This window comes from Callithrix jacchus, chromosome 6 (assembly GCF_049354715.1).
Source record: "Callithrix jacchus isolate 240 chromosome 6, calJac240_pri, whole genome shotgun sequence".
Taxonomy (NCBI): Eukaryota; Metazoa; Chordata; class Mammalia; order Primates; family Cebidae; genus Callithrix; species Callithrix jacchus.
Window position 1 is genome coordinate 95,043,125 of NC_133507.1, and position 513,402 is coordinate 95,556,526.

General features: G+C 38.0%; 3 protein-coding genes, 2 long non-coding RNA genes, 2 other non-coding genes and 1 pseudogene across 30 annotated transcripts; 5 read left to right on the top strand and 3 right to left on the bottom strand.

Annotated features, from left to right (window-relative positions):
• The first annotated feature begins 71,425 nt into the window (after positions 1–71,425).
• Positions 71,426–381,209, top strand: ZRANB3 (zinc finger RANBP2-type containing 3). 11 transcript variants are annotated; one of them, XM_008998974.6, is made up of 21 exons: positions 71,426–71,485; positions 92,741–92,908; positions 198,294–198,312; positions 229,951–230,129; positions 234,834–235,065; positions 241,613–241,698; positions 271,632–271,803; positions 273,554–273,670; positions 307,743–307,862; positions 309,901–310,020; positions 312,967–313,146; positions 316,066–316,218; positions 348,638–349,052; positions 351,273–351,467; positions 354,523–354,614; positions 361,142–361,243; positions 362,739–362,881; positions 371,796–371,906; positions 372,951–373,353; positions 376,944–377,075; positions 380,296–381,209. In XM_008998974.6, the coding sequence occupies exons 2-21, from the start codon at positions 92,748–92,750 to the stop codon at positions 380,392–380,394; spliced, it is 3,231 nt and encodes a 1,076-aa protein (XP_008997222.4). In that variant the 5' UTR covers positions 71,426–71,485; positions 92,741–92,747; the 3' UTR covers positions 380,395–381,209. The 11 variants fall into 11 exon arrangements, with proteins under 11 accessions (XP_008997222.4, XP_035160939.2, XP_078184045.1 ...); XM_035305048.3 differs by having other exon boundaries at positions 351,273–351,461; XM_008998976.6 differs by lacking the exon at positions 71,426–71,485 and adding an exon at positions 72,063–72,122.
• On the top strand, positions 83,816–85,539 carry LOC100412138 (ras GTPase-activating protein-binding protein 1-like; annotated as a pseudogene).
• LOC100411291 (small ribosomal subunit protein eS4, X isoform-like) lies at positions 94,596–97,101 on the bottom strand. Its single transcript, XM_002749488.5, has one exon. It carries the CDS (start codon positions 97,075–97,077, stop codon positions 96,286–96,288), a length of 792 nt encoding a protein of 263 aa, XP_002749534.2. The 5' UTR covers positions 97,078–97,101; the 3' UTR covers positions 94,596–96,285.
• Positions 381,210–398,108: 16,899 nt separating the features above from the next.
• LOC144576671 (uncharacterized) lies at positions 398,109–404,270 on the top strand. Its single transcript, XR_013518970.1, has 3 exons — positions 398,109–398,256; positions 400,786–401,081; positions 404,181–404,270. It is a non-coding gene; the product is annotated as an uncharacterized LOC144576671 (long non-coding RNA).
• Positions 404,271–406,593: 2,323 nt separating this feature from the next.
• On the bottom strand, positions 406,594–507,194 carry RAB3GAP1 (RAB3 GTPase activating protein catalytic subunit 1). Of its 14 annotated transcripts, none has more exons than XM_078327928.1 (25): positions 507,134–507,194; positions 506,972–507,027; positions 501,546–501,621; positions 475,561–475,693; positions 472,996–473,066; positions 455,655–455,774; positions 453,709–453,874; positions 448,666–448,765; positions 445,347–445,428; positions 442,736–442,804; positions 442,327–442,400; positions 439,544–439,636; positions 438,918–439,087; positions 436,956–437,045; positions 435,527–435,699; positions 434,262–434,316; positions 433,640–434,011; positions 425,830–425,967; positions 422,547–422,774; positions 413,973–414,069; positions 413,773–413,876; positions 413,523–413,638; positions 411,619–411,721; positions 408,311–408,331; positions 406,594–407,479 (listed from the first exon to the last, which is right to left on the bottom strand). In XM_078327928.1, the coding sequence occupies exons 5-25, from the start codon at positions 473,022–473,024 to the stop codon at positions 407,243–407,245; spliced, it is 2,637 nt and encodes an 878-aa protein (XP_078184054.1). In that variant the 5' UTR covers positions 473,025–473,066; positions 475,561–475,693; positions 501,546–501,621; positions 506,972–507,027; positions 507,134–507,194; the 3' UTR covers positions 406,594–407,242. The 14 variants fall into 14 exon arrangements, with proteins under 14 accessions (XP_078184054.1, XP_035160943.1, XP_078184055.1 ...); XM_035305052.3 differs by having other exon boundaries at positions 472,988–473,066; XM_078327929.1 differs by having other exon boundaries at positions 506,867–507,027.
• Positions 407,416–411,332, top strand: LOC118154609 (uncharacterized). The gene is made up of 3 exons (XR_013518969.1): positions 407,416–407,513; positions 407,594–407,888; positions 411,169–411,332. It is a non-coding gene; the product is annotated as an uncharacterized LOC118154609 (long non-coding RNA).
• LOC118155190 (small nucleolar RNA U13) lies at positions 493,734–493,837 on the top strand. The gene has a single exon (XR_004745404.1). It is a non-coding gene; the product is annotated as a small nucleolar RNA U13 (small nucleolar RNA).
• A 5,429-nt stretch (positions 507,195–512,623) lies between the features above and the next one.
• Positions 512,624–512,726, bottom strand: LOC118155167 (small nucleolar RNA U13). The gene has a single exon (XR_004745386.1). It is a non-coding gene; the product is annotated as a small nucleolar RNA U13 (small nucleolar RNA).
• Between the last annotated feature and the right edge of the window lie 676 nt (positions 512,727–513,402).

The following is a 513,402-nucleotide window of genomic DNA, read 5'->3' on the forward strand; positions in this document are numbered from 1 at the left end:
ACATTTCAAAAGAGTAAAGAGAATGAACCACCTTGGTCTAAAAGAGTTTATTAAACCCCAAAGAGGTTAATGATGACACTTACCAACAAATATAAATAACAATTTTAGAAGGACATTATAAGAAAGAAGAGACTTTGGTAGTTGAAAAATGGGAGAGAATAATTTATTAGTGGAGTCTTATAAGACTGTATGAGGCAAATTACTTTAAGGGAAAGTTACATGGAGAGGTAAGGTGTTACATGAATGTGCTGCATTCTGAGTGGAGAAATGGGAAAGACACAGGGCCTTTCATCCACTTTAGAAAACAATTTGTGCTATCAAATGAATTTTAAATCCTACATATCCTATGGCTCCACATTTCCACTGTTGGAGTAGACGCACCCTAAGGAAATGCCTTGTATGAAGGGACACGTACAAAAATATTCACTGCATTGTTTTATTTAAAAGCAAAGAATGGGAAAGACCAAATGTATTAATAGGAAAATTGATTTTTCTTTCTAAATAAAAACAACTGTGGCATATTCATATTGCACAATACTATGAAATGATTAAAATGAAATGAACTAAATGTACAAATATACATCCAAAGAAGAATGTCAGAATGTTTAGTCAAAAAGCAGAATTATCTCTACCATATAATGTTAACTTATATAAAAATTTAAAAATCACATAAGCATGGATGGGAAGGGTATATACCTATTTCATGTTAGTAATTACCTCTGGAGAGGAAAATGAAAGGGATTAGGTGAGACAGGAAGGGACTTGAAAGCACGTCTGTATTATTTTATTTAAAAAAAAAAAAAAAGATCTCCAGCCAATATAACAAAGGATAGCAATTGTTAATTCTGAGTGGTAAGTACACAGTGTTATAATGCTCCTTTTTTGCTTAGGACATTTTTTATTAAAAATGTTCTAAAAATAAATGAAAATAACATCAAAAATGTGAATATATTCTAAATTAAGATTAGAAACAGCATTAGACTGGGCATGGTGGCTCATGCCTGTAATCCCAGCACTTTGGGAGGCTGAGGGGCATGGGAGTTAGAGACCAGCCTGACCAACATGGTGAAACCCCATTTCTACTAAAATACAGAAATTATCTGGGCATAGGTAATCCCAGCTACTTAGAAGGCTGAGGCGGGAGAATTGCTTAAACCCAGGAGGCGTAAGTGGCCGTGAGCTGAGATCGCACCACTGCACTTCAGCCTCCCTCTCAAAAATTTAAAAAAAAAAAGAAAAAAAAAAAAAGAACTTTAGTATTGATCCTAGGAGAGACAGGAAGCTTAAGTAATAGAGGAACATATTTTAAGAGAAGCCAGGGAGAATTTTAGCTACAGTAACACCGTTCCAGCAAACAAAATGTTGAAAGTTGTGATGTAAAGTCACTAGGGTTTAGACAAGCAATTAAACGGTGAAAGCTGAAAAGGAGAAAAGATATTCTATTCATTCGATCTCCAGACTGGATATTATGTACAAAACACTGTTCTAGGTACCAGGGATACAAGAGTGAACCAAGCAGATGGGATCTGAGAACCTAAAATGCTTACATTCTAGTGCAGACAAAATATACAAAACAATGACTGATTGTAATATGTACTGTGAAACCAGTAATATTAACAGCAAACCCTTAAAAAGTTAGTTATAATTTACTAAGCACTAGTCCCAATGCTTTAAGTATATTAATTCATTTAATCACCATAAAAGCAGGATTATGTAGGTGCTCTTATCCTCATTTTGCAGATGAGGAAACTGAGGCAGAGAAAGATTAAGCAGCTTTTTCAAAGTAGCAAGACTAGTAAGGAGTAGAGTTAAGATCTGAACTCAGGTAGTGTTGGCTCCAGAGCTCTTGCTATCAGCCACTATCTGTACTCTACCTAGAAATGAATAGGTTAATATAATAGAAAGTAACTAACTAGGGGAAGCCTATTCAATACAGGAGTGGTCAGGGAAAAGGTTATGAGAGGACACACTGAAGGGGCAGGTAATGCTTGCTACCACCAAATATAGGAAATATATCTGGGGGAAAAATGGATTTGGTGGCAGAATGATGATTTTGGTTTTGCATACAGTTAATTTTAAGGTGTCTTCAGGACATTCAAGTGGAGAAATCTAACAGGAAATTGGATATATACACTTGGAGCTCAGTAAAGAAGTCAGCTAATGTTATTTATTTGGTGGAGAATCAATATACAGATTGAAGTTTTGAATTATCAATGTTGATGAAGTGGGTAAAGAGCTTTCACTGAGTTAAGACAAAAGCTGGGTGTGGGATAGAATCCCTAGGGGACACTGAACCCTTAAGACCGAGTAGGAAAGTGGAGGATCACAAAGAGTATACATGATATGGTAAAACAAAGTTAGCAGGATATGTGAAGTTAGAGGAAGGCTGCCAGAATGAAAAAGTGTGTAGGTCACAGAAGCCAGTTAGGAAAGGAGGGGGAGAGGCTAGAGGTTTAGGAGGAAGGAAGGGTAGTAAAGAGGAAATTGTGAAGAAGTGGGATGAAATGAGAAAATGTAATCAGAAGCGCAAACTGGAGAATAAACCTGAAATGTATTCATTATCCTTAGAAACTGAAGGGAATGGGGCAGGAAAAAGAGGGAATTCATACCTAATAAATTTATTCTGTTTTACCCAGAACCTATTTGCTAGAAGTTAGGGAGCTGGGATGGCTGTAGGGTTGTTTTGGCACAGTCCTTTTAAGGAGAAGTCTATAGACTACAAGACTGGGGGTTTCTCTAATTCTTTCACTGAGGGCATTGTAATGAGAGACAGTAGTGCAAAGGAGAAAGCTCAGATGCTACTTGGCTATAGAAACAGGCTAAATTTTTTTTCACAGCCATTTTCAGATCTGACTTTTTATCACTGTATGGTATAGTAGCTTAAGAAACATAACTAAAAATGCCAAATCAAAACATAAAAAGTTGTAAATTAGGAATGAAGTACTAAAACAACAGTGTATATATCTTAATGTAGCAGGGATCCTAGTTTAAGTCAAAGGAGAAGCCAAAGGAAGTGTTTTCACTGGAGAACCAGAGCAGGGGAGCTGTGGGAGACAAGCAGCTCCTGGTGCCCAGGTGACCAAGCCCACCACAGAAGTGGGTAAAGGGCTTGCCCAACTTCTCTGAGGATGGCATGGTGATGGTACAGAGAAAGTTCTAGAAGGCCGGGAGCAGTGGCTCATGCCTGTAATCCCAGCACTTTGGGAGGCCGAAGTGGGCGGATCATGAGCTCAGAGGATAGAGACTGTCCTGGTTAACACAGTAAAACCCCCGTCTCTACTAAAAATACAAAAAATTAGCCGGGTGTGGTGGCATGTGCCTGTAGTCCCAGCTACTCAGGAGGCTGAGGCGGGAGAACTGCATGAACCTGGGAGGCTGAGATCATATCACTGTACTCCAGCCTGGGCGACAGAGTGAGACTCCATCTCAAAAATTAAAAAGCTAAGCATATAAAATAAAATACAGATTTTTTTGTGTGTGTTTCCATAGTGAATTGGTTACAATTCATTTTTAAAAAAAAATAATTCATATTTTAAAAAGTAATCTGCTTAGAGATGCTTTTAAGGTACAAAATCAGCTAAAGGGAACTGGTCAGAAAGAGAAAGATCATTTACTTAGTCTTCATCTCAGAGTTATTTCATAAATAACTACTAGAAAAGTAAATTACTTCCCATATAGGGGACACCAAAGACATTATCAATAATTGGAGAGTAAGATAATGTGTAATGAAAAAATTTGGCTGACCCTGTCCCTGGTAGGCAGCTTCTAAATTCTTAGAATTTCTGGACTGACAGAATGCCTTTGTCATTCATGGTGGGTCCTGATAGTTTATGCTAACGAGGTTACTCATGGTGGACAGTTTATGTTAAGATGGTGATTTGGATAGGGATTGGCTGGAAAAACTAAACATGTTAATTAGAAAGTTGAGGCTTTGAGGCATGTGCTAATCAGTCTGATTTGGAAGGAAGGAAGGGAGGTTGGAGACTGAATTCAATTGCATGGCCAATTATTCAGTTAATCATGCCAGTGTAATGAGATCCCAATGAAGACTCTGAACACTGAAGCTCCCTCATTGTCTGCAAATTGCTCTGCAGGTTAATACACACCAATGTGAAGAAAAGATAATACATCTTGACCTCCGGGGCGAGAACAAAAGCTTTGCATTTGGGACCCGCCCATACCTTACCCTGTGTATCTCTCCTTTTGGCTAGTTCTGATTTGTATTCTTTTGGTATAATAAAGCTCTAATGGTGAGTGTAATTCTGAGTTATTCTAGTCAATTAAACCTGAGGGAACCTCCAAATTTGTAGCTAGCTGATCAGAAGGGTGGCCTGATGGCTAAAATAAGGGCAGTCTTGTGTAGGACTTGTCTGGCCAAACTGCATGTTAGCATAAAAAATCATTGTGGGTGCATAACCTAGTCTCATTAAGTTATACTCTTTAATATATTTTGTGCTATGTTCATAGCATGATAATGTTGGTAGTTCATAAGTAAAGGTGAACATCATTATGAGCAAAATCTTGGTTTCTAAAATTCAGCCATTCATAATGCCATCAATGAATAAGCATTTGCTTTACACAGCCTTTCGCAAGGGCTGGGCTTTTTATGAGAAACCCTCAGTCTAATGGCATTTTAGCTTGATTTTGATGTGATGTTTCCTTCATGCTTTCAAAATTCTATTTCACTTGATATATTTTTCTCTACACTACTAATATATAACTAAATGAATGTATCTTTTTACCTGTGACCAACATTTCATTTTTATGACAGTCACAATGAAAATCCTTTACGGGTCTTAAAGGTATAAAAGCTCTATCATCAAAGAATCTTAGCAATACTCATGCTGGGCTCCTGGCATATTAATCCACCCAATGGTCCTTTGATGGCTTAAAATGTGAAACTTCACATTCTCTAGCATTTGAATCAGTGGATGTAACATGACCCATTTCCTCCCTACACCAAAACGTCTGTTTCCTTTATAGGATTTTAATTTAGGTTACAATGGGTAGACATTCTGTTTCATAACTGCTAATGTGCCACCTTTTATTTCTTGAATTGACAACCACATTTTTTCTAACAAAGGATCACAGCCCTCTCTCAAGAAAGCACCTAAGGATTATGTTAGAAGGAAAAGGCTCAAAAATATTTTATTTCTTCTTTCAGTCAAAGAGCATTTTATAGCCAGTAAAAATAGCTTAAAAACAGCTTGAGGTAGAACAGGTGCTCTCTTCAGTTGCCATCATCTACCTTCACATGCTATAAAAGGATGTGTACAACAAAGTGCAAACAATTTTATAGCTTGAAGGTACTGCTGCTGGGCAAGGGTGAACACTGCTAAAAAGCTCACAATCTCTAATAGTTCACACTATATACTACACGTGTAGAGCTAGCAGATACAATTTCTCTTTAAAGTACCTGTCCAATTTAATTGGCTCAACTTCCTATGGGTTAGCACAATATGAAAAAATTCAATGGGTTTAATGCATGTCAGTCAGAGTTGATTTTTTTTGCGGCATTATTTCCTACCTATGCTTACCACATCAAATTGTTTTAGTAGTTATTCATATTTAACATACGACTTTCTTTACAATTATCTCATTGGATCTTGAGGGGGCATACAGTTTTTTATTTTTGTTGTCATTCATTTTCCACCTGTTAAGGGAAGCTGTAGTTTAGCCAGCACTTTGAAAGTACTGGAATACAAAAATGATGTGCTATCTCTCTCTGGTGACCCCAAGCTGAAGTCTGACATCTGATGTGTCTGGTAATCAGTCACTGTATATTTTCAAACTACTTAAAAAAAAACTGTATGTGATCTCTGTTGATGTGTTTGCTATTGTAGAGGTAGCTACATATCTTTCTAAGCATTTGAAAATAAATGAAGAGAGAAAATTGAAAATTAACACAGCATATTGAGCAATGATTTATAAACACTATAAAGCAGTGACTCTGAATTATTTTTGGGACATGAAAGGATTCCTCTTAAATATCTTATTAAACCCAATGATCCTCTCCTTAGGAATGCAGCAGTCACATGTGCTTACTCACATGTGTATGTTCACAGTTAACACATGTTTTTAGGGGTTGCTTGGTTCTCTGGAAGCCTATACATGAATCCTAGCTAACAACCCCTTTTTATATCTATGCATATTATAATAAAATAACATGCATAATATATTTATATAATGTGACAGATTTGCATCGTATATATTATATAATGTAACAGATCTACATAATGTATATTATATAATGTGACAGATTTATTATATTATCCAAGTTACTTTATAGCATACACATATAAAATATAAAATAAGGGTTAAGTAGGATTCATATATAGGCTTCTGGAGAACTAGACTGTGGAAATATATATTTACATAAACTTGTTCTGTTCAAGTGAGAAGGTGGGGATGAGTAAAGCAGTGTCAACTGGGCTTCAGGCTTTTCTCTATTTCCTCAAGTACTTCTGTGGTACTCTGGGGCTTAGAGGAACTCAGTTTGTAAAAAATAAATTATATTAACTGTATTAAAAATATTACTTGTTAATCAGAAGGAGGGTTAGTCAGCTGTGGAAGTATGGCAAGATTTAGAGATGATGATTTTGTTGGTTCTGTTTCATTCCCACCTTTTGTCCCCTACAACCAGGGGGGATCAAGAGCAGAGATGATAACTATATAAAGCAGTAGAGACATCAAAAGAATGCGGAAACAAGGAATGCTACATAATCTCAGAGGAGGAAGAGCTATATGTGAAAATGACATTTAACTCAGCTCAGAGAAGATTTTCATCCTATACATCTTTCTTTGCTTCTTGAATATTTTACATATATAACTCATTACTTATAAATCTAACTTTTTTTCCTGATAGCTCTGTGCTAGTTATGACAAAGCCATACCACTTTTAATATATGCTATGCCTTCATCAAATGGTATCTTAATCTACTTTACAAAATGAAATGAAAACAATATAATGACAGTTGCTAGGTTTGTGATTATGTAGATGGGTAAATGCTAAATGAGTGTCTGTGCTTCTATTTTAAATGCTCAGATACAAAATACAAAATCTTGAGGAAAACATTTTAAAAATAGTCGGTACTATTTTTGCAACTTTCTATAAATCTGTAATTATTTCAAAACAAGGGGTTAAAAACAAAAGAAGAAAATACTAGCATATACCTGCTGTTAACTACATGTGAAAAATACAGATGGTATAAGAAAGTCCATACAAGTTTTAAATATAAGCTTACCCATAATCTTAAAATATAATTATGAAGTGGGTATCATGTATCCTTAAAAGGAAAAATTTTTAAATTGCTTTCTATAAATCTTAAAAATTAATGAAAAAATCCTTTAAAAGAAAAAATAATTCCCTTTAATAATGGCCTAACATGTATATCTTTAGAAGACCAACAAAAATTTGTAAAATAATGATTTCGATATGTGACAATTTTAATCCACATATAAGACCTCAAGCATTAAGTTTCTCAAAATTAAAAAACCGAGCAAACAGTAAATCATGTTTATTTAAAATATGGTATTAAGTTCTTTAACCCAATGGTTTACTAATTAACCAAAAAATTTAAAGTGCAGATTTAGGCTCTAATGAAAACTGAAAACATGTATGAGAATGAAAATTTGCAGAGTGAATGTGTATGACTGAAGCTTAGACAGGAAAGAGAAAGATCTGGGAGTAGGGTGGGAAAGAAAGCAGAGTGCCGAGAGAGGGAAGGATGGAGGCAGACTGAAAGAGGTACAGCCAGGAAGACACATAAATAGAGACCGAAAGGTAGGGAGAAAGAGAGGTACAGAGCAGCAAAAGGATGAGAGGGAGAAGAAAGAAGGGCACATAGAGAAACAGACCAAGAAAGAGGGAATAATGGACACAGACTAACAGATAGGGAGAGGAAGAGACCAAGACCCAGTGTGAAAGCAAGAGACAGAGAATGGGAGATACTGAAACAGACAGGGAGAGAGAGTCAGAGGGGCAGAAAAGGAAAGACAGAAAGAAAGAGAAAGAAAAGATGAGGGAGAAAGGGAGAGAGATAATGAGAGCGATTAAGATAGATTTAATCAGAAAGGGAGAGACGCCCTTAAACACCAGGTAGATGAACAGAAAGGGAGACAGACTGAAACAAAGTGGGAAAGACAAATGGAGAGGGAGAGGGAGAGAAAAATGGGTGGGGATAGGAAGAATGGAAGATGGAGGGAGACAAATATTCAGAAAGTCAAACAGAAAAAGAGGGAGGGCAAGATAGAGACACACACAAACACAAACAGAAACCTAAAAGAAAGAAAAGAAGAAATGAAAATGAGGAAAATATATGAAACAGAAAAGCAGAATGTGACAAAGGATGGATAAAAGCAGTTGTAGATAAGAACTGAGAGTATGTGCTACTTATTTTAATTTTTTCTTTTATAGTTCTCAATATAAAACTTAAAATCTGAGGCTTAATGAAATTCTCTTGGCATTAGGGTGAAGAAATACATCTGAAAAAAGACCCTAATTTTAACAATAGCTATTAATATTTTCATGACCCTAATTACTTACACAGTTGGGAATCAGGAATAGACAAAAGAAAAAGCAATGTTATTCAGCGTTGATAAAAGGCTATTTAGTGATTTTCTTCCTATTTCCTCTAAAAATGAAATGAATTATTTCTTGAGAACAAAATAATTGTTTCATAAATGGGGGGATTCATATCATAACAATTCCAAATGCTGTTAAAATTTCAGCTATTTCCAGATAAAAAGCAAGCAAAACTCTCAAAAACCTTCTAAATGATTCAATTATACACTAATGGGCATGTGTTAGTCGGTATCACCTACATGATAAGATTTCAGTTTTGAGGAATCAGAATATCAAGGTAAATGTCAAAGTTTCAGACTGTATAATTAGGAATCGGATACTCCTCAAAAATTACATAGTTTGATTAGCATTTGCTCTCTTTTGCAATGTGATATCTGATTATGCTAATCATAGCAATGACAGATCTAGGTTTTACTGTTACAAGCATTTTAAAAATTATTCCCTCTTCCCCTAAAAGGATATAAAACCATTACCATGAGTTTTGAAAGTTAAGGTTGTTAGCTTCTTAATTTCTAAGCATCTCATTCACATTGTATTTGTTCCACAATAAAATTGTTAAAATTGAACAAACCATATGTATGTCTATTTTAAGATGAGCTTGAAAGAGAAGTCATGTTTCCTACTAACAATTTGCTGTGCTATACACAAATACCAATTAGTATACAGGTAAACCATTCTATCAGTAAGGTTCAAGAAATATGAAACATGTGAGGGGTGGGGAAAAGAAATCAGTGCTACAGCTGAGAAGTAAATGACTCTACTTTTCACTTCATCAACCTAAACAAATACATCTTTGCAAAAATAAACAAATCCAATTTTAAAATGCTCTCACTTTCAACATGGTAGAATTTTACCACATATCCTCTAACAAAAATTATGGCATGAAGTGAACATGAATAATTCTTTATATATCAGATTACCTTATATACAAATTTAGCAAATGAATTAAGAATCACATACCTTCATTGTATTGGTATTTGCTTCATCATACAGAGTTAAGAAGATGTACTTTCCATAGTACCTGTAAACTGATGCTCTGCATTGCTCCTCTACAGAGCTCACTGCACACATCCAGCTGATTAGTCAGGCATTGGGAGTGCCTGCCAGAGCAGTCTAAAGCACTTGCTGAGGACTCAGACAATAGAAAGTCAACAGCTGTATGTTGTGATGTCAGTAACACTCTAGCCAGTCACCACCCAGTATATCTGAAATGCATCAGAAGCTATATTGAGCTCTTCATTAGCAATTCAGAAGCAATGATGCAAAAGCCTATGAAACTGTGAATATGCAAAGACTGTCAGGAATTTTGAGATTTCTCACTATTAAAATACTGTTGCACAATGATGCCTGATCCCAGGTTGAAGAAAAAAAAGTTGAGACAACTACATATTTCTGTAATTCCTTAAAGAACAATCCATAAGGAATTTAGGCATGGTTAATACATCAATTTTTAAATAACACTTTTTGACACTTTTAATATCACTAACAAAAAGCCTTAAAAAAGGCAATTTGTCTATAATAGCTAACTTCCTATGACAGTTTTGCATCTTCCAACTAACTTTACCTGTCACAAAGAAAGAAAATGAATTAACAGCACAATTCCTTATTTCTTAATCTATTTTTGCTGAAATTATAATAAGCTTGCTTTTCTGGCAAGAGCATTACTTCTTCATACCAACAGATGGAGATAGCAATAGAGCTGTGATCAGAGGACAATTCTGCCTCGTGTCAGATTCCTGTTGGTTATATTATTTTAAGTGGTAGACTTACAAGAAAAGGAATCAACCAAAACTGATTTGAAAAAACAATGTTTAATAATTATAAGGTAAATAAGATAAACAGAATACTAATTCCATCTATTGGGCAAAACACTGAATCAGATGAGTATGTTTTCTGGATTCTAACTATTTTCTGTGATAGCTGGATAAAGCATGTGCCTCTGTTTCCCATTTTGTTAAACAAAGATCACATTTTCAAAAAGCATAAAGGAATGTTATAAGGATCCATCCGACAATGCTCATACATTACCTGCACTACGTGGAGAAATACCTGTACATCACTAACCAGAAATCCCACCTTTCTATGTCTCTAAAATGTTAAGTCTTGTTGAGTTCATATAACCTTACAGATTAATAGACCAGCAGTGCTTTTTATACTAACTTGACAAACACTAAAAGATACCAGCTTTATAGTAGAGTGTGAAAAAATACAAATACCTTTTCAAAAACAGACCCAGCCCTAGAAGTAGATCCATGTTAAAAATACAAAGAAATCCACAAAATCTTCCTCAATCTTCAAACAACAAAGGTGATGAGGCAGCTGATTCACACTGATTTACCTAAAATTTCTCCAGTGTATAATCTTTTACTGTACCCTGCACTTTCTGGTAAAAGAGGTAAAAACTAAGTGCCAGCCTAAGTACCCAAAAAACAAATATCCAAGCTCCTGACTTTTCCATAAAGAGTGATTACCACTTCCGCCAAAGAGTATAAATGGTTCGTTCTCAGATAAAATCTTTGTTACTTATAAGAAACATATTTCAAGGCAGCTTTTCTTAAAAACTGTAATAGAAACTCTTGTTATGAAACAGATGGACAAGCTAAAATGCAGAATAATGAAGCAACCCACATACATTGTAGAAAAAAACAAATGAATAGTTCTACTACATTTCAAAAGATTCTCTCTTCAAGCTTTGGAAATTGTTAGGTAGGCCTTAAAAACTCAAGTAATTGTGAATTAGTGAAAAATCATAATTAAAAATTATCCTAAAATATAGTTTTCTTGCTGTCAAATAGAGGCATTCTTCTGATTATGAAGGGAAGTAACTCAGCTGTTAACAGTGAGCTCTAGTGATAATAAACTGTTAATTTAGAAATAATCTACAACTTGTTAATAAGACAGAATCTTATCTTTGATATTTTTTGGATACTATACCAGTAATTAATTATATGAGTTGGTTTGTCTCTACCTTACAAATGTTAAAACAGAAATAGTGAAACAGGTTTAGGTTTCTAATGATGTTGTGGAACTGTGCTTAAAACATGCTACCAAGGTCAGGTAATACAAACTTTCAAATAAATCCTCAGTAACAGGCATTTGAGTTAATAATTTTTTTTTTTTTTAAGATGGAATCTCATTCTGTCACCCAGGCTGGAGTGCAGCGGCGTGATCTTGGCTCACTGCAACCTCTGCCTCCCCTGTTCAAGTGAGCCTCCTGCATCAGCCTCCTCAGCAGCTGGGATTACAGTCACCCGCCACCACAACCAGATAATTTTTGTATTTTTACCAGAGATGGGGTTTCATCATGTTGTCCAGGCTGGTCTTGAACTATTGACCTCAACTGATCCACCTGCCTTCGCCTCCCAAAGTGCTAGGATTACAGGTGTGAACAACTGCACCCAGCCGAAATTTGAGTTAATAAAATTTAACTTTCTGCTTGCATCTTCAATTTTGTGCAATACATTTTAGGATGTCCCGCAACATCTTCTGCAAAAATAGAAGTATACTGACTCTACAGGGTTTAACTGTAGTTTTAAGGTAAAAAGATAATTCCTGTTTGAATCATAGGAACTGCGGCAACTATGGGACTAATATCAGAAATTTAATTATCTAAATCTAATTACTAACATGGCTGATACATTTTCTTCTTAATTTTTCTCATGCCTTAGCTCTTGCAGAACTTCTTTCTTTTTTAGTCTATGTGCTGCTGAAGCAAGCAAATCTTGTGGAACTTCTTAAAGAGCTCAACCTCTACAGGTAAAGACAACATTTGAACCTAATTCTCTCACATACTTCCTGATACATTCTAAACAAAAAGAGTAAATGATTACTATCGTGAAGGGCCATCTTTTGGTAGCATTTTTTTTTTTAAATTTAACACATCTCTTGAAGTAGAAAATCAGTATTTTGCAACTACTAAGGTAATCACTGATTCTGGCAAGGATCATAAATAGATGACAAAACCTATTAGGTGAGAGACTGTCATTGAACAAGATATTCTTTGGTTACTGATAACTTTTAATTTTGAAGGTATGTTGACTACCAGCAGACTCTACCTTAAACAAATGATCAAATTTAACATTACCAATAATCAGACAGGCTAACATTTCATGCCTCCTGATATAATGCAACAGGGAAAAAAAAATCACCTATGCTGTATTTCTCCAAACATATTTTATCTGAATCTAATAATGAAACACTCAGATAAATTCAGAATGTGGACTACTCTACAAGAGAGCTAGTTCAAATGCTGAAAAAAAATCAATACTATGGAAAAAACTGGGAAAATTACAGAAGACTAGAGAGACATAAACAAAATATAAAGTGTTTTGAAGTGAAGATCTGTGTTTACTACAGCATTTTTTATTTATTAAGAATTTAAAACATTTTAAAAACTGATTTTATTAGGATTATTTTTTTCTTTACGACATTATGGGGGCGCAAGGAGACCATCATATAGCAACACCTATTAGCAAATATACAACATTCTACTTTTGATAACTATATATAGTACTGTCATTTGAAATAAAAATACCCCACTTTGAAATATAAAAATAGAATGCAGAGGATGTTATCCTCCTAAGGGAGGGTTCTTTTCTACTACTCTTGTGGGTTTCTGGCCCTCCCAGTTTACGCCATTCCCTGTACCCCATAGTGAGTTAGCTGGTCTCCCCAAATGGTATTCTGTAGCAGAGTCACACTGCCAACAGGGCATTTTAACTCTGGAAGCTTCCTCATTCCTTTCAGTGTCTGCTTTTACTGAACATAAAATTGTAATAACCTAAAAGGAGGTAAGAAATTCACTTCCTATGATCTATTTTTAATTTTCAGCCAGACTAACAGAGTCAATAAAAGCACTAATTCCCAATAGTTGTCAATAAACTTAAAGTACAAATATTTTGAGTATTGGCTTAGTGAAGATACTTCTATTTATAGTAGACCACTCACTATAGTAAAATGCTTTCTATGATTTATGAAATTACAAACCAACAGAATTTCACAGTTGGAAAGCATCTCAGAAGCACTCTATCTGGTTCACACCTTGTTTTACAGTTCAGAAAACTTAAAGCTCAGAAGTGAAGGGGCATGATCCTTGGCTGTCTGGATCATAACAGTTTAGAGTAAACTGACTGGAAGTCTTAGAGTCAAGTAGCTGGTTAGATTCTGGAACAACTATTTGTATCACATAGTACTTGGAAATGGCTCAAACATGAACCTGGCCTCTTGGCTTGTTTGCTCTTACTGAATCTGTTTAATTGCAAAGATGGAGAATATAAACACGAAGGGATTATGTCCCACATGGGGTGGGTTCCTTTTACCTTATGAACCATAAAGTTAATTCCTAGATTGCCTTTTCCCCATGCCCTGTCATATGAGTCTCCACATGTCTCATTATATTTAGATGTCACATGGTATTTTTTACAAATGTCACACCTGAGATTTTCACCCTCAAGTGAAAGTACTTTATGGCTTGTTTCCTGACCAATTAATACATGTGTGCAGTAAAATTCAAAAAATTGTGTGCTTCAGTACTGACATGTACCATATATAGTATGCCAGGTAGTAATTTGAGACTATTAATTTAATTAGTCCTCATGACAATAACCCTAAAACAGATAGTGCTACCTGTATTATAAAGTTGAAAAGACAGAGGTACAAACAGATCAAATGATTTGTCCTGGGTAATTACTTAGACCCAAAATGTGAGGCTTGATTTAAATTCTACAGCCTTTATTCTTAATTAGTACAACATTTCATCTCTTTATATAAATTAAGGTTAAACAAATATTGGCTCAATTATGAAAAATCTTCTTAAAAAATAGTTTAAGATGGAAGGATTTCTTTTTTCTTTTTGACACAGAGTTTCACTCTTGTTGCCCAAGCTGGAGTGCAATGGCACAATCTTGGCTCACTGCAATCTCTGCCCCCCAGGTTCAAGTGATTCACCTGCCTCAGCCTCCTGAGTAGCTGGGATTACAGGTGCATGCCACCACACCCAGATAATTTTTTGAATTTTTAGTAGAAATGGGGTTTCACCATGTTAGCCAGGCCGGTCTTGAACTCCTGACCTCAGATGATCGCTCGCCTCTGCCTCCTAAAGTGCTGGGATTACAGGTGTGAGCCACCATGCCTGGCAAGATGGAAGGATTTTTAAAAGGAGGGAATAAATCAAGATCTAGGGGATATACAGTTATAAAGCACTAATTCATTATAACATTTAGTCCTTAAAATTCTTAGGAAAAAAATCAATTCATCAAGACAATTTGATGTCAAGGTTTAGAGTCAACATCATTCTTGTGAATTTAAATTGAGGATAATGAGGCGAAGAAATTAAGAATATAAACAGATTTTACAATAATTTAGATATGGGTTAAGGTTAGAGTGTTAACTTAGAAAAATGAAGACAGTGGAGAGACACTTCAAAGCAAAACTTGAAGTTATAGATGACTGATGAAAGAGAAGGCTATGTTAATAAAAATTCAAAAACTTGAAAACCTGGATAAATAAAAGAATGTTAATGCCACTAGAAGTAGAAAATATGGCTGGGATAGGGGCAAAAATATTAATTTCTACCCTTGTTTGCCACTCACCAAAAGCAAATAAACAAACATTAAGCAAATAACCCTAAATCATCATCTTCAACTTAACATGTCATAGAGGGGAGATACTATTAATAAGTAGTGAGGAAAGATTATGAGATTATCCAGTTAGTCAGGTGAAATCAATCAACAATCCACAACCAATGGTGCAATGTGGTATCCAAAGTTCCCGCCTCAAAGACTACACCGATAATTATAGAAATAAGGCACCAGAACAGTTAAGGGTAAAGTGAAATGTTCTACAGGTGGGAAATTGGAGTTATAAGTATAAGGAAGGACTCATGAGAGTTCCCCTGCTATGGATCTACAGACAAACAGGACAGACAATGCTGTCAAGGATCTTACACCCCTCTTTCTAAATACAGTATCTCTGGGCTCCATCCTCACTAATACCTTAATATGGGCAACCAACCATGACTAGTTCCTCCTTAGATTTCCCCAACAGGCTTCTTACTGGTCTCTAGCCTTTAAAATGGTTTTGCTGCCTTCTAATTTATTCTTTATACCACAGATGGTCTACTATAAGATACAAACATTATAACACAGTGATAAGTGACAGGATAGGGAACTAAAGGATGCTATGGAAGTTTCTAAGGGGAACACTGAAAGCCAGTCTTTGATGGTCCAAGAATGTTTTGTGGAAGAAGTAATATTTAGGCTATCATTTGAAGGAATTAGCCAGGCAAAGAAGACAAAACAATTGGATGGAGAAAGAACAACATGAACAAGACCCAAAAAGCATTAGGAAGAATGGGTTTGAAAGTAGCTCGGCAAGGCAACAGCTTCAAGTTCAAGGGCTGAGTGAATTTTAGAGTAGCTCAGCAAGGCAAGAGCTGCAAATTCAAGGAAAGGCAAGAGTTTGTTGTTGTTTTGAAACCATAAAGCTGAAGATGTAAGTAGGAACAGATATGCAAGGCCTTGTGAGTGAAGTTTAAGAACTAGGATTTTCCTGAGACTCATTAGGAAGATAATGAAGACAATTAGGGGAGTGACATACACAGATTTTTCACTTAAAAGGAGACAGCCAACGCCAATCAAATGGATGAGTCCTCTAAGGGAGAGTATATTTTTTTTTTTTGTTTTGAGACGGAGTTTCGCTCTTGTTACCCAGGCTGGAGTGCAATGGCACGATCTCGGCTCACTGCAACCTCCGCCTCCTGGGTTCAGGCAATTCTCCTGCCTCAGCCTCCTGAGCAGCTGGGATTACAGGCACGTGCCACCGTGCCCAGCTAATTTTTTTTGCATTTTTAGTAGAGACGGGGTTTCACCATGTTGACCAGGATGGTCTCGATCTGTTGACCTCGTGATCCACCCGCCTCGGCCTCCCTAAGTGCTGGGATTACAGGCTTGAGCCACCGCGCCCGGCTAAGGGAGAGTATATTAAGAGAACAAGCAAAGAATCAATGGTTGACTCCAGGGGAATGAGAATAAATTCTATTAGAACAAGTTCCAATAATATTGCAACAAAAATATCAGTAATAAATACAAGTTATCTCTTGTGAATCTATTCAACCTTAGTTCAAATAGTGAGAGGCCTGATAACAAAGCTTACTGTGTTATGAAAATTTTTCTGGCTTCTAAGCTCAAATAACAAGAGTTTAGGTAACAACAGATAAATGGTAACTCAAACCTTTATCATTCATTCATTCATTTAGAGACAGGTTCTGTTTCCGTTGCCCAGGAGTGCAGTGGTGCGATCTCAGCTCACTACAACCTCCATCTCCTGGGTTCAAGCCATCCTCCCACTTAAACTTCCTGAGTAGCTAGGACTAAAGGTGCATGCCACGATGCCCAGCTAATTTTTGTAGAGATGGGTTTTTGCCATATTGCCCAGCCTGTTCTTGAACTCCTGGACTCAAGTTATCTGCCTGTCTCAGCCTCTCAGAGTGCTGGGATTACAGTGCTGCAGGAGCCACTGTGCCTGGCCCCTATTTTCAAAGATGTTTTATTTGCAAGTAATTTTAGACTCAGGGAAAAGTTGCAAAAATAGCACTGACTTCCTGTATATACCTCATCCAAGTTCCCTTTATAACATGTTACATAATCATAGTATAATTACTGATATCAGAAAATTAACATTGATATAACACTATTAACTAATCTACAGACCTTATTTAGACTATTAAGCAAATGTCTCCAGTTTCATGATTAGATTGAACTTAGGCATTTTTGGCAGGAATATCACAGGAATGAAATTGTGCCCTCCTCCCTTTCAGTGCATCAGGGAACACATGATGTTGATGTATCTCAAATTACTGCTTTACCTGGTTAAGGTGGTATCTGCCATTTCTCCCCCTATAGTTACCGTTTTTCTCTTTGTAATTAATAAGTACCTTGTGGGGGAACATTTTGTGACCTTGAAAATATCCTGCTTTTCATCATAACTTCTCTCATTGAGTATCTGCAGACAGTTCTTGCACACAGTATTTATCATAGTGTTATCTGCCTAATGATGGTTTTTCTCTGTCTATGCTAATTGAAATTCCATGTAAGGAAGAGCTGTCCTTCCTAGCCTTCCCATCTACCTTAACTATCTAAATGCCTGTATATGTTTTCTTTCATGGGTTATAATCTAATATTCTCATTATTTTGTTTCTCAAATTATTCCTGTTTGGGCCATTGGGAGTTCTTTCAGATTGGCTCCTGCTGTCCTTTCAACATGCTCCCATTATTTTTTGAATTACTTTCTGGTGCCACATGATGTTCCAGGCACATATTGTATTATTCCTGCCCCAGACTCAACCATTTTTCCAAGAATCCATGGTTCCCATTACTTGAGAATACTTAGAGAAGATCTGAGGACTAATGTGCTTACAAGGGTCTCATTCCTCTGACTCTCTCAGGAGAGAGCTAGGAAATAGATGTATGTACAGTATACACAGATTCACACATCTGTATTATATATCTTTGTATTCATACAACATATATATTAAAAACCATGGCTCTATATGGATATCTCAAACTCCAGTCAATGAACACAGGGTTAATTCTAGGCTACTCCTATCTTAATCTGTAACCATTTTTTTTTTTTTTTTGAGATGGAGTCTCACCCTGTTGCCCAGGCTGGAGTGCAGTGGTGCAATCTTGGCTCACTACAACCTCTGCCTCCCAGGTTCAAGCCTTCTCCCTCAGCTTCTGAGTAGCTGGGACTACAGGCATGTGCTACCATGCCCAGCTAATTTTTTTATTTTTAGTAAAGATGGGGCTTCACCATGTTGGCCAGGATGGTCTTTAACTCTTGACCTTGTGATCCACCCACCTCGGCCTCCCAAAGTGCTGGGATTAAGGCATGAGCCATTGTGCCCAGCCTGTAACTTCTTTATACAATGGCGAGAAGTCTAACTTTCAATATCTACAATATATTCACTTATTTTTAAAACTGCTGTACACAAAAGGCAGTTGCAGAACTCCTAAGCAATACTTCTGTGAGAAACACATTTACTACTTAAAATATTTGTTTTTTGTCTTCCTGTAATTAGCTTTAGAATACCTAATCCAAATACCATTTTCCAAAGTTACTTAGTTCTTTTCTTCCCCCTCAAGTCAGTGTTATTCACTGACTTCATAACTCAAGTTTATATATTGTTTATCTGTTACTGCTTGCATTCCATTTTGGGCTCCTTTCTCCATACCTGCCAACATCCAGGCTGATTTTACATTATTTCTGGAAACTATGTAAAAAATTACCAGAGTTCTGAGAGTCAAAGTCATATAAAAAAATTACAGTCAGAAAAGTGCTGCTCCCCTACCACTACTATCTTATTCCCATTACTCCCAATCTTTCTACCCCATTCTCATGCATTCCCTGTAGCGAACTAGTTTTGTTAAGTTTCTAGTTTATCATTCCTGTATTTCTTTGCACAATAAGTTGACATCTGTGCTTATATTTCCCTGCTTCATAAAGATTAGTATGTTATCGATACTCTTTGTACTTAATTCCCTTAACTGTACTGTAACTAGTTCAGAGATTTTCCCCATTCTTTCTTACAATGAGTAAGCACCACACAGTACTACTCCATTGTGTGGTTGTAGCATCATCTATTCAATTATTCTCCTGCATGGGTATTTAGGCTACTTGCAATATTTTGCAATTATAAACATTCCTAAAATGAATACACTTCTTTAGAGAAGATTCCTACAAGTGGGATTGTTGGGTCAAAAGATAAGTGCATATGTCAACTTATTAGGCCCTGCTCTCCAGAAGAGCTATGATAATGTGCACTTTTATCAGCAGTATAGGAGGGTACCTGACAACAGAATTAGCTGACATTCTTTTAAGTTTTCATTAATCTGGTAGATAAGAAATGGTATCTCAGTGTTGTTTTACTTTGTATGTCTCTTAGTGAACTTAAACTTTTTCCATAAGTTGTCCCTTTATGTCTTCTTCCCAGTTTTGTTTAATCAAGTCTTTGGTCCTTTGTCACTCAGCGTTGTTTTTTTTTTTTTTTGGTTATTAAGAGTTCTTTATATATTAGGGATATTGTTTCTCAGCCTTTTGGCTAAAATCAAGTGTAGTATAATTAATGATAAAAGCCTTTTGGGTAAGGTATATGTTGAAAAAATTTTCTTCGGCTGGGCTCAGTGACTCATGCCTGTAATCCCAGCACTTTGGGAGGCCTAGATGGGTGGATCATCTGAGGTCAGGAGTTTGAGACCAGCCTGGCCGGCCCATCTCTATTAAAAAAAAAAAAATTAAAAAAATAAAAATAAAATAAAGTAAATTAAAAAAAATTTTTTCTTCCAGTTTGTCTGCTTGTCTTTTTGACTTTTTTCATGTTGGTTTTTACCATGTAAAATTTTCTTATTTTTATGTAGTCACATTTGTCAATCTTTGGTTATCTCTGGATTTTGAGTTATAGCCCAAAAGCCTTTTCCATACACAAAGGTTAAAGAAGAAAACATGGGTTTTTTAATAATCTTTTTTCCTCTTTCTTTAAACATTTAGATACTAACCTGTTTGGAATTTTTCTTTCCTTTTTTTTTTTTTTGGTAATGGCTTTATTGAGATATAATTTATATAGTATACATTTGTTCATTTAAATTCATTCAGTGTCTTGTTCAGTGGCTTTTAGTATATTCATAGAGTTGTATAGCCATCACAATAAATTTTAGAACATTTTCATCATTCCAAAGAGAAATTACTGTATCTTTTATCAGTCACCCCTCTCTTTTCAAGTTTCACCCACATTGTAGCATGTATCACTGTTTTTCTTTTTACTGCTGAATTATGTTTCTTTGTATGGACATATCATACTGCTTATCCAATTATCAGTTAATGCACATGTGAGTGTGCATTTCTTGGCTGTTATGAATAACGCTATGAACACTTGTGTACATGTTTTTATGTTGAGTTTGTTCTTATACATGGCACAAGAGGTTTATCTAATTTTACCTCCTAAATATCCCAGTAGTATTTATTCAGTGGTAGCATTTATTATCTCGGATACCCAGATATCTCAGTACCATTTATTAAAAATGATTTGAGGTAACACTTTTTTTTTTTTGAGACAGGGTCTCACTCTGCCACCTAGGCTGGAGTGCAGTGGCACTACCATGGTGCACTGCTGCCTTGGACGTCCTGGGTTCAAGCGATCCTCCCATCTTTCAGCCTCCTGAGAAGCTGACTACAGGTGTACAGCACCATGCCTGCTAATTTTTGTAGTCAGGGTTTTGCCATAGGGTCTAGGGTGGTCTCAAACTCCTTGGCTCAAGCAATTCACCTGCCTTGGACTTCCAATGTGCTAGGACTACAGAGCTATACAGCTCAAGATACCATTTTTATTCTTTCCACTTGTGTTTGTTTCTGGGCTTTCTATTCCACTGCTCTATTTACTTATTTATTCATGTGACAGTAGCATAGAGATTTTATTATAGAAGCTTTATGGTATATGTTGCAATATCTGTTAGAGCTAGTCCACCAGCAGTTTTAATTTTTTTAGTTTCTTCTTGGCTATTCTTGTATGTTTATTTTCCCATGTGACTTTTGTAACCTGAAAAAAAAAAAAAAAAGCTTCTTGGTGTTTTTTACTGGGATTGCATTAAATTCAGAAATTAAGGAGAACTGACATCTTTATAATGATGAGTCATCCTATTCAAGTCTACTTTTATGACAAATTTTGAAAAAGTTTCCTCCTGTAGGCTTTGCACATTTTTATGTTTAATAAGTATTTAATCTTTCTTGCTATTGTAAGTGGAGTTTTCTCTACAATTATGACTGACTGCTAACTGGCTACTGTCTGTAAATTAAGAGTCGATTGATTTTTGTAAGTTTACTTTTATATCCTGCTACTTTATTGAATTCTTTTATCATTTGGATTAATTTTATCAGTGATTCCCGATAGTTTTCTATTCATAATACAGATTGACTATCCCTTATCAAAACTGTTTGAGTCAGGCCGGGCATGGTGGCTCACAGCTGTAAACCCTAGCACTTTGGGAGGCCAGGTGGGTGGATCACCTGAGGTCAGGAGTTTGAGATCAGCCTGGCCAACATGGTGAAACCCTGTCTCTACTAAAAATACAAAAATTATCCAGGTGTGGTGGTGGATGCCTGTAATCCTAGCTACTTGGGAGGCTGAGGCAGGAGTATTGCTTGAACCTGGGAGGTTGAGTGTGCAGTGAGCCAAGATCTCGCCATTGCACTCCTGCCTGAGAGACTCCATATCACACACACAAAACAAACAACGAAGCTTTGGTTGAGAGGGATTTTAAATTTTTTTGCATTTTGGAATTTCTGCATTATTTTCATTGTACCCTTAATCCAAAATCTGAAATGCTTCAATGAGCATTTACTTTGTACATCATGTCACTGCTAAAAATGTTTTGAATTCTGGAGCCTTTCAGATTAGGGATACTCACTCTGTATCATATAATCTACAGAGAAAAATCTTTCTTCTTTACCCATTCTTATGCCTCTCATTGATGTATCTAACTATATTGGTTAATATCTCCATTATAATGTTGAACAGTAGTGAAGATAGTGTACATCTGCCTTGTTTCTGAATATTGTAGAAATACTTCTAGCATAATAATAAACATAAAATACTTCTAGTATTTCTACAATATTCATTATATATAAGATTCCTGGCTTTAGGACTAAGATATATAAATTTTATCATTTCAAAAACGTATTCCACAATCCCTTTTTGAGAGAGAGAGAGAGAACTATCACAAAATGGTTGGATCTTGTTGAAGGCTCCTTCAGCACCTATGGAGATAATGAGTTTTCCTACTAATCTATCAATAGGGAGTATAATGTTAGTGGGTATCCTAATATTAGGTCAGCCCTGCATCCCTGAAATACATCTCACATGGTCATGGTATATCACTTAATAATGATAATATTTAATTTAGTATTTCTGTATCAATACTCATACGGGATATTGATTTATAGCTTGCTTTCTTCTTTCAATAGAGTTCTTACCATGAGTAAGTATCAATACTATATTTGTTTCACAGAATAAATTCAGAAGATTTCCAACATTTTCAGTGCTCTGGAACGATTTATGCAGCAGTTGGACTATCTGGTCCTTGAAAATTTGAAAGAATTGCTCTGTGAAACCATTCAGGTCTAACGCTTTTTGCTGGGATAGTTCAGTAACATTCTTTATTTCTTTTACAGAAATTAGTCTAAGTTCTCTAACTTAATGTTGGTGATCTGCATTTCCCTGGAAAATTACTCATTTCATGGTCAGGCATGGTGGTTCATGTCTGTCATCCCAGCACTTCGGGAGGCTGAGATGCATGGATCACCTGAGGTGAGGAGTTCGAGACCAGCCGACCAATATGGTAAAACCCTGTCTCTAATAAAAATACAAAAATTAGCCAGGTATGGTGGCATGTGCCTGCAGTCCCGGCTGTTGGGAAGCTGAGGCAGGAGAACTGCTTGAACCTGGGAAGCAGAGGTTGCAGTGAGCTGAGATGGCACTATTGCACTCCAGCCTGGGTGACGAAGGTGACTCTCTCTCAAAGTAAATAAAATAAAACGCTGGATGTAGTGGCTAAGGCCTATAATTCTAGCACTCTGGGAAGCCAAGGTGGGTGGATTGCTTGAGTCCAGGAGTTTGAGACTAGCCTAGGCAGCATGGCAAAACCCTGTCTTACAAAAAATACAAAAATTAGCCAGGTGTGGTAGAGTGTGCCTGTAGTCCCAGATCCATGGGGGGTTGAGGTGGGAGGATCTCTAGAGCTCCAGAGGCAGAGGCTGCAATGAGCTGTGATCTTGCCACTGCACTCTGGCCTGGGCAACAGAGTGAGACCCTATCTTAAAAAAATGAATAAAATCAGGCTGGGCGCAGTAGCTCATGCCTGTAATCCTAACACTTTGGGAGGTCGAGGCAGGTGGATTGCCTGAGCTCAGGACTTCTAGACTAGCCTGGGCAACATGGTGAAACCCCGTCTCTACCAAAATACAAAAAATCAGCCAGTCGTGGTGGAATGAGCCTATATTCCCAGCTACTAGGGAGCTGAGGTAGAAAATGCTTGAACCTGGGAGGTGGAGGTTGCAGTGAGCCGAGATTGCACCACTGCACTCCAGCCTGGGTGACAGAGCAAGACTCTGTTTCTAAAATATATAATAATTTTTAAAAAATAAAAAATAAAGTAAAATAAAATTTAGCTAAGAAACATTTTGTAAGTCTTTTATCAGCTAAATGATTTGCGATTATTTTTTTCCATTTGTGAAAATATTTCACTCTCTTGATGGTATCATATGAAATATAAAACTTTTTAATTTGATGAAATCCAATGTATCTGAATCTGACATACTTGAAAAACATTTTTCAACAAACATTTTACACTCCTCATTAACTAAAAAATGTCACAACTCTAGGAATTTCTGGCAGTATAGGCGTTTTAAAAAACAATGTAGAGTTATTTTTAGCCTCAAGAGAAGTAAATAAAAAATGCTAATGAATATGTTGACTTTTCTGAGGGGTGAAAATGCAATTTTTGATCAAGTCACTGCCTAAATGAGTCTTCTTACCTTTAGGCTACAACCCACATGTTGAAAATAGTTTTGTGACACTTTAGGCTACATGATTTTTTAAAAAAGAAAATAGTTTTGGCCGGGCGCGGAGGCTCAAACCTGTAATCCCAGCACTTTGGGAGGCCGAGGCAGGTGGATCACGAGGTCAAGAGATCGAGACCATCCTGGTCAACAAGGTGAAACACTGTCTCTATTAAAATTACAAAAATTAGCTGGGCATGGTGGAACGTGCCTGTAATCCCAGCTACTCAGGAGGCTGAGGCAGGAGAATTGCCTGAACCCAGGAGGCGGAGGTTGCAGTGAGCCGAGAGCTCGCCATTGCACTCCAGCCTGGGTAACAAGAGCGAAACTCTGTCTCAAAAAAAAAAAAAAAAGAAAATAGTTTTAAAATTAAGACAAAGCTAAATCAAAGACCAAAGGACAATGGAAATGAAACAATGGAACAATGAAAATGTACATCTGATGGCATGCAAGAGCAACAAGGACTTTGTCAATACTGGAAGGAAGCTTTATTACACATAATCTCTAAAACAAAGTCTGTGAATTACTTAATTTCTATCTTCTTGTGCTCATTTCCACAACATTGGGAGAACTAATTTTTATTGTAGGTCCTTAGACAGTTGTAAAGGGGAATTGTTTCTAGTACTGGGTGTGGAATGCATCATGCAATCAATATTTTTTTTTCCAAAACAGTTTTTATCTGTCTTTGGACATATAAACCAAGTTTCCCTCCTCTTTGTAGCTGCTAATTAAGTTATACAAAATAGATTTTTGAGAGGCTGAAGGTAACTGTGACACAGTCATCTAATCACTAACAGAAATCAAATGAAAGGTATTTCTTTTGCAAGTACATGGGCCACAAAGTAGAAGGCAATATTTGCTTACGCATTCCTACAGTATACAGACACATCATTACACATGGAAAATAATACTTTAGACAATGCTTTACTACCCTATGTGACATTTAATACCCAGATCATTTAACTTGTATGCCAAATAATGAAAGGTCAGAGAATTATTCTGGATACAGCTGTTGGAACACAAGCGTAAGTGGGAGCAAATAAGAATAATTTAGTTGTTTAAATTTAAAAATTTCTCATCTCAAATATAAAATATAAAAAATAAAAGATCTGTTTACAATCAGCAGTTAATTCAAAATCATCAGCTGAAGAAATGGATTTTTTCCAATTCTTGAATGAAAACAACAAATGGATTAACACTTAAAAAGAACTTACTATGTGGGCCAGGCGAGGTGGCTCATGCCTATAATCTCAGCACTTTGGGAGGCTGAGACAGGCAGATCATGAGGTCAGGAGACCGAGGCCATCCTGGCCAACATGGTGAAACCTTGTCACTACTAAAAAAATACAAAAATTAGCTGGGTGTGGTGGCACACGCCTGTAATCCCAGCTACTTGGGAGGTGTAGGCGGGAGAATCGATTCAACCCGGGAGGCGAAGGTTGCAGTGAGCCGAGATCATGCCACTGCACTCCAGCTTGGCGACAGGGTGAGACTCCCTCTCAAGAAAGAAAAGCTTACTATGTGAAAGATACATTCTAAGCATTCCTTATGAGGCAAGTAGTATTAACATCCTTATTTCTAAGTTGGGAAAACTCAGACACAGATAGGTAAAGTAACTTGTTTAAGGTCACACAACTAGCGAGTGGTAGAGATGTGTAATTGAAGTGAGCAGTCTGGCAATATAATCCATGTGCTTAACTACTTTGATATGCCACCTAATTCTCTGTGGTTGCGATTTTTTTTTTTTTTTTTTTTTTTTTTAGGAAGGATTCTCACTCTGTTGCCCAGGCTGGAGTGCAGTGGCATCATCTCGGCTCACTGCAACCTCAACCTCCCAGGTTCAAGACATTCACCTGCCTCAGGCTCCTGAGTAGCTGGGACTATAGGTGCACGCCACCATGACAGGCTAATTTTTGTATTTTTAGTAGCAATGGGGTTTCACTATGTTGGCCAGGCTGGTCTTAAATTCTTGACCTCATGATTCATTTGGCCTCCCAAAGTACTGGGATTACACGTGTGAGCCACCTTGCCTGGCAAAAGTATGATCTTTTATCAGCATGGGGAAGGGGACTAGGGGCTTACTGCTTGACCAGTATTCTGGTGAGAATGGTAAAGCTGAGTATTTCACTTGTTCACTTCTAGAGCTGAGTATCCTACAGTATAACAAGATGTATCTATTCCCTTTAAAAAAGTAAAAAAAAAAAGTCACTTTGAGAGTGAAAAGTAAATCTTATAAGTGTGTATGTGCACTCATATACACAACGTACTCATTCAACTTTGGGAATAAATCAAGTTACTGCCTATAAATATGACTTAGGAAATTAATAGCACCCAATATACCTAGATGTATAATTCCAAGCAAGAAATACTGATTAATTATATTGAGCTCTAACTGGACCAAGTGTATAAAGAGATGTAGGATTGTTAGGAGATAGCAGGGGTTGCAGATTGATAGGATACTGCTGAGTTTACTGCAAAAAAATTCATACAGTGATCTGTATCCCAAACACTATTATAGACACTTCTGAAGTTAAAAAGAAATTCTTTCACACTTGAAAAAGCTAAGAACTTGACCACAAAGATGAGTAGTAGAGCCAGTAGTACCAATATCAGCAAGGTAGAGGGTATCTCACTGGGGTTTTTTTTCTTTGGAAATAGAGTCTGGCTCTGTTGCCCAGGAGTGCAATGGAACGATCTCGGCTCACTGCAACCTCTGCCTCCTGGGTTGAAGAGATTCTTCTGCCTGAGCCTCCTGAGTAGCTGGGATTACAGGCACCCGGCATCATGCCCGGCTAATTTTTGTATTTTTGTAGAGATGGGGTTTCACCATGTTGGCCAGGCTGGTCTCGAACTCCTGACCTCAAATGATCCACCTGCCTCAGCCTCCCAAAGTGCTGGGAGATACAGGCACGAGCCACCTGGCATGGACTACAGTTTTATTTCCTTCCCTAGGACAAGTATATTCCTTCCAGACCATTCAAACAACTAACCTTAATCTGAACCTCTTGCTCACCAAACAGCCTTCTAATTATAGTTTGGATTTCCATGCAGATTTGCAGATTAACCTGAAGAAGAGGATATCCTGGTTAAGACTGACAGAAGCACTACTCAACCCTCACAATAAATTAATAATCTGGCATTCAGATTTATTCAGTCTCTGCAAACATCATTAGCATATATTACCTGAGCTTATTTTATGTGAATGTACAAAAACAAAATTTCTGAGTTCACAAAGTTGAGGCCACAAGCACTAGATTTCAATAATGTAAATGATGCCTTGTGAGGTCTCTGGGCAGTACCAATCTTACTCCCTAACTTACCACTTTCACATAAAGAGGCTATATAAGATAGTATAAAGAGTTTTACATATATTCTAGATAAGTATTACAAAACAATTGCCAAGTTTTTTTAAAGAAAAAACTCCCCTGCGTTCCCCCCAAAACCCCTAGCCTTCTAACTGCTTCAAAAGGGTGTATCTAGCTCAGGGAAGGTAGAAGTAGTTCACGGTAGACAATCAGATAAAATAAGATGCAAGCATGATATACAAATCATAAGTTTTTTAAGAGAAGTTTTCAATTTTATTATATGTATATCTGAAGTTAAGTTTCAAATATATCTTTTTATTGTACAAGGTAGATTTAGTTTCTTATTGTTGAAACTGCAAAAAAAAAAATTCAAGGTTGGCTCTAAGCAGTAATTACTAAAATTTAATAATCACTATTAATGCATATATTTTTTATTACAAGTAAAGAAGAAAAAGATGAACATACCTGTGAGAAATAGCCAAAGAAATGAACAGGTAGTCCCAGGAAAAGAAATGAAAGATTTTTGATTAAAGAAAAGCAATTTTTTAAAAAGCAGCACTTCTGAGGTAGATGCAATGGCATGTGCCTGCAGTCCCACTTATTTGGAAAGCAAAGGCAGAAGGATCCCTGATCCCAGGAGTTTAAGTCCAGCCTAGGCAACATAATGAGATCTCATCTCTTAAAATGGTCCAGACTCTTTTTGGAGGTCAGTATAGCAGTATGTATCAAAAGCCTTACACTGAATACATCCTTTGATCTAGACCACTTACAGAAAGTTTATCCTAAAGAAAAAACTACAAAATACATCAAAGTGTTGTTTTAAAAGACTGAAAAATTGTACAAACTAGAACTGGCTGTGTTAAATAGAAATACAGTACATTTAATAAAATCAGAAATTTATTTACTGACAGCCAACAGGATGATGACATTTTAGGTGAAACGAAAAAACAGACCATAAAATGGTATGTACTGATCTGATTTTTATCAGTTAAAATAAGAAAAAGAAATACCTTATCCATTTTGTGGTAACTACTTGCCACACAATGTGGAGAATACATTTTTAAAAGTCTGGAAGGATATACACTAAATGTTAACAGCAAATAGTAATTTATTGTTGGCTAGTTTTCATATTTTTGCTTATCTTGTATTTCATCCTCTATGAATGTGTATTACATATTTATTTATAAAAATATAAATAAAAATCTATGTGCTGGGACCTATGCATGTGGGAAATGTGACTGAGACAAATGTTACTCTGCTGTGCACTACAGAAATTTTTCTGCAACATTTAGGCTGGGCTTGGTGGCTCATGCCTGTAATCCTAGCACTTTGGGAGGCAGAGGTGGGTGGATCACCTGAGGTCAGGAGTTCGAGACCAGCCTGGCCAAATGGTGAAACCCTATCTCTACCAAAAATACAAAAATTAGCCAGGCATTGTGGTGCACACCTGCAATCCCAGCTACTGGGGAGGCTGAGGCAGTAGAATCGCTTGAACCAGGAAGGCAGAGCCTCCCTGGTTCCATCAATGAGCCAAGATTGTGACATTGCACTCCAGCCTGGGCAACAGAGTGAGACTCTGTTTCAAAAACAAAACAAAACAAACAAACAAAAAAATTTTCTGCAACATTTAAATTCACCATTTGCAGAATGCACATTTCATTCATCTAATTTCTAAGTACAATATTACACATGGTAAGAAGGCAGCTGTATATAACTTACTGCCTAGGTAGAGATACAAAATATACAGTAATACAGTTTGGATATTTGTCCTGTTCAAATTTCATATTGAAACGTAATCCCCAATGTTGGAGGCAGAACCTGGTGGGAGGTGTCTGGGTCGTGGAAGCAGATCCCTCATGAATGGCTTGGTGCTGTCCTTGTGATGATGTTGAGTTTTGGCTCTGAGATCACAGAGCATCTAATTCATGTGGCACTTCCCCACTCTCTCTTGTTCCTGCTCTCGCCATATGATATGCCTGCTTTCCCTTTACCCTTCCTCCTTGAAGCCCTCACCAGAAGCAGATGTTGGCATGATGCTTCCTGTACAGCCTGCAGAATACTGAGCCTAAACAAACTACTTTTCTTTATAAATTCCCCACACTCAGGTATTCCTTTATAGCAATGCAAGAATGGACTAACACATATAGAATACATAAGGGTCAAACTGTAACCATAAAAAATTAAGGCTGGTATTGTATAACTAGCTTATTTTTAGTGATTGGTCTTTTCCTCCCGTAACAGGATTATAAAAATATTCCACCGGGCTTTGGGTACTTACCCCACCATAGTCCCCACTTGTTTAAAAAATAGTAATGGCTAATAAGTGCTGAAAAGATACTTGTTATGGTTTTATACCAAATACCTTGCCAAAAATTTTAAATGACTACTAAAGAGCCAAAAAGTATAAAATAAAATCAAATAAATCACTCTTACCAAAAGGAAGACATATGTTAATCAAAACCGCTAATACAGATAACTGGCAGGAGATCAAATCTGGGTCTAGGAGTCACAGTAGCAAGAGCAAAATGGAACAAGCTATGTACACAGTTGTCATTTTCAGAAAATCAGGAAATATACCAAAGTTTTTAGAACAAAGAAGATTTTTCTTGCTTTAAATTAAAAGGCAATTCTCAAGTTTGCTTTGGCAGTGCATAAGCAAAAATTATATTATAGGGCCCCAGGACAAGAGTGATACACATGCATGAATTTATTCACCATGCTAAGGATTTCGGAGTGCCTGAGTATCATCTCATAGGCTACTTGCTAGTTGTAAGAGGTAAATGAAAAAATTAGGTTATCAGTCAAATGAAACAAAACACTCACATAAGACATTTCTGCTAATCATTGTCAGAAACAGTAAACGATAGTAAGGATGACCAAATAACTTATCATCCAAACTGGAATACTTTTCATAATGAAAGGGGATACTACTGGTTTTGCTAGGCAACAGGTAATGTGGTCGCCCTAGTTATAAACCTGACAGCAAATGGTAAAGGCAGAAAGGAAAACCATGACAAAATAAATAATATGATCGGTTAACATTTACTGAGGTTGGAACAGGAAGTTTTCCTTTGCTAAAGATGAATTTATCCCAGCCAGATAAGGTTAGTTGACTTAGCATAGTTGGCCTTAAAAGGATACCTGATAAACTACGGGACTAAAGTAGGAATGTAAAGGTGAAAGCACCTGGCCACTAAAAATCAGTTCAACTGTACAGGTTTTCATCAACCTGAAGGTATAAATAAATTTGAGAAGGAAAGTTTTATACAATTAAGGAGATAAGATTTTTCAAGTCTAAATACTGGTAAGTGAACTCCCAGTTTGCAAAAAATGGCGTAAGTTTAATACTTATGGCTTAGCACATTTCATGCCAAATCCTACCAAAATTATAGTCTGAATTACTAGAAGAAATGCAACCACAAAAAAAAAAAGTGACCATGAATTAAGAACTAGCATTGACAGAATAAGTCAAATCACCTAATACTGAATTTCATATTCTTTTTTGGCAGGCTTAGTACATTGTTAATATACTAGAGACTATATATGCTATATGATTTCCAAAAAGTTCTTGACCAAATATCCTATAGAAGCTTTGAGGATGATGGCCAAACACATATTGAAAGATGTTGGCTAGAAAGATCAAATGTAAAGCCTGGATGCCCATATACATCATTCCTACAGACAGCTATTAGTCACCTGCTGTGAAGACAGAAAAAGAAAATAAAAGATGGATTTCATTGTAACTATCTGAGATCATGAGATAACATCCAATGGGCTATTTCTCTTTAAAATTAAGCATCTCTAATTCTTTCAGCCATTCCCTGTGTTTACGGTGTCTAGACTTTCGTTAAGACATTCTGGTAACCATTCCTCCAGACTTTGTCAATTTTTCCTTTAAAATTTGGTTGCCTTGAATGTAATAAAAGCAGTTGGACTGGTTTACAGCACAGGAGAGATATTTGCCATAAACAAAAAGCCAAGCCTATAATTCAGTTAATTTTTTAAGGTTATTTTATTGTTTTATACTAAGTCAACACTTTTTTCTCATGAACTGGGTCAAATCTTAGGGAGGTTGTGTAGTTAATTTTTCTAAACTTAAATGTAGTTTATTATATTCTAGTCAATAAAACTTTTCTTTTAAGCTTGATGGGTTGTTTTTATTTTTGACACGGTCTCACTTCTGTCACCTAGGCTGGAGTACAGTGGCTCTATCATGGTTCCCTACAGCCTCGACATCCTGGACTCAGGTGATTCTTCCAACTCAGCCTCCTGAGAAGCTGGACCACAGGCACATGCCACCACAACCAGCTAATTTTTTTATATTTTTTAGTGGAGATGGGTTTTGCCGTGTTGCTCAGCCTGGTCGTGAATTCCTGGGCTCAAGCAATCCGCCTGCCTTGGCCTACCAAAGTGATGGGATTTCAAGTGTGAGCCACCACGCCCCACCAAGCGTAATGTTTTTTAAAATGTCATTTGCTATTTTATTCTCTTTTCTTCTAGGTTAACAGACCAGGGAGACCTGAAAACTATCTTTGGATAATAAAAAGCTGCCATAAAGTATAAAATTTATCTGGAGGCAGAACTGGAACCAACAGAAAAATGGAATCATGACTTTGGCTCACTAAAAAGAGAAAAATTTGTTACAGATACAGTTGTCCATCAATGGAATAGATCATCTCACAGAATGTATAGTGCAGAGATTCCTGATATCAGAAGCAGTCTTGAGGAATCTAGTGGAGTCAGTTAGATGAGATCACCTGTGATCTAGTAAGTCAAGTAATGCTGTGATAATTAACCCTTAAAACTCACTGGATTAACAGAAAGACCTCATCTTGCTTGCCCCATACATTTGTTACTATCACAGAAGTTAGTAAATGAGGGCCTGTGGCCTGTTTCTGTATGTCCCTTGTAGTAAGAACAACTTTATATTTATATTTGCTATCTGCCTTCCATGTCATGACTCAGAAATTCAGAATGCTTTAAGTTTGGGGTTCCTGGCTTCTCGAAGTGGCTCTGCCATCTTAACATACAGCCTCCACAACAGTCTCTCCTCACATTCCAGAATGAGTCACCTGGTACTATCTAACTGCAATGGGCCTCTGAAGTATATTGTTCCAGATGCCCAGAAAGCAGAAGTGAGTACAGATAAATAAGCACTGCAAGTCTCTACCACAACTTGTATATTTTTTATTTCTATCCAAAGATTCTATGATTCTAAATATTTCAACTACATTTTCATTTTTAGTACAAATTTTAGTGAAATGGTTTTAATGAAAGATTCAGAAAGAAATGTGTCAAAATATCACAGATGGCAGTAAAGTAAAAGGGCTTTATGTTTGAGTAAGAACTGAGACAGGCCAGGCGCGGTGGCTCACGTGGTCAAGAGATGGAGACCATCCTGGTCAACAAGAAACCCTGTCTCTACTAAAAATACAAAAATTAGCTGGGCATGGTGGTGCGCGTCTGTAGCCCCAGCTACTCAGGTGGCTGAGGCAGGAGAATTGCTTGAACCCAGAAGGCGGAGGTTGCGGTGAGTCGAGATCACATGCCATCGCACTCCAGTCTGGGTAACAACAGCAAAACTCCATCTCAAAAAAAAAAAAAAAAAAAAAAAAGAACTGAGACGAAGGGAATCTAAGTATCACAGGCAGCATGTTTAGATTAAACTCTTTGGTTTACATACCTTCAATTTTTAATATGGCCACAATGTTACCAATAAATCCTAAAAACTTGAAATTTTAAACATTAAGTGGTTTAGAGTGAAAAAATCAATAGGTCCTGCAGAAAAAAATATATACGTACCAACTTTATAATTAAAGACCAAGTAATTTCTATGCCACCACTGCGGGAAAATTTGTCATTTGGTCATTTCAAAATCTCAGCCCTTTCACTGAATTGATTTACTAATTTATGGTACAGATGCAGACTGAATTATACATGATGATAGTGAAATATTTTATAGTTTTGTTCAACTGTATCTACTGCACATAGTAAAAGGCATACATAAATTAAGATTATCTCTTTTTCCTTTAGTAAGTGAATGTTTCACTACTCAGATGAATTTATTACTAAGAGAAAGCTATAGTCAGCTCCACACTCCAAAAACTTAAAAGGGCTCTGCCTGGGCATACTTCAAACATTCATGGAGACAGACAGGTCCTTCAATCAACCAGTGATAAGAGACAACCAACTACTAAATAATTGTCTAAAATATTGAATTGCAGACAGTAGTAAATAGCTGGATCCTACGGTGGGAAGGAGGGAAATAAGATGGCCCAAAGGGCTCAGCACAGATATCTAACAATTGATAATACAGAGATTAAGGCATATAAACCTACTTCTAGTCAAGGGTTGATACTTTAAAAGCTTCAAAAATAATAGAAATTAGAAGAAATGCAGGATGGACCTGGTGATTTTCTACCACCCCAAAATATCTCAGGGGACAAAATAACAATCTAGGAAGGATTGAAAGATGATAATATATTTTGTGGGCCAGGCATGGTGACTCATGCTGTAATCTCAGCACTTTGAGAGGCTGAGGTGGGAGGACTGCTTGAGCCCACGAATTCGAGGCCAGCCTGGGGAACATGGCGAGACTCTGTTTCTATTAAAAAATTTTTTTTAATAAAAATAGCTGATGTGGTGGCATGCACCTGTAGTCCTGTAGTCCCAGCTGCTTGGGAGGCTGACACAGGAGGATCATTTGAGACCGGGAGGTGGTAACTACAGTGAGCCATGATCACGCGACTGCATTCCAGCCTGGGAGACCAAGCGAGACCCTGTCTCCAACACACACACACACACACACACACACACACACACACACACACACACTCTGTCTCCCTCTCTCTCTCTCTCTCTCTCTCTCTGGAATCATAAATACCAGTTTTAGTTTCAAGGTTTCGTAAAACAATTTTAAAGTTAAGATAGGCAAAAATTTCAAATTGCCACGACAGTTAAGAAATGTTCATCTCTAGATCTCCCCAAACTACATTTTCTGTACTCAGTCTATAATAATATACACCAATATACATTAACAAATGGCTCAACTGCTACAGCTCCAAAGATGTTCAATAAAAATTTAAACTGTTGGATTACTGGCTATTCATTTCTTTAGCTCCTATTCTAAGGTAGTGATATAACAATGACAATAAAGACTAACACTTAAATGCTATATGCCAGGTGAGTGTGAACCACATTTAATGGATTACGTCATTTAATGCTTATTTACAGAATTGGCATTACACTTGAACCAGTTAATCTAAAACATATTATTTCTAATGTTTCATTGTTATTTTTCTCCCAACTCATTATCATTTATCATCCACTGTATCTCTTAAAATACATACTTCTCTAGCACTGTGGGCTCCATTCAACTCAAGGAATTAAATAGTTTTAATGTATTCTAAGATCTGATGTCATTCCTTTGTACATGGGCCCATGTTTTTTGTTCAATGTATACCAACTACACCTACTAGCCTCTATCATTTTTGTCTCTTGAATGCCTTGTTCCTCTACTTGCCCTGGTAATAATATCATGCAATGTCAGCAGCCTTGCCTGGCACTTGACTTAAGTTCCACTTCCAGCCCCAGGGGTGAGAACATGACCTAGACATGAACTATACTCGTCCCTGGTCACAGTTCAGTGTTGAACATGTGACTTAAGCTGGGTCATTCAGAATATAATGTAAGATCTTCCTTGTCACTGGCTCATTGCTATTGAGATCAACAGCCATAAGGACCAAGTAAGTCAGGATTTATAGCAACCAATTTTTCTTGGCAACATGAATCGAGCTGTCTACAGAATACCTGTGGAGAAGAAGTAAGACTCAGATTATACCATCTCATCTAAGACCTGAACCTGGCTGTCTCTTAACTTCTAGACCTGTCATTCAGATGAGTTTAGTTAATTCCCCCACTCCCATTTTTTTTCTTTTTGAGACGGAGTTTCGCTCTTGTTACCCAGGCTGGAGTGCAATGGCGCGATCTCGGCTCACTGCAACCTCCGCCTCCTGGGGTCAAGCAATTCCCCTGTCTCAGCTTCCCGAGTAGCTGGGACTACAGGCGCACGCCACCATGCCCAGCTAATTTTTGTATTTTTAGTAGAGACGGGGTTTCACCATGTTGACCAGGATAGTCTTGATCTCTTGACCTCGAGATCCACCGCCTCGGCCTCCCAAAGTGCTGGGATTATAGGCTTGAGTCTCCGTGCCTGGCCCCCCCACTCCCATTTTATTGAGTTTTTAGGCTTTGGATTTGTATCACTTACAATTTAAAGTACATGAGTAGAATAATCAGAGATAAAGAATTTTAAGCACCTTGGTATAATACATAAAGAAAAAGATACAAAGGATATACTCATGTTAAATATGCATGGTAAAAAGAAAAACAAGTAAAATTAGTAGAGGGAAAAAAGAACAATAAACTAACAACAAAATATTTCCTTAAGGTTACTAAATTGCTAATTATCACTGCAGAATAGGTAGAACCACAAGGGCACTTGTCCTAGAATTCTAGATCTGGATCTTTGAACTAGAGCCAAGTAGAGGTTCAAAAGTCACTGATTGGCTGGGTGCAGTGGCTCATGCCTGTAATCCCAGCACTTTGGAAGGCCGAGGTGGGAGGATGGTCAAGACATCAAGACCATCTTGGTCAACATGGTGAAACCCCGTCTCTACTAAAAAATACAAAAAATTATCTGGGCATGGTGGCATGCACCTGTAGTCCCAGCTACTAAGGAGGCTAAGGCAGAAGAATTGCTTGAACCCAGGAGGTGGAGACTGCAGTCAGCCGAGATTGTGCCACTGCAGTCCAGCCTGGCGCCTGGCAACAAAACAAGACTCTGCCTCAAACAAACAAAAGTCACTGATTAAGTAAGAAAAAAGGGTGTAAGATTCTATGTTTCAGTCTTTATCCTATGGTCTTCAATCTTCAGAGAGCAGCACCTTCCTTACCAGTAAGGGTAAAAACTTCTAAAATAAGCTAGATCAGTGAAGAATTCTTTGGGTTTAAAAAAAAAAAAGATGGCTAGTGCAATATGATCTAGGTAAACAGCTGATAAAGTTATAAGACCTAGAAAATCTAAGCAGAGGAATTTTTTTTTCCATATGAATTCTAATAAGTGTTGCTTCAAAATGACCGTTTTGATTCTTGTTTTATTCAAGTTAGTTAATGATTCTGTCTTTTCAACTAAGATGAAACCCAAGTCTCTTGTCTTTTCACACCCAGTATTTAACAAAGAATCTGACATAGTGTATGCATAATAAATGATTAATCAACTGCTACTCTTAAACACAGATTACCAGGTCTAGCTGATTTTTTCATTTTTTTGATCATATATGTTCTAGTGTTTTTTAAAAAAACTGCTCTTCTCTTCCATTGAGAAGTCTTTCTGTGTCGTGAATAGCATTTTGATGACCTGTTGACTCACATAAGCAAACAACATAGGGACGTATCTGCTATGAAAATCCACAAATTTTTCAGATAGTGCCCTAAAAACAATTTTATATGCCTCACTGGTTGTTATTCTTAGGTTGTTAACACACTTGACTTTATCATTGTTTACTTCTATTAAAAAGCAGCACTGCCAAATAATCCCTAATTTTCCACTAAAAAAAATAATGAAATGAGGTTAAGCTTTTTGAAAAGTTTAGATTAAACCTACTGTTGTTAGATTAATGTATTTGTTGCTTCCCTTTATCTGGAATGTGGCATTAGCTTTTTTATTTTAACCCTCTTTAATTCTTATTCAGTTCCATAACTTAAGGTTTGAGAGCTAAACACTGGGATTTTTGGATAACAGACTTGACAGTTTTGTTTGCATAACTATAATCAGCATTGTACATAGAAAGGATATGGCTACCTTTTGTTAAATGTGCACTTACTAAATATCAAAAAAGGGAAATGAAGTATAAATCAATTTTTATACTATTCGTTTGAAATATGAGTTTTATTTGCTTAATATTAGGGCTTTGCCCCTTTTTTGTAAGTCTCTTGGGATCCTGTATATAAGCTGTTCCACTAAACACCAAACTATTCTCTGGTACTAGCTACAAACCAGGTTTCATACTCTACTTAACAATTTAAATAAACTGAAATATTTCTAGAGGGTCTACTTCTGTTCATATAAAAACAAAATTTGATCTCAAAAAAAAAAAAAAAACTGCTCTGCTATTATTCACATACCACACAATGGCATATTACTACTGAATGGTATAAAAGCTATTAAATGGCTTTTATATATTCAGAATAGTGTGACCCTCACTACGATCAATTTTAGAACATTTTTATTACCCCCCAAAAAAACCCCACTGCTCTTAATCATCACCCCCTAATCCCCTGCATTCTCTCAGCTCCAGGCAATCACTAATTTACTTTGTGTCTATAAATTTGCCTATTCCGGACATTTTGTATGCCTGGAATCATACACTACACGGTCCTTTGTAACTGTCTTCTTTTACTTAGCATGTTTTCAAGGTTCATTCACACTGGAACATGAGTCAATACTTCTTTCCATTCCTCACCGCCCTCTGCCCCCTTGGGACAGGGTCTCGTTCCATTGCACAGGTTGGACTGCAGTGGCAAGATCTTGGCTCACTGCAGTGGCAAGATCTTGGCTCACTGAAGCCTCAACCTTCTCGGCTCAAGTGATCTTTCCCACCTCAGCTTCCCATGTAGCTGGGACCACAAGTGTATGCTACCATGCCTGGCTATTTAAAAAAAAAAAAATTTGTAGAAATTATGTTGTCCAGGCTGGTCTCAAACTCCTGGACTCAAGCGATCCTTCCACCTTGGCCTCCCAAAGTGCTAGGATTACAGGCATGAGCCACTGTGCCTGGCCCGTCATTGCTTTTTATTGTCATACAATATTCTACTACATGGATATACCACATTTTGCTTATCCATTCAACAGCTGACAGAGATTTAGGTTGTTTCTACTTTTTCACTATGATAAATAATGCTGCTATGAACATATGTGTATAAGTTTTGTTTGGTCATATTTTCATTTCTCTTGGTTATATACCTAGAAGTGGAATTCCTGGGTCATATGGTTAAATAAGTAAACTCATGTTTACTTATTTAAATGTTTAACAAATTGAGAAACTTCCAGACTCTTTCCAAAATGACCACACCCTTTACATTCCTACTGGCAGTATATGAGAATTCCAATTGGTTTACATCCTTGTCAACACTTGTTATCTGATTTTTAAAATTATAGACATTATAATTATAGACACGGTGCTATCTCACTATGGTTTTGGTTTGCATTTCCGTCATGGTAGATGACATCTATTTTACTTTTAAGTTTACTACTGTACGTCACAGGAGGAGTGTGTCATCAAAACAAAGGAAGAAGTTTGCCTCTTTGCTAGGACAGAATGAACATGGACCACTTCATGTAGTAGTTTGCAAGGGCTTTTGTGACAAAGTATGACAAACTAGGTAGCTTAAACAACAAAAATTAATCATCGTACAGTTCTGAGTGTGAAATTAAGGTGTTGGCAGGGTTAAGGTCCTTATGACGGTCACGTAGGATCTGTTCCAGGCCTCTATCCTTGGCTTGTAGATGGCCATCTTCATGTTCACATGGCATTTTTCCTGTATGAATAACTGTCTCCAAATTTCTCCTTCTGATAGACATCAGTTATTAATACACTGAATTAGGGGCCCACCCCTAATCCACAGCTTGATGAGAATACAAAATGGTAGAGCCACCTTAGAAAACTGTATGACAATTTCTCAAAAGGTTAAACATAGCTACCATATGACCCAGCAATTCTACTCCTAGACATATGACCAAGAGATACGAACACACATATCCACTCAAAAACTTGTCCAAAAGTGTTTACAGCAGTGATGCTCACAATAACAGAAAAACAGAAAAAACCCAAATATCCATCAACTGATGAATAAAAAGTCATGTATCCATTCAAAGCCATATTATTCAGAAATAAAAAGGAATGAAGTACTGATTCAGACTACAACATGGATGAACCCTAAAAACATTACATTAAGGAGAACGATCCAAGATGGCCGATCGCTAACATCTCGGGATTGCAGCTCCCAGTGAAACCTCAGAGAACAAGAGGACGCCACACTTTCAGACAAATTTTGGTCGCTCATGGAGCAGAAGATTCCCAGTGGAGGAGCTCCACGGGTCGCCAGCGCGACTCTTGTGGCTGGCGCAGCGGTTTCGCCGGCACCTCGGTGTGGCAGCTCTCGGTGCAGAGTAAACGGGACTGGTTCCCCTTCTGACCAATATTTGGAGCTCCGGGAAGGCAGAGTCGCCTATTACGGACTCAAGAAGGAAGCCAGACTGGAGATTCCCAGGCAGAAAAGCACCATCAGTCTTAATGCTGCTGTTTTGGCCGGCACAGTGGGTTGCTCATATTTCAGTCCTGGAAATTAACAACTTGGACGTCCACTCAGAGACCTAATTTGAAAGTTGGTAATTACAAAGACGACAGGTGGATAAATTTACAATGATGGGAAGAAACCAGTGTAAAAAGGCTAAAAATACTCAAAATCAGAATGCCTCTCTCTCCCTCTAAAGAGGATCACAGTTCCTCATCAACAAGGGAACAAGGCTTGGTGGAGAACAAGCACATCCCATTAGCAGAATCAGGCTTCAGAAGATGGATAATAAGAAACTTCTGTGAGTTAAAAGAACATGTTGTAGTCCAATGAAAAGAAACTGAGAACTTTGAAAAAAGGTTTGACGAAATCCTAATGAGAATAGACAACTTAGAGAGGAATATAAGTGAATTAATGGAACTGGAGAATACAATGCAGGAACTCCAAGTATGCACAGGTTTAAACACTGGAATTGTTCAAGCAGAAGAAAGGATATCAGAGGTCGAAGTCCAACTTAATGAAATAAAACGAGAAGACAAGATTAGAGAAAAAAGGATAAAAAGGAATGAGCAAAGTCTCCAAGAAATGTGCGACTATGTGAAAAGACCAAATTTACGTTTGATAGGTGTACCTGAAGGTGACGGAGAGAATGAATCCAAGCTGGAAAATACCCTTCAGGATATTATTCAGCAAAATTTTCCTAAACTGGCAAAGCAGGACAATATTCAACCCCAGGTAATACAGAGAACACCACAAAGATATTCCTCAAGAAGAGCAACCCCAAGGCACATAATTGTTAGATTCACCAGGGTTGAAACGAAGGAGAAATTACTAAGGGCAGCCAGAGAGAAAGGTCAGGTTAATTACAAAGGGAAGCCTATCAGACTTACAGCAGATCTCTCAGCAGAAACTCTACAAACCAGAAGAGAGTGGGGGCCAATATTCAACATTCTCAAAGAACAGAACTTTCAGCCCAGAATTTCATACCCAGCCAAACTAAGCTTCACAACTGAAGGAAAAATAAAATCTTTTATGAACAAGCAAGTACTCAGAGATTTTATTACCACCAGGCCAGCTTTACAAGAGCTTCTGAAAGAAGCATTACACATAGAAGAAACAACCAGTATTAGCCTTTCTAAAAATATACCAAAAAGTAAAGAGCATCAACATAAAGAAGAATTTACATCAATGAATGGATAAAACAGCCAGTTAACATCAAATGGCAGTAACCCTAAATTTAAATCGACTAAATCCCCCAACCAAAAGATACAGCCAAAACCCAACAGCATGTTACATCCAGACCCGTTTCACATGCAAGGATACACAAAGACTCAAAGGGATGGAGAAAGATTTACCAACCAAATGGAGAGCAAAAATAAATAAATAAATAAAAAGCAGGAGTTGCAATTCTCGTATCTGATAAAATAGATTTTAAAGCAACAAAGATATAGTGGTAAAAGGATCAATGCAACAACAAGAGCTAAGGATCCTAATACCCAGATACATAGAGACTTAGACTCAACGAGACAGAAAATTAATAAGGATATCAAGGACTCGAACTCAGATCTGGAACAAGTAAACTTAATAAATATTTATAGAGCTCTCCACTTTAAATACATAAAATATACATGCTTGTCAATTCCACATCATACCTACTCATAGGTTTAAATGAAATTTAATAATGGCCATTATTAATACCCATTTTTTTTTTTTAGAATAAAGCATTTCCATTCTCTCTCCCTCTTTTTCTTCCTTTCTTCCTCTCCTTCACTCCTTTTTTTTCTTTCCTTCTCTCAAAAAAAGAAAAGAAAGAAATCAACTTGTAGACCTCTAGATCCAGGTCGGCAATGTCTCTCTCACTGCTCGATTTCCTCCCTTCCCTTCTCTCCCTCCCTCCTTCCCTGCATCCCTCCTTCCCTTCCCCCTTTCTTCCCTTCCTGCCTTCCTCCCTTCCTTCCTAAAAAAAACAAAAAACACACAAAAAAAAATTACATTAAATAAACAATCCAGTTTCAAAAGACCACATACTAAATGACTGTATGTATATGAAATGTCCCAAATAGGAAAATCGATAGAGACAGAAAAGCGTATTAGTGGTTGCTGAGGACCAAGGAAGAGGGAGAACATGGGAGGGACAGCTAATGGTTACGGGGTTTCTTTTTGGAGAGATGAAAATATTCTATTATTAGTTAAGGTGACACTTGCATAACTTTGTGAATATATAAAAACCAAAGGAAATGTACACTTTAAAACTGTTAATTTTATGGTAGGCAAATTATATCTCAATAAAGCTGTTTAAGAAACTAGCAGAGGCTGGGCACCAAGGCTCATGACTGTAATCCCAGGACTTTGGGAAGCCGAAGCAGGCAGATCACTTGAGGTCAGAAGTTCGAGACCAGCCTGGCCAACATGACAAAATCCCATTTCTACTAAAAATACAAAAATTAGCCAGGTGTGGTGGCTTATGTCTGTAATCCCAGCTACTTGGGCAGCCAAGGCAGGAGTATAGCTTGATCTGGGAGGCAGAGGATGCAGTGAGCTGAGATTACGCCACTGTATTCTAGACCGGGTGACAGAGTGAGACTCTGTCTCACAAAACAACAAAATCAACAACAACACAACAGAAGAATATCAACATCGACCACTTTCAACATGATTCATATGAGTCAGGTTATATACAAACTTTTAAAAAAAACCACATTTTGAAACCTCCTTACAGAAATTTATAACAGCGCTTGGTAGTATCAGCTTGACCCACATTCACATATTCTGATGCTCCTGAATTCTTGATTTCTGCAGCTACTACACATCTCAATTCCTGCCTACTCCTCACTCCTCTTTCCACGGTAATGACTTGGAAACATTTTTGCCAATCTGGAGCTGCTGAAAATTTATACAAATCACTGCTGTTTGGCTTTTGCCACAACATATTTATTGTGATCCTAAAAAGCACAAATGTCACTTTATAAAAAAGGAATCAATGATTGTACTTCACTTCAGTATGCAATATACTGAATTTCCTCCCGTTTAGCTGAATTTTAGTTCAGAAAGACTCTTTCAAATATTTAAGCAAAAATCTAGATAACAAAGAAATCTATTCACAGAATGGATGTCAAGCAATGTTAGAGCCAGACACAGTAGCTCATGCCTGTAATCCCAGCACTTTGGGAGGCCAAGGCAGGCAGATTGCTTGAGTTAAGGAGCTAAAGACCAGCCCGGGCAACACAGTGAGACCCTGTCTCTACAAAAATTAACTGGGTGTGGTGGCACGTGTCTGTGGTCCCAGCTATTAAGGAGGTTGAAGTAGGTGGATCGCCTGAGCCCAGGAGGGTAAGGGTGCACTACAGCCTGGGCAACAGAGTGAGGTCCTGTCTGTGAGAAAAAAAAAAACCAAAAACAATATTAACACCAAACTACCTATCAAAATGTTTTACTTCACAAAATTTACTTCATTTAAAAATATATCCTGGTTTGCAAAATGAGTAAGAAATTATAAATTTCTAAAAACTCTACTTTTTCAAGTCATTATAGTGAAGAAAGCTAACTTAAACTGCAGTGCCAAGTGATGACCTGGGTTTTTTAAGAACCAAGATCTCTTATCAATTTCCTTCAAAGCCGTCCTTAATTAATATACAATCTAAATAAATACAGTGTTTTTGCTATGAAAAAAAGTACCTAGGGTCAACCACCAGACTGTCACTCTCAAGATACTCACTAGAAATTCTGAAGCTATGACTGGTTGACTTAGTCTATAACGTGAAGAATTTAAATTCTGGATTAGGCCAGGCACGGTGGCTCATGCTTGTAATCCCAACAATTTGGGAGGCTGAGGCGGGTAGATCACTAAGGATCAGGAGTTGGAGACTAGCCTGGCCAACGTGGCAAAAACCATCTCTACTAAAAATACAAAAATGAAACAGGCATGGTGGTGTGTGCCTATAATATCAGCTACTTAGGAGACTGAGGGACAAGAATCGCTTGAACACAGGAGGCAGAGGTTGCACTGAGCAGAGATCATGCCACTGCACTCTAGCATGGGCAAGAGAACAAGATCCTGTCCCCAAACCCCGCCAAAAAAATTCTGGAATACATTAGATAGAGCCACAAGTTAAAAGAGATGTAGGTAGGCTTTCATAATTATTACAGTATATATTATATTATTAAATCTTACAATGCTGAAAGCAAAATCCCTTGCATAGTAGACACAAAAACTTCTTTACTAAATAAACTGAAAGTACTTTTCATTTATCTGATGAATAATTTATGCTACCTTTTCAATATTGCAATTAGACTCTAAGCAGCTCATGTTAATTTACGATACAGTCATAAATACTACCATCGACAAACAAGCTATCATTTTCATATTAAAATAAACTTTTGCCTTCAAGGTAATACTGAGTTAAACAAATCTGAAGCTTAATGAACTTTCAAATCAGTTTACAATCATTTTTGACATTTCACTTAAAGAATTTAAAAAGCTGTAGAAACAGAAAGAAACCAGAAAGATACACCACCCCCTACCCTCAATCTCAAACAGCAAGTACTCTAGAAATTCCATTTGAACAGATTCTCCTAATACCTCACAATGTAAAAGGACAAAACTATAAATTATATATGAGTCGGCTGAGTTTGAAATGACTATCAGTGCTCACATGCAATTCAACTTTTAATTTGGTAATAATTATTTGGCATAACCAAAGAATGAGGATATTTTCTAGATGACTGTTGCATGCTTTTTCATTATTCTTTTAAAAACAAAATACCACAGTGTAACTGAATAACCTTGGTAGTTTTTTCTTCTAGTAGGATACATGGACAATTTATCCTACACTAAATGGTCCCAAATCGTTTTAAACTACTTAATACCTTTTATAGTTCTATTTCCTTCTTTGATTTTTTTTTTTGACGCGAAGTTTCGCTTTTGTTACCCAGGCTGGAGTGCAATGGTGCTATCTCAGCTCACCACAACCTCAACCTCCTGGGTTCTGGCAATTCTCCTGCCTCAGCCTCCTGAGTAGCTGGGATTACAGGCACGCACCACCATGTCCAGCTAATTTTTTGTATTTTTAGTAGAGACGGGGTTTCACCATGTTGACCAGGATGGTCTCGATCTCTTGACTTCGTGATCCACCCGCCTCAGGCTCCCAAAGTGCTAGGATTACAGGCGTGAGCCACCAAGCCCGGCCTCCTTCTTTGATTTTAGGTATCAGTTTCTGCTGCTAGTGCAGCTACAGTGGGCAGCCTCTCCCACTTCTAATTTCATTTCCACTTTTCTATGAGGAAAAACAATCCTGTCAGTCTGCCTGAATCTCCTATTAACCTACTGCCATTGCGTTGGCTAGTTAAAAGTGCTAATGATAGATTGACAGGGAATCACGACTCTGTGCCTATGATGTTAAAACTATGATCAGTGAGAAAATCCTATATTTCCTCAGTCTCCTGTCCATAAATGAACTTACAAATTTGGATTATATGCTATAAGTTCCTTGTCCACTGGTGGATGGATTAATTTTTTTCTTAACCTTCATGACCTGAGTCAACAGGGAAGGTCTTCTAAGTGCATGAGTAATTTGCTATAAGCAACTGGCAATTCTAAGAACATTAAAAAGTCTGAACAAAATATGGAGTATAATTATAGTATGCCTGACAAGCTATCCATTTTGAAAATTTCCCCAATAAACCCATTACATTCTGGGGATAGAGATACATTAATTGACCTGATTTGTAAAATAATTTATACTTGATACAAGCATAAAGTTGGACTTTTATAAGAGGAGGACAAGTAGAAAGAAGAGAAAAAAGAAAGTGGAAGCTACAATTTTTTATATTGAAATTCTGACTCAAATGGATCTCCACTAAGTCATGAGCAGAGGTATATCTTTGATGACGGAAACAATTTAATTAGTAGTCATTTCTGTGATACTGGTGTGACTTCTACAAATAAGAATAACAATTACCCTACCCCTTATTGTAGGAACAGTATTTCTGTGAGCATTTTCACAATGCCACATAAGCCAAGAAAAAAATGACATGAGAAAAGATGATAAGCCCTTTCTAAAATTACAGTATAGGTGTTAATTGCTAATAAAGTACAAGTGATATAAACTTCATTTAAGTCAATTCTCTTAAACTGCCACCTATTTTGCTATTGGGTTTTCCATTTCAGTAGCAAGATAAATGCAACAAAAACATGGTAGAGCTAGCAGTATGAAAGCTGCTTGCCTAAGAAAAGGCATAAAGAAATTTCCATATACCACAAATAAAACTTGAACACTAGACTAAAAACACACTTTATCCTTTCCTTACTTTAATTAAATTTCAAAATCAGCATTCATTAAACAGAAAGTCAACACTCACAAAAAGCTGTGGAGAGTAAAAAAATATTTTGTGTAACACAGAATGACAACCAAAAACTTTCATTTGCGATTTATCATATGGACTTAACAAAACTTCAGCTGGAAAAGATACTCCAGATCATGAAAAGAAGATTTTAAACTTGAGTCTTATGAATATAAACTGCCATTCCCAAAGCTATGGAAGGTAGAACTAATAATAATCTTCACCAAAGAACAAAAAAAAATTTTAACTAAAAAAGTTATGTGTCTTTGTGTCAAGGTTAATTCATATGTAATGTATTCTTATTTAAATGAGGCAAAAATCAAACATAATTGACCATTTTAGAGACACAATTCAGCAGTATTTAGTGTATTCACAATATTGTCTCTACCAGCTATCTCTAGTTTTAAAACTTTTTCATTACCCTGTAGAACACCCATACCCATTTAAGGAATAACTATTTTCCTTTCCCCCAACTCCTGGTAAACTCTAATTTATTTTCTGTCTCTGGATTTGCCTATTGCGAATATATCATACAAAAGGAACCATACAAGCTGGGCATCCCTTGAGCCTAGGAGTTCCAGTTCAGCCTCAGCAATATAGCAAGCCCCATTTTTTTTTGAGGCAGAGTTTTGCTCTTGTCATCCAGACTGGAGGGTAATGGAGTGATTTCAGCTCACTGCAACATGTGCCTCCCAGGTTCAGGCGATTCTCTTGCCTCAGCCTCCCGAGTAGCAGGGATTATAGGTGCCTGCCACCAGGCCCAGCTAATTTTTTGTATTTTTAGTAGAGACAGGGCTTTATTCTGTTGACCAGGATGGTCTTGAATTCCTAACTTAAGGTGATCTACTGTCTTGGCGTCCCAAAGTGTTTGGATCACAGGCATGAGCCACAGTGCCTGACCAAGATGCCATTTTTTTTAAAAACAATCAAACCAAACCAAACCAAAACCATACAATATGTGTTCTTTAAAATTAAATGACCATATGCTGAATATGCACATAAATACATTCTAGGAAAGATTCATACTTAATTACACCTAATTAATATAATCACCTACTTACCTACTCAATTAAGAGTTAGAAAGGTTAATTCTAGTTTCAATAAATATGTTCAAATCTTTTTAAAACAGGAGATGACTTTAAATAATCTTCTTCCTGCTCTTTATACTACTGAGAACAAGAAATCATAAAAAGTTTGACAGTATTAAATTATGAATGAATTTTGTTATTAACAAAATTTCAAAAACTAGGTATAAAGAAATGCAAGACAAGTAGATTTTTGAGCACTATATTCCATGTTAGCAGGTATTTCTTTTTCGAAAATTTAAAACATTCTCAAATTACTAGGTAACAGAAACAACCGGGAGCCATCAACAGAAAGGAAAAATTAACTGTGTATTTATATAATAAAATCCTATTCTGTAATAAAAAGGATATTCATAAGTGCAATAAAATGGATAAATCTGAAAAACATATTGAGTTGAAGAAGCCATACACAGAGTATGTACTGTATAATTTTATTTATGTAAATCCTAAAACAGCCAAATAAATGTTGGAAAAGAATTGGAAATTTTGGTTGCCGCCTCTTGGGGTACTGTGTGGGGGGGTCACTGAAAGGGAAAGAGAATGAGGGAACTTTCTTGGGTGACAGCAACGTTCTATATCTCGATGGATGTATGGGATCTAGAGATGTATACAATTTGTCAAAAACTGAATGGCATATTTATGATTTATGCACTTTGTGTATGCATATGTACCTTCAAAAAGTAATCAAATATTGAACTCTAGTTAATGATATGTATACCAAAGTGTTTAGGGGTAATGTATACTATTATAATACCTGCAACTTAATTTAAAATGCATAAAAAACGGATTAATATGGGAGGAAGCAAAAAGAGCAAAACGTTAACAACTATAAAATTGAGTAATTTATCAAATTTTGTGTATGTGTGGAAAATTTCAAAATAAAATGAAATGCCAGATTGGCGGCAGATCTCTCAAAAGCAATCTAGATGTTGGAGGTCAGTAGAGATTATGTCTAAGTACAAAGGGAACATGATTCTGTACTAAGCATTCTATGCATCAATGAAGTCTGATGTCAAAAAAAAGATTTCAGGCCCGGCTTAGTGGCTTATGCCAGTAATCACACTACTTTGGGAGGCCAAGGTGGGCAAATCATGAGGTCAGGAGATCGAGACCATCCTGGCTAACACGGTGAAACCCCATCTTTAGTAAAAATACAAAAAAATTAGCTGGGCATGGTGGCACGCACCTGAGGTCCCAGCTACTTGGGAGGCTGAGGCGGAACAACTGCTTGAACACAGGAAGTGGAGGTTGCAGTGAGCCGAGATTACGCTGCAGCACTCCAGCCTGGTGACAGAGCATGACTCTGTCTCAAAACAAACAAACAAAAAAAAAAAACCAACAAAATTAGCTGGGTGTGGTGGCGCATGCCTGTAAGCCCAGCTACTCGGGAGACTGAGGCAGAACTGCTTGAACCTGGGAGACGGAGACTGGAGTGAGCGAGATCACACCACTGCACTCTAGCCTGATGACAGAGCGAGACTCAAGTAACAAACAAAAAAAAAAAAAAGAAAAGAAAAAGAAAAAAAAAGTCTTCAGATATGTAAGTTCTCAGAGGGTTTACTTTCTAAGCAACCTTCCTTGGAAAAACATCTCAGACTATTACCTAAAAAATGAATGTAAAAAAACAAGAGAAGAATCCATAGGATCCAGCAAACAGTTGATTCAACCTAGTAGGGTAGTGAAGGGATGAGAGCTGTGGGCAGGACATTAAGAATCCAAGAGAAAATCTCATGGAAACACAGACTAGATAATCTTGAGGATATGCTGATGGTGCACTATTGTTTGTCAAACAGGAAAAAAAAAATTAGAAACTCCAGAAAAAATGAAAAAAAATAAAGGACAGCCATGCTTCTAATGTGTAACAAGTAACAATGTGACATAATTCTGATAAACTAATGAAAGCATTTAAAAAAATCCATTTAAGCTTTTGGTGCTAGAAACATTATCCTCAAGTAACATATGAATCCTGATAATAAAACAGAGGATGAGAATGACAGTCAAATACAGACCCATCATACTGATTTTTATGTGTATGTACTGTTTTCATTTTTTAAAATGCTATTTATTTATTTTTTTGAGACGGAGTTTCGCTCTTGTTACCCAGGCTGGAGTGCAATGGCGCGATCTCGGCTCACCGCAACCTCCACCTCCTGGGTTCAGGCAATTCTCCTGCCTCAGCCTCCTGAGTAGCTGGGATTACAGGCACGCGCCACCATGCCCAGCTAATTTTTTGTATTTGTAGTAGAGAGAGGTTTCACCATGTTGACCAGGATGGTCTTGATCTCTTGACCTCGTGATCCACCCGCCTCGGCCTCCCAAAGTGCTGGGATTACAGGCGTGAGCAACCACGCACGGCCTAAAATGCTATTTAAAAAAAAGTTCTCGGCTGGGTGCCGTGGCTCAAGCCTGTAATCCCACCACTTTGGGAGACAGAGGCGGGCTGATCACGAGGTCAGGAGTTTGAGATAAGCCTGGCCAACATGATAAAACCCCGTCTCTACTAAAAATATTAAAATAGCAGGGTGTGGTGGTGCAGGCCTGTAATCCCAGCTACTTGGGAGGCTGAGGCAGGAGAATTGCTTGACCCCAGGAGGCAGAGGGTGCAGTGAGCCGAGATCGCACCATTGCATTCCAGCCTGCACAACAAGAGTAAGACTCCAAATCAAAAAAAGAGAAAAAAGTTCTAAAAAATTAATTATAGAAATGTAATATGTACTACACAGGCTCAGTTTTCTATCCCATGCCTGCCACCAAAATGTTTATAATTTGTCAAGCATACTAAACAATAAATATAAAAGGTGTTTTGAGTTCAAAAGATGCCGAATTTATCAAAATTACTTGAGATAAAACCAATCTGACCCTGTTCTTTCTCAAATCAACTTATCAAAATGATCTTAAAAAAAAAAAAAAAAAGGTAAAATAGTCTTCAAAACACTTCTTGGCTGGGCACAGTGGGTCATATTTGTGATCCCAGCACTTTGGGAGGCCGAGGAGGGCAGATCACTTGAGATCAGGCGTTCGAGACTAGCCTGGCCAACATGGTGGAACCCCAGCTCTACTAAAAATAGAAAAATTAGCCAGGCCTGGTGGCACATGCCTGTAGTCCCAGTTACTCAGGAGGCTGAGGCATGAGAATGTCCTGAATCTGGGAGGTGGAGGTTGCATTGAGCCAAGACAGCAACACTGCACTCTAGCCTAAACATTTTTTTTCTGTGGTCATACCATCCTGAGTAAGACAAAAACTAAAATCACAAATATAACATCATGGTCTGGTTGCCTGGCACTGTGATAGTATCTCATGTGCTTTGGGAACTTGATCTAGCTTCTTAGTCAGCAACAATATGGAATACACCCTGGTAAGCATAAGGAGCATGCCAAACAGCCAAGGGGAGTATAAAGGGGAGATAATTACTTACTGAGGACATTTATAGAATTATTCCTCCACCATTTCCCCCTTTTTAGGACAAATGAGCCAGGCAGGAGGGTCTTGAGCCTCACAAACTAAGTCTCCCATCTCTATTACTTTCCCATCTATTCTATTCTCTTAAGGGTGGAGAGGGAAGGAAAGGGAAGAGGGGAGAGGTGACACTGATACTAATGCACTTTTAAGATAACAATTCACTTGTGCCTGGGACCAGGTGGATTTCCTCTCCCTTGCCTATGCCATTCCTCCCTATATCCAGAAAGGAGAACAGAACAAAAAGATTATCTCGTAATTTTTAGACCCTGAAACAAAGAAATACAATGTAGAGACAAAAATTCTCTTATGAATGCACTCTTGGCACTAGAATAGTTCAAGCAAAGAATAAAAACATTATCTGCCTGATTTCTCTGTTAATGTCAGATACCCAGAGGCACTTGCTCAAAAGGCATAGCCAGGCATCTCTTCTTCTCCTATTTTGATATCCCCTGGAAGAAAACAGACAAGACAAAGAAGACAACTTTAGGAAAAGCTGCCCAGGTGATTGCCCCTGGATGGGTCCCACACCACTTAAGTTGGATCAGATGACTTCTCACAGTCTAATAGCTAAGATTTATCAGTCTGTCTAAATGCAGGTAATTTTATTTAAGAAAAACTATGGCATCATTTGTTTAAATCCTGAAAAGACAGGATATCCTTGATATATGGAGATTAAAGACTGGGGTTTAGACTTCCCAAGTGTCCACGCAAATCCACTATATTTGGGATGAAGAGACTACTGTGGGAGTGATTCACTTAACTAATGAATATACCTAGCTGAGAGCCCAGATCCACACCTCCAGTATTCTTTATGTACTTGTTATTTTAATTCCCAATTTTCTACAAGAAAACACTGCAAACTTCAGTAAACACGTGTATCTGCAACTTCATCCAAATGTGTACCTCTTTCCTGGCCTTTGTACTTTCTGTTCCTTCCACCCAAAATATTCTTCCCTAATAATATCTCACAGCTTGTTCCTTCACTTCATTCAGGTGTTTGCTCAAATGTCAAGAGATGTTGCTCTGACTACCCTTCGTAAAACAAGCCCTACACTCCATTCCATCATGTTCTAACCTCTCAACCTCCTCTTTTTAAATCATTGCAATAGTTTCTGACACTATATTACACACAAATATTTCACTGTCTCACTCACTACAAAATAAGATCCATGAGGGCAAGAAACTCTCTGCTTTATCTAGCCAGTACAGGGCACATAGTAAATTATCAATAAATATTTCATGAATGAATGCTGAGTGAATCCATAATTTTCTAGGTTAGCAACAATCCTATCATTTTAGTTTTGCAGATATATTCAAAATTAAAATTACCACCAGAATAATAGAGTTTAATCACAGGCTTTTACTTTTTAGAACTTTGTATATGATTTGGTCCAGTATTTATGGAATCATTAAGGATGTGGGTGTTACTTATTTTATTAATTTTAACAGGCAAAATACATGCTAAAGCACCACGTTCTTTTTTTTCTTTTTTTGAGACATTGTCTCGCTCTATTACCCTGGCTAGAGTGCAGTAGTATGATCTCAGCTCACTGAAATCTCTGCCTCTGGGGTTGAAGCGAATCTCATGCCTCAGCCTCCTGAGTAGCTGGGATTAACATGAGTGTACCACCATGCCAAGATTTTTTTTTTCTTTTTTTGTATTTTTAGTACAGACAGGGATTTCACCAGGTTGTCCAAACTGGTCTGAAACTCCTGGCCTCAAGTGTTCTGCCCGCCTCAGCCTCTCAAAGTGCTGGGATTACAGGCATGAGTGAGTCACAACACCTGGCCCTGTGCTCTAATTTAATGCAGAATTTTTGCAATTTCCTTCATTCTTCAACAGTTGGTACTGGGATTAGGATAAGTGGCAAATGGTTTTAAAGGAGCTACTAATTTTATTCCCCCATCTCTGGAATTTTTCACTTTTTGTTAGCCCTTCCCTTTCTTTGTTAATATCATTTGTCAATAAAAGGCCTGATAATAGGAAACTATATGAATATAGCTCAGCTCACTGTAAATCTGTAACATGAAAACTTTCACTGGAAAAAAATTAGCTAATCCTATAGAGAGAAGTCAACAAATATAAATGAATGAAAACAGCATAGTTTCTTTAGTGGTATCTACATACCAAAACGATTATAGGCATTACCTTATTTCCTCCCTACAAAATCCCTAAAAGGGGATGTCATCATCTTCATTTTATAAACGAAAAAACAGACTGAGAGGCTAAGTAACCTGTCCAGCTGTTAAGTGGCAGACCTCTAAATTTCAATTAGGTCCCTGAGTTTCCATATAAATGGAATTAAATTAAGACACAATTTTTTTATGTCTTAATTCCATTAAGACACATAAAATCAATGAAATCGAATTGAAAGTCCAGAAAAAAACCACCACATTTTTTGATCAATTTTCAACTACAGTGACAAGACAATTCAAAGGGGAAAGAAGAGTCTTTTCAACAAATGGCACTGAAAACTAGATATTCGCATATAAAAATAAATCTGAACCCTTACCTCACACCACACACAAAAATTAATCACGGTTTTACGTATTACAGAGAGTATATCCTCCCCAAGTTGATGGTCCTTTACTTTTGATCTCACATTCCATTCCCATTGCTTTAAAACATTTAGGCCAGGCACAGTGGTTCACACCTATAATCCCAGCCCTTTGGGAGGCTGAGGCAGGTGGATCACTTGAGGTCAGGAGTTTGAGACCAGCCTGGCCAACTTGGTGAAACCCCATCTCTACTAAAAGTATAAATATTAGTAGGATATGGTAGCACATGCTTGTATCCTAGCTACTTGAGAGGCTGAGGCAGAAGAACTGCCTGAATCCTTAGAGGTTGTGGTGAGCCAAGATCATGCCACTGTACTCTCACCTGGGCTTCCGAGTGAGACTCTGTCTCAAAAAAAAAAAAAAATTTGATACTTCTGGTCATACTGCAACCATAGTATAACTTAAGCATTTACATTACCCTCTTCCCTCAAATTAGTTATCATTTGCCAGTTTCATGCTTGGTATATCATCATAGGGGATGAAATACTTTATTTCATCTTACAGATAATATGCTTAAAATATACATATCTGGTTGAATAATGCCTTTTGACAAAACCACATTATAGCAACTGGACAATGAAACACATAGATAACAGATTATTTCTAGTTTATACAACGAGTTAAAAAAGGAACGAGCAGCAAGACCTAACAAAAGGAGAATGAAAAAGAACTGGCTTTAGAAAAAAACAAGGCATACAAAGTAAAAACAAAAACTGCAACTTGGATTTGTTTTATATTAGAGATATTTCTATTGTGCTCTATACATAGGAACATGGCTTAGTAAAAATAACACAATTGGGCTGGGCGTGGTGGCTAATCCCAGCACTTTGGGAGGCCAAGGTGGACGGATCACGAGGTCAGGAGTTCAAACATGGTGAAACCCTGTCTCTAACAAAAGATACAAAAAAAAAGAAATTAGCTGGATGTGGTGGCATGTGCCTGCAGTCTCAGCTACTCAGGAGGCTGAAGCAGGAGAATCACTTGAACCCAGGAAACGGAGGTTGCAGTGAGCCAAGATCACACCACTGCACTCCAGCCTGGGTGACAGAGCGAGACTCTGCCTCAAACAAAACAAAACAAAACACACACACACACACACACACACATACACAAAATTGAACTATGTTAAATATATGAATGGTATTTTGCAGAGGATATTTGTTTAAAAACAGGTACTCCCACAGTACTATATACGAACACACACAAGTTGCGTAGACCTAATCTGAGAATGTGAAATCCAAAAATCCAACAGTTTTGAGCACCAATATGACGATACAAGTAGGAAATTCCACACCTGACCTCATGTGATGAGTTTAGTCAAAACTTTTATATGCAAACAATTATCTAAAATAGTGTACAAAATTTTCTTTAAGCTCTAAGTATAAGGTATATATGAAACAAATGAATTTCCTGTTTAAATTTAGGTCTCATCCCAAAGATATCTCAATGTTCCAAAATCTGAAAAAAATCCAATACATTTCTGGTCTCACACATTTTGGGTAAAAAATACTCAACCTATATGCACCTATATTGATTTCTTTTTTCTTTCTTTCTCTCTCTCTCTGTCTATATATATATATGTGTGTGTGTATATATATATGTGTGTGTATATATATGTGTGTGTGTGTGTATATATATATATACATATATATATTTTTTAACAAATTGAAGATTTGTGGCAAGCATATTTTTCAGTACCATTGTCCCAAACCATGTGCTCACTTTGTGTCTCTGCATTATATTTTGGTAATTCTTGCAGTATTTCAAACTCTTTATTATGTCTGGTGATGGTGATCTGCAATCAATGATCTCTGACTTTACCATTGTTTTTGGGGACCACAAACCACACCATATAAGACAGTGAACTTGGTGGATAAATGCTGTAGGTGTTCTGATTGCGCCACCAACTGGCTGATGCCCCATCTCTTCTTCTTTGGTCCTCCCTATCCACTGAGACAAAACAGTATTGAAATTATGTCAGTTAATAACCCTACAATGGCCTCGCCATGTTTAAGTAAAAGGAAGAGTTACAGATCTCTCACTTTAAATCAAAAGCTAGAAATAATTAAGCCTAGCAAAAAAGGCATGCTGAAAACTGAGATAGACTGAAAGCCAAGAGAGGCCTCAAGCTAAGCCTCTTACAAATAGTTAGCCAAGCTGTGAATGCAAAGGAAAAGTTCTTGAAGGAAATAAAAATTGAACACACAGATGATAAGAAAGCAAAAAACCCTTATTGCTGATATGGAGGTTTTAGGGGGTCCAGACAGATGATCAAACCAGCCACCATAATCTCTTAAGCAAAAGCTTAACCCAGTACAAGGCACTCTCTTCAATTCTATGAAGGGTGAGAGATGAAGAAGCTGCAGAAGTTGAAAGCTAACAGGGACTGATCTATGAGGTTTAAGGAAAACGACACCATCTCCGTAACATAAACATGCAAGGTGAAGCAGCAAGTGTTGAAGAAGCTGCAGCAAATTACCAGAAAATCTAGCCAAGATCACTGATGAAGGTGATCACTAAACAACAGGTTTTCAACATAGACAAAACAGCTTTCTTATTGGAAGATGCTATTCTAGGACTTTGATGGACAGAAGTCAATGCCCTGTTTCAAAGCTTTAAAAGACAGGTTGATTCTCTTAGAAGTTAGAAGTTAAATCAGTCGCTTAATTTTAAGTTGAAGCCAGTGCTCGTTTACCATTCTGAAAATCCTAGCCATTAAGAACTATGCTAAATGTATTCTGCCTGTGCTCTATAAATGAAACAAAGCCTGAATGACAGCACATCTGCTGACAACAGATGTGCTATTTATGAATATTTAAAATTCACTGTTGACACCTACTGTTTAGAAAAAAAAGATTTCTTTAAAAAAAAATTACTGTTCATTGATAATGCACCTTGTCATCCAAGAGCTCTAATGGAGATGTAAGAAGAAATGAATGTTCTTTTGCCTGCTAACATAACATGTATTTTGCAGCCCATGTATCAAGGATTACTTTCAACTTTTAAGTTTCGTATTTATGAAATACACTTTATAAGGCTATAGGGCTGCCAAAGATAGTAATTCCTTGGATGCAACAGGGTAAAGAAAGCTGAAAACCTTCTGAAAAAGATTTATCATGCTAGATGCCATTAACAACATTTGTGGGCATGGGGACTCATGCCTGTAATCCCAACACTCTGGGAGACTGAGGCAGAAGGATTGCTAGGGGCCAGGAGTTTGAGACGAGCTTGGGCTACAGAGCAAGACCCTGTCTATACAAAAGAGAAATTTTATTAAAAAAAATTTTTTAAATAATTAATTAATTTATTTTGCTTTCAACAATTCCAATCTTTTTTTTCCTACTGCCTTTTAGGGTTTGAGGTACATGTGAAGAACATGCAAGACTGTTGCACAGGTACACACATTGCAGTGTGATTTGTTGCCTTCCTCCCCATCACCTATATCTGGCATTTCTCCCCATGCTATCTCTCCCCAACTCCCCACCCCACTGCTGTCCCTCCCCTATTTCCCTGACAGACCTCAGTGTATGATGCTCCCCTCCCTATGTCCATGAGTTCTCATTGTTCAACACCCACCTATGAGTGAGAACATGCAGTGTTTGATTTTCTGTTCTTGTGTCAGTTTGCTGAGAATAATGGTTTCCAGGTCCATTCATGTCCCTACAAAGGACACAAACTCATCATTTTTGATGGCTGCATAATATTCCATGGTGTATATATACCACATTTTCCCTGTCCAGTCTATCATCAATGGGCATTTGGGTTGGTTCCAGGTCTTTGCTATTGTAAATTGTGCTGCAATGAACATTCGTGTGCATGTGTCCTTATAGTAAAACGATTTATAATCCTTTGGATATATGCCCAGTAATTGGATTGCTGGGTCAAATGGAATTTCTATTTCTAGGTCCTTGAAGAATTGCCACAGTCTTCCACAATGGTTGAACTAATTTACACTCCCACCAACAGTGTAAATGTGTTCCTATTTCTCCACATTCTCTCCAGCATCTGTTGTCTCCAGATTTTTTAACAATCGCCATTCTAACTGGCGTGAGATGGTATCTCAATGTAGTCTTGATTTGCATCTCTCTAATGACCAGTGATGATGAGCATTTGTTCATATGTCTGTTGGACTCATGTATATCTTTTTTTGTAAAGTGTCTGTTCATATCCTTTGCCCACTTCTGAATGGGCTTATTTCTTGTAAATCTGTTTTAGTTCTTCGTAGATTCTGGATATTAGCCCTTTGTCAGATGGGTAGACTACAAAAATTTTTTCTCATTCTGTTGGTTGCCGATTCACAGTAATGACTACTTCTTTTGCTGTGCAGAAGCTGTGGAGTTTGATTAGGTCCCATTTGTCTATTTTGGCTTTTGTTGCCAATGTTTTTGGTGTTTTGGTCATGAAGTCCTTGCCGACACCTATGTCCTGAATGGTTTTGCCTAGATTTTCTTCTAGGGTTTTTATGGTGTTAGGTCTCATGTTTAAGTCTTTAATCCATGTGGAGTTAATTTTAGTTTGTGGTGTCAGGAAGGGGTCCAGTTTCTGCTTTCTGCACATGGCTAGCCAGTTTTCCCAACACCATTTATTAAACAGGGAATCCTTTCCCCATTGCTTGTTTTTGTCACTTTTGTCAAAGATCGGATGGTTGTAGATGTGTTGTGTTGCCTCCGAGGCCTCTGTTGTGTTCCACTGGTCTATATATCTGTTTTGGGACCAGTACCATGCTGTTTTGGTACTGGTACCATGCTGTTTTGATTACTGTAGACTTATAGTACAGTTTGAAGTCCGGTAGTGTGATGCTTCCTGCTTTGTTCTTTTTGCTTAGAATTGACTTGGGTATGTGGGCTCTCTTTTGGTTCCATATAAAGTTTAAGGTGTTTTTTTCCAGTTCTGTGAAGAAGGTCATTGGTAGCTTGATGGGGATAGCATTGAATCTGTAAATTACTTTGGGCAGTCTGTCCATTTTCATGATACTGATTCTTCCTAACCATGAGCATGGAATGTTTCTCTATCTGTGTCCTCTCTTAATTCATTGAGCAGTGGTTTGCAGTTCTCCTTAAGAGGTCCTTTACGTTCTTTGTTAGTTGTATTCCTAGGTATTTTATTCTCTTTGTAGCAATTGTGAATGGTAGTTCTTGATTTGGCTCTCTTTCAGTCTGTTATTGGTGTATAGGAATGCCTGTGATTTTTGGACATTGATTTTGTATCCTGAGACTTTGCTGAAGTTGCTTATCAGTTTCAGGAGATTTGGGGCTGAGATGATGGGGTCTTCAAGATATACAATCATGTCGTCTGCAAATAGAGACAATTTGACGTCCTCCTTTCCTATTTGAATACTCTTTCTTTTTCTTGCCTGATTGCTGTGGTTAGAACTCCCTATACTATACTGAATAGGAGTGGTGAGAGAGGGCATCCTTGTCTAGTGCCAGATTTCAAAGGCAATGCTTCCTGTTTTTGCCCATTCAGTATGATACTGGCTGTTGGTTTGTCATATATAGCTTTTATTATTTTGATATACATTCTGTCAATACCTAGTTTATTGAGGGTTTTTAGCATTAAGGCTGTTGAATTTTGTCAAAGGTCTTCTCTGCATCAATTGAGATAATTGTGTGGTTTTTGTCTTTGGTTCTGTTTATGTGGTGAATTATTTTTATAGACTTGCATATGTTGAACCAGCCTTGCATCCCCAGGATGAATTCTACTTAATCATGGTGGATAAGCTTTTTGATGTGCTGCTGCAATCGGTTTGCCAGTATTTTATAGAAGATTTTTACATCTATGTTCACCATGGATATTGGCCTGAAATTTTATTTTCTTGCTGAGTCTCTGCTGGGTTTTGGTATTAGGATGATGTTGGTCTCATAAAATGACTTGGGAAGGATTCCTTCTTTTTGGATTGTTTGGAATAGTTTCAGAAGGAATGGTACCAGCCCCTCTTTGTATGTCTGGTAGAATTTGGCTGTGAACCCATCTGGACCTGGGCTTTTTTTGTGTGAGGCTCTTAATTGCTGCCTCAACTTCAGACCTTGTTATTGCTCTATTCAGGGTTTCGACTGCTTTCTGGTTTAACCTTGGGAGGCTGCAAGTATCCAGGAATTTATCCATTTCTTCCAGGTTTACTAGTTTATGTGCATAGAGTTGTTTGTAATAATCTCTGATGATGGTTTGTATTTCTGTGGAATCTGTGGTGATGGCCCCTTTATTATTTTTTATTGCATCTATTTGATTATTCTCTCTTTTCTTTTTTATTAATCTGGCTACTGGTCTATTTTGTTGATCTGTTAGAAAAACCAGCTCCTGGATTTATTGATTTTTTTGAAGGGTTTTTTGTGTCTCTATCTACTTCAGTTCTGCTCTGACCTTAGTTATTTCTTGTCTGAAATTTTAAAAACAGAAAGATGTGGTGGCATGCACCTGCAGTCCCAGTTACTCAGGACTGAGGTGGGAGAACTGCTTGGGGCCCAATGTTGAAGGTTACAATGAGCTATGACAGCAGCACTGCACTCCAACCTGGTCAACAGAGCAAGACCTCAGTGTCTTAAAAGAACATTTTTGATTCATGGGAGGAGGTCAAAATATCAACTTAAAAAATTTTTATTTTTTGACTACCTATGCATCTGTGAAGTTACGAAAAAACAGGAGTCTGGAAGAAATCAATTTTAACCTTCACAGATGACTTGGAGGGGTTCAAGACTACCACTGAATAAAGTAATTACAGATGTGGTAGAAATATTAAGAGAAATAGAATCAGAAATGGGGCCTGAAGATGTGACTGAATTGCTGCTCATGTTATCATTATTTGCTCATTCTTATGGATGAGCAAAAAATGTGGTTTCTTGAGATGGACTCTACTCCTGGTAAATCTACTTCTGTGAGCATTGTTGAAATAGCAACTCAGTATTTAGAATATTACAGAAACTCAGTTGTAAAGTAATAAGAAAATTGGAGAGGACTGACTGCAATTTTGAAAGAAGTTCTACTGCAGGTAAAATGCATTCAAACAGTAGCGCATGCTATAGAGAAATCTTCCATGAAAGGAATTGTCTGTCAACATGGACATTGTTGTAATTGTTGTCTTATTTTCAGATACTGTCACAGCCACTTCAACCTTCAGCAACCACCATCTTGATCAGTCAGCACCCACCAACACTGAAGCTAGACTCTCCACCAGCAAAAAGATTACAACTTGCTGAAGGCTTAGATGATTATTAGAATTTTTTAGCAATATTTAAAAATTAAGATGTATATTTTTTAGACATAATGCTCTTCACTCTTAATATACTACAATATTATATAAAACTTTTTTTAAAAGTGATAACTTCAGTAGTAAACCTAACTTTTAAATGCACTAGGATACCAAAAAATGTGTTTGACTAGCTTTTTCATGGTTGTCTGGAACTGAACTCATAGTATCTCCAAGGTGCACTTGCAATTCTTTTGGGATCCATTCTAGTTGCTGTATCAACACAATCATGCACTGCATAATGATATTTCAGTCAACAATGGACTGCAAAAACGTCAGTGGTCCTGTAAGACTATAATGTTGGTGAAAAATTCCTATCACCTAAGGATATCATAGCTTTCGTAATACAACATATTACTCATGTGTTTATGGTGTAAACTTACTGCTCTGCTAGTCATATGAAAGTATAGCACATTGGTATGTACAGCACATAATACTCGATAATGGTTATAAATGACCATGATACTGGTTTATGTATTTACTTTTTATCATTAGAGTGTACTCCTTCCACTTACTAAAAAAAAAATTAAAAGTTAACTGTCAAACAGCTCAGGGAGATCCTTGAAGAGGTATTCCAGAAAAAGACATTAACATCAAATTGACAGATTTATGTGTGTTATAATCCCTAAAGACCTACCAGTGGGACAAGATACAAATGGGGAGGACAATAATAGGCTGTGGAGGCCTAGGCTAATGCATGGGTTACGTGTTAGTTTTTAACAAAAAATTTTAAAGAAAAAAAACCAACAAAAATACTTTTAAGCCAGGTGTGATGGCTCACGCCTGTAATCCCAGCACTTTGGGACACTGAGGCTGGTGGATCACCTGTGGTCAGGAGTTTGAGACCAGCCTGGTCAACATGGTGAAACCTCGTCTCTACCAAAAATACAAAAATTAGTTGGGTGTGGAGGTGGGTGCCTGTAATCCCAGCTACTTAGGAGGTTGAGGCAAAAGAATGGCTTGAATCCGGGAGGCAGAGATTACAGTGAGTCAAGATCATGCACTGCACTCCAGCCTGGGTGACAAGAGCAAAACTCTGTCTTGAAAACCAACAAACAAAAAACCCAAAAACTTTTAAAACAGAAAAATGCTTAGAGGACAAGGATATAAAGAAAAAACATTTTTATACAGCTGTACTGTGTATTTTAAGCTAAGTGTTATTACAAAAGATTCAAAACTTAAAAAAATTTAATTTGTAAAGTAAAAAGTTATAGCAAGGTTAAGTGAATGTTGTAGACAGAAAAATATTTTATAAATTTACTGGAACCCAAGTATACCGCATTTATCAAGTATGCAGTGGTGTACAATTATGTCCTAGGCTTTTGCATTCACTGACTGGCTCACCTACCATAATTTCCAGTACTCCATTTACATATACCATTTAAAAATATTTTAGGGGGAACAATCCAAGATGGCCGATCGCTAACATCTCGGGATTGCAGCTCCCAGCGAAAGCTCAGACAACGAGAGGACGCCACACTTTCAGACAAATTTTGGTTGCTCACGGAGCAGAAGATTCCCAGTGGAGGAGCTCCAAGGGTTGCCTGCGCGACTCTTGTGGCCAGCGCAGCGGTTTCGCCGGTACCTCAGCGCGGCAGCTCTCAGTGCAGAGTAAATGGGACTGGTTACCCTTCTGACTGACGTTTGGAGGAGCCACACGGGTCGCCAGCGTGACTCTTGAGGCCGGCACAGCAGTATCGCCGGCACCTCGGTGCAGCAACTCTCCGTGCAGAGTAAACGGGACTGGTTCCCATTCTGACCGAGGTTTGGAGGAGCCACACGGGTCGCCAGCGCGACTCTTGTGGCCGGCGCAGCAGTTGTGTCGGCACCTTGGTGCGGCAGCTCTCGGTGCAGAGTAAACGGGACTGGTTCCCCTTCTGACCAATGTTTGGAGCTCCGGGAAGGCAGAGTCGCCTATTACGGACTCAAGAAGGAAGCCAGACTGGAGATTCCCAGGCAGAAAAGCACCGTTGGTCTTAACGCTGCTGTTTTGGATGGCGAAGTGGGTTGCTCATATTTCAGTCCTGGGAATTAACAACTTGGACGTCCACTCAGAGACCTAATTTGAAAGTTGGTAATTACAAAGACGACAGGTGGATAAATTTACAATGATGGGAAGAAACCAGTGGAAAAAGGCTGAGAATACTCAAAATCAGAACGCTGCTCTCTCCCTCTAAAGAGGATCACAGTTCCTCATCAACAAGGGAACAAGACTTGATCCAGAACGAGCGCATCCCATTAACAGAATCAGGCTTCAGAAGATGGATAATAAGAAACTTCTGTGAGTTACAAGAACATGTTGCAGCCCAATGTAAAGAAACTAAGAACTTTGAAAAAAGGTTTGATGAAATCCTAATGAGAATAGACAACTTAGAGAGGAATATAAGTGAATTAATGGAACTGGAGAATACAATGCAGGAACTCCGAGAAGTATGCACAGGTTTAAACACTGGAATTGTTCAAGCAGAAGAAAGGATATCAGAGGTCGAAGCCCAACTTAATGAAATAAAACGAGAAGACAAGATTAGAGAAAAAAGGATAAAAAGGAATGAGCAAAGTCTCCAAGAAATGTGCGACTATGTGAAAAGACCAAATTTACGTTTGATAGGTGTACCTGAAGGTGACGGAGAGAATGAATCCAAGCTGGAAAATACCCTTCAGGATATTATTCAGCAAAATTTTCCTAAACTGGCAAAGCAGGACAATATTCAACCCCAGGTAATACAGAGAACACCACAAAGATATTCCTCAAGAAGAGCAACCCCAAGGCACATAATTGTTAGATTCACCAGGGTTGAAACGAAGGAGAAATTACTAAGGGCAGCCAGAGAGAAAGGTCAGGTTAATTACAAAGGGAAGCCTATCAGACTTAAAGCAGATCTCTCAGCAGAAACTCTACAAGCCAGAAGAGAGTGGGGGCCAATATTCAACATCCTTAAAGAACAGAACTTTCAGCCCAGAATTTCATACCCAGCCAAACTAAGCTTCACAACTGAAGGAAAAATAAAATCTTTTATGAACAAGCAAGTACTCAGAGATTTTATTACCACCAGGCCTGCTTTACAAGAGCTTCTGAAAGAAGCATTACACATAGAAAGAAACAACCAGTATTAGCCTTTCTAAAAATACACCAAAAAGTAAAGAGCATCAACATAAAGAAGAATTTACATCAACGAATGGATAAAACAGCCAGTTAACATCAAATGGCAGTAACCCTAAATTTAAATCGACTAAATCCCCCAACCAAAAGATACAGCCAAAACCCAACAGCATGTTACATCCAGACCCGTTTCACATGCAAGGATACACAAAGACTCTAACAAAGGGATGGAGAAAGATTTACCAACCAAATGGAGAGCAAAATAAATAAATAAATAAAAAGCAGGAGTTGCAATTCTCGTATCTGAGAAAATAGATCTTAAAGCAACAAAGATATAGTGGTAAAACGATCAATGCAACAAGAGCTAATGATCCTAACACCCAGATACATAAGACCTATAAAGAGACTTAGACTCAACAAGACAGAAAATTAATAAGGATATCAAGGACTCGAACTCAGATCCGGAACAAGTAAACTTAATAAATATTTATAGAGCTCTCCACTTTAAATACACAAAATATACATTCTTGTCAATACCATATCACACCTACTCATAGGTTTAAATGAAACATTGATTGGCCATTAATACCCATTTTTTTTTTGAATAAAGCAAGATTTCCCTTCTCTCTCCCTCTTTCTCTTCCTCTTTCTTCCTCTCCTTAACTCCTTTTTTTTTCCTTCTCTCAAAAAAAGAAAAAAAAGAAATCAACTTGTAGACCTCTAGATCCAGGTCAGCAATGTCTCTCTCACTGCTCGATTTCCTTCCTTCCCTTCTCTCTCTCTTTCTCTCTCTCTCTCCCTCCCCCCCTCCCTCCCTCCCTCCCTTCCTCCTTTCCTCCCTTCCTGCCTTCCTTCCTAAAAAAAAAAAAAAAAAATTTTATACTGTATTTTTACTGTACTTTGTCTTTGTTTAGATATACAGATACTTAACTACGGTGTCAGAATTGTCTACAGTATTTAGTATAGACTGTATAGTAATATACTGTATATATTTAGTAGCATACTGTATAGGTTTGTAGCCAAGGAGCAACGGGCCATACATATCACATAGCTTAGGTGTCTATCAGGCTATATATCATGTAGGTTTGTGTGAGTACACTCTATGATGTTGGCACGAAACTGCCTAACAACACATATCTCAGAACTTATCCCTAACGTTAAACAAGGCATGACTGCAGTTTGTTCCTTTTTTAATGGTAGTGTAGTATTCCATGTGATGGATGTATCACAGTTTAATATTTCAAGCAGTGAAGGACATTTGCATTGTTCCAGGAAAAACCAAACAGATACACAGCAATTCTGGATGGAGGAAGCTTCTTTCCCAAGACCATTTTTAAAATGAGGACCCATCAGACATGGTGGCTCATAGCTGTAATCCCAGCTACTAGGAAGGCTAAGGCAGGAGCCCAGGAGGTTGAGTGAGCCGAGAGTGAACCAACGCACTCCAGACTGCGCAACAGAGCAAGACTCGGTATCAAAATAAATAAATAAATAAGTAAAATAAAATGAGGACCTATTAAATGAAGGCCTAAGTTTGGCATGGTGGCTAATGCCTGTAATCCGAAAACTTTGGGAGGCTGAGGCAGGCGGATCACTTGAGGTCAGGAGTTCGAGACCACTCTGGCCAATATGGCAAAACCCCACCTCTAATAAAAATACAAAAATTAGCTGGCACGGTGGCTCATACCTGTAGTCCCAGTTACTTGAGAGGCTGAGGCAGAAGAATCCTTGAACCTGGGAGGTAGAGGTTACAGTCAGCCGAGATTATGCCACTGACTCCATCCTGGGCAACAGAACAAGACTCCATTTAAAAAAATATATATGAAGGCCTAATGCTCACTTTAGCTATTGTTCTGTATAGATGTACAAACAATTTTGATTTCACAACAGTAAGCCTTTGTTTTTTTTAAAGTTCCAGAGCTTCTCTCCCAACTGAGGGGCAAGGTAACAAAGTAAATCCACAGTTAAGCTACCTTAGACTGTAAAGTGATTGTTCACTCTAGTTATGGAACTTCTGTCCTTAGAGCAGCAGTCCCCATCCTTTTTGGAACCAGGGACCTGTTTTATGGAAGATAATTTTTCACCAGACAGTGCAGGGGGTGAGGCGGATGGTTATGGGATGAAACTGTTTTACCTCAGATCATCAAGCATTAGATTCTCTTAAGAAGCACACAACCTAGGTCCCTTGCATGCACAGTTCACAATAGGGTTTGCAATCCTATAAGAATCTAACTAATGCCACCGCTGATCTGATAGGAGACAGAGCTCAGGTGATGTTCACTGGCCCACTACTTACCTCCTGCTATGTGCCCAGTACCTAAGGGTCGGGGACCCCTGCCTTATAGGATACGTTAGTGAAGTTAATTGTACAACTAACTCACAAAAGTAATTTATATTTGTCATTCATCAAACTAAAGTTGGGAGAAGTCAAATTTGCTATTTTAAATGCTTAGAGCAGTCAAGTTATTCCCTCTCAAGAATAGTCAAGAATAAAAACAAATGTAGTTTATTTTCTCTACTTAATTTCTTTTGCAGATGAAAGTGTTATAGAGAGTTATAGATAAAAACTTTAGTAAAGCAAGCATTGTTTAAATATGCTGTGCAATTTATGGAACAGTCTGGATGCAGTGGTTTATGCCTATAATTCCAGCACTTTGGCAGGCCAATGAATGAGGATCACTTGAGTCCAGGAGGTGGGAGACCAGCCTGGGTATCATAGTAAAAACCTGTTTCCAGTAAATTAAAAAATTAGCTACCTGCCTGTAGTCCTAGTTATAAGCTTGTAGTCCTAGTTACTTGGGCGCATAAGGTGGGAGGGTCACTTGAAACTCAGAATTCAAGGCTGTGGTGAATAATGATCCTGTCGCTGCACTCCAGTTTGGCTGCCAGAGTGAAACTCTGTCTCTTAAAAAAATAAAAAATGAAATAAGGGGGCTCAAAAACCTTACAATTTGCCTAAAAAAGTGAGCTGACAGGCAGAAATTTGGAAAAAAAACTCACAAATATAAAATTCATGAGGCAAAGAGGGAAAAAGATCATAAACTGCAGGTTTTCAAAATTTTCAGAAAAAGAAATTTAAGTTAATAGGTGTGTGTGGAGACTAAGAATGGGTAAGATAAGGCAAAATATTAAAGATAAAATCTAGATATAAAAAAACCAAATTGCTGGAAAATAAGGTACAAAACTAAAGTAACTTTCAGCCAGGATATAGTTTCATCTCTGTTTCATCCCTCAGTCAATAACTAATCGAATAAAATTCTGGAAATGATATGCATTCATGTGCATGCTAATGTCTTATTAGGTACAAGCAAATGTGTTTAATTATATAACTTTCTTATTTGAGAAGCAAAGATAACGTGACAAAATTTTGTTTAAATATATGATTTGATTCTTTGCACATGTCCATATTAGTAAACATTATGAGAAGTTCTAGGGATTAAGTGGAAGATGATTTAATTTTTTTAAAGTTTATAATTATACTAAGAAAAACTGACTTTTTCTTTATAACAGATATCTCATTTTATTTTATTTATTTATTTTAATTTTTGAGACAGGGTCTCACTCTGTCACCCAGGCTGAAGTGTAGTCGCACAATCTTGGCTCTCTGCAACCTCCACCTCCTGGGTTCAAGCAATTCTCCTGCCTCAGCCTCCCAAGTAGCTGGGACTACCAGCACCTGCCAACACACCCGCTATTTTATGTATTTTCAGTAGAGACGGTGTTTCACCATATTGGCTAGGCTGGTCTCAAACTCTTGGCCTTGTGAGCCGCCTGCCTTGACCACCCACAGTACTAGGATTACAGGTGTGAGCCACCCTGCCCGGTCCCCCATTTTAGTTACCTTAAGTTGTAAGAAATAATTATCCCTATATGCAAGTGTGGCTATAAAGACAGAGTATTGATTCTGTGATTTAGTACTGCAATAGTTATTTGAAAATTACATTGCCATTTGTTACCACACCTCCTTGACACACTAACTCCTCAACTTATTTATAATAGACTATGGAAAGTGTCAATAGTGAAATTTTCTAATTCAGAAAGCAACAGTATTTTACAAACCCATCAAGCCTTGTTTATCACTGAAACATTTTCAAGAATAGGAAAAACAAAACTGCTACCAATTTTCACTAATTTACTTCTGAGAAATTAAAACTTAATACTAACTCAAATAGATATAATTAGGTATACTAAAGTACCAGTTCAAAAAAAGAAAAATAAAACTGTTACTTGCAAGGCAAGGCAATGTACATCTTCTGCATAATACTTGACAAAGCTTATTTCAAGTTTATATAATTTTCTATTGCTGCTGTCATGTAAGACCTTGGAGGAGCACCCATTTGTACTAGGTCTAACGACTTGGGAGGCCCACCATATATGCCTCAGCTCATTATTTTGTATAAGGTACAGCTTGCCTTGAACCGTGGCAGGGCATTCCTGTCAGAAAGACTTCGTAATTTAACTGTCTTCATGCTAACCTTAAATTTGTTTAACTATACAAATTCCAAGGACACTATTATGTGTGAGGACTGCAAATTTTCAGAAATGACTGGGAAGAGAAAGGAACAGCATCACTCACATGCTGTTTCACAGAAAAGAAACACTCAATGTTGATAAATAAGGAGAATTAAAAAGAACAGCAACAAAACTGTAGTCACATATGGTCATAACAATTTCAAATGATTTGCTTAATCTTAACTCTGTATTAAACAGTTCAAATGTCTCCTGGTAGCACAATGAATATGGATAGCAACTAGAGCTTGAATATGGATATAAACTGGAGCTTGAAACATATATCAAATAAATAAAATTTAAAAGATATTATAATAGTTAACCACTACATGGAGCACACTAATTTTTATTCCCAATAATTCATATGAAATATATTCCACAGACACTTGCATTTTAAATCAAAGTCAAAAAAACTTCTGTAAGCTAGTAAAATATGACTAGCCACAAACTGCGCTTAAGTCACTAAATTAATACGCTTATGGTATTTTTCAGAAACAGAATATGTTCTAAGGTTGCAACACCCTGAACACATGAGCAACAAACCCATTCTCTGTGCATGAAAATAACAATGGTTAATATTTAATAACACAAACTATGTATCAGGCACAATGCTAGAGGATTTACAGACTTTATTTCTAATTTTCGTAACTCCCTAAGCATATCATCATTTTACAGATGAAGAAACCGAACTGAGGTTCATGGAGAGATCCAACAGCCAGGAAGAAAATGTAGAAGACTCCTATAATTTCAACAGCCCTTTCTCTTTCACACAAGATCTGAAAGTATCAATTGTATAATTTATCAATTAACTAATAAGTTTTGGAAAATACTATGCTGGCAGCTGGCAAAATATGTGACAGAAACTTTGTGAGGATCTCAGGGGACTTACCTTCCAAGGCTATGTATTTCTTTCTTTTTTTTTTTTTTGAGACAGTGTTTTGTTTTTTTTGAGACATTGCCTAGGCTAGCCCTGAACCCTGGGCTCAAGTGATCTTGTCACCTCACTCCTGAGTATCAGGGACTAGAGGTCACTACTACATGGCTGGCAATTTTCATTTTTTGATAGATACCCAAATTTCCTCCAGGACTTGAATATATATATCTATGTCAATTCTGTATCTAGGTGTACTAGTTATGGAATACAGCAGACCATTAAGCCACCATACTCAGACCCTGAGGAAATGATCAAAACTAAGATATTTCTTCAGAACCCAAGCTTATTCCGCTAACAAGTAAACCTCAGAAATGGGTCTAGAATTTTATCTCTGATCACAAGCATGTCTACTATAGACTATAGAATCCATGATTTAAAGACATATTCTCCCAGGCAAAAAAAGCAGAGTGGTATTTGAAATGATGAGCATTCAATCAAAATATGATGCAGAAATCACAACAGAATGCCCTGAAAATAGCCAAATATGCCAAAATTTCAGAAATTGAGAAGTGTCCAATTATTCCTATCAGGCTGGTATCCTACTAAATACTTAGATCGTGCTTCAAATATTATAAATGGGGAGACTTCCAGTTTGACTTTAACTATCTTTTCATTTAAAAGTTTTTGTCATCAGGTCGGGCGCGCTGGCTGACACCTGTAATCCAGCACTTTGGGAGGCCAAGGCGGGCAGATCATGAGGTCAAGAGATCGAGACCATCCTGGTCAACATGGTGAAACCCGGTCTCTACTAAAAATACAAAAATTAGCTGGGCGTGGTGGCACGCGCCTGTAGTCCCAGCTACTTGGGAGGCTGAGTCAGGAGAATCGCTTGACCTCGGGAGGCGGAGGTTGCAGTGAGCCAAGATTGCGCCACTGCACTCCAGTCTAGGGACAGAGCAAAAGAAAAAAAAAAAGTTTTCGTCATCAATGACATTTAAGCTACAAGCAAAGGGTTTCTTCAAAGTTACAATTAGGTAAACTATAACCAAGAAGATATATCTAAATTTAGAAAATTTTATTAGAAAAACCATTCGCTGTTTACTAATCCTTACTAATTTGGAAAGCACCTCTTCACCTTTTACTCAGTTGACTTGCTATCCCAGGACAATTATACACGGAGCATGATGGCCCCAATAACTTGTCTCTTTATAAAAACAAGCTCAACAGAGGCACCCTTTGCACCCAATAACAACAACAAAAGAAAACGAAACACCAAAAAACTTCAAAGCACACAAAGATTTTTTTGGCAGCCTAAGACTAAGGCATAAAAACGTGTGTAAATCTGATCCCGGGGGACCGTGGCATTGACAGTCATTCAACTTTCTTTTTAATATCCTCATTGTGCTGCTTCTGGTACCACAGGCAAAATGCACCTACATTTCACCAATCGGCCGAAGGTGAAATTTCTCTCGGTGCAAGGCCAGGGGCTGCGGCCGCGGGAGCCCGGGGCATCGGCGCCAGCCACCCGAGAGAGCAGCACACGCTCCTGGCAGGCCTGCTGTGTCTGGCTCCTGAGTCCCCGGGGCTGCGAGAGCAGCCGCGGTGGAGGCTGCAGCAGCAGCAGCAGCCATGGCAGGGACTCGGAAACCTTTCCCCTGCCTCCTCCGCTAGGCCTCTAGGGGTTTGCTTTTCACATGGCCCCCGGGTGGGGGCGGTGGGCACAAGGTAGTGGCTGCGGCTGCAGCCGCAGCCGCGGGCCAGGCGAGCCTGGCTCCCGCGGAACCCGACCTCCAGGCGGGCTGGTAGCAGCCGGCCGTCGTAAGGCCCGGGCTGGAGCGCCGACGACCCGACGGGGAAGGCCACCTTCTCAGTCACCACATCTCTCCCCTGCCTGCCTCCTTCTCCGTTAGCGCTACCGGTTGGCGGGCGGGGGAGGGGAGCGAGGCGCGTTATTCCCGGGGAGCTGCACGGGGGAGGGGAGGGCATCTCTTACCCGCGTTACTGAGGAGGAGGAGGCGGTTGGAGCGCGGCGCGGCGGGGCGACGGCGGGGCTGGGTGGGTGCAAGTAAGAGTCTTACGAAAGGGAATTAACCCCATCACCAGCCCGGACACCGGCTCCAGCGGCAGCCGCTGCTGGCAGAATCCCGCCCCTTCCCACCACGCACTAGCCCCGCCTCTTCGTTCTCTTTGAGCGGCAGCCAACTACTCATAGGCTGCACGTCCTCGGAGTGACATGTGTACTGCCCAATCACGCTTGAAAAAGTTGCCTTCTCTCCACCCCGTTATCTCCTCCCAGGCCGCGGGAGAGCCATGCCAAGTCTTCCCCCAACCTCAAGGGAAAAAGAACCAATCCATGATAAGTAACCGCCCTTGAAGGACGCAAAAGCCAACCAATGGTAAAACTAGGAGGACAGCCATTTTGCCCACTTGTGAAAGAGCCACCTTTTCCCACGAGTTGGAGCCTAAGGTGAGGGAGTTTCAGGAGTTTTTACTGACCCAAGGTATTTAAAAGACAACCATCTCTCCTCAGGGAGTATTTATAGTGCTTTTTAGGAGTAAAGGAAAATTATCATTCTCCATGTGGGGCAACGTGAGGTATGCTGCTTAAGGGCTTGGCTCCTCCCCTTAGCGCTAACGGGTTCTAAACCGAACACCTGGTTTCTCCAGCTCCAGTGGCGGAGGGCGGGGTGATTGGGCTCTTCGGCCAGGAGCGGACTACAATTCCCAACACGCTTTTACCCTACTCACAACATCTCCTCCGTTCACTTCTCGCTTTGATTGACGGGAATTGTAGTTCCTGAGAGGTACCCAAGCTGCAGCCTCAGCCAATAAAAAGGAGTAGAGTTTTGTGAAAGATTTGGAATTAGGAACGAGTTGTCTCAAGGCCGTACTGAGTCCTTTTCGCAACCCTAACAGAAGAGAAAAAAGATGGAAGACGGGTGGCCAGTAGAGTTTTCTCATAACACCATAGGGATTTTTAAACTATTAGGACGTATTTAAACTCGTCTGCTTTCACTTTGTCTCGTTGAACGTCACTTCCGCTTAGGGGCGGACACGTCCTAAACCCGTGGCGGGAGTTGGAGCGTCTGCAGCGAATACACCAGGTGTGACTGTCTGGAAGTGGCTTGGCGTGGCGGGCAAGTCCCTAGTTTCTCGCGTGGGAGATAAAAAGTTGAACGGAATTTAATTGCATTTTAAGAAAGAGTGGGTGACCTGGGATGGGGGTAATTCCTAGGCCCCTCATGCTGTTCTCCACCCCGGCCATCAATCCCGGGAGCCCATTCTTTATAGTCTTGGCCTGCTCGCTATTAAATTGCAGGGATAAATTTATAGAAGGTACCTCTAATGCCTTTAGGCTTCGCGTGGTCAGTTTGAACTATAAAGAAGGCTTCGAAGTTGTGAACTAACTCCTCCCATTTTTACAAACACGCTTCTAAAGTCGGGTTTGAAGGAAAACAGTCACAGAAAAGGGCCCAGGTTTGAAGGATTGATAATCAAGAATGGCATTCTTTGAGTAATGACCATCCATTAAACGAGTGGCGGCCAGGCGCGGTGGCTCACGCCTGTAATTCTAGCACTTTGGGAGGCCGAGGCGGGCGGATCACTTGAGGTCAGGAGTTGAGACCAACCTGGGGAACATAGTGAAACCTTGTCTCTACTAAAAATATAAAAAAAAAAGCTGGGCGTGATGGCGTGGGCCTCTAGTCTCAGCTACACGGGAGACTGAGGCAGGAGAATCGCTTGAACTCGGGAGGTGGTTACAGTGACCCGAGATCGCGAGACTCCGTCTCAAAAACAAACAAAAAACAGGTGACTACGAGGTGCCAACTATAAGAAACCGATGAATAAAGTCATCATTAAAAAGATTAAGGAGCCCACAGCCTAATCTTAGCATGTCAGGCCCTGATTTATGCCCCCTTCGGAGTTCAAGGGCTACTGTAGATATGCTTTTGGACATTACATTTAAGGTCCCCAGGAAAACTGACTGAATAAAGGAGATACAAGTTACAGAAAAGGCTTTCCCTCCCTATGCGTTTGCCCTTTATTCTTATACTCTTCCTTATGATTTTGACTGAGACTTTCTCAGATCAATTCTAATTCGGTTTACTCCGTGATTTTACTGAGATTTTTCTCTTATAAATCCTCTTGTATTTATGGTATGAGAGGTTACACTGTATTAGGTACTATACCAGAGTTTGTGGGTAGAGCAGTGCTTAAAAAGACAGGCTCCTTGTCCAAAAGTAGTGAGGAAGAGAGAGACAAAACAAAATTGTAATGTCACTTACTCTTTTAATCTCTTTCTAAGTTAAGTCTTCTTTAGTCACATTTTGTGTGTTTATTTGGTCTCTTCTTTCCATTTTACCTTTGAATTAAAATAAGCACATTTTCCTCTTTGCATTATTTTTACTAAAGCACTAATAAGTCTGTGTCCAATACTCAGGAACGATGTTTATATACGAAGTAGATGGTAAATTTTATAGTGTAATCCTGCTAAATATAGGAATGTAACTCTACCTTTTGCAAGATGTTTTTGTAGATCTACCTGGCAAAGTGTAGTCCCTTGCTTTTTAATGCGTAGTCAATGGTAATTTAGCAATGCGATCTTCTGTGGATGTTTAGTTTTTTAAATTTGTTTTTGTCGGCAGTTCTTTCAGTGTAAATCCAGTCAGTAAATTGTAATGATGCCATCATTTTACTGCATTTCATCTGAGCCAGAAATAATGTTATGTATGATAACTACATTTTCCTTGGCAACCACCTGTAAGTCTTCTTTGACATTTTTATAGTTGGAGAAAGTGAGGCTCAATGAAGTTAAATAAGACTTGAAGAGTATTTGGACTATACAGTATAAGGCTCACACCTGTAATCTCAGCACTTTTGGAGGTCAAGGCGAGAGAATCACTTGAGTCTAGCATTTCTAGACCAGCCTGGGCAACAGAGGAACACTTGGTCTCTACAAAAAATAAAAAAATTACCTGGATGTGGTTGTGCACAACTGTGGTCCAGCTACACAGGAGGCTGAGGTGAGGCTTGGGCCCAGGTCAAGGCTTCAATGAGCTGTGATTGAGCCATTTATTCAATAATTCATGTCTCCACACCCACTAATTTAAAGTATCATTTTTATCATATTCACAATTCTCATTTGTACTTGGTTCTCTTTGGACACTTCTTTTTCATTTTTCTGTCTTTATTTGACTTGTACATACTCATTATCTTAATTTCTATAACTTTGTGTTTTGGTATCTAGTAGGTAAAGTGTGCTTCTCTTCTTTTTCAGTCATTTTTCTTGTTATTCTCAGTTTTTCTTGTAATCTATTAGGATTTTTGTCAATTTAAAAATAATCTCTGCACTTTTATATTTTAACAAAATGCAAGTTTGACATTTATAGAGACACTGAATATGAATTTTTTTTTGAGACAGAGTCTCTTGCTCTGTTGCCAGGCGCCAGGCTGGAGTGCAGTGGCGCGATCTCGGCTCACTGCAACCTCCACCTCCTTGGTTCAAGCAATTCTCCTGCCTCAGATTCCCAAGTAGCTGGGACAACAAAAATACAAAAATTAGCTGTGCCACCACGCCAAGCTAATTTTTGTATTTTTGTAGAGATAGGGTTTCACCATGTTGGCCAGGGTGGTCTTGATCTCTTGATCTCGTGATCTGCCCACCTCAGCCTCCCAAAGTGCTGGGATTGCAGGCGTGAGCCAGCACACCCAGACCTGAATATGACTTTTTAAAGAAAGCCCAGTATTCCATTTCATATTAACAATACAGAATTTTTCATAGGTGTCATTGAGGCTCAGTGGGCCATTCTGTGCTTTGTTAAAACATTGCTATTATAGAATTCGACAAGCTGGGTGCATTGGCTCATGCCTGTAAACCCAGCACTTTGGAAAGCTGAGGTGGATGGATTACCTGAGGTTGGGAGTTCAAGACCAGTCTGACCAACAGGCTGAAACCCTGTCTCTACTAAAATACAAAAAATTAGCTGGGTATGGTGGTGCATGCCTGTATTCCCAGCTACTTGGGAGGCTGAGGCAGGAGAATCCCTTGAACCTGGGAGGTGGAGGTTGCAGTGAGCCGAGATTGTACCATTGCACTCCAACCTGGGTAACAAGAGTGGAACCTCTGTCTCAAAAAAAAAAAAAAAAAAAGAATTCAATCAAAATGGTTACAGTTTAAAAGCACATCCTGTTTTGTAAATTATATAATCACTTTTTAAATACAGACACTTGCATTTTGTAGGCCGCTTCCAGGGGATCCTGATAACTTCCAAATGCTTGTCTCTAACTTAAAACTACTTATCCCACTGTACTTCACAGCCTTCTCCAAGTACTTCAAATTCAGCATGTTCCATATCATAGCCCATAATCTTTACCCCTAAATCTGTTTCTACTCTCTGTATTCTCTCATTCATTTATTTGTTCATGGGATATTTATTGAGCATCTACTAAAAGAGGTAATGAATAATCGAGACTATAGGCTATAGTCTGCCTACGTCTGATTCTTTGTTGTGTCATTGTATTACCTTGGACAGATTAGTTGACCATCTGTGTCTCAGTTTCCTTGTCTGTAAAACTGAGATAATAAGAATACCTACCTCAGAGGCTTTTGTGAGGATTAAATAACTTATATATAAAACACTTAAAATAGTACTTCACACACAATCAGTGTGTGTTGCTTTTTAAATTAGTATCATTTCTGTTAATCAGGCTGATGCCAGGTGCTAGAGTGCTGAAATAAAACCATAAGAAAGTCTGTGGTCCTTGATTTATGAAGGCATTCTAACAGAAGTAAGAGACAAAATTTAAGGAAACACAGAAAAATAATTGCCAATTACAATAAGTACTTTAAAGAAACCAACTGGTATTAAGGGAAATGTAGAGGAGTCCAGTTGGGAGCTATTGCACTAATCATGTTGATGGGTGATGATGGCTTGGGTTTGGTGATAGCAATGGAACTGGGGAAAAAAGGATAGATTTAAGATATGTTACTATTTTGAGAATAATGAATAATAAGTGGATTCAACTTAGGTGGTTTAGGGGAAGGGAGGAATCAAGAATGAAACCTGGTTTGAGTAACTTTCATGGTTGTACTATTTACTGAGGCTGCAGGGACACACAGATTTGGTGAGAAATCAAGACTGGTTTTAAACATTTAAGCTAAAAATGTCTGTGAGAGATCCCAAATGTGAGAGATCCAAAATGTCAGGTAGATAATTAGATATGGTAGTCTAAAGCCAAGAGATTATGAATTATATTACCTGGACTATTTGTGGTAGCCTTCTAAAAGGTTATCCCTGCCCCCACATTCGTCTAAACTTGATGAGGTAGTCTTTGTAAAATAGCAACCTGATTACACTTTAAGAATTGCTTCCAGTTCCTTACAGTAAAAAGTCCAGGCTCTTAGCATGGCACCTCCTTGACTTCACCTGTTTTTACTTCTTTACTACATGTCACAAGCATCTTATTCTTTAGCTATACTAAACTGCTTTAAGATTTTCTAAAGCTTTTTTTTTTTTTTTTTTTGACGTGGAGTCTTACTCTGTCGCCCATTCTGGAGTGCAGTGGCTAGATCTCAGCCTGGCTAATTTTTGTATTTTTAGTAGAGACAGGGATTCACTATGTTGGCCAGGCTGGTCTTGCACTCCTGATCTCAGATGATTTGCCCACCTCAGCCTCCCAAAGAGCTGGGATTAGAGGTGTAAGCCACTATGGCCAGATTTTCTAAAACTGTGCCTTTGCAACTGTGGCTTCTTTCTCCCTAGAATATCCTTATCATGATTCTCTGTCTGCAGACTCCACTCTTCAAATTTTGGCTTGAGTTGCATCTAGTATTTAAGTAAGGTATACCATACCAAGCATTTTTTGCTCCCAATTGAAGCCTTTTTTGATTCCTTGCTACCATACAGAGTCAACTTATTATGTGCTTATGTGTAGTGCCTTATTATTATTGCTATTATTTTGTGACAGTTTCTGTTATCCAGAGCGGACAATAACCAGAGAGAAAGGTTGTGTTACTCACAGAGGGAAGCCTGTCAGATTCATAGTGGATCTCTCTGCAGAAACCCTATAAGCCAGAAGAGCTTGGGGCCAATATTCAACATTCAACAAAACAGACTGCTAGCAAGACTAATAAAGAAGAGAGAATCAAATAGACACAATAAAAAATGATAAAGGGGATGTCACCACAGATCCCACAGAAATAAAAACTACCATTAGGGAATACTATAAACAACTCTATGCAAATAAACTAGAAAATCTGGAAGAAATGGATAAATTCCTGGCCGCATGCACCCTCCTAAGACTAAACCAGGAAGAAGTCAAATCCCTAAATAGACCAAAAACAAATTCTGAAATTGAGGCAGTAATTAATAGCTTACCAACCAAAAAAAGTCTGGTACCAGATGGTTACACAGCCAAATTCTACCAGAGGTACAAAGAGGAGCTGGTAGCATTCCTTCTAAAACTATTCCAAACAATAAAGAAGAGGGACTCCTCCCTACTTCATTTTATGAGGTCAGCATCATCCTGATACCAAAACCTGGCAGAGACACAAAATATCAGGCCAATGTCCCTGATGAACATTGATGCAAAAATGTTCCATAAAATAGTGACAAACCAAATCCAGCAGCACATCAAAAAGCTTATCCACCACGATCAAGTTGGCGTCATCCCTGGGTTGCAGGGCTGGTTCAATGTATGCAAATCAATAAACATAATCCATCACATAAACAGAACCAAAGACAAAAACCACATGATTATCTTAATAGATGCAGAGAAGGTCTTTGATAAAATTTAATACTACTTCATGCTAAAAACTCTTAATAAACTAGGTATTGACGGAACGTATCTCAAAATAATAAGAGATGTTTATGTCAGACTCACAACCAGTATCATACTGATTAGGCAAAAGCTGGAAGCATTCCCTTTGAAACCAGCACAAGAAAAGGATGCCCTCTCTCATCAGTCCTATTCAATATAGTATTGTTAGTTTTAGCCAGGGCAGTCAGGCAAGAGAAAGAAATAAAGGGTATTACAATATGAAGAAAGGAAGTCAAACTGTCTCTTTTTTTGCAGATGACATAATTTTATATTTAGAAAACCCCATTGTCTCAGCCCAAAATCTTAAACTGATAAGCAACTTCACCAAAGTCTCAGGATACAAAATCAATACGCAAAAATTACAAGCATTCCTATACACCAATAATAGAGAGCCAAGTCATCAGTGAATTCCCACTCACAATTGCTACAAAGAGAATGAAATACCTAGGAATACAACATGTAAGGGAGGTGAAGGACCTCTTCAAGAAGAATTACAAATCACTGCTCAAGGAAATGAGAGGACACAAACAAGGACTTATATGTTTTGTTTTTGTTTTAGATCTTTGGATAATACTTTACATCGTTTTAGGCTTTGTAGCCATACCAACTTTATTTGAATCTTATTTTTCTCACTATGCTATAGTTTCCTTCTTTTTTTTTTTTTGAGACAGAGTTTCGCTCTTGTTACCCAGGCTGGAGTGCCATGGCGCGATCTCGGCTCACCACAACCTCCGCCTCCTGGGTTCAGGCAATTCTCCTGCCTCAGCCTCCTGAGTAGCTGGGATTACAGGCTACTAATTTTTTGTATTTTTAGTAGAGACGGGGTTTCACCATGTTGACCAGGATGGTCTCGATCTCTTCACCTTGTGATCCACCCGCCTCGGCCTCCCAAAGTGCTGGGATTACAGGCGTAAGCCACTGCACCCAGCCTATAGTTTCCTTCTTAATAAGTAAGAATACAATACTGTACTTGTTTCATAGTGTTCTTAGGAGGATTAAATAATATGGTATATGTCCAAGTTACACACATAAAATAGACATGATTGTATGATAAGCAGTCCATAAATATTAGTTCTTTTCTCACTTTTGGAAACTAGTAACTGGCTTTATTTTCACTGGAATTCACGTTTCAATGGCATGTGGTGTTATCCTGAGAGTTTGTTTATATTATAATCAGTTCCATTCTGTTAACAGGATTACTACTACTTTGTTTTAGATCTGATTTTTTTTTCAAAAATATTTAATAATTTTCTGTGTGTAAGTCTTGTACATCGTTTAAAAATAATTTCTGGTCTTCGAATTTTTTGATGTTCTTGAAAATGATATCAGTTAAAATTTTTTTTCCAACGTAATTCATTGTGTGTATTAATCATCTATTCATCAACCTTACCAAATTTGCTTATAAATCTGTTATTCTCTATACTTAATCTTCTTATATTAAAATTTTATTTCAGTTTTTTTTTTCTGTCTCTGTCTCTTTTGCCTTGTTGAAGAATCTGTTTATAGTATTAAACTAGAAATAGTATACATACTTACATCTTTTTTCTTGTTGTTCAGGGAAAGCTTTTAACATTTTACCTGAAGTATGATATAAAATCCATCATATAAGTGACTCATGCCTGTAATGCCAGCACTTTGGGAGACTGAGAGCGGTGGGCTTGAGGTCAGGAGTTTCAGACCAGCCTAGTCCACATAGTGAAACCCTGTCTCTACTAAAAATACAAAAATTATCTGGACATGGTGGCACATGCCTGTAATTCCAGCTACTCAGGAAGCTGAGGCAGGAGAGAACTGCTTGAACCTGGGAGGTTGGAGCTTGCAGTGAACTGAGATTGTGCCATTGCACTTCAGTCTGGGTGACAGAGCAAGAATCTGTCTCAAAAAAAAAAAAAAAAAAAATATATATATATATATATGTATATATATATTTTAATTTATTTGTTAAGAATTTTTTATTAAAATATATTTGTGTGTACATATATATATTTGGGAGGCTCCCCTTGGACTCCCAAAGTGTTGAGATTATAGGTGTGAGCCACTGCGCCCGGTCCTTTTTTTTTTCTGAGATGGAGTCTTGCTAGGCTGGAGTATAGTGGTGCAATATTGGCTCTCTCAGCTCACTTCTGAGACAGATATATATTTAGCTGTAAGGGAGCTACTGGGTTCATTATATAGACATTGCACCACTGCACTAGAATCTGGGTGAAGGAGCGAGACTCAGTCTCAAAAAATAAACAAACATTAAAAATTTTTAAAAATCCATCACATTAAGAAAGTTGTTAGAAAATATTCTGTATGCCAGGGAGCTTTTACTCTGAATGGATTTTGAATTTTATCAAATGCTTTTCCTCCTGCTATTAAGATGAGAATAGTAATTTTTTTATGTTGTTGAGAATTACATTGAATTTTTTTGCAATACATTTTTAACTGCTTAATTGAGATGTAATTCGTATACCATAAAATTAACTCATTTTACAATTCTGTGTTTTTTAACTTATTCACGGAGTTGTGGAATCATCATCACAATCTAATTTCAGAATATTTATCACTCTAAAAAGGAACCCAATACTCATTAGCAGTTACTCCTTCTTCTCTACCCCATTTCCCTACCTTCCTTAACCTCCACTAATGTACTATCTATCTCCATAGATTTGCTTACTCTGGAATCATATAAATAGAATCATATAATATGTGGTTCTTTGTGACTGGCTTCTTTTGCTTAAGGAAAGGTTTCAAGCCTCATTCATGTTACAGTATGTATCAATGCTTCATTCCTTTTTTTTTTTTTTTTTTTTTGTAGACAGTTTCTCGCAGTGTTAGCAGGCTGGAGTGAAATGGCATAATCTTGGCTCATTGCAACATCCGTCTCCAAGGTTCAAGCAATTCTTCTGTCTCAGCCTCTTGAGTAGCTGGGAACACAGGCATGTGCCACCATGCCTGACTAATTGTTTGCATTTTTAGTAGAGATGAGGTTTCACCATGTTGGCCAGGCTGGTCTTGAACTCCTGACCTCAGGTGATCTACCCGCATCGGCCTCCCAAAGTGCTGAGATTACAGGCGTGTAATCTCGCCCCACACCCCCGTTCTTTTTTTGTTTTTTTTTTGAGATGGAGTCTTGCTCTGTCACCCAGGCTAGAGTGCAGTGTCACAATCTTGGCTCTCTCAGCTCACTGCAACTTCCGTCTCCCCAGTTCAAGTGATTCTCCTGCCTCAGCCTCCGGAGAGTAGCTGCAACTACAGGCATGCACCACCATTCCCAGCTAATTTTTGTATTTTTAGTAGAGACAGGGTTTCACCATGTTGGCCAGGCTGGTCTTGAACTCCTGACATCAAATGATTGGCCCACCTTGGCCTCCCATAATGTTGGGATAACAGGTGTGAACCACCATGCCCAGCCCATTTCTTTTTTTCTGAGATAGGGTCTCACTCTGTTTCCCAGGCTGGAGTTCAGTGGCATGAGTATGGCTCACTGTAGCCTTGACCTCCCAGGCTCAAGTGATCCTCTCACCTCAGCCTCCTGAGTAGCTGGGAATATAAGCATGTGCCATCACACCCAACTAGTTTTTGGATTTTTTGTAGAGATGGGGTTTTGCCATGTAGCCCAAGATGGTCTTAAACTCCTGGGCTCAAGCAATCCATGTACCTGGGCCTCCCAATGTGCTGGGATTATAGATGTGAGTGACTATGTCTGGACCTCCCTTTTATTGTCAAATAATATTTTATTGTATGGATATAGCACATTTTATATCATCAGTTGATAGACATTTCGGTTGCTTTTACTTTTTAACATTGCTATGAAAATTCATAATTAAGTTTTTGTGTGGTTGTATGTTTTTATTTTTCTGGCATATAGGAGTATAATTTCTAGGTCATATGGTAACTATGTTTAATATTTTGATGAACTGTCAGACTATTTTCTATAGTAGCTGTACCTTTATGCATTTCTACTAGCAGTGTTGGAGAGTTCTAATATTTCTACATCCTCATCAATACTTGTTATTATTTGTCTTTTTTGTTTTAGCCATGCCATTGGGTGTGAAGTAATGTCTTATTGTGGTTTTGATTTCCAGTTCCCTTCTGACTAATGATGCTTAACATCTTTTATGCTTTATGTATGACATGGATCATATGTATACCTTTTTTGTCAAAACATCTATTCAAATCCTTTGCTTATTTTAAAATTGCATTGCCTTTATTATTGAGTTTTATCTGTTTTTTTTTACCTATTCTAGTACTAGTTCATTTTCAGATATAGTTTTACTGTTGGCAAGTATTTTTTCTCCCTGTGGGTTATTTTCACTTTCTTGTGATGTCATTTATAGCCCTAATGTTTTTAAGTTTGGTGAACTTCATTTTATTTTTTATTTTGTTGTTTTTGCTTTTGGTGTTGTATCTAAACCCATATTATAACCCAAGATTACAAAGATTTACTCTGCATGTTTTCTCCTTGAAGTTTTATAGTTTTAGCTCTTATGTTTTAATCTTTGATTCATTTTGTTTTCATATACAGGATGAAGTGGGGTATAATTTCATTCTTTTATACGGACATCTAATTGTCTCAGCACTATTTGTTGAAAAAAATATTATTTCCCTATTGAATCCTTTTGGCACCCTTGTCAAAAATGAATTGACTGTGAATGTAAGGATTTATTTCTGGACTTTCAGTTCTGTTCCATTGACCTAGCTGGTTGTCATTATGCTAGTAGTGCTACACTGTCTTGATTATTGTTACTTTGTAGTAAATTTTACAGCCAGGAAGTACAAGTCCTCTAGCTTTATTTTCAAGATTGTTTTGACTATTCTACATTCCTTGCATTTCCATATGAATATTATGATCAGCTTGTCAGTGATTGAACTTTGAAAGTATAATCCACTGTGCATTCCTGAAATAAGCCCATTTTAGTCTTGCTGTGTTAGTCTTTTAATTTGCTGCTGTATTTGGTTTGCTAATATTTTGTTTACCTATGAAAATGAGAGATTGGATTATATATGTTTCTTGTAATGTGCTTGTGAGATTGTTTATGCTGGCTCTACACAATGAGCTTGAAAATAATACTCCTGTCTTTGCACCAAATGGGTCTGATTTGTTTATTGTGTTCTTCAGATCATCTTTATCCTATTAGAATTTTAATCAGCTTGCGTAATCAATTACTGAGAGAGATCTGGTTAAACTTTGCTACTATGGTTATAGATATGATTGTGTCAGATTTTCCTTTTATTTGTATTAGTTTTTGGCTTATATATTTATTAAGATATTTTTTGAGGCTAAATTTTTATAATAAATCTTTTATCATTATAAAATGCTGTTCTTTAGTATAATACTTTTTTTTTGTTTTGCCTGAAACCTATGTTATCTTATAATATAAAGCAATACCAACTATAGAGTTGTAGAGTATACATGTAGAGTATACCTTTTTAAATTCTTTTACTTTCAATGTTTATTATGTCTTCTATTTAAGGGTATGTCTTTGAAAAGCAGCATGTAGATTTATATATATTTTAATCCAATATAGGAATCTTTTTCTTTTCATTGATGTTTTTAGTCCATTTACCTTTAATATCTTTTCTAATAATTCTTTATTCTGCAGTAAATTTCATCTAATACATTCTTAATTTAAAAAAAAAACAAAATTGTTTCCCCAAATTCTGTGTAATTTTCCAGACTAGCCATTTATTTATTATTTCCAAAATAAGTCTCTAGGTAGTGTGTTTTAAAAATATCTGATTCTCCTCAATACAATTCTACTATTTACTTAAATGAGTCAGTGAAGTCCAGTTGAATTTACCTTGTCAATTGATTACAAAAACACTATCTTGACTTTAAAGATAGAAAATAAATCTTTCATTCATTCTTTTTTCAGGTGTTGCTTACTGAAAGAATTGCTTAGAAAATAAGTTAAGCTAGATTGTGCTTTTACTCAATTTACGCAGCCAATCTTGTCATTTTTATTTTAATAACATGGTATTAAAAATTACATATTGCTGGTGTGGACGCAGTTGCACAAGGGGTTTCTGCCATCCTCAGTGCTGTGGAGCAGAGCTAGTTAGTTCCTCTCCAGCTCAGCCATGCAGGTTTGGACATATTTGACCATTTTACCTCCCAGGTTGAATTGACTGAAGCAATGGTGATGGAGAAGCCTAGTCTACTGGTCAGCTGAGAATTTGTGAGTCAATATTACACACTGCTGAACCAGGCCCCAGACATGCTGCATAGATTTTATGGAAAGAACTCTTCTTATGTCCAGGGGGTTTGGATTCAAATGGAAAGCCAGCAGATGCAGTCTAAAGACAGAAAGAAATCTACAGGAAAATGATGTCACAAAACTTTACCAATTGCCACACCAAGATTTGCCATGTTGATGCTCATGCCACGCTAAATGATGCAGTATATGGGGCTTTTCTCTAACAACAACCAGGCTTTGAAGAGATTCATGCAGACGTTTGTCCTTGCTCCTGAGAGGTTTGTTGCAAATAAGTTCTATGTTCACACTGCTTCAGATACTAAGATGAGGTCTTTGGTGGGTTTGTCACTGAGCCTCAGGATGAGTCTGAAGAAGAAGTAGAGAAACCTGAAGAAAGACATTAAACACCTGAGGTGATACCCGGTGATTCTGGAACATTCTATTAAGCAGTTGTCAGTAATGACATGGAAGAACATTTAGAGGAGCCTGTTGCTGAACCAGAGCCTAATCCTGAACCAGAGCCAGAACTAGAACCTGTATCTGAAATCCAAGAGGAAAAGTCTGAGCCAGTAGTAGAAGAAACTACTCCTGAGGATGTTCAGAAGAGTTCTTCTCCAGCACCTGCAGACATAGTTCAGACATTACAGGAAGACTTGAGGACATTTTCTTGGGCATCTGTGATTAGTAAAAACCTTCCACCAAGTGGAGCTGTTCCAGTTACTGGGATACCACCTCATGTTCTTAAGTACTAGCTTGACAGCCCTGTACAGAGTCTAAACCTGAATCTCAGATTCCACCACAGAGCTCTCAAAGGGATCAAAGAGTGTAAGAACAACAAATAAATGTTTTTCCTTAAAGTGGACCCAGACCAGTCCGTGAGGCTGGTGACATTGAGTGCAAGAACAACGAATAAATATTTCTTCCCAAAGGGGACCAAGACCAATCTGTGAGGCTGGTGAACAAGGTAACATTGAACCCCAAAGAATAATGAGACACCTTGATAGTCACCAACTCTTCATTGGCAACTGGACTCATGAAGTGGACAAATCAGAGCTTAAAGATTTCTTTCAAATTTATGGGAGTGGTGGAGTTGCACATTAACAGTGGTGGGAAATTACCCAGTTTTGGTTTTGTTGTGTTTGATGATTCTGAGCCTGTTCAGAAGGTCCTTAGCAACAGGCCCATCATGTTCAGAGGTGAGATCTGTCTAAATGTGGAAGAGAAGAAGGCTCGAGCTGCCAGGGAAGGGGACTGAGGAGATAATCACCTTCAGGGACCTGGAGGCCCTCAAGGTGAGCTGGGTGGTAGAATGAGAGGCCCTCCTTGTGAAGGCATCATGCAGAACCAGGATTTGGAGTGCGAAGGGGGCTTGCTCCACAGCAGTGAAACTTCACAGATCTTCACACAGGCATACAAACGCTCTTTCCCACAGAAGTTGAATTTCTTTGACTGGCCTTTGGTATCTTGGAGTATTACCCTAGTATATTTTAAACTGTTAAGTTTGTATAGTTTTACTTTTTTTGTGGGTTAATAGTATGTGCTTTCTTGCCCTCTCTTCCCTTTTCCCTCTTTTCACTTTTGTGGAATGATATTTTAGGAGTAACAGATTTTTAAAGAGGAAGAAAAGACTGAATTTCCTTGCTTACTTTGTATACAGACTCAACCTTTTTTTTTTAACAGTCATTGCCCCAAAACAATGTATCTTGTGTATTACTGACATTTGGTATGTTTAATTCATTTGGAGTATTTCTTACTTATTTTCTACATGTTTCAAAGCCTGTGAGAAATACAGGATTTGATAACATTTTGAAGGCAGAAAAAGCCTCAATTGTTTCTTCTTTGAGAATCATGACTGTCTTCTCAATGAAGAAACTGCCATTGGAAAATTTGGTAATTTTGATTTTCACTGGTATGTTTATAACTGAATAAAAGATCTTTTGATATAGGATCACAAAACAATTTTAAAACGTACTGTTTTTACCATTGAAATTTAGATTGTGATGTAGGTTTTAAATGTCTAGAATGCAGCTGATAGGCTTCTCTCGAACTGTTAGTTTTTTTGAAGTAGAATTTTTTCATGTTTAATTTGTTTTTGTAAAAAACCAAAAAACAAAAAGATTTCCCAAACCCATATAACAACCAGAGCAAAACTATTGTACCTTCTATTTATCTTTGATTTCAGTCTTGGCAATTGTATGTCTTCTGTTAACATATTTGCCTTATTCTAAAATTGAGTCTTAGAGGATCCTTCTTATCTTCTGCCTTTGAAGACAGATATTTATATAGAGGGTCTTTGACCTAAGTAATTCAGCATTTGTATTAAGTTTTGTTCTGGTATCTAATCAGATTCCTAATCATAGCTCATAAGAAGGAATGTGACTTTAATATTGGATTTTGCTGATGTGCTATCTGCATTTTATTTTCTTTAAATCATAGTATGGTAAATTTTCTATTTTGTTATGGTTCTCTTGTATTGATGGGCGTGCAATGAGTGTTTCTTGGAAATGGCCAATTTTTATTAAAATATTTCTCGAAGAAAATTTTTTAAAATTATGCATTACTGGTTTCATTTTGATACGCTTTCCCCAGACTTAGTATAAATTGGTATACATATATTGAATAAAACCTTTTAAGCTAAACCTCTGAACCGAGGTAGAGAGAGATCCAAGATGGCTGATCACTAACAGTTTGGGATTGTAGCTCCCAGTGAAAGCGCAGAGAACGAGAGGATGCCACACTTTCAGATGAATTTTCGTCGCTCACGGACCAGAAGATTCCCAGTGGAGGGGCCCCATGGGTCGCCAGCACTACTCTTGTGGCCGGTGCAGCAGTTTTGGTGGCGCCTCGGCGCGGCAGCTCTTCATGCAGAGTAAACGGGAGGAGATTCCCAGGCAGAAGAGCACCATCAGTCTTATTGCTGTTTGGGCGGCGCAGTGGGTTACTCGGATTCCAGCGCTGGGAATCAATAAACTGGGTGTCCACTCAGAAACCCAACTAGAAAGGCAGTAATTGTAAAGAGGACAGATGGATAAATTTATAACAAAGGGAAGAAACCAGCCTAAAAAGGCTGAGAATACCCAAAATCAGAACCCCTCTCCCTCTACAGGGGATTACAGTTCCTCATCAGCAATGGAACAAGCCCTGATGGAAAAGGACTGTGTGCCATTAACAGAAGTAGGTTTCAGAAGGTGGATGATAAGAAACTTCTGGGAGTTAAAAAACTTGTTCTAACCCAATGTAAAGAAACTAAGAACTTTGAAAAAAGGTTTGACGAATTGCTAACAAGAATAGACAATATAGAGAGGAATATAAATGAACTAACAGAGTTGAAAAACACAACACAAAAACTTAGCGAAATATGCACAAGTTTGAATAGCCGAATTGATCAAGCAGAAGAAAGGATATCAGAGGTTGAAGGCCAACTTAATGAAATAAAATGAGAAGACAAGAATAGAGAAAAAAGGATAAAAAGGAATGAGCAAAGTCTTCAAGAAATACGGGACTATGTGAAAAGACCTAATTTATGTTTGATAGGTGTACATGAATATGACGAAGAGATTGAATCCAAGCTGGAAAATACTCTTCAGGATATTATTCAGGAAAACTTTCCGAATCTATCAAAGCAGCACAATATTCAACCCCAGGTAATACAGAGAACACCACAAAGATATTCCTCAAGAAGAGCAACCCCAAGGCACATAATCGTTAGATTCACCAGGGTTGAAATGAAGGAAAAAATGCTAAGGGCAGCCAGAGAGAAAGGTCAGGTTACCCACAAAGGGAAGCCTATCAGACTTAAAGCAGATCTCTCAGCAGAAACTCTACAAGCCAGAAGAGAGTGGGGGTCAATATTCAACATCCTTAAAGAACAGAACTTTCAGCCCAGAATTTCATATCCAGCCAAACTAAGCTTCACAACTGAAGGAAAAATAAAATCTTTTATGAACAAGCAAGTACTCAGAGATTTTATTACCACCAGGCCTGCTTTACAAGAGCTTCTGAAAGAAGCATTATACATAGAAAGGAACAACCAGTATTAGCCTTTCTAAAAATATACCAAAAAGTAAAGAGCATCAACATAAAGAAGAATTTACATCAACAAATGGATAAAATAGCCAGTTAACATCAAATGGCAGTAACCCTAAATTTAAGTCGACTAAATCCCCCAATCAAAAGATACAGCCAAAACTTAACGATATGCTACATCCAGACCCATTTCACATCCGAAGATACACGAAGACTTAAAACAAAGGGATGAAGAAAGATTTACCAACCAAATGGAGAGCAAAAATAAATGAATAAATAAAAAGCAGGAGTTGCAATTCTCGTATCTGATAAAATAGATTTCAAAGCAACAAAGATATAGTGGTAAAAGGATCAATGCAACAATAAGAGCTAACAATCCTAACACCCAGATACATAAGACTCATAAAGAGATTTAGACTCAACGAGACAGAAAATTAATAAGGATATCCAGGACTTGAACTCAGATCTGGAACAAGTAAACTCAATAAATATTTATAGAGCTCTCCATTTTAAATATACAAAATATACATTCTCCACCTTAAATACACAAAATATTGATCGGCCCTTATTAATACCCATTTTTAGAATAAAGCTACATTCCCTTTTTCTCTCCCTCTTTTTCTTCCTCTTTCTTCCTCTCCTTCACTCCTTTTTTTTGTCTTTCTTTAAAAAAAATAAAAAATAAACCTCTGAACTGAATACAGTGTTCATGGTTAGAGAGGTATACAAATTATTGTAACTTAATTTTTTGGCAATTTAAAAAGATGAAATCTGCATCTTTTATTAATGAAATGTTGGTTACAAGTGACTTTTCATGGCCCTTAAACCTATATGGCTGAACCTATATGAGATATTCTTTATACATCTTTTTTACTTTAAATCCTATAAATTGAAAAGAAAATTATTTTCAGAATTAATGAAAACATTCATGTTCTGTTTATTATATACATATATATAATTTTTTTTTTTCTTGAGATGGAGTCTTGCTCTGTTGCCCAGCCTGGAGTGCAGTGGCGCAATTTTGGCTTACTGTAACTGCTGCCTCCTGGGTTCAAGGGATTCTCCTGCCTCAACCTCCCCAGTAGCTGGGACTACAGCTGCTCATCACCATGCCTGGCTAATTTTTGTATTTTTAGTAGAGATGGGGTTTCACCATATTTGCCAGGCTAGTCTTGAACTCTTGGACTTGTGATCTGCCTGCCTTAGCCGCCCAAAGTGCTGGGATCACAGGCATGAGCCACTGTGCTCAGCACCCCCTACATATTTTTAAGTTCTTTATGTATCCAAATATCTGTTTAAATCATCAATGAGCTACACCATAATCTTGTTCAACTGAACAAGATTCTTCTCTTATTTGTGACTATTAAAACAAATTTCTGATTAACATAGCTTTAGTTTCATTGTTTATTTTTACAACTATTGTGCCCAAGTCAGTCCTCATAAAAATAAATCATGTAAGTGGAAAAGTGACCCCAATTTACCAGATTCTTTTTGGAGTGTCTATCAAAATTTTTTACTAAGTAAAATAAAAAGGAGTCGTTTTGTTTTGTTTGTCTCTCTCTGTCTCTTTCTCTTTTTCTTTCAAGATAGAGTCTCACTCTGTCTTCCAGGCTAGAGTGCAGTGACACCATCATAGCTCAAATTTCTGGGCTCAAGCAATCCTCTCAAGCCTCCCAAGTAATTGGGACTATAGGCATGCACTGCCACAACCCAGCTGATTTTATAATCTTTTGTAAGCAACAGGATCTTGCTGTGTTGCCCTGGCTGATCTTCAGCTCCTGGCCTCTAGCTGTCCTCCTGCCTCAACCTCCCTAAGTGTTGTGATTACAGGCGTGAGCCACTGAATCTAGCAAAGAAAAAAAAGGAGTCTTGAACAAAGATGATATAAGCAAAGTTGGTTGTTTTTAAAATTTTTTACTTCTTACCAGTGTTCCACCCTAAAACATGGTAGCCTTTATCCCATTGACCCTGAAAAGTGCTTCTGAAACTCCTGTTAACTTCTGGAAAGTGGGCATGGTTTTCTGCTGCTGTTAGCCTTGCCAGAATGAATTTTACTTAATCTCTGCTCCTTTGAGTTTTGACTTTCTAAAGTCCACAGTGGGTATATCCGATTAGGAAATTCAGTAGCTGTAAGGCAGGCTGGGAAAGTGTCTAATATTTCTCATATGTATCCAGCCTCTATCCCTCCCTATAGGAGCTTCAGACTCATATTTTTTAACATATCTGACATTTCCACTTCTTATCTTATAGCCATCTCAAACTTTACATATTTCTAGAAGATCTATTGATTTTTTTTCTTTCTAGTTTATTTCTTCCGTAGTTCTCACTATCTCAGCCAATTGCATTACTAACTACATCTCTCTAGGTCCACATTTTGATTCTACATTTCTCTTGTTCTCTGTATGTACTTCATCAGCAAGTCCTATTTGCTTTACCTCTGATATATTTCCTGAATCTTTTCAGTTTCACTGCTAAAGATTTTTTTGCCTTGTCTGTTGCAACTTGAAAAGTTTTTCTGTTTCCATGCTTTCCCTTTTCGCTCCATTCTCTATTCCTTGCTACGTTTTGATATGAGGGTGGTGGTGTTGAGAGGGTCTTAGGGAGGACCATCCATGAGTGTTTATGAAGACCTTATTCAGACAGAACTGACTTATAAATCATTTCTAAATTCAATTGCCTACTGAAGCAGTGGAGGCTTTGTTGACTGACCAAATCCTAGAAGAACATTTGTCTCCTACCTCCTTATTGATATCTTTGTCTCCTTCTGGTGATTTTTGAACTGTAAGGCAAATTGTGTCATTCCCCTGTTTAAACCTTCCATTGAGTACTGTCCAATAGAACTTTTAGTGAGGAGAGAAATGTTCTGTATCTTTACTATTCAATATTGTAGCTACCAGCTATATGTGACTGTTGAGCCCTTGAAACATGGCTGGTGAAACTGGAGAACTGAATTTTTAATTTTAATTTTAATTAAATTTCAGTAGCCACATTTGCCTAATGGTGTATGGGACAGCACAACTCCATTAGCATTCCTTCCTTCTTAAAATGGAATCCAAAGTTATTATCAAGGCTGTATATGATTTGGCTCTTGTTTATCTTGGTAGCTTCATCTTTTACTGTTCCTTCCTTTGGATTGGCCACATTGGCCTTTTTTTTTTTTTTTTGACGGTCTTGCTCTATTGCCCAAGCTGGAGTATGCAGTAGTGCAATCTTCTGCTTCCCAAGTTCAAGCGATTCTCATGCCCCAGCCTCCTGAGTAGCTGGGATTGCAGGCATGCGCCACCATACCCAGCTAATTTTCGTTATTTTTAGTAGAGACAGTATTTTGCTATGTTGTCCAGGCTGGTCTTGAACTCCTGACCTCATGTGATCCACCCATCTCAGCCTCCCAAAGTGCCTCCCATGATAGGCATGAGCCACTGTGCCTGGTCCATGTTAGCCTTCTTTCTGTTTTCTGAAAACACCAAGCCCTTTTCAACTCAGGTCCTTTGCATTGATGCTCTCTGCCTGGACTGCTCTTCTCTTAATTTTGATTCCGGTGGCCTTTACGTCTTTCAGACCATAGGCCAAATAGCTCTTCCTAAGACAGGCCACTGTTGGTCAGCCTACCTAAAGTGGCCAGTACTCTCTTAATAATATTAGTGCTAATTTTTAATTAATCATCCTTCCAATTCAAGCAGGTGTAGCTAAAAAAAAAAAAAGAAAAATTATCATATTTATTTATTTGGTAATTTTTAGTCTTTCCCTGAAGAATAGAAGCCCTGTGAATATGTGGGTCTTGCTTCTCTAGATTGTGGCATGTAGTACCTATTTGTTATTAATAAATAAATACTTGCTTTATTCTTGACCTTCTTAGTAGACACAGAAGTTGGTTACTTTTGTGGATGGAAGTAATTGAGGAAAAAAGAAAACTTATTTTTAAAGATGAAATGAGATAATATATAAAGAGAAGGCAAGGTACCATCTAAATACAAAATATTGTTATTTGAGAGGCATTATAGTATAGTGGTATGACATTTGCTTCCAGAGTTACGAGAATTTACAGATACATGAATTTTTTATGTGGTAGAAAATTAAAATAACATCTGTGGAAAACCAAGGGGTGAGGAGGGTGTTAATCAGGCAGAGTGTCATACTGCAGATTCAGCTCATTAACAAGAATTAATTTTAATATTTAAAAATCAATTTAATTTAACAATGTTGCATTAATTTAATTGTTGTATGTTTGAATTTGGAGTTAATGTCTTTGTATTTTATAATTTTTTAAATGCTACTCTACCTCACTTTTAGAAAATCTGGTGTGATACGAAAATGTGCATCCATGAAGGATATATTATTAAAGAACTCATCTTTCTGTAGCAGACTCATCCCTTATTTTAAAAAATTATTCAATTTGTGAAAAATTTTATTTATAATTTTTAATACATTTGTTGCATTAAGCTGGTGTATGGCTGTATTATGGCTCAAAAAGAAATAGAGCATACTGAATTCCTAGAGAGTACATTAAGTAATTGCTTTTGTACTCAGAGCCTTGAGTTTTCTTGGTAGCTTACTGTGACAATATGATTTAGTTTATATAAATGGTATGTCAAGGCTATTTATAAGTGCTTTAATATTATTCGTTTGTGATTCTGTAACATATTTAGTAATATCTATTTCTTCCACCCCTCCCTTTTTTTGTGGTTTGTTTTTAGGATCATCATGCCTAGGGTTCATAACATAATAAAGTCTCTTACACCTCAGATCTCTTGTTTGACAAGTGACTCTGATAAACTGCTGGATTTTTTGCCTGACAGACTAAGAGCAAAGCTGCTTCCATTCCAGAAAGATGGCATCATTTTTGCTCTCCAAAGAAATGGCAGGTAAAGTTCTCCTTTTAAGACATGCTAAAAATGTTAAATTCCTGACAATTGTATTAAAAACAAAGTTCTATTTGAACCATCTTTTTCTCATATTCAGTCTTTCTTTAGTAGAATTGTGACTAAGTTAGCTTTATTCATTTACTATGGTTGACTGAAACTTCATGTTGAAAAATTTTGAACCAATTGTGATTTCTTAAGAGAAAGTATGTTCAGTTATGTTAATTATTTCAGTTAGCAGATATTCTCAGCATCTGATATATTGACAGTTTTTAGAATGTATTGCTTTCACATGAAAGTTATTCAACTAATTTCCATCATGTTTTGGTTTTTTGTCTGTTACCAGAAGGATTTTTTTTTTAAGACTTTGCCCTTTCACCCAGGCTGGAGTACAGTGGCACAATCTTGGCTCACTGTAATCTCTGTCTCTTGGGTTTCAGCGATTCTGCCACCTCAGCCTCCTGTGTAGCTGGGACTATAGGGTCTACGCCACCACACTGGATTAATTTTTGTTTTGTTTTGTTTTAAAGATGGGGTTTCACTATATTCTCCAGGCTGATCTTGAACTCCTGGGCTCAAGTGATCCTTCTGCCTTGCCTCTCAAAGTGCTGGGATTATAGCCGTGAGCAACTGCACCCATCCACTGCATTTTTATTCATTTTATTTTCCACTTTAGATTAGTAACTTCTGGGTGTGTCTTACGAGTACCTTATACTACTGTCTGTATTTCTTTACTTTTTTCAAACTTTGTAATAGTTACATGATCTCTTCCATCCAATTGGGTCATTATGTGGTTTTCTATATTTTTAAGAATAGCATTGTCTTGGTGTCTTGGTCACATATATCATATACTTTCTCTTCAACATTTTATTATGAACAATTTGAAAAAACATACAACAAAGTTGAAAGAATGTTAGAGTAAGTGCTTGCAGTAACTCATACCCACAGTTTATTATTAACATTTTGCCATGCTTGGTCTATCACGTATTTATCTATTTTTTTTTTATTGCATTTTAGGTTTTGGGGTACATGTTATCACGTATTTATCTATTAATCCATCCCTCTATCCTTCTAGTCCATCAGTCCATTTTATTAATTTCACTCATTTCAAAGTAAATTGCAGTCATTATTATATTTTCCCATATATGCTTAAGTATATGTATGATTAACCTGCTGCATTCATACTGTTTGTAGACTTTTTTCTGTTGCGATTTAATTAATGAAATGTACAAACCTTGATAAATGCATATACTTGTATAACCCAAACCCACCATCCTGGAAAGTTACCTCATTCCCTTTCTCAGTCAATCCCCACTCTCACAGTCCTTGATCTGCTGTTTTTTAAGTTTTTGGTTTATTTTGCCTGTTTTTAGTGCTTTATATAAATGGAGTCTAGTAATATGTGCTGTTTGTGAGATTTTTTAAAATTGTTATAATCTTGTTGAGATTCATATGTTTTTACATGTATTAGTAGTTTTTTTTCTATTGTATACATTTGTATTTATAGCTGTTAGTTGGCACGTAAGGTTATGTATCTGGTGTTTTTTACCTTACACCTACATCTTTCTAGTTTTTCCAGCCTAGACATCACTTCTGTAGATTTCCATTGCTTTTATGGAGTTAGGAAAGTTGTTCTTTTCCGTATTCACAGCGTCAAAGTCCTGCTCAAATTCCTGAAGATTCAGTCACAAACGCCATTTTAAACTGCCATTTGACAGCCTTTAGCTCCTTTAGGTATTTCATACTTGTGTGGTTGGGCTTGTCACTATGGCAGAGTAGAAAGAACATACGCTTTAGGGTCAGGCTTGGTTTAAATCTGAGCCACTTACTATCTCTGTGATGCTGTGCATGCTTCTTTAACAATTCATACTTCATGTTCTTTAACTATAAAATGGATTTTATAATCCTAATTACTGTGGTTACAAAAGAAGACCGAGTTACTCATAATGGTGAAATAAAATGCCTTTTCCCCTTTTCATAGCTAGACTTAGTAATTTCTAAACACTTGTCCTTGGACTGTTAATCAATTCTAACAAAATATGAATACATGTAGCAAAATGAGAAAATAAAAAGTATGCTGTTCACAAAGCAAAATTCATTCATTTTAGAGAAGCTTCATTTATTTTGAAATTAAATCTTCTTTTTTGGAGGCTTAGAATTGTCCTTTCTTTTCTGAAAACATGGTGTTAGTAGCAGAAATTTTTTATTACATTATTTGGCAAATGAAAAGTTGGCAATGTAGTATTGGTTTTTCATCAGTTTTTTTTTACTGTACCATGAAATGATGATTTCAGGATTTAAAAATAATTTCTGGATGTATTTTATTTAGAGTTCATTCTTCAGTAATATTTTCATTGGCATATAGGTCTGCTTTAATAGTTATTTTTTTCTTAACACTTTGAAGTTTGTATCTTCCTGTCTTCTTTCCGTAATTGTCATTGATAATACCCTTGAGTTTGAAAATATCACCTTACAGATGACTTATTTATGGCAAAGGGAAAAATTACAAAATGGCCAAGGTTGGTATTGCTAATAGTGGGACAGCCACATGCCTAATGTGGTGTACAGGAGAGACATAACATTACTTTATGTGGTGTTTTTACTGTAAACATTTGATCCAGGAATCATGAGGAAACAGTCCAACTAATCCAGAATGTGGAACTTTTTTTATGACTACTGATCTGGACTCTTCAAAGCATTCAGTATCATCAAAAATCAAAGGAAGTAGTGTGTTAAGGAAAGTCTCTAAATTGAGAGAGACCTAAGAACTATACCATCTGAAAGTAATGCACAAGCCTTGATTAGATCCTGGATCAGTAAAAAGAAAAGCTTTAGGGAACAATTTTAATATCACTGGGAAAATTTCATCTGGACTCTTTTTAGATGATGTTATTGGATTAATGTTGTCTTAGATGAAGTAATGGTGTTGTAGCTGAATAGAAGAATTTTCAGATGAAGAATAGTGCTATTGATAGTGCTATACTTTCTATATTTACCCAAAAGGGAAGGACTTATGTTCAGAAAAATTTTAAATGGATGAGCCAAAATGTTAACAGTGTAAATTTAGTTAGTATATTCTGGTGCATGTCTTCATTGGTGAGTGGTATAATCTGCAGGGTATACTCATTGAATTATTCTTCTTGGCTTTTCTTTGAGTTTGAAATTTTTCAAAATAAAACAAAATCAGTCTAATTTTTATTCCTTTGTGCATCATCTAACTTTAAGATTTTCTCTTTTTCTTTGGAATTCTGCAGTACTTTATTCAGTATGATTTTATTTATCCTGTTTAGGATTATTGTGCATTTTATTTTTATTTTATTTTTCATGCCATATGATTTTTAATTATGCATAAACATCTAACATATCACCCAGGGACCATTTCACCCACTGCTCTGTTTGGCTGCCAGTCTTTTGTCTCTCTCTTCAGCAATGGTGAGGCGGATACCCTTTCCTTGGGGAAGAGAAATCCATGGTTTGTTGCCCTTGCCAATAACAAAAATATTGGAAAGTCGAGTGGCAAAGCTGTTGCCATTGGCATCTTTCACATGAACCACATCGAAAGATCCAGGGTGCCTCTCTCTGTTGGTAATCACACCAATTCTTCCCAGGTTAGCACCCCCAGTCACCATACACAGGTTACCAGTGTCAAACTTGATGAAATCAGTAATCTTGCCAGTCTCCAAATCAATCTGAATGGTATCATTCACCTTGATGAGGGGATCAGGGTAGCGGATGGTGCGAGCATCATGAGTCACCAGATGAGGGATACCTTTTGTGCCCACAAAGATTTTTCGTACTTTGCACAATTTGTACTTGGCCTCCTCAGGTTTAATACGATGTACAGCAAAGCGACCCTTGGTGTCATAGATCAGACGGAAATTCTCTCCCGTCTTGTCAATGCTGATGACATCCATGAAACCAGCAGGGTAGGTTATATCAGTTCGGACTTTGCCATCAATCTTAATGAACCGCTGCATGCAAATCTTCTTTACTTCATCTCCTGTCAAGGCATACTTAAGTCTGTTCCTTAGGAAAATGATGATGGGGAGACACTCTCTCAACTTGTGAGGACTGGTGGATGGACGAGGAGCAAACACACCGGTCAATTTATCCAGCATCCAATGCTTTGGAGCTGCCACCCGCTTCAGATGCTTCTTGGGACCTTGAGCCATGGCTGCGTTAGGCAAGGAAAGAGCTATTGTGCATTTTAAATCTGGGATTTGTATCTGTTGATTCTAGGAAATTCTCATCTATTACCTCTTCAAATATTGCTTCTCCCCTATTTTGACTTCTGTAATTCCGGTTAGATTTACAATTGACCTTTTTACTTTATCCTGTGCTTTTATTAATGTCTCTTATATTTTCTCTGCCTGTGCTGCATTATGACTGTTTTCAAGTTCTCTCGTACAATTTATAACCAGCTGGTCTAATCTGCTGAATCTATTCAGTTTTTTAAAGTACTTTTTTTTTTAATCGATATATAACTTACATGGACAAAGGTATACAGATTATGAATGTATAGCTTGAGGAATTTTTACAGTATAGCATCACCAAGGTCAAAAAATAGAACATGGCCAGCATCACAGAATCCTCCCTCTTGTCCCTTCCCAATCACTACTACCTCCTTTCTCTTGAGAAATAATCACTATGCTGACGTCTAACATCACAAGTTGCTTTTGCCTGTTCAACTGTATTATTGTATTTATCTATTGTATTCTTTGGTGTCTTCTTCTTCTCAAAATTATTTTGAGATCAATCTACGTTTTTGTATGCAGTTTTAGTTCGTTCATTCTCATTGTCATGTAAAATATATATACCATAAAAATGAATATACCATAATTCATTCTACTGTGGAGCATTTGGGTTATTTCTAGTTTTGGGCTCATAAAATAGTAATGATATGAATGTTCTTATACAAATCTTTTGGTAAACATACATACACGTTTCTGATGTGTCTCTACCAAGAAGAATTGTTGGGTCATAGGGTGTGCATGTATTCCACTTCAGTAGATAATGCCTATATTTGTTTGCTAGGACTGTCATAGAAGTATACCACAACTGGGTGGCTTAAACAACATAAATTTATTGTCTTACAGTTTTGGAGGCTAGCAGTCCAAAATTAAGGTGTTGACAGGGTTGGTTCCTCTTGAGAGCTGTGAAGGAATTATCTTTTCCAGGATTCTCCTTGACTTGTAGACTGCTGTTTTCTTCTATTTCTATTCAAATGGTCTTCCCTCTGTTTATGTCTCTGGGTCCAAATTTGCTCTTTTTATATGGACACTAGTCATATTGGTTACATTGGTGATACCCTAATGACTTCATCTTAATTAATTATGTCTGCAATGACCATACTTCCAAATAAGGTCACATTCTGAGGTACTGGGGGTTTGATCTTCAACATATGAATTTTGTGGATACATAATTCAACCCATACCACTACTAAACATTTTCAATGTTATTTCACCAATTTTTACTTGTATCAACAGTGTGTAAGAGTTCTACTGTATCTCATCCTCACCAACATTTCATTTTGCCTATCTTTATTTTCATTTTAGGTATGTTGGTAGGTATATAGTAATGTACATTGAGGTTTTTATGTACATTTCTCTGATAACAAGTAAAATTTAATACCTTTTCATATACTTCTTAGCCATTTGGACATGTTTTTTATGTGCCTGTTCATGTCTTATCTGTTTTTCTACTGGATTTTCTATTTTTTTTTTTTTTTTGTATTGTTTTCTAGGCGTCCTTTTGTCAGATTTATATTCTGGATATGAGTATTTTATCAGGTATATTTGTTGTAAGTAAATTTCTCAGGTTGTGTTTTGCCTTTTTCTTGTCCTAATGACATTTTCTGATAAGCAGAGATTCTCAATTTTAATTTCATCTTACATAATCTTTATCAGTATTCATTCTATAGCTGGTACTTTCATCCAAGTTAAAAAAAATCTTTGTCTTCAAAAAAAAAGACTGGGTGCTGTGGCTCACACCTGTAATCCCAGCACTTTGGGAGGCCAAGGTGGGCGGATCACCTGAGGTCAGGAGTTCGAGACTAGCCTGGCCAACGTGGAGAAACCCCATCTCAAAAAAAAAATCTTTACTACAGAGTCATGAAGAGATTTTCTATGTTTTCTTTTAAAAGCTTGTTTTAATGTTTACATTTACATTACCTCAGGTACAGTCTACTTGGAATTGTTTTGTGTATATAGTATGAAATAGACATCAAGATTGATTACTTATTTATTTATTATTTTTTTGAAATGGAGTCTCACTCTGTCACTCAGGCTTAAGTACAGTGGTGTGATCTTGGCTCAATGCAACCTCCACCTCCTGGATTCAAGTGATTCTCCTGCCTCAGCCTCTGGAATAGCTGGGACTACAGGTGCCTGCCACCGCGCCCAGCTAAGTTTTGTATTTGTAGTAGAGATGGGGTTTACCATGTTGACCCGACTGATCTCAAACTCCTGACCTCAGGTGATCAGGCTGTCTTCACCTCCCAAAGTTCTGGAATTACAAGCATGAGCCACCAAGGTTGGCTTCACTTATTTATTTTTTAATTTATTTTTACATATGAATGTCTACTTGCTCTAGCACAATGTATTGAAAAGACTTTTTCCTACTGCATTGTTATATTCCTTTTGTCATAAATCAAGTAATGTTATGTGTATACCTTTCTAGATAAGTGCTATCTAATGGAACTTTCTGCTGTGGAAATATTCTTTATAGATATGAGTCAGTTCAGTAGCTATTGGCCCCAGATGGCTATTGAGTGCTTGAAGTGTGGCCAGTGCAACTAATTAATAATTGAATTTTTTTTTTTTTGAGATGTAGTCTCACTTTGTCACCAGGCTGGAGTGCAATAGCAGGCTCTTAGCTCACTGCAACCTACGCCTCCTGGGTTCAAGCGATTCTCCTGCCTCTGCCTCCCGAGTAGCTGGGACTGCAGGTGTTCACCACCATGCCCAGCTAATTTTTGTAGTTTTGGTAAGATGGGGTTTCACTGTGTTGGCCAGGATGGTCTCGATCTCCTGACCTCGATCTGCCCGCCTCGGCCTCCCAAAGTGCTGAGATTATAGGCGTGAGCCATTGTGCCTGGCCGGAATTTTTAATTTCACTAATTTTAATTAATTTAAATTTAAATGGTCACATGTGTTTAGTGCCTACCGTATGGAATCGTACAGTTGTAGATTCTTTGTTTTGTTCCTCTGTTTGCAATCTTTGTGTCAGTACCATATTTCGTTCTTACTGCAGCTTTATAATACATATTCTGGTACCAGGTATTACAAATCTTCCAGCCTCATTTTTTTTTTCAAAATTGTTTCAGCTATTATTGACTCTTTGTATTACATATAAATTGTAGAAGTCATTTATTATTTTTCCCAAAAAAATTTACTGGGATTGTGAATGGAGTTTTATTGCATCTATAGATCAGTTTGGGGAGAATTGATATATTTATAATATAGAATATTTCATTCCATGAACATGAATATTTGTACGTTTACTTAATTGCTTTTTTGGTGTCCTGTATATCTCTTATTTTTTTTTGTGTGTGCTACAGTTTTGATATTTTATATTTAGCCATATTCAAGCTTACTGATTTTATCTTTTGCTGTTAATTAATTTATTGAATTATCTTAAGGACAAGACCATCACTCAATATACTTGAAACCAAAAACCACTCAATGTCTTTCTTGCTAAGCAATGGAGAACTGTGCTTCTTACCCATGACTTTCTAAACAAAGCAAAGAGTTGGTATTGTGGGCTTTGGAAGACTAGAGACTTTCAAAAACAGGAGTGTTTAAGGACTGACTGAAATTTCTGTGTATAGTTTAGGGATTAGCTGACTACCAGAGAACAGTTAATCCTTTCTTTTCTTGAAATTGGAGAATAGGGACATTTAATTTTCTGTTCTTAATTTCAGTAAGTATATTTTGAAGTCCTAGAATATCCAGTTCAGCTCTGCCTGCTTATGTTGGTAGTTTCTTGCTTTTTGTAATATTTTGATTCTTTGTCTTATTTCTGTAAAATATTTAGAACATACTTATTTATATATTTGAAGTCCTTTAGAGGTTAGTTTTGCCTTTTATTATATGTGATGGTTTATTTCCCCATGTATTTGAAAATGTCTTAAATTTTGTTTTAATAATTAAACACTGTCAATCTGTGGAAAAAAATATAATATATGTATATATATTTTTTAAGATGGAGTTTTGCTCTTCTTGTGTTTTTTTTTTTTTTTTTTTTTTTTTTTTTTGCTACAAAATCTCACTTTGTTGCCTAGGCTGGCTGGAGTACAGTGGCACGATCATGGCTCACTGCAACCCCCGCCTCCCAGGTTCAGGCAATTCTCCTGCCTCAGTGTACTGAATAGCTGGGATTACAGGTGTGTGCCACCAAACTCAGCTAACTTTTGTATTTTTAGTAGAGACGAGGTTTCACCATGTTGGTCAGGCTGGTCTCAAACTCCTGGCCTCATGATCCACCCACCTCGGCCTCCCAAAGTGCTGGGATTACAGTCATGAGCCACCGCACCTGTCCTGCTCTTCTTGGCCCAGGCTGGAGTGTAATGGTACGATCTTGGCTCACTGCAACCTCTGCCTCCTGGTTCAAGCAATTCTCCTGCCTGAGCTCTCTGTAGCTGGGATTACAGGCACATGACACCACGCCGACTAATTTTTTGTATTTTTAGTAGAGATGGGGTTTTGCCATGTTGGCCAGACTGATCTTGAACTCCTGATATCAGGTAATCCACCTGCCTCAACCTCCAGAAGTTGTGGGATTACAGGCATGAGCCACCATGCCTGGACATTCTGTGGAAATTTTGAGAGATGTAAATGATGAATAAATTCTTCTATGGAGAATTTGCAAAATTTGATTCTTGGCTTTTGCAGTTTCCCAGGTCACACAGGTAATGTAAATTCAAACCTCGAATTCATTTTTAGGCAGGCATATTATTATGAATTTTGATCATTAATTTGCATCTCCTGTCAAGCTTTAAGTTTCCTGATTAGCTTAAATAATTAAATATAATTAATTTAATAAAATATATGGATTTTAGATGAAAAGTTTTGTAGATTCTGATACCCTGAATACCCCTGTTTTTTCATAAACTTCAGTCAAGATATAAAACATTACCACTACCCAGAGTAGGCCTCTTTCTATACAACCCCATCCTCCTGATTTAAAATCACTGATCTGACTTCTGTCACTAAAGTGTATTTTTTATATTTACTTGGTGCTCAATTTTTTTAACTTTTTATTTTGAAGCAATTTCAAATGTACAGAAAAGACACAAAAATATAGAATAACTTTTATATATGTTTTACCTAGAGTCACAAATTTTTAACATTTTGCCACATTTACTTTGTTATTTTCTCTGTACAAACACATACACACGTATATACTTATACTAACATTCATGTTTATAAACCATTTGAGAGTAGGCTGCACACATCATCCTCCTTTAATCTGCAATACTGGCTGCTCTGCCGATGAAGTAGCCATTCTTTTATTTTTTTACTTTCCTAATAAACTTGCTTTAAAAATTAATCTGTAATACTATAGTATGTATTTTTTAAAAATAAAGACATTCTCTTACATAAACATAGCACAGTTACTGGGTTTAAGAATTCAACTTTTTATTTTGTTTTTTTCTTTTAGCTTTTTTTTTGTTTTTAGAAACACATCTCACTCTGTCACCTAGGCTGGAGTACAGTGGCACAATCATAGCTCACTGTAACCTCGTACTCCCAGCCCTAAGTGATCCTCTCACCTCAGCCTCCCAAGTTGCTAGGATTACAGTGCACACCACTGTGCCCAGTGCATCTTGTTTTTAGTTTTTGTAGAAACAGAATTTCGCTCTCTTGTACAGGCTAGTATTGAACTCCTGGCCCCATGCTATCTTCCTGCTTTGGCCTCCCAAAGTGCTATCATTAGAGGCATGAGCCATTGCACCTGGCTGGAATTTAACTTTTATACGGTACTTTAATATACCTATTTTGTCGATTGTCTCAATAGTATCCTTTGTAGCATTTCTTTAGTATGAAGATGTCGTCCAGGATAACTTAGTGCATTTAATGATATCTTTCTGTTTCCTTTAATGTGGGGTAGTTTCTTACCCTTTCATGACACTGGCCTCAACTTATTTTTGTAATGTTTCATCACAATGAAATTTATATTATGCAATCATTCCTGCATTGGTACATAGTAAGATTGAGGTCATATTCTTCTTAGAGTATTATTTTGAGCCCCTTAGCTCCTCACTGGTAATGTTAATTCTAGTTTCTGGCCAGAGTTTGGTCTTGTTTCACTGTATAGTTACTATTTTTTCTTCTCACAGTCGTTGAGTATATAACAATTAACATGAGACATTGTGACCATGCAAGTATGCTGCCCCTTCTCTGATTTTTCCTCTCTTGGGTTTTGCATACATAGGTGATTCCTGTTGAAGTCAAATTTTTTCATGATGGCTGTAAATGATTTATTAATTGGCATTTTATTGTAAAGGAGAGCCCCCCTCTTCTGCCCCATCAGTCTCTCTTTAATTCTGTCTGTTTCTGTTCATCTATCCATCCATCCATCCATTTATCTTCCCATCTATCCATCCTTCAGATGGACTCATGAATTTTTTACTGTATTATATCTTAGTTTTATCTGTTTTGGAACTTGTTACAAACAGAATCATGCAGTTTATGTGGCTCTTCTCTCACTCAACATAATGTTTTAGCATTTCATCTTTGTTGTTTTATCTCTGAATATGTCACAAGTATTTTGTTCATTTACTTGGTGATGGACATTTGGGTTGGCTCTGGTTTAGGGCTCTTATGAATAAGGATGGTCTTAACATCTTAGGCGAGTCCATCTGTGTTTTCAATTTTCTTGCTACCTCTTTGGGTGGGAGTCTGTTGTAGCTTTATTTAAAAACTGCTCAATTTTTTCCTCCTCAATCAACAATACATGAGAATTCTAGATGATCCACATCTTTGTCAACATTTGATATTTTTTATTTTAGCCATTCAAAATGAATGGCTATTCAAGAGGTAGCTTATTATGTTTTACTTTGTACTTTCTGAATGATGTTGAACGTGTTTCCCTGTACTTATTGATCATCCTTATATAGTTATATATGTTATCTACAACATATAATAAATTGTGAAATGTTGAAATGTTTTGCCCACATTTTAATTGGGTTAACTTTTTTTTTTTTTGAGACAGAGTCTTGCTCTGTCTCCATGCTTGCAGTGGCACAATCTCGGCTCACTGCAACCTCTGCTTCCTGGGTTCAAGTGATTCTTTCACCTCAGTCTCCCAAGTAGCTGGCACCACAGGCGTGTGCCACCACGCCTGGCTAATTTTTGTATTTTCAGTAGAAATGGAGTTTGACTATGTTGGCCAGGATGGTCTCAATCTCTTGACCTTGTGATCCGCCCGCCTCGGCCTCCAAAAGTGCTGGGATTATAGGCATGAGCCACTGCGCCCAGCCGGATTAACTTTTTATTATTGATTGGAAGGAGTTCTTTTTATATTCTAGATATTAGACTTTTGCCAGATATGTATATTTTTCCTAGTCTGTAGCCTCCTTTTAATTTTTCTTATAGTATATAGTATTCTAATGAACAGAAAATTTTAACAATAAAATTAACTTATCAAGTTTTCCTTTTATAGTTAGTTCTTTTTATGTTCTAAGAAGTTTTTTCCTACCCCAAGATTAGAAAATCATCTCCTGTTTTCTTCATAAAGTTTTATAGTTTCAGTTTTCATATTTTGATACATGATTCATCTCAATTTTAAAGTATGGGGTGAGATAAGAGTTCTAGGTTCTGTTTTCTTTCCTACTAATATCGAGTAATTTCAGCTCTATTTGTAGAAAAGTCTATCATTCCCATAAATTTTCTTGGCACTTTTGTGAAAAATTGATTGGCCACATATGTCTAAATCTATTTCCTGATTGTTTCCTTTTGCCACTGGATCTCTTTTTTTTATTGTTACCCTTCTTCCATTCTCATTTAGGCTCCAGCTTTCTTAGGCTCAAATTTTATTTAGTACTCACTATCTTTTTCTTTTCTGTTCGGGGCCTTATTCTTCTTGCTCTGCATGGCTGTTAAGTCCTAACATTTTTTGTTGGTGGCTTCTGTAGACATCTTCAATGTAGCATGTGTTTTTATCATCACTTTGCATTTGAGTTTCTCTTTGTAAATTTTAACTGACCATTGTAAATTACCTTTACTTTTTCTTCAGGCTGCTGCTACATTTTAAAAGATAGTGTTTTATCTAATTTAGCATTTTTAGGTGTTTGCATAAGGAGGGATTTTTAGAATATCTAAACCACCATAGTACTGGGAGCAGAAACCTTACGGTTACATCTTCATTCATTCTGGATTACACTCTTTATCGTTATAAAATATCCATATTATAAAGTCACTTTATTCTTTTCTTTTGTCCTCTTAGTGTAATCTGTAATTAATATCCCAACGATTGTTTCATTCTGTCCATGCTTTTCTAGCAGTCTTTTAGCCATCTTTTTATTTTCAACATTTTTGAAACCTTTATATGAATTTTTATGTGACACAGTTAGATTTCACTTTGTTATTCAGTTTGTCTTTTAAGTAACAGTGTTAAATGCACTTTCATTCATAGATATTAGAGATATATTTAGTCTTTATTCAATTATCATAGTATTTGTTGTGGTTTCTGTTGCCTAAATATTTGTTACTATATGACCATTCTATGATCCACTAAATATGTCCTTATATAATCCATATTTTCCTGTTTTCGTTTAATATGCACTATTAGTAATTTAAAGGTTTGGTTTGGAATCCATTGGTTTTCTTTATAACTAATGTTTTGTGTAATATACTTGGTTCTCAATTTTATTGTGTATTGTTTTCTTATTCCCAGTTATGTGGAATGTCATTGGTATATTGCCTTTTTCTCCCTTTCTGTCCTTACAGAGCACATGATATTGATTGGTTAAATTATTTTTTTTGATGTTCACCTTTATTTAGTAATGCTTCTACTTTTCATTTATAAAAATACATTATTTTCTTTACCAACTTTAAATAATCTTTGCCTTTGTTTCTTCTGTACCTCCCGTTAGGTATGTAATTTCTGTGTTGAGATTATCTATGTTCTCATCTGTAAACCATATTATTTAAATAGTTAAGTATTTTCATTGCTTCCCTTCAGTCCCTTTTGTTTCTGTATAGTGTTCTTTGTTTGAAGTTATCAGAATTTTTTAAAAAAGAACTAATGTGTCTGGTAACAGTGACTCACGCCTATAATCCTAGCACTTTGGGAGGCTTAGGCAGGACAATCATTTGAGCCCCGGAGTTCAAGATTTACCTGGGCAACATAATGAGACCTTCTCTTGAATGAATGAATGAATACCTAAATAAGTAAATAAAAAGTAATGTGAGGCCAGGCATGGCGGCTAATTCCTGTAATCCCACCACTTTGGGAGGCCAAGGCGGGTGGATCTCCTGAGGTCAGGAGTTTGAGACCAGCCTGGCCAACATGGTAAGACCCCGTCTCTACTAAGAATACAAAAAATTAGTCAGGCATGGTAGTGTGTGTCTGTAGTCCCAGCTACTTGGAAGGCTGAGGCAGGAGAATGGCTTGAACCTGAGAGGCAGAGGTTGCAGTGAGCCGAGATTGCATCACTGCACTCCAGCCTGGGCAACAGAGCTAGTCCATCTTCAAACACACACAAAAAGAAATAATGTGAAATCTATTCCCTAATTTCTTGTACTTTATTTATATATTTTCTTCTTTGTCCTTTTTTTGATATGTAAGAGATATATGCATTTTTGGAGCACATGTGATAATTTGATAGATTCATATAATGTGGAAAGATCAAACTGGGGCAATTGGGATATCTATCACCTTAAATATTTTTTTTTTATGTTAGAAACATTCCAATTTTTCTCTTCTAGCTATTTCAAAATGTACAATAGATTAATGCTAACTGTAGTCACCTTATTGATCTACTGAACATTAGGTCTCATTTCTTCTGTCTAACTGTGTATTTGTACCCATTAATCAACTTCTTCATCCTCCCCTCCCCACTATCCTACTCAACTACTAGTAGCCACTAATGTACTCTGTACCTTTGTGAGAGTCGCTTTTTTAGCTCCCACATATGAGTGGGAACATGTAATATTTTTCTTTCTGTGCTTGACTTATTTCACTTAGCATCATGACCTCCAGTTCCATCCATCTTGCTGCAGATGACAGGATTTTATGCTTGTTTATGGCTGAATAATACTCACTGTGTATATATATCACATTTTCTTTATCCATTTATCTACTCATAGGCATTTAATTTGATTCCACTTTTTGGCTATTGTGGGCATTGCTATAATAAATGTAAGAGTGCAGATATCTCTTGATTTCTTTTCTTTTGGATATATACCTAATAGTGGAATTGCTGGATCATTGGTATTTCTATTTTTAGTTTTTTAGGAACCTCCATATTGGTTTCCATAGCGGCTGTACTAATTTACATTTCTACCAAGAGTGTGCAAGGATTCCCCTTTCTGTACATCTTCACCAGCATCCCTTATTCTCAATTTGTTTGATAAGAGCCATTTTAACTGGGGTGAGATAATATCTTGTCATTTTGATTTGCATTTCTCTGATGATTAGTGATGTGGAGCATTTTTTATATACCTGTTGGCAGTTTATATATCTTCCTTGGGAATTGTCTGTTTAGATCTTTTGCCCATTTTTTAATTGGAGTATTTCTATTTTTGCTACAGAGTTAAGTTTCTTATATATTCTAGAACATATAAGAATATATATAATATATTTTGACTGTAGCTCCCTTGAGCTCTGCTATTCTTATATATTATTAATTTCTTATCAGATAGACATTTTGCAAATATTTTCTCTCGTATTCTAAAAATATTCTTTCACTGACTTTATAATTACACATCTGTTGGGTAAGAAATTCCTCAGGCCCATTTTAATTCCTGGCTCATTTCGCTGGCAGTGCTCCACTGTTTGCTATAGTCTAGTCTGAGGGCTCACTGGATTATTTTCTTCTTAGAAGTGATCAATTTTTTATCTCACTACCCATTTTTTGCAATCCAGTACTAGAATATGTCTTGGCATTGACCTTTATGTTTCTCTTTTTTTTGGATATGCCATATTCTTTTAGTTTCTAATTTACATTTTTCTCCTATTTCTAGACACTTTTTTTGAATTACATTGATAACAGTTATTTAGTTCTTTTATTTTGGTTTGCTTCTTTGAAGACATCAAATATGCTTATATTTGTTGATTTGTCTTGGTCTGTTTATATCGTTGTTTTCCCTTTTTTTGCATTCTTTATTTTTTTTCCCAAAACCTATTTATTTATGAATTAGATGGAGTCTTGCTCTTGTCGCCCAGGCTGGTCTCTGCCTCCCGGGTTCAAGCGATTCTCAGAGTAGCTGGGATTACAGGTGCCTGCCACCACACCCACCTAATTTTTGTACTTTTAGTAGAGATGGGTTCTGCCATGTTGGCCAGGCTGATCCTGAACTCCTCACCTCAGGTGATCCACCTATCTCAGTCTGCAAAAGTGATGGGATTACAGGTGTGAGCCACTGCACCTGGCCTTTTTAAAAAATATTTTTGAAAATTTTCTTTTCAATCCTGTCCTGTGTGTACTCTCCTATTTTAGCAGTACCTGTTCTCTCTTCTGCTTCCATTTGGTCTTCATTTCAGTTTTGTTTATTTATTTATTTAACTTTTCTGACCTGTCAGTTCACATTTTATTTCTTCATCTTTTTGACCGTAGCTCCCCTAAGCTCCTACGTGTCCTCTTTAGGTTTTCTGTGTTATAGAGGTGATTGCTGCTTTAAGTTTATATTTGTGGCAACATATTTGACTGTAATTTTCATCTGCTTCATAACTGTTTTTCTTGTGTGTTTCCATTTGATTTTCCTTTTTCTTTCCTTCATTTTATTTGTGTAATTTCTTTTTTAAGAATTACTGCTCATCAGTCAATGAAGGACATTTTTTCCTACCATACTGTTTGTGAAAGGTAATCTTGGAGGCTAGAGCAATGTTATAGACTAACACCTATTCTCCTTATGACACTATTTTTGTATGTAATTGGTTTCTTTTGATTATATAGCATACTTTGTTTTATTATAATTTGCTTTCTTGTGCTTTGTGTATATCATGGTTTTTACAATTTGAAAGTTTGTGGTATTCCTGCATTCAGCACATCTTTTGGCACCATTTTTCTAACAGCACGTCTTAAGTTTGTGTCTCTGTGTCATATTTTGGTAATTCTCAATATTTCAAACTATTTCATTATTACCGTATCTGTTATAGTGATCAGGGATTAGTGATCTTTAAGTTTACTATTATAATTGTTTTGAGGTGCCACGAATCATTCCAGTTTATATAAGATGGTGAACCTAATGGATAAACATTTTGTGTGTTCTAGCTTCTCCACTGACTGGCTATTCCTCTGTCTCTTTCCCTCTACATTTTCTAAGACAAAACAATATTGAAATTAGGCCAGTTGGTAACCCTATAGTGGCCTGTAAGTGTTCAAGTAAAGGAAGGATGATACATCTCTCACTTTAAATCAAAAGCTAGAAATGATTATGCTTAGTGAGGAAGGCATGCGGAAAGTGGATATAGGCCAAAAACTAAGCCTCCTGTGCCAGACAGCCAAGTTGTGGATTGTAAAGGGGAAGTTATTGAGAAAAATTAAACGTGCTCCTCCAGTAAATAAATGAGAGATAAGAAAGCAAAACAGCCGGCCGCGGTGACTCACGCCTGTAATCCCAGCACTTTGGGAGGCCGAGGCAGGTGGATCACGAGGTCAAGAGATTGAGACCAGCCTGGTCAAATTGGTGAAACCCCGTCTCTACTAAAAATACAAAAAATTAGCTGGGCATGGTGGCACGTGCCTGTAATCCCAGCTACTCAGGAGGCTGAGGCAGGAGAATTGCCTAAACCCAGGAGGTGGAGGTTGCGGTGAGCCAAGATCGCGCATTGCACTCCAGCCTGGGTAACAAGAGTGAAACTCCGTCTCAAAAAAAAAAGAAAGAAAGAAAGCAAAACAGCCTTATTGCAGATGTGGAGAAAGTTTTAGTTTGTGGATAGAATATTAAACCAGTCACAACATTCCCTTATACCTACCAAAGCCTAATCCAGAGCAAGGCCCTAAGTGTTTTCAATTTTATGAAGGTCAAGAGGTGAGAAACCTGCAGTGGGTTATGAGGATTAAGGAAAAATGCCATCTTCATAACATAAATGTGCAGGGTGAAGGGACAGGTGCTGATGTAGAAGGTGCAGGAAGTTACTCAGAAGATCTGGCTAAGATCATTGATGAAGTAATGACACTAAACAACAGATTTTCAAGGTAGATGGAACGGGCTTCTATTGGATGAAGATACCATCTAAGACTTTCATAGTTAGATCAAAAGGATCACATGTTCATTACTGCATTTTAGCAGTTTGTTTTTGAGACAGAGGGAGTCTTGTTCTGTTGCCAAGGTTGGAGTGCAGTGGCACAATCTCGGCTCACTTCAGTCTCCACTTCCCGGGTTCAAGCAGTTCTGTGTCAGCCTCCTGAGTAGCCAGGAGGAGTGTGCCATCATGCCCAGCTAATTGTTATATGGTTAGTAGAGATGGGGTTTCACATTACTGGCCTCACTGGTCTCAAACTCCTGACGTCATGATCTGCCTGCCTCCCAAAGTGCTGGGATTACAGGCATGAGCCACTGCGCCCAGCCTTGGCAATGTTTTAAAACTAGGATATGTACATTGTTTTAGACACAATGCTATTGCACACTTAATAGGTTACATTATGGTGTAAACATAGCTTTAATATACACTGGGAAACAAAAATGTCTATGTGACTCACCTTTTTATGATATTAGCTTTATTTAGGTGATCTGGAACAGAACCTGCAATATCAGGTATGCCTGTACCAGTCTGACAGTATTGTGACCAACTATAAAGGTTAAATGCCATGTTTATGACAGCACCCTGAACAGTGCCTGTAGGGGAGCAGACACTGTAAATTGTGATTGCTGTAATAATTATTGTAATAATCTATCTCATTCTGGGCTAAACCTCATAATATCTTGGACGTATGCCTGTATCTTCTGAATCAAAAGAAAGATGGCTAGCAGGGAAAAGACTCCTACATCAGCCTGCTTTAATATGACTACTTCCTACTTTTCAGCATTTGTCATTGAGCCTTGCCTGCTTCTCTTTTCCTGCAGCCAGACTGATCCCAGGGATAAACAGTGTATATATGATCCTGTGTTGCTGCAAATAAGGGATTCTTTGGCTCATGCCTGTAATCCAAGCACTTTGGAGGCCAAGGTGGGTGGATTACCTGAGGTTGGGAGTTCAAGACCACCCTGACCAATATGGTGAAACTTCGTTTTTTAAAAAATAAATAAATAAAAATAAGGGATTCTTGACTTTGCAACACAGCTCTTCCTCCTACTTTGGAACTATGTTTGGCTGTTACGTTTTGGTTTGTTTTGTTTCTCTGAGATGTATAGCTTGGAGTGTTCTTTGTAGTATACTCCCTCAGTTATTGGGGTTTTAAAAATATATTTATATTTATTTATTTATTTTTAAGATGGAATCTCATTCTGTGCGCAGGCTGGAGTGCAGTGGCACCATCTTGGCTCACTGCAACCTCTGCCTCCCAGGTTCAAGTGATCCTTCCACCTCAGCCTCCCGAGTAGCTGGGATTACAGGTGCCTCCCACCTAACCTGGCTAAATTTTTGTATTTTTAGTAGAGATGGGGTTTCACCATATTGGCCAGGCTGATCTCAAACTCCTGACTTCAAGTGATCTGCCCACTTCAGCCTCCCAAAGTACTGGGATTACAGGTGTGAGCCACCATAATATTTAGGATATTTATTAAATATTTGAATTTAATTAATTGATTTTATTTTATTAATATTTAAAAACCTGGCTTTGTTTTTTTAAACATTTAATATTTTTAGTAACCTTTTTTCTTTGCCATTTGAGATTTTTAGATTTCTCCCAGTTTTTTCATAGATACCTAATAACCATGCATTAAATCTTTGAGTCTGTGCTTCATCAAGCTTAGTGTTAGATACATTACCTAATTTTTTATTAACGAGCATTTGTCATGTATTTATTTCTGGATATGTATATTTGTGAATATATATGGTTAAAAATAATTGACAAATGTATTGATAGATGAAATTTTTAGTATATAGTTGAACAAGAACATTTGCTATTTGTCATGTAGATGTGAGAAGCCTGTGATTGAATAAAATTATTAGGCTTAGCATTGTACATTGCCTTTTTTGCCTTTCTCGTTAGTTCATAGTTTGTATGGATATTGTTCTGAAATAAAATGAATTTCATTTTTTTCTGGAAATTCTGGCAGAGCAGTTCATTTTAATTGTCTATCTGTTGGGGGAAGAGAAGACTGTGGTATTTAATGCTTTTGCAAAAGGAATAAGAGAAGATTTTGTAGTGATCTTTTTTCTTTAACAGTATCACTTGATGACAACCTAATTTCTTTCATTTTTTTCTCTCCTAAATTGAAAAGTTTTCTGTTATATTACTCATTTAAGTGTGTTGTTTTTGTTGTGTTATAATCCTTAATTATTTGGCTGATTGTAGATTGAATTTCTGCATTAGTGAACAAAAATCTTGAAACACCTAGGGGTTTTGCTATAAAAAGATTCTTTGTTAAATTATTTTAAGGGCATACATTTCCATGCTTATCATCTCAACCTAACAAGGTAAGGTTACCAAGTGAAAGTATGAATGATCCCTAAGTATAGGTAGAAAAAAGCCAAAAGAAATAAGTTACAAGAATTTAATTAACAGAATACTGTCTGATTCATCCAGTTTATGAGAAATCATTTCTTGGCATTCCAAATCATATAATTTCATTTGTAGAATAATGTCATTCTTTTTCCCCGTCTTCAAGTAGGATAGGTCCTGTAAGAGTGTCTAAAGAGAGACTTGGCTGTTTGTACGTTATTCATGCATATATCAGTAGGTGTATTTTTTTTTTTTTTTTTTTTGAAATGGAGTCTTGCTCTGTCACCCAGGCTGGAGTGCAATGGCATGATCTTGGCCTATGGCTCCCCCTCCCGGGTTCAAGCAATTTTCCTCCCTTAACTGGAGTTACAGGTACCTGCATCATGCCGGCTAATTTGTGTAGTTGTGTAGAGACGGGGGTTTCACTGTGTTGGCCAGGCTGGTCTTGAACTCCTGACCTCAGGTTATCTGCCTGCCTTGGCCTCCCAAAGGGCTAGGATTATGGGCATGAGCCACCTTGCCTGGCCAATAGGTGTACTTTTTAAATAGATGAACTTAACTGCTGTTTTCATTTTAGATAAACTTTCTACTTTATCAGACTCTTTATCTGAAAGTACACTTCCACAATTCTCTAGCCTGTGAATTTCAGAATAATATTAAATTGCGTTGGTGAACATATATACTAATTTCTGTTGGAGATATGCATATATAAGAACAAAATTGCAATGCCACTACATACATACCCACCAGAATGACTGCATTAAAAAAAAAACAAAAGGACAATACCAACAAGGATGTGAAATAATTTTAACTGTCTTATACTATTGTTCAAGGGGAAATTGGCACAACTACTTTGGAAAACTATTTGGCAGTGTCTACTGTAGATGAACATATCTGTGTTCTGAGAGCTAGTAATCCTTCCTGTAGGTATATAAGTATATATAGCATACATGTAAGTATATGTACACACTTACATATGTTTACATGTATACATATATAACATAATATGCATATTTATATATATTTGTATATATGTTTTAATATATATACATAAATATACAAATATATGTAAATATATTTATATTTGTACATTTATATATGATATATACATATATGTATACAAATATACAAATATATATATAAAACGTACAAATATATATCTTTACATATATACAAATATACATATATGTATGCTTATATATACAAATATACATATATGTATACTTACATATAAATATATACATGTAACCTATACATATAAAAACAGCTATATTATTTATAAACATATATGTTATATATGTAAACACACATACTTATATATATATATATATATATATATGTTTATCAAAAGTATAGCAGCTCTATTCATAATAGTTAGCTTCAGCTGTTTATCCACCCTACGATGGGAGATGATTGTGGTATATTCACATAATGGAAAACTTACAACGAGAATGAACAAATTTATACCTACCATAAGAACTGGATGAATGTTTCAAACATAGTATTGAGAGAAGGAAACCAGCCATAAAAGACATATATTAATTGTACATACATACATTTATTGTATATGTCCATTTATATAATAGATATATAAGATACTAATTTATGTATAAGTACTTATGTGAAATATAAATAACATGTTAATCTATGGTGTTCAATGTCAGTCATTAGCCAGTGGAGGTGGGGGTATTGTGAAGGGAAGGGGCCAAAGAGAGGCTTTGGGGGGGGTGTTGATAATATTCTGTTTCTTGAACTTCATGCTGTTTACGTGGGCATGTTCATTTTATGAAAATTCTTAAATTGTTTTAAGCCATATACTTGAGGTTTGTGTAATTTCTGTATTTTTTTTTTTTTTTTTGAGACAGAGTCTCACTCTATCGCCAGGCTGGAGTGCAGTGGCCGATCCCGATCCCGGCTCACTGCAACTTCCGTTTTCCGGTTTCAAGCAATTCTCCTGCCTCAGCCTCCCGAGTAGTTGGGACTACAGACACGAACCACCATGTCCAGCTAATTTTTTTTTGTACTTTTGGTAGAGAAGGGGTTTCACCATGTTGGCCAGGTTGGTCTCAATCTCTTGACATTGTGATCCACCCGCCTCTGCCTCCCAAAGTGCTGGGATTACAGGCGTGAGCCACCGCACCCGGCACCATTTCTGTATTTTTAATACTTCAGTAACAAGTTTACCAAAATATTAAATGTGCTTTGCTTTTCCATGTATATAAATGCAATATATATATATATATATGTATATTTATATATTTGTGTCTGTGTATATATATATTTTTAAACATAGATACTATCGAAATAGTTCTATATTAGGTACTTTATCCAAAAGAAAACAAATTCTAATAAGCAATAAAAAAGTGTGTGTGTGTGTGTGTGTGTGTGTGTTTTTTTTTCTCCAGACTGAACTGTTAACATGCTATTTTCTTTTTCTTTTTTTGAGACAAGGTCTCATTCTGTCACTCAGGTTGAAGTATGGTGGCATTATCATGGCTTACTGCAGTCCTGACCTCTAGGGCCCAAACAGTCCTCCTTCTACCTCAGCCTCCTGAGTAGCAACCATAGGCACATACCACCATACCTGGTTAATATTTAAATTTTTTGTAAACATGGAATCTCACTGTGTTGCCCAGGCTGGTCTCCAACTCCTGGGCCTAAGTAGTCCTCCAGCCTTGGTTTCCCAAAGTGCTAAGATTACAGACCTCTGAGCCACTACACCTGGCCTACTCTATTTTTTCTTATACTACTTAATTAGTCAATTCTAGCAGGAAATAGAAGTTTACTCAGATGATTCAACTTAAAAGATTTTAGTGGGAAACTGTTTCAGAAGTGTGAGTAAGGTTAATGTGGCGATTGGTCACATCAGGTCTCCTCACACCTGGGGTGGGTCACCACCTGTGACATTGATTACTACCTATGGAGGTCTGTCCTGCAGACCTTAACTCAGCAATGGATGAATGAAATACACTCACACACCAGAGTACAGTGTAAGATTTGGGCTAGGTTGTCATCAGCTGCTCTAAGAGGGTTATTGCAGCTAACCTATGGCTACTCCCTTTTTCTCCTCGCATTTATTCAGTATAGATATAATAACAGAGGTTCTAAGTCAACATTGTTGTAGATAATTAACATGGTTAAAAGAGTGGTTTTATGATTGATAAAAGGTTTTGGTTTTGGGGCTCAGAGCAAACACCATTAAGGGGTAATTCCCCTTCAGCCTCCCCCTGAGGGGGCCATCAGGCACAAAGTTTCCATGAGTAAAGAGTAGAGACAAAGGAACGTGGGGTAAACATACTTAACTGGGGAAACTTCTTTTATCCCTAATGTTTACTCTAGGACCTAATGCTCTAAGGTAAGAATTGGCTGCCTTCAGCCAGTCATATTAAACCTTTTGGCCTTCAAAAGGTTTGAGACTATAATCTTACACTTTCCCTAATACTTTCCTTAATATTTTGACAACCACCCTGAGTGAATCTCAACAGTTGAGAGCCAACAATTAGTTTCAGTCACAAAGAAACCAGCAATACATAGCGGCCAGTTATGACCATTCCTAGGCCTGAGAGAACGAGTATAGCCTAGTGGGCTTTGGAGCTAGGGAAGAGGCGTTGCAGGCAGTATCCAGCTACTACCAGACCTTCCTCTACCATTCCTTCCCGTTGTATAATCTCCAGCTGGTACCTCCATTCAGCTAGTTGGCAAGGGAGTATTCTGTAGGAGGGAGCAAATGGAGAATAATCAGCATAACTACTTAGACTTTGGAAAACTCCAGAGAATTACTATAGACTATGACTTTTTCCCCCCGATCACCCTTTGCCTCTGAAGTTCCATTTTGGGTATTTTCATGTTACATGTACATATCTATCCTTCTTTCTCCTTCTCTCTGGTTATGTGTGTGTACATTTACATATAACAGAGAAAAACACATATTGTACTTGACAGCAAATAAAATGAAAATTAAACACTAAATTTAGAATCAACGCTAATTAAAAAGTGATGATATAAGCCTGGGAGGTCAAGGCTGTAGTGAACCATGATCATGCCACCGCACTCTAGCCTGGGATACAAAGTGAGACCCAGCCTCAAATAAAAGAAAAGAAATATGGAGAGCTAAATATTTGTTGGATTTCCTGGTTTTCTCTCAACTGAGGTTTGTGACATAATTACCCAGTGTTTTGTACCAGAAAGAAAATGTACAGAGGATAGTACTGCCTTTTGTTTTATCTAAACACTAAGAATTTTCAAGTGTATACAGAAATACAGAGAAGAGTATATGAACCCCTTGGTTGGCTATCACCCAACTTTAGTAATTATGAGCATTTTGCTAGTTTTTTATTGTTTTGTCCTGTTCCTTATCTACAGACATACTTTCCTTTCCATGGAATGTTTGGTAGTAAATTTAAGAAATTATACTTTACCCATAAATACTTCTGTTATTTTAATCTAACAAATAAGAAACTTTTTTTATACATACAGTGTTATTATCACAGCTATCAAAATTTAATTGCTCGATATAGCTAATGTTTGGGCCATATTAAAATGTCCCCACTTACTTCAAAAGTGTTTTCGTGCTGTTGGTTTATTCAAATTAAGATCCATACAAGCTCTGCACACTGAGTTTAGTTGTATCTTTAATTTTTGTTAGACCAGCAAACTTATTAAAAATTTTAATTTTTTTTTCTTTTGAGATGGAGTCTCATTCTGTCATTCAGGCTGGAGTACAGTGGTGTGATCTTGGCTCACTGCGACCTCTGTCTTCTGGGTTTAAGTGGTTCTCCTGCCTCAGCTTCCTGAGTAGCTGGGATTATAGGCGCCAATCACCATGCCTAGCTAATTTTTGTATTTTTAGTAGAGACTGGGTCTTACCATGTTGGCCAGGCTGGTCTTGAACTCCTGACCTCAGGTGATCCTCCCACCTCAGCCTCCCAAAGTGCTGGGATTGCAGGTGTGAGCCACTGCACCTAGCCAAAATTTTAATATTTTATTTGCCTTATAAGCCACTTTAATTTTTCTTTGGTTAATATAAATATCCATGAGCCCTTTGTATGTTTTTGTGAATCCCCAAAAGGACTTAATGAAATAACTTTAAACTTAGCCTTTCTGGAAAGTATCTGTGTAGTGCTTAGTATTGCATTAAATACTTAATAACACAGAGCTAGAACAAAGGAAGCATGAACTTTGGCCAAAGCTGGCTTTAGGTGCGCTCCATTCCTTCCATGTCAAGAGTATGCCCATGCCACCATTGTAATCTTGGGCCTACTCTTAAAACTCTATGAGATTGAGCATGACAGCATGATGCTCAGTTCAAAAGATATAGTTAAGAAGCGTTAGATTTAATTATTGTATGTTATTTACATATTAATGAATAGATGAATCGTCTCTGCAAACTGAGGCTTTCAGAATGATTGCAGACGGAGAAGTGGATGGAGGGCAGGAAGAGGATCCTCTCTAGCTGTGAAGACGTAATTGAGACCCCAGTGTTAAGTGAATGCTTGTGTAAGTGTAGACCGTGTAAGGGTTCTTTTCTTCTATTCAGAAACTAGAAATTTGAGAATAGTAACAAAACACAGAAGAATATGTTACATTTCTAACAACAATTAAAACTGGCCACTGGGTACGAAAATGGTTGATTCTGTTGTTAGGCTTCAAGAAATGAGGAGACCAGTAAATGAAGTGCAAGGTAGAACAGCCCTTTTGTCTGCAGAACAGAAATCCCATGGTTCTTTTCAGTTCGTAAAGGCAGAGGCAGATGGCCAGAATCATTCTGAAAGTCAGTGTGTGAATGGGAGTGTGGGGGTGGTGTGTTTTTGGATTAAGGTAATGCCCTTTTGAGTTGCATTTCATTTCTCAGCTTGTGATACCTCACTGGTATGTATAAATTCTTTATTTTCCCTATCTTAGAATAAATAACTTTGAACACCTTGATGTTGAGCTTTCAGCTTATCATAGTAACTGTACTATATTTAAACCAAAATACAAGTATTCTCAAAACTGTTTCAGTATCCATCCTTATATTAGTCCTTTTAGCGTTGCTATAAAGGAATATCTGATGCTGGGTATGGTTTTACAGGCTGTACTAGCATGATACCAGCATCTACTTGGCTACTGGTGAGACCTCAGGAAGCTTTACCCATGGTGGAAGGTTAACAGCGGGCATATCATATGGAGAGAGAGGAGGTGCCAGGTTCTTTTTCACAATCAGATTTCATGGTAAAGAAAAGTGCGAAAATTCACTTCTAACCACGGGGAGAGCAGTATGCCCCCATGAGCCAGATTCCTCCCACGAGACCCTAATTCCACCATTGGGGATCACTTTTATTTTTTTGAGACGGAGTGTTGCTCTGTTGCCCAGGCTGGAGTGCAGTGGCACGATCTCCACTCACTGCAGCCTCTGCCTCCTGGGTTCAAGGAATTCTGCTTTAGCCTCCTGAGTAGCTGGGACTATGGGTGCATGCTGCCATGCCTGGCTAATTTTTTGTATTTTAGTAGAGACGGGGTTTTACAGTGTTGCCCTGGCTGGTCTCGAATTCCTGAGCTCAGGCAATCCACCCTCCTCAGCCTCCCAAAGTACTGGAATTACAGGCATGAGCCACTGCGTCTGGCCTGGAGGTCACATTTTAATAAGGGATTTGGAGGGACAAACACCCAAATTTTATCAATTCCTTGACAGAGGAAATTTAAGGCTAAAGTTGGGTTAAGACAAACATGGCAGAATCCAATGAATTTATATTATTGACTAAAACTGAACTGAAGCCAATTGTTGGTTTTAGCATTTTATATTAGTTGTTTGTTTGTTTTTGAGATGGGATCTTGCTTTGTCTCCCAGGCTGGAGTGCAGGGGCGCAATGCTGGTTCCCTGCAATCTCTGCTTTCCTGCAATCTCTGCTTTCCAGGCTCAAGTGGTCCTCCTGCCTCAGCCTCCCAAGTAGCTGAGACTACCACCATGCCCTGCTAATTTTTGTATATTTGTTTTTGGTAGAGACATGGTTTCACAGTGCTGCACAGACATCTGCCTCAGCTTCCCAAAGTCCTAGGATTACAAGCATGAGGCTCTGGGTATGACTTACATTAGTTTTTATAAGTGTGTCTATCAGGCAACGTTAAGGTTCTTCTGTAAAAGGGGATATTTTTCTGTTGGGTAGAATGGGAGCTCTGCAACTGAGAAAGTGACTTCTACTGCTCTAGGCTGCACTGCCACCTGGGGGTCTAAAAGAAAGATGGCCATTGAAATCTTTGACACTGTCCTTGGCTCTACTTAAGACAAACAAGACTTACTTGGTTCTATTTAAGACAAATACCAAGAATGTACCTAATGCTGCCAATATCTATTCAGAGGCACCAGAATAATTCTGTTGGTTTACCTAATGATGTGGAATGATACAATATTATGAAAACACATTTTAAAATTGAATGTTTATTTCCATATTCTTTTCCTTTTCATCTTTTTTTTTAGCATATTGCCAACTATCTTGAGTCAAAGGCAATGTACATTACTTAAGTCCTTTCATATGTATACTGCTACTTAGTATTTGTAAAGAGCATTCATTACGTGGGAAGTGGTAGTAGTTATCCAGTTATGCCATAAAATTGATTAGTAAATCAATGTTCTTTTCCCAGCTCAAATTCCTTGAACATAGAAAAAAGATCTTTGGTGTTGGTATGTACATATATGTTTATTTTAGGTCTTTTTGCTAGAAGATTTCCTATTACTAAATATGCCATTGGATTATTTGACCCTTTATATGTAACTGAAGGACAAACATTGTGATTTCACTTACATGAAGTAACTAGAATAGTCAAATTCACAGGAACAGAAAATAGAAGGTGATTACCAGAGTTTATGGAGACGGGACATCATGAGAATTATCATTGAATGGGTACAGAGTTTTAGTTTGGGATGATAAAGTTCAGGAGATGGATAGTTGTGATGATTGCACAACAAAATGAATGCTATTTGACTATATGTTTTAAAATGCTTAAAATGATAAATTTTATGTTATATATTTTACCATAATAAAAATAGTGCAGCTGTACTAGTAATATTAACTGGTCTGCTTTCTTTCTTTCTTTTTTTTTTTTTTTCCGAGAAGGAGTTTCACTCTTGTTACCCAGGATGGAGTGCAATGGCGCGATCTTGGCTCACTGCAACCTCCACCTCCTGGGTTCAGGCAATTCTCCTGCCTCAGCCTTCTGAGTAGCTGGGACTACAGTCATATGCCACCATGCCCAGCTAATTTTTTGTATTTTTTTAGTAGAGACGGGGTTTCACCATGTTGACCAGGATGGTCTCGATAACTGGTCTGCTTTCTTATGGTATAGGAATGAATATGAAAGTCAATTTGATTTTTAAAAGCACATTTTATATGCTAGAAGTGTTACGTTTATAAGGCTACAACCCTATGATGTATATACTTATTACTAGCTCTCTTTTACCTGTAGATGAACCACTTTGAGCTTAAAGCGGTTCATTCATACAGATTTATTAACAACCTCCAGTTTTCAGGATAATTTGTCTGTGGTATAAGAATTATAAGCCAATAACAGGCCAGGCACAGTAGCTCATGCTTATAATCTGAGCACTTTGTGAGGCCAAGGCAGGTGGATCATGTGGTCAAGAGATCGAGACTATCCTGGCCAACATGGTGAAACCCCATGTCTACTAAAAATATAAAAATTTGTTGGGTATGGTGGTATGCACCTGTAATCCCAGCCACTTGGGAGGCTGAGGTAGGAGAATCACTTGAACCCAGGAGGCGGAAGTTGCAGTCAACTGAGATTGTGCCACTGCACTCCATCCTGGCGACAGAGTGAAACTTCGTCTCCAAAAAAAAGCCAGTAACAGACATGGCTGATATTTGAACTTATTTCTGCTGACTCTTTCTATTCCACAACTCTACCTTTAGTGAGAATATTGCAGATTCTTGTTCTGTTGAAATATGGACATGGCATTTTGTTATACCATAGATTCTACCATGTCATAATTCAGGACTGGGAAAAAGAGTCATATGGTGACAGTGCAAGCATCCCAAGATAATCCCAAGCTTGTGAACATCTGTGAGTTTTAAAGAGGTCATATCTAAGTTGAATACACTGTATGATGGAAATGATTCATGTACCATGAGGTCATCTATGACAGGATTTTTTAAGTTAGTTTCTCATCAGATATAAAGTTGGTGCTTTTCTTTATAATGCCACAAGTCTCTAGACTCTCAGGGAAGAATTTGATTCTTATATTTATTTGTTGTTTTACGTTGCATTCCTTCTTTTCTGTTTTTCTTTCTTCTTTTGGGAGCCTTCATCCTTCAGTGAAAGAAAACTGAAGTTGTTTCTTCTTGACAAATAATTTAATGGAAAATGTCAGAATATAATAATTTCTAAAGGTTAGTCATGGAATGACTGATTTTTGGTAATGCTAAAAGTAGAAGAACTTTAGCTTATATCATAAAAAAGATCTAGATATTCCCTTCGTAATTGTGATAGCTTGATTTTACATTTACCCTTTCCATTACCCTTCAGAAATGGAATGTTTGATGTACTGTAGAGAAGACTAAATCAATTTTACATTTCATAAACCTTGTTACTTAACTATCTTTGTATTTCCTTTATAATATAAACTATCTTTATATTATCTATATGTTTCCATATAAACATGTAATATATATGTATATATGTATAATATATATACGTATATGTATATAAATATATAATACATATATATGTATATATAGTTGATTTATATATAGTTTATATACATAGTTACTAAATCACTACCTAATTTTCTTTACATACAAAAATAACTAATAAAATACAGTGTTTTTTAAATAGTTATGATATTTTGTTAAAGTGAAGCAATTTATGTATTTTCTTAACATCTTCCCCAAAACTATGAGAGTACTGAAACACACCGAATGCTTCTTTGGAAGCCAAGGAGCTTGTTGCTGACATAGTAATAATTTGGTTATTTGCACATTTTATAAAATATTAAAATGTTCCAAGTTACCATATTCTTTAAATTACTCATGGTAAGATGTTATCTCTGAAGTGTTGGCTTGTGTGTGTAGGAAGGAAATTATATGTTACAGTGTTATATAAAACTGACTCATATGAGTAGGTGAAAGATCCCAAGAATATCAGGACACCCACGCTAGAAAAAGCCAATATGTACACTTTCTCTTTACACTGTGTTCTAGCAGGCTGCTTAATGGAACTGTATTCATTAAAGAAATTTCTGTCATTTCTTTCATTGCCTTGGTGAATATCTTTCTGGTAAAAAAAAAAGTGAAATTTTTTGATCATTTAAAAAATTATTTTCTGTAGGATAAAAAAGCTCGACTCAGTATTTGAAGTAATTAACTTCTCTATGCTTCAGTTTTTGTTTTTGTTTTGTTTTGTTTTAAGATGGGTTTGCTCTGTTGCCCAGGCTGGAGTGCAGTTGTGTGATCTTGGATTACTGCCACCTTTACCTCCCAGGTTCAAGCAATCCTCCTGCTTCAGCCTCCTGAATCACTGGGATTACAGCTGCCCACTGCCATACCTGGCTAGTTTTTGTATTTTTTAGTAGAGATGCGGTTTTACGATGTTGGTCAGGCTGGTCTCGAACTCCTGACCTCAGGTGATTTGCCCACCTCAGCCTCCCAAAGTGCTGGGATAACAGGCGTGAGCCACTGCGCCCGGCCTAGAATATTTTTTAAGTTCTATATAAAGATAATTAAATTATGTTTTGCAAATACTTTTCCAGGTCTTGACAAATAGCTCATACTGTTTTACTAACAAAAACTGTTGTGTGGGAACTCATCTCAGATTTAGTCCATTTAAGAGTTAAACATTAATTAAGATATTCATTTGCATAGTAACCTTAAATATCCTTAACTATATTTGTTATATTATCTAAAATATTGTTTTGGTTGAATATCACAAGTTAGATTTTGTTTGGAGAATTTTTTGTGGGTGTTTGTTTTTTTAAAGAATGCTTCTGAGGTTCTTTCACAATGTGTTAACTAGCCTCGTTGTTTTATCAGAATTCTCATTCTATTTTTAACCAATGTTCTTCATCTAAAATGAGAATCTCAACAAATACTTAAAAAAAAAACCATTCTATTTTGTTGAGAAGGATGTAAACCCCATTTGAAGACAGCAAAAGGGCAGGTCTTGTGACATAGACCTTCTGCAAGACATTTTCATTAATGGTGCACAATTACTACAAGATCTTTGTGATAGTGATGGTGTTATTCTGACTTTTTCAGAGAGAAAGCTGTGGCTATGAGAGATGAAGTGACCTGCCTCACTAATGCAGAGTTGAGATTCGAACATAAACCTGTCTGACAAAACCCCTGCCATTCAATTTGAGTGCTATTACCATAATGTATCTGCATTTGTATATAAATATTTTTCCATCCTGTTTGCATTGGTGTTTACATATGTAGCATACATTTGTTTGCATGCCTGTCTCAGCCTCCAGTACAAAAAGAAATCTGACAGACTTTTAAGGAAGTTTGTCCCTGCTATCTTCTCAAAATGGGATGCTAGTCAAACTGAATTCTACTATACATTAGTATGGTTATATTTTCCAGATTTAAAAAATGAGTTTAAATTTATTAGATATGTTCTTAATTGATAATGATTAAAATAGCCATCCTTATGATAGTTACTCGTGTTAGAATTTCCATACTTGATCATGTAACTAAAGCTGTGATCAAATGATTAACGTTACTTTTACAAATTGTTTATTTGCTTTAGTAAAGAGGACTCATGCAAGAATTTTAAGTAAATCCAAATTTCTGGGATGTATATGTTTATCCCTTATGTGTGTATATCTATGTGTGTTTATGTCTTGTTTGTGTATGTATCATATTAAATTTTAATTAAGATGTGTTGTACACTTAGAAAAATATTGATTTGTAAATCCTTCTGAGCCTTCCCTTAGTCAATGGAAACTTAAATTGATCAGCAGTATCTTCAGAAGTTTATTTTTGAATTGTAATCAATCATAAGTGTAACTCTAGCAGTCATTCCTTGGATTTATGTGGCATCTTTATTTTTTATAATTTAATACTTTAATGTGTATGATTTCATTGTAGTTGTACTGTGTACAGATAGTATGTTGAAGGAGATAATTCTTGATGATTTTCTCAGTGTAGCATAATATCAAAGATAAAAATAGAATTCAGGCTACTTATGACCACTGACCCTTAGTTCTTTCCACTAAATCATTTGCAAATATGTCTGTCAGATCTGTGAGAATTTTTTACTTTGTCTTTTTAGCTTAATGAAAAAATAAGTTCTGTAGGTAAAAGCTCATGTCTCATAATAATTTCTTGTTGCAATGACATTTTCATAGGATTGGACTTTGTTTCTTAAGCCATGTTTTAAAACTTAGGGTCCAAATACTGTTTTTGCTTTCTAGTGGCAGTTCAAATAAATGTCCACTGAGTGGCTATATATTGGCCACAGAGAGAGGCCCTTAGAATGCAGAAATAAATAAGATATTGTCTTATCTTCAAGAAATGCATTGCCTAGCTGGAGAGCATACATACATTTTGTTACATTGTATAGATGTCACAGCGGAAGTATGTTCAAAATACATAGAGCATACTGGTTGAAGATGGCATGAAAAGAAAGGTCATCTTGGAATGCTTCACAGGGGACTAATGTCTAAACTCGGTTTTGAAGGACAAATATGCATTTACTAACTAGATAGAGTGGGATATAGGAAGGGAATTTTTATGAGGACGTTTAGGCAAAAGGAACAATGATTAGGGAAACATTATACAGAAGAATAATTCACATGTATTCCAGACGTTTTTAAGCATGTTTCTTCTTGCTTTTTAAGTAAAATTTTGCAGTAATTAGAGCATTTATCAAGTAGTACTTGTACTGATCCAAGCTTCTATCCATTGCTGATCATTAATAAGCATTAAGGTGGCACTAACAAATGATAAAGTAACAATAGCAGGTAATAAAAAAGAAATGGAAGAATAAGATGCCTGAGTTATCTACCAACTTTATAAAGAAAAGGTAACTATGTATTTTCTAAAGTATAAATTCTACAGAAGAATCATTTATTCACCACATATATATTCAGCTGGTATCCCCACTTCACAAGTCGTAAAATTAAAGCACAGAGGTAAAGTAATTTGCCTAAGCTTATCAATATAAATGGATGAGGCAGCTTACATTTTGATTCTAAGCCAGTGCTTAAAGAACTTGAAAAAAGCTCAAAGCATCTAGAGTGCTGGTAGTGAGACAGAGAGACTCACTGGAAGCTGGAAGCTAGGCTGTAAAGAGGAGGGAGAGAATGACTGGAAGCTAGAGAGGCAAAGTAAAGACCAAGGAGGCATTTTTGTTTGTTTTTAAGATGGGCAATGCTTAGCATGTATAAATTCTGATAAAAATTATCCAGCAAAGGGAGATAATTAGAAAGTACAGATGAAAGAAGGGGGGACCTTCAATAGTAAAGGTTTCTGAGAATGTAAGAGGGGTTAGGACCCAGAACACCAAATTAGAGTTTGCCGGAAGGAACACCCCCAAACAGGATGAAGAAGGGCATAGTACAGATGAGGAGTTAAGGTTTGTGTTGGGAAATTAAAGGTGATTTATTTATCTCATGTATTGGCCTATTGGGCTGCTTTGCTTGTGCATGTTGTCCTTTAAATATTTCTGATATGCCTAAAACAACAACCTCATATGGATTATAAGTTCTCTTAGAATTCATCTGGCTGTCTTAACTATAGATGTGGACAAGGAGAGATTGGTATTTGGTAGTTTTTTTTTAAATTTTTATTTTTTATTGCATTTTAGGTTTTGGGGTACATGTGCAGAGCATGCAATACAGTTGCATAGGTACACATATGGCAGTGTGTTTTGTTTGCTTTCTCCCCTTCACCCACATTTGGCATTTCTCCCCAGGCTATCCCTCCCCACCTCCCCCTCCCACTGACCCTCCCCTTTTACCCCCAATAGACCCCAGTGTTTAGTACTCCCCTCCCTGTGTCCATGTGTTCTCATTTTTCATCACCCGCCTATGAGTGAGAATATGCGGCGTTTCATTTTCTGTTCTTGTGTCAGTTTGCTGAGAATGATGTTCTCCAGATTCATCCATGTCCCTACAACCGACATGAACTCATCATTTCTGATTGCTGCATAATATTTCATGGTGTATATGTGCCACATTTTCCCAATCCAGTCTATCATCGATGGGCATTTGGGTTGATTCCAGGTCTTTGCTATTGTAAACAGTGCTGCAATGAACATTCGTGTGCATGTGTCCTTATAGTAGAACGATTTATAGTCCTTTGGATATATACCCAGTAATGGGATTGCTGGGTCAAATGGAATTTCTATTTCTAAGGCCTTGAGGAATCGCCACACTGTCTTCCACAATGGTTGAACTAATTTACACTCCCACCAACAGTGTAAAAGTGTTCCTTTTTCTCCACATCCTCTCCAGCATCTGTTGTCTCCAGATTTTTTAATGATCGCCATTCTAACTGGCGTGAGATGGTATCTCAATGTGGTTTTGATTTGCATCTCTCTGATGACCAGTGATGATGAGCATTTTTTCATATGATTGTTGGCCTCATATATGTCTTCTTTCGTAAAGTGTCTGTTCATATCCTTTGCCCAACTTTGAATGGGCTTGTTTGTTTTTTTCCTGTAAATCTGTTTGAGTTCTTTGTAAATTCTGGATATCAGCCCTTTGTCAGATGGGTAAACTGCAAAAATTTTTTCCCATTCTGTTGGTTGCCGATTCACTGTAGAGACTGTTTCTTTTGCCGTGCAGAAGCTGTGGAGTTTGATTAGGTCCCATTTGTTTATTTTGGCTTTTGTTGCCAATGCTTTTGGTGTTTTGTTCATGAAGTCCTTGCCTACTCCTATGTCCTGGATGGTTTTGCCTAGATTTTCTTCTGGGGTTTTTATGGTGCCAGGTCTTATGTTTAAGTCTTTAATCCATCTGGAGTTAATTTTAGTGTGAGGTGTCAGGAAGGGGTCCAGTTTCTGCTTTCTGCACATGGCTAGCCAGTTTTCCCAGCACCATTTGTTGAACAGGGAATCCTTTCCCCATTGCTTGTTTTTGTCAGGTTTATAAAAGATTGTATGGTTGTAGCTATGTTGTGTTGCCTCTGATGCCTCTGTTCTGTTCCATTGGTCTATATCTCTGTTTTGGTACCAGTACCATGCTGTTTTGATTACTGTAGCCTTGTAGTATAGTTTAAAATCTGGTAGTGTGATGCCCCCCGCTGTGTTCTTTTTGCTTAGTATTGACTTGGCTATGCGGGCTCTCTTTTGGTTCCATATGAAGTTCATGGTGTTTTTTTCCAGTTCTGTGAAGAAAGTCAATGGTAGCTTGATGGGGATAGCATTGATTCTGTAAATTACTTTGGGCAGTATAGCCATTTTTACGATATTAATTCTTCCTAACCATGAACATGGAATGTTTCTCCATCTGTTTGTGTCCTCTCTGATTTCGTTGAGCAGTGGTTTGTAGTTCTCCTTGAAGAGGTCCCTTATGTTCCTTGTGAGTTGTATTCCAAGGTATTTTATTCTTTTTGTAGCAATTGTGAATGGCAGTTGGTTCTTGATTTGGCTCTCTTTAAGTCTGTTATTGGTGTAGATGAATGCTTGTGATTTTTGCATATTGATTTTATATCCTGAGACTTTGCTGAATTTGCTTATCAGTTTCAGGAGTTTTTGGGCTGAGGCGATGGGGTCTTCTAGGTATACTATCATGTCGTCTGCAAATAGAGACAATTTTCAAATCCACCTTTCCTATTTGAATACCCTTTATTTCTTTTTCTTGCCTGATTGCTGTGGCTAGAACTTCCAGTACTATATTGAATAGGAGTGGTGAAAGAGGGCATCCTTGTCTAGTGCCGGATTTCAAAGGGAATGCTTCCAGTTTTTGCCCATTGAGTATGATATTGGTGTTGGTTTGTCATATATAGCTTTTATTACTTTGAGATACATTCCATCGATACCGAGTTTATTGAGGGTTTTTAGCATAAAGGGCTGTTGAATTTTGTCAAATGCCTTCTCTGCATCAATTGAGATAATCATGTGGTTTTTGTTTTTGGTTCTGTTTATGTGGAGAATTACGTTTATAGACTTGCGTATGTTGAACCAGCCTTGCATCCCCGGGATGAATCCTATTAGATCATGATGAATAAGTTTTTTGATTTGCTGTTGCAATCGGCTTGCCAATATTTTATTGAAGATTTTTGCATCTATGTTCATCATGGATATTGGCCTGAAGTTTTCTTTTCTCGTTGGGTCTCTGCCGGGTTTTGGTATCAGGATGATATTGGTCTCATAGAATGATTTGGGAAGGATTCTTTCTTTTTGGATTAATTGGAATAGTTTCAGAAGGAATGGTACCAGCTCCTCTTTGTGTGTCTGGTAGAATTCGGCTGTGAACACCTCTGGACCTGGGCTTTTTTTGTGTGGTAGGCTCTTAATTGCTGCCTCGACTTCTGCCCTTGTTATTGGTCTATTCATAGTTTCAGCTTCCTCCTGGTTTAGGTTTGGGAGGACACAGGAGTCCAGGAATTTATCCATTACTTCCAGGTTTACTAGTTTATGTGCATAGAGTTGTTTGTAATATTCTCTGATGATGGTTTGAATTTCTGTGGAATCTGTGGTGATTTCCCCTTTATCATTTTTTATTGCATCTATTTGGTTGTTCTCTCTTTTCTTTTTAATCCATCTGGCTAGTGGTCTGTCTATTTTGTTGATCTTTTCACAAAACCAGCTCTTGGATTTATTGATTTTTTGGAGGGTTTTTCGTGTCTCAATCTCCTTCAGTTCAGCTCTGATCTTAGTTATTTCTTGTCTTCTGCTGTGTTTTGAGTTTTTTTGATCTTGCTCCTCTAGCTCTTTCAATTTTGACGATAGGGTGTCAATTTTGGATCTCTCCATTCTTCTCATTTGGGCACTTATTACTATATACTTTCCTTTAGAGACTGCTTTAAATGTGTCCCAGAGATTCTGGCATGTTGTGTCTTCGTTCTCATTGGTTTTGAAGAACTTCTTCATTTCTGCCTTCATTTCGTTGTTTATCCAGTCAACATTCAAGAGCCAGTTGTTCAGTTTCCATGAAGCTGTGCGGTTCTGGGTTGGTTTCTGAATTCTGAGTTCTAACTTGATTGCACTATGGTCTGAGAGGCTGTTTGTTATGATTTCAGTTGTTTTGCATTTGCTGAGCAGTGCTTTACTTCCAATTATGTGGTCAATTTTAGAGTAGGTGTGATGTGGTGCTGAGAAGAATGTATATTCTGTGGATTTGGGGTGGAGAGTTCTGTAAATGTCTATCAGGTTTGCTTGCTTCAGGTCTGAGTTCAAGCCGTGGATAGCCTTGTTAATTTTCTGTCCGGTTGATCTGTCTAATATTGACAGTGGAGTGTTAAAGTCTCCCACTATTATTGTGTGGGAGTCTAACTCTCTTTGTAAGTCGTTAAGAACTTGCCTTATTTATCTGGGTGCTCCTGTATTGGGTCCATATATGTTTAGGATCGTTAGCTTTTCTTGTTGTATCGATCCTTTTAGCATTATGTAATGGCCTTCTTTGTCTCTTTTGATCTTTGTTGCTTTAAAGTCTATTTTATCAGAGATGAGAATTGCAACTCCTGCTTTTTTTTGCTCTCCATTTGCTTGGTAGATCTTACTCTATCCCTTTATTTTGAGCCTTTGTGAATCCTTGCATGGGAGATGGGTTTCCTGGATACAGCACACTGATGGGTTTTGACTTTTTATCCAATTTGCCAGTCTGTGTCTTTTGATTGGTGCATTTAGTCCATTTACATTTAGGGTTAATATTGTTATGTGTGAATTTGATACTGCCATTTTGATGCTAGCTGGCTGTTTTGCCCGTTAGTTGTTGTAGATTCTTCATTATGTTGATGCTCTTGCGTTTAGTGTGATTTTGAAATGGCTGGTACTGGTTATTCCTTTCTATGTGTAGTGCCTCTTTCAGGAGCTCTTGTAAAGCAGGCCTGGTGGTGACAAAATCTCTGAGTACTTGCTTGTTGGCAAAGGATTTTATTTTTCCTTCACTTCTGAAGCTCAGTTTGGCTGGATATGAAATTCTGGGTTGAAAATTCCTTTCTTTAAGGATGTTGAATATTGGCCCCCACTCTCTTCTGGCTTGTAGTGTTTCTGCCGAGAGATCTGCTGTGAGTCTGATGGGCTTCACTTTGTGGGTGACCCGACCTTTCTCTCTGGCTGCCCTTAATATTTTCTCCTTTATTTCAACCTTGTTGAATCTGACGATTATGTGCCTTGGGGTTGCTCTTCTTGCAGAATATCTTTGTGGTGTTCTCTGTATTTCCTGTAATTGAGTGTTGGCCTGTCTTGCTAGGTGGGGGAAATTTTCCTGGATAATGTCCTGAAGAGTATTTTCCAGCTGGGATTCATTCTCTTCGTCACATTCTGGTACACCTATCAAACGTAGGTTAGGTCTCTTCACATAGTCCCACATTTCTTGGAGACTTTGTTCATTCCTTTTTGCACTTTTTTCTGTGATCTTGGTTTCTCGTTTTATTTCATTGAGTTGATCTTCGACTTCTGATATTTTTTCTTCTGCTTGGTCAGTTCGGCTATTGAAACTTGTGCATGCTTTGTGAAGTTCTCGTATTGTGTTTTTCAGCTCCTTAATTCATTCATATTCCTCTCTAAGTTATCCATTCTTGTTATCATTTCCTTGAATCTTTTTCATACCTATTTTCAAGGTTCTTAGTTTCTTTGCATTGATTTAAAACATGTTCTTTTAGCTCACAAAAGTTTCTCATTATCCGCCTTCTGAAGTCTAATTCCGTCCTTTTGTCACAGTCATTCTTTGTCCAGCTTTTTTCCCTTGCTGGTGAGGAGTTTTGTTTTTTTCTAGGAGGCAAGGTGTTCTGGTTTCGGGTGTTTTCCTCCTTTTTGCGCTGGTTTCTTCCCATCTTTGTGGATTTATCCACCTGTCGTCTGTGTAGTTGCTGACTTTTTGATTGGGTCTCTGAATGGACACCCAGATTGTTGATGATGAAGTATTTCTGTTACTTGGTTTTCCTTCTACCAGTCTAGCCCCTTCGCTGTACAACTGCTGAGGTCCACTCCAGGCCCTGCTTGTCTGGGGTGCATCTATAGCAGCTGCGGAACAGTGAGGGGTGCCAGCAGTTTCTTTTCCTGCTATCTTTGTCCTAGAATGATGCCTGCCAAATGTCAGTCTTTTGGATATAGAGGGGTCAGGGAGCTGCTTGAGGAGACAGTCTGTACTTTATAGGAGCTCAATTGCTGAGCTGTGAGCTCTATTGTTCATTCAGGGCTGTCAGGCTGCTATGTTTAATTCTGCTGCAACAGAACTCATTAAAAAACCCTTTTTTTCCCAGCTGCTCTTTCTGAAGGGGTTGGGGCTTTGTTTTTGAGTGTCCGCTGTGCTGTCCTGCCTAGCTAGGAGGCAGTCTAGTCACTATTTGCCTGCCGAGGCTCCGCCCTGCTGGTGTGAGGTTCGCCCTGTTGTTGCAGGCTCTGCCCTTCTGCTGCGGTCTCCGCCTTGTTGCCATGGGCTATGCCCTGTGGCGGAGTCTCTCTGTTTTACCGGGTTGCCTCGGCAACAGCAGGCTGCGTCAGCAATGGGCGTGTACCTCAGTAGGGGCTGATTGCAGATGCCCCTCCCCCACGGAGCTGCGCTTTAAGGGAACCTCCTCACCGGGAGCGTTTGGAATCGCCGTTTTTTTTGTTGCACTGCGCTACCCCAAACGCTGTGTCCCTGGGATTTCCTGGGCTGGCTCACTGTCCAAGTCTCGTTCAGTCTCAGGTTCAGCCCTCTCAGGTCTCAGTTTGCTGGTTCAACAGGGCACACGTAACAGTGTGCTTTTGTATGGAGCGCTGTGGAGCGCCTCTGCGCTCTGGCGCGGGCCGTAGCCACACCGGCTGCCGGCTACACCAGCCAAAACCTCTGCCTGGCGTCCTGCGTCTCTTTTATACCTGGGAATTTCCCCGTTCTGTGGGCAACTGAGATCCGTCTGGAAATGCGTCCCCGACTCACCCTCTCCGCGCATCCAGCGAGAGCTTCAATCCTGGGTTGTTCTCACAGTGCCATCTTGAGTCCTCTCCCAGTATTTGGTAGTTTTAAGAGAGAAAGTTGTGACTGCCTGGTACAAAGGAAAAAGTGAGATAATCCTCTGCTCATTTGTTAAAATGGGAGCAGAGAATGAAAGCCACTCAAGCCTTGGTTTAGGAGAAGATATAGCAAGAAAACACTCTAAGCCATACAAAGAGGAATTGGACCAAGAGAGACATAGTTCCTACAGCTCATCTACCTTAAAGGTAATGAAAACCTACCATGTAAAATAGTAGAACAGCATCACACGTAAAAAAATCTAACCTTTTTTCTAAGTGCTTTTATATACAATAACTTTTCAGATCACAGATTATAAAGCCAGGCATGGTGGCTCATGCCTGTAATCCCAGCACTATGGGAGGCCAGTGCAGGTTGATCACTTGAGTTCAGGAATTTGAGACTAGCCTGAACAACATGGTGAAACCCCATCTCTATAAAAAACACAAAATATGGAATAGTGGCCTGTGCCTGTATTCCCAGCTACTCAGGAGGCTGAGGCAGGAGAACTGCTTGAGCCTTGGAGGTGGAGGTTGCAGTGAACCAAGATTGTGCCATTGTATTAGCCTAGGCAACTGGAATGAAACCCTGTATCAGAAAAAAAAAAAAAAAATCAAAACAAATAATAGAATTCTAAAGCTGAAGAATCCTTGTATACCATTATGGACCATTTAATAAAAAAGAGAACTGAGACCCATCAAAGTTGAGTGATTCATCCAAGATTCCAGACACAGCTTTTAGTGGCAAAGTCAGAACTAAACTACAGGTTCTTAACTCGCAGTTCACTGTCTTTCTACCATACCATGCTTTCTTTTAACGTGACTGTTGCCTCTCCAAGCATTTTTTATTCTTACAATAGTTTATTCATCCCTCTCTCCCCCTTCCCCTCTTCTCCTTCTCCTTCTCCTCTTCTCCTCCTTCTTTTTGAGATGGAGTATCACTTTATTGCTCAGGCTGGAGTATAGTGGCGGGATCTTGGCTCACTGCAACCTACACCTCTCAGGTTCAAGCTATTCTTCTGCCTCAGCCTCCCTAAGTAGCTGGGACTACAGGTGTGAGTTAACACACCCAGCTAATTTTTGTATTATTAGTAGAGACAGGGTTTTGCCATTTTGGCCAGGGTGGTCTCAAACTCCTGCTCTCTGGTGATCCACCTGCCTCAGCCTCCCAAAGTGCTGGGATTACAGGTGTGAACAGCGCGCCCAGCCCATCCATTCTTCATATATTGTGTTTTTCAGATTCTGTACTCTTTTAGTGAGTCCTCAGCATTTAATTGATACTGCTCTTCAAATATCTAATTTAAATGGCTAGCTACCTTGTCTACAAAATATCTGTTAGATGAAACCATCAAATTTATTTTGTTATTTTGTTTCAATAAATATTTATGATATGGAATGATATTCTGAGTGAATATACTATTTCCTTATTAACTTACATTTTGATTACCTCATTTTAAAATTACATAAAGGTACTCTTTCAAAATTTTAAGTTTTCTTCATTTAGGAATGTTTTAATGAAAACCTTTTAAAGTATAAAAAATTCAGGTCAAGTGTGACAGTTTATCATTATTCTTAGGATGTAATCAGACTGGCTGTTCCATAGGGAACTTGGTGAACAAATGCAGCAATGACATTCCATTTTTTTTTTTAAAATTCCTGTGTTTTCTTTTGGTGGATTGAATCAATTTTCAGAACATGAACTGAATATTTATGTGAAGTTGAAAATAAATGTTTAATAACTTTGACTTGTACTTTTGGATATAGATTTCATTACGTTGTCACAGGAACCAATGGGTAAGATAATGACAAAATTAGCTAACTGTCAGTTAAGGGGGAAATGTTTACATGAACTTTAAAATGGGACCAGAACTAAAGATTTTGGAATCGAAGATATTTTAACTTGGTGTCCTTTGATAAGTCAGCTTAGGATTCATTTTCTTCATTGATGGAATGAAGAGGTTTATCAATGCATGCAGGAATTGTTTACAGAATACCTACCACACATAAGGAACTGAGAATACCATTTTATTTCTCAACTTCTTTGATTCTTTTCTCCTTTTGTTCTCCTATATACTGAAATGTCTTCTACCACCCCATTTTTAGTTTATTTTGGGGATATAGTATGCACTCCAGGCTGAGGCTATTTTTTAGTTCATCCTGCCTTCCCAGAGTAACAAAGCTTCTAATTATATGGCATTTGAGTAGTTTGTGTAATTTTCTTTTGAAGCAGAGGTGATGTCCCAACATATCTAAACAAACTCCCATTTGGCAACTCTTGTTATCTATTAAAATATTAAATGAAAGACCAATCCTTATATTCCAGCAGTCAAATGATTGGCATGTTCAAGCTGTGGAATAAGTACATGGCTTAGTTACCTTTCTTACTGTAGATCTTAAGAATTACCTGTCAATTTCTCTCAAAAATCAACTTGTAGACCCCAGGTAGGTAACATATACTCACAGATTTTTTTTTCTAAGTTGTTTTCAGGGTTGGTACCTCAGAAGTCTATGTTGTCATTCTGAATAGATCCCTCTAAAGTTAACTAGATTGTTAGAAGGTTTGCTTCGTAAGGAGAATTTTTAGATATGTTTAGCTCTTGAACTGGATGAAAACTTTTTTCTTTGTACATATTTTACTATTTTAGATCTTTATGTTTTTCAGATTTTAAAAGGCAGATGGAGATACACAATTGCTTTAAAAAAATCAAAGACAGTGATAAAATTCCTGAATGGAGCTAAGGATCATAATTTCATCTGTTAGGGCCTTTCTTTGACAGAATAGTAACAGGACATTTGTAATAAGAGGAAATCAGGGTAATATTCATTCTTCTTGGGGCCTGGTATGCTTCTTCCTTCCTCCTTTGATTTGAGCTTCAAATTTTACTGGACAAGCTGGGTGCTGTCATTGTCTCAATAAGCTGAAAGTGTATTAAAACGAGATGAGGAGATGAGTTTTATAAGCCTATTGGTGACATCATAGCCCCAAATGTCTCATGTATATGCGAGTAGTCTTATATTCAAGAGAAGAATGAGACAGAAGGAATTGACAAAGAATGATTATGCTTTCCGCATAGCTACCAATTCCATTAATACAATATTAGGCCTCTCTGAACTGTGACAGTCTGGGAGTCTGTCACATATATAAAAATAGTCATGATCACTTTTACTTAGTTTTTTTCAGTTACCCAAAAGAAGATGATAAGAAGTGAGGAAGACATGGTTCAAAAAACTTAGATTATAGTCTACAAACCACAATGTCTTTGGGAGTTAGGAGACTTGGGTTTTAGTTTTAGTTTAAATATTTAGTTATCTGTCCTTGAGCAGTGATTTAACCTGGCTTGATCAGAGTTTTACTTTTTCTTTCTATCCCTTTTTAAAATTTGAAAATATTTGATTACAGTCAAAATAATATATCTGAGGTATTGTTTCTACTATAGCAAAATAATAAATTTAGCATACATCACCCTACAACTCAATTTAAAAATATAGGAATATTAGTGATACTATTGAATTTAGTACCGGTTGGATTAGAGTAGGTCTCTGTGTTTCCTCATAAACTTTTTTGTTGTTTTCTTCCGCTCACTTAGACCTAGGGACAGACTGAAAGAGTTTCTGATTCTAAATAGATTTTATTCCTAGAAAAATTTTCTTCTGTTATCAATAGAGTTCAGTATCCCTGAAGTACCAATTTCATAAGTGATTAACATGGTATGTAATAAATATGATCATTTTTCTTTAAACTCTAAACTTAACATCTTTTTTGCATCTCTGGTAGACATAAATGCAGCATGTCTAAAATCATTGATATTACAGATTCAATGTAATAGCTATCAAGATTCCAGCTCCCTTTTTTTGTAGCCTTGGCAAGCTGATTATAAAATTCATATGAAATGCAAAGGACTCAGAATACCAAAAGAATTTTGAAAAAGGTCTCATACTCCTGATTTTGAAACTACTACATAGCTATAGTAATGAATGAAGAGAATATAAGTACTGGCATAATGAGAGACATATACATGATCAATGGAATAGAATTGAGAGTTGGCAAATAAATGCATACATCTATGGTCAATTGATTTCAACAAGTATGCTGACTCAATGGGGGAAAGAATAGTATTTTCAGCAAATAATGCCATAACAACAGTAAACTCAAATACGAAAGAACGAAGTATAAACCTCTTCTTTACACGATTCATAAAAATTAACTCAAAATATATCAAAGATTTAAATGTAAGAGCTGGAACTTGAAAGAAAACCTAAGTGTAAATTCTTGTGACTTGGCAGTAGGCAATAGCTTCATAGATATGACATCTAAAAATGTACAACCAAATTAAATGTAAACTGAATTTCATTAAAATAAGAACCTCTGTACTTTAAAGGGCATCATCAATAAAGTGTAAAGATAACCCATAGAATAGGAAAAAATATTTGCAAATTATGTTTCTGATAAGGGACTTGTATCAAGAATATATATACAACTTATAACTCAGCAATAAAAAGATAACTCAATTAAAAATGGGCAAAGAATATGAATAGACATTTATCCAGAGAAGTTAAACAGATTGCCAATAAGCTCATGAAAATATGCTGAACATCTTTAATCTCACCTATGAGATGGCTATAATAAAAAAGAAAGACAATAATAAGTGTTGACAAGGATGTGGATTAGTTGAAATCCTCATGCACTGCTAATTGGAATGTAAAATAGTGCAGCCACTTTGAAAAACAGTTTGATAGTTCCTCAAAAAGATATGCACAAAGTTACCACATAATCCAGCATTTGCACTTCTAGATGTATTTGTACCCAAGAGAATCAAGAATATACAGTGACAAAACATATATACAATGGTCTTTCACCATTTTTTCATGATATCCAAAAAGCAGAATAAACCCAAATAGTCATGAAGTGATGAATGGACAAACACATGTGCTGAATCCATAAAATGGACTAGTATCCATGAAATGGAATACTAATACACTGTACCACATGGAGAACCTTGAAAACATCATGGTGAGTTAAGGAAGTCAGACACCAGATGCCACTTACTGTATGATGGCATATTTATGAAATGTCCTGGAATTAGATAGATGGTTGTACAACTTTGTGAATATATTAAAATCTACTGCATTGTATACGAGTGAATTTTATGGCAAATGAATTATATTTCCATTAAAAATATTGAATTTACTAATTTCTTCTTCAATTTGCCCCTCCCACAGTCTTCTCTGTTTCAGAATTTAGAGGTCATTTGAAAGGTGTTCTGCTGTCAGAGGTGGCAGATTCTTAAATGAGAATGAGATCCAGACACAGTCAATAGAGTGATAATTTGAGGTTTTTTAGAAACACACTGTACTCCAATCCTGTACTCTGCATACTCATAAAAAATTCTTTGGCCAGGCATCTAGTAATGTAACAATCTAACTCCAGATGAATCTGTAAGTGTGGCTTTCTGGTTCCTTTGGAAAAATCACCTCAGCTTCCCGTGGCTGGCATTCTCAAGATAAATGAGAACTACTTCACCCACAAGATTAACTATTAATACAGTCTGTCCCAAAGCACCTCCCATCTTGCCTCTAAAAATAGATTGTCATAAATAGTGCCTTAACAGAATGACTGTGACAAGACTGTTAGCTGTTCACCAAAATCTGTTTCTTATTCTTATTGAGTATACAGCTAGCCTCCATTTCCCCACCTTCCTTACAGGTAATGTAAGGCCATGTAACTGAGTTCTAGCCAATTAAATATTAGCAGAAGATACTCCCCACACATGTTTTCTCACTTTTCCCCCTTGCCAGCTAGATGGAGAACCTAGGTGTTGGCAAAACCTCAAGATTGAAGGAGCCTTTACCACTCTACATTTAATCTAAGTTACCACATGGAGGAAAACTGCATGTCAATCAGCAACACCTTCTCCTACTGCTATGTGATTAGGAAATAAATTCCTTTTTCAGATGCGTTCTTACACATTTTGGAGTCTATTTACTATACAGCCAAGTGTACCCTAGTCAATATACTGGCTGATTGTAATTCTCACAAAAAATAATGAAAAAACAAAAATCTCCAAAGCCAGTGTCATGACAGATAGTGAACTAGACAAGTAAATAAACTTTAATCCAAGGAAATAAAGTATATTTTGGAATAATTTAATCCTCTGGAGATGTGAAATATTTTATCCATAAACAATAATCAACTAGAGATATTGACAAGCTGGAATTTAAAAAAAATTAATAGTTGGGCTCAGTAGTAGTATGGAGTCATTTGAAGGGTGAGCTAGAAGGTTGAACAAGTAAATCTTCTAGTTAGAAAGTATAAGAACGCATTGTGATCCCATTCAATGGGCAGGCACCCTGAAAGACTGTCGACAGGTAATTGACATGAAGATAGTTTTCATTTGTCTACTCTTCTTGACACAGCCTAAGTTATATGTACCTCTTGCATATAATTGTTCTGTTGGTTCTGGTGCCTCTTGTATTTTGCAAAATACAAAAATGTATTTTACAGCAACCTGATTGGAACTAGACGTGATTATTCTAAGTGAAGTAACTCAGGAATGGAAAACTAAATACCAAATGTTCTTATTAGTAGAAGTTGTGGGTACACAAAAGCATACAGAATGGTATAATGGACATTGGAGACTGAAGGGAGAGGATGGGAAGAGGGTGATGGATGAGAAGTCATCCTTTGGGTACAATGTATACTATTTGGGTGATTAGTACATTAAAAGCCCAGACTTTACCACTCTACATTTAATCTATTTAACTAGAAATCACTTGTACTTCTAAAGCTATTCATATTTTTAAAATAAATAAATAATAATTAAAGATTTTTAAAAAGGGTAAGAGACCCAATAAATTAATAATGAGAGCCTGGCCACTATCTATAAAATTCTTCAAAACAATGTTTTTATACAGTATGAATGTTGATATGGTTTGGCTGTGTCCCCATTCAAATCTCAACTTGAATTCTATCTCCCAGAATTTTCACATGTTGGGGAAGGGACCCAGGGAGAGATAACTGAATCATGAGGACCGGTTTTTCCTGTGCTATTCTCATGATGGTGAATAATTCTCATGACATCTGATGGGTTTATTGGGGGTCTCCGCTTTTGCTTCCTCATTTCTCTTTTGCCGCCACCATGATCCTGAGGCCTCCCTGGCCATGTGGAACTGCATGTCCAATTATACCTCTTTTTCTTCCCACTTTTGGATGTGTCTTTATCAATAGCATGAAAATGGACTAATATAGTAAATTAGTACCAGTAGAGTGGGGTATTGCTGAAAAGATACCTGAAAATGTGGAGTGACTTTGAAACTGAGTGACAGGCAGAGGTTGGAACAGTTTGGAGGGCTCAGAAGAAGACAGAAAAATGTGGGGAAGTTTTGAACCTCCTAGAGATTTGTTGAATTACTTTGATAAAAATGCTGATAGTGATATGAACAGTAAGGTCCAAGCTGAGGTGGTCTCAGATGGAGATGAGGAACTTCTTGGGAACTGAAGTAAAGGTGACTCTTACTATGTTTTAGCAAAGAGACTGGCAGCAGTCCCTGTTATAGAGATTTGTGGAACATTGAACTTGAGAGAGATGACTTAGGGTATCTGGCAGAAGAAATATCTAAGCAGAAAAGCATTCAAGAGGTAACTTGGGTACTGTTAAAAGCATTCTGTTTTAAAAGGGAAACACATAAAAGTTTGGAAAATTGCAGCCTGATGATGCAGTAGAAAAGAAAAATCAATTTCTTCAGAAGTTCAAGCAGGCTGCAGAAATTTGCATAAGTAGCAAGGAGCCTAATGTTAATCCAAAAGACCATGAAGAAAATGTCTCCAGGCCATGTCAGACACCTTCATGGCAGCCCCTCCCATTACAGGCCTGGAGGCCCAGGAGGAAAAAGGTGTTTTTTGTGGGCCAGGCCCGTGGTTCCCAGGCTATATGCAGTCTAGGGACTTGGTGCCCTGTGTCGCAGCCACTTTAGCCATGGCTGAAAAGGGCCAACATAGATCTTGGGCTGTGGCTTCAGAGGGTGAAAGCCCCAAGCCTTGGCAGCATCCACATGATATTGAACCTACAGTTGCACAGAAGTCAAGAACTGAGGTTGGGAACCCCTGCCTAGGTCTTAGAAGATGTATGGAACCACCTGCATGCCCAGGCAAAAGTTGCTGCAAAGGCAGAGCCCTTATGCAGAACTTCTGCTAGTGCAGTGTGGAAGGGAAATGTAGGGCTGGAGCTCCCACACAGAGTCCCTACTTGGGCACTGCCTAGTGCAGCTATGAAAAGAGGGCCACCATCCTCTAGACCTCAGAATGGTAGATCCACTGACAGCTTGCACCTGGAAAAGCTGCAGACACTCAACACCAGCCTATGAAAGCAGCCAGGAGAGAGACTACCCTGCAAAGCCACATGCCCAAGACCATGGGAACCTACCTCTTGCATAAGCGTGACCTGGATGTGAGACCTGGAGTCAAAGGAGATCATTTTGGAACTTTAAAATTTGACCTCCCCTGCCCCCTGCTGGATTTCAGACTTGCATGGGCCCTGTAATCCCTTCATTTTGGCCAATTTCTCCATTTGGAACTGCTGTATTTACCCAATGACTTGACTCCCATTGTATCCAGGAAGTAACTAACTTGGATAGTAACTAACTAACTTTGGATTTTATAGTCTCATAGGCAGAAGGGACTTGCCTTGTCTCAGACGAGACTTTGGACTGTGGACTTTTAGGTTAATGCTGAAATGAGTTAAGATTTTGGAGGACTGTTGGGAAGGCATGATTGGTTTTGAAATATGAGGATTTGAGATTTGGAAGGGCCAGGGGTGAAATGATATGGTTTGGCTGTATTCCCATTCGAATCTCAACTTGAATTGTATCTCCTAGAATTTCCATATATTATGGGAGGAACCCAGGGAGAGGTAATTGAATCATGGAGGCCAGTCTTTCTCATGCTACTTCGCTCTTTCTTTTTTTTTTTTTTTTCTGTGAGACGGTAATGCTATTCTCATGATAGTGAATAAGTCTTAGGAGATCTGATGGGTTTATCAGGGGTTTCCGCTTCTGCTTCTTCCTCATTTTTACTTTGCTGCCACCATGATTCTGAGTCCTCCCCAGCCATGTGCATCTGTAAGTCCAATTAAACCTCTTGTTCTTTCCAGTTGCGGGTATATCTTTATCAGCAGTATGAAAACGGACTAATACAAATGTTTATAATTTTTCCTATTCTCTTCTCCTTCTGTTTCATTTTGGATGTTTTGCTCTGTCTTCAAATACAGTGGCTTATCTGTTGTTAACCATATCAAATGTATTTTTATCTTTTTCAGACATTATAGTTTTCACCTCTAGAAGTTTAATTTGGATTTTTTTGTGTCTCATGTATCTCAAGCATGCGAAGTCATTTTTTTCTAGCTTCTTGAACATATGGAATGCTGTTATTAGTAACAGTTTCTTCTAATGGTCCTTCTGATTTAAACTTCTACTGGTTTTAGTTGATTGGTTTTCCTCCTCGTTGTTGGTCAGTTTCCTGGGGTTTTTATGGCTGGTAATTTGTGTGTGTGTGTGTGTGTGTGTGTGTGTGTGATTTTTTGTTTTTGGTTTTTTAGCCCATCAACTGTTATAAATGTTAGTGGTTTTTTGTTTTTGTTTTTTTTTGTGTGTGTGTGTGTGGGTTTTTTTTGTTTGTTTTTTTGTTTTTGCAATGGAGTCTCACTCTGTTGCTTAGGCTGGAGTGCAGTGGCATGATCCCAGCTCACTGCAACCTCCGTCTCCCAGATTCAAGTGATTCTCTTGCCTCAGCCTCCCACATAGCTGTGATTAGAGGCATGTACCACTTCGTCTGGCTGAATTTTGAATTTTTAGTAGAGACAGTGTTTCTCCGTGTTACCCCCCAGCTAGTCTCGAACTCCTGATCTCAGGTGATCTGTCTGCCTGGGCCTCCGAAAGTGCTGGGATTACAGGTGTGAGTCACCATACCTGGCTGGTAATTTTTTACTGGATGCCAGACATTGTATATATCACCATGTTGGTGCTTGAAATTTTTAATATTCATAGGAATATTGTTGAGCTTTGTTCTAGGGCACAGCTAGTTTACTTAGAAATGATTTGCTTTTTTGTTGTTGTTAAATAGGACTAAAGCAGTGTTTAGTCTAAAGATAATTTTGCCTCACTGTGAAGGCAGAAACCCTTCTGAGTACATAATATCCTGTGAATTATGAGCAGAAACAATTCCTGGTGTGAAGATTGTTCCCTCAGATCTTTCAAGTGATTCTTTTCCTGTACTTTGATAGTTTGCTCACTGGCATGCATTGAAGAGTGAGTACTAAGCTAAAGACTTAAAGGGATCTTTGGATCTAATAGATCCAGATATCTCTCCCATGTGAACTTTTAATTGTCTTCGCTTCCCCAGACGCTCAGCTTGACCTCAACTCACAGAGACTGTGGTTATTATGAAACTCCATCTGGGTTCCTCCTGGAAGCTCTTCTCTAGGCATACTCTTTGACTTTCATAGGGCTAACATCCTTTGATACCTGTCTTTCAAGGATCACTTCCCTTTGTTGCTTCATGTGTGGTGTCTTAAAACCCATTGTTTAACTTATTTTGCATGGTTTTTTCATTTGTTTTCAGTTTTAGATAGGGGGCTAAATCCAATCTGTTACTCTCTTGGCTGGAATTCTTTCTATAATTTTAAGACTCTCATAAAAGCAATATGAGAAGGCTCTGAAGCTCAGTTGCTTCAGTTTAAATGCTGGGTCTTCTACTACTGGCTGTTTGACCTTGGATACATTATTTAACCTCTCTGAGCCTCAGTTTCCTAATCTATATTAGGAAAATAAAATTTTTTAATATCATAGGGTGTTTTCGAGGATTAAAAGTTAATGCATGTTAAACACTTCAAATATTGCCTGTTATATAAGCTCTCAATAAATGAGATATTCTAAAATAAAATTTCTAATGCAAGAGTCTCCACCTTTGGAAGAAGAGAGATATTGGTTTCGGTATTAGCTCTACCACTTATTTAGCCTCTGTTAATCTCATTTTACTCACTACAAAATGTGGGTCAGTTGCCATGGCTAATGTCTGCAATCTCAGCACTTTGGGAGGCTGAGGCAGGAGGATCATTTGAGCCCAGGAGTTCGAGACCAGCCTGGGCAACAGAGTGAGACCCTGTCTCTACTAAATATACAAAAATTAACCATATGTGGTTGTATGTGGCTGTAGTCCCAGGTACTCAGGAGGCTGTGGCAGGAGGATTGCTTGAGTCTGGGAGTTCAAGGTTGTGGTTAACAAAGGTTGTGCCATTGCACTGCAGCCTGGGTGATAGAGAGTGACCCTGCCTCAAAAAAAGAAAAAGATGTGGATGATAGTAAAACCTACTTATTACGTAGTTATATGGATAAAATAAAATGGTATTTGTAAAGTACTTGACATAGTGCCTGGCACAGATTACTCAGTGATTATTATTGTTCCAATTATCTATTGATGCATAAGGAATTGCCCCAACTCTTTGTGTCCTAAAACAATTCTTAAAACACCATTTCTTGTTTTATTATCTCTAATGGTTCAGGGGTTTGGCAGGGCTCACTCAGGATTTCTCATTGCAGTTGTATTGAATGGTGGCATGAGCTGCAGTCATCTTGAGGCTTTACTAGTCACATATCTGTCAGTTGATTTAGGTTCTTTGCTGGTATCTCATTGGTGCTATGGACAACCTCATTTGATCTCTATAGTTCCTCATAGTATGATTACTGAATTCCAAGAACAAACATCCCGAGAGGATCAAGTAGGAAAACCACCTTTTATGACAGCCTCTGAAATAACCTAGTATTACAGTGTAGTTATAATCATCTAGTATTACAATGTACTAGGTTATTTTTATTGCAGTCATGGGCCCACATAATCTCAAGAGGAGGGAACATAGACTCCTCTTGCATAGTAGGATGAAGGTCAATGTCGTCTTGCAAGAACATGTGTAATGGGAAATATTGATGCATCCATTTTTAGACAGTACAGTGTACCACAGTTAGCTATTATTCATGTGCATGTTTACATGTATGCACATATTTCACATAAAATTTTGGGTCCTCTCTCCTTCTTTATAAAGTTTTCCATGTACTTTTTGTAAACTCTTTTTTCCATATCCGAAGTACCTGTGGCCAGCATTCTTCTAGCTTGCATTCTTTTGACTTCCATTTGAGCCTTCTACATCATTATTAGTCTTTAATCAGAATGCGTGAGACTAATACATTAATTCCTTTTGAGACTAAAACATTAATTCCTTCTCATATTTATCATTAATGAATACGTTGCCCACTCATATGTTTATGGAGGACATTAGCAATTGGTATAAAGTCTTTACTCCTGTTTCTTGTGTTTTGCATACGAAATCTAATAATGTGTGTTGTAGTGAATGTCTTACTATTTTCCAACCGTTGTTTAACTGAAGTATCTTTTATTACTTTACAAAGAGATTGAATTTCAGATTGATGTCATTGAAGTTTCTTCATAAGATTACTTTGAGATTTTTCAAAGTAAATATATGGTTGTTCAGATAAATGTCAACATTTTATTGATGTCAACTCAACAATTAATTGCCAAGAGTGGTTTACATTAAAATTGGTATGCAGCTGAGAGCGCAGGAAATCTTTGTTAAAAGAGAAAAAAATCATGAATCATAATGCCTAGTTCTTAACTAATTAGGCTATTTGTATACTTTTCTATCTCTTTTAATCTTGCTCATGCCCAATAGACCTGGAAATTTGGTCAAAAACAAGAACTCTAAAATATTAAATATATTAAAAGAGCTCAAATATTTCTTTTTTCTTTGTAATCTGCATACAGATTTGGGAAGTTGGGTCTTCAGGTGGCAAAGATACGGCAACTCTTCATCTTTGTGTAATACTCTAGAGTTTCCAAAAGTACTTTAACTAAGTGAGCTTTCTGGTTGAATACATTTAAGTAGAACACAAAGAATATGGCTTCTGGTACAAAATGGTAAAATAAGTAACCACTGTCATTTCCCTCGGGTCCCTCTCAAAATCTCATTAAAACTCACTGTAAGTATAAAAAGTAAACCTACAACAGTGCAAAAAGATCGGTCATTTATAGATGAAAATGTTCGGCAAATTTATTGAAGATTGCTGACAGCCGAAATAGAAAAAGAGGAAGTTCCAGCCCACGGTACAATATAGAAGGAAACTTAGTGGAGTTTGGAGCTGATTTTTCTACATATTGAACAGCAGGAAAGATAAAACACAACATATTACCTAGAATTATAAGTCCACTCCTTCATTCTTACTATAAATGAACCACCAGGGATCACCCCTCAAATTAGCACCTTGAAAGAGGGAGACTGTCTTCAGAGAAGCAGATTATTCAGGGAATATAAGATAATTTAGAAAAAATACTCTGAGAAACATAGAGAATGTTGAGAAAGCGAAAGCATTTATAAGATGAAATGGCTATGAAAAATGAACAGGCTGTGAATAAGAAAGAAATCTTACAAATAAAAAGTATGATTCTTGATATTTTAGAAATTAATAAAGGGTGAGCTGGGCATGGTAGCTCACACCTGTAATCCCAACACTTTGGGAGGCCAAGGCTGGCAGATCACCTGAGGTCAGGAGTTTGAGACTGGCCTGGCAAACATGGCAAAACCCCATCTCTACTAAAAATACAAAAATTAGGTAGTTGGGGTGGTGCGTGCCTATAATCCTATCTACTCAGGAGGCTAAGGCAGGAGAATCATTTGAACACAGGAGGTGGAGGTTGCAGCAAGCCGAGATTGTGCCACTGAACTCCAGCCTGGGTGACAGAGAGTCACTCAAAAAAAAAAATTAATAAAGGGTTGAAACAAGGAACCCAAAAAGACAGAAAAATAGAGAAAAAAAACTAAACAGAACAACCCCAAAGGTTAAACACATAGCTAAGAGATACTTCATAAAGGGAAAACAAAATAACAAAATTAAACATTAAATTGAAGGAATTATCAAATACGTTTTATAAGGAAAAATTTCACGTCTTATTTTTCCTGCTCACACCTTTTCTACTCCAGCCTCAACAAATTAGTCAACATGACTACGACCTACAATCTGTTGATCCTTCCAAATGCTACACCTTTGCTCAGTCTCTCACTATTCTGATAGCCTGTCTTGTCTTCATACCTAGATTAAATTCCATAGTTAATTATTCTAATAATTTTCTCAAGTGCATTCTCAAATTTCTTGCTCCCTCTTTTTTTCGGTCTTCAGGTGGCTAGGACAATTCTGGTTAAATCTAACTTTTCATCAAGCTTGTTCCTGTAGGCCTCTGCTCCTAATGGTGGTTGGAGAAAAACCTGCTGATTATTCTAACTTTAAATTCATGCTCTGGCTGGCAGTCATACTATATTGCGCTACTCATTCTCCGTCATTCTCCATGACAACTATTTCTTTCTTTCTCCCATGTCCTCAAATTTCTAACACCTCCTCCTGCCTCTTAACACCCAGCTGATGATGCTGCTTCCTCCGTTTCCAAGGAAATGAAGCTACCAGACAAGAATTATTACAAGCTCTCTATATCTACTCATGTCTCTGCTTTTTTGTGTCCTCTCCCCTATTACCTTGGATGAACTGTCTGTTCATGCTGTCATGCAAATTTTTTTTTTTTTGCGACTTGAGTTTTGCTCTTGTTGCCCAGTCTGGAGTGCAATTGCACAATCTCAGCTCATTGCAACCTCCACCTTCCAGGTTCAAGTGATTCTCCCACCTCAGCCTCCCAAGTAGCTGGAACTATAGGCATTCACCAACATGCCCAGTTAATTTTTGTATTTTTAGTAGAGATAGGGTTTAACCATGTTGACCAGGTTGATCTCAAACTCCTGACCTCAAGTGATCCACCCACCTCGGCCTCCCAAAATACTAGGATAACAGGCATGAGCCACCACACCCATCCTATTTTCCCCTTTAAAAAGCAACCAACCAACCTACTCTTGACTGCATATTCTCCTCCAGTTTGAACTATATTTCTCTACTTCTTTTCTGTAAAACTCCATGTAATAATTATCTCTATTTGTTGTTTCCAGTTTCTCAGCTTCTGTTCTTGTTGGGTTTTCATCCTAACCATAACACCAAAATTACCCTTTTGGAGGCTACTAATAATCCGTAGTATGGCTAAATCCAGTGATCATTGTTTATTTCTTATTTTATCAAAACTATCAGCATAATTTGAGGCATATGTTGTCTTCTTCTCTTTCTGATTGTACTCCCCCAACGCCTACTGCCTTAATAGCTTATTACAGTATAATACACCTATAAAAATTAACATATAATGGTACAATGTGTTATAAACTGTATACAGTTTGATCAGTTTTAGCAAGCATCACTAGAATTGTTTTAGAATTCCATTTTACCAAAAGTTTGTGTCTGTTTGTAACCAGTCAATCCTTGCCCCAACTTCCAGACCCAGGCAACAAATGATCTTGCTTTTTTCTGTCTTTACCTTTTCTATAAATTTCACATAATTGAAGTAATATACTGTATAATCTTTTTTTTTTTTTTAAGTTCCTATTTTTTTTCCAGTCACCAGTTTGCTGGCAAAATATGTAATCTATTGCATGTGGCTTTTGTTTCCAGGTTCATCCTTGTCATACACATCAGTAGTTTGTTCCTTCTTATTGCTGAGTATTTCATTGTATGGGTAAACTACATTTTGTTTATAAATTCACTAATTGATGGACATTTGTATTGTTTCCACTTTGGGGTTATTATGCATAAAGCTATTATGAACATTCCCATGCAATTCTGGATATATGCTTTCATTTCTCTGGCATGAAAAACTAAGAGTAGGATTACTGGGTTGTATGTTAACTCTGTATATTATATAACCTCCTAAGACAATGCCAAGTAGTTTTCTAAAGCGGCTATACTATTTTACATTCCTTCAGGCAATATATGAGGATTCTGGTTTCTCCTCATTCTTATCAGTGCTTGTTTTTCTTTTTTGTCTTTTTGATTATAGCCATTCTAATAATTTGTCTATTTCATTGTGGCTTTAATTTGCATTTCCATATAAGTAATGAGGTTGAACAACTTTTCATGTACTTGTTTGCCATAACATATCATGTCTAGTGAATTGTCTATTCACATATTTTACATAACTTTTAGTTGGGTTGTCTGTCTTTCTCTTAAGTTGAAATAGTTCTTTATTCTGGTTACATATATTTTATCAAATAGAAGATATGAAAATTTTTTTTTGTAGTCTGTGACTTGTTTCTTTATTTTGTTAATTCAATACAGGTTACCACATTGCATTTAATTATTGTGTCTCTTCAGTCTTTTCATTCTGTGGCAGTTTCTTAGTCTTTCCTTATCCTTCATGACCTTGATACTTTTGAAAAATATTGCTCAGTATTTTGTTGAATGTCCCTTATTTCAGATTTGTCTGATGTTCTTTCACTGTAGACTGAGATGATGGACTTCTGGGAAGAATACCACAGAGATGATGCATATATTTCTCTTTGACTCCATTCTTTTGTGTTAAACAAATGCCTTTTGCTTACAATGTAAACCTTTTAAAAAGTTATTTTTCTTAGTTGTTGCTCTAGGAATTATAATACATATTTTTAACATATCTCAATCTACTTCAGTTTAACATTGACTTAATTCTTGTAAAATACAGCAATTTTGTTCCAGTAACCCTCTATTTCTTTCTCTTTCCTTTGTGGTATTGTCTTGTATTATATGTGTATATATTACATGTAAGAATATAATGTTTACTTGATATATCCTCAGGAGAGGAAAAAAAGAATATAATGTTATAGTTATTAATTTTAAAATCTTTTTTAATAAAGAGAAAAAATATATGTGTATGCATGTGTATATTCAGTCTTTTATATTTATATGAATATATACTCAAATATTTACCATTGTGAGACATATGAACAAGCACTATAGGTCTGCCAGCAACAAATTATCTCAATTTTTGTTTTTCTGAGAATGTCTTTATTTCATCTTCAGTTTTGAAGGGCAGTTTTGCTAGGTGTGGGAGTCTTGGTTGATAATACTTTTTCTTTCTCTCTACTGTCATTTGATTGCCTTCTTGCCTCTGTTGGTCTGATGAAAAGTCAGCCACTAGGAGTATCATTGTTTTTCTCTTGCTATTTTTAACACGTCTTCTTTGTCTCTATCTTTAAACACTTAGATTCTGATGTATCATGTGTACTTTTTTTGTGTGTTTATCTTACTTGGGATTCATTGAGCTTCTTGGGTCTGAGAGTAAATGTTTTTCTTCATTTTGGGAAGTTTTGGACCCTAATTTTTCCTTATATTTTTTTCTGCTCCTTTCTTTCCTTTTCTGGGCCTTCCATTACATGAATGTTGGAATGCTTTACATTGTCCCAAAGGTTTCTGTCTGAGGCTTCGTTAATTTTTCTTCAATCTTTTCTATTCTGTGTACCTTATATTGGATAATTTCTATTGCTCTATCAAATTCATTAATTATTTTTTCTCATAAGTTTGTGATCCCATTATTAGTTTCTTTTTGCTGCATAACAAATTACCACAAACCTAGCTTATAATGATACCCATTTGTCACTCACAGTTTGTAGGTTAGAAGTCTGGCATGGCATAGATGGATACCCTGCTCAGAATATCACAAGGCTGAATCAAAGTGTTAGCTGGACTGAGTTCTCATCTGGAGGATCCATGGAAAAAAACCTGCTTCCAAGCTCCTTCTTTTTGTTAACAGAATTTATTTCCTTGCAGTTAGTTGTAGGAGTAAGGTACCTCCTGGCCTTGATGTAGAATAGTAGGGAAGAAATATAACCAGAGAGCACAGCTTGGTACTACTCTGAACAATACATAAATCCTGAGAGTACATGCTATGTATTTTTTTTTAATTAGAATTAACTATATATCCAAAGTCTGGAAGTCTTAATTATGGTTCTAGAATATAACATAAATTTTATCAGCCTGAAAAATGTTTTTTAAAAGTACAGGTGATAGAAGTTGGGAGGGACAGGTATGGTCACTGCTACTGAAAATCTTTATCCTATTAGTGGTTCTGAAACTTTGTTGCATATTGAAATCAGTTGAGAAGCTTTCAAAATCTTGATACCCAAACTTCATCAAACTGCATCATACCAGTTAAATAAAAATTTTTGGTGGCAGGGAAAGCCAAAAAACAAAAAATGTTTTTTGTTTTCAGTTTGCCAGGTGATTCTAGTGTATAGTCAAATTCGAGAACCATATGGCTAAAGTTCACATAAATAGTCCTAGAATCTTAAATAAATTTTCTAAAATCACAAATGTGATGAGTGGTAGAATCATTTATAACTATTATTGTTGGGAAAAGAAAGGAGGAGGTGAGGTAGGAGGGTGCTGGAAGTGAACCAATGTGTTTTTTTTTTTTAGTGGAAAGCCAAATCTTTTATATTGGGATGTGGTAACAAATCAAGATTCTGCATTTTGCTTCAAAGTTAATCTGTTAGTCATTTTATTTTACTTGCAAAACGGATATGTCCTTTTAGTCATGTTCCTAATTTTATGAGAATCTGTATTATCTTTTTATATAGATTTGTGTTAATTAGAGCTAGGTCAATGAGGTCATTATGAATACATTATTATGTGGATGTTAAAATCAACTTCATTTGGCAAACATAGTTGACATTTATTAGTGAATAGGCAAAGTATTCTATAAAAGATATTTTAACAAATGTTGTTTCCTCTGACAGACTTTAGATACAAAGTTTTATGCTGATAGTCCTTGGAATCATCAAAACAGAGCTTTCAGTATTTCAGTAATGCCATTTGTCTTTCTTAGTGAAAAGCTTAGGAAGAAGTTCAACTTTTAAAATTTCTTACAGTGTCCATATTTGATATACATTAGCAAATACATATAAGGTACAAAATAAAATGGATTTACTTTATATTTTATAGTAATTGGAAGGTAAATGTATTTCAGCCTTTTCCTTTTTTTAATCTAACTCAGCCTGTATCAGCCTTGACTGTGCATTTATGTCACCTGCAGAGTTTTCTAATCAGTCTTATCTTTTTAAAAGTTCTTCATTAACGTTTAAGGAGCCCAGTGTTCTGTCTGGCCTTGGAGATACTCATTAGAGCCCAGTATTCTAGCCTCAGAGATATTTTTCTAATTAGGTAAAATTCAAGAATATGTATTTATGATTTTCTGTTTCCACAGAAGTCAGTAGATAATGTCTGTAGTTAATGAATAATGGAGTTGTAAAATAAGTATATTATTTAAGATTATCAAGGTTGTCTTCAGGGGTGGTATTGGGACTTGAAGTACCAGGGGATCAAGATAGAAGCAGTTGCTTTTCACTATAAGCTCTTCCATACTATGTCCTTTTAAAAATAAAAACTATGGCCATGAAATACATTGATTTAAAAAAAATTTTATTTATTTTTTTTGAGATGGAGTTTTGCTCTTGTCACCCAGGCTGGAGTGCTATGGTGCGAACTTGGCTCACTACATCCTCCGCCTCCCAGGTTCAAGCTATTCTCCTGCCTCAGCCTTCTGAGTAGCTGGGATTATAGGTGCCCCCCACCACAACTGGCAAATTTTTTTTTTTTTTTGAGACGGAGTTTCACTCTTGTTGGTCAGGCTATAGTGCAATGGTGCAATCTCGGCTCACTGTAATCTCCACTTTCCAGGTTCAAGCAATTCTACTGTCTCAGCCTCCTAAGTAGTTGGGATTATAGGCACCCGCCACTATGCCCAGCTAATTTTTTTTTTTATTTTTAGTAGAGACAGGGTTTCACTATGTTGGCCAGGCTGGTCTCGAACTCCTGACCTCAGGTGGTCCACCCGTTTCGGCCTCCCAAAGTGCTGGGATTACAAGCATGAGCTACCATACCCAGCCTAATTTTTGTATTTTTAGTAGAGACGGAGTTTCACCACATTGGCCAGGCTGGTCTCTTACTCCTGACTTCAGGTGATCCACCTGCCTCAGCCTCCCAATAAAAAGTTTATAGACATGAAAATATTGCTTCCCATGTTAGTCAGAGTTTCCAGAGAAACAGAACCAATAGTATATATAGAGAGATGTAAAAAGACATTTATTATGAGGGATTGGCTCATACAGTTATGGAGACTGGCAAGTCCTTTGATATGCCATCAGCAACCTGGAGGCCCAGGAAAATTGATGGTGATATTCAGTCCAAGTCTGAAGGCCCAACAATCAGTAGTACACATGTCTCAGAGAAGGAGAAGATGTATTTCCCAGCTCAAGCAGACATCACCCTTCCTCTACCTTTTTGTTCTAGTCACACCCTCCACTCATTAGATGGTACCCACTCACATTGGTGAAGGGTGGATGTTTACACAGTCTGCTAATTGAAGGGCTAGTTTCTTTTGGGAACATCCTCACAGACATCCAGAAATAATGTTTTGTCAGCTGTCTGGTCATCCCTTAGCCCAGTCATGTTGACACACTAAATTAATTATCACATTCCTTTATATTTTGTAGCAATAGGATGTTTTTTGTAAGAATGGAAATTTACGAACTCTGTTAAGTTAGAGTGTAGTTATTTTGTATGAAAAAATAGTTTTAAACTTAAAATCCTTTTAGAAAGTATCTTCTTGATTCTTCTTTTTCTTTCATTTTTTTCTCTTTTTTTGAGACAGAGTCTCACTCTGTTGTCAGGCTGGAGTGCAGTGGCACAATCTTGGCTCACTACAGGCTCTGCTTCCCAGCTTCAAACTATTCTCCTGCCTCAGCCTCCCGAGTAGCTGGGACTACAGGTGCATGCCACCATGCCTAGCTAACTTTTGTATTTTTAGTAGAGACAGGGTTTCACCATGTTAGCCAGGCTGATCTGGAACTCCTGACCTCGTGATCTGCCCGCCTTGGCCTCCCAAAGTGCTGAGATAACAGGCGTGAGCCACCATGCCTAGCCTCTTCTTGATTTTTTTAAATAAGCTTTTTACTAAAGTATATCATATGTGCAGAAAGGGCCCACCTCATAAGTGAATAGCTCTGTGAATCGCTCACAAAGGGAACATTCCTGTATAACCAGCATCTAAACTGGGAATATGTATTGCCCAAATTCAGGATGTTTAGGGTGTGTTCCTTCCAGTCACTATTCCCTCATCTCCCAACTACTGTTCTTGCTTTGTACATCATCAGATACTTTGTTTCTGAACATTATGCAAATAGAATAATATATTGTGCACTCATTTGTGTTTGTTTTTTTTCACTGAGCATTATGTTTATTAAATTTATCTTGTCATGTTGTGTAGTTGTAGCTAGTTCATTCTCATTGGTATATGGGATTCTGTATTAAGAATATGCCACAATTTATCCATTCTAGTATTGATGAACATTTGTGTTGTTTCCATTTTAATCTACGAATAGTACTGCTATGAAAACTCTCTAGCCTTGTAGCGTAGTTTGAAGTTGGGTAACTTGATGCCTCCAGCTTTATTCTTTTTGCTTAGGATTGCCTTGGCTATTCTGGCTCTTTTTAGGTTTCATATCAATTTTTTTTTTTTCTGGTTCTCTGAAGAATGCCATTGGGAGCTTCATAGGAATAACACTGAATCTGTGCATTGCTTTGGGCAGTATGGCCATTTTAATGATACTGATTCTTTGTATCCATGAGCATGAGATGTTTTTCCATTTGTTTGTATCTTCTCTGATTTCTTTAAGCAGTATTTTGTAATTCTCATTGTAGAGATCTTTTACCTTCCTGGTTTGCTATCTTCCAAAAAAGTATTTTATTCTTTTTGTGGCAGTTGTGAATGGTATTGCCTTTCTGATTTGGCTCTTGGTTTGGCTGTTGTTGTTGTATAGGAATGCTAGTGATTTTTGTACATTGATTTTGTATCCTGCAAATTCGCTCAACTTGTTTATCAGATAAAGGAGCTTTTGAAGGTACAAGGCTACACTAACCAAAACAGCATGGTACTGGTACAAAACAGGCATACAGTCTAATGAAACAGAATAGTGAGCTCATAAATAAGGGTGTACATCTATGACCATCTGATGAAAACAAATAACAGGGAAAAAAGCTCCCTATTCAATAAATGGTGCTGGGATAACTGGCTAGCCATATGTAGAAGATTGAAACTAGACCCCCTCCTTACACCATACTCAAAAATCAACTCAAGGTTGACTAAAGACTTAAATGTAAAACCAAAACTATAACAAGTCTGGAAGACAATCTAGGCAGTACCACACAGGAATGGGCAAAGATTCCATGACAAAGACACCAATAGCAATTGCAATGAAAGCAGAAGTTGATAAGTGAGATCTAATTAAACTTACAAGCTTCTACACAGCAAAGAACTATAAATAAACAGTCTAAAGAATGGGAGAAAAATATTTGCAAACTATGCATCACACAAAGGTCTAATATCCAACATTATAAGGAAATTAAACAAATTTACAAGAGAAAATCAACACCATTTAAAAGTGAGCAAAGGACATGAACAGACACTTCTCATAAGAAGACATACATATGGCCAACAAGCATATGAAAAAAAGCTCAATATCATTGATCATTGGAGGAATGCAAATCAAAACCACAGTGAGATACCATCTCACACCAATCAGAATTGTTATGAATAAAAAGTCAAAAAATAACAGATGTGGGCAAGGTTACAAAGAAAAGGGAACATACACACTGTTGGTGGCACTGTAAATTAGTTCAGCCACTGTGCAAAGCAGTGTGGCAATTCCTCAGAGAACTAAAAGCAGAACTACCATTTGACTTAGCAATCTCATTACTGGGTATATACCCAGAGGACTATAAATCATTCTGCTCTAAAGCCTTGCAGACAAATGTTCATTCTTGCACTGTTCACAATAGTAAAGATATGGAATCAGCCTAAATGCACATCACTGACAGATTAGATAAAGAAAATGTGATACATATACACCGTGGAATACTGTACAGCCATAAAAAAGAACAAAACCATGTCTTTTGCAGGAACATGTATGGAGCTAGAGGCCACTGTCCTTAGCAAACTAATGCAGCATCAAAAACTAAATACTGCATGTTCTCACCTGTAAGAGCAAGCTAAATGATAAGAACTTATGAACGCAAAGAAGGAAACAATCAACACTGGGGTCTACTTGAAGCGGAGAGTGGGAGGAGATAGAGGAGCAGAAAAGATAACTATTGGGTACTAGACTTAATACATGGGTGATGAAATAATCTATACAACAAACCCCTGTGACAAATGTTTACCTCTGTAACAAACCTTCACATGTACCCACAAACATAAAATTAAAAATTTTTTTTCAAATTTAAAAATTTTATGTGTATCTTTTCTGTTGCTGCATTTACCTAAAATTTAAGTTTAGGATCTTCTGCCAAAGAAAACATAATCAGATGATGAAAATAAGAAATTAGCTTTTCATTTACAAAAATTCCATGTGTAGTTTTAAGAATGCATATATATGCTGGGCGCAGTGGCTCACGCCTGTAATCCTAGCACTTTGGGAGGCCGAGGTGGGCGGATCACGAGATCAGGGGTTCGAGACCAGTGTGACCAGCATGGTGAAACCCTGTCTCTACTAAAAATACAAAAAGTAGCTGGGCGTGATGGCATATGCCCATAATCCCAGCCACTCAGGAGGCTGAGGCAGGAGAATCGCTTGAACCCTGGAGGCGGAAGTTGCAGTGAGCCAGGATCACACCACTGTGCTCCAACCTGGGTGACAGAGCGAGATTCCATCTCAAAAAAAAAAAAAAAGGAATGTATGTGTAACGTGCAACTTTCTTACTCAACTTGGATTAGTTTATGTTCTACCTTCTGAACAGTTTGGCCTGTGAGTACACTCACATACAATGGAAAAACAGGATTGGTGATAGTAAATCTGGGTATTTATAAATTAACATCTGTTGCCTCAAGTTTTATGCCACCTCAGGAATAAAAATGACAAAATCAAAAGTAACAGGTTTTGGTTCTGATAACTGAGCTCTAAGGAAAACTATGTTCCTTTAAATATTCACTTCTAGCCCTGTGTTTTGAGGGCTGTTGCACATTGATAACCATTTTAACTGATAGATTGTCATCCTTCTCCAGTGTTTCAGAACATGCAGTCTGAAACTGGCTTTATTCTTGAAGCCTATTCTCTCCTAACTTACCTCTTCAGCCTTTGCATCATTCATTCTTCTCTTTGTTTACTCATGACCTTCCTTTTTCATTTTTTGGGCAGCCATTTGACTTTGTTCCTCTGCCAAAGTACCACCAACAGCAGGCAAGGGACTCAGGTCCACATGTTAATGTTTGGGACATCTAACATGTATTTCCTCATGGACAACCCTGCCTCAGGTTGCCCCGGATCAGTTTTCCACCCAAAATTATTTTCTTTTTTTTTTTCCCTTTGTCGCCTAGGCTGGAATGCAGTGGTGGGATCTTAGCTCACTGTAACCTGTGCTTCCCGGGTTCAAGCGAGTCTCCTGCCTCAGCCACCTGAGCAGCTGCGACTAGAGGCACCTGCCACCACACCAGACTAAGTCTTGTATTTTTAGTAGAGATGGTGTTTCACTATGTTGGCCAGACTGGTCTCGAACTCCTGACCTTAGATGATCTGATGGCCTTGGCCTCTCAAAGTGCTAGGATTACAGGCGAGAGCCACTATGCCCAGCCCAAAATTGTTTTCCTTTGTCAGATTCATCTAGTGTTTTTTGAGTCTGAGAATTTTTACCTTCAGTCACAGGGTAGCCTATCTCGGGTTCTCCCTGGAAGGAGAAAGTCTTTGTGTCCTGTTTTTGATGAACCGCTTTTTAAACTCTGATTTCTTTGTTTGTTTGTTTGTTTGAGACAGGGTCTCACTTTGTCACCAATGCTCGAGTGCATTGGCGCAAACATGTTTTACTGCAGCATCACCCACCCAGGCTCAAGCAATCCACCCACCTCAGCATCCCAAGTAGCTGGGATCAAAGGCGCATGCCACCACACCTGGCTAATTTTTGTATTTTTTGTAGAGATGGAGTTTTGCTATGTTGCCCAGGCTGGGAACTCCGATTTCTTCTTTATGTCAAGGTCTTCTATCTTAAGGGGTTCATTCATCCTTATCCACATATAATATCCTGTTTTCTGCCTCCATTTACCTAGGCCTCCCAGAGTTTTAGCCCAGCATATATAGGTTAGGTCGCTCACCTTGGGTACCTTTGATAGTCTCACCAGCTGTACACTGATGACTTCTCCATGGAGCAGGGGAAAAATAAGCACTTCAGTCTAGCTTGTCCTTATTTTCCAGAGGCATAGACTCCTAGTGCTAAATAGCCATGACTGTTTGAAGTCGGGGGTGAGGGGAGATTTTCCTCTGGTTCACTTGGCAACAGTGACATAGAACATTCCTCCTAGCCTCTGGAACAGAGTATTGGCCTCCTATTTCAGATGTAGCCCTTTAACTCCTAACTTTTTGTCATTGTTGTTCCTTTCTGGCCTTATTTGAGGTATTTTAGATAACAATTTCCTATGTTTCAGACATTCCTGTTTGGATTAACCGAAGCCTAGAGGAGGGATAGAGTGGAAGAATAGTTGATTTAAAAGGTTAAGCTCTACCTAAGTGCCCAGTGTTTCTATCTATGGATACCTGGCATTCATAAGTGTTATCAGTCCAGCTTGTCAGCTGTGGTTAACTCTTAAAACCATAAAGTTTACCAAACTTTATATCCATGTTGTCTTATTATTATCAGGAAATCTTTCTTATACAATTTCATTTTACTCTATAGGTTTTATGTTGATTGCTGATCTTGACTCAAAATTTTAGAACACAAAAAGTGACATCATTTCTATAACTTGTTGAAAGCATTAACAATTCCTATTTTCATGTAATGTTTTATATATTTGAGTGAATGTATATTTCTTTTTAAAATTTCTCTGGAAATATTTGAATCCTTATTTTTGACTCTATTTGGGATTATTTTGACAGTTGAAAAAAATCTCTATTGTGTTATTGAAAAATGCTTATATTTTGTTGTTTTTGTATTCTTGACTTCCTAATAGCATCGTATTTCTGCATTCTAACTTGTTACTTTTTTCCCAGCTTTTAAAATTGCTGTAAAATATATATAACATAAAATTTACCACTTTAACCATTTTTAAGCCTTTACCTGGCTCAGTGTTTACAGTTCAGTGTTATATACATTCAGATGTTGTACAACTATTTAAATTTGTTATAAATTTTTCATTTCCACCAGAAAATACATGAGGTTCTAGTCACTTTGCATCCTTCCCAGCATTTGGTATTATAAGTCCTTTTAGTTTTAGCCATTCTAGTAGTTATATAATGGTATCTCACTCTAGTTTTAATTTGCAGTTTTCAGATGACCAATGATAATAACATTTTCTTGACTTACTGGCTATCTGTACATTTTTATTAGTCAAGTATTTGCCCAAATCTTTTGCCAATTTAAAAATTGGATTGTCTGTCTCCTTATTATTGGATTATAAAGGTGTTTATATATTCTGGATATAAGTTCTTTATATTTTCTCTCAGTGTGTGCCTTGTCTTTAAAGTGTCTTTCAAAGAGCAGATATTAATTTTAATGAAGTCCAATTTATTTTTCATACTTTTTGTGTCTTCTCAAAGAAAAAGCCTAACTCAAGATCACAAAGATACATATATAATCCAAATATATGTAAATATATAAATTATGAATAAAAATATATAATATATAGTAATATATAATTGTTATATATCATCTTTTTTTACATATATATTTTTATATATACATATACACATTGAGACAGGGTTTCACTCCATCATTTAAGCTGGAATGCAGTGGTGTGATTATGGTTCACTGCAGCCTTGACTCTCTGAGCTCAAGTGATCCTCCCACTTCAGCCTCCTGAGTAGCTGGGATTATAGATATGTGCCATCACAGTCAGCTAATTTTTATTTTATTTTATTTGTTTATGTATGGAGAGATAGAGCCTCACATCATTGCTGAGACTGGCCTCAAGCTCCTGGGCTCAAGCAATCCTCCTGCCTTAACCTCCCAAAGTTCTGGGATTATAGGCATGAGCCACTGATTCAAGCTGATATTCTATGTTTTCTTTCACAAGGTATGAGGTATGGGTTGAGAGTTTTGTTTTTGTTTATACTTATGGAAATCCAATTCTATCACCATTTGTTGAAATGACTGTCCTTTCCTCACCAAACGACTTTCTCAAACATCATTTGTAAAAAATTTTTTAACCATATATGGATGGATTTATTTCTCAACTGTATCCTGTTTCATTAATCTGTATACCTATTCTTAGGCAAATGCCACATTGTTTTGATTATTGCAGTTCTGTAGTAAATACTGAACTTTGGATTAGGCTTGTATTGAGAAAACTCTACTTTGAGCTGAAATTTTTCTATCTGTAAATTCTACCTATTAATTCTGCCCTCTAAAACAAGATTGCTTCCTATTTTATCTGACAGTTATTTGTCTATTTGAACAAATGTTTATACATTTTTAATCTGGACCAAGCCTCTATATGCTCTAAAACTCTGCACCTTACTATGTGTTTGGTTTTTTTTTTCAATCTTCTTACTTTATAATATATTAGGAAGTCAGTCAGTATTTATTGAAGTAAAACTAAACTCTCTGTGGAATAATTGCTCATTAGTATCCCTAACATATGTACCTTACATTGAATGTAGTTTAAAAAAAAAAAAAAAAAAACATAGTTCCTGAGATCACATCGTTAAAAAAACCCATGGCTCTCTTTATCAAGAAATAAATCTTTCTGGACCCTTGCATTTATTTAACTTGTAACTGCTTTGGTTTTTTTTTGTTTTTGTTCTTGATTTTTTGAGACAGGGTCCTGTTCTGTCATGCATGCTGGAATGCAGTGGTGTGATCATGGCTCAGTGCACACTCAGCCTCCTGAGCTCAAGCCATCCTCCCACCTCAGTCTCCCAAGTACCTGGGACCACAGGCGTGCAATACCATGCCTGGCTAATTTTAAACATTTGTTGTAGAGACAGGTTTTTGCCATGTTGCCCAGGCTGGTCTCTAACTCCTGGGCTCAAGCAATCCTTCCATCTTGGCCTCCCAAAGTGCTGGGATTATAGACATGAGACACCAGGCCCAGCCTGGTTTGACTTTTATATGCTGGAAAGTTCTTCATTTTATTATCAGCTTTACTTTTTATTTTTAATCAGAGTTTTACATGAACATAGTTTAAAGGGTCAGTAACTATATATAATGTTCATTATTAAAATAGCTACCTCCTATTCTCCCCCAATCTTTCTCTGTACAATGTCCCATATCTCTAAATAATGTATGTATATTAAAGTTTTTGTTTTTCCAGTTTTGGGCCATTCTCTGTTAACTCTCCAATATGGAAGATGAAAAATTGCCTCTCTTTCACTCTACTTCCCACATCACACACTACTTCTCATTCTTACCTTTTCAATATAGATTTGTTATAATTTTGTTTAGATAAATATTTGATGTTGGGAGTTTTTTTTTTTAAACTTTTGGGTTCAGGGGTACATGTGCAGGTTTCTTATACCGGTAAATTGTATGTCGTGGGGGTCTGGAGTACAGATTATTTTGTCTTCCAAGTGATAAGCATAGTACCTGATATGTTTTGGATTCTCTCCCTCCTCCCACTCTCCACCCTCAAGTAGGCCCCAGTATCTGTTGTTTCTACTTTGCATTCATGTGTACTCAATGTTTAGCTCCCATTGATAAGTGAAAACATGTTATTTGGCTTTCCGTTCCGCTTAGGATAATAGTCTCTAGGTTCATCCATGTTGCTGCAGCGGACATGATCATGTTCCTTTTTATGGCTGTGTAGTATTTCACAATGTATATGTACCACATTTTTTTTATCCAGTCTACCATTGACGGGCATTTGCATTGATTCTATGTCTTTTCTATTACAAAGTGCTGTGATGAACATATGCATGCATGTGTCTTTATGGTAGAACAATTTATATTCCTTTTGGTATACACTCAGTAATGGGACTCCTAAGTCAGTTAGTGATTCTGTTTTAAGTACTTTGTGAAATCTCCAAACTACTTTCCGCAGTAGCTGAACTAATTTGCATTCCTACCAGCAGTGTATAATTATTCCCATTTGTCTGTAACTCCACCAGCATCTGTTATTCTTTGATGTTTTAATAATAGCCATTCTGGCTGATGTGAGATACTATGTCATCTTGGTTTGGATATTTGTTTATCTAATAATTAGTGGTGTGCATTTTTTCATATGCTTGTTGGTCTCATATATGTCTTTTGAGAAGTGTCTGTTCATGCCCTTTGACTATCTTTACATACAGTTGTTTTTTGCTTGTTAACTTAAGTTTCTTATAGACTGAGCATTAGACCTTTGTCAGATGAATATTTTGCAGATATTTTCTTTCATTCTGGAAGTTGTTTGTTTAGTCTGTTGATTGTTTCTTTTGCTCCTTAGTTAATTAGGCCCCATTTGTTTATTTTTACTTTTGTTCGAATTGCTTTTGGAGTCTTCATCATGTTTTTTTTTTTTTTTAATGGTCTCACTTTGTCGCCCAGCCTGGAGTGCAATGGCAAAATCTCGGCTCACTGCAACCTCCACCTCCCAGGTTCAAGTGATTCTCCTGCCACAGCCTCCCGAATGTTGAGACTAAAGGTGTGTGCTACCACACCTCGCTAATTTTTGTATTTTTTAGTATAGGTGGGGTTTCTCAATGTTGTCGAAGCTGGTCTTGACCTCCTGACTCAGGTGATCTGCCATCCCCAGCCTCCCGAAGTGCTGGGATTACAGGCATCAGCCACTGCACCTGGCTTTGCCATGGAATCTTTGCCATGGCTTATGTCCAGATTTTCTAGATTTTTCTCCTAGGGTTTTTACAGTTTTAGGTTTTACATTTAAGTCTAAAACATTTTGAGTTGATTTTTGCATATGATGAAAGGAAGGTGTCCAGTTTCAATCTTCTACATATGGCTAGCCAGTTATCCCAGCACCATTTATTGAGTAAGGGTTCCTTATCATGTTGCTTATTTTTTTGTTAACTCTGTTGAAGATCAGATAGCTATAGGTGTGAGGCCTTATTTCCATCAGTTTATGTGTCTCTTTTTGTGCCAGTACCATGCTGTTTTGGTTGCTATAGCCTTTTAGTATAGTTTGAAGTCAGGTAACATGATGCTTCTAGCTTTGCCCTTTTTACTTTGAATGGTTTTGAGTATTCAAGCTTTTTTTTAAATTCCATATGAATTTTAAAATAGTTATTTCTAATTCTATGAAGAATGTCATTGGCAGTTTCCTAGTTATAGTATTGAATTTTTAAGTTGCTTTGGGCAATATTGTTGTTTTAACAATATTGATTCATTCTATTCATGAGCATGGAATGTTTTTCCATTTGTTTGTTTTCTTTTAGCAGTGTTTTGTCATTCTTGTGGAAATCTTTCACCTCCATCATTAGCTGTATTCCTAGGTATTTTATTCTTTTTTGTGGCTGGTGTGGATGTATTGGGCTCCTGATTTGGCTTTCAGCTTGGATTTTGTTTGTGTATAGGAATGCCGCTGATTTTCATACATTGATTTTGTATCCTGTAACATTGCTTCAGTTGTTTATCAGATCTGGGAGTTTTTGGGAGAGACAATGCGTTTTCCAGGTATAAAATTACATAGTTTGCAAGCAGATACTTTGACTTCTTCTCTTCCTATTTGGATGCCTTTTATTTCTTTCTCTTGATTGCTCTGGCTAGGACTTGTAGTATTACGTTGAATAGGAGTGGTGAGAGTGGGCATCTTGTCTTGCTCTGGTTTCAAAGGGGAATGCTTCCAGCTTTTTCCTATTCAGTATGATGTTGGCTATGGGTTTGTTGTAGATGGCTCTTATTATTTTGGGATATGTTCCTTTGATGCCTAGCTTGTTGAGTCTTTTAACGTGAAGTGATGTTGAATTTTATTAAAAGCCTTTTCTGTGTCTATTGAGATGATTATTTGGTTTTTGTTTTTAGTTTCGTTGATGTGGTGAATCGTATTTATTGATTTGCATATATTGAACCAATCTTGCATACTAAGGATAAAGCCTCCTTGATCATGGTAGATTAGCTTTTGATGTGCCGCTGGATTCTGTTTGCTAATATTTTGTCAAGGATTTTGCATCTGTGATCATCAAGGATATTGGCCTGATTATTTTGTTGTGTCTCTACCAGGTTTTGTTTGGTATTAGGATGGTAATTGGCCTCATAGAGTGAGTTAGGGAGTAGGGAGGAGTCCCTCCTCCTCAATTTTTTGGTATAGTTTTAATAGTAGTAGTACCAGATCTTCTTTTTACATCTGGTAGAATTTGGCTGTTGATTCTTCTGCTCCAGGGCTTTTCTGCTTGGTAGGTTTTTTAATTACTGAATCAGTTTTGGAACTCATCATTGGTCTTTTCAGGGATCCAGTTTCTTCCTGGTACAGTCTTGAGAGGTTGTATATTTCCAGGGATTTATCTCTTTGTTCTAGGTTTTCTAGTTTGTTTGCATACAGATGTTTGTAGTAGTCTCTGATGGTTTTTTTATATTTCTGTGGGGTCAATGGTAATGTCCCCTTTGTCATTTCTGATTGTGTTTGTTTAGATCTTTTCTTTTTTATCTTATCAGCCTAGCTAGTGGTCTATTTATTCTTTCAAAAAAACAATCACTGGATTCATTGATCTTTTGTATGATTTTTTGTATGTATGTCTCAATTTCCTTCATTTCAGCTCTGACTTTGATTATTTCTTGTCCTCTGCTATCCTTGGGGTTGGTTTGCTCTTGTTTCTCTATTTCCTGTGGGTGTGATGTTAGGTTGTTAATTTGAGATCTTTCTAACTTTTTGATGTGGGTGCTTAGCATTGTAAACTTCCCTCTTAATACTACTTTAGCTGGGTTCCAGAGATTCTGGTATGTTGAATCTTTGTTCTTATTCATTTCAAAGAATTTATTTCTTGATTTCTGTCCGAATTTCATATTTTACCCAAAAGTCATTCAGGAGCAGGTTGTTTAATTTCTGTCTTTTACAGTTATTTGACTATGGAAAAATATACTCATAGCAGAGCCATGTAGCCTACTATAATTTCTTTTATTAACACTTTTGGAGTTTATAATTAGCTTATTCACTTGCTTAACTTTCTATGTTTTTTATTATTAATTTGACTTAAACTAACTTCTACTTGGGTCAATTTCTTCTCAATACTTTCAGACACATTAAGTATTCTATTATTTTTATCTTTTATATGTCTATTCCGAAGTCTTCCGACTTTTCCAGTACAATTTGTTGCTGGGTATGCTGTGTAGCTGTTGTTTTGGTTTTTTTCTTTACCTCATCATCCTGGAGATTTTATTCACACTCTTTGTTGAATTTCAGGGAGCTAATAATGCATGAAAAATGCTTTGAGAGCTCGTATGTCTTAAAACATTTTTATTTCACTCTAACAATTTGATTGACAGCTCAACTAGGTATATAATCCTGGCTTGTAAATTTTTTTCCTCAGAATTTGTAGATATTGCTCCCTCTGTCTTCTAGCTTCTGGAATTTCTATTCAAATCCATTGAATTTATATGCTCCATATTTTTCTAAGCTTTCTTGTTCTGATACCTCATTATTTGTATGCAGTCTTTTGTATAATAGGTACCTTTTGTATGAAATCTCTTTATGGAAGCTTTTAGGATCTCCTATTTTCCTCATTGTTCTGAAATTTTGCAGGAGTAGCTTTAGGGTTAAAGTTATTTTCAGACTTTTTGCGGGGCACTGGTTCAACCCATTCAATATAGAAACTCATTTCCCTTAGTTTGGGGGATGTATGTATGTATGTATGTATGCATGTATGTATTTAGAGATGGAGTTTAGCACTGTCACCCAGGCTGGAGTGCAGTCGCACAGTATTGGCTCATTGCAAGCTCTGCATCCTAGTTTCAAGTGATACTCCTACCTCAGCCTCCCCAGGAGCTGGGATTACAAGTGCCTGCCACCACACGTGCCTAATTTTTGTATTTTTAGTAGAGACGGTTTCACCATGTAGACCAGGATGGTGGCAGGCACTTGTAAATACAAAAATTGCCTGACCTTAAGTGGTCCACCTGCTTCGGCATCCCAGAGTGATGGGATTACAGACGTGAGCCACCACAACCAACCTAGTTTGGGGATTTTAAAATAATGATTACCATTAATATTATTTTTATTCGTTTTTATTTTGTTTTCTTTCTGTATTGTTCAGATAATAGATGTCCCGGAATTGATTCTTTAATGTTCTTATTTCTTTATCCTGTTTTTCAACTCATCGTTTTGTTGCGTTTTATGAGAATTTTTTCCAACTGTATTTTCTAGTACTTGTATTGAGCTTTTATATTAATGCTATTATATTTAAATTTCAAAGAGCTCTCTTTTGTTCTTTAAACATTTTCTTTTATTAGTATTCTCTTCTGGCCTCATGAGTGAGACTTCTCTGAAGGTACTAATGACAACTTTTCTTAAGTTCTTTTCTTTTTAAATTATTAGTGTTTTCTCCAACTTGCTTTTTTTGTTCAGATGGAATTGTGCTCTATCACCCAGGCTGGGGTGTGGTGAGGCGATCTTGGCTCACTGCAACCTCTGTCTCCTGTGTTTAAGCGATTCTTCTGCCCCAGCCCCTTCAGTAGCTGAGAGTATAGGCATGCACTACCATGCCTGGCTGATTTTTGTGTTTTTAGTAGAGACAGGGTTTCACCATGTTGGTCAGGCTGGTCTTAAACTCCTGACCTAGTGATCCTCTGACCCACTTCAGCCTCCCAAAGTGTTAGGTGGTGTGAGCCACCGTGCCTGGCCCAACTTGCTTTTTTTTTTTTTTTTTTTGAGATGGAGTCTTGCTCTGTTACCTGGCTGGAGTGCAGTGGTGTGAACTTGGCTCACTGCAATCTCTGCCTCCTAGGTTCAAGCAATTCCCCCTGCCTCGGCCTCCCAAGTAGCTGGGACTACAGGCGCACACCACCATGCCTGGCTAATTTTTTGTATTTTAGTAGAGATAGAGTTTCACTTGTTGGCCAGGTTGATCTTGAACTCCTGACCTTGTGATCCATCTGCCTCAGCCTCCTAAAGTTCTGGGATTATAGGCATGAGCAACCACGCCCAGTCCCAATTTGCTTTTGCAAAATGGGTTTTGCATTCTATCTTTCATGTTATTAGCTCTTCTTAAACGTCTTGAGATCCATCTCTGGCTGATTTGGTGTAAGATCAGGATGGTGAAAAGGTGATCAGAAGCACCCTGACTAAATGAGGTTGTGGGGTTGTTAACTACAGTCTTTGCTGTAGATTATTTGGCTGAGCTGATCCCTTGGAGGACCTCTTGTTGGTAACATATTTAGATAATTTATTCTGGGCTGGTCTGATTGTCTAGAGGAGATACTTTAAGAATTTTACCTGAAAAATATAAAACTAGCTGTCAGTTTTCTTTAAATTAGGAAAGAAGCCTGGAAATTTTCCTGAAACTTTGTAAAGCCTCACCTCTATCTCATTTTCAGTTCATAACCCCCTACCCTCACTGTGACTAGTGTTCCAACTCTAGAAATCCTCTGGGTAGTAGATGAAATTGTGTCTCCTGAAAAAATATGTTGAAGTCTTTATCCCTAGTACTTGGGTATGTGACTTTATTTGAAAATAAGGTCTTTGCAGATATAATCAATTTAAGATGAGACCATCGTGGATTAGAGTGAACCCTAAATTCAGTGACTGGTGATTTTACAACGAGACAGTTTTGTTTTGTGTTGTTTTTGAGACAGGGTTTCACTCTGTCGTCTTGGCTAGAGTGCAGTGGCATGATCTCAGCTCACTGCAACCTCTGCCTGGGTTCAAGCAATTCTCCTGTGTCAGCCTCCCTAGTAGCTGGGATTACAGGCACCTGCTTCCACACCCAGCTAATTTTTGTATTTTTAGTAAAGACAGGGTTTCACCATGTTGGCCAAACTGGTCTTGAACTCCTGACCTCAGGTGATCCGCCCACCTCAGCCTTCCGAAGTGCTGGGATTACTGGCATGATCCACTGCACCTGGCTGAGAGAGATATTTAGACACAGAAAAACACAAGGAATAATGCCATGTAAACAGAATGGCAGAGATTGGAACGATGTGCCTACAAACCAAGGAACATCAAGGATTCCAGACATCCACCAGAAGGTAGGAGAGAAGCATGGAACAGATTCTCTTCAACACTTCCAGAAGGAACCAACCCTTTTGACATCTTGATTTTAGATTTCCATCCTCCAGAAGTGTGAGAAGATAAATTTATTTTGTTTCAAGCCACCCAGTTTGTGATACTTTTTTATAGTAGCCCTTGGAAACTAATATATTCTGTTTCACCCTCTTTAGAGAAGAAAGACATCTGATACAATGTGAGAAAACTTTGTATCAAGTAGGGGATCTGTAAATTATTTTATAAACTTTTAACCAATCATGTTTTCTTTATATCTTAACTCCCTCCCCCCAACTCTCAGCCCCCTGTTGGAGAAATATCCTTTTCTGACATTTTCTGGGCTCTTTGGGGGTTCATCAGTGCCAGTCAGGTTGCTTTTCTGGTCTGTCCCCTACTGAAGTAGAGTTCGCATTCTCCCATCTGTTAAGGAACTTTTTAATTGTTCATCTCCTTTCCACCCTTTGCAATTTACTTGCTATTTTCTCCTTCTGTTCTCTGGGTTTATGTCCGTTTTTTTTTTGTTTTTTTTTTTGTTTTTTTAAGAAAGATACCAGAAGAATATGGCACTCTAGAAGCCAAGTAAAAATATTTTCAACATGGAGACAATGAACAACTGTAGCAAATGATGCTGAGAAGTCTAATAAAATGAAGACTGAGAAATGACTGTTGTATTTGGCAATATATCATTCATGGCTTTGACAAGAGTAACTGTGATGGAGGGGTAGGGATAAAGCCTTACTTGAGTGGGTTCAACAGAGATGAGAGGAAAGGAGAAAGAGTGAGTACAGATTACTGTCTCAGGAATTTGTCTTTTAAGGGGAGCAAAGAAACATAGCTGCCAGGAAAACTGGGGTCAAGAGAATTTTTTTAAAAAATAGAATAGAATAGACAACCAAGTGTCTTATTGACTCTATGAATGTGACACCTTGCAGGCAGATAAAAATATGATTTGGGAACTTAGAAATCAATTTGAGACCATGAAGAAAAATAAGAAAGAAGCTATGCATGAAGATAATAATCAAAGTGGAAATGAATAGGATTCTCTCATGTGTAAAATGTAGAGAGATGAGAGAAATTTTGCAATACCAGAACCTTGGGAAATATTCTTTTAGAAAGAGAGATAAAAAGGAAAGTATTCAAGAAGGAGGAGAACAAGGATAGGAATTTAAGAAGCCCAGGGAAAAGACAGTAACCACAGAGTAAATGGGTTGACAGTATCAAATACCACAAAGATGTTGCAAAAGAAGAGGCCTAAAAGGCCACCATCCTACCTAATTATCAGGTCACTTGTAAACATCATTCAAAAATAGTTAAGGAGATTGTAGATAGCAGAAAAGAGGCAACAGCTACAGAGTAATCAGAGAAGAATTTTGGTAGCAAAGAAAAGTTTAAAAATAGGGTAGGGGCTATGGAATATGTTGGAAATCTGGAGAGTGAGGAAGGAGTCAACAGTGAGAAAGAAAAAAAGATGATTAATGGAAGTCTTCAAGTGCTACTATAAACGGGGGAAAATATGGCTAATATGACTTTTTACTTTATAGAAATTTCATACCATATTTGACTGCAAATGAAGTCCACTTTGTAAAAGGCGGACTGTATAATTACAGTTATCCGTGGAAATAAAGATTGCTTTTTTTCCCCACTAGAAAATGGCAAATAGGATCTGAGTTACAGGGTTTTTAACCTACAACTAAAAAGAAAACTTCCTTCATTAAAGACAATCCATTGTATTTGCCAAATCTGGTTTGGTATGCCAGCAGCTATACAATTCTATCAATTTTATAAGCAGTTCAGTTTTCCATAGTTACAAAAAGGAAATTATACTCTTTGTTTCAAATTTATTGTTAATTGCTTCAATTGTAATTTATCTAGCTTGGCTGCAGACTTCAAGCAGCTTTCCATTTCAGAGTGGATTTCAGAACCTTGAGACTCCTTACATTAATCATCCACTTATAATATCAATACATATATTTTCCAGTGTTTACAGCAGCCATAACTTTGGATGCACATACTCAGTGTTTGCTATTTGTAATCCAAATTCTGATGCAGATAGAAAATAGAAAACTAAAATCAGCATTACACTTTTCTGAGAATTATTTTAAACACCTGCTAAATTACTGAAGACCCATAAAACTGAACAATGTGTCTAACCTGAAATTTTCCCTTAATTTCTTTACATAAAAACACCTTTTTCTATAATTAATACCCATATCTCTTTTAAATAAATAATATCAATATAAAGAAAACAGGAAAACTCTCCAAAAGAATATTTTGATTATGCCAAGAATTTAATAAAGTGTTCAGATATAAGAAGAGCATTCTTATTCTCTTTGGGGTCATAAGTACAGAATTCAGGACACAAAAATAGGATCTGCTTAATCAATTACCATGCACACTTCATCCTCAGAAGTAGAGTATTAGCTCAAAGAGAATTGGCCCCATTTGGACATTCATATGTAGTCTGTCCATAATTAGGAATCAATCATAACCTATTCTTTTATATGATATATTTGACCAACACTAACTTAATTAACGTTAGCTTAATAAACTTGCCCTCATTACCCCACCGTAGACCAAGTTACAAGGTTCCTGGGTTCATTGGACCAAATCACAACATTTTTTTCAGCCATAGTGATGTCTAAAACTATTTTTCCCTAAACCATTAAACAAGTGCAACATGATAAAATGGTCTTATTTATCAGTTTTATTTGTATTAATTTTTTGAATTGATGATACATCCACATTTATACCATTAAATAAGTACAAAAGAGGAAAGGCTGTCTCCAATCCCTATTCCTCAAGAGTGTCCCAGATACTGGCAACTCTGGAGGCAGAAAGTTACTAACTTGTGTAGCCTTCTACATCCTCTATAAGTTTTACACACACACACACACACACACACACACGGAGAGAGAGAGTTTTCAGAATCAAAATAGATTCATTTGTGTTAAAAACCCTATCAAAGACAAAACCTAACAAACAGAGCCAGGGAAGGCTGTGAAGGGAGGGTTCTCGTGCACAAATGGCTGATAACAACAACTACCACCAAAGACTGCAAAAAGCACAACTTTGCACAAAGGCCATCCAACCTTCCACAAAATACCACCTCTGACTATTCTGGGTGCTGCCTATGGGGTAGCCCTACTCCGCAAGGAGCAGTATAATTTTTTTATTAAAAAAAATACCTCTGTGAGGACATCTGCCCAGCAACTGTCTTCAGACTGGTGCCATCCTTTTTATTGATTCTTGTGTCCAAGGATATTTATCTCAAAACAGTTTCTCATTTAGAACTTGTATATGGGTGCAATCTTCCTTATTTTACCTTTAAAAACCTTTGTTTTCCTTTACCTTTCTGAAGATGCATACAGTTTACTATGGCATGCATATTTCCATTTCAGTGCCTATTCCCAAATAAAATCGTTTTCTTTGAGAGTCTTCCTCTCTGTTATTTAGGTTCTCTCTCTCTCTCTCTCTCTCTCTCTCTCTCTCTCTGTTCACACACATACACACACAATGTGTGTATGTCACATATAATCTACGATTTATACCTTTCCTGATCTTATGTAAAATCCAAAATGTATAGAGAAGGTACACAAAATAGTATTGTAACATCATGAAACTAAGGAAAGGAAAACTTTGATTGAAATAAGAAAAAAAAAGAATTCTTATTTTTCATTGCTTTGGTAAATGGCAGGTTTAGATACTTTCATTGTCAACTCTTATCTAGCTCAGCCTCTTTGTAGTGTCTCAGGTGGAACCACTGCTTCCCAGTAAAGCTCCTCTGGGCCCCTCAGCTTTTCTAATTCTTTTTTTTTTTTTTTTTTTTTTTTTTTTGAGACGGAGTTTCGCTCTTGTTACCCAGGCTGGAGTGCAATGGCGCGATCTCGGCTCACCGCAACCTCCGCCTCCTGGGTTCAGGCAATTCTCTTGCCTCAGCCTCCTGAGTAGCTGGGATTACAGGCACGCGCCACCATGCCTAGCTATTTTTTTGTGTGTGTTTTTAGTAGAGACGGGGTTTCACCATGCTGACCAGGATGGTCTTGATCTCTTGACCTCGGGATCCACCTGCCTTGGCCTCCCAAAGTGCTGGGATTACAGGCGTGAGCTACCACGTCCGGCCCCTAGCTTTTCTAATTCTTTAAGCTCTCATCTCAGCCTCTTCTGTACCTCCTCCTCTGCCCACCCTCTTCAGTGTTCAGACTTTATAATTTTTAATTCTTGTTTCACCTAATTTCCTGAGGCTATCATCCATTCTCATAGTTTTAAGTACCACCCATTTACAAGTCCTAAATCTGTACATTAGCCTCTTATCATATGCTCCAGATCCAAACTTAATACCTACTTTTGGATATTTCTTCCTGGATATTCTGAGGTTATTATGACATTCAGTGCATGTTGTTACTTGAAACTAAAGCTAGTTAAGCCCTAGATTAAAAAAAAAAAAACAAGAAAAACTCTGCATTAAATAATTTGAGTCTGTGATTCTTATTCTTGGGTCAGAAGTTTCTGTTTAAAATAAAAACTACAAAACAATAGTATAGTCATCCCTTGATATATACAGGAGATTGGTTCTAGTACTCCAATGGGTACTAAAACCCATAGATGCTCAACTCCTTTATATAAAACAGCATTGTATTTCCATATAACTTACATATGTCTTCCCATATACTTTAAATTATCACTAGATTACTTATAATATTTAATAAATGTAAATGCTATATAAATAATTCTGTATTTTTTATTTGTATTGTTTTTGTTATATATATATATATTTTTTAAATTTATTTATTTTACCTTAGGTGCATACTATATCTGGCATTTCTCCCCATGTTATCCCTTCCCACCCTCCCCTCCCTCCTGACCTCCACTGTCTCTCCCCTACCCCACCAACTGTCCCCAGTGTGTGATGCTCCTCTCCCTGAGTCCACATATTCTCGTTGTTCAACACCCAGGTATGAGTGAGAACACTGTTGTTGTTTTTTTTTTAATTTTTTATCTGTGGTTGGTTGAATCCGCAGATATGAAACCTATGGAGGTTGCATATCAAATTAGTCTGTTGCATTTCTATAAAAGCTTAAAGCACTACTCTGTTTGCAAGCATATAATTATAAATACCTTATATCTCTGTACTGAGTTTCCTAGTCTCATGTGTTTTTGTGAAAATGACTAAGCCAAGTAAACCACGCTGTGATCAGATAAGGAGAGATAGTACTTTGTAAATGGAAAAATGTCATAAAAACTTTATTGCTGTTGTCAGTAAATAAATATGGGCAACAGATAGAAGGAAGTTGCAAAGGATGGTAGCTTCAAATTTAGCCATTATAAGCTGAAGGAAATGTGATTGACCTTAATACCTGGTTTTATAAACACTTTGAATTAGGATGTTGTACAATAACAGAAATACAATTCAAAATGGCTTAATCACTAAAGAGAATTAATATATCACATAACACATAACAAGAGTGGGATGGATCTAGGACTGGTTAATTCACCAGCCTATTCATGTCATCTTTCCACTTTTTTCATCCTTAGCAGCTCCAGATATCATTTCCTTACCCAACAATGTTCAGAAACACATGCAAGATACATCCAAGGAGTTCTAAGTTATCTTAATAGGGAAGGAAGAAGAGAAAAGCTTTAGGTGAAACAACTCATTATCTGCTGCATATGTTATAACTTTGAAAAACTAGTTAATATAGCATTCAGTGTTTTGTTTTGTTTTAGTTCTTTTTACCCATTATCAAGCATCAGTAATATACAGGAAAGACATAAAAGCCTGTAATAATTTCAAGGTACATAAAAGAGATCCAGAATAATACAAATAAATCCTTTTGTGTATTCCAAAAACCTAATGAATTTTTAAAAAGAACTGCGTTTTCTGTTCATAAGCTTTAAAAAATTAAACTTAAAAAAAATTAAACCAGTCAATAATGCTTGATAATAACCTGCAAATATGCTTCATTAGTTTGACTCCATTAGTACAAAATTGCCCTATAACTTTTACTAATAAGGAACAAAACAGGAATTAGTCTCTGCATCTTACTAGATGATTTGAACAAAGGTATATCTCAGCTGTTTTGAGAGAATTTTGATTTTCAAGATGTATTATAATTCCCACTGAGCCATTATTTCATACATTAGCTTTTATACAATTATTTATTCTTATTCATAAGACTGTAGATCAAAAAACTTGATTATGCCTGTAGCAACTAGTAGAAAATTTTTAGGGCTTAATTAGATAATAATATTCATTAAAATATTTTGGAGTTAAAAACAAAAATATATTTTATATAAAAAAGCAAGAAAAGGTAAGCCAGGTCCGCTTGTCCTAGTCTATAATGATTTTGTAAGTAGTAAAAATTACTTACAATATTAAAATTACTTCATTCATAAAGATGTGGATATAACTGATACCTAAATGTCAATAGATGGAGGAATAAGTCAAATAGTTTTGTTACAAACTGAGTGCCTCTTTTAGAATATAACCTGACACCAACCTTTTGTCTACTCATCAGGATTAGTCTGGTTGTTTGATTTGGTGAAATATGCTAAGAAAAACAGCATTTCTGTTACAATCTATCTTGTGGCGATATGGAGATCAGTTAGAGCAAGTATATACCAAAAATTGTTTTTCCATTTTATTAACCATCAAATACACATTATTTATTTAGTCATTCACAAAACATACCTTTGAGTGTCAAGCACAGTGCTAAGCCCTTAACAAGAGATAACTGTATAAACAAATAAGTGTACCAAATGTTATTGATATTATGGTAAGTTTATTCAGAGGTAGAAGAAGGGTGCAGTCACTTCTTTTTTAAAAAATTACAGATTCAGGGGGTTACATGTACAGGTTTGGTACATAGGTATATTGCATAATGCTAGGGTTTGGGCTTTTGTAAGTTCACCCAAATAGTGAACTTACACAATAGATAGTTTTTCAGCCCTTGCCCTCCTTTCCCTCTACCCCCTCCTAGAGTCCCCAGTGTCCATTGTTCATCTTTATGTTTATGTGTACCATTGTTTAGGTCCCACTTACAAGTGAGACCATGAGGTATTTGATTTTCTGCTTCTGAGTTTTTTAATTTCAGTAACTATTAGGATAATGGTCTCTAGTTGCATGCATGTTGCTGCAAAGGACATCATTTTCTTTGTTTTTGTGCTAGTATTCCATGGTGTATATACACTAAATTTTCTTTATTCAGTCCACTTTTGAGGGACACTTAGGTTGATTCCATGACTTTCCTATTGTGAATAGTGCTGTGATAAATATATGAATGCAAGTGTCTTTTTTGATAAAACAATTTCTTTTGCTATGGATAAATACCCAGTAGTAGGACTTCTGATTTGAGTGGTAATTCTATTTTTAGTTCTGTGAGAAATCTCCTATTGTTTTCCATCGGGGTTGAACTGATTTACACCCACCACCCCCCCAGCAGTATTTAAGTGTTCTCTTTTCTTCATATCCTTGCCAATATCTGTTATTATTATTTTCTTTTTTTTTTTTGAGATGGGGTTTCACTCTGTCACCCAGGTTGGAGTGCAGTGGCATGATCAGGGCTCACCGCAGCCTCAACCTCCTGGTCTCAAGCAGTCTTCCTACCTCAGCCCCCCGACTACAGGTGTGTACCATCACGCCCAGCTAAATTTTTTGTAATTTTAGTAGAGACAGTGTTTCACCATGTTACCTAGGCTGATCTCGAACTCATAGACTCAAGCAGTTCGCCTATATTGTTCTCCCAATGTGCTGGGATTACAGATGTGAGCACCATATCTGGCCTATTTTTTGACTTCTTAGTGATAGCCATTCTGACTGGTATAAGATGGTACCTTATTATAGTTTCAGTTTGCATTTGTCCAGTAATTAGTGATGTTGAGTATTTTTCATGTTTGTGGGCAACTTGTATGTCTTGAGAAGTGTCTATTCATGTCCTTTGCCCACTTTTAAATGGGTTATTTGTTTCTCCTTGTTGATTCGTTCCAGTTCCTTATGCAGTCTAGATATTAGTTCTTTTTCAGATGCATAGTTTGCAAATATTTTCTCCCATTCTGTAGGCCATCTGTTTGTTGATTGTTCTTTTTCTGTGAAGAAGCTCTTTAGTTTAATTAAGTCCCATTTGTCTAATTTTTATTTTGTTGCATTTACTTTTGTGGTCTTAGTCATAAATTCTTTGCATAGGCCAGTGTCCAGAAGATATTTTTTTCTAGGTTTTCTTATAGGAATTTTACAATTTGAGGTCTTACATTTAAGTCTTTAAACCATCTTGAGCTAATTTTGTATATGGTGATATGTAGGGTTCCAGTTTCATTCTTCTCCATATGGCTAGACATTTATACCAGTACAATTTATTGAATAGGGAGACCTTTCCCCATTGCTTGTTTTTGTCAGCTTTGTCAAAGATTAGATGGTTGTGTGGCCTTATTTCTGGGTTCTCTATTGTGTTCTGTTGGTCTATGTGTCTGTTTTTATACCAGTACCATGCTGTTTTGGTTACTGTAGCCCTGTTGTATAGTTTGAAGTCAGGTAGTGTGATGCCTCCAGCTTTGTTCTTTTTGCTTAGAATTACTTTGGCTGTTGGGGCTCTTTTTTGTTTCATATGAATTTATAGTTTTCTCTAGTCCTGTGAAGGTTGCCATTGGTAGTTTGATAGGAATAGCATTGAATGTGTACTTTTCTTGGGGCAGTATGGCCTTTTTTTGTTTTGTCTTTTTTGAGATGGAATCTTACTCTTTTGCCCAGGCTGGAGTGCAGTGGCACAATCTCAACTTACTGCAACCTCTGCCTTCCGGGTTCAAGCAGTTCTCCTGCCTCAGCTTACTGAATGGCTGGGACTACAGGTACATGCTGCCATACCTGGCTAATTCTTTATGTTTTAGTACAGACGGGGTTTCATCATGTTGCCCAGGCTGGTTGTGAACTCCTGAGCTCAGGCAATCAGCCTGTCTCAGCCTCTCAAAGTGCTGTGATTATAGGAATGAGCTACTGTGCCCAGCCTGTATGGTCATTTTAATGACATTGATTCTTAGTCTCCATGAGCATGAGATGTTTTTCAGTTTGTTTGTGTCATCTATGATTTCTTTCATCAGTGTTTCATACAAAGGAGATAGAGATCTTTCATTTCACCTCCTTGGTTAAATGTATTGCTAGGTATTTCATTGTGTGTGTGTGTGCGTGTGTGTGTGTGTGTGTGTGTGTGTGTGTGTGTATGTCTATTGTAAATGGGACTGAAATCTTTATTTGGCTCTCAGTTTGAACATTACTGGTATATAGAAATACTACTGATCTTTATACATTGATTTTGTACCCTGGAACTTTACTGAAGTTGTTTATCAGGTCAAGGAGTCTTCTGGAGGGATCTTTAGGGTTTTCCAGGTATAAAACCATATCATCAGTGAACAAAGATAATTTGAATTTCTCTTTTTCTGTTTGGATGCTTTCTATTTCTTTTTCTTCCTCTGGCTAACACTTCCAGTACTATGTTGAATAGGAGTGGTGAGAGTAGGCATCTTGGTCTCATTCCAGTTCTTTGGTGGAACACTTTCAACTTTTTCGCATTCAGTATGATGTTGGCTGTGGGTTTGTCATAGATGGCTCTTATTATTTTGAGGTATATCCCTGATGCCTAAATGTTGAGAGTTCTTTTACCATGAAGGGATATTGGATTTTATCAAATTCTTTCTCTGCATTTATTAAAATGATCATGTGGTTTTTGTTTTTAATTCTGTTTGTGCAGTGATATAGTTTGAATATCTTCTCCAAATTTCATATTGAAATGTAATCCCCAATGTTGAAGTTAAGGCCTGGTGAAAGATGTTTTCATCATGAGGATGGATCACTCATGAATAGCTTGGTGCTTTCCTCGCAGTAGTGAGTTCTTGTGAAACCTGATAGTTTAAAAGTGTTTGACACCTCCCCACTCATTCTCTTCCTCCTACATTTGCCATGTGATATGCCTGCTCCTCCTTCACCTACCAGCACGATTGTAAGTTTCCTGTGGCTCTCACCAGAAGCAGATTCCAACATCACACTTCTTGTACTGCCTGTAGAACCATGAGCCAACTAAACCTCTTTTCCTTATAAATTACTAAGCCTTGGTCATTTCTTTATAGCAATGGAAGAATGGCCTAATACATGTTTATTGTGCAATATAGGTTACATTGAGAAAGAATGGAATGGCTGGACATGGTGGCACTCATGCCTGTAATCCCAGCACTTTGGAAGGCCGAGGCAGGTGGATCACTTGAGGTTAGGAGTTGAGACCAGTCTGGCCAACAAGGTGAAACCCATCTCTACTAAAAATACAAAAATTAGCTGGCATGCACCTTTAATCCCAGCTACTCAGGAGGCTGAGGCAGGAGAATCGCTTGAACACAGGAGGCAGAGGTCGCACTCCAGCCTGGGTGACAAGAGTGAAACTCTTTCTCAGAGAGAGAGAGAGAGAGAAGAGAGAATGGACTAATATGTATATGCAGTAAAGGTTACATTGAGAAAGAAATTGAAATATTAAAGTATTGCCTCAAATCAAGGTTAGTACATCACTCTAAAGCAGTCTTCATATGTGAGTGATCACTGAAGTCATTTCAAAGGAAAAATATTTTCCAAAAGCACCATTGTTTACTTAAAATTTATTTATAGAAACAAAAACCAGGTTTAAAAAATTTCACATACTACTAGTTCAAAAGAAAAAAAAATTCACATACTTATAGTTTTTAGGCAATATTTTCAAAATATAAACAACTTTTTAATATTAAATATAAATAAGACAAAATAAAAAACAGTTCAATTAGCATTATTAATCTTTTTTTTTTTTTTTAATTTTTTATTGGATTATAGGTTTTGGGGTACATGAGCAGAGCATGCAAGACAGTTGCGTAGGTACACACATGGCAGTGTGCTTTGCTTTTCTTCTCCCCTTCACCCACATTTGGCATTTCTCCCCAGGCTATCCCTCCCCACCTCCCCCTCCCACTGGCCCTCCCCTTTTCCCCCCAATAGACCCCAGTGTTTAGTACTCCCCTCCCTGTGTCCATGTGTTCTCATTTTTCATCACCCACCTATGAGTGAGAATATGCGGTGTTTCATTTTCTGTTCTTGTGTCAGTTTGCTGAGGATGATGTTTTCCAGATTCATCCATGTCCCTACAAACGACACGAACTCATCGTTTCTGATTGCTGCATAATATTCCATGGTGTATATGTGCCACATTTTTCCAATCCAGTCTATTATCAATGGGCATTTGGGTTGATTCCAGGTCTTTGCTATTGTAAACAGTGCTGCAATGAACATTCGTGTACATGTGTCCTTATAGTAGAACGATTTATAGTCTTTTGGATATATACCCAGTAATGGGATTGCTGGGTCAAATGGAATTTCTATTTCTAACGCCTTGAGGAATCGCCACACTGTCTTCCACAATGGTTGAACTAATTTACACTCCCACCAACAGTGTAAAAGTGTTCCTTTTTCTCCACATCCTCTCCAGCATCTGTTGTCTCCAGATTTTTTAATGATCGCCATTCTAACTGGCGTGAGATGGTATCTCAATGTGGTTTTGATTTGCATCTCTCTGATGACCAGTGATGATGAGCATTTTTTCATATCATTGTTGGCCTCATATATGTCTTCTTTCGTAAAGTATCTGTTCATATCCTTTGCCCACTTTTGAATGGGCTTGTTTGTTTTTTTCCTGTAAATCTGCTTGAGTTGTTTGTAAATTCTGGATATCAGCCCTTTGTCAGATGGGTAGACTGCGAAAATTTTTTCCCATTCTGTTGGTTGCCGATCCACTCTAGTGACTGTTTCTTTTGCCGTGCAGAAGCTGTGGAGTTTGATTAGGTCCCATTTGTCTATTTTGGCTTTTGTTGCCAATGCTCTTGGTGTTTTGTTCATGAAGTCCTTGCCTACTCCTATGTCCTGGATAGTTTTGCCTAGATTTCCTTCTAGGGTTTTTATGGTGCCAGGTCTTATGTTTAAGTCTTTAATCCATCTGGAGTTAATTTTAGTGTAAGGTGTCAGGAAGGGGTCCAGTTTCTGCTTTCTGCACATGGCTAGCCAGTTTTCCCAACACCATTTGTTAAACATGGAATCCTTGCCCCATTGCTTGTTTTTGTCAGGTTTATCAAAGATTGTATAGTTGTATGTATGTTGTGTTGCCTCCGGTGCCTCTGTTTTGTTCCATTGGTCTATATCTCTGTTTTGGTACCAGTACCATGCTGTTTTGATTACTGTAGCCTTGTAGTATAGTTTGAAATCCGGTAGTGTGATGCCCCCCGCTGTGTTCTTTTTGCTTAGAATTGACTTGGCTATGCGGGCTCTCTTTTGGTTCCATATGAAGTTCATGGTGGTTTTTTCCAGTTCTGTGAAGAAAGTCAATGGTAGCTTGATGGGGATAGCGTTGATTCTGTAAATTACTTTGGGCAGTATAGCCATTTTCACGATATTAATTCTTCCTAACCATGAACATGGAATGTTTCTCCATCTGTTTGTGTCCTCTCTGATTTTGTTGAGCAGTGGTTTGTAGTTCTCCTTGAAGAGATCCCTTACGTTCCTTGTGAGTTGTATTCCAAGGTATTTTATTCTTTTTGTAGCAATTGCGAATGGCAGTTCGCTCTTGATTTGGCTCTCTTTAAGTCTGTTATTGGTGTAGACGAATGCTTGTGATTTTTGCACATTGATTTTATATCCTGAGACTTTGCTGAAGTTGTTTATCAGTTTCAGGAGTTTTTGGGCTGAGGCGATGGGGTCTTCTAGGTATACTATCATGTCGTCTGCAAATAGAGACAATTTGGCTTCCACCTTTCCTATTTGAATACCCTTTATTTCTTTTTCTTGCCTGATTGCTCTGGCTAGAACTTCCAGTACTATATTGAATAGGAGTGGTGAGAGAGGGCATCCTTGTCTAGTACCAGATTTCAAAGGGAATGCTTCCAGTTTTTGCCCATTCAGTATGATATTGGCTGTTGGTTTGTCATAAATAGCTTTTATTACTTTGAGATACGTTCCATCGATACCGAGTTTATTGAGGGTTTTTAGCATAAAGGGCTGTTGAATTTTGTCAAATGCCTTCTCTGCGTCAATTGAGATAATCATGTGGTTTTTGTTTTTGGTTCTGTTTATGTGGTGAATTACGTTGATAGACTTGCGTATGTTGAACCAGCCTTGCATCCCTGGGATGAATCCTACTTGATCATGATGAATAAGTTTTTTGATTTGCTGTTGCAATCGGCTTGCCAATATTTTATTGAAGATTTTTGCATCTATGTTCATCATGGATATTGGCCTGAAGTTTTCTTTTCTCGTTGGGTCTCTGCCGGGTTTTGGTATCAGGATGATGTTGGTCTCATAAAATGATTTGGGAAGGATTCCCTCTTTTTGGATTGTTTGAAATAGTTTTAGAAGGAATGGTACCAGCTCCTCCTTGTGTGTCTGGTAGAATTCGGCTGTGAACCCATCTGGACCTGGGCTTTTTTTGTGAGGTAGGCTCTTAATTGCTGCCTCAACTTCAGACCTTGTTATTGGTCTATTCATAGTTTCAGCTTCCTCCTGGTTTAGGCTTGGGAGGACACAGGAGTCCAGGAATTTATCCATTTCTTCCAGGTTTACTAGTTTATGTGCATAGAGTTGTTTGTAATATTCTCTGATGATGGTTTGAATTTCTGTGGAATCTGTGGTGATTTCCCCTTTATCATTTTTTATTGCATCTATTTGGTTGTTCTCTCTTTTATTTTTAATCAATCTGGCTAGTGGTCTGTCTATTCTGTTGATCTTTTCAAAAAACCAGCTCTTGGATTTATTGATTTTTTGAAGGGTTTTTCGTGTCTCAATCTCCTTCAGCTCAGCTCTGATCTTAGTAATTTCTTGTCTTCTGCTGGGTTTTGAGTTTTTTTGATCTTGCTCCTCTAGCTCTTTCAATTTTGACGATAGGGTGTCAATTTTGGATCTCTCCATTCTCCTCATATGGGCACTTATTGCTATATACTTTCCTCTAGAGACTGCTTTAAATGTGTCCCAGAGGTTCTGGCACGTTGTGTCTTCATTCTCATTGGTTTCGAAGAACTTCTTTATTTCTGCCTTCATTTCGTTGTTTACCCAGTCAACATTCAAGAGCCAGTTGTTCAGTTTCCATGAAGCTGTGCGGTTCTGGGTTGGTTTCTGAATTCTGAGTTCTAACTTGATTGCACTATGGTCTGAGAGGCTGTTTGTTATGATTTCAGTTGTTTTGCATTTGTTGAGCAGTGCTTTACTTCCAATTATGTGGTCAATTTTAGAGTAGGTGTGATGTGGTGCTGAGAAGAATGTGTATTCTGTGGATTTGGGGTGGAGAGTTCTGTAAATGTCCACCAGGTTTGCTTGCTCCAGGTCTGAGTTCAAGCCCTGGGTATCCTTGTTGATTTTCTGTCTGGTTGATCTGTCTAGTATTGACAGTGGAGTGTTAAAGTCTCCCACTATTATTGTGTGGGAGTCTAAGTCCTTCTGTAAGTCATTAAGAACTTGCCTTATGTATCTGGGTGCTCCTGTGTTGGGTCCATATATGTTTAGGATCGTTAGCTCTTCTTGTTGTATCGATCCTTTTACCATTATGTAATGGCCTTCTTTGTCTCTTTTGATCTTTGTTGCTTTAAAGTCTATTTTATCAGAGATGAGAATTGCAACTCCTGCTTTTTTTTGCTTTCCATTAGCTTGGTAAATCTTCCTCCATCCCTTTATTTTGAGCCTTTGTGTATCCTTGCATGTGAGATGGGTTTCCTGGATACAGCACACTGATGGGTTTTGGATTTCTATCCAATTTGCCAGTCTGTGTCTTTTGATTGGTGCATTTAGTCCATTTACATTTAGGGTTAATATTGTTATGTGTGAATTTGATACTGCCATTTTGATTCTAAGTGGCTGTTTTGCCTGTTAGTTGTTGTAGATTCTTCATTATGTTGAAGCTCTTTAGCATTCAGTGTGATTTTGGAATGGCTGGTACTGATTGATCCTTTCTATGTGTAGTGCCTCTTTTAGGAGCTCTTGTAAAGCAGGCCTGGTGGTGACAAAATCTCTGAGTACTTGCTTGTTCGCAAAGGATTTTATTCTTCCTTCACTTCTGAAGCTCAGTTTGGCTGGATATGAAATTCTGGGTTGAAAGTTCTTTTCTTTAAGAATGTTGAATATTGGCCCCCAATCTCTTCTGGCTTGTAGTGTTTCTGCCGAGAGATCTGCTGTGAGTCTGATGGGCTTCCCTTTGTGGGTGACCCGACCTTTCTCTCTGGCTGCCCTTAGTATTCTCTCCTTTATTTCAACCCTGTTGAATCTGACGATTATGTGCCTTGGGGTTGCTCTTCTTGCGGAATATCTTTGTGGTGTTCTCTGTATTTCCTGCAATTGAGTGTTGGCTTGTCTTGCTAGGTGGGGGAAATTTTCCTGGATGATGTCCTGAAGAGTATTTTCCAGCTGGGATTCATTCTCTTCGTCCCCTTCTGGTACACCTATCAAACGTAGGTTAGGTCTTTTCACATAGTCCCACATTTCTTGGAGACTTTGTTCATTCCTTTTTGCGCTTTTTTCTCTGATCTTGGTTTCTCGTTTTATTTCATTGAGTTGGTCTTCGACTTCAGATATTCTTTCTTCTGCTTGGTCAATTCGGCTATTGAAACTTGCGTTTGCTTCGCGAAGTTCTCGTATTGTGTTTTTCAGCTCCTTTAATTCATTCATATTCCTCTCTAAGGTATCCATTCTTGTTATCATTTCCTCGAATCTTTTTTCAAATCTTTTTTCAAGGTTCTTAGTTTCTTTGCATTGATTTAATACATGATCTTTTAGCTCACAAAAGTTTCTCATTATCCATCTTCTGAAGTCTAAATCCGTCATTTCGTCACAGTCATTCTCCGTCCAGCTTTGTTCCCTTGCTGGTGAGGAGTTTTGGTCCTTTCTAGGAGGCGATGTGTTCTGGTTTCGGGTGTTTTCCTCCTTTTTGCGCTGGTTTCTTCCCATCTTTGTGGATTTGTCCACTGGTCCTCTGCGTAGTTGCTGACTTTTCGTTTGGGTCTCTGAGTGGACACCCAGAATGTTGATGATGAAGTATTTCTGTTGCTTGGTTTTCCTTCTACCAGTCTAGCCCCTTCGCTGTACGATTCTTGAGGTCCGCTCCAGACCCTGCTTGTCTGGGGTGCACCTCTAGTAGCCGTGGCACAGCGAGGGATGCTACCAGTTTCTTTTTCTGCTCTCTTTGTCCCAGGATGATGCCTGCCTAATGACAGTCTTTTGGATATAGAGGGGTCAGGGAGCTGCTTGAGGAGACAGTTTGTACTTTATAGGGGTTTAATTGCTGAGCTGTGCACTCTGTTGTTCATTCAGGGCTGTTAGGCTGCTATGTTTGATTCTGCTGCAACACAGCTCATTAAACAACCCTTTTTTTTTTCTCAAATGCTCTGTGTTGAGGGGTTTGGGCTTTATTTTTGGATGTCCGATCAGGTGTCCTGCCCAGCTCAAAGGCAGACTAGCCACTGTTTGGCTGCCGAGGCTCCGCCCTGCTGTTGTGTGATTCGCGCTGTTCCTGCCGGCTCTGCTGTGGTCTCCGCCACGCCCTGCGGCGGAGTCTCTTCGTTGTAGCGTGTTGCCTCAGCAATGGCAGGCTGCGTCAGCAGTGGGCGTGTATCTCAGTAGGGACGGGTTGCCTCGGCAACGGCTGGCTGCCTCAGCAGTGGGCGTGTATATCAGTTGGGGCAGGTTGCCTCCGTAGTGGTGGACGCCCCTCCCCCACAGAGCGTCTCGGACCGGACCGTCTGCCCGGGATAGTTTGAAATCGCGGTTTTGTTCGTCCCACTGGGTATCCCAAGCGATCTGTCCCTGCAATCCTCTGGGCTGGGCTACTGTGCAAGTCTCGTTCAGTCTCAAGTCCAGCCCTCTCAAGTCTCAGGTTGCCGGTTCAACAAGGCACCCGGACAAGCGCGCCCTGTGGGGATTGCTGGGTAGGGCCGGCCACCGCCGCCCCGGCTGCCGGCTTCGCCAGGCAGACCTACTGCCTGGCGTCCCGTGTCTTTTTATACTTGGGAGTTTCCCCGTTCTGTGGGCAACAAAGATCAGTCTGGAAATGCAGCACTGACTCACCGTTTGCGAATTCAACGCGGGCTCCAATCCTGGGTTGTTCTCACAGCGCCATCTTGAGTCCCCTGCAGCATTATTAATCTAATGTGATAGAATTATTATCTGGTAGATGCTAAATTGATGCTATTGAGATTTTATGGCCAAAAGAAATAGCCTCATGTCTCTAAAATGTTTAAACTTTATTCATATCCTATACTTCCTTTTTTAATGATGAGGCATTGAGTTCAGCTGTATATAATAAATAGCTAAAATGTATTGGACTGTTTTCTCCTGCAGTTAGCAAGATTTCAGAGCTGCACCTTTCCAGTCTTCTTGTCCTTTTCTGCCTGGTTGATCACAAGGTAGCTATTACAGTTCCAGATTTGGCATCATTGCTTGATGCAGGAAGAAAGGAAGAGGACAAAATGACCTGTGCCAACTGAATCAACCCTATTTTAACAGTCTTTCCCGGAATCACTACCTAGTGATGTCGACTAAGGCCTCTTTGGCCACACTTTGTCATATAACCACCCCTAGTTGACAAAGAGATTGGAAAAGGAGAGGTTTAGTTTGCCACAGGCCCCCACACCCATATGTCGTGTTAGTGAGGGGTAAGGGTAAAAGGGATTTTGGAAAAGCAACAGCAAGCTTTACCACGACGTCTAAGGCCATTTTTAATGAGGGATGATTTGGAAGCACTATAGCCACCTTTATGACATAAAAATCACGTCAGCTTTGGGGTATTATTGAAATCTTTTATCAAATCAGTTCTCTCATGAGTATGATGTTCTCCATGCATGCACCCCTGTGTGCCAGGTGATGTCTCAATTATTCCACATCTTTCTAAGTCCGACTATTGTAAAAACCTCTATTTACTCAGCATTCCGCAATGAGAAGTATTTAATATAGGTGAATTAGGAGGGATTTCTCATGCAATACTGAATGAAACAGGGAATCACTAAATATACATATGCCTGATTTTAAAGTAGTTGTTCAGATGGTCCAGAATATACTTACTGTAATATTTTTTGGAATTCAGTCTAAATGACTTAACAATTAGCAAAGAGAATTCTGAGTCCCTTACAGGTTCACAAATTACTATCCATAGGCCAAACCCATCTACAAATTACCTGTATAAATAAAGTTTTGTTGGAATAAGTTTTTGCTCATTCATTTATGTACTACTGGCATTGGCTGCTTTTTTTGGTATAACAACAGAGTTGAGTAGTTGTGACAGACATTGCATGCATGACCTGTAAAGCCTGAAATACTTAGGCTTTAAGAAAAAATTTCCCAACCCCTAGCTTAGAATATATTGTTAAACCACCTTTTAAGAATTAGTGACAGGCCGGGCATGGTGGCTCAAGCCTGTAATCCCAGCACTTTGGGAGGCTGAGGCGAGCGGATCATGAGTTCAAGAGATCGAGACCATCTGGCCAACATGGTGAAACCCTGTCTCTACTAAAAATACAAAAAAATTAGCTGGGTGTGGTGGTGTGCATCTGTAGTCCCATCTATCTGGGAGGCTGAGGCAGGAGAATTGCTTGAACCTGGGAGGCGGAGGTTGCAGTGAGCCGAGATCATGCCGCTGCACTCCAGCCTGGCACCTGGTGATAGAGTAAAACTCTCTCAAACAAAACAAAACAAAACAAAAAAAGAATTAGTGACATAAAGTCAACCCCCTGCCTTAGAATATATTGATATATTGTTAAACCACCTTTTAAAAATTAGTGACTTAAAGGAAGTCAATCCCTGCCTTAGAATATATTTTTAAACCACCTTTTAAGAATTAGTGACATAAAGTTTCTGGTACAGTGCCAAAAGTTATGAGTTTAGTTTGATATTTAAAACCATTCTATTAAGACTGGATGAGACTGAGGTGGGCAGATCATGTGGTCAGGAATTCGAGACCAGGATGGCCAGCATGGCGAAACCCCATCTCTGCTAAAAATACAAATAATTAGCTGAGTGTTGTGGTGTGCGCTTGTAATCCCAGGTAATTGGGAGACAGAGGCAGGAGAATCACTTGAACCCAGGAGGTGGAGGTTGCAGTGAGCTGAGATCACACCATTGCACTCCAGCCTGGGTGACAAAGCAAGACTCCGTCCTGAGGTGGGGGCGGAAAGGACTGGATGACAAAACAAAATTTGGATTTATCAGAAGAGTGAACACATAGAGTCCATGCCAATAGGATATAATTTAATAGGAATAAATTTGAAGTCCTAAGTTCAGAATTAAGAAAAATATGAAAACATTGTTGAAAAACAAATTAGGCCCTATACACTAAAAGAGCTACAATGACACAGAGATCACCAGTTAGAGAAATGGTAGTCTCAAATTGATAGAATCTTGTGTTTTACCCCTTCCCCCTGACCATATGCCAAGATCTTTCTCATTCAAAAGCATGTTATTGGCATTTTTTACAAACAGCACTCAAACTACAACTCAGCTATAAATGAACAACATGGAATACTAAGCAATACTAAACATTTTTTATTTTTGTCATCATCTTATGAGTTGAAGTGCCTAAAGAGAATCTTTTGTCTAACTTTGTATGCCCCTCTCTTGAGAATATAAATAGCATGAGTATAAAAAAAGCAATGTGAAAAAACCACTCCAGTTTATGTGTGTTCACCCTTACTCCTTACAGGGTACAGCTTGGTCAATACTCTAAACCTTGAATCTGTGATCTTATTTCCTATTACATTGTTCATATTTTAAAATCCTGTGAATTTTTGTCAATGGCGTACTTAATATATTGCCACCCATTGAATGTACACTTTAATACTATCTGAGGTTATAGTTTTAAAACTCTGTATTTCTCATCTGTAATTCACATATGCTTATAAAATCATATACTTATAGAGGGTACATAAGAAGTGGGTCCAGAGGTTGCTTCTGGGAAGGAACCTGGGGAGCTGGAAGACCAGGTGACAGAGTGAAGAGAGAACTGGTTTCACTGTATACCCTATTGTGTCTTTTTACTGTTGGTCCATGTACATATATGGCCATTCAAGTAAACCAATGAAATATCTTTTAAAACCCATATCTTCTCCAGAATCATCTTCTAACCTAGCCATAGTCCATTTGCAAATCATACTATCATCACAGTCACACTCTGGACATGAAACAGCCAACCAAAGCAACTATGACAAGCCAAAGATTAAACAAGTGCACCAAACACAGTGTGATTAGGTGGTTGTCATCACTTAGGAAAAATACTTTAATTGGTTGGATAGGTATATGAAAACCAGTTTACACAGCAATCCAAGGATAACTGGTCAGTAAAAAACATGTCAAAAGAAACGGTTTTTGTTTGTTCACAGGAGGAGAAAAAAAAGCGTAAGGGGAAAAAGATGCAATGAAATGTGCAGCATAAGGCTTGACACCCTTACAGTGGAACACAAGAATCAGAAGCTAGTAGATGAAATTGAGAACAGGCATGTAAAATGTGGAGAGCAAATGGACATGATCCTTATTGCTGCAGTTCTCCGAAAATATGAAATGCATAGATGTGCAAGATGGGGAAACAGCCACTTCTGCTACATATGCAGACAATAACCCTATTGTATGTATGTCTCCTCCATGTATATGTTTTGGGGGAGGAGACGTAAGAGAAAGGGTTACATGGTAACTTTCAACATTCTTCTTGATATAGGACTGTAAAGCAGCAGAATAGTGTATGTTATTGAAAGCACAGCAAACAGGGCATTTCTAGAGTGTAGCAGAAAGCAGGCAAGGAAGCACACTGTATCCCTAGCATATGATCAGAGTTACCAATGGAAACAATAGTTACTTTTAGTAGCCCTCCTTCTAAAATAACTTAAATTAGAACTAGGTTCTTGCCTGAAGAAACTAAGAAAGATTTTTGGTTAAAGGGAAGTTTTAAGGAGGAGAGGAAGTACATGAGCATGTTCAAGTGCCATCTTTATAATAGAAATCTTTCTTATTTCTTTAACAGGACACACCAATCCTAAAGTGACAATAAAAGGTTTGTTTTGTTTTTTTTTAGACAGGGTCTGGCTCTGTTGCCGAGGCCGAAGTGCAGTGGTATGATCATGGCTCACTGCAGATTAAACCTCCTGGGCTCAAGCATTTCTCCTACCCCAGTCTCCTGAGCAACTGGGGCTAGAGATGCATACCACCACATGTGGCGAACTTTTTCTATTTCTTTTTAGTGGAGAGGAGGTCTCACTAAGTTGCCCAGGCCTGTCTCAAATTCCTGCATTCAAGTGATCCTCCTACCTCAGCCTCCCAAAATGCTGAGATTATAGTCATGAGCCACTTTGTCCAGTCTCTCAGGTTGTTGTTGTTGTTGTTTTGAGATACTGTCTCACTCTGTTGCCCAGGCTGGAGCACAGTAGCATGATAATAATAGCTCACTATAGACTCAACCTCCTGGGCTCAAGGGATCCTCCTGCCTCAGCCTCCCGAGTAGCTTAGACTACAGGCATGGGTAACATACCTGGCTAATATTTTTAAATTTTGTTTTAAATTTTTTAGTTTTAGTTTCTGTGGGTATGAAGTAGGTATATATATATTTATGGGGTACGTATTTTGATACAGGCATACAGTGCATAATAAACAGATGTATCACCTCAAGCATTTATCCTGTATAAATCCAATTATACTCTTTTAATTATTTTTAAATATACAATTAAATTATTATTGACTGAGAGAACGATCCAAGATGGCTGATCGCTAACATTTCGGGATTGCAGCTCCCATTGAAAGCTCAGAGAACGAGAGGACGCCACACTTTCAGACAAATTTTGGTCACTCACGGAGCAGAAGATTCCCAATGGAGGAGCTCCACGGGTCGCCAGTATGACTTTTGTGGCCTGCGCAGCGGTTTCGCCAGCAGCTTGGTGCGGCAGCTCTCTGTGCAGAGTAAACGGGACTGGTTCCCCTTCTGACCAATGTTTGGAGCTCCGGGAAGGCAGAGTCGCCTATTATAGACTCAAGAAGGAAGCCAGACTGGAGATTCCAGGGCAGAAAAGCACCATCAGTCTTAATGCCGCTGTGTTGCTCATATTTCAGCCCTGGGAATTAACAACTTGGACGTCCACTCAGAGACCTAATTTGAAAGTTGGTAATTACAAAGACGACAGGTGGATAAATTTACAATGATGGGAAGAAACCAGCGTAAAAAGGCTAAAAATACTCAAAATCAGAATGCCTCGCTCTCCCTCTAAAGAGGATCACAGTTCCTCATCAACAAGGGAACAAGGCTTGGTGGAGAACGAGCACATCCCATTAGCAGAATCAGGCTTCAGAAGATGGATAATAAGAAACTTCTGTGAGTTAAAAGAACATGTTGTAGCCCAGTGTAAAGAAACTAAGAACTTTGAAAAAAAGTTTGACGAAATCCTAATGAGAATAGACAACTTAGAGAGGAGTATAAGTGAATTAATGGAATTAATGGAAGAATACAATGCAGGAACTCCGAGAAGTATGCACAGATTTAAACACTGGAATTGTTCAAGCAGAAGAAAGGATATCAGAGGTCGAAGTCCAACTTAATGAAATAAAACGAGAAGAGAAGATTAGAGAACAAAGGATAAAAAGGAATGAGCAAAGTCTCCAAGAAATGTGCGACTATGTGAAAAGACCAAATTTACATTTGATAGGTGTACCTGAAGGTGACAGAGAGAATGAATCCAAGCTGGAAAATATTCTTCAGGATATTATTCAGCAAAATTTTCCTAAACCAGCAAAGCAGGACAATATTCAACCCCAGGTAATACAGAGAACACCACAAAGATATTCCTCAAGAAGAGCAACCCCAAGGCACATAATCGTTAGATTCACCAGGGTTGAAACGAAGGAGAAAATACTAAGGGCAGCCAGAGAGAAAGGTCAGGTTAATTACAAAGGGAAGCCTATCAGACTTACAGCAGATCTCTCAGCAGAAACTCTACAAGCCAGAAGAGAGTGGGGGCCAATATTCCACATCCTTAAAGAACGGAACGTTCAGCCCAGAATTTCATATCCAGCCAAACTAAGCTTGACAACTGAAGGAAAAATAAAGTCTTTTATGAACAAGCAAGTACTCAGAGATTTTATTACCACCAGGCCTGCTTTACAAGAGCTTCTGAAAGAGGCATTACACATAGAAAGAAACAACCAGTATTAGCCTTTCTAACAATATACCAAAAAGTAAAGAGCATCAACATAAAGAAGAACTTACATCAACGAATGGATAAAACAGCCAGTTAACATCAAATGGCAGTAATCCTAAATTTAAATCGACTAAATCCCTCAATCAAAAGATACAGCCAAAACCCAGCAGTATGCTACATCCAGACCCATTTCACATGCAAGGATACACAAAGACTCAAAACAAAGGGATGGAGAAAGATTTACCAACCAAATAGAGAGCAAAAATAAATGAATAAATAAAAAGCAGGAGTTGCAATTCTCGTATCTGATAAAATAGATCTTAAAGCAACAAAGATATATTGGTAAAACGATCAATGCAACAAGAAGAGCTAATGATCCTAACACCCAGATACATAGAGACTTAGACTCAATGAGACAGAAAATTAATAAGGATATCCAGGACTCGAACTCAGATCCGGAACAAGTAAACTTAATAAATATTTATAGAGCTCTCCACTTTAAATACACAAAATATACATTCTTGTCAATACCACATCACACCTACTCATAGGTTTAAATGAAACATTGATTGGCCATTATTAATACCCATTTTTTTTTTAGAATAAAGCAACATTTCCATTCTCTCTCCCTCTTTTTCTTCCTCTTTCTTCCTCTTTTTCACTCCTTTTTTTTTCTTTGCTTCTCTCAAAAAAAGAAAAAAAAAATTAACTTGTAGACCTCTAGATCCAGGTCGGCAATGTCTCTCTCATTGCTCGATTTCCTTCCTTCCCTTCTCTCCCTCCCTCCCTCTCTCCCTCCCTCCCTCCCTCCCTTCCTCCCTCCCTTCCTCCCTTCCTAAAAAAAAAAAAAAAAAATTATTATTGACTATAGTCACCCCATTGTGCTGTTGAATCTTATTCATTCTTTCATTTTTATTTACCTATTAACCATCCCCACTTTCCCCCAACCCCACCACTACCCTTCCCTGCCTCTGGTAACCATCATTCTATTTTCTATCTCCATGAGTTCAATTGTCTTGATTTTGGGTTCCCACACATAAATGAGAACATGAAAAGTTTGTCTTTCTGTGCCTGGCTTATTTTGCTTAACATAATGTTCCACCCTTGTTGTTGCAAATGACAGGATCTCATTCTTTTTTATGACTGAATAGTACTTCATTGTGTATATGTACCACATTTTCTTTATCTCTTCATCTGTTGATGGACATATAGGTTGTTTCCAAATCTTGGCTATTTTTTAATAATGCTGCAATAAACATGGGAGTGCACATATCTCTTTGATATACTGATTTCCTTTCCTTTGGATATATACCTAGCAGTGGGATTGCAGGATCATATAGTAGCTCTATTTTTAGTTTTTATGAGGAACCTCCAAATTGTTCCCCATAGCAGCTATACTAATTTACATTCCCACCAACAGTGTATAGATGTTCCCCTTTTTTCATATCCTTGTCAGCATTTGTTGTTGTCTTTCATTTTAACTGGGTTGAGATGATACCTCATTATAGTTTTTATTTGCATTTTTATGATGATAATGATGTTGAGCACGTTTTCATATAACTGTTTGCCCTTTATATGTCTTCTTTTGACAAATATCTATTCAGATCTTTTGTCCATTTAAAAAATTGGATTGGCCAGGTATGGTGGCTCACGCCTGTAATCCCAGCACTTTGGGATGCTGAGGCAGGCAGATCACCTGAGGTTGGGAGTTCGAGACCAGCCTGACCAACAAGGAGAAACCCTGTCTCTACTAAAAATACAGAATTAGATGGCTGTGGTGGCACATGTCTGTAATCCCAGCTACTTGGGAGGCTGAGGCAGGCGAATCGCTTGAACCTGGGAGGCGGAGGTTGCAGTGAGCTGAGATCAGGCCATTGCACTCCAGCCTGGGCAACAAGAGAGTAAAACTCCATCTCAAAAAAAAAATTGGATTGTTACATTTTTTCCCGAAGATTTTTTTGAGCTTCTTTATTCTGGTTATTAATCCCTTTTCAGATAGATAGTGTACAAATATTTTATCCCATTCTATGGGTTGTCTTTTTACTTTGTGAATTGTTTCCTTTTGTGTGCAGAAACTTCTTAACTTGATGTGATCCCATCTGTTCATTTTCTTTGGTTGTCTGCATTTTCCAGATATTACTCAAGAAACCTTTGCCTGTGCAGGCGCAGTGGCTCACCCCTGCAATCCCAGCACTTCGGGAGGCTGAGGGAGGCAGATGATTTGAGGTTAGGAGTTTGAGACCTGGCACTTTGGGATGAAAAATGGTGAAACTTCATCTCTACTACAAATACAAAAATTAGACAGGCGTGGTAGTACACACCTGTAGTCCTAGCTACTTGGGAAGCTGAAGCACGAGAATCCTTGAACCCAGGAGGCAGAGGTCATAGTGAGCCAAGATCGTGACACTGCACTCCAGCCTGGGTGACAGGGTGAAACTCTGTCTCCAGGAAAAAGAAAAAAAGGAAGAAAATAAATCTTTGCCCATTCTTGTGTCCTGGAGCATCTCCTCAGTGTTTTCTTGTAGTAGTTTCATGGTTTGAGGTTTTAGATTTAAGTGTTTAATCCATTTTGATTTGATTTTTGTATATGGTGAAAGATAGGGGTCTGGTTTCATTCTTCTGCATGCAAATACCCAGTTTTCCAAGCATGATGTATTGAAGAGACTGTCATTTCTCCCAGTATATGTTTTTGACACCTTTGTTGAAAATGAGTTCTCTGTAGATGTATGGATTTGTTTCTGGGTTCTTTATTCTGTTATTTTGGTCTATGTGTCTGTATTTATGCTAATACCTTGCTGGTGACTATAGCTCTGTAGTATAATTTAAAGTCAGGTAATGTGATTCCTCTAGTTTTGTTTTTTTTTTTTTTTTGAGACAGAGTTTCGCTCTTGTTACTCAGGCTGGAGTGCAATGGCGCGATCTTGGCTCACCGCAACCTCCGCCTCCTGGGTTCAAGCACTTCTCCTGCCTCAGCCTCCTGAGTAGCTGGGATTACAGGTACGGGCCACCATGCCCAGCTAATTTTTTTTGTATTTTTAGTAGAGACAGGGTTTCACCATGTTGACCAAGATGGTCTTGATCTCTTGACCTCATGATCCATCTGTCTTAGTTTTGTTCTTTTTGCTCAGGATGGCTTTGACTATTCTGGGTCTTTGTGGTTCCATATAAATTTTAGGACTGTTTTTTCTGTTTCTGTGAAGAGTGTAATTTTTTTTTTTTTTTTTTTTTTTGTAGAGACAGGGTCATGCTATGTTGTCGAGGCTGATCTCAAACTCCTTCCCTTTCAAGCAATCCTCCTGGCTCAGACTCCAAAAGCACTGGAATTATGGACATAAGCCACTATACCCAGCTTAGTATCTTTCTATGTAACTGGACATTCCTTCTCATTCTCTTTTACTGGATTCTTCCCCTTTCTTGACCTCTCGTTGTAGTGCTTCAAGGCTTTTTTCCCTTGTGGTTAAAAAAACACGATGTAAAATTTACTATCTTAACCATTTTAAATTTACAGTACAGTAGTGTTAACTGTGTATACTTTATTAAGTAACAAATCTCTGCAACTTTTTCATCTAGTAAATCTGAAACTCTATACCCACTGAAAAGCTCTTTTTCTTTTCCCTTGTCTCTATACTCTTCCTTTCTAGGTGATCTCATCTACTGTCCTGACTAAAATATCATCTATTTTGCTTTAGAATAACTTCAGCTTCCCATTTCCTTACTTCCCTTCAGTTTTGCACATTCAGATTTTTGGATCATTTCCCTCCTGTTTCTAGAGTCTTTTATTTAGAGTATATATGGTCATTAAATTCTCACGTATCAAGCTTCATTGTTTACCAGATTCCCTTTTCATCTTCTCCTATCTTGAATCTATGTTAAGGTGTTTTTATTGTTTGGTTATTTTCTCAAGTATTTTTAATGAGATGATTTGCTTTAATGGTGTAATTTTGGTAATCTTGGATAGCCTCAAATATCTTTTTGCCATCCCATAACAAATAGGGGGTATCTTGACTGCGTATAGATTCATGACTTCTGCCGCTTTTCTTTCAATTTGTTTAGATCCTGTTGCACTGCGTTCTAGCTTCTAGAGTTGATGATTAGTCCAGCCCCAGTCCTAGTTTTTCCCTTTATAGATAATTGTCCTTTCTGGACACGTATATGTTTTTTCTTTGTTTGTAAGATTAATGAATTTTACAAGGGCATAGTAGATATTTGTCTTTTCTCTTCAATCCACTCTGAAACTTGGTTTCCCTTTTCACTAATCCACCAAAGGTCAGCCCAGAGAAATTTTCCTTTATCGTTTACTTAATTATTGCCTCTCTTCCATCTGGTGCTTCTTCTCTTTTTAACATGTATTTTTTATATAATAGGTCTTCTGGGACTATCGTGAAGTCTTTCTTTTCCTTCAGTATTTCCATTTATTTAATTTTTTGTTCTGGGCTTTGAGATAATCCAGGGATTGCATCTTCCAGTCTATGTATATAGCTGTCAATAATGATCATCTTTAAAATTCATGTACTCATTTTGCTTTCAAATCTATACATGAATCTTCCTGGAAAAAAAATTATGTTTTTCCAAGTATTGCTTTTTAGTTTTCTACTTTCTTGGTTTGTTTACAGAGAATGTAATAAAATTTTTTCTCTTACATGTTTTAATTTTCAATTAAAGTATTTGAATTTTATTTTTTTATAAAGATGTTTATTGGGGCCAGGTGCAGTGGCTCACTCCTGTAATCCCAGAAGTTTGGGAGGCTGAGGTGGGTGGATTACATAAGTTCAGGAGTTCTAGACCAACCTGAAAAACATAATCAAACCCTGTCTCTACAAATAAAAAAACTAGCTGTGTATAGTGGCAAACACCTGTAGTTCCAGCTGCTTCAGAGGCTGAGGTGGAAGGCTCACTAGTGGTTGAGGCTGCAGTGAGCTGTAATAATGCCACTACCCTCTAGCCTGGGTGACAGAGGGAGACTCTGTCTTAATAAAATAAAATTTTATAAAAGATATTTATTGAGTAGGCTGACTTTTTTTAACAATGAAATTTCATTTTCATTTAACTCTAATGTATTCTTTGATAATATATTTACTCCAAATGCTTAATTTGTTTTGTTTTTGTTGTTGTTTTGAGATGGAGTCTCAGCCGGGCGCAGTGGCTCACACATGTAATCCTAGCACTTTGGGAGGCTGAGGTGGGTGGATCACTTGAGATCAGGTGTTCAAGACCTGCCTGGCCATCATGGTGAAACCCCATCTTAAAAATAAACAAATAAAATAAAAACGGATGGAGTCTCCCATTGTTTCCCAGACTGAAATGCAATGGCAAAATTTCGGCTCACTGTAACCTCTGCCTCCCGGGTTCAAGCGATTCTCCCTCCTCAGCCTCTCAAGTAACTGGGATTATGGGCACCCACCACCATGCCCAGCTAATTTTTTTTTTGTATTTTTAGTAGAGACGGGTTTCACTATGTTGGCTAGGCTGAATTCAAACTCCTGACCTTGTGATCCACTCGCCTCATGATTCCAAAGAGGAGTGTTAGGAATACAGGCGTGAGCCACCGCACCTGGTGGCTTTTTTTTTTTTTTGATCGGAGTCTTACTCTGTCGCCCAGGCTGGAGTGCAGTGGCACAATCTTGGCTCACTGCAACCTCTGCCTCCCAGGTTCAAGGGCATTTCTCCTGCCTCAGCCTCCTGAGTAGCTGGGACCACAGGCATGTGCCATGATGCCTAGCTAATTTTTGTATTTTTAGTATAGATGGGGTTTCACCATGTTGGCCAGGCTGGTCTTGAATTCCTGACCTCAGGTCCTCGGCCTCCCAAAGTGCTGGGATTACAGGCATGAGGTACCGTGCCCAACCATAATTTTTATTTTATATACAAATAAACCTCATAAGATTATATAATATCAAGACCACTGGGACTAAAGAATAAAATAGAAAAAGCGGTTTATTTTCTACCTTTTTTTTGTTTTTGTCTTTTTGTTTTGTTTTGCTTTGTTTTAGAGATAGGGTCTCCCTCTGTTGTCCAGGCTGGAGTACAGTGGTACAATCATAGCTCAGTGTGGCTTCCAATTCCTGGCCTCAATTTATCCTCCTATTTCACCCTCCTGAGCCACTGGGATAACAGATATGAGCCATTGTACCTGGCCACTTGCCAATTTTTATAATATTCCAGCATTTTTTTTAGGTTGTCTGGATATCTCCTCAGTTAATAGGTTGGTTTTCCCCCTTATTATGTTTGCTGTCTTGAAGGAACATCCAATGATCCTGACCATGCCTGCTATTCTTTCCCTTTGCCCTTTGTTTTTCTGCTACTTAATACTTAAGTTTATGCCCCCATCTTCAATTATCATTGTATAGAATTAATTTCTATAGGTTAATAAGAAGTGAGAAGAGAAAGTTCAGCAAAATAATGGAAACAAAGTTCAGCTTAAAGGTAGGCTGAGCATATGTACTACAGCATATATAGTTATAGGTTTGACTTATACTAATATGTAATTCACACTTATTTTCTTGAATTTTAATGCAGCATTCTTCTGATTTATAGGGAAGACCAATCTTAAGGTTTAAGGATGAGGAGGGTAGTCATTAGTACAGTCACTTACACTCTGCTCACATTTTTTTTTCTAACTAGAGTAACCAGTTTATTTTTCTTTTATTTCTTTCATTTATATTTTTCTAACTAGATTTTTTTTCTTTCTTTTTTTTTTTTTTCTAACTAGATTCGCTCACATTTTTGAAGGGTCATTGTAGCTATTTTCACGGGCAAGCTGTGGGAACAGCACATCTGAAGCTCTCCATATATGCCTTTGGCAGCTAAAGAGTCATATAATATCAGCAATGGCCCATGTTCTGATACTTATAAACACCTGTCTCTGGCTTACTACTTTAGTATTTATAAACTATTTTGTAGTAAGCTACTTAATCAGAACCTGAAAAATGGTTCACTTTGACCGGGCATGGTGATTCACGCCTGTAATCCCAGCACTTTGGGAGGCTGAGGCAGGTGGATCAAAGGTCAGGAGACTGAGAACATCCTGGCCGACATGGTGAAACCCCACCTCTACTGAAAATACAAAAGTTAGCTTCGTGTGGTGGCGCAGAGTACATGCCTTTAATCCCAGCTCCTCGGGAGGCTGAGGCATGAGAATGGTTTGAACCCGGGAGGCAGAGATTGCTGTGAGCCAAGATCATGCTACTGCACTCCAGCCTGGTGACAAAGCAAGAGTCCGTCTAAAAAAAAAAACTGTTCCTTTTGATAATTAATTTTTTCTTTATTTTTTTCAGGTGTATGGTGGCTGATGAAGTAAGTGTTTCAATGGTTTTTATGTATTTTGTAAGATTACACAGCTAGTTTTTAGTGTCTGCTATTTTCTATGTACTCTTTTTCCATATGACTATATGTCTATATATGGGGACAAGGAGAGAAAGATGGGAAGGTGGGGAGGGAGGGAGAGAGAAAGAATGAGAATGAGTGTGTGTGTGTGTGTGTGTTCAAGATATGCATCTGATATACATGTTAATATTAACATTAGTGACTCCAAATTGTTGCCTAAGGATGCATGAATGCAGCCCTCCAAAAAGCTTTTCTGTTATAATAGTATTTGCTTAAAAGCTAAACTTTTAAGATTCTGTTCTAAAGGTTATTGTTAATTGTTTCCTGGGAGTATGAAACATAGTGCTGAAATGGTATTTTATTATCACTCAACAATTTAATGTATTTAAATGGCATGTTCTTATATGTATTTCTATTCGTGTTTTCTCACTGAAATGGAGGCTGTTGTAACATGAACTGTGATACTCTTTGTGTACATTCTCAGAGTAATATGAATCAATAAAGTTGTAATTTTATTTATTTATTTATTGAGATAGAATCTCTCTCTGTTACCAGGCTGGAGTGCAGTGGTGCAATATCAGCTCACTGCAACCTCTGCCTTTCAGGTTCAAGCAATTCTCCTTGGGAGGCTCAGCCTCCCGAGTAGTAGGGACTACAGGTGCATGCCACCAAGCCCAAAATAATTTTTGTACTTTTAGTAGAGCCTGGGTTTCACCATGTTGGCCAGATGGTCTCCATCTCTTGACTTCATGGTCTGCCCACCTTGGCTTCTCAAAGTGAAATGCTGGGATTATAGTCATGAGCCACCACTGCAGCAGGCCCCAAAGTTGTAATTTTTATTATTATTTTTAAATTTATTTATTATACTTTAAATTCTGGGGTACATGTGCAGATCATTTGTTACATAGGTACACATGTGCCATAGTGGTGGTTTGCTGCATCCATTACCCCATCGTCTACATTAGGTATTTCTTCTAATGCTCTTCCCAATCCCCCCACCGCCTGCTATTCCTCACCTAGCCCCCACCCCCTAGGTCCCAGTGTGTGATGTTCCTCTCCCTGTGTCTGTGTGTTCTCATTGTTCAACACACACTTATGAGTGAAAACATATGGTGTTTGGGTTTTCTTTTCTTGTGTCAGTTTGCTGAGAATGGTTTCTAGTTTCATCCATGTCCCTGCAGAGTACATGAACTCTTCCTTTTTTATGGCTGCATAGTATTCCACGGTGTATATATGCCACATTTTCTTTATCCAGTCTATTATTGATGGGCATTGAGGTTGGTTCCAAGTCTTTGCTATTGTGAACAGTGCTGCAGTAAACATATGTATACATGTGTCTATATAATAGAATGATTTATAATCCTTTGGATATATACCAGTAATGGGATTGCTGGGTCAAATGGTATTTCTATTTCTAGATCCTTGAGGAATTGCCACACTGTCTTCCACAATGGTTGAATTAATTAACATTCCTACCAACAGTATAAAAGAGTTCCTGTTTCTCCACATCCTCTTTAGCATCTGTTGTCACCTCATTTTTTAATGATTATCATTCTAACTGGCATGAGGTGGTATCTCAATATGGTTTTGATTTGCATTTCTGTAATCATCAGTGATGGTGAGCTTTTTTTCATGTTTCTTGGCTGCATAAATGTCTTCTTTTGAAAACTGTTTATATTCTTTGCCCACTCATTGATGGAGTTGTTTGTTTTTTCTTGTAAATTTGTTTAAGTTCTTTGTATATTCTGGATATTAGCCCTTTGTCAGATGGGTAGATTGCAAAAATTTTTTCCCATTCTGTTGGTTGCCAGTTCACTCTATTGATAGTTCAAAGTTGTAATTTTAGTAACAGTTTAAGAAATTTGTTACTGTTTTTCATTACATTTTTAGGAATAAGAGCAAAACCAACACTTTTCAAAATATATTAGAAATGAAGGAAATGGAAACTGAATTGTTAACAAATAAAAGTGGAATCATTAAAACTCTCCCAATTAATTTTGTGTTAGATTTACTTACATATATACTCCCACAAAAGGCTTATCTTTATAGTCTCTTTTTAAGGAAAAACATGAATAGAGAATTTAAGGATTTATTTAAGGAATAACATGAGTGCTATACAGAAATGTTGATATGGGGGTTCATAGTTCATGCTGATTTATAATTACCTAATTTTTTAGTTTAAACTCTTCATTCATTCATTCAATAGGCATTTATTTCGACTAGATATTATAGTTAGTAAAAGAGTCATTGCCAGTGAAGAACTTTAGCAATATAATTGGAGAAATAAGACAGAGACATTTTGAAAACAGTAAACAGAAATTTTTCCTTTGAAGCAGAATGAGTTCTAAAAGGTTCTTCATAAATTAATTAGAGAGTCCAAATGACTGAAAGAAGCTTTTTATGTTTTTAGTCACTGAATATGTTTTTAACAAATAGAAATGTGAACTCATTTTCCAAAACCTCAAGACTAGCCATAACTATTTCCTCTTATATATGCGTGTATAGAATATATATCATATATGTATATGCATGTGTATAAATTTTTTTCCAAACAGACCAGTTTTGTGCCCACAGAAAATATATTATTAAAGGTAACAAACAGCATCTTTTATGATCTCCACAAGTAAGTCATGGTGAAAATCTTAGCAGTCATGGTACACCATTGGTACTTTGGTTCTCGCTTTTATGTTGCAGGGATTTAGATGGGCCTTAAATCTGTGGAATTCACCATGGATTGAGATAAACACTTGATCAGCATCATCACCCTTCTGATATGGTTAGGCTGTGTCGCCACCCAAATCTCATCTTGAATTGAAGCTTCCATAATTCTCATGTGTGATAGGAGGGGTGACTCAGTGGTGTGTAGTTGAATTATGGTAGTTGAATTCATGGGTAGTTGAATTTCCCAGGATGTTCTCATGATAGTAAATGGCACGAGATCTGATGATTTTATAAATGGAAGTTCCCCTGCACACACTCTCTTGCCTGCTGCAGTGTGAAAGATGTGACTTTGCTCTTCTCTCACCTTTCACCATGATTGTTGGGGCCTCCCTAGTCATGTGGAACTGTAAATTAAACCCATTTCCTTTAAAAATTATCCAGTCTCATGGATGTCTTTATTGGCAGTGTGAGAACAGACTAATACACCTTCTTAACCCTTACATCCTCCAACAAACCCTTATCTTATCCTCAGTTAACATCAGTTAACGAGTATGCAGAGTTCATGAACCCTTAGCAAGAGTCTTCCCATTATACAAATTGCTTTTCCTCATCTTGCTATTTACACTTACGTAGCACTTTTCACATTTGGCTAATTCACATGCTGTCATCTTCTTTCAAAACCATTCTTATTTTTTAACTAAATAAATTTCAAAGATCTGTTTAATATTTCCTCAATACTTAAAATAACTTCCACCTTTGTGTCCACCATAATTACTTAAATCTCTTTTCACCAGTGTTTTTGAAGACCCATTATTTTACACCTATTTGACTTGATAGGGTTTATGGTGATATATCCTATTAATAATCTTGATTAAGAAAAAAAATCCTCAACTTTATACATGAATACAAGAATCAGGCCATAGAAATAAACAGAATGATATAGAAGACTTAAGCTCACAGCCCATAACCACTAATAATCTATTTAGTGGTAGAGTTAGAGTGCCATTTCTTATGGAATCTTACCATGCCATTGTGGATGAAAGTTAGTAAATTAAATGTGCTGAAGTAAAAAGAACTTGTATATATGTAAATTATATGAACTCTGGTTTGAAATTCATTCTATTTCCTAATATTGTTTTCTTCTCTTGCTCTTATCATAAAACAGTGATGAAGCCAGAGAAGGAAGTATAGTTTATAATTTGAAGGTCAACCACTTTTTGATTTGTAAATTAAAAATATATTTTGATGTGATTACTGTTTATCTCATCGAATAGCTAAAAGCCTTGGGAGAGCAATTTTACATCTGTGTTATTGAACCTACTTTTTTTTTTTTTTTAAACATTTGAATACCCATTTGGAATACTGTGTAATTTAGCTGTCTGCGTTGATCTTTTCTCCCTAGCTTTAGAAACAAATGACTTCCTTCACTAGTATTACTCCACATTCTTTTTATTTTTTTAATCTTTTAATTTTTTTTTTTTTAATAGATGGGTTTCACCATGATGGCTAGGCTGTTCTTGAACTCATGACCTCAGGTGATCCACCCTCCTTGGCCTCCCAAAGTGCTAGGATTACTTTTGGAGGTATGAGCCACCGTGCCTGGCCCTCCCCATTCTTTTAGTATTTTTTCGCTGTTATCTTTTTTATTTCTTTTATTTATTTATTTTTTCTTTGAGACAGTATAACTCCATCACCCAGGTTTTAGTGCAGTGGCATGATCGTGGCTCACTGCAGACTCCATCTTCCAGGTGCGAGCGATTCTCCTGGCTCAGCCTCCCAAGTAGCTGGGATTATAGGCACCCACTACCATGTCCAGCTAATTTTTGTATTTTCGATGGGGTGATGGATGCAGCAAACCACCATGGCATGTTTATAGGTATGTAACAAACCTGCATGTTCTGCACATTACCCCAGAATTTTTAATAAAACAAGAAAAAGACAAATATAGTATATAAATATAATAATTATTTTTAAAAAAGGAAACAGGACCATCTTGTAGCACCTTGGTTGGGTTTTTGTGTGATTCAGATGAATAAAGGTGGTGGATGTGTTTGTAAACAGTAATGTAATCCTCAAAGAGAGTAGCAGCAGGTTGCTTTGTCAATACTTTATTTTGAGGAATGAATTAATATTTTTAATAAATGTTATTGAGTATTTACTATTAAAAAAAAAAGGAAGTCCATTTCTACTGAGAAGACCTTAAAATTGAGAACATATATAGAGTCTGCCAGCATTAACTTCATAGGTTTTAGTACAAAGAAATTAAGCTAGACATGAAAAATTTTAGTTTTCCTTTTATGTAAGACTACCCTTGTTTGGTAAAGTGGTAAGATTGTGATTTTTATTTCATTTTCTTCTACGGTTCTTAGGTTTTTTGCTTTTTTTTTTTTTTTAACCATACCAAAGTTGAATTTAGCACTTTGTCCTTTGAGCTCTTACTGTTTCTGATTTATACCCCTTCTTTTTTGTCAGTGTATGTTTGCTGAATGAATGAATAAATGAATAAACTGAGTAATTAGATAAGACTTAACTCTTGTTTATGAGGTTCTGTTCTAACGCTTTACATGTATTAATTTAATTAATCCTCATAATAACCCTGTGGGGCCTTCTTATTCTTTTTTTTGTTCTTTCTTTTCTTTTTTCTTTCTTTCTTGACAAGGTCTCATTCTGTCTCACTCAGGCTAGAGTGCAGTGGTGTGATTAGCTCCCTTCAGCCAAAAAGTTTTGGGCTTCAGCAGTCCAATTTCAGCCTCTTAAGTAGCTAGAATTACAGGTGCACACCACCACGCTCAGCTAATTTTTAATTTCTTTGTAGAGAGAAGGTCTTGCTTTGTTGCTCAGGATAGTCACAAACTCCTAGCATCAAACAACCAATCCTCTTGCCTCAGCCTTCCAAAGTGCTGGAATTACAGGTGTAAGCCAGTGTATCTGACCTCATATTGTTATTTTTATACTCATTTCACATACAAGAAAGCTAAGGCACAGAGAGGTTAATTAAATTGCTCAAGAACATATAACTAGAACATGCCAAAACCTGATATTTGACCTCAAGTCAAATAATTGGATTGATTCAGCTCCAAGTCTCACTATCAATTACTATTACAATCCCCAGGTACCAGACTTTCTATTTTTGAGACAGGGTTCTTGAGGACAGAAGAATTTCGAAGACACAGTGCTCAAAGGAATAAGGCAGTAATGTTACAATGAAGGCGATAGCATTAAAATTTTGTGTTGCTGAGACTACAAGGTGCTTCTTTAAGTCAGTGTCACCTGCCTGCTTGCTTCTTTCCTTATTTCTAAGACCAGCTTTATTGTTTTTGAATGCACTTTAAAAAAAACCTTAATTTAAAACAATTTTAAATTTACAGAATTGTTACAAAGGTACTACAGAGTTCTTGTGTACCCCACACCCAGTTTCCCCTATTATTGTTATCTTAGGTTAGTATGGTACATTTGTCTCAATTAATGAGCCTATATTCATATATTATTATTAACTGAAGACCATATTTTATGCAGGTTTTCTCAGTTTTTTTCTCATGTCCTTTTTTTAAAAAAAAAAACAACTCTGGGATCCCATCCAGGATACACATTACTGCATATATTAGTAATGTCTCTTTAAGCTTCTCTGAGTTTTGACAGTTTCTCACACTTCCTTTGTTTTTGAAGACTTTTACGCTTCTAAAAATTAATGGTTAGCTGTTTTGTAAAATATCCCTTATTTGAGATTCACCTGGTGTTTTCCTCATGGTTATATTTGGGTAATATGTTTTTTGAGGGCGAAGACCATAGAGATGAAGTGCTATTGTCATCTCATCATACAAAGTGTGCTTACTATCAATATGATTTATCACTGTTAATGTTAACCTTGATCACCTGGCTTAAAGTAGTAGATTGCCAGGTTTTCCCACTGTAAAGTTACTCAGTTTTTCCTCCCTTTTTATACTGAATTTTTTGGAAGAAAGTAACTATTCCCAGCCCAGCCCATACTTAAGGAATGGAGAGTTGTGTTTTTCTTTCTTTCTTTCTTTCTTTCTTTCTTTCTTTCTTTCTTTCTTTCTTTCTTTCTTTCTTTCTTTCTTTCTTTCCCTCCTTCCTTCCTTCCTTCCTTCCTTCCTTCCTTCCTTCCTTCCTTCCTTCCTTCCTTCCTTTCTTTCTCTTCTTTCTCTTTCTTTCTTTCTTTTTTCTTCTCTCTCTCTCTCTCTCTTTCTTTCTTTCGAGATGGAGTCTCGCTCTGTCACCCAGGCTGCAGTGCAGTGGCAAGATCTTGGCTCATGCCAACTTCCGCCTCCCTGGTTTCAAGAGTTTCTCCTGGCTCAGCCTCCCGAGTAGTTGGGATTACAGGCACCCACCAGCTAATTTCTATATTTTTAGTAAGACAGTGTTTTGCCGTGTTCGTCAAGCTGCTCTCGAACTCCTGACCTCAGGTGACCCACCTACCTCGACCTCCCAAAGTGCTGGGATTGCAGGCGTGAGCCACCATGCCTGGCTGTGTTTTACCTTCTTATACCTTGTTTTTGTCAGGATTCTCTAGAGGGACAGAACTAATGGGATAGATACATATATAAAGGGGAGCTTATTAAGTATTAACTCACATGATCACAAGATCACATAATAGGCTGTCTGCAGACTGAGGAGGCAAGGAAACCAGTCTGAGTTCCAAAACTGAAGAAGTTGGAGTCCGATGTTCAAGGGCAGGAAGCATCCAGCATGGGAGAAAGATGTAGGCTGGGAGGCTAGGCCAGTCTCTCTTCTCACATTTTTGTGCTTGCTTATATTCTAGCCACGATGGCAGCTAATAAGATTATGCCCAACCAGATTAAGGGTAGGTTTGCCTTTCCCAGCCCACCAAGTCAAACATTAATCTCCTTTGGCAGCACTCTCACAGACACACCCAGTATCAATACTTTGTATCCTTCAATCCAATGAAATTGACAGTATTAACCATTACAAAGCTGGAGTAAATACATAAAATATTTGGAATTTATTCATTTATTTACTTATTCATGTATTTATAGCAGTGAGGACTCATGGATATTAATTGCATACTTTGAGTTATAATTCATTACTGCTTTCTTTATCTTGTTGCTCAAATTGTTCCAGCTTTGGCCATTGGGAGCCCGCTTCTATGTCCCTTTGACATACCCCCTTCATTTTGGAACTTTAGTTTTCGTTTTTGTTTTTCAAGAATTTTCTTACTTTCTGGTACTACAGGATGCTCCAGGCTCATCTTATGCATTTCTTGTCCCAGTGTATAATCAGCCATTTCTCCAAGAAATCCCAGTTCATGTTATTGAAGATTGATACTAGAATGATGACCTGGGTGCTCCATTTCTCCTGGAGTTTCATTCCTTCCAGGTTCTATTAGCTTGTAGAGCAAGGAGATAAATGTATGTAAACTAATTGTGTGTGTATGTGTGTGTGTGTAGGTAGGTAGATAGATACACATACATATATCTGTATGTATAGCAGGGTGTGAAGGCCAGCAACCCTTGACGTTCCTTGGTTTACACGTGCTATGCACTCACATTGCTATACACATACATTACTTATTTGTAATCTTTCATTGTAACAGTGGGTCCCACAATCTGCCATCTATTTAGTTAATTGCTAATTTCCAGTATACATGTGTAGCAGTTTCACAGTTGTTAACCTATACTTTCATGAGAAAGAACTTTATTAGCTAGAGCATGATGTAATGTACAGATCCTTTTGACTTTATTCTTACAGATTCCATTCATATCCAAAATTACTCAGGTCAACACCTTATTCCTCTATACCCTCCGATGAGGGTATTTCAGACGTTTGTAATACATATACATTCCATTATCACATTTTGCTTTCCATCCTGGTATCCTAGACCTCCTAAATTATTTTTAAAATATGTGCATACATTCAGGTTTACTCTTTATGCTATAAAGTTCTATGAATTTTCACAAATGACTAATGTCTTGTATTCATCATAATAGTATCATACAGAACTGTTTCACTACCCTGCAAAATCCCTTGTGCCTCACTTACTCAATTTTCCCCAGGACTGAACCCCTAGTAACCACTGATGTGTTTAATGACTTTATTTTTGCATTTTCTGTAATGTCATATAATTAGAATCCTATATTGTGTTATGTTTATGAACTAGCTTTATTCACTTAGCAATATGACTTTAAAATTCATCCATGTCAGGCTGGGCGCAGTGGCTCACACCTATAATCCCAGCACTTTGGGAGGCGGAGGTGGGTGGATCATAAGGTCAGGAGTTCAAGAACAGCCTGGCCAATATGATGAAACCCCGGTGTCTACTAAAAATACAAAAATTAGCTGGATGTGGTTGTGGGCACTTGTAATCCCAGCTACTCAGGAGGCTGAGGCAGGAGAATTGTTTGAACCAGGGAGGCAGTGAGCCTAGATAGTGCCATTGCACTCCAGGGTGACAGGGCGAGACTCCATCTCAAAAAAAAAAAAAAAAAATTCATCCATGTCTTTTCCTGGCTTGATAGCCTTTTCTTTTTATCACTGATTACTATTCCATTGTATGGATGCAGCACAGTTTGTTTTTTCATTCATGAAGATGAAGGGACATCTTGGTTGCTTCCAATTTTTGACAATAAAGCTGCTGTACATATTCAGAGTATTACTCTGTCTCCCAGGCTGGAGCGCAGTGTTGCTCAGTTCACTGCAACCTCCATCTCCTGTTTTCAAGCTATTCTCATGCCTAAGCTTCCGGAGTAGCTGGGATTACAGGCATGCATACTACTACACCCAGCTAATTGTTGTTGTTGTTGTTGTTTTGATATGTATCTCACTCTGACACCCAGGCTGGAGTGCAGTGGCTCTATCTTAGCTCACTGCAACCTCTGCCACCCCAGTTCAAGTGATTCTCCTTCCTCAGCCTTCCGAGTAGCTGGGATCACAGGCACTCTCCACCATACCTGGCTAATTCTTGTATTCTTAGTAGACACAGGGTGTCACCATGTTGGCTAAGCTGGTCTCGAACTCCTGGCCTCAAGTGATCTGCCTGCTTTGGCCTCCCAAAGTGCTGCAATTATAAGTGTGAGCCACTGTTCCCAGCCCACCATGACTTTTTATGCTTTAATATTTCTACGTAGTTCTTTTTCTGATTAATTCCTTTCCTTCTATATCACTTACTTTTCTCAAGTCCATCTAAAAAGTAATCCTTCAAAACATTCTTTAGATATCATTACCTCTATATTGCCATCTCTGGTTGCCTTTTGGTACCTGTGTGCTCTCAATTCTGCAGTAATTTGAATCATATTCTACTGTACTTGTCTGGCTTGTCTGGTTTTCTCCACAGATTGGAACTCCAAGGCTGGAGCCATATATACTTACCGCAGTGCCTGGGAATATATTTCTTGTAAATGCCTCCTGAACAAATGAATGAACTTTTATAAATTTATTGTTTTTATTGACTTAAGATCACTTGAACTAGTCAGAAAAAAGAAAACATCTCTTCATCTAGACAAATGGAGGTCTTGTGTATCAGTAAGCGGTGCTTTTTGTTTTTTGAGACGGAGTCTCGTTCTTGTCGCCCAGGCTAGAGTGCAGTGACATGATCGTACTTTATTGCAGCCTTGAACTCCTGGGCTCAAGCAATCCTCCTGCCTTAGCCTCCCATATAGCAAGGACTACAGGTGTGTGTCACCACATCTGGCTCATTTTTAAACTATTTTTTTTAAAGACAGGGTCTCAGTGTATTGCCCATGCTGGTCTCAAACTCCTAGCCTCAAGCATTCCTCCTGCCTTGGCCTCCCAAAGTGCTAGGATTACCCATGTGATTCACTGCACCTGGCCTTTTAGCCAGTGCTTTAAATCAGGTCCATGCCTACTACCACCCATGTCCATTTATTCTAAGCATGGAGGTAAAGGAGCAAATATTCATTTAAGTGGGTTTGGGGTTTGGGGATCATCTTGATCCCATCTGACTCCTATAACAAAAAATGGACAGGTGACTTAAACAACAAACATTCATTTCTCACAGTCCTGGAGGCTGGGAAGTCTAAGATCAAGACACCAACAGATTCAGTATCTGATGGGGCCAACTCCTCGTTCATAGACAACCATTTTTTTGATGTGTCCTCACATGGCAGAAGGAGTGAGATTGCTCTCTGAAGTCTTAATGTCCTCTTTTTCTCTTTTTTTTTTTTCTGAGACAGAGTCTCGCTCTATTACCCAGGCTGGTGCAGTGGCACCATCTCCTCTCATGCAATCCCTGTCTTTCAGGTTCAAGTGATTCTTGTGCATCAGCCTCCCAAGTAGCTGAGATTATAAGCACCTGCCACCATACCTGGCTAGTTTTTGTATTTTTAGCAGAGATGGGGTTTTGCCATGTTGGCCAGGCTGGTCTTGAATTCCTGGCCTTAAGTGTTCCACTTGCCGTGGTCTCCCAAAGTGTTAGAATTACAGGCGTGAGCCACCATGCCCAAGCTGAAGTCTCTCTTTTTTATTTTTTTTGAGACGGGGGTCTCACTCCTCTGTCACCCAGGCTGGAGTGTAGTGGCATGATCTCGGCTCACTGGAGAGCTATTCAAGCGATTCTCCTGCCTCAGCCTCCTGGGTAGCTGGGATTACAGGTGTGTGCCACCACATATGGCTAATTTTTTTAAATTTTTAGTAGAGACAGGGTTTTACCATGTTGGCGAGGCTGGTCTCGAACTCCTGACCTCAGGTGATCCACTGCCTTAGCCTCCCAAAGTGCTGCAATTATGGGTGTGAGCCATGGTGCCCAGCCTGAAGTCTCTTTTAAAAGAACACTGATCCCATTCATGAGGGCTTCACCCTTATGACTTAACTCCAAAATCCTCCACCTCCCAATACATTGGGGGTTAGAGATTTTTAACATGAATTTTTGGGGAAAAAACATTCAGCCCTTGACAGGAATCTTTTCAAACACTTTATTAAAATGTCTAGCATTGAGTATTCTTGGTTTTCTAAATAAGTTCAAGTCATTTCTTAGTCTAAAAATTTATCTTGAACACTAGCAAAGTACAAATGCAATTGATTGCATTTTCAATTTTAAAGAGGTCTGTCCTGATTTCTTTGAAAGCTAATGTAATTTTGTTGAGACCTCTTGCTGTTTTGCATGGCTGGGTTATTTCAGTGTTCTCTCAATAGTCTTAGACAAAATTCAAAATAAAAAGCAAAGGCATCAATGATGGTGAGTTAAACCATACCCAGATAGTATCAGACACAAAGTATCCCCCTGGAATTTAATGTTTAAGTTCACATAAGCATTTGAAAAGCATAAAGCACTAATAGCATCATCTCATCCCAAGTATTGTTATTATATTAGTACATTAACACCTCCAAATGCATTATAAGGAGGATGTTGCAAACATTCCTACCATACCAGTTTTTATTAAATGAAATGTTCTTGGTGTCTAGAAATTGTTTAACTGGGAGGAATGGTTAAAATTAAATATCACCCTGTAATTCCTTTTCCTTTTTGAGTAATGAGCTTAAATTTTTATAGAACTTAAAAATCCAAAGAGGCCACAACTTTGTCGGTGTGTTAGTCCATTCTCATGCTGCTATGAAGAAATATTTGAGACTGGGTAATTTATAAAGAAAAGAGTCACAGTTCTGCATGGCTGGAGAGGCCTCAAGAAGCTTAAAGTTTTGGCAGAAGGCACCTCTTCACAGGGTGGCAGGAGAGAGAGAATGAGTGCAAGCAGGGGAAATGCCAGATGCTTATAAAACCATCAGATCTCTTGAGACTCACTCATTATCATTTGAATAGCATGGGGGAAATCCTCCATGATCCAGTTACCTCCACCTGGTCCCACCCTTGACACATGCAGATGATTACAATTCAAGGTGAGATTTGGGTGGGGACACAGAGCCAGATCGTATCAGTTGGCTGCTCTTCCCCCATCTGCATTGGGAATTGGACAATTGTGAATATGCATAAAGTTTCCTAACTTTTTTTTTTGAGACAAAGTTTCACTCTTGTTGCCCAAGCTGGAGTGCAGTGGCGCTATCTCGGCTCACTGCAACCTCTGCCTCCCAAGTTCAAGCAATTCTCCTGCCTCAGCCTCCTGAGTAGCTGGGATTACAGGTGCCCACCACCAAGCCTGGCTAATTTTTTATTTTTAGTAGAGATGGGCTTGTCCTCCCAAAGTGTTGGGATTACAGGCATGAGCCACCACACCTGGCCCCAACTTTTTATATAGAGTAGCCAGGGATGGTTATCAATACAAGTCTTAGTCTTAACTCTTTGTACTAAAATAGTTTAAAGCAAGATTTTCCTGTATCCATTGATTAATCTTTTACTCTTGTATTCAACAAATAAATATTGTTGAATCTTCTATTTGATAAGTTCTTAGAAATATAGATTAAGAAACATGCCTTCATTTGCTGCAACCTGTATGATATTGGAGACAATTATTCTGAGTGAAGTAACTGAAGAATGGAAAACCAAATATCATATGTTCTGACTTATAAGTGGAAGCTAAGCTACGAGGATGCAAAAGCATAAGAATGACACAGTGGACTTTGGGGACTCAGGAAAAGGTTGGGAAGGGAGTGAGGGATAAAATTCTAAAACTGAGTGCAGTGTATATGGGTCAGGTGATGGGTGCACCAAAATCTCACAAATCACCGCTAAAAACTTACTCATGTGACTAAACACTACTTGTTTTCTAATAACCTATGGAAATAGAAAAAATAAAAAAAACAGATTACAGAACACTAGGTGTAAAATGAGCTTGTTTTTGTTTAAGCCACCCACCTCAAAACACACAAAACTATAGCTATTTATTTGTATGTGTATATATGAAGATCTTCAAGGATGTTAATTAAAAAAAAAAAAAAAGAAACATGCCCTCCCTCTAATCAAGTAAGGATGAGTAGGGGTATATTACTCTGTGTGGTATCTGTAAAATGTAGGGTACTGGAAATGTTAGAAGTTTACAATATAAATTATATGATAACGATTGTGCAAGGAACTGTTAATTTTGTTTTGATTAAGTTGGAAGGGTTTGTGGGAGAGGTAGATGGGAAGTGGGTCTTGTAAAATAAGTAAGTAGAAAACCAATATTGAAAAAAGGAGTATTGAGGAGTTTATTGACTGGGCAATGCTCAATGGTTTGCAAGCCCTGTTTCACAGAACTGTTTTTCACAGAACTGAGGTGGTGACTGAGGGTATGGGGCTATGAGGTCCCTACTTTACATTGACTATAGTGGTCTCACTTTTTCTGCTTTACAAATGTTTGTATGTAATAATTTACTTGAAAGAAACTTTCAATGCTTTAAAAAAATAGTGTAAGATTGGCTTTTTAGAGTGTTAGCTTCTTTGTGTTGTCTTCTGTTTTTTTTTTTTTTTTTTTTGAGACAGAGTCTTGCACTGTTGCCTGGGCTGGACTGCACAGTGGCACAGTCTTGGCTCACTCCAACCTCCACCTCCTCTGTTCAAGCAATTCTGCCTCATCCTCCTGAGTAGCTGGGATTATACAGGTTTGTGACTCCATGCCTGGCTAATTTTTTGTATTTTTAGTAGAGATGGGGTTTCACTATGTTGGCCAGGCTGGTCTCGAATTCCTGACCTCATGATCCACCCAACTCGCCTGGGATTACAGGCGTGAGCCGCCGAGCCTGGCCTTGTGTCCTCTTCTTATATATTAGAGTAAAGCAAAGTGTGTCTATCTCTCTTACTCCTTGTCTAATTTTACTCACCACTAGTTCAAAAGTTTTTAGTAGAATGATTTAATCTTTGACATTTTCTGCAGGTTCAGATCTTCTCATACTGTTTTCAATTTTTTTAAACATTAATTTAGAAAGTCAAATTATTAATAGAATGTATTTGGTAATGATGGCAATGTTTTACTGTTTTGAAATTTTATATATTTAAGCCTATAGGAAATGAGGTATTTCTATAGAGTCAGAGTTTTTAGGACAGCAGGCATTCTGTTTTTTTTTTTTTTTTGTAAAATGTAAATATGTAAATACTTTCTATATATTTTTGCTTCTTTTAAACATTGTACTCCAAACATAATTTAACCTTTTTTGTTACTCAAAGTTATCAACTACTGAGACAAGTTAGGCCCTTTACTTAATCTAATAGGGTATTTTAAGTTATATGTCTGCATCTTATTTTTCATTTACCCTCCTCCAAACCCTTTTTCTTCTCTGTCCTGAGTTTCCAGGCAAAATGAAATGACTATCTATTTTTGTTAATATTGGTACTGTGGCTAATATAATAAATAATATTAGAAAAAACAAATGAATAGCTGCTGTCTGCTGAAATTTTCTGTCATTTTTCAGTACATTTTTATTTGAAATTTATATTTTAGCTATTTTATAATATATCATTAATTCATGGATTGAGTTAGCTATCTTTTTTAATTTTTAATTTTATGGGTACATAGTAGGTGTATGTATTTATGGGATATATAAGATATTTTGATACAGGTATACAATGTGTAATAATCACATCAAGGTAAATCCATCACCTCAAGCATTTATCCTCTTTTTTTTTTTTTTGAGACAGAGTCATGCTCTGTCACCCAGCCTGGACTGCAGTGGCTCAATCTCAACTCACTGCAACCTCTGCCTCCTGAGTTCAGGAAATACTCCTGCCTTAGCCTCCCAAGTAGCTGGGACTACAGACATGTGCCACCATGCCCGGCTAAGCATTTATCATTTGTGTTGCAACAATCTTCTAGTCATTTTCAGATGCACAATTAAATTAATATTGACTACAGTCACCCAGCCATCTTACTTTTTTACTTCAATGTTGATTCCTACCATTTATTACTTTATTTCAATATTTTTATAATGTTATGTTTTCCTTTATTACTTTATGACATGATGTTAACTATGAATTTAATGAACTATTTTCACTGCTTTTAATGCAACTAATATTTCAGTAAAATAAAATCAAGCCCAGATTAGGTCTTAACATATTCATTTTCCCATAAAAATTAACTTTCATTATATACTGTTTATTTTTGTAGTTTTTAGTACATAGCAAATAACATTTATTTTGACTCTTAACCCAATTTGAACTTATTTTTTCAGGAAGATGTTTTTAGATAACTTTCTCATTAACTTTTCTGAGGTTCAGATGTATTGCATTTTCTCTAATCAACTGGTTCCACAAAATTAGAGTCATTTTTTAATTTAGCATGGGTAATATTTAATAAATGAGGAATGTGACTAGAGTATGATGATATTGTCAGTTTTGACATATCTCATTTCTTTTTATAGGTTAAAAGTGAATTCCTTAATAATTGACAGACTGTGCACTTTTGAGAGTATTCTACATATAGATTCATTTAAGAAATTTGGAGCCATTAATAAGTCTACTGGAAGACAAAAGAACAGACAAGTAATTCAATAATAACCTGTTATTATTGGTTGTTAGAACTAATAATTGAATATATTATTGAATAACTTCTCAGTTAATTCATGCTATTGAATAACAGTGAAGTTATTCAATAATATATTTAGTTATATTGGGAAAACAAGGAACATCCCTATCTAATAAAAATGTCAAAAACTAAATATATTTCACTTTGCCATAATACTACCCTTGAGTTCATGGTGATATTGCATTATAGGAAGAGTTTTCTGTCACTGTGTTTAATGTATATACAATTTATGCAGATTCTACCCTAGAGAAGAAAACCATATGGTTTAGACCCAGGAAACTCTACCTTGACATAGGGGGGTTGGTTTTTAGAGTAAAGATCACCTGTGTAAATATTCTTTAAATATATAAAAATTAACTTATAAATAATAAATACTTTAAAAGAATTGATGATTTTCTGTTTCTTATTTATTAGTAGGCCTGGTTTTTTTCCTTTATTGCCTAACACAGTTTAAACAGTAAATTTTACTTTTGGTAACATTCCATGTCTTTTTCTTAGAATAACGAATTGATTTTGCTGTCTCGGTTGATTTTCATTTCTGCAGATAATACCCAGCCTAAACTCAGAATTCAGTGGCCTTCCTTTATGTTTTAATTTTTGAAAACGAACTACTCAACACATTAGAGCTCAATGTTTAGTCAATTGTGGCGTTTTGGCAACTGGCTGAGGATGTGATTAATTAGCATTTTGTTTTCTTTTTACTTACTTTCTTTTTCATTTTATGTAATGATTTAGTAACAGCACGTAAGTTAATTTTTACTTAAAAAAAAAAACAAAACTTTCACAAAGGTTTCCTTTCTTTTTCCTTCTTTTTAATATATACAAGACCCATCTTAAAAGAGTGTATGTTCTGAATCTGAGTAGAGAATCTCCATCATTGTTTAACTAACATCTCCAAAAATTACCTAGTTGAGATTTGGAATTCTTTCTAATGGTTTATTCTAAAGTGATTGCTATGGGTCAACACATGAATTGACTGATTAATCCAAGTACTTGTTCAACTGAGAGTATCCTAATAACCTGCAAAAATTTTGTCTCAAGCTGTTGATGGATATGCTTTTGATTCCTTATTTTGAAAATAGAAATAATTTTCCCTTTGTTACAAATAAGTAGTGGCATTATTTATTTATTTTACTTCCACCATAATTTTATGTGTCATTATGTAACTGTAGAACATAGTATTTTAATATACTAATCTGAATTTCAATACAAGATTCTTTATTTTCTAATTCTGATGTTGTCTTCAAATTCATTATAGTGTTGTCACATTAAAAAGGATATAAAGCATAACACTTTATTTATGATACTAAGCAAGGGATTTGTTCATCTTATCTTTTATAAAATCTTCAACTGAATTTGTCTGTGGTCCTTAATGGTAGTAATCAAGTTTGCCAAGTACAAATGCTTCTTATCTGCTCTTTGTTTCCTAATCCATATTTTAATAAACTTTGAAACACCCTTTTGTTTATATTTGTAATAAACAAACTCACAGTGTTAATAAACATAGAAAATTTATGATTTTTCATATTTTTTTGAAGAATGTATTATATTTAGTTTCACTGTTCATTGCATCTAGAAATTTTAGTGATATACGTTATTGTTCTTCCAATTTGTTAAACAGTTAAGGTTGATCATTGAGGTTTACATATAGCACTTTAATTGATTACCTAAGATACACAATCAAAGCAAGGGACAAATTAGATTCCCTTTCAGGGCTTTATTATACTTCTGAAATTAGTCTTTTTTTATTAAATTGCTAGCTGATTCAAGTAGATTGTTAAGTAAGAAGCCAAATTGTGTTTTTGTTTTTTTGAGACAGCGTCTTGCTCTGTTACTCAGGCTAGAGTGAAGTGGCGCAGTCTTAGCTCACTACAACTGTCGCCTCCTGGGTTCAAGCAATTATCCTGCCTCAGCCTCTTGAGTAGCTAAAATTATAGGCACCCACCACCACACCTGGCTAATTTTTCTATTTGTAGTTTTCTTTTTCTTTTTTTTTTTTTTTTTTGAGACAGGGTCTCACTCTGTCACAGCCTAGGCTGGAGTGCGGTGGTGCAATCTCACTGCAACCTTTGCCTCCTGGGCTTAAGCAATTCCTCCTGCCTCAGCCTCCCAAGTAGCTAGGATTACAGGCATGAGCCACTGCACCTGGCCTAATTTTTATATTTTTAGTAGAGTTGGGTTTTACCATGTTGGCCAGGCTGATCTTGAACTCCTGACCTCAAGTGATCTTGGCCTCCCAAAGTGCTGGGATTACAGGCATGAGCCACTGTGCTCAGGCCCAAATTCTGTTTTAGATAAATTTATTCTACATGCTATTTAGCAGGGTCGAAATAACTATGTTTATACTGCCTTGGAATTGTTATTAAAGGTAAGTCAGGGAACAAGATACTCCAGAAATGATTTAAAAGTTTAAGAATAAAAACATAGAAGTGTTTTTCATGGTTTTATCCTTTGTTTCTCCTGATGAGAAAATGGCCAAAAATTAGGCAAAGCTCTCTAAGATTTTTTTTCCAAAGTTTAATCATTATAGTAGTTATTCTCAAAACACAGCCTGAGAGCCATCCATGTCACATTTTAGGGATTGCCTGCCTGCCTGTCTGCCTGCCTTCCTCCCTTCCTCCCTCCCTCTTTCCCTCCTTGTTTCTTTATTTCTTCATTATTTTTAGAGACAATGTCTTGCTCTTTCTCTCAGGCTGAAGTGCAGTGTCCTGGCCTCAAGCAAGCCTCCTACCTCAGCCTCCCCACTAGCTAGAGCTACAGACAAACACCAGCATATCAGTGAATTTTTTAATTTTTTGTAGAGCTGGAGTCTCACTCTATTGCCCAGGCTGATCTCAAAACTTCTGGCCTCAGATAATCCTCACATCTCCGCCTCCCAAACAGATTTTTATTTTAAAAGTCCATTTCTATTGAATCAGAATTTGACTTGTTGCCCTGAAGTCTGAATTTTTAACTAGTATCTAAATGATACCTAGGTATAATAGATTGTAAAGACTTAGAGCATAACTAGGAGATTGGACTTTTTCCCTCCATTTCTTTTCGTCCTTTCCTTTTCTTTCTTTCCCCCATCCCCAAGCATTTACAGTTATGTTCTTCATGCTGTGTTAGGCTCTCAATTTTACAAAATTGTCGAGGCACTGATCCTATGATGCAAGTGGAAAAAATGACTAGAATCCTGATTCAGTTTGTTAATTTGGTTTTAATTTTACAAAACAGATTTAAAAGGTATAAAAAATTATGGAAAATTTACTTTGAACTGTTCAGGATTATCAGTCTATATTATGCTGTCATGACCTTTTATTTATTCATATTTTACCTGAGGAATGGTACTGTTTAAATGAATAATACATATGCATGTGAGCAGTTCCCATTATAGTTAAGTATTTCATTTTTTACTGTCTTGTGACTCTTAAAGATTAAATATGAGCTGGGTGAGGTGATGCTTGCCTGTAGTTCCAGCTATTTGGGAGGCTGAGGCAGAAAGATCACTTGAGCCAGGAGTGTGAGATTTCAGTGAGCTATGATCATGCCACTGCACTTCAGCCTGGACAACAGTGCAAGATCCTGGCTGAAATATATGAATAAGAATTTAGAAATGTTTCTTCTTTTGGCATTGTCTGCTATAGATTACTATCATTTCTTTTTTCTACTACTTTTGAAGGGTAGAACATTTATTTGTAAGTTATTTTATACTTACAGAAGAGTTTCAAGAACATGAATAATACGAATAGCATCCATACATCCTTTACTCAGATTTATCAGCTGATGATATTTTATTCCATTTCCGTAACTTTGAATAAAACTTTATTAGAGATTGGAGGAGGATAAAAATACCATATTAAAAGCATAACATTTAACAGCCACTAGAAATGGCTACTCTTAAAGCACATTTGCTCAAGTGGGACACAGTGGCATGCACCTGTAATCCTAGGTACTCTGGAGGCTGAAACCAGAGAGTTGGTTGGCCCAGGAATTTGAGGCCAGCCTGAGTAACATAGAAAGGCCCATGTCTAGGAAAAAAAAATAAAGAAAAGGGGGCATATATTTGCTTATATCCAGCCTCTCAGACCATTCCAGAGCCTTCTCCCTGATTTGCTTTTTCTAGTCCCAATGTGGGCATCTCTAAGCCATGCTTTGGACTACAGCGCTATTTGAGTTCTGCCACCATCCCCAACTCAATGCCTTGCCTTTAGATAAATAAGTTTTTTTTCTCTCATCCTGCTGCTCTCTAAGGCCCATCTCCTTTCTACCTTCCCCTGATCCCAGTGCATTCCCTTCAGGAGAAAGCCTGCCCCTGCACACAAGGACCAGCCAACCACCAGGAAAGTGTGACAGCACAGTTCCCAAAGCATGGACTCTTCTGTCTTGAGTAAGGAGAAGATCAGGGCTGTATGCATACCCATATGGTTTGTTCTCTGTTCCTTGTCTCTTATGAGAAAAGAAGACAATATTGAAATATACACACACTATTCTAAGAACAAATAATCTTCCCATGTACCATCTAAAATTATCTATTGGAAAGAACACTAACAATCTACCAGAACAAAGAAATAGTTCTGCTAAATATATACCCCCTTAACAGTAATAAATAATAGAACATAGTATTTCAGTATGCTATTTATTTATGTGGGTTTTCTTTTTTAATTGAAATCCTCACCAAGATTTTAAATGCATACCTAAAGGGGTCTTCCAAACCAATCTCTTTTAGAACAAACAGGCCACCTATTTTAAAGACAAACCTACATCTCATCTCTGCCCTCAAAGGAACAAGCTGCTTATAACTTTAAAAAAATTTTTTAGTTTTGAAAAATTGTCAATCAACAGGCATTTTTTAATGCATGGGAATAAAAATTGTTGTATAAAAGCAATCACAGTATAAAAAACTGAAACTGAAATTTTATATGTCAGTATCACTGTTATTTAATTGCTCTTAATAATTTTATAGAATAAAACATTTAGGAAACCTAAAATTTATCTCCTAAGTAAAATGGTGATTTACAATTTTGAAAACATTGATGAAATGTGTTCTTGAGGTTAATGTATTGTATTTAATTCTTATGTAGCTACCTGGACATATGTACTATTGTTTAGTCAAGGCTTTGATTCTTAATCACTGATTTAGCCTTAATGGTGATGAAACACTGAAGGGTTCCACTTTAACAAATTCTATTGTTGTTAGAGTGCAGGATTTTGAACCACATATTGAGTGTAGTTATTTCTGTACGCCTAAATTACTTGAAGTATGTTATTGCTTTTATAATTGAATGCTATGCTGTTTTAAATTCTTTTCAAAATACTGAAATCTGGCTAGGTGCTGTGGCTTATGCCTGTAATCCCAGAACTTTGGGAGGCCAAGCCAGGAAGATTGGTTGAGCCAGGGGTTCAAGACAAGCCTGGGCAACAAAGTGAGACCCTCTCATCTCTACAAGGAAACAAAACAAACAAACAAACAAACAAACAAAAACAGGCCTGGTGGTGTGCACCTGTAGTTCCAGCTACTCAGAAGTCTGAGGTGGGAGAATCGCACGAGTCCAGGAGTTGAGGTTGCAGTGAGCTATGATCCGGCCACTGCACTCCAACCTGGGTGACAGTGAGAGCCTGTTTCAAAACAAAATAAAAAAATCCAAAATCTAAGTACACATTTTAAGTTTACTTGGCCAGGCACAGTGGCTCACGCCTGTAATCCCAGCACTTTGGGAGGCTGAGGTGGGCGGATCACGAGGTCCAGAGATCAAGACCATCCTGGCCAACATGGTGAAATCCCGTCTCTACTAAAAATACAAATATTAGCTGGGTGTGGTGGTATGCGCCTGTAGTCCCAGCTACTTGGGAGGCTGAGGCAAGAGAATTGCTTGAAACCGGGAAGTGGAGGTTGCAGTGAGCCAAGATCACACCACTGCGCTCCAACCTGACACCTGGTGACAGAGCAAGACTCTGTCTCAAATAAAAAACAAAAACAAAATGAACAAAATAAAAGTTTATTTTATCTATGTATTCATTTATTTTGTTTTTAAGATGGAGTTTCACTCTTGTTGCCCAGGCTGGAGTACAATGGCATGATCTTGGCTCACTGCAGCCTCCACCTCCAATGTTCAAGCAATTCTCCTGCCTCAGCCTCCCGAGTGGCTGAGACTACAGGTGTGCACCACTGTGCCTGGCTAATTTTTTTGTTTCTTGTAGAGATGGGGTTTCATCATTTTGGCCAGTCTAGTCTCGAACTTCTGACCTCAGGTTATCCGCCTGCCTTGGCCTCCCAAAGCGCTGGGATTACAGGTATAAGCTGCCATTCCTGGCCTTAAAAGTTTATTTTAAAATGTAGTCCTTTTACAAATTTTGTTTAGAACTGAGTTCTTCTAGGTATCATTCCTTTCTTTAATGGGAATATGAGATTACAGCAATATACTTTTATTTTCTAATTAAGAATTATGTATTTATCTAGTTTGTTCCATCAAACTTTATTTCCTACTTGATCAGGCCCAAAATATGAACAACCAAAAACAAATACCTAAGAAAGCTAGTACTCAAATGCTTTACTTTGCATTGATAAATATCTTTGTTATTTCTGATAATCACTTTTAGTCATTTCACTACATGATCTTTAAACTAAAGGATGCTGAATAAGATATTGGGGGTTGTTACCAGGAAAGATAAGTGGACAAAAACTGAGTGTCAGTCGTAATATCATAGGGTATTATCTTCAAGTAGATAAGGAAATTGGTATTAGTAGATAAGTAGATTAAGAAATTTTCTCCTTCCTTCCTTCCTTCCTTCCTTCCTTCCTTCCTTCCTTCCTTCCTTCCTTCCAACTTCCTTCCTTCTCTTTCTTTCCTTTCTTTCTCTGTCTTCCTGTCTTTTTTTTTTTTGAGACAGGGTCTCATTCTGTCACCTAGCCTGGAGTGCAGTGACGTGATCATGGCACACTGCAGCTTAAACTTCCTGGATACAAGCTGTCCTCCCACCTCAGCTTCCCAATTAGCTTGGACTGCAGGCACATGCCAAATAATTCACTGGGAATTATTTAACTATTTTATAGAGATAAAGTCTCACTCTGTTGTCCAAACTGGTCCTAAACTCCTGGCCTCAAACAATCCTCCCACTTTAGCCTCCCAAAATGTTGGGATTACAGATGTGCACTACTGTATTCAGCCAAGAAATTTATTCTTTTTAGTGATGGCAAGTTAATCAAATTCTGAGATTTTTTTACTCTAGCTAACAAAGCTGAAGGAAAGTCTTTGATAAAAATCACAGTGCTACTTTATTAATGTATGGCTTTTGAAAGATGGCTTTCCCTTTATCATGGTCACCATGAAGAGGCGCAATGGACATTTCCACTCAAAATTTCATTTGGATGTCAAGGCTGATGGTGCTACCCAGACATGAAGAGGGTATCAAAGGATTTATTACTCACATAACAAGTCTTTCTGGAAAGAGGAGGGTAGGCTTCCAAGTAGGTATAACAATGACCTGAAAAAAGAAAACAAGGAAAAGAGACAGGCATAGTCTATTTATTACTGGGCTTTTGGGGTGGGGTTAAGGTGAGAGTTCTTACCATGTGGGCCAGGGCTTGCATGGCTTCAATTTCCCACCAGTGCCAAAGGAAATAGCACCCACACTTTCGTATTTGCTTGTACAAAATTGGGACAGGAGGGTAAGTGGGCTTGCATGTAAACATCTAAAATGGAAGCACTGTTTATTTTATCCTTCTGTTTGCTTCCTTTGCTTACTCATATTCAGTACATCATCTTTTCAAGACAAATCTTTCCATGAGTTATACTTAAGAATGCTTGAGAACCATTTTTTAAAAAATGACTTCACATTTCTTTTTTTTTTTTTTTTTTGGGGGGTGGGGAAGGAAGGAAGGGAGGGAAGAAGGACGGTAGGGAGGAAGGAAGGGATGAAGGAAGGAAGGAAGGAAGGAAGGGAGGGAGGGAGGGAGGAAGTGCGGAGGGAGGGAGAGAGGGAGGGAAGGGAAGGAAGGAAATCAAGCAATGAGAGAGACATTGCCGACCTGGATCTAGAGGTTTACAAGTTGATTTCTTTTTTTTTGAGAGAAGGAAAGAAAAAAAAATAATAAGTAAAGGAGAGGAAGAAAGAGGAAGAGAAAGAGGGAGAGTAAATGGAAATATTGCTTTATTTTGAAAAAAATTGGGTATTAATGATGGCCAATCAATGTTTCATTTAAGCTTATGGGTAGGTGTGATGTGGTATTGACAAGAATGTATATTTTGTGTATTTGAAGTGGAGAGCGCTATAAATATTTATTAAGTTTACTTGTTCTGGATCTGAGTTCGAGTCCTTGATATTCTTATTAATTTTCTGTCTCATTGTGTCTAAGTCTCTATGTATCTGGGTGTTAGGATTGTTAGCTCTTGTTGTTGCATTGATCCTTTTACCACTATATCTTTGTTGCTTTAAAATCTATTTTATCCTATACGGAAATTGCAACTCCTGCTTTTTATTTATTTATTATTTATTTTTGCTCTCCATTTGGTTGGTAAATCTTTCTCCATCCCTTTGTTTTGAGTCTTTGTGTATCCTTGCATGTGAAACAGGTCTGGATGTAACATGCCATTGGGTTTTGGCTGTGTCTTTTGATTGGGGGATTTAGTCAATTTAAATTTAGGGTTACTGCCATTTGATGTTGACTGGCTATTTTATCCATTCGTTGGTGTAAATTTTTCTTTATGTTGGTACTCTTTTTTGTGTATTTTTAGAAAGGCTAATACTGGTTGTTTCTTTCTGTGTGTAATGCTTCTTTCAGAAGCTCTTGTAAAGCAGGCCTGGTGGTAATAAAATCTCTGAGTTCTTGCTTGTTCATAAAAGATTTTATTTTTCCTTCAGTTGTGAAGCTTAGTTTGGCTGGATATGAAATTCTGGGCTGAAGGTTCTGTTCTTTGAGGATGTTGAATATTGGCCCCCACTCTCTTCTGGCTTGTAGAGTTTCTGCTGAGAGATCTGCCGTAAGTCTGATAGGCTTGCCTTTGTGGGTAACCTGACCTTTCTCTCTGGCTGCCCTTAGTATTTTCTCCTTTGTTTCAACCCTGGTGAATCTAACGATTATGTGCCTTGGGGTTGCTCTTCTTGAGGAATATCTTTGTGGTGTTCTCTGTATTACCTGGGGTTGAATGTTGACCTGCTTTGCTAGTTTAGGAAAATTTTCCTGAATAATATCCTGAAGGGTATTTTCCAGCTTGGATTCATTCTCTCCGTCACCTTCAGGTACACCTATCAAACGTAAATTTGGTCTTTTCACATAGTCCCACATTTCTTGGAGACTTTGCTCATTCCTTTTTATCCTTTTTTTCTCTAATCTTTTCTTCACGTTTTATTTCATTAAGTTGGACTTTGACCTCTGATATCCCTTCTTCTGCTTGAACAATTCGAGTGTTTAAACCTGTGCATACTTCTCGGAGTTCCTGTATTGTATTCTTCAGTTCCATTAATTCACTCATACTCCTCTCTAAGTTGTCTATTCTCAATAGGATTTCATCAAACCTTTTTTCAAAGTTCCTAGTTTCTTTACGTTGGGCTACAACATGATCTTTTAACTCACCGAAGTTTGTTATTATCCATTCCTTGAAGAGTGATTCTGTCATCAGGAGGCGCTCATTCTCCATCAAGCCTTGTTCCATTGTTGATGTGGAACTGTGATCATCTTTAGAGGGAGAGGCATTCTGACTTTGAGTATTCTCAGCTTTTTTACGCTGGTTTCTTCCCGTCATTGTAAATTTATCCTCCTGTCGTCTTTGAAATTACCAACTTTCAGATTAGGTCTCTTGAGTGGATGTCCAGGTTGTTAGTTTTCAGGGCCAGAGCAGCGGCGTTAAAACTGATGGTGCTTTTCTGCCCAGGATTCTCCTGTCTGGCTTCCTTCTTGTGTCCGTAGTAGGCGACTCTGCCTTCCTAGGTCTCCAAACCTCGGTCAGAAGGGGAACCGGTCCCGTTTACTCTGCGCCGAGCACTGCCGTGCCGAGGTGCCATCGCAGCCGCTGCACCGGGCTTTGGTGTCCTGCTGGGGACCCGTGCAGGTCCTCCGACCCTGTTTACTCTGCTCAGAGAGCTGCCGCTCTGAGGTGCCGGCGGAACCGCTGCGCAGGCCACGAGAGTCGCGCTGGCCACTGGTGTGTTTCCTCCACTGGGGGATCTTCTGCTCCGTGAGCGACCAGAATTTGTCTGAAAGTGTGGCGTCCTCTAGTTCTTCGCGCCTTCCCTGAGAGCTGCAATCCCAGGATGTTAGCGAGCGGCCATCTTGGATCGTTCCTATGACTTTATATTTCTTAATTGGTTCTTAATGCTTTATGTTTAATAGTACTTAAATGGCAGTCATGTTTTTTAAGTTATTAGGAAAGAGTATGGTATGATAGCTGGGAAAAGGAAGAAAATGTTTAGAATTTTGAAAACCTAACAAAAATAATACATTCTTAGCTCCTGAAATTTGTTTTTCCTTTTTCAGCTGCCTAAATTCATCTCTGAATATTCAGTTGTTTCTCTTCCTTAAGCCTTAAGCAACATAGTCAGACAGGCTGCTTATACTTATTTCTGTCAGAGACTATTCTGTCTAGTTCCCAAACTGTGCACTGTGCCATGTAGATATGAAGATAAAAATCTTAGGAGGAAACAGGAGAGAATTATCAAGAAAATCTGCACGTGCATCACCCTTACGTCATTGGCTATTTCCTAAACTAGACATGCACAGAATGAGATCCCAAGAAACCCAGAAGAAATATAGAGTTGGGAAGGATTAAAACTACGCCAAGAGTTTAGCAGTATCCTGATACTAAGTAGACAGAGATTGGGTTGAGCCTTGTTGAGGTGAGAGATTGTTTACAAATATCCTTCCTTGGCTTCTACTGACCCCCAGAAGGGCCATCTTATGTAATAAATACCAGGCTCTGGGAGTAAGGACAGCAGTGAATAAAACTGCTTTTTAAAGGCCTGAAACCAAGTCTTAAAAGGAGTGAGGTATTTGCTTTTACACAGTTTACCTGCCCTAAGAAAACTTAACCTAACCCCTTTTGGGAGAAGATAATATTACCCAAAGCTTCTATAAATTTTTTACCCATGATATCTGGTGTTAAATCAGAAAATATAAGGGATACTGGAAAATTAGTAACAATATCTGAATACCAAAAGAAAAAGGAAATAGAAGCCAGGTGCTGAGGCTCACGCCTGTAATCCCAGCACTTTGGGAGGCCAAGGCAGGTGGATCATGAGGTCAGGAGTTCAAGACCAGCCTGACCAACATGGTGAAACCCCGTGTCTACTAAAAATACAAAAATTAGCTGAGCCTGGTGGCACACGACTGTAATCCCAGCTACTTAGTCAGATGACGCAGGAGAATTGTCTGAACCTGGGAGGCGGAGGTTGCAGTGAGCCAAGATCGTGCCACTGCACTCCAGACTGGGTGACAGAGTGGGACTTCATCACAAAAAAAAAAAAAAAAAAAGAAGAAGAAGAAGAAGAAAAAGGAAATAGAGCCCACACAGGTCAGGTATTGTTATTATCAGAGAGAGACTTTAAAATAACTTATTGTTTTTGGCTGAGCACAGTGGCACACACCTACAATCCCAGCACTTCGGGAGGCTGAGGCAGGCAGATCACTTAAGGTCTAGAGTTCAAGACCGGCCTGTCAACATGGCAAAACCTGTCTTGGTCAGGTGCAGTGGCTCCAGCCTGTGATCACAGCACTTTGGGAGGCCAAGGCAGCCAGATCACCTGAGGTTAGGAGTTCAAGACCAGACTGGCCAACATGGTAAAACCTCATCTCTACTAAAAATACAAACATTAGCTAGCATGGTGGCTGGGACCTGTAGTCCCAGCTACTTGGGAGGCTGAGGCAGGAGAATCGCTTGAACCTGGGAGGCAGAGGTTGCAGTGAGCCGAAATTGTGCCACTGCACTCCAGCCTGGGCGACAGAGCAAGACTCCATCTAAAAACAAACAAAAAACCTGTCTCTACTAAAAATAACAAAAATTAGTCAGATGTGGTAGCATTCATCTGTAGTCCCAGCTGCTCAGCAGGCTAAGGCAGGAGAATTGCTTGAACCTAGGAGGCAGAGGTGGTTGCAATGAGCCAAGATCATGCCACTGCACTCCACCCTTGGTGACAGAGTGAGACTGTCTCAAATACAAAACAACAACATCAAGAAAATCAGCAAAAAGGATGAATAGACAGTTTCAAGGAGAATGTAATCTATTAAAAAGAATATTTAGGCCGGGCATGGTGGCTCTCACCTGTAATCCCAGCACTTTGGAAGGCCAAGACAGGTGGATCGCTTGAGCTCAGGAGTTCAAGACCAGCCTGGCCAAAAAGTATTAAAAAAAATAGCTGGGCATGGGGGCACATGCCTGTTGTCCCAGCTACTCAGGAGGCTGAGCTAGGAGCATTGATTAAGCCCAGATCAAGGCTGCAGTGAGCCATGATTATGCTACTGCACTCCAGCCAGAACAAGATCCTATCTCAAAACAAAAACAAAAATGAAAAAAAACCAAGAATCTTTAACATGTTAGAACAACAATTAAAAAAAAAACCACAGATTCTAATGGACATTTAGAACTGAAAAATAACATCTGGAATTAAGAACTCCTCTAGTAGATTTAATAGATTAGATGTGAGAATATAGAATGAGAGAACTAGAAGAAAAAGTATTCAAACTTCTAATCAAATTAGCTTCCCAACATATCAGGATTATTCTTATTCATACCCATACTCATGCTAGTTTCCCTTTTCTTTGCTTGTCCTCAACTCAAAACTTATTATCCTTATTTTTTCCTTAAAAATGTATTTATTTGACAAAAATATATATATTTATGGTACAATATGTTGTTTTGAAACATGTATACATTATACAATGGCTATATTGACCTAATTAACATCTATTACTTCACATGCTTTTTTGTGATGGGAACACTTAAATTCTACTCTCTTTGCAATTTTCAAGAATTTACTATGTGGTTATTAACTATAGTTACCCTGTTGGACAATATAGCTTTTAACCTTATTCCTTCTAAGTGTAATTTTGTTGTCTTTTTATTCTACCCATTGTTTCAAGTCTCAATTCTACATATCCTATTGAAGGCTTACATACCTGATCTCAGTAGACAATATTAGGAAATTTTGAGGAGTGCTGGTCTTTGGAAGAGAGTTGCTTGGAAAGCCAACACAGAACACTGTTCATCATACATGAAGTGCAAAATGTATAGATAGATGGGTGACTGGCACCAAGTAAATTTAACAGCAAGCAGCTGAGGTTCTAATGATAGAATCTGGGTCCCAGGGAGAGAATTCTACTTTCCAGAAAATCAGGGAAGCAAAGCAGATCCCTATTTCCATATGAATTAAAATTAAGAAAATATGTTTTGAAACCATGGCAGGAAACAAAACCAAAGACCCCTAACCATAGCACAAAGTTAGTGATATTATCCACACACCAAAAATAGGGCCAAGCCTCACTTCCTGGAAGTGTGTTTTTGGCAGAGTTGTTGAGGTGGGGAAGCAGCAACACTGAAGAACTCTAGCCAGGTAAAGATCTTTAATTGTTAAAGTTCTTCTGTATTGGAACCAAGTTGATCCCAGAATCCAGTGAGTTTGAGTGGTTTCAGGTATGAAAATTGGAGTTTGAAGACAGGGAAACATACTAGTCATCAACCCACCAATATATAAATGTAACTTTGCATGAATTATTCTAAGATAGCTTTTTTTGTTGTTAATAGGGGCAGTTAAAAGAAAAATACCTAAAAAAAGGTTTTCTCAATGGAAACTTGCTAGAGGTCCAAAATCTCTTTTCTCTTTTCTTTAGTTTTGCTCAGCATTTAAAATTCATTTTTAAACTTATTGTTTTCCGTTTCTGCATTTTCTTTTTTATCTTTGTATAGTCTGGTAAACAGAGTCTGTCCTTAGTCTCTCTTTCCCATTGTTTGCCTTAGTAACTACTAAAAAGGAAGAATTATTGAGGTATAATTCGCACTTTTAAGTAAATTCACCCATTTTTAGTGTACAATTTTATGAGTTCTCAAGAATGCATACAGTTATGTAACAGCCACTAACATCAAGGTATGGACCAACTCCATTTCCAAATGTTCTCATGCTATTTCTTTCCCCTACCTCCAGCCCCTGGCAACCACTGATCTGCTATGGTTCCCTTTTGTTTTACCTTTTCCAGAATGAGACATATAAATGAAATCATACAGTATATAGATTTTGAAACTGGCTTCTTTCCCTTACCAAATTCATTTTAGATCTATTCATGTTGTGTAGAGCATGAGTGAGTTCTTTTTTTATTGCTGAATAGTATTCCATTGTATGAATATGACATCATTTGATTATTTATGCATGGGTGAATCATATTTTTGCTGTATCCAGTTTCTGGATATTTTGAACAAAAACACTGTAAATATTCACTAAGTGACTACTTTTTAAATTAGAACAGCTTAAAAGTCAGGCAGTGTGACAATGTGGATACAAGTCAAGTGGGAAGACACCTAGACCTGGATCTCATACTAGTTTTGTATCAGCTAGCTGTGATTTCAATAATTTAACTTCTCTATGTCTGTTTCTATTGTGAAATGTGCATCATTCAGGGCTTATTCTAGTTTTGAAATAGTATGGTTCTGTGCTGTTAAGACATTTACTATCGTCTAAGAGGAGACACTATAAATGGTTACATATATTTTATAAAACTAATTATATGAAATCAACACAACTAATATTTAACCTTAGGAGTCATTTTGTCTCTTTAAGTTCAATCATAAGTAGTTTGAATATAATATGATTTGCTTAATGAATTTTACAGGACCTTACAACCTCAAACTTTTTATTAACTGTATAATCCAACTGATTTTATGTTGGAAAATTATTTTGATAATAATCCTTTTTTTTTTTTTTTTGAGATGGAGTTTCGCTCTTGTTACTCAGGCTGGAGTGCAATGGCGCGATCTCGGCTCACCTCAACCTCCTCCTCCTGGGTTCAGGCAATTCTCCTGCCTCAGCCTCCTGAGTAGCTGGGATTATAGGCACGCGCCACCATGCCCAGCTAATTTTTTGTATCTTTAGTAGAGACGGGGTTTCACCATGTTGACCAGGATGGTCTCGATATCTTGACCTCGTGATCCACCCGCCTCGGCCTCCCAAAGTGCTGGGATTACAGGCTTGGGCCACCGCGCCCGGCCTAATAATACTTTTTTTTAGACAGTCTTGCTTTGTCACCCAGGCTGGAGTGTAGTGGTCAGTCTCCACTCAAGGTAACCTCAACCCCCTGGGTTCAAGCAGTCCTCCCGCCTCAGCCTTCTGAGTAGCTGGAACTACAGGTGCATGCCAGCACACGCAGCTAATTTTTTTGTACTTTTTTTTTTTTTTTTCATAGAGACAGGGTTTCACCATGTTGGCCAGGCTGGTCTTGAACTCCTGGGCTCAAGCAATCCACCTATGTCAGCCTCCCAAATTGCTGGGATTTCAGCCATGAGCTATTGCACGCAGCTAATAATACTCTTAAATATTTGATAAATATTTTATTTTACAATATTTTAGTCTTTATTATTAATTGACATTTATTTATTTTTTAACTTAGATGGGTCTAGGAAAGACAATCCAGGCAATTGCAGTTGCTTACTTCTATAAAGAGGAATGGCCTCTGTTAATAGTGGTCCCCTCGTCTCTGAGGTACCCTTGGACAGAAGAAATCGAGAAATGGATCCCAGAGCTAAGTCCAGAAGAAATCAATGTTATTCAGAATAAAACTGATGTTAGGTAAGAACAATTTTTTAATCTTTAAGAAAACAAGTCTTCCTTGTATGCACCTGGTATATATTCATGTTTTAGAATGCAATATCACCTATAGATCGTAACTGAGAAGTAAGTGGAGTAAGTAGTATGGAGAATTTATTTTATATTTTAAAATAGGAGTCATCTAAAACCCAACAGTATATTTTATTTCCAAGTTTCTTTATGGTGTATTTTTAAAGTAAATATAAAATATGTATACTTTTAAAGATATATGTAATATATCTATTTTATAGGTGCCTTAAATATATTTGAAACTATCTTAAGGTTCAAGAATAAATCTCACAAATTTTCATTGATTAACTTGAAGCTTTGTGATCTTTTATTATCAGCAACTATAGTAGATTTTGCTTTCCAATTTGTTAATTAATTTATAAGTTTTGTGTATAAACTAGTTTGATTTTCCTTATTATAATTTTAATATTTTCTATGTTGAAAGTATTTGCCTTGTGTTTATTTGAAACTCTCACTCTAAAAATATGTTACAGTATATTTTTTTCCCTCATTTTGCTTTCTAGCCGTTAGAATAAGACAATCAATTTGAATATTGATAAGTTTTTTTTGTTTTTTTTATTGAGACGGAGTTTCGCTCTTGTTACCCAGGCTTGAGTGCAGTTTCGCTCTTGTTACCCAGGCTGGAGTGCAATGGCATGATCTCGGCTCACCGCAACCTCCGCCTCCTGGGTTCAGGCAATTCTCCTGCCTCAGCCTCCTGAGTAGCTGGGATTACAGGCACGTGTCAGCATGCCCAGCTAATTTTTTGTATTTTTAGTAGAAACGGGGTTTCACCATGTTGACCAGGATGGTCTCGATCTCTTGACCTTGTGATCCACCCGCCTCAGCCTCCCAAAGTGCTGGGATTACAGGCTTGAGCCACCGCGCCCGGCCTAATACTTAGATTTTTAAATTTTGGTATTATTGTACTGTATTGTATTCTCTGAAACTGTTAACATAAAAGGTATACGTAAAAATAAAGCTGTCTTATGAATGTGGAAGGAAAAACAAAATGTATGGAGGGCCTTATCACTTTCAACCTTGAAATGCTGATTCAGTGGAATATGTCTTTATGAGCCCAAGAAAATCTACACTATTTACATGGTTAAAATAGAAAAACTTCTGTGTTATCCTAATCATTATAAATAAAGTTCCTCTCCAATAACTGCATAAAATTAAATAGACAAATTTGGAGAATGTAGATTTTTTTTTGGTGGGGCGCTATTATAAATGGTATTCTTTTTTTTATTGTACTTTTAGGTTTGGGGTACATGTGCAGGTCATGCACGATTGTTGCATAGGTACATACATGGCAAGGTGGTTTGCTGCCTTCATCCCCCCCATCACCTATATCTGGTATTTCTGCCCACGTTATCCCTTCCCACCTACCCACCCCCCGCTGTCCCTCCCCTAGTCCCCCAACAACTGACCTCAGTGTGTGAGGCTCCCCTCTCTGTGTCCATGTGTTCTCATTGTTCAATACCTGCCTATGAGTGAGAACATGTGGTGTTTGGTTTTCTGGTCTTGTGTCAGTTTGCTGAGAATGATGGTTTCCGGATTCATCCATGTCCCTATGAAGGACACGAACTCATTGATTTTTATGGCTGCGTAGTATTCCATGGTATATATGTGCCAGATTTTCTTTATCCAGTCTATCATTGATGGACATTTGGGTTGGTTCCAAGTCTTTGCTATTGTAAATATTGCTGCAGTGAACATACATGTGCATGTGTCTTTATAATAGAGCAATTTATAATTCTTTGGATATATACCCAGTAATGGGATTTCTGAGTCAAATGATATTTATATTTCTAGGTCCTTGAGGAATTGCCACACTGTCTTTCACAATGGTTGCACTAATTTACACTCCCACCAAGAGTGTAAAAGTGTTCCTATTTCTCCACATCCTCTCCAGAATCTGTTGTCTCCTGATTTTTTAATGAGAATGTAGAATTTTTTAAGGCCCCCATAACCATCATCTGTTAGATATACCTTAATTTATTTTATTTAATTAATTTCTTTTTTTTTTTTTTTTTGGAGACAGAGTCTCACTCTGTCACACAGGCCGGAGTGCAGTGGCACCATGTAAGCTCACTGCAATCTCTGCCTCCTGCGTTCAAGGGATTCTCCTACTTCAACTTCCCTAATAGCTGGGATTACATGCACTACCACCTGTAGTAGTATGTAATTGGTCAGGCTGGTCTCAAACTCCTGACCCCAGGTGATCCACTCATCTCAACCTCCCCAAGTTCTGGGATTACAGGCATGAGCCACCACACCTGGCTGATATACCCTATTTAAATGTTTACATTAAAAAAAAAAGAAAAAGAAAAAAATTAAATGTTTACATTTAAATTTTCTTAAAATGACTATTCTATCATCTTTTTTTCTATTTTTTTTTTTTTTTTTTTTGAGACGGAGTCTCGCTTTCTTGCTAGGCTGGAGTGCAGTGGTGCAGTCTCGGCTTACTGCAGCCTCCACCTCCCAGGTTCAAGCAATTCTTTCGCCTTAGCCTCTTGAGTAGCTGAGGTTGCAGACACGTGCCATGACGCCCAACTAATGGTTTTTGTATTTTTAGTAGAGATGGGGTTCACCATGTTTTCCAGGATGGTCTCAATCTCTTGACCTTGTAATCCGCCTGCCTCGGCCTCCCAAAGTGCTGGCATTACAGGCGTGAGCCATGGCGTCCGGCCTCTATCATCTTTTATAGCACTAGGGCATCTAGTTTTTATATTGTTTTGAAAATACACTTTTCAGCCTGACCAACATGGAGGAACCCTGTCTTTACTAAAAATACAAAATTAGTCGGGAGTGGTGGAGTATGCCTGTAATTCCAGCTACTTGGGAGGCCGAGGGAGAGAATTGCTTGAACCCCAGAGGCAGAGTTTGCAGTGAGCTGAGATCACGCCATTGCACTTTAGCCTAGGCAACCAAGAGTGAAACTCTGTCTCAAAACAAACAAACAAAAAACGCCTGGCGGGGTGGCTCACACCTGTAATCCTGGCACTTTGGAAGGCTGAGATGGGCGGATCACGAGGTCAAGAGATCGAGACCATCCTGACCAACATGGTGAAACCGCATCTCTACTAAAAAAAAAAAAAGTACAAAAATTATCCGGGCATGGTGGTGTGCACTTGTAGTCCCAGATACTCCAGAGGCTGAGGCAGCAGAGGTTCCAGTGAACTGACATTGCACCACTGCACTCCAGCCTGCTGTCAGAGCGAGACACCATCTCAAAAAAGAAAATGCACTTGTGCAGTTAAATGGTGGATAATATTTTTATTTGAATAGTGTTTGGGATATATTAGATAGGACTACAACCCCAAAGTATGTTTCTTGGATGATGTTAGTTAATGACAGAAAAGTTATATAATGTCTTCCAGGTACTTAAAGAAGGAGTTTTAGGTATATACTACTGTCTCTACCACAAATACATATACTTTCCTTCTGGCTTATATCAGTTATTCCTGGACTGTTCACTAGTCAAGATATCATAGGACAGAAGCTACAGACTGCTTGCTACAGTGGCCTTTGAAGCCATTGTCTCCTATATGTTTCTCTCAGTATACCTAAGTTAGTAATTAATGTTAACCCTGTACTTTTCTTCTTCAGGCTCTTCTGGTGTTTGAATACAGTGAGAAAATCATAGGTCTCTCTATTAAGTAGATTTATTCAGGGCTTATAATGCAATTGCCATAGTAGCTCTGGCTGCTTAGGAGCTCTACCTTTTCTGTGAGAGGATAGAGAATTGCAGAAGACTGGCTCGGTACTGTATTATTGTTTTTTTTGTTTGTGATATAGAAAATGCAAAAGTGATATGTCTTAGTATTAATGAATTTGTCTATTTCATTTTACAAACTTTCTTTGGGATCATAGCACTGTGTATACAAAGATGAATAAGACACGTTCCCTGCCCTTACCAGTATCATGAGGTGGTAAGGGACATAAAAATATGTAAATAAATCATTTAATGACAGTAAGATAAAGAATATTACAGATGTATGTATTATAGAGATCTAAAGATCAGAGATCATTTTAGCTTAGTGGTTCTCAATATGAGGTGGTACCTGCCTCTTCTAACCACACTTCATACTTCATTACCTCAGGTCCAGGAAACTTTGTTGTCACAGTGACTAGGACTCCACTGGTCTTTAATGGGGAGGACTAGGAGGTGAAGCTCTGCAGTGCAGTGAACAGCCCTGTACGTCTGTTCTGCTACTTGTGTTTTGAGCAGGAGGGGCTATTCAGTGCATTGCAGAGCTTCACTTAGTCCTGTTCCAAATGCCAGTAGCATCTGGATTGAAAAACTCCTATTTGTGTGAAGGTTTCATTGAAGAGTCAACTAATATTTAAGTATCCATTTTATGCACGATCCTAGGTGCATAGAAGCAGATATTGTCAGAAAGTAATGTGGCTTGCTGGATGTCAAAATCTTTCAAAGATCATTTGACTAAAATTTTGGTCTTGGTTAACCAAAACTGTAAATTTTGGATCCTGGTTTATTATATTTAAGAACTGTAAAATCTTAAGAGAAATCTTAAGAGTTTCAGTAATAATACCATCTCCTTTTATTTTTCCTCTATTCTTCTTTCTTTTCTATATTTTTTCCCAAGAGAGCTGTATTGTTTATAATAATGTTACTGTGATTTTTTTAAGTATACGTATTTTCTTTTCTAGGAGAATATCGACCAGTAAAGTGACAGTTCTGGGTTATGGTCTCTTAACCACAGATGCAGAGACCTTGATAGATGCACTGAATAATCAGAAGTTCAAAGTAGTTATAGTGGATGAATCACACTACATGAAATCCAGAAATGCAACTCGCAGCAAGATTTTATTGCCAGTAGTACAGAAAGCCAGACGAGCCATTCTTCTTACAGGAACACCAGCTTTAGGAAGGCCTGAAGAGGTATGACAGTCCTTATACTTTGAACTTAAAAGAAGAGAAGGGAGGCGGGGGGATATTACTGACCTGTTTTGCAATTTTTAATTTCAAATTAGATGCCTTAACTGCTAGAGGAGTACATTGGGAATTTCTAGATAGTACGTATGTTTTATTATGGCTATTTTAAATCTATTTACATTTAAACCTTAGCCAAGCTTGTAGGTATGTATAAAAAATAGCTTTTGCCTATATTATAAGGCTTCCATATTTAGTACAACTTTCTAATATTCTTCACAATGTGTTCCTGAGGTTCTTCTGTTATCTTAATCTTCATTTATTTTGTCTATTTTACATTATAAGCTTCTTAGGATTGGGATTGAATCTACCTTATTTCTTTTATACCACATTGCAGAACTTCTGTCTTTTCTTTCACTTAAGGATTCACATTTGGGAAAGTAAAGAGAAACTAAAGCTTATGTGCAGACCTAAGCTTTAGTTTCTCTTTACTTTCCCAAATGTGAATCCTTAAGTGAAAGAAAAGACAGGTTAGAATGAAAGAATAAGGCAGGCACTGGATACCCCATTTAGCTTTTGCTATTCTAAGAGGTGAATAGTACATGGAGTGGTTAAAGGGTTAGGAAGAAGTCATGATAGAAGAAACGTGGGTAAGGTTTAGTGTTCCTTAAGGAATCCCTGCTTACTAATGAACACTAAATCATAGAAAAATCATGGATTGACTTGTAGGGTTTCTGGGAGAATTAAAGGTAGTACTGCTTTGAAAGTACCTCACTATGTGCCTTGTAACACTCAACATATGGTAGCCAATATTATATTAATTTTTGAGCCAAGCCTGGGTGACAGCTATTAATGATCATTACCTGTCTAACAGTATTACCTAAGCTCTGCTTTTCAATTCTGTCCTGGAAATCTTGTGAGATACTTATAATAGTACATAGACAGTGATGATAAAATTCGTAATTTTACCTTATTACAGTTTTTACTCTTGGATACCAACTGACAGTGGGGAAGAGTAGCCCCAAGTAATTTATATATATCCCAAAATTATGTCATTGAATGATAGGGTGATTATATTCTTTTTGGGGGTGGGGACAGAGTTTCCCTCTTGTCCAGGCTGGAGTGCAATAGCACAATCTCAGCTCACCTCAACCTCCACCTCCCAGGTTCAAGCGATTCTCTTGCCTTAGCCTCCCGAGTTAGCTGAGATTACAGCCTTGCGCCACCATGACCGGCTAATTCTTTATTTTTAGTAGAGACGGGGTTTCTCCATGTTGGTTAGGCTGGACTCAAACTTGCAACCTCGGGTGATCCACCTGCCTCAGCCTCCCAAAGTGCTGAGATTACAGGCATGAGCCACTGTGCCCAGCCCTGATTATATCCTTTAAAAAGATATCATAAAATGTATTCTTCAAGCTAGTATTCTGGACCTAGTAGCTCACCCCGGTAATCGCAGCACTTTGGGAAGCCGAGGTGACCAGATCACTTGAGGCTGGGAGTTCAAGACCAGCCTGGCCAACATAGTGAAACCCATCTCTACTAAAAATACAAAAATTAGCTGGGCATGGTGACCAGTGCCTGCAGTTCCAGCTACTCGGGAGGCAGGAGAATCACTGGAACCCGGGAGGCAGAGGTTGCAGTGAGCCAAGATCTTGCTATTGCACTCCAGCCTGAGCCACAGAGTGAGACTCTGTGAAAGAAAGCAAGAAAGCACGGGGGAAGGAGGGAGGAAGGAAGGAAGGTAGGGAGGGAGGGAGGAATGGAGGGAGGGAGGGAGGAAGGAAGGAAGGTAGGAAAGGCAGGCAGGCAGGCAAAAGATACATACATTTCGAATGATAATAATACAGTGAATACTCATCTGCTTATTATCAAGCATAAGAAATAGAACATTGACAATACAACAGTGGCTTTTATAGCCCACTCTTACCACTTTAGTACTTTTCACCCCTCACCTATGGTAGCCACTATTCATTGCAAGGGTAAATCCCAATTTTATGGGTCCTGATGATTGTACAATTTGTGTTTGGGATTTTTTGTTTTTTATTTATTTGTTTATTTTATTATTTTTTTTTATAATGCAGCCCCAGCTGTTGCAGTGTTTGGGATTTTTTTTTTTTTTTTTTGAGACGGAGTTTCGCTCTTGTTACCCAGGCTGGAGTGCAATGGCACGATCTCGGCTCACTGCAACCTCCGCCTCCTGGGTTCAGACAATTCTCCTGCCTCAGCCTCCTGAGTAGCTGGGATTACAGGCACACGCCACCATGCCCAGCTAATTTTTTGTATTTTAGTAGAGACCGGGTTTCACCATGTTGACCAGGTTGGTCTCGATCTCTCGACCTCATGATCCACCCGCCTCGACCTCCCAAAGTGCTGGGATTACAGGCTTGAGCCACCGTGCCCGGCCCCCTGTTTGGGATTTTTTTAAGAAAAAAATATAAAATTCCAAATTCTAAGTTAGGAATTTTGAAATAAGGAAGTGTGAGTTCTCTAATTTTGTTTTCTTTCTTTTTCTTTTTTTGAGTCAGAGTCTCCTTCTGTTGCCCAGGCTAGAGTGCAATGGCACAATCTCAGCTCACTGCAACCTCCACCTGCCAGGTCCAAACAATTTTCCTCCTTCAACCTCCCTTGTAGCTGGGATTACAAGTGTGTGCCACCATGCCCAGCTAATTGTTGTATTTTTAGTAGAGATGGGGTTTTCCATGTTGGCTAGGTTCATCTTGAACTCCTGACCTCAGGTGATCTGCCCACCTTGGCCTCCCAAAGTGCTGTGATTACAGGGGTGAGCCACCCCGCCTGGCCTTATTTTGTTTTCTTACCTATTTGCCCTAGAACTGTAGTGACAATGTTGAATTGGAAAGGCAAGAATGGGCATCCTTTTTTTGTGCTTCATCTTAGTGGGAAAGCATTCAGCCTTTCACCTTTATTATAATGTTACTTGTGGGGTTTTCCTAGATTTTCTTTATCAGATTGAGGAAGTTCCTTTCTATTTTTGGTTTATGGATTGCTTAATCATGAAGAGATGTGGAATATCATCCCATGCTTTTTCTGCATCTATGGGGATATTCATGTGTTTTTTTATCCTTTATTCGGTTGATACAGTATATTACATTAATTGATTTTGAAATGTTAACGCTGCATTTCTGCAATAAGTCTCACTTGGTCATGGTATATAATCTTTTATACATGTTGTTTGCTGGATTGAGTTTGCTAATTAATATTATGTTGATGATTATTATTTCTATAATCATAAGAGATATTGGCCTATAGTTTTCTTTTCTCATGATGTATTTGTCTGGTTTGGGCATCAAGTTAAGACTGGCCTCATATAATGACTTGGAAAGTGTTCCTTTCTTTGGAAGGGTCTGTGAAACATTAACATTACTTTAAAAAAGAAAGTTTGCTAGAATTCAGTGGTGAAGCTATGTTGGCCTGGGCTTTTCTTTGTGGGTAGTTTTTTGATTATGGTAGTCTCTCCTTATCCACAGTTTCACTTTCCATAGTTTCAGTTACCCTGGTCAACTATAGTCTAAAAATAGCTGAGTATAGAATGATAAGACATTTTGAGAGAGAGAGAGAGACCACATTCATATGACTTTTGTTATAATATATTTTTATGATAGTTGTATTTTATTATCCATTGTTATTAATATCTTTCTGTGCCTAATTTGTAAATTAAATTAAACTTTATAATAGGTATGTATATATAGTATGAGTAAAAGCATACTATATATAGGGTTGGGTACTATCTGTGGTTTCAGGCACCACTGGGGGTCTTTGGTACATGTCCCCTGTGGATAAGGGGGTACTACTCTACTAATTCAGTCTCTTCACTGAGTACATATCTATTCAAACTGTTTTTTTTTTTCTTGAGTCAGTTTTAGTACTTTGCGTCTTTCTAGGAATTTGATCATTTCATCTGAGTTATCTAATTTATTGGCAAACAGCTGTTCATAGTATTCCCTTATTATTATTTGTGTTTCTGTGAAGTGGTTGTATTGTCCCCTCTTTCTTTCCTGATTTGAGTAATTTGAGTCTTTGAGTCTTCTCTTTTGTTTTCTTAGTCTAGCTAAAGTTTTATCAATAATGTTGATTTTTCTGGGAACCAATTTTTGGTTTCATTGATTTACTCTATTGTTTTTGTTTTCTATTTCATTTGTTTCCATTCTATCTTTTTTTGAGATGGAGTCTTGCTCTGTCATCCAGGCTGGAGTGCAGTGTCATGATCTTGGCTCACAGTAATCTCCACCTCTCAGGTTCAAGCAGTTCTCCTGCCACAGCCTCCCCAGTAGATGGGATTACAGGCATTTGCCATCATGCTCATCACATTTTTGTATTTTTGGTAGAGACAGGATTTCACCATGTTGGCCAGGCTGGTCTGGAACTCCTGGCCTCAAGTGATTCGCCCATCTTTGCCTCCCAAAGTGCTGGAATTACAGATTTGAGCCACTCCTGCTGGCCTATTTCCACTCTAATCTTTATTGTGACCTTCTATTTGCTGTGGGTTGTTTGCTGTTTTTCATTGTGTTAAGGTGGAAAATTAGGGTATTGATTTGAGTTATTCTTGTTTAACATAGGAATATGCACCTATTAATTTCCTTCTAAGCACTATTTTTGCTGCAACTCGTGTTTTGGTATGTTGTGTTCTCAATTTTCCTTATCTCAAAGTGTTTTCTAATTTCCTTTGTGATTTCTTCTTTGGCCCATTGGTTATTTCTGAATATGTTGTCATATTAAATGGATATAAAACACTGAAGTCACTTTAGAGAAATGTAAGTTACTTAAAACGTTACTGTATGACCCAACAATTTCATTCTTAGGTATATACCCAAGAGAACTAAAAACAAATTCTCACCAAAAATTACATACTCATGTGCTGGGTTACATAGTAGCATTATTCATGATATTTCAAAAAGTGGAAACAAGCAAAATGTTCATCAGTTGATGAATATATAAACAAATATGGTATAGCCATACAATGGAATATTATTTGGCCATAAAGAGGAATGAAATACTATACATGCTACAATGTGAATTAACTTATAAAGCAGTATTCTAGGTGAAATAATCCAGATACAAAAGGCTACATAGTATATGAGTCTATTTATATGAAATGCCAAGAATAGGCAAATTCATAGAGACAGAAAGTGGATTAGTAGTTGGCCAAGATCAGAAGAAAGGAGAATTAGTAGTGACTACTAATGGGAATGGACCTTTTTTGGGGGAGTGATAAAAATATTACAGAATTAGATAGTAATGACTGGTATACAACTGTGAATCTGGGTATGGAGCTTTTTTGGGGGTTGATTAAAATATTACAGAATTAGATAATGTTTTGATGCACAACTACGTGAATCTATTGAAAGCCACTCTTTTTTAAAAGTTTGGTATATGAACTCTATATCACAATAAAACTGTTGGTTTTTAAAAGTATATTAAAATAACAATGAGACAGTACTATCAGAGTTGTAATAAATGAGAGGATTTCATGATACTATTGATGGGAGTGTAAATTGGGACAATCTTCTTACTGGGCAACATGGTAACATTATCAAACTTTTAAAAAGCATATACCTTAAAAATCAACTATTCCATTTCTAAATATACATCCTACATCACCTCTAATAGAAATACAAATGGATGGATGGATAGATAGATGATTAATAGATAAAGATATAAATATATATACTACACCCATATATTCACATATATATATACACACAATTATATGAAGTTATTAATATTAGTAACTGCCTAAAAGCTAGAAATAGCCTATATGTCCAATATCAGGAGTCTGTTTAAATATTTTACAATACATCTACATAATAATAATGGGTAGCTATTTAGTTTTTAAATAGTGCATTATTATTATATTGCTTGTATAGGTATTTAAAACTAAAAATAGATACATCTGTACTTAAAAAGTGTCTGAGACATGTGTTATGGGACAAAATTCTAGTTGTATGACAATATGTATTATTCCTCAGTTTGCTTTCTTCATCTAGTGTATATGTGTATAAAAGCATAAACATATGCTTAAATCAGCATAGAAAAATGTATAAATGGGCCAGGCTTACGCCTGTAATTCCAGCCCTTTGGGAGGCCAAGGTGGGTGCATCACGAGTTCAGGAGTTTGAGACCAGCATGATCAACATAGTGAAATCATGTCCCTTCTAAAAATACAAAAATTAGTCGGGCATGGTGTTGCATGCCTATAGTCCCAGCTACTTGGGAGGCTGAGGCAGGAGAATCACTTGAACCTGGGAGGCGGAGGTTGCAGTGAGCCAAGATCAGGCCACTGCATTCCAGTGTGGCATCAGAGTGAGATGCCATCTCAACAAAAAAAAAAAAAAAAAGGAAAAGGAAAAAGAAAAATATGTAAATTATATTTATAAAACAGACAATGGTTATCCCTGATAAATAGAAGGGAGGGGACTTGAGGAATAAAGAGTTGGATTTTGTTTTATACTTCCTACTATTTTGTTAAATGGTTTTATTATTATAATAACAATTTACTTGAAAATATTACAACATATTAAAAACACATCTGTTATTATAGCTTTTCATGCAGATTGAAGCTCTCTTTCCACAAAAATTTGGAAGTTGGACTGACTATGCAAAAAGATATTGTAATGCACACATCAGGTAAGACAAACTATTTTCCATAAACTTGTTCCTCACATATTAACTGTGAACATTGCTTTATTAGTCATTCTTTATCCCACTGTTTTACAATTAGTGGTAGCTATGAAATAATTGGTGGATTATTATACATGTAGATGGATGACCTATATGTAAAATAAATAAAAGTAATAGATAATGGCAAAGTTTACCTTTATTCTTATTTTTTACTTTCTACTTTTTATTGTTGAAATTATTTATTTTTATTGGCTAGATTTACATGTATGTTATACAAAAGTAAAAAGTAAGGTGTTTGTTCTACTCTTGTCTCTCAGCAAACCATTTCCCTTCCCATGTAACCAGTGTTGGCACTTTCTTTTGTATCCTTTTGAAAATACCCTTTGGGTGAACAAGGATGTATGATTATATGTATATAATATTTCATTTTATTTCAACATATATAGCACAATTTGTGCATTATTCTGCAGTTCATTTTCTTCATCTAGTATATATTGTAGATCTTTCTTTATCAGTTAAGAGCTTTGATACTCATTTTATTTTATTTTCTCTTATTTTTTTGAGACAGAGTCTTGCTCCGTTGCTCAGGCTGAATGTAGTGCAGTGGCTCAATCTTGGCTCACTGCAACCTCTGCCTCCTGTGTTCCAGCAATTTTCCTGCCTCAGCCTCCCAAGTAGCTGGGATTACAGGCATGTACCACCATACCCGGCTAATTTTTGTGATTTTTACTGGAGACAAGATTTGACCATGTTGGCCAGGCTGGTCTCGAGCTCCTGACCTCAGGTGATCCACCTGCCTCAGCCTCCCAAAGTTCTGAGATTACAGGCATGAGCCACCACTCCCAGTCTGATACTCATTTTAAAGGCTCCATGTATTCTACCATTTAGATTTTATTTATGCAATTTACTTTCTTTTTTTTTTTTCTGAGACAGAGTTTCACTCTTGTTACCCAGGCTGGAGTACAATGGGGCGATCTCGGCTTACCGCAACCTCCGCCTCCTGGGTTCAGGCAATTCTCCTGCCTCAGCCTCCTGAGTAGCTGGGATTACAGGCACACGCCACCATGCCCAACTAATTTTTTTGTATTTTTAGTAGAGATGGGGTTTCACCATGTTGACCAGGATGGTCTCAATCTCTTGACCTCATGATCCACCCGCCTCGGCCTCCCAAAGTGCTGGGATTACAGGCGTGAGCCACCGCGCCCAGGCTGCAATTCACTCTTAGTGGACATTTGTAGTATATAGCTATGCATGCAATACAGCAATGAGTATCCTTGCGCATGTAGAGAGGTAGTATTTTATAGTTGTCAAGAGCATGGAAATTTAGAGCTGGACCACCTGTGATTTATTTTCACACCTACCACTTACCAAATGCTTCATTTTAGAAAAGTAACTATCTCCCCATACCTCAGTTTCTTCAGCTCAAAAAAATGGCAAATTATTATGCCTGCCTTGGAGAGTTTTTATGAAATGTATATTAACTAATATTTATGAAGTGCTTGAACAGTAACCATACATAGGGAGTACTCAATAATTGTTAGCTATTTTAGTATTTCATGCCATATGCATAGGGGCAAAAATCTAAGATAAAGTTGCAGAAGTGACATTGCTAATTTAAAGGGCATGTGCATTTTTATATTATTAGATTTTTCCAAATCATGCTCCATAGAAAGTACAGCTTTTTATATTCCCACCAGCTGTGTGTCAGATTGTTTCTTTTTCCATACCTTTCCAACATAGTGAAATATAACTTATTTCATTCTTGCCAATGTAAACTGATAGTAGCTTTAATTCACATTATTCACATTTAATTCACAAATTCACATTTGCCCATTATGTCATTAAATGCATTTGAGCATTTTTTTCACACATATGAGTTATTTGTACTTTTTTTCTGTCAATTGTCTGTGTGTGCTATTTGTCCTTCTGTCTACTAAATGTATTGACTTTTTTCTTGGTATATTGAAAACCTTTATATATTACAAAAATATCTCTTTGTATTACAAAAAGTCTCTCATTTTTTTTATTTCCCAATGCATTCTTTTTAATAATTCCTTTAAATAAAACCACACGGTCATGGTTTTCTGATGCTTTTTAAAGGGCTCCAGAGTATAAAGATAGAAAGACTTACTCTAAGTTGTTTCTGTGAAGTCAATCTAACACTGATACCAAAATCAGACAAGATAGCACAAAAAATGAAAACAAGAGACTATAAATGCAGAAATTCTCAATATTAATAGATTAATGGACTCTAGAAATTCATTAAAACCCTAATGTATTGATTATATGCAGATGGCATTCACATTAGGAATTCAAGGAATGTTTAATATTAAGAAATACATCAATGTAATTTGCCATGTTAATAATGACAAAGAGAAACTGCATCATCTCTATATGTACTGGGAAGTCCTTAGGTAAAATATAACATTTACCACTCTCTCACTTTTTTTTTTTGAGATGGAGTCTCATTCTGTTGCCTAGACTGGAGTGCAGTGACACAATAATGGCTCACTGCAACTTCTGCCTCCCAGGTTCAAGCAGCTCTACTGCCTCAGCCTCAGAGTAGCTGGTACCACAGGCATGCGCCACCATGCCCTGCTAATGTGTGTGTGTGTGTGTGTGTGTGTGTGTGTGTTTAGTATAGGTAGGGTGTGTGTGTGTGTTTAGTATAGATAGGGTTTTACCACGTTGGCCAGGCTGGTCTCGAACTTCTGACTTCAGATGATCCACCTGCCTTGGCTGCCCAAAGTGCTGGGATTACAGCCATGAGCCACCATGCCTGGCCAACATTTACCCTTGATTACAGTGTTTAATAAATTTAGGGTATGTATGTGTATGTGTGGTTTTACATATGTATGTTTATATATGTTAGTGTGTGTCTTTCAATTCCAAAACAATTACCACAGCTTACCTTTACTCTGGAGGACTGATCAATTAAGTTACTCAAAGGAAAAATAAGGGCCGGGTGTGGTGGTCACACCTATAATCCCAGCACTTTCGGAGTCCAAGGTGGGTGGATCATGAGGTCAAGAGATCAAGACCATCCTGGTCAACAAGGTGAAACCCCGTCTCTACTAAAAATACAAAAATTAGCTGGGCATGATGGTGTGCGCCTTTAGTCCCAGCTACTCGGAAGGCTGAGGCAGGAGAATTGCTTGAACCCAGGAGGCGGAGGTTGTGGTGAGCCGAGACCCGCGCCATTGCACTCCAGTCTGGGTAACAAGAGCAAAACTCCGTCTCAAAAAAAAAAAAAAAAGGAAAGAAAAGAAAAATAAGAGGATATGAGGCTAATTTCATCAGGAAAAATTTTTTTTAATTAAAAAAAGAAAAGAAAAAAAAGGGCAGGCACAGTGACTCACACCTGTAATCCCAGCAGTTCGTGAGGCTGAGATAAGAGGGTCACTTGAGCCTAGGAGTTTGAAAGCAGCCTGGTAAACATAGTGAGACCCCATCTCTATTAAAAGTGATCAAAGTTTTCAGGAAAAACAAAATTATCATTTTCTACAGCTGATGTTATTTATTTGGAAGACTGAGAATCAGCTGGAAAGTGTTCAAAACAAAATGGAATAGATTAAAATAGCCTAGCACAAAGTTAATATTAAAAAGTCAGTTGTCTTTCTCTACATAAATAATAAATAGTTCTAAAATACAGTGAAAATAAAAGATAGTAGAAAACTCGAGAATATTAGTGAAGGACATTTAAAAAGAAAGACATGCTCCTATTTGATGAAAAGACTTGATAGTATAAAGATTTTACTTTTTTCTGAATTTATTCATAGATATAGTTATACAATAAAAGACAATTTTTCTTGTAGATCCAGAAAATTGATTCTAAATATTATTTAGAAAAATAAGAAACAATTGTCAAGAAAGTTATGAAAAATTAGAGTATTAAAAAAAGGAGGCTGGGCACAGTGGCTCACGCCTGTAATCCTAGCACTTTGGGAGGCCAAGGTAGGTGGATCACCTGAGGTCAGGAATTTGAGACCAGCCTGGCCATCATGGTAAAACCCCCTCTCTACTAAAAATACAAAAATTCGCTGGGCGTGGTGTCGAGCACCTGTAATCCCAGCTACAGGAGAATCACTTGAACCCAGGAGACAGAAGTTACAGTGAGCTGAAATTGCACCATTGCGCTCTAACCTGGGCAACAAGAGCAAGACCGTCTTTAAAAACAAGGGGGGCGGGTAAGGATTTCTTTCCCCTGTTTTTACACAAAAATTAATTTCAGATGAATAAAATATTTAAAGATTATTAAATAAAATCCTAAGTAAAACATAGAGGATTTCTTTTATAACTTTGTTGTAGGGAAGTCATAAAAAAGAATATATTCAATTGCATAAGAATTTGAAAGTTGTCATCCTTCTAGAAAATATATCTTAAGTAAAAAGAAATTTCCAATTAAGGAAAAATTATGTGTTGCAAATTAAAGAGAAGGCTAATTTCAATGACTGAGAAAAATGTGCAAAAAATGTTAACAAATAACTGATAGTATAAAGGAATACAAATAGGTTTTAACTATATAAATCTAATCAATAAGAGAAATTCAATTGAAACTACAATAAGACAAATTTTTACCTATTATAGTTATAAAAATTATAACATTTAACAAAACAGTATATCGATGAGCATATAAACAAACAGGAACTGTCTTACATGCTGAAAGAAATGTAATGGCTATACCATCTACTATGGGGTTTTTTTGAGCCAGTGTCTTGCTTTGTTACCCAGGTTAGAGTGCAGTGGCACGATCATGGCTCACTGCAGCCTTAACTGCCTTGGCTCAAGTGATTCTCCCACCCCAGTCTCCCTAGTAGCTGTTAAAATGAGCATGCACCACCGTGTGTGACTAATTTTTTGTTTTTGTTTTTTTAAAAAACGGTTTCTTGCTTTGTCACTCAGGCTGGAATGCAGTGGTGCGATCTCAGCTCACTGCAACGTCTGCCTCCCAGGTTCAAGAGATTCTCCTGCCTCAGCTTCCCAAGTGGCTGGGATTATAGGCATGTGTCACCATACCTGGCTAATTTTTGTATTTTTAGTAGAGACAAGTTTCACCATATTGGGAAGCTGGTCTCGAACTCCTGACCTCAGGTGATCCGCCTGCCTTGGCCTCCCAAAGTGTTGCGATTACAGCACTGACGATTTTTAAAAATTTTTTGTAAAGATAGGGTCTCAGTATGTTGCACTGGCTTGTCTGGAACTCTGGGCTCAGGCATGAGTCACCGTGCCTGGCCTACACCATCTATTGAAAGAAATTTCACTATACCTACCAAATATTTAAAAGCCCGTACACTTAACTTAGCAATTAAAATTTAAGTTTATCCTGCACTTATTCGTATACACTATTTTATGTAATTGTTCATGTATGTTCTTATCACATGTTATTCACATATTTATCAAATACCCAACATACAGATATACACATACACATATGCACATGTATGTACAGTTTAAATTGCATGTTTAGTAAATAATACATGATTGGATAACAACCAGCTATAGGAAACTTACTGTAAATGATTGTACATCCATACAATGGAATACTGTGTAATCTTGATGCAACTTATTTTCAAGATATAGTGTTGAAAGAAAAGGAATTGCAGAAAATTGTTTTATCTTTTGTATTTTTTAAAAATATGTCTGTATAAAGCGTGCGTGCACGCGCTCACGCGCACACACACACACACGGATTTTCCCTGGATATCTTGAAATTGTCAACATGGTAGCCTCTGATGGCCCTGACCCAACTGATAGTCTCTGAGACTTCTCTATGGAAGCCACTATGCACTGTGGAGTCCACTTTCTATGCTGTTAGTTCAACTCTTCAGCATAGTGTGATTACCTCGCTGGCTGGAGATTTGTAACAAGGGACCACTTTGCAATGGCATATGATCATTTTGATAGGGAACTTGACCTACATTGTGTTCTCCATTGGAGTGAGTTACTAGCTAGAAGCACTTTGAGGGTGGAACACTTGTTTTTTCTGGTGGTCTATTCCCAATGTCTAACAGAGCACCTGGCACATGATATCCAATGTTTATTGAATCATTGAATACTAGATCTGGGTTTTTTGTATGCTAGATCCATGTAACTTCTTGATATGAACAACATTCATCTGCTAAATCCACAGATGTTGTCAAATCAATGGGGTTACTCAGATATAACTTCATATTGCTCTGAAAATTGACACAGTATTAAAAAATAAGCAGTATAATCATCTTGGATAAGGACTTCTTATGCTTTAGATTTGGAGCTTCTGGAATAAAAGGGCTGAACTAAGTGATTTGGATAATCTTTCCCAGCTCAAAGTTTGGTTTCTTCATACTGACTTTAGAAATCATGAGCAAAACTGGGATTCTTCTTATAATAAATGAAATACTAATAGGAGTTCTTATATAACTGAAACTGTTAAATTTATTTTACTACTTCTGTATAAAAGAAAACATAGAAAAACTATTATCATTTGGCTACTTTCTATTAAGAATTTTAAGTTAATATACTTTTGTGACTTGGGCTGAGAGAGTTCTGTGACACAAAGTTCTTAGTTGTTTTTCTGGTAACTGGGGCTATAATTAATTTGCTAACATCAGTTTTGATTAAACTGTAAGTTGATTTAGATGCCAGTTTGACCAAAGTAATAACTCTTTAATCTTTACTAAGTGATTTTTTTTTAACAATGCATGGAAAGTATTGTAATGATTTTGCTACAGTACCACAGATTAACATCCCTTCCCTCCACTAGGAAATCAACAGTAGCAAATGTGGTAAACACTGTTAGTTGCCTACCCCATTTTTCTTCCAAACAGATTCCTGATTTACTTTAGGTATATATATATATATATATATATATATCTACCTACCTATACATACATACCTACCTATAGGATTCTGGGAAAGTGGACTTTGTATCCGATATCACAGATAGATTCCAGTCATTCTAAGCCAATTAGCACATTGTATTCTTCAGACAACTATTATTGGTCTGGGGTTGGTCATGTGCCAAGCATGCTGAAGAAAAGGGCTTTATTTCAAGGATGGAGGACAAGATAAGCATCTTAAGCTGAATATGAACAAAGAAGCATGTTGTACTACCTGCTGCTGGTAGCTGTCTTCTGACCATGTTGGGTATCGGGTTTAGATGAGCAAGCTTTTTAATGGCACAGTGAAGAGGTGCAAGGAATCCAGGAGTTGACCAATCCAGGAGCCTTTCTTTTATTCATGTTGTAAAACATTTCTTTTTTTATCAAGCAATTTTAATTCAGAGTTTCAGTTCCTTATAGCCAAAAATCATGGTTCCGGGTACATCATTCCTAAATATTCACTTTGTTCCTATTATAGGTCTGTTTGGCATGATGCCAGGTTTTGTTGGGAAGCCCTTAATCCTACTTCTTGCAGACTGTCAATGCCAAAAGTTTACCTACATAAGACAAACATACTTACAAATATTTTATCTTTTGGAGATTGGAAAAACTTAAGTGATGAATAAGCATTTTTTTTTTTGTTTCCTGACTAGGACCTGTCATATGACAAAGAAGCATATACCTGTCTCTTTCTTTAAAAAAATTCATCTTCTTGAAATGCTTTATGATTGTGGAAGACATATTCTGTTTTCTGGAGAAAGCCATTTCAAGGTTAAGATCATGCTTCTCAAAAGGCATATTCTTTCAGGTTCCATTTCAGAAGTTTTATGCAATTCCTTTACTTCTTTACCTTGAAAGCACTATGGTGCCATAGACTCTAATTCAGCTCAAGTCACTTCCTGGCATTTTAAGTTAGTCTGTGGAATGCTATATATTTTTCCATAATGTTTTGATTCTGTGAAGGTGTCATTTTCACACTATAATTTTGCAGAATGCAAATTTTGGTTAGTTATTCAGTTCTAGACCCATATTTTATATTTGAAATGTCATGACTGTATTCAAAGTAAGTTAAATGAAGCTTCAGCAAAAGTGTAACTTTGCTTTTAAAAAGTATTTTAAATACCTAAGTAATGACAAACAGAAATGTATTAATACAAATGTAGTTTAGAGATGAGAAGTCAATATAGGTAACCAACTACCTGGTTTGACCTGACAGACAGCAGAAATATTACTCAACCAGAAAAACTCTTATCTAAAATGCCTTACATCATTCACTTTACAGGATTATATTTAGAGGAACTATAAATGCAAATATAATTTGGAGAAGGCAACATATTCAGTTGTCAACCATTAGCACATTGAATGATCAATTGTTAAAACTAAAATATTTTGGTGATTACCCAGTTCCCCTCTGTCATTTTATAAGCACTTGGGCAGTTTAAATGGCTTGCTCTATCTCACTTTCTTTTATGGTTTGTGTTTTTTTTTCCTGGAAGTAGTAAAGACTTAGGGAATGGCACTTTAATAAATATTGTTTTACATAGAAAACAAGGACATATAGATAACCCAGCCAAGCATCCTGTTATCAGCAGCTATCTTCAAAAAGTATGCTGTGGGAAGACATATTGGTCTTCCCTAATATTATGTCTTTGTTTTTTTTTTTTTGTTGTTTTGTTTTGTTTTGTTTGAGACAGAGTCTTACTCTGTTGCCTGGTCTGGAGTGCAGTATTGCAATCTCTGCTCACTGCAACCTCTGCTTCCCAGGTTCAAGCGATTCTCCTGCCTCAACCTCTTGAGTAGCTGCAACTCCAGGCATGCGCTACCATACCTGGCAAATTTGTGTATTTTTAGTGGAGACAGGGTTTCCTCATGTTGGCCAAGCTGGTCTCAAACTCTGGACCTCAAGCCATCTGCCCACCTCGGCCTCCCAAAATGCTAGGATTCCAGGCATTGAGCCACAGCGCCTGGCATTTCCCAATGGTATGTTAATGTTATGTTTGAATTGCTATTAAGATATTCTAGACACTATTCTATCACACAGTTCATCAATTTTTTAAACGTTATTTGTCATTGGTATTGCGTACCAGTTCCATCTCTAAGGAGAATTCCTTGTCTAAATTTTTATGAGAGGAAAAATACTGTATGGTAATATAAATTAAAGGTATTTATAGCCATACCCAAAGTTTGTTAATTAATGGGTCACTGTCAGCTTCGAGAAATGTCTTGAGGGAGAGCACCAGGATGAATAGCTAATGGATGCAGAGCTTAATACCTAGGTGATGGATTGATAGGTGCAGCAAACCACATGGCACATGTTTATCTGTGTAACAAACCCACACATCCTTCACATGTATCCTGGAACTTAAATTTTTCTTAAAAAAGGAAATGTCCTACTTGATCATGATGAATAAGTTTTTTGATTTGCTGTTGCAATCGGCTTGCCAATATTTTATTGAAGATTTTTGCATCTATGTTCATCATCCCGGGGATGCAAGGCTGGTTCAACATACGCAAGTCTATCAACGTAATTGACCACATAAACAGAACCAAAAACAAACACCACATGATTATCTCAATTGACGCAGAGAAGGCATTTGACAAAATTCAACAGCCCTTTATGCTAAAAACCCTCAATAAACTCGGTATCGATGGAACGTATCTCAAAGTAATAAAAGCTATTTATGACAAACCAACAGCCAATATCATACTGAATGGGCAAAAACTGGAAGCATTCCCTTTGAAATCTGGCACTAGACAAGGATGCCCTCTCTCACCACTCCTATTCAATATAGTACTGGAAGTTCTAGCCAGAGCAATCAGGCAAGAAAAAGAAATAAAGGGTATTCAAATAGGAAAGGTGGAAGCCAAATTGTCTCTATTTGCAGACGACATGATAGTATACCTAGAAGACCCCATTGCCTCAGCCCAGAAACTCCTGAAACTGATAAACAACTTCAGCAAAGTCTCAGGATATAAAATCAATGTGCAAAAATCACAAGCATTCGTCTACACCAATAACAGACTTAAAGAAAGCCAAATCAAGAGCGAACTGCCATTCGCAATTGCTACAAAAAGAATAAAATACCTTGGAATACAACTCACAAGGAAAGTAAGGGACCTCTTCAAGGAGAACTACAAACCACTGCTCAACGAAATCAGAGAGGACACAAACAGATGGAGAAACATTCCATGTTCATGGTTAGGAAGAATTAATATCGTGAAAATGGCTATACTGCCCAAAGTAATTTACAGAATCAACGCTATCCCCATCAAGCTACCATTGACTTTCTTCACAGAACTGGAAAAAACCACCATGAACTTCATATGGAACCAAAAGAGAGCCCGCATAGCCAAGTCAATTCTAAGCAAAAAGAACACAGCGGGGGGCATCACACTACCGGATTTCAAACTATACTACAAGGCTACAGTAATCAAAACAGCATGGTACTGGTACCAAAACAGAGATATAGACCAATGGAACAAAACAGAGGCACAGGAGGCAACACAACATACATACAACTATACAATCTTTGATAAACCTGACAAAAACAAGCAATGGGGCAAGGATTCCATGTTTAACAAATGGTGTTGGGAAAACTGGCTAGCCATGTGCAGAAAGCAGAAACTGGACCCCTTCCTGACACCTTACACTAAAATTAACTCCAGATGGATTAAAGACTTAAACATAAGACCTGGCACCATAAAAACCCTAGAAGGAAATCTAGGCAAAACTATCCAGGACATAGGAGTAGGCAAGGACTTCATGAACAAAACACCAAAAGCATTGGCAACAAAAGCCAAAAGAGACAAATGGGACCTAATGAAACTCCACAGCTTCTGCACGGCAAAAGAAACAGTCACTAGAGTGGATCGGCAACCAACAGAATGGGAAAAAATTTTCGCAGTCTACCCATCTGACAAAGGGCTGATATCCAGAATTTACAAAGAACTCAAGCAGATTTACAGGAAAAAACAAACAAGCCCATTCAAAAGTGGGCAAAGGATATGAACAGATACTTTACGAAAGAAGACATATATGAGGCCAACAATCATATGAAAAAATGCTCATCGTCACTGGTCATCAGAGAGATGCAAATCAAAACCACATTGAGATACCATCTCACGCCAGTTAGAATGGCGATCATTAAAAAATCTGGAGACAACAGATGCCGGAGAGGATGTGGAGAAAAAGGAACACTTTTACACTGTTGGTGGGAGTGTAAATTAGTTCAACCATTGTGGAAGACAGTGTGGCGATTCCTCAAGGCCTTAGAAATAGAAATTCCATTTGACCCAGCAATCCCATTACTGGGTATATATCCAAAAGACTATAAATTGTTCTACTATAAGGACACGTACACGAATGTTCATTGCAGCACTGTTTACAATAGCAAAGACCTGGAATCAACCCAAATGCCCATTGATAATAGACTGAATTGGAAAAATGTGGCACATATACACCATGGAATATTATGCAGCAATCAGAAATGATGAGTTCGTGTCGTTTGTAGGGACATGGATGAATCTGGAGAACATGATCCTCAGCAAACTGACACAAGAACAGAAAATGAAACACCGCATATTCTCACTCATAGGTGGGTGATGAAAAATGAGAACACATGGACACAGAAAGGGGAGTACTAAACACTGGGGTCTATTGGGGGGAAAAGGGGAGGGCCAGTGGGAGGGGGAGGTGGGGAGGGATAGCCTGGGGAGAAATGCCAAATGTGGGTGAAGGGGAGAAGAAAAGCAAAGCACACTGCCATGTGTGTACCTACGCAACTATCTCGCATGCTCTGCTCATGTACCCCAAAACCTATAATCAAATAAAAAATTAAAAAAAAAAAAAGGAAATGTCTCTTATGGAATTGCACCGTCTTAGCACCATTGCGTTTAATGTTCTCACCCGTGGCTAAATAGAGGTCGCATCTATTCCATGTGCAAATGATTCACATCTGAGAGAAATGCTTAATATAGTGGATGGCAGAGATATGTTTGAAAAATAATTAGATAAATGTTAATAGAATATGTATTCTGCATTGAGACTTATAAAGTCAGCTTTGTATGGAAGGGACTTGAGAACCTATTATCAATAGTTCAGTTCTAAAAGATTTGTGGTTTTTGAATAACCCTAGGCTAACTTGGAGTAAGGGGTGGTTTTACTCCATTCATTGATTAGACTACATCTAGAGTACAGTTTAATTTTGAATTTATTCATTCATTCTGAAAGTATTTTAGGATGCCTCTTACATGCTAACCCATGTGGTAGCCATCAGATATGCATTAGGGAACATGACCCACATAGTCCAGCCTTCACTGAGTTTTCAAGTCAAATACTAACAAAGTTGAATAGCTAGAACTAAAAGAAGAGAGTTTCAAGACAGTGATTGAGTTAGGTAGGGAATAATATATAGAGTTTTGTTCTTCATCAAAATGGCAATAAGAAGGCATTGCAGGGTTTTTGGGGTTTTAGTAGTCAGTATTGTAGGTTTTTAAATTGCCGTATGACAAAATTTACCATTTAAATATTTTAAATGTACGGTTCAATAGATACAGTTGCCTATATGTATGTTATATGCTTCAGATTTTTTAATTGCAATAAAATATGTATAACAAAATTTACCATTTAAACATTTTTAAATGTACAATTCAGTGACTTTCAGTAAATTCTAATGTATTTCAGTACATTCTGTTGTTGTCCAGTCATTACTACTTTTCATCATCAGAACTTTTTCATCATTCCAAATTGAAATTCTGTACCCATTAAATAATTGTCCCCATTTCCCCCTCCCCAGTCCCTATACTGTGACACTTAAAGCATGAAACATAGATGATTATATTTACAAATCTGATTTATTATCTAAGATATTTCACATGGTTCAAAATTCTGAACCTATAGAAGAGTATATACATTGAAAAATCCCTTTTGCCTAAGTTCTTCTCCCTATTGGCAACTATATGTAGTTTTTACTCTTTCCTCAGAAACTGTGTGCATATTCAAGCAAATTCATGTTTTTAAAAGATTGTAATATAAGCATAAACATTGTTTTGTACTTTCCTCTGTTGTCTTTTTTTTCACATACATAAATAACTCCCTCCTTTTTTGGTTTGGAAATACACTGTACTTATGGGGATGGCAGGAAGTTGAGAGTTTGCGTTGTACAGTTTATTTTCTCTGTGGAATGGGAAGGAGGACAGTCATAGGTTCAGAGAAATGGAAAAGTAGAAGTTTAAAGGTTTCATGAAAGTTGCTACGGTTAGAAATTTTGCCAAATGAGAATGAGATAATGTGATTAGTGCGATAGCATTGTTAACAGCTCTGAGTAACCATTTGAGATCAGCAACTCCAAATTTGTAATGGAACCAGTTTTCTGTAAGGTACAATTTCTCCAGTCACATTCAGTAGCCTGGATACAGGCCTGGAAAAGGCTTCAGGCCTTTTTGGATCCTGAAGTTGGATCCATTCAAGATTGGATTTTTTCACCAGCTTATGATGCATGGACTGTGGGACAAGGGAACTTAAACTATATTAATAAGAACAAAGCTAATTTATGAACTCAGAAATCAAAAGGACTGAGGAAATATGTGAAGACAGGGAAAATATCATGGATTTGGAAATTAGAGGAGTCAGTTGACCGAAATGTACTGATGAGGTAGTAAAGACATTGTGTGAGTATAAATGAACAAGCACCCTTGAAGGATGGGGTAGGTAGAGAGTGGAATGTCTGAATTTACCCAGTTGAACTATTTTTTAGGACCTGATTGTAACCACTGGAATAGTTGGAGTAGATTTTAGAAGGTCATTGTAGACAATGAGTGTGAGGAACTAAGAGGGAACTAAAAGCATTATTTTAAGAAGCTTTTTAACAATTGAAAACATGTCTCAGTAAGTGTGACCAGAGGAATCTCAAATCCAGCCCTACAAATGTCTAATGTTATTGATTGCCTACTATATTTAAGACATTATTTCAGAGCTGCCGGCAATACAAAGATGAGTAAGACATAGTACTTGATCTTATGAAGCCTATAGGAATTTGAAAAAGAGAAGCCCTAAGGGGAACAGGTTTTTAAATATTTAAATATCTGTCATGTTTTAAAAGAATTAGATATCTGTCTTTGTGGCCTCAGAGAGCAAAACTATTTTCAAGCAGGAGAACTTAATAGGGAAGTAGATTTTGGCTTAATATGAGTAAGAACTTTAAAAATATATATACTTACGTATATAGCACTATAACAATAAAAATGGAAAGGAAAAATACCATAATTCTGATATACTAACAAGTAAATTGTTTTCATTTTTTATTTCTACACTTGTCTATATATCTAATAATTTTTACAGTTTTAATCTAGCTTGTATATAATGAGTGCTATCATTTGCTAATTTTCTCTTAGCAATGCCTTGTCCCATGCTTTAACATTGTCTTTATAAGTTGTTTTATTTTCTTTACTTTTATTAATGTAAAGACAGTTTATTGCATTTGGGAAAGTTATTTATACTTATTTTAACAAACCACACATAGAAAAAACATTTTTTTAAAAAAGTGAAAGTCAACTGATGTGCTGTGTTAACTTTTCCTCTAGATAGCTTCTCTACTAAGTACATAAAGAAGGATGATTTGATAGATAAACAATTTCATGTAAATAGGGTCATATTGCACACTTCTGTAATATGCCTTTTCCCTTTAATGCTATCTTAGGACATTTTTTGGTATCAGTAACTAAAATATATAATTTTTATCGGCTATATGATTATATTTTATATATAAGATGCTATACCATGTGTCTTAGATGTATTATTTTTAATTGTTTCAACAGTCCTACAAGTAGATGATAGAATGTCCATTTTATAGATGAGGAAGCTGTATTTTGAAAGGTTAAGCTGTATTTGGAAAGGTTAAGTAACTTGTGAAGTCACATAACTAAAAAATGAAAAAACAAGAATGTAAACACCCTTTAATACCACTTTTCTTCCATTCTCCTTCCAGTATTTGAATTATTTGGTAATTCAGTGTCCATGTTTATACTATTAACTAAATATGTTAAATTAATGGACGAAATAAATTGATATTCTCTACTAAATCAAGTAGTTGACTGTTCCTTTCCTGGTCAACTTTTTGTTTACCTTATAACTCATTTTTTTCCCCATCTGTTTGGTTTTCTATATAGCTGTTGCTGCTTTTTCACTGAAAGACTCCAACCAATCTGTCAACTTCCATCATGTCTTCTAAGCACATAAAATAATCTTTTTCTTTTGCCTGGAGATTTTCCTCCCACAGCCTTCTGTTTTGCTCCGATCTAAACTGATTTTTCTTTAGGCATGGCACAAAGCTGTCAGCCTGAATTTCCTTGGGCCATTCTGCTCTGTTGGATCCCAACATTCCTGGATTTCATGTCTTTTATTTCTTAGTTTATTCCCTGATGGTTTCAATATTTTATTACGGAAAAAATTAACATGTACAAAAGTACGTGCTATAGTATAATGAACCCCGTACTCATCACCCAGCTTCAACAATTACTAACTCATGGCCAGTTTTCTTTTAGCTATGCTCTATCTACCTCTTCTACCCCATATTATTTTGAAGGAAATCCTAGATATTGTATTTTATCTATAAAATATTTCACTATATATCTCTAAAGAGTAAGGAAGGACTATTCTTAAAAATAATTATTCAGGGCTTAATACCTAGGTGATAGGTTGATGGGTGCAACAAACCACCGTGGCACGTTTACCTATGTACTGAACCTGAACATTCTGTACACATATCCCAGAACTTAAAGTAAAATTTCAAAAAAATCCTTTCTAAATATTAATCCCTATTAAAAAATAATTATAATACCCTTATACCTTAAAAATTAAAATTAATTGCATTAAATCCCTTGATTGCATTAAAATGCAGTAAATGCTTGGGTGGTGGGTGCACAAAAATCTTACAAATCACCACTAAAGAACTTATTCATGTTACCAAATACCACCCCTACACCTATTTCAAAAGCACAAGGATATACACACACTTAAAACATACTTAATTTTACATAATTAAAATGTACTTATGTTATAAAAATGTAGTAAAGGTTGAAATTTCCAGTTGTTTTGTGGATAAATAATTTTACAATTTTGTTGGGGGGGGGTTTTGGTCGTTTTTTTTTTCTCTAGTTTGTATAGATCAGTACTCAAATAAGGCTCACATATAGGAAATGTTAGATGTCACTTAAGTCTCTTAATCTCTAGATTTCTCTTCCATTTCCTTGTTTTATTTATTTATTTTTCCATTGTGGAAGAAATTAAATTGTTTTTGTAATCTAGATTCTGCTGCCTGCATCTTCATGGTGTTGTTTAACATGTTCCTTTGTCCTCAGTATTTCCATATTCATGTTTAGATCTAGAAACTTCTAATTTTTGGAGACAATTCTCCTTTGTAGTGATGTTTTCTTTTGTTAGGAGATATTTAAAGCCTCTCTTTTTATGATGTTAGCAGCTGTCAATGTTCGGTACATTATTTATTAAGTTATTAGACATTGCCAAATGCTGATATTCTCACACTGCCTTCATTTAATAGTTGGCATGCCTCCATAAAAGAAAACCTCCCCCTCATTTATTATTTGGACATTCACTGGTTCACTTTGTTTAAGAAAGGCAGGATAAATTTTTTTCCTTATCATTTGTTAATTTTCAATGTAATAGATTGTTTCATTATCAACTTCCAGTGATGTCCAATGATCTTTAATTTTGAAGTTGGCAAGTTTAAATTCTTCAACTTTGTTCTCTTTCAAGGTTGTTTTGGCTAGTCTGTGTCCTGGCATTTTTATATAAATTTCTGTATTAGCTTGTCAGTTTCAGCAAAGAGGTCATCTGGAATTTTGATAAAGATTGCATTGACTCTGTAGATTAACTTGGGGAGTTTGACATTTTTATAATATTAAGTGTTCAAATTCATGAACAGTAATGTCTTTCCATTTACTTTATTAAAAAAGAAATCCTACAGTGTTGTGTAGCTTGTAAGTCTTACATTTTAAAAAATCAAGTTGAGGGATGGGCACCGTGGCTCAATGCCCGTAATCCCAGTACTTTGGGAGGCCAAAGTGGGTGGATGACCTGAAGTCAGGAATTTAAGACCAGCCTGGCCAACATGGTGAAATCCCATCTCTACTAAAACTATAAAAATTAGCTGGATGTGGTGGTGCACGCTTGTAATCCCAGCTACTCAGAAGGCTGAGAAAGGAGAATCACTTGAACCCAAGAGGTGGAGGTTGCAGTGAGCCAAGATCACACAACTGCACTCCAGCCTGGGCAACAGAGCAAGACTCCATCTCCCCTCTCCTGCCCCCAAAAAAATCAAGTTGAGGAAGTACCCTTTCTAACCCTAGTTTATTGAGTATGTGAGGATTTTTATTTTTAAGTCATGTTTTTTTCAATCAATTTTATTTATAGACCTTGTTGATTATCAAATTTTCCCTCCTTTGACAAATGGGACCATCTCCAATTACTTTGTAATTTACATTCTATCTTTTCATGATGATACCTTTATTCCACTTTCAGAGCAATTTCATATTTTAGTATTGAGTGAGCAAGTTTCTGCTCTGTTTATCTGGGCTGTTCTTTGTCAATTCTATTTGTAATCTGTCATTGTCATTTCACTCTCAATAATTTCAGTTTTTCAACGTATCCTCCTATAACCCACATTCCACTATCTTCCTCTGTTATGTTAACAATTAGATTGGTTCCCCTTTCTAAATCTTGTCTATAATATTCTTCTTGAATGATACAACCATAACTACATATTCTGTTATATTTTCAGGACACTATTATTTGATATAAGAACAGAGCGTTCTAAGTTTTCCCCATTTCTATCATGTTTTGTTGTTAAACTTGTGGTGGGAAAGCAAAATATTATAACCATTTTGGAAAACAGTTTGATAATTTTTTATGGTTTTAAAAATAAAGTTAAACTTACAAGACCTGCAAAGCACTAATTTAAAAAAAAAAGAAGAAGACCTAAATGAATGGAGTGGTATACCATGTTGGTGGACAGGGAGACTAAAAAAAAATTTTATTTATTTTTGAGACAGTTTCACTTTTATTGCCCATACTGGAGTGCAGTGGTGCAATCTAGTTCACAGCAACCTCCACCTCCTGGGTTCAAGCAATTCTTGTGTCTCGGTCTCCCAAGTAGCTGGGATTACAGGCACCCGCCACCATGCCCAAGTAATATTTGTATTTTTCGTAGAGACAAGGTTTCACCATGTTAGTCAGGCTGGTCTTGAACTCCTGACCAAAGGTGATCTGCCTGCCTCAACCTCCCAAATTGTTGGGATTACAGCTGAGCCAAAAAGAATTTTTTAAGAGACAGGATCTTCTCAGTCACCCAGGCTGAAGTGCAGTAGCACAATCATAGCTTAATGCAGCCTCAACCTCCTGGGCTTGAGCAATCCTCCTGTCTCAGCCTCCCAAGTAGTGAGGACTACAGGACCACAACATCATGTTCGGCTAATTGTTTTGTTTTTTACAGAGATTGGGTCTTGCTATATTGCCCAGCCTGGTCTCAAACTCTTGGCCTCTAGCAATTCTGCCACCTTGACCTCCCAAATTGTTGGGATTACAGGCATAAGCCACCATGCCTGGTCTCAATATTTCCTTTTTTTTCCTTTTTTTGGATCCTTCTTGCCCAGGCTGGAGTGTAATGGTGTGATCTTAGCTCACTGCAACCTCTGCCTCCCAGGTTCAAGCTATTCTCCTGCCTCAGCCTTCCAAGTAGCTGGGATTACAGACATGTGCCACCACATTCAGCTAATTTTGTGTTTTTAATAGAGACAGGGTTTCACTATGTTGGTCAGGCTGGTCTCAAACTCCTGACCTCAAGTGATCCACCCCCTCAGCCTCCTAAATTGCTGGGATTACAGGTGTGAGCCACCACGCCTGGCCTCAATCTTTTTTAAATGGCACTTTCCCTCAAATTGTTTTATGGATTCTGTGTAAAAACAGTCAAACCCAGCTGGGTGCCGTGGCTCATGCCTGTAATCCGAGCACTTTGGGAGGCCGAGGCAAGCGAATCACGAGGTCAAGAGATCCAGACCATCCTTGCCAACATGGTGAAACCCTGTCTCTACTAAAAAATACAAAAATTAGCTGAGCATGGTGGCATACACCTGTAATTCCAGCTACTTGGGAGGCTGAGGCAGGAGAATTCCTTGAACTTGGGAGGCAGAGGTTGCAGTTAGCCAAGACTGCACCACTGCACTCCAGCCTGACACCTGAAACAGAGTAAGACTCTGTCTCAAAAAGAAAAGAAAAACCCAAGTAGGATTTTTGTAGAAATTGACGTTTTAAATCTAAAATGCCTATGCAAAGGCAAAGGATAGGCAAAGCAACTTTGAAAAAGATGAAAAAATAAGATTCACACTACTTTTCTTTATAGTCATCAATAAAGGAGACACACGTAAATCAGTGGAACATACAGAATCTAGAAATAGACCCATAAATATATCAGTTGATTTCTGACAATATGCAAGACAATTCACTGGAGAAAAGCTAGTCTTTTCAACACATGCTCTTGGAACAATTGGACATCCATATGTGAAAAGAAGAAGAACCCCAACCTGTATCTTAGACCATATGCAAAATTTAATGATAAATGGATTGTATATTTGGGACTTTGGGTTAGGCAAAGATTTTTTCAGACAGGACACAAACTTCATGAACCATAAAAGACAAAAGTGATGAATTTCACCTCATGAGAATTTAAAATTTCTCTCCCTAACACTGTTAAGAGGTGAAAAGACAAGCCATAAACTAGGAGAGAAAACTACATATTTGATAAAGAAATATATAAAAAGGACACAAAATGAATTTTTAAAATAATATATTAAAAATTCTCACCCAGGCAGGGTGACTCACATCTGCAATCCCAGGACTTTGGGAGGCCAAGGTAAGTGGATCACCTGTCAGGAGTTCGAGACCAGCCTTGCCAACATGGCAAAACCGCATCTCCACTAAAAAAATATGAAAATTAGCCAGGTATGGTGGCACACATCTGTAGTCCCAGCTACGTAGGAGGCTGAGACAGGAAAATTGCTTGAACATGGGAGGTGGAGGTTGCAGTGAACTGAGATTGCACCACTGCTATCCATTTTGGGTGACAAAGTGAGTCTCTGAAAAAAAAATTCCCAAAACTCAATAATAAGAAAACAAAATAATTAATTTTAAAAATAGTTAAAAGATTTAGGGCCGGGTGCAGTGGCTCACGCCTGTAATCCTAGCACTTTGGGAGGCTGAGGCTGGTGGATCACGAGGTCAAGAGATCGAGACCATCCTGGTCAACATGGTAAAACCCTGTCTCTACTAAAAATACAAAAAAAAATTAGCTGGGCATGGTGGCGCGTGCCTCTAATCCCAGCTACTCAGGAGGCTGAGGCAGGAGAATTGCCTGAACCCAGGAGGTGGAGGTTGTGGTGAGCCGAGATCGCACCATTATACTCCAGCCTGTGTAACGAGCGAAACTCCGTCTCAAAAAAAAAAAAAAAAAAAAAGATTTAGAAAGACACTTGACCTAAGGACATATATAGAAGTCAAATCAATACATGAAAAAATGCCCAAGACCTTAGCCATTAGAGAAATGCGAATTAAAACCACAGAGAGGTACGAGTACACATGCATTAGAATGGGTAATTTTTTTTTTAAGCTGACTATATCAAATGATGACTAGGATACTGAATAACTGCAATGTTCTGGTGGGAATTACATTGCTTACATTGCTGCTGGGAGTGCAAAATGTTCAGCCACTTTGGAAAACAGTATGGCATATACTGACCATATAGACCAGAAATCCTGCTGCTGAGTATTAATTAGTAAAGACAAATGAAAACATGTTTACTTAGAAATCTGTGTGCAGTTGTTTATAGTAGCTTTTTTATAATAACCTAAAACTGGAATAATCCAAATGTTCTTCAACTAAAGTGACTACAGAAATTGTCATATCACCATACAATGGAATGTATTAACAGACAAATAAAAGCAATGAACTATTAATACAGCCCAATAACATATATGACTTTTTTTTTAGGCTGGAGTGCAGTGGAGCAATCTCAGCTCACTGCAATCTCCACTTCCTAGGTTTAAGCGATTCTTCTGACTCAGCCTCCTGAGTAGCTGAGATTACAGGAGCCCACCACCACACTCAGCTAATTTTTTATATTTTTAGTAGAGATGGGGTTTCACCATGTTGGCCAGGATGGTCTCGGTCTCTTGACCTCTTGATCCACCCACCTCAGCTTCCCAAGTGCTGGGATTACAGGCATGAGCCACTGTGCCTGGCCAACATATATAACTTTCAAATACATTATGCTAAGTGAAAGAAATAAGATTTAAAAGGCTACCTACTGTATAATTCTATTTATATAACATTCTGGAATGTACAGAACTACAAGGGAAAAAAACCAGATTAATGGTTGCCAGGAGCCAAGGATGAGAAGAAAGGCTTGCTACAGGAGGCACAAGAGGATCTAACTTTAAAAAATCAGAGGGTGATTTACAAAGTCAAAAGTTAACTCTGCATCTGTATACGTGTGTGTTCATGAACACAAATAAGCATACATGTTCTTGGCCATAAGCTTCCTGTTTCATCATGATAAGCTAATGTTATGTGCATACTGGGAAATGCCTCTTTTAAAATTATATATGATCAAAAGGAGATTAAAAGGCATATGTTTATTCTTTCAATTTAGAAAAGGATAAATGAACTTTTACTTACTTTATAAAACTGAATGAGAAAGTAATTATTCTGAACCCAAAGGAAGGTTCACGTTTCATGATATCTTTAGAGACATTTGCAATTTTTTAGCAGTTGCTAATTTTAGTTTGTTAGGAATTAAGTATCCTTTTGTTTTAAACCAACCCCCAAACTGCACTACTTATACTTTGTCCTTAAAAATATTTTTCTTGGCCGGGCGTGGTGGCTCAAGCCTGTAATCCCAGCACTTTGGGAGGCTGAGGCGGGTGGATCACGAGGTCAAGAGATCGAGACCATCCTGGTAAATACGGTGAAACCCCGTCTCTACTAAAAATACAAAAAATTAGCTGGGTGCGTGCCTGTAATCCCAGCTACTCAGGTTGAGGCAGGAGAATTGCCTGAACTCAGGAGGCGGAGATTGTGGTGAGCCGAGATTGTGCCATTGCACTCCAGCCTGGGTAACAGAGCGAAACTCCCATCTAAAATATATATATATATATATTTTTTTTCTTATTCATTTATACCTTTTCTCTTTCTTCTATGCACTTTATCTCTTTGATATTACATTTACAAATTTGTTTTATTATTTTCTTTCCTTCCCATAAAACTATGAACCTTAAACTTCAGAATCTTTCATTTTTAGCTGGGCCTGGTGGCATGTACCTGTAGTGCCAGCTACTGAAGTACCTGAAACAGGATAATCACTTGAGCCTAGGAGATGGAGGCTGCTGCACTATGGTCGTGCTGGCAAATGGCCACTGTATTCTAGCCTCGACAATTTAGTGAAAACCCATCTATGGGGGAAAAAAGGATTCACTCACTTCTTCAGCCATTTCAAAACCCTAGGAGGGAGTTTTGGCAGTTTGCACAGATCATATGTCCCTATCAAAATTACAGAAGGAGACACTTTCAATAGATTAAAAGGTCTCTTTCAGCAAAACTTCCTCTTCCTATATTTTTCCTTGTGTTTTGTGATGGTGGAGTATCAGCAAGCATTTTTAGGATCAGTTTAAGAAGAAATTACACTAGGGGTATGTTTGGTTTGGATTTAGTGGGCTGTATTTGTGTATTTAGTTAGGTTACTGCTTGCCAACCTAGTATAGGAATGGCTTCCAGAACTATTTCTGGTATGGGGTAAGTGGACATATTGCAATGTGAACGTGTCCTCTGGTGCCAGAAGCTGGGAACATGTGAGTACTGAAAGAGAAACAAGGTTGAAATGTAGAGAGTCAGAGGATAGTCTTCGAATAATTCTTACCATTCTTTTTTTTTTTTTTAACAAGTAGTCCTCCCGTGGATCTTCCCATTCTTATAGCTTGTATTTGACAGAAATTTGATAGAGGTTGTTTTTTTTCCAAATTTGATAATAATTTAGAAATATATGTACATAAACAGAGTATGCTACTAAGTTATGAACTTGAAGTAAACTTTAAAAAATTATTATTAATAAACAACAAAATTTGATCATCCATACTTGAGTAAAGACTGAATTATCCTATTTCTCAAGTATTACAAAGTCACCCTGAAGTGGCAGTCAAAGTATAAGCAGTGGACAGTGTTGAAAAAACATTATAGATGTGATAAGTGGTTAATTAAAAAGTGTTATTTTTCTGGATTTAGGAACATGTAAGCATACATAAACTTTCTGTGTAATTTTTTTCATTATAGACTCACATATGTACTTAATTTTTTATTCATAATTCTGTGCAAGTAACAAAAGTATGTAACTCTAAAAGGGCTCATTGTATCTTTACTGGCCAATTTTTTCAGTCAAGTTGTGCCCATGCCTGCTGAGCTCTTGCCAGTCTTCTCAATTCTGTATACACCCCATTTTTAAGCATTATTTTTTTTTTAGCATATAGCCAATGCATGAATTATATTCATGTTACTATTCTAAGCCTTATATGTATTTTAAAACTTACATGAAAAGAGAAGCTAATTTAGAAAGCTAAGATAAGAATACAATATATAGAGAATGTTTACTTCTGCACCTCAGTGGGGTGATTTGAAACTTTCTGGAGTCTACCCATCCCCACAGTTTGGAGACCACTGCTATGAAATGTGAAGCTATTGAAGTTATCTTTCTTTAAGATTCTTTAACATTGGCTTTTAGTTACAAAAGCATTATTTGCTTATTGTAAACTTTCAGATACACAAAGTGAAAACAAAATGGGGTCACAAAACCTTAGTTTTTCACTGAACCTTTTCATTCCCTAACACTCTTACCGCCAAGGTAAGCAATGTTTCATATTCGATGTGTATTCTCCTGGAACTGTTTCCATTATTATACAGACATACATATGTACACACATCTACACACATACATAATCCTTCATACCAAACATATTACTCTGCGGCTTCCATTTTTCATTTAACATATTATCTTTGACATCCTTCTTACTCCATACATAAAGATCTAAATGATTCTTATGAATAGTTGCTGAATAGTCCATATTTGGCATGCCCTATATTTTATTCAACCATCCTTCAAACAGTGGATCTTCCCATTTTATATATGTAGAAATTGGGAATTAGGAAAATAAAGTCCAAAACCTGAAGTCAGGAATGTTTCCTAGTCCCAGAATCTCTTGCTTTTGTGTAGCTGCCCCCACCACACACACACACACACACACACACACACACACACACAAAATAGTATGTAAATAGCATAGTAAAATAACCCCAAGAATTATATTTAATGTGATTTTTATATTATTAGGTAAAAGTTGGCTTTTAGTAAAGCAAGACTTTGGAATCAGACTGCCTAAGCTCAAATCTCAGCACCACTATTAACATCTATGAGATATTGGGCAAATTCTTCAATCTCTTTGTATCTCAGTTTCATCATCCATAAAATGGGAATAATATTGGTACTTTACCTATGTACAGAGTTGTTAATAAGGCTAAATGTATTAATTCACAGAGTACACTCTGCTGTAACTATTATTGGCATTGATGTTGTCATTATATAGATATTTCTTAAATATTAACAGAGGGTTTTTTTTGGGGGGGCATTGTGGAGCCAATAACTTGTTCTTTTTATTTTGTTTCTGAGGTTTTTTAAAGTCTTATAGGCCTATGAAAATTTCTAGTGCCAGGCAGGCAGTTAAAAGGTCCCCAGCCCAAGATTCCAAGCAGTCTGACACCAGTGCAAGTACCCTTAGCTAAAAAGATCTGTAGCCTCAATCGGATTGGAGAGGAAATCCTGGGAAAATGTAGGACAGTGACACACATATATACTAGTTTTTGTTTTTGATAAATAAACTGTTTTTTGGTTTTGTTTCTTTGTTTGTTTGTTTGGTTTGGTTTTTCAAGAGTAGTTTTAGGCCTGCAGCTAAATTAAGCAGGAAGTGCAGAGGGTTCCCATATACCCCATGCCTATATACATGCCGCCCTCCACTTTCAACACCTTCACCACAGCGGTATATTTGTTACAACTTCTGAACCTGCATTGACATATCATCACCCTATGTCCATAGTTTACATTGAGATTCACTCTTGGTGTTGAACATTGTATGGTTTTGACAAATGTATAATGACATGAATCTACAATTGTAGTATCATACAGAATTGTTTCACTGCTCTGAAAATCCTCTGTTTTCTGTCTATTCATCTATCCCTCCTTTATAACCAAGGCAACCACCAATCTTTTTACTGTATAGCTTTGTCTTGTCCAGAATATCATATAGTTGGAATCATACAGTATTGTAGTGTTTTCAGATTTGCTTCTTTCCCTTAGTAATATGCATTTTAGTTCCCTCCACGTCTTTTCATGGCTTGATATGTCATTTCTTTTTAGCACTAAATGTTTTCTTGTCTAGAGGTACTACAGTTTATCCATTCCCCTACGGAAGGTCATCTTGGTTGCTTCCAAGGTTTTGCAATTATGAAAAAAACTGCTATAAACACCCATATGCAGGTTTCTCTGTGGACATTTGTTTTCATTGTGGTAATGCTGGCTGGCCACATTACTTTTGAATGAGTTCAAAAGTATTCACTCTGCTTCTAGCCTCTGAAAGAGATTATAGAGAATTGGTATAATTTCTTTGGTAGAATTCAGTGAGCCACCTGGGCCTGGTGTTTTCTGTTTTCAAGGATTATTAATTTGTAATATATGTCTTTAGTACATATAGAACTATCCAGATTGTCTGTTTCTTCTTGTGTGAGTTTTGGCAGATTATGATTTTCAAGGAATTCATCTGTTTTCATCTAGGTTATAAGATTTGTTAGCATAGATTGTTCATAATATTTCTTTATTATACTTTTAGTGTCTTTGAAATCTGTAATGATGTCCCTCTTTCATTTCTGATATTAATAATTTGTGTTGTCTCTCTCTTTCTTAACCTTGCCAGAGGCTTATCAATTTTATTGATCTTTTCACAGAACCAGTGTCTTAGTCTGTTTTATGTTGCTAAAAGAGAATGCATGAGGCTGGGTAATTTATCAAGAAAAGATGTTTACTTAGCTCATGGTTTTGCAGGCTGGGAAGTTCATAAAACATTGTCCCAGCATCTGCTCATCTTCTGATGAGAGGATATTGTTCTGCATCACAACGTGGCAGAAAGTCAAAGAAGATGATATGCGCAGAGACAAAACCTAATGAGTGTCCTGGCTTTATAATACTTTTGTGGAAACTATTCCATATCTGCAAGAACTAATGCAGTCTCATCAGAGCAAGAACTCACCCAATATCCTGCGGACAGCACCAAACCATTCATGAGGGATCTACCCCCATGACCCAGACACCTCCCACTAGGTCTCACCTCCTAACACCAGCACAGCAACCTCTGCTTCCCATGTTCAAATGATTCTCCCATCTCAGCCTCCTGAATAGCTGGGACTACTTGCATGGACCATTATCCCCAGCTAATTTTTGTAGCTTTTTGGTAGGGACAGGGTTTCACCATGTTGCCCAGGCTAGTCTCAAACTCCTGGGTTCAAGAGACCCACCCACCTCCGCCTACCAAAATGCTGGGATTACAACAGGCTTGAGCCACTATGCCCAGCCAACCATTGACATTTAAAGTAATTATTGATATTGTTGGATTAATAGCTACCATGTTTGATAATGTTTCTCTGTTTGTTACCCTTGTTCTTTGTTTCTGTTTTGTCTTCCACACTCTTTCTGCTTTCTGTGGCTTTAAGCATTTTGTATAATCCCTTTTTCTCTTCTATTTTTTTTTTAGTATGTCAATTATACTTTTTTCAATACTTTTTTTAGTGACAGCCCTAAAGTATGCACTGTACATTTACAACAAAACTAAGTCTAATTTATGAAAGTCCAGAGTAGGGAAATCTGTGGAGAAAGAAAGTAGATTAGTGGTTGCTTAGGCCTGGAGAGTTATGACAGATGTTCAGGGGTAATAGCTAAAGGATACAGAGTTCCTTCTTGAGGTGATGAAAATGTCCTAAAATTTACTGTGGTGATGGTTGCACACATTTGGGAATGTACCAGAAATAATTGAATTATTCACTTTGGGTGAATTGTATAGCATTAAAAATTCAATTTCAATAAAACTATTTTAAAATGTAAGATATTCCAAAAAGTATATATAATTATTATCAAATTTAAAGAGACTAGGGGTTTACAAGAGGCACCTCTTCTAGCCCTCCCTACCCCTCTTATTTCACCTTTGCACCCCAAACATGGATCTGGGGTTTTGACAAATGTGGTGTTGCCACCACTTTTTAGAACAAATGCCACTGCTAGCATTCTAAGCTGTAGATGAAAGAGATGGGTGTGGGGAGAGTGGGTAACAAGGAATAATTCCTCTGAACCATGGTTCATGCCAGGCATATGGCTTAGGATGAACTAGTGACATAAGACCCAGGAGGCAACTAGCTAAAACTTCTTTCAATAACGTACCCTCTCCTGGAGCGGGGAGAAAAACCTCATTGTAAGAGACCAGGTACTGGCACTATGACACTCTGAAAATAGATTGCCCAGACTTCAAAACAGATCTGCACTTCAGGAGTACAACTATTGGTACTCTGCAGGAGGAAAGTGTGGCCTATGTGGTTAGCCTGTTTGAAGACATTTATGTGTTGTCTCTGCCAGCATGTAGCAGTCATACCAAAAGACCTCCAGCTAGCATATTGTACACCTGTACGATGTCTCATGTAAGTAAAGAGTGTACTTCAGAATCCATTTTCAGCTGGGCACGGTGGCTCACGCCTGTAATCTCAGCAGTTTGGGAGGCCTAGGTGGCCTGATCATGAGGTCAGGAGTTTGAGACAAGCCTGGCCAATATGGTGGACCCTCGTCTCTACCAGAAGTACAAAAATTAGCTGGGCATGGTGATGCATGCCTATCAGCTACTCGGGAGGCTGAGGCAGGAGAATTGCTTGAACCCTGGGATGGGAGGTTGTGGTGAGCCAACATCGCCTCACTGCACTCCAGGCTGGGCAACAGAGTGAGACTCTGTCTAAATAAAAAAAATCCATTTTAATGGCAAACATTGCATTTTCAACAAAACAAAAACACCACCTACCAACTTCTTCTCAATATTGGTAGTTCTAAATGTCAGTGTTTTTTTGTAACCGTGTGATCAAAATATCCTAATTGTATGAATGGAAAAATAGGTGTAGAATAGGTATTGGCAAGTATTTTCCCATTTTTATTAGTGTGTGTTTTTTTTTTTTTTTTTTTTTAGACAGAGTCTTGCTGTGTCGCCCAGGCTGAAGTACAGTGGCATGATCACGGCTCACTGCAACTTCTACTTCCTGGGTTTAAACAAGTCTCCTCACTTAGCCTCCCGAGTAGCTTGGATTACAGGTGTCCGCCACCATACCCAGCTAATTTTTGTATGTTTTGTAGAGACAGGGTTTCACCATGTTGGCAAGACTGATCTTGAACTCTTGACCTTGTGATCCATCCGCCTTGGCCTCCCAAAGTGCTGGGATTATAGGCGTGAGCCACCGCGCCCGGCCCGTGAATTTTTAATATAAATATGGGAACATAAGGCATTAAAGGAAGTCAAAATATTTTAATGAACAAGTTTCAGTAATTCAGTTTATAACGGTTATAAGTAAACCCATTAAAATGTTCATACAATGAAAGCACTTAGCTTTTTTAAAAAAAGTACATTTCTTATTGATGACAACTAAATGGCATGTGTATAATTTTATCATACAGTAGATTCCATTCATTCACTATAGTTATGTAATTGACTCTACATGCAAGTATATCATTTTAACATTGTGTGTACTATTTATGTTTAATAGTTATTTTTTAAAAAGCTAACGTTAACAAGTTCCACATTTCTCAAATGCACATCTATTCTTGCTAAAATCCACCCAGTATTTTTTTATCCAGTAAAATGAATAGTTACTTAAATTATTAATACTAGTAATCATAATCCAACCTAACAGGAATTTTTTTCCTTTTAAATTATTCTCTAACCGCTGTTTTCAATAGTTGGTAGTATGTACCCCTGGGAGATGATTGGGAATTTTATGGGGTAATATTTTGGTTGTTACATTGATAGGGAAATGTTACTGGATCAGTTGCCCAATGTGTAAGTTCAGTTGATTTCAGTCAGTTGTCCTAATGTTTGAGTTCACTAGATTTCAAGCCTTCTCTTAACATATTTTCACAGTACTTGGTGCTTTGAGCTTCTAATTTCCTCAGAGGTCTAGAGAATAACTTGTCTTTGGCAAGCAGTTTAAGTTATCGCTTTCTTTCTTTTGCCAAGTCAGTTACCACTTGTCTGTCTGCATTATGCTGTCTAAATATTTCTTTAAATCGCTTATCCTCTGATGTCTCCTCTTTCATTCTCTCTTTCATAGTAGTTTTGTGCCCTCTTATTTTATCCCTTTGCAGTCAATCCGGCAAAGGGTTGGAAAGGAAGAAGTGGTTTCAAAGGAAAAAGAGACCACCTTGTAATCAATCTGATATGCTTTAACACCTCTGTTGGAGGTAGCGTCTCCTCCTAGACCACATAGGAAATGTTCTAGGTGTTTTTGGTTACTATAATGACTGGCTGATGCATTGGCAGTTCATGCCTGCTTTACAACTAGATCTGCTAAAACATTCTGCCATATGTGAGTCCACCCAAAATGCCAGTAACACCCTGATTTACAAACAGTGATCTAGTACAATTCAAGTTCATCACAGCCTTGCATTAATTCAGTGTAAACAGTATGTTTAGACACTAACATTTTCTTTAATTGAGAGTAGTGTCAAATCTTACTCATTACTAGTTTTGGGGCTGGGCTTTTGAAACTAATGTTCATTCAGAAATAACAATGAATATAGTCTTGGCTCCTTATCATTAAAAGGAAGAACACATTGGATAAACTGTTTTCTTAACTCCAGCATTCAATTTTGCTACATGTTTTGTCTTCATATTAACAGATATTTTGGTAAAAGACCTCAGTGGGATTGTAGAGGGGCATCAAATCTTAAGGAACTTCACCAGCTATTAAGTGACATAATGATTAGAAGATTAAAGACAGAAGTTTTAACCCAGCTGCCCCCTAAAATCAGACAGCGTATTCCATTTGATCTTCCATCAGCAGCAGCCAAGGTGAGAACCCTTGCTTGATTGAAAGTCTTACTTTAAATAATTTTGATGATACTATTACAGATTGTGCATATTTCATATTTCACAGAAGGAAAAGTTTGCTTTCCTAAAATGGATTTAATTGATAGAGCCTATAAATTGGTTTTGTATTTCAGCAAAAAAGTAGGAAGATATCAGTATTATTCATCAAATACTTAAAAAGATACGATAACCTAGTGATTTTTTTTTAAGTACTTTTTGCTGAAAAAAGTACTTCGGTTGCAACAGAGATGTAGTATTAAGAATTGTAAATATCAGCCGGGCGAGGTAGCTCACACTTGTCATCCCAACACTTTGGGAGGCCGAAGCGGGTGGATCACCTGAGATCAGGAGTTTGAGACCAGCTTGGCCAACATGGTAAAACCTCATCTCTACTAAAAATACAAAAAGTAGTTGGGCATAGTGTTGCACACCTGTAATCCCAGCTACTCAGGATGCTGAGGCAGGAGAATCACTTTAACCCAGGAGGCAGAGGTTGCAATGAGCCGAGATCATGCTCCAGCCTGGGTGACAGAGTGGGAGCAAGACTCCATCTCAAAAAAAAAAAAAGAAATAAAAGAATTCTAAGTATTTATAAGGTGTGAAACCCAATAATTAGCAAGGGAAATTGTGTTTCTTGCTCTAGAATTTCTTTTTAAAGTATGAATAGCTGTCTTCTAGAATAACTCCATGCAGCCCTATTCTTGAAATTCTAAAACTCTGTGATCATGTTGTAAGACGTGAAATTCAGTATATCAGAAAACCAGTTTACCAATCCTTACCTAATTCTTATCCATGTTTACTTTTGGGAAATCCAGTGCTTATATATTCTCTGAAATTTCTGCAAATCTTAAAATAACTTTATTAACAGAGTTTTTCATTGTTATCCTGAAAGCTTAAAGTAAGCATTTTGTAAACATTGAGCAATATGTTACTTCTAAAATAAGAACAATCTGATTTTTTTTTTTTTTTTTGAGATGGAGTCTCGCACTGTTGCCCGGGCTGGAGTGTAGTGGCACAGTCTCAGCTCACTGCAGTCTCCGTCTCCCGGGTTCATGTGATTTTCCTGCCTCAGCCTCCCAAGTAGCTGGCATATACGTGCACACTACAACACCCAGCTAATTTTTTTTATTTTTAATAGAGATGGGGTTTCACTATGTTGGTCAGACTGGTCTCGAACTCCTGACCTCATGATCCACTAGCCTGGGCCTCCCAACATGCTGGGATTACTCCTGACCTCATGAGCCACCATGCCAGGCCTCTGATTTTCTTATCTATTATTTTAGCATTCGAAAGAAAAATAAAATGGAATCAACATATGATTACATTTTTACTTAATACTATTTTTATTTAATATTCTCCATCTTTAAATCAAACCACATCTTTTTATAAAGTACTTAGCTGCCATATACATTTTTACTACTCTGCTTTCTTTTGGTTCTTATGTTCACTTTATAGAATGTATCTTCTTAAAAAGTTATAATTGTTTGATTTATGCTGTTAGCAAAAGGCTTTGTTTTCATTCACAGCTTATCATTGGTTTCTATAATTGGCATGAAAATGTGACTGACCTACCTCTGAATTGATGTTTTTAAATGAATATGTTGGAATCTTTGGGAATTTTCTTTTTATATATTTCTATAGAAAAAAGGAAAAAAAGTAGGACATGATTCATGATTGCATTAATTTGTTCTGTTTGTTATATTCCTAAACAATGTTATTTTTTCCCACATAGGAGTTGAATACCAGCTTTGAAGAGTGGAAAAAATTAATGAGAATGCCAAATTCAGGTGCCATGGAGACAGTCATGGGGTTGATAACTCGCATGTTTAAACAAACTGCTATTGCCAAGGTACTCTTTGCTGGGTCATCATGTATTTGTCTTCATACAAATTATTCAATATATGTTACTGTTTTGAATTAAGCAGGTTATTTATATATTTGCAAATTTTCTCTGCCATTGTTTAACTCTTTTTTCTTTTTTGAGTCAGGAGTCTCACTTTGTCACCCTGGCTGAAGTACACTGGCATGATCTCGGCTTACTGCAACCTCCGCCTCCCTGGTTCAAGTGATTTTCCTGCCTCAGCCTCCCAAGTAGCTGGGACTGCAGGCGCATGCCACTGTGTCCAGCCTGTTTAACTATTATGGAAAAATTCATATTATTCAAAGTAACAGTAATGCTATATCTAATTATATATTCATCTTTTCCAATATACAGGTATATTTTGATGAAAGAGAATAATATACTTTCTCATTTAAGGGACTTATGTATATATATTCATCTTTTTTTTTTCAAACAGAGTCTTGCTCTGTCACCCAAGCTGGAGTGCAGTGACTCAATCTCAGCTCACTGCAACCTCCACCTCCTGGGTTCAAGCAATTCTCCTGCCTCAGCCTCCCAAATAGCTGGGATTACAGACACATGCCTCCACACCTGGCAAATTTTTTTTTAGTACTTTTAATAGAGACAGGTTCCACCATGGGGGCCAGGCTGGTCTTGAACTCCTAACCTGAAGTGATCCACCCACCTCGGCCTCCCAAAGTGCTGGGATTACAGGTGTGAACCACCGCGCCCGGCCTATATTTATCTTTATTATTACTATTCCCATGGTTTTACTACATTATTACTGCAAATAAGCTTTTTTTATTTGTCAGTCATCTTCCATTGATATTCTCCATTCAGTACCCTATAGAGGTAATTGTGCTCACATTTTGTTTGTCTAAAAGTGAACAATACAGGATTTTAGAATTTAAGTCTTAGTGTAACTGTAAAGTAAACTTATCATATATTTGTGGTAGTTGTTGTTTTTACCACCATAGTAAATCTGTAAATACTGAGGAGTGTCACTCCACTTAATTCTGAGACTTTTTTGTAACATAATTTTTCAGTTTAGGATTATTGAGGTATATTTACATGAAGTGAAACTTACTCTTTTAAATTGTATGGTTGGGCCAGAGGTGGTAGTGTGCCTGTAGTTCTAGTTACTTGGGAGGCTGAGGAGGGAGGATCCCTTAGCTCAGAAGATCAGGGCTACAGTGAGCTATGATCGTGCCACTGTACTCTGGCTTTGCAACACTGTCTCTAGAATAGAATAGAAGAGTAGAGTAGAGTAGAATAGAATAGAATAGATAGTGGTTGGATGAGGCTTGACAAATGTGTATAGTTAGGTAACCACCACTGCCATGAAGATACAGATATTTTCTGTCATGCCAAAAAGTTCTCTCATGTCCCTTTGTAGCATTTCCCCTCCACCCATCCGTATACCTTGGCAATCACAGATCTGCTTTCTGTCACTGTAGTTTTACATTTTCCAGAATGTCACAGAAGTGGAACAACAGCATGTAGCCTTGTGTCTGGCTTCTTTAACTTAGTATAAAGCTTTTGAGATTGATTCAAGTTGTTGTATAAGTTATTACTTTTTCCTTTTTATTGCTTACCTTACATCCTCCAATGTATGGGAACAAAACTTAAAAACATTTTTTTTGAGAGACAGGGTCTTGCTCTATCACCTAGGCTAGAGTGCAGTGGCGCAATCATAGCTCACTTCAAGTTTTGAACACCTGGGCTCTAGGGATCCTTCTGCCTCAGCCTCCCAAAATACTGGGATTACAGTTGTGAGCTAACTTACCTGGCCCCTTAAAATGTTTTGTTTTTGTTTTTGAGGCAGAGTTTCGCTCTTGTTACCCAGGCTGGAGTGCAATGGCACGATCTCAGCTCACCACAACCTCCACTTCCTGGGTTCAGGCAATTCACCTGCCTCAGCCTCCCAAGTAGCTGGGATTACAGGCGTGCACCACCATGCCTAGCTAATTTTTTATATTTTTAGTAGAGACGGGGTTTCACCATGTTGACCAGGATGGTCTCAATCTCTTGACCTCGTGATCCACCTGCCTCGGCCTCCCAATGTTTTGTTTTGTTTTTTTAATTCCTTCACCAATTAATGGACATTTTGAATATTTCCATTTTAGACTATTATAAGTAAAAGTAATATAATCATCCATGTACAGGCCTTTATATAGTCATGTATTTTCATTTTCCTTGAGCAAATACCTGGAAATGGAACTGCTGAGTCATAAGAAAAGTGTAGATTTACCTTTACAAAAAACTGCCAAATTGTTTTTAAAAGTAACTATAATATTTTACGTTTCTACTGCCATTGTATGAGAGTTCCATTTGATATCTTTGTCAGCACTAGGTATTGCCATCTTTTTAATTTTAGCCATGCTTGTGGATATGTAGTGGCATCTCATTGTGCTTTTAATTTGTCTCTTCCCAATGACTAATGGTGTTGAACATGTTTTTCTGTGCCTTTTGGCTATTCATTTTCTTTTGTGAAGTATCTGTTCATATTGAGTCCGTATTTATATGAGGTAATAACTTTATTTTGGAAATAAGATATATATTACATATATATCTTACAAATATGTCCTCCAAGTCTAGGGATTTCATTTCTATTTTATTAACATTGTCTTTCAGAGAACAGAAGTTTTACATTTGAAAACAGTCTAGTATATCAATTTTTTCTTTTTTTTTTTTTTGTATTTTGAGTTCTAAGAAATTTTTGCCTAATCTAAGTTCACAGAGATATTCTCTTATATTTTCTTCTAAAAGTGCCATAGCTTTAGGTTGTCAGTCATGTGCTACTTAATCAAATTTCAGTCAACAAAACACCACATATACAACATTGGTCTCAAGATTATAATGGAGCATATATGGAAACACAATAAATGGCACTTGACATTGGATTGCAGATTAAGTAGGAGAAATAATTGGTATTCAGAAATGGTGCTAGGTCCTTTGGTTTTTCATATGGAAAATATATATATAAATAAAAATATATATACCATCTAGGTTTGTGTAAGTATACTCTGTGATGTTCTCAGAATGACAAAATTTCCTAACAATGCGTTTCTGAGAACATACCCCATAGCTAGGTGATACATGACTGTATACATAGGTCTATAAATTATTTTTAATTAATTTTTTTATATGGTACAAAGTAAAGGTAGAGGCTCTGATTTTTAAAATTTTTGTTTTGGTTTGTCATTTTACATATGGATTTTCAATTGTTCCAACATTCACTGGAACACGAAAGATTATTTGGCCCTCCTTACATTTCCTTGGCACCTTCATCAAAAATCAATCGGCAGTATATGTGTAGGTCTGTTTCTGAACTCTATTCTCTTTCTTGGTCTATTAATCCTCCTTACACCACAATGGCTTGATTACTGTAGCTTTATGATAAGTCTTGAAGGCCAGGTGCAGTGGCTAACACCTGTAATCCCAGTACTTTGGGAAGCCGAGACAGGTGGATCGCTTGAGGTCAGGCGTTTGAGATAAGCCTAGCCAACATGGCAAAATGCCATCTCTACTAAAATTACAAAATTAGCTGGACATGCTGGCACATGCCTGTAATCCCAGCTTCTCTGAAGGCTGAGAGAGGAGAATCGCTTGAACTCAGAAGGTGGAGGTTGCACTGAGGACACTGCACTCCAGCCTGGGCAACAGAGTGAGACTGCATCTCAAAAAAAAGAAAAGTTTTGATATTATATAGTGTTTACCATGCTTTATTCCTTTTCCATATTGTTTTGTCTTTTATAGGTCCTCTGCTTTTCCATATGAATTTTCGAATCAGCATTCTAAGTGTATACACTTTTGTTGGAATTGTGTTTGATCTGTTGATTACTTTGGAAGAATTTACTTCTGAATAATATTTAGTCTTCTGGCCCCCAAAAAGAGTCTTGTTCACCTTTAATTTATCTCCACAATGTTCTCTAGTTTCTTGAACACATTTTATTAGATGTATCCATAGATATTTTATGGCCTTTTATGCTCCTGTAAATGATATTTTTTAAAATGTAAATTTCCAAGTTTCCATTGATAAGTATAGAATTACTATGGATTTTCGTATATTAACCTTTTATTCTGTGACCTTGCTGAACACCTTTTATTAGTTCTTATGGATCCTTGGTTAATTCTAGAAGATAGGGAATCTTTTTGTCTGCATGTAAAGATACTTTTATTTCTTCCCTGTAATCTATATGCCTTTTATTTATTTATGTTGCCTATTATGTTGAAGGAAGACTTGTACAATTTTGGATAGAAATGATAGGACTGCACAGCCTTACCTTGTAGCCTATCTTAGAGGGAAGGCATTTATTTAGTCTTTCACCATTAAATGTGTTATTATTGCTAAGTTTTTCTTAGATGACTTTCCTTTCATAAAGGAAACTTTTTCTTTTTCCAGTTTGTTGAGAGAAGAAATGGAACATATGAACGTTTTTTTCCTTTGGCAGAGAAGGGAAGGAAGAGGTAGCTATTATAAAAATGGATATGAAGAAAATAGCTAAAGTTCTAACACTACTCTAAGTGAAAGAACTAGGCTTTTATGAATGTTCACCCGAGTGTAGTGGCTCACATCTGTAATCCTGGCACTTTGGGAAGCCGAGGTGGGAGGGTCCCTTGAACTTAGGAGTTCGAGATCAGACTGGTAGCAGAGGAAGACCTTGTCTCTGTTCTGTAAAAAACAAAGAAAAAGACAAAACAAATAAAAAAGAACAAAAATTTTTCAGAAACAAAATTTTAAAAAAAGAAGAAAGTTCACAATAAAAAGGGGTCCTGCCACAGGGGAGTTTATACTCACTCACAAGCTTTATTTCCACTGGCATCTACTAGGTGCTGACTAGGAGTCCTGAGAGCATATCCATTAGTGGAGCACAAGCTCAAATATCTATTTTCAGTACCCTTTCTTTTACTAAAAAAAGCCTTAAGCCATTGTGGAAAAGACAGAGTACCCCTCCTCTAGCCTCAAAGCCTAGTCCCTGATGGACTGCTTCTGGTGGTGGGATAGGGACAAATGCTGCCTACCCGTGGGGAGTGGGCAGGAAGCCCTATTGGACTCAGGACCCTGCACTGATAGAACGCAGAGATCTGTTACTGCCAGGGGAGAGGCAGGGACCTCCCTAGTACCAGCTGCAGTTACAAGACATAGTTTGGTTAGCGGTGGGGGGCAGGTACACCAAAAAAGTTGCAACCTCAAGGCTCAGCTGCAACAAAAAGTTTGTCTTAATGCTGAGTTGGTACCAGGAGACTCAAAAGGTTCCCCAACCCCCACTATCAACTTAACACTGAGAAACCTTTAAGCTCAATCTACCACTGGGAGAGCGACACCCCTCTATAATACAGGCATGCAGGACTACTGAAAGCTGAGAGTGTAGCAGGAACACTTAGCAAAACCCTTGACACACAGTATTACAAGGTAGAAGTCTCCCATTGCTGGGGGAATTTGAGGTTCATGGTGCTCCAAAGGTAAATGTAACAAGAGAACCTAAACATCACTCAGGGCTGACTACATTTACTCAGTCCCCTCCCCGACCATACTATTCCCCTCAAAGGAAGAAGCATGCCCAATTCTGAATGTAACTATCATTTCCTCAGTATGTACTATTCTTCTACACACAACTCCTAGCATTCAATAGAAATTGCGAAATAACAAAAAAGACATTTAAAAAAACACCATTGCCAAGAGATAAAGCAGCTGATACAGCCAAATGCAGAAATGACCCAGATTGTAGAACTCTTAGACAAGGGATTTAAAATAGCTATGAACAATATGTTAAAGAATCAAATAGAAAAGATAAACAACATGTTTGAAAAGATGGAGAATTTTAGAAATGGTATGAAAATTATAAGTGTAAAATGGAAATGCTAGAAATAGAAAACATAGCATCAGAGATAAACAAAATTTCTTCAGTGAGTTTATAAGCCAATAGTGAAGATAAAATGTAATCATAAAAAATCTGGCTGGGTGTGGTAGCTCACACCTGTAATCCCAGTGCTTTGGGAGGCTGAGGCAGATTGCTCAAGCCCAGGAATTTGAGACCAGCCTGGGCAACATGGCAAAAACCCATCTCTACTAAAAATGCAAAAATTAGCTGAGTGTGGTGGCACATGTCTGTGGTCCCACTACTCAGGAGGCTGAGTTGGGAGAATCGCTTGAACCCAGGAGGCAGAAGTTGCAGTGAACTGTGATCATGCCACTGCTTTCTAGCCTGGACAACAGAATGAGTGAGAGAGACCCTGTCTCAAAAATTAAAAAATAAATGAAATAAAATAAAATTCATCAATTAAAATATTTGGCCAGGCACAGTGGCTCACACCCGTAATGCGAGCAGTTTTAGAGGTTGAGGTGGGAGGATTACTTGAGGCCAGGAGTTCAGGACCAGCCTGGCCAACATGGTGAAACTCCATCTCTACTAAAAATATAAACATTAGCTAGGCATGGTGGTATATGGATATAATCCCAGCTACTCAGGAGGCCAAGGCAGGAGAATTGCTTGATCCCAGGAGGCAGAGGTTGCAGTGAGCTGAGATGGTATCACTGCACTTCAGCCTAGGTGACAAAAGTGAAACTCTGTCTCAAAAAAAAAAAAAAATAAAATAAACATATTAGTTGGGTATGGTGGCACGTTCCTGTAGTCCCAGCTATTTGAGAGGCTGAGCTGGAAGGATCACTTGAGCCCAGGGGTCAAGGCTGCAGTGCGTTGTGATTGTGCCACTGCATTCTAGCCTGGATGACAGAGCAAGATACTGTCTCAAAAAGGAGAGGAATTCTGACTGAGACTAGGCTGGAGGTCATTGAGAGCTATAACTACATTATGTCAGTCACAGTTTATAGTTTATAATTTATTCTAAGTGTTCTTAGCAGTCAGGTACAGTGGATTGGAGTAAAATAAATCAGATTTGGGCTCTAGATGAATAACTATAGCTGTGTGGAGAATGTATTGGAAGCAATAACTAATAGGGAGAGAATCCATTTAGGATGTCTCACTGGGAATTTAAACAAATAGTGCTGGTGATCTAAACCAAGGTAGTGGCTGTATCATAGCTTAACTGGAAAAGGAATCATTCAAGAGATATTAAGGCAGTGCAATCAGTAGACACTGGTGATTGACTGACTGTGGAAGCTGGGGAAAAGGTCAAATCTAGATATCTTGCTTGGTCAACTAGATTGATATTTGTGCCATTCTTTAAAACTGAAAAAATAGGAGATACATTTTGTGCCCACTTATTAAGCATGATTTGTGCCAAACACAACACGGTGAAAGCTGTTAGATGGTAGAAATTTTCTTTGTACTCTGTAGCATCATTTTAGAAATACTTTTATTTTTATTGAATCATTTGAATAATTCTGTTGAGAAATTTGAAGATAATTTAAAACTATCTGACAATGTGTTATTTTTAATATCCTGATAAGAATAAGAAGGAAAATTTTAAAATAATGAATTTTCAAGTTAATAGGTTTGTGTAAATATGCAGCTACTTATAGGATATGCTATTTTAAGGGCATATACTTAATTATTACTTACAGTAAAATGAGTTCCTCATTATTCATGGTGTTTAATTTTTAAAAGGCTATAATTCCATAATACATAAATGTATGAAGTATGAAATCTTGTTCTTGACAAACTGAGGAAATGAATACTTTCCCTATTCTTTTTTTAACACTGTTCACTAATTGTGTTTAGAGAATTTCTAGGCACTGGGCCTAGAAAGGACCTCTGGGGGTCATCTTTCCTCTTCCTTTGCTCTAGGCAGAGTTATATGCCTAAAACCTTCCAGACAAATGGATCTCCATCTATCCAAATTTTATACATCTTCAGGATAAAAGATTTCTTTCTCTGCTATAATCTTTTCTTTGCCTCATATCCTACGCACTCTTGTAGGCAGACAGGAAAACAGTACAGCGCTTCACATTAGGTCATATCAGCAAATTAGGTCATATTGATAATAAATTGTAACATGTACAGTACTATGCTACAAAATTATAATATTGGGATGTTTTTATGTGCAGTATAAACATTTATGCTAGTCTACCTTTTGAAGTACTTGTATTTCTTAAAAGGACAGAGTATATTTTAAGTATGTTTGGTATCTCCTTAGTGGTGTTATTAGATTATCAAGGTCTCTTTTTCAGATAGTTCTTAATGAAAACAAATAATGGCAATGATAAATAGTAAATATTGATGATAGGGAGGGCTGCCAATAGAATTGGGAAAGGGCCACAAAGAGAAAGAAAATTCCAGCTGAACTTTGTAATTTGACCGAGTGCAAATTTTCTTGGGCAGAAACCTGGGAAGGGGAGTGGTGTGCAAGGATAATGAAAAGTACAGATACAAGCACAGAAGCAGCTGTAGGCAGAACCAGGGAGGCTTCTAGCCTGGGGCAAGAGCTGCCTGGATATAATCTCAATGCTACTGGTAGAGCACAATGGGATTGAGACTGGCCTTGCTGGCTGCCTGGCTGCTGGGTGAGGTCTGTCACTGCCAGCTTTCCCCCACGTCCCTGGCAGCCTGTATGACACAGCAGAGACAGCCATAATTTTCCTGAGAACATAACTCTATTAGCCTGAGAATCACACTCACATCTCCCACAGTGTCTGCAGCAATCCAAGGCAAAGGAGTCTGAGCTTGGACACAACTAACCCCGATCCCATGATGGTCTTCTCTACCAACCCTGGTAACAGAAGATAAAATATATAATCTCTTAGAATCTCTATAGTCCTGCCCATCACCTGAGAAACTGGAATACTTATCCAGGCAACCTTAGAACAAGCTTGTATGACCCCTATACTGCTGAAACTGCTGCTCTCTTGAAAGTGACTCCTCCTGGCTGGAGGCCAACCAGCTCAAGCTATTACAGCAATTCAGAACAATCCTGCTCCAAGAAAGAAGGAAACAACAGCTAATAAAACTGCCTGTAACATCCTGGATAACCAGAGGTCCTGAGTCTGTCCATGTGACAACTTGACTGCTAGCACAATCAGCATTCAAGAAAACCAGTGCACTTAACAGAACCACAACCAAGGACCATCACAGAGTCCTTTTCACTCTCCTACTGCCTTCACCAGAGCACTTGATGGTATGCACAGCTGAGAGGCCTGAAGATGGATCACATCACAGGACTCTTTGCAGACAGTTCCCAGTACCAATCCAGAGGCCAGTAGCTCCACTGAGTGGCAAGACCCATAAGAGCAATAACAATCACTGCAGTCCAGCTCTCAGGAAGCCCCATCCCTAGGGAAAGGGGTGAGCACCACATAAAGGGATCACAGGGTTGTGGGACAAAAGAAGATGAACAGCAGCCCTTGATCCCCAGATCTTTCCTCTATCATGGTCTACCCAAATGAGAAGGAACCAGGAAAACAATTCTGGTAATATGACAAAGCAAGGTTCTTTAACATCCCCAAAAGATCATACTAGCTCACCAGCAGTGGATCCCAAACAAGAAGAAATCTGAAGTGCCAGAAAAAGAATTCAGAGGTCAATTATTAAACTACTCAAGGAGGTACCAGAGAAAGGTAAAAACCCACTTACATAATATTTTGTTGTTGCTGTTGAGACAGAGTTTCACTCTGTCACCCAGGCTGGAGTGCAGTGGTACAATCTTGGCTCACTGCACCCTCTGCCTCCGGGATTCAAGCAATTATCATGCTTCAGCCTCTCCAGTAGCCGGGACAACAGGCACGCACCACCACACCCAGCTAATTTTTGTATTTTTAATAGAGACAGGTTTTCGCCATGTTGGCCAGGCTGGTCTTGAACTCCTGGCCTCAGGTGATCCACTTGCCTCAGCTCCCCAAAGAGCTGAGATTACAGGTGTGAGCCACCATACCCAGCCAATAAATTTTAAAAACAATACAGGATATGGATGAAAAAGTCTCCAGAGAAATAGATATCATAAAGAAAAGACAATCATAACTTCTGGAAATGAAAGACACACTTAGAGAAGTATAAAATACACTGGAAACTTACAAAATAGAATTGAACAAGTAGAAGAAAAACTTCAGAGCTTGAAAACAAGGCTTTCAAACTAATGCAATCCAACAAAGACGAAGAAAAAAGAATTTTAAAAAATGAACAAAGCCTCCAAGAAGTCTGGGATTATGTTAAACGACCAAATTTAAGAATAATTAAGAATGGCCAGGCACCATGGCTCAGGCCTATAATCCCAGCACTTTGGGAGGCCCAGGGAGGTGGATCACTTGCAGTCAGGAGTTCGAGGCCAGCCTGGCCAACATGGTGAAACCCCTTATCTACTAAAAATACAAAAATTAGCCAGGTGTTGTGGTGGTACACATCAGTAATACTAGCTACTTGGGAGGCTGAGGCAGGAGAATTGCTCTAACCCAGGAGGCAGAGATTTTCTTTTGCTGAGATCATGCGATTGCACTGCACCCTGGATGACAGAGTGAGACTCTGTCTCAAAAAAAAAAAGAAGAGTCCAGACACAGTGACTCATGCCTGTACTCCCAGCACTTTGAGAGGCTGAGGTGGGTGGATCACGAGATCAGAAGATGGAGACCGTCCTGGCCAACATGGTGAAACCCCGTCTCTACTAAAAAATACAAAAAAAATTAGCTGGGTGTGGTGCGCACCTGTAGTACCAGCTACTCAGGAGGCTGAGGCAGGAGAATTGCTTGAACCCAGGAGGTGGAGATGGCAGTGAGCCAAGATTGTGCCACTACACTACAGACTGGGTGACAGTGCGAGACTCTGTCTCAAAAAAAAAAAGAAGAAGAAGAATTAAGAATAACTGATGTTCCCCAGGCCAGGTACAGTGGCTTATGCCTGTAATCCCAGCACTTCATGAGGCCAAGGCAGCTGGATCACCTGAGATCAAGAGTTCCAGTCCAACCTGGGCAACATTGTAAAACGCCATCTCTACTAAAAATACAAAAAAATTAGCCGGCCGGGCGCAGTGGCTCAGCACTTTGGGAGGCTGAGGAGGGTGGATCACGAGGTCAACAGATCGAGACCATCCTGGTCAACATGGTGAAACCCTGTCTCTACTACAAATACAAAAAATTAGCTGGGCATGGTGGTGCGTGCCTGTAATCCCAGCTACTTGGGAGGCTGAGGCAGGAGAATTGCCTGAACCCAGGAAGTGGAGGTTGTGGTGAGCCGAGATCGCGCCATTGCACTCCAGCCTGGGTAACAAGAGCGAAACTCCGTGTCAAAAAAAAAAAATTAGCCAGGTGCAGTGGTGTGCGCCTGTAATCCCAGCTATTTGGGAGGCTGAGGCATGAGAATGGCTTGAACCTGGGAGGCGGAGGTTTTGGTGAGCTGAGATGGCACCACTGCTCTCCAGCCTGGGCAACAGAATAATTGGTATTCCCTAGGAAGAAGAGAATTCTAAACATTTGGAAAATTTATTTGAGAGAATAGTCAAGGAAGTCATTCCTGGCCTTGCTGTATATCTAGACATCCAAATACAAGAAGCTGAAAGAACACCCAGGAAATTCATTGCAAAAAGATCATGAAACTAAATCTTGAAACAAATCCTTGAAATACACCAAAATAGAACCTCCTTAAAGCATAAATCTCACAGAACCTGTAAAACACTGACCCAGGCTGGGCATGGTGGCTCATGCCTGTAATCCCAGCACTTTGGGAGGCCGAGGCAGTTGGATCACGAAGTCAAGAGATCGAGAACATCCTGGTCAACATGGTGAAACCCCGTCTCTATTAAAAAAAAAATACAAAAAATTAGCTGGGCATGGTGGCGCACACCTGTAGTCCCAGCTACTCGGGAGGCTGAGGCACCTGAACCCAGGAGGCGGAGGTTCTGGTGAGCCGAGATCACGTCATTGCACTCCAGCCTGGGTAACAAGAGTGAAACTCCGTCTCAAAAAAAAAAAAAAAACACTGACACAATGGTGGGAAAAAAGCCCAAGGTATTTAGGCAACAACTAGCACTATTAATAGAATAGTACCTCACATCTTAATACTGAAGTTGAATGTAAATGGCCTAAATGCTGCACTTAGATGATACAGAATGGCAGAATGAATAAGAATTCATCTACCAAGTATCTGCGGTCTTCAAGAGACTCACCTAACACGTAAGTATTCACGTAAACTTAAGGTAAAGGGGTGCAAAAAGATATCCCATGCAAATGGACACCAAAAGCGAGTGGGAGTAGCTATTCTTATACCAGGAAAAACAGACTTTAAAACAACAACAGTTAAAAAACATAAAGAGGGACATTATATACTGATGAAAGAACTAGTACAACAGGAAAATATCACAGTCCTAAATATATATACACCTAACACTGCAGCTCCAAACTTACAAAACAATTATTACTAGACCTAAGAAATTAGGAAGACGGCAACACAACAAAAGAGGGGGACTTCAATCAGTACTCCACTGACAGCCCTAGACAGGTCATCAAGACAGAAAATCAACAAAGAAGCAATGGACTTAAACTATACCCTAGAACAAATGGACTTAACAGATATGTACAGAACATTCTACCCAACAACTGCAGAATATACATTCTATTCATCAGCACATGGAACATTCTCCAAGATAGACCTTATGATAGGCCACAAACAAGTCTTAATAAATTTCAGAAAATCAAATGTTTTTGTTTTGAGACAAGGTCTCACTGTCACCCGTGCTGGAGTGCAATGGCACAATCTTGGCTCACTGCAATCTCTGCCTCCTGGGTTCAAGTGATTCTCCTGCCTCAGCCTCCTGTGTAGCTGAGGTCACAGGCATGCACCACAACAACTGGCTAATTTTTGTATTTGAAGTAGAGATGGGGTCTTACCATATTGGCCAGGCTTGTCTTGAACTCCTGGACTCAAGTGATCCACCTGCCTTGGCCTACCAAAGGCAGGGATTACAGGCGTGAGCCACTGAGACCAGCTAGAAAATTAAATTATATCAAGTATTCTCTCAGACCACAGTGGAATAAAATTAGAAATCAACTCCACAGCCAGGCGCAGTGGCTTATGCCTGTAATCCCAGCACTTTGGGAGACCGATGTGGGTGGATCATTAGGTCAGGAGTTCAATACCAGCCTAGCTAACATGGTGAAACCCCATCTCTACTAGAGCTACAAAAATTAGCCAGTGTGGTGGCAGGCACCTGTAATCCCAGCTGCTTAGGAGGCTGAGGCTGGAGAACTATTTGAATCCAGGTGGCAGAGGTTGCAGAGAGCCGAGATCCCGCCACTGCACTCCAGCCTGGGTGACAGAGTGAAACTCTATCTCAAGAAAAAGAAAGAAATCAACTCCAAAAGGAACCTCAAAACCATGCAGATATGTGAAAATTAGTCTTTTCCTGAATGATCACTGGGTCAACAATAAAATCAAGATGGAAATTTACAGATTCTTTGAACTGAATGATAATAGTGACATAGCCTATCAAAACCTCTGGGATACAGCAGAAACAGTGCTAAGAGAAAAGCTCATAGTATTAAATGCCTGCATCAAAAACTCTGAAACAACACTAATAGACATCTAAGGCCACACCTCAAGAAACTAGAGAAACAAGAACAAACCCAGACCCAAACCCAGCAGAAGAAAAGAAATAACAAAAATCAAAGCAGAAGTAAATGAAATGAAAGAACACACACACAAAAATACAAAAGATAAATGAAGCAAAAAACAGGTTCTCTGAAAATATAAACAAAGTTGATAGACCATTAGCAAGGCTAACCAAGGAAACAGAGAAGGTCCAAGTAGGCTCAGTTAGAAATGAAACAGGAGATACTACAACCAATACCACAGAAATACAAAAGATCATTCAAAGCTGCTGGTAACACCTTTATGTACACAAACTAGAAAACCTAGAGGACATGGATAAATTTGTGGAAATATACAACTCTCCTAGATTAAACCAGGAAGAAATAGAGACTCTGAAAGACTAATAACAAGCAGCAAGATTGAAATGATAGTTTTTAAATTGCCAACAAAAAAAAAGTTCAGGACCAGATGGATTCACAACTTAATTCTGTCGGACATTCAAAGAAGAACCATTACCAATCCTATTGAAACTATTTCAAAAGATTAAGAGGGAATCCTTCCTAAATCATTCTATGAAGGCAGTAATATCCTAACAACAAAACCAGGGAAGGACATAACAAGAAAAGAAAACTACAGACCAATATTTCCAATGAACACAGATGTAAAAATCCTCAACAAAATACTAGGTAACCAAATCCAACAGTATATCAAAAATATAATCCGCCATGATCAAGTGGATTTCATATCAGGGATGCTGGGATGGTCTAACATACACAAGTTAGTAAATGTAACTACATAAACAGAATTAAAAACAAAAATTACATGATCATCTCAGTAGATGCAGAAAAAGCATTTGACAAAATCTAGCATCGTTTTGTGATTAAAACCCTCAGCAAAATTGGCATAGAGGGTACATATTTTAAGGTAATAAAAACCATCTATGACAAACTCACAGCCAACATTATACTAAATGGGGAAAAGTTGAAATCATTCCGCCTGAGAACTGGAACAAGGCAAGAATGCCCACTTTCATCACTTCTATTCAACATGTTCTGAAAGTCCTAGCCAGAGCAGGCAGACAAGAGAAAGAAATAAAGGGTATCCAGGTAGGAAAAGAGGAAGTAAAACTGTCATAGTTCACTGATTATATGATTGCATAGCCAGAAAGACTCACCCAAAAGCTCCTAGATATGATAAATGAATTTAGTAAAGTTTCTGGATACAAAAATCAATGTACACAAATCAGTAGCGCTGCTATACACTAACAGTGACCAAGCCCAGAATCAAATCAAGAACTCAAGCCCTTTTACAATAGCTGCAAAAACAAACAAACAAAAAAGAAAAAAGCCTTTAGCAAAAGAAGGAACATGGAAGAAAAAACGAAAAAAAAAACTTACCTAACCAAGGACCTGAAACACCTCTACAAGGAAAACTACAAAACACTGCTGAAGGAAATCACAGATGACACAAACAAATGGAAACACGTCAACACATCCCATGCTCATGAATGGGTAGAATCAATATTGTGAAAATAACCATACCGCCAAAAGCAATCTATAAATTCAATGCAATTCCCATCAAAATACCATCATCATTCTTCACAGAACTAGAAAAAACAATCCTAAAATTCATTTGGAACCAAAAAAGAAACCTGATAGCCAAAGTAAGACTAAACAAAATGAACAAATCTGGAGGCATCACATTACCCAACTTTGAGCTATCCTATAAAGTTATAGTCACCAAAACAGCATGGTTCTTGTATAAAAATGGGCACATATACTAATGGAACAGAATAAAGAACCCAGAAACAAAGCCGGATACTTAGAGCCAACTGATCTTCGACAAAGAAAACAGAAGTAAAGTGAGGAAAGAACACCCTATTCAACAAATGGTGCTGGAATAATTGGCAAGCCACATGTAGAAGAATGAAACTGGATTCTAATCTCTCACCTTCTACATAAATCAACTCAAGATTGATCAAATTCGTTATGTGACCTGAAACCATAAAATTTCTAGAAGATAACATTGGAAAAGCCTTTGTAGACATTGGCTTAGGCAAAGAGTTCATAACCAAAAACCCAAAAGCAAATGCAACAAAAAACAAAGATAAATAGCTGGGATTTAATTAAACTTAAAAGCTTCTGCACAACAAAAGCAACAGTCACCTGAGTAAACAGATAACCCGCAGAGTAGAAGGAAATCTTCACAAACTATGTCTCCAACAAAGGACTAATAGCCAGAATCTACAAGGAACTCGAACAAGTCAGCAAGAAAAAAAAAAAAATTAATCCCATCAAAACTTGGGCTAAGGACATGAATCGACAGTTCTCAAAAGAAGATATAAAAATGGCCAACAAACGTGAAAAACAAATGCTTATCATCACTAATTACCAGGGAAATGCAAATTAAAGCCACAATGTGATACCACGTTGCTCCTGCAAGAATGGCTATCATTTAAAAATAAAAAAATAATAGAGGTTGGCATTGATGTGGTAAAAAGGGAACACTTTTACACTGCTGGTGGGAGTGTCAATTAATACAAACAATATGGAGATTCCTTAAAGAACTAGAAGTAGAACTACCATTTGATCCAGCAATCCCACTACTGGGTATCTACCCACAGGAAAATAAGTCATTATATGAAAAAGACACTTGCACATGCATATTTATAGCAGTACAATTTACAGTTGCAAAAATATGAAACCAGCCTAGATGTTCATCAACTGAAGAGTGGATAAGGAAAATGTGGCATGGAATACTACTTAGCCACGAAAAGGAACAAAATAGGCTGGGCACAGTGGCTCATGTCTGTAATCCCAGAACTTTGGGAGGCCAAAGCAGGTGGATCACCTGAGGTCAGGAATTCAAAACCAGCCTGGCCAACATGGTGAAACTCCATCTCTACTAAATATAGAAAAATGAGCTGGACATGGTGGCACACACCTGTAATCACAGCTACTTGGGAGGCTAAGGCAGGAAAACTGCTTGAACCCAGGAGGCGGAGGTTGCAGTGAGCCAAGCATTCATCACTGCACTCCAGCCCAGGTGAAAGAGCGAGACTCTGTCTCAAACAAAAGGAACAAAATAATGGTATTTACATCAACCTGGGTGGAGTTGGAAACCATTAGTGTGGTAACTCAGGATTGGAAAACCAAGCATCACATGTTCTCATAAGTGGGATCTAAGCTATGAAAATGCAAAGGCAAGGCCAGGCATGGTGGCTCATACCTGTAATCCCAGCACTTTGGGAAGTCACAGTAGGCGGATCAGTTGAGTCCAGGAGTTCGAGACCAGCATCGCCAACACAGTGAAACCCCGTCTCTACTAAAAATACAAAAATTAGCCCGGTGTAGTGGTGTACACCTGTAGTCCCAGATACTTCGGAGGCTGGGGCAGGAGAATTCCTTGAAACCAGGATGTGGAAGTTGCAGTGAGCCAAGATTGAGCTACTGCACTCCAGTCTGGGTGACAAAGCAAGACTCCACCTCAAAAAGAAAAAAAAAAGAAAGAAAAGAGAAAATGCAATGGCGTGAGAATGATAGATATAAGGGGACTTTGGGGACTTGGGGGAAGGGTAAGGGGGTTGTAAAGGATAGAAGACCACACATTGGGTGTGGTGTACACTGCCCAGGTGATAGGTGCACCAAAATCTCAGAAATCACACCTAAAGAACTTATCCATGTAACCAAACACTACCTATTCCCCCTAAAACCTATTAAAATAAAAATAAAATAATGGAACATTTAAAAATAATGATAAATAGTAAACAAAGGAATGAAACAAAAATAATTAGTGTTACCAATACAAAGTCAGTTAGTGGAGAATCTGAGATAATTAGAATTACTTTTCTTCTTCCATATCATTATTTTTGTTGCTTTGGAATATATGTTGAGAATACAATGGATGAAAAAGAACAGATTCTTCAGGTTTGGCATCAGCATAATATTCTCCTAGAAAAAAAAAACAGATTTATGTGTTACGTATGGTTTAGCTATCTCTCAATACAGGTACATTACAACAGGTACATCACAAGAATGCCTCATTTTTAGAAGAAACTGTTTTAGGAAAAATGCCAGTTATTTTTCTATGAAAAAGATTAAAGCCAACCCATAATTTGAATTTTCTTGTCACTGGAGGGATGGCAGCATTCCTTAGTGCCTTAACAACTTTCCAGAAGGCAAATTACTTTAAACATGTTTCCATTATGCACAAAGTGTGTTTCCTCTTTAATTGCCTCAGCAGCTTAGCACAGGTGGAATCCTATTTATAATATGCAGTGAGGTATAATGAGGCCACTGCAAGTATTCCCTGCTGCACAGGGTCTGGGAAGATATGAGACTGAAGAGTGCTTCTGGTTGTGCCAGTTCTGTAGTTTTGGAAAGGATCTCTGGCTCTTAATTGGGGACACACTGCCTCTTCAGCATTAGCAAGAAATAGCAATAATCAATAAAGTGCACATAAAATAATAATGTTACCATTTTAGAGGAGGAAATAGTATATTAGCTATATGGAAATGTGGCGTGGTGGAAGGCTTTGTTAAAGAAGGAAATGTCCACTTGAAAAGGGGTGTTGTAAAGTTTTTGAGGTGGCAAGAATTTGTAGGTTGGAATCACAAATAGAGTTTACCATAGGAAAAGAAGAAATAACCTCTCTTGTTACAAAAGGAAAGGAAGTGAGGATGAGTAAAAAAAGTAAACAGAGGTAACGGAATTCTCAGATGTTGGTTCTATTTTCTTTGGTCAAGGGATGGTTTGAGAACCAGGAGTCATAGGCTGTGATTTCAAAGCAAGTGGAAGAGGAGAGGTTGAAATTGTTTTTGCAATTTGCTGGAGAAATAGGCTAATAAGAGCTAACACTTTTATAATGTTGACCATGTGCCAAGCACTAATCCAGGCAGATTTCATGGACTAACCTATTTAATTTTCACCACAACCCTATGCAGTGTAGTATCTTTTCTCTTCTTTTATACTGAAAAAATTAAAGCACAGAGATTAAGTTACTTGCTCAATGTCTCTCACATTGTAAATAATGAAGCCAGGATTCAAACCCAGACTGTCTCCAGAGTTCATGTGCTTAGCCATCATTCTACAAGGATAGCTAAATAGATATAATACTTGTTAATAACCATAGATTAATGTGTCACTTATTTTTCAATTAGTGATTTTTTTAAAGGTCAGGGTCTTCCTCTGTTGTCCAGGCTGGAGTATAATGGTGTGATTATGGCATCCTCTAACTTCTGGGCTCAAGCAATCCTCCCACTGCAGCCTCCTGAGTAGCTGGGACTACAGGCATGAGCCATCATGCCTGGCTCCCTGTAGGTGAATTTTCAACATCCCTGGATAGGCATGGAGAAGATACAGACTTTAAAGTCTGTAAATTCTGTGTATTTTGATTTTTAACACCCAAATAAGGTTTATTCATGAATGAATAAATACACCTCGCCAAATAAGGTTTATTCTGTACTTTAGTAGGACAAAGTTGATTATCTTATTGACATGACTAGTGGATGGAGTTTAGAAATAAATCAAGAATGTTTTTAAAAATTGAATTCAGTTTTAAAAGAATTAGAGTAGCTATTTTGTTTGAGACAGGGCTTCACGCTGTCACCCAGGCTGGAGTACAGTGGCACGGTCACAGCTCCCTGAAGCTTCATCCTCCCAGGCTCAAGCAATCCTTCTGAGTCAGTCTCCAAAGTAGCTGTGACATGGACACACTTGCCACCACACCCAGCTAATTTTTAAATTTTTTGTAGAGACAGGCTCCCACTGTGTTGCCAAGGCTGGTCTTAAACTCTTGGGCTTGAGCAGTCCTCCCGCCTCAGGCTTCCCAAGTGCTTGGATTATAGCCATGTGTCACTGTGCCCAGCCTACATTAGCTGTTTTGATCAATGACTTTTATGATCAAACTTCCATGAAAATAACTTTTTTGAAGTTCATCATGCTATTGGCTTTACTTTGTCAAAATTTGGGTAAATTTTTGATAAATGGAATTATATCATTCATGGGAATGCTCTCATCTATCCTTGCCAAATTGATTGATTGATAATGATTGTTTTATTATAACTTGTTCTGAAAAGCTTATGAGAGATTTAGGATCCCGGGTTTTTGTGTAAAATTGTGTTGGTTAAGATATAAAACTGGAATTGTCCTCTTCACAGGGTATCGTATCCCATCTACTTTCCAGTGTGCTGCTTGGGGAACTCCATCAGTATCAAAAGATAAATACATTGGAGGTTTTAGATTTGTATTTGCAGATATATTTATAAGGAAATAAAATATTCTTTGAGATAAGAAAATAATACTTTTTATTTTTGAGATGGAATCTCGTACTGTCACCCAGGCTGTAGCGCAGTGGCGCAATCTCAGCTCACTGCATTCTGTACCTCCTGGGTTGAAGCAATTCTCCTGCCTCAGCCTCCCAAGTAGCTGGAACTACAGGTGCGTACCATCATGTCCAGCTAATTTTTTTGTATTTTTAGTAGAGATGGGGTTTCACCGTGTTGGCCAGGATGGTCTCAATCTCCTGACCTTGTGATCTGCCTGCCTTGGCCTCCCAAAGTGCTGGGATTAGAGGTGTGAGCCACCGCACCTGGAGGAAAATACTTTTGATAGTTTATTGGAACCATCTTTTGAAGTGAAACTATTGTTTTCTTTTGGAAAATTTAGGCATGAAGCTCTGTAAAAATATTCAAAGCCTTGACATTATGGTATGGAAACTGCCAATCTTCTCCTGAAGACTGTCTTCTACCAGATTTGAAAATGTTTACTAACAGATCTGAAAATATTTTTTCAGGTTGATGAAAGAGTTTCTAAATTAAAAACTTGGCAAAGGGGAAGGAATACTGGAAGACAATGTCTAGCCTTCCTTTCGCGGTGGGCTGCAGAAGCTAGTCAGGTAGTAAATAAACAATGCATAGTCTCCTTTACTTTGGTACTTGCCTTTGCTTATTTAAGATATTTTAAAGGATAAAAGGTAAATCAACTATCACAAAATAAATAAGTTAATAAGGAACAGTATAAGGTGAGCTAGATAAATGAATAAAAATAAGAGTGTATCAAGTGATGAATGGATAAATAAAATGCATATATATTCATACAATGGAATATTATTTGACATTAAAAAGAAATGAAATAGTGAAGTATGTTACAACATGGATTGAAAACCATTATGCTAAGTTAAAGAAGCTGTCTCAGGAAACATGTATTATTTGATTTAATTTATATGAAATGTCTAAAAGAGGTAAATCCATAGAGACAGAAAGTTGATTAGTGTTTACCTGGAGCTAAAATGATGGGAAACCATGGTGTGACAGCTGAAAGTTGAAGGAATTCTATTTAGGGTAATGAAAAGATCCTGACATTGAATTGTACACTTTAAAAGAGTGAATTTTATGGTATGTGAATTATATTCCAGTGACGCTATTTTTGTTAAATTAGAGAGAGAGAGAGAGAACAATAGGTTCTATTGTCATTTTGTTGTCTGACCCAGTTCACTGCTTGCCCTCTACAGCTCCTATTATTGCCCCAAGATAACTGCTGCCTTCCAGGATATCAGTTATCAAGTGCAGCCTATAACATGCAAAGCAAGGAAAAGCATTCCTAAGAGTGCCTTTGTCAGTGAGGATGTTTTTTGAAACCCCCAGCAGACTCCTCAGGTGTCATATTAGTCAGAATCATTTACAGGGGAAATGAAAATGCTAGGTTTGCTTAGACCAATCACAATTCACCTGTGACTAATTGAGAAGGCATTAAAAGAGCTTAAAAAAAGAGCTTAAAAGGTCATGAGATACCCGAACAAACTGTCATTTGATTAAGTTCTGAGGACTTGAAGATTTAAAGGAAAGCTTCCTTTGTGCTCACACTCTTAGCTACAAGTTATGGTTGATAAAGAAAAGAGGATTCTGATTTGGTAAAATAGTAGGGAAGACTACTCAACACTATTGCAGTAGAGGTCAACTCTTGCAGTAGAGGAAAGAGGTTGAGCTCAATTCCAAATTCAAGGACAGTGGAGATTTATAGCCAGTGAGTAGGTTGAGAGAGTTGATAAATGGAAAATTACTAAGAGGAGACATCAAGAATAAGGGGATTCTTGCTAAAGACAGGTCAAGGGCTTATACATCAAAGGTGCGGAATGAGGGACTAGATCCATTATCAAGAGTTGGGGGATTTTCACTGAAATGGCTTAGCAGGATTCTTACTAAGACTGGGCTCTGCCAGGTGTGATGGCTCACGCCTGTAACCCCAGCACTTTGGGAGGCCAAGACAGGCGGATCACTTGAGGTCAGGAGTTTGAGACCAGCCTGGCCAACAGGGTGAAACCCCATCTCTACTAAAAATACAAAATCAGCCAGGCGTGGTGGCGCGTGCCTATAATCCCAGCTACTTGTGAGGCTGAGGCCGGAGAATTGATTGAAACCAGGAGACAGAGGTTGCAGTCAGCCAAGATCATGCCACTGCACTCCAGCCTGGGCAACAGAATGAGACTCCCTAAAAATTAAAAAATAAATTTAAAAAAAGACTGGGCTATGCAGACCTGGCAAGAACAGGATGGACTCAGAAGGCCAATGTGAAGGCTTAGTTGAGAAGGAGGCTCAGCAGAGCTGAACTAAAGTTAGGTCAAAGGAGAGTCTTTGTCATACCTCAGGTTTGATGTTTTTGTCTTTCATTTTTTAAATTCTTATTATTTTATTAAAAGCCAACAATTTGAAATCAAGTAACTTTTATCAGGTCTTTAGTGCAATATAGGTTTTTCTTTAACTACTTTTACTTCAGAAAGTATAATGTGTACTTCTTCACTGATAAAAAACATGGATATTCTTTTCATTGCTATATTTCTTTAAATAAGATATAAGGTATAGTCTTCATTAATTACTTAAATTAGACCTTTGACTAACAGGCTCATTATTAACAGATCAATTCTGGTAAAATAAAATAGAGTTTTGAACACATGCATTTTCTGCAACTTCTGTGAAACCTGAACTGGCATAACTAAGCTGCTGATTATTATGAGGACCTGCCATTCTACATACTATGTACTTAAGATAGTTTGGAAGCAAATTTCTGTTTAGATCATTTAAAATCTGACAACGCAACGATAATTTTTATTAGAATACAATCAAGATAGTTAAAATGTGTGCATAATACATTTTAAAATGAAAATCTGTGTAATCCCCAACTTAAGAACCTAAGAAAATTCTAAAAGTTCATTTGTTACTTTTGATGTTTTGGTATTCCAAACACATTTTCTCCTGAAAAGCAATATCACAAATGATGGTTAAGTTGCTATGTTAGTCCTAAGAGCCTATTTAGCTAGTTATGTAATTGAACTTTACAATAATGTTAGTAACCGTAAATTTTTGAAGCACTAGTGGAAAGGAGTGGGAAAAGGGGGGCTTGAGCTTTGGCATCAGCAGCTCTGGTTGTGATGGAAGCAGGTGATATGAGTGGAGGAGGCTCTGACAAAAATTGCTCACTTGTGAAGAGGAGAGGGAATCCGTCTGAGACTAGAGGTTTAGCAATTATATAGTGTGTTAGTCTGGACTGGATAGTAATGAATGTACCTTAAAAGTACTCCAACTTGACATGTACATTTTAAAAGGCTTATCACAGTAAATACAGCTCTTTAGGCAAACATGTACTTTATTAAAGTGGTTCCGTTGCCATGACAGCATATCCAGAATTTATAGCTCCTTGTTTTGACAGTACTTCATTTCCACTTTCTGAGGCACTGAAATCCAGGGCTAAAGTTCTTAACAGCCTCTACTCTCATCGTATGATGAATTTCTATTGTTTAGAAAACTTAGACATACAAAATGTAGTTTGCTGAATTTGTCTTTTGACTTTACAGTCATATGTATGAATTTTAAATAGGTATTTTTCAGTTTTGAAATGCTTCCTTTATAATTTTTTTATTATTACCAAACCTACATAGTATTATAGTTTAATGACCAGAGACAACCTTTCAAAAAATAAGAGTCCCCTAACCTTATTTCCCTGAGGCAAAAACCTTCTTTTCCTAGAGCTGATTTTTTCTTTTTTTTTTTTTTTACTATTTACTTCAAATCCCTCAACACCATACTTATATTGCTGCTTACTTTGTATTTCTGTATTTCTGTCTGCTTTGTAATATTAGCTGTCATAATATGGGAGATTAAATTTCAGCCCTGTCTTCCATTGCCTGACTGTCAAACACTTATCTTTCTGTTATTTCTATCCTTCTATGAAAGTGCTAGTCATAGTTTTACTGATTTTGTAGCAACTTAGTATTACTTTTGGCTTGATCAGTATTCACCATGTTTATTATTAGAACTACATTTACAACATTTACAGGTGAAATGTAGTATGCTATGGATATGTTTTTATTTCACAACCCATTTTATTTTCTTTGGCATTAATAATTATAAAGGTTTTCCTTCTTTTATTATTTTTCTATGTAGTTATCACTAATCCATCCTCAAAGTTTCCCCTAGTTATTTAATCTCCTTCCAATAACTTTAAACAGTAAGCATTGTATAAATCTCATTTTGTTAAAGACATTTCCCCTGGTTCCTTCTGATAAGCTCCAATCTGAGCTGTTACTCTTTAGGCCTGTTGCAGAGCTCTAATCCTGGAGATTTTCACCTCTTTCCTTTACATCATTTTCTTTCTTTGTTTACTTCCTTGTTTTGCTGGAGCATTTTCTCCAGTAGCCTCCCAAGAAAGGGTACATTGGAAGCAAATAATTTGTGTTCCTTGCATATTTGAAAATATCTTTGTTCTCCCTGATTTTTAATTAGCTGGGTATAAAATTTGAGGAAGTAATTTTCTCTCATTTCTAGTATTGGTATTGGGAAATCCAATACAATTCAGAATTGTTTTTCTATTTCGATTGTGTGAAATCTTTTTGTCTGGGCACGGTGGCTTATGCCTGTAATCCCAGCACTTTGGAAGGCTATGGTGGGCAGATCACAAGGTCAGGATATCGAGACCAGCCTGACCAACATGGTGAAATCCCATCTCTACTAAAAATGCAAAAAATTAACCGGACATGGTGGCACATGCCTGTAATTCCAGCTACTCGGAAGGCTGAGGCAGGAGAACTGCTTGAACCTGAGAGGCGGAGGTTGCAGTGAGCCAAGATTGCACCACTCAGCCTCCCAAAGTGCTGGAATTACAGGTGTGAGCTGCCACCACATCTAGCCTATATTTTATATTTTCTTTCTTATTTTTTATCTACTTTCTGGGAGATTTCCTTAGCTTGATAACCAATTAATTATTAATTTCTACTATTTTTTTCTTAATTTCTGAGATTACTCTCTTCTCTTCTTTTTTTTTTTAATTGCATTTTAGGTTTTGGGGTACATGTGAAGAACATGCAAAATAGCTGCATAGGTACACACGTGACAGTGTGATTTGCTGCCTTCCTCCCCTTCACTTATATCTGGTATTTCTCCCCATGCTATCTCTCCCCAACTCCCCACCCCCCGCTGTCCCTCCCCTATTCCCCCCAACAGACCCCAGTGTGTAGTGCTCCCCTCCCTGTGTCCATGTGTTCTCATTGTTCAACACCTGCCTATGAATGAGAACATGCGGTATTTCATTTTCTGTTCTTGTGTCAGTTTGCTGAGAATGATGTTCTCCAGATTCATCCATGTCTCTACAAAGGACACGAACTCATCACTTTTGATTGCTGCATAATATTCCATGGTGTATATGTGCCACATTTTCCCAGTCCAGTCTATCATCAATAGGCATTTGGGTTGATTCCAGGTCTTTGCTATTGTAAACAGTGCTGCAATGAACATTCGTGTGCATGTGTGCTTATAGTAGAACGATTGATAATCCTTCAGATATATACCCAGTAATGAGATTGCTGGGTCAAATGGAATTTCTATTTCTAAGGCCTTGAGGAATTGCCACACTGTCTTCCACAATGGTTGAACTAATTTACATTCCCACCAGCAGTGTAAAAGTGTTCCTATTTCTCCACATCCTCTCCAGCATCTGTTGTCTCCAGATTTTTTAATGATCGCCATTCTAACTGGCATGAGATGGCATCTCAATGTGGTTTTGATTTGCATGTCTCTAATGACCAGTGATGATGAGCATTTGTTCGTATGTTTGTTGGCCTCATGTATGTCTTCTTTTGTAAAGTGTCTGTTGATATCCTTTGCCCATTTTTGAATGGGCTTGTTTGTTTTTTTCCTGTAAATCTGTTTGAGTTCTTTATAAATTCTGGATATCAGCCCTTTCTCAGATGGGTAGACTGCAAAAATTTTTTCCCATTCTGTTGGTTGCCGATTCACTCTCATGACTGTTTCTTTTGCCATGCAGAAGCTGTGGAGTTGATTAGGTCCCATTTGTCTATTTTGGCCTTTGTTGCCAATGCTTTTGGTATTTTGGCCATGAAGTCCTTGCCTACTCCTATGGCCTGAATGGTTTTGCCTAGATTTTGTTCTAGGGTTTTTATGGTGTCAGTTCTTATGTTCAAGCCATGCTGTTTTGATTACTGTAGCCTTGTAGTATAGTCTGAAGTCTGGTAGTGTGTTGCCTCCACTGTGTTCTTTTTACTTAGAATTCACTTGGCTATGCGGGCTCTCTTTTGGTTTCATATGAAGTTTAAGGTGGTTTTTTCCAGTTCTGTGAAGAAGGCATTGGTAGCTTGATGGGGATAGCATTGAATCTGTAAATTACTTTGGGCAGTATGGCCATTTTCACGATATTGATTCTTCCTAACCATGAACATGGAATGTTTCTCCATCTGTTTGTGTCCTCTCTGATTTCATTAGCAGTGGTTTGTAGTTCTCCTTGAAGAGGTCCTTTACATTCCTTGTTAGTTGTATTCCTAGGTATTTTATTCTCTTTGTAGCAATTGTGAATGGTAGTTTGTTCTTGATTTGGCTGTCTTTCAGTCTGTTATTGGTGTATAGGAATGCTTGTGATTTTTGCACATTGATTTTGTATCCTGAGACTTTGCTGAAGTTGCTTATCCGTTTCAGAAGTTTTTGGGCTGAGACGATGGAATCTTCTAGATATACTATCATGTCGTCTGCAAATAGAGACAATTTGGCTTCCTCCTTTCCTATTTGAATACCCTTTATTTCTTTTTCTTACCTAATTGCTCTGGCTAGAACTTCCAGTACTATATTGAATAGGAGTGGTGAGAGAGGGCATCCTTGTCTAGTGCCAGATTTCAAAGGGAATGCTTCCAGTTTTTGCCCATTCAGTATGATATTGGCTGTTGGTTTGTCATAAATAGCTTTTATTACTTTGAGATACGTTCCGTCAATACCGAGTTTATTGAGGGTTTTTAGCATAAAGGGCTGTTGAATTTTGTCAAAGGCCTTCTCTGTATCAATTGAGATAATCATGTGGTTTTTGTTTTTGGTTCTGTTTATGTGGTGAATTATGTTTATAGACTTGCGTGTGTTGAACCAGCCTTGCATCCCTGGGATGAATCCTACTTGATCATGGTAGATAAGCTTTTTGATCTGGTTTTCAGTATTTTATTGAAGATTTTTGCATCTATGTTCATTATGGATATTGCCCTGAAGTTTTCTTTTCTTGTTGAGTCTCTGCCAGGTTTTGGTATCAGGATGATATTGGTCTCATAAAATGATTTGGGAAGGATTCCCTCTTTTCGGATTATTTGGAATAGTTTCAGAAGGAATGGTAACAGTTCCTCTTTGTGTGTCTGGTAGATTTGGCTGTGAACCCATCAAGACCTGGGCTTTTTCTGTGTGGTAGGCTCTTAATTGCTGCCTCAACTTCACATCTTGTTATTGGTTGGTTCAGGGTTTCGAATTCTTCCTGGTTTAGCCTTGGGAGGATGCAAATGTCCAGGAATTTATTCATTTCTTCCAGGTTTACTAGTTTATGTGCATAGAGCTGTTTGTAATATTCTCTGATGATGCTTTGCATTTCTGTGGGATCCGTGGTGATTTCCCCTTTATTGTTTTTTATTGCATCTATTTGGTTATTCTCTCTTTTCTTTTTTTTTTTTTTTTTTTTTGTTGGGGGGGAGAGGAAGGCAGGAAGGGAGGGAAGAAGGACGGTAGGGAGGAAGGAAGGGATGAAGGAAGGAAGGAAGGGAGGAAGCGGGGAGGGAAGGGAAGGAAGGAAATCAAGCAATGAGAGAGACATTGCCGACCTGGATCTAGAGGTTTACGAGTTGATTTCTTTTTTTTTTGAAAGAAGGAAAGAAAAAAAATAAGTAAAGGAGAGGAAGAAAGAGGAAGAGAAAGAGGGAGAGTAAATGGAAATATTGCTTTATTTTGAAAAAAATTGGGTATTATTAATGGCCAATCAATGTTTCATTTAAACTTATGGGTAGGTGTGATGTGGTATTGACAAGAATGTATATTTTGTGTATTTGAAGTGGAGAGCTCTATAAATATTTATTAAGTTTACTTGTTCCGGATCTGAGTTCGAGTCCTTGATATCCTTATTAATTTTTTGTCTCATTGAGTCTAAGTCTCTATGTATCTGGGTGTTAGGATCGTTAGCTCTTGTTGTTGCATTGATCCTTTTACCACTGTATCTTTGTTGCTTTAAAATCTATTTTATCCGCTACGAGATTTGCAACTCCTGCTTTTTATTTATTTATTATTTATTTTTGCTCTCCATTTGGTTGGTAAATCTTTCTCCATCCCTTTGTTTTGAGTCTTTGTGTGTCCTTGCATGTGAAACAGGTCTGGATGTAACATGCCATTGGGTTTTGACTGTGTCTTTTGATTGGGGGATTTAGTCAATTTAAATTTAGGGTTACTGCCATTTGATGTTGACTGGCTGTTTTATCCATTTGTTGGTGTAAATTCTTCTTTATGTTGGTGCTCTTTACTTTTTGGTGTATTTTTAGAAAGGCTAATACTGGTTGTTTCTTTCTGTGTGTAATGCTTCTTTCAGAAGCTCTTGTACAGCAGGCCTGGTGGTAATAAAATCTCTGAGTTCTTGCTTGTTCATAAAAGATTTTATTTTTCCTTCAGTTGTGAAGCTTAGCTTGGCTGGATATGAAATTCTGGGCTGAAGGTTCTGTTCTTTGAGGATGTTGAATATTGGCCCCCACTCTCTTCTGGCTTGTAGAGTTTCTGCTGAGAGATCTGCCATAAGTCTGATAGGCTTGCCTTTGTGGGTAACCTGACCTTTCTCTCTGTCTGCCCTTAGCGTTTTCTCCTTCATTTCAACCCTGGTGAATCTGACAATTATGTGCCTTGGCATTGCTCTTCTTGCGGAGTATCGTTGTGGTTTTCTCTGTATTTCCTGGATTTGAGTGTTGGCCTGCCTTGCTAGGTTGGGGAAATTTTCCTGGATAATATCCTGAAGAGTATTTTCCAGCTTGAATTCGTTCTCTTTGTCACCTTCTGTTACAGCTATTAAACATAGGTTAGGTCTCTTCACATAGTCCCACATTTCTTGGAGACTTTGTTCAGTCCTTTTTGCGTTTTTTTCTCTAATCTTGGTTTCTTGTTTTATTTCATTGAGTTGATCTTTGACTTCTGATATTCTTTCTTCTGCTTGGTCAATTCGGCTGTTGAAACTTGTGCATGGTTCACGAAGTTCTCGTTTTGTGTTTTACAGCTCCATCAATTCATTCATATTCCTCTTTACGTTATCCATTCTTGTTATCATTTTCTTGAATCTTATTTCAAATCTTTTTTCAAGGTTCTTATTTTCTTTGCATTGATTTAGAACATGTTCTTTTAGCTCACAGAAGTTTCTCATTATCCACCTTCTGAAGTCTAATTTCGTCATTTCATCATAGTCATTCTTTGTCCAGCTTTGTTCTCTTGCTGGTGAGGAGTTTTGGTCCTTTGTAGGAGGCGAGGTGTTCTTGTTTCTGGTGTTTTCCTCCTTTTTGCGCTGGTTTCTTCCCATCTTTGTGGATTTATTTACCTGTCGTCTGAGTAGTTGCTGACTTTTTGATTGGGTCTCTGAGTGGACACCCAGATTGTTGATGATGAAGTATTTCTGTTACTTGGTTTTCCTTCTACCAGTCTAGCCCCTCTGCTGTATGACTGCTGAGGTCCACTCCAGGCCCTGCTTGTCTGGGGTACACCTGTAGGAGCTGCAGAACAGTGAGGGATGCTAGCAGTTTCTTCTTCTGCTATCTTTGTCCCAGAATGATGCCAGCCAAATGTCAGTTTGATCAGTCCTTTTTTAGGTGACTCTTTTGATATACAGGGGTCAGGGAGCTGCTTGAGGAGACAGTCTGTACTTTATAGGAGCTCAAGTGTTGAGCTGTGAGCTCCGTTGTTCATTCAGGGCTGTTAGGCTGCTACACTTAAGTCTACTGCAGCAGAACTCATAAAACCCCTTTTTGTCCTCAGATGCTCTCTCTCAGGGAGTTGGGGCTTTCTTTATGAGTGTCCGTTGAACTATCCTGCCCAGCTAGGAGGCAGTCTAGTCACTATTTGCCTGCCAAGGCTCCACCCTGCTGGCGTGGGGTCCGCCCTGTTTCTGCGGGCTCTGCCCTGCAGCCGCGGTCTTTGCCCTGCTGCCACAGGCTCCACCGTGTGGCAGAGTCTTACTGTTATGGCGGGTTGCTTCGGCAATGGCAGGCTGCGTCAGCAATGGGAGTGTACCTCAGTAGGGGCGGATTGCCTCGGTAATGTTGGACGCTTCTCCCCCACTGAGCTGCACCATCCTGGGTTCAGCTATGCCCGCAGTGAAACTCTCCACCTGGAGCATTTCGAATCACCGTTTTGTTTGTCCCTGTGGGGGTGCAACCCACCGAGGCTTCTCACCTGGCTCCCTGCCTCAGAGCACCTTTTTTTTTTTTAAGTTGAACGGTTGGCTTGCTCCCAGGTGTTTCAGTCGCCAGCTGTTAGGGCACCGGGATCTGTGTGATTTCCCCTGCAGTGACCGACTGCGCTGGCTCAAACGCCTCTTCCCAGGAATCTCCTGGTCTGGCTCACTGTCCAAGTCCCATTTAATCAGATGGATATGCTAATCTGCCCTCCCAAATCTCAGATTGCCGGTTTAACAGGGCACCCGGACCAGTGTGTTTTGTGCGGAGTGTTGTGGAGTGCCGCTGCGCTGCGGCGCCAGCCCAAGCGGCCGCACCAGCCAAAACAGTTGCGCTGGAATCCCGTGTCTTTCCTACACCTGGGAATTTCCCCCTTCTGTGGGCAACAAAGATTTGTCTGGAAATGAGGCTTTGACTCACCCTCTGCGCGTTCACTGAGAGCTGCGATCCTCCATTGTTCTTTCCATGCCATCTTGAATCCCCCTCCTGCCTTTTTTTTTTTCTTTCAGGGCTGCCCTGCCCAGCAAGGAGGCAGCCTAGTTACTGTCTGCCTGCAGAGGCTTTGCTGAGTTGCTGTGGGCTCTGCCCTGCTCTCAGCTCTGCCCTGCTGCCATGTGAGCTTCCCTGCAGTTCTGTTTATATGGGTGTGGTTAGAACAGCCTCAGCAATGGTGGCCTGCCTCTGTAATTGCGGACTCTCTCTGTTATGGCGGGCTGCCTCGGCAATGGCAGACTACCTCCATAGGGGTGCAGTGCCTCGGTAATGGTGGACACCCATCTTCTACTGAGCTGCACAGTCCTGGGTTCAGGTGTGCTTGCTGTGAAACTCTCAACCTCGAAGGTTTCCAACAGCTGTTTTTTTGCTTGTTTGTTTTTGTGGGGGTGGGACCTGCAAAGCCTGTTCACCTGGCTCCCTTCCACAGAGCCTTTTTTTTTTTTAAGTTGAACAGTTGACTCTCTTCCAGGTGTTCCAGTTGCCTGCTGAAAGGGCACTGGGATCTGTGTGATTTCTCATGTGGCGACCCACTGCACCAGCTAAAACAATGGTGCTGCCCGGGGAATCTCCTAGCCTGGCTCCCTGTTTCAGACCCATTCAATCAGATGAATGGGCGAATCTGCCTTCCTGGAGCTTCAATTGCCAGCTTACAAGGGCAACCAGACCAGTGTATTTTGTACAGAGAGCCGCTGTGTCTGGGCGCCAGCAAAACAGCCACGCCAGCCGAAACAGCCGCGCTGGCCAAAGCAGCCCTGCTGGTGACCCGTGGGGCTCCTCCACCTGGGAATCTCCTGGTCTGTCTGGAAACGCGGCGTCCACTCACCCTCTGCACTTTCACTGGGAGCTGCAATCCTGAGTTGCTCCTAAAGGGCAATCTTGGATCAGTCTACTGGTTTGCTCACTTTTCGAACGTCCTCACTCATCTGGTTTCCTAGACAGCAGCGCACAGGGATGATCTCTCTATATGTATATATATATTTTATAGCATACTGATCTTATTTTACAAATGCAATCTCTTCCAATTTTCTTAGCTCTTTATATTTGATCTGTTCATACATGTGGCTTTCTACAAATGTCTGTTGACCTTTAGTTGGTTGCGTATATTTACAAGAAAGACACTAAATACTGACTGGAAGCTTTGTGGATGTCCACGATTTATAGACTATGGCCTTCAATAAATGGTGATCTGAATGGGATGTCTCCTGGGAAACCCCTGTTAGCCATATCTTCAGTTTTTTCTCTTGACTGGTCAGATTCCTTAAAAGGAACTTATATGATTCTGCTCTCTTGCCTGAATGACATAAGCTTGTTTTTCTGTTTTGGGCAGTATGGGGTAAAAAGGCTGAGAGAGAGGGGAAGATCTCAACATTTATTTTGTAACTTTCATGTAATCCCCATGAGTTTTACAGGATATACCTATCATCAATATAGGATTCCTCCATTTAAATACCCTCTATTTTATCCTATCCAGAGAATAAGTCTGAAGTTTTACTTTTTAAAAAATTTTATTTATTTTTTTTATTGAGACGGAGTTTCGCTCTTGTTACCCAGGTTGGAGTGCAATGGCGCAATCTCGGCTCACCGCAACTTCCGTCTCCTGGGTTCAGGCAATTCTCCTGCCTCAGCTTCCTGAGTAGCTGGGCTTACAGGCGTGCACCACCACGCCCAGCTAATTTTTTGTATTTTTAGTAGAGACAGGGTTACACCATGTTGACCAGGATGGTCTCGATCTGTTGACCTCGTGATCCACCTGCCTTGGCCTCCCAAAGTGCTGGGATTACAGGCTTGAGCCACCACACCTGGCCAATTTTATTTTATTTTTGACAGAGTCTCGCTCTGTCACCCACGCTGGAGTGCAGTGCCACTGCAACCTCCACCTCTCAGGTTCAAGTGGTTCTCCTGCCTCAGACTCCCAAGTACCTGGGACAAGAGGTGCGTGCCACCATGCCTGGCTAATTTTTTATATTTTTAGCAGAGACGGAGTTTCACTGAGGTAACCAGGATGGTCTTGATCTCCTGACCCCATGATCCGCCTGCCTCATCGGCCTCCCATAGTGCTGGGATTACAGGCATGAGCCGCTGTACCTGGCCAAGTCTATAATTTTCTACCAGAATGGTTATGGTAGTCACCTATTGTTGGAATAGGTAGAGCGAAGGTAAATAGCAGTATTGCACATAATCAACTACTTAAACATTCTTTCAGCAGGCCCTCCTATTCTAGCCACACTCCTGTCCCCATTTCAGTTGTGTTATTTTCTGAGCCTTTTTAGATGACTGCAGCATAAACCAAGTACTTCTCCACTTTCCATCTCTAGTTAGGGTCTGTCATATTGGTTTATCAGTTATCAGACATTATCTACTTCTTAGCTTCCAAAGTTTTGTTGCTGTTCCAATTCTCTTTGTCCCTGTGCACTTCATTATCTTTTAAGCATAGCATTGAGAAGGAGCAGAAGCTCAATGTGGTCAGCCTTGTATATCTTTTTCCAAAGTTTCTAAATAACCAGTTTTTAAAATTAAAAGATACACATATTCATGTTTTACACTTAATTCATGCTATCCTCTTTAATTCCTGTTTAATTCTTACCAAACTGATTTTTCACTCTTACTAAGTAACTTGACCTCAAGTTACCTGTTAATCTGAACTTTCTTAGTTTTCTTCCTTCTGCCTCACAGTTGTTCTATATGTTCCCCTTTTCTCTCAGACCTCACTACTGTTGTCTTCATCCCATCACCCCAGCCTCTTCTGGAACCCTCTCCATCCCAGAGATAAGCTAAGTAACCTCATTTCCATTTCTCTTAATCTGTGTATTTATAAGTCTATTTGTAAGTCCACCTCATTTCCATTTCTCATAATCCGTATATTTGACCTGCCTATTTGTAGGTCTACCTAAGTTTCTTAAGTTAAAAAAGAAAAACAGCAACAAAAAAAACTTTCCTTAAACCTTAAGCTTCAGTCTCTGATTTCTTACTCTTTTCAGTCTTCCCTTTAAAAAAGCAGGCTCTTCGTCTGCTTCTTTTGCCTCTGTTTTCTTCTTAACTGTGTTCTATTTAGTCTTCTACATAAACTTTTTTGAAAATCACCTTCTAAATAAAACAGCCAACTCCTTCTTGGCCGTCGCCTACTTGACTACTCCTTTCCATTGAAACCCATCGTGTTGTTTTTTAATTCTTCTAGTTTTTGTCTTGTTCTCATTTAACTGCTCAGGTTTTCCCCCTTTTGTCCTTCCTGTTTCACATATTCCTTACATGTGGGCTTCTATTTCCTTATGCTAGAGAGCAGTGCAGCTAAAAGTTCATATTTACTCATTCTTAAGCCATTTTTCTTGCTTTATTAAAAGTGACATAAATTTTAAATAATAATTTTTATGACACTAATAAGGTTTAACTTTTAGGCAGGTGCTGTAAAGGATTATATTAAGATGATGCTTCAGAATGATTCGCTTAAATTTCTGGTTTTTGCTCACCATTTAAGCATGCTCCAAGCTTGCACAGAAGCAGTCATCGAAAATAAGGTATGTTGCCATTTTTTAATTAAATGCTTTTTAGAACACATATTTTTATTATACTAAACATCAGTTGTAGTCTCATAATTTAGTTTTTTTGTCTTCTTTAGTTGGTGACATATAAATTATTACACATTTTTCTTCAAAATCATATTAATATTATAAGATGATATACTATTAAATTTTTTTTTTTCTTAACTCATTTTACAGTTTTTCACTGATCAAATTATCTGGATTGATTAAAGCTACACTGCCATGACAGGCTATATTGTGAATTTCATTTTTGTTCCTGGTTATACTGTTTCAGAGTGGTGGAGCCCACAATAAACTTTTTTTATTTACCTACATGACGGTCTTTGAATGTTGGTGACATAGAGAGGAAAGAAAGAATAAATGTGGCCAATTTTAGTGTCCAACTGTAGTCATACCATTAAATTTCCAGGCAGTATATTCTGTGGAAAATTATTGCTAAAATTTAGTGTAGGTATATTTGAAACATGGTCCAAGTAATTTATCAGGTTAAGCTCCATCAAGCCATGTGGCTTACTGCATCTTCTTAAGTCTGCCTTGATTTCCAATAGTCCACCAGTGAGTGACAACGTCTTCCTTTGTTTCTCTCAAAGATAAAAACAGTATACATTGTTTAAACATTGGTTAATATGTTCATTAACATTACCAAAGAAATAATTCTAGTGTTTCCTTCCTCGGAAGATTTAGAATATAATAAAGTGCTATACATTAAAAGGTACTTTCTCACTGGTTATCATATAGTTTCTGAAAAACACCCTCTAAGAGTTAATTAAACTTAATAATATTTTTAATTGATTGGGCAAGAGATTAGCCTCATAATATTTTTCTTACTCTGATTCCATTATGCCTTGAAACTACTGGGATTGATTCCAAGTATAGCAGCCTTTTTTTCTCACGTCCATTTTACTGATATGTTTAGAATCCCATTTAGCTTTACTAAGAGTTAAAAATGTAGATATTCACGGGGTTGGAGGTCAATTTTTCCCAAATTCTCCCTACCCTGACAATGTATTTTCTTTAGAAAGACCCTCGGGATTTTATAATCTTCCTTAACGGATATTAAATGGTTCACTAGTCAGTTTATACTTGCTCTATGAGGAGAGAACGATAATACCGGACATTCTACTTAATAATTAACTTGGATATTCCCTTATAAAAGTGAATATTCATATGTTCCAATATTTAAGGCTATAGCTTCTATAAAAGTACATATATGAATAAGTTTTTTTGAAATTTAGGACTTACTATTTTTATAAGTTGAATAATGACTTCTAAAAAGAAGTCATTATTCTAACACTTAATGATAACCCCCTTTTCTCAACTCAAATCATTCTTAAAGACAACAATGTTTAGTTTAACACTTAATGTTTTTCTACTTTTTACAAATGTGTATGAGTGCTTGAGTTCCCCACCTCACTGGGTATAACCATATCACATATTTCCTTTAAGTTTAATAATGTGAAAAACCAGAATTCAAATGATAGATTAAAAGCTCCATTTTGCCAGTTAATATTTGCAGTATTTTGGAAATGTACTTACTACTCTCCATGAATCCATAATAGGTGTGCAGAATTCTTCTCCTTTTTCACATGGCTGGCTTTATTTTCACTTTAGAATTAGTGATTTTATAACTTTAGAGTTAGTCTGATCTATGGTTTATAGTTAGCATGTCAATTTACATAGAATTTTACTGAAGACAACATTAGCTTAATTCATAAAAGATTTGTGGAGCTTCTGCTATATATACAAGGCCTTGCTCTTGACATTGATGGGATAAAGATGAATTAGACGTAGACGCTACTCTCAAGTAGCTTAAAAGATTAAAAAAATCAGAAATTGTTATAAGAAGCTATTTTAAAACTTGGTTAAGATTCTTCTTGTATAACATTTACCAATGTGTCATCTTAACCAAGTTCCTTTTTTTTATGTGACCATAAAAATAAGCTGTAAAATTTATAAAATTAGATGGGCATATAGGGGCTTGTCCTAATTTTACTATTTTCCTTGTTGATGCTAGATTCGTTACATTAGGATAGATGGAAGTGTTTCATCTTCAGAAAGAATACATCTGGTTAATCAGTTTCAAAAGGATCCTGACACTCGTGTGGCTATCCTAAGCATTCAGGCTGCTGGCCAGGTAAGAAATTTCAGGTCTAAATTTGGCAATGAAATGTCATTGAAATACGAAAAAAGACCATTCACTATAACTTTGGTTTGTAAACTCGTAACTTTATATCTGGATGACTTATATAATAAACATCAATTCTTCTTCAGAGACTGCTAGAAAGTGTAACAGAAAGAGGCCCCAACGTCTTTAACACAGATCTTCCTAAATTTTCAAGGAAAGAATGTTTTTGAAAAAATATACTTTCAAAGAAGAGTAAGAAGAGTATAGTTAATTCAATCATAATATTTTTGTGACCTTTTTTCCTTCCTTTGAATTTGTATAGGCTTTTCTCATACCTGTCTTATAGCCAGCCCTTCACTTACTTGGTTGTGTTGCATTAGGATCTGTGTGGCAAGGTGGCCTGGGGGAAAAGAATGCTTCTGTCTCAGGACTTTTTATGGAATGCCCCTGTTTTGTCCCTTACGATTAAGTTTGGGGGCAAGTAAACAAAAATTCCGATTAAGACTGACTTAAATACACTAAGTTTCATTCTCTTATGTGGACTGTCCAGGCCTAGCATTGCATTTGCATGTGGGTCCTTAGGACCCATGCCCCTTCTGGCTTTCTGCTTTACCATTCCTAGCAAGTATCTCTTTTTTTCTTTTTTTTTTTTTTGTTTGAGACAGTCTTGCCCGGTCATCCAGGCTGGAGTGCAATGGCATGATCTTGGCTCACTGCAACCTCCACATCCTGGGTTCAAACAGTTCTCAGGTCTCAGCCTCCCGAATAGCTGGAATTACAGGCACCCGCCACCATTCCCAGTTAATTTTTGTATTTTTAGTAGAGACAGGGTTTCACCATGTTGGCCAGGCTGGTCTCAAACTCCTGACCTTGTGATCTGCCTGCCTCAGCTTCCTGAAGTGCTAGGATTACAGGTATGAGCCACCACACCTGGCCGAGCAAGTATCTCTTACCTAAAAGGGCTGCTAGAGCTTCATCTTATCTGCAGTCCAAGCAGCTGCCTGGAAAAAAGCACACTGCATTTCACTGTCTTGTAGTTAGTCCCACAACCACACCTAACTTCAAGGGAAGCTGGGAAGAGTAGCCTTTATTCCAGGTGGCCCTGCTAAACATTGGGTATTATGTTACAAAGGAATAAGAGAAGGGTAGATATTAGGGATAGTAATGGCAATCTGCTGCACTGTATAAGAGGGGATCCTCTGGACTGTTTTTCTGCTAACATTCTAAAATATTTTGTTGTGAATGTCTAAGCTAGGATGTTTACCATAGGGAAAAGTAATTGAGCATAGCGCTCGCTATTCGACCAAGCTGGTGCATGCTAAAGATCTGCTTTTACTCAGCTGATTGAAGTATGTAAAATTGTATAGAGACAAACTTTATGAGGATGAAGCAGTTCCACAACTCACTGAGAGTTCTAACCAAAAGGAGGGTTGTTTCAACACTTCCCGCATGTTCAGTTAAACTTCTAATAACCAGTTATATATCTGTTAGACTATTCCAGTCATAGAGAATATAATCAAAAAGAGCTTAGCATTAGAAATGAAGTACTTAGCGCCGAGGAGGTGCTAAGTAGAAGAAAGCCAGACAGGAGAGTCTAGGACCTTTTGAAATTAATAATGTATGGGGCACTTACATTTTTTTCAAGGCCATATTTCTGAAGACCCTATATAAATCAAGACTCATATACTTGAGCACTGGTATCTCCATAGGAATAAAGAAAAGTAGAAAGGTCTTTGTTCTTGGTACTCTGTATCTTACATTATAGTTTAATAGCTGCTTAGAATGGTATTGATCCTGCCAACATATTTTCCCTTTATGCTTGTATAGCCAAATGATGCTTTTTATAAAATTAAAGATATCTCTCTTTAAATACTACTTTTTATTTTTTCAGCATTACTTCTAATATTCTGTGGCATTTTCAGTCCTAAATAGCAGCACAGTTTAACATGTTTGGGTCTGGTCTGTGTTTTCATTACCTCTAACTTCTTTTTCAGACAGACTGATTTTCAGTGAATTTTTCAGCTTGAGAACTAGTGCCCCTATTTAATTAATGTTAATATGATTTTGTTATGTGATATGAAAACATTTTAAGTGAAAATAACATCAAAATGATAGCATAGCAGTCACAAAGGTCACTCACAGGAGTTTGGTGCAGGTGAACAACAAACAGCATTGATTAGATGATTCTCCAAAAAATAGATATTTCTGTTTATCACCTGTCATTTTACTGCTATATGGCAATAGCATAAGCATGGTTCACATTTCATTCAGCCTACCAACATTAAAGTCATGCATTTTTGACACATTTTTTAGTTTGAGGATATTTGCATTATTTCATATATTGATTATAAAGCAAGACTTAGTTACATTTTTTATGTCACAGTATTTGAAATTCATGAAAATGCAATTGCACTGTATATATTGAGACATAGGCAGTAAATTTCAGGTCTTCAGAATATAACATGAGAAATTTCACAGGAAGAAAATAGTATGACAAAGATGTGATTTTCTTGCTTTATAACATGACAGTATGAATTAAAGAAGATGTAAATGCTCCCTGCCTAGTTGCTATGGATACCATATGTTAGGAATTATATCCTCATTTATAAGGTATTTTATTAGATTTTCCAGTGGTAGTATGAATCTAGTTATCATCAGAATAAAGTGATTTAGTTTATATACTTCCATCAAGCTAACTTTGGACATTTTGAAATACCTTTCAAATGTGTTTTTTTGTAGTTCACCTACAAAAAAACACATTTGAAAGGTATTTAAACGTTCTTCATTTACCTTTCATCAATTAAATATTAATTTGGCCTAAAATAAACAACTAATTTGTTTTCAAGTCCTTCAGTGTTCTCCACTTAACATGTTCCAAAAGAGTTTCTTATATATGGCTGTGTGTTACATTCTCAATTTATTTGCATCTCAATTTTTTTGCTTTATTTCACTTAGGGATTAACATTTACTGCAGCAAGTCATGTTGTTTTTGCTGAGTTGTATTGGGACCCTGGACATATAAAACAAGCAGAAGACCGAGCTCACAGAATTGGCCAGTGTAGTTCTGTGAATATTCACTACCTTATTGCAAATGGAACTCTAGACACCCTTATGTGGGGAATGTTGAATCGCAAGGTAAAGCTTGAATTTAAACCAAATTAGCTGCTTACTTATGATGATCCATAGCCTATATGAGTTAAGAGGCAGAGTTTTAGTGTTTTCAGGCACAGGATACTTCCATGCATCAAGATAATAATGATAATAGAGACGAAGTTAAGAAAAGTCTTCAGTAGTAGTACTTTGCCTGCTATCCTCTGTAATAAGAAAGGCATGAATTTCCATGTATTCCTATTATCTTCCAAGCCCTTCTACTGCTTTAGAGGCTACAGCAGTGGGGTTGGCTAAGCAAGGGAATATACTATTTCAAGCCCCAAGTCCTTCGTGTAACCAAAGAATAAACCCTTTCCAGAAGAATTCTTGAGTTCTCAGATAATTTTGGATGGAAGATAGCCTGTACCCAGGCTCTAGAAAATGTAGGAATGACATTGCTTCCTCCATCCTCTCAGCTGTCTCTTCTCAGTCTTAACAATGTTATAGAAAGGACTTGACTAAGGCTTAGCTGATTTCTGGCCTGGTACGGTGGCTCACACCTATAATCCCAGCATTTTGGGAGGCCAAAGGCGGGTGGATCCCCTTGTTCAGGAGTTCGAGACCAGCCTTGCCAACATGGCAAAACCCTGTCTCTACTATTAAAATATAAAACATTAGCTGGGCATGGTGGTGGGTGCCTGTAATCCCAGCTACTTGGGAGGCGGAGGCAGGAGAATTGCTTGAACCCAGGAGGAGGAGGTTGCAGTGAGCTGAGATCATGCCATTGCACTCCAGTCTAGGTGACACAGCAAGACTTTGTCTCAAAAAAAAAAAAAGGATTAGATTATATCAGAGTTAGTTTGGGCAGCCATAACAAAGTACCATAATTGGGTGGTTTATAAACAATAGAAGTTCATTTCTCATCCTTTTGGAGGCCAAAAAATCTGAGATTAGGATGCCAGTGTGGTTGGGTTCTGGTGAGAGCCCTCTTCCCAGTTACTGACTACTGCTTTCTTATATGGAAAGAGGGCAAGAAAGCTCTCTGGGTCTCTTTTATAGGGGACTAAGGCCATTCATGAGGGCTCCACCCTCATGACCTAATCACCTCCCAGAAGCCCCACCTCTGAACACCATCAACATTGGAAGTTAGGATTTTAACATATGAATTTGGGGGGAATACAAACATTCAGCCCATAGCACTGTTTTTCAGTGCAGTGTTTTTCAAGCCCTGAATATAGATGCTCAAAATGGCCAGTCATATGCTGGTTAAGTTCCAAAGCATATAAATATTAGAATAAAAGTTTTTATGAAGAAAATGAATAGTATAACTTCTCAACTAAGACCATTTTCTCATTAGGCATGAAACCATTGACTAGGTAATGGGTTATAATTTTGGATAATTATTGCTATGGTTTGAATGTTCATTTTCTCTAAAATTTGCTTTGAAACTTAATCCCCACTGTGGCGGTATTGAGATGTGGGCCATTAAGAGGTGATTGGCCTTCTTCCCCACCTTCTTCTAAAAAAAAAGAAAAAAGAAAAAGAGGTGATTGGGTCCTGAGGGCTCTGCCTCATGAATGGATTAACCCATTCATGAATTAAGGGATGAAGAAGTTGTCATAAGAGTGCGACTGGTGGCTTTATAGGAAGAGGAAGAGAGACGTAAGCTAGCACCAAGAGACCCCTCCCCACGAGATGGCCTATGCTGTCTCAGAACTCTGCAGGTACCCACCCCCAAGAAGCCCTCACCAGATGTGGCCCCTCAACCTTAACTTCTCAGCTTCCATAACTATAAGAAATAAGTTTGTTTTCTTTATACATTACATAATTTTAGATATTCTGTTATAAGCAACAGAAAACAGACTAGGATGTCAATGAAGAGTCCGACTGTAAACATATGAAGAGATTTATTCTGAGCCATATGTGAGTGACCATGGCTGATGACACAGCCCCAGAAGATTCTGAGAACTTGTACCTTAGATGGTTGGGCTACAGCTTGGTTTTATGCAAGGTGTGGTGGAGGGAGGCATTGATTACAGATCACAGGTGGATGCAGATTTTTTCTGCTTGGCAGTTGGTTGAAAGAGTTTATCTGAAGTCTTGGAATATCTGGGTTAAGATAAGGGGTTGTGGAGACCAAAGTTCGTAAAGCTTCTAGTTAGCAGGCTTCAGACAGAATAGGTTGTAAATGTTTCTTATTAGACTTTAAAAGATGCCAGACTCCTTAGTTAATTCTCTCCTGGATCAGGATAAAGACCTGGAAAGGAAAGGGGATTCTCTACAGAATGTAAAATTTCCCCACAAGAGTCAGCTCTGCAGGGCCATTTCATAGAAAAGACATATTTTGGGGAATAAAATACTTCAGTTTGTTTTAGGGCCTGCTATCTGTCATGTTGATGTCTTACTGCTGCATGGAGGAGTCTGTTTTGTCTGTCTTAAGATCTCTGTTTTAATGTTAATGCTGGTCAGCTTTTTTGAGATGGCGTCTTGCTCTGTCACCCAGGCTGAAGTGTAGTGACAAGATCTTGGCTCACTGCAACCTCTGCCTTCTGAGTTCAAGTGACTCCTGCCTTAGCCTCCCAAGGAGCTGGGATCACAGGCGCCTGCCACCGTGCCTGGCTAATTTTTGTGTTTTTAGTAGAGATGGGATTTCACCGTGTTGGCCAGGCTGGTCTCAAACTCCTGACCTCAGGTGATCCACCTTCCTTGGCCTCTGAAAGTGCTGGGTATTACAGGTGTGAGCTCGTGGCCTGCTTTAGGTTACTTTGGATGCTCTTGGCCAAGAGGAGGGATCCATTCAGTTGGTTGGGAGGTTTATTATAATTATATTACTAAAGCCCATATGTTGGAACATAAGATTTTCTTAGTGGGTAGCTTATAATTTAAATGTAAAATTAAGTTACTTAGTGAATTTCAGCTGTGAGGCAAACTGTTGTAAAATTCATGTATTTTTTCCTCTTGTAGGCTCAAGTTACAGGGAGCACACTGAATGGTAGGAAGGAAAAAATTCAGGCTGAGGAAGATGATAAGGAAAAATGGGATTTCCTGCAGTTTGCTGAAGCTTGGACTCCAAATGACAGTTCTGAAGAGTTAAGGAAGGAAGCTTTGTTCACTCATGTAAGATTATATGCCTTACTCTTTTCTATTTTTTAAAATCTTAAAACTATAACAACTTTGTCATGTATGGTTTTAAATAGCAACTCTCAATTATTTATCGTGTTGAAAGGAGACTTTACATAAAGCTGGAAACCTCCTTAGAACCAAAAATTAACATTGTTGTCCCACAGTTTTAGTACTCACTGTTCAGCTCCTCAGATAAACAAACTGAATAGAATTCAGAATTTAGAGGAAAATACAGGAGGCTATCTTTATGATCCTAAGAATAGAGAAGGATATATTAAATGTTCCTTCAAACATGCAAATAATAAAGACAAAGATTAAGATATTTAAGTATATAGAAATCAAAGATTTTGTTATACAAAATGTCCTGTATATAAATCGCAGACTCAGTAAAGATGTTTGCATTACAGTGTCCAAAGTATATGAAGAATTTATCCAACTCAATTAGTAAAGCATAAACAAGCCAACAGAAAAACATGCAAAGAACCTGGCATGGTGGCTTATACCTGTAATCCCAGCACTTGGGAGGCTGAGGCGGGCAGATCACCTGACGTCAGGAGTTCGAGAGCAGCCTGACCAACATGATGAAACCCTATCTCTACTAAAATTACAAAAATTAGCTGAGCATGGTGGTGCACACCTGTAATCGCAGCTACTTGAGAGGCTGAGGCGTAAGAATCTCTTCAGCCACCTGAACCAGGAAGGCAGAGGTTGCAGTGAGCTGAGATGGTGTTGCTGCACTCCAGGCTGGGTGACAGAGTGAGACTGTGTCTCTGTCTCAAAAAACAAAAAAAGAAGAAAAATAGGCAAAGAATATGAGCATCAGAGGACACCTGAATAGCCAATAAACATGAAAAGAAGCACTACCTCACTAAAATAAGGCAAATTGTAAAGATAATATCCCCCTTTACTATTTATTATTAGTAGTAACTGATGTAAGGCTTTCAAAGCATGGGATCCCCGGCCCCAGCCCGTTACCGAAACTTTTCACTGAGTGATTTTAGGCATTTATTGATGATGTTTGAATGAATCACCTTTGAAATGGCTTTTCTGATTCCATCATTGCTTCTATATTTACTAGTTGACATTTTTCTATAAAGAAGAAATTTACCTCCCTGCTGTAAAAAAATAAATTGCCACTATGGGCTGGGCGTGGTGGCCCACAGCCCTGTAATTCAGAACTTTGGGAAGCTGAGGTGGGTAGATCAGTTGAGGTCAGGGGTTCAAGATCAGCCTGGCCTACATGGTGATCTCTACTAAAAAAATATATAGAAAAAAAATTAGCCAGGCATCATGGCACATGCTTGTAATCCCAGCTACTCGAGAGGCTGAGGCAAGAGAATCACTTAAAACCAAGAAGTAGAGGTTTTGGTGAGCCAAAATCACACCACTGCACTCTAGCCTAGGCAACAAAGTGACACTCCATCTCAAAAAAAAAAAATTACTGTGACCTTTGGGGTTTCAATTAATGTTATTATTCAATATGTTATAATCCTTTACTTTTTTTTTTCCTCTTCTTTTCCTTTTTTTTTTAGTAGAGATGGGGTTTCACCATGTTGGGCCAGGATGGTTTCGATCTCTTGACCTCATGATCCGCCCACCTCAGCCTCCCAAAATGCTGGGATTATAGGAGTGAGCCTCCATCCCCAGCCCTTTTTCTTCTTTTTAAGCTTAAATCTGGCTAATGAAAACTCCCTTAAACTGGCTCCTTTTTTAAAAAACGCATCCTTCTAATTCTCTGAGTGCTTCCTTGCTTTCTGGCATACACACTCTCCTCCCAGAAAGGAGAATGGGTCTGGGGAAGAATACAAATGTGATAGCAACTTCAGAGCAACTTCAGCAAAAATGTTTTATTTCTTTTTTTTTTTTTTTTTTTTGAGATGGAGTTTCGCTCTTGTTACCCAGGCTGGAGTGCAATGGCGCAATCTCGGCTCACCGCAACCTCCGCCTCCTGGGTTCAGGCAATTCTCCTGCCTCAGCCTCCCCAGTAGCTGGGATTACAGGCATGCACCACCATGCCCAGCTAATTTATTGTATTTTTAGTAGAGATGGGGTTTCACCATGTAGACCGGGTTGGTCTCGATCTCTCAACCTCGTGATCCACCCGCCTCGGCCTCCCAAAGTGCTGGGATTACAGGCTTGAGCCACCGGGTCCAGCCTAGATCAGAAGTACAATATTAATATTTGTAAATTTTGAATGGTGGGTATATAGATTTTTGTTGTGTTCACTATATAGTTTTATATGTAAAAATCTGTCAGTCTCACCTCTAACAAATGGTATTTGCAGATTATTTATAAATTTAATAACAATATATTAGAGAAACTTATAATTTATACTGTCTGCTGTTTCCTAGCATTTATTTATTTATTTTCTTTTAACAGTGCTTATTATGTTGTGGGTCTACAAAAAAGTCAATAGAAATCCTAGCTATTTAAAAATATGTAAATAAAACTATGATTTGTAGCTGTTCTTTCTCTAAACTCCTATCAAACTGTTTACAAGTTCATTTCTAAGATAGGTATTAAGAATTTGAAATAAATCTTCCTACATATATATATGTTTATTGTTTTTAAAAGTTTCTCTGAAGAAAAATATATATTTGTATACACAATATTTTAAGATCACCCATACCAGGCTGGGTGTGGTGGCTCACACCTGAATTCCCAGCACTTTGGGAGGCAGAGGTGGGTGGATCACCCCAAGGTCAGGAGCCTGAGACCAGCCTGAACAACATGAAGAAACACCATCTCTACTAAAAATACAAAATTAGCCAGGGGTGGTGGCATATGCCTGTAATCCCAGCTACCCAGGAGGCTGAGGCAGGAGAATCGCTTAACTGGGAGGTGGAGGTTGCAGTGAGCCTAGATTGTACCATTGCATTCCAGCCTGGTCAACAAGAGCAAAACTCCATCTCAAAAAAAAAAAAAAATCACCTATATCAAATTTTACTTTCTTGAGTTAGGTGTTTTTCATAAGTTAGTACTGTCTTATAGATTTTCCAATACGTGTCTTTATTTAGATGCAGTTTGATATAAATTGGAATTTTAGAATGCAGAGATTATTTGTTTGTTTTTATTAGTTTTGTTATGTTGGTATTGTTTATTTGTTTTCTGGCCAGCATGTGAAGTGTGCTTTGGTGACTTTAGGTGGGCATGCCCCCTCACTACTCTGTAACCTCCCAGCTTCATGCAGTTTAAGAAATGTTCAATTTAAAAAAAAAAAAAGAAAGAAAGAAATGTTCAATTTATTCAAAGATACCAAAGATATTTAGTCTACTGATGAACTTATTTTTCTTCTGAACATTGCCAGAATTTCAGTATTTCCAATGGGAATTTTCCTATTTGTTTGATTTCTTTTTTATCTGTTTACAAAGCCTTTTAAAGAACATTTCCAACATTTAGCATTTTTAGAAAACTTCCGACTTTCCATTAAACTTTGTCAGATTAACCAAACTTACCATTTGATATCAAAAACTTCTTTGACTCAAAAGTTTATATCAGTTCTAATTGGATGGTTTTTATTTAACAGCTTTTGGATATTTCAGTAGTATCAGCACTTTAAGTAATGTTCGTTTCTTCCCCATCCCAGTTGCCTGCTGCTGCAGCTGAAGGGAGCTAGAGCAGGGAATAGGGGCCTAATACTGTGGGAAGAACAGATTGTGTTAGTCAGCATATGACTCAGACCAGCTGGGCAGCCTTAGAGCGCAGAGTCCCAGAGGCTAAAAGAGAGGGAGACCCAAGAGTAGAGAGTGAGCCTGGAGGACAAGAAGGGATAAATTAAGGGCAGGAAGAGAGTGAGGAGGCCCCAGCACCCTGGTTCCTTAGCTCCCCATAGTCTTCTTAACCTTGGCGATCAAAATGATTTTTAGGAAACAAATGAATTTGGTGAATTTGACTAATTGGTCTTCAGTGAATCTGATTTCAGGTGAATTGACTTTTAGTATATTGGTTACTGGCAAATAAGTCACTTCGTGTATGAGCTTTGGGCAAATTTGTTTTCTGTTATTTGACCTAGAACCTAACATTACTTTGATTATGGGTCCTGGGAGCAGGGAAACTTGTGGTTAGGAAGAGAAAGAGGATAAGAATGAGAAAAAACTTTCCAAGGCCAAATGTTTATATTAGTTTTGATATTTCCTGCCTTCACATCTGGTGCTCATCACTGCTCAAAATGGCATTATCTTTTCTTTCCTTCTTCTTTTACTCAGAATTCTCTTTCTGCCACATAATTCAGCTATTGGGATAAAAAATAAATAAATAAATAGAACCAAGCGTGGTACTCTTAGCAGCAGTGAATCTGTACAGTTCTGCAGCAACTAGCTTTTTGCCTCATTAGAAGAGAGAATTCGGCCAAGGGGCACAAGGCAGGAGAGACTGAGGCAAGTTTTAAAGCAGGAGTAAAAGTTTATTAAAAATGTTTGGCCGGGCGTGGTGGCTCACGCCTGTAATCCAAGCACTTTGGAGGCCAAGGTGGGTGGATCACCTGAGGTCAGGAGTTCAAGACCAGCCTGAACAATATGGTGGAACCTCATCTCTACTAAAAATAGAAAAATTAGCTAGGTATGGTAGCATGCACCTATAATCCCAACTACTTAGGAGGCTGAGGCAGGAGAATCACTGATCCCAGGACCCAGAGGTTGCAGTGACCTGAGATTGTATCACTGCACTCCAGCCTGGGTGACAGAGTGAGATTCTGTCTCAAAAAAAAATTTTTTTAGCGCAGGATTGAAAGGAAGTAAAGTACACTTGGAAAAGGGCCAGGTGGGCGACTTGAGCCATCCAAGTGCCGTGTCCAAACCTGACTTGGGGTTTTATACATTGACATAGATTCCAGGGTGTGTTTCTTCTCCCCTTATTCTTCCCTTAGGGTGGGCTGTTGGCATGTACAGTAGTCTACCAGCACTTGGGAGGGGCACATATACAGTGTTTACTGAAGTTATGCACATGTCCCTTTGCGGCATTTTTTTCCTACCAGTCCAGTGTTCCTACTGGAAGGAAGGTAATATGTCAGTTAGACTCCACCATTTTGCCTCAATGCTCATGCTTGGGCCCACTCACCCAGCTCCTGAGATCTTATTGGGAAGCTGCAGATCACCACCGTCAGGTATTTTGTATCTATTTGGAGAATGCCTTTCCCTGGTTATGGCTGCAACCAAGTGTTATTTTAGAGAGACATGTAACAAACACCTGAGATAATCACCTGACATTCCTGGTTGTGGGGGGCCCTCTCCTGCCCCCCATGTCTGCCTAGCTACCTACTCTTAACAGTACTCCACCAATAGATACTAGTTTAAGTGTACTAGTTGTTAAAATATTGGCCAGATGCAGTGGCTCACATCTGTACATTCCAGCACTTTGGGATTTCAGTGCAGAAAGATCACTTGAGCCCAGGAGTTGAGACCAGCCTGGGCGACATAGTGAGACCTTGTCTCTGCAAAAAAATAAAAGCAAATTAGCTGAGTATGGTGGCACATGCCTGTGGTCCAAGCTACTTGGGAGACTGAAGCGGGAGGATCACATGAGCCCAGGAGATAGAGTCTGCAGTAAGCCATGATTGTGGCACTGCACTCCAGCCTAGATAACAGAGCAAGAAGAAAAAAAAAAAGTATTTTGATAATTTTCAGCAAAGCCATTCTTCAATCCCTCACCTTACCACCAGGGCTTTCTGGTCCTCCCCATGATCTTGTGGCAGTTCTCTCTGACAGTCACACAGACCGACCTGCATGACAGTTACACACACAAGCCTGCATAGCACTCCAGTTACATAGATGAATTTCCACTGCACTGCCTTAACACTGAGCAAATAGTTAAGCCTAGGGAAATTGGTGCCCAGACATCAAAGCTAAAAATGAAATATATGATCACTAGGAGTCTTCCAAAGCCTTCTCCCTAACAAGCCAAAATAATGAAGACATATTTACATTCCTAGAGTCGGACCTGTCTGGGGTCCATGAAATCTGAGATGACTCAAGGTAACAGAGGCAGCTGTTTGAATAAATTTATTAGAGAGTCTGAGGCATCTCTGGGCCGAGCTGTAAATGAGGTAAGATAGAAATAATCACTCTGGGGGCAGGGCATGGTGGCTCACACCTGTAACCCCAGCACTTTGGGAGGCTCAGACAGACAGATCACCTGAGGTCAGGAGTTGGAGATCAGCCTGGCCAACATGGTGAAACCCCATCTCTACTAAAAATACCCAAATTAGCTGGTCATAGTGACACGTATATGTAGTCCCAGTTACTCAGGAGGCTGAGGCATAATAATGGCTCAAATCCAAGAGATGGAGGTTGCAGTGAGCCAAGATTGCACCATTGCACTTCAGCCTGGGCGACAAAGCAAGATCCTGTCTCAAACAAATAATTTAAAGTTTTTAAATGAAAATAAATAATCACTCTGGAATCACAGTAGACAGGCCTTGAAAGTACTGGGGACTTCACAGCTTAATTGGACTTAGCAAGCATTTTCTTGGCCTCTAACCTTCTAGTTGAAACAAAACTAGTTGCCCGTAGACTTAGGCAAATGCTATGCTGCACATAGGCACACAACCCCACCTATATAAGCATTAAGAAAATTGTAACACTTTGAATTGGTCTGGTAGAATTATCTCCTCCGACCTTCTCCTTGTATCCAGTTAAAGCAATAAATTCTCTTCTTTCCTATTTTGTCTGCTCCTCCTTACTGGGCCACGAGAAAATGCAGCCAGACCAGCTCAGTTCCAGTAACAATCTGGTATCACTAGGACTCTGCTTCAACCCAACATTGGCTAATGCCGCTGCTATACCTTGATATATACTTGAATATGTTTTACACACACACACACACACACACACACACACACACTTGAATATATTATTCAAATATTTCAATAATACCTTGAATGAAACTAATCCACACAAATATATGAGTCACAATTCTTTACCTATGCTATATATATTTATATTTTTAAAAGAAATTACAGTGCTTATTAACCCAAATGAAACTCAAATTGAAGTCTAACTCAAGTGAAAAGAAAAAATTCCACCACCACAAGGAAAGGTACTTTTGCACAGCCCAGTTGGCTGTCCCATAAGTAAGTAGTCCTGCCTTGGAGTCCATCACTAGAGTCACTGCCTCAGATGTGGTCAGTCCAATTTCCACTGCTTCTTCCTTTCTTCTACATCTGAATGTGCCTGACTTCTAAGGACTATTTTGGTTTTGAGGTGTTTTGATTTCCCTATAGTGGCTTCCATTGAGTGATAATGTAGGTCATCTCCAGGCGGGAGAAAGGTATGCATAATATTAGTGTATATTATTTCCAAGCAATGAAAGGCTGTTTCTGAATAAAGCAAGCTGAGTGGAGTAGTCAAACAGTGAGCCTGCTTCTCTCTCCAGTTTTCATTTTGCTACCATCATCTGACAGGAATCTCTTCCTCTAGCTCGAGCTGTGGGAAATTGGGGCCCTTCCCTTAACCTCTTTAGGGCCTTTTCTTACCCTCTTTTACTCCTTTCTCCAATAACCAGCAACATTATTTATCTAGCCATTTGAGTCCCTAGATTACTAGATGACTTCTACGCCCCCTTTCATCCATTATATATAAACTATAATGTATCCTAAGAGAAACTTGGTGCATAAATGATTCATAGGTGAGCAAAAAAAAAAAAAAAAAAAAAAAAAAAAAAAAAAAAAAGGGACTCTAATTTAGTATGGGTAATGAGTACTGCTTCTGGTGACGGTATGTCTGATTTCTGCTTGGCTTCTCTTCTTTTCATCTCAATAAGCCAGAGCTGCTTCTGTTTCCTTACTTCATACAGTAGTTATATTTACATTTGAGATGGATCTCTAGGAAATTCATAAATCCAGCCAGAAGGACTACTTCCAGTCATTTCTTATACCTCTTGCATCAGCCCACAATGCAATCTCTGCTTTCCCTTGCCAGTTGTTTTGTGTGCCCTTAGTTCAATGTGTCCCAGTGTTCCTTGCCCTCATTAGCCTCTCCCTAGTTGCCTGCTTTCCTCACCCTACCTCTGTGCGAGCATCTTTGGCCTGGCTTTTCTTCATCACAGTCATCCCTAAGTTCCCTGGCCTGCTGTCCTCAAGGGCTCCTGGACCATCCTTTACCCAAAGCAAATTTACATGTCAAACACTTACATTTGCATTAAAAATATGTATAATGGTTGCTTGTCTGCTGCAAAAAAATTGTATGTAATTAGGAGAGCTTTTCAGCATTATTATGAAATTTTAAAATATGCTCTCAAGCCAGAGCTTGGTGGCTCATGCCTGTAATCCAAGCACTTTGACAGGCCCAGTTCCACTTGAGCCCAGGTGTTTTGAGACCTGCCTGGGCAACATGGCTAGATCTTGTCTCTATTTAAAAAAATAAGAAGAAAATTAGCTGGGTGTGGTGGTATATACCTGTAGTCCCAGCCACTTTCGAGGCTGAGGTGGGAGGATCGCTCGAGCCCAGGAGGATGATTGTGCCACTATACCCCAGCCTGGGCAACAGAGTGAGATTCTGTCTCAAAAACAAACAAAAACAAAACAAAGTTCTCAAAATTCAAAAACAAACACATTTTTTATTAAATGCCAACATTGTATGAAATGTTTGCTTTGCTATGGTAAAAAGTGCAAATTTAAAATATATATACAAAAAAATAACCTTTTTTGCTGAATGTTGTCTAATTGAATAAATGGTAACAGCAAAAGGAAAAGCTGACCTCAGGAGCTGTGGCATTCATGAAATCCAAATCTCTCTTATCCAAAATCTCTTCTGTCTGAATATGGTAAAGAACTGGTTTCTTGGAGCTAGCACATCTTAAAAATTTATTTAATATATATTTTAGGAATTCAAAGTGCTTTCTAACTATTATGTAATTAGTCTGCATAAAAGCCTAATAATAAGGACATGAGGGTAGCCTCATTGTTATAAATAGAGACAAACAAATGTCTGTCATAGTGTTGTAGGAAAATCTGGGTTCTTGGCCGGGCGCGGTGGCTCACGCCTATAATCCCAGCTCTTTGGGAGGCCAAGGTGGGTGGATCACAAGGTCAAGAGATCGAGACCATCCTGGTCAACAAGGTGTAACCCTGTCTCTACTAAAAATACAAAAATTAGCTGGGCATGGTGGTGCATGCCTGTAGTCCCAGCTACTCAGGAGGCTGAGGCAGGAGAATTGCTTGAACCCAGAAGGCGGAGGTTGCGGTGAGCCGAGATCGTGCCACTGCACTCCAGTCTGGGTAACAAACGTGAAACTCCGTCTCAAAAAAAAAGAAAATCTGGGTTCTTGTCACACGACCAGGATAATTTAGGCATGCAGACACATTGTAGGGTGCGAAGGACAGCGTTTATTGGGTAAAAAGAATAAAAAGGGAAACAGGGACTCTCAGCAAAGGGAGAGTCCTGCCAGCAGGCTTCCTGCTAACAGTTACCACCCAGGAACAAGAGAGGTCAGGCTCCTTCCTGCAAAGGGTGTGAACTTCCCAAGGCTCCACCCCATCCTCCCAATGCACAGGTGGATTGGAGATTCTCCAGGGAGCCCTTTTTACTTTGCTATTTCAATAGCTTACCTCACATTATGTTATTATTAGGCATTTGTCTTATTTACTTTTATGACTTTAATATACTCAATAATGACTAACATGTATTGATTCGTTATTTCTTGCAGCCACTGTGCTAAGCCCTTAACATTCAGGATCTTTAAAAAAAAAAAAACTTATTTAAATAAAGATGGGATCTCACCATGTTGTCCAGCTGGTCTCAAACTCCTAGGCCCAAGCAGTCCTCCCACCTCAGCCTCCCAAAGTGTTGGGATTACAGGTATGAGCCACCACTCCAGGCTCATGATCTTGTTTTGTAGCAGGAGCAGCCGTGGGAAATGGATCTCTCGAACACCGAATAAAGGAGGGAAGAGTTTATTTGGCCAGAAGATGAGGCAGTAATTTGTTGAAAGCCCAGCTCATTTAACAAAAGAAGGTTCTGCCTTTATATAGGCTTATACTTTAGATGTTACACATGGAAGAATCTTAGGTTTATAGCTTTAGGAATCACATATGAAAGGGTTCCGGTTTATAGTTTAGGACTCACATGGGAAAGGTCTCTGTTTCCAGTTTCAGGAATCACATATGAAAGGGTTCCGTTTTACAGTTTTAGGACTCACATGTGAAAAGGTCTCTGGTTTGATCTTGTTTTAAGTAAAAATAGTGTCTTCCAGAGAGTTTCCCCAAGATCAAGCGTGTTATTTTTAGGAAGGAGATTCAGGAGGCGCCAGCTGGCCTCCTCTCTCTTCTGTTGAGCTGCACAGTGGATGACAGAGCGGGAGGGAATCCCAGATGCCTGGGTCTCCTTCCTCAATTTAACCTTCAGAGCAAACATCATAAGGAGGATACCCCACTAATTCTGAGAAAGGTTACATAATGTGCCCAAGGTCATACAGCCAATAAGTGACACAATGGAGCAGAAAGTGCCAGGCCTTTCTGCTCCAAGGTCTGTTCTCATAACTTTGCCAAACTATACTAGATGCATTAGAGTTAGCATATCGTGGGCCTTCAATAAATGTACGTGGAATGAATACAACATGAAAAACTTCAATTTGGTTTAGTCAGTGTTTCTAGGATGTGAGCCACATACAGGATGTTCAAAGATCATTCATTATATAAACATTTATTAAGATGATATGAAATACAAGTCAAAACCACAATGAGATGCCACAACACACCCAGTAGGATGACTAAAGCAAAAAAAGACAGGTATTGGCAATGATGTAGAGAAATTAGAAGACTTTATATTGCTGGTAGGAATGTAAAATGGTACAGCCATTTTGTAAAACCATGTAGGAGTTCCTCAAAATAGAGTTACCATATGACCCAGCAATTGTACTTCCAAGGGAATCGAGAACATCTGTCCACACAAAAACTTGGATGTGGGTATTATAGCAACATGATTCATAATAGCCAAAAAAGTTAGATCATTCCAAATGTTTATGAATTGATGAATGGGTAAACAAAGTGTGGTTAATCCATATGTTCCCAGAAAGGGGTCCCGATTCAGACCTCAAGAAAGAGTTATTGAATCTCATGCAAGAAAGAATTCCGGGTGAGTCTGCAGAGTAAAGTGAAATGACATTTATTAGAGAAGTAAAGAGATTAAAGAATGGCTACTCCATAGGCAGAGCAGTGGCATGGGCTGCTTTACTGAGTATACTATGGTTATTTCTTGATTGTTGGCCAAACAAGGGGTTGGATTAGTCATGAGCTTTCCAGGAAATAGGTTGCAGGTTCCTGGAACTGAAGGTTCTTTCCCTTTTTAGACCATCCAGATGTTGCCAGGGCATTTGTAAACTGTTACAGTGCTGGTGGGAATGTCTTTTAGCATGCTAATGTATTTCATTAGTATATAATGAGCTATGAGGATGACCAAAGGTCTCTTTCATTACCATCTTGGTTTTAGTGGGTCTTGGCTACCTTCTTTATTGAATCCTGTTTTATCAGCAGGGTCTGTGGGATTTGTGTGTTGTGAAATCAGTCCTGTCAAGCTCCTATCTCATCCTGTGACTAACAATGTCTAACATTCTTGAAATGCAGTCCAGCAGGTCTCACCCTCATTCTACCCTGCCCCTATTCAAGATGGAGTTGCTCTGGCCCAAATGCCTCTGACACATACAATGGAATATGATTTGGCCTTAAAAAGGATACTTGCTGCACCATGGATGAACTCTGAAGATATGCTAAATGAAAGAAGTAGGACATAAAGGCCACTTTTTATATGGTTCTTTTTATTCAGATTAGCCAGAATAGGCAAATCCATTGAGACACAAAGTAGGCTAGTAGTTGCTGGGAGATTCAAGGAGAGGATGGACAGTGACTGCTGTCAAAAAACAAAATTTAGCCTGGACAACGTGACAAAACCCTTTCTTTACAAAAAATACAAAAATTAGGTGGGCATGGTAGTATATGCCTGTAGTCCCAGATACTCAAGAGGCTGAGATGAGAGGATCACCTGAGCCCAGGGCAGTCAAAGCTGCAGTGAACCATGATTTCTCCATTGCACTCCAGCCTGGATGTTAGAGTAAGTCCCTGTCTCACCAAAAAAAAAAAAAAAAAATTAACAAATTGAGTTTTAAATATCTGATTGGGTTTTTTGTTTGGGAAGGGGTACGTGTGTGTGTGTGTGTGTGTGTGTGTGTGTGTGTGTGTGTGTGAAGTGTGTGTGAAGAGACAGAGTCACTTACCCTTACCCCTACCACTGTAACTGATTTAAAAAAAAGAGAAAGACAGAGTCTCACTCTGTTGCCTAGCGTGGAGTTCAGTGGAGAGGTCAGAGTTCACTGCATCCTTAAACTCCTGGGCTCCAGTGACCCTCCTGCCTCAGCCTCCTAAATAGCCAGCACTATCATCATGCCACCATGCCAGGCTAATTTTTCATTTTTTGTAGAGATGGGGGCTTCCTTATGTTGCTTAGGCTGATCTCAAATTCCTTAACTCAAGCAATCCTCCTGCCTCGACCTTCCAAACCACTGGGATTATAGGTGTTAGCCACTGCATTCAGCCCTGATTGGTTTTTATTAGCGATTCATGAATTGGACAGCATCCCATTTATGAACTAAAAATATTCTTCACTAAGCTGAGCAGAGCAGAGTGAGTGAGTTTTATAGGGAGAAAAGGAGAAACAAGGAACAGAAAAGAAAGCAGAAACAAGGAACACAAAGCAGATTAATGGTTTCAAAGTTATTTTCCTTGGAGGGGTAAAGCAGAGAGGACTTCTCATCATGCTGGTTCAGGTTGACTGGGCCCCTTTTGATTGTTTGCTTTGGATTTCCAGGGGTTTTGTTTGTTTGTTTGTTATTGTTGTTATTGTTTAAAAAAGAAACTGCCCTCTTTTTAAGTTTGGTTTGATTAAGTAGCACCTAGCATGTGTTACTCTGTTGTGGTTTGGTCTAGTCTTTTGGGTCCTAGTGTAGGAGCTTAGACTAAAACAATGGCTTCACATAAATTTTATTTAATGTTGCCTAATGAGTATAGGGTTTCTTTCTGAAGATAATGAAAATGTTCTACAATTAAACAGGGGTGATGGTTGTAAAACTCTGAATATACTAAAATAATTGAATTGGACACTTTAAAAGGGTGAATTTTATGGTATATGGATTATATGTCAATACAAATGTTTTCTGTTTTGTTTTTTTTTTTTTTGAGCTGAGTTTCAGTCTGTCACCCAGGCTGGAGTGCAGTGGTGCCATCTTGGCTCATTGTAACCTCCGCTTCCCAGGTTCAAGCGATTCTTCTGCCTCAGCCTCCTGAGTAGCTGGGATCACAATCATGAGCCACCACACCTGGCCAAAGCTGTTATTTTTTAAAAGAGTATATGCTAAATTTTGAGGAGACAAAGATGAGGAAAATGGCTAACTTTCCTGTGGAGCTTACTCTTTAGTTGGGAAAAAAGCAGTTGTAAACAAATCTAATGCAATATGATAAATATAAAAATAGAGACATGTAAGCCAGGCTCTGGGAACACAGGAGAGAATAACTACCTGGAACATTTGAGAAAATTTCCCTCAGGAAATATCTGAGTTGGATTTTTTTTTTTTTAATAGATGGGGTTTCTCTATGTTGGTCAGGATGGACTTGAACTCCTGACCTTATGATCCACCCACCTCAGCCTCCCAAAGTTCTGGGATTACAGACATGAGCCACCATGTCTGGCCCTGAGCTGGATTTTAAAGGATGAATTCAAAGGCAGTAGGTCCAATTTCAGGCTGAGAGAACATCAAAAGCATGCCTAAAGGCACAGCAATATGAACAAACATCAGTTGTTCTGGGAATGTGAAATCTACACAAACATGTGAGCTTATGGCACACGAGAAGTGAGTTGAAGGAGAGGAAGCCTAAAACTTTAGCACTAACCAGTTGGAGAGGAACTCAAACTTGCCATGCCAAGAAGTTCGACCTGATTCTGGAAGTATTTAGTGTCATGAGAGATTTTTAAGCAGACAAATGACATGTTCAGATTTCTGTCTTCAAAAGATAATCCTAATGGCAATGTGAAAAACAAATGGAAGGGTAAAGAGGCAGAAGTTCTTGGAGGCAGTGGTACTTGGGGAATGGATTACAGTCGTGCATCACATAATAATGTTTTGGTCAACTACGATCGCGTATACATGGAAGTCTCATAAGGTTATAATGGAACTGAAAAGTTCCTATCACCTAGTGAGGTTGTAGCCACAGTAACATGGTAGCACAATGCGTTACCTTTTCTATGTTTACATACACAAATACTCATCATGTGATACAGTTACCAATAATATTCAGTACTCTAACTGCTGTACAGGTTTGTAGTTGAGGAGTAATAGACTATACCACATAGTCTAGATAATGGTATGTATGCTATGCCATGTAGGTTTGTGTAAGTACACTCTATGATGTTTGGCACATTTGTGAAATAACCTAAAGATACATTTCTTAGAATGTATCTGTATCTCCATTGTTAAGCAAAGCACAGTATAGTTTCCCATCTAGTTTCAGCCTGTGGTGAAGGTATCTCTCTCCATTCCTTGTCAGTGCTTTCTCCCGCTGATTTTTCAGAGCCTGAGAACTTGTTTGGGTCGCAGTTCAAGGTATGTGAACTGTGCTTTGCTCTCTGCCTCTCCTTTGCTTTCTGCCTCCACTGTAAGCACAGCAAACAAGTCTACTTTGGCAGGCCCTACCACTCCTCTGATGCTAGATCTGAGCTGATGAGTTAGGAAGTCTCGTTTTGGCCCTGGGTTCTAACTGGCTTCTTCAATATACCTTTTACCAGAATTTTACTTTGGTACAATCAGGCACTTACAGGTCTATTATTAATAAAGCCAGTTCCTTTTTATCCATGATGCTATTAGTATGTATAAAGCTTCTTTGTCAGGGATTCCCAGAGGGGATTTGAGGCACCATACCCACCCTGAATTCCTAACAATGGTAATGACAGTAGAGAGGGAAAAAATGCCAGACATTTCAGCAGTAGAATCAATAAAATGAGACCTGGATAGAATCCTATCTAATAGCAGCAGAATAGAAGGGATTGAAGCAGGCACTTAAGGAAAACACCACAGCCAACAGCATGCAGGTAGATAAAGAAAGGACAAATTGAAACAATGGAAAGAGATCCAGTTTAGTCTAAACCTGGAGATTCCATGTAGAGGACTTTATATTTAATTTAGATGAGCAGTGAAGAGCCAAAAGATTGTGATGGTAAAGAGGGGCTGGCTTAAGGACAGAGGTGAAGAGTTCACTCAGGATATCTTGAGACGGGGTGTCTCTGAACTTCACCTGTTGTCTAATAGTCATTTGGAGGCCAGCACTCTAGCTTAAAAGAGAAATAATGATACATAGATGCACACTAGACATAAGTGGATTAATTTAATCCCCTGAGTTACATTCTAATAATTTATATGTTATATGATATTTTGCTATAAATTCTAATTGTCCTTACTGGAAGAGACAGCCTTTCTCAAAGACACTTGCGTATACTACTTTTGATGTTATGATTTTTTTCTACAAAAAATCCTTTAATCTTTTCTTTATATTTTTTAACTTTTACTTTAGGATTGAGGGTACAATAGGTTTGTTACATAGGTAAACATGTGTCACAGTGGTTTCTTGTACATATTTTTTCACCCAGGTATTAAGCTTAGTACCCAATAGTTACGTTTTCTGCCCCTCTCCTCACGCAACCTCCCCCCTCAAGTAGACCCTAGTGTCTGTTGTTTCCTTCTTAGTGTTCATAAGTTCTTATATTTTAGCTCTCGGCTCACTGCAACCGCTGCCTCCTGGGTTCAAGTGATTCTCCTGCCTCAGCCTCCCGAACTGGGACTACAGGTGCACACCACCATGCCCAGCTAATTTTTATATTTTTAGTAGAGACGGTGTTTCACCATGTTGGCCAGGATGGTCTTGATCACTTGACCTTGTGATCCGCCTTCCTTGGCCTCACAAAGTGCTGGAATTACAGGCGTGCATCACTGTGCCTGGTCTGTTTTAGTCCATTTTCATGCTGTTGAAGACATAACCAAGACTGGGAAGAAAAAGGTTTTTTGTATTTTATTTATTTATTTAGTTAGAGATGGAGTCTTGCCCTGTGGCCAGGCTAGAGTGCAGTGGTGTGATCTTGGCTCACTGCAACTTCTGCGTGATTGGTTCAAGTGATTCTCCTGTGTCAGCCTCCCAAGTAGCTGGGACTATAGGTGCACACCACCACACCCAGCTAATTTATATGTTTTTTAGTACAGATGGGCTTTCACCATGTTGGCCAGAATGGTCTTGATCTCCTGACCTCATAATCTGGCCACCTTGGCCTCCTAAAGTGCTGGGATTACAGCATGAGCCACTGCGCCTGGTAGAAAAAGAGGTTTAATTGGAATTACAGTTCCACATGGCTGAGGAGGCCTCAGAATCATGGTGGGAGGTGAAAGGCACTTCTTACATGGTGGTGGCAAAAGAAATGAGAAGGAAGCAAAAGCAGAAACCCCCGATAAACCCATCAGATCTAGTGAGACTTATTCACTATCAGAAGAATAGCATGGAAAGACCAGCCTCCATGATTCAATTACCTTACTCTGTGTCTCTCCCACAACACATGGGAAATCTGGGAGATACAATTCAAGTTGAGATTTGGGTGGGGACACAGCCAAACTATATCATTCCACCCCTAGCCCTTCCAAATCTCATGTCCTCACATTTCAAAACCAATTAAGTCTTCCCGAAAGTCCCCCAATGTCTTAACTCATTTCAGCATTAACCCAAATGTCTGCAGTCCAAAGTCTCATCTGAGACAAGGCAAGTCCCTTCTGCCTATGAGCCTGTAAAATCAAAAGCAAGCTAGTTACTTCCTAGATATAATGGGGGTACAGGTATTGGGTAAATACAGCTATTCTGAATGGAAGGAATTAGCCAAAACAAAGGAGTTACAGGGCCTATGCCTGTCCGAAATCCAGTGAGGCAGTCAAATTTTAAAGCTCCAGGATGATCTCCTTTGACTCCAGGTCTCACATCCAGGTCACACTGATGCAAAAGGTAGGTTCCCATAGTCTTAGGCAGCTCTGCCCCTCTGGTTTTGCAGGGTACAACCTCCCTTGTGGCTGCTCTCCCAAGCTGGCATTGAGTGTCTATGACTTTTCCAGGAGTATGATGCAAGCTGTCAGTGGATCTACAATTCTGGGGTCTGGAGGACAGTGGCCCTCTTCTCACAGCTCCACTAGTCAGTGCCCCACTAGGGACTCTTTGTGAGGGATCCAACCCCATTTATCCTTCCGCACTGCCCTACCACTGTTCTCCATGAGGGCCCTGCCCCTGCTGCAGACTTTTGCCTGGGCATCCAGTCATTTCTATACATCTTCTGAAATCTAGGCAGAGGTTCCCAAACTTCAATTCTTGACCTCTCTACACTTGCAGGCTCCAGGCTTGGAGCTTCCACCCTCTGAAGCCACAGCCCAAGCCATACATTTGCCCCTTTCAGCCATGGCTGGAGCAGCTAGAACACAGGGAATCAAGTCCCTAGGCTGCACAGAGTACAGGGACCCAGGACCTGGGCCACAAAACCACTTTTTCCTCCTGGGCCTCCAAGCCTCTGATAGGAGGGAATATCATGGAGGTCTCTGACATGGCCTGGAGACATCTTTCTTATGATCTTGGGGATTAACATTAGGCTTCTTGATATTTACACAAATTTCTGCAGCTGGCTTGAATTTCTCCCCAGAATTTTTTTTTCTATCACACATAGTCAGGCTGCAAATTTCCCAAACTTTTATGCTCTGCTTCCTTTATAAAACTGAATGCCTTTAAATGAAGTCACCTCTTGAATGATTTGCTGCTTAGAAATTTCTTCTGCCAGATACCCTAAATCATCTCTCTCAAGTTCACAGCTCCACAAATCTCTAACATAAGGACAAAATGTCACTGGTCTCTGCTAAAACATAAGAAGAATCACCTTTGCTCCAGTTCCCCAAAAATTCCTCATCTCCATCTGAGACCATCTCAGCCTGGATTTTATTGCCCATATTGCTATCAGCATTTTGGGCATAGCCATTCAACAAGTCTCTAGGAAGTTCTAAATTTTCCCACATTTTCCTGTCTTCTTCTAAGCTCTTCAAACTGTTCCAATCTCTGTTTATTACCCAGTTCCAAAGTCGCTTTCACATTTTCAGGTATCTTTTCAGCAACACCCCACTCTACTGATACCAATTTATTGTATTAGTCTGTTTTCACACTGCTGATAAAGGCATACCTGAGACTGGAAAGGAAAAGAGGTTTAATTGGACTTACAGTTCCACATGGCTGGGGAGGCCTCAGAATCACGGCAGGAGGCAAAAGGCACTTCTTGTGTGGCAGTAGCAAGAAAAAATGAGAAGGAAGCAAAAGCAGAAACCCCAGATAAACCCATCAGATCTTGTGAGACATATTCACTATCACTAAACTAGCATGGGAAAGACTGGCTGCTGTGATTCAATTATATTCCCCTCGATTCCTCCCACAAAGTGTGGGAATTCTGGGAGATATAATTCAGGTTGATATTTGGGTGGGGACACAGCCAAACCATATCACACTTATAAGTGAGAACATGTGATATATGGTGTTCTGGTCTTGTATTAGTTTGCTAAGGATAATAGCCTCCAGCTCCATCTATACCCCCACAAAAGATATGATATCATTCTTTTTTATGGCTACATAAAAAACCATATTTCATGGTGTATAAGTACCACATTTTCTTTATTTAATCTGTCATTGATGTGCATTTAGGTTGATTCCATGTCTTTGCTATTGTAAATAGTGCTACAACGAGCATTTCTGTGCCTATGTCTTTATGGTAGAATGATTTCTATTCCTCTGGGTGTATACCCAGTAATGGGATTGCTGGGTCAAATGGTAGTTCTGCTTGCAGCTCTCTGAGGAATCACCGTACTGCTTTCCACAATGGTTGAACTAATTTACACTCCCACTAACAGGGTATGTGTTCCCTTTTCTATGCAACCTTGCCCACATCTGTTATTTTTTAACTTTTTAATAATCGCCATTCTGACTGGTGTGAGATGGTATCCCACTGTGGTTTTGATTTGCATTTCTCTAATGATCAATAATACTGAGTTGTTTTTTTTTTTATATATACTTGTTGGCCTTGTATGGCTTCTTTTGAGAAATGTCTGTTTGTTTCCTTTGCCTACATTTTTTTTTTTTTTTTTTTTTGAGACAGAGTCTCATTCTGACATCCAGGCTGGAGTGCAGTGGTGTAATCTTGGCTCACTAGAACCTCTGCCTCCCAGGTTCAAGCAGTTCTCATGCCTCAACCTCCCGAGTAGCTGGGATTACAGGTGCACGCCACCATGCCCAGGTAAATTTTTATTTTAGGTAAAGACAGGGTTTTACCATTTTGGCCACACTAGTCTCAAACTACTGACCTGAGGTGATCCACCCACCTCAGCCTCCCATAGCTCTGAGATTATAGGCATGAGCCACAACACTGGGCCCTTTGCCCACTTTTTAATGGAATTTTTTGCTTTTCTTTTGCAAATTTATTCAAGTTCCTTATAGATGCTGAGTGTTAGACCTTTGTCAGATGCATAGTTTGCAAATACTTTTTTCCTTTCTGGAGGTTTTTTACTCTGTTGATAGTTTATTTTGCTGTACAGGTGCTCTTAATTTAATTAGATCTCACTTGTCAACTTTCGCTTTTGTTGAGATTGCTTTTGGTGTTCTTTGTCATGAGATCATTGCCCATTCCTTTGTCCAGGATGGTATTGCCTAGGTTTTCTTCAGGGCTTTTATAGTTTTGGGCCTGGAGGCTCTATACAGGGAGTTGCTGAGTCACTACTGGCTCGATAGCCCTGGTGGGGGATGGCTAGAGCCCCAGGCCGAGAGGACCTACCCAGTGAGGAGATATGGGAATGGGCACCCATGTAACAGTCTGGCCAGTTTTCCACAGGGCTACTGGAGAATGCTGAGTACTCCTCCAGTCCCTAGTCACCTCAGATTTTCCAGTACCTAGAGGTATCACCAGTGAAGTGTGCGAAACATCAAAGATGGTAGCCTATCCCTCCTTCTGGGAGCTTCATCCCAGGGAGGTACAGGCCTGTCACTGGTCCAGAGGCACTTGAAGGAGGTAGCTGGTGACTTGGTTGGGTGGGAGGTTCTGCCTAGTGGAGAGAAATGGGATCAAGGACTCACTTAAAAAAAGCAGTCTGGCCACATTTTGGTAGAGCAGCGTGCTGTGCTGGGGGATATCTTCTGCCCTCCATACTCCCTTCCACCTGGACTCTTCAAAGCTGGAAGACTGGAAGAGCCAAGGTGCCCAAACAGCAAACATGGCAACCAGCCCCTCCCCTCAGGACCTCCTTCTTAGGGAGGTGCAGTGCTGCTTCTGGTAACTGACTGGAATTCCAGTGGTGCCACGGAAGTGAGTTGCTGTAGAAGTGAGGCCTGCAGGCTGTTGCTAATCATCCACCTACATTCAGCCTCTTTCCTAGGGATGTGTACAGGAGTCTAACCTCTCACTTCATGGGACATCACACCTGGCTAAGACCATGTCTCTATAAAATAATAATGCTAAGTAATAACATTTTCTTTTTTACTACTTTGGGTTTTTTAAAAAATCAAAATGTGTTTTCTTTTATTTTCTCTCTACCTGCAGAGAAACTTTAGTAGTTGTGCCTAAGAGTGGATTATTGTTAATATTTTATTCAGTTGTATGGGAATGAACATTTTGGAAAGTCCGCAAAAATACAGTTATTTCTTTCTTAGAATAATTTAAACGTATTTTTTCAGTTAGATGATTAAAACCCTACTGTGTCACTCTATATCCTTTGAAAACAGACTCTTGGCTTGTTTACAAATGCCAGTGAGGGCTCCTTAGTTCCAGTTCCAATCATCAATTCTCTGTGGTTGAAGAGACCAGCATGGTGTCCCAATCACCCATTTGTAAAACAGGTTTATTAATTTTTTTTTAGGAACTGGAGCCAAATGACATGAGGCAGTAATGATTCCTACCAGAGCTGCCCTTTGATCACAGTCTATTAAACCTGACATCAGTGCTTTTGTTGGAAGCCTGTGCTTCCCTGGAATAGCACCAAGCTTTGAAGTGCTTTATTTTTTATGAGTTTTACTAGATTTTTTCCCCCTCTCCTTCATTTCTAATAACTGACTTTTAATCCTATCATCATAGCCAGGGGATTTGTCTGTAAAGACCAGTAGTTTGCTATGGTGCAAAACAGAGCAAATAGATTACGACTCTGAACTTTTCAGATAAAAACATGCATTTTGCCATCTTAAGCATTTTGCAGTTTGTATTCCCAGCACTTCTCACCAAAAGCAGTATTTTTCTTTTGTTTTTCAAAAACAATATTGAACAAAAGACAGGAACATAATAACTGAATAACTGAATTTCAGCTGTATAAAGAGAGGAATATGTTCTTCTATCTTCCACTTTCCTTATGACATGGGCATGTTGTTGTAATTATATTTTTCTCATCAACTTTGTGATAAAAATTACTGTAGGCTTAGATCATTCCTCCTCCTCTAAGGAGCAGGGAGTCATGTTATTGATGAATCATTTTTGGAAAACATGCATTTATTTGGGGAGCATTCTATTTGCAATTATTTCTTACTGCCTTTTTCCCAAATGCTTTAATCAGTGAATTTACTAACAGCTGTAGCAGTGTTACCATCTCTACTAAAAGAGGACACTTTATGATGAATTAACAAAAAGGACAACAGAAAAATCATTAGAAGCATCTTACAGATACAGAAATTTTATATTTATATTTGGTATCTGTATCTACAAATCAGTATCTTGTTTAAGGTCATCTTTGTCTTTTATAAACCAGACATATCCCCAATACCCACTTGAATCTTGATGAGTCAATAGTGATATGTCTCTGTCTCAAAACATCAAGGATGGCTGGGTGCTGTGGCTTACGCCTATAATCCCAGCACTTTGAGAGGGCAAGGCGGGTGGATCACCTTAGGTCAGGAGTTCAAGACCCACCTCGCCAAGGTGGTGAAACCCCGTCTCTACTAAAAATACAAAAATTAGCTGGGCATGGTGGCAGGCACCTCTAATTCCAGCTACCCAGGAGGCTGAGGCAGGAAAATGACTTGAACTTGGAAGGCAGAAGTTGCCGTGAGCTAAGATCACACCATTGCACTCCAGCCTGAGCAACAGAGTGAGACTCTGTCTTGAAAAAAGAAAAAAAGAAATGGAGCTATTAAAACCACAAGTGCCTCTTCAGGTGTTTTATTCTAGTCTCTTAACACCTAGCCTTTGTTGGGTCCTGAATTTTTTTTTGAGACTATGGAGACAGTAAAGAACTGCTTCCCACAAAATACATACAATGCAGAAAAATGACAATTTCAAGGGCTTCCCAAGTTCACAGATGGCCATCCAGAGTCTTGGGAGCAGCCCATAGACTCCAAGTTCAGAGCTCATATTCAGGCCAGGTGCCTGTAATCCTAGCACTTTGGGAGGTCAAGGTTGGCAGATTGTGTGAGCTCAGGAGTTTGAGACCAGCCTGGCCAACTTGGTGAAACCCCGTGCCTACTAAAAATACAAAAAATTAGCCAGGTGTGGTGGCACATGCTTGTAGTCCCAGCTACTTGGGAGGCTGAGGCATGAGAATCTCTTGAACCGGGGAGGTGGAGGTTGCAGTCAGCCAAGATCGTGCTGCTTCATTCCAACCTGGGCAACAGGGTGATAATTAGTCTCAAAAAACAACAAAACAATCAGCTGGGCGCGATGGCTCAAGCCTGTAATCCCAGCACTTTGGGAGGCCGAGGCGGGTGGATCATGAGGTCAACAGATCGAGACCATCCTGGTCAACATGGTGAAACCCCGTCTCTACTAAAAAATACAAAAAAAATTAGCTGGGCATGGTGGTGCATGCCTGTAATTCCAGCTACTCAGGAGGCTGAGGCAGGAGAATTGCCTGAACCCAGGAGGCAGAGGTTACGGTGAGCCGAGATCGCACCATTGCACTCCAGCCTGTGTAACAAGAGCAAAACTCCGTCTCAAAAAAAAAAAAAAACCAAAAAAATCATTTTCAGTAAACCAGGAGCCCCTCTCTGTTTCCATCCAGCAGATATAAAGACCTTTAGGGTATATCATAGAGATTTTCTCACATGTTTTTCTATTCCTCATAGCTACTAAATGTCAAAGAGACCTCATCAACCAACTTCCTGCCGATTGCCCAGAGGCTACAATCAGAAAGCACAGTTGATGACATGGATCAGGTTTCCCACTGATTACCTTATAGGAACTCTTTATTCCTTTTAGGCCTTTTAGTTGCTGGCAGCCCTGTGGCCAGGACCCTAACTTGTTAAGTTTTACTCCCTGTGACAGCATTCATCGTTGTTCAATTTAGCCACCGTAACATTAGCCATAATCTTGCTAATCTTGCCCTCTCCTTTTGCTAACATATTAGCAAAATTTTGGTTCAAAATTTTTTTTTTTTTTTTTTTTGAGATGGAGTTTCACTCTGGTTACCCAGGCTGGAGTGCAATGGCGGGATCTCGGCTCACCGCAACCTCTGCCTCCTGGGATCAGGCAATTCTCCTACCTCAGCCTCCCTAGTAGCTGAGACTACAGGCACCTGCCAACTCGCCCAGCTAATTTTTTGTATTTTTAGTAGAGACGGGATTTTACCATGTTGGCCAGGCTGGTCTTGAACTCCTAACCTCGGGTGATCCACCTGCCCAGGCCTCCCAAAGTTCTCGGATTACAAGTGTGAGCCCCCATGCCAGGCTAATTTTTGTGTTTTTAGTAGAAATGGGGTTTTGGCATGTTGTCCAGGCTGGTTTGATCTTTTAGGCCCGATCAAGTGATCTGCCTGCCTCAGCCTCTCGAAGTGCTGGGATTACAGGCGTGAGTCACCATGCTCGACCTTCTTTAGTTGTTTTGTTTTGTTTTGTGGGAAGGTTGCTTGTGTTTTTTAATAAATATTGCAAAATTGTGATTTGTTTTGTTTTTGTTTTTTTGGTGGGGAAAAGGAGACATAAGTCTTTAAAGGAATGGATTCCTTACAATATAGAATGGGACAAAAGATTCAAGTATTATTTAAACATTATTCAGTGTATATGACAGTGGACTATTATCCATTTTATATATATAGTTATGCTGTCAGTTTGTTTTATTCGCTCTTCTTTAAAAAAAAAAATTAAGGAAAGAAAGGAGGATAATGAAGAAATTACCCAGAAAGTAGAACAAAGATACAGAAAAAGTGAAGAAAATAAAATAATCTGTTCAGAAGCTTTCTTCCTAAGAGGAGGTCTAGAAAGAGAAGATAGAAGAAGAAAAAAATAATTTTAGAAAACTTCCCATGATGAAAGGACACAAGTTTATTTGAAGTACGTACCGAAAGCCAGGTGCAATGGTGCATCTGTAGTTCCCAGCTACTTAGGAGGCTGAGGCAGGAGGATTGCTTGTGCCCTAGGAGTTTGAGCCCAGGCTGGCTAACACAGCGAGACCCCATCTCTTTAATAAAAATAATTTAAAAAGGAGCCCAGCACCGAATCCCCACCCCTCGGTGGGGTGCGGGAAATGTGGCATACGGAAGACCCACTCCCCTGCCCCGCTCGTGGGGGCCCAAGTCCTTCTGATCGAGGCCCAGCCCGCGGACGGTGTGAGGCCGGTAGCGGCCCCTGGCGCGCCATGCCCGGGTCTTCCCGGAGCCGGGTTGCTTGGGAATGCAGCCCATAGCAGGTGGTAAACTCCATCTAAGGCTAAATACCGGCACGAGACCGATAGTCAACAAGTGCCATAAGGGAAAGTTGAAAAGAACATTGAAGAGAGAGTTCAAGAGGATTCCTGGATTCCTGTGTCCTCCCAAGCCTAAACCAGGAGGAAGCTGAAACTATGAATAGACCAATAACAAGGTCAGAAGTCGAGGCAGCAATTAAGAGCCTACCACACAAAAAAAGCCCAGGTTCAGATGGGTTCACAGCCGAATTCTACCAGACACAAAAAGAGGAGCTGGTACCATTTCTTCTGAAACTATTCCAAATAATCCAAAAAGAGGGAATCCTTTCCAAATCATTTTATGAGACCAATATCATCCTGATACCAAAACCTGGCAGAGAACCAACAAGAAAAGAAAACTTCAGGCCAATATCCATGATGAACATAGACGCAAAAATCTTCAATAAAATATTGGCAAGCCGATTGCAACAGCAAATCAAAAAACTTATCCATCATGATCAAGTAGGATTCATCCCGGGGATGCAAGGCTGGTTTAACATACACAAGTCTATAAACATAATTCACCACATAAACAGAACCAAAAACAAAAACCACATGATTATCTCAATTGACGCAGAGAAGGCATTCGACAAAATTCAACAGCCCTTTATGCTAAAAATTCTCAATAAACTCGGTATCGATGGAATGTATCTCAAAGTAATAAAAGCTATTTATGACAGACCAACAGCCAATATCATACTGAATGGGCAAAAACTGGAAGGATTCCCTTTGAAATTCGGCACTAGACAAGGATGCCCTCTTTCACCACTCGTATTCAATATAGTACTGGAAGTTCTAGCCAGAGCAATCAGGCAAGAAAAAGAAATAAAGGGTATTCAAATAGGAAAGGTGGATTTGAAAATTGTCTCTATTTGCAGACGACATGATAGTATACCTAGAAGACCCCATCGCCTCAGCCCAAAAACTCCTGAAACTGATAAGCAACTTCAGCAAAGTCTCAGGATATAAATGTGCAAAAATCACAAGCATTCCTCTACACCAATAACAGACTTAAAGAAAGCCAAATCAAGAATGAACTGCCATTCACAATTGCTACAAAAAGAATAAAATACCTAGGAATACAACTCACAAGGAACGTAAGGGACCTCTTCAAGGAAAACTACAAACCACTGCTCAACGAAATCAGAGAGGACACAAACAGATGGAGAAACATTCCATGTTCATGGTTAGGAAGAATTAATATCGTAAAAATGGCTATACTGCCCAAAGTAATTTACAGAATCAACGCTATCCCCATCAGGCTACCATTGACTTTCTTCACAGAACTGGAAAAAGCCACCATGAAATTCATATGGAACCAAAAGAGAGCCAGCATAGCCAAGTCAATTCTAAGCAAAAAGAATACAGCGGGGGGCATCACACTACCGGATTTCAAACTATACTACAAGACAGTAATCAAAACATCATGGTACTGGTACCAAAACAGAGACATAGACCGATGGAACAAAACAGAGGCATCGGAGGCAACACAACATATCTACAACCATACAATCTTTGATAAACCCGACAAAAACAAGAAATGGGGAAAGGATTCCCTGTTTAATAAATGGTGTTGGGAAAACTGGCTAGCCATGTGCAGAAAGCAGAAACTGGACCCCTTCCTGACACCTCACACTAAAATTAACTCCAGATGGATTAAAGACTTAAACATAAGACCTGGCACCATTAAAAACCCTAGAAGGAAATCTAGGCAAAACCATCCAGGACATAGGAGTAGGCAAGGACTTCATGACCAAAACACAAAAAGCATTGGCAACAAAAGCCAAAATAGACAAATGGGACCTAATCAAACTCCATAGCTTCTGCACAGCAAAAGAAACAGTCTCTAGTGTGAATCGGCAACCAACAGAATGGAAAAAAATTTTGCAGTTTACCCATCTGACAAAGGGCTGATATCCAGAATTTACAAAGAACTCAAACAGATTTACAGGAAAAACAAGCCCATTCAAAAATGGGCAAAGGATATCAACAGACACTTTACGAAAGAAGACATATATGAGGCCAACAATCATATGAAAAAATGCTCATCGTCACTGGTCATCAGAGAGATGCAAATCAAACCACATTGAGATACCATCTCACGCCAGTTAGAATGGCGATCATTAAAAAATCTGGAGACAACAGATGCTGGAGAGGATGTGGAGAAAAAGGAACACTTTTACACTGTTGGTGGAAGTGTAAATTAGTTCAACCATTGTGGAAGACAGTGTGGCGATTCCTCAAGGCCTTAGAAATAGAAATTCCATTTGACCCAGCAATCCCATTACTGGGTATATATCCAAAGGACTATAAATCGTTCTACTATAAGGACACATGCACACAAATGTTCATTGCAGCACTGTTTACAATAGCAAAGACCTGGAATCAACCCAAATGCCCATCGATGATAGACTGGATTGGGAAAATGTGGCACATATACACCATGGAATATTATGCAGCAATCCGAAATGATGAGTTTGTGTCATTTGTAGGGACATGGATGAATCTGGAGAACATCATTCTCAGCAAACTGACACAAGAACAGAAAATGAAATACTGCATATTCTCACTCATAGGCGGGTGATGAAAAATGAGAACACATGGACACAGGGAGGGGAGTACTAAACACTGGGGTCTATTGGCGGGAAAAGGGGAGGGCCAGCGGGAGGGGGAGGTGGGGAGGGATAGCCTGGGGAGAAATGCCAAATGTGGGTGAAGGGAAGAAAGGAAGCAAAACACACTGCCATATGTGTACCTATGCAACTGTCTTGCATGTTCTGCACATGTACCCCAAAACCTAAAATGCAATAAAAAATTTAAAAAATAATAATAATAATAATAAAGAAAGTACCTACTGAGTGTCTAGTATAATGAATGGGAAACCAAAACACACACTAAAGCCACTACCCTCCTGATTTTTTGCTTTGAGTTTTCTTCTGGATATTTTACTCATTCGACCATTGGTTTTGTTCCCTTGTTTTCTGTCCTTGACTTTTTACCTTTTTTTTTTACTTTATTGAACTACCTTGTGGCATGACATCCACTTTTATGATTTTATCCACCTGCATGTCCATGATTGTTCTCTGATACCTAGACCCAGTTGTCTCTCTCTCTCTCTCTTTTTTTTTTTTTTTTTTTGAGGTAGTCTCACTCTGTCACCTACCCTGGCACAACTCAGCTCACTGCAACCTCTGCTTCCTTGGGTTCAAATGATTCTTATCCCTCAGCCTCTCAAGAGGCTGGAATTACAGACATGTGCACCATGACTGGCTACTTTTTGTATTTTTTAATAGAAATGGGGTTTTGCCATGTTGGCTGGGCTGGTCTCAAACTCCTGACCTCAAGTCATTGGCCCGCCTCAGCCTCCCAAAGTGCTGGGATACGGGCATGAGCCACTGCGCCTGACCTCAGTTGTCTCTCTTATGTACTCCAAACCTGCTTCCTGGAATTGTCTACCCCATTACCACTAGTTCTTGCACATTTCTAAAAGTGAGCTTGTTTCTTTATCTCTTCTTTTTTGGTCTTCTAATGAACCTTTTTATCTTTCTGTATTTTCTCTTGTAGTAACTGAAAATGTCATCCCTACCATGTTACAAGTCAAAAATCTAGCAGTCTGAGGATCATTCTAGGCCCCTGCATCTTCCTCACCCTTCATGTTCAATCAGCGTGTCCTATCAGATCTTGCTGATAGCCCCATGTATCCTGAGTTCCCAGGAAACCCTCCCATTCCTCATTCTTATATAGGAAGGGACAATCAAGGGACATTAGACATTTGAAGAGAAAATCTACAGCATGAAAAAGATAAATAAAAGTAAACTAATCAAAAATTGATCCTCAAGATAATTTTCAAAAAACTCTCAAATAGTAGTTTTAGATTTGAGATTATATTGCCCATAAAAATAAAATGAGAATATGGTTTAATAAAAATAAAGAATAGAGCATAACAAGGATCTTGTAGATGTTAAAATATGACTGCCAAACTAAAATAATTCTATAGAAGGGTTGAAAGATAAATAGAGGAAAACTAAGAGTTTACAGGTAAAAAGACAAAAAGAAGGAAAATATTAGAGTAAAATATAAGACATAAATGTATAAGTCCAACATTCTACTAATAGGAATGCCAGAAAAAGAGAAAATTAAGAGGAAGGAACTAGCAAAAAATAATAGAAATTTTTAAGAGCTAAAGATAATATTATTCAAAATTAATAAGGTATCTTGGGTGCTGAGCAGAATTTTTTAAGGCATGTAAATATAGATTATATAGAGGTAGATCACTGTGAAATTTTAAAGCGCCAGAAATAAAAGTTCCTGAAGACCTCTAAAAGAAAGCAAAAATGTGCAGCCTACAAAGGAACAACATCTGCAGCATCATCAGATGTTGGGAAAAAACAGAATGATGCCTTTAAGGATTTGAGAGGTCAGGCATGGTGGCTCATGCCTGTAATTCTACCATTTTGGGAGGCCAAGACAGGTGGATTGCTTGAGCTCAACAGTTCAGGTCCAATCTGGGCAACATGTTGAAACTCCATCTCCAAAAAAACCACAAAAATTAGCCAGGCATGGTGGCATGCTTCTGCAGTCCCAGCTACTCGGGAGGCTGAGGTGGGACGATTGCTTGAACCCAGGAGGTTGAGACTCCAGTAAGCTGTAATTGCACCACTGCACTCCAACCTGGGTGACAGAGCAAGACCCTGTCTCAAAAAGGAAGGATTTGAGGAGAATCGTATGCCCAGCAAGACTACTGAATAAGGATGAGGACAAAATCAACTCATTTCTAAATAGGCAAGGACAGAAAGTTTACCTCTCGGAAAAACAGTATGGTTTAACTAGAAATAGCTGATAAAATTTGTTCATGTTTGCTGAACATTTGCTAGTATTTTCAAAATTCTGCAAGTTCTCTTTGCAGTTTTATTGTATAAAATAGAGTATTTTCTTTAAATATTGAATTATTTCTGTTTCTTTGTTAGGTTTTTTAAGAGACAGGGTCTTGCCATGTTGCCCAGACTGGTGTAGAACTCCTGGACTCAAGTGATTCTTCTTCCTCAGTCTCCTAAGTAGCTAGGACTACAGACACACACCACCACACCTGGCTAATTTTTCTATTTTTTGTAGAGACAGGATCTTGCTATGTTCCCCAGGCTGGTCTCAAACAATCCTTCTGCCTTGGCCTCCCAACGTACTGGAGTACAGGCTCAAGCCACTATACTCAGCCTGTTACTTTAAAAAAAAAAAAAAACACCAAACTTCATCAGCCAATTAATCTCTCTGCTTTCTTCTACCCTCCCCTGCTTTTTTTTTTTTTTTTTTTTTTTTTTTTTTTTTTTAGTGAGATGGAGTCTCACTCTGTCACCCAGTCTGGAGTGCAGTGGCACGATTTCGGCTCACTGCAACCTCTGCCTTCCTGGTTCAAGCAGTTCTTCTGCCTCAGTCTCCCAAGTAGCTGGGACTACAGGTGTGTGTGCCACCATGCCCGGCTAATTTTTGTATTATTAGTAGAGACAGGTTTTCACCATGTTGGCCAGGATGATATCAAACTCCTAACCTTATGATCCACCTGCCTCGGCCTCCCAAAGTGCTGGGATTACAACTGTGAGCCATTGCACGTGGCCTACCCTTTTTTATTTTATTTTATTTTTTTTTTTAGAATTTCCCTTATGCATTGTTCTAAAAATCATGTCTCGTGGTTGATAATTTCATTCTTTGTATTTATCTGAATTATGTATATTTCTGCAACTAATTAGATAACTTTTTATAGTATGTAAGAATGTATAAATTAGCAGTTAAACAAAAAAAGTTCTACATTATGGGAAGTAGGGGGATAGGGGAGCGCTTTTTCCCTATTATGACATGTTTTAATTTTACTAATTTAATTTCCTAAACTTTCCTTCCTTATTTTTTTGCTTCCTTTTTTTGTTTCGAATTTTTATACTGTGGTAACAAAATTTGCCATTTAACCATTTTTAAGTGTACAGTGAGTGGCATTACATTCACAGTATTGTGCACCCACCAGTATTTCCAAAAATTTTCCATTACCCCAGAGGTTCTATAATTATTTAACAATCACTCTCCATTTCTTCTTCCCCTCTAGCCTCTGGAAACCACTAATCTTTATGTTTCTATGAATTTTGTTTTTTTTATAGCAATAATTTAAGTGAGATGTTTCTATGAATTTTATAATTCTGTCTTATACAGTACCACTAAAAAGTACAGATAATAATCATTATGTAAAATATCATTTATAATATATGGCATTTTGTTATCATCATCTACAGTGTCTGTCTTAGTTATCTATTAATGCATAACAAATTGCTCCAAAACTTAATGTCTTAAGACAACAGTAGCCATGTATTATTTCTTATAGTTTCTATGGGTGCAGAATTCAACCAGCGTACAACAGGGATGACATATCTCCTCCGGGATAACTGTGGCTTTTGCTGGAAAACACCCCAGGCTAGGGACTGAAAACTTCTCTGAAGGCTTGTTCACTCACCTGTCTGGCAGTTGGTGTTGTCTGTCACCTGGGGGCTTTTCTGGGGCAGTCAATTGGAACACCGCAGGATTTCTCCATGTGGCCTGGGTTTCCTCACACCAATGATGGACACTTGCCAAGGCAAGTGTCCCAAGAGAGAAAGAAAGGGAGGGACAGAGGGCCAGCCAAGTGGAAGCCATATTACCTTCAATGACCTAGTCTCAGAATTCACTCAGCATTAGCCATGTGTGGTGGCTCACACCTATAATCCCAGCACTTTGGGAGGCCAAGGTGGTGCATCACCTGAGGTCAGGAGTTTGATACCAGCCTGGCCAACATGGCAAAACCCTGTCTCTACTAATAATACAAAAATTAGCCAGGTGTTGTGGTGTGCACCTGTAGTCCCAGTCCTCAACCTCTCAGGCTCCAGCAATCTTCCCACCTCAGCTTTCCGAGTAGCTGGGACTACAGGTGCATGCCACCACTCCTGGCTAATTTTTGTTTTGGGGTTTATTATTTTTTATTATTTTTTGTAGAGACAGGATTTCAGTATGTTGCCCAGGCTGGTCTTGAGCTCCTGAGCTCAAGCAATCTTGACGTCTCATCTTCCGAAAGTTCTGGGATTACAGGCATGAGCCACCACACCCAGCCTGATTAACAACAGCCTTTGTGCTATTTGAAAAATGCTTCCTGGTCAAGAAAACATTTTTGCATGAATAACATTGTTTGTGAACATTGTGTTTATTAGTTTGAGTGTGAAAGCAGTTTTTTAGGTCCTTGATTGACCTGAAATATTCAAATACACAACTGCCTTTTTTTCCCTGACGTACATCTAGGGTAACATATTAAGTATGTTTTTGTTATATAACCTCTCTAACCAAGTTATTTTATCTCTCTAAAGCTTCAGTTTCCTAATTCAAAATGTGATAATAATAATAGTGCTGACCTCATAGCTGACATGTGGATTAAATAAGTTAATATATGTAAAGTGTTTGGCACACAGTAAATGCTAAGGAAAAAGTTAGACATAGGAAGTACATGGATATGTTTTACATATATAGAGATAGATAGAGATATAGAAGGGTCAGAGCATAATGAATTCATTTCCAAAAAGGTATTCAAAGGATAAGGCAATACGGTTAACTAAAATATTTTGTTAAGCTCTTTCATTTAAGAAGAACATATTAGATTGTTTCTTACTTTGATAACTACTGTTTGCTTTTCCTAGTTTGAAAAAGAAAAACAACATGATATTCGATCATTTTTTTTACCACAACCTAAAAAAAGACAGTTGATGACCTCCTGTTATAAATCAAAGAATTTCCAGGAGGAAAATACTATAGTGTCATCAGACCCTACAAAAATAGCTGCAAGAGATATCATCGATTATGAAAGTGATGTTGAACCTGAAACTAAAAGATTGAAATTGGTCACCACGGATGACCACTACAGTCCCTCAGAAGAAACACCATCTCAGTCCAGACAAATCAGAACTCCACTCATGGAAAGTGTCCAGGAGACCAAGGCCCAGTCAACCACCCCAACCTTTCCTGTAGAGGGCTGGCAATGCAGTTTCTGCACCTTTATCAATAATTCAGTGTTACGTTATTGTGAAATGTGTGAGAATCCTCAAGGCAGTGCTGGTGAGTATATAAAAGGTGACCGTGGAGGTGAGGGCTGTTAATGGTGTCTTCAGATAACCTGTGCTTTTAGAGACTGCCGTTATCCAACTTTAGTGTGACTCAGCACAACTTTAGCTTTTAAAGTGGAATAAGAGCTTCATATAGTGAAGACTGAATTTATCCCTTGTGGAATGTGAAAAGCTCCCGGTTCTGTCAAGAATGTATATCCCCAAGCATCTGTGATACGGCATTAATTTGGCACAAATGGACATTTCTGATTAATGTCAGCAGGATATGAATTCAGTGGGCAGGAATAGAAGCTCTGTTGCTATGGTAGCAAATAGGCCTTATACTCATAGACCTGCTGTTTTCTCTCCTCTGTAGATAATACTTGTTTTTAAGGAAATTATCGATTATTTTTATGTTTAAATAGCAAAATAATCTAATGTAGCTTCTTTGCCTAGTCAGTATACATTATGCCATAGTTTTTGCTTGTCAAAGCATCAAAATTCCTCTATAGATCAGTCTCCATTTGTGAACCAATTTGGTGTCTTTTTTTCTTTTTTGAGACTATTCTTTTCTAAAACATATTTTAAAGCCAGAAATAATAAATATACCTCAAGTATGCTTTTATAGCATGGGATACCATTTTCTGATGTTTGGTTTCCGAAATGATTATTAATACCCATGGTTGTCATAAGAAAAAGATCATTAGTATTCTTGTTTCCAATTCTAGAGAACATTTTTATAATAATAAAAATGCCAAGTTGACAGTTTTGGAAACTGAAGTACACATTTAGTTTATCGGGTTTAATAATTGTACACATCTAATTTTGCATCATATATTAATTCTTCAAAATATTAGCATCGACAAAGATGCGGCTAAGATATAAATTTTGATATTGCCATTCCATTTTCCTGCCTTGCTCTTGTCTCTTTTTTAATTTTGATTTGAAGGAAAATGTAGGGAGAAGCCGAGTCTTCCTTCTTTCACTTCTGGGTGCTCCTACCAAAATTGACAAGTCTGCCATCTGGGTGGTTATATTTGTATGTGGGCACCTGTTGTCTGTGAACTAAATTGGAATCATGTACTTATTTCATGTAATATCTCTGTCACAATTAGCATGATTCCATGCAATTCCCAGCTGCTATAGGCAATAAAAATAAGCTCTATTGTAACTATAAAATAATGTCAGTTCACATTAAATGTACAAGTTGAATGATTTAGCAACAAAAATCAGTTTAATATGGATTTTATAGTTCTGATTTTTCCTTTACGATACCAAAAACAAAAATAAAAATTTGTAGACCCATGATTTAATAAGGAATCTGTCAAGCAACCTAAAAAAATAAAAACTACCTTTTGTGAATATGAAAGTCTGATTAGAGAGAAATAAATATTCTAAGTAACAGTGATATTACTGTATATAAAAATATATTAGATTTATATTACTACCACTGCCACATCTAATACCCAGATCTGCTCCCTGATCTTTGCTATATCATGCTAAAAACTTGGCCTGTATCTTTGGTCTCTTTCTCGCCTCCTACACTCAACCCATCAAGTAACCTCCAAAATAAATCTTGATTCCAACCGCTTTATCTTTATTGCTACATCCTACTCTAAAGCCACCATCTTTCTTCCATACCTCAGTAGCCTCCATATTAATCTGATCCTTCTGTGCCCAACAGCCAAAGTGATCCTTTAAAAACTTAGTTCATTATTATTCCTTTGCCTAAAACTCTTTAATGGCTTCCAGTTATATTTAGAATATTTAGACCAAGAATATAGGCCTGAGTCCAACCTTTCTAGATTCATGAACAGCTCTCAGCTCAAATGGAATTCCTCTTAGAGCTTGGTCCTAATGATTTTGCTATAGTGATACTCTCCAAAACCTTCTTACTTAAAAAAAACAAAAACAACAACAACAAAAAACTTAGTTGTGTTCTCTTTATCTGAAAATACACTCTTTTCCTATTTGTTTATTTTATTGACTGTCTCTGCCACTTATAAAGGAGTCTAGAATGCAGGCATTTCTCTGTCCTGTTCCTGCTGTCTCTTCAGCATCTAGAATAGTACTGAGTGTATAGTAGGGACCTGATAAATGTTTTGAACATATGAATAAACATTATTCACTTTGTTTCTTTTTATAAGACCTAGCTGATACAGTCTTTTTACTTTACTTTTCAATGTAAATTATTTTTTGGTAATAATTTTGATTTTAATCGTTATGCAAATAGATCGCCTCAACCATATCCAGGATAAAAACAAAAATGAAAAGGACGATTCTGTGAAAGATACCTCCGAAGTTCAAACTATCTTAGACTGTGAAAAACAAGTCCTTGAACAGTCAGAACCTGACCAGTTGGCTGACAGCGGGGAAGAAACATTAAAAATTGAGAAAGAAGACAGACTTACACCCCAGCCAGGTAATGGTAAGTCTTGTTTTTATTTCTAGCATCCAAATAATAACCATGTACTTTCACACATAATACTGTTATTAGATTTGTAATTACTACCTTGTTCCAGGTTCCTTTTACTCTCTTTTATATTAAAAATACCATCCATTTGTAACTACATACTTAAACACCAGATGGCTGGAAGAGCTGAGTGTATCTGTTGGCATTCAGACATTACACATAGAGCAAAATTGATAAATAACTACATGTGCTGCCACCAGGCCCATTGCCCAGCCTCAGCCAAGCCTAGCTCATTCACACAGTGAGGGTGTTGTTTTGATATTTGGGAGGTGCTTTGGGACAAAATAGTAAGACTGACAGATAATTAACTAACACTTAGCATATCATTAATCCTTTACACAAAAATTCTCATAAATAGCTATACTTAATTGGCATATTTTTTAAAAAGTATTTTAAAGAAAATGTTTTTAAGGAACGTAGTGTCAAGACTGAATCATGACTGCCTTTGGAGCCAACCATACAGTGTTTCGGATTTATTTACTTTTTGGTCGATTCCATTCATTATTTATAGCTGTGACTGTTAGCAAATATCAGCCTATATGTGTACATCACTATCATTTATGGGCCAGCTGGCAAGAGACTGAGTACTTTTGGGTTACTCATTTAGTGACCATAGTAACCTACAGATTGATATTCTTATTAAAACAAACCCAGTTGGCGGGATGAAACTGTTGAAGTTTTTCTTCTAAGTTAGTTGCTATTAAATACTGATATAATTTGGAATCTGGCTCAGCTTTAAAATGAAATGTTCATTTAAGAATTTCTGAACTCAAGGCATCCTCCTTTCTTCTTCTCTCTGCCTTCCTTCTAACTCCTCGAGGTCTTCCCAAAGAATGTCTTGGAATGGATCTGTTTTGGTCTGTTAATTTTAGCAGCTTTTAAGTAGACAGTGTAGACTCAAGTGGGTCGTACTGTTTTGTGTCTCTAGTTTTCTTGGTCTCATTGTGAGAAATTCAAGTGCTGATGAAATTTTGGTTGTGGGACAGCATATGGCTCAGACTAGGAGCCAACACCTGGCAATTGTCATCTATGGCAGGGAAGTACTGGCATGTTAGTTGTACACTGATCTCTTTTTTTTTTGAGACAGAGTCTCGCTCTATCGCCAGGCTGGAGTGCAGTGGTGTGATCCCGGCTCACTGTAACTTCCGTTTTCTGGTTTCAAGCAATTCTCCTGCCTCAGCCTCCCGAGTAGCTGGGACTACAGGCACGCACCACCATGCCCGGCTATTTTTTGTACTTTTTAGTAGAGACGGAGTTTCACCATGTTGGCAAGGATGGTCTCCATATCTTGACCTCGTAATCCACCTGCCTCGGCCTCCCAAAGTGCTGGGATTACAGGCGTGAGCCACCACACCCAGCCTGTACATTGATCTCTTAATGAAAATGTGTTAGCTTGTACTTAAAAATGCTTTTTAGAAATCACAAGACTTTTGAAGTTCTATTCTGCCAATGAAATTTGCTTTGGCCTCATTCACTCCAGACAATGCCAGCATTTACCACTTACCTATTCCTACTTCCCTTTTTTGACTTTTCAGATCACTAGGCTGAGAATTCCACATAAGAGGTATGTTTCACATCTTTCCACTAGCGTGGGTTTCCATAAAAAACAAACAGGAAGCCAGATGTGGTGGCTCACGCCTATAATCCCAGCACTGTGGGAGGCTAAGGCAGGCAGATCATCTGAGGTCCGGAGTTCAAGACCAGCCTGACCAACTTGGGGAAACCCCAATCTCTATTTAAAAAAAAAAAAGGCAGACAACAAATGAGGCACACTATGTTAAATGCGTAGTCTACTTATATATGTTCTTTTAGAACCAGAGTAATTTTGTTCTCTCTGGAATTCTAGAATTTTGGAATAATGACCATAGGTGCATCATCTATAGTTCAAACCATTGAATTACACTTCCTGACATCACTGAAAAAAGAACTGTGTTCCCTAATGTAGCTAATAGCTATCAAGAATGAATATCAACTGATTTGGAATTGTTGTTACAGTTATTTTTATTAAAGAATGGCTTCTTATCTTTAAGCATTAATGCATAGTTCTTCAAATCTGAAGATATACTGATTATGCAATGTACTTATTTTCTGTATCATTAAGAAAGAAAAGAAAACTGCCAATTAAGCTATGACACAATAACTTAATGATAGCCCAGACCAGACCACATAATCCTCTGTTGCTTTGACATTTCTTTCATTTGTTCTGAGAGATTTGGCAATTTCTCCTGCTTTCGATTGTTTTTTTTGGCATGTAATAGGGAACCCTTTTGCACTTATCAGTAACCGAATGTAAGACAGCTTCCTCTATTTGCAGAGATCTCATTTCCTTCAGTACGATGAAGCACTCAGTTATTCCTTTATAAGAAAATAAGATATTTTGGTTATTCCTCCAGTAATACACATTTGCTTCTTTAATATCAAATTTCTACTCTCCTGCTCTGTATCCAAGTTTTATGGTATACATGGTAACTTTTCATTTCAATACCAACTCATAGTGAAAAAAATTAAAGACATTTTAAAGGTAATAAAGTCAATACATATAGTAACAACAATGCATTTACCTCATATAATGTAGAGGTGACAACAGTATTACAGCTATGACTTTCAGCTGCTAATAATCAAAGTGGTACTCATTCAGTCTCAACTTAAATCGGCTCTAGCAAAAGGAATAGATTAGTCTAAACTTCTTCAAGGCCAATAATAACTCTTATTGGCAGAAATTCTTCCTTATGCCTACCTAACTTGTATTTTTTCAGCTAATTCTAAATCTGTTTGTTTCTCATTAGGCCATTAGCAAAAATGTAAAACAATTGGTTACCATATAAGCCAATATGCTTTTCAGTGGCCTACCATGGTAGTTTTATTTCAAGCTTAGACAATTACTTTTTCTTAAATATATTGTTATTTTTGATATAGCTATTTCATCATTCTAACCTACACAAGATTAAAATAAGCTATTTAAGATAGAGGGTAGATAAGGCTTCAGGTTCTCTTTTGTCTTCTTTAATAGAACAGTTGAAGAGTTCAGACACTTTGCCAGTGTATGACACCTTAATGTTTTGTGCAAGTAGGAATACTGACCGGATTCACCTCTATACTAAGGTAAGCATCATGCAGATTCTGTAACTTAAAACATAAAAAAGACTTCCTTTTTTCACTTTACAATGGAGATACTTAGTTTTATTAACAATGAGGTAAGCATCTAGTTATTTTCCTCCTTAAAGCTAATTCTCAAATTTCTATGTTAAATCCAAAGATAATGAGAGGTAAAACCATATTGTCTTTAAGAACACAGACTTCAGGGCCAGATGGCCTCAGTTCAAATCTGTTAGTATGTAATCCTGGACACATTGCTCAACTGCTCTGTGCTTCAATTTCCTCAGCTGTAAAATGAGATATACCTCATCTACCCTGATGTGATTGTTATACATTGTATGCCTGTATCAAACTATCTCATGTACTGCATAAATATATAAACCTACTGTGTACCCTTAAAAATTAAAAATTGTTAAAATAATAAATAAAAAATAAAATGTGGACAGGATTTGTTGCAAAGATAAAATTCTGTAAAGCAATCAGCACAGTGCCTGGCCTGCATGAACTCTGAATAAATGTTAATTCCTGCACCGATCACTTGCAGCAGCAGGAGCAGCAGCCTCTTCACAGAAGCTTTGGCCTGCTGTTCATGTTAGTAAATGCTAGGAAGTTTTTGTCAGATGATTGCTGATTCCTGCCATAGGCTAGCTTGGTAGTGCCCAAAACTTTTTAGACTCAGGACCCCTTTGCACTCCTAAAATTTGTTGAAAACCCCAATGAGCTTTTGTTTATATGGGTTATATCTGTTGATGTCTACTATATGTAAAATTAAAATGGAGACTCTCAAAAATATTCATTTACAGCAGGCTTGGTGGCTCATGCCTGTAATCCTAGCACTTTGGGAGGCCGAGGCAGGTGGATCATCTGAGGTCAGGAGTTTGAGAGCACTCTGGCCAACACAGTGAAACCCTCTCTCAACTAAAAATACAAAAATTAGCCGGACGTGGTGGCGAGTGTCTGTAATCCCAGCTGCTCAGGAGGCTGAGTCAGGAGAATTGCTTGAACCTGGGTGGCAGAGGTTGCGGTGAGCTGAGATCATGCCACTGTGCTTCAATTTCACAGTGAAATTGTGACCTATTAAGGTCACTCCAGCCTGGGTGACAGCATGAGATTCTGTCAAAAAAAAAAAATTATTTGTTCACTTAAATGTGAATAATTAACAAGTACATTTTTCTATTTCTGTGTTTTTGTTTTTGTTTTTGTTTTTTTGAGACAAAGTGGCTCTGTTGCTCAGGCTAGAGTGCAGTGCCACAATCTCAGCTCACTGCAGCCTCCACCTCCTGGGTTCAGGCGATTCTCCTGCCTCAGCCTCCCAAGTAGCTGGGAGTACAGGTGCTTGCCACCATGTCCAGCTAATTTTTGTATATTTAGTAGAGATGGGTTTTACCATGTTAACCAGGCTAGTCTAGATCTCCTGACCTTATGATCCACCCACCTCGACCTCCCAAAGAGCTAGGATTACAGGCAGGAGCCACTGCACCAGGCCATTTTTTTGTTTTCCTTTTTTAATAGTGAGAGGATCTTGCTATGTTGCCCAGGCTGGTCTCAAACTCCTGGGTTCAAACAGTTCACCCACCTCAGCCTCCTAAAGTGCTAGGGTTACAAGCGTGAACCACCAAGCCTGATCAACAATTATTTTTAAGTGAATAAATGCATATTTTAAGAGAAATAAACCCATTATATATTTATATAATAACTTTTTTTTGTTTAAAATATATTTTTGAATTCAAAAAATATTTAGTGAGAAGAGTGTCATGTTTTACATGTTTAGCAATTTTCTCTAAAGTCTTAATGGAAAACAATGGGATTTTCATATCTGCCTCTGCATTCAGTTTGTTGAGATAGCATGTCATCTAGCCAATGGAAAAAGACACCATACATTTGTGAAAGAATAAGAGTAGAAAAGGCAAATATTATTTATTATTACGACTCATTATTAGTATGAAAACACTTATGACTTTCTAAAAAGATCACTGGAACTGCATGAGAATCTGTGGCCTGGGTAGATTATGAATATTTTAATTTGGTCTAAAATTTTAAATTTCTAATCTTTATAATAAGATAGTATTTGAAACTTTTAAAACACATGGCCCATTATATCGATGTTTAAAAGATAATATGTTGGAGATGACCAAACTTTCAATTACAGGTTTTCTACTAAACCAAATATAGGTATAGATAGTGTATCATGTGATAATCTTCACTTAGGAGGAGATGGCTAGGATCATGAATACCAGAATCCCCAAGCAGCCTCTAGCATGGGACCATGGCTGAGAGAGAGACACCAAGAACAAAGCCAGGCAGTAATCAACGCTCTTCTTATAGGTGTGGAGCCTCCGACATGGTAAACCAGGCTGCAGGGAGCACCAGTGACTCCTTTGCTCATCTTGAGGCAGATTTAAGTGCCTGACCCACCCTCATTGCCCATATTGGAGGAGCTCTAGGTCATACTTCTTTCTCAGACCGTCACATGAGAGGGACAGAGAAATTTTCAAGAGGGGCTTGAAGGTAGAGAAACCAAAGGGCAGACACCAGGCAGAGCATACCACAGAAATCCAGAAGACCTTCAATTCTTTAAACTTTTTTTTACTCTGTACAGTGAAAACTCTGCGTCTTGGATTACCTGATCACTGTTTTATCCACGTTGGGGTGGAGACAGGGAGAGAACTGAAAGCTCCTGGTAGAGGGTATAATGCACCTGCTGCCAAACCAAACCACAGCAACCACCTCACTGACCTGTATTCAGGCTCTGCCACCAGCCCAGTAGCCTGGGACACTGCTTCTTCTTCGCATCTCTGTTAATGGTCTCAAATATATTTTTATGACTGTTCTAAATACTTACATGTCCCTTTACCATAAAATGTTATCACCCAACTAATTTTCCAAACACGAGACACTAAGCAGATGAATTGTTGACATATCTTTTCACAACCAGAGTCGAGTTTACATGAAAGCTTTCCTTTTCACCTTAAAAGAGCCAGGCACAGTGGCTCACACCTATAATCCCAACATTTTTGCAGGCCGAGGCAGGCAGATCACCCGAGCTTAGGAATTCTCGACCAGCCTGGACAACATGGTGAAACCCCCTCTCTACTAAAAATACAAAGTAGCTGGGTGCCTATAATCCCAGCTACTTGGGAGGCTGAGGCAGGAGAATTGCTTGAACCTGGGAGGCAGGGGTTGCAGTGAGCCGAGACCGCACCATTGCACTCCAGCCTGGGCAACAAGAGCAAAACTCCATCTCAAAAAAAAAAAAAAAAAAAAAAACTGAAGTATAATCTGGATAAAATTCCTAGTTCAGCTGGGTGTGATGGCTCACGCCTGTAATCCCAGAACTTTGGGAGGCTGAGGCAGGCAGATCATAAGGTCAGGAGTTCAAGACCAGCCTGGCTAACATGGTGAAACCCTATCTCTACTAAAAATACAAAAAATAAGCTGGGTATGGTGGAAGTCACCTCTAATTCCAGCTACTCGGGAGGCTGAGGCAGGAGAATCGCTTAAACCTGGGAGGTGAAGGTTGCAGTGAGCCAAGACCACGCCACTGCACTCCAGCCTGGGCAACAGAGTGAGACTCTGCATCAAAAAAAAAAAAAAAAAAACTTGTTCATTGCCTAAAAGAATACCCCTTAAAAAGAAGAGTAGTTGGCCGGGCATGGTGGCTCACACCTGTAATCCTAGCACTTTGGGAGGCCAAGGTGGGTGGATCACCTGAGGTCAGGAGTTCAAGATCAGCCTGGCCATCATTGTGAAACCCTATCTTTAAAAAAAAAAGAGTAGTAACCGACATTTAGCATCTTGTGTCGTATTAGAACTGTTCATTTCAGCAGAATCTCAAGTCTATATCAGGGTTTAGAATTACGTATTACCATTACATATCAGAATTTTTAATTAGTGCATACTTTTTGTATGTTTTTTTCATAGTAATTGTGGGAGCTGTAACTTTTTTTTAACTGAGAGAATATGAGTTCAACTATTGTTGAGACAATAGGTTTTCTTTCTTTTTTTTTTTTTTGAGACTGAGTTACACTCTTGTTACCCAGGCTGGAGTGCAATGGCGTGATCTCGGCTCACCGCAACCTCCGCCTCCTGGGTTCAGGCAATTCTCCTGCCTCAGCCTCCTGAGTAGCTGGGATTACAGGCACTCACCACCATGCCCAGCTAATTTTTTGTGTTCTTAGTAGAGATGGGGTTTCACCATGTTGACCAGGATAGTCTTGATCTGTTGACCTCGTGATCCACCCGCCTCGGCCTCCCAAAGTGCTGGGATTACAGGCTTGAGCCACCGCGCCCGGGCCCGAGACAATAGATTTTCATATGAGAGGTTCTTCTTTCTCTTTATAAAGGAAATACATCTACTCATGTTTAACTGACTATACAGCTGTACGTGATTACTTTCTACCCTTAAGATTTCAGGGAACAGGCATGGTGGCTCATACCTATAGTCCTAGCACTTTGGGAAGCTGAGGCAGGAGGATCACTTGAGTTCAGGAGTTCAAGGTGGGAGGATCACTTCAGCCCAGGATTTTGAGACTTGACTGGGCAACATGGTGAAACCCCGTCTCTACAAAAACACAAAATTAGCCAAGTGTGGTGGAACACACCTGTAATTCCAGCTACTTGGGAGGCTGAGGTGGGAGGATCACCTGGGCCTAGGAGGTTGAGGCTGCAGTGAGCCAAGATCATGCCACTGTACTCCAGCCTGGGTGACAGAGTGAGACCTTGTCCCCCCCGCCCCCCAAAAAAGTGTTGGGGGCGGTGGGGGAATATTTCAGGATGTTGTGCAACCAATGATTGGAACCTAAATGCAGTTCCACTTACTTTCCAGGTGGCCCCATTGGCAGACAGTGCTCATTGACTGATATTGTGACATTGCTTTGGGGGAGCAAATTTTTAAATAATTTATCTAGAATTGATCTTTCTACCTTTTCTTTTCTTTTCTTTCTTTCTTTTTTTTTTTTTTAACAGTCTCACTCTGTCTCCAGACTAGAGTGCAGTGGTACTCAGCTTACTGCAACCTCCACCTCCCAGGTTCAAGTGATTCTCCTGCCTCAGTTTCCTAAATAGCTGGGACTGCAGGCATGCACCACCATGCCTGGCTAATTTTTGTTGTTGTTCTTTTGAAATGGAGTTTCGCTCGTTACCCAGGCTGGAGTGCAATGGCACGATCTCGGCTCACCGCAACCTCTACCTCCTAAGTTCAAGCAATTCTCCTACATCAGCCTCCCGAGTAGCTGGGACTACAGGCGCGCGCCACCATGCCCAGCTAATTTTTGTATTTTTAGTAGAGATGGGGTTTCACCATGTTGACCAGGATGGTCTTGATCTCTTGACCTTGTGATTCACCCACCTTGGCCTCCCAAAGTGCTGGGATTATAGGCGTGAGCCACCGCGCCCGGCCCTAATTTTTTATATTTTATTAGAGATGGGCCAGGCGCGGTGGCTCATGCCTATAATCCTAGCACTTTGGGAGGCCGAGGCGAGCAGATCACCTGAGGTCAGGAGTTCAAGACGAGCCTGACCAATATGGTGAAACCCCATCTTTAAAAAAAAAAAAAAATTAGAGACGGGGTTTCACTATGTTGGTGGGGATGGTCTCCAACTCTTGACTTTGTGATTTGCCCGCCTCAGCCTCCCAAAATGCTGGGATTACAGGCGGGAGCCACCGTGCCTGGCCTCTACCTTCTCTTTATTTCCTTGTTCCTGTAACAGTGGACAGGCATATCATTTGGGGAAGGTTATTCAGATGCTTCTTTGACACCCTTCTTTAATGTGATACTTTTTTTTTTTTTTCTTTTTTTGAGATGGAGTTTCGCTATTGTTACCCAGGCTGGAGTCCAATGTTGTGATCTCGGCTCACCGGCTCACCACAACCTCTGCCTCCGGGGTTCAAGCAATTCTCCTCCCTCAGCCTCCCAAGTAGCTGGGACTACAGGCACGTGCCACCATGCCCAGCTAATTTTTGTATTTTTAGTAGAGATGGGGTTTCACCATGTTGACCAGGATGGTCTCGATCTCTTGACCTCGTGATCCACCCGCCTCGGCCTCCGAAAGTGCTGGGATTATAGGCGTGAGCCACCGCGCCCGGCCCTAATGTGATACTTATATTGCCATTGAGTGTCTATATATTTGCAAATTTGGGAATGATTGTGCTGCTATTAACTTCAAAGATGTAATATTCTTCTGTATTAATTTGCAATGTATGAATTTTATTATTTTGATACTTATTTCCAAGATTAATCAGTAGAAAAGAGTATGACACAGCAGTAAACATAGCATTCCAGGTGGAAGGCAATAGCCTTGGGTTAGGCATGGGCAGTGGAGGCATTCAGTGCAATAGAGAGCCTGCCTCCTCTTCTTGGCTCACAGTTTCTCCAGGGGGGCCATATTGGTGGACCCTTGTCTAGAATGTGTCGCCTCAGTTTTTCTTTTAGGAGACTAGGCATATTGTGTCATAATGTAATTATTTTCATTTTAAATAGTTGCTAGTTCCTATACAAAAATGGATTATTAATGTCTTCCTAATCCATCATCAGGATGGAAAACAGATGAGCTGTAATTTCATTCCTTTGGATATAAAATTAGACCTTTGGGAAGATTTACCAGCAAGCTTTCAGCTGAAACAAAATCGCTCTCTGGTAAGAACAGTTTTAAATAAAATGGCTTTATTTATTTTAAATAAACTTGTTTTAGTAAAGTTAATGATCTTTTTGAGTTTAATTTTTAAAAAGCGTTTTGTGGCATGTTGTAGAGTCAAATCACTGGTTGCATTTTCATCAGTCTAGACGGTGCCTATTAATTACCCGGTGCTAAAAATATATGTGAAATCTGTTTCCTTGGCAAATGATCACACCTAGAGTTGCTGTTTCTGTGGATAGAATCATCCTCACATTATTTAATTTCTCATTCACAGGATTAGCAACTGTGATATTTGTATCAGCTAGAATCACATTTTTTTTCTATTAAGGTTAAGTTCTAACAATGACAAATTCTGAGATCAGAGATTATACCTTATTGAGTGATTCTTGATTCATTATCAGAAGCACCAGCATGCAGCTGCAGGCCAAATTCCTGCCAGAGAGGTCTTAACACTGATCTGTGGCTGATTTTCCTTCGCTGCCAAGAAGGGTCATCATGTGCAGGGACTGATCCAGCATACTGTGTACCATTTTTACAAGAAAATGGTGTGGTGATTATTTTTTTTACAATTTGAGTGGCAATGAAGCATTGCTTATAGGTCACCTGTACCTGTTTTAATGAAAAGGTATTTACTTGGTAAGCTATTTACTAGGTATCACCTAATCCTGATTCTCAGAGTCCCAGAAAATATCCACTTATATATACTTGACTAATAAGTAAGAGTAATGGTAACCCTACTAAAAATGTCCCAGATTTATTGATTTTTTTTTCCTGTGAAAACTTAGGCATCATTTACAAAGCAATTCTCAGATGTTGCCCTGTCATTCTGTCACCCAGTTTTGCCTTGACCCCTGCTGGGGTACGTACTTCCAGACCTTTTTTGGTCTCAATGAGCATATTATCACTGTTAATCCTATGTGTGTTAAGGGCATACACTGCATGTCCTGACACAAGCCTTTAGAGAAAAAGATCTCTTGGCTGGGTATGATGGCTCATGCCTATAATGCCAATACTTTCAGAGGCCGAGGCAGGAGGATCACTTGAGCCCAGGAGTTTGAGACCAGCCTGGGCAACACAGTGAGACCCTTTCTCTACAAAAAAATAGAAAAACTAGCCAGGTGTGGTGGCATGTGCCTACAGTCCCAGCTCCTCAGGAGACTGAGGCAGGACTGCTGGAGTGCAGGAGGTCAAGCCGTGATCATGCCACTGCACTTAGAGCAAAACCCTATCTCAACAGAGCAAGTAGAGGGAACAGAACAAGAATTTATCTCAAAAAGAAAAAAAAAAGAGAGATCTCTTAAGAACTGCCGTAGGTAGTTTACAATAAAGATATGAAAACTACATCAAATTAAAGCAAGCCTTAGGTTGTGGAACTCAAAAGCCTATTTGGGGGACACAACAAAATAGCAGTTTTCTGATGTTGTAAATAGGTTCACTTTCAAAGGAAGATACCTAGTGAGTTGTTAACTCTTTTGTTATCTCATTTTCTGCCAGATTTTGAGGTTTGTTCGAGAATGGAGTAGTCTAACTGCCATGAAGCAAGGGATAATCAGGAAAAGTGGACAGCTATTCTGTAGCCCAATTCTTGCTTTGGAAGAGATCACAAAGCAACAAACTAAACAAAATTTCACCAAAAGGTATGAGTTGTCTTTCTTTTTTTGATTTTGTGTTATATTAGTTTTGATGGTTCTTTCTATAGGCGGGTCTGAGGCATCTTTTGGAACCACTAATGAAATCCTGATGAGTTATGAGAAAATTATGCATAAAATCACAGCCATATTATTTCATAACAACGTAATTATATATTTAGTGAATTTGATAAAATCTGCTGAAAGAGATCAGGTTGTCCAGATCTTACTCACCTGGAGTTCCATTTATCAACAAAAAGAGCAGAGTCACGGGATGGTACAACCTATGACCTGCCAAGCCTGGGACACTTACTAGCAACAGGAGTACATTTTATTCTTAGAACATCAGAGCATGCCTCTGGACCCCATCTGCTCTGCCCTCCTGTGGGTGAGTATGATGCTGTGCAGCAAGGGAGCTGGTTCTATTTGAATGCATCATTCACTACCCAAGTAATGGAAGATAACTATAATCATGTCCATGATTAGAAATGAAATAAAATAAAGATTGTCTGTCAGATATTTGTGACTGTTTTGCCCTTATCATTGCAGGTCCCTTTCTGATCTCTATTCATTTGATTTCCTTCCTTGTCATCACAATCATCTTTATCCCCTTGTGTGATCTCAAATCCCAATTCTTTGTAAACCTTTTTTTTTTTGAGACAGAGTTTTGCTCTTGTTACCCAGGCTGGAGTGCAATGGCGTGATCTCGGCTCACCGCAACCTCCGCCCCCTGGGTTCAGGCAATTCTCCTGCCTCAGCCTCCTGAGTAGCTGGGATTACAGGTACACGCCACCATGCCCAGCTAATTTTTTGTAATTTTTAGTAGAGACGGGGTTTCACCATGTTGACCAGGATGGTCTCGATCTGCCGACCTCGTGATCCACCCGCCTCGGCCTCCCAAAGTGCTGGGATTACAGGCTTGAGCCACCGCGCCCGGCCGTAAACCTTTTTCTAAGCATGAAGCAAGGATTATCAGGAAAAGTTGTCAGCTGTTTTGTAGCCCAATCCTTGCTTTTGAAAGAGATTGCAGGTTAGGCACAGTGGCTCATGCCTGTGATCCCAACACTTTGGGAGGCCAAGGCAGGTAGATTGCATGAGCCTAGGAGTTCAGTGATCAGCCTGGGAAACATAGCTACTGGAAAGGCAGAAGCAAGAGGATCGTTTGAGCATGGGAGGTTAAGGCTGCAATGAACCAAGATTGTACCACTGCACTCCAGCCTGGGCAACAGAGTGAGACCCTGACTCAAACAAAACAAAACAAAACAAGAGATTGCAAAGCAACAAACCAAACAACAGCATTGACAGAGAAAACCCTTTAGCTCTTGCTGTCTCCATACTCTTCATTCTTATATTCCATCAGTTTATCAGAGAGATTTTCTTTCTCTAGCTTTTTCCATGCACTCAGGTGAAAAAAAATCCATTAATGGTTGGGGGTGGGGAGGAGCAGGGGACTGAGAACATGGTTAATTAAATAAATTATGATAGTTCCATACAGTAAAAATCTTTTTCATTGTTTCAAAGTATGGCATATGGTACATTTATATGTTTATAAGAACAAGGAATAATACTTGTGATAAATTGTTAAGGGTAAATATAAATTATAAAAAAAAGGGGGATGGAGACACAACTTTACTGTTTGCACAAATAGCACAACTTGCTATTATTAACATAGAAATTATCTAGAAGGATACCTTAGGAATTCTTAACATGAGTTCCTCTGGGACAGTGGTTTTCAATTGGGAGCAATTTGGTCCCATAGGGTGGTAGCGTCTGGAGACATTTTAAATTGTCTCAAGGAAAGGATGTGACTAGGGAGTATGTAGTGAGTAGAGGCCCAGGATGCTGCTGAGAATCCTACAGTGAATAGGACTGCACGCCCCAAGACAGAATTATCCATTTCAAAATGTGTATATTACCACTGTTACGAAATCTTGCTCTAGGACATAAAACTTGAGGATTTGTGGAGGTAGTAGGGACTTTATGCCAGCATTACAAACTCATATGACTAAAAACAAAACAGGAATCACAAATGAATGAATGAGGTCAGTTATAAAGCTAGAAAAGAATGAGATATGGGCCGAAACTATGTCAAATAGGCAAATTTGGAACCCATCTGAAGACATTCAAATTCAGATTTAAAAATAAATTACTGGACTGGGCATGGTGACTCATGCCTGTAATTCCAACACTTTTGAAGGCCAAGGAGGACAGATTGCTTGAACCCAGAGTTCAAGACCAGCCTGGGCAACATGGAAAAACCCCATCTCTACAAAAAAAACCCAGAAAAATTAGCTAGGCATGGCGGTGCATGCCTGTAGTCTCAGGCTGAGGTGGGAGGATCACCTGAGCCCCAGGAGGTAAAGGCTGCAGTGAGCCATGATTGCACCACTTCACTTCAGCCTGGGAGACAGAGTGAAACCCTGTCTCAGAAATAAAATAAGATAAAATAAAAATAAATTAAATGAATTTAATTTAATAAAATTTAAAAATCGACTAGCCATGATGGCTCACACCTGTAATGCTAGCACTTTGGGAAGCCAAGGTGGACAGATCACTTGAGGCCAAGAGCTCGAGACCAGACTGGTTAACATAAGCTAGACCCTGTCTCCACAAAAAAACAAAAAAACAAAAAATAGCCAGGTATGGTGACTCACACCTGCTATTTGGGAGGCTGAGACAGGAGGATCACCTGAACCCAGGAGGTTATGGTTGCGATGAGCTGTGATCATGCCACTGCACTCCATCCTGCGTTGACAAAGCAAGGACCAGTCTCAAAATGAATGAATAAATTTAAAATGCTGTATGAATGAGTACAGTAAAGCCATTTGACTAATTGAATTTATCCATAAGTTGCCAGTTTTGGAATTTTGGCCTGAACTCTTCTGTAACAGTTGATTTTTTTGCCATAGGCGTGTGTCACTTTCTATAAAAATGCATTTAAAATATGTGTGTTACATATTTATATATATATATATATATATATATATATATATATATATATATAGACATACTTACACATAAGGACACACACACACATATCAAAAAGCACAATGCCTATTTTATTTTTCCCAATACTTCCTGTCCTCTCAATCTTTCTCATTTTTGTAACCAGTCTTTGCTGGAGTATTGACCTTCTCTTTCTCACATGATCATAATTCTCCTCATAACTGAATTTCTAGCTATTTCTAGACATGCCTTATTATTTCTTCTCCATCAGACATGGATGACCACTTAAAGGGTCATCTGAGAAAGGCAACGAACTGGTCAGGTTTAAAAGCAAGAGTCAATTCATAAAACCAAAGTCAAACACACAATGTTATCAATATAAAGGATATAATTTGTATTAACAAACAGCAGATTAAGTAATGAGATTTGTATTTTTAGGAGCTAACTTTAGCAGCAGTTGAGAGATTTAATGAGAAAGGGTAAGACTCAAAGTGGGGAGATAAGTTACGTTTTTCTATAGCTGCCATAACAAATTACCACAAATTTAGAAGCTTAAAGCAACATACATCTTTTATCTCACAGTTCTATAAGTAAGAAGTCCAAGCTGGCTATTACTAGTTTTCTAGTAATGCTCTGGATTTACAGTGAAGGAATCAAAGTGTTGGCTGACTGGGCTCTAACTGATAAGTTTAGAAAATAATTCACCTCCAAGCTCACTAAGATTGTTGGCAGAACTCATTTCCTTGCAGTTGTAGGACTGAGATTCCTGTTTTTTGCTGGCTGTCAGCTGAGGCCACCATCAACTCCCAGAGGCTTCTCTGTGGTCCTAGTACATGGACCTCTACATCTTGGAATCTCTGCCTTCCTCTTCTGCTTTTAAGGGCTCAAGTGATTACATTGAACCCACTCAGTAATCTCCCTATCTTAAAGTGAGCTGATCAGCAACCTAATTATATCTGTAAAGTCCTTTTATAGCATTATCTAAATTAGTGATTGATTAAATAACCTGGGGACAGAATCCTAGAGGGCATCTTAAAATTCTGTCTGCTATACAAGTTAAAAGACTATTATAGTAGACCTGGAGAAAAATGATGAGGATCTATATTAAATTATTACAGTGGGAATCAGGAAAGAGAATGAAGAGAGCTATTAAGGAGGTCTATCTGGAGACTTGGTGACTGATTATAGAGAGGCAGAGAGAGAGAGAGGCCTCCAGAGAAACCAACTTAGCCGCATCATGAAATGAAACCTTTGTACCTGCAGCGGGGAGATACTGTCAGGAAGCATTCTGATTCTTGCTGCAGAACCCAAGTTAAGTCTCAGTAATTTGGAATAACCATGTATCTCTGAAAGCACATGTGAAATATGCTGTTGAACAGCAGCATTGACTGGCAGTCTGTATGAAGACCAGTTAGACACTGCCATTACCAGTTTACTTTCTAGAGAAACTGAATCAGAGTCTCTAAACTTAGAAACATCAGGCTCAGTAAAGAGTAAGGTATTATATTGAAAAGTGAAACTCCCCAGACCCCCTTTTTTTGCCAGCTTTCAGATTGACAGCAGCTACATTTTACTTACTTTTTTTTTTCAGAGGGAGTCTCTGTCCTCCAGGCTGGAGGGCAATGTCATGATCTTGGCTCACTGCAACCTCCACCTCCCAGGTTCACGTGATTCTCCTGCCTCAGCCCCCCGAGTAGCTGGGATTACAGGCATGAGCCACCATACCTGGCTAATTTTTTATATCTTTAGTAGAGATGGGATTTCACCATGTTGGCCAGGCTGGTCTCAAAACTCCTGACCTCATGATCCACCCGACTCTACCTCCTAAAGTGCTGGGATCACAGGCATGAGCCACTGTGCTCAGGCCATTTTACTTCCTAAGCAGGAGGTTAGAAGATTTGTCTCTTAAAAATATTGAATGGTTCTGAAAAAAGAGCTACAGTTTAACTTTGGGCATTCTCCCAAGTGCAATGGCTAGGTCCCCAACCAGATTATCCTCTAGTGATGTCCACCAGTTTGCAGGCCCCATCCAAGCTCAGAGCTTGCAGTCAGCTTTTGAGTATCTTACTCTTACGTTTGAATGGAAGCCAAGATCACCAGCCACGGTTTTGGTTACAGAGTTCCATTTATCAGAGGCAGGCCTAATTCACTTGGAGCCCTGTCTTGTTTAGTATGCCAACTGTTTAATCTCTAGTTAGAGTTGAGCTCCAAAGCAGGTCAGAAATCCAGAGCCCAAGATTGTATTCATTGATGTGGGCCACTTTCCAGCATACACTCTTTTTATAAAAATTGCCATCTTCCACTCCTTTTACTATCCAGGAATTAGTTTAGGAGACAACATTCTCCCTTCTCTATTTGCTAAAATTGGGATTTACCATAATAACCCTTTTGGGAGTTGGTGAACTTCCTAGCAAACCTCAGTAAAAAATTAAGTATTGGCAACTTGCAGCTAGGTTTGAAAAGTTGCTAGCTCCCTTTTTTGGAATTGGTTCATCTGTTTCTTGTGGTTTCCAAAAATTTATTCTTAAACCTCTTGTAGGAAAGCAAAAGGTTATTTTTAGTGTCTAAATCTCTGACTAGATTTCTCAGCATCTTTTAAAGTTACTGAATTAGGTTTTTAAGCTTTTAAACATTGAATAATACCTCAAGCAAGGCTTAATATCCCATTGCCCCCAAAGCTAGGAAGCTTTTGAGTTCATCTAGAATCCACAGAAATACTTTCCCAAAATGCATTTTTCAAGGGAATAAAATGCTTGAAGAAATTTTTGGAGGTGGGGCCAGAGAAGGAGAAAGTTTGAGAACTAAAAGGGAAAGTTTAATTTACTGCATTTTAACTTCTGCTGCTACCCAGACTGGAGAACAGTGGCTTAAATTCCTTTTTGGTCTAAGAAAGACATGCAAGTAGAGTACAAACATGTGAAAAGATATTCCCCCTTACTCTTAATAGGAATGCAAATTTTAAAATCTATGATGAGATACCTGTCATTATTAGCAGAGACTTCTGAAAATTGCCATTTTGCCAGTGAAAGAGAAGAAATGGATACTCATTCATTGCTGGTGAACACGTACACTGGTATAACCTTAGAGGAAAGAAATTTGTCAAAATCTACCCACATTTAAAACACCTAAGACCTTTTACCCAGCAATTCTACTTGTGGAGATTTATTCTACAGATACATAATGTGTAGAAAATATCATATATAACTGTATCTATTGCAGCATTGTTTGTGATAGCAAAGACTGGAAACAACCTAAATGTCCATTAATCAGACTGGTTAAATATATGGTTTATCCAAATAATGGATAACATGGAGCCATTAAAAAGAGTAGGGAAACTGCGGCCAGGTATGGTGGTTCATGGCTATAATCTCAGCACTTTGGGAGGCCAAGGTGGGTGCATCACGAGGTCAGAAGTTCAAGACAACCCTGGCCAAGATGGTGAAACCCCGTCTCTACTAAAAATACAAAAATTAACCAGGTGCGGTGGCAGGCGCCTATAATCCCAGCTACTCGGAAGGCTGAGGCAGGAGACTCACTTGATCCCAGGAGGCGGAGGTTGTAAGTGAGGCAAGATCGCACCACTGCACACTCCAGCCTGGGCAACAGAGCAAGACTCCCTCTCCAAAAAAAAAAGAAAATAGAGAAACTATGGATCCTAATAAGGAAAGATCTCTAAGAAATATGTTGTGGTAAAAAGAGTAAAGTGATAATTAGTGTATATGCTATGCTATTATTTATTTCTAAAAATAGGTATAATGAAAAATGAGTGCTAGTGGGTATGGGTTTATTTTTGTTTTTGTTTTGCTTGAGACAGGGTCTCAATCTGTTGCCCAGGTTGGAGTACAGTGGCACAATCTCAGCTCACTGCAACCTCGGCCTCCTGGATTCAAATGATTCTCTGCCCCTGCCTCCCAAGTAGCTGGGACTATAGGTGTGCATCACCATGCCTGGCTAATTTTTGTATTTTTAGTAGAGACAGGGTTTCACCACGTTGACCAAATTGGTCTCGAACTCCTGATCTCAAATGATCCTCCCGCCTTGGCCTCTCAAAGTGCCAGGATTACAACTGTGAGCCACCAAACCCAGCTTTCTTTTTGGAGTAATGAAATATTCTGGAATTAGCGATGATGGTTTCACAATCTTGTGAATATACTAAAATGCGCTTAATTGCCAACTTTAAATTGGTGACTTTTATGTCATGTGAATTATTTGTCAATAAAAATGCAAAAATAAATAAATAAAAGGCATATACCTATATTCAGAAGAAAAGAAACTCTTTTTTTTTTTTTTTTGAGAGAGTATTTCTCTGTCACTCAGGCTGGAGTGCAGTGGTGCAGTCTCAGCTCACTGCAGCCTACACCTCCCAGGTTCAAGTGATTCTCCTGCCTCAGCCTCTTAAGTAGCTAGGTTACAGGCACACATTACCACACCCAGCTAATTTTTGTATTTTCAGTAGAGACAGGGTTTTGCCATGTTGACCAGGTTGGTCTCGAACTCCTGACCTCAGGAGATCCACCTACCTTGGCTTCCCAAAGTGCTGGGATTATAGGTGTGAGCCACCATGCCAGGCCAAAAATAAACTATTTCTAAAATGAGCCAGACACGGTGGCTCATGTCTGTAATTTCAGCACTTTGGGAGGCTGAGATGGGCCAATCACTTGAAGCCAGTTCAGGACCAGCCTGGCCAACATGGCAAATTCTCATCTTTGCTAAAAATACAATAATTGGCCACTCATGATGGTGCGTGCCCATAATCCCATCTACTTGGGAGGCTGAGGCACAAGAATAGCTTGAACCCAGAAGGCGGAGGTTGCAATGAGCCAAGATAGTGCCACTGCACTCCAGCCTGGGTGATAGAGTGAGACCCTGTCTCAAAAAATAAAATAAAATAAAAATCTGGCAACAGATGTAACTTTTGGGGAGGGGCAAAAGGAAGACAGGAATGAGAGAGAAACTCATCACCATAGACCCTCTTGTTTGCCTTTTGAATTTAGAACCATATCACCTAATCAAAAATTAATAAGATAGTTTATTTTAAAAAGGAAACCTGTTTATTATTAAATCTACCCTAATAACATAAATCAAATTTCTAAAATTTTACCTACAATTGCACGGTTCCATTGTGATTGAATTTTAATGTTATTGTCAAGCTGTCTAATTAAGAAGCACTCAATAATATTAAGAAATTCATGTTTAAACTAATTTAAAAAATCCACAATAGGTTTAAACCACCAGAGAAACTGGGCCAATTAATAAGAAGGGATTATTGGGTAATTGCATTTCACCAACTTAAATTCCCCCATCACCTTTAATTGGAATAAATTCTCTTTACTTCTAGTCCCTGAACCATTGTGTGGTATTGTTAGTGTTGGGTAATAAGGTTCTGAATCCCACATCAAGAATGGCTTCATTTCTGTGGAAGAATCCATAAACCCTGTATGGGCTGATAATAAGGGAAACAACCTTGAGATTACAGAAGATGTGATTGAACCTGGTTAACTAAAAAGAGACTCAGTTTACCCAAACACTCATATACTATTGTAACTGACTAAGGTGATTTGGAGAAGCCTTAAAGGGAAGGTCAAAAGGGAAGTAAAAATGCAGTTAGAGATTTTCTGCAGTTTGCCAAGCAATTTCCTTAAGGCTGTCAGCTATGTGTATATTTGATCATTTCTTATTCTCACACCCACTCCTTTTTCCCCTAAATGAAAATTGGTCCGAAGGATATTGAGTGACTCTTGAATTTCTTAGGAAAAGAAATTGGAGAAAACTAATTTGGAACAAAGAGGTGTATTTCTCACATAATGGACACCAATATAAAGGGTGAAAATTCCATTTTTTAACTTGAGTTTGAGCATAGTGAATAGAATTGTACTTGCTTTTTCTCCTATTGCTTTTGCAAGGAACAATGTAAACATGCAATGGAGACATTTTTATATGAGATAGAGGGAATCTATTTAACATATCATTGTTTTAGATACATAACCAAAGAAGATGTTGCTATAGCTTCAATGGACAAAGTGAGGAATGCTGGGGGCCATGTTCGTCTGATCACAAAGGAGTCCAGGCCATGGGATCCTTTTACAAAGTAAGGTTTTTCTACTGTTAGTATGTATTGCTAATTCCACTCCTTTACATGTATGTATTGATTTTCATAATAATGTCTCACTGTTGGATGACCACTTTAGAGGTTACATAGAACTTTAACAAAATAGTGTCTCTTCAGTTGTCCTAGCAACCTGTTGAGGTACCTGGTGTCCTCATTTTAAACATTAGAGATGAGGAAGGACCCTGATACCAGATGGACTAAGTAACCTGCTCCAGGGCTTGGGGGTAGATGCCAGGGGACCTGAAGCTAAATCTGGACTCTGTCCCCTAATCTTGAGCTCCATCATTAGAAGGCTTTCTTTTAACTTTTCAAACAACCATGGAAAATAGCCAAAGCAGCTGTTGTTACTTCCCAAGTAGGATTTTCTAACAAAATTGAGTAGTGTACCTTTTCTTTTATTCTAACAGATTGAGCACATATCCTATGATGTTTTGTTTCTAAGATTAATTTCATCAACTCTACATTTACCTGTAGGAAACATGGTATTGAGCAAGTCTTCTGTTCTAATTCCTATCAGCACTGTCAGCGATTTTACTCTGTCGCTTTATGGCTGTGACTCTGTTTCCTGTGAGCTAGCAGAGGCTGGAGGAGAGAGTTTGTAATGACCTGTCTGAGCTAATGAGGTGTGTGACCCCATATATTTAAGGAGCCAGGTAGCCACTAAGCTTTAGCTGGGGTTTTACATTAGCTATCCTTTCCTAGCCTGAAGAAACATTTTCTAACAGCCTCTCCAGATGTTTCATATGTTTGCATATTTTACATGTTTCAGGATTCTTTAACATGAGGGCATCTAAATTCCCAAAAGAGGCATCATATTTGTATTTAAATTAATATGTTGTAATACATTGTTCTTTGTTGCTCAGCATGGAATATAGAGTGCTGACTATAGCTATTTTATTTCTACATTGTGATATGTGTTTACTATTTATTCATATAGAAACATTGATAACCTTTATACGAAGCAGTGACTATTTAGACTAATCGTTCATTAGTTACCTATTCAGTGTTTTTTTTTAATTATAGAAACTTTCTTGAAGATGGAGCCTGTGTCCCATTTCTAAGTCCAGACACAGTCCAAGCTGATCCCACTAGGAAGGCTTCTACATCCAAAGGCTATTTACAAGCTGTGGATAATGAAGGAAATCCACTTTGCCTTCACTGTCAGCAACCCACTTGGCAAACTAAGCAAGCGTGTCAAGCAAACGCTTGGGATTCACGGTTTTGCTCTCTGAAATGTCAGGAAGAGTTTTGGATTCGATCTAATAACAGTTACCTGCGAGCCAAAGTATTTGAAACTGAACATGGTGTGTGTCAGCTCTGTAATGTGAATGCACAAGAACTCTTTTTACGTCTGAGGGATGCCCCTAAAAGTCAGAGGAAGAATCTTCTGGATGCTACCTGGACTTCAAAGCTCCCATTAGAACAGGTATATTATAATCATCTGATAGATAGAAGGCAGCATTGTACTAAGTATAATGAATATTGACTCTTTAACTTTACTTTTTAAATTTTAACATGGAAATATTCATATATATAAAAGGAGAGAAAATTATGGACCCATATGTTCATCAGCCAGCTTTAATAGTTTTCAGCATTTTGCCATTCATTTTCATCTGTCCTTTGACTCACTTGTTTTTTTCTCCTAGAATATTTCATTTTATTTTATTTTTTTGGAGACAGAGTTTCACCCTTGTTCACCCAGGCTGGAGTGCAGTGGCGCAATCTTGATTCACTGAAACCTCTGCCACCTGGGTATAAGCAATTCTTGTACCTCAGCCTCCTGAGTAGCTGGGATCACAGGTATGTGCCACCATGCCTGGCTAATTTTTATATTTTTAGTAGATGGGACTTTGCCATGTTGGCCAGTCTAATTTTGAACCCCTGACCTCAGGTGATCCCCCGCCTCATCCTCCCAAAGTGCTGGGATTACAGGCACGAGCTACCATGGCTGGCCATCTCCTAGAATATTTTAAAGAAAATTCTAGATATTTCTTTTCACTCTTGAATATTTTCATTCTGTATCTCTCACAGGTAAAGACCTCCTTCCTTCTGTCCCTTCTTCCCTCTCCCGCCCTTCTTCCCCCTCCCTCGTCCCTTTCTCTCTGTTTCCCTTCCTTCACTCCTTTCCTCCTTCCCTCTTTCCCTTTCCTCATTTCTTTTCCTCATAATCCCAGTACGAGTTATCATACCCAGCACAATTACAATTCCTTAATTATACTAAGTCTGTGTTTGGCTTCCCAGATTGTCTCAAAAATGTCTTGCTGGACTCAGTGGCTCCTGCCTGTAATCTCAGCATTTTGGGAAGCCAAGGCAGGTGGATCACCTAAGGTCAGGAGTTCGAGACCAGCCTGGCCAACATGGCAAAACCCCATCTCTACTAAACATATAAAAAATTAGCCAGGCATGGTGGCAGATACCTGTAGTCCCAGCTACTTGGGGGCTAAGGCAGAAGAATCACTTGAACCTGAGAGACAAAGGTTGCAGTGAGCCAAGATCACACCACTGCACTCCAGCCTGGGTGACAGAGCAAGATTCTGTCTAAATAAATAAATAAATAAATAAATAAAAGTCTTTTATAGTTACACTTTGTTCAAATTAGGATCAAACTGTCATCCAGATAGTACATTTGGTAATAATGCCTCTTATGCTTCATTTAATCTATAATGGCACCCCATTCCTTTTTTATACTATCAGTGGTTGAATATACTGGATCATTTGCCATTCTGGATTTATCTCCCTGTATCTGCAAGGTATTGTTTGACATGTTCTTCTATTCCCCCAATTTTCTGAATAACAATTTTAAGATCTAGAGACTTAATTTCATTCTCAGTTATTTTAGGAAAAGATCTTAACAGGTGTTACAGTGTATTAAGAGGCACCTATGATCTGTTGATTCCACTTTCTATAATGTTAATATTGAATGGCAAGGAGCAAACAGGTAACCCCAGAAATATAGTCCATCACAATCAGAAGTCTATGTGTGTGTATATACACTCACACACATCTATGTGTTCTTTGCATTGTAAAATGTAATACACCAATTTGTGATGAAATATTATTTATAGCACACTGTCCTCAATATTCACTTTCATTTCCAAAATTCAGTTGGATTTCTAATTTTGCTATCTGAACAATTCTAAATTTCAAATTAGGCCAGGATTTGGCTCACACCTGTAATATCAGTATTTTGAGAGGTTAAGGTGGGAGGATTGCTTGAGCCAAAAGTTGCCAGCCTGAGCAACATAGTGGAACCCCATCTCTACAAGAAAAAAGATCAGAAAAATTAGCCTGGTGTGGTAGCATGCACCTGTAGTCCCAGCTACTTATATGGCTGAGATAGGAGGATTGCTTGAGCCCAGAAGGTCCAGGCTGCAGTGAGCTGTGATGGTGCCACTGCACTCCAGCCTGGGCAACAAAGCAAGACCCTACCTCTAAATAAAATGTGTAATTTTGTAGTGTGCTTAATTTATAAAAATCACTCCTCACTCTCTGCCCACTAAAATATTGAATGAATTCCTGCCAGTTAGATAAACTATGTATTTTTGTTTACCTAGGATAGTGTTGAATTATAAAGAAATGAATTCATCAGCATTTCTGCAAAGATGAATTAGCATATCTTTGAGAGCTAGGGAAATACACTATTTCTCTAAAGATATCCAGAGTTCCTGAAAGATCTTTTGTTCTAATTGATGAGGGACATATTGTACACATCCCGGGGATATCAGTCAGACTCCAGTTACTGCTGCCTCAGTGTGACGGCTTCCAGAAGACATACAACAAAATGACTCAAGGTTATTGAAAGCAACCTGTCTAGGAATGCAGAAGTAATCTAATAGCCAAAACAAAAGTGCTCTGAGAATAAGCAGCACAATAGGCTCAGATTGGGTAGGACTAGGCAGAGAGAGAGTGATTTTATTTTGTTTATTTATTTATTTATTTATTTATTTACTGAGATTGGGTCTAGGGTCTCACTGTGTTGCCCAGGATGATCTTGAACTCCTGGGCTCAAGTGATCATCCTGCCTCAGCCTACCAAACATCTGGGATTACAGGCATGCACTACCACATCAAGTGATTCTTTCAAGAGGTAGGCAAATTTAGGATATTAAAGAGTGGCCCCAAGTGATTTGCCTTACAGTTTCTTGGAAAAACTAAAGAAGCATCATCTTGGTCATTGAGTTTGTCAGAGTGGGGATTGCTCAGAGAGAAGGAATTGGTTTAAAAAGGCAAAACCAAAATGGATTTTTTTTTCCCTAAGACTCTACCATTTTCTTGATGCACGGGACTGTCATTTGTAGGTGCTTCTAACAATGCCAACCTCAAAAACAAAAATCAATACCTTTTTTCTAACAGAAGTTGGGAAGTTTAACACAGAAGAGAAGGTAAGGCAGGCAGTAGTAAAGGTCAGCTAAAGTGTGTGTATGTGGACTGGCCTAAATAAAGGCTACTTCAAATGGTCATCTTTAATTATTCCAAATATGCAAGTTACAGAGATTTGTTCTAGAAATTTCATTCCAGTCCACATAACTTGGGAAGTTCTCTGGTGAATAGTATAAAAGTTCTAGATAATAGCCATTGGTATTAAACTGCCACTGTATAGTGACAAAAGCATTTAGGTCAACAATTAAAAATTGTTTGACTTAGTAGTATTGAGAAGTTTTAAATTTCTAATCTATTCTTACTCTTTTCTTAGATTTGGTTTATTGAATATATAAACTAAAGGTGTAGAAAAACCAGTTTTTCCCAATCTGTCAGGAGTCTTGGTATTTTATGTTTCCTTGTAGTTTTTTCAAAATGAGTTAGTTAAGGGAGGAAAAAAACTTTCAGAAACACATTTTATTGTTTTCAAACTGCTAACCAGAGGGTTTTTTTCTACTCACAATAAAAGCTATAAAAAGCTATCCTGATGTATTTTTCCCCATGATTTTTCTGTATAAACATGATTGCACAATGCAAAACCAACACACAGTTCTTGCAATATATGTTGAAAATTGCTGCTCTTATATTCTTATTGTAGCTAAATGAAATGATAAGAAACCCAGGGGAAGGACATTTCTGGCAGGTGGATCACATCAAGCCAGTCTACAGGGGAGGAGGACAGTGTTCCCTGCACAACCTGCAGACTCTCTGCACAGTCTGTCACAAAGAGGTCAGTGAAGCTCTCATATAGCTTTGACTCCATCCTGAGAAGTCAAATGGAAAATTGTGCATACAGTTGTGGAAGATTATGTGGATGAATTTATCCCTTGTCTGAGATTCAAGATGCATTTTATTCCTTTCATCATCTAACACTTGCTTTTCTTCTCAAGGCCTGTGTCACAGATGCAAGAGAAGCTGCTTCCCTTTTAATTCATTCTAGTACCAAGACATTAGTACCACTACCAAAAAAGGATACAATTTATATATTGTCTTGACGAGACCCTGATCATCAAACTGGAAGTTTGGTGAACTGGGGCAATCATACATGTTTGCATATAACTAAGGATATCCTGAAATATCTGAAAACATTAATAAATTATCTCTAGGACTAACTCAATTCAACATGCAGAGTTTTCGTTGCTGGTCAAAGTATGAAACCAATTAACTCTGGCACATCGTTGGGTAGTTAGTTACCTGTTGCTTAGAATGAGAGGAAAAAACACATAGTATTGCTTATCTACCAGGATGAATTTTTTATAGGCAGTCCAGTAAAAGGTAATAAGATTTACCTGTTGAGATCATTTTAGAAAGAGGCATACATGGCTGGGTGCGGTGGCTCACGCCTGTAATCCCAGTACTTTGGGAGGCCAAGGTGGATGGATCACAAAGTCAGGAGTTCAGGACTAGCCTGGCCAAGATGGTGAAACCTCATCTCTACTAAAAATACAAAAATTACTTAGGCATGGTGGCGGGCGACTAACCCCAGCTACTTGTGAGACTGAGGCAGAGAACTGCTTGAACCCAGGAGGCAGAAGTTGTAGCAAGCCGAGATCACACCCCTGCACTCCAGCCTGGGTGACAGAGCAAGACTCCATCTCAAAAAAAAAAAAAAAAAAAAAGAGGCACATATTCAATATGTGACTTCGTATTCAACATTTTTTCACTTATAGCAAGATCTAAGCATTTCTCATGTTTTCTAACCATTCAAAATTTAAATCATCTAAAATGACTGCATAATACAATATTCTATTGAGTAGGTCTCTACTGTAGTTTACTTAACCATTCCCATGCTGATTAATATTTGTTTAAATTTTTTTTGCTTTTCTGCATCACGCCACCAAGCACATTTTTTGTAAACAAGACTGTTTCCTATTTTTTGAGGTCTTTCTGTAAGGTAGATTCTCATATGTAAAAATCACTGAGTCAGAAGTGTTTGGATATTTTTGACAAGTAGGAATTTATCACCAAACTTTTCCAAAGAATTTTACTCATTTATGGCCCCAGAAGCCCATTTAACTGCCACTGAGTACAGTCAGTGAGTGGGTGCCATGTGGTGCAAGGAGAAGGGCCTGCAATTGTTTTGTTTGCTAAAGACACTGATGTTTTTTGAAGATGCTAATCAATTATATTTAAACTTTGATAACTATTTCAGATCCTTTGCCAATGATTATAATGTATGAACTCTTTACTACTACTCTTTTTGTTTTGTTTTGTTCTGTTTTGTTTTTGTTTTTTTGAGACGGAGTTTCGCTCGTTACCCAGAGTGGAGTGCAATGGCACGATCTCGGCTCACTGCAACCTCCACCTCCTGGGTTCAAGCAGTTCTCCTGCCTCAGCCTCCCGAGTAGCTGGGACCACAGGTGCGCGCCACCATGCCCAGCTAACTTTTGTATTTTTAGTAGAGACAGTATTTCACCTTGTTGACCAGGATGGTCTTGATCTCTTGACCTCGCGATCCACCCACCTCAGCCTCCCAAAGTGCTGGGATTATAGGCATGAGCCACCACGCCCAGCCCTACTACTCTTTTTTTTTTTTGAGACAGTCTTACTCTGTTGCCCAGGCTCAAGTGCAGTGGTGTGATCTTGGCTCACTGCAGCCTTCGGCACCTGGGTTCAAGTAATTCTGCTTCAGCCTCCCAAGTAGCTGGAACTACGGGCATATGCTGCCACACCCAGCTAATTTTTTGTATTTTTAGTAGAGATGGAGTTTCACCATGTTGTCCAGACTGGTTAGGAACTCCTGAGTTCAGGTAATCTGCCCTCCTCGCCCTCCCAAAGTGCTAGGATTACAGGCATGAGTTACTGTGCCTAGCCTACTACTCTTTTAATATGCTGTATTTCAAAGTTTTTTCACAAATATTTTTATATGAAAACATTTTACCCCCAAAACCTAAAATGTAATTTTAAAAAACACATTTTACATAAATGGGATCATGTCATGTAGGCAGGCTTTTTGGTTTTTGTAATTTGTTTTGGTTGTAAGCGTCTCTTCTTTTTTTTTTTTTTGATATGGATTCTCACTCTGTCACCCAGGCTGGAGTTCAGTGGTGCGATCTTGGCTCACTATAACCTCCACCTCATGAGTTCAAGCCGATTCTCCTGCCTCAGACTCCTGAGTAGCTGGGATTACAGGCATCTGCCATCACACCTGGCTGGTTTTTGTATTTTTAGTAAAGATGGAGTGTCACCATGTTGGCCAGGCTGGTCTTGAACTCCTGACCTCAAGTGATTAACCCACCTTAGCCTCCCAAAGTGCTGGGATTACAGGCATGAGCCACTGCACCTGGCCGTAAGCTTCTCTTCTGTCCTTTACTCTTTCCACCGGGATCTCCTCACATGGACTTCACATGGAAAAAAAAGTAATCTGATTTCTCAGCTAAGCAAGTTATTTGCAAATTCAAGACCTATAAGAGAATTAAGAAATAGCCAAGGAAAATGCAGCCCTTTCTGTAATTATTTTTTTAAATTGTCATGAAAAAACTGTTATTTGTGGAATTGGTGGGAGAATCCAGTTCTCGTCTCTGTCATTTTATTTTCTACACTGGCTCATCTGTTGAGTTGGAAATGACCTCTGGGGTCAGAGAATAGGAAGTGAGTAGATTTTCTACTCTGGATAATCCCAAGATGCCTTAAGAATTCCCATTTGGATGGGAGAATCAAGGCCTCTCTAGTCTCCAAATGAGAAATTCATGCTGTCACTTGGTAGCAAGACATCTCTCAAGTTGTATGTCTTCTCCTGCTACTTTGGTCTTATGAACCTAGGACCTCGGAGTTGCCAGAGCTGCAGAGTATCTGCCTTGTGGTTTGATAACTCTTTAATAGCCAAGCACTGGAAAATGTGTGAAGTGACAGTGTAGAATTTCCAAACTAACAATACAAAGAATTTTTGAGCTTCGGTAGCCAGTGCTTTTTTCCTAACATGTGCACATGCATATTTTTTTAACTTTTAGAGAACTGCCAGACAAGCTAAGGAAAGAGGCAAGGTGAGAAGACAATCTCTAGCATCAAAGCATGGATCAGACATCACACGATTTTTGGTAAAGAAGTAAAGTAGAAAAATATATGAATGAATGACATATGGTTTACATGTGGAATAATTTAATACAAAATTTTTCCATGTTTAATACATTGAGAGTAAAAATTTTCAGAACAAAAATCAGGAATTCAAATTCTGTTGTACTAATTACTTTTAGTGTTAAATACATTTTGAAAGTATTTAACAGAAACTCAGATATGATACTAAATATTTCTGTGGTCTTTTTGATTTGATGCAGACTAGCAATTATGTTTCAGCAATGTTTTGTTAAGCTCTTTATCCCTAATATGCCTAATCACTGTATTGTGCATAGACTGTGTTTAAAAAATGTGCTCTCGATTACCTGAAAAATGCTTCTGGATTAGTATTGGTTTTGGACTGTCATAGGTATGAATGGAACATTGCAAAACTTTATGGGAAATTTCAGAGGCAAATCATTATTCAGGAGTTATGGGCCAAGCATGACCAGCCTGCTTAGGATTCAAGAGAGATTGTCCTCTAAATACCTCCAGAATGACCTTGGGGTACACATTTTGGGTGTTTCCTTCCTTGCTTTATTTCTTAGCCAGTCATCTTTCTCAAAAATATCCTTTTCAACATGAGGTACCTAACACTAATGGTGTTTGTGGACAATTCAGAAGTTCTGTGTAAAGTAATTTTTAAAACTATTAAATAACTGAAACCATAAAATGTAAAGTGCCACTTAAGCTTGATTTTTTTTTTTTTTTTTTTTTTTTTAGTGTATGTACTGCCAAAGTGAGCACAAGTCTGGTTTTTTAGATCTTTTTTAAAAAAAAAATTAATAAAAGTAGGCTTATTGTCAAAATATTCTTTATCTTCTGGTTCTCATATTCTCCTTTTGAAACCCTGTGTTATTAAAGGTATCTTTCTGGTACTTCTTTTAAAATGAGTAATGATGATAAAACACTTTATAGTAAGGCATAACCAGATGATTATATGCATTTAAAAGTACAATGATAATATTAAAATGTAATTGACATAAAATAAGAGTGATCATGAAGCAAACCCAGGGCCTAATCCTGCAATATGTCAGAATCATCAAAGCAAAGAGTTAGAACTATACACAATACAGGTCCAAGGAAGAATTGCATTCCCAAAAGGGACCTGTTTGTAAATACTATTAGGATGTATACCTCTTTGATTTGAGCATTTTCCTACTTTAATTAATAGCTAGTGTTTTACAACACAAAGGACTTGTTTTTAGAAAGATTATATAATCATGAATTTTCCTTCCGGAGTTGTTCCTCGGTTTCTATTTCATTTTATGAGATCAAATCATGTTGCTTATTTTATAAATGAAGTTGGGCTTTCTTTGGCCTCCTTTCTGCTTAGTTGGTCAGGCTCTTTGCAGTTTTCTGCCTCATTTCCAAGGTAACCTAGGATTTATCATAGTTGAGAGCCAAGAAGCAGGCACACTGCCTTTCCTCCAGCATGGGGTGTTTGCAAGTGTGGTCTAAGTAGGTCAGATTTGAGGGGAACTTGCTCTTCAGATCACACTAACGTGATAATTCTAAGGAGAAAGTTCTCAGATGTAAGAACTGTGTGATGGTTTGAGGTGAAACAATCCATGAAGATAGATAGGCTCAGTCTATACAAAGTTTCTGAATTCTGACTAATTAAAAATGCCATAAGGAGCAGTGACCATCTGCTATACAGGACGCTGACTGGCTCATCCCCATCCCTTCCTGACATGTCTCAGAGCTTTGTGTCCTGCCTTCCCCTAATTTGGTCTGCATTACTTGCAGGGCACATTGAGATGAAGGTTCTGGGGCTGAAAATAAAGATAGAGATTGATCTAATCACCAAGGCCAAAAGGGCATCTTGAGGAGACTGCTCTTTCATCCTCACAATCTGAAACAGAAGCTGCCCGCTATGTATTGCAAATGGGAGGTTATGAAAGAGGGACACAGAAAGTGTCAGAGCAAGCAGCAGATCCTGAGTGCAGAAAGAAGTGCAGATGGCCACCAGGAAGAACGTAGCTACTGCCACACAGGAGATGGAGATGAAGTGAAAGACACAGGTGGGCAGGCGGGTAGAGTGAGTGTAAAAGGATAGGCCCAGCTCTGAAAAGACTCAGAGAAGTTGCATGATACAGTGTAGGCTAAGAAAACAGCAACAAAAAAAGGCTGTAGCCAGGTCTGATGGCACTAGCCTGTAGCCTAGCTACTCAGGAGGCTGAGGTAAGAGGGTCACTTCAGCCCAGAAAGAAAAGAACAACAGCTCTGGATTCAAGGAACAGAACTGGGAAGTGGTAGGTGGGGAATGAACCAGCTTACGATATGGAACCATATGAAAATATGCCTGTGGGTAGGGGTTGGGTGGGGAGGACTTCTGGAGCACGGTGGGGCTTACACACCCAAACTTTGCATAGCCAGCATCAGGCTGGCCTACCTTCCTGTTCTCGTCACTGAGTGACAATGATCCCATACACATTTTGATGATTAATAAAGTTGCTTTTTTTTTTTTGAGACAGAGTTTCGCTCTTGTTACCCAGGCTGGAGTGCAATGGCGCGATATCGGCTCACCGCAACCTCTGCCTCCTGGGTTCAGGCAATTCTCCTGCCTCAGCCTCCTGAGTAGCCAGGATTACAGGCACACGCCACCATGCCCAGCTAATTTTTTGTATTTTTAGTAGAGACAGGGTTTCACAATGGTGACCAGGATGGTCTCGATCTCTTGACCTCGTGATCCACCCGCCTCGGCCTCCCAAAGTGCTGGGATTACAGGCGTGAGCCACCGCGCCCGGCCTAATAAAGTTGCTTTTAGTAGCCCCACAGCCGGGAAGAAGAATTCATATGGAATTTTTAAAGAAGCCTACTCTCAATGTTAATTGCAGCCTAACATACATTTCTTGGAGAGATTTTCTTGGGACAAGTGAATACCCTCTATATTTTCTTAACTGGATAGGAGAAGGATTTTCTGCCCATACATCTTGCTAATAAATCAAATCTCTTCTTCAGATTCTTGAGTGCAACATTTGAAATGTAGTTTCTTTAGAAAAATAAGTATGAGGCATTTAAAATTATGTCAAAAAAGTTAATACTCTTGAGCTCTTCACAGTAAATAGATGGGTTCTATTTACTAATAGGATACAGAATTTTGGATTTCAAACATCAAAAATAAATTGTGGAAATAATATCTCATTTTCTGTTACATATTACTAGCCTGTCTCATTCCACCATTTCTTCTTTTGAACTGGAAAACTGTAGGCTCCCAGTCACTGTACCAATCTCTCCAAATATCCAACTACCAGAAAATGTTTTATCTCATCTCAAGTTTGTCAATTGCTTTATATTGTTAAGGGTGGTTTTGCCACCCTGATTGTGTTCATATTTACCATTAAGAAATGTCACTGTTACTAAGATACATTGTGTGTTCCAACTACCTGCCTCTCTGCCTTAGTAGTTTCTCCTTAAATCATTGACTGGATCTTCCTAGCAGTAGCTTCTAGCTATTTTCAGAAAACTGGTCTCTGGTATGCCTTAAAAATATTGTAAATCATTGCACATTTGCTAAAGTGTTTGTATTTCACAGTCTCTCTGCTCTTACACATCTGCCTTCCTGCAACCAGATGTCATCATTAGATTGGAGAACCTTCAAACACCTGTAACTATATAAAGCTCAAGTCTGTTTAAGAAAGAGCCCAACATCGTTTCAACTTAGCCTCCAAAATAAGCTAAAGAAAGCATTCTTGTGCAACTTGAACCTAGCAAGTGCTTGACATGCATCGTTTACACACACATGCCACAGACAGACAGCCCAATATTCTTCGTGTAACTCCAGATTGCTATGCTTCAGCTTAGAGCCTTTGCAATCCTGCAAAAATGTTTTACCTTCCTTCTATGTAATACTTTCTAAAGAACTATGACTTAATTTATATCTTGGCCTTCATCAAATGGATATTTTTTGAAGCCATACACGAAATACTGCTATGCTGTTTTTGTTCTTCTTGCTGTTTTGAAAACTGCTCTTAGGAGATTTAAGAAGGATAATTGCTAATGCCTCTCTCTCCACATGAAACTGCGAACCAGTTGAGAAATGAAACACAGAAGCCAGTCAGATGAAATTGACAATGTCAATTTTGAGGTTCATAAAAGAGAATTAGAAATCATGCATGGATCTGTAGCACCAGTCAAGCTCTCTAATACTTAGGGCCTCTGTGTTCAACTGGGGCCCTGGGTGACTCCCCTGCAGGAAAGTAAGAGTGAATCTATCCTGCAGGGCAAGCAAACTTACCCCAAAACCCAAGCCAGCAGCTACTTGACTTCATCTTGGGGACAGTGAGAAAAGGATCTCCAGGCCAAACTTGACAGCTCTGTCCTGTAGACAGGCTGATCAGAGAGAAAGGGGATAGGCATTTTCATCCTCCATGGCTTCTCCTAAATTTGCCAATGGGATAAGTCACTCTGCTTCCTTTAGAGAGGAGGGAGTCAGAGGGTAGAGATAGGCCAAAAATTTCTTCCTTTAGCAAAACTTGAGGGTGAGGAAGAGGTATTTCGTGTTGCATCTCTGTATGCCACCTTGCGCATATAGCATGATGACAAAATCAGTTCCTATTAAAATATCCTTGCTCAAATACTACCCTATCCCTTGACCTTGGACATGTGTCCATTAGTTCTTAAACTCTCCATGGGCGTTAGAAACCATCTGCCACCCTGACAGCAATGTCAGCCCTTTCTCCAGCCTAATGTGTATCTCTGTGGCCCATTTGGTTCCTTGTGCCTGCTGCGGCTTATAAGTAAGAATGACTCCCTTCTTAGTGTGCTGTATGCCAGTGTGCTTTCATATTAGCATATTAGTAGTTAAGTAGAGGTCAGGCACCTGATTTTGTTCAAATAAGTCCTGCCAAGGGTGTTTTTGTATTTAAAAAAAAAAGGTATTTGTGAATTATGACCACTAATCATAATTAAATATAAAATATGTTGTGTTTCTAGACCAGTACCATCCAACAGAAATATAATTCAAGGCACATATGTAATTTTTATTGTGGTAAAATTTATCATTTTAATTGTTTTTAAGTGTACAGCTCATTGATATTAAGTGCATTCACATTATTGTATAACCATCATCACTATGCCTCTCCAGATCTTTTTCACCATCCGTACTGAAACTCTGCACTTATTAAACTAACTTCCTCCCCAGTTCTTGGTAACTACCTAATATAATTTGGCCATTTGCCCCCACCCAAATCTCATGTTGAATTGTAATCCTCAATCTGGACCTTGGAGCCTGGTGGGAGGTTTTTGGATCATGGGAGTGGATCCCTCATGGCTTGGTGCTGTCTTCATGATAGTGAGTTCTCACAAGATCTGGTCATTTAAATGTGTGTGGCACCTCCCCCACCACTCCCTCTCTTTCTTGCTCCTCCTTTCACCATGTGATATGCCTGATCCCCTATTGCCTTCCATCATGATTGTAAGCTTCCTGAGGCCTCCGTGGAAGCTGAGCAGATGCCAGCACCATGCTTCGTGTAAAGACTGCAGAACTGTGAGCCAAATAAACCTCTTTTCTTTATAAATTTCCCAGTCTCAGGTATTTCTTTTTAGCAATGCAAGAATAGTGTAAAACACTACCATTCTACTTTCTGTCAGTATGTATTTAACTGTTAATCTAGGTACCTTATATAGGTGCAATCATACAATATTTGTCCTTTTGTTTCTGGCCTATTGGGTTTATCCATTTTGAAGTATGTGTCAGAATCTCCTTCCTATTTTAGGCTGAATAATATTTCATTATTAAATACTAAATTTTTTAAAATTCATTCATTCATCCATGGACATTGGGGTTGTATCCACCTTTCAGCTGCTGTGAATAATGCTGTTATGAACATGAGTATGCACATGTCTGTTTGAAACTATTTTTTTTTTTTTTGAGACGGAGTTTTGCTCTTGTTACCCAGGCTGGAGTGCAATGGCGCAATTTCGGCTCACCGCAACCTCTGCCTCCTAGGTTCAGGCAATTCTCCTGCCCCAGCCTCCTGAGTAGCTGGGTTTACAGGCACGCGCCACCATGCCCAGCTAATTTTTTGTATCTTTAGTAGAGACGGGGTTTCACCATGTTGACCAGGATGGTCTCGATCTCTTGACCTCGTGATCCACCCGCCTCAGCCTCCCAAAGTGCTGGGATTACAGGCATGAGCCACCACGCCCGGCTGAAACTCTATTTTCAATTCTTTGGGGTATGTACCCAGAAGTGAAATTACTGGAATCAGTAATTCTCTATTTAATGTTTTGAGGAAACGCTATATTGTTTTCTACAGCTGCAACAATTTTACATCCCCTTCAGCAATGCACAAGGTTTCCAATTTCTCCACATCCTCACCAACACTGTTTCGTTTTGTTTTATAGTAGCCATCCTGAGGGGTATGAAATAGTATCTCATTGTGATCTTGCTTTACCTTTCCCTAAAGACTAGTGATGTTGAGCATCTTTTCATGTGCTTATTGGCCATTTGTACATTACTGTTGGAGAAATATCTATTCAAGTCCTATGCCCATTTTTGAATTGAGTTATTTGCTTTTATTATTGAGCTTTAGGAGTTATTTATATCTTCTGGACATTAATTACTTATCAAATAGGTGGTTTACAAATCTCTCCTATTCTGTGAATTGTCATTTTACTCAGTTGAATGAACTTTACACAGAAGTTTTAAATTTTTTATGAAGCCCAATTTATCTATTTCTTTTGTTGCCTGTGCCTTTGATGTCAGATCTAGAAAGTCATTGCCAAGTCCAATGTCTTGAACCCTTTCCTGTGTGTTTTCCTCTAAGAGTTTTATAGTTTTAGTTCCTACGTTTAAGTCTTTGGTCTATTTCATGTTAATTTTTGTATTTAGTGTTAGCTAAGGTCCAACTTCATTCTTTTACATGTAGATGTGCAGTTTCCTTAGCACCATTTGTTGAAAAGACTGTCCTTTCCCCATTAATGATCTTGGCACCCTTGTTAGAAATCATTTGACCATATAAGTATGGATCTATTTCTGGGTTCTATACTTTATTCCATTGGTCTATATGTCTGCCTTTATGCCAGTACCATACTGTTTTGATTACTGTCACTCTGTAGTAAATTGTGAATCAGAAAATGTGAGACTTCTGTTTTTTTTTCTTTTTGAGATGGAGTCTCACTCTGTTGCCATGCTGGAGTGCAGTGGTACAATCTCAGCTCACTGCAACCTCTGCCTCCCACGTTCAAGTGATTCTTCTACCTCATCCTCCCAAGTAGCTGGGACTATAGGCACGTGCTGATACACCTGGCTGATTTTTTGTTATTTTAGTAGAGACAGGGTTTCATCATGTTGCCCAGGCTGTTCTCAAACTCCTGAGCTCAGGCAATCCACCCACTTCAGCCTCCCAAAGTGCTGGGATTACAGGCATGAGCCACCACACCCAACCAAGACTTCTGATTTCTTTACAAGAGTGTTTGTCTATTTGGGGTCCCTTGAGATTCCATATAAATATTAGGATGGATTTTTCTATTTCTACAGAAATTTCAGTAGGATTTTGATAGGTCTGTTAAGCCATTCTTGTGTCACTGTAAAGAAATATCCAAGGTTAGGTAATTTATAAAGAAAATAAGTTTAATTGGATCACAGTTCTGCAGACTGTGCCAGCATGGCTCCAGCATCTGTTTCTGGTGAGGGCCTCAGGAACCTTACAATCATGGCTGAAGGCAAAGGAGGAGCCAGTGTCTAATATGGTGAGAGTAGGAGGAGGTACCACATACTTTGAAACCACCAGATCTCACAAGAACTCATTATCACAAGGACAGTACCAAGCCATGAGGGATCTGCCCTCATGACCCAAATACCGCCCCCACCCCAGGCCCCACCTCCAACATTGGGATTACATTTCAGTATGAGATTTGGAGGGGACAATTATCCAAACCACATCAATAAACATTGCATTGAATCTGTAGATCACTTTGAGTAGTATTGACAATACTATAATAAGTATTCCAATTCATGAACATGGGAATGTGTTCTCATTTATATATGTCTTCTATAATTGCTTTCAGCAACGTTTGTAGTTTTTAGTTTATAGATTTTTCCCTTTCATGGTTAATTCATACATATTTTATTCTTTTTAATGCCACTATGAGTAGAATTTTTTTTTAATTTCCTTTTCACTTGGTTCATTTTTAGTGTATAGAAATACAACTTATTTTTGCATGTTTCATAGCCTGCATCGTAATTTATTAGTTTTTACAGAGGTTTTTGTTCATTTGTTTGTTTTGTTTGTTTGTTTTGAGATGGAGTCTCACTTTGTTGCCCAGGAGGGAGTACAGTGGCTAGATCTTGGCTCATTGCAACCTCTGCTTTCTGGGCTCAAGCAATTCTCCTGCCTCAGCCTCCCAAGTAGCTGGGACTACAGGCACATGCAGTCACGCCCAGGTAGTTTTTGTATTTTTAGTAGAGACAGGGTTTCACCATGTTGGCCAGGATGGTCTTAATCTCTTGACCTCATGATCTGCCTGCCTTAGCCTCCCACAGTGCTGGGATTACAGAAATGAGCCACCACGCCTAGCCTACAGAGGATATAAAATGTGGAATCTCTAGAGGTTTCTGCATTAAGATCATGTTGTCTGCAAACAGAGACTTCATGCTTTCCAATTTCAGTGCCTTTTCTTTTCTTGCCTAATTGCTCTGGCTAGGATTTCCATTAGTGTTGAATGCAAATGGTGAAGACAGAGATGTCTTGTTTGTGATCTTAGAAGAAAGGCTTTTAGCCTGTAATCATTAAGTATGATGTTAATTATGGGTTTTAAAATATATATTGCCTTTATTACATTGAGTTAGTTTCCATTCCTAGTTTGTTGAATGTTCTTATCATAAAAGAGCATTAAATTTTGTAAAATTCTTTTTCTGCAGAAAATGAGATGATCGTGTGCTTTTTGTTTTTTATTCTTTTAACGTGGTGTATTACAGTGATTCATTTTTACATGTTGAATCATGCTTGTATTCCAGGAATAAATCCAACTCTGTCATGGTGCATAATCCTTTGATTGCTGCTGAATTTGGTGTGCTGGTGGTATTTTGTTGAGCATTTTTGCATCCATGTTCATAAGTGATACTGGTTTGTGTTTTTCTTCTCTTGTGGTGTCCTTGTCTGGCTTTGGTATTAGGGCAATGCTGGCTTCATAGAAAGAATTAAAAATTGTTTCCTCTACCAGCCTGGCCAACATGGTGAAACTCCATATCTACTAAAAATCCAAAAATTAGCCAGGCATGGTAGGGTGCACCTGTAATCCTAGCTACTCAGGAGGCGAGGCAGGAGAATCACATGATCTGGGAGGCAGAGATTGCAGTGAGCTGAGATTGCACCACTGCACTCCAGCCTCGGTGACAGAGTGAGACTCCATCTCAAAAAAAAGAAAAGAAAAAAAATTATTTCCTGCCCTTCAGTTTTTTGGAAGAATTTAAGAAGGATATCTACTAGCTTAACTTCAATAGCATATAGAAACTGTATTTCTAGGCCAGGCATGGTGGCTTATGCCTATAATCCCAGCACTTTGGGAGGAGGCTGAGGCAGGTGGATCACCTGATGTCAGGAGTTCAAGCCAGCCTGGCCAACATGGCGAAACCTCATCTCTACTAAAAATACAAAAATTAGCTGGGTGTCGTGGTATGCACCTGTAATCCCAGCTACTTGGGAGGCTGAGACACGAGAATCGCTTGAACCTGGGACATGGAGGTTACAGTGAGCCAGGTTATGCCACTGCACTCCATCCTGGGTGATAGAGTGAGACTCTGTCTCAAAAATAAAAATAAAGAAACTACTTCTATACAGCTTCATCTTCAACCTCTTTAAGTTATTAATGCTACAAGATTCTATTTTTATGTAGTGTGTGTCCAAAAACATAAGCTAATTGTTTTTTTAATGCATTAGTCTCTTAAGTCATGTAAAAACAAAAACTAGAGTTACAAACCAGTTACAGTAATACTAGCTTTTATGATTTCCCAAGTATTTATTTTTGCTGGAAATATTTCTTCATATGCCTTTGATCTAATGTCTCATATTCTTTTTTTTTTGAGATGAAGTCTTGCTCTGTCGTCCAGGCTGGAGTGCAGTGGTATGATCTCAGCTCACTGCAACCTCCCCCTCTCCTGGGTTCAAGTGATTTTCCTGCCTCAGCCTCCCTGGTAGCTGGGATTACATGAATGTGCCACCACATCCAGCTAATTTTTGTATTTTTATTAGAGATGTGGTTTCGCCATGTTGGCCAGGATGGTCTTGAACTCCTGACTTCAGATGATCTGCCCACCTCAGCCTCCCACAGTGCTGGGATTACAGCCATGAGCCACCATGCCCAGCCTGACATACTTTCATTTCAACCTATAGGACTCCCTTTACATTTTTTGCAGAGTTCGTCTAGTGGCAATAAGCTCTCAGCTTTTATTTATTTTGAAGTATTTTAATCTCTCCCTCGTTTTTAATTGACAGTTTTGCCAGATATAGGATTCTTGATTGGCCATTTTATTTCTTGCTGCACTTTGAATATATCAGCCCACTGCCTTCTGGCCTCTAAGACTTCTGATGAGAAATATGCTGATAATTTTTTTTTGAGCACCCTTTGATGCGATGAATGACTTCTGTTTTGCTGATTTTAAGATTCTTTCTGTGTTTCATGTTTGACAGTTTATTAGAATGTGTCTCAATGTGGATATCTTTGTTTTTATATTCATCCAAGAATATAAACATTAAATCGCCTTAAATTTGGGATTTTTTTGCCATTATTTGTTCAAATAATGTCTCTGCTACTTGTCTCCCTCTTCTCCTTCTGTGACTCCCATACAGCATATGTTTGTCTGCTTTACGGTGTCTTATCCTCAGGATTTGTTCACTTTTCTTTAATATTTTTTTCTTTCTTGTTCCTCAGGTGAGAATTTCAATTCTACTTTCTTCACATTCACTGATTTTCTCCCCTCCCTGCTCAAATATATTTTTGAATCCCTCTAATAAATTTTTTATTTCAGTTATTGTACTTTTTAGCTCCAAAAAAAGTTATTATTATTTTTTTTTGAGACATAGTCTGCTGGAATGCAGTGGCTCAATCTCAGCTCACCGCAATCTCTACCTCCTGGGTTCAAGTGATTCTTGTGCCTCAACCTCCTAAGTAGTTGGGATTAGAGGTGTATGCCACCACATACAGCTAATTTTTGAGTAGAGAAGGGGTTTCACCATGTTGGCCAGGTTGGTCTTAAACTCCTGACCTCAGGTGATCCGCCCACTTCCACCTCCGAAAGTGCTGGGATTACAGGCATGGTTATGAGTCACCACACCTGGCTCAAAATTTCTTTTTTCGTTTCATGTTTTATATGTCTGTGTTGATATTTCCATATTGTTCATACATCATTTTCTTTACTGTGTCTACCTCTTCCTTTAGCTCTTTGAACATCTTTAAGACAGTTGTCCTAAAGCCTTTGTCTGGTAACTCTACTATCTGGTCTTTCTCAGAGATTATTTCTGGTGATTTAATTTTTTGCTTTGTCATTTGACTATACTTTCCTGTTTCTTTGTATGCCTTGTAATTTTTTGTTGAAAACTGGACACTTGAATTTTATATTTTGGCAGTTCTGGAAACCAGATTCTCCTCTTCTCCAAGGTTTGCTGGGTTTCGCTGTTGCTCTTCTTGGTGTAAAAGAGTGACTGTGCCAGGCATCTATTCAAGGTGTAAATTTAAGCTCTTCTTGGGTCTTTTCTGAGCCTAAATCTTTCCCTGGACATATTTAGTGGCTTTCTAAATTCCCTGTATATGCAGCTGCTTTTTGATATTCCATTGTTGAAATGTGCCTCCCAAAAGGAAAAGAGGTAACAGGCTCTCAGTCTTTAAGTACTCTGAAAGCTACTTCAGAGGGTGGGATTGCAACAGTAGTGTCTGCCTCTGTGTCTGCACCTTCATGATCAGAGAAGCAGCATTCAGAACACAGATCCCTGATATGTGGAAGGCAAGGTCCTTATTCCCTTCTCTAACTTCCACAAGCTTTGTGCAAGCTGCACCAGGTACGCGTGCATGACTGACTGCCACGGAGCTAGGAAAGGGAATGGTAAACCACTACTGTGCCAAGAGCATTTGACCAAAATTAATTGCAGTTTACTGTCCAAGCTTTCCTCTGGCAGCTGCAAGCCTTTGAATAGACTCCAGAGTTCCAAAATAGTTACATCAAACTGATTCTGCCAGTGTAATTATCTAGATAGGGAGACAAGAGTCCTATATTTCCCATGCCACCATCTTGCCTGATGTCATCCACATATGTGGGTTTAAATTTTTTAGTACCTGCTTTAAAAAATGAAAAGGAACAGATAAATATTTTAACAATATATTTTACTTAAACCAGTATATCCAAAATATGATTATTTTAACATGTAACAATATGAAAATTGGTGATTTTTTTTTTTTTTGGCGGAGTTTCACTCTTTTTACCCAGGCTGGAGTACAATGGCATGATCTCGGTTCACTGCAACCTCTGCCTCCTGGGTTCAAGCAATTCTCCTGCCCCAGCCTCCCGAGTAGCTGTGACTACAGGCGTGTACCACCATGCCCAGCTAATTTTTGTATTTTTAGTAGAGATGGGGTTTCACCTTGTTGACCAGTATGGTCTCGATCTCTTGACCTACTGATCTACTTGCCTCGGCCTCCCAAAGCGCTGGGATTATAGGCGTGAGCCATTGCGCCTGGCCAAAAATTGGTGATTTTTTTTTTTTTTTTTTTTTTTTTTGAGACGGAGTTTCGTTCTTGTTACCCAGGCTGGAGTGCAATGGTGCAATCGCAGCTCACCGCAACCTCCGCCTCCTGGGTTCAGACAATTCTCCTGCCTCAGCCTCCTGAGTAGCTGGGATTACAGGCACGCGCCACCATGCCCAGCTAATTTTTTGTATTTTTAGTAGAGACGGGGTTTCACCATGTTGACCAGGATGGTCTCGATCTGTTGACCTCGTGATCCACCTGCCTCGGCCTCCCAAAGTGCTGGGATTACAGGCTTGAGCCACCACGCCCGGCCCAAATTGGTGATTTTTATACTAAATATTTAAAAGTACATATTGTATACCTAATAAACATCTCAAAGATGATAAATTTTCAATGGCTAAAGTGCAGTATAGCACTACCAAAACAATAATGTTGTGTTTGGCAGAAAAATATTTTATTATGCTTTAGTTTCTACACTAATTAAAATGTAACAGATTTAAAAATTCCGTTCCTCAGTCTCAGTAGCCTCATGGCAATGGCTGCTGAACTGGCAGAGCAGCCATAAACACCAACTTCTAAAACTGGGGATGTGTGAGGTAAGGTTTGATTTTTTTTATTTTTTTATTTTTTTATTTTTATGGTGGAGGGGGAACAAAGTCTTGCTCTGTCCCCCAGGCTGGAGTGCAGAGGCATGATCTCAGCTCACTGCAACTTCCGCCTCCTAGGTTCAAGCAATTTTCCTGCCTCAGCCTCCCTAGTAGGTCTCTACAGGCACTCGCCACCACACCCGGCTAATTTTTTTGTATTTTTAGTAGAGACAGGGTTTCGCCATGTTGGCCAGGTCTTGAACCCCTAATGTTAGGTAATTCACCCTTCTCAGCCTCCCAAAGTGCTGGTATTACAGGCATGAACCACTGTGCTTGGCTGGGTTTTATTTTCTGATCTTTACTGAAGGGCATTCTGTTCCTTCCTTTTTCAAAATGCATACTGGATTAGGTGGGACCGTTCTCATGCAAGGCAGTCTTCAGTCTGTAGAAGGCTGGGAAGTCGCTATTAAAACAGAAGCCTCCACAGGGAATCATTTCATCCTCCTAACACTAACCCTCAACATGTGGGTGAGTGGTTATATCTTCTAGGCCATAAGCTTCCGGCAGGGATGGGAGTGTGTATAGCCATTTCATGCTTGTCTTCTGTTCTGGAAGCAGCAACGCTTTCATTCTCAGTCCAGCATAGAGCCTGCCACTGCTGATAAGAGCAGTGCTGGCAACAGCTTCAGCTTTATTTTATAACCCTGAGAAGTTCTGCCCTATTTGTGGGGATTCATGCTGTGAACATCCATGCAGTAGAATTCCTGCTGCTTGCAGGAAGTTTTTAATAGAGCTGATTGAGCAAGACAAAGAGGACTTCTGCATTTTTTTAGGTTTTAAAGTTTTCAAATTTAGCATAAGATGGTAAACTTCAGGAAATGCACATTAAAACCATAATAAGAGGCTGGGCACAGTGGCTCATACCTGTAATCCCAGCACTTTGGGAGGCTGAGGTAGGCAGATTGCCTGAGCTCAGTAGTTTGAGACCAGCCTGGCCAACATAGTGAAACCTCATCTTTACTAAAAACACAAAAAATTAGCCAGGCATGGTGGCACGTGTCTGTAATCTCAGCTACTCGAGAGGCAGAGGCAGGAGAATCACTTGAACTTGGAAGGAGGAGGTTGCAGTGAGCCGAGACCTCGCCACTGGACTCCAACTGGGCAAGAGAACAAGGCTCTGTCTCAAAAAAAAAAAAAAAAAGATACTATTTTACAACCAGCAAATTGGTGAAAAAAAAATTCATTTTTGTCAACACCCAAGAGCCTTTACTCCATAAAGATATGGAGTAAAACTCTCATCCAGAACTATTTGGACTGTAAATTAGTACAGCCACTTTGGAAAACAACTGGACATTATCAAATGAAGTCAAAGGTGCAGATACTTCACTGAATGCATATACTAGAGAAACTCTGCATGTGGTGGAGGAGTCACTCCCGAGGTTGCTCAGAGAGCATTGATTGTAACAGCAAAAAGTCTGGACAACCCAAGTGTTCATAAGAGAAGAATGGCTAAATTGGATATAGTCACATAATTAAATACTATACAGCTGTGAAAATTAATGAAGTTATGTGTATCAATGTAGGTGATGTCACATATTGAAAGTACAACATAAACAAATCAGGACGAATACATACACTGTGATTTCACTTAAAAGGTCAAAAACAAGCTAAACTGGATAGCAGGCCAGGTGCAGTGGCTCATGCCTGTAATCCCAACATTTTGGGAGGCTGAGGTGGGCAGATAGCTTGAGGCCAGGAGTTCAAGACCAGCCTGGCCAACATGGTGAAACACTACATGTTTCTAAAAAAATTTAAAAATTAGCCAGGCATGGTGGTGTGCACCTGTATTTACAGCCACTTGGAGGCTGAGGTAGGAGGAACACTCAAGCCCGGCAGGTGAAGGCTGCAGTGAGCTGTGATTCAGCCACTGCACTTCAGCTTGGGCAACAGAGTGAAATCTCTGTCTCAAAAAAAGCAAAAACAACACCAACTTCATAGCATATTGTCTGGGAATACATTCCCATGTGGTGAAACTATAAAAAGCAAGGCAGCCTGGTTGTGGTGGCTCACACCTGTAATACCAACACTTCGGGAGGCAGAGGTGGGAGGATTGGTTGAGGCCAGGAGTCCAAGAAGACCAGCCTGGGCAACATAGTAAGACTCCTTGTCTACAAAAAATTTTTAAACATTAGCTGGGTGTGGTGGTGCATACCTGTAATCCCAGCTACTCAGGAAGCTGAGGTGGAAGGACCTCTTGAGACCAAGAATTTCAGGTTATGATGAGGCATGATCACATCATTGTACTCGAGCTTGGGCAGCAGAGTGAGACCTTGCCTTTAATAAAAAACAAAAAAGAGAGACAGAGAGAGAAGTGAGGCACTGGTTAACAAAACTCAGAGTGGTTACCTGTTTTCTTTAAGGTAAGGTAATGCTCTGAAGTTTGGTGGGTTTTTTTTTTTTTTTTTTTTTTTGAGATGGAGTTTCACTGTTGTTACCCAGACTAGAGTGCAATGGCACGATCTCAGCTCACCACAACCTCTGCCTCCTGGGTTCAAGCAATTCTCCTGCCTCAGCCTCCCGAGAAGCTGGGACTACAGGCGCGCACCACAATGCCCAACTAATTTTTTTTTGTATTTTTAATAGAGATGGGGTTTCATCTTGTTGACCAGGATGGTCTCCATATCTTGACCTCGTGATCCACCTGCCTCGGCCTCCCAAAGTGCTGGGATTATAGGCGTGAGCCACCGCGCCCTGCCTGAAGTTTGGTTTTAAGTCACAGTGATCATTGCCATTGTGTATACCTTCCAATATACACATATTTGGAAATCTGAGCTATTTCATAACAGAAATGCTACCTAGCTTAGCTAAAGCAATTATAGGACATATACTTCTTTATAGACTCATTTGCATGCTCAATTAATTAGTCATATATTATATATGGGTTAGGTGGGTTAAAGAGCAATGTAAATAAAACATGGTCCCTGCCCCTCTAGAATGTGCCATCTAGCAGACTCAGAGGCTTGGCATCTGTAGCACAGTGTATCCTGACAGTCACAGCTGGCCTCCTCTGTGCAGGCATGAAGTCATTCATTAGATTAGCTAGCATAAGGCTCTGCCGTATTAAGGTAAGTGTAATGGGGGGGTGGCTCATAAGTGGGGGTGTCTGAAGAGTGGGCCGGACCCATTGGTAAATTGGATGATTAGTTTGAAGTGGCCATATTTCAAATACCTGCTTCACCCATTGTGTAGTTTTGCTGAAAATCAGTCCTGAATCTTAGGAGTTTTATGTCAAATAAAAGGCAGATGTCATATCCTCATTTTGCCACTGGAAGAATTGAGACATTTTCTGGCTTACCCTGTTCAGAAATACTTGGTGCATGAAAATATCCCAAAGGAACCCCTAAAACTTTATTCTCTCTATGTGTCCTGGTATTTAACAAGCTGAGCGTGCTCAGCCTTGGGAAGTGCAGGTCTCCTTGGGTGGTGCAGACTTCCAGGGGCATCATTTTGGAGCCCATGCCAGTATTTTATGGGTAAATTTTTCATCCAGCATCCTACTTCCACATCCCCCAAACCCTCTTGATTCTGAGCAGCCATGGCCAAGGCCTTTGCACCTAACAGATAACTTTTTTTTTTTTTGAGACGGAGTCTCACTTTGTCTAGAGTGCAGTGGCACGATCTCGATTCACTCCAGCCTCCGCCTCCCAGATTCAAGCGATTCTACCTCAGCCTCCTGAGTGGCTGGGATTACAGGTGCATGCCACTGTGCCCAGCTAATTTTTGTATTTTTAGTAGAGACAGGGTCTCACCATGTTGGCCAGGGTGGTCTCGATCTGTTGACCTTGTGATCCTCCCACCTCAGCCTCTCAAAGTGATGGTATCACAGGTGTGAGCCACCACGCCTGGCCCACAGATACCATTTTGATAGGTATACTGCTGGAAAGCTCAAGAGCACATGGATCTTTAAAAGGAAGCAAATCAGGATAGATGAGGGAAAAAACACCAATTCCAGTGCTCAGTAGGAGTTGATACAATTCCTATTAAGGCATCTGCTCTGTGGACTGTTTTATCAGTCTGATTAATGGAGGGACCAAATAAATCCTCACAGTTAATAGACATCTCTGTCCCTACTTGTTATTACTCTATTTTTATGGTTATTTTATTAATAAGAAAACTATTGTTTCTAGTGAACTTAAGATGGATGAATATGAAACCTAACAATTTAGGATCTTTTCCCAGAGTCTTCAGTCATTCCTCTGAAAAATGAGGGAGCATTTGATTCCTAACTTCCTCTTCTCCATTCCCATGACAAGCCACGGAATTATAAGCACAGGTATAAATATCTTTCAGCTGATTAAATGGTGTCCTGCCAAAAGAAGATTTGTTTGAGTGTAATTTCTTGGATGCTCTTCTAAAGGAGAATGATCTTTCTTTAGAGGCCTCCATGGAAACACAGTATTACATTTTCCATTCTTTTAAAGAAGGATAACAAAATAACTATCTTCCTGCTGAAATCAAGAAATTGAGGCCCAGAGGATCCTAAGCTGTCCAGAACACTATGACTGAGTCTGCTGATAATTCCTGGTAAGAATGCAGCATTTTCAAAGCTGCCTGGGCGGGATAAGTGAGGAGGTGCAAAGCAGCCTTCCAGATCTCCGGTGGAGGCAACTCCTCCCACCTTCCCTCCAAATCAGGAAGTGTGCTCAGAGCTAGATTTGGGAACAATTTGAACAAGACAGTCATTCCCTGCCCAGCACATTCCGCCTGGTGGGAGCTGGAAGCCACGGCAGGGGAAGGGTCTATTCCTCTGAGGGTCGGGAACATATGGGGCTGCAGCGTTGGGTCCCTTTTCCTTTTCTGGGTGTCCTGCTTCTTGTCCTGACCCTGGAACCTAATCCTGTGCTCCTGGAACTTACATACCATTCTCTTCCTGTCAAACATGAGCCTTTCATGAAAAACAATGCCTGGTTGAAGTTTCCCTGAGAAGCCTGCTCGTTTGACACTGAGATCTGCTAGCGACCCAGATGTTAGGATCTCTGAGGCGCCTACTGTCATTGGAAAAGGCTGCTGGGGAAGGTCTTTTGTTGAGAGGACTCATTAACTCTTTCTCGCTGGGGTCAGCCCAGTCCTTGCAGAAATACCTACTGCAGATTCAGTCTTGAAGGATGGGTGGATCTTGAAAGGAGGGCACCCTTCCTGAGCTCCAAAAGAGTTGCAGCTCTTTCCTGTACTCTATGCCACTGTGATGGAATGAAACTGTGGGCAGTCCAGTAGGCCCTGGGAGACACAGGTGATGAATACAATCATGTTTCTCAGCCCTTGCCTACCTGCGACTCCCAGAGACAGTAGCATCCATGTACCTGGAGAGCCACAGTCCCAGGGGGCATCCTCCCAGGGCCACACTCCAGTCTGACCTTCCCTAACCCACCTTCCACACAGCCACCAGAGTGGGTGGATATGATCACTGAGAGGCTAAATCTCTGATATGTGGCTGAAAGACCTAATGACCACCTGTCATTATTTTAGGGAAATATTTGTTAAAAGGATTTTATATAAAGATAGATGACTTTCCTAAATGCTCATGTAAATGAAATCGTTTTTAAAAATTACCACTCGTGGCTGGGCGCAGTGGCTCCTGCCTGTCATCACAGCACTTTGGGAGGCCAGGGTGTGTGGATCACAAGGTCAAGAGATCGATACCATCCTGACCAACATGGTGAAACCCCGTCTCTACTAAAAATACAAAAATCAGCTGGGTGTGGTGGCGGGTGCCTGTAGTCCCGGCTACTCAGGAGGCTGAGGCAGGAGAATCCCTTGAATCTGGGAGGTGGAGGTTATAGTGAGCCGAGATCGCATCACTTGCACTCCATCTTGGAGACAGAGCAAGACTCTGTCTCAAAAAACAAAAATTACCACTCATAATCATAAACATCCTTTCTCTGTTGTGTTATATGTATGTGTGTGTGTACACACATGCATATAAAGATACAGACAAGACATACACAATAAAACTGCATTATTATAAAAGTTCCCATAAATTGGCAATTGGCTTCCATCCTCCATTCAGGCCCCAGCTAAAGCTCTTATCCTACTGGGAGAAGAGGAGAAATGGAGGGGCCAGCAAAGTCAGGTGGCAAAAGGGAAGGCCCCACTGAGCCCCAGGGTGGACAGGCAGAAGTGGGACTCTGTGTTTCCTCAAAGTCCCACCTAGCCAGAAGATCTAAAATTGTCCCCATCAGTCTGCAAGCTGGTAGCCAGTCTGCATGGGCCAGACCAACCTGGGGCTTACAGCCGGACGCTCAGACTCAGGCCTCAGGCTCGGCGGGCTGGCTGCGGCCTTTGCGTCAACTGCTCCATAACGCAGTCCTGCGTCTGCTGTGATGGAGACTTTTAGTCCCACAATAGGATAGAAATATTTCCTATTTTATTTTATATTTCATTCATTTATTTTTGAGACAGGGTCTCACTGTCATCCAGGCTGGAGTGCAGTGGTGTGACATCACTCAAGTGATTCTCCTGCCTCAGCCTCCCTCCCGAGTAGCTGGGACTACAGGCACACACCACCACACCTGACTAATTTTTTGCGTTTTTAGTAGAAATGGGGTTTCACTATGTTGGCCAGGCTGGTCTCAAATTCCTGACCTCAAATGATCCACCTGCCTTGGCCTCCCAAAGTGCTGGGATTACAGGCGTGAGCCACTGCGCCCAGCTTAAATATATACTATTTTTTAAAAATAGTAAAATGAATAGCAGTGTACCTCCCACCTAGCTTAAAAAATAGAGTATTCCCTCTGCCTTTAAACTCAGTCCTCTGCTGCCCAAGTGCGTCCCCTTTCCTTCCCATAAACAGACCCTGAATTGTGTGATTCTGTGGAAAGCAGCCCCTTAGCTTTTCTTTATGGGGGTCCCACATAGGAGCATATTCCTAAAAGGTTATTGTTGAGTTGTTTTTGACCTTTATATAATGAAATTGTAGTGCATATCTGTCCCTGTGACATGCTTCTGCCACTCAGTTTTATGGTTGTGATACCATGCCAGTAAGTGTAATAATAGTTCATTTCTTTTCACTAGTCTCTGATCTAAATTAATATAACTATCTTTTCCACTTTGAAGGACATCACAGTTTCCAGTTTGTGGTTTCTCTAAAGTGCTGCTGTGAACATTCATTGCTGTTCACGTCTCCTGGTGCCCATATCTGCAAACATTTCTCAAAAGCAGTGGTTCTCACACTTGGATGTACATCAGAGTCACCTGAAAGGTTTGCTGAAACCCAGGTTCCTGGGCCCCAGCCCTAGAGTTTCTGGCTCAGTAGGTCTAGTGGCTGGAGATTGGCATTTCTAACAAGTTCCGGAGATACTGATGCTGCTGGTCGAAGGACCATCCCAGGAGCAGAATTATTGCATTGTAGGGTATGTATTTGTTCAGCCTTATTAGGTAATGCCAAATTGTTTTCCAAAGTTGCACCAATTTGCAGTCTTGCCAGCTATGAATAAGAGCTCCTGTTGCTCAGAATCCTGGTCAACATTTGAATATTGTCTAACTTCAAAATGGGTATCCATCTGGTGTGTGTGAAATGGCATCTTGTGATTTTGATTTGCATTTTTCAAATTACTAATGAGGTTGAACAACTGATCCTGGGTTTAGCTCATTCCTCTTTCCTCTTCTGTGACAGACTTGTTCCTATCTGTGTGTGTGTGTGTGTGTGTGTGTGTGTGTGTGTGTGTGTGAGAGAGAGAGAGAGAGAGAGAGATTTTGCTATCAAGTTTTTATTCTTACTGATTCAAGGGAGGGACTATGAAGTCTGTTCTGTGCACTACTCCATGTTGGTTGTCTATGTGCAGATTTCTTACCCTAGTGTGTAGCTTGTCTTTTCTCATTCTGTATTTTCTTTGTTATTAATGGAGTCAAATGTATCCATCTTTTCTTTTGTGGTTCATATTATGTGTTTCCTTTAGGATTCATATGCTTTTGTATTTATTTAAGAAGACCTCCCTACTCTGGAATTTTAAAGCTACATTCCCACATAATATTCTAAATGTTTTATGTATTTGTGTTTTACAGAACAGAACAATCTACCAGAAATTGATTTTTGAGTAGGGAGTGATAAAGGATCCAATTTTATATTTCCTCTTGGGATACAAGGATAACCTCTTGTCCAAGCACTATTTATTGACGAGTCCATCTTTTCCCACTGATCTGCTTTCCCATCTCTATCAGAACTCAAGTTTCCTTATATGGGCAGGTCAGCTTCTGCACTCTCTATCTGTTCTACTGAACTACTTTAAGTCAGTGCCATGTTCCTTTTATTTTTTTTAACTTTTTTTTTTGAGACAGGGTCTACCTCTGTCACCCAGGCTGGAGCACGGTACAATCTCAGCTCACTGCAACTTCAGCCTCCCAAGTAGCTGGGACTGCAGGCACATGCCACCAAGCCTAGCTAATCTTTACTTTTTTTTTTTTTTTTTCGAGACAGGGCCTCACTTTGTCACCCCGGCTGGAGTGCAGTGGCGCAGTCACGTCTCACTGAGCCTTGACCTCCGGGGCTCAGCCTCCTGAGTAGCTGGGACTAAAAGGATGCTTTACCACATTCAGCTAATTTTGTATTTTTTGTAGAGACAGGGTTTTGCCATGTTGACCAGCCTGGACTCACACTTCTGGGCTCAAGCAATCCACCTGCTTCAGCCTCCCAAAGTTCTAGGGTTTCAGGCATGAGCCATTTTTACTACTTTCTTTTTATAAACATGGAGCCTTGCTATGTTGCTCAGGCTGGTCTTGAACTCCTGGGCTCAAGTGAATTCTCCCACCTCAGCCTTCCAAAGTGCTGGGATTATAGGTGTAAGCCACCATGTGCAGCCTTAACTTTTGCTTTTAAATGACCATAATTGTACATATTTATAGGTAGAGTGTAATGCTTTCATACAAGTATACATTGTGTAATAATCAAATTATTACACAATGTAATTTGTATATCCATCACTTCAAACACTTGTCATTTCTTTGTGGTAAGAACATTCAAAATCTTCTCTTCTAGCTATTTTGAAATAAACAATTCAGTATTGTTAACTATAGTCATCCTACTGTGCAATAAAACATTAGAACTTATTTCTCCTATTTAACTGTGTACCCATTAACTTCCTCCCATTTCCCCCGACCCCACCCCCTCCCCAGCGTTTGGTAACCACTATTCTACTCTCTACTTCTATGAGAGCAACTTCTTCAGACACCTCATGTGAGTGAGAACATGCAGCATTTGTTCTTCTGTGCCTGGCTTATTCACTTAACATTACATCCTCTCTGTTCATCCATGTTGTCGCAAATCACAGAATTTCACTCTTTTTTAATCACTGAATAGTATTCCACTGTGTATGTGCACCACATTTTTTGTTTGTTTGAGACAGAATCTCGCTCTGTCACGCAGGCTGGGGTGCTGTGGTGCAGTCTCAGCTCACTGCAACCTCTCTCCCCGGGTTCAAGGGATTCTTATACCTAAGCCTCCCGAGTACCTGGAATTACAGGCATGTGCCACCATGCTGAGCTAATTTTTATATTTTTAGTAGAGGTGAGGTTTCACTATCTTGGCCGAGATGGTCTCGAACTCCTGGCCTCAAGTGATCCACCCACCTTGCCCTCTGAAAATGCTATTATAGGCATGGGCAACTGCGCTGGGCCATGCATCACATTTTTGTAATTCATCCATCTGCTGATGGACACTTTGGTTGATTCCACATTTGGCTATTGTGAACAGTGCTGCAATAAACGTGGGAGTGCAGATATTTCTTTGATATGCTGATTTCCTTTCCTTTGGATAGACACCCTGTAGTGGGATTGTGGATCATAGGGTAGTATCATAACCTTTTATAGTACAGCATTACAATAAGTCTTACTGTTTTATAGAGCAATAGCCACGACCTTATTATTCTTCAGGAATCACTTGGTTGTTCATGGCCTTTTACACTTCCATATACAATTCAGATTCAACTATTCTAATTCCACCAAAATATTTCAGGCATTTTGTTTGGAATTATATGTCATTGTGGGAAGAATGGACATCTTTGTGGGACCTTATCTTTCTGTACAAGAACAATGGTATGTTACCAAAATAATGTAACAATAGCAATATTGACATTCTCGTGTCTTTAATTCTTTTTCAATAAAGTCTCATGATTTTGTCTCTGGGAACCTTGCATATCTTTTGCCAAATTTATCAGTATCTCTCTACCACGTCTGATAGAGTTCAAATGCGAAAACCTAGAATTCAAATTTGAGAACCTCTTAATTGAAAATGTATCCACTAAATCAGCCATGTTGCCAAGTTCTATCCTGAGAAGTGACCCCACACAGCTTTTGTTTTGCTTTTGTCTTTTCTCTCCATCAGAGCACACAAAAGAAAGGAAAAGTTGTGGGTAGCAGGGGGATGGGCCACTCGTAATTTCCACTTAAGACAGATTTTATTTAACTGTGAGAAAATTATCTGCTCTAAGAGCATATACAATTTGGATTATTTGCAGAGGTCTCAGATGGAATCTTCAGTGATGAGGCCACGTCTGTCCTGGCTCGATCAAGGATTTCTGGTTGCGTTGCTTCCATTATGACTCAGGTAGGTCCTTGCTGGGCTCCTGCCAGCAGCTTCCACATGCCTGGAGTGGGCCAGCTTTTCCTGCAGGTTTGTTTCTATGCCAGCTCCTGAGAGCAGCTGTCTACCAGGACATACCTGGAGAGCTGATAAACACACTAAAGAAACATGTCTGGCTCCCCAGCCAGATGGCAAGGCCTAAAAGCCCTGACCATTTTGGACAGGTTTGCTTTACTGATGGGACAGCATTAACCCTGCTAACATCTGTGTTGGGGAAGCCTTCCTACCATGTCCCTCAGTGGCAGGGAGGGAGCCTACACGCTTATTCTAGGCAATTTGCTCCCCTGGACCCCCAATGGGGATTTCTGCGTCCTACTTGAGTCCCTAAGAGGACAGGCCATTGCTGGCGTTTTTTTCCCCAAAGTAACAACAGGAGTCAAGAAAATCAATGAATAGTATTCCTAGGCCCTGGAATCCACTGCTGACAGTGGGAAGCCCTGTGCAAAGACAGCCACCTGCCACAGGGACAGGGCAGGATAGCGCACGTCTCAACGCAGCCTCAGTGGCAACGGAAGCCCTTGGATGGGACTCAGCCACAGCCTTAGAGATGGCTGGGCCTCCCATCGTTGCACTCCCTTAATGACGTTGTAACTTCAATCCAAGAATAGTTGAGGACATTTGGGAAATTCACACTCTAAAAATACTTCCTTTTTTCATATAGGCAAGGTAACAGCAGAGTGACAGTGGGTTACTAAGAATGCAGTTTCCTTTGTTATGTAACACAGGCAAAAATAGTGTTTTGGGCCAAAATAGGGCTGAGAAAGAGGAATATGTACAAATAGCATGGACAAGTCATTATTTACTCAAATCGTCCTGTGGCTGCAGGGATTTGGAAGAGTTTTGAGTGTGTCCCATCACTGATTACCCAGGTCAGACTGTCCGACCACAGCCGAGGCCACCTTTCCAAAGCAAAGTTTAAGAGAAGCAAAGGTGTCTGTAGAGGAAGAGGTTTAAGGCAAGGCCCTGGCCCCGCACACAGGCAGACCTGGTGACTCCTGGATGAGGGATGGGGACCGCCTCCTGGGACACCACCCATTTTTGGGGCACATTTTGAAGAGTAGGGGCCATTCCAGAGCACGAGTCACCAGCATTCCTGCCATGGGGCTTATGTGGGGGCTGGTGGTGGGGCCCCAACCCTGAGGGGGCCTTACCCTCTCTAGATGGAGTCTCAAGCTGGGGTCTTCTCGTTCAGCTGCTTCCTTGACTGCTAAGCTAAGGCCAAGAACGCTCCCTGCAGGAGGGGCAACTGTTCACTTTGGAGGGATCTATCCATGACCACCTGTCAGATATCAGAAACTACCAGGGAAACAGCTAGCAGAGAAGTTGTGCTTGTAGTTTGAGCTTGTGTTTCAAGAGCCAAGTCCCACTTTTGAGAGCCAGAGAAATGCCAGCAGCAGAGTCCTTGGGCTTCCAGGAGCTAATATTCTCAAGTGTAGGCTCATGACGCCCAATGGGTGAAAGTTACAGCCCAGAGGATTTAAACACAAGAGTGGGGTGTCTTGCCAAAGAGGTATAGAGGCATCAAGGCATCCGTCTACCCATCCATCGATCCACACAGCCCTATCTGTTACAGTGTGCTCAGAAGAAAGGAGTTGGGAGTAGGGGGCCAGGACAGTGGACAGGGCCACCTGTTGGACTGAGGCAAACTGGAGGCTGCTTCATGCTTCCATCCCTCCATATCCTGTCCACCAATGCCTGGCAAGGAGCAGTGCAAGAAACCCAAACCCCACCTGGCTTGGGGCAAGTTTTAAGTGCACCCACCCTGCTACCAAAGTGCTAAAAGGGGAGCTGACCTTCCCAGACTTCCCTCAAGGCAACCCTTTATGCTTCAGTATAACCATTTTTACTTTGGATTGAAGTGGAAATTTTAGGCCTAAAAATAAGATTACCAAGCAGAGACCATCTAGCAACACAGACATAATACATGTTGATCTCCATGTAACTAGAAATGCGGTGATGTTATTCTCATACTGGGGGCTACACCTCCCCATAGATTATTTTAACTAAAATACAAGCAAAATAGTGTTTTAAAATAATCCTCTACTCACTGCATTAGTGCATATACCAAATGATACTATCTGCATGAGAGTCTCTAGGTTCCCAGACTGTATTTTTGCATGTGCTGTTCTCTGCTTCATTAAATATAGTATGCAGCCAGCAACCACAGAAAAAGAATGCATGCTGTACAGCAAGAGAAGGGGAGGGAGACGATTTTCAGGGTGATGGCTTCCATAGCAACCAAAAGGAAAATAAAGAAGGCAAAGCTCACAAGATAGATATAAAACTAATTTGCAGTGACATTTGATACATAGTTTTATCAGAAGTAATACATTTAGGTTACAGTTACGTGAAAAAGAGAAACTGAAATTATAGGCTTTCTCCTAATATCCAAAATGCTCATCAACAGTTAATTAGTACAAGAAAGATGACCACCAGGTGACTGAATAGACAGATGTCATGTAGTATTTTAAAAACAGACTCTGGTACTAGAAGCTACCACCAAAATATCCAGAAATCTGAGTTAACAGACACTTTATTTTGAACACTTGATGCTGATATATAGAACCATGAAGTGTTTGCACACACCATGAATGCAGCCGCTAGCCTAGAGGCCAGTCACAGAAGAGACTGTGATGAACACTGTTCCGCCAGGGTGAGGACACAGTGTATGATGTGTTTGTGTTCCCCCCCATGTACAAAGGCCATCTCTAGGGCAGAAATCTCTCAACGGCTCAAGCCCATTCTCTCTGCCCACTCCATGAAACAACACAGCTCCAGCTTGGTGCTGGGAAGTCTTTCTGATGCTGGTTTGATTCCTGATCACCCAACTGGGCAGGGCCCTCTCCAAGACCTCTCGGGTTCTCCCTGGCACACCTTCCCTCCCACAGGAGGAGGGAGCACTGTCTCAGAAGCCACCAACAAGTAATGCTAGAAGAATCAGAAGAAGGAGGTATCTGATGAAAAGGCACCTGCAAGTCTAAATTCCTCTTTGGTGAGAACACTGTACATCCGCTGAGGCAGTGCTTTGGAGTAGGGAGCAGGACGCGGCACAGTGGTACGCAAAATGAATTCCCGGCCCGCAGGGGGTGGGAAGTCTGACACGGAGTTCTGCCTTCTTTCCTCTGCAGAGCCAATTCTCTTGAATTCCTCCTCTGGTGGAGCCATGGCTGCAGCCTGGCAAAGAATCAAATGATAAAGTCAAAAGCAGGTAAAATGCTAAACTCAGATGCTTTTGAAGGACAGATGAATTAACATGATAAATAAATGAAAATGTCCTATGTTACTCAGTAATGCAGTCAGCTGTATTTAAGATTACTCAAAAACCACATCACACAGCAAATGCAAGAAGCTTGAAATGGCATGAGCAGCTGGGCTGGAGACCGAGACAGGAGGGATGTGACTGCCAGGCAATCTGCTCTGAAGAGAGAAGGCCATATTCAGACATCTGATGAAAAAGGCCCATGGAGCTGTGCTGCTTTCTGTGTTTCTTCCAACAACGACTCAAGTCTATGTCTGATAGCCCCAGCCCAGTAAGGAGCTGTTTTCCTCCACAGTGAAAAGATGATTTTCATCTTCACTCTAGGTAAGAATCTTTAATCAATTATTTTTAAGGTTCACTTGCCAAATTAAAAGAGGGGGCAGTAGTCTTGCTTTCTGGGCAGCTAATGTGATGCTGAAGTGACAGAGGCCCACACAGCAATGACCACAGAAGAGAAGTTCTCAGTATCAAAGGCATCTATTTTTTAATTGAAATGACATAAAATGCATATTCACTTACAGCCTAAAATTTTAATTCTGATTACTATACTTTTTTCATAATACCATCAATTTGGAAAAAAATAATTGTGTTGGGAACGGAAACATGAAATCATGTTGCACTAAACATCAGCAAGTGAGGTAAGCCAAATCCAGACTGTGAGGGAGGTGGTTAGTGTTCATGACCTTATGAAGTTAGAGGGATGGGAAGGAACAAGGAACTAGGAGGGGCAAAGGCTATTTTGTTACCTCATCAGAAGATTCAGTCAGCTTGAGAAAGGGTGAGAAAAGAAACAGTGATGAAAGGGAAACAAGCAAGATGGTTTAAATAGGGCTAGACAAGGGAGTTCAGGATTATTTCTCAGACAGCATGCACTACATTAAGGAACATGATCCTATCAAAATAATATTCAACACGTCACACAACACACAGCACACCTTGCTGTCAACTACAGCAGACATCTACTCATGCATCTATGGCTCAACAGGTGACATATGGTGTCATTTAATGGAGAAATGACCAACAGAAACCTAGCTCTTCTACTGGGAATTATGATGGTTAAAAAAAAAAGTGTTCATGGCTTGAGAAATAGATATTCCAGGGAATTTAGGAATAGGTCCCTAAGAGTTATTCAATCTAGCAAGTCTGAAGCAAAATCCAGTCATTTATTTGCTGAATTCCATTTAAGTATGTATATACCATAGATACCTATAACCATAAGGCTTATTACTATTTATAATTTTAAGGAAAAGTTATAAATATATCAAATTACTATAAGCTATAAAAACAAGTGAAATTGCATCACAACTTTCAAATAAAAAGTGTTAAAATCTTGAATCTTGACTAGTAAAATTGATACAAAGTATCAGCTAATAGAAAGGCATATGAATAAACCCTTAACAGTTTACTTCAGCCAGACATTTAAGAACTAAGTTTAAAAATGTACCAACCAGATGCTTGTTATATGGATTGCATATAACAACGTTCACTACAGACATTCACTACAAGGTCTGAAAACTTGAAATTTTTTCTTAAATGACATAATATAGATGAATGCACGATTTCAGTATTCATTAAGGGGATTACCTATACAATGAAGCCACTGAAAGATGATATACTATGCTCCTGTATTTAGCAATTTTGAAAGATATCTTAAATATATTAAGTAGGAAATAAGAATAACAAAGTAATTACATAATATAACCCTATTTTTAGAATTATATACACATATGCATATACTAGATGTTAACTCATCAACAGGTAGTGAGATCATGTGATTAATATTTTCTTGTAATTTTCTAGGCCAGGTGCAGTGGCTCACACACACCTATAATCTCAGCACTTTGGGAGGCCAAGGAGGGAGGATTTGATTGAAACCAGGAGTTCTAGATCAGCCTGGGAAACAAAGTGAGACCCCATCTCTACAAAAAATACAAAAATCAGCTGGGCGTGGTGGTGCATTCCTGTGGTTCCAGATTCTTGGGAGGTTGAAGCGAGAGGATTGCTTAAACCTAGGAGTTCAAGGCTGCAGTGAGCTACGATCGTGCCACTGCACTCCAGCCTGGACAACAGAGTGAGACCCATTCCTTAGAAAATGAATAAATAAATATAAAATTTCCCATATGTCAAAGTTTTACTTGCAGTCAGTAGAGGGGGTAAGAGGATTATTTCTATTTTGGGGAAAATAATTTTGCTTTGTTGTCTAAAACAACAATCTCAGGACTTAAAATATAAATACTTCAGATTTTAAATCCTCGTAACATATAACTTTTTTTTTTTTTTTGAGATGGAGATTCACCCTTGTCACCTAGGGTGGAGTGCAGTGGCATGATCTCGGCTCACTGCAACCTCCACCTCCCAGGTTCAAGTCATTCTTCTGCCTCAGCCTCCCCAGTAGCTGGGATTGCAGGTGCTCACCACCAGGCCTGGCTAATTTTTGTGTTTTTAGTAGAGATGGGGTTCCACCATGTTAGCGAGGCTGGTCTCGAACTCCTGACCTGAGACGATCCACCTACCTTGGCCTCTCAAAGTGCTGAGATTACAGGTGTGAGGAACCACAACCCGCCAACATGTCCCTTTTTAAAAACGATCAAAGAGGAAAGACTTTTTTGCAATATGAGGAACATTCATGTTGGTGGCTAAGAAAAAAATGTGCTTGTAAACTTCTGGGTAGTGAACTGGGTAGATATCATCAGATGTGGAACCAAACTCGGTTCTTGTTTTCATGCCAGAGACAAAAACAAAATAAATCAAAGCAAGCGTCTATTGTTTGCTAGAAGACTAATTTATAAATAAATAAATATTTGGTTATGAATTTGAAATTCTAAAGTTTAGAGAGCTGCCCCATAAACAAACTAAGATTTTAGCTCTTGCTAAGAACTCCTACCAGTATATTTGGCTATTAACTGGAATATATTAACTAGTTGTACTCCAGACCAACTCTACAGGGATTATCCAGTTGTTATTCCATGTGTAGACCCATAGAAATTACTTTAATTCTGAAAATTACACTCTCAAAACGGGGTCATTCTAGTGTAATCACAGTGCCATAAAAGGGGAAGCAGGTAATTAGTGCACATCATAATACCTTTATCAGAATCACTAATATTAATGAGCCCTGAATTGATCATTATCTGTGAGATGTCAGAGCCCTTAGCCAGTAACCAAGATACTACATAATATTTTTCTTGAGATGGAGTCTTATTCTCTCGCCCAGGATGGAGTGCAGTGGCGCGATCTCCGCTCACTTGTAACCTCCACCTCCTGGGTTCAAGCGATTCTCCTGCCTCAGCCTCCCAAGTGGCTGGGATTACAGGTGCATGCCACCATGCCTGGCTAATATTTTGTATTTTTAGTAGAGACAGGGTTTCACCATGTTTGCCAGGCTGGTCTTGAACTCCTGACATTGTGATCCACCTGCCTTGGCCTCACAAAGTGTCAGGATTACAGGCATAAGCCACTGCACCCAGCCGATAATATATAATTTTAAAACGTTTACTTTCACTACTACAGGTAATGATTATGGTAATTTTTCAGGCTGGGCTTTCTTTCTGTGCAGAAATCTGTTTCCGTAGCCCTAAAAATCTGAAATTTTCCTCTTTTCTAGGAAACCTCAAAGGTAGATATCTTCACCATTACAAGAACAGTTATATTTATAATTCAAGCTGAGTTGTGAATCCACTTTGCACTACTTGGGCTTTAAAGATGGTAAAACTGAACTCCATTCTAATTTGAAAGTACCTGTAAATAAACATTTTTTCCTACAGCACACACAGCACTGGTCATTGCTAATTGTGTCCCTACCAGCTTCTATAACAATGGATTTTGGACTCTTCTAATTTTTAAAATGTAGGTCCTAGAATACACTTATCATTTTAATTCAACATGTAGGAAAACAAATGGATTTCGAGGCTCAGAAGTTCAGTGTTCAAACCCAATGCCCAGACTTACACTTGGGTGACATCACTGTGATCAGCCACATGTGGGAACTAAACAGCCTCTTCCAGAGCAGAGGTCTGGAGAGATCATGATAGAGTCAGCAATGGTTCTCACATACCCTCTGAGCACTCACAAACAGCTTGTGAATGATCCTGCCAGCATGTCCTCTTCCTGCACCGGTGACCAACACTTCAGGCTGCTCCAGCAGGCAACTGACAAACCTAGGAGAGACAGACAGCCAATGAAAGGGTGGAAATGAGCTGTCCAGGCCACTTTGCATCCATCCATCCTCCCACAGGAGTTTTGTGGACAAATCCTCCAGCTCATACTGGCTAGACCCACCAAGGTTGGAGTGAAATTTTACAGCAAGATAGACTGACATTTGGAATTAATATCCACTCAATTGAAAATCTTCCTGGTTTTTCACCTGTGTTCATAAAAATTTTTTCAAGCCTATCTCTGTCAAAGTGTAAGAAAAAATATTCAGTCTAATTTTTTAGACTAGAAGCTTAGAAAATGCTACAGTTAATAAAAGATGAAAAGAAATTTGGATAACATAAACTAAGTTATATTTATCCAATAAAAGCAATGATCCATATTTTTTTTAAGGGGTGTGTGTGTGTGTGTGTGTGTGTGTGTGCACATATGCTTAAAATACTTGCTGTTGGGCCAAGTTGCAGTTATAAACTGTGTCATTAGATGCTGGAAACACTGAACTTCCAAGTATGTCACAGATAACGTATGGTGGAGCTAACAGAGTTGAAGGCACAAAGCCACCAAGCCTGTACCACCTGCTCACTAATTCATACTGCTGTTTTAGAAATGAGTCCCTTGATTAGAGCTTATTCTTCTCATTTAAAAGGAAGAAATTTTCAAGAGCCAAGTAGGGAGAAAATTTCACTCAACTAAAGACATAAAATGCAAACATGAACTTGATATGAATATGATAGCAAATGCCCTGTCATATAATATTAATTCTTTAGCATCAGTAATGCCATTTCCTACGGAAAGGGCAATGAAAATGTTTAAATGATGACAAATTTAAGCCACTGAACAAGCTAATTTGGAAACCCTTTATCATACATTAAAACAATATTGCAGCCAGGCGCAGTGGCTCACATCTGTAATCCCAGCATGTTGAAAGGCTGAGGCAGGCGGATTACAAGGTCAAGAGATCGAGACCATCCTGGCCAACATGGTGAAACCCCATCTCTACTAAAATACAAAAATTAGCTGGGCGTGGTGGCGCATGCCTGTAGTCCCAGATACTTGGGAGGCTGAGGCGGGAGAACTGCTTGAACCCAGGGAGCGGAGGTTGCAGTGAGCGAGATCACACCACTGCACTCCAGCCTGGTGCCTGGCAACAAAGCGAGACTGTCTCAAAAAAAAAAAAAAAACCCACATAAACCAATATTGCTCTTTCAAGTAACATGAGCAAAAAATGAATAGGGCCTCACACTGATCTAATCTCCACTAGTAATGGTGTTGAGTTTCATAAATAGAAAAGACTGCCCTGATCATTTGCCTCATCTGAGAAAAGCCATCTGGTCCCTCTTTCAAAACGTAACTGCAAGGTGCATAGGAGGTGTACCTTTACTATCACAAATTTTGTTTAAAATAAACAACTAGGAACAGTAAGCGGAGATGGTTTCAGCACCTCCACACTGTGGTCAAGGAACAGTAACAGCTGAAAACAAAGTTTTGGGGCAGGGTGAGCAACACGGTTAACAGCTCCTCCACAAGAAATTTCAGACTCCAAGAGCAAACCAAGGAATCCCTAGAAAAAGAGGCTCTGGGAGACTGTTTCTAAAAGTGGGAAAAACGGAAACAGCTGGCAGAGACTCAGAAATACAGGAGAAGCCAAATGCTATGATAATTAAGCATTTCTGTCTCTAGACAATGCTTGTTTGAAATAATATATGAGTACCACAAAAGAGTCTCAATATCCTACTACAACTTTTCTTAAGAGAGTGGTGGCTTTTCCTACTGTGGACAAAATTGAATTAGCCAAACAGCAATTACCTTTCAAGATCTTCCTTTTCCTCCTCCTGTTCACATTTCTCAGTTCCAAACTTGGCTTTTAGTGACCGAGCTCTTGCAATGAGAGCTTCCACATTAGTAATCTGGTGAATGATTTCCTGGTGGTGGAAAAGGAAGAGGCATACGTTGGGAGATGGCAAAAAAGCAAAGCCTTTTAAAAATGCATCTTAAAAATAATTTGTGCCAACTGAGGAGAACACTGGGCAAGATTCTGACACTACATCAAACTTACTTCCAACTTCTTGTCTTCTGGATTGGGGAAGTGCAAAACTTTACTGGAATGGGATATTATCTGCTTTATGATCTTCTTAACTGAAGAAATGTCTTCCAGACTTTCTATTTTTAAAAGATTAAAGCCATCATTAAATAAATTAAGCAAAATATACTTCCACTTTGGAAATGAACTAATGATCAGTTAAATATGACATTTACCTTCTTCCTTTACCTTGAGTACAGCTGCATGAATCACACAAGGTAACAGGTGTCGAGCAAGGTCTGCAGGTTTCTGGATTGCCAGATAGTGAAGCACCTGAAGGAGGCATAGTGTACACATATGATCAGCGCAGGTGTCAAAGGATGACAGCCTCTTACAGAAGTACAAATCCTCAGCCACTTATCTTACATCTTAGCAAGACAGCACTCCCCACTGCAGGTAGACAGCCACGACCCCAAAGGTGAAGATGATGTCACTGAAAGCACCTAAGAACTTCAATCTTTAATAATGCTAAATATTCTCATATTTTTTTTTCCGGCTTCCATATGTAATACATGCAAATAAGGAAAATACAAAGAAAATAAAAACCACCGATAAACTACAATGCCTAGAGATAACAATCATGAACCGTGGAATGTTTTCATTTTAAGACACATATTAAGGATACTAATATTAAATATGTAAAATACTGCTTTTTAACCTGCTTTTCTCCATTAGTATTTCTAAACATTCTGACTTTTCATACATTTTTAAATTTTTTTTCCAATTCTTATTATAAGAATACAGAGAAATATGTACAAAACATGGACCCTACCTTTAGGCTCTTTATTCAACAGTAGTAAAGATAAAAGAAGTATAAACCCTATAAATATATAAAGTTTTTTGATATCAATAAACAAAATTTTAAGAAGTATAATCTCATATGAGTCTGACTAATAAATGCTCATGGATTTCAAAATTTAAAAAAACACAGGTGATGCAGAAATTTTCCTGCAATCCTCCCTCACCAAAACACATTTTCATGTTTATCCTCTCAAACTACTTATAATGACTTGTGGTGGACTTTTTTTTTTTTTTTGGCTTGGAGAGTTTTGTCTGATTTGAAACTTTTTTTAAATGAAGAATATACTATACATACCAGAGTATTAGAAATTTTAAAGAAAACACTAGCTTAGGAAATAAGAGTGTTACCGGGCCTTTCCAAGTCCTCCTGTGTACCCTCCATCCCCAGAATTAACTACAAATCATTCTTTTGCTTTTCTTTATAGTTTTTTCATATATGTAGCCTTAAATAATATGTTCACTTTTTCTAGTTTTAACCTTTATATAAATGGAATGTTTCTGTTTATACCCCTCAGTGACTTGCTTTTTTTCATTCAGTACTGTTTTTGAGATTCCTGTACCATTCCAACATGCTATAGTTTACGCTTTTTCACTGCTGTGTTAAAATGTTCGTACACTAATAGTGGATAGATAGCTCCTCAGTTTTTGGCTATTACAAGTAATGCTCCTATTACATTGTTGCACATATTTCCTGGTGCAAATGGCACTTGTACAACAATTACTTTAGGATATATACCTAAAAACCGAACTAGGAAATGTACAAGGTAATTATCTACAAAGTGTTTCAACAGATTTACATTCTTATCTAGAGTAATGAATTCCCTCTGTTGTACATCCTTGCTAACACCCACCTTTCTGAATTTTGTTTTCCTTAACTCAGAGAAAAAAACAAATTTGCAGGAATAACATGAAATATGTTATTACCCTTTACCTGGATTCTCATATGAACTGTCTCCCTCTGTTCTGGATCCCTTGCATCTCCCTGTGCTCTTGTGTATGTACACACTAGACATAAACTTGTTTCTGAATAATTTCAGAATAAGTTGCATACTCATGGTCTTATCCCAAAATATGTGTATTTCCTAAAATTAAAAATATTTTATTATGTAATCAAAATGCAAATGATTCTCATTATATACAATAAATTTAACACTGATAAAATAACTGTAATCTAACCTACTATCCTTATTGCAGTTTTGTCAACTGACCCATATGTCTTTTATTTTATTTTATTTTTTTTGAGACAGTGTCTTTCTCTGTCACCCAGGCTGGAGTGCAGTGGCACGATCTCAGTTCCCTGCAACTTTCGCCTCCCAGGCTCCAGCAATTCTTCTGCTTCAGCCTCCCAAGTAGCTACAACTATAGGCACACGCCACTGCTGCCCAGCTGATTTTTGTATTTTTAGTAAAGATGGGGTTTCACCATGTTGACCAGGCTGGTCTTGAATTCCTGACCTCAGGTAATCCACCTGCTTCAGCCTCCCAAAGTGCTGGGATTACAAGCATAAGCCACTGTGCCCAGCCGCATAATGTCTTTTATGACCCTTTCCCTCCACCACTACAAGTCTAGGTAAGGATCATCTAATGCCTTTAGTTGTCATAGCTCTTCAATCTCAACTAATGTGGAACAGCTTTCACTCTGTCTTTTTATAACACTGACATTTTGAATATAGTCTCCTCTTCCTCCCTACTTTTTGGCTAACTAAATTCCATACTGTATTCGGATTTCTTTAGTTTCTAAAAATTGAGCTATAACTCACATACCATAAAATTCACCACTTTAAAATAGATAACTTCAGCGGTTTTAGCATATTTGCAGGATTATGTTGCCATCACCATTACCTAATTCCAGACCATTTTCTTTCATTTACCCCAAAAGAAATCCAGTACTCCAAAGCAGCCACTCCTGATTTCCCCCATTCTCAGTCCCCATCGCTGGAAACTACTAATCTAACTTGCTGTCTCTATCGACTTGCCTGTTCTGAACCTTTTATATAAATGGAACGATGCAATATGTGAACCTTTGTTTCTGGCTACTTTCACTTCGCATAATATTTACAAGGTTCATCCATGTAATGTACCAGTTGTAACACGTACCAGTGCTTCCTTCCTTTTTATGGCTGATACTCCATTGCATGGACAGATTATATTGGCCTATCCATTTATCACTGATAGACATTTGGGTTTGTGCGATTTTTTGGCTATCATGAATAATGCTGTCAACATGTATGTACGTAGTTTCTTTAGTTGTTATCTAATGTCATTTTCCTGTTCCAGGATCCACTTCAAGATATTACAATACGTTTAGCTGTCATGTTTCTGAGCTCCTCTTGGCTGTGACAGTTCTCAGACTTTCCTTGCTTTTACTGACCTTGACCGTTTTCAATTCTAGTCAAGTATTTCATAAAAACTCCCTCAATTATGGTTTATCTAATGTTTTTCTCATGATTAAACTGGGTTCAGGAAGGAAGATCAGAGAGGTAAAGTGCCACCGTCATCACATCATGTCAAGATATATACTGGCAATATGACTTAGCCTGTGGATGTCACCCTTCATCACCTGGCTGAGAGAGTGTCAGTCAGGTTGCTGCATTGTAACGTTACTCTTTTTCCCTCCTTGTGCACCACACTCTTTGGAAGGAAGTCACTATGTGTAGCACACACTTAGGGAGTGGGAATTAGCTTCACCCTCCTTGAGGGTGGAGTCTCTACATACATTTAGAATTCTGCACAGGAGATTTGTCTCTTCTATCCCATTAACTTATATATTCAATCATTTATATCAGTATGAACTCAAGGATATTTATTTTGTACTCTGAGTTACAATCCAACATTATTTTAATTTGTTGTTCAAATTGTTCCAGTGTTGGCCAGTTGGGAACTCTTTTGGTTGGCTCCTGTGTCTTTAATATGCCCCTAAAATTATGTGGATTTTCTTTTTTCAAACTCTTTTTAAAATAGAATGTTCCTCATTTTAGGTTCATCTAATATTCCCTCACAATTAGGCTCAGATTTTGCATTCCTGGACCAAAGAGCATATAAGAGTGGTGTTGGGTTCATCAGAGTATCACAGCCCAATGTGCACGATCTCCATTTATTCCTCATTGGTGACGTTAATTTTGATCATCCTATGGAGACACTGTCCTATTTCTCTACTTGCCTTGCAACGCAGAGCATTCTGTAGAGAAACACTTAAAAACCATGCAAGATGATGCTCTTCAAACTTCCACCTAGACTTAGTATCTATTCGTGATTCTTGCTGAATCAGTCTACTATGAACATGGTTGCAAAATGAAGACTTCCAACATATCCACTACATTTACCAATCATCTTTGTTCTGTAGGAAATGACCTCTCCCCACCTAGTTCTTTGTTTATCCATAATTATCAATATGGTTCCAAGAATTCCTATTTATTCCAATTTCTGTCCTTAACTATTTAAAACTCAAATTGTCCCAGATTTGGCCAATGTTGAGTCCCTTCAAGTTAGCTCTCTATGAAATGACCCCATTTCCTTACTGTCTAGCAATCCAGCATGTTCCGGGTTTATCTTATACCTTCCCTGCCTCAACTGTGAAATCAGTCATTTTCTTTTTTTTTTTTTTTTTGAGGAAAGCATGGTTACTTTTAGTGAGGAATGTGTTTAAAAAAAAAAAAAAGCTATGTGTACTTATTGCTGTGGGGGTGTCACTGCTTCTGGACTCTTTAAGAAAGCTGGGAAATATATGCTTGTATATATACATATACCCAAATACTTACACATGTACATACCCACATAACCTATCCATATTTTAAAAACCTGTAAGTCCATACTAATACCTCCAATTTCAATCAACTGCCACTGGGTTCTTCCTTGCATTCCTTAATTTCATACTTGCATTCTCACTTCCATAGTAAGAAATTCTGGCTTCCAACACCACCAACACATTTAGTTACTCACTTCGCCCAACCAATAATACATCTAAAAGAATTTCAGAATTGCTTTACCCATATAATTACAAAAAAACAAGCCTAGATAATAGATTTCAAGATTTTTTTCCTTTTTTGAGATGGAGTCTCATTCTGTCACCCAGGCTGGAATGGAGTGGCGTGATCGTGGCTCACTGCAACCTCCACCTTCCAGGTTCAAGTGATTCTCCTGCCTCAGCCTCTTGAATAGCTGGGATTACAGATGTGTGCTAAAACCCCTGGCTAATTTTTATATTTTTAGTAGAGATGGGGTTTTACCATGTTGGCCAGGCTGGTCTCAAACTCCTAACCTCGGGTGATCCACTCACCTCCGTCTCCCAAAGTATTGGGTTTACAGGTGTGAGCCACTGCCCTCAGCCTCAAGATCTTTTTTTGCAGTCCCATCTCCCACAACAGAGAGTATACAGTCAAACACATTTGATGTGTCCATAAATCATTTGAATTAGATCTTCCCTCCCTTCACCAATCCCTGTCAGTGTGGTTATGTTATTCATTTGAACTACAGCTGGGTTCATGTGTCTCAACTTGTCTTCAGGTTTAGGTTATTTTTCCTCTTTCCATCCTTATTAATTTATTTTTTGGAATAAGCAAATCATAGGCCAGCACACTGGCTCACACCTGTAATACCAGCACTTTGGCAGGCTGAGGCAGGAGAATTGCTTCAGGCCAGGAGTTTTGAGACCAGCTTGGGCAACACAGTGAGATCTAATCTCTATAACAAATTAAGAAAAATAATTAGTTGGGCATCATGGTGTTCACCTGTACTCCTACCTACCAGGGAAGCTGAGCCAGGAGAATCACTTGAGCCTAGGAGTTTGAGGGCTTTCTGTTGTTCAAGTGTTTTTTTGAGGAGAGTTTTATTTTCTTCATTAAGATTTCAAACATTTTCTGTTAAGCATTTTACCATTCTTCCTCTTATAATGAAAATTATATTTAGATCTCCTAAATGGTTATTAGTGTATATGAATGCTACTGATTACTGTATGTTAACTGTATATCCTACTGCCTTGCTGAATTCATTTATATTAGTTTTAACACTGACTTTTTGAATTTTTCCAAGTATACTGTCATACCACTGCATGCCTCTGCTTTGTCTTGCTAATTACACTAGCTAACACCTGCAGAACAATTTTGATTGGCAGTGGAGATGGAAGGCATCCTTGCTTTGTTCCTGACTTTAGTGACCCCCTATGGCTTCCCCAATTAAGATGCTGTGTTTAGGACTAGTTTCTATATATTGTCTTATTTTAAGGGAGAAGCCATCTATTCCACTTTTTTCCCAAGAGTTTTAAATTAATCAAAGGCGTTTTCAGCATAAATGGAAATAATGATATAATTTTCTGCTTAGACCTATTAATGAAGCAAATTATATCAACAGACTTCTAAATAATCACATTTGATCAACACGTATTATTTTCTTAAAGTGATATTAACGTCAGTTTACTTCAGATTTTGCATTAAATTTCTTAAGTATTACTGGTCTGCTATTCTTAAAACTATGCTATCTTTATCAGATTTAGGTACCAATGCTATAGTTGTTTCACAGAAAGAAGCTGGAAAATTTCCTCCAATTATTGTGTGTTAAAATAATTTATGTAGCATTGGGACTATATGGTTTCTTGATATTTCGTTGAATTTCCCTGGGAAACCATCTGGGCCTGGTTCTTTTTTATGTGGTAGTTCCTTGATAACTGTCTTGTGAAAATTTGTCTGTTTATACTTTCTTTTTTTACTGGGATTAGTTTTGATAGAAATTTTTGGTAGGAATTTCCCTAGGACATTGTCTAATTCAACTTGATTTTCAAATTTATATATACAGAGATGTGCAGAGTAGTATTTTTAATACATTTCCTCTGTATCAGTAGTTATTAAGATGTGACCTTTTTGTCATTTATTATTTTATATATGTGCTTTCCCCTTTTTTCTTGATTAAATTAGCTAATGGCTTCTCTATTTTGCTGATTTTAAAAGAACTAGACTGAACTCACTAATTTCATCTGTTTTTCTGTTCTCCACTTCATTATTGTCTCCTTTTTATTTCCTTCCTTTTGTTTTCTTTTGATTTTACTTTTTTTTTCCCTAGGCTTTTTAGAAATTTAATTCATTTATTTTCATTCTTTTGTTTTTACTGATGTAGGTGTTTAGGGCTAGGAAAGTTCCTTTCATCACTTCTTAAGTATAGCCTATAGGTTCTAATATATAGAGTTTTCATTCTCGTTGTTTTTCAAAAATTCTGTACTTTCAATTTGTATTTTCCCTTTTCACCAAGTATTGTTTAACAGCAAGTTTTTATTCCATTAATTTTCTAACCTAAGTGACTGGTAGGCTCTACCATCTGGGTCTGTGTGAGTACAGTCTATGATGTTTGCATGATGACAAAATTGCCTAACGAGGAGCTTCTCAAAACGTATCCTCTTTGTTAAGCCATAGGGGACTGTATTAGTTCTGTCATAGTGTTCTGATTTTTCTCCTTAAAGGAAACTAATGAATTGAATATTCCTACTTTTCTTATCTTTCATTTATACTACTTTCTCTTCAATTCCTTTTACTCCTATATCTCCTTTTCATTCACTTGGCTGTTTTCCCACTTTCCTTCAATGCCTTTTACAAAATTTACACATAAATCTATTCTCTCTTGGCCCTCTTGTAATTTAGTCTTCATTTTTTACATGGTTGCCTTTTTCTTCTGCTTCTATCCTGAGCTAAATTAGCTGTGGTTTCATTTCTTTGTGGGTTTTGGTCTGTCTCTGTTCTTGATTTTAGTATTTCTGATTAAACATGGTTTTTTTCATATCCTCCTTGCTTGAGGATATCTGATTAAGTTTGAAATGTTATGTTACAATTTTCTTCTGCTTTGTGACTGATTTTCTGGGAAGTATTTTCATTAGCTGAAATGATCTAATTTGCATTTTTTGTTTTGTAAAGCACTCTTAAATGGATGTGGTCTGTTCTCTAATAGTATCACAAATAGCTTCAAAGTTCCCTCTTGTGCAGTTTCTTTAATGGATAGAAGGGGAAGAGGGAGGCTGATTGTCTTGTTTTTCTTTCATTTCTGCAGGATCCTTAATTTTCCCCTCTTATTTCCCATCATTCCTAAGGAATACCACTCCTTCTTTATATATTTGATTTTCTCCAAGGCCCCTTTCCTAGTCCTGTTTACATTCAAACCCCTTCCCTGTGGCAAGTGCTGTGAACTAGTAACCCTACCTGTGTTCAGTATTTTGGCATATGGTATTAGGCTCAATCTTTCTCAGGTGACTTTGTGCTTCATATAAGTCTTCTGTATCTCTTGGCTCTTTTTCCTTCCTGCCCCTACTCACTATATCTATATGGACTTACAACAACAGGAGCTCCACTGAATTTGGCTTATTTCTCTACTTACTGTTATTGGAAGGGCAGTGTAATTTTTACCTCTTAGTAATGCTGAATGCATGGATTTATTTACTTATTGATTTCATGGGATTTTTTGGGGGGTGGGGGAGGTAGGAAGGTGTGCAGGGCAATTCAATATCAGGCAGGTGTCACTGTTCTCCTTAACTCTAAATGTTTTTTAATAGCTGCAAAGCAGGCCACTGAATGGATATACCATAATTTAATGAACCAAGTCCCTATGTTTCTGCTTTTACACTTAAGAACTTTGTTGAACATCATTTATAATACATAGATCTTTGTATATTTCTCATTATATCATTAATAAATGTTTGGCAGTAGAACTGCTAGCTCAAAGGACATCCCCATTTTTAACACTTTTAACATATATTGTGAGACATTCAATGGTAAGCAGTCTGTTTAAACTATGCATGCCTGTTATTTGCCCTATTCCCAAAAAATCTTAAATGTGAAGAGATTTATAAAAAGTTCATTGAATTTCAATGCTTTGCATCTCAAGTGTGTCCAACGCTCTCATGTCTATGATAGTGAGTTTCTAAAATGCAAGAATAATAATTTGCATTCTAGTATTAGAGAACCAAACCTCAATTACCTTTTCTGCTTCCCGTGTATCATCAAAGAGTCTCCTTTGCCTTCTAGCAGGAATTGGCTTAGCTGTTTCCCAGGCTTCTACCCACATATTGCTTGGAATCTTCATCCGGGCGCTCAGTTCTCCTTTCAGAACCACGTTGCCCTTTTCATCAATCACCTCCTCTTCAATATAATCCCGGGGTGAATACCACCTCACAAAATCTTCCAGGAAGCAACCTGGATTAGCTGCCTAAAATAAGACAAACAATTCAGCAGAATCAAATAAAAATCAACAGTTACTGTTAAGCCTGTTTGCAAAATTATATTTTCAAAAAAAAGCCTATCTAATCTTCACAATTTAATATGTGAAATGAATTTGTGTATCACCTTTAAAACAAGTGAGATGTTAAAGTACCAAAAGCATTTTATTTTTATTTTCTCAGCTTTATCGAGAAAGAAAACATTTTCATTCAAGGAATTTGGATATTAAAAACTCAATGTAAAGTAAAAATCATTTTCTTAAACACATTATATGTTATACAACTAGGTTTAATATTACAGTATAATAACTACTCAATACTAAGAAAAGTAAAAATTAAATAATACACCACATGATCAGAATAACACAGTGATGAAGAAGTTCTGTTCTTCTTTTCCTCAATAATCAATGCTGGTTCTGCAATAAATATCAGCTAACCTCAAGAACATTCTATTCTACCATCAAGTTCTTGTACTTTATATAACAAATTACTATCAAATTAATTGGTTTTGTGCTGTTAAGGAGTTGGAATTCAAACTACTGTTTTTCAGGCTTCTAGAACCAAACTGATTAAAGTTTTAGTAAGTGGATAGTTCTATAGAATAAATGATGATGTATGCCAAAAACCTTTCAGTGATTCTAACTTCAAGCCTGGAAGAAAAGACGAGGCTACCCAGTGTTTGTGGTAAGGCACAGAGGTCTTTCTGCAAGTGTTCCAGTGATGTACTAGTAGAGTCCTAAGGAAAGGCATGAAAACCAACATGATGAGAATGGTGTGTCTGAAATGTGAAGGGTAAAACTACCAGTTTCACCTCACTGGCCTCAAGGGCTACCAGCTTGACCATCCTTACCATCTTAGGATATACCCCTGAGGGCAGATCCCTTAGAAGATCCTCACTGTCTGTCAACAACACAAACTTAAAAGGTTTATGATATGGTCCATGGTAAAAGCAGTGGCTCAAGATTATTTCATGACACTGCGTGACTCAGGATTCATGTACAAAGATCTAGATCTCAATCAGCCAACAGCATACCCACATGAAAATATCTTAGGAAACCAGAGGAGGAGGCCTGAAGTAAAGAGCATAAACTTCAAAAGAAAATAATATTCAACTCATACATTACAAATTATATTAAAGAAAAGCATTTCATGCCCAAATTCTTCCTTCTGGTTGTCCTTACTGTCAGGCTGAACACAGACACCAAGAAAGGCCAAGGCTCACTTGAGCTTATCTTCTTTTTACTATTAAAGGTATGTGCCACAAGGGCATCCTCCAGAATCCACCCTCTCCTTCTGGAACTTTGAGGTGTGCCCAGGCACATATTGGTATGCTTCCAATGCTCTGGGGACTCTCAAGAGCCCCTACTACTAACTCATCCCTATACAAAAAGTAAAGGCAACCATATCTATTTTAGAATAACTACATATTTCCTTAAATGATTTCTACATATGGGCAGATATGATAGATCTTGCCCTGAGATACGAAGTTGGCTATTTAAATTACTATCTATTTTCTGGTAAAACAATGTCATGAAAGATTTGTAGGTGCCCAGGTTAGTTCAGAATAGTCTAATGAGTCACAGTGTTGCCAAAGCGCAATGTTAGAGGAACTATATAGAAACTTACCAAGAGGGACCAGTACATTTCCATGGGGAAAGACTTTCACAGTTCCTATTTAGAATGTCCTCTTGTGCATGCCTCTGCAAAGACACTGCAGCAGGACAGGGACAGATGACTATGAAGGCAGCTAGAGGTCAGATGGAAAATTACTGCTATGGATGCTGGTATTTCCTGCTGTGCACACACACCTTAAGCCAATTCCCTTCTCTACCTTTTGGTTTAACACTTGCCCTGAGAACCAACTGGCTTCCCTTTATCCATTGCACCAACAATTTGTATTAAAACAACTTATCTCTTTCTTGTCACATGGCAGTATAGAACTGGCAGATTTTCTGTATCATTTAAGTCTCCAAGCAAAACACAGCTCTTAAGAGGTTCACTAAAGATTTTTTCATTTAGTAAAGATGGGTAAAATAAGCAGGAAACAAAAGACTCCCTTTTATTGTCACTTAGATCTGTTAGCAAAAAAGGATTAAAGTGGCATAGGTGTTTGTGGAGTATATATGTTTTAAAATAACACACAAATGTTTCAGAGAAAAATAAAACTCACATTGGCCTAAACAGCACAGAAGCAGGACTGCGTAGGGTCTATGGATTAGGAAAGTGGAGGCTATCACAGGTTAATGAGGGAAGTCCGGGGCCAGGAGATGGTTCAGAGTATCAGCAGTAGGAAAGGAAGCTCTGTAGCCCACGGGGCTACCCACTTGAGGGTTTTAAAATATACATGGTCTTGCCTTTGCTTTCAAAAATAAAAGTCCCTTTTTCAATCCTGATTTTTAAGCTAATAAGCCAAATATCACCATTTCCTCAATCCTAGATGTTCAAAATACAGACCTATATCCAAGCCTAAAATATTCGTCAGATAGCAAATGCCTACTCATCCGAAATAGTGACTCTTCTCGGAAACCTTTCGTGACCTACTCAGCAGACTGTCTTTTTGACCCTGCCTTCATAAGAGAACTCATGACATTATAATTCCTTACATATCTCCTCCCACAACCTCAATCGACTGTAACTGAGGGTAAACACTGTATTTCTTAACTCATTTAATCACAGTGCAAAGTACACAATAGGCACTCAAAAGTTTATTAAATGAAGTGACCCATGTTAAATCCTAATCATTTCCTAAAAGTCTTCCATTAAATTGGCTGAACACAAAGGAAGAAAGCACCCCAATCCACATATAGAAAAGATTCTATTCTCAACTTTTAACTATTAATAACATTGAATCTTTGCTTTTTTAAAACTTAAGAAACAAGTTTGACCATGTCCTCTGGGGGGATATGGCAGTGTTTAACTACTTATGAAATTCAAACACTTAACAAAAAGGCATTCAGCCCTTTATACCACTTTACAGAGTGACTTTCACAGTTTCATCCCAGAATAGCTCAAAATAGACCCCAGAGCTCTGAAAGTATGACCCACCTTAAAAGACTCCATATCTGAGAGCAGACAGGCACTCTGCATGCGTGCGCGGAGGTGAGCCCCTTCTGCTGATGTACCTAATTTAGCTAAAACCTCAGACTGCTCTTCTAGCAGATCTTCTGTCATAGGTGCTGGTTCCTGTGAAGCACAAAAGGACAAAGCTCACGAACAGCCCTTTTTAGTCAAAGAAGTACTATAAAAATAAAGACAACAATCATTTCAGCTCTAGCAGTCACAAGATGAGTATTTTTAAAAATTCAAAGAAAGGTGTTAAGTTTTTTAGAACTTACATAAAAAAGGTAACAATTTAGGAAAAATAAATCCCACTTTCAGGCCTCCTCCCCCTCACAGATAAGATTATCATGTTTCCCTTGACAAGGATTGATAGTAAAAGACAGAGGAATTTGGGTCCACTGAGCAACATTTTCCTGCCTACTGGTGATATAGAAATGAAGTCCTAATGCTATTATTACATATGTCATCACTAGCCACAATAAAATTTTAATTATAAATAATAGAAATGGTCTGATATAGAAACAACGGGAGGGAACTGCTCCATTGCACTCCAGCCTGGGCGAAAGAGTGAGAGTGTGACCCACAAAATAAAAATAAAAAAAAGAATGACTAGGTTGAGGCTGGGCACGGTAGCTCATGCCCGTAATTTCCAGCACTTTGGGAGGCCGAGGTGGAGGGATCACTTGAGGTCAGGTGTTCAAGACCAGCCTGGCCAACATGGCAAAATCCCATCTCTACTTAAAAATTTTAAAAAAACTACAAAAACTAGCTGAGCATGGTGTATTGCCTGCAATCCCAGCTATTTGGGCGGCTAAGGCCACTTGAACCCAGAAGGTAGAGGTTGAAGTGAGCTGAGATTGTGCCACTGCACCAGGCCTGGGTGACAGAGCAAGACTCTATCTAAAAAAAAAAAAAAAAAAAAATATATATATATATATATATATATATATATATAATTGGCTTGGTTCCAATCTACTGGCTAAGGGCTTTTTCTTCTAGAATATTGGGGTAAAGTCTTCAAACTTTTTCTAGCCATATAATTTATGTTATAACCTAAGTCTACATAAATGGAACACAGATGTATGTTTGAATTCTTAAGAAGCAACTACATAAAGAATTATTTTTCAGTGAAGTAGGCAACTGATTAACAGCACATTTTGAGCTAACTTCTAAAGCTTGAAATTATATTGGTTTCAACTGAGATCATTTTGAATTCCAACAATTTTATATAAGTATGTTTATCATAATTCAAATAAAATTAACCTTAAAATAAGAAACTAAAATGGACTAAAATTTTGCCTAGATTTACCAAAATGCAAAATATAAAAACTAATTTCTAGATATATAAGATGTACATTGAAAGAATAATAAGTCAGTCCAGATTTAGACTATAAATTTAAATGTGAAAATTCAAGGATCTGAAATAAGTGAGGGAGCACAGCCTCTTGAAGAAAAATAAAGCACTAAATTTAAAAAGTATTATTTTTATTTCAGGAAAGAAGAAGCCTGAGCTTCCAAAATAACCTTCTCAGATGGCTTATTAACCCATTCTAATAAAGGAAACAAATGTACTATTAGCTTATTAAAAATAGAGACTCCAGCCTGGGCAACAAAGCAAGACCCTGTCTCTACAAAACATCAAGTAAGGGGCTGGGCATGATGGTAGGTGCCTATAATCCTAGCTACTCTGGAGCTGAGGGGGGAGGATGGCTGGAGCCTGGGAGATTGAGGCTGCCTGCAGTAAGCTATGACTGAGCCACTGCACTTCCTGAGCAAGAGTAAGACCCCAACTCAAAAAAAAAAAAAAAAGGGATTACTACTAATTAAAACCTGGAAGGAAAAAGGATAAAAAAAATTAACCTTTGCTGAACACTTACATGTCAAGTGCTTTTGAATATGATATGTGATTTAATCCCGAACAAACTAGAGTAATATAAACTATTATTCCTTTTTAAGAATAACAAAGTTAGAAGATTTATACCACCAGATAGACTTATTATAAAGTTGCAATAATGATGACAGTATATTATTGGCACAGAATAAACAGAGACCAATGGAACAGAATAAATAGTCCAGAAATAGACCAACATATATACAATCACTTGATTTACATCAATGATATCACTGTCACTCAATGGGAAAAGGAAGATCTTTTCAATAGTGGTGGTGAAAGAAATCAATCTCCCTATGGAGAAAACAGACTGTTAACCTGTTCTTCTTACCAAACAATTAATTTGAGGTGGGTCACAAATGATATAGGTAAAACAAAGCTTCCAAAAGAAAACATAAGAAAATATCTTCAGGACCCTGGTAAAGAGTTCTTAAGTAGAACACAAAAAGCACTATCCACATAAAAACAAGGATAGATGAGACTGTATTAAAATTAAGAACATCTGTTCAACACAAGGCATCATTAAGAAAGTGAACAGGCCGGGAGTGGTGGCTCACTCAAGCCTGTAATCCCAGCACTTTGCGAGGCCGAGGCAGGCAGATCACAAGGTCATGAGTTTGAGACCAGCCTGGCCAACATAATGAAACCCCATCTCTACTAAAAATATATAAATTATCTATAATGAAACCCCATCTCTACTAAAAATATAAAAATTAGCTGGATGTGGTGGCACATGCCTGTAGTCCCAGCTACTTGGGAGGCTGAGGCGGGAGAATCACTTGAACCTGGGACACGGAGTTTGCAGTGAGCCAAGACCATGCCATTGCACTCCAGCCTGGGTGACAGAGTGAGACTCCATCCCAAAAAGAAAAAAAAAGTAAACAGATAAGCAACAAAGAAAAAATATTTGCAATACAAGTATCTAAGGACTCATATCCAGAATATATAAAGAATTCCTACAAAGTAGTAAGAAAAATAGACAACCGCTTTTTAAAAAATAGGCAAAGGCTTTGAACAGGCTTTTCACCAAGAAGGTAGACAAATGAGCAATAAATATATGAAAATCTGTTGGGTATCAATATGCTTCAGGAAAATGTAAAAACACAAGATCCTACCTCCTATCTTTCAGAAAGGCAAAAAGTAAAATGACCGAAATTATCAAGTGTGCAGAAAAGAGTTAACATTGCAGGTCTGAGACTGCCATTCTTAGAGAGCTACTTGCAAAGTTGGCCTTTGGCTGACATCCAAGAACCTGGATTTTGAGAAGGTTCCCACCATTCCCACAACTGATAAAATGACTTATTATGTCTAAACAGTTTGAGCAAATAATATGGTTTATGCTGAACATCTGCTTTCTTCATGGTACTCTAGAATTTTGGTACGGTTAATCCTATGCTTAAGCAAAGGATGCCTACTTAACCAGACCCTACTGATAACTCTCAGTGCTTTGCCTCTAACAAGCTTCCCAGCGAAGACAACATTTCACGTATGTGGTCACAATTTGTTGCTGTAGGAATTAAGCACACTTTGTGTAACTACACTAGGAGAAGCTTTTTGGAAGCTTAAGCCTCATTTCTTCTAAACTTCATCTCATGTACCTTTTCTCTTTGCTGATTTTCCTGTAATAAATTATAGCCACGAACATGATTACAGGCTAAGTCCTATGAGTCTTCCTAGCAAATCACTAAACCTGGGAGTGCTCTTGGGAACACATCAAATGGGGAGGATTATGCAGAATAACTACACTACTATATATTGTTGGTGAGAAGGTTAATAATTAGTTCAACTGCTTTGGGAGACTATTTAGATACATCTACTAAAGCCTAGACATATCTCCACCACATAGCCCAACAACTCTACTCTTAGGAATATATCCAAAAGAAAATGAGTGCCTATGCCTACCAAAAGAAACAAGAATATTCATAGCAGCTTTATTCATATTAGCCCAAAGTGAAACAACCCAAATACCCATCAATAGGTGAACGGATAAACAAACTGTGACAAATTCACAGAACAGAATACTACAGAGTAGTAACACATGCACAAACACTGAAGCCTGCAACAACAAGGATGAATCTAACAGACAGTGGTTAAATTAAAAAGCTCAATGGTATATAATATGTGATTATACAATGAAAGAGTATACAATGTATGATTACATTTATATACAAAAGAGTAAGCAAAGTATGCCATTTAAAAGGTTCAAAAACTGACTGTGGTGATAAAAGTTAGAGAAAGAGTTGTTGGAGGGGAATACTGGGCTTCACTATCCAATACATCAGACTATTAAAATTAAAAATTCAATTTCTTAGAAACATTAGCCACATTTCAAGTACTCAATAGCTACATGTGTATAATTGCTATTGTATTACATGGGAAAGACAGAGAATGTAGCGCATTTCCATCTTCACAGAAAGTTTTATTAGTCAGCACTGTTTTAGGATGATGAGAATTTTCTATATCTTGATCTGGGAAGTAGTTATATGCATGTATCAATACACATATATTGATAAAAACTCACCAAGTGGTATACTTAAGATTTTTTATTTTTTTATCTTTATATTTTGAGACAGGGTCTTGCTCTGTTGCCCAGGCTGGAATGCAGTGGTGCTATCATAGCTCACTGAAACCTCAGCCTCCTGGTCCCAAGCCATCCTCCCACCTGAGCCTCCCAAGTAGCTGGAACTACAGGCATACACTACCACACTCAGCTAATTTCTGTATTTTTTGTAGAATTGGGGTTTGGTCATATTCCTCAGGCTGGTCTTGAACTTTTGAGGTTAAGCAATCCACCCACCTTGGCCTCCCAAAGTGCAGGGATTACAGGCGTGAGCTACCATGCCCAGCCAAGATTTGTACACCTAATTGTATTAAGTCATAACTCAATAATTAAGTAAATATATGAACATGTTTTTAAAATGACTAGCAGAAAACACATAAAATATATGTAACTGTGGATTCACATCTAAAATATAAAGAATTCATATGACTCAGTAAGAACAGGAGAGCAAACTAAAAGAAAAATCACGGGCAATTCACAGAAAAGGATGGCTAACAAACATATTAAAAGATGCTCAGGTTCATGAAAATTCAGGAATATACAATCTAAAACACTGAGATAATACTTCTGACCATCATGTTGGCAAAAATTTATATGGTTGGTATACCAATTGTTTATAAGAAATTGAGGCTGGGCACAGTGGCTTATGCCTATAATCCCAGCACTTTGAGAGGCCAAGACAGAAGGATCACTTGAGGTCAGGAGTTTAGGACCAGCCTGGGAAACATAGCAAGACCCCATATTTACAAAAATTTTTAAAGTGAAAAAAATCAGCCTGGCATGGTGGTGTGCACTCCCAGCTACTTGGGAGGCTGAGGTAGGACGATCACTTGAGCCTAAAAGGTTGAGGCTGCAGTCATTCATGATCATGCCACTGCATTCCAGCGTAGGCAAGAGAATGAGATCCTGTCTTCAAAAAAAAAAAATCCATAAAACCATGTATCAATATGTACGCATATATATGTATTATACATCAATGCATAGAAATAGGTATAAGAAATATAATGCTAGCCAATAATACCTGTTAGTTACTTCAAGGAATGAGAATCAAAATTAGTGGGTGGTGGCTTTCACTTCTTTTTTTTTTTTTTTTTTTTGAGACAGGGTCTTGCTCTGTTGCCCAGGCTGGAGTACAGTGATGTTCACGGATCACTGTAGCCTCAACCTCGCAGGCTCAATTGATTCTTCCACCTCAGCCTCCCAAGTAGCTGGGACTACAGGTATATGCTACCCCACCGGGCTAATTTTTTTTTTTTTGTAGGCTGGTCTTGAACTCCTGGGATCAAGCAATCCACCCCCACCTTGGCCTCCCAAAGTGTTGAGATTATAGGCATGAGCCACTGAACCCAGCCTCTTTCATTTTTTCAAGATTAAATTTTTCACAATAAAATGTTTTCAGGCTGGGGCACAGTGGCTCATGCCTATAATCCCAGCACTTTGGGAAGCCAAGGTGGGTAGATCACCTGAGGTCAGGAGTTTGACACCAGCCTGGACTACATGGTGAAACCCTGTCTCTACTAAAAGTACAAAAATTAGCCGGGTATGGTGGCACACACCTGGAATCTCAGCTAGCTGGGAGGCTGAGGCAGGAGAATCACTTAAACCCAGGAGGCAGAGCTTGTAGTAAACCAAGATTGTGCCACTGCACTCCAGCCTGGGCAACACAGCAAGACTCTTGTCTCAAGGAAAAAAAGCTGGCAGGGTGGTTCACACTTGTAATCCCAGCACTTTGGGAGGCCGAGGTGGGCAGATAACCTGAGGTCAGGAGTTCAAGACCAGCATGACCAACATGGAGAAACACCATCTCTACTAAAAATAGAAAAAATTAGCTGGGCATAGTGGCGCATGCCTGTAATCCCAGCTACTTGGGAGGTGAAGGCAGGAGAATCACTTGAACCTGGGAGGCAGAGGCTATGGTGAGCTGAGATCATGCCATTGCACTCCAGCCTGGGCAACAAGAGCAAACCTCCGTTTCAAAAAAAAAAGTTTTCAGACATTACTTAAGCAAAAACAAACCAACAAAAGCTATTGCTGGCGGGTATGGTAGCTCACGCCTGTAATCCCAGCACTTTGGGAGGCCTAGGCAGGCAGATGGCTTGAGTTAAGAATTCAAGAGCAGCTCAGACAACAGAGCGAAACCACATCTCTACAAAAACCACAAAAAAATAGCCAGTTATTGTGGTATTAGTCGGTAGTTCCAGCTACTTGAGAAGCTGAGGTGGAAGATCGTTTGGGCCCAGGAGGTTGAGGCTGCAGTAAGCCATGGTCATGCCACTGCATTCCCACCTAGATGACAAAGAGAGACCCTGTGTCAAAAAAACAAAAACAAAGCAAAATCCATAAAAACAACTATCGCTGCTATTGTAGTTGAGCTGCTGCTGTTCCAAATCCTAATAATGTATATGGCTTCAAACTATATTTTTGAACAGATAAAGCTAATCATATAATTGAAGGTTATTTACTTCTATTTTCTCTCTATATTTTTGGATTTTCTTTTCTAAACATCTGAGCATTCCCCACTCACTTTAAGAAATAATAAATCACCTTATGATGAGGTAATCTACTTAAACTTCAAAACATTTTTGAATTTCAGAAATGGCAAACCTAAAGGCCCCAAACAAAAAACCCCAAAAGTTTATTAGACTTCTTTTATCTTTTTTTTTTGAGATGGAGTCTTGCTTTGTCACCAGGCAGGAGTGCAGTGGCGCAATCTTGGCTCACTGCAACCTCCGCCTCCTGGGTTCAAGCGATTCTTCTGCCTCAGCCTCCCGAGTAGGTGGGACCACAGGCGTGTGCCACCAGGCCTGGCTAATTTTTTTGTATTTTTAGTAGAGACAGGGTTTCACCATGTTGACCAGGATGGTCTCGATCTCTTGACATCATGATCCACCCGCCTTGGCCTCCCAAAGTGCTGGGATTACAGGCGTGAGCCACTGTGCCCAGCCAACTTCTTTAAACATAGACTTTGTTTAATCTTTTAAAGGTCCTTGATTAAATCAAGACCATATTTATCTGTGTCATTGGGAAATCTTTACCTGTAGTTTTTTTAAACATAGTCTGTATCTGTAAACATAGGCTGTGCGCCACTGTGCCCGGCTGATTTTTGTACTTTTAGTAAAGACAGGGTTTCACCATGTTGGCCAGGCTTGTCTTGAATTCCTGACTTCAAGTGATCTGCCCACCTCAGTCTCCCAAAGTGCTTGGATTACAGGCATGAGCTGCCGCACCTGGACTAAACATAGACTTTTTAGAGAATTTTCCTTATCCAAAGCACCATCTTCTACTAGGATGAGGTTATATAAACCACAAAATACATTAAAATGGAAAGAACTAGTGTATCCTACCTGGGTTACTGGAATGTAGAGAGGTTCTCCATTATGCAGCAGTGTAAGTTTCCCATGCTGATAGAGCCTTCCTTCTGGCCTTAAATTTGCCATCTCCTTAGGTCCTCCTTTCTTGCCACTGTCTTGTCCATTTCCTTTAAGTTCTTCAGTATCACTTAGGCATTCAAAAAATTCTTCTTCACTGTCACTCCAGGAATCCCAAGATTTTCCTACCTCTCCCTTTTCCTTATCTGTTTCTTTTAGATTATCTGGCCCCAACTGGTCTCCAGCTTTTCCAGCATCCCCTGGATACAGATTAGTGACATTATCTGAAGCACTTGTCTTTTTCCCCTCATCACGTGCCTTCTTTCTTTCAATACAACAATTTAACATCTTAAGAAAAGAGAAATAACATTTATAGTTGAATTAGTTACAGAAAAATAAAAATCTATCTACCCACTGCTTGAATATTTAATTTTCACTCTCCACTTCTTCGGACCTTGTGAACTGCAGTAATTGCTGACTATAGGCAACCTACAGCAGCACCATGAGAACCGCATATAACCCATTCTTACATTCAGTATTGGAATAATCTCTGATTAAATCAAGACCACATTTATCTATATCACTGGGAATCCTTTACCTGTAGTTTCTGATGCAGTAAACAACACCTCAGATCTGGGGGTCCATTTGCTAATCTATCAAATAAAGTAAGGAGAAAAGAAAGCTTAGTTTTAGTAAAATTACTTCAGATATGATTATCTATACAACCATAATTTTAAGCTATACTGAAAGAAATCAAAACTAGATTTCCACAGGTAAGGCAAGTGAATTACAAAGGGGAAGCACATAGAATCAAAAGATGAAAACTTATTTTATATTCCTAGTCCACAAATCACCAATAGCAAATATAATAGATACTTCAAAGTATAAAAGCAAATTATTGATAGTTTTCAGGCTTACAAAAACTTAAAATGAGAAAAAGTCCCTAAACCCACCCCAGGAAGTAACTAGCATGCAGTATGTGATACCATACAAAATAAATCAGTTTGTGTATTCAGTACTAAATTTTTAGAGTGGATTCTTACTATAAAAACCAAGATCTCCACCTGTATTTCAATAGGACCTCAAACTGTTTCTAGTTCTAGGTTTCTCTAGACGATTAGATTCCCAGCAATCAGCCAGAGGCACTCCCTCATATTCAACATGCTTCTGGGTCTGTAAAAAGTTCCAGAGCGAACTCTCTAGAACCAAGAGAGAATCCAGCTAAGCAGAGATTGGCAAATGACGTAAAATGTTTTTGGATCAGTAATCATTTTATATTGCTCATAAGCATGATTCTCCTCTCTTAGCATGGGTAGATGAGCACTTAACTATGCAATATCGACGTATGTGCTAATGAAAATGTTCTGTTCGACAAAATACAGATTTATTACAAAAGACTTTGAAAATACATAAAAGTATAAAGAACAAAATAAAAATATAATTTCACACTAGGAAAAACTGATAGCATTTCACTGTATTTCTTTCTAATCTTTTTTCTGTGCAAATATAGCAACATAATTAAAAGCATTTTGTATATACATTATGTTCTACTTTATTAGAAACAATATGAATATCTGTTATTAAAGATTCTTGGGAAAAAAATCGTAATCAATCTGTAATTTTCTATTGTAGAGAGAGAGCAAATTTTAACAATTTTTTTATGTTTGATATTTAGGTTTTGCCTTTTTTTCTACTGTATTAATAAATTTGCTGCAGTGAACACCTCTGAACATAAATCATGTCTAAGCTTCTTACCATTTTCTTAGGGCACATTCTCTAGAAGGGGAGAAAAAATGGGTCAAAAGTCAAAAGTCTGCTAACAAACAAAATCCTATCTAAACAATTGAAAATTGAAATTATTACCCTGCAATCAGAAAGTTGTTTTCCCATCGGAAACGCATTTCAAGAACAAATTCCTGCCAGAGGTGTGCCACTCCTTTCAACCCTCCATGGTAAAAATTGATCATACAGAGACACAAAGCCAATTTGTATGTTAAACTGTCAGATGGTGCAGACTTGAACTGATTGTAGAGATTCTAAATTTCACAAAATAGAAACAAAGCAAACTTGTTAACAAAATATTTTACACATAGAATTGAAAAGATCATAGGGAGAGATTATAATTCTAAAATTAACCTATCCCACCTAACGTAGGCATTATCAAATGTCGAATACACTACGGCATAAACTATTCTTAGGCAGTCCCATATTTTCAAGATTTCTGCTAAGATTAAAAAAATAAAGCTATAGTATAAATAAAGCTAAAGTTATAGCTTTCAATATCTTCTGTGGAATCCTTAGGAAGTATTCCAAATTTCATGTGTTGCTTTAAAAATCTTTTAGTTACAAAATGAGCATATCTAAACAAACAACAAAAATTATAACTGTATAAACTGAAAATGTAAAAAGCCTTTGCTTTTTTTCTCTCACCTCATGAAATCTACTTCTTAGCAGAACTACTGGAAAATTTGATATATATCTACACTTGTCATTTAAATTCTTCCACTTCTTAATTTTTCAAAGACTGGACAAAGAGACCATGAAAATTTTACCTAATTTTACACATTTTACTTAAAGAGGTTTTGTTGTGTTTTTTTTTGTTGTTTTTTTGTTTGTTTGTTTGTTTTTGAGATGGAGTCTTGCTCTGTCACCAGGCTGGAGTATGGTGATGCAATCTCATCTCTCTGCAACCTCTGCCTCCCGGTTTCAAGCAATTCTCCTGCCTCAGCCTCCTGAGTAGCTGGTACTACAGGGGCGCACCACCATACCCAGCTAATTTTTGTATTTTTAGTAGAGATGGGGTTTCACCATGTTGGCCAGGATAGTCTTGATCTCTTGACCTCGTGATTCACCCACCTTGGCCTCCCAAAGTGCTGGGATTACAGGTGTGAGCCACTGCACCCAACCCTTCATTAAAGAGTTTTCCACTCACTAACTAGTTTTTTCTTTAAAAAAGAAAAAAAAGAAATAAAAACAAAAAATATGTATAGAAAACAATCTGTTGAAAAACATAAATTTAATGATGTCACCACAACTCTACAATGAGGGAAATCCTACAGCTGTGCATAGTATACTCATACAATTTTTTCATTGTTTCCAGAAAAATTCTTGCTACCCAAAATATATATCTGTGCTAGTTCATTATCTAAGTGGAAACCATGATCTCCCATCCAAAATTCTCAAGGTAATTTTTAAAAGAAAAATATATTAGGCTATTAAACTAGAAATATATAGAACCTCTGGAAATTCAGTGCATTTAAAACATTTTAATATTAACTCCAAATCAACTTACATAGTCTTCACTCTCCAATGGAAGATTATTATTATCTGTTGAAGTAGTTCCATCTAATGTTTTCTCAAAAGCAGCATCAGGGAATAAGAACTTGAAGAAAAGGGAAAAAAAATCAGATTTTAGACCACATTTCCTATTTTGTTGATTTTTATAACTCATATAGACATTATTTAACTTTTACTGGTTTTGCTGCTAAAACAATGGTAATGTTCCAATTGTACTGGCCAGTTTGTTCTACATTCTCAAATTTTTTCAAATGTTCTTTGAAAATACACAAGGTTTCAGTGACTAGCCAATTTTAGAAATCAGAAGTTTTTTCTTACAAGTAATCACTTGATTCTGTAATCTGAATAGTACAAAAGCAAAATCTCTTCACTGTGACTTCATGCTCATCAAGGCCATTACATTTTTTTAGTGTTACTACCATTTAAAAAACAAAACTAAAACACAATTTAAAAACACCCACGTACTCATGAGGATCTGAAGTTATATCATCCACAGGCTTTCATACATAGACTACTAAGAGATGATATTCAAGACCCACAACTTTATTTTATGATACCCCTGGAAAGTAGGTAGCAGTCTAAACCTATAATAACCAAGGTACCTTTTCCATGTGGTTTCTGTTTATATGTATGTGTGGGAGTAGTCAAAAAAATCCAGTGTACATGACAACTGAGCTATATGATTTGAATAGCATTCTTTAAGAATACAGTCTTAAGAAGGAGGCTCTCTACAGAAATTTATTTACAGTCCTTTTATCCCTGTTCCTCTCAATTGTTTAGTGGTACTGCTGACTAGTAATCCCTCTTATAATGTATACTTTGCCACATATTATAGAGAACATGTCCAATAAAGTTTTAAAAATTAGAGGACCTACTATGTGCCAAGTGCCAGTACTAGACATAATTACCAACATTATTCTATTCTCATACAACTGTGTGAGCTAAGTATCACTGTCCATATCTTATGATCTACAAGCTGAAAAGTTGGCTATGAGTTTTGTTCAGATAAATGGCAGGGGATAAGATTAACATTAAGTTTCCAAGTCCAGTTTTCTTTTCAACATTTTTCTTGAAGGCTTTTCCCAAGACTGTCTTAATGCACAAATTTCTGAGAGTATGATTTTAACCATAATTACAGTAAGAATAGTTATCATTTATCAAAGGCCCATACATGCTAGGCAGTGTCACAGAAGATCCTTTTAATACATGCTAGGCAGTGTCATAGAAGATCCTCACAACAATCTTGCAAGATTTTGTTAACAATATTTTATAAATGAGGAAACTGAAGTGTCTTATTCAAAGTCATGCAGTAAGTCATATGACATTAAACCATGGTGTAGAAGGCCCCCAAGCTGGGGCCATCCCACCATGTTATCCCTAAAAGCCACCTTAGCCCTCTACTCTATCTCCCTCTTGTTTTCACTAAAAGCTTTCTCTCAACTGTTGTCAAAGCAACCTTTCAAAAATATAATTCTGATCATGTTGATCTTCTACTTAAACTGTAAGATAAATGCCAGTGCTTCAGAATGGCAGGTTACCTGTTACTTCTCCAGCCTTAACCCTAGTCACACTCTGGGAAGCACGTTACAAAATATCAACTGTTCAGCATGCTCTTGGACTTCTGCTCTTCCTCTGCTTCTAAAGCCTTCTCTTCATCAAGATTCAGCTCAAATGTCCCTCTTCATGAAACCTTCCCTGATCCCCACTGCACAGACAGAGACAGATGCACCTCTGCTGTGCTGTCACAGCCCCTTTGTCAGATTTCTCACATGTAACATGGTATTGTAACTACTATTTACTTTCCTTCTCACCACTACACTAGTAGGAATTTTCTAAATGTGGTAACTCTTTTACTCATTTTATATTCCAAAGTCAGTGCCTACCACATAGAAGGAACTGAATACATAATGAATATATGATTATGCATATAGACTTATAAAGACAGATCATTTATTACCAGGAGAATAGTGTTGAGGACATCATTATTCAGTGGTGACTCTTCTACACCTCTGTGTTTTCGGATTTTCTTCTTTGCAGTATGTACCATATTTGAAACTGATAATTTATGAATTGGAACTGGTGTTGGCTCTGTCAATTTTGACAAAGCATGAGATATATCAGCAATTTCTAAAAGAAGAACAGACATAAATATATCACCAACCTTAGCAGGTCAGAGTGATGAGCAAATTGATGACTGTATGAAATATTTTATTCATTCTTTTTACTGGTGTTATATGGTCTCAGAATTATAAAATATTAATATACATATTCAGCTTTATATGCAAGCATGAGTGACGACTGTATCACACAAATTATTTCTCCCCAGGAGGCTTCAAAATTTAACCTCTAAAACTCTGCTTTTCAAAATATTTTAACTGTTTTGGTGCAAAGAACTTATTAAATGCCCTTAATGTCTTCACAAGTGCTGGGTACAGCCTGGAAAGGAACTGTAGCTGTCTAGTCCATCAAAATTTGATTCTCCAACTTAATTCAAAATGAAAAAATAGATGAAAAGTTACTGAAAAGGTGTCAAGAAAAACGATAAGATATTTGAAAATAATGTTTAAAAAAAAGGTAGGTTACCTTTGCCTTCTTCCTCAAATGCTGATCGTCCAAGAATCTCATCAGTTGACTCCTTTCGACGGCAAATTTTAAAAAATTCAGTGACAAAATCACCTATGTAGAAAAAAAGTTAATTATTTTTGACACTTAATTAAAAAAAAAAATCAGTCCTATAAATTAAAGCATGTTTTTCCACAAAAGCTATTAAATAAGATATGGTCGAAAGTAAAATTATTCATTTTTCCACTAAAAAAGACAAAAATTAATCCTACATCAAAGGTAACCTTGTTCTCCTCTTTCTCTCCATGTCCCAGGACATTTAAAAAGCTTTTCCTTAGAACTCCTTCCAGGAGGAAAGAAAAAAAAGAACTCTATCTAATAGTAAGTTCTTACAATATGCCTCAATGAGACAAAGTATCCATTTGTCATTAAATTATGTAAGTAAGAAGAACTTACTCTATATTATAGTAGTGATCCTTCTCCAACTGCTACACTACTAGAATCTAAACCCATTAATAAATAAAAAGAAATGCTAAAGGTATGTTTCTAGAGGATTAGGAAATCATGTAGGATAGAGATATTTCAGTTTCTGTTACATATTAAAGGTATGCTTTCTGTCATTATTTTATTATTTTTGAGACAGGGTATTACTTTGTCGCCTAGGCTGGAGTGCAGTGGCATGATCATGGCTCACTGCAGCCCTGACCTCCCAGGCTCAGATGATCCTCCCACCTCAGCCTCCTGGGTAGGCTGGGACTACAGGTGTGCTTCACCATGACTAGCTAATTATTGTATTTTTTGTAGAGATGGGGTTTCACCATGTTGCCAAGTCTGGTCTCAAACGCCTGGGCCCAAGCAATCCGCCTGCCTCAGCCTCTCAAAGTGCTGGGATTATAGGTATGAGCCACTGCACCCAGCTGTCATTATTATAAAAAGAGGTAAAGCAAGTTGAATCTTCTAAAGAGCTACAATGTTTACACAAGTAAATGAATGCTTAACAAATACTATCAGTACTAAAATACATCAAGTACATCTAAATTTTATAATTCACCAACTAATTCTGAATTAACCCATAACTCTTTTGGGGTTTCTTCAGAAAGTTAGGAAAAGTCTATAATCTAGTCATACAAAATATTAAAAGAGGAAGGGTAAGAACATGGAACTTTAAACTAAAATGAGAATACTTTCAGTTCCAAGGTCCTCTGCAACTATCACAGAAGTCAAAAGACGAGGAATAATAATGTTATTAAGAAACAGCTTAGTACGTAAATATAATGTGTAGTAATTCAACAATTAAACAACAGAAACCATTCACTATAACTGTTCATTCACTACAACAAAGGCACTGTGTTAAATGTGATACATACACACACACAGGCACATAATCTCATTTGATTCTCCCAATAATCCTATGAAGTATGTACTAGCGTTATCTCTATTTTACTTACGAGGACTCTGGGGCTTAAAAAGATTAAGAAACTTGCCCAACCTGGTCAATCTAGAATTTGAACTAAGGTCTGTCTAACTGTAAAACTCTTGACACTGACCTTATACTGTTGCTAAAACCCGCAGACATATTTGCCAATGGTGGGACTTATACCTTATACATCTTTGTTTTTGCTATTATATAGTTAGCACAAATGGCAAGTAGTAATCAGCATTTGACAAATAGCACATGAATGCTAAAGAGCTCAAGAAAACAGTGCTTTAGAGAAATGTATCATTATTGTCATAATAATTATTTTGGTAACTCCATCAGTTAAATGGTAATATATCGAGTGATAGGGAGTTAAGGTGGCATGGATGAACATTAAAAAAAAGGAGAAAATATTTTCACGTGTACTAAATATAAGGAGGAAAAAGATGACAAGGCACATTGAGGAGATGGGTTCAAAAGATTTCATGAAAGAGATACACCTAAAAAAGGGAAGGGGATGAATCCTAGACATAAGACACAATTATATGATCTGAATAGCAATTAATATTTTTCAAAGTACTTCCATTTATGTTATTTCATTTGATCCCTCAAATAACCTTGTGAGGTGTATAAAATTATTCACACTTCTTTTCCCATATCAGAAAATAGGTTACAGATGTGACATAACTCTACAGAAAAGCTCTAATACGCACCATCAAGAACAGTGCTCTTCAGATAACACAGGTCTAGAGGGACAACAAAAGTCAAAAAGGGGTTCACTAAGAGCAATAGAGGATGCAGACTATGCCACAGGAGGAAGGAAAGCAAGTAACATAAAAGCATGAGAAGGCCGAGAGCGGTGGCTCTCACCTGTAATCCCAGCCCTTTGGGAGGCCAAGGCAGGCGGATCACAAGGTCAGGAGATCAAGACCATCCTGGCTAACATGGTGAAACACTGTCTCTACTAAATATACAAAAAATTAGCCAGGTGTGGTGGCACATGCCTATAGTCCCCGCTACTCAGGAGGCTGAGGCAGGAGGTGGAGGGTACTGTGAGTTGAGATTGTGCCACTACACTCCAGCCTGGGCGACAGAGTCAGACTCCGTCTCAAAAAAAAAACAAAGGCATCAGAAAAATAGAGCTGAGATAATGAGAAAATAATGGAGAATTCTAAGGTATAGAACTGGAAGACAAATAAAACAGGAAGACAAGGAAGAAATCCTGCTGGCTCTATTCAAAAAAGGATTCACTGTTATTAGCAATTATTTTTGTCCTACATGGTGTTAACTGAGGAGATGACGAAGTATAAAGAATGTATGCAGTGCTTCTGATTTGGAAAGTAGGCAGATCAGCGGTATTTCAGGAAAGGAGCATAATATACCTTACCTAGCAAACACTGAGGATTCTCAGCTTTTCGAACTCTAACAGACCAATGCGGAGCTTGAATAGGATCCAAATCACTAAAATGCAAACCAATAAACATAAGATCCTAATTATGACGATCTGCAAGATTCATGAACTTATCAAGATGTAGTCTAATGAAAACATATAGAAGAATAAACAATCCATTTAGCCTCCCTTAAACTTACTGTTATCCCAGATACATAGAGCTATTTGGATAAGTTTTTAAAAAGTAACATCATAAGCAATCAAACTTTTTAGACAATAAAATACAAAAGGAAACACCAAAATCAAAACAAAATAAAAAATGCATATAAAAATTACTAGCAATTTGGGAATTAATTTACTCTACTGAAGTTTTTAAATTTCAACATACTGCTCTTAACATACTTACGAATAAACATCATTATCCACAATGATCCCTTCAGTCAGATGAGGCCATGTAGTAGCTAAATGGAGTTCACTAAAATAAAACATAAAATACACCCAAAAGCTTTAATACTGACTCGGCAATTCTACTCAATACTTCTAGAAAACTATCCTAAGGAAATAAAAGTATGTTACAGTGGCATTATTTACAATACACAAACTGGAAACAACTTATTTAGCAAATGGCAGCACATCTTTAGGGAAGTTAATGTTTTACAAACATTAATCGCATTATACATAATAGCCAAAAAGCATAAATAACTCACCAACTAATGAATGAATGGATAAACAAAACGTGGCATATCTATACAACGGTATGTCCAGCCATAAAAAGCACAGAAGTACATTAGTTCCCCCTTATCCACAGCTTCACTTTCTGCACATTCAGTTACCCCAAATTAACTGCAGTCTGAAAATATTAAGTGAAAAATTCCAGAAAAAAACAATCCACAAATTTAATATTGCATGTTGTTCTAAGTAGCATGAGGAAATCTTGTGCCATCCTGCCCCAGGAGGTAAACCATCCCTCTGTTCAGTGCATCTACACTGTCTATGCTACCTGCCCTGTTAGTTACTTAGTAACTGTCTTGGTGACCAAAGCAATTACAAGAAGAGTGCACATAGTACAATGAGATACAGTGAGAGAGACAGAGAGATCACATTCACGTAACTTTTACTAAGGCATATTGTTATAGCTACTCTCTGTTATTAGTGTTGTCTGTCTCTTACTGTGCCTAATTTATATTATTTATTTATTTATTTTTATTACTACATCTGGAAATCTTACTGTGTCAAATTTATAAATTAAACTTTATTACTGATATGTATGCATAGATAAAAACAGTATATTTGGCCATGTGCAGTGGCTCATGCCTGTAACTCCAGCACTTTGGGAGGCTGAGGCCCGCAGATCACAAGGTCAGGAGATCAACACCATCCTAGCTAAGATGGTGAAACCTGTCTCTACTAAAAACACAAAAAATTTGCTGGGTATGGTGGCACACGCCTGTAGTCCCAGCTACTCGGGAGGCTGAGGCAAGAGAACTGCTTGAACCTGGGAGACAGAGGTTGCAGTGAGCCAAGATCATGCCATTGCACTCCAGCCTGGGAAACAATATCGAAACTCTGTCTCAGAAAACAACAACAACAACAAAAAACAAAACAGTATATTTAGTATTTGGTATTATCCACGGCTTCATTCATCCACTGGGGGCTTGCAACATACCCGCTGTGGATAAAGTGGGACTGATTCATGCTACAACAGGGACAAATCTTGAAAACATGCTAATTAAAAGAAGTCTGACACAAAGAAAGCCACATGTTATATGAGTTCATTTATATGAAATGTCCAGAATGGGTAAATCCAAAGAGACAGAAAGCTGGAGGGGCTGGAAATATTGGGGGGAAATGATGGCTAAGAGGTGAAGAATTTCTTTTTTTTTTTTTTTTTGAGATGGAGTTTCGCTCCTGTTACCCAGGCTGGAGTGCAATGACGTGATCTCGGCTCACCGCAACCTCTGCCTCCTGAGTTCAAGCAATTCTCCTGCCTCACCCTCCCAAGTAGCTGAGACTACAGGCACGCGCCACCATGCCCAGCTAATTTTTTGTATTTTTAGTAGAGACTGGGTTTCACCATGTTGACTAGGATGGTCTTGATCTCTTGACCTCGTGATCCACCCGCCTCGGCCTCCCAAAGTGCCGGGATTACAGGCATGAGCCACCGCGCCCGGCCGCAGAATTTCTTTTTGAGGTTATGAAAATGTTATGGTATTTAATGGTTATAATGGTTGCACAGCTCTGTAAATATTAAAAACCTTGAATTGTACACTTTTAAGTAGTGAATTTTATGGTAGGTAAATTATATCTCAAGTCTGAAAAATGTTAGAGATCAGAAGTTGGCAAATATTTTCTATAAAGAGCCAGAGAGTAAATATTTTAGGCTTTGTGAGCCATATACATTCTCTATTTTATTTTTTATAACCTTTAAAAATACAAATACCATCCTGATTTCACTGGCCATGTAAAAATAGGCTAATGGCCAGATTTGGCTCAAAGCACACAATTTGCTGAACTCTTATTATAGATGAATATTAAATCTCAACAAGTGTTCATGTAAAATTACAAAATAAAGCAAGCAAGTGTAGGTCTCTCTTTCTCTCTCTCTTTTGAGATGGAGTCTCGCTCTGTTGCCTAGGTTAGAGTACAGTGTTGTGATCTCAGCTCACCGCAACCTCTGCCTGCTGGGTTTAAGTGATTCTTGTGCCTTAGCCTCTTAAGCAGCTGTGATTACAGGCATGCACAACCACACCCAGCTAATTATTTTTCAGTAGAGATAGGGTTTCATCACATTGGTCAGGCTGGCTTTGAACTCCTGATCTCACAAGCCACCCGCTGCAGCCTCCCAAATTGCTAGAATTACAGGCTTGAGCCTGTGCCTGGCCCAGATGTAGGTCTTTATTTCCAGTACTACATTCATCCCAGCAACCTACAGCATCATAAAGCACAGTAAAATCACTATCAATATAAATTCAAAGTAAAATAATCCCACAATTCAAATGACAGGTTAAAATTCTCACCTAATGGGATCTTCGCAGGCACCAAATGGTAACTTGCCAAACTCCAAGCCTCCAACTTCTCCTCCTACAAGGGCATCTATGTCTAAACAAAAGAAATATTTTTCCATTATTTGGCAAAAAGCATAGAAGAGTCTAATCTAGTTAGGTTAAGCCCTTTAGAATATTGTATCTTTAAAAATGTCTATAAGAGAACACGTATAGCAAGACACAGCAAGTTACAACACAAGTAGTCTAATATTTGACTTCCCCAGAAGACAAATATAGTAAAAAAAGCATAAACTTATTTCCTATTTATCCAGTATTTCATTCAAGCCATGTATTCTAAATTTTGCCCTTCTGAAATATTCCTTAAATATTACTCAAGAGAATATTTCTGTAAATTTTTTTTGCATTTTAAAAGAATGTAATTAATATAAGCCAAAAAGAGTATCCAAATATTTAAAGATCTAATCACCAACTACATTAATCAGTTTTGCTATCAGTAATTTCTGTATAGCAAATTAGTATATTTGTCATCATTAATAATATTATATTTCGGTTGATAGTAAATGGAAATATATAAAGATCAGAAAAGAACCTCCTTGCCATTATGAATGGTAAATTACACTGGAAGAGAACTTAGAAGGTAAATCATTCCTCTTAGTTCTCTCTCCTGAGGAAGTAACAGACATTTCTAAAAGGCATCAAAAGGATTTTTTGCTCTTTGAAAGAATACAAATTGTGCTCAATTATTCACACCTACACTAGGATTTCCTAAAATTAAAGCCTGTTAAGAAAACTTCCCATATTTGCCAAAACCACATCTGACATCTACATCCTAAGTAAATGATTAAGATTAGTCATCAAATATTAATCAAGTACTTGATTCAGTAAATTTTCTCAAGTTAATTCCATTTTACCAAGTAAAGAATGCTTATAATAAGAAAGATCACAATGACTAGCAGTTACAAGTGAGTTTGTAAAAGCTTCAAAATTATAAGCAAATTTTATAAATTAGTAAACTAAAAATTATTACAAAATATAACTGTACAAAAATGTTTTAGCTGAATTGAAAAGGGAGAAGCAACTCGTGGAATAAAAAGCACATCAGGCTTGGAGTGTGACTAGCGTTTGTATGCAACCTTTATCATTTGATTATATGACTTTAAGCCAGTTACATGGGTTCTATAAGAAACTTACAATCTAAGAAACTTACATCTCTAAGAAAGATAATAATACTTGTCTTGGGCTGGGCACAGTGGCTCATGCATATAATTCTAGCACTTCGGGAGGCCTAGGCGGGTGGATCACCTGAGGTCATGAGTTCAAGACCAGCCTGGCCAACATGGTGAAACCCCATCTCTACTAAAAAATAAAAAAAATTAGCCAGGGTGGCGATGTATGCCTGCAGTCCCAGCAACTCAGGAGGTTGAAGCAGGAGAAAGGCTGGAACTCAGGAGGCAGAAGTTGCAGTGAGCCAAGATCATGCCACTGCACTCCAGCCTGGGTGACAGAGTGAGAGTCTGTCTCGAAAAACAAAACAAAAGATAATAATACTTGCCTCAAAAGAAAATGAAAATTATACAAAATAAGATATAAAATATGAAAAACACAGTGTCTCGTCCATATTATATAACATGTTCACTCCCTCCCTCCTTAGAAGGGAAAATGTTAAGAATTTATATGGCTTTCAATCTACTGAGGAAGAAGGTTAATATTTTTATCCCCATTTAAAAAACCTGATAATAGAAGATTAACAAAGAACTTATTGGCAATCTTATAATGCTAAGGTTCTGCTCTTGGGCTTCTTCACAGATCATGAGCAGACCACAATATCTTAGGAAATCTTTAAAACTGTTTTGTTGCTTTTTGGAAGAAACAAAAAGGAGGATAAGAATGGAAACTTCTAACTAGAAGTAGACTATAAATTGTCCAGTGGGTATTGTTACCTGGGAACTAAAATTACCAACACCAACATTTGAGTATTTCTTCTGATATAAACCTAAAGCTTAGCATTTATTTCTCTGTTGTAGCTGAGATACAATCTTTTTAATGTACATTAAAGTTGCAGATTATTTTGTGGTATATAAAATAAGACAGTAGTAGTATATAACTTCCAAAAGCTAAGGATGTATTACATTAATTTTTTTTTTTTTTTTTTTTGAAACAGGGTCTCACTCTGTCGCCCAGGCTGGATGGAGTGCCATGGTGCAATCTCGGCTCACAGGCAACTCATTTGCCTCCCAGGTTCAAGCGATTCTCCTTCCTTAGCCTCCTCAGTAACTGGGATTACAGGTGCCTGCCACCATACCTGGCTAATTTTTCTATTTTTAGTAGAGACAAGGTTTCACCATGTTGGCCAGGCTGTTCTCAAACTCCTGACCTCAGGTGATCCGCTGGCCTCAGCCTCTCAAAGTGCTGGGATTACAGGCATGAGCTACCGTGCCCAGTCTGTATTACATTAATTTTTATATCACCTCATGCCTACCAATTATTTTCAATCCTATAAATAGCCAACTACTTAGAACAAAAATAAACAGTAAAGAATATTAGTTTATTTTATTTCTCTCTGGGGGAGGTAGGTAAAAAACTTTTCAGCCTAGTATAATTCTTGTACTTTATAAGTTTGTATTATATTTCTTATTAGATGTGCTTCAATATAATCAAATGTGAAAGAAACACCCAGGAATCAAAATATTAATTAGAATATATGTCCATGAAACAGCATTTCTAGACTTAGGTAATATGTTGTTCATATTGCTGTCCTTCTCACAGCCTAGTCTATTACAGGTTAGTAATTCATGGTTGTTGAATGAATCCGTTTGTCAAGGGTAAGCAGGCAAACTGATTTTGATTATATTTTTATAAAATACAAGTTAATTATTATTTTTCCCCTACACATATTTTTCTTCTCTGCTTTCCTTGTTTTAGCCCCCTTCTTGAACCACTACTCTCTTTAAAGCTTTTTTGCATGTCTGTTCTCTGCTTATGAGGGTAAGCTGAGAATAGCTCTTCTCTTATAATAGTCTAAAAACAGACATGTTAATTGTTCGCTACATAGTAATTTATGGTATATGATGGCCACATCAAGGGATGCCTTATAAAAAGGCTTTCAAAGACAGATTACCAAATATAGAGTAACACTATCTCTAGAAAACCTACAGATTTTCTTTAAGAGAAAAAAAAACATAAGGGCAATGAAAGTAGCAATATTATATTTAAAATGAATCACAAGTATTTCTAATGTAAAACACTTGTCACTCCGTTAATTTTAATTTCTGCCTGTATCTTCTTTTCCATTTATATTTAGTAAGTTAAATATAGTTCTAAATGATCTCACCTGGAGGTTGCTGAGGCCAAAAATACTGCTGCCAATCTTGAAGCACGTAGGTAAATCGAATAGCAATACTAACTGGAGGCAATGGAGTTAAAGGACATCCCTAGGAAATACATACAAAGACAAGACCATGTAAATGTTGGTACCCTTTTCCTATTAATTCAACATCAAAATTTCAAATCTATGGAATGGATTAACACTACCTTTATGAAACCTGGATTTTCAGATTCTAATGTTAAATAATAGTGTGCATATTCCAGTTATTAAAAACATGATATTCTAGCCTTTCCAAAGGAAAAATAAGTCACCAAAGTCATTACAGCCAAAGATGTAAAATTTAGAAAATCCTTTTCACCAAAGAAATTCTCAAAGTCCAAAAGCTCAAGGGGTGGATCAGGGATGAACAAGAGGAAAGATCCTACAGTAAGGAACAGTACTGCAATTGGGAGAATGGGTTTTAAAAAATAAAAAAGTAAACTTTCCAAAGAATCGCTGTATTTTTGTCCACATATTTGTGTGTAGAGAAGGATTTCCATAATTTCTGCATACTGCTTCCACACGTTTTCATTTGATGTAGCTAAAAAAAGTTTCAAAACAATGCCATAGAACAAATTACTTTAAAATAAAGCTGTTTAAACTGCGATTAGAAAAAGAGATATTAAATTATATTAAGCAAAATGCTCTTTAAAATATCTTTTACAATTTTAATTATAAAATATAATTTCTTACTATTTACTTCAGATATACTAAATGTGAAAGGTGACTCATTTTTCAAATAAGTAAAACTATTATAAAGCATAAGACTTGGTTTGGAGAGATTATGTCTTTTCTTTCTTTTAAATGAAAATAAACTCAAATTAAAGCCAGCCTTGAATATTTAACCAGAATTTCACACTGAGAGAAATGAACAATCACTCACACAAAATAGATTAACAAATCAGTTAACAAAAGAAAACTTAACAAATTGGTTAACAAAAGAAAACTCTGGGCGACAGAGTGAGACCCTGTCTCAAAAAAAGAAAGAAAAAAGAAAAGACAGACCAAGATGGAAGGAGGCGGGGAAAGGGGAGGGGAGGGGAGGGGAGGGGAGGGGAGGGGAGGGGAGGGGAGGGGAGGGGAGGGGAAGGGACGGAAGGGAAGACAGAAGGAATTAGGATGAAAAATGATGGAAATATCTTTGTAGACCCTGCAGGATAAGTGGGGTTCAAGGCACATGCCTCAAGGTGTGGAAGGCAGCACTGACAACCTAGGATGAAACCAAAAGGGCTCTGTCCAGAGTGAGGGCATTGCAAGACTCTCTGCTTAAGCCAGACACTGGGACAGGTCACTCCTGCTTGGCACAATGGCTTTAATGGAAGGTACGGGGCTGAGGGTTGTGTGAGGGGAAAAAACCCTTACCCACATGTGGTGAGCAAGCAACCTAAATTCTAAGACCAGTTATCAAAATCCCCAACATTACCACAGAGCAACAGACTCCAAACACAACTTTAAGACCTAGTTCTGAAATATTCTGCAGGTAAGGAGTAACCATAAAACTACGAAACTATTAGACGGGATGAATGGGAGTGAACATTCAAAATTTAAAATAAAATTCATTCAAAATAAGTCTGCAAGCTAAATTTCTCAAAACATAAAAAAGTAGTTCTAAAAGAGACAAATATCTAAATCAACAGTCATAATATAATACCATAAAATGTAAAGAACATCTCAAGAACTAAGAATGTCTGAACTGAAAAAGAAAAGATGAAGTTGAGAGTTTTCAAATATTTAGAGGATTATAGCAGAAGAGGATTAAACTTAAGAACCTAAACCAGCTCTCACTTAAGTTCAATTCTTCTCAAATCAATTCTGAGAGATGTTTCATATCAGAAAAGTAAGTTTTAGGTTTGTCAGATGATATGATAAACTGACTAAAAACTCTGTTTTTTCCTTAAAGTACTAGTAAATAGCCAAGATCTAAGTTGGGTTCAACAGATCAATGTAGTCCCTAGCTTCAAAAAAGAGATGTGACATAAAAGAACTGAAGATAATATTCATTAATGGTTTCTTAAGAAGAAGGAATAAGGCCCAAAGTTGTAACTCATGCCTATTAACTTGGCACTTTGGGAGGCTGAGCAGGTGGACCGCTTGAGCCTAGGAGTTTAAGACCAGCCTGATCAATATGGTGAAACCCTGTCTCTACAAAAATTACAAAAATTAGCTGTGTGTGATGGTGCATGCCTGCAGTCCCAACTTCTTGGGAGGCTGAGGTGGGAGGATTCTGTGTGCCCAGGAGGTCAAGGCTGCAGTGAGCCATAATCACACCCTAAACTGCAGCCTGAGTGATAGGGTAATAAGAGTGAGACCCTATCTCAAAAAAAAAAAAGAAGGAATAAAGTATTATTTCCATGTGACTAGAAATTTATCTAAAAGATTTAAATATATACCTTAATTGAACCTTAGAAAGACTGAAAAATAAATAAATAAATAAATAAAAAATTGGCCGAGCGCGGTGGCTCATGCCTGTAATCCCAGTACTTTGGGAGGCCGAGGCGGGTGGATCATGAGGTCAACAGATCGAGACCATCCTGGTCAACATGGTGAAACCCCGTCTCTACTAAAAAAAAAAATAATAAATACAAAAAATTAGCTGGGCATGGTGGTGCGTGCCTGTAATCCCAGCTCCTCGGGAGGCTGAGGCAGGAGAATTGCCTGAACCCAGGAGGCGGAGGTTGCGGTGAGCCGAGATCGCGCCATTGCACTCTAGCCTGGGTAACAAGAGCGAAACTCCGTCTCAAAAAAATAAATAAAATAAACAAATAAAATAAAAAATTTAAATATAATTGAAGGCTTCTGATGAGAGCAAAGGAAAACTAATGGAGAACGTACTAATACATACTTGCCTTTTTCAAAAAATTTCCAAACTATATGTGGAATTAGCAGTACTTACAGCACTTCAGAACCCAGAAGGTTTTTGAAAAGAAAATTACATATATACATGGAATTCTCTAAAATCATCTGTAATTTTTCTAATGGAGATAATCACAAGCCACTGCTAACAGTTGTTATTTTGAGGAGAGAATTGGGAGAGGGGTGGAGAGGTAAAAGGAAGCTTTTAATCTAATTTGCTATCCTGGTAAATGAATTATGTTTTTTTAATATCAGAGGGATTTATCTGGTTGGCGATAATCCTACCACTACACTATTTAGGTCCTCAACACTAAAAACATGTTTTTATGATTAAATTCTAATCATAAGTATCTTTTTAACAAATGTTATCTACTAAAAAACAAATTTCAGCAATTATTTTCTTATAATTCTTTTTCTTTTGAAAATTCTCAAACCTTCAGAAAGGTTGGAAAACTAGCACAATGAACACCCATATGACTTTCACAGAGTTCGTAATTATTAACATTTTGCCGGCAGGCATAGTGGCTCACGCCTGTAATCCAAGCACTTTGGAGGCGAAGGCGGGCGGATCACCTGAGGTCGGGAGTTCAAAACCAGCCTGACCAACATGGTGAAACCCCGTCTTTAAAAAAATAAACAAACAAACAAATAAATAAATAAAACATTTTGCCACACATTCCCATATATATGTATTATGCATATGACTTTTTTTTGGCTGAACCTTCTAAAAGTAAATTATAGGCATCGGGGCAATTCATCCTTAAATACTTTAGCATGTCTTGAGTTAATTTTTTTATAAGGTGTAAGAAAAAAAAAAAGAAAAAGAAAAAAATACTGTAGCATGTAATTCCTAAGAACAAGGGCATTATCCTATACAACCATAATACAATTATGACACTCAATAACTTTAACATTGATACTATTTTCTAATATACAGTCCATATTAAAGTCATCCCAACTGTCCCAATAATGTCCTTACTGGCTATTTTGTTTTGATAAAGGATCCAATCAAGAATCATGCATTGCATTTAGCTGTCAGGTCCCATTATCTCCTTAAATCTAAATAGCTTCCAGCCTTTATTTTGCCTATCATGATACTGACCAGTTACTGTTGCAATATACAGCTCACTTTGGAAATGTGTGATTGTTTCCTCATGTTTTGATTTATAGTGTGTTAAACATTCTGGCAGGAATGCCACATATGTAATTATATATCCTAATTAATATATTTATTTATAATCAATACACTTCATTATACTTATATACTTATATATTTAAGTGCTAAAACTTAATGTAAGTATATAATCAATATACTTATATATTTAAGTGCTAAAACTGCTACTATCTCACTTAAGTGACCAAATGTAATTACTAGCCATCATGCAACACATGATGTCAGTTTATTAATCAAATCTGGTCACTTAAGTGAGATAGTGTCACGTTTAGCACTTAACATAGTCCAAATTTAAATCAGCATCCTATTAACCTAAGAGTAATATTTCTCTAAGCAGAGGATCCCCTCCACTACTTGGTTTTCTAGCTTTCTCTCTTTTCTGGTGGTATTCACAAACAGCTCCTCAACTTAAACCCTAATCAGTCCCCATTCTCCCACTCCCCACAGAGCAGCACAGGCAAGTCCTCCATAGCTAGAGACTGTTGCTATAGAATATAAGAACGAATTTAGCATATTCCATTTAGCTCTGCTGCTCTCAGGCCTAGAATATAAGCCAGATTAACCTTGAAAATTAAATCAAAGATTTAGGGGGGGAAATGCAATTCAAAATCCTAAGGGTTTAGACCTTAAGAAGCTCATAGTCGAATGCTAAAACAAGCAGCTACCTGAACCCCATTAAGCTTGGGAGACTGGCAATATTACCATGAGAGGACAAGGAGTAAAAGATATAACACAGTCAATAAATACTAACAGACTAAACAAACAAAACAAATCAGTTGTTGCTTTGACATTAGTACACTAAAAATATAATTAGGTATGTTGTTTCTTTGAAATTACAAAGTAATTTATGTATTCACAGCTTTCTTCCAAGCAATTACAGCATCAATATTATAGAGAAATGTTTCTATATACTGAATAAAACAATCAAATCTCTACTTTTATCTGGATCTCAGATAAGACTGACAATATCAATGCCAACTCACAATCTTTGATTTGAAGATATCCAGCAGACCTGATAAGTGAGTGTACTGATTTGGCACTTTTCTAAGATGAACCATTTCAAAATCAGTTCGTACACCAGGACCTTGACATTCTCCTACATACATTCTTCGCCATTTCTGGTGAATTTGCACGAACAGTGGCACCTGACTGCAAGATATGATTAAATGGGAATAGAATAGAAGCTCATTAAACATTAAACCTGAACTCCTGAACCTCACATTTTTCCCAAATTATTTTAATCTCAAGACTATAAAAGCACTAAACTGGAAACAACAAAAACACAGGTTTATAACAAAGACATTCTTAATTCCTTTTTCTCCTTATACTACTAAACTGAAGAAACTACCATCTAGAGGTATTTTGATTAGTCTGAAAATTGTTTTAGAACAGCTAACTAAAAGTCAGAAAAAATGAGAATGAAAACTGTCTTGAATAAAAGTGGTTAATATTAGTCTTTCCAAATTAATAATAAAACCTAACTCACAGGTATTAAACAATGTAAATTAAGCCAATATTGTAGTGAAAGATTTTTCATTTCATCTAAAGATAAAGGAGGGCTCCTAAGCACAAGAAGGTTGTGATGTGCCTTACAGAGAAAATATGTGTGTTAAGCTTCGTGCATGCACAAGTTACACTGCTTTTGGCTACAAGTTCGATGTTAATGACTCAACAATGTATATTAAATAAGCTACCTTTAAACAGAAACACACATAAAAGAAGGTTATGTATCAATTGGTTGACAAAAATGTGACCAGAGGCTCACAGGAACCTAAGTCTGTATCTCACCTAGGAGAAATAGGTCAGGAATTGATAACAGTGTTTGTGGCAACTTTGTAACACATAAATACCTTAAATAACAAGAAAGGATTGTACAAATACATCCCCAAGTTAATAATGCTACATTAGTAAATATTCTAGCCATTCCTTTTTTTAAAAGGCAAAATTACTCACTTAGGATATACCACGGAGTACATCCACTATTATAAATTAATTATTTCCCAGTAGATTTAGAGTTAGCGTATCATAGTCTATTCACTACGCAAATGAAACACAACTCAAAATAACAGTAGTGATTGAACAAATTTCACTTTCTTAAATACTTTCATTTAAGAATAGAGCCTAAAAATACTGAAAATTAACTTTTAAAGAAGTTATTCCAAATACACATTGAATTATTTCAGTAAGATTATCTTTAGAAATGGCCTTCATTGGCTGGGCGTGGTGGCTCATGCCTGTAATTCCAGCACTTCGGGAGGCTGAGGTGGGTGGATCACCTGATGTCAGGAGTTCAAGACCAGCCTGGCCAACATAGTAAAAACCCATCTCTACTAAAAATACAAAAAATTAGCCAGGTGTGGTGGCACACACCTTTAATTCCAGCTACTTGGAGGCTGAGGCAGGAGAACTGCTTGAACCCAGAAGGCAAAGGTTGCAGTAAGCCAAGATCGCACCACTGCACTCCAGCCTGAGCAACAGAGCGAGACTCTGTCCCAAAAAAAAAAAAAGAAAGAAAGAAAAAGGAATGGCCTCCATTTAGGTTTTATTAGTTTTGTCCTTATATACCAAATTCCAGTATAAAAATATGCAGGTGTACTGTTAAAAAAGTTTTTTCAACTAATTAAACTTAACAGAGTTTATTTGAGGCCAGGTACAGTAGCTCACACCTGTAATCCTAGCACTCTGGAAGGCTGAGGCAGGCAGATCATCTGAGATCAGGAATTTCAGATCAGCCTGGCTAACACAGTGAAAACCCAGTCTCTACTGAAAAAAATATATATATGTGCATATATATATATATATATGTACTAAAAATATATATGTACTAAGTTCCTAATTACAATAAAAAAGCTAACTTTTAATAACTGTTTGCCTTTGTAAATTATTAAAAATAGCTTTTTTGTCTAGGTTTTAAAAAATGTCCACTCACCAGCCAGTGTTTCCCAAGGCAATAGAAACAGAACTCAGTAGAAGGTTGCACTTAGATTCACTGAGAACAGCATCACTGTGTGCAGCGGGGGCAATCACCACGAACTCTCGAAGACCATACCTTAAAAAAATAATTACTGCATTTAACAGGAGAAACCTCAGGATACAAAAATCCATTACTTGAAAAACACAAAAAAAAACTTCCCTACAGAAAATTTAACAAGTCAGGTTTAAACTACAGATGTTTCTTTTAATGGCAATCCAACCTACAAAGACCTCAATTTTAAGAAGCACTTCTTCCATCATCCACCTATTAGTTCCCCTCTATTCTTTACAAATTAGAAACAATTTGCATATATCACAAAAACCATTAAACAACAGTTTTGCCTTCAAAGTTAAGTTTACAAGATAAAAGAAAGCAATTATTGAAATTTTGCTTTAATGAACTGACAGCATTAAGTCCCCAAATGAGGAAAGTTTGACAGATTCCCTAAACTGCAGGAAAATTATCAGCAATGATGTACAAGTCTTGTCTAAATGTGAGAATACAGTTTACTAAGAATCCTAATTAAGGAATTTTTGTGTTCTTTTACTCAACACATATTAAAAAGGGGTCAAAAAATTATCATAAAACAGCTTAATCTTGCTATGACAGCTACATTAATTAAAACTTGTCATTCAGTTGCCACATCCTTTAAAGTCACAAATTTGTTGCCAAGCTTTTACAAAAACATAGTCAAATTGATGATCTGGTCTACTGAAAATTCCTCTCCTATTCACTCTGTATTTTTATTTAATATTTTTTAAATAAATAAAATAACTTATGAATGATATTACTCGTTTGCCTAAATTATTTTAATCTCTGGTATGTGAAGTTATTAATGCTTATTTTTATAAACATTCTTCTCAAGCAATTCCTAAAACAGCAGTAATGATTTAAAAAACAAAGTTTAATTCATAGTATGTTTATTATTTGGATGACAAAAACTTATTTCATTTCCTCATGCTGCCTCTACCTTCCTAGCCCTAAAAATCAAAATTAGTTATGTAGAGGCAGCATAAAATAATGAAAATACAGAGCTTTAAAAATTAAGCTCTAAAGATCTTTGAAAAATATAGTTTTCTTTTTTCCAAATGTCCCTGAAAGAAAGAAAACAAAACAAGTGAACATCCCCCTGTTCCATCCCCTGTACTGGTGTCAAATTACTGTCAACAGTTTCTTGGTTATTCTTCCAGAAATGGTTCATTTAACCATGTAACCACCTATTCCCAAATAAGATTATATATATTTATATACTTCGTAAAGCTTCGTTTCAAAGGACAGTCCCCTACTGATCAGTACTTTATTTCCAGTTTCATGCTGCTGCAACAATACTGCAACTGTCTCTTTCTACAAATATATCTCTATAATAAATTTCTAGTGGTTGCTAGATAAAAGAACATTTGCATTTTAACACTGACAGCTGTTGTCAAACAATCTTCTTACTGTATACACACACACACACACACACACACAGTGCCACAGTTGTATACACAGTTGTATACTTGAATAACAACCCAAGCTGAATTGCCATTTATCTGCGATCTACCTTCCATCTCCTAAGCCTTTGTTTCCTCTATCTATTGATAAAATGTCTCCCCCTCATCCACTGTACTGCCATTACTAAATACCCAAATTCTGACAAGTCCTTTAAAGATTTACCTTGCCATGCATGGTGGCTCACACCTGTAATCCCAGTATCTTGGCAGTTCAAGGCAGGAGGATCACTTGAGCTTAGGAGTTCAAGACCAGCCTAGGCAACATAGCAAGAAAACCCTCTACAAAAATTCTGAAAATTAGCTGGGCATGATGGAGAGTGCCTGTAGTCCCAGCAACAGGGGAGGTTGAGGTGGGAGGATCACTTGTTAAATGTACTCTCTTCTTTATGATCTTTAGAATGTCAATTTAAGTCATTACTTTTTTCTCAATAGGTCTACTTGAATCCTAAGACTATGCCTTCTTCAAAAGTAAACAAACATTAAGTGGGAGCTTTAAAAAAAAAAAAATAAGTAAAAATCAACAACGACAAAAACCAACCAGATTTTAAATTGGGCAAAGGACTTGGATGGATGTCCCTCGAAAGAAAATATACAAATGGCAAATAAGCACATGAAAATATCCTCAACATCACTAATCTTAGAGGAATGCAAATTGAATCTACTATGACATAACACCTCATACCCATTAGGATGGCTATTATCAAAGAAACCAACAATAAGTGTTAGCAAGGATGCAGAGAAATAAAAATCCTTGGGCACTGTTGGTAGAAATGTAAAACAGTTAAACAGTATGATAGATTATTTTTAAAAATGAACACAAACTAACCACTTGATCCAGCAAAACACTGATTATAAATCCAAAAGAAATGAAAACAGAGATTCAAATAGGTATTTGTGCACCCATGTTCATAGCAGAATTATTCACAGTAACCAAAAGGTAGAAGCAATCCAAATGCTCATCTACAGATGAATGGATAAATGTGGTATACACATACAATCAAATATTATTTACTTTTAAAAACAGTAAATTCCAATACATATAGCAACACAACTGAACTTAGAAGACATTATGCTAAGTGAAATAAAAGCCAGTAAAAAAAGGGCAAATGTTACATTGATTTTACTTATATGAGGTACTAAAAGAATGACAGTCATACAGAGAGAAAGTAATACTGGTTCCAGTGGCTAAGAGGGAGAGGAGAGAAGTGGTTGTTTAATGGTTACAGGGTTTCAGTATGGGCTGATAAAGTTCTGGAAAAGGATAGTGGTGATGGTTGCACAAAAATGTGAATATACTCAATACCACTGAACTGTACACTTAGAAATGGTTAAAAGGGCAAATTTTGTTATGGGTGTTTTACCACAATAAAAAAATTAAACATAAAAAATGAGAAAAAACATATACATTTTATAGAATAAGAAATATAAATGGTTAATAAGTCTATAAAGATGCTCAATCTCACTATTAGAAAAATAAATATTAAAACAAGATATCACTGTTACTCTACTGGCAAAAAATATAAAATACTGATAGACTCCAGTGTTCACAAGAGTGCTGGAATATGCCACAGGTGGTGATATAAACTTTAAAAGAAGGTTTAGGCTGAGGTGGGAGGATCGCTTGAGGTCAGAAGTTTCAAACCAGCCTGGGAAACATAGTGAGACCCCCATCTCCACAAAAAATGTAAAAAGCAGCTTGGCATGGCGGTGTGCATCTGTACTCCTAGCTACTCAGGTGGCTGAGGTAGGAGGATAACTTGAGCCCAGGAGGTCAATACTGCAGGGAGTCATGATCACACCACTGTACTCCAGCCTGGTGACAGAGCGAGGCCCTGTCTCTTAATAAAAAAAAATTTTTTTTAATTTTGGAAAGCAAAAGGGCAGAATATATCAATATTTAAAATTGACAAAACTCAATTATATATCTCAAAATCTATGCTACAAAACCATTCTTACAAATGCAAAAAGATGTATGTAAAGTATAAACAACCTATTCTTCAATAGAGGAGTGGCAAAATAATTAGTTACCACCACCAATACCACCATGCACAAACACATAATAAAGAGATATTTTATATTCATGAATAGGAAGACAGTATTATCAAGACCCAGTTCTTTCCAACTTCTACAGATTCAATGCAATCCCAATCAAAATTTCAGCTAGTTATTGTAAGGATATCCACAAACTGATTCTAAAGTTTATAAGCAGAAGCAAAAACAAAAACAAAAAAAAACCCTTAAAATAATAATAAAATATTGAAGAAGAAGAAATTTGGAGAACTAACACTATCAAACTTCAAGCACTACTATAAAGCTACAGAAATCAATAGTGTGGTATTCGCAAACAGAACAGACTAATAGAGATCAATGGAACAGAAGAGAGAGCCCAGAAACAGACACACATAAATATTATCAATCAATCTCTGAAAAGGAGCAGAAGCAATACAATGGAGATAGTCTTTTCAACAAATGGTGCTGGAACAACTGGACATCCACATGCAAAAAAATAAATCCAGACAGTCTTTACATCCTCCACAAACGCTAACTTAAAAGGGATTACAGACCTGAATATAAAATGCAAAGTTACAAAACTCCTAGAACACAGAATAAAAATATAGACTACTTTGGGTTTGTTGATGACCTTTTAGATGCAATACCAAAGGCACAATCCACGAAAAAAACAAACTGATACGCTGGACTTCATTAAAATTAAAAATTTCTGCTCTGTAAACGACACTATCAAGAGGATGAAAGACACAACCATAGTCAGGGAGAAAATATTTGCAAAAGGCATTTCAGATAGAGAACTGTTATCCAAAATCTACAAAGTACTCTTAAAACAAAAATAAGAACATAATCCAACTTAAAAAAAAAATAGGCCAAAAGACTTCAACCAAACACCTCACCCAGGAAGATATAAAGATAGCAAACACCCCAAAACCTATAATCCAATAAAAAATTAAAAAAAAAAAAAAAAAGATAGCAAACAAGTATATGCAAAGATGTTCCATCACATGTAATCAGGGAAGCAAAATTAAAACAACATACCTGTTAGGGTGAGTTTTGTTAATAAATCTTTATATTTCCTAAAATTTCTAGCCCAGTAACTTAAATTTATTAGGTCAAATGTATCAACTCAAATGAAAATGTCACAATTATATGTCTTCATAACTGTTTCATCTGAATAACAGATTGCATATGTATACTAAATACTATATTTAAATATTAATGTGTCTTAGCATCCCATCCTCCAAATGACAAAGGTAGGACAAACATTCATTTTTGTTCATTTTGTTTTAAGATGCATTTTTATTTCCTCGTCCAATAAAGACCAAAAGTACCACAACAAAAATTTAACCAATATTTGATATATTTGTTGTTACTCTCACATAGACAAATCATAAAACCATACCCACTTACCTTCAACGCTACCATTCTACAACTCTCACATGTATTATCTTAGAAAGAAATAGATTAAGGACCCCTTCAAAAAAAAGTGGCATAAAAGTATATGCACAAAACACTGTATCACCAAAAAATGGTCGTTCTAAATAATGAAAAAACAATTCCTTAGACATAAATACCTGCCACTTACAAAAACACCTGGGAAATTGGAGGTTTTCAATCAATAACTCCTTTTTTGAATTTATTTTTAGTTTTTTTAGATATTATAATACACATCTTTAATTTATAATCTACTCAGGTTAATTCTAGTAAAATCTAGCAATGTTATACAATATAACTCCATTCCCTCCCCCTCTTCCTTTGTACAATATTGCCATATGTATTACATATTATATATTTTATAAACCTAACAACACATTGATGTAATTATTGCTTAAACAATCTTACACTTTGTTTTTAAATTACGAGAATATATTTATTGTATTTACTAGAGTATTTCCAATGTTCTTCAATCCTTCCTATGGATTCAAGTTACCCTCTATTTCTTTGAGTATTATCTGTAAGGCAAGGATGAATTCTGTCAATTTTTCTGTCAATATCATTATTTCACCTTTATTTTTGAAATATAGTTTCACTGGATATAGAATTATTGGTCAATAGTGGGTTTGTTTTTGTTTTTTTGTTTTTGTTTTCCTTTCAGAACTTTTTTTTTCTGAGACAGAGTCTCACTCTGTCGCCCAGGCTAGAGTGCAGTGGCGCAATCTCAGCTCACTGCAACCTCCGCCTCCCGGGTTCAAGCAATTCTCTTACCTCAGCCTCCTGAGTAGCTGGGACTACAGGCGAAGCTGTCACACACAGCTAATTTTTTGTTTTTTGTTTTTTTTTCTGTAGAGCCGGGGTTTCACCATGTTGCCCAAGTTGGTCGTGAACTCCTAAGCTCAGGCAATCCAACTGTCTCAGCCTCCCAAAGTGCTGGGATTACAGGTGTGAGCTCCTTTCAGAACTTTGTGTCATTGCACTGCCCTCTGGCCTTCACTGTTTCTGATGAGAAGTCAACCAAGAGTACTGTTCTCTTGTACATGACAAGTCATTTTTCCCTTGTTGCCTACAAGATTTTCTTTCCATCTAAGGGATTCAGCAGGTTGCCAATACTATTTCTAGTATGGGTGGTTCTCTTTTGTGTTTATCACTAAGGCTGCTGGTTTTGGGTGTTTTTAATCAAATTTGGAAAATTCTCAGCTATTATTTCTTCAAATTTGTTTTTCTACCACTTTCTTTCTCTTCACCTGGGAGTCCCATTACATGCATGCTTTGGAACACTTGACACTGATCCACAGATCACAGAGGTTCTATTCTTTTTTTCTCCAAACGTTTTTCTCTGTTCTTTGGACTGGACAATTTCTGTTAATTTTTCAAATCTACCAACTCTTCTATCATCTCAGATCTGCTTTTGAGCCAATGTGAAGAAAGTTCATATCAATTATACTTTTCAATTCTAGAGTTTCCATTTGTTTTTTTGTTTGCTTGTTTGAGATGGAGTTTCGCTCTGTTGGCCAGGCTGGAGTACAACAGTATCTTAGCTTACCGCAGCCTCCACCTCCTAGGTTCAAGCAATTCTCCTACCTCAGTCTCCCGGGTAGCTGGACTATAGGCACATACCACCAGGCCTGGCAATTTTTTTTTTTAATTTATTTATTTTTAGTAACATGGTAACAGGTAATTTATGTATTTTTAGTAACATGATAACAGGGTGTTACCATGTTGCCCAGGCTGTCTCGAACTCCTGACCTCAAGTGATCTGTCCACCTCAGCCTCCCAAAGTGGTGGGATTACAGGCCTGAACCACCACACTTGGCCGCCATTTGGTTATTATAGCTTCTATTTATTGAGACTATTATGTAACTCATTGTTAGGGTTTAATTCTTTGAAAACGCTTTCCTTCGATTCTCATAACATACTTGTAATAAATGTTTTGATGTTATTGCTAAATCTAATATCTAGGCCCATTAAGAATCCATTTCTACTATTTTTTCCCCTTGTATGGTCACACTTCCTGTTTCATTGTACATCTAGTAATTTGTGGTTGAAAATCGTACATTTTGATATTACTGCAAAATCAGATTCTGTTGAACTTTTCTGAGGGTTGTTAGCTTTTCCAATTTGTTTGCATTTAGTAACTTGCCTGGACTTACACTGAGGAAAGTGTCTTCTCAACAGAGTGCAGTCTCTGATATCTCTATTCCATTGCTTTATTCTTATTTTCAATATTTCAGCCTGGCTCTCTAGGGACTACCTCTTGTCTATACAGTTTGTGGGTAAACCAATAATTTGGTCACAGATCATGCCAAAACACCTAAGCCTATAAGGTTTTCCTTTTACTTTCTGCTAAATGTGTGTAGATTAGGGAATGCATTCAAAATTGCAACCAGCACTCAAGTTTGGGCTCTGCTCAGTCTCTCCTGCATATATGTAGTTTTTCTGTCATCTAGGGATGTGTAGAGAGATGGTATCTCAGTCTTTCTATGGCTGTAATACAAGATCTCCCTGTTAAATTTCTGACTAATCCATCACTTGCCTTGAACTGGGAATGCAATCTTGGTCTAACAAAGGTACAGGTTTTACCCATCTGTTCCCAGCCAAATCCATTCCTTTTGATTGGGAAAGGCAAAAGTTTTTGTGCCTTCCCTCTCCCCTAGTAAAAAATTAAATATGCTCATCTGGCAACAGAGGTGGTATTTTCATGGCCAATCTAGACTAGAAAGCTCAGTTATCACCAACATAGGTTAGGGAGAAGAAGGGAGGTGAAAGAAACAGCTATAGGAAGAGGGGCCAGAAATAGTTGTTTTTTGACAGTTCTGTCCAGTTTAATGCCTTTTTAAAAAAATTCCTCTTTAGTAAAGAGGAATCACTAACCATTTCACACTGCCATTACCAGAAGTCCTCTTAACATTCACTTTTGGAAAAATGAGAACATTTTACAGGGCCTTAGGGCTATTCTAAAATGCTGATTTCGCAAAACCTGACAGTTTTGCGAAATCAGCATTTTAGAATAGCCCTAAGGACCTTTCATGTATCTCTATTGACAGCAAAAAAGTACATTAAAAATTACAAAAATGAGGCTGGGTGCAGTGGCTCACACCTGTAATCCTAGCACTTTGGGAGGCCGAGGCGTGGGCCTGAGCTCAGGAGTTCAAGACCAGCCTGGGCAACATGGTAAAGCCACCTCTCTATTAAAATACTAAAAATTAGCTGGACATGGTGGCATGCGCCTGTCGTCCCACCTACTCGGGAGGCTGAGGCAGGTGAATTGCTTGAACCCGGGAGGCGGAGGTTGCAGTGAGCCCAGATAGCGGCACTACACTCCAGCCTGAGGGACACAGTAAGACTCCATCTTCATTTAAAAAAAAAAAAAAATCACAAAAATAAATACTTCTTAAAAGCCATAATAATTATTCAATAATTCACAGGATTATTTATGGACTGTTTCTTTGTGGTGATCAATAAAGCATGACTGAAGCTGAAAGCCCAAAGACAACGCTCGACAAAGGCAGAGCCATGGGGACAAAATGTATCTTCCCTTAAACCTAGTTGTCTTTTCAGTGTATTTTTCTACTCTCAATAGCGCCTCTCCAGTTGTCTACAGCTTTCACGCTCTTACTTTCTGTATTAGTTCAGATTGCTGCTGTAAGAAATTAGAACAAGTTTGGTGACTAAAAATAACACAGGTTGATCATCCTATATTCTGTAGGTCAGAAGCCTGACACAGGTCTCACAAGGCTAAATTCAAGGTGTCAGCAAGGCTGTGTTCCTTCAGGAGGCTCCAGCAGAGAATCTATTCCTGGTCTTTTACAGTTTCTAGAGGCTCACCCTCATTACTTGGCTTTTGGCCCTCTTCTTCCATCTTCAAAACCTACATCACTGGGACCAGTTCTTCTCACTGCAATATGACCCTAACTCTCCTCTGTCTCCCTGTTCCAATTTTAAGAACTCTTGTGATTACACTGGAACCACCCAGATAATCCAGGATAAATCTCCCTAACTTAAAGTCAACTGCTAAGCAGTGTTAATTCCATCTGCTCCCTTAATCCATCTTGACACATAACTTATATTCACAGGTTCTAAGATTTAGGACGTGGACCATCTCTGGGGACTAGCTGGGTTCATTATCTTGCCTACCACACCTTCCCATTAAAAACTCTGCTTATGAATTTACATTTGGACGTAAATGTTGGCTACGGTTAAAGTCTATGTCATTTCCAGGGTTATTTATATTATGAAAAGTAATCAAGATAATAAATCTGTAACGATGGTTTCAGGAAACACCCACTAGAAGGCATTTAAAGAAAAAAAAAGTGTTTAAAGGATAGGTATATTAGAAGGCTGCAAGACTCATCCAGCAAATCACATCATTAAGATCAATTACACTGCCAAGAACATAAAATTGATCATGCTCACATATCTTTTAAAGTCCATTTTTATAAAACACCCTTAACAAAGTTAAATAGGCTTGGAGCTAATCTGGGAGCTGTTTGATATGAAAACTGACACTAGAAGATCTCAAAATAGATATAGATCACAGACAAACTCAAACTACCAAAATTGAGCATTGAACATAAATGCCAAAAATCTATTTTCTAGAATCTGATTTGAAAATGTAAGTAAATCATATGTTAATTTTAAATTACTCTGACAGGCTCAACCTATACTAATTGTATGTTTATGGTATAGTTGAATATAAATAAGTAAAGATGCCTATACTGCAAAATCGTTCTCAGATTTTCACCATCATTGCTTTAATTCCGGTTTAACTTGTTCTACTTTAATTTTAAATAAATGTATACGTGAAAACTTCTATGCATGTTACTCTTCAGTATCTCTGACACATTACAAGTAATTTGTATCCTTGAAATTTTTGAGAAATTCACTTATTAAGTTACAACAAAAATTCTATGAATAAAACAGAAGTAGGAGAATATTATGAAATCCTCTTAAGATATCCAGTTCACATTAGTCTTAAAATATCTACATACCAAAGTCCTTCTCATCTTTCCCCATTCCCAACTCTCTACTGCCATAACCAACCTTACCAAACTACCTGCAAGTTTCAAGAGTTCATTTAAACATCATCACCTCTACTAACGCTTTCCTTCTGCTTCAAGTATCTTTTTACCTAACTTACTAGTTAAGCTTATTCACCTGGCTTATTCTCACTTGTCTTTCAGGATTCAGCTGAGGTATCACCTTGTCTGGAAACATTTTTCTGACGTAATCTGTCTGAATTACAAGTACTTCCTATGAGTTTGCATCAAACCTTGTGTTCTGCCCTCTATGAGAGCATTTATCACAAAATGTTATTGTTGTCTACTCCCTTTATACTAATCCCAAAGATTACTAAGGCAGGAACCATGTTTTATCGTTGATATTCCCATATCTAGATCACAGTAAATGTTTAAAAATAACATTCGTTGAATAAAAAAAAATACACACACTTTAAATATGCCTAATTTTTAAACAGTTCTCAATAGCTTTGTTGTTGACTTTCTAAACTTTAAGAAAGATCAAGTAAGACAAAACTGAAAGTGACTTCCAACCACATGACATGACTTCCAACCAACTGACATGACACAGGCCCTCCTTGCCCCAAAACACAAAGAAATACCTTATCAAATATGACAATTTTGTAAAATACACAGCTAAATTTGAAAGAATGAAAAGGAGTTTCCTGGATAACAGAAACAAACAATATACTGAAAGGCAAAAGCGAGCATAAAAGGTGACTGAAAAATACCAGGGGAGGATCAGGTCTGGCTATAGGCTCTAACAGCTGAACAGTGGGAGCTGGAATTTTACAGGGTAAGCCTTTTGCTGTTAAAAGTCTGTTAATTTGACTTATAAAAATGTTTGCAAAGCTGAGTATGCTGTGCTAGACTGGAAAGAACAAGAATGATGAAAGAAAAGTCTGCTTATGTCTGACAATACCATGTATTTTAGCCTAGCAGTCATATGTGAATTATATAACTCTGAGGTGATGAGGTATACCCAGGCCAGGTAAAGTGGTCTCTGGCATGTATCCATATTAGGCTATGTCCAAGAATGTCCCAGTCTCATAATAAATATAAATTAGGTTAGGCCCAGAAACTCGACTTCCAGAAGCACAATATCACTCAGACTATTATCATCCATAACTGTGCCTCTCCTGATGAGGCCCTGGGACTTGGAAGCTGCATATCTTACCGATAAGGTTACCAATTTCTCTGCTATATAACCTAAACACACAAGCTTCCTTCTATATCCTTTATATTTAGGTTTATTCCATCAATCCAAATCACTATCACTATGGAGGTTGTAATGTTTTGAATGACTTCTCAGGGATATGGGTATACATGAGGCAAAGGAACTGGAACTGAGATCTCTGCTTAAATCCTAGACCCTAGGAGGAACTGACAACTCCATAAAATGAGAATGCCAGGCCCAGGAAGTTTCAAAGGCAAATTCTATCAAACAGTTAAAAAAGAAAAAAATCAATTTTGCATACTCTCTCAAAGAAAATAGAAGAGAACAAAATACTTAAATACTTTCTGACTCACACTATGAGGCCAACATTACTCTGATACCAAAATCAAAGCATGAGAAAAGAAAACTACAGACCAACATCCCTCATGAACACAGACACTTAAGTCCTCAGCAAACTATTAGCATATCAAATACAGCAATACACACACACACACACACACACACACACACACACACACACAGAGAGAGAGAGAGAGAGAGAGAGAGAGAGAGAAATACAAATTACACCACGAAGAAGTGGAGTTTATCTTGAGAATGCAAAGCTGGTTATGTATCCAAAAATCAATCAATGCAATCAACATACTAAAAATCTAAAGAAAAAAACAAATAATCCTATCAATTTAAACAAAAAAAGCATTTGACAAAATTCAACATCAATTCATAATAAAATACTCTTAGCAAAGCAGAAACAAAAGGGAACTTTCTCAATCTGATAAAGAACATCTATGATAAAACCTACAGCTAACATCATACTTAATGGTAAAAGACTAACTGCTTTCCCCCTGAGATGAGCAAATCCTATTCAATATTTTACTGGAAACTCTAGCCAGTTTTAAAAAGAAAAAAAAAAATGACTAGATTGCTTGATGGTAGGTTGCAATATGTATTTTTAAAAAAGAACAGAAATTAGAAAGGAAATAAAACTATTCATATTCAGAGACAGTGATTGTATATATAGAAAATCCCAAAGAAATGACAACTCCCAGAACTAGTAATTGAGGTTAGCAAGGTTACAGGATACAAGGTCAACCCCTCAACATCAGCCATATTCCTACATACTAGTAAAGAACTGAAAATGTAAAAAATTAAAAATATCATTATAATAGCTCCTTTGTAAAAAAGCAGCAAGTAAAACACAATATAACATTTATAGGATCTTCATGCTGAAAACTGTAAAACACTGCTAAAGAAATCAGGTAAGATCTAAATATCAAAATGGATATATTGAGATTAAGGGTTTTTGGAACAAATACTACAGGCGACCGCCACCCCTTTTGCCAACCAGGTAATGGATCTGCTACCACCATCCCCAGCATCCATGAACAGCTGCTTTCACCCTCAGATTTTGAATAATTCCAAAATAAAATAATTTTTAATAGGATAAAGATTTGTGCCTAGAGCAAAAAGTCCTCAGATATGGCACCAAAAGCACAACCCACAAAATTAAAAATTGATAAAGTGAACTTCACTCAATTTTAAAACTTTTGTTATAAAAAAGACATCGTAAGAGAAATGAAAAGGTAAGTTACAGTCTTATCTGTTACAAACAACCCAATTAAACTATGTGCAAAAGACTTGGACACTGTAATATAGAGAAAATATAAATGGGCAAATAAACGCATGAAAGATTTCAAAATTAAAATTAGGATGAGAGGCTGGGTGTGGTGGCTCATGCCTATAATCCCAGCACTTTGGGAGGCCCAGGCGGGCGGGTCACTAAAAAAAAAAAAAAAAAAAAATACATATTAGGATGAGATACCACTATGTACCCACTAGGAATGGCTAAAAAAAAAAAAATGACAATACCAAGTTGTGGTAAGGATGTAGAAATTGCAACTTTCAAACATTGTTGGTGGGAATGCAAAATGGTACAGCTACTCTAGAAATGTTTTGCAGTTTCCTATAAACATACACTTACCACATGACTTAGCAATCCCACTCTAGGTATCTACCCAAGTGAACTTAAAATGCATTTTCACACAAAAATCTGTATAGAAATATTTACAGTATAGCTCTGTTTAAAAATGCCAAAGCCGGGCCGGGAGCAGTGGTTCACACCTGTAATCCCAGCACTTTGGGAGGCCGAGGCGGGTAGATCACGAGGTCAAGAGATCGAGACCATCCTGGTCAACATGGTGAAACCCAGTCTGTACTAAAAATACAAAAAATTAGCTGGGCATGGTGGCGGGTGCCTGTAATCCCAGCTACTCGGGAGGCTGAGGCAGGAGAATTGCCTGAACCCAGGAGGCGGAGGTTGCGGTGAGCCGAGATTGCGCCACTGTACTCCAGCCTGGGTAACAAGAGCGAAACGCCGTCTCAAAAAAAAAAAAAAAAAGCCAGCGCCTAGAAATAATCCTAATATCCCTCAACAAATGAATGAGTAAACAGCGTGGTAGTCCTTACAATAAAATACTACTAGCAATAAAAAGGAACAAACTATTGATAAGCAGAATCACCTCAAAGGATTTCAAAGGCACCATGCTGAGTTGTAAAAGCCAGTCACAAATGGTTAAATACAGTAATTCTATTTATATAGAGAGTCCTATTTACATACAGTAAACTCCTATTTATATGACACTCTCAAAAGGACTGAACTATAGTGACATAGAAAGATCAGATTCCAGGAATTATAAGTGTGGAGTGTGGCCAAGTACAGTGGCTCACACCTATAATCCCAGCACTTTGGGACACTGAGGTAGGAGGATCATTTGAGGCCAAAAGTTTAAGACCAGCCCAGGCAACATAGCAAGATGCTGTCTCTACAAAAAATTAAAAAACTACTTAGCCAAGCATGGTGGTGTGCGCCTGTAATCCTCGCTACTCAAGAGGCTGAGGCAGAAGGATCACTGGCATCCAGGAGTGACTGCACCTCTGCAATCACTTGCAGCCTGGGTGAGAGACCTGTCTCTTAAAGAAAAAAAAAAAAACAAAACAGTGGGAAGAGTGTGCCTATGCCTAAGAGACAAAAGGGACAACAAGGGGTTTTTGGTGGCAGGGGCAAGGGGGTGTTATGGAACTGTTCTATCTCCTGATTTTGGTACTAGTAAATAAAGTTCAGAGAACTGTTCACCTCCACAAAAAAGTCCATTTTACTATATGTTAATATAAAAAATATTTTTAAAAGTAAATGAAAACAAACAAACAAAAAGTAAATGGAAAGGCTACAAAAAAACACCCTACTAACAAGTTATTTATATTAATATACAGAAAGGTTTCATTACTTCATTTAGTATTTTGACCATGGACTATGTGTCAGTTTGAGGAAATACATATCAAAAGGCTGAAATCATGTAATAGCATTTAGATTTTGATAAACATACTAAGAGCCATTATCTTATTTGATCCTCACAACTACCTGAAAGTGCATATTATTTATTATTCTTACTTTACCAGTGTAGAAACAAACTACAAGAAATTAAGTAACTTTCCCAAAGTTGTAGAAATACTAAGTGACTGAGCTAGGAATTAAACCTAATTCAGTATGTAGCCAAACAGTAAGTGTTAAATTAATGTTGAATGAATGAATGAATGAATGCATACAAAGCTCATGCTCTGATACTATGCTGCCTTCTGATAAATTTAGTCATGTTAAATGTACATATTCATATTTTAAAAGGCCAGAACAGAATGTGGAAGGATTGAATTACATTAATACATGTAATTATTACATTTCTTTTTTAGTTGTTTAAGTTGCTTAAGTGCACAATTTTTTAAACGGCATAGTAAAAGCAGAATATTTATGAAACAGTACACAATTTACCTGCATTTGCAAATAATTTTCTTTAAGTACTACACAGCCTATTTACTATATGAAATGAAGAAAAAGATAAACACAGTATCATTGTCCCCTCCCTTAGAATTCTTCTTTAATTAAAAAAAAATTAAAAGGCCAACTGATACCAATAGAATAATTTCAAACCAGTATATAAATTTCCTTTAACTAGGTCTCCTTTCTTAAGCATATACTCTTTTTACTAGGGTCATTCTGGTGGTAGTATGCTTTAAGACCACTCCATCCAAAATAAGCAAGTTCACAGACACTTGGAATAACTGAAAAAGATGGATGAGACTTTTAAATGTAATGTAAATAGTCCTCCCTTATCTGTGGGAGATAAGTTCCAATACCCCTAGTGGATGCTTGAAACTGCAGATGGTATGAAACCCTGTGTGCACTGTTTTTTCCTATATATACACATACCAATAGAACAATTATGACAATATTTTGTAATAAAAGTTATATAAATGTGGTCTCTCTCTCTCTCTCTCAAGATATTCCATTGTACTATACTCACCCATCTGATAACCAAGGTGGCTGCTAAGTGCCTTTGGGGCAGGTAGTGTATACAGTGTAGATACACTGGACAAAGGCATTATTCACCTCCAGGGCAGAATGGCCCAAGACTTCACCATGTTACTCAGAATAGCATGCAATTTAAAACTTGTTGTTTTTGTCTGAAATTTTCCATTTAATATTTTCAGACTACACTTAATCTCAGGTAACTGAAACTGCAGAAAGCAAAACTGCAGATATTTTAGGTGGGGAAGACTGTACCTCTTATATTAATGTATCACATTTATAGTTTAAACACAGTGAGTTTTGATTTTATCACATAACAGATCAATATCGAATACACTGAGTTTATTTCAATATTCAGTAATATGTATTAAAATTTCTATGATATTTAAATGTTCTATGCTTGTCATGAGACTATTGTAAAGCACTACCCCGGATTATGAAATATATTGGGCAGAAAAGATGAACCAGCAGGCCTGTGACTGCTATCCTTAAAAAAGCCTGCTTGCAGAAAGGAAATCAGTATACTGAAGGGGTATCTCCACTTCCATGTTTACCGCAGCAGTATTCACAATAACCAAGATATGGAATCAACCTAAATACCCATCAACAGATGAATGAATAAAGAAAATGTGGTACATATACACAATGGAATATTATTCAGCCACAGAAATAATGAAATCCTGTCATTTACAACAACATAGAAGGAACTGGAAGACATTTAAGTGAAATAAGCTAGGCATAGAAAGACAAGTATTACACGTTTTCACTAACATGTGAGCGCTAAAAAAAACTGAACTCATGGAGCTAAGAGAACAGAATGATGTTAGTGTTTTATGGATAGTCATTTAAGTGTGTAAACATGGGTTCGAAGTGAGAAGCTAGGTAGAAGTTTTACAAGAATATTTAAGATGGCCAGGGGGCCTAAAAAGGCTAGATATGGGAGGTGATAAAGAGATGACATATCTCTAAGTAGAATTACCAGAGGCCTAGTGGGGATCCGGGCATAAAGAGGAGATGGTAAATGGGACAAAAATACAGTTAGATCGAAGAAGTAAGATCTAGAATTCAGTAGCAAAATAAGCCACCTATAGTTAACAATTTGTTGTATTTTTCAAGATAACTAAAAGAATGGAATTGGACGTTTAATTGGTGACTCCATCACCTCAAGCATATTTATCATTTCTTTTGAAAAAAGATAAGTATGTATGACTATTATATATCCATAATAATTAAAAGAAAAAACAAACCAAAAAAATAAAAAAGAAAAACCTGTTTGCAAGGTTAGCTCTTGGCCAACATCTGGGAATTAGGATTTGGGGAGGGTTCTCACCATTCCCAGAACTGATTACGCTACTCGCTAAGCCTAAATTGTTTAGCAAACAATGTGATTTATGCTGCATACCTGCTTTCCTTCTGGGAGCCTGAAATTTTGGTATATACCAGTTAAAGTGTGCTTATATGACCAGGCCCCTAATTAAAAACCCCCGGGGTGCTGAGCATTTAACATTGTTCCTGAGAGACATTGTTTCACATGCCTTGTCACAACTTGTTGCTGAGAGAAATGAGTACATCTTGCCTGACTCCATTAGGAAAGGGCTCTTAAAAGCTTGTACTTCCTCTGGACTTTGCCTCATGTGCCTCTTCCCTCTGCAGATTTTGCTTTGCATCCTGTCTCTGTAATAAATCAGCTGCTAAGTCCTCTGAGTCTTCTTAGCAAATCAGTGAACTTGGGGGCAGTGTTGAGGTCTCCTGCAACACACACAACTAAAAGATATCTGAGTAAAATAGATACCACCTACCATCTTACCAGGCAATGTGCTCTTGGAGGAAAGTCATTATTCATACACAGCAAATCTTGCATAGATTGTGGAATAACATCTACAAAAACATATGATAATAAAAAAAGTTAGTGTGTTCATTATTAGACAGAGTTCTAAAATATGCTTTAAGGATAAACATGTCTTGCTAGGCCATGAAGTTATGATATTGCTTTAAGATTTATATGTAAAGATAGCTCTTGAGTAGGGGGAGAAGGATTTCTCTCTCATTTTTTTTCTTCAAACAATCATAGCCTATAAAAAAGACATATGCCACTCCCATGTTTATAATATTTTTTTGCTTCTGAGTCACAACTCACATAATTCCTCAGTATTACCAGAAAGCTTTATTTATTATTCTCAGCCTTCCTGCCCTTGCCTCTACTTTTCTTCAACATTCTATTTAGAGAGATGTCAACTCTGTATCACCTCCCATATCTAGCCTTTTTAGGCCCCCTGGCCATCTTAAATGTTCTTGTAAAACTTCTACCTGGCTTCCCACTTCTAACCCATGTTTACATACTTAAATTACTATCCATGATAAGGCACTAACATCAATGATCATTATACTCATAAATACATAATAAATTCAATGCATAAAGAATAGTATCCATGCATAAAAATAATTTCTGTTGTATGGCTATCATTGCTTAGCAAATCTATACTTTTTATTTTGCTAAAAGACTAAAGAAAATGTTAACAATTTGATGCTTTTCAGACCAAGAGCAACAGCCAACTCCAACAAAATAAATGATCAGTGCTCAAATCTCCTAACCTCTGATAATATAGTTTTAAATGTATGTCTCTAAAACTGAGCTGATGGTTTGGCTTGTAACTCTCACCATTAGTTACAAACTCAATCACAACCAAATTAAAAGAAAACTGCACTGTACATGTACACATGAAACAATGCCTTAACTAGTTTGCAATTCATTCACCTTCATTGTGCTACAGTCTCTTTCATCTGTTCATCTCAGAACACGGATTCTAAGCCTTTTTACTACAGCAGCTTTTCCTTGATGTATGATCTTCCCTTAAATTAACATCACTTAAAGGCAGGGTGCAGTGACTCACGCCTGTAATCCCAGCACTTTGGGAGGCCAAGGTGGGTGGATCACAAGGTCAAGAGATCGAAACCATCCTGACCAACATGGTGAAACCCTGTCTCTACTAAAAACACAAAAATTAGCTGGTTGTGGTGGCGCGCACCTGTAGTCCCAGCTTCTCAGGAGACTGAGGCAGGATAATCGCTTGAACCTGGGAGGCAGAGGTTGCAGTGAGCCGAGATTGTGCCACTGCACTCCAGTCTGGGCAACTGAGCGAGACTGTCTCAAAAAAAAAATTAATAGCACTTAAATTTTCAATATCTTGAATAGTTTCCTTCATTAACTGGCAGAATGCTGAACCCAAAAATTGCTGGGCTATTATGAGACCTCCCACCAATTGCACACACTTCCCTCTTCCTCTTAAATTTCTCATATTCACATTCTGGCTTAATTATTTTATTTTGCTTTATAATTACCTTCCATATATGTATATATGGTTAATGTTATCTGTCCCGGTTTATGAATCTGAATGTACAGGTTATCTAGTTGTTTTGTTTCTAAGAAGAACATACATAATAGAAAAGGTGACATAATTCTATTCCTATACAAGAAAAGGCACAGATATTTCACGTCTGAGCTTAAAAATGATAATCTGTTATGATCATAAAAAATTTAACACATTATGCCTATTTATTTGCTGAGTGAATAAAGAAGGTATTTAACTTGCAGCTCCAAAGTTCATATTTATTCAGTATCTTGCTTACTCACTGTTATGTACTAGTTTACCTAAGAACAGAAGATTTTGGATGATTTGACCTATTAACAATTACAGACACCATTTATTGAGTATCTGGCATGGGTCAAGTACTGAGACAGTTGCTTATGTACAATTTCTTACCAAATCTTCACATTAGTCCTCCACGTAGTATTACTTCATTTTACAACTGAGATACTCAAGCTTAGAAGGGTCAACTAACTAGCAAGTAGAAAAAAAACAAAATTTTAATCCATTTGTTTTGACTCCAAAATCTGGAGTAAATCCAAAACACTAACCTCTAATCAATAGACAGATTTTCCTTTATTTGTAATACTTCAAAGCTAAACGTTTTTGCTTAATTCTCCAGAACACCTTCTCTGATCTCCCAATTAAAAGTAATATTTTCTCCTCTGAATTCCAGTAGAACTTTATCTGAACATCAGGATGCACTTATCACTTTCTGCCTATTACTGTTACTTACTTATCTGTCTTATCTCCCATACTGGAATGTAAGTTTCATTTAAGTTTGAGTTCTACAGGGCTTGTAAGTAGGTACTCAATAAATATGAGCTGATTTAATCAATTAAAAAATGAATAACACTGCAATTCATCCTGCACCTCAGATGTAGTGAAACAACTCTGCTTATATAAAACAGCTCCAGAGGATACTACTGAAGAAAACTAAATTCGTAATTTGAAATTATAGCCATTCTTAAAAATCAGAAGTTAAAAATTATATAGAAAAAACTTACCCTCTAATAACTCATCCTTTCCTTCTTTATCAGTGGACTCTTGTACAAGATAATGATGAGTGACTGAGAACTTGAAGTCAGCAAAGGAAATTTCATCTGATTTCTCTTCCCATGTGCCAGAAGTAAATATACCCTATATGTAATAATAAAATGGAAAAACATTTACCTTAATCAATAGCTATCATTATATTTACTAACCACAGGGATATTTCCCCCTTTTCTGTTATATAAATATCTTCCATACAATCAAAGAAAAAAGAAAAACATAAAAGTGAATACAACCAAGAGAAAATTATTTTATAAATGATTTATGACAGTGTTCCTTTGAAAATTCTTCTAGAATATTAACTATCAAGGGACTTACAAAGATTAATATTTTTGTCTAAGACGTTTCTATATAAAATCATGACTATATCACTAGCATAAAGCATTATTTGACACCAGAAATTGCTTCATAAAGAAGCAATCTGCACAATCAACTTAAGTGGCATGACACCTGTAGCACTTATTTAACAGATTCCTGCTTCTTTATCAAGCTTTGGTATTCAAGTCTTTCCATTTGAACAGCAACTTCTTGAATGGAAAACATAGTAATTAAAAGTTCCAAAGAGCCCCTTTCTTAAACATAACCCTAACCATAAAAAAGGATTTTTCCCATAGGGCTTCTAATGCCCCATAGCTATTTTTTCCAATAAAGAGGTAAACAGTCATTACAGCATAGCACCAACCAAGTGGAAATACCAACCAAGCAACTTGCCAAGCACAGATACTCACAAGCTAGACTGAAAATGTATAAGCAATGAATCTGTGAGTTACTATTTTAAAAACCTTTTCATGGCTATACCTAATGTAAACACCTGAATGTTTTATACATATTCCTGGCAAGATATGTATAATTCTAAATTAAATTAAATCCTATTTTAAGTGTTCTAAATGTGTATTATTACATAAGTATATCAAAGATCAATCTGTTCATTAGGATTTGAATTGTCATGTATGATACATATCAAAAATCCTAATTTTTTAATTATACTTTAAGTTCTGAGATACATGTGCAGAACTCGAAGTTTTGTTACATAGGTATATTACATGTGCCATGGTGGTTCGCTGCACCTATCAACCCGTCATCTACATTAGGTATTTCTTCTAATGGCTAACCCGCCCCTAGTCCCCCATCACACACCATGACAGGCCCTGGTGTGTGATGCTCCTCTCCCTCTGTTCATGTGTTCTCACTGTGCAACTCCCACTTATGAGTGAGAACATGTGGTATTTGATTTTCTGGCCCTGTGTTAGTTTGCTGAGAATAATGGTTTCCAGCTTCATCCATGTCCCTGCACAAGCTCATCCTTTTTTATGGCTACATAGTATTCTGTGGTGTATATGTGCCACATTTTCTTTATCCAGTCTATCATTGATGGGCATATGGGTTGGTTCTAAGTCTTTGCTATTGTGAACGGTGCTGCAATAAACATTAGTGTCCATGTGTCTTTATAACAGAATGATTTATGATCCTTTGGGTATATACCCAGTAATGGGGATTGCTGGGTCAAGGAAATAAGAGAAGACACAAACAAATGGAAAAACATTCCATGCTCAAGGACAGGAAGAATCAGTATTGTGAAAATGACCATACTGCCCAAAGTAATTTATAGATTCAATGCTATCCCATCATCCTACCACTGACCTTCTTCACAGAGTTAGAAAAAACTACTTTAAATTTTATATGGAACCAAAAAAGAGCCCATATAGCCAAGACAATCCTAACCAAAAAGAACAAAGCTGGAGGCATCATGCTACCAGACTTCAAACTATACTACAAGGCTACAGTAACCAAAACAGTATGGTGCTGGTACCAAAACAGATATATAGACCAATGGAACAGAACAGAAGCCTCAGAAATAATGCCACACATCTACAACCATCTGATCTTTGACAAACCGGAAAAAAACAAGAAATCGGGAAAGGATTCCCTACTTAATAAATGGTGTTGGGAAAACTGGCTAGCCATATGCAGAAAACTGAAACTGGACCCCTTCCTTACACTTTATCCAAAAATTAACTCAAGATGGATTAAAGACTTAAATGTAAGACCTAAAACCATAAAAACCCTAGAAGAAAACCTAGGCAATGCCATTCAGGACATGGGCATGGGCAAAGACTTCATGACTGAAACACCAAAGGCAATGGCAACAAAAGTCAAAATTGACAAAAGGGATCTAATTAAACTAAACAGCTTCTGCACAGCAAAAGAAACCATCATCAGAGTAAACTGGCAACCAACAGAATGGGAGAAAATTTTTGCAATCTATCCATCTGACAAAAGCCTAATATCCAGAGTCTACAAAGAACTTAAACAAATTTACAAGAAAAAAAACAAACAACACAACTGTATCAATAAGTGGGCAAAGAATATTTTATTTTATTTTTTTTATTTTTGAGACAGAGCCTTGCTCTGTTGCCCAGGCTGGAGTGCAGTGGTACGATCTTGGCTCACTGAAACCTCTGCCTACCAGGTTTAAGTGATTCTCCTGCCACCACTACAGTCGCCTGCCACCATGCCCAGCTAATTTTGTATTTTTAGTAGAGACGGATTTCCTCATATTGGCCAGACTGGTCTCAAACTCCTGACTTTGTGATCTGCCTGCCTTGGCCTCCCAAAGTGCTGGGATTATAGGCATGATCCACTGCACCTGGCCTAATTTTTTGTTTGTTTGTTTGTTTTGGGACAGAGTCTTGCTCTGTCGCCTAGGCTGGAGTGGAGTGGTGCGATCTCCGCTCATTGCAGCATCTGCCTCAAGAGTTTAAGAGACTCTCCTGCCTCAGCAGCCTCCCATGTAGCTGGGATTACAGGCATGTCCCACCAAGCCAGGGTAATTTTTATATTTTTAGTAGAGATAGGGTTTCACCATGTTGGCCAGGCTGGTCTTGAACTGCTGACCTCAAGTGATCTGCCTACCTTGGCCTCCCAAAGTGCTGGGATTACAGGCGTGACCCACCACACCTGGCCAAAAATAATAATTTTTATGTGTGGGGTTTCTTTAACATGAGGTTAACCTATGTTAAATCAAGGCATCAGTGATCTATACCAAAGTCTCAAGAGGGAGGAAGTAATATGATAATGTACGTAAGAGCTTGTTTTGCTATAGAAATACCCAATATAAAGCAATTAAGGCCAAAACTAGGAAAGAGAAAGTCCAGAAAATGAGAGAGAAATACCTTTTTCAAGTTTGCAGTAAATCAAAAATACTCTTTTTAAATGATACAGAGATATTGTCCGACCCTAATTCTGGATTCTTGGTACTACTGTCAACCTTACCAACATCTATCTAGAGGAAGATTTGATTGTATTCAATAAAGATAAGGCATCCAAGTTCTGTCGCCAAAAGAGACTCAACTATTAAACAAGACTCTAACATCCCATATTCAATTCCATTATGATATAGTTATTTGATACCAAATTCCAGTATGGCATATATCTGCTATGAGAACCAGAAATGACAACTCCAGTTCATCAAAATTAACATAGTAATTCATTAAAAATTACCTTTGAGGATCCTAACCAAAAAATAAAGAGAGATAAATGTATAGATTAAAAAGAAAATTGTCCCTATTCACAGATTACCTGATTATGTATGTAGAATATCCAAAAGAATCTACAAACATATGACTAAAACTGATGAGTTTACCAAGTTATGAAATTCAAGGTCAATATATAATAACCATCTGTATTTTTATATACTAGCTTGGAAAGTGAAATATTTAAAAATACCCCTTACTACCATAAGAAAAAGAAATGATCTAGGAATAAATTTAATGAAATATGAGCAAAAATTCTACCTAAAATACTTAAAAACACTGCAGAGAAATATTAAAGACCTAATAGAGATATATCATATACATGGATTAGAAGACACAATACTGTGAACACATCAATTTTCCCCAAGTTAATGTATACATTCAACATGATCTCAATCAAAACCCCAGTAGGCATTTTTGAAGAAATTGACAAGCTGATTCTAAAACTAATATGAAAATTCAAAGAACCTAGAACAGTTAAAATAATTTTGATGAATAACACTGATTATAACACTTACTTTGCTATAATAATTAAGACAGTATAGTACTGGAATAAAGAAAGACAGATCAATGAAATAGAGTCCAGAAATAACATTCACGCTTATACTTGACTTTACAACAGAGGTGCCACTGGAATTCAGGAGGGAAATAATAGTCTTTTCAACAAATGGTCCTGGAATAATTAAATATTCACATGGAAGAAAACAGGAGAGTATCTTTGGATCCTGAGAATACCTTGGGATAGGCAAAGATTCCTTTGACCAGACACAAAAAGCACTAACAATAAAATTAAAAATAGAGACAATGAACTTCATCTAAATAAAATTTGTGCTTATCAAAATACACAGTTAAGACAATGATTAGGTGGCTGGACACAACAGCTCACACCTGTCAACTCAGCTCTTTAGGAGGTCAATCATGGAGAATTACTTGAGGCCAGAAGTTCAAGACCACCTTGGGCAACAAGACCCTGTCTCTAGTCCTAGCTACTCAGGGAGGCTAAGGCAGGAGGATCACTTGAGACCAAGTGTTTAAGGCTACAGTGAGCTATGATTATACCACTGCACTCCAGCCCGGGTGACAAAGCAAGACGCTGTCGCTAAGGAAAAAGAAAAAACAGAAAGAAAGAAAGAAAATGATTAGAGGAAAAACATGATTAGAAAATGACTAGAGGACAGAAATGGATTACAGGAAAAACAAAATATATACCTGAAAAAGGACTTGCAACAAGGATATACGAGGGTAACAAAAAAAAACTGAACAATCCAAATCTGTTAATGAGCAAAAGACTTGAATAGACAGGAGAAAGTGCTATGAATGACCAATAAACAGTAATTGTGATTAATTACTAGATGAAATACTATCAATAGTCATCAGTGAAATGCAAATTAAAACCACAATGTGATACCATTTCACGCCCAACAGAATGACTAAATATAAAAATCTGTCAATGCCAAGTGTCAGAAAGAACAGAGGAACTTGAAATCTCATACACTGCTAAAAGCATAAAATGATAAAACACTTTAGAAAATAATTTGCCAGTTTGTAATAAAATTAAACATGTAATTCCTCTAAGACCTAGCAATTCCACTCATAAGAATATACCCAGATAAAAGAAAGCAGATATCTACAAAATTCTCCACAGAAGCTTTGATAATAATAATGGAGAAATGGAGACAATTTAAATGCTCACCAACAGGAGAAAGGATGGTGTATTGTGGTGTAGTCATACAATAAAAAGAATGATACATACAATATGGGTGAATTTTTAAATCCTCATGTTCAGCAAAAAAGTTAGATACAAAGAGTGCATACTGTATGAATCTATTTGTAAAAAGCTCTAGAACAGGAAAAAACTAAAATACACAGTGAAAGAAGTCAAAACTGTGGTTGCCTCTGGAGACGAGAAATAAGCAGTCTTTCTGTGATAATAAAAATGTTCCATATTTTGATATGAATAGTGGTAACATGTTTATATACATTTGTTAAAACAATTATATATGTGAGTTCTGTAAACTTTGCTGTGTATAAATAACCCAACTAATTTAAAAAATCAATAAAATATCCCTTAAAAATGAGATGATGAAGCAGTGTTAAAATAACTTCTGAGGAAAACGTGAGGGTTGGTGAGAGAAAGATGCTCTTTTTCCAAAAGAAAACACAGTAATGGCAATTATGCATGACAACATGGTACTAATCATCATAATTTGGCACCAGCAATCCTTTCCACTTATCTTTCAACCTACTCAATAAATATTAGGTAACTAAGATAGAGTGTAAGCCATAACTTTGGAGGGCCAAAGACCACTCCCTTAGTTAAGCCCTTCACAATATGTTTCCTAGACTGTTTTAGTAGACTTCCATCCTTGTTACACATGGTTATCTTCCTAAAATACAAATCTGCTATTTTTCCTTCTCTGCTTAAAATATTTCAGCAGCTTTCCATAATCTATAATAGTGACCTCTATCAGTAAAAATCTGATTATACACCTCATATATGTATTTATTTCCAATTATGTATTATAGTAATATGTAATCGATACATTATACATATTGTATAAAAACAAAAAACTTCACATTAAAAGGATATTAAAATGTAATATAATTACAAGTTATAATACACAAATGTTTCAACACGAGCACCTCCAAGATAGCCAAGTTACTCACGTTGGTGGAAATACAAAGCTTACAGATCTGACCCCGTTCCTTTTCAGTTTTACCCCCACAGCTACCTTCCCTTGCCCTTGTATTACAATTATGCTTAACAACTTGTTTTTCCCAGAGGCGTGCTTTCTTTTTACACCTGTGCATAGGTTATTCCTACTGCTCTTCTCTACTTCATTTTTTTTTTTTTTTTGAGACTGAGTTTCACTCTTGTTGCCCAGGCTGGAGTACAATGGCTTGATCTTGGCTCACCATAACCTCCACTTCCTGGGTTCAAGCGATTCTCCTGCCTCAGCCTCCCGAGTGGCTGGGATTACAGGCATGTGCCACCATGCCCAGCTAATTTTGTATTTTTAGTAGAGATGGGGTTTCTCCATGTTGGTCAAGCTGGTCTTGAACTCCCGACCTCATGTGATCTGCCTGTCTTGGCCTCCCAAAGTGCTGGGATTACAGGTGTGAGCCACCGCGCCCAGTCCCATTCTTTAAGTAAACTTTTAACTCATTCTTCAAAACTCAACTTAAATATTAATTCCTATAGAAAATCTGCTTTTGATTATTTTCAAGCAGTTAGTGATTAGTTCTCAGCATCTTGTTCAAATACAAGAACGATACCTTATTCTAATTATTTGTTTGTATGTCTGTTTCTCCATTAGATTGTGAAAAGAAAAGACTACTTACTGCTTTATTCATCTTTGCAGCCTAGTACTTAACGGTACCTACATGCTTAATATGTATTTAAGGAATTACCTTTCTTCAGAACTAATAATAACCCCGATAATTTCCAAAGGTACTAGAAAATAGTTCCTAACCAGTATACTATCCAGTAACATATTGGATATCCATATACTGAGTAATACATACACTGTGATCTAATAAGCTGAAATAGCACACAACCCCATCCAAAAGGTATTCTTGTCTTGAACTGCTGCAACAACTAGATATGTACATGCAAAAGAATAAAGTTGGATCCTTTCCCTACTCTAGACTTAAAAATTAACTAAAAATGGATTGCAGATCTAAATGTAAGAGCTAAAACTATAGATACCATCAAGAAAGTAAAAGGATGACTCACAATGGTACATGCTGCAACATAGAGAATCGGGGATGTTTGCAAATTATGTACCCCGAAAGGGACTTGTATCCAGATAAAGAACTCTCACAAGTGGATAATCCTCAGGGAAAAGAATAAGCCAGGTATTGATTCAAGGAGGCATAAGGTACACTGGTTAACACAAATAAGCCTTCTTTAAAGGGGCCAAGTACCCTTTAGCATCATCTTGGGTACTTAGATCTAATAGGCACTTGGCCTACCTTAGCAGTCAAAATCTATATTCCTTTCTGAGCCAGTTTGGCTTCATTTTAAGCCTGTGTGGTTTAGCATTATTCACAATAGTCTAAAGGTAGAAGCAACTCAAGTATTCATTGACAGATGAGTGAATGGATTTTTTTTTCAGACACAATCTTGCTCTGTGGCCCAGGCTGGAGTGCAGTAGCACAATCTCATCTCACTGCAACCTCCATCTCCCAGGTTCAAGCAGTTCTCCTGTCTCAGTCTCACCAGTAGCTGGGACCACAGGCGTGTGCCACCATAGCCGGCTAATTTTTGTATTTTTAGTATAGACAAGAGTTTCACCATGTTTGGCCAGGCTGGTCTCAAACTCCTGACCTCAGGTAATCTCCCTGCCTCAGCCTCCCAAAGTGCTAGGATTACAGGCGTGAGCCACCAGTCCCGGCCCATTAATGGATTTTAAAATGTGGTATATACATATATGGAATATTATTCAGCCTTCAAAAAGAATGAAATTCTGACACATGCTACAACGGGAATGAACCTTGAAGATACCACGTTAAGTGAAACATGATAGACCCAAAAGGACAAATATTGTATGATGCCTTTTATGTGAGGTTGTTATTGATTAATGGGTAGAGTTTGTTTGGGGCGATGAAAAAAATTCTAGATATAAATGATGGTAATGACTGCACAACAATGTGAATATATTTAATGCCACTTAACTATATACTTAAAAATGGTAAAAATGGAAAATTTTATATGATGTATTTTGCCACAGTAAAAATATATATAAACTCTTGTGAAGCACAAGACATTCAAAGTAAAAGAAAAATGACAGATGAGAGAAATTATCTGCAACTCAGAGTCAGCATTCATTAAAAATATAAAAGTCCTTGCACAATCCAATGAGACAGCAGAAAATTGGTCAGTGTATCTACCATGCCATCAAAAAGGAAATTCTAATGTCTAATAAACACTAAGGAATGCTCAATCTCAACAGTCCTCAGGAAAATATAAAAATGAGATAGTTTTAGTCTGTTATATTAGCAAATATATAATGAAAATAAACAGTATGAACAGAGTGAGGATATGGGTGCTTTCATATACCATATGTGGAAAGAGTATAAATACAATCAACTATTTTGGCAGAAAACATGGCTGTATTTATCAAAAATAAGAATCATGTCCTCTTTGACCTTGTAATTCTACTTTTAGAAATCTGTTACAGAAATATTCATACAGATATGCAAGAGTATTCACAAGGAGAAGGAGACTGGCGGGCTCAAATGAAAATGCTTACAGAGACTGATACTCAGTGATCCCACAACGAAATAAAAATTTTTGATCCTATGAATCCCACGAATTTTAGTTCCTCACTCTCAAATGAGTGCACTGAGATCATCAGATATTTGAAGAAAACCCTCATATGAAGGAAACAGTGACCCCCTTCTCCCAGAAAAAGGAAAATATGCAAGAGTACGTAGAACAATGCTTATCCCCTCCAGGTTGCCCTAAGGACACTCCTCCAGGTAACTGCCAACAGTGCAGAAGGCCAGGCCACTAGAAGGCAAACTGCCCAAATGAGATACATTGGGAAGAGCCCTGCACAGCGTGCCCCTCTGCCACATGCTCAGTCACTAAAAACAGGACTGCCTGAGGGCCAAAGGGCCACCAGGACAATACCAACCACTGATAGCCTTGAGCTGAGGGGTCTCTCTTCTCTAGCTGGCTTCCAAATCAGACACTGTCATCAACAAACAAAGCCAAGGGTAACTCTGTAGGATGCAAATGAAATTATAAATTTCCCTTTTGGATTCAAGAGCTGCCTACTCTGTACTAATCTCCTTCTCTAAGCAACACTCCTTCAAATCCTATTGGGTAATGGGAGCAAATGGCACTTCCTCCTCTCCCTCCAAAAGAAAACAAATCACACCCCTTTATATCACTTAAGGGACCAATTACCATTCTCCCACCAGTCCTGGGTAATGTCTAAATATCCCACACCCCTTTGGGGCAAAAATATACTTTCTAAGACGGGTGTCTGCTTAATATTTACCCAATCTCTGAATTCATTTCTCCCTCTAATAGCTCTATTTCTCCTGGGAAAGCTACCTAAATCTTTAACCAGTACTTCAACCTAGATAGTCCTACCCCTGGGGTTAAAAATAGTCCACACTTATTCAGACAGAAACTAGCAGAAAATCTAACTGAGCAATCTCTTGAGGGGGAATAACTCCTACAGTATATAGATAACCTCCCTATCTGCTCCCTTTCACAGGCTTACACAGAAACATGTAATACAAGCCATAAATTCCTAACAGAAGAAAAACTTCTATAGTATGCAGAAAATCTATCTATCTCCTCCCCTTCACAGAAGGTTCAACAGCTGCCTACTCTGTACTAATCTCCTTCTCTGAAACACATAGCAACATGTAATACAAAGCATAACTTCCTAACAGAAGAAAAGTAACTTTTGTCTAATTCAAAAGCTATAAAGGTAAAGAGGTATTTTCGGTGAGGAAGGCTTTTAAAAAGACATGTTATATGAGAAAGGATCTTATATGGTAAATTCTTGACCTAAAGTAAAATAACTGGTTGTTTAAAAATAAAGGATGCTTAGGACAAGTCATAAAGTCCAAGCACATAATAGATGGTCTACGTAAGTCAAAAGAAAATCATGACAAGAAATTTATTTATTTTATTTTTTTGAGATGGAGTTTTGCTCTTGTTGCCCACGCTGGAGTGCAATGGTGTGATCTCGGCTCACTACAACCTCCACCTTCCGGGTTCAAATGATTCTCCTGCCTCAGCTTCCTGAGTAGCTGGGATTACAGGCATACGCCACCATGTCTGGCTAATTTTTCGTATTTTTAGTAGCGATAGGGTTTCTCCATGTTGGTCAGGCTGGTCTCGAACTCTTTACCTCAGGTGATCCACCTGCCTCAGCCTCCCAAAGTCCTAGGATTACAGGTGTGAGCCACCACCCTTGGCCAGGAAATTTATAAAAGGATTATTGTATATAATTAAAACATAATAGTCTCTATAAAATTGGTTCCCTACATTGTGTCTAATTAAGCACTTTTTCATTGAGTTTAACTTCCAAGTTATCCAAATGAGCTTTCAGTAAGGAAAAAGTCACACTACAAAATGTTTTTCTTTGCCTTTTTGATAACTGGCTTAAAAAAACAAAACTTTATCTTCCAGAATTCCACAGTTTCACCTACAATGATGCTGCAAAGGGGTAGCAGTCTCTCCCTAATGATGTCTTCTATCTTTACGAATCTCCCCTTGATTGAGCTGAACACTAGTTTCGCCTTAACGTGCTCCCCCTCTCTGATAAGTCCCTTCCTCCAGCAAGATCCAATACCTGGCGGGGCATGATGGCTCATGCCTGTAATCACAGCACTTTGGGAGACTGAGGTGGGAGGGTCACTTGAGGTCAGGAATTTGAGACCAGCCTGGTCAACAGGGTGAAACCCCATCTCTAGCAATACAAAAAATTAGCCAGGCATAGTGGTGTGTACCTGTAGTCCCAGCTACTCAGGAGTCTGAGGCATGAGAATTACTTGAACCCCGAGGTGGAGGTTGCAGTGAGCCAAGATGATACCACTGGATTCCAGCCTGGGTGACAGAGAAGACATGAAAGTAACGTAAAGTGAAGTAAAGAAAAGTAAAGTAAAGGGAAAGAGACAGAGAGAGATAAAGAAAGAGAAAGAAAGAAAGCAAGAAAACAAGCAAGCAAGCAAGAAAGATCCAATACAATATCCTAAGTCCCACAATCCAGAACAATGACCTACAGAGCTTCCTGACAGACCCAACCATTGGCAGGGCCAGCGCCATAACCACAGTTAGCAGGAAGTGGTTACAAAATGAGACCTCCACCCCCAATATCAAAGACATTATTGTTCTACTGGGGGGGAATGTGGACTCCTGATAGGTAAGCAACAAGGAAGGGTAGCATGTAGCCCCAGGAACATGACCTCATCCTGCAGCCCCCTCAAGCCCCTCCCTCTTTGCAGACAGCCCCTTCTCTGCTGTGCTGCACCTTGCACCCTTGTAACATATCTTTGTATTTTCATACTTTCTCTAATAAATCCTCCTTTTTTTTAACCTATGACTGTCTTAGTAAATTATCTTACTACCTGTAATGCCAGCCCCAGCCAGTCGTACCAACAACAGAAAGGAATTCAAAGACAGGAGCCTAAAAGCAGTTTCTGTGACTATTTTAGTGAAATATGAAACCAAACTAATTTTTGTAACATCAAGTAATTATTATCCATTCAAATATTTTAAATAAATAAAACTGCTTTCCACTGATTGGGATTAGCATAATATTTTGGACAGGGGATGAAGATAGGGGATAGACATTGGAAACAAAGGGGAAAAAAAGTAAATAATTCTGGAGCATTTAACATTTAAGGGCCAGTAAAATGAAGCTCTGGGCCTCAAAGCCAGGATACTAGGATTAGAAAAAAGGATAAGAAGGTAGAAAGGTATGGAGGACAAATTTCACCAACTTAAAAACTACCAGTCCTATATGTGAGTAAACCATTGCTTCTACACAGACCTGTAGTCTATCATACAAACTGTCACAAAAGCACATGTTCAAGTAAGCCTTTGTATATATATTCTGTCAAAATGAAATATGTTAATTTTTAAAATAACAAATATATACCAAAATATTTTTAAACATTAGCTTTTATTTAACCTTTTTTGGGGTCATGGGCTCCTTTGAGTATCTGACTAAAGCTGTGGGCCATCTCCAAAAAAAAAACTGTGCATATTCAAAATCAAAATTAAGAATGTATACAATTGTCAGGCAGTGGCTCATGCCTGTAATCGCAGCACTTTGGGAGGCTGAGGCAGGCAGATCACCTGAGGTCGGGAGTTCAAGACCAGCCTGACCAACATGGTGAAACCCTGCCTCTACTAAAAAGAGAAAATACGAAATTAGCCAGGCATGGTGGCACATGCATGTTCTTCTCAGGAGGCTGAGGCAGGAGAATCTCTTGAACCCAGGAGGCAGAGGTTGCAGTGAGCTGAGATTTTGCCATTGCACTCCAGCCTGGGCAACAAGAGCAAAACTCCATCTCAAAAGGGGGGGGGGGGGGAGAGAGAGAGAGAGCAAGAGAGAGAGAGAGAGAGAGAGAGAGAGAGAGAGAGAGAGAGAGAGGGAGGGGGAGAGAGAAGGAGAGAGAGAGAGAGAGAGAGAGAGAGAGAGAGAGAGAGAGAGAGAGAGAGAGAGAATGCATACAATTTAAAGACCCAAGACTCTGTATTAAGAATTCCTCTTACAGCTGGGCACAGCAGCTCATGCCTGTAATCTCAGCACTTTGGGAGGCCGAGGCAGGCAGATCACCTGAGGTCGGAAGTTTGAGACCAACCTGATCAATGTGGAGAAACCCCATCTCTACTAAAAATACAAAATTAGCCAGGCCTGGTGGCACTTGCCTGTAATCCCAGCTACTCAAGAGGCTGGGGCAGGAGAATCGCTTGATCCCAGGAGGCAGAGGTTGCAGTGAGCTGAGATTGCACCATTGCACTCCAGCCTGGGCAACAAGAGCAAAACTCCACCTCAAAAAAAAAGAATTTCGTTTATAGGCCAAGAGTTTGAAATCGGTCTGGGCAACAATGCAAGACCCCATCTCTACTTAAAAAAATACAGAGAGAACACCCATTATATACCGTGTAAAGCCCTTCTATCCACAATGAGCCAAGTAGCTTTTAAACTGGTTGAACTCTAATTGCCTGAATAGCTCCAAGTCATTAGTTGCACATGTTGACCTAAAAGAAGAAGCTGAGGCAAAATTAACAGAGGGACATTATTTGGGCCAAAGTTGAGGACTGCAGTCTGGGACACATTTCCAAATTGCCCTAGAGAGTGCTCTGTCTGTCTACCTCTGTTAGAAACAGGTTTTTAAAGGAAACAAGGAGTGAGCTGATACCAAGTTGTCTGACAGGAATTCTCATTGGATTACAGAGATAACATTGATTAGTGATTGGCTATACATTGTTGAATTACAGGGCATGAGTTACAATGTCCATCATATGGCATTTTATGGCTTTTTGGCATAAATTAACCAAAAACCCACATGGCAAATGGCTTCAAGGTAATTATTTAGCTCAGGAGAGGTTTGACTGCTGTTACATTTTAAATGACTATCTGTGCTGGATAATTTAAAGAAGCTCCCATTCCTCAAATAAAAAGTTTTTTCTTCCTTTCCTGGAGGGAGACACAGAAAGAATGACAGCTGAATTAAAATGATTGTGGAGCAAAGAGAAAAAGGATTTAACAATCTGGAGGTGAGGGAGGACAGGGGGAGAAGGTTGTTTTAATAAGCACGAAGTGGGGGGGACAATTCCTATTGCACAGTAGGCTCTCTACAAATAAATGGGAAAAAAATGAATAAAACAAAAGAACAAAAAGAAGTTGTTGACAAGATGAAGAGTCTTTTATGACATGGCCCCAGAAGTAGGGAGAGAAATGTAATATTTTATTTGCTACCCTGTAAGCATATTTTAAATACATCCATTCTATGGAAAAATGCAATTGAAATTCTCACCAACCATTTTCACAAAGTTTTAGAAAATGACTCATTCATAAAACTTGCCAATTTATATAAAATTCATTAGAAGGAAAAACCAAATTACTAAATCATAAACTAAAGGGAAAAATTACTAACTAAAGAAAAAAAAAAAAACACTTGTAAAGAAAATGGTTAATTATAAAACTAAATGCAGAAAAATTAAACTACACAGTTACTTTAAAATGTACCAGACCATCCACAAGACTTCCCATCTTCTGTATAATGCTTTTTAAAATGCTACCATCACCATATTTAAACAAAATTCTCAGGTAAGTAAATGTGGTCTGTTTATACTGGGTATCTTATACAAAGGGAACATGACAAGTTCAAGGAGTTAATCATGTATTCTGGCGAGTCAATCAACAAACATGACCAAGCACACACCAGGCAATGTGTTGTGTAATAAATGAATTATGAAATTAGCTGTTATTACTAATGATACTGAATTACACCCTCTGTATGCCAGACCATAAAAAAGGTTAAGAGTCTCAGCAATAGAGATGTAATTGCCAAAATCCCCCATAAATGATTATGGTTTTATTAATTTATTTTTTGTGAAAAATCTTTTTTTGTTGCATTTATTATAACAAAATGTGATTCCTACCAAGCCAAGTGGTAAAATTTAAGTTAAGGCATCATGTACTGAAAATGAATGTTAATTTATGAAAAGCTCTCACAGCAGACTAATGTTTGTTGTTTAAAATTACAGAGAAATTTAATTATATCAATCAGTGTCTAAAATAAGTATGGACTTCTTTTTTGAGACGGAGTCTCATTATGTCACCCAGGCTGGAGTACAGTGGTGTGATCTCAGCTCACTCCAACCTCTACCTGCCAGGTTCAAGTGATTCTCCTGTCTCAGCCTCCCAAGTAGCTGGGATTACAGATGCCCAGCACCATGCTCCACTAATTTTTGTATTTTTAGTAGAGATAGGGTTTCACCATGTCGGCCAGGCTGGTGTTGAACTCCTCACCTCAGGTGATCTGCTCACCTCAGCCTCCCAAAGTGCTGGGATTACAGGCGTGAACCACGCACGATGCCTGGCCTTTTTTTTTTAAGAAAGATTTTTACAGTCTACTTGCTTTAGTAGCATACACCCTAAACAAAATTTAAGTTTAAAGTGAAATTTATAATGCATATTGAAAATTTAACTTATCACACTGAGAGAATAATCTATCACACATTTAGTTATTGTATAATAACTAAATGGCAAGCAAATCATTAAAAATATATAAAAGAGGCTGGGCACGGTGGCTCATGCCTGTAATCCCAGCACTTTGGGAGGCTGAGGCAGGTGGATCACGAGGTCAGGAAATAGAGACCATCCTGGCCAACATGATGAAACCCCCTCTCTACTAAAAATCCAAAAATTAGCTGCGCATGGTGGCGCATGCCTGTAATCCCAGCTACTAAGGAGGCTGAGGCAGGAGAATAGCTTGAACCAGGGAGGCAGAGGTTGGAGTGAGCTTAGATCACACCACTGCACTCCAGTGGCAATAGTGAGACTATGTCTCTAAAAAAAAAAAAAGAAGAATATATAAAAGAATTAGGAAATAATTGAACTAAAAATGTCTACAGAGATATTTTATTCTTATCTATCTCAGAATTAAACTTGAGCTTTTTCAGTCAGAATATATTACATAAAGCGTTTTTTCCCCTTGCTAGGTGCTATGTTTTTAGCTGCTAGGTGGTCTAAGAAACAATGAATCATTTTTATTGCAACAGAGTGCTAAATAATTCTATGTTTATATTCTACTTTACTTAAGCAAATATCATTTACTAGAGGCATCATTGCTGCCTCTAGTAAATACGTGTAAGAGAGGCCAGGCTCAGTGGACCATACCTGTAATCCTAGCACTTTGGTAGGTCAAGGCGGGAGAACTGCTTGAGCCCAGGAATTCAAGACCAGTGGGCAACATAGTGAGACCTTGTTTTTATTTTAAAAAAAGTTTTTAAACCAATTAGCTGGACATGGCGGCATGTACCCGTAGTCCCAGCTACTCAGGAAGCTGAGGTAGAAGGATAGCCTGACTCTAGGAGGCCGAGGCTATAGGGAGCCAAGATTGTGCCATCTAGCATGGGTAAACAGCAAGACCCTTTCTCTAAAATAACAACAACAATTGTTAAAGAAAGGCAAAAACAATAAATAATGACTAACAGTAACCGAGACAGCGCAAAGCCACAAAGCAAATTAGCAACAGAACCAGGATTCCAACATAAGCTGTAGGACTTTAGAGTGCATATTCTTCATCACCTATGCATGTTATTCTGCCTCTTAAAGATATCTCCTGCCATTTTTATATTACAGTAAAAATGTTGACAACAATAACAGCAAAAAACTCCCAATGAATGAATAGGGAATATCCAAAGAAGCTATAGACACTACGGTTACGATTTAAAGGAAAAGTAAAATAAAGAGGAAAAATACAAACTAGAAACCTTATCTTACATGTCCTATTCCAAATAAAGTTGTGAGCACCTCAGTGTTGCTTTCATTTTTATTTACTTCATTTGAGAAATGCTACATTTGCATCCCTGACTGATCCTCAACCTTCCATAGTATCAAAAAACTTCAGCTTTTATAATACATACACTCCCCCACTTTAATACTCCATAAAACACCTAAATGTTCTGAGAGAATGCAAACAAAGGAATCTAAACTATTTATGTAAAGTTTACATAAGTCCCAAATTTGACTTACTGTTTTAACTTAGTTTGGGAAGTTTCTAATGGAGAAAATTTATAATTCAAATTAATTTTAAATTTGCCATATGAACGTAAAGTACTAAAATGTTATGCCAATCTACTGAGTGGGTATGAAAAATGTGAACTCATTTCAGCACTATTGTAGTCATTATTCTTCTATTAATACTCTAAAGTTAATTCTTCTCCCATGAATTTTTCAGGGAGATACGAGTCAGTCACTGACTAAACAGTTCTATTACTGGATCATGACATACCTAAGCTTAACATTTCATTAAAAGTACTTAAAATTTTTGCTAGCTAAATAGAATCATAAAATTACAAGGTTAAAAGGAATTTAAAAGGTCATTTCTTTATTTCCCCTGCCTTCAAGAAGGATCATACTCATACTACCAGAAGTTTTACCTATTTTATAAAGCCCCAGAAAACAGAATTCCAAAATCTGCCTTAGAAACCTGTTTTAATACTCATTCTAAGTAATTTTACATATGCTTAATTTCTGAAACCAAAAGGACAGAGTAAAATAGAACCAACATGAGTTTTGAAGGCAAGACCTAAGTTTAATCCTCCTTTACCAAAACTACTGGCAAAATGACGCTGGTCAAATTACAGTACTAGGTGAACTCAAAGCATTGTTTCTTGTCCATAAAATGTGGTTATAATTAACTGCTGAAATCTGTTTAAGAATTAAGTAAACAGATACGGTCTCAACCATAGTGCATGATAGCTGGTGCTCAGTAATTGCCATTTCCTTCCCTTTTAAAAATCATTTCCCAGAACTTCGGGTTCTAGTAATGGCGAAGCAGCTTGGTCAGATAAACCTTCCTATAAAATCTAGACGAAAACACCATTTTTCAGTGCTCTGGAGAGACACCAAATGTAGGCAGAAACTGGGAAGAGTTTACCCGTGAAGAAAAGAAAGTGTATCTGACAACAAGCACTTGTTTATACCTTTTCATCCAAGAGCAATTCTCAAACTTTCTGGGCTCAGGACCCCCTTACACTCTTAAAAATTATTGGCCAGGCGTGATGGCTTACTCTGGCTCACTCCTGTAATCCCAGCACTTTGGGAGACTGAAGTGGGCTGATCACAATGTCAAGAGATCAAGACCTTCCTGGCCAACATGATGAAATCCCATCTCTACTAAAAAAACAATTAGCTGGGCGTGGTGGCGTGTTCCTGTAGTCCCAGCTACGCAGGAGGCTGAGGTAGGAGAATCACTAGAACCCAGGAGGCGGAGGTTGCAGTGAACTGAGATCACACCACGGCAGTCCAGCCTGGCAACAGAGCAAGACTCTGTCTACAAAAAAAATTACTGAAGATCCCACATTAGAAATTTAAAAAACGATCCTTTCAGAGTTCAAAGGCTTGACATTTTAAGTTTTCACACACACATATGAGATGTGCCTCCCTCAAATGTTGTCACGACATCGGTACATTGCCATCTGATGTGAAATACAAAAAACTGAAAAGGAAAAAATCATGATGAAGTCATTACAAATAATAATGGACTTTTTATATCTTAACATATAACTTCTAATGACATTTTCTGGAACAAACAAAAATATTAATGAGAAGAGTAGCCCTGTTCTACCTTTTTGCAAATCTGCTTAATGTATAGTATTTAAAAAGTTAACTGCATTTTCATATCTGCTTCTGCAAAGAATCATAGCAATCTATTATTAGTTGAAGTATATGAAGAAAATTTGTCCTCAAGTACACACATACCTAACTGGGGCAGGGGACCTGATGACCCCTTGCAAAGCTCTCAGAGACAGACAAGGGGTCCTCAGATCACACACTGAGAATTGCTGATCTAAAGGGGCATTTATCTGTGTATAACTCAGAAGCAGAAAGATACAGCTTTACTGAACTTAGGTGACACCAAAGTTTGAGGTTGGCAGGGCAATTCTAACATTGAGGTGTAAATTCTGGAAGCGAAGAAGCCAACAGTGGGTAAATCCCAAAATTTATATATAAATTGTCCAAACCTTGGCTATCTGCCTAAGTATGCATATGTAGAGGAGATTCTAGGGTACAATGACAATGAAAGAGCTGGAAAGAAAAGATTTCAGCTGCTGCCATCACTGAAAAGAGAAGGCAAGCAAACCACTTTAATTTAGCCAAGCAAACCACTGACTAGAAACAAAAAAATACTCTTCAGAGGAACATAACATAAATGTTATAAATTTTATGAATTAAAATTTATGTTTATATTATAAATAAAATATAGACTACATTTCATCTCTACACTTCATAATGTAAGCATGAAATTTAAAACTTACTGAATACACATACAAAAAAAAAAATACCTCAGAAAAAAAAAAACAGGAAAATGTGACCTATATTCAAAAAACAATAAAAAGAAACCAACTTCAAGAAGACATAATCATGCAACTGGCATTAGACTAGCTATAAAAAGTAAGCTCAAGGACTAAAGAAACTATTTTCAAAACAAACTTAGAGAGGAGGAATCTCAGAAAATTGGAAAAGTTTCATAAGAATCAAATGAATATTCTAGGCCTAAAAAGTACAATAACTGAATTGAAAAACAAGCAGGTGGGCTTAGAAGCAAGTTGGAAACAACAGAAGAAAGAATAAATGAATTCAAATCAAGAGAAATTATTCAACCTAAAAAACAGAAAGAAAAAGGACTGACAGCAGAATCTCAGAGACCCACCTGTGTGTCAGGATGAATAAGTCTAATGTTCTAATGTTAAGTACAGCTTAAGTCGCAGAAAGAGTAGAGAATGGGGCAAAAAATTTGAAGAAATCATGACCTAACACGCCCCCAATGTGGTGAAAAACAAAAACTTTTATCAATATAAATCTTATGCAGCAAAAATACAAAGAAAACATACCTGTGCACATCACAGTTAGATGGCTTAAATAAAATTTTTTCAAAGAAAAAAAATCTCAAAAGCAGTCAGAGGAAAACAATAAAGTCAAACAAAAATATGAATATATAGATATCTACCTTCTCCTTAGAAACTACAGAGAACAGAAGACAATTTCCATTGTAGTTTCTAAGGAGAAGGTACATATCTATACATTCATATTTTTGTATTATATAAAGATGTATTTCAATGGAAATACATCTTTATAGAACTAGAAAAAAATAACCATCAAGCCAGCACTCTTCAGCAAAAGTATCCTTCAAAGATACGGCAAAACAAAGATACTTTCAGGAAAACAAAAACAAAATTTGTAGCTAGCCAAAACTATGGCAGTTCCCCCAAAAAGCTAAAAATAGAATAATCAAATAATTCAGCAACTCCACTTTTGGATATAAACCTAAAAGAACTGAAAAGAGGAATGTGACAGATATTTGTACATTCATATTGATAGCAGCATTATTTATAATGGCTAAAAGGTAGAAGCAACCCAAGTGTCCATCAACACATGAGTGAACAGATAAAATGTGATATGTACATACAATATTTAATATTCAGCATTAAAAAGAAAATTCTGACATGTGCTATAACCCTGGATGAACCTTGAAGACATTATGCCATGTGAAATAAACCAGACACAAAAAAAACAAATACTGTATAATTCCATTTATATGAGGTACCTAAGTTAGTCAAATTCATAGACAGAAAGAGAAGAGTGGTTACCAGGGGACTGAGGGTAGGGAAGGAGTTCTTGTTTATTGAGTAGTTTCAGTTTGAGCTGTTGAAAAAGTTCTGAGGGTAGATGGTGGTAATGATTGTACAATAATGTGAAAGTATTTAATGCCACTAAATTTCACATTTAAAAATTGTTAAAATGGTAAATCTTGTATTTTACAACCAAAATTTGTTTTAATCAACATAATTTACCATATTCAGAAAATAAAAAAGAAAAACCATATGGTTACCTCAATAGACGCTAAATAAGATTTTACCAGCTTGAATACTCATTTACAACAAAAACAAAAAATTTCTCAGCAAACTAAGAAAAGAATTTACCCAGTCTTACGGACACCCAACCTGGAGTTAACTTAAGTGTTGAAGCACTGAACATTTCCCCCACCTCACACTGGTTAAGAGGGCAAGGGTGTCTACTTGCAACAGTTCTACTCAACATATTACTGAAGTTTCAGATAGTACAATAACAATAATAAAGGTATAAAAATTGGAAAGAAAGTAAAACTACCCCTATTTGTGTGCAACATAATTATTAATGTAAAAAAATGCAGAAGAATTAAATAATTATGATTAATAAGTGTCTGCCAGGCCTTTTAACAAAAAGTTAACATACAAAATTTTACTGTGTATCTATGTACTAGCAATGAACAACTGGAAAACAAAACTAAAAAAATTCCATTTATATTTGCATCATACAACATAAAATGCTTAGTAATAAATTTAACAAAAGATACACAAAACCTCTACCAAAACTACAAAATGTTGCTGAGAAAATTAAAGATGACCTAAATAAATGGAAAGATGTGCCATGTTCATGACTGGAAGTTTCAAGACTCTTAAAGTGTCTCCAAAGTGATCTACAAATTCGACACAACCCCAGTTACAGTCTCAGCATAATCATACTCCTTTCTACAGTAATTAGCAAGCCTATCCTAAAATTCATAATTGAAACAAAAAGATCTAAAATCTTGGGAAAACAACAAAGATGGAAAATTTACATTAACACCAGGATTTACTAAAAAGCCATTCAGTGCTTCTCAGCTGGGGCCAATTTTGTCCCTCAGTGGGCATTTGGCAATATCTGGAAACAATTTTGGCTGTCACAACTGGAAAGACATTACTACCACCTAGCAGTAGAAACCAAAGATACTATTAAATATTTTACGATGTATAAGACAGCCTCACAACAATGTGGCCCAAAATGTCAATAGTGCCAAGGTTAGGAAATCCTAAACTACAATGGATCAAGACAATATGGGCCAGGCGCAGTGGCTCATGTCTGTAATTCCAGCACTTTGGGAAACCGAGGCTGGCAGATCACCTGAGGTCAAGAGTTCAAGACCAGTCTGGCCAACATGGTGAAACCCGTCTCTACTAAAAACAAAAAATTAGCCAGGCTGGTGGTAGGTACCTGTAATCTCCGCTACTTGGGAGGCTAAGGCAGGTGAGTCACCTGAACCCGGGAGGCAGAGGCTGCAGTGAGCCGAGACAGAGCACTGCAGCCTGGGTGACAGAGTGAGACTTCATCTCAAAAAAAAAAAACAAAACATATATATGGTATTGACATAAGGACAGTCAAACAGATTAATAAAACAGAATACAGATTCCAGAAGTAGACCTCTTAGGTCAAGTATTCAATAAAGGTGACAAAGCAACTCAATGGATAAAGTGTTTTCCAAAGCAGGTTTTAGAACAACAGGATATGCATACGCAAAAGAAAGAAACAGCTGAACGCAGTGGCTCAAGCCTGTAATCCCAGTACTTTGGGTGGCCAAGGCGGGTGGATCACGAGGTCAAGAGATTGAGACCATCCTGGTCAACATGGTGAAACCCCATCTCTACTAAAAATACAAAAAATTAGCTGGGCATGGTGGCGTGTGCCTGTAATCCCAGCTACTCGGGAGGCTGAGGCAGGAGAATTGCCTGAACCCAGGAGGCGGGGGTTCCGGTGAGCCGAGATCGTGCCATTGCACTCCAGCCTGGGTAACAAGAGCGAAACTCCGTCTCAAACAAACAAACAAACAACTTGATCCCTACTCCCCTCCATATAAATACACAAATAGTAGGTGGAAATAAATCACAGACTTAAATAAAAGTTAAATGATAAGTTGATAAAGCTTCTAGAAAAATGCATTAAAAACATCTTCACAACCTAGCAAAACTACTGAGAAAAGGTTTAAAAGCAGAATATATACACAAAAAAAAACCTAAAAGAACTCCTACAACTCAGTAAAAACAAAAGCCAATTTTTTAAATGGTTAAAGAACTTGAAAAGACATTTCAGAAAGGAAGATAAACAAATGGCTAATAAGTGCATGAAAATTCAAAGTGGTCAGTATTAATATTCATCACAGAAATACAAATTATAACCAAAATGAGAAATATAAATTAAAAGCACAAACTACATACTCATTAAGATGACTAAAATGTACAATACTGCAAACAACTGATTGCTCGTGATAATGGAGAGCAACACAAACTCCCATGTATTGATGGAAAGCAGGTAAAACAGCACATAAAGCTCTAGCTGTTTCTTATAAAGTTACACGTATCCTATTATCCAGTGATTCCAATCCTAGGTATTTACTCAAGAGAAATAAGTCCACAAAAGGCCTCTACAATAATGTTCTACTTTATTCATAATAGTATGTCTGTTGTGAATAGTATGTCTGTAAGTGAAAGAAACCATGTATATTCATAAACAGACTACTTACTACACAGCAATAAAGAGAAATGAAATTCTGTTATGTACAACAACCTAGATGAATTTCAAAAACATTATGGTGAGTAAAAGATGCCAGGGACATTTATGGTCACTTAAATGTAAAATTCTAGAGTAGTGACAGTAGTTTATGTTTTATTTATTAAAAAAAAAAAAAAAAAAAGCTGGACCCAGTGGTTCACACCTGTAATCCCAGCACTTTAGGAGGTCAAGGCAAGCAGATTGCTTGAGGCCAGGAATTAGAGACCAGCCTGGCCAAAATGGCGAAAATACAAAATACTAAAAATACAAAAATTAGCCAGGCAAGGTTGCCACCTATAGTCCCTCCCAAATGCCCGTAGTCCCAGTTTCTTGGAAGGAAAAGGTACAAGAATTGCTTGAACCCGGGAGGCAGACATCGCAATGAGCCAATATTGCACCTCTGCACTCCAGCCTGGGTGACAGAGCAAGGCTCTGTCTCAAAAAAATAATAATAATAGCAGATGACTCGAGGGCAAACCAGAAAGGGTCACTAAGGATCTTCCTGGGGTAACAGAGATGTACTCTATCTTGATAGGAGTGTTAAGTTACACCCATGTGAACATTTGTCAAAATCAAGCAGTTAGGTTCTGTGCATTACAATGTATGTAAATCTTACCCCAAAAAACTATTAAAAATGTAGTGGAGGTAGGGGAGTAAACAGAGGTACCACTCAAACAAGAAATGGCAAAGTATTAATTGTTGACACTAAGTGATAGGTACATGGGAGTTCATTATACCATTTTGTTCACTTTATATGTGTTTGAAATTTTCCATGATTAAAGGTTTTGATAAAATAATTTTCCTTAATTCCCACTCAGTGGAGGAAGAAAACTAATAATCACTGTCCTTCATATAAATTAAAATCTAAGGAAGTCTCTAAACTTTCTTTTCTTTCCCAAACCATCCCTGTCCTTTACACTTTTTTCATATCCATCATAGTTACAGGTCACCTTGAAATCTGTCCCTATTTTCTGTACCTTATTTATGTATTACTATCTAGTAGGGAGAAATAGACTGAAGCTAACACTTCATTAGCCTCTAGTACACACCCAGCAGTCTGCTACCTACTTTAAGTATTACCCATTTAAATCCCAAAACAGCATTTAGCATCTAAAACTTTAACCCTTAGAGTGACTATAGTTAACACTAATTGACTGTATATTTCAAAATAGCTAAAAGGCAGTAATTTGTATGTTCCTAGCATAAGGATAAATATTTAAGAGTTCCCAAGTATCCTGATTTGATTATATGAATGTATCAAATTATCACATGTACCCCAAAATATGTACATGCATATCAATTTAAGAAATAAAAATGTTAACATTTCTTTACTGACAGCTCTCACTAGATTTATGTTCAATGGCAACCCTGATCTTATCTTGTTCACTATTTCTTCACATCAGGCACATAGCAGGTAATCAGTAAATACACGTAAATCAAAGAATGAAAGAATATCAGAGCTCATAAGTACAGTGGTTTAGCTCTCTTTTTTGGTAGTGTAAATCATTTCCCATTCTAGCTATATCCAGCTTATTCTGCTTTTAATCTTACTGGCATCAATATCAATTTAACAATCGTTTCAAGTATTTGTATTTGTTTAAAGTGGAATAGAATAACCCATGTTTGAAAGTGTCACATTTTCTCTATTTATTCAAACATGTAATGTAGTAAATCAATTTGTATATTTCAACAAGTCTTTAAATAATATATTTTTTATATGTGGTGTTAGTTTTTCTGTTCATATTCATACAGATAAAGAAAAAAAAAATCCTAACACTTTTTTTTAACAGCCTGGTTCTCATGATGTTGCCTGGCTTCCTAATGCATTTTGGCAGTCTCTTTTTTGATAGTATCACCATCATCACAAAGCTGAAAAACCCTAACCAATATTGAGAACTCAAAGTTCCTAACAGGGAAAGTTATAATTAAATTATTGAATTAATAACTACTGAGTTAATAAGTTATCACTGGGTTAATAACATTGAGCTGTAATATAATCAACCATTTTACTTCAAAAGAATTCATCTAACAAACTAAGCATTTACATAAACTTAAGATCAAATTGTTAGATCCCTTCAGTGAATCTAGGTTTGTTCTCGGAGTATATTCATCAGTAAACATTGGGGGTGTGGTTTATGAATAAAACTACCAATACTTTAGATTAGAATTTGAGTTCTATCTCAATTTCAAAGAGTAATTTTTTTCATTCTTAAATAAAATCCTCAAAACATCCATACGTTAAAAAGTTTAAAAGAGCAGGGGGATGTTATTAGTGATATTATAAAATACAAAAACTGAGTGAAATAGTTGTTAAGTAAAGTAAGTCGATGGCAAGTAGTAGATTTTTCCTCCTTAGTTAAGCAAAATACCATAAAAGCTGGTCATTGCAACGTTTTTCAACCAACTAAAAAAATCTTTTAAAAAAATGTTTTAACATTCCAAGGGACAAGGCAAAAGAGAAGCAAACTTCAGGAGAAACAAACAAAAAAAATCACTCACAAAGAATGACATTGTGTGTGTGTGTGTATGTGCGGGCATATATATATATATATATATATATATATATATATATATATATATAAAACTTTATTACTTAAACATTTCACAAATGTCTTACATATATCATTTGCCACAGATTTAAATCCAAATTCTTCCAAATGCCATTTGATGTTTATAGATTATACATAACTTTAAAAAACATTTAATTCAAATGTTCCAAATGCAGCAAAGGACTGGAAAATAGAGGTTTCAAATATTCGTTTAGAGACACCAGCAAATAGATCTGACCTTTTCAAGTGGCTTTCCTGAAGAATTTCCAATCAGTTTCCAGTCATTCAAGACTTCTTCAACTTTGGAAATAAACCTAGGAAGTGGGGAGAAAGCTTCTAAATACAACAGCACACATTTTTTTCCTATTATACAACTTCTTTAAAAAGGTATTTTTATATTTTAACAATTTAACCAGAGAGCACTCAGTACATTTAGTATTGCTAGCTTAATTTATGGATATGGAGTAAAAAAATAATATTTTATTCAAGATTTCTTAAGTTTTGATTCACTTATATCTATTGCTTACCTAACAAAACATTCTGGCTTCTACAAAATATAAATTAAGAATTAAAGAATCTCTACTGAAACAAATAAAACAAATTTGGACCACAAATAAAAACTGACAGACGAAAATGATACTATTAAAGATAATTATGGGCCAAGTGCAGTGGCTCATGCCTGTAATCCCAGACCATTGGGAGGCTGAGGTGGACAGGTCACCTGGGGATGGGAGTTAGAAACCAGCCCAGCACAAATGTAAAAAAAAAAAAAATTAGCTGGGTGTGGTGGTGCACGTTTGTAATCCCAGCTACTTGGGAGGCTGAGGCATGAGAATCACTAGAACGGGGAAGCAGATGTGGCAGTGAGTGGAGATCATGCCACTGCACTACAGCCTGGGCAATAGAGCGAGATTTCATCTCAAAAATAAATAAGTAAAAAAAATTATGAAACCAATAATTTCTCTCCTACCCAAAATAACTGACTCTATTTATGAATTCCCTTCCCTGATTTACCCCTCTCCCAACAAAAAAAAGAAAATATTATTTGGGAACTTGGCTCATAAAACTAAAACAAGTTTTAATGAGCAGCTGACAAGAAATTACAAGTAAATCTGTAAACTTTAAGGAATGTAACTGACAGATCATAAAACTATTCACTAATCTTTAAATCCAATGATCAACAAGACCTACTAAAAAGAGAACTAAATTTTGACTAGTAACATGCTCAACATCAGTATATGAAAACTGTCAAGTCTCAGTCAAAGACACTTTGAGGAGATTCCTTATTACTCTAAGAAGCTGACTTCTTATATAAGCTAAGTATGATGCAATCTAAAAGCAACATTGCTCTCTAAACCCCTAGAAGTAATTGCTAGAGCACTAAAGCTAATTCTAGTCAAACTGCCTGCAAAGGCTACAGATTTTTTCCTTCAGTGACATTATGAACTAATATTTTTATGTTTTAAAATAGTAATGATAAATCCAGGTATGATTCAACTGAGGCTTCTTAGTAATTCCTCTTTAAAATTAAATGCAGTATTAATTCATACACTATTCACGGGGAGGGGGTCAGTCAAAAGGCAATTACTAGGTTTGAAAATGAGTGCTCTAGAAACAAGTTTATATGTTTACAAAAAAAGAAAAAATTTAAATATATCCATAGGTGAGTAAAAATTTGCATGAAATGTATACTGCATTTATGAAGGTAAAAAACTGGAAGTTACCTTAATGGCCAAGTGCAGCAAACACTTGTAAATTAATGGTATATTCATCCACTCAGAGGACTAATATGCACTCATTAAAAATCATGTTTTGAAGAATGTTTGAGGAAGAAATTGTTTAGTATGTTAAATGAAAAAATGAAAGCTATAGAAAGAAATATTAATATTTGATCCAAAGAAGTTTTTAACACAGGTTAGAAGGAAATATGTCAAAAAATTAACAGAGTTATTTCCTGGTGGTAAATTTACAGATGACTTTTATTTTGTATTCTACAAGGTATTATTGTTATAGTAAAAACTATTTAAAATATAGTTTTTACAGTAAAAGAAGAATTTTTTTTTTGAGACAAGGTCTCAACTCTGTCACCCAGGCTGGAGTGCAATGGTGTAACCATGGCTTGCTGCAGCCTCGTCCTCTCCGGCTCAAGCAAACCTCCCATCTCAGCCTCCTGACTAGCTGGGACTACAGATGTACATCACCACGCCCAGCTAGTTTTTGTATTTTTAGTAGAGATGCGATTTCACCATGCTGCCCAGGCTGGTCTTGAACTCCTGAGCTCAAGTGATCTGCCTGCCTCAGCCTCCCAAAGTGCTGGGATTACAGGCATGAGCCGCCATACTAGCTAAGAGACTTGGACTTTATCTTACAAGTATTGAGATTTGAATAGAAAAATTAAGTACCTTTCTCCTTAAAAGTGCTCAGGAAATGAAGGGTCATTTCCTGATTCCTTATTCTATATCAGGTTCCTTTGCTATCCGCTCTCATAAGACTAGGTTTCGTTCCTTTCTTAGCTTTTACATAAATTTGTAATTACAGACCTGTATTATTTGTGTCTGTACTGCACTAGACTGTACATTTAATAGGAGCAGAAACTGTACCTGTTTTACTAACCACCACATCCCTATATCCCTAATGTGCACTGTGCTTGACATATGGGCATTCAATAAACATTCTGTCAATGAACAAATGATAAAAAGAGTCATGGGCTTCTATACAGTTCTCTCAATAAATTATCTACATAGTTCATAACATGCTGTACTGACAAGAACTTTCATTGAAAATTAAACTCAAGGTTTGAGACTTCAAAATCTTATTCCCATGAATTGTAAAATGCACACTACAAACAGCGTAAAAGCCAAAAACCAAATTTTCTATTTTGCAATAGTTCTTATAACTGCATTAACAACTATTTCCATATGCAGATCTTTAGCTTAATATTCCACTTCAGGATATTAACTAGGAGAAAGTGATCATTTTTCCATTCAAAACTCTCATGTTTCCTCATCCCCACCCTCCAAGATTTAAGTTACATTTTTCTAACAACCTTCAAGACATCAAATTATTTCAAATTCCACAGATTCAAAACTGCAATCCTCTCACTTTGACACTTCCTTATCTTCATTCTTTCAGGCAAAAAACTGCAGTTCATGTTTGATTTTTCCCATTCTTACGGATCATTAAGTTTATTACCTAAGTCTTCTCTGAAATATTTTACAATCCTCCCTTCTAGCCCCTTTCTCTCCACTCCCCAAATCACCATTCTAATTATGAATCAAGTTAACTCTCCCACCATTCTACATCATGTCCTAAAACCACTCTCATCATATCACCTGGCCACTCTAATATCAAGGGTCTCTCACTATTGTCTTAAGCAGTGGTTCTTTCTAAGTGTGGTCTCCTGACCAGCTGCATCTGAATTACCTGAGACCATGTTACAGAAGCAAAAATCTTTAGTCCCACCTCAGACCTACAGAATCAGAAACTCTGAGGATAGGCCCCAGCAATCTATGACTCAGATGCACATTAAAGTATGAGAAAATCACTGGTCATAAGAATACCAAATCTGGACTCCTATATTTAGTTTGGGAAGCTGTCCATAACCCAACTCCATCTTCCTCGTTAACCTATTTCCCTTCAATAACAGTCTTCAGGCCAGGCACAGTGGCTCACGCCCATAATGCCAGCAATTTGGGAAGCCAAGGCAGGTAGATCACAAGGTCAGGAGTTCAAGACCAGCCTGGCCAAGATGGTGAAACCACATCTCTACTAAAACTACAAAAATTACTCAGGCATGGTGGTGCATGCCTGTAATCTCAGCTACTCAGGAGGCTGAGGCAGGGAATTGCTTGAACCCAGGAGGCAGAGGTTGCAGTGAGCTGAGATCGTGCCACTGCACTTCTGCCTCAGTGTCAGAGCATGACTCTGTTTCAAAAAAAAAAAAAAAAGTCTTCACTCTATTGAAATTTCTTCATTAAGTCCTTTGAAAGGTTCATTCTCACCTATGTCTCTGCCCATGTCAGTCCATTCTTATGCCTAACCACTTCCCACATTCAAGGCCCGGTTCATTTCCTATCTTTTCTATGAAAGTATCTCCAACTATTGTAGTCCACAATATCACCCCTATCTAAATAATAATAATTTTAATTATTATGTTTATAGTAATACCAATTGACTTACATTTTAACTATTTGCTGTTGTTTTTTTAAAAAATATATGGGTCGGCCGGGCGCGGTGGCTCACACCTGTAATCCAAGCACTTTGGATGCCAAGGCGGGCAGATCACCTGAGGTCGGGAATTCACAACCAGCCTGACCAACATGGTGAAACCCCGTCTTAAATAAAACAAAAATAGAGAAAATATATATATATGGGCCAAGTTTCTGATTTTCCCTTTGTGTGTGTGTGTGTGTGTGTGTGTGTGTGTGTGTGTGTATATATATATATATGGCTCTAGATACCCAGTACCTGCCCAACGAAGTCTTGCCAGTGTGGTTATGTCTTACTGACACTTATGAAGGTACCACAACTCTATTATTTCAACAAAAGCCTTTTATATTTTTCTATGCCACCTAATGACATGACAACCACAAATTTCCTCTCCCAACCAGAAAGTTTATAAAATGTTGTAACAACATAAACACTGACTTCAACATCCAGAAAACTGAACGGTTTCTGTGACACTGAACAGAAACCTTCTCGATCTAAGCTATCACTCCTCCACAAACTTGGCTTTCAACTCATTTCAGTGATACAACAGTTTCACCCAGACAGCTGTTCATCCGAGTTTGACAGGCACAGGAAGCTTGGGCACAGTACCCACTGAGATGTGTAACAACTTGAATCAAAGCGTTCCAAAGCCATATGCAGACTTTTTAAAAAGGTTATTCTAAAAGACAGGATGGGCCAGGCGCAGAGGGTCACGCCTGTAATCTCAGCACTTTGGAAAGCCGATGCTTGAGCCCAGGAGTTCAAGACTAGCCTGGGCAACACAGCGAGATCTTTAAAATATTAGCTGGGCGTGAAGGCGCGTGCCTGTTGTCCCAGCTCCTCCCAAGGCTAAATGGGGAGCTTCACTAGAGCCTAGGAGTTCCAGGCCACAGTGAGCTATGACCTCGCCATTGCACTCCAGCCTGGGTGACAAACTGAGACCCTGTCTCCAAAAATAAATAAAAATAAAAAATTTAAAACAGCATAGAGATGGTCGGAGTGTGGACCATGACCAATACTCTGAAGAAAGACTTCCTCCTGAAAAGGGTATATCAACGTAGACGGGATGGGGTGGGGGACGCACCTGCTTAAGATAATGAGTTAAACGGAAATGAAAACCGGAAAGGTAGTTGTAGCCTCGGAAACTGTTCTTGCGAGTAGATAACAACCAGAAAACCAAAGTCTAAGGAAAGCGGTAAGACAGGAGAGAAAACAAAAACTTTCTGAGGGCCTTAGCCTCAAGGATTGGCTGACAGGGGCGGGCCTGGGCTTGTCAGACGCGAGACGCGGAAGAAACTTGCGGCTGACCAGAAAAGAGAGGAGGAGGAGACCCAAGACCCATGGTATTACCGTTCCCGCAAGAGTGGCATCACTTGTGGTGTGTCTGGGGTCAGCAAAGCAGCTAGGGGACGCCGGGACTCATGCAGCTGGTAACCAAAGATGCGATTCACTCACCTTTCCCATTCCGAGGCAGTGGTGAAGTCTGTGATCTCAAATACCTCGGATTCGGGCTGCAGGAAAGAGAAGGAAAGAAAAAGAAATTAGGCCCCAAGGCGACGACACGGAGGAACGAATTTAGATAGTAACGAGGATTAAGTAGGGAGCAAAAGAACTAACCTCAGTGTCAGCAGCCATCTTGAGGAGCGCCGGGCTGGGCGCTATGGCTGCCGGGAAGAACAGCGGAAGAGCTTGGGAAGGAGGGTGGTGAGCTGCCCTGGGCGGGAGGTGTGGGCGGGGCTCCTAGTGGCCCCGCCCCCTGCCCAGGAGTCTTACCCTGGTAAGAGACGCGTGCTGTTTCTTCGCCCAGGGCTGGAAGACTTTGGTCCGCCCTCAGCTGGTTTAATGAAACTCCGCTCTAGCTAGTTTAATAAAATTTTAAAATTTCCTGTAAAGTAATGAATACAGAAAGGGAACAGAAGCAAGGCGGTCGGACAAGACCCTAAACTCATGTGAATAAGATTGTATCAAAAAACCTAAAGCATGCTAGGTTTTTGTTCAACCCCTATTTGTAGTTAGTACCAGTTGATTTACATTTTAACTATTGGGTTTATTTTCATTCAGCCTCTATTTATTAATTCCAAGGCACTAAGCTAGGTGCCCTATACTCACCACTTCTACCCTCCGCTCCCTGGCCCAGCAAGATCTTGCCCAGTTAATTGACATGAAATAAAATCATCACATTAGTTACCTGGTTTCTGAGAAGAGCAACATGGTGTTCAAAAAACTTTTCATTTTTTTAGCTGTTGAAGAACAGCAGGGTGTCAGCTAGCAGTTAAGAATTCTATCTCTTACTGAAATATATACAAATGAAATGCTGCCACATCTGGGGTTTGCCTCAAAGCAATAAGGAAAAAAATGAGTAAGGCTAGGAATGAAATAAAGGATATAAGTGGATAATTGTTTAAACCAGTGGTAATACTATTTCCTCTACTTTTGCTTAGCTTTGAATTTTTACATAATTAAAACTTTTTAAAAATTTAATCTCATTTAATGAATTTTGCAATCCACAGAGGTAATTTGGAGGTGGGGAACTAGGAGATGTAGCTTTAGTGATAAAAATTATTATTATTATTATTATTGTTTTTTTGAGATGGAGTCTCACTCTATTGCCCAGGGCACAATAACCTCCGCTCTCAGGCTCAAGCAATCTTCCCACCTCAGCCTGCCAAGGATCTGGGACCACAGGCGCAAGCCACCATGCCTGGCTAATTTTTTGTATTTTTGGTAGAGATGGAGTTTTGCCATGTTGCCCAGCCTGGTCTTGAACTCCTAAGCTCAAGTGATCTGCCCCCTTCGACCTCCCAAAGTGCTGGGATTATAGGTGTGAACCACCACACCCAGCCAAAAATTATTAATTTTGAAATAAGAATGAAAGATATAAAAAATTTGGTAATGTAGACAGACCAGATGAGGAAACTAAAGGTCAGAAAAATTTTGACAACAGGTTGTTACTGCCAGTGCCAAGCCTTGAACTCCTGTCTCTTGATGATCCTTGTGGTTTCTATCCACTATACTAGTGAGGAAGCGTGGGTTGCTATTGCAGTAATCTTTCCCAAAACATCTCAACTTGCACCTTTACTCATTTACAGGAATTCATTAAACACCTACTATAAGCCAATCACTATGCTAGACTCCAGGGATATGAAAATGTATTATAGGTACAGAATTTGACTTCAAATAACTCAGGGTCTTGTAGAGAAACTGAAATTTTGCTGCATGAGCAGAGAGAAGTGTCACGGATGTCAACATGGCTATTAGCAATGTGGAGGTCATAGGTAACCTTGACAAGAATAATTTTAGAGGAGAGCTGAAGGATAAGATAGAGGCAAGTGAGTTAGGGGTGGGGAAGCCTTCTAAGCAGTAGAAATAACTTATCCAGAGGCTCAAAGGTAGAAAAGTCTGGTTCATCTAATGAACTGAAGGAGTATCTTGCACCTAAAGCACAGTGTTTATGATAAAGTTGAAGAGATTGGCATAAGCCAGATCTCATAGGGCCTTCTACACCAGGGTTGGACTTTAAGTACAATGGAAGTCACTGAAGTGTTTTAAGCAAGAGAGCAATGTGATCCAGTTCACATTTGCAAATATCTGGATGTTACATGAAGAATACATGGGAGGGGACAAAAGAAGAAGAAGGAATAATGGGAGACTATTAAAACATCCAGTGAGAGAGGGTAGAGAGGTTTTGACTACAGTGGTCAACAGGAAAAGCAAAGTAATTTGATATGACCTTTTGGAGATAGGTCAGACAGGACTTGCTACTGTATTGAATTCAGGGATAAGGGAAAGGCAAGAATCAAGGATAATTTTCAGATACTTGGCCTAAGCAACTGTGTGAAGATGGTGCCATTTCCAGAGATGGGAAAAAGTAGAAGGAGTGAGGAAACAGAAGTTAAGTTTGGCAGATGTTAAGTTTGACAAGCTTGTAAGATAGTTTAGGGGAGATCTCAAGGAGAAAGTTAACTGTAGGAATAGGACTCAGAGGCAGGACCTTGGGTTGAGATGGTATTTTATACAATCCGGAGGAGAAGAAAAAAAGAAGTATCAAAAATTAAAAAAATAAAAAGAAAGAAAGAAAAGAGATGGTATTGTAAATCACGAGCCTAGGTGAAGTGATTCAGAAAAGTATATAGAAAGAGAAGAAGTGGCGCCTCATATAAAACCCTGAAGAAATTCTATATTTAGAGAATTGATAGAGGGAAAAATATCAAACAGAGAGAGGAAAGAAGTGACCAGAGAAATAGAAGGCAAAGAAAGAAAGAGCGATGGTGGAGAACCCAAAGAAGGAAACTATTTCAAAAGGTGAATATGGACTGCTGCCGAAAAAGCAAGTAAGAGAGAAATGTAGAGCCTGGGGTGATTGGTGGTTGGTTTTGTGTGTGTGTGGGGGGGGTTTTTGTTTGCCTTTAGAACAGAGAATAGCAGACCTCTTGGTATGCTGGTGGAAATACTCTAGCAGAGAGAGAGATTGATGGCAAAGAAGAAATGGGAAAGCTGAAGGAAACAATTCTTAATGTGAGAAGAAAGGAAATTCACAGAGCTGGTAGTCATACAACTCCAAGAGACAGTACTCACATTGTGTTCTGAAGTCTTGCTTCAGGAAGTGCCACCCGCAGAGAACACCTTGTGAATCACACCTCCTGGAGATATGTGTCCGGCCAGTGGAGGAATTCAGAGCCCAAGTAGCAGGAGGGAGTGAAGCATATGTGCTGAGGTTGGCCTTTTTTTGAGAAGAGAAAGTAGGAAAGGAAAAGATGGGTACAGACATAGGGAGATTTGTGCGTATAAAAGGAAAAGAGTTTCTTGTTCACTTACGTTTTAAGATTCTCACCAGGTGAAGTAAGTCCTTGGGTTTTAAAGTCAGATAGATCTGGGTTCAGTCATTTTTTAACTATATGACTTTGGGAAAATTCCTTAACTCCTCTGAACCTGTTTCTCCAATAGTAAAAGGGGACTTTTAATACCTATTTCTACACAGGATTGTGGCAAAGATTAAGTTCTATGTTCATATGTAAAATGGTTAGCACAATGTCCTGGCATGTAATAGACAATCAATTATCGTAGTCACATTTATAATGAATGTACCAGGAAAACCAGGAAATGCTACTCACATGTAAGACATTACTGTTTTTCCTTCCGGGCTAGCCATGAAGAAGTTTCAATATGTAAAAAAGTCAGAAACTAAAAAATCACACATTGCATGAAGTTAAATTTTAGAAGCTGTATGAAGCCTATCAGGTTGCTAGGTAAAGTTTTCTTCTAAGATATTTTTGGCTCCTTGTCTTCTCCCTGGAGAAATTTTTAAAATAAGTTATTTATTAAACCAAAGTGAGAAGCCAGGATGCTAAAGATGTAAAATGCCCAGGGGAGACATACGTTTATTAGATTTTACTGGTTCACAATGCAGAAAAGATTCTGTTTCTTCAGTATTAACAGCGATTCTGCTAGACGTCCAAAGTCGAGGGCTTTTCCATGCATTTCCTTTCTGGCATAATTTAGTTATTTTGAGGTGTTACCAACAATGGCCACAGGGAGACAGTTGGACGCATAGGCAATTTAAGAAATTAGAAGCCTGGAAAAATCACCCTCAGCTTAGTCCTCAGAGGAATGTGGGGGCATAACAGTTTAATTAGATCTTAGTTATAGAGCAAACATTGTTTGTGAAAGGAGCAACAACTATGAGACTGATTACAACATCCTCATCTATCTGGACGGTCCTTTGCACAGGGAGAATCAAGAATTCTCTATGGGCCAGGCATGGTGGCTCACGCCTGTAATCCCAGTACTTCGGGAGGCTGAGGCAGGTGGGTCACCTGAGGTCAGGAGTTTGAGAACAGCCTGACCAACATGGTGAAACCCTGTATCTACTAAAAATACAAAAATTAGCCAGGCATGGTAGCGCGTGCCTGTGATCCCAGCTACTTGGGAGGCTGAGGCAGGAGAATCACTTGAACCCAGGAAGTGGAGGTTGCAGTGAGCTGAGATTGCACCACTGCACTCCAACCTGGGCAGCAGAGTGAGATTCCATCAAAAAAAAAAAAACAAAAAAGATGCTGCTATGAGAACCAGTGCAATAGAAGGTGTAGCTGGAAGAGGAAGACCTGTATGAGAATAAGAAACTCTTCAGAGAAAAATTCTCTAAATTATCCAGACAGCATTTTTTCATTTGGTAATATTTTTTTTTGATGTCCACTGTCATGGCCCTATGGTCAGTCCTATGGAGGGTTTCAAAGAAGAATGCCTGACTATTGGGTTCTCACAATCTGAGCATCTAGAGATAAGACATAAATAACTATATATTCTTTAGAAAGGGATGTGTGATGCCTATCCAACTTCTTAAAGCTCTTTGTAAAATCAATGGCAAAATAAAATTCAAGGACTTTTCAGAACACACACATTAATACCTTATATGCTTTTAAAAAAAGTAGTCCAGGCTGGGTGTGGTGGCTCACACCTGTAATCCCAGCACTGGAGGCCGAGATGGGCGGATCACCTGAGGTCGGGAGTTCGAGACCAGCCTGACCAGCATGGAGAAACCCCATCTCTACTAAAAAATACAAAAAATTAGCTGGGCATGGTGGTGCAATCCCAGTTACTTGGGAGGCTGAGGCAGGAGAATGGCTTGAACCTTGGAAGTGGAGGTTGTGGTGAGCCGAGATCGTGCCATTGCACTCCAGCCTGGGCAATAAGAGCAAAAATCTGCCTCAAAAAAAAAAAAAAAAAAGGCCGGGTGCAGTGGCTCAAGCCTGTAATCCTAGCACTTTGGGAGGCTGAGGTGGGTGGATCACGAGGTCAAGAGATTGAGACCATCCTGGTCAACATGGTGAAACCCCGTCTCTACTAAAAATACAAAAAATTAGCTGGGCATGGTGGCGCGAGCCTGTAACCCCAGCTACTCAGGAGGCTGAGGCAGGAGAATTGCCTGAACCCAGGAGACGGAGGTTGTGGTGAGCTGAGATCGCGCCATTGCACTCCAGCCTGGGTAAACAAGAGTGAAACTCCGTCTCAAAAAAAAAAAAAAAAGTAGTCCAGTATTTCTTGAACCAGAAACCAGTATAGTCACCCAGGCAAGATGTTTCCAAAGAATTTATTTTTTTTCTTTTTTCAGGTCAGATGGGTAATGTGCTATGCTGTAATGAGGGTCAAGGGTGGCACATCTCACACATGCACCTGAACACCCAATCATCATGCTCGTGAAGTGCAAAAGGATCATGAATCTCCACAGAATTTCAAGAGAAGTGATGCAACCTTCATTCACTCATCAGTCATTCAGTCATTTCTTCATTCAGAAAATATTTCTTAAAAGCAGCTGCTATGTGCCTGGAACTGTTCCAAAAACATCCTCAAAAACTGGGAAATGAAAATATAAAAACAAGGTTCCCTGCCCTCAGGAACTTTCAAATATAAAGTAATTTAATTATTCTAAATGGTAATATCCATCAAGAGCAGCTAGTTTCAGTCCTTAAGTGGGTAATTTGTTGTCTGGCAGGTTCGAATAAGATGTAACTGCTAACAGGTTGATGTAATTTGCTTAAGTTTATGTGTTTCTAGTTTTAAAAAGTATTTTAATAGATCTTGAACTGAGAATGTGAGAAATAAAATAGCTAATTGAAGTCATGAGAATTACATGTGAGTTTAGAGAATAAGCATGTTCTCCTAAGCATGTACATGTGAGCGTATGTCTATGTACAATTTATTACTGCATTTTACACAGACATATTCTTATTTAAACTCGAATCTTTCCTAATTCAGGATGGTGAACTATTCTACCTGAAGATGATTAACAAATGAGGCCGAGCATGGTGGCTCACACCTGTAATCCCAGCACTTTGGGAGGCTGAGGAGGGAAGATCACCTGAGGTCAGAAGTTTGAAACCAGTCTGGCC

Coding starts and splice junctions, on each gene's coding strand:
- LOC100411291 (XM_002749488.5), bottom strand. CDS start 97,077: ATGGCTCAAGGTCCCAAGAAGCATCTGAAGCGGGTGGCAGCTCCAAAG.
- RAB3GAP1 (XM_035305052.3), bottom strand. Junction 453,875..455,654: donor GCCTTGGGAAACACTGGCTG/GTGAGTGGACAT, acceptor CATATCTTGCAG/TCAGGTGCCACTGTTCGTGC. Junction 445,429..448,665: donor TTGGCCTCAGCAACCTCCAG/GTGAGATCATTT, acceptor TCTTTTGTTTAG/ACATAGATGCCCTTGTAGGA.
- ZRANB3 (XM_054257684.2), top strand. CDS start 73,999: ATGTGGTTGTGCACAACTGTGGTCCAGCTACACAGGAGGCTGAG. Junction 273,671..307,742: donor AACAAACTGCTATTGCCAAG/GTACTCTTTGCT, acceptor TTTAACTTTTAG/GCAGGTGCTGTAAAGGATTA. Junction 310,021..312,966: donor GCATTCAGGCTGCTGGCCAG/GTAAGAAATTTC, acceptor TATTTCACTTAG/GGATTAACATTTACTGCAGC.